General features: G+C 34.5%; 1 protein-coding gene across 1 annotated transcript; it reads right to left on the minus strand.

The window, feature by feature from the left end:
- Positions 1–246,200: 246,200 nt before the first annotated feature.
- LOC149551254 (uncharacterized) lies at positions 246,201–248,760 on the minus strand. Its single transcript, XM_089786819.1, has 2 exons — positions 248,147–248,760; positions 246,201–247,382 (listed from the first exon to the last, which is right to left on the minus strand). Exon 2 carries the CDS (start codon positions 247,368–247,370, stop codon positions 246,585–246,587), a length of 786 nt encoding a protein of 261 aa, XP_089642945.1. The 5' UTR covers positions 247,371–247,382; positions 248,147–248,760; the 3' UTR covers positions 246,201–246,584.
- Between the last annotated feature and the right edge of the window lie 327,956 nt (positions 248,761–576,716).

The following is a 576,716-nucleotide window of genomic DNA, read 5'->3' on the forward strand; positions in this document are numbered from 1 at the left end:
TGACCTTGTTTGACCTAGTCTAAACTAAGTTGACCTTGTTTGACCTAGTCTAAACTAAGTTGACCTGAGTCGACCTGGTCTAGGAGGATAGGTAAGTTGACCTGAGTCGACCTGGTCTAGGAGGACAGGTCCTAGGTGCCACAAAAAGCTCTAGGATGTAGTTCATATAAGATAGAGAGATAGTGAACTAAATAGAAGATATGGTTAAAAGGGTATCAAGATGGTACCTACACGATTGTGTCAGAAAGCAAGAGATGATGGAGCATGAAATGGAAGAGGAGAGGAGAAAAAGAGACCGAAACCACACTAAGGAGGGCTAAAAGGTCTCAAAATGAAGTGTGTCCATTTTAAGACAGTACAAATAGATCTTATTCCCTTGATATGACAAGTCACATTGTTACCAACTCTGACAATTTCTCCATCATGGTTGTTTAACTTAATAGATTTATTCATATCACCATTTATATGATGTGAGCAACCATTATCTATGATCCAATCAACTTTCTTCTCAACCTGTGACACTAGGGCTTTCTCTTCTCTGGCTTCTTTTTTAGGTGTTCCTTCCTTTATATAAATAAAACCTAACTCATCATCACTTTCACTTTTTTCTTTAGATTCATTATAATCATTTGCATACAAACATTCTCTAGGCCTTGTAGACGTGAAATTATTCTTATACTTCTTTACTCTCTTAGGAGATTTAGAAGCAAAATGACTAAACTCATTATGAGTCCAACATTTAAATATTTTCTTACCATTTGGTTCTCTCTTCACAAGTAAGGCAATGCCTTCCTTCAATCTTTCTATCTTCTTCAGATTTGGATCTACTACTACTAGCATAATCTCCACTTGTGCTTGCACTCCTTGATAATGAAGGGTGAACACTTAATGTGCTAAGGAAGTCTCTACTTTAGGCAAATCTCCAGACTATTTCAAACTTACTTTTGTTTCTTCCAATCTTCCAAGAAAAGTCTCTTTAGAAATTTTCTTAGTACAAGGCATCACTTGCTCAATCATTTGCACTGTTTACTTGAATGGTGGTGTCAAAGTCTTCAAGATCTTCAATGTGATATGATCTTCATCTTTAGTTCCATTACAGGACTTGATTCTTGGAATAATTTATGATATTCTGCCAATATAACTTCTCACATACTCATCTTCCATCATTTTAGCCTCTTGAAATAAGCATATCCAATTTTGCAATTTGATTCTCTTAGCATGCTTGTCACCTTCAAAATTAGATTCCAAAGCTTTCCAAATTTCATGAGATGATACCAAAGATTTTATCTGGCTATACTCCTTTTCAAGAAGAGCTAACAAAAGTGCTTCTCTAGTAAGCGTGTTACACATGAACAAATTTCCTTCATCTTTTGTACATTTTTCAAGTTTGCTTTCTTCCACAATGGTTTTCCCATTCTTTATATTAAGCCAATATCCTAGACCCATACATAGTAGATGTTTTTTCATATTTTCTTTATAGTTGTCATGATGAACTCCATCAAACTTAGGACTTTCTTTTATGAAATGACCTGCCATTGATCTCCTTAGGTTGTTAATATTTTCCTCCAAGGACCTAATGCTCTGATACCAATTGTTAGATAATAAATTCCCCCAAGATAACTAAGAGGGGAGGGGGTGCATCAATTATCTAATCAATACAAATTTTATCAACCTTATTAAACCTTAAACATGTGATCAATATAAACATCAATCATATGAAGATAAACATACACAATAACACCAGATGAGTTAACTAGGGAAACACTTGATTGTAGAGAAAACCTCTCTAGGGATGGTAGCCACAAAATGATGTACCAATATAAATGTTCCTTGTAGGAGGATGAACTCTGTTAGGAGCTAATGAAATACATTTAGTACGTATTAGTCCCTATTAGGAGACTTTGAACCCCTGTGTGGAGATTATAACCCTATTAGGAGTTGTGCCAACCTTATTAGGAGTCGTAGAAGACAGAAGGTGTTGATCTCTAAGCCTAGTTGCCTATTACTTCCCAACACTTAGTCATTCTCTAGACATTGTTGGTGGTCATCACTATGACCGAGCCATCTAGAGAAGGTCAAATTACAAAGGACTTGTTTATATATCACTACATGTCAAGCAAGTCAGAGGTTGCCAAACACCCTAGTAGAGAACGAGCCAACATACATGTCGAGTAAAAAAATGGAGACTAAGTGATGTAAAGTTAACTCATGCCAAGTAAGTTAGTATATGTCAAGCCTATAGAAGTCGAGAGACAACATGAATTTTAGTTATGGTTGAGCGTTAAAATATTCAGTTGTTGAGTAAACCAGTTTTGGCATATGTGTTTGTAATAGCACAAACACTTATGTAAATGATTTAAGCTTAATTATGTATGACATTTAAGGATTGTAGAGATAGTTAAGGAGAAAATTACACATTTTTTCAAAAGGAATAAATACTAAGAAAAGAAAATCAACCAATCATAAAATTAGAAGGGTAAAATGACAAAAAGATGAATTATGGATCATTGATTATAATCTAGAACTTTCTATGATTATCTATTTAATAAGGGATATAACCCTAAATCACATGGATTATGGAATGATGAGAAAGAAGAAAGAGCGAAGGTGTGAATAAACTAAAGGACAGAGCAAGGAAGGCTAAGTTTGATAAAGAGATCAGTTAGAGAAACCTAGCAGTGAAGGGCAAAACATAGTAGATCAGATAGATTTAGATATTGAATAGAGGATATCCATAAACAAATTTAAGATCAAATCAAAGGATCAAGAATTGAGACATTCTAACAAGTGAATCATGGCAAATCTCTTAACATAGTGGTTTTAACAAACCTTGTTTAAATCGCCTAACAGAGTGCTTACTTTATTATGAGTTTGAATCCTTTAATCAAGGTATAATTAATAGTCTTATACTACTTTTAACTAAGAAGACCCCTCACAGGGTATATCGTCAGTAGTGATCAAATCATAGCCCTAACAGGCAAACTTTGTTGTTGCAGTAGTAAAGATTTATGGGTTTCATCCCCACCCCAGTTTTACCTTCACCTTAGAGGGTTTCTAGGTCACCAAAATCTCTGTGTCATGTGTTTATATTTTCATAGTTGTTATGCTTAGATAGATTTCATTTCAACATTACAACTTATGATTAAATATGGCATGACATCAAAGATATGAGATAGATTAGGAGTGAATGTGGTTAATCCGTTATATTGTTCAAGTAGAGAAAGGTTTTATAGATCCTAATTCACCTCAACTCTTAGTATCTTATTTTCCAATAAGAATTCCAACAATTGCTATCAAAGCTTTGTTCTCTTGAAAGAAGTCTAATAACTTGAGAGTTTAGATATTGGAGATGGAGGCTTACAAAATGTGAAAGATCATTGAGAATCAAATGATTGAAATCCATATCATACTACAGTAAGTTAAAGCAACAAAAGAAGAGTTAAGGAAATCTTTAAAGAAAAGGAAAGATATGGCTATTCAGAAGAATGACACTCTATATTCATACCAAATAATTGCTTAATAGTGGAAATTCCAGTGATACTAATGCAACAATAGTAGATCTATTAGAGAAGAACAACATACTGAATGAAGAAGTTAGAGGACTAAAGAGAGAGCATGAAATTCAATCAATAAGACTATGTGAAGTGACTGAACAAAAGAAGAAAGTCAAAGAAGAAAAAATCATGGCCGAAGAAGACAAAAGACAAATGGCTACTAGACTTGAAGAAAGGTCATTTAATGTGCAGAAGCTTACAAACAATCAACTGGATATGATGTATCAGTTGTTACTTGCAAATCAGGAGTTGAACAGAAAGGACAAATAGATCACAAATCAGAGATCATAGAGTGACCAAGTAAAAAATGAGTTGAGATCTAAGAAAGAACTTCTAGAAAGGGCAAATAAGCCAAGTAAAGCTATAAGGTACTTTGAAGAACTAATAAGATCACCAAGGTCATCTAGTAATACTTCTACTCTAGGACATATCAAGCACTCTTCATCTACTAAGGAAGGAGAGTCATCAAAGAGTAGAGAACAAATAAATGCAAAACCTAAAGGCAAACCTACATGCTATCATTGTGGAAAAGTAGGACACACAACAAACATTTGCAAAAGCAAGAAAGGTATGTAAAATGCTAAACCTAAGTTTACTGGTAACTATTTTAATTACAAGAAACAAGGACACCCAACACATGAATGCAAGTTAAAGATAAGGGATGCACCTACTACACCTAGATTTTAAGGACATTGCTATATCTATTAGAAATATGGACAAGAATGCAATTCCAAAGAAAATTCCAACTAGGCATCTAAAAGGAAAATACATGCACCTAAGCAAGGTAAATCTTACAATTGGGATTACAACACATGGTATAATTGTCACTATTATGGAGAGTATGGACACATTCTAGAGAATTGCATTAAAACACATCTCAGAGGAAATTACAAGAAATGGTTGAATGGAAACCTAGTTTATTTCAGTTGTCTCAAGGTTGGAAATGTTAGTAAAAACTACAAGACCCAAGTACTAGCACCAAATAATTGAAAGCATCAATGGAAAATGAAAATTTGAGATGAAACGATCATGGAAAAAGATAGTGGAAGGTAGAGGTAATGGATCAGGTGAAGTTGAGATCACTTAATCCAATGGATCAGGTAATCACACCACATTCAACTAAGAAAAAAAGGTATGTAAGGGACTGTATACTTGAATGATATACCGTACACCAATCCCTAACAAGAAATGTGATTAAAAGTCCATAGCAACATGAATCAAGATGCACCAGGACAAATTTGAGGGAAGAAGTGAACAACAGAATCAATCATACTATCAAGTGTTAAGCATCAATAATATTGTTTGTATTAATTGAGAATTGCAATATAGATTGAGAGCTTACATTGATCGAGTTGATGTATTGGCCAAACAAAATGGTGTTGACTGAGGAAAGTGATAGTGACCGAGTATTTGAATGGAAAGAAGTGCAACACAACTTATGAAGACCAAGACAATTGTTATGCACCTACCATAGTACAACACATTTATTATAGACTAAATGAACATATTGAAGCTATACATCAAAATTTTCAAAGTTCATTTTCATTTACCAAGCAATTTTAGTGTACAGGTAATTCAAAGGTGATTAAGGCAATTTCAACGATATAACAAGTAAATCATAGTGTGTTGTTGGAAAAATTTGAAGAATTCAGTAAGTAAAGTTTTAAGTGTCAAGCTAAGTTGATTTCAAAGTTGTTGAAGTATATTTGTTTAAACTCTAGTTTGAAAATGACATCTACCATATCCATATTTGGGAAGGAAATGTTGAAGGAGAATAATGCACAAATTAGGAGGAATGATCAGTGTCCTCCACCTAAATTTACAACATACCTTGATACTGCAATGATTGATGATAAATCTGGCACCTTGTCATCAATTCCACCAAAAATATTACATGCGTGATCATGTTGCATGTGTAAGATTGCAAAAATTGGAGATTATGAACTGTGTGCAAATTATGATAAGTTGTATGACAATGGAGTTTTGAGAGATGAAAATAAGATTGTTACTAAGAAAGGATTTATGGTGCAGAGCACCTAATAAAATGGTTTTATTTTCTTCATGTAATAAGGTATAGGAATAGATCAAATGATCTCCCTAAGACCATCCACATTTGTAATGGACACAAGACCCCATGGTGCAATTATAAGCCCTAGGCATCAATTGGTCCAATAAAGTGGATTTTTGATAAATTTCATGTTTTCTAGGCTAGTCTAGGTGTTTAGAGCATTAGAAGAGTCCCTAGGATTTGGTAGAATTCATTTTGCAAGAAAATGTTGTCCTAGCGCAAAAATTGCAAAAAGTTGCTTAGCAACTTTTGCAATTTTGTTGACAACTTTTTCAAATAACAACTCCTAACGGTTAGAACTACCATAAGGTGGTTTAAACAATTGAAAAGGGCCTATAAAGGCTCTGAACATTTGAAGGAGGAGGTAGAATGAAGAAGTATATTGTATCTTGCTTTTTGATCAATAAAACTTGTTGTTCCAGTGCACTTTTTTTATATTTTTTTCCATACAGTATGGAATCCAATGATTGAAGGGTGGAATTTTTTCCTTGGGAAGTTGATACTATTCTTTTGAAAGATTTTGGTTTTGGTTTCAACTTCCTACCAATCATTGTGTTCAAGATATCAAATTTTTTAGGTTGTTGGTTTGAGAAACCCTTAAAATCAGGGTTTGGTCACAAAAATGACCCTAACTTGAATCTCCATTGGTGGAATTCTTTCCATTTTGGCATGGAGAAATTTAGGGGTGTGCTTTATCATATTTTGGAAGTTTTGGAATTGGAGGTTGCAGTAGTTTTTAAGAGCAAGCCCTAGGTCAAATATCTCTATGTATTTGACCTTGTTTTGATGAAATTTGAATGAATATGGAGAAGGAAAGAGTTTGAGAACTTGACATAAGAACAAGATACCCTTATTTGAGTTTTAAGAATAGCCTGGTGGTGGAGATCTGACTTCATGAACCCATTCTTGACCATTTACCTTGAAAACCAACCCTAAAGTGGCTAATTAAGCCTGCATACTAGGTGCTGGTTAAGACATTCTAGAGTGGAGCTGGACTTTGAAACTTTGTAGTTTCTTAGAACTTGGAAAAGGGTACTTAAATCTACTTTTGGTTCCCTAGGTCCTTTGGTAAGTTTTGAAGTTACTGGTCAAAAACTGTTTTAGGAGACTTAATAGGTTACTAGGTCTAATTGAGCATTTTGAGTTGTGGGTTGTTGGGAGTGCATCTAGTGGATGGTTGGCCTTGTTTATGTTAAGACTAAGTTGTATCATGCTCTTGTTGGTAGTAGAAAGGTCAAGAACAACAAAATCCCCATTTTGCCTATTTTGAGGAAGATTGCCATATTTGCACTAGGTTGGGTGCAATTGGTTTTGGGTCTTACTTGTGGAAGGTGGGTCCAGAAACCTATTTCAGAGTTTATTGGGAGGAGTATCCACTAAGGGAAGTGAACCAAATCCTTTGTTCAATCCTTTGTGAAGACTTTGGAGGTTGTGTAAGAGTTGGGTTGATACTTGCTTCCTTTGTGCTTGCTTTGCATCACCTTACCTATGCCCTAACATTTCCAAATGTATTCAAAATTGAATGGATCAAAATTGTACTAAGTCGAGTCCATGATATATAAATTTTGTTGGAAGGTGGACCAATAAAGATTAACAAGGAAATCATTTGTTGAGTGATTGGTTATCCTACTTTGAATCGACCAAAGTCAATGAGGTGTGCCGTGAAAGTCATCATTGAACAACTGCCAAAGGCTAAATGGAATGGTCATGGAATGCCAATCGATGGGATTAAAAATTTAGTTATTGAATTTTTAGTATGTGTGGTTGCACACAAATTCTACCAGTCGAGCCGACTGAATAATGTTCCTTGCATTTCAGTCAACCTAGGTTATAAAATAGTAAAGAAAGATCATAGCTATGATCTAGTCGAGCTGCAATTACAATAATTATTAGAAAACCTTGGAGCAATAAGGAAGGCAAAGAATACTTCTTATAATTTTGGATATTTTCTTGTTTGTATATTTTTCTATGTACATAATTCATTCCCTACTATTGGCACAGTTGCATGGGATAGGAGTAGACCAATTATTGAGCAGATAAATAACCTTATCAAACTATTGGGATAAATTTTTGAGGTTATCATGGATAATTATTTTGATGAATTCAAAAATAAGGTGAAGAATAAGATGAGGATACCAAAATTAGTAGTAGATCATTATTTTGATGATATATGCTTCATGGTCGACATTGATTTTACCTATGCCCATGTAGTACTACCAAGGATTGCATGGCTAAGGCCAATGTAATATGAAATCAATATAGATGAATTTATTGCAATAGTTACTAAATTGCTATTTGAAGAGATAGACAAGAATGTCAAGCCCTTCAACAATTATGAGACAAACAAGTCAAAAATGCTATTGGAAACCAAATGCCCAAGATAGATAGAAAATGAAAGAAGATGATTGAAGATCTTGAGGAAGAGCTTGGCAGATGTCAACTTCAGATAATATTGGGAAAAAGGAGAGGATGGAGAATCAGATAAAGAAGTAGAAGATAAGCAATCAAAAGGTAAGGAGTTAGTTGTTGCCAAGCCCAAGGAAAGTAAGTAAAGGAAAGTGTTGATTATTGATCCTAAGGTGAATGAGGATTTGAAAAATGTGAAGAAAACACTCACACCTCTTAAACCTAGGCCAAAGAGGAGAATGATTACTAGATCCAAGGCAACCTAATCCACAACTGCAAAGACAAAGAAAAGCCCACTGAAGAGGAAATAAACCAAATAAGCCTACCTAAGAGGCCAAGAAGAAAACTAGTCATTGCACCTGAGGAGGAGCAAGATGATGAAGAAATCGAGTTTGACAATCTGAAAAACTTCAGATTGTTCCTAGACTACCTCCAATGACTCTTGATCAGGTATGTGAAAAGATTAGAGAATCAACCACAATAGAAGCTTTTAAGAAGATTAATTATGATTATTTAAATAAATATGAGAAATAAAAGCTTGAAAAATCCATGATGGATATGATGGTAAAATTTAGATATACACCTATAGAATTACGTGAAGGCATTCCTAAAGATCTGTACAATAAATTAGATACAAAATGGAAGTTGACATTATTCATTGGAAGACATATAAGGGAGACTACTTCAACACAAACTATTGAAGTTGAAAAAGAGAGGGCATACTTGAATAATAAAGCTTATGAAGTAGAAAACGGGAGCATAATTATATGGAAGGAAGCATTTGGTTTCTTGTTCTATTGGTTGATAACGAAGAAGAATAAGGAAGAGATGTTGTAGAGTTAGAAGGATAGGATGATGAAGCATAAATTGTAAAGTTAGAAGAGGAAGTGGGACAGTTGATAGAGGGGAGTGAACAATAGGATGTTGTCACTATTGAGGATGTTCCTAATTCATCACCACCAAATCAAAATGTATTAAGTGAGGAAGATTTGAAAAATGCCTAATCAAATGCCTTAGACACCTCTCTACAATGCACCAATCTAGTATTGCTACAAATATAAGACTATCCATGGATTAAAAGTGCACAAATTGATGGTTTTCAAGTTACATCAATTATAATGGTTCCTAACATGAGTGTTGAATAGTAGGGCAAGGCAATTATTGTGTCTCCATAATTCACTAATGTCATTGATGGCACAATAGATGAGAGAGAGAGAGAGAGAAAGAAGAGGAGAAAGAACTGACAGAGCCATAGAAACCAAAAGAACAAGAGGCTATTCAGGCTATTCAGGCTCTTATACAGCTATCGAGTGCCATGCCAAAAAATACATTAACTATTACACCTATACAATAGGTTATATCAACTCCACATGAAGGAGTCAAGCTAGACATCTAGACCGAGTGCAAGGAGAAAGCAACTACAGATATCATTACCCAGTGTTAGCACCCCTCGATCATAGATAGTGGCACATAAATGTGATACACCAGAGGATACAATAAGTTTGGATGAGGTCATCACACTACCCTCATATGACCCAAATAATATGACTCTGGAATAGATGCAAGAATTACAAACTTTGCAAAATCACAAGACAAAGCAAGAATAATTGCAGAGAGAACTCAATCAAAAGCATGTATTACATGATAGTAAGGAAATTTTTGTTGATGCTTTTGAGATTCATGATGTTAATGAGCAACATCAAATTTTGGATCAACTCGTATATATGATTGATAATGTAGAAATAGAGGATATAGAACCGATGAAAAAATGTTGATATGGTCTAAGAAGAGATTTGAGCACAAAGTTTCAAAGAAAGTATCAACTAAACTTGCAATTAGGTAGGTTAAGCTTTCTAACCTTGAAGAAATTTTGAAAGCCATTCATTCTTTGTATATGAAATTTTGTGATGTTGACCTCTTCACATTATAGAATCAACATTATATTGATCTAATACAGGTAGACATGAAGGCTTGTACTATTTCTTTGAGAAAGAATGCAAGATCAAGCTCACCTTCATACAATAAATTGACATTTGATTAGGAGAGATTAGACAAGTTGATGGCTAGAGATATTAGCATCATAAATAAATTGATTTCTATTCAATTCATATTATTACCTCACTTAGAGATAATTCAGGAGGAATTATCTGTGGCTCAGAACCTAACAAAGAGAGATCCACATCTCGTAGAATTTGATGATGAATAAATTCACAAACCCTTGAATATCCTACATGCAAATAACCTATTACAAGGAAGAAAGAAAGGCAAATAGAGAAGGGTTTGCTCGATAAACAAGAAGATTGAATTTACTTGTGCAAAACAAAATGAATGAATTTACAACTGATCAATCCTTACGAAGGAGATCAAAACCCTAAAAGGGAAACCCTAAGAGGTAAATGACATTTAATAATTACTAATTAATTTATATATAGAAATTAAAGGTGCATAAAGTGAAATCTTAAGAAGGGAGTAAAGGTAATTTAATGAATTAAATTAAATTAAAATTTTACTCTAACACCCCCCTTAAGATGAGCAACAATACAACTACAAACAATGCAAGGAAACTAAAATGCTAAAAGAAAACTTGGGTCCTAACAACAAGGTTTGATGAGGTACCCAATCATAATCAAATCTCTACGAAACAAAGAAATAGAGAAAATCTAGTGGGAAAAACCTTACTTCAAAAAGAGATAGAAAAAGACGCACATATGAAACATCTCAAGAGAATCTCTCAAGACCGTAAGTATAATGAAATCCCCCATGATAGAAGATTGAGACTCCATAGCCCCCCACCCCCAAAATGGCAGAACGCCTATGTCGATGAACATATCAATGTGGCTCCAATCTGAAGGAAACAAAGGTAGTGGACAAGGATGATAAAACCCATGGATGTAAGGTGCACCTAGAAGTCCTAGTTGATGCTCAAAGTAGAAAGCATGAGAATCTTGAAATGGAATCTCCAATGGAAGTGGGATAATAGGTATACTGAATCTATCATCTGAGAAAAGATGTGTGTCCTCTGATATATCCTCAACAACTGTAGTAGGTGGCTTGATGACTAAAGCTACGATAGTAGGCAATACTAAAGAGTAATCCTGTGTGAGAGATGGAATTTGAACAAGAGGTGGAGGTGTAGAAGTCACAACACTGGTCTCAGGAACAACATATAAGTTTAAGCAACCTGACTTCACCTTAGTAGTCTCTTGTGAAGAAGGAGAGTGAGTCTTCGATAGTGGAGATGGTGGACCAAAATGTGAGAAGGAATATAGATAGGAAGAGTGATCAACAATCCTTGTAGAAACAAGATTTCCTGTCTTACTATCTCTGATGTGCACTAAATCTTGTGCAAAATCAATTATCTTTCATGTCTCACTGTGTGTAATCTGATAGATAGAGAGAAGGTTAGAGGAAAAAGATGGAACATAAAGTACATCATGAAATATATCATCATCAATAACAATAGAACCTTTACCATAAATAGTAATGTTGTTCCTCATCAAAATGTGTAGAGTAGGAGAAGCCTCAAAGAGAACAAATCTTGAGAAGATGTCATGTGGTGTCTAAATCTAGTAGCCATCTAGAAGAGGGTGGAGTAGTAGTTGCACATAGTGTGTGTCCCTTTCCTATACCTTTTCCATCTGATTGAAATCATGACGATGAAGACAATGTGTAAGAAGTAGAAGGAATATCAATGTTTCTCTTATGAAGGAGAGCAGTCAAATCTAAAACTTTTTTGGCATAGCCATCTAAATTCTTCTCATAGTAATGTGACTCATCATGATTAAGCTTATTACAATAAGCACACCTCGATCTTTTTGTCTCTAGTTTACCCCACTTAGGAGGAGGTGGCCTTGATGAAAATTGAGTGCTAGAATCAATCAGAGACTCTATAGAATGAGAGTTTGTGTCTTCTCCTTCATCCTTGAAGATGGTCGAGCTACCAATGCATATATCTGTGAGCCTGTGAGAGAATCCAACTAAGAGAGCTTAGCCTGCTCTTGAGTCCAACAATCACAAAAAACCTCAAAGGGTGGCATGGTAAATCTATTACCCAAAGCATCTTTGGTGGAATAGAAGGTAGAAGAAAAAATATGAAAGTTTCCATGAAGCTTGGAAAGAATCAAATAGATGCACTCAGTGTCAGTCTTGGTTTTCCCATAGCCCTATAATAAAGATCTTTGTTGATTGAACTTCATCAAGAAGTACTCAATGGAAGGAAAAAAATCCACCATAAGAGAGGTTAGCTCTTCCTCAATCTAAAGTGCCTTGAACTCATTTATTGTACTGAACAAACCTTCAAGAACAAGCCTTCAAGCTTGGCCCACATAGCTAGAGGGGTATTGCACCCATCAGGATGAAATTGTAGACTGTCGAATATCATTAAAGAAATCAACCCCAATGCCTCATACATCTTGTTCCTATGTTGCAACGTGTGATATTGACTCTGAAATACTGGTTGCACTGTATCTAAACAAGACCACAATCCTTTTGAGTGAAGAATTTGTGTCATCAAGGTCTTCCATGTGTGATAGTTATGAGGGGTTAGAAGTTCTAGACAAGAAGAGGTCTTGACCATTATTTTAGAAGGCTAAAACAATTCTAGTTCAATAATGTAAATAACATAAACAATAATACAAAATACCCCTCATAATACAAAAATTAAACCCCAACTGTTAGAAGGAATGCACAAACAAGAAGAGAGGAAAAAGAGAAAAAAGAATTATGTTTGATAATCACATGTACCTTTGATAAATACTAATGAAAATAGAAGATAATTTGAATAGTTCTTGTGAAGATCTTTCTGTCACTTTTTTCAGATCAAAAAATGAAGCTAAAATGAGCAAGTTATGCCCCCCAGAAGATAGAAAACACCATCTGACGTCAAGCAAAAATAATAGGTACCAAACTAGAAAAAAATTCTAAAAGATACCTTCATTTTCATCTCTGTCTCTAAATCATCTTTCTGGCACTTCATTTGGATTCAAAAAACACCTCCGTATGCTCAAGATATCGCCAAAAAACCAACAGGGCCTCCAAAAGACAAAGAAAACCAAATGCTTGATGGATGAATGACCATCAAATTTTATCTTGTAAAATGATGACATCAGCACTACACATTGCAGACTTACATTAGTACTTTCTATCAAGGATGTCAGTACCTTGTTGACATGATGATGTCAACGTGTGCATCATCCTTTACCATGCATTTAAATTAATTCGCTTTAAAAATAAATGTTTTAATAAAGAAAACTTTATAAGATTTTTTAATTTAAAAAAGGCAGTGCTTTAAACCTTTTCTTTTCTTTTTTTGCGATATTTTCTTTTCTTTTTTTGCACTTCATAATGTGTATAGAGACTGTATGACCTGGTATGCCAAAAAAAAGGCCCAGAATTTCTCTGTCTCTAAAATCAAAGTGCCTTATAAGGATTTTTGAGTTTTTGGATGTTTTGAGCACAATAGTGAGGTCCATTTTTGCTCAAAGTGATCCAAAAATTTGAGAGACCCTTATTTTCACACAAAAAACCAAAAACTTCCAAGTTTCTTCTATCAAACCCTCCTTATTTTTCTTCAAATAAGAGTAGGTAGATGCAGGCAAGGCTTTGATACCATCTAGAATTTGATGATGAACAAATTCATAGATCCCTGGATATCCTGTATGCAAATAACCTATTACAAGGAAGAAAGAAAGAGAAAGAGAGAAGGATTTTCTCAATAAACAAGAAGATTGAATTTACTTGTGCAAAACATAATGAATGAATTTACAACATATCAATCCTTGTGGAAGATATTGAAACCCTAAAAGGGAAACCCTAAGAGGTAAATGCCATTTAATAATTACTAATTAATTATTAAATAGAAATGCAAGGTGCATAAAGTGAAATCTTAACAAGGGAGTAAAGGTAATTTAATAAATGAAATGAAATTAACCTTTTACTCTAACACATCTTTCAACTGAAGAGAGCCTAATTAATTTAGCAACTTAGCCAGAAATTCACATTCAAGTCATGGAATCAATAAGAGACAAATGACATCAAGGACTTGAAGAGATTTTGGCAAGTTATAAAACATTTTTGGATAAATATCAACTAACCCCTGCAAATCCCAAGCCATAAGTGTCAAAAATAAGGGGGAAATCTACTCATGACTGAAACAAAGGAAAGGATATCATGACAAGGGGGAAATCCTCATGATCATTGAGAACAAGGAAAAATAGAGAAGTCAAAAGCTCATAATAAGAAGCAAAGTTATCAAATGATTTAGCATCATACATGTGTATATTGTATAACAAGGATAATTTTTTGAAGATCGGATCACAATCTCAAGGGGAGTTCTATTTTTATTTTGCATGGATTGCTAAGTCATGACAAAGTATTTTTGCCACTAATGTCAAAGGGGGAGATTGTTGATCTCTAAGCCTAGTTGATTGTTAGTTCCCAACACTTAGTCATTCTTGAGGCAGCAATGGTCATTCATCAGTGTGGTCGAGCCATCCAGAGAAGGTCAAATTATAAAGGACTTGTTTATATATCACTACATGTCGAGCAAGCCAGAGGTTTCTAAGCATCCTAGTAGAGACTGAACCAACATACATGCCCATAAAAATAATGGAGATTGAGTGATGTAAAGTTAGCTCATGTCAAACAAGTTAGCATATGTTGAGCCTATATAAGCGCAGAGACAACTTGAATGTTAGTTATAGCCAAGCGTTAGAACATTCAATTACCGAGTAAACTAATTTTGGCATATGTGTTTGTAATGGCACAAACACTTATGTAAATCATTTTAGGTGACTTCTATATGACTTTTAAGGATTGTGGAGATAATTAAGGAGCAAATTATGCATTTTATCAAAAGGAATTAATCCCAAGATAAGCATATTAACCAATCATAAAATCAAAAGGGTAAAATGACAAAAGGAAAAATTATGGATAATTGATTATAACAACAAACTTTCTGCAATTGGAAGCTGGTAAGAGAGAAGAGATGTTACTCAAACTTGACATGTCTAAAGCTTACGATTGAGTGGATTGCTCCTTTTTGGAGTTGGTGTTGAAGGCTTTTGGCTTTGATGTCAAATCTTGCAAGCTAATTTCCCAGCTGGTCACCACCCCCTCGCTAGCTGTTTTAGTGAATGGATCCCCCTCTGATTTCTTCAAACCTACTAGAGGCCTTCGTCAGGGGGATCCTCTATCACCGATTCTCTTCATCATCTTGGCAAAATGTATTGGCAGACTCATGGAGAAGAAAAAGAAAGAAGGGAGGATCAAAGGCTTTAAACCTTCCTCCAAATGCACCCCCTTCACGCATCAGCAATTTGTTGATGATACCATTATGGGAGGAGAGGCTTCGATCAGGGAGGCCAAGGCTTTGAAAGACACTTTGTACACTTATTCTAGAGGGTTGGGGCAGCTCATCAATTGGGACAAAAGCTCTGTTTTCTTTATCAACACTCCGGAGGGAAGACAACAAAGAATCTCCAAAATCTTGGGATGTCAGGTGGGGAAGCTTCCTTCTACCTACCTTGGTCTCCCCTTGGGCACGTCTCCCTCTAATTCCTTCTGGAACGACATCTTGGATAGGTTCAGTAAGAAGCTGGCTAGCTAGAAAGGAGCCTTTCTCAGCCAAGCTGGAAAATGTCAACTAGTTAAATCCATCCTTCAAAACCTGCCAATATATGCCCTGAGCCTTTTCACCATACCCAAAAAATACACCGAGAGGATGGAGAAAATCCAAAGGGATTTTTTATGGACGGGAATTGAAAGGAATAAAAGGTACCCCCTTGTTGCTTGGGACAAAGTTTGTCTCCCTAAAAAGAATGGTGGTCTGGGAATCAGGAAGCTCACTCATATCAACAAGGCCCTCCTGGCAAAGCAAATCTGGCGCATCTTTAGTAGCACGGGGGAATGGAGAGACACTATGGTGAACAAGTATATAAAAAGGCCCTCTTTTCAATTCACTCTTTTCAATGAGGATATCCCCAAAGGCTCAATTGTTTAGAATGGCTTCTTAAAAGCCAGGGATTTGGCTAACTCTAAGGTCTCTTGGAAGCTGGGAAATGGGGAGAACATTCAATTCTAGTCGGACAGTTGGCTTTCTCAGGGCCCCCTCATTAATAACCCTAGCTATGGTGTTTGGGCTAATGATTGCATCAACCTTTTTGGGCACAAAGTCAACAACTACAGGACTGAACAGGGATGGAAGGACCTTTCTATTATCTCAAAGGACCTTAAACCAATTATGATCATGCTTAATTCCTTATCCCTCAGCACCAACAAGGATGAACTAGTTTGGAGGGATAATGCCAATGGGCTCTATTCAGTTGCCTCTGGGTACTCTGCTTTATGGAGTACAAAAGTGTCCCCCCCTTGGTTGAGGGCCTGGCTCCCGGGCCTAACGCCAAAAGTCAACATATTTTTTTGGTTGGCACTTCAGGACAAAAATCTCACCCAGGAAAATCTCATTAAAAGAGGTCACATCATGCCCAACAGATGTGTTTTATGCAAAGATGAGTCAGAGACAGGCAATCATTTGTTCGTTCTTTGCTCTTACTCTAGGACAGTCTAGGACTTTCTCACCCAGGACCTTGACCACAGCTGGTGCATTCCTTCCAATCTCCTCAACTTTTTCTGCCAATGGCAAGGTATGTTCAACAGGTCTGCCTTGAAGGAAATCAGCTCCTAGCAGCTCCTAGCTCCTACCCCATTTTTGTTGGAGCATATGGAAGGAGAGAAACAATCGAATTTTCAGAGACAGGGAGGAGCAGGCTTTGGTTGTTAGAAGGAAGATCTTCAGTAACATAAAGGAAAAATTTTCCATGAGGAAGGGGGGAGCTTTTGAGACAGGAGGTAGGAAAAAGGAGAAGGTAAAAGACAAAATGAGAAAAAGACAGGAAGCCAAGTGGATCCTCCCCCCTGAAGGCTGGCACAAAGCCAACTTCGATAGAGCCTCCAAGGGAAAACCTGGATCCTCGGGTAATGGAGGTGTGGTTAGAAATGAAAATGGAGATAGTATTGCGGCTTTCGCTCTCCCATTGGGATTCCAAACAAATCATTTTGCGGAAGCCAATGCCACATGCAATGTTGTTAAACTGGCTTTTGAAAGTGGGGTCACTAATTTATGGCTGGAAGGGGACTCGAATAACATTATTAAGTGCATCAATGGCAATTCGTATCCATCTTGGATGATTGCAAATCTTATTAATGAGACTAGAGAGACCCTTGCCAAATTCAAAAAATTCCATGTCACCCATACTTTTCGGGAAGCAAACCCGGTTGCGGATAGGTTGGCAAATATAGGGGTCGACACAGACCAAAGAATGACTTGGCTTCCTGGAACTTCTTTGCCGGCATACGTCAAGTGTCAGATCAACTTGGATAAAATCCAAGGAAGTACGAAGGATATCAAGTTGTAATTATGAATATGAAAGGGTTAAGATATATGGGTACTTTTCATAATAGAAGATTGGGAATTCATAAATGCAGATATCCTTCATTGATTAATTGCCATGCTTTGTGGGTTGTTTATTGCAATTGTTTCAAGGGCAACAACAGAGTTATTTCTCTGCTCTTTGCTTAATCTCGGTGGTCTATTCTAGTCTCATAGTGAAGAGCTTATGAGTAAAGTGGGTGTGCAGTGTGCGGAGATGGTGGGTGAGAGATGCAGAAAGGAGCTGGTGGGGGACTTTGAGAAATGGAGAAGTAGGCCGAAAGTTTGGGAAAAGCTAGATGAGGGTGGGGTAACCAAGTATCTCATGAAGTTGCACGGTTTTGATTAGGAGGTGACCAACAATATGGTGGGGTCCTAGAAAGATGGCAGGGTTAAGGTGAATGGCATCAACTTCTGGATAACGGAGGAGGTGATCGTGGCTGTCACTGAGATCCCTATCGAGGGTTTCAAATTCTTCAGGGATAAGAAACTCTCAGCCAATGCGGTTAGGGATTTTGTGGAGAGTGAGAAGGAATTGAAGGCGTTGAAAAAAATTGACACCTACTATGTCCCCGACTCCATGAAGAAGCGGTGGAGGTATGTTCTGAAAGATGTTATTGAGTATATCACTTTGGACCCAAGGTTTGATAGAGCCTGAACCCACCACTTTTTTATTTTAAACCATTTATGAAAGAAAGCCAAAATTTATTTCCCTTTTTATCTGTTAACCTCTATGAGTAAGGCGATGGACAACTTCAAAAAGAAGCCCATTGCAAACCCGGCTCTGCATGAGGGTTGCTGCTACTTATCCATGAGCACTTCAAAGCTCAGACTATTAGCAATGCCCCCCCTTAGACAGAGATTGTGGAGTCTGGAAGCTCCACTTACTCCTCTGACTCGGATGATATTCAGAGCCTCAATTCTGAGAAAGGTGGGATCTCCTCTTCAGGGAAAGCAACAACTTACCATGTTAAAAAATCCCCCTCCCCCATAACCCCAAGCAGAAAAAGCCCTAGGGATCTCGAGCAAAAGTAGGCTGAGAAGGTTGAGGAGGGAAGTAGCGACGATGAGGAGGGTCCGGAGTCTGAGGAGGTGGTGAAGGAGATGCAGGAGGAAACAAAGGAGACAATGGAAGGAAGAAGTGCAAGAGGGAGAGTCTGGAGGATGTGTTCTCTCAATATGAGGAGGCATCTGTGTTGCCTCTTTCTCCTGTCCATCTCCACCCTGAGGAGCAGAAAGAGGAGAAAGCTGGGTATGCGGAAGGAGAAGTGTAAACCAATGATAGGAGGAAAGCGTGGATCAACTTCAATGTCAAGACCGCCAAAATGGGAATCTTTAGGGAGGCCATGAATCCCCAAATCCTCGTGGATAATCAAGAAGAGTAGCGGCTAGAAGAATTAATTGATCCGGTGATTGTGGCTATTTCAGACAAAGCCAGGGAGACAGGGATGAACCTTTTAAATAATGCTCACAATAGCATGATTGATAATTTTAGATCAATCAAATGGCTTTTCCACAAGCTTGAAGAGGTTAAAGACCAGGTGAAACACATTGAGGCAACAAGGAAAGGAATGGATGTCAACAGGAGGACAGATTCGACTGATAGGCTCACTCTCGCAGAACAAAGGATACACAATCTCGAAAACTACAATCGTAACCTTGCGAATCAGATGTTTTCCTTGTTAAGCTCCATCAACAACAACATCATCTCTCTCATGGGTTGGATCAAAGACAGAGAAATGCACGATGATGAGGATGGAAATGACAAGGACGAGGCCAGAATGGAGGACGACCCTGCAAAGGACAACTCCACTCCTGCTCAAGACCAAGGGAATCAAAGGGCGCAACAGATGGAAATGGAGGAGAATCAACAGGACTTTGAGGCTGCTCAGGTGATGCATGATCTAGAGCGAAAGAACGAGGAATAACTCTTGCCTGTTCTTTTGTTTATCGCTGTCTTTTGACTTTTGGTCATGGCTTTGATCGTTTCCTTTTCCTGGTCTTTTCTCAGTACTCTTTCCTTTGGCTAGGCTTAATGCTTATTTTCAGCCTTTGAACTTATACTTTTTTGGCTAGGCTATCACGCTTATTATTAGCCTTCTTATGTACTAACTTTCGAGTTTCAGGTTCCCTATAAAACTTGTTTATCTAATCAAAAACAAACTTTCTACAATTATTAATTTAAGGAGTATAACCCTAAATCATTATGGAATATGGAATGGTGAGCAAGAAGAAAGTGTGAGGTGCAAATATGCTAAAGGATAGGGCAAGGAAGACTAAGTTTGATAAAGAGATCAGATATAGCAACCTAATAGTGAAGGGAAGAACAAAGTAGATCAGGTAAGGAGATTAGATTAAGATATTAAAGAAAGGAGATCCATAAACAACTTTAAGATAAATTTGAATGATCATGTACTAAGACATTCTAACAAGTGAATCCGGGCAAATCTTTAAACAGAGTGGTTTTAACAGACCTTGTTTAAATCTCCTAATAGAGTACTTACTTTATTGTGAGTTTAAATCCTTTAATCGAGGTAGACTTAATAGTCTTATATTGATTTTAATTGAGCAGGCCCCTTATAGGGTAGATCATCAGAAGTGATCAGATTGTAGCCTTAATAGGTGAACTTTGTAGTTTTGATTAAGTAAAAACAAATTTTAAAGGACCCAAAACCTTTTACATAGGAACAAGATAACAAAACCTAAAAAATCTAGAAGAACTGTACATCAACACCTAAGAGCAGAATTAGCTAAAACAAGTAGCCAAAAAATAACCAGTAGGAAAAGACAACAAAAAGAAAGCAAAAACACAACACAAAACCAACTATAGGGTCTTTAGTAAATTCGTTGCCTAGTTTGCAAGGATATTTAGGTCTTTTATAGAGGCCTTCAGATCATTCATTTATTTGGCTTCAACAACCTCTATCTTTTTTGAGTTTTCCCTCGTGCATTTGCTAAGTCCATGGTCATCTTTCACTTCCTTGGAACCTTGACCTTTCCCTTGTTCAAATTTATTTAGGAGAGTATTAATGTTGTCTTCCATGTTCTTCATAATAGAACAATTCTGATCAGTTAGTTTCTTAACCGTCTTATCCATATTAACCACTTTGTTATTCAGACCATCTACATTTTTCTAGAAATCTTTAATCAACTGATCCAAAGCTTTGTTCTTGGCTTCCATGGGTGGAACACATTTCATAAGATTCTTAACCCCTTTAGCATTGCCAATCACCTCAGAAAGTCTATCAATATGTTATCCTAGAGTTCTCTCCCCTCTAGTTGTTTTGCTAAGCTGGTCAAATTCTCTCAAAATGTCCTGCATCTACTACTGTAAACTACTAATGTCCTTCTTCATGATCCCTAGATTACCAAAGTTCCCTTTCAAAAATCCTTGGTCATCCTTATCCTTGTTATGAATAAGGTCATCCTCATTCTTGCCTGAATTGTCCCTTTCATAATCAGTCTCCTCAAGCCCTTTAACATCTACGTTCCCTTGAGAAAGTGCATTCTTCTCTTTTTACTCCATCCTCTTAATCAGAGGTTCATCATTAAAATCTATGCTTGAAACCTTGTCTATATTCTTCCCTTTATTTCTAAAAACCCTACCAACAATGTCACTTTTCCCATTACCCTCTTCCAACTCATCTTTAGAATCTATATCCATCTCAGAATCAACCTCCTTAATCTTCCTTTTCTTCCCAAATGAGCTTCTAGGATCAAGCTTTTTCCTCTTCTTAACCTCTATTTCTGCAATCTCATCCTCCATATCCTCATCGAAGCCCTCATCCTATTCACTCTTAGTCTCACACTCCAAAGTTTTCTTACTGTAATAGGGTCTATCCATTTTTTTGGATTTGAGGAGGTTCATAACCAACGCCATTAAACCCTCATGACAAGCATGGTCACCCTCAAGATCATTTTGAATAGCTAATATTATATGACCCAATTATTGCCTGAGGTAGAAGGGAAGATTAAGTTTAACCCCATGCCTAAAATGGTTTACCAGCATAAAATGGTACCCAAATAACTTGGTAAAGTGGCCATCCAAAGGTAAGTATTCAATAACAATGAACATGTCAAAGGAGCTATGGCTAAAATAGGAATTACCAATTTAACCAACTTGTTACACTCTTTAGCCATATCCGCAAATTCTTCCACTACCTGATCAGAAAGTTTCCTATCCCTATAAAATTTGATTCCCTCTCCGTCAAGGCTCGTAGCTTCTGCTATGATGTCCTCAATAACCTCATTCTCTATTTACCAACCAAAATACTCCCATCCTTCCAAGTCTTAATAAATTGGTGGGTAATAGAAGGGTTGCTTCCTTTAAGCTTCTCCATAAAACCTGTGAAATTCCCTTGTTCCAAAATTTCCCAAATCTTTGTCTTCTTCTTCTAGTCCTTACAGCTTGCTGGTTTGACCCTCTTTCTCTTTCCTCCTATCTTCTTCAAGCTATTGTGGATTCTTACTATCTTAGAACAAACATTCAGAAAGAAAAGCCTAGTGTCAATATCATAGCAAAGGAAATTGATAAATAAACGAACCCACAATCCATGTGGCAATGAATGAAAAAAGTCCTTGCCAATCTAATCACAATCTGACACACCCCAAATCTGCCCAAGTCATAATTAATCCTTTTTGCCATATTCATCATTAATAAAACTTTTTTGCCTACTTCTCACCTTGTCATACCCCCCAATAGGAATATTATCATCTTGATTCCAAATCAACTTTTCATCACTTTTGCATGCCACGTTCACAGCCCAATCAACTACATGGTTAGTTTCTCTATAGTTATGAGTAATAACACAAGTCTCAAATGAATTAATTAAACAAATGACCTTAAAAATAATATTATAAATTGTCTAAGAAGGGATGTTAATTTTATTAAGACAATTAATAATATTGAGGGAGTCCCCCTCGAGCCAAATCTTATCCAAATTAATAATCTTAGCATAACTAAGACCATAGAGAGCCACACTAGCTTCTGCCACATGATTCTTTTGTTCCCCAATAGGGATGACCATCACACCCAAACTATTCCCATTCATATTTCTGATAATGAAACTATAACCCATTGTCCTTGGGTTGCCCTTTGAGGTCCCATCAAAATTAATCTTACACCAGCCCTAAGGAGGGCAATCCCACCTAGTCAAATTCCTAAGGTTATTACCATTTTGAAAAATGTTTAACCCTTCCAAGTTCTAGTTCTGAATCACTTTTTCTTTCCATTCATTTAGAGGTTGATGCCCTTTGCCAATAGTCCTAATATTCTCTATTACTAGATGCTTAATCTTATAGAACAATTGGATAGAATTAGTCTCCTTACCCCTGAACACCCTATCATTTCTTTCCTTCCACACACCCCAACAAAGAAAAGGGAGGATGAAATCCCATAAATTTGTTGTTGCAACAATAAAATTTTGTGGCTTTCATCCCCACCCTAGTTTTACCTTCACCTTAGAGGGTTTATGGGTTACCAAAATCTTTATGTTATGTGTTTATATTTTTATGGATGTTATGCTTAGATAGATTTCATTTCAGCACTGTAGTTTATGATTATATTGTATGAGATCTAAGATATAAAATGGATTAAGAGTGAATAATGGAGTGCGAAAGGAGCATGAAGTTGCATGTTGGGTTGCCCTTAAACATGTAGGTTGAGGTTTTCAATACTATTGTATATTTGGTGAATAGAGGTCCCTCTACTCATTTGGGTTGTGGTATTCCAAAGGAAGCATGGACTAGTAAGAAGGTGGGTTATTCTTTTCTCAAAACCTTTGGCTGTGAAGCATTGCAAATATAAATTCTAAAAATAGAACCAAGTTGGAAGAAAAATCAAATAAACATGTATTTTTTGGATATGACATTGATGAATTTGGTTATAGGCTTTAGGATTTTGATAATCTTAAAATTGTAAGAAGCAGGGATTGTTACAATGAGGTTGTCATTGCACCAAAAGACCAATTTGTCAATGTCAAATACAACCACTCAACTTATAGTACATAGGAGGCGATTAAACTCTTGTCACAAATCTCAAGGGGAGCACTAAACAAATTTCTAACAATCTCCCCCTCAACATTACCTGGGGGTTTGAGGATTCAAACTTGTGACCAAGCTCTAATACCACTTGTTAGAGTGGGGTTTTTGTTGCACCAAATATCAATTTGTCAATGCCTAATGTGACCACTCAACTTGTAGTACACATGAGGTGGTTAAGCCCTTGTCACAAATCTTGAGGGGAGTGCTGAACAAATTTCTAACAGGAATGTCATATTCATTTAGAAAGTGTTGTAAAAATATTTGTTGTAGCAACATGAGAAGAAAGAAAATGATTATATAGTGTTGGATGATACTCAAAAGGATGATGTTTTGGTAGTCTCTCATGCTCTGCAACAAACACAATAACAAATACAACACACCCCAATGAATGTTCGATTGTCAACAAGGCTAAGTAAACCTCTAGAAAAAATTTCTCCCTCTTTGTATTCAATTTTATTAACAAATGATGGTGAACTTAAATGTTATAATGAATATGTGAAGGTGGATACAAAGATCTAGTGGGAGTTTGTAATGATAGAATAAATGGAGTCCTTGCTGAAAAATGAGACTTGGGATTTATGTAAGTTACGTGTAGGTAAATGGGATTTATAAAATAGATGGGTTTATAGGTTGAAAGAAGATGATGGAGGTAAGAAAATATTTAAAGTTAGGTCAGTTATAAAAGGATGTGCATAGAAAAAGGGCATTGATTTTGATGAGATATTTTCTCTTGTTCTTAAAATGACTTCTATTTACACTCTTTTAAGTTTACTAAAGATTTGTATTTGGAGTTGCTTGATGTTAAAATAGTTTTTCTTCATGGTGATTTAGATGAAGAGATGTTAATGGTACAACCACAAGGATTTGAGGTCAAAGGTAAGGAGAATTTTAGGTGCAGATTGAAGAAAATTTTATATGACTTGAAACAAGCACCTCGACAATGGTATCTTAAATTCGATAGTTTAATGAATGAGCACAGTTATACTCAATGTCATTCTAACCATTGTATTTATTTTAATAGGATAGATGATGGAAGCTACATTATTTTATGTTTATATGTTGATGATATGCTTCTAGTTGGGTCTAACATGGATCACATTAAGGGGTTAAAATAATAGTTAGCACATTCATTTGCTATGAAGGATTTGGGGGCAGCAAAACAAATCCTTGGTATGAAAATTTGTAGAGATAGGCAAAACAAAAAATTAACATGATCTTAGGTTGATTATATTGAAAAGGTGTTGCAAAGTTTCTCTATGGCAAATGTTGAAGTTGTCAGCACACCTTTAGCTGGTCATTTAAAATTGACTAAGGAGATGTGTCCAAAGACACTAGAAGAGGAGGTTAAAATGTCCAAGGTAAATTACGCTTCAACTGTTGGGAGCTCAATATATGTCATGCTATGTACTAGGCTAGATATTGCATAGTTAGTGGGAGTTGTTAGTAGGTATATGAGTCATCCTAGAATTCAACATTGGAATGTGGTCAAATAGATTCTCATATATATGAGAGGAACATTCAATAAATGTTGACATTTTGAGGGCTCTACTTTTGATTTACAAGGCTATGTTGACTTAGATTTGAAAAGGGGATCTTGATACCAGGTAGAGTACTATAGATTATATATCTATTATTGGTGGGTAGCAATATGTTGGGTTTCTTAGTCAAAGAAGGTGAATGCTTTATCCACTATAAAGGCAGAGTATGTTGTTGCTACATAGGCAACTAAGGAGATGATATGGCTTCAATTCTTCTTGGAAGAAATGGGACACCCATAGAGCGATAATTATTTGTTTATAGATAGTTAGAGTGTTTTCATCTTGCCAAGAATCATGCTTTACATTTGAAGACAAAACACATTCAGTTGTTGTACTGGTATCTCATTCAACCATTTTTGGATGATGGATAATTAAAGATGGACAAGATGCATACAGATAATAATTGAGCAGATGTGTTGTGGAAACTCACCAAGTCCACCATGGGAAAGATTGCAATGGGTCCCAAAGAAGCAATCTTTTAAAACTCAAGTGAAGGAAAAGCTACATAAAAATAAACACAAGACCATAAAGCCCAAAAATTAGCCAATCTAGACACTCAAGTTTAACAACTCTAAATGAAAAATAGGAGTTGGCACATGTATTGAATTAATTAATCCTAGAGCTAGGTCTTTTTATGTAGCATATCGCTCATAGTTTAGATGTACTAACAATGTTGTAGAGTATGAATCCTTTATTCATAGACTCCTCTTTGCATTGGAGAAAGACGTCAAAGCTCTCATAATTGAAAGAGATTCTTAGTTGGTCATTAGATAGGTGAAATCAATCTACTCTTGTAATGATATGAGACTACTGGCATACTGGAAAAGAGTTTGGGACTTGTTGGAAGATTTTAAGGCCTTGAACATAAGATCCATCCCAAGGAAAATGAACATTATATCCAATGCCTTTTCCATCTTGGCAAGTGCGTTGCAACCCATTGAAAGGATAAAGCTAAAGAGATTTTTAGTTGAATTGGTTGTTGCCCTGTCTATTCCAAACAATATTATGAACTTCCAAGATGACCAACATATTCTCGAGTTTATTATTTGCAATGGCCTTTTCAAGGGACAAGATATTGATGATACTCCCGATGACAACCCTGAAGAAGATGGGCTAGAGGACGAATATGGGATTATAAATTTGAAGACCAATACTAATCCTAAGGGGATGGAAGAGTTAGAACACATCTTTGATCAAGATGAATCAACACGTAGTAAAAGGAATGTTGAAAAACAAGGGGTTTAAGAATGTGATTCATATAATCTAGGCACAGAAGAAGATCCAAAGATGATGAGGATTGGAAAGGCATGTAACCCTAAAGAATGATAAAGTATGCTTCAATTGCTTACAAAATACAAAGATGCCATAGTATGGAGTTATGAAGAACTCAAGACCTACGATCCTGAGATCATCACTCATGACATTTTGTTGAAGCCTGATGCCAAACCTTTTCATTAGAGACAAAGACCAGTGAATCCCATAATTGAGCATTTGATAATGAAAGAAGTACAAAAGTTACTGGATGCTAAAATTATCTTTCCAATTAGACATTCTACATGGGTTGCTAACTTGGTCCCAATAAGGAAAAAGACAAGAGAAATTCACCTTTGTGTGGATTTTTGGAATTTGAACTTGGCTTCTAGAAGGATAATTACCCATTGCCCTCGCTTGATGAAGTATTAAGAATTGTGAATGGGTCTAAAATGATGTCTTTTCTAGATGGATATTCTAGATACAACCAAGTGATGGTAGATTAAGAAAATAAGTTGAAGACTGCATTTATAACACAATAGGGAACCTTTGCATATCGAAGGATGCCTTTTGGATTGATCAATGTAGGAGCCACATTCCAAAGAGCTATGGATGAAGCATTTAAAGGGATGATAAAAAAGTGCATAGTTATCTACACAGATGAACTCACTGCCTTTTCTAAAATAGGAATGCTCATATTGTAGACTTGAAACAAGTGTTCAACTAATGTCGAAGGTATGGCATACCACTAAACCCCAAAAAGTGTTCGTTCAGGGTAACCAAAGGAAAGCTTCTTGATCATATTATTTATGAAGTTGGGATATCCATTGATCCTAAAAGGATAGAAGCCATTCATAATCTATCACCTCCTCATAGTCTTAAAGAACTAAAATATTTATTTGGAAAAATCAATTTTGTATGTAAATTCATTAGTGGATTTGCTGAGATAGTATGTCCTCTTAATGATCTACTCAAGAAAGGAGCAAAAATGGAATGGGTTCCTAAAATAAAGAAATCTTTTGAAGACATCAAAGTGGAAATCTCCACGACCCTGATTCTTGTAAGTCCAAATTATGATTTAACATTCAAAATCTATTCACTTGCTTCAGAATATTCATGTGTCAAGATTTTTACTTAGAAGAAAGACAGAGGATGAGAGACCTAACGTGTTCATGAGTTGCCTAGTAAAGAATGTTGAATTGAACTATTCTAATATTGACGAACAATATTTCACATTGATAAAAGCAATTAAGAAATTTCACCACTATATATTCAAGAGCAAGATATATGCAATTATGCCTGATCTTGCAATTAAGACATTGCCGATGCATAATGAATTGGGTAAAAGATGAGGAAAATGGATGGCTATATTGCAAGGGTTTGATTTAGATATTCAACCAATGAAGTTAGTAAGAGGACAAGGATTGACCAAGATGATAGCTGATAATGAGATCGGTAATGGAAAAAAAATGAAATTTAATGACGAAATTAACACTGATAATCAACAAAAGATCATAGTGTCTCAAGTGGATATTGATCAAGGGATAATCACTGATGTTTGGTATCAAGATATTGTTTACTAGCTTTTGCAAAATCAATACCTCAACTGGATGAATAGTTCCCAGTGTTGAGGACTTAAGATGAAATGTGAATCCTATATGTTGCAAGATAGAAAACTTTACAAAAGGAACTACGAAGGAATTTATTTGAAATTCTTGGGACGCAAAGAAGTGAAAGAGGTTTTGGAACAATTTCATGATAGGTATGGCATACGACATGGATTAGTAGAAGCTACGATCCATATGATTTTGAGATCATGTTATTTTTGGCCTACCATCTTTAAGGATACATTTGAACATGTACATTCTTGCCACATTTGTTAGACAAGTGCCAATAGAGAGAGGCATTCGGCTATGCTACTGCAACCAGTGTTCGAGGTATGCCCTTTTGCTAAGTGGGGGTTGGAATTTATTGGTCCAATAAACCCACCATCATCTGTATGACATATGTTCGTCCTCATGGCTACAAACTATTGCATGTGTTGGACAAAAGCTAAAACTTTTCAAAATTGCACAACAAAAGTGGTTACAGATTTCTTGGAAGAACACATTATCACAAGGTTTGGTATGTCATTCTTCCTTGTATGTGATAATGGTCATCTTTTGCATCAATCTTCCTTACTCAATGGGAATTAGAAAATCAAGTCATAGTCAAGTTCTCTTCTAATTACTATCCCCAAGGAATGGTGTGGCTGAGTCCACCAATAAGAACTTGATTATAGTGATAAAGAAATTACTATAGGAAAATCCAAAAGATTAGCACACTCAGCTGAAGTATGCATTATGGATGGATAGACTCAAGATAAAAAATGATTTGGGGATATCTCTCTATTTACTCATCTACAAACAAGAACCAACATTCCCACTTAATCTCATGATTCCAATATTGAAATTTATGAAGGGGTATGTTAAGGACATGGATAGAGTTCAGATCAGATTAATGAATCTCTTGGAATTGGATGAGAAAAGAACAACAACAACTTTGGAGCATATGGAAAAACATCAGGCTATCATCAAATGGTGGTTCGACAAGCAAGCCACAATAAAATCTTTCAGAATATCTGACCTTATTCTCCTGTAGGATAAAGCAAAAGAAAAGTAGAGCAGACATACTAAGTTTCAATGCTTGTGGATTGGCCCTTATCAAATTGCAGAGATTTTGGGAGAAAATACTTTTAGGCTAAGTTCCTTACAAGAGGAATTGGTCCCATTTCCAATCAATAACTAGTTTTTGAAACACTACTTCGAGGTCTAAAAGTGGACACTACAACATTTGGGGTCAAATTGCGATAGTAATATGTGACGGTGGTGTAATTTGTGTTGGTTTTCATGTTTTTTTTGCAATTATCCTCAATGCCATCACAATACCGACGTTGGCATCATAATTGTGATGCTTAGTGACTATAAACAAAAAGAATGAAAATAGAACATAAATTATTCCCCATTTGTTTTGATTGTGGAGAGCTGCGTAGGAAAGAGGGTTGAGAGCTCTAAATCAAGGTGAAGAGCTATGAACATTGTCATGCCCTTCGTTGCTATGATCTATGCATTTCGATACTATGATATTTGCATTTCATTGTCATTCCCTTGGTTTGCGATTTCATTATTGTGATCTCTTTAGTTCATTGTCCTGCCCTTGTTCCGTGATTTGGTTGTCGTGCCCTTATGATCTTTGCATTTCATTGTCATGCCCTTGCTCTGCAATTTGGTTGTCATACCCTTGTTATCTCTGCATTTCATTGTCATGCCATTGCTCTATGATTTCATTGTCTTGCCCTTACTTTGTGATTTTGTTGCCATGTCATGCCTTAGCTCTATGATTTTATTGCCATGTCATGCCCTTGCTCTGCAATTTCATTATCGTGCCCTAGCTCTACCATTTTCTTCAAGGGCTATGTAAATTTTTGTTTCTTTTCCTTCTAAACAAATATCTCTTTATATTTCCTTCTAAACATGTATATTTAGAGATCTTTTTAAGGTTCTTATTACATCTTAGCACAACATAAAAATTGATCCAACTACATACATATTCTAGAATCCAAATAATAAAATAATAAAACTCACTCAATCTGTGCTAAGTGACTTACTTCAGGATCCTCCACAAAAATAATGTAGACTAGGAAAAAAGTGCAGAGTTCACAAGAAATTTTACAAAAACACATCATAGCAGATATTTTTAGAAAGAAACTAGCCATAACCCAGTAAATTGGGTCTAGTTGTTGATTAGTTGGGTTGATTACAAATTCATGTAGAATTGTCATCAGATTAGGTACAATAAAATGAACAATTAGTTGTTCCCATCTAGCAGGACCAAATAGAGTTTTTCATGGTATTTCTACAAGCCACATTAAAATATGGTATTTCTGCAAGCCACATCTTGTATGAATAATACTCATAAAACCAATCAATTCCAAAATTTTCAGTCTCTTAAGGCCTCTTGTCCAATTGTTCATGTGCTTGTGTATGCTTTCATATTGTGCATATTCTGTGATCATTGTATTCTATGTAATTATCACTCCACTTTTATCCATCTCATGGGATGACCTCTCTATTGACACATTGCAACAAATGATTCATGCCACCCTTCACTATAGTTCCTCTACAAGCTTTCTCCATTCCATGTGAGCATAATGTCGTCTAGTTCAAATGTGGTGCCTGCCAATGTTTGACTTTTGAATGAAAGTTTAGACAATCTTTTTAACAAATCCCATGGTAGCACTCTATCAAATAGTTTACGTGCCTTGTCTATATTGCTCGATTGATGAGTTGTCACTAAGAAGTGTTGCTAGATAAGAAGCTTCACATTTATTTTCATTCCTCACATATAATTTTGTGGATATTGGCTTCTTATCCAATTTCTATAGTCACCCTTGCATATATATTATTTTGAAGATGATTTGTAATTTTTTAGTGCTCAATATTTCATGGCTTGGCGCTAACCTTTAGTTTAGAAACCCAATTTTTTAGGTGGTGATTTAGAGACTCCAAATCTCCTCCGCCAAATATTTTGGCAATATTCTATATGGGTTGTCATCAAAGAGGACAAGTCAAAAAAGTTTTGAAAGCTATCCAATAATTGTATAGGAATGTTCTTTGACCACGGGTTGGAAATTGAATTATTTTGTCAAATGGTTCATATGCATTGTGATTCTTGTTACATTCTTATCTAGAGAAACCTTTATAGATTTAAAACACCAAGTTTACAACATGCATGAAACACCAATCTCTAAAAATCGTGTAAGTCCTCTCGGGCTAGGAATATGATTTTTTGTTCTCTTGAACATCACCAAAATGGATATCAAAGACTCGTCATCTTCAAAACAACATGGAATAAGTTGACACCAAGTAGCATGTATTAAAACCAATTCTAACTTAGAGTTCCTTGAAGTAAATTATGATGAATCTCCACTGAACACATTTGATCAAATAGTTGGCATCCCTCTTTATTGAATTGCAACTTATCAAGCATTCGATATATCTGTGATTTCTCTCATATGGAAAATAAGGCATGCAGAATAAGGTCAGGTGGTGTGATTTAGAAATGGGGCATAGATCATGGCATAATTCTTAAGGCTTTTAATATCTAACACCAAATGGTCATACATGTACAGGTATGGAATAGAGAGACACCATATGCCTTCCCATGTGGCAGATCTGAGTCATTTAGAGGTGATATATCGTAGGCCAAATAATGAAGCTTGGATTTGATGAAGCAAGTTTTGCTTTTGTGTAAATGTCATAATTACAAGCCTCCCATAATATCCTCAATGTTGTCTAGATGTTTTTTTTCATGTAGTCTCTTTCTAATGCCCCTCCTCCTTTTCTTTCTAAAGCTGCTCCTCCTTCACTCTCATGCCTTAAATTTTGATTATCAAACTTTTGAATATCTGCCTCTACCTTATCTAAAATCAACTTCACATTATGTTGCAACTCTGGCATAGGTGTTTGATCATTGATAGCTTTCATTTCAACATTCAAATTTTCAAGATTGGTCAACACCCTCACTTGTAGACCTCTCATGTCAAGAAAATTTTGTATTGTTTCAACAACATTTTCTTGCTTTTGAGCTAACAATTCTTCAAGCACATTTTCTTGTGAAACATTACTTTTGTTGAACAATTGTAAACTCTTAGAAAGTGCATTGTTCTTTTCATGTATGCATGTATATATAATAATGAATAATAATAATATTTTAATGTATGTCAAAATAATAACTAAAATTATCATTAGATCATATAATAATGAAGTAATCAACCTAGTTAATTGGCAATTAGACCAATTTAGCTAGTGTTTCCAATGTCACAGTACCTACTACAACACTTTCTTGGATTCTATCTAGTGGCTCCCATAATATCCTCTATGTTATCTAGATGTTGTTTTTACCACGCAGTCTCCTTCTAAAGTTGCTCCTTCTCCTTCTCTTTCTAAAACCATTCCTTTTCTTTTGCTCTTGTTTCTTAAATTTTGATTTTCAAACTTCTAAATATCTATCTCTACCTTATCAAAATCAATTTCAGAAATCAAGTTTTCAAGATTGGTTAACACCCTCACTTGTGGACCTCTCATGTCAAGTAATTTTTGTACTGTTTCAAAAACATTTTCTTGTAAAACATTAATTTTGTTGAACAATTGTAAATTCTTAGAAAGTGCATTGTTGTTTTCATGTATGTATTTATATATATCTATGTATGTATGTATATGTATGTATTTATGTATATATGTATGTATGTATGTATACATAGATATCTTGTGGATTGTGAATTATGGATTGTAAACAAAAAAGAAAAGAAAATGTGACATTGATCATTCCCCATTTGTTTTGATTGATTGTGGAGAGCTACATGTGATTGAGGGTGGATGTAAGGAAACTTGCAACAAAGAAAATAATTACTTCCAAATAGCCCATGATAGATCTAAAATAAATATGTAATTGAAATCCACATGCAAGAGAATAGACAACATACCCACAAAAATTGTGACACAAGATATACCTTGGGAAACCCTCATTGAGGGAAAAAAAACCTAGCCTCCAAAAGCATCCATCTTCATGTATTATTCAACAAAAATACCATTGCAATGCAACCATGGAAGCCTTAAAAAACATAGCCACTACCAAGCAATCTATGTGAATAGGAATGAATCCACTCATCCCATATCATGCTTTCAACCTTCACAAATGCTCCCTTGGCTAACCTGTCAAGCATTGTCCCACTCGACTCTTGCCTTTTCGCCTTTTTGTCTTCACATACAACAACTACCCTTGTGACTGCTTATATAGTAGCAAGTCCCACAAAACCACCAAGTAGTTCATAAACCATGTGCTGAAACCATGTACTACCTAACCCATTGACCTCATGTTTAATATTGGAAATTTAATTCTTTTCCCCAATATTAAATAATAACATCAAATATTATCACAATATTATAGTACAACTCATCAAGTATATCCAATGGGAATCTTTACATGTTGCACATCCATCTAGGTGCAACATTATATAATAAAATAAAATAATACAATATAACAATATTATGCAATGTGTGCAACACCCATTATTTCAACAATCTCCCACTTGTATACATTACATAGGGTCAATCTGTAGCCACATAAATGAACAAGGAACAATCCCTCCTAGCATATCCACCATCATGGATCAAAGTACACAAAGTGATCTATCTTGGTACCTGCAACAAAATCAAAGTATCCAGCATCTCAAACATGAATAATCTCACCTCTTATTATGCCATTGCCGCTGAACATAAATAGAAGTCATCCAAATAAAAAGCCACCCAACGTGTCGCATTAGAAGATCATAAAATCTTGTACCAACTAAAATTTCAAGCACAAAAACCTGATCCAAATGTAATCATATGTATTTGTAGTTGTCAAAATGTCCATAGCTGAAATAGCACCCACAACAAGTGCCAAACCCATCCAACTATCCATACCTCCAAAGGTATACCAAGTGAATCTCACATCATCAACATATCCAATCTGTAACCTGCAATCACAAGCCTCAAGGGCAATACCTGCCACATATATACCAAGAAGCTCCTACTATAAAAGATAATGTCAAATATATAACCAATCCACTCACAACATCTTAAAGAAGTGAATCCATGTAGTCTTAAGGACATCCACAACACATAAACCAATAACCTACAAGAACAACTCTCATATAAATATCCAATAGTCTCCTAAGCTCTCCACAACCAATAGAGGAAAGAGATAAAGAAATAACCATGTCATCTCTCACATGACATACATGAGCACAAACTAGTGATCACAATATCTAACCAGTCTCAAATCCAATTTAAGCATAACCAAACATCTAGGAAGATAACCAAGACCAAAGAGAAACCACACAAATCATAATCTATATCATGTCCTTCTACACACACCTCCAGATGTAAACTATGCAAGTATGATCTCCTCCATAAAACCCCAACCAAGAAGCCTCAACAACACCCAAACTATACCATATAACTAATCATGGATGTAAGCCTCTGACAAGAAGATCAAACTCATAAACCATTCCTAATCCAAGAAATATTCCTAGTATAAAACTATCTCCCAAACTCAACCAACATAACAACATATGCACATGGAGATAACTAATGATAAATCGTCTCTCACATGAACCTTCCAGAACTAACTCATGTATCGTAGCTCAAGATCCATATCCATGAAAGACAAGCATAAACATAATGCACTTGAGAGAAACAATGGGCTATACCTCTCAAGTAGCAAACCCTAGAGTAGACCAAGAGTGGGGAATGAGAATGCTTATCAAGATATCCAAGTCTCCAACCAAGACTCATCTAAGAACAACCTCCTCTCAAGTCCATATTAGTTAAATACCCCTCAAAATTCCTACTAAAACCAAACAATTATCCCAACAAATAATTCTCCAATCCAAGAGAAATCAACATCACCACCGTCTCTAAGTATCCATGAGTACCTGTAACCAATCAATTCGTGCCAACTCCAAATGCAACATAGAAATGTCATGAAGTATCCAACTTATGATCAATGTACTCAATACCAAAAAACTAAACCAAGACCATTCTCAAAGTTCCAACCATGGCCTGAGGAACATAAACATGACAACAAAATCTAACCATTTCAACAAAAGAGATAACATGCTCCTATGAACATACTATAACATTTCAAAACTCTAAACACGTATCAAGAGTATACCGTGACATAAAAAAGAAACCATCCTAACATGTCAAATGAAAGCATAAACCACACCTTTACCAAGAACCCCATGAATCCTCAAGATGCAACCATATCCACATGCCATGAAGAAAACCATCTGCACATACCATGAAGAACCACCTCCACACATCATGAAGATAACAAGTGCACTATGCAAATATAAAAGATGCTTCTAGAGCAACAAGATCTAAGATAAATCTCCATCATCTGTAAACACTCAATAAATGTATCAATGCCAACAACTCCCACTCAACCATGATACTGAGTCGCCCATGGCATCATATAAATTCATCTCCTACATGAAGATCCTCTAGGTCTATACACACAACCAAATTGTCAATACCAAGTGAAACCAAGGTCTCCAAACCAAACTAGGAACTAATCCTACACTGTCACAAGCTCCCACTAAACCATGTATCCAAGCTATCCATGACATGATGATGAAAAAACCATCCTATAACCATGGGAATCAACCAAGGCATCAAACCATCAAAGAATTCAAAGTGCACATCATGAACTCCCAAAAAAGAAACCAAATAACCATAATCCTCAATCAAGAAGATATACCACCATAACTAAATCATATATCCAAGCCAATGAACATCAAAGATGTACCTATATATCCAATTATGTCATGCCAAAATCCATGGAACCACGATCACATCCCTAAACTGAGCATTTATCTCTCAAAGTGTCCAACCTGTCAACATAAAATAGTCAACCACAATTCTCCACAATGACTATACCTGGTAACAACATCTCATCCCTTCTCCATGAAGAAAAATCAGTAAATCATATGAGTTAGAGCATAGACAACCCAAATCCAAGCCACGAATTTGAATATGCATCAATAATGAAAGATCAATGGGCAAAGATAACCCATAACCAAGTTAGAAATGTAACTTGTAAAGTATAGACCAATTACAACACTGCACAACTTGTAGACCCAACAAGTTATCATACATATCCAAACCAAACACTGATAACCATATCATCATAAGACCAATCTGAAATATGAACTAAGTATGCAATAACATCAAATCTTAAATCTCCAAATATACAATGTCATAAACTCACAATGCTACCATAGTCAATATATACCACAAATTGTTCAGATTAATATATAACCAAATAAATTATGCCAAACCTACACCAAATCTGAACCAATGTGTAGAGTTCTCCAAGAGCTTACTGTTGACTACTCAAAGTCCAAAAATTGACTTCATATGCCCTAATTTGTGCTTAAAATAAACAATATCTAACTTTCAGGCTCTTAAAACTTGACAAAATGTCAAAATCATAGAACCAAACCTACAAGAAGTTGTATTGCTCTGAATTAGCTTTCCAACACCTGTAAGAAGTCTGAAATCCAATATCCTAAGAGAAAATTATGGTCATTTTACTAAGACAATCTTTTTACCATTTTCATTGCGAATATATTTTTTTGTGACAAAAATTTTGACGACCATCACCGGCTGAAACTAAAAAACTATTTCATTTCCTCTCAACATGGCTAAACTAGGGCATATTATATATCAAAATTTATGAAACATTGACTCAGATCCAATGGTGAGGTTTATTTTTACCCAAGAGGTCATTTATGCAAGCTCCCCCTAAAACTCTCATTTAAATAAAAGATCCAAAAAAAACCATTTGTCCAACAATTTCACATGCCCAAAATCTACCAACATCCCATCATAAGAACAAACCCAAAACCCTCAGATCTACAATAAACAACTCATATATCTTGTGCTTTCTTTTATCCTCTCATGCATTCCCATGGATTCAATCTAGGGTTACAATAATAAAACCACAACTCTGATACCACTTGTAAGGAAACTTGCAACAAAGAATATAACTATTTTCACATAACCCATACTAGATTTAAAATAAATATGTAATTGAAATCCACATGCAAGAGAGTAGACAATATACCCACAAAAATTATGACATAAGATATACCTTGAGAAACCCTCATTGAGGGGGCAGGGGGAACCAGCCGCCAAAAGCATCCAACTTCATGTATTATTCAAAAAAAATACCATTGCAATACAACCATGGAAGCCTTAAAAAACATAGCCACTAAAAAGCAATCCATGTGAACAAACATGAATCCACACATCCCTTGTCATGCTTTCGACCTTCACAAATGCTCTCTTTACTAACCTGTCAAGCATTGTCTTGCTCGACTCTTGCCGTTTCGCCTTTTTGTCTTCACACACAACAATTAACCTTGTGGCTATTTATATAGTAGCAAGTTCCACAAAATCACCAAGTCATATTACATACACTGTGTGCTACCTAACCCATTGACCCCACATTTAATATTTTAAATTTAATTATTTTTCTCAATATTAAATAATTACATAAAATATTATCACAATATTACAATAGAACTCATCAAGTATATCCAATGAGAATCTTTACATGATGCACGTCCATCTAGGTGCAATATTACATAATCAAATCAAATAATACGATATAACAATATTATGCAATGTGTGCAACACCCATTATCTCAATAGTGGAGAGCTCTGAATGAGGGTGGAGGGATCTAAACATTGGTGGAGATCAATGGAGATCTAGGATTTTGTTGTCATGCCCTTATGATCTTTGTATATGCATGTATACATATACACACACATGTATATGTATAGATGTGTATATACATGTATGTATGTATATAAACAAAGAGATCTTGATACAAAAAAATAATAATAAAACTCATTCAATAGGTAGCATGACCATTGATGCAATGGCAATGCCTATTGGTAAGTAGATTCCTTTTTTTTCTTTCTCATTTTTCATGTGTTTAATTCACTTGAACAATTATTTTTATTAGGCATTTTGTAATATTGAATTCATTTTATGCAGGAGGTAATAAGGATATTCCTAGATGTACCTATGTGATGAATTGCTCATGAGCAATGAAGATGGACTTCCTCTGAGAGTAGCAGTAGGCAATGAGGACATTCTAGGTGCTTTAAGTATTTATCTCATGACATTCTAGGTAACTTACCATGCTTATACACATATGGATGTTCAAGTAATTAACCTTACATTTAATAAAAAAGAATATGTGCTTTTAAACATGATTTTGTCACATTCATTATTGTCACAAGCTTTTAAACATGATTACATAAGGAGTGAGTTAGGACGTATATAGGTTAACCTTACATTAACTATAAACTACAACACAAAGGTTGCACCAAGGTATTACAGTATTCTAATTATAGAAAATTGCTTAATTTTCCTAAGTGGGTGTATGATGGTGAAGAGTTGTATGAAGTGAGTAACGTTCACTAGTGGTTATAGGAATAAAACTACATCAAAATAATTAGAACCCAGAACTACATATTCATTAGAGTGAGTAGTTCAAGGGTCTTGATCTCGTGGATACGACGTGTATGTAGGAAATCTGGTAGGTAGAGTATACTTCTAATGTGGAGACACCTTGAGCATAGTTAGGTAGTACTTAACTATTTTAAGACACTGTATTAACAAGTAACAAGTGGTTTGACATGAAACCTTGACAAATTCATTGTTTCATTTTAGATACATTCCAATACACTTTCCAAACAGAATTTCTCACTGCATGATGCATTTAAGGTAAAAATGAAGTTTCAAGTGAAGTACATTGTTGATATTAATCAAACGACCTTTTAATTATTTTTAAAATGGTGAGCCCAGAGATATTGTTTGGCCAATTTACAAATAGAAACCTATTTTGAAATATAGCAAAAAAATATCTTGCAATTACCAAATTCTAATATATAACCCACCATACCAGATTACGATCCAATGGAAAACTAAAATATAAAACCTTTTACTTCTTAGTAATGTGTCTATAGAAAGAGAAAATAAATCTCATACCATGTACATACTAAATTGTACAAAATAATATCTCAAGGAGCTTGCAGGCTCGTGCAAACTTTCTCTGACTATCATGCTTTTATAATTGTCTAAATCTATTTTCTTAGGGACTTCAATCATAGATTTTATGCCTTTGTCATTGTGATTCATTGGTCTAGTTATTGATTAGCTAGGTTGATTACAAATTCTTGTAGAACTATCATCAGATTAGGTATGATAAAATGAACAATCGACTATTCCTAGCTAGTAGAATTTGCTTATTACTGTCTTCCTCGTGCTTTTTACCTATCACCCTTAGCATCTCTACCCCAATTACTTCTTTCTCTCATTGTCTCAATCCTTCTAGGCTCTGTATCATCTTGATTTTTTACAAAGGTACGATGCTTACCAATTCTATGATCATAAAAAATATTTTCCATATCTTTGTTCTCGTATTTTCCCTCTACATCATATATGATATCATCATGTTCGGTACCTCCATAAATCTCATTCCTCTGATTAGAACCTTTTGTAGACGTTCTATTATAATTCTTTGAATTAATTCTAGTATGCCCATAGTTTTAATTTTCACTATTGTGGTCATGATCATATCTTCTCCTTTTCTCCCTTTTTTTTGGTACCCTCTCAAATGATTCATTGTCTAAATCTCCTTTCTTAAGGTTCTTAGTCACAAATTTTATGCCTTTTTCACTGTGATTCATTGTTCTAGTTGTTGATTAGTTGGGTTGATTAAATTTTTTTGTAGAATTATCATTAGATTAGGTACGATAAAATGAACAATCAGTTGCTCCCAACTGTTAGTGTAGTTTTTTATTTTTCCTATTTTGCTAGGTTTTTCCTACACTTTTAATAATCTCACTTAGGTTAATAAAGCATGTCTTATTAGGTGAATGGTTGTGAGGTGTCACCTTCCTACATGTAAGCATCCATTAGCTATCTTGGGAAGATACTTTGCTATCTTTAGTCCGATAGATAGTTGCTCCTCATTGGTTGGTGTTGCCACCTCCTCCCTCTTCCTAGCCTATATAAGCATGCTACCTGGCTTGTATTTGCATCTCTTGTTTTTGCATCCTCTTAATGCTATTTTGCTTCCAACATTTGCATTAATCTCTTGGAGACTAACTCTATGATGCTATTTTGATTTTGTATCATTTGCATTCATAGTTTAGATATTTACTCTTTGCACTAGTTTTCTGGGTTGTTAATCTTTTCAGATTCTAACATGGTATCGGAGCTTTTCTATTTGCAAGAGTAGATTTTAGTTTCCTTATTTGAGATGTTAGTGTAGTTTTTTATTTTTCCTATTTTTCTAGGTTTTTCCTACACTTTTAATAATCTCGCTTAGGTTAATAAAGCATGTCTTATTAGGTGAATGGTTGTGAGGTGTCACCTTCCTACATGTGAGCATCCATTAGCTATCTTGGGAAGATACTTTGCTATCTTTAGTCCGATAGATAGTTGCTCCTCATTGGTTGGTGTTGCCACCTCCTCCCTCTTCCTAGCCTATATAAGCATGCTACCTGGCTTGTATTTGCATCTCTTGTTTTTGCATCCTCTTAATGCTATTTTGCTTCTAGCATTTGCATTACTCTCTTGGAGACTAACTCTATGATGCTATTTTGATTTTGTATCATTTGCATTCATAGTTTAGATATTTACTCTTTGCACTAGTTTTCTGGGTTGTTAATCTTTTCAGATTCTAACACCAACTAGTAGGATCAATCCAGTAACTTTAAATTTTGCAATCATAATAGAAAAAGAATATGGAACGTGTGACGTTGGAGAGAGTGCTTTCCTAAAAAATCTATTTCTAAAATTCAACTTTGGTTATGAACATTATTAGGAGGCTGCAACCCTCTTATCCTTATAATTGGTTTTCCTGTTATTTTTATCTTTTGGGAGAGACTGGATGATTCTTGTTTGACAGTCACAAGAATCATCTGATCTCTCCCAAAAGATAAAAATAATAGGAAAATCAATTATAGGGGTAAGAGTATTGTAGTCTCCTGATAATCTTCATAACTAGAGATGAATTTTAGAAATAGAATTGTTAGGAAAGCACTCTCTCCAATGTCACACATTCCATATTTTTTTCTATTATTTTCTCATCACAATTTCAATGGATAGCCATTGGTTCCACAACATTGCTGCCACAAATCCATCCCTATTGTAATGGATAGGTTTGACAACTAGTCATCTGACCCACAACATAGTTGTCACATAAATATCTCATGTGTGATGATATCTTCGATGTATAGCCATCACAATTGTCACCGTGTATCAACCCATTTGGCTTCAATTCATCGCAACTTTATGTGTCATAATTGTGACAAAAGCCCTTTCCATCACAATTTGTGACAACAAAAATTCAACAAGAGCCAATACCTATTAGTATCGCTTGGGTGATGGGTGGCCATCACAATTATGATGACCTGCTATTGCAATTTGACCCCAAATGTAGTAGTGGGAAAACATTTCAAAAAAGTATATATTTATAAAGATTTCTTTGTTTATTTTTTACAAGTTTGTTTACTTTTTGCAAGCGTGTTTGCTTTTAGTTGTGTGTTTTCTTTCAAAGTCATGTCAGTCTAGGGGTTAGGTGTAATCAAGACTCATTCTTGACACATTTCACAGATTAATCCTTGTGGTTTAAACTTTTAGGAAGAGGTATTTCTTTGTCAAAGCATTCAAATCATTTTGTTTCTTGTACTAACTTAAGAATGGATGTTACAAGTAGTCGAAAAGGACTTTAGTCTTGAAATCATAATTGCAGATTGATAGTTCTCAACACCTTTCAAATTTAAAAGATTAACTATCTTAGTATTTTAAAATCAAGGTTGATGACAACAAGAGATAGTCCAAAAGTTGTTGGTTTAGGCAAAAGGTCTTTTCAAAGAATTGCTGAGGTCACTGTTTGGTGTGAGAGTTTTCAAAGATTCATAAAAGAGGAACGCATGAGTTATCAAACTAAAGAAAGAATCTAAGAAATGACACTAATGGCTTGGCCACACAGTCTAAGCATGGTCAACGTATAGAAAAAGAATAAAAAGAAATGATGGTATTAAGAATGAAAGATTCCAAAAGGTCTAAGAAAGGTAATATGACAATAGGGATATGCACTCCAAAATAGCTATCCAGTATCTATACAAATCACTTCATGGAAGGATCAAATGGAAATATGTGAGCTCCATGAAGCAGAATCCAAAAGGTTACTCAGGACCTAAAATGCCAAAAAATATAACTCATTAAGAGCCCTCATAATGGATTCTCTCATCTGGTTAAATAATGACTGATACACATGATTTATGAGGGTTCTTGCTCAATGGACCGATGGAGTAGAGGATTGTCTCCAAGTTGCTAGAAACTTATGATAGATTGCAGCTTGAAACATCAAAGGAAATGAATACATTGTGCACACATTGAACTTGAAGATTCAAGATTCTGAAGTTTTGACTGTTGAAGAACTTGAAAGGTGTTTGAAGTGTTCAGGATTCAGTTGTCACTGGACACATGTTAGAAGAATGCTTGCTGGTGAAGAAATGCCTTTTTTATTTCTTCATTTTTGTTGGGGCTATTTGTTATGGTTTCACAACGCATGCCCCATTTATCTTAGAAATGGAGTTCCCCTAGTAAATTTTTGTCTCCTAGATCCCTAGTTTGGGGCTTGGGTCATTTTGGAGCTCTTCATGAGTCTGGTTCAAGTCTCAGTCTTTAACTGAGAAAGTTTGGGGTGTCAGAGCTGGTAGAAAATTAGAGATTTCAAGTGTATTAGTGCATAAATGCACACATGCACACATTGTCTAGGTGCATAGGTGCACTTAGTGTGCACTTATCTCCCTTCGAAGATGCACACATGTACACTTGTTCATGTGTGCACCTCCAAAAGGTGCACAATGTAGTGCCCGCTCCTAGTTTACATTTCTGTTATCATTGCCAAACTCTTTTAAGTCAGTTTTATGCTTGATTATTAGTAGTATTGTTTTGAGATTATTAGATATTATTTTACATTCAATTTATTATATGATGAGATTAGTTGGTACTCTATACTTCATGTATGCATGATGACTATTCAGTGATTTCAATTATTGATGATGATTAGTTAGATGGATTATTATGTGTCTTATTATGGATACTTACCCCATACTGCATGTGTATGGTGTGTGTGTATGTTTTCTTTATGTATGGCATTTCTGATGTGGTTAAGGAAGGGAGTCATAGTCACCTGCTAGTCAGGATCTACACGATGCACCACTTCCTGCCATTGTCTTTTTAGCTTAGTATATATGTGTTTGTACATGTGTAGATTTTATGTAGATTGCAAGTATTGGGTATCGACTTTCCTGAATTGCCAGGATGAACGTATCCTATCGCATTATCTCAATGGTAAGAGAGGGGAGATAAATTCTTAAGTCCAAATCCTAAACCTTTAACTCATTTGCCCAAGAAAATTAGGACAAGTATCTGAGTTGTTTACCTTCCAAATGCATCGTATGACATTAGTTCATGATTATAACCCTTTAGTTTGATCTTGTATGTGGTTTTCTGTGATGGATTTTCGTATTTTGTTTTATAAGTCTTTGGTGATTTTTCTATTAATTAAGTCAAATGAAATTATCAAATTAATGGTTTAATTTAATGGAAAGTTATAATGGTATTTTAAATATTTAATTATATTTAATTAATTAGGAAATTAATTAAATAAAAAGAATTAAATTTAAAGATAAAAGTTATAAGTTTAATTTTATAACATGATAATATTAATTTAATTTAATAATAATATATTTAGAGTTCATTTTAAAATAAATTCTAAATACTATTATTACTTAAGTTAATAAATATTTTATCAATTAAAAAGTTCAAAAATAAATTAATAAGTGAAAAGATATCAATTTATTAAAAGTTTTAAGATTGCATGATGTGTGCATGAGATTAAAATTTAATAAATAAATTAAAAAAGAGAAGTCAAGTGAAAATTAAATAAAGTTATTTTATAATTCAATAAACGTCCATGGAAAAGATAAAGAAAAGATAAAGAAAAGTTAATAAAGAGTTAAAGTCTGGTGAGCAGAGAGTTCTCTCAGGTGATCACACAATTAGTCCCCCAATTTTAGGGGAGAACTCCATATCACAAGTCGAGGGTTCATTTTCAAAGGACCACAAATTTTGGAAGAGAGAAGGTTTTGAGAGGAGAAATTTCTCTCACAATCTTCTTTGGCGTAGCAATTAGTATCAGAGTCTAGGTAGATGCTTGTGATTATTTGCACAGTTTATTACGCTTGTTCTTTTCCTATCTTCATCATGATTGTCAAATGGTTATCTAAATAATTCTTGTGACAAATATTTTAGTATTGTGAATTTCTAGTTTGTATGTTAAACCTTCAGTACATAGGAAGATTAAAAGATTAAATTATATTCCTTCTTCAGTAGATTTAAAAATGGAAATTGAATGGGGAAGGGTTTTGTATTAAATTTGAAAATTCTCATTGAGATTTTGACCGATTGGTTGTATTTCCTCTATCTGATTAAAGTTGGAACTAATTTTAAAAATATATATATTTATAAATTGAAAATGTTTTTTTTTTTTTTTTTGGGGGGGGTGGGGTGTTTGTTTATTTTGTTTTATAACAGAGTATTTTTTTAAAATATATATATATAATTTTTTAAAAAAATATATATTGGGAGGGGCAGGTTTTACCCACCCCCTACCCCTCACTGCTTAAAAGTGGCAGTACCCCTGCTATCACAGGTATTATGACAGTAGGGTACGTACGTATTAAAAGGCCAACGAGCCTTGAAATAAACACTTTTTATATATTAAAAATTTCATTTTTTATTAATTTTAATAAATAAATTTTATTATTAAGTTAATTTTAATATTAATAAATTTTTTATTTATATAATAAAACTTAACTCATTTTAATTAATGAACTTTATTATTAAATTTGTTAATTATTAATAAAGGATGTTAATATAGTTAATTCATTTGTATGGTTATTAATTAATTAATTAAAATAGAATTTAATTAAGTTTAATTAACAAAAGAGGAGTACTTAATGGTTTTTAAATTTATTTTATTTTATAATGATAATGATTTTAATAAAATTGAAACCATTTTATTGAAAGATCATTAGTTATTATTTTAATAATGTAAATGAATAAATAATTGTCCTTAGAGTATATTAGAAAATTGACTTAATATATAATGGGGTAATTCTATATTTTATTGGAATAAATGAATGGGTTGACTTGTAGGGTAATTTGAGAATCTTTTTACTTGAAACATACATTGAAACAAAAACTGAAACCTTACATTTAACTCAACTATATGTTTTCAAAATCAAACCAAACTATGAAACCTACACTTTGTTTATCTGTATGTTGTCTATGTTTTGGGTTTGGGTTGACTAGAGTGTTGACCACTATTAGGATGTCTACCAGAGGCTTGGGAGTTTTGTGAATGTGGTATTATGCTGAACTGATCTTGATCTTTTTAACTCAACCATGGTAATGTGTTGGTATGCTCTATGATGAGTGTGATTCTATTGTTGGTTATTATTTTCATTGTCATTGTGGATAGCGAGATGAATGCTGTGATATATTTAACTATTTTGAGTCTTCAACCAGTATTTTTGGGATACTTTCTAGTTGCTCAAGAGAAATGATGGGTTTTGTGATTTATCTTTTGATGCTTTCCCATCACTTGTATAAGATTGAGGTGATTTTACTATGATTCTTTGATTTGTGATTTCATGAGCTTAGGGTAGGTTATCTATATGTAATACCGAGAAGTGGATTGCAATGAAGGCCGAGGCCCTAAGTGGCTATCAGGGTAACCCATTGTAAGTTGTTTAATAAGTGAAAACACTACACTAAATGAGAGTAAAATGAACCTAATAAGAGTCTTTGTATGTTCTCGCCCATGCCTTGAGTGCTAGTACAGACTAGGATGGGAGTAGAGAGAACGCTTAGTTGCGACCATGCATCATCAATATGCATTGTCAGTATGAGAGGATACTAGTACCGCATAGGGATCACTAGGGGATCAGAGTCCTGAGAGACTGCTAGGGTAACTCTAGCATGATTCATGCGATGACACTTTCTTGCTTACATAGTAAGTTCCCTACGTGTCTTTGTGTGCCTCTAGGTCTAGATGTCGATTTATCTTGGTACCTTTGAGTTAGATTGCTTTTAGGGTTTCCTAGACTTAGAGAGTACTTTTGATATTTGTATTGATATCTTGTTTGGGACTTGAGACTATCTCCTTAGTGCTATGGGAGTGGGTCATTTAGGTTCCACACAGTCGAGTGGTAATGCTTTTTACTCTTACCATTGAGATCCATCTGTTGATATCATGGTTGGAGTTTCTTTGTTTGCATTTCCTTTCATTCTATCTTTTTATCTTATGATGGATGTTTATATCTTTTACGATAGATGGTTTCATTTATTGTATTGTACTTTGTATCATGGATTTGAGGAGGATGATGTAATTCTATTTTTATAAATGTATATTCTTTTAGCTTTTCATACCCTGTGACATATACAGTGGATGATTGAGCATTTTGAATTTTATTGCCAAGTGACATTCAGAACAAATGTATATTATTTAAATGGACATTGGACTTTCAATTATTCTTTCATGTGGATGTGGTATTTATTGGACTAGTATTAATTATATTTAAATGTGATTCAACATCTTGGGATCCTTAAGGAATGTAACCTGTTATGTATGCTTATAGATAATTGTATGTTATTACTTTCGCTACTTTATTTTTGATGTGTATGCTATTCTTTCTTGTTTTAAAAAAAAAGTTTGGCAAACTTAGTAAAACTTTAGGTTAATTCTTTTGGATCCCTTGGTGGGGCATTACACACACCTCTGCAGGTGCGCACCCTGGGCCTAGGGTCTATATAAACCCTAGAACCCCTACTTTCTTCACTTGTCTCTACACTCCAGAATCTTTCGCACCTCCGTACCCTTTCTTATTGCACTCCCTCCTCCATAACCTACACAAAATGCAAACAAAGTAAGATACCAAAGGTGCACACATGTGCACCTCCTCAAGGTGCACATGTGTGCACCTTTGGTCACTAAAAAAACCTAAAATAACCAAATCTAAGCAAAGATAAAACCTAAGGAAAGGTACGTACATGGTTACCTTTCCAAAAATAACTTAAACACTTAAGGGTGCACACATGCACACCCCATAAATGTACCCATATGTGCACCCTTTGTGTACAACAAAACATAAAAAAACTTAAGTATTCCCCCCATTACATTTGCCACATGTTAGAAGAATACTTTCTGGTGAAGAAATGCCTCTGTTATTTCTTCAGTTGTCATTTGAAACATGTTAGAAGAATGCTTGCTAGTGAAGAAATGCCTTTGTTATTTCTTCCTTTTTGTTGGGGCTATTTGTTGTGGTTTCACAAGGCATACCTCATTTATCCTAGAAATGGGGACCCCCTAGTAAATTTTTGTCTCTTAGACCTCTAGTCTGGGGCCTGGGTCATTTCAGAGCTCTTCACGAGTTTGGTTCAAGTCTCAATCTATAATTGAGAAAGTCTGGAGTGTTAAAGATGGGAGAAAATTGGAGATTTCAATTGTATTAGTGCATAAATGTGCACTAGTGCATACACACACCTTGTTTAGGTGTGTAGGTGCGCTCAATATGTAAGTGCACACTTATCTTCCTTCAAAGATGTGCACATGCATACTTGTGCATGTGTGCACCTTCAAAGGGTGCACACCCTAGGCCCATGGTCTATATAAGCCCTGGACCCCCCCCCCCCCCACTTTCTTCACTTGTCTTTGCACTCTAGAATCTTCTACACCTCCACACCCTTGCTTACTATGCTCCCTCCTTTGTAACTTACACAAAACACAAGGTAAGCTACCAAAGGTTCGCACATGTGCACCTCCTCAAGGTGCGTGTTTGCACACCTTTGTTCACTAAAAAAACCTAAAAGAACCAAAACTAAGCAAAGATAAAACCTAAGGAAAGGTGCACATGTGCACACCTCATGCACACCTTTTCAAAAACAACTTAAACACTTAAGGGTGCTTACATGCACACCCATAAAGGTGCACATATGTGCACAACAAAACATCAAAAAAATTAAGCATTCCCCCATTGCATTTGCTACATGTTAGAAGAATGCTTGCTAGTGAAGCAATTCCTTTGTTATTTCTTTAGTTTTCATTTGACACATGTTAGAACAATGCTTGCTGGTGAAGAAATGCCTTTCTTATTTCTTCCTTTTTGTTGGGGTTATTTGTTGTGGTTTCACAATGTATGCTCCATTTATCCTAGAAATGGGGACCCCCTAGTAAATTTTTGTCTCCCAAACCCCTAATTTGAGGCTTAAGTCATTTTAGAGCTCTTCATGAGTTTGATTCAAGTCTTAGTCTCTAATTGAGAAAGTTTAGGGTATCAGAGTTGGAAGAAAATTGGAGATTTCAAGTGTATTAGTGAATAAATGTTCACTAGTGCACATGTGCACCTTGTCTAGGTGTGTAGGTGCGCTCAATGCACATGTGCACACTTATCTCCCTTTGAAGATGCACACATGCACACTTGCGTACCTCTGAAGGGTGCACACCTACAGAGGTGCACACCCTAGGCCCAAGGTCTATATAAGCCCTAGACCTCCCCACTTTCTTCACTTGTCTCTTCACTCTAGAATCTTCTGCACCTCCACACCCTTGCTTACTACACTGCCTCCTCTGTAACTTGCACAAAATGCAAACAAGGTAAGATACCAAAGGCACACACATGATGTGCACACCTTTGTTCACTGAAAAACCTAAAAGAACCAAAACTAAGCAAAGATAAAACCTAAGAAAAGGTGCACATGTGCACACCTCAAAAGGTGTGCACATGCACACCTTTTCAAAGCAACTTAAACACTTAAGGTTGTGCACATGCATACCCCAAAAAGGTGCGCATGTGTGCACCCTTTGTGCACAACAAAAAAATCAAAAAACTTAAGTATTTGCCCATTGCATTTTCCACAGCACATGTGTACACCTTCTCAAGGTGCACATATGCACAACTGCACTAAAATTGACATGAGGGACCATTTAGCACACCTAGCACACCTATAAGGGTGCGATAGGTGCACTTTTCTGCATATTACGACTATAAGGGGGGAATTAATTGGTTTTTTCACTATTTTGGGCATTTTTACTAGATTTTGATGGTTAGGGTTTGTTTTAGGTCTAAATTTTAGCACTCTAGACTAATGTCTTCTTTCTTGTGCAGATAAAATGATGTCTTCATCATCTTCCATGGAAGAAATTATAGCTCCCAAACCTATAGTTTTCAAATACCAAGGTACACCGAGGAAATTTCACTTTGAGGATGGACATTCTAGAATCTAAGGCACTGAGCTAGGACACATTTATTGGAACACCTTCCTCATCAAATGTAGCAAACCTAAGGAAATGTCAATGATGGTATCTGAACTCATGCATTCGGGTCTTGTCAATATAGCCTCACATCTAGTTTTAGTACAATCTTCAAGGTTGATCATGACCTTGGCAGAACATTATGTCTTGGAAGAAAAGGTTGTCAAGAGTGTCACTATAGAAATAGTTCTTGACCTCCAACCTTGAAATATTGAGAAGGTTTTCCACCTTCCTAGGGCTGATTAATACTTACACATATCTTATTAAGGAGCATAAAGATGGTACTGAGAAAATGAGAAGGAAGCTCGAGAGATAATTTTATCATCCTTCTTGATTGATAGAACCTTAGTCAGCCGTAGAGTTGGTAAAGTGGACATGCCATGAGAGTACATGAAAGATGATATTGGCTATGTGATTGTACTTATGAGTAGAGCAATGTGACTTCTAGCAGCTAGACATCTTTAAACTTGGATGATACACTTCATAGAAACCATTAGGGTGACCAAGATACCAATTAACTAGGTTGCAATTTTGAGTGACAACCTGGATGAGTAGTTGTTAGCTGTCAAGGTTGACCCCAAATTCTATATGACATAATTCTTGGTGTACTTGTTGGTAGCCAGGACAATAGATTATCTAGGGATTTACAAGTAGGGTAGCATGCAAGATGCTAATGCATGGCCTTATGTGGTGTATCCTCAATTGGTCAAGAAGAAGCTATCATAACAGAATGTGGAGTATATGATAGTGAATGATGGTTTCATTTTTGCAATCATATAGTTCATCAAGGATGATTATGCCAAAAGAATGTCAGTAGAAGTAATAGCTCGTATTCTAGAGATAGGCACCTGCTACATTCAGTTCAAAACATTCACATACCTCAAGGTCACAGGTACACAAGTGAACTCGAAGAAGTTCCTGAGATATCCATCGGATAGGGTCATCCTATTGGAGATTTCTAGACAACTCACATCTGCATATGACAGAGTGAGGAAACACCATAAAAAGACATGGGTGTGGCCAATCACCATCGATGTTTTTGAGGTCAAGTAGATGACCTTCAACAAGAGTACAAATTCCCCTTGTGAATACTTCGATAATATTGGGATGGTGCAACATCTAGCAGGGAAGGAGTTTGTACATGAAAATACATTGGAGGATCACTAGGTGAATGCAATAGATGACTATGATATTCGGATAAGGGATTATTGTACTATGACTCTATATCTAGTAGATAAGGCCCTAAAAATAAGGATCTCATTAAAGGTTGTCAAGAAAGACATGAAAGATGTCTTAGATCCACTGTGCAATAAGGACAAAATTTATGATAAGCAAATAATGAATGCAGAAATTAGAAGTGACAAGAATTCTAACATCAATCATAGAGCTCAACACATAGTCCAACTGACTAGGGAATGGATCAAGAAGCCTTTCAAACTTGATCCAGTTCAATAGGTTGTTCCTCTAAAAGCCACAACACGCTCAGTAAAGGGTAAAGGTGCCAAAGTCATAGTGCCAACCTTCCTAGCTCAATCCCTAGTGAGGCTAGAGATAGTCCATCAACAGGAGTAGGAGGTTGAGTACTTTGAAGAAGCAGATGACTCCTACACAAAAATCTTAGGAAGAATAAGTACAACCTAAAGAAGAAGCAAAGCCCTGAGTTGACCTAGTAGAGAAGGCTCAAGGAATTGAGCAAGTCCCCCTTCAACAAGATAAACATTAGGCATAAGAACATGTAGAAGAAGAGTAACAAGTGTCACCCGTAGCCATAGAGGAAGAAGCCTCACCTTCAGCACCCAAAAGAGGAAGAGTTGAAACTCAAGTGACCAACATAAAAAGGAGGAAGTTGAAGAAAAAAACTACTCCTATTCCTTAGGTTCCTGAGACCATCCCTGAAGCTGATTTAGAGGATGAAGAAGATGAACTGATAGATTATGTTCCCTTAAGTTAGAGGACTCACTTGGCCAGGGCTACAAAAGACGAAAGAAGAAAAAGCTCAACTACAACTCCTCTAGCCATTACAAAATATCCTATTTAGGTTACTACCTCAAAGGATGAGCAACAATAGTGGATCATTGACATGGAAGGTCAAGAGACAATTTTTTTTGACCTCTTTGATTTTGATTTCATGCTAGTAGGCACTAAGATGGTGGGAGAGAAGATACGTGATACTCTTATGAGTCAATCCCTGGGAGAGGACCAAAACCAATTACCACCTTTGCCTCAAGGACCTTTGGGCCTACCACCACTACCATCTTAGGATTTTTTGTTCCTAGATAAAGGCTCAACAATGCCACTTCCTCCTATTAAAGACTCAGAAGAACAAGTAGTGGAGGAAGAAGAGCCCCAACAATTACAAGTTGATGAAGTATTAGAGGAGGGGAAAATACATGAGGAACCTCAAAAAACTCCTTATGGTACCAAGGTTTGGACCTTAGCCCAAGTAGGTATAGCGACTCAAACTGGTGATCTCTCTCAATAAGAAAAGACTCTAGAGAGAACTGATAAAGGAAAGGGACCTGTAGTGAAAACCCCCTCTTCAGTCAAATATATGTCTCCCATGGGCACTACATCAACTTGGCTGAAGAGAGAGGTCATGGTTTGATAGAAGAGATAGCTGAATGTAACTACTAAGGAGGGAATGGATGAGCTAGTAAAATCCATCAAGAAGCCTAAGCCACCTACAAGTGATGCACAATCATTGGCTTACATTATGAAGAACCAAGATCCATCCCTCCTCTACATAGAGCCATCCCTCCTCTACATGCTGACATTGAGGATTTGACTACTAAGGATTGTCAGATCAAGGAGGTCCTATTAGGAAGGCCTGCAGTAGATACCACCAAAGTATTGATCACTACGAACATAAAAGAGGTGTTCAGACACATGGTTCAAGATGAGCCTGAGTTGATACTACTATGGAAACAAAATGAGCTTTTGAGAGGCTATTTGCATGGATTTGTGGGCCCAATAGACATGGATAATCTAGAGATCACTCTTTTTGCGACACTAGAGAGAAAAGAGAAGGGCACTATATAGATGGATTCATTTTTGGGAGCATATCAGCAATGGCATGACAATTTTGAGGAAAAGGGTATATAAATAATATAGGGCAATTTGAACTTGTTACACCAAATTTAGTTGAGCGTGGATAAACTGGTGTCCATAGTGAACCAAGATTTTGGGTTGATGGATGATGTACATACCTGGGCAAATACCTTCAGACTTTAACATCAATAAAAGGTCAAAGGTATCGTACACTCATGGAAGTATATACTACAGAGGAGCTGAACAAGCTCAACGACTAGATAGAGAAAATATTTGCCAAGAATAAAGTTATGCATAAACTCCACAAGGATATACAGAGATTGAGGGATCAAAACCAAGAGCAAATTTTGGAAGCAAAGAGGTATTACAATGCTACTTGCCTCGACATTTTAAAAGATGAGTTGAAAACCAAGCTCAATTCAGTGCAATCAGTAGTTCAACAATTCCAAAGAAATTTTGAGGATGCTTCGTCAAATAAAGATATCAAGCAAGCATTTAAGGCTGAAGAGGTATTGTTGGAACTAGACACTAAACTTGAGGATTTTGTAGAAACTCATATAGAGGTTAGCAATTACTCATAAATAGTGAAGAATAAGTATGGGGCTTTAGATTTTCCTTAGGTTTCCCAAGTAAAAAATATTATAGATCAATTCAAGAATAAACATCCATACATCGATTTGGGATAGAGAAGGAGAAAACCCAGATGCTAGAAATTCAATTTTGACACTTGGGATAATTTTGGATTTTTGGACCTTGTCATCAATGTGCACATGTGTGCTATTTTTAGAGGTGCATCAACAATTTTGAAGAAGTAGTAGTGCACCAATAGCTAACTGCTAGTTGCTATTTTAAGAGCATTCCATGCACTGGAGATGCATTTTGACGGCAATTCAACTCCCATAAACATTCAGAGAAAGTCAAACTTCCATTTTTAGAGCTTCTAGTGACTCTTAGATCCTCTTGCAACTTCCTTCTTGTTATCTACTTCTTCTTTTATTATTTTAAGTCATGTAAAGGATCATGCACCCATTAATTGATATAAACAAGGGTGCAAACCTACTTAGCACCATTTAGAGAGTTAGTTTGTATATAATGTTTTATAAGTTATTAGCATGTTTTTGGATTTTAAGAGCTCTCACTCTCAACACAAAAAGATGAGACAATTTCTTATAAATACATGGATGTAATATGTACTCTAGGCCATTATTTTGATGCAATAATATATGCTATTGGTGCTCTCATTATGAGTGTAGTTATTCTTGCTGGAGTGTGTATTTTTTGTGAATTCATGTTTATGAGTAATAATGGAGCCACTGGTTTTATTGTGTTGTTATGATTGTGTGACCTTTTAGTTCTAGTGTTTGCCTCATGTTAATGCATTTCACTAACATACCAAGTTGGAGAAAATATCACCTATTATTCATGCATAGCTTATTGTCTCGCATGAGCACACTTTCCATGGCCTTCTGATTTGAAGAGAAGTGAAACATCTTTTGGTTATTATTGAGTTCCCATTGACGATTGCATCAGTGGAATTGAGGAAGTATTGTTCCTATTTTCATTGGTTTCCTACCTAATCTTTTTGATCATTCAACTCGTAGACGTGTTGTTACCGTGGTTTATGTCCATTAGGAATTTTCCTTTTAAGTTATTTGCTTTAATCTCTTGTTACCTTATCTTTGTTATTTTCTTTGCTGACACTTGGTTAATATAAGAATTCATATAGTTGCATCGATAAATTGCATTCATCATAAAAAAAAAATACCAAAAATTTATCTTTTTTTTTGTGGTTACTTTTCAAAACAATAGATCAAACATCTTATTTGAAATCGGTCAAACCAAAAAAGGCCTTCTCATTAATATATACATTTATCTTTAGTTGAGCAGATTCTATTAGGTCACAACATCACCCAAAACCTTGGAGTTGATCCTAGATTAGCTTTTCAAGAGAGGAGTTTGAAAGGATTCCCGTTATTAAGCATCGTGCAAAACAACAAATCAACTCTTACCATCATCATGATTCAATCACATTCTAGCATCATGGATATCCTAGTTTTAAAATTCCTTCAAAACACAAGGGAAGATTCATATAGCAAGCTTCTTTTTATTATGGATCTACAATTGTGTGCATAAAAAGTGTCACACTTCTACAAACCTTTATTCTTCAGAATACTCATGAAAGAGGGCATCTCAAGAGGTGACTTATAGCTCTCTATCTATGACATGCAAAGGTGCAAGTAATGAAATGGTGGATCTCAAATGAACCAAAGCAATGCAATCTTTACAAGGTGCACCACAATGTGCACCATAAAATATGAGATTCAAAGAGTAGAGGCAATGAGTGCCAATATTCAAGAATCCTCAAATGATTATGCATGCAAATGCAAAGTAAACTAAATGAGATGCAAAATGCAAGATAACAAGTGAGGTGAGAGTATTAAAAAGCCTTCCTACTTAAGATATGTGAGCTAATATAGAGCATAAAGAAAGCTAAACTTATAATGCTATGAAGATATGATACAATAAAAATAAAAGCTAAGCTAGAATGTAAGAATGCTCCAAGTTCTCCAAAATCACCAAAAAAACCTACAACATAACAATAACATGAGAGACTAAGATTTGAGAATGAGGAGAGAGCCCCCCCTTTTAAATAAAAATGGATGGTAGAGATTAAGAGGAAAAAGAGGTAGAATCAATGAAGGAGAATTCATCTTAAGTGATCCATGTGTACAACAATCTTACCTAATCAAAATCAATGGTTGACTTTAAGAGGCAAACAATGAATGGAGGAGAATTGAAGTTATTTTGAAAATAGGAGATTCCTCTCACATAAAAAGTTGTACATTCATGTGTAGATAAAAATTCCTTTTATTTTATTTTTAAAATAGGAATAATGCTTTATGTGTACACTTAGGATAAAGTGGTCAAACCATAAATTATGATCCAATAAATAGACTTGATCAAGAAAGTTGATTTATGGCCTAGCATTGGAATAATTTAAAAGAGCCAAAAGGGGTCTTAACATTTACTGGACCATTTTTGAGTGATTACATTTTCCCCTCTTTGAATAATGTGTGATCGATTTGGGAACATGTTATGTTAGAGAATGATGATTTTAAAGCGACAGACAAAGGTCTTTCTCCAGAATGGAAAAAGTGGCTAAGCAAAGGGGATTGAGCAAATAAAAATCAAGGACTCGACAAGTATTGAGAAAATAATGAAGAACTAAGAAGACTAAGAAAGGTTTGAGAAAAGGTCAAAGATGACCAAATATTGAGAAAGACTCAACACAAGAAGTCAAAGATTGAGAAGAGATTAAGTGAGGCCAATCCGAGACTGAGCAAACTGAACAAAGATCTTATCCCATAACAAGAAAAAGGATCAAGTGATAGATATGTTTGTCCCCTCAAGATCAAAATAATAATAATAATAGAGGATATGCAAAAACCCAAATAGATAGATTTGATCAAATCGATAAAGAGTCAAGTATAAGATAATAGATTGACTAATGCAAATAAGTGACCACTAGAATGATAAAACATGCCCCAGTGTAATTAAGGTTGACCAAGAAAGATAAAGCATGAGCATTAGATCAAAGGAAGAATAAAGATAAAATTAAATGAAAGGGAATGAGCACAAGGAGCGAAAGAGAGTAGAAATAATAAATAAAATGAAGAAATGATGATTTCCCCAAAAAGATTGGAAGATTAGGTCTCAAAAGGTCAACTAAGTGCATAGAAGAAGGAAGAATGTTAAAATGCCATTTTTACTAGTAAGCTTAACTTAGATTTGGATTTTGACCCTGAAAATGGATTTAGGACATCAAAATTAGGTAGGTGTATAATTTTTAAGCAAATTTTAAGGAGTTCAAAAATAAGGTCAAAAGGAAGGTCAAAAGGGTATAAGGGGCCCAAAAGGGTAGATAGATGTGATGAAAAGATTAACCCTTTGTGATGATAGGATAACAAAGAGATGAGTGAAATCCAGGAGAATATGACAAGGTATGATTGAGAAGAAGTGAGAGAAGATGAACACAGTTAGGCCTCAAAAGGTCAACTAAGTGCATAGAAGAAGGAAGAATGTTAAAATGCCTATTTGACCAGTAAGATGAACTTAGATTTTGATTTTGACCCTGAAAATGGATTCATGACATCAATGTTTGAATTTACAGGTAGGAAGATTTATTTCTGAGAGGTTGGGGGGGGGGGGGGGGGGGGGTGAATCAAAAGTAACAAACTTTATCCTCTAAAACTTTTTACTAAGATTATTCACATGCATCTAACATATCTAATTAACATGAAAGTAAAGACATGCATAAAAATAAATAACACAAGATTATGGTCACCCAGAAACCCTCCAAAATGAGAGGGTAAAACTGGGGTGGGGATGACAACCATAAATTATCACTGCAACAATATGTAACTAGTTAAGGTTAAAAAGTTTGACCACCATCAATGGTCTACCCTGTGAAAGGCCTACCCTGTTAAAGGCTTTACACCCTATTAAAAGTGATCTGTCTAAAGGATTTACAAACACTCACTTAGAATGTTACCCTGTTAAAGGATTTACAATATAGCTGTTAAGCCAACCTATCATCATAGGATTTTCATTCTCCTAATATAATGGTTAGAAAGTATAGTAGTATGTCTTGACCTGATAACTTACAATCTTCAATTGCTGATTCCAGATCCTTGTTTTGCTCAATCTGATCTGATGTAACTTTGTTCGTAGTGCTGATACTCTATTTTCATCAACTTGATTCTGTAGTGCTACTCTTCCTCTAAGTTCGTACACCCCTTTTTGCTTCCTTCAACACTTCGCTAGCATTCCCACATGATCTCTTTTCCATACAACTTTTCAACTATAAATTATGGGGTATCGACCTCCTTTTAAAGGTTTCAAGACTTAAGGTTAGGTATGAATCCATGATTGATAGCCATCCATCTTTTCTTGCTCAAATCTTTACACTTCTCCTATTAGTTGCGTGATTTCTCCATTTTTTTTGATTGGCTGCATGCTGATTGCATGGGGAATGTAATAGATTCGATCTTATCTTTTAGATCCTTTGAGATTCATCTTGAGTTGGCTCAAAAATGGTTTACATCTGAGTTTGTGAAGGCACAAACTCATATGTTGATTCTGTGTTACTCAACACTTACTGATTACTGATGCTCGACACATATAGGATTTCTGCCTCACTCGACTCCTATAGTAACTCTGTCTCACTCAACATCTATACTTTGCTCAACACCTATAGTGACTCAACATCACTTGTCACTTGACACTTGAAACTTGCTTGGCACTTGAAGTTCACTTGATACCTGTTGAAATTTTGGCTCGACGCATATTGTAGCTCGGCATCTATATTATACTCGGCATAAACCTTAGGATTTTCTTAAGTGCGTTGACACTCAATTGTCAAAACTGGTCTGAGACTAACAATCTCCCCTTTGACATGAGTTTCAAAAAAACTTAACTTAAACATTATGAATCTGATCTTTATGATATAATACACATCTTATTCAGCATATGTATAAAACTTCAAAAACTTGTTCAAAATTTTGTAGAAGACTATATACCTTAAAAACTTGTAACTCCCCCTGAGCTGATGTGCCTTTTTTGTATCCAAAATCCCTTATGCTGAATTTGTCTCATTCTATTTAATCTGATACTCTTTATCTTTGCCTTGTCATTCCTTTCCTTGTCTGATCTATTTCTATCTACTCTGTTTCTACTCTGTGTCTGCTCCCCCTTTCACACATCTCCTTGCAATTTTTGTATCCTTTTGGCTATATCTCCTTATTTCTCCTCAAAACTTGATGGGGACTCAACCCAAGAACAGAATAATACAGCCCCAAGAACAGAATGGACACAACAGAAAAGGGGAAAATTATATTAACTGAGAAAATAAGCTAGTACAAACAGTACAGAGAAAATAAACTTCAAAACATGCCCTAAGGGCTTACAATAGCATAAATTTGGAGATAGTTTCTCCTTTCAGTACCTCCTCTCAAACTCCACTCCGAACTGCCTTTTACAATGCTAGAAATCTCCTTAAATAGACCCCGAAGGGTTAAGGACTAGGAGTACATTCTAGAAAGTGCTAGTAGGCATCCACCGACCAAATAGAAGGTTCCAGAAGCTATGTTAGAAGTCAGTGCAAATCTAGAAGAATCCAGAAACGGTAATCGAACTTTCGGGAGGCATAACTTTTGAACCGTAGCCTTTGATTGACGAACCGTTTACATTTTCGGAAAGCTCTCGAAGCACTCTAAAGCCCTATAGACAAGCTTGCTTGTCCCCCATTTTTTGGCCCTTTTCGAGGTCATTTAATGCCCCTAACCTGACTTTGAAGCATTCTTAGGAGGTCTCCAAAACCCGAAAAACTGCAATAACTTTCAAACCGTGGGGCCTTTTGACCTGATTCTTTTTCTGGAATGCTTGAAATCACAATTACATTCATTTGGCCAATTCACACCTTCTAGGTCACCAAAATGATGGCCAAATTGCATGCTCCTATTTTTTTGGGATTTTCTAGCACACTGATAGTTGAACTGTGAGAGTTGGAACCTTTATTTGACCCAAATGGGTGTCCAAAAATAAAAACACATGAAACAGAAACTAAGTCTAAGTACATTTTTTTTGGGTGACACAAGATTGCCCTTATACCTCTGGATGCTCCTGCATCAGACACCCAGGGTAGATTGAAAAGTGACCTTGTCACTTTATGAATGGTAGAGGAAATCCCAAATGGGAAACCTTAGCTGCTGAAATCCAAGTTGAGTCCTCGATCGGCCGTCCATTCCATTTGACCAAATACTCTTCATACTGCCTGTTTCTAGTACTCCTACCCACACGATGATCTAGAATGTCTTCTATCTCCTCCTTCTTAGAAGCAGGAATCAGACATGGCTCTAACACCAGCTCCTCATCTGCACCATCATCATGATACTCTGTTAAATCTGCAATGTTGAAAATGGGAGAAATGTGAATACCATCTGGCAGCTCCACCTCATATGCATTTCCTGAGTCATGTTTCTTCAAAACTTTGCAGGGGCCAAATTTCTTCATTTTCAGCTTGTCGTAAGTACCGGCTAGAAATCTTTCTTTTCGTAAGTGCACCATGACTAGATCCCCTACTTGGAATTCCTTATGTCTTCTCCTTTGATCAGCCCTAGCTTTAAACTCTTGATTCATCTTGGTAATGTGTGTCTAAACCTCCTCATGTAGACGCTTGATATGTTCAGGAAATTCTTCCGCTTCAGCACTTGTCCTCTCCCCTTGCTCTATCTTCCTCAATTTTGGTGCAGTCCTTGGGCTATTTCCATATATAATTTGGAATGGTGATTTTCCAGTACTCCTATTTATAGAGTTATTGTAAGCAAACTCTGCTTGTGGTAGAATCAAATCCCATCCCTTGGGCTTATCCCCAACTAAACATCTCAGCAAATTGCCCAGACTTCTCTTTACCACTTCTGTTTGGCCGTCAGTTTGTGGGTGATGCGTGGAACTGAATTTCAAGTCTGTTCTCAACTTTTTCCACAATGTCCTCTAGAAATACCCCACAAATTTAGTATCTTTGTCAGAAACTATACTCCTTGGAAGACCATGTAGTCTTACCACCTTTTTGAAAAACAAGTCTGCAATATGGACAGCATCATGAGTTTTGTGGCATGGAATGAAATGTGCCATTTTGGAGAACCTATCAACCACCACGAATACTGATTCATTACCCCTTTGTGTCCTTGGCAATCCAAGAACAAAATCCATACTTATGTCCTCCCATGGCCTTGATGGAACAGGCAATGGCTGATATAGGCTAGTATTGTGACTAAACCCCTTGGCAACTTGACAAACCTGGCAACTCTGTACAAAATTCTTCACATCCTGTGAAATTTGAGGCCAAAAATAATGTTCTCTAAGAATGGCAATGGTCTTATCTCGACCAAAATGTCCTGCCATCCCTCCACTATGTTTCTCCTTAATCAGATTTTCCCTCATGGAACTTCTTGGAATGCACAATTGACTACCCTTGAACAACATGCCATCCTGAATCAAATAGTCTAACCACTTGGTTCTATCTACAGCAACAGGTTCTTTACAAGCTTTCCATGCTTCAGCAAAATCAAGATCCTCGGGGTACAAATTCTTGAGTTCATCAAACCCAACTACTTCAACCTGCATTACTGTAAGCAACAACTATCTCCTACTTAGTGCATCTGCAACCCTGTTAGATTTTCCACTTCTATACTTCAACACAAATGTATAACTCTGCAAGAACTCTACCCACTTCATATGCCTTTGGTTCAATTTACCTTGGCTATTTAGGTACTGTAATGCTTGATGATTAGTATACAAAACAAATTCCTTTGGCAATAAAAAATGCCTCCATTTCTTTAAGGCCTGAACTATTGCATAGAACTCTTGATCATAGACAGAATACTTCTTCTTTGCATCATTCAATTTTTCACTAAAATATGCAATAGGCTTACCTTCTTGGCTTAATACAACCCCAATAGTGCTGCCACTGGCATCACAATCCACTTGGAAAACCTTTCTAAAATCTGGAAGTGCCAACACAGGTTGTTCTGTTACCTTCTTCTTTAGCAATTCAAAACTTTTCACAGCTGCTGCAGACCATTTAAACTCTTTTCTATCCCCTCTTATTGTATCAGTTAGGGGTGCACATATGCCACTGAAATTCTTAATAAACTTCCTATAAAAACTAACCAAACCATGAAATGATCTTACCTCAGTAGTAGACCTTGGAGTAGGCCATTCCAAGATGGTTGTTACCTTCTCTGGATCCATTTTGAGACCTTCGGGTGATATAACAAACCCCAAATAGACTAACTCCCTTTTTGCAAAGTTACACTTCTTCAGATTAATTAACAGTTTCTCTTCCCTTAGCCTTTCAAGAACACTGCGGATATGCAATAAATGTTCTTCCAAAGTCTTGCTGAAAATTAAAATATCATCCAAATAGACAATAACAAATTTTCCCAAGAACTTCTTAAGTACCTCATTCATGAGCCGCATGAAGGTGCTTGGGGTGTTCGTCAATCCAAAGGGCATGACTAACCACTCATAAAGACCCTCCTTGGTTTTGAAGGCTATTTTCCACTCATCTCCTTCTCGAATCTGTATCTGATGATAGCCACTCTTGAGATCTATCTTTGTGAAGTACTGAGCTCCACTCAAGCAATCCATAAGATCATCCATCCTTGGCAAAGGAAACTGATACTTGATGGTTATCCTATTTATAGCTCAAGAATCTGTACACATCCTCCACTCTCCATCCTTCTTTGGTGTGAGTACTGTAGGTACTGCACATGGACTTAGGCTCTCTCGAATCAAGCCCTTCCTCAACAGCTCCTAAACCTATCTATTTAGCTCCTCTGTTTACGTAGGAGTCATCCTGTGAGTAGCCTTGTTAGGCAAACTAGCTCTTGGAATCAGATCTATCTGATGACTGATTTGCCTTACTGGTGGCAATCCATCTGGAACATTATCAAAGATAATATCTCCAAACTCCCCTAGTAAATCTGAAACTTCAACTGGTATTTCACTACTACCTTCTTTATCTTTCCTAGGAATCAAAGCATAGCACATATGCTGCTGTTTCATGCCATCTAAAAACTTCCTTTCATCAACAAGAAAAATCCTAACACTGCTACATACCTTTTCCCCTTCCCTTTTCATGGGCTTCAATTTGTGGCGAACTCCATCCTTTGTCAGAGAGTATGTGTTTGCATGTCCATCATGCACTGCATGTCTATCAAACTGCCATGGTCTACCCAACAATAGATGGAAAACATCCATCGAAATAACATCACAGAGAACTTCATCATGGTAACTCCCAATTTTGAATTTCACTAAACATTGTTCACTTACCAGGACCTTATGATCATCTTTTACCCAAGCAATTCGATAGGGCTGGGGATGTTTCTCCCTCTTGAGCTTCAACTTAGAGACCATCTCTTCTGATACCAAGTTATCAGTGCTACCACCATCAATGATCACATCACAACATTTATCCTCACACTTGCATCTGGTACGGAACAAACTCCTCCGTTGTCCTGGTTCAATCTCACCACTTAGTAGGACTCTTTCATTTACCAAGGTCTCTCCTCTTTTTGCATCCTCTGAATGTGATGATTGTGCATCCTCATCCACATGAGCAACCCTAGCTTGGCCCTCAGCTCTCCTATCTGTCCTTCCTTGTCATTGAGGGCATTCAAAGGCACGATGACCTCTTTCATTGTAATGGAAACAGGTACCATGGAAGCCTCCTCTCCCTTTTCCACATCCTCTACCTCTTCCTCTTTGATTTCCAAAGTCTTGATCATGGGAGCGGTTGAAACTCTCATTCCTCTGGTTTCTGCTAGTACCCACATCGTCATTTTTCTTTTGGGTTTCATTGTGGCCTCCAGATGATCTACCGCTTCCCCTTCCTCCTTGACCGCACCCTCTTTTTCTTCCTTCAAACCTTTTATTTAGCTTCTCTTCAGCTCATAGGGAAAACTGGTATGCCTCTTCAACGCTGGTCATTCTTACCAGACTTAATTCCTCCTGGATGCTAGGTCGCAACCCACTGATATAACGAGCAACCTTCTTATTTTCTTCTGCATGCCCCACTCTAATCAAGAGTCGATAAAATTCCTCTGTATATTCTTGGACTGATCTTCCTGCATGCTTTAACCCATGCATCTTCTTAAACAAATCAAGCTCGTAGTCCACAAGAATGAACTGCTTCTTCAATTTATCCACCATGTGATCCCATCTTGTGATCTTCTCCTTTCCTCTTCTGTTTCTTTCCAATTGGACCTCTTGCCACCAGATTTTGGCATGGCCTTTCAGTTTGGCCTTTGCAAACTTAACCCTATTTGGGTCCCTAATATCCTCATACTCAAAGTACTCTTCTAGTTCATTGATCCAATTGATCAACTCATCTGGTTTCAGATTTCCTGAAAATACACCCACTTCAATTGTGGGTCTTTTCCCAAACTTAGTAATGGCCCTAAAAAGCCTTTCCTCTGCATGATTCAAAACTTCCCCATCAAATTCCCCTTCTGGTTCCATTACTTCTTCTTCATTGTTATCCTCACTATCGTCACCTGCGGCAACATTTGCTCCTCTACGGAGCTCCTCTTGCAATGCCTGTACCTGCCTTTGGAGGGCTCTAACCTCCTCAGGATTAATAGCTCTGGCCTTTCCACCATGCTCTCTTCATGGAGGCATCTTATTAACTCAAACCCACAACCACACAGTCCTGGTGCAAACTGCCTCACAATCGGCATTCTGTCTACACACTCAGGAAAACCAGCTTTGATACCACTTGATGGGGACTCAACCCAAGAACAGAATAATATAGCCCCAAGAATAGAATGGACACAATAGAAAAGGGGAAAATTATATTAACTAAGAAAAGAAGCTAGTACAAATAGTACAGAGAAAATAAACTTCAAAACATGCCCTAAGGGCTTACAATAGCATAAATCTGGATATAGTTTCTCCTTTCAGTACCTCCTCTCAAACTCCACTCCGAACTACCTTTTACAATGCCAGAAATCTCCTTAAATAGACCTCGGAGGGTTAAGGACTAGGAGTACATTCTAGAAAGTGCTAGTAAGTATCCACCGACCAAATAGAAGGTTCCAGAAGCTGCGTTAGAAGTCGGTGAAAATCTAGAAGAATCCAGAAACGGTAACCGAACTTTCGGGAGGCATAACTTTTGAACCGTAGCTCTGATTGACGAACCGTTTACATTTTCGAAAAGCTCTCAAAGTGCTCTAAATCCCTATGGACAAGATTTTCTCATCCCCCATTTTTTGGCCCTTTTCAAGGTCATTTAATGCCCCTAACTTGACTTTGAAGCATTCTTAGGAGGTCTCCAAAACCCAAAAAATTGCAATAACTTTCAAACCGTGGGGCCTTTTGACCTAATTCTTTTTCTAGAATGCTCTAAATCACAATTACATTCATCTAGCCAATTCACACCTTCTAGGTCACTAAAATGATGGCCAAATTGCATGCTCCTATTTTTTCGGGATTTTCTAGCACACTGATAGTTGAACTGTGAGAGTTGGAACCTTTATTTGACCCAAATGGGTGTCCAAAAATGAAAACACATGAAACAGAAACTAAGTCTAAGTACATATTTTTTGGGTGACACAGGATTGCCCTTATACCTCTGGATGCTCCTGCATCAAAACTTAAAAGTTTATTATCTTCCCCTTTGGGTATCTCCCCCTTTTGGGTATCTCCCCTTTTATTATCTGGCTCAAAATGTATTTCTCCGCCAATTTATTAATTCTCCCCCTTTTTGACACTTATGTCAAAGGGTCCTATGAATGAATTGAATACTTAGCCAAAAAAAATTTATTTACCTTGATAATAATCTTTAGAGCAACATCCCAATTGTCTAATGCAATTTCTAGTGCTTTATGCTGGATGGCTATCTCTACTGCAAGGTGTACCAGGCCTTCCAATTTAGAAAGATTGGGATCTTTCTTCAAAACATTTTCTGCATTGGCCATCTCTTTGTGTAAAACTTCCATGCGTGTGGTTATTATAGACTGTATTTGTATAAACTTGGCCTTGGTATTAGCCTCATTTGCTATGAGTACAACTAATTCCTTTTGAGTGTAAGCATTGTGGCAAAATGGTTCTCACTTTGAGCTAGATCCTTTGGTAGCTGCTTGCTGGATACTTTGAGGTTCCTCTCCAAGCTCAATATCCTTTGGCTTGTTTCTTGTGTGAAGTATGAAGAATCACACAATTTGGAGTACAATGAGAATGTATTCTCAAGTACTGCTTTCACCTTCTCAACCTTTTTAGCTAGTTCCACTTGAGAGAGTGCTATTTCACCAAATATTTTCTCGTTTACCTTCATCTAAAATTTCTTCTCAGACCATTCAAGTAATTTTACATTAGTATCTAGGTCTTCATTTTGTACTTGGTCCACTATGTTGGATAGTTGCTCCATGATGGACTTTGTTTCATCAGGTACTTGCAAGTTGAAAGCATCTAGAAAGATGTCTTTGATTTCTATCAATGCTTGCCTCTATCTATACTCATTCCTGAGTATCTCCTACTTTTTCTTCTTCTCCAATGCCTCTTTCACTTCATTTATTTGTTCTATATTCATAGTTTTATAGTCATAGCTTGGTATGACTATCTCCTCATCAAGTGCAGGGTATCCATAATGAAGTACCCTTGCTACCTTGGTAGAGCTCAAGCCTGGTGCTGATATTTGTAATGGTACTACATTAGTGCTTGACTACTTAGTAGGAGTCCTTGTAGTAGACAAATTGACCAACATTTTTACTGCCTCTTGTTCTTTCTATTTAAGGGTCTTCTTCTCTTCCTTTTCTTCTTCAGTTGTGCCTTGATCAATTATAGTGATCAGAGGAGGTGCACCTTGACTTTGTGTTGTAGGATCAGTGGTATCCTTCTATCCTATTTGCTCCTTTGCTTGCTCCTCGGTATTTGAAGTCATTGTAACCATGGAATCAATCTTAGCAAATGCATCTTGTGCTGGTTGCTCTTGTGGTTGTCCACTTATAGTTGTTGGAGTTTGTGAAGGTGGTTCTTGTGGATTCATCTTCTCCTTGGTAATCTCAGCTACTACCTTTTATAGTTCCTCTACACTCACCAAGACTAGATTGGTACACAATTATGCTTGTAGTGTGGTCTAGTGAAGGATCTTTTTGAGATCCTCTGCAGTCAATGGGTTGATGTTATGACTAGAGGTGTCAGGAACATCCTTCATAATTATTGTCTCTGCAGATGTAGGTGTTGCATGTGGAGGACTAGGTGGTGGCAGTTATGTGTCTTGCACACTCTGTTCCTGTTGCTGCTCTTCAACTATTGCCATATTACCTTTCTGTGTTTCCTTCTCCATTGTAACTTCTTCCTTTTCTTTTTCTCCATCTTCCTCCTTTTCATTTTCCTCTTCTTCCTCATCATTGTTTCTTCCCTCAAAGGGATCTTCTTGTCCTTCCTTGATTGTCTGAAGGCCATAAATCACTTTCCACGTGAGAGTGGACTTCTTCACAACATCTTCAATCTTATTTTGTAGAATGCTAAAGGCTCTGTATTTGGGTGCAAATTTGCTCCCATGTTTCTTGCTTTCCTTTCTTATTTGACCTTTAGTGAGGTCAGGCATTACACGAGCCAAAGTTGACTCCCTTATTTCTTTCTCCATTTTAAAGCAATAATGCCATTTATTTTCTACAATTTTATATAGCTCCTTAGGCATGGTATTATCGAGTTCAAGTGGAGTATTCTTGAACTTGGCCATCATAGTGTAGATTGATTCTTCCACTATGTTTTGCTCCTCTCTACTTAACTTATTGAAATCAATAGTTTTCAATCCAATCAAATCTGCATTATCCCTAATATTTTCACAAACATTTTCTAAGTCATATTTAGTGGTATGACTTACCACTCTAAGTTGTTCATTGTCATCTAACTCTATCCTCTCCTCATTTGACTTTGGAGGTACCACATATTTTCTCCTCTTTTTTTGTGCTGGCCCTTCCTGCTCTATGGCTTTCTTCTTTTCTTGTTCTTTTTCCACCTTAGTTGTTGCCCTTATATCTATCCTTGTGGTAGGTTTGGTTGGACTTGGCTTCACCTTATTTTTCTCTTTAGGATGTGCTGTTGGCTATTTCTGTGCTTTCCTCTTCTTGGGTTGTGCTTTGGGTGCTTCTTTGTCTTGCTCGACACTTCTTCTTCTTAAGCATCTTCACCCATGCCTTGGGTTAATGCTAGTGGCCCTTGCCCCTATTCCTCTTCATCATCATCTACCTCTTCATCACCTTCTTCCTCTGCAACCCCTTCTCCAAATTTAGCTTTAAGCTTCTTCATTAGTTTGTCCTTTTTCTTCAGTGTAGAAGCAGTCTTTAGCTCCATATCTACTTTGGATCTCACCACATCATATGTGCCAAAATGTGGTGCACTCTTATCTACTTCCTCTGCTAGTATAACTATTATGGCTACAGATGCCTCATCAATTTTATCTCATATCCAAAAGGTCTAAGCCATCTTACTCTTGGTATGGCTACTTGGATGTAGGTGTAATCAATGTCAACAAGAAAGAAAATGTCATTTGTATGCTACTCTACTAATGAAACATGTATCCTCAGTCTCTATTTTACAGAATTCTTAAAATCTTCAAAATAACTAGTCATTAATGTCTCAAAATTTTCCCCCATTTGTTCAATATATTCATTCACCTAGGCTACAATGGACCTGTTTGTCTTCCAACTAACCTTTCCAAAAGATGGAAATTCATTCTATACATAGAAAAATATACAAATCAAAATTGCACCAAATTTACATTGGGCTCCCTTTGTTCTTCTTATAGCTCCCAAATTTTCATTGATTTGCTGTAATTGCAGTTCTGCTAGATCATAGGTATGATCCTTTTTAACAAGTTTGTAACCAACATCTACTGCAATACATGGTGCACTGTTGAGTCTGCTTGATTGATAAAACTTGTGGGATATGACTCTAACATCAAAATCAACAAGAGGACCCTTAATGGTATCTATGATCATGCCTCTCTTATTCCATTTGGCTCTAGTATTCTTCTCAATAGCTTCCTTAGAGTCACTCCTTAGGGTTTTGGGCCGATCTAGGGTTGGATACCTTGTTACCCTATGAACAATCCTTTTTGATATTTTGACTGGTCCATCTTCTAACCATAAACTACCATCATGTATCCTACTCAACACAATTCTGATCCATTTGATCTTGAAAACAATAAGGAACAAGTTAAGCCCTTCCTCTCAATGATTTGGTATTCTTCTTTCAAGACTCTATTTTCACACAATCTATCATATGCTTCCCTAATCTACATGTCTCCAATAGCACCTATTTTGCAGTTATAACATCTCCTAACATCTTGCACCATTACTACCTTAGGAGGAATTATGGATAGGGCTCCAACTAGGTCATTTTTGTAGGCAACTTTAGGGATAGGTCAAAAATCAGGTTGCTTAACTTCATTTGGCACTAGCTAAACTTCAAAGGGCTCTTTCTTCTAAGGTTTCCTAGAACTGGAGGCCATTTCTTTGAACTAGGGTTTAAACACAAAGAAATTTTGAAACTGTGTAGCTCGATACTAGTATAAATACCTTGAATTCAAAGAAACTATGTTCAATCTCTATAGAAATTCGCTCAAATGCTCGAAATTCTACTTGGAAATCATTCTGCACTCTTCTTCATCTTTTTCTCTTTGATCGCGATGGTGAAAAATGATTCAAAATACGATCATATACTCTTGTTTTTATAGCATTTAATGCTTAGTGCGTTTACAACTATCCACTTAGCTTCTTAAGCATTTCTGCTTTACTCGGCTTCCATTGACTTTCCACCACTCAACATATTCTAGAGTTTCCCTTACTTGGCTTCTACTATCAACTTGACATCCACTACTAACTTGACTTATATTGACTTTGACAGACAACTCGGCATCTAAAGGCAACTCGACAACACTTGAAATTTTAACTTTGCATTTCTATTCATGCTGATCTCTCCTTTTCAATACTTATTTGTCTCGGAACTGATGTATGATAAAACATTAAATATTAGTCCCACATACCTTCTTTTTCTTAGTTAGATGAAGTGTGACAACTTGACCCTTTGGGTGAAGTGATCCCTTCATTGAATGTGCTACCTCCATCTTGCTTCTTCCATGCTTTATTCATTTCTCCTCTGATGTGTTCAACATCTGCCTTCTCTTTTCCTTTGTTGAACTCTAAGTTGGGTGCCTTTGACCTTGTTGGGAAATTTTTGCTGATATGACCAGTCTTCAAACAACTGAAGCATGTAGTTTGGCTCAACCATTTGCTATAGTTTCCACTAAAATGTATTCTTATGCAGTTTTCAAGGATGTGTCCATACTCTTGATAGTAGTGACAACTATGCCTTGTGTTGTAGTCCTAATTGTAGTGATATCCATGATTATTTCCCCTTGTTGGTTGATTAGGTGTCCACATAGGCTTTGATCTACACTTGAAAGCTCTATGTCCATACTTCTTGCAACTGTAGCAGTGACCTTCAAATCTTGGTGTCCTGATAGTTCTAGTCTTGCAATCATGTGCCTGATGTCCTTGCTTGTTGTACTTATGACAGTGACCCATGTTCTTAGGTTTGTCATGTTGATGGGCATTCTTACTCCTACACACATTAGAGGTATGCCCCTTTTTACCACAAAAATGACAAGTAGGTTTACTGTTCTTACCTTTGTCACTTCTTTCTTCTGCAGTCTTGGATGACTCTCCTTTTTTAGTGCTGGTGTATCCTAGTCCTAAAGTATCATTGCCAGCTCTTGGTGATTTTAGTAGCTATTCAAAGTACTTGATGGCTTCATTGGATTTGTTGATTCTCTTTGCAATCTCCTTCTCTCTTTTTAGGTCATTTTGTAGTTGTTCTTTTTAAATTTTCAATGTGGAGATCTCAATGTCCTTGACATTTAGTTCATGATGTGCATTCATCATCTAGCTTAGGGTGTCTAGCTGCATGTTGGAAATTCTTGCAAGCTCAATTGAATTTTCCTCTAATATATTGACAAGGTTTATCTTGTATTCTTCTATCATAGCCTTATCTTCAATGGCTCTTTTCTTCTATTTAGTTACTTCACAAAGCATCATGGCTTGTGATTCTTGTTCAAGCTTGAGAGTTTTGATCTCTTCTTCTTGGGCTCTATTCTTTTCCATTAGGTCTACTATTACTGCATCAAATTCTTTGGAATCTCCATTTGCAAACACTTTCAAGGTGTCAATATCCTTGTACTGTGTATCATTCTTAGCTATGGCAATCTCTCTTCTTCTCTTTAAGGATTTCCTTAGTCCTTGTCTGGCTTCTTCCAAAGAATGCAGAATGAGGTGTATCTAATTTCTTGGTTCTCTATGATCTTCCCAAGTTTGTAGACTTCCATTTGCAGATCTTTTTCTCCAAGCTATAAGGCTTCTCCTCGTGAGAACTTATCTCTAATACCAATTGTTGGAATTCACAGGTAGGAAGATTTACTTTTGAGAGAGAGGGGGGGTGGTGAATCAGAAGTAACAAACTTTATCCTCTAAAACTTTTTATTGAGATTATTCACATGCATCTAACATATCTAATTGACATGAAAGTAAAGACATACATAAAAATAGATAATACAAGATTCTAGTCACCCAGAAACCCTCCAAAATGAGAAGGTAAAAATGAGGTGGGGATGACATCCACAAATTATCACTATAACAATATGTAACTGGATAAGGTTACAAAATTTGACCACCATTAATAGTCTGCCCTATGAAAGGCCTGCCCTGTTAAAGGCTTTACACCATGTTAAAAGTGACCTATCTAAAGGATTTACAAACACTCACTTGGAATGTTACCCTATTAAAGGATTTACAATATAGCTATTAAGCCAACCTATCATCATAGGATTTTCATTCTCCTAATACAATGGTTAGAAAGTATAGTAGAATGTCTTGACTTGATAACTTACAATCTTCAATTGCTGATTCTAGATCCTTGTTTTGCTCAATTTGATCTAATCCTTCCTCATCTAATACAACTATTTTTGTAGTGCTGATACTCTATTCTGATCAACTTGATTATGTAGTGCTACTCTTCCTCTAAGTTCTTAGACCACTTTTTTCTTCCTTTAACACTTTGCTAACATTCTTTCATGCATTCGCACATGACCTCTTTTCCATACAACTTCTCAACTATAAACTATGGGGTATTAACCTCCTTTTAAAGGTTTCAAGACTTAGGGTTAGGTATGAATCCACGATCGATATTCATCCATCTTTTCCCTCTCAAATCTTTACACTTTTCCTATTGGTTGCATGCTTTCTCCATTTTTTCTGATTGGCTGCATGCTGATTGCATATGAAGAAAAAAAGATTCGATCTTATCTTTTAGATCCTTCAAGATTCATCTTGATTCCACTTAAAAATGGTTTACATCTAAGTTTGTGAAGGCACAAACTCATATGTTGATTCTGTGTTACTCGACACTTACTGATTACTGATGCTCAACACATATAGGATTTCTATCTCACTCGGCTCCTATAGTAACTCTATCTTGCTCAACATCTATACTTTGCTCAACACCTATAGTGACTCGACATCACTTGTCACTCGACACTTGAAACTTGCTCAGCACCTGAAGTTCACTCGACACTTGAAACTTGCTCAACACCTGAATTTCACTCGACACCTGTTGAATTTCTGGCTCAGCACATACTATAGCTTGACATCTATATTATACTTGACATCAACTTTAGGATTTTCTTAAGTGTGTTGACACTCAATTGTCAAAACCAATCTGAGACCAACAATCAAAATTAGGTAGGGGTATAATTTTAAAGAAAATTTTAAGGAGTTAAAAAATTAGGTCAAAAGGAAGGTCAAAAGGGTATAAGGGGCCCAAAAGGGTAGATAGATGTGATGAAAAGATTAACCCTTTGTGATGATAGGATAATAAAGAGATGAGCGAAAACTAAGAGAATATGACAAGGTATGATTGGGAAGAAGTGAGAGAAGATGAACAAAGTTAGTCGAAACCTCCATGAAAGATATATAAGACTCTCTCAACATTCAAAAATGCAAAGCTAAGCTAAAATAAACCTTAAAAGGCAAGCTTATATGCAAAAAGCTGTAATTGAAAGGGTTATATAGGTAAGTCCTAGTTTTTATCATCGAGCCTTATCAAGGACATCAAAAGATCATACAACCATCACTACAATGACCTATGAAGATATGAATATGATCTATATCATATTTAAATATGGGAACCCAACCTATGCATCAAACACATATAGGTCAAGATGACTACATAACTAGATCCCCTAGTTTTAATGTAGCAAGATTTTGCTTGCATCAAGACACAAGAAAGTTGAGATGACCACAAGTATGCTCTCACAAAATAGACAAGGATGAGGCATTTGAATTAATCCTAAGTGTTCATGGGACCAAGAAAAATGCACCCACAGATAGAAATCAAAATAAAACATGCCCCATGCCCTTAGTCCTCTAGTCTAATACATCATCAAGGGACTATTAGAGAAGGACACTCAACAAAAAAATCATCATTGACAACACAAAAAGAAAATAAATTCAAGCAAGTCTCAATCATTTTTGTTTATGTGCGTGTGTGAGTGTCACAAAGCCATTTTTCTAGGACATCTAATATGCTAGTGAGAAACACCATGACATTCTAGACTATAACAAAGGTATTCGATAAATGTTGAGAAACACTCAATGCCAATAGTAAGTGTTGAGGAACACTATTTGCAAGAGTTGCCAAAGAAACATGAATGCAACAAAGAGACCCTAGAGAAAGAAAAAAACTACCTATGCCCCCTAGACCTAGACTAGGATCAACTCCAAACAAGGAATACCAAAAGGACATATGACATGAAATGGATTTAGCTCAGAGCACAAAGTGATATGTTGATAGACATAAGTACAAGGGTCTGAAGTAGTGCATGTTTCCAATTTTTCACCACTTGGCAAGATATACATAAATAATTTTATTTTATTTAAATTTTTTTCAGGACTTTTTAATAAATTTTCTTTTTGTATTTTTGAGATATTTGATTTTTTTGGTGATACATCAAAGAGCCTCTTGCTAGGTTTTCACTAAGATGGTCATTTTTTCAGGACATTTTCAAATTTTAAGGATTTTTTCAGCATCATATATGATTTTTTGAGATTTTTTCTAGAATGACTTAGAGGTTACTAGTTCTCAAGAAAGATCACATCATTTTGTCCCAATGTCTAGCAAGGTGTAGAATATTAAGTAGAAACAAGTGGATAAGATGGATAAGAAAGGATGAATGAAGCAAGTGAAATTGATCCTCAAGGACTGACTCCTCAAGAGTACCCAAGCTAGGTAAAGATAGCCATATGAAGTAGATTTTCGATAAGCAAAGAAAGCCAAGAAAGGAGATATAATGTAGGATAATAAATTAAAGCCAATAGGCAAGATAACATATAGAATAAGAAATGGCAACCAATAAGAAAGATAACATATAGGATAAGAAGTGGAAGACAATAAGCGAGATAGCATGAAAGCATGTAATCTAAAAGAGTAGACATGTTAAGAGGCATATGAGAACCAAGTTTAATTCTTTATTATGATCAAGACCAAGGGTTCAATTGGATAGGATAGAAATAGGATAGCACAATAAGAATGAAGGTCAATATGTAGGATATGAGTGGATGAGAAAGCACAATAGGGAAGTTGATGGATAAGATAGTCAATACGCAAGGATAGCTCAACATTGTCAAGATCAAAGAGAGAATAGGGGGTAGATGTTGGATAGAAGATTTACACATGGCACTTTTTTGCTAGGTTTTCATCATGGTACTTATCCAAGGTGCCAAAAGAAGTGATTTTCACCATAGGATGAATTCATTTCTCTTTACTTTTGCTACCAAGGTGCATGTTACTAGGTTTTCACCAAGGCATTTTTTTTTTCAAGACCATTTATAATTTTTTTTGTATTTTTGAAAATTTTGATTTTTTTGGGTGATGCATCAAAGTGCCTATTACGAGGTTTTCACTAAGATGATCATTTTTTTCAGGACATTTTTTTATTTTTTAAAAGGATTTTTTTCCTTTTTAGAAAGAAATTAAGAATTTTCAATTTGGATAGTGCTCCTATTAGAAGGATAAGTCGTGATAAGCCAAGATCATAAAAGTTTATGCTCAAAGATGCTGACAGGGTAATGGAAAGGAGATGATAGTGTAGGAGTTGAGAATCCGACTCCGATAATGCGCCAAGATCACTTGCAGTGCAAATAACTTGCTGAAGAGAAACCTAGAGAGCAAAGAGCTTGAAGCAAAAACCACACAAGAATGATTCACAATAGGAAATTAGAATTGCTATGTGAAAATGGAATGAATTTACAATGAGTGAGAGACTGCTTATAAAGGCCTCATGGAAGCTTGTAGAACAAGCTGGAAGGATGTAGAAGATAAGGATGACAACTCAACACACATCCACAAAAGGTGGAAAAGATAAGTATGCCAAAGGGAACAAACTCCCGTGTTGTCAACAACTAACATCAACATGCATTAAATAAATGCATTAACCTAAGTAAGCTTAATTAAATAGAATAAATAATTAGTAAATTAATTATTTACTCTAACACCCCCCCTTAAGTGCAACTTAGGGAAATGCCTTAAGCTCACAAAACTAAGATAAATGCAGAATGGGTCCCGACAATGAGGCCATGTTAGGTACCCATGTACAATGCAACAAAATGCAACCTCTGAAAATGGGGAAAGAGAGAAAACCACATGGGAAAAACCCTCCCCCAAAAAGAGGTAAAAACATCATGCTGAAAAATAAAGGAAGGAAGGAAGGAAGGCCTCAACAAGACCCCCCAAGGACAATTTCCACTAGAAATGTTTCAAGAGACTCTCTCAAAACCATAAGTACAACCAGCCCCCCATGAGAATAGACACCAAGGCCCCCCCATAATGATGGAGCTCCTATAGAAATGATCGAACCAATGAAAATCCAATGCAGAAGTAACAAAGGCACATAACAAGGAAACCCCTGAGTGAGAGGGGCAACTGGAAAGCCTAGCTGATGCCCAGAAGAGAATGTATGAGGAACCGGAAAGGGAATCCCCAAGGTAGGTGTGACGACACTGTCATGAATGTCCACTATAGTATCCACAACAAGTGTACCTGGAGTCTCAATAAATGAAGCTGGAGGATTAGGTAGAGTGGAAGAAGAATCTTGCAGAGGAGAAAAGCCCTTAACTGGATGTGGTGTAGCAGCCAAAATAGGGATCTCAGGAACAATACAAAGGTTCAAGTATCCAGACTACACCACATGATGCTCTTGTGAAAGAGAAGAGCCATGCTCCAATAATGGAGATGGTGGACCAAAGTGTGAGAAGGTGTAGAGATGAGTGGAAGGATCAACTGCCCCTTTAGCAATAAGACTTCCTGTTACACGATCCTGAATGAAGACTAAATTAGTAGTGAACTCAACTGTCTTCCCTTATCCACTGTGTGTAATCTGAGAAATTGAGAGAAGGTTGGCAGACAAAGATGGAACATACAATACATCATTGAATATACCATCCTGGATGTGAATTGAACCTTTCCCACAGACTGGTATTACAGTGTTATTCTCCATGAGAATGTGAGGAATAGGAGAAGCCTCAAGAGTGGAGAAGACACCTTGAGAAGATGTCATATGGTGAGAAGCACCTGAATCCAGTATCCAAGGAATCTGTGAAGGAGATGCAATGGAAGCCTATAATGCATGACCCTTTCCAAGATCTAATGTAGATGTTGAAGAGGTGGAAGAAGCCTAAAAAGAAGACCCTTGTGAGGTAGAAGAGGATGGAGAGGAAATAGTGCTCTTCTGAAGGAGAGCTTGCAAATTAGCAATCTGTTTCTCATAGCCATCACATCTCTTCTAAAAACAACGTGCCTCATCATGAGATCCTTTCCCACAATAGGAACAGGTAGGAGTCTTAGTCTTCTTTTTCTCCTTCTTCTTAGAAGATGATGAACTAGTAGAAGAGGGATCTGATATCTGCTTCAACTTTTGTTCCTGTGTATCCTTAGAAAGCAATGCCTGTGACTGTGAACTTGAAAGTGAATCCATCTGAGTAATCTTGGACTATTCACGGGTTAACCGATCACAAAATATCTCAAATGAAGGCATCCTATGTCTATCACCCAAGGCATCCATAGTGGAGTAGAAAGTGGAAGAGAAGATATGATATTGTCCCCTCAACTTTGAGAGTATAAAAAAGATACACTCATCATCTGTTTTGGTTTTCCCACATCCCTGTAAAAGTGTACGTAGAGATTTGAACTTCATCAAGAAGTCCTCAATAGTGGGAAAGTTGTTGGGTCTCAAAGAAGTCAACTCTGCATCTAGCTAAAGTGCCCAAAACTCATTCACTGTGCCAAACAAAGTCTGAAATTTGAGCCAATAAGCCCGTGGAGTGGTCAAACCATCCAAGTGAAATAGTAGATTGTCTGCAATATTCAATGCAATCAATCCCATGGCTTCATCCATTTTGTTCCTATGCTGAAGAACCTCAAAAGCTCATGTAAGAACAGGTTGATTCTCATCCAAACATGACCATAGACCTCTTGACGTGAGAAGCCTAGTCATTTGTGCCTTCCAGGTGTGATAGTTGTGCAGAGTAAGATGGGTCACAAATGGATCCGCCATTGAGAGAAAGAAGAAGACGGAAGTAGACGGGTCTTAACTGAAGTAAATTATAGAAAAGACAAACAACCTCTCACAAACGTACAATAATATCCCTCAAATACAGCAAAAACAACTATGGAAAGCAAAAAACTAGAAAAGAACCTGGATTTGTTGATGTAGAATAGGAGGAAACAAGAGCCTCTACTTTGACACCAAAAATAGGAGCTCAAACAAACTTGGAATCTTACAAAACTAGCAACAATGTCTTCGTCTTTTAGTCATCTTTTTGATGCTTCTTTCAGATTGGAAAAAGACCTCCGTATGCTCAAGTTATAGCCAAAAAATTGACTGCTGCTCCAAAATTGCACCTTGCTGAAAAATTACAGGCACGAGCTTAAATTTGATGGCCGTATGGATGTCACGGGCTGTCAACACTGATGATGTTAGCAGTCAGATTGATGACATCAACAACCGATATGATGTCGTCAGCTTGCCGTAAAATGACGTCAGCAAAATTGCCACGTGTTAGGCTGTGATTGGGCGACGTGTCCAAGGCGATCAGACTGCCACGTGGGCACCGACTGTGCAAAAAAATTGACGGTGTGCAGATGTGTCGCTGACATCGGAGGTTGGGTGGAGACGCTAATGGTGGTGGTAGAACGGTCGGTTGGGTGGCGCAAGCTGGAAGCAGCGGCTGGCGGGTGGAGGGGTAGTTCAGGCGCCGCCGACTGAGCGGGGTGCTGGCAGTGCAGTATTAAAAATTGCTCTCGGGCGGTGCTGCCTGCTGCGGGTCACGTGCGAGTGGCGCTGTGGTGGTTCTATAGTGGTGCCCACCTTTATATAATTTTTTTTTTGCAGAGATCGTCCGCACAGTCCGTACGGTAGTGCCTGGAGGCTTCAAAAATTCTCCAAAAATGCCCTGTGTCCAAAATCAAAAAGTTTTATATGAATCCTGACTACAAACGGCCTTCCGGATCTAATGGTGATGTCCGTTTGGGCTGAAAATGCTCCAAAAATTTTCTCTACCCTCGATTTGAAAAATAATTGCATAAATAAACTAAGGTTTGTGACTTCAAATCACGGCTTCGAAAATCCTTCGCACAAGAAGCAGTAGGGAGGCTCTGATACCATGTAAGAGTTGAGAATCCGACTCCGATAATGTGCCAAGATCACTTGCAATGTAAATAACTTGCTGAAGAGAAACCTAGAGAGCAAAGAGCTTGAAGCAAAAACCACACAAGAATGATTCACAATAGGAAATTAGAATTGCTATGTGAAAATGGAATGAATTTACAATGAGTGAGAGACCGCTTATAAAGGCCTCATGGAAGCTTGTAGAACAAGTTGGAAGGAGGTAGAAGATAAGGATGACAACTCAACACACATCCATAAAAGGTGGAAAAGATAAGTATGCCAAAGGGAACAAACTCCCGTGTTGTCAACAACTAACCTCAACATGCACTAAATACTAAGTATTAAATAAATGCATTAACCTAAGTAAGCTTAAGTAAATAGAATAAATAATTAGTAAATTAATTATTTACTCTAATAGATAGTAAGAAGAGTATATGGAGGATAAGAGTTAATGCCTTGGAAAGCTAGGAGTATGGATAGAACATAAGTGTAGCCTTGAAAGGATTGCATAAGGGTAGGTGAAAAAGTGGGCAAGATCAACATTGACACACACCTTGAAGGGTTATGAAATGATGGAGTTATAATGGAGGAAATAGCTTGAGGTTTAGATGTATGAGGTGGTAGAAGAGATTTGGAAAAAGGTGAAGTGGAAGGCTTTGGAATATTTTTAGGAAGACTTTTGGAAGAAGATGGAGTGGAAGCCTTTGGAAGCTTGAATGTCAAATTTGATTTGTTTTTAATATTCAAGTCTTTTAAAAGAGACTTTGGAATCCATATAGCTCTAGAGTTTTCTTTTTCTTTGGATGATTTAGAGCTCATTTCTTCAATAATGGATTTAGGAACCCATATTTTCTTTGATTTATCTCTTTGGATAATGGACCTTTGTAGTCTCTTGAATGGTTTTTCTTTCTTAGCATTCACATGTCGGTTATATGAGACATAGTGATATTCATTTGTAAATGTATTCTTGTATTTCTTATGTTGATCATCCAAATTGCTTCCAAAATACTTGGGATTTGTGGATGAATAAGGTTGGTATGACCAGTTCATATGGATAGATGAATGAAGATTCATCAAGGATGAGTGTCTTTGTTGATCTTGAGGTATAATAGGAGGGAAAGGTGATGAGCTAAGAGTGAAAGTAGGAGAAGGAGGAAAATAATGTCCTAATATGGATGAAAGTTTTGAAGGCTTTAGCTTTGATGCATAAGGACCAAGGATAGACAAAGGAGATTCAAAGGGACAATGAATAGGGATATCAACATCTTTAGAGTGAGCAACATGGCCAAGGCCATCAATAGACTCATGAGTAGCTTTGATAGGAGAAACACCTTTGATAGGAGCATTTGAAGCTTGAACATATTTTTGAAGTGAGTATGGAGAAGTACAAAAAGAGGGGATGATTTGGTCTCAACAAGTTTCTTTAGATAGTATAGAAAGAGCACTTTTTTCATAATTTTTAGTAAGCTCAATGGAAATAGTGGAAGTGATGTCTTCATCTAACTTAGGAGGTGGGTAAGATATAGGATATGGAAGAGTGACATCTTGAAGGAAATGAAAGGGTTCTTAATCTTGATCTTTCTTGACATTAAGAGCTTTAGCTTCTTGAGAGTCCTCTTGACATGGAGCCACTCCTAAGGACAAGGGAGAATGAAGAGGGAATGGAATAGTTCTTGGAGTGGGAATAATAGTGCATGAGGGTTGGGAATCTTTAGTCTTAGTAGCATGGAAAAGATTTGTAGCCAAGTGACGATTAGCTTGAGTTTCTTTTAGATGTAGACCTTGAGGGTATGCATAGTCCATATGAAAAGCATTAGGTTCTTTATATTTGATGGAGGCATGTTGGAGAGCTTTGAAGTTTTGTGAGATGCATGAGTGTTAAAAGAAGTGGAGGTGTCAAGGAGACCATCAATATACATAGGTTCAACAATATGATCTTGCTTAAGAGAAATATCCTTACCATGTGAGACATTAGCGGTATCAAAAAACCCATTATCAATAAGATCTTGGATTTTATGTTTCAGCTCAATGCGATCTTCGATTTTATGACCTTTTTTCTATGATAATTACAAAAGTGATCATCTTTCCACCATGAAAGTTTGATTTCAGGTTCATAAGGTCTAGATTTTTCTGGTAATGTGATGAACTCATTATCAAGAAGTGTTTGCAAGATGAAATCTTAAGAATCTTCCAAGCAAGTAAAGGTTCTCTCAAGAGTATGTCTAGGACCTTCTTTTTGTTCATCAAGTTAAATAACATGCATACATGTCTTCATCATATTTGTCAAAGATAGGGTTGTCATTCAATTTTGGCATATGATCAAAGGAGGTTTTACTTGCTTTCTCTCTAAAGAGGTCTTTGGATCTAGAAGATGAAGGAAATTTATGTCTTGGAGTAGAGCATATAGACCTAGAAGAAGATAACCCATGTGTGTATTGAGAGATTAAGGGAAGCTCATGTGAAGACTATATTATTTCCTCTAACATTTTCTCAATTTTGTAATTTATTTCTATGATTCACCTCATGACATGAAGGTGAGAAAGATCATCTATTTCTTCTAGTTCTTTGTATCGAGTGTATAGGTCTTGAAACTCTATAACTCATAATCATCTAGACTTGGTTGAAGTTTGGTAGCTCACAAGGTTTGAAGCCCATAGCAGTAGATAAAAAATCAAGCATGAAGGAGACTAGAGAAACCTAATAAGGTGACACAAGATAACTTGATGTCCAAAATAGAGAGGTAGAGCATTCACTTGCCAAATTATTAAAGACAAAGTAAAGTGACTTGTCATGAAAGTGTTGAAGCAACTTACAACACCAGTGACTAAAGTCAAGTGCTAGGCAAGACAACTTGATAGCCAAGTAGATAGATAAACAAAAACAAGTGAACAAATCTCCCAATCAAAGTGCATAGACAAGATATCAAGGTAACCTTTCAGCAAAAGAAGGTCCTAGCAAGGAGACATATACTGAGAAAGTGGAAAAGAGCAAGAGTCAAGACCAAAGAGCCATTTTAAGCATGTTCAAGAAGTAGAGACATAGCAAATCAAAGTCAAATGATGAAAATCCCCTTAGTAAGAAACACAAGAAAATGTTTGCACTTGATGTTTTGACTTGGTTGACAAAGTTTGACAATAGTTGATAGCATATCAAGTTTGATGTTCAAAAGCAATTTCTTCAAGCATAATAGCGACAAATAGAGCAGTCTTCAAAAAATCAAGCAAGGGATAAAGCAACCTTGCATGATACAAGTATATGTGAGGTCTAAAAAGGAGAAACCTAAAACTATTGTCATGTTAAAGATCAAAATATTTTCACTGGTCTAGTACATTCAAGAACACAGCAAGCAATATCTACCTAAAGAACATGGTTCATTACTCAATACCTTGGCCCATAACTTGATACTCCCTTGCCTCACACAAAGTGGTTACCCACAATAGATATTGGCTTTGTCATAGATGGGTTACCCACATTTGAAGGAATACATATGGTGAGTCAAATCTTGGGGTGATTTGGGTAGTCCACTAGGATCAATCCTTGCACTAAGATATTGAGAAAAAAAATAGGGTGGCCTCTAATCCTAAGGTGTCTAGTAAGGATTTTGTTCATAGCACTCCTCTTGCTCTTGATTGTTGGTCTTAGAATGGTCTTGAAATTTGAGTGTCAACACACTTAACCACTCCACCATATATGCCGAGTACACTATGTATGCCGAGTGGAATATAGTAGTTGTTGAGCAGTATACAGGTGCCAAGTCACAGTTCATGCCGAGCAAGAAAAAGTATAGTATGTGCTAAGTGATTCAGGAATATTCATGTGCCGAGCAACACATAATGTAATAGGTTCCAAGCAATCCAAAAAAGTAACATGTGTCGAGCAATACAAGAACATTCATGTGCCGAGCACCAATAATATAGTGTGTGCCGAGTAACATAGAATCAACATAATAGTTTGTGCTTTCACAAACTTAGATGTAAACCACTTTTGGAGTTGACATAGAGAGATTTCGAAAAGGAAAAAGGATAAGGACGAATCATTTACATTCCCTATGCGATCTGCATGCAACCGATCAAAAAAAGGGAGAAGGCATGCAACCAATGAGAAAAATGCAAGGTATGAGTAGGAATTTGAGATTCAATATGGATCGTAGATCCATACCTAACCCTAAGTCTTCACAATCTTAAAAGGAGGATGCAAACTCCATTAGGTATGAGGATGAGAAAAATGTATGGGGAGATTACAGTGAAATTTTAGTGTGAAGAAGGAAAGACTTAGAGGAACAGTATAGCAGTTTTATATCTAGTTGATCATAACAGAACAAGGGACACATACAAAGATCAGATCAAGTAAGGATCAGAACAGGAAGAGCAGATCTAGTACCTAAACCCAACAATTAAAGATTGCACTCTATCATGTCAAATGTTCTAATACTTTCTCACCATTGTATTAGATGTTGAAATCCTATATTGATAGGTTAGCTTAACAACTAGGTAGGAGAACCTTTGGAGAAGGTGATTGAAAATCCTATGTATTAGGGGGTTTAACAACCTATTGTAAATCCTTTAACAGGGTGACACTTCATGTAAAGTGTTTGTAAATCCTCTACCCAGGTCACTATTGACACAATGTAAAGCCTTTAACAGGGTAGGCCTTTAATAGGGCAGACCATCATAAGTGGTTGAACATATTGCTGTAGTAATTTTTTGTGGGTGTCATCGCCACCCCAGTTTTACCTTCTTATTTCTAGAGGGTTTCTGGGTTACCAAATCTCTTGTGTCATGTGTTGATGCATGCTTTCATTTTATGTTTGCTTATATGTTTACATGCATATACTTTACTTTCAGTTATGTGTTAATGAGGGTTTAAAATGATACAAACTTGTTACTTCTAATTCACCCGCCCTCTTCGAAGTACTCTTCCCATTTGAACATTCCAACAATTGGTATTAGAGCTACTAGTTCTCACAAGGAGAAGCCTAACAACTCGGAGAAAAAGATCAGAAGATGGAAGTCTTCAAACTTGGGAAGATTATTGACAATCAAGTGATTGATGTGCATCTAGCTCTACACAAAGTGGAAGAAGCCAGAGAGGAACTAAGAAAATCCTTGAAAAGAAGAAAGGAGATAGCCATAGTTGAAAATTGCATACACTACAAGGAGCTTGACACCACACAAGTGTTTGCCAATGGAGATTCCAAGGAGTTTGATGCAACAATAGTAGAATTGATGGAGAAAAATAGAGCACAAGCTGAAGAAATTAGATTACTCAAGCTTGAACAAGAATCACAAGCCATAATGCTTTGTGAAGTGACTGAACAAAATAAAAGAGCTATTGAAGACAAGGCCATGATAGAAGATGACAAGAGAAATATCACCAATAGATTGGAAGAGAAGACAATTGAGTTTGAAAAGATCTCAAACATGTAGCTAGACATCTTAAGTTAGATGATGAATGCTCATCATGAGCTAAACATGAAGGACATTGAGATCTCTACCATGAAAATGCAGAATGAACAACTGCAGAATGAATTGAAGAGAGAAAAGGAGATAGCAGAAAGCTACAACAAACCTAATGAGGCTATCAAGTACTTTGAACAATTACTGAAATCACCAAGGGCTAGTAATGATACTTCAGGACTTGGCTATACTAGCACTAAACAAGGAGAATCATCCAAGACTGTCGTAGAAATGACTGTAATGACCCCTTTTTGGCTATACCTCAAGTGGCTCTCGATTCTAGTTTAAAGACTTCAAATATTTATTTTATACTTGGAATTATATGAATTTTATAGTTATCTTCTAGAAATTCCAATCCTTTTAAATAATTAATATAATTATTGATAATTGGGAGATAAATTAGAACTCTCTCATTGTATGTCAACTTAATTCCAATCCTTTTAAATAGTTAATATAATTATAAATTATATTTATAATTATATTGATTTAATACTCCTTCTGATTAGTAATTTAATTCGACTTCAATAATTCTCCCTTATTGACAAGATTGAAACAATAGTAATGTGTCTTGATTATGGTCTTGAGTGTGAGCACGGGCATCAAAGAATATTCGAGCTCCATGTGGTTATAAGGCTTGACGTTGCTTGTACCTGTATGTTGTGTCTGGCATCACTGATTTATGTGGTCTGATGCTTGTACTCGTATACTGTTCAGCTTGATTGGATGTACACATTGTTCACTCTTATTTGCATCTTTGCTATTATTTTGATGTCTCCTGCTTTCTCACTATGTGGTTCGGTTAATGAGATCTTCTGATGATCCACGTTGGTTGCTAAATTCCCCATAAATATGCTTTGGTTCATTCATGAGTAGACGTGTTAGTTCACGTGAACGGGATCAGTATAAATTATTTCATTGATCTATGTTTTATTAACATAAATTTTCGCATACGTATATATTAGTTGGCTTAGGTTTATTTATTAGGTTTGTAGATTAATTATGTTTGGGTAGTATTGACTTAGGTATAGTTTATTTGCTTTTCATATATTAATGTCTAAAGACATTAATTAATAATATTTATAATTAATATCTTTATCAATTTATGTTATTATTAAATAGTTGAGTAGTATAAATAGGCTATAAATATTTATCCTTTCAAAGATAATATATATTTAAATATGTTATTTATATATTAATGTTTAAAATATGTTATATAATATTATATGTTATTATAACATATTATGTTATGTAAATATAATACCATATTGTATTATGGTTTTATATTAATTCTTAATCAATTTATTATAATTATCATTAGTTATTAATATCATATATATTCAAATGTGAATATATTATCATCTTCTTTGGTTTCATAATGTAATTATAATATTTATTATTATCTATTAATTATTATTCTTAATTATTATCATTATATAATATGTTATTCAAATATGCATATATCCTTAAATTTGGGGTCATGACAAGTCCACCCCTCTCGAATTTTCTTGTCCTCAAGCAATAATCATTTTCATATTTGTTTCACCTTATATAAAAAAATTGACTACTAGATCCAATTCAAATTTTTACTTATAAGATTACTTCATTCTATTCTATAAAGAGTCACACATGTAGTATGCATTTGAATGCAAAGTATACATATGAATGTATGAAGACATGAAGAAAACATGGACCATACACATTGATGCATGAAGACACTAAGTAGACACGATGTAGACACATCATACGTAACCTTGATTAGATCCTAAAATTAATAATGCACAATGATTATACTTCTTCGTTAGGCTTATAACCCTGCAACCACAAAATAAGCATCAATACATGCATATATATAAACTTCAAAGAAATTTAAATGATATAAGTTAATCCAAGCCAAATCCATGCTTAAGCCCAAGAGCAGAACTTTGGCCCCCTTGGCCCCAGTGGTAGGTGTTAGGCATCCACACGAGGTGGTCTACTTAGTGGATTGCTTGTTTGACTAGAAAAGTTCTTGTGAAAAGGAGTCATTACTATCTTTCCCTTAACTAGCACTACAATAGGGTGTCCTAACCGTTCTCCCTTGATTGCAGACTCCATAGGAAAGTTGATAGGGTGCCCTTACTATCTTCCCCTTAACTAGTACTACAATAGGGTGTTCTCCCCTGATTGCACACTCCATAGGAAAGTGGTAGGATTCCCTTACTATCTTCCCCTTAACTAGTACTGCAATAGGGTATCATAGCAGCTCTTCACTGATTGTAGACTCCATAGGAAGGATAGATGCCCTTATAGTCTTTCCCTTAACTAGTACTACAATAAGGTGTCTTAACAGACCTTCCTTAATTGCAGACTCCATAGGAAAGTTAAATATGGCCTTTCCCTTAACTGATACTACAATAAGATGTCTTAATAGACCTCCCTTAATTGCAGACCCCATTGGAAAGTTAAATATGGCCTTTCCCTTAACTGATACTACAATAAGGTGTCTTAACAGACCTCCTTAATTGCAGACCCCATAGGAAAGTTAAATATGGCCTTTCCCTTAACTGGTACTACAATAAGGTGTCTTAACAAACCTCCTTAATTGCAGACCCCATAGAAAATTTAAATATGGCCTTTCCCTTAACTGGTACTACAATAAGGTCTCTTAACAGACCTCCCTTAATTGTAGACCCCATAGGAAAGTTAAATATGGCCTTTCCCTTAACTGATACTACAATAAGGTGTCTTAACAGATCTCCCTTAATTATAGATCCCATAGGAAAGTTATATAAAGTAGGGTTTCTATATAGTCTTTCCCTTAACTAGTACTACAATAAGGCATCTTATAGACCTTCCTTGATTGTAGACTCCATAGGAAAGCTAATTGAAATCCCTAAATCATTTCTCAAATAATCAATTTTACACCTTTATGATTACATTAATTAAGAAAACTTACAATTTCATATTTTTAACTATGGTTGAACTTCCTCAAAGCTCCATCTGTTCCCTTGATCATATATCATCTTCTTCAGTGTTTTTCCTTCTAATTCTGGGTCGAGTATTTCCTCTATTCTATGAACTTGACTTTTCTTTTTGCATTTATGTCCTGGTTCCCATGATTCCTCGCATTTGAAGCATAATTTCTTCCTTCTTAAGTCTTCTCGTTGTTTTTGAGCTTTCTCATCTTGGCATAGGTGACCCTTTTCAAAGTCCTTGTCATAGTGAAAACATTTTCTTTTTGGGAATTCTCGCTTGTGCTTTTTACTCGTATTGTGGAATGGTTTGCTATGGTTGTTTGAAGGTCTACAACTTGATGATGAAATTTCTAATCTCAAAGCTGTTTCAATGGCATCGTCCAAAGATGTTGGTTTAAGAGCACTAACCAACCCTCTTAGTGAATCTTTTAATCCTTCCACAAACAAGTAAGTGAGTCTATCATTATCTACTCCTGTAACTTTGACTGAGAGTTTTTGGAATTCCGTTATATAACCTTCGACTGATCCTTGTTGCTTGATTTGAGTCAGCTTTCTAAAGTCTTCTTGAGGGTGCTTTCTATCAAACCTTTTAATGAGTTTTTGAGAGAATTATTCATAAGAAGTAATATTTTGGTGTCCTTGAGTGACAATTCCATGATGCCACCAATCATGTGCTGTGCCTTCTAAGTGAAGGATCACAAATTGAAGTGCATCCTCTTCTGTCATCAGGCTAAGGGTAAGATAAGTGTTCAATTTTTGTAGCCACGCGCGTGCAGTGACCTTTTCTGATCCATCAAAATTTGGAAGTGTTACTTTATTTACTTTTCTTTTAAGATCTTGATTTTGTGGTCTTCTTCCTCTCCTGGGAGTTTCTTGCTTGTTGGCTTCACAAAATTCTCTAAATGTTACTAGCTCTCTAATTTTTGGTTCAAGGCTGACATAAGCTCTTGCATTCTCAATAGCATTATTGGTTGTTTGTCCCTCTCCTTCCATCGAGGGGTCCTCTTGAGGTAAGAAAGGGGGTTTGGGCACCCAAGATGATGAAGCTCCATTATTTTCCGAGTGGCTTGAACTTACGTCTCTTCCACTAGCATTATTGTTTTAAAGATTGTTTATGGAATTTCCCATGTTTTGCAATGCTTGAAGAAGTGCTTGATTTGATCTTTCTATTTTCTCTGCTAAGGTTTGGTTTGTCTGTTCCATAACATTCCTGATTTCATTAGATAATTGCTCACTCATTTTTGCTCCTCTTGTCATTTACTATATTTTCAGGATGGCAGGATTAGGCTCTGATACCAATTGTAATGACCCCTTTTTGGCTATACCTCAAGTGGCTCTCGATTCTAGTTTAAAGAATTCAAATATTTATTTTATACTTGGAATTATATGAATTTTATAGTTATCTTCTAGAAATTCCAATCCTTTTAAATAATTAATATAATTATTGATAATTGGGAGATAAATTAGAACTCTCTCATTGTATGTCAACTTAATTCCAATCCTTTTAAATAGTTAATATAATTATAAATTATATTTATAATTATATTGATTTAATACTCCTTCTGATTAGTAATTTAATTCGACTTCAATAATTCTCCCTTATTGAAAAGATTGAAACAATAGTAATGTGTCTTGATTATGTTCTTGAGTGTGAGCACGAACATCAAAGAATATTCGAGCTCCATGTGGTTGTAAGGTTTGACGTTGCTTGTACTTGTATGCTATGTCTGGCATGACTGATTTATGTGGTTTGACGCTTGTACCCGTATAATATTCGGCTTCACTGGCTGTACACACTGTTCACTCTTATTTGTATCTTTGTTGTTATTTTTATGTCTCTTGCTTTCTCGCTATGTGGTTCGGTTAATGAGATCTTCTGATGATCCACATTGGTTGCTGAATTCCCCATAAATATGCTTTGGTTCATTCACGAGTAGACGTGTTAGTTCATGTGAACGAGATAAGTATAAATTGTTTCATTGATCTATGTTTTATTAACATAAATTGTCGTATACGTATATATTAGTTGGCTTAGGTTTATTTATTAGGTTTGTAGATTAATTATGTTTGGGTAGTATTGACTTAGGTATAGTTTATTTGCTTTTCATATATTAATGTCTAAAGACATTAATTAATAATGTTTATAATTAATATCTTTATCAATTTATGTTATTATTAAATAGTTGAGTAGTATAAATAGGCTATAAATATTTATCCTTTCAAAGATAATATATATTTAAATATGTTATTTATATATTAATGTTTAAAATATGTTATATAATATTATATGTTATTATAACATATTATGTTATGTAAATATAATACCATAATGTATTATGGTTTTATATTAAATCTTAATCAATTTATTATAATTATCATTAGTTATTAATATCATATATATTCAACTGTGAATATATTATCATCTTCTTTGGTTTCATAATGTAATTATAATATTTATTATTATCTATTCATTATTATTCTTAATTATTATCATTATATAATATGTTATTCAAATATGCATATATCCTTAAATTTGGGGTCATGACAAGGACCAACAATAAAAGGACCAACAAAGGTAAGAACACTAAACCCACTTGTCATTTCTGTAATAAAAAGGGACATACTGTTAATTTTTGTAGGAGTACAAAGACCAATCAGTAGGACACATCCAAAAACAAAGATTACTGTCACAAGTGTAACATGCAAGGACACTCAACACAAGACTGCAGAACCAAGACCATGAGGACACCAAGATTTGAAGGTCATTTCTACAACTACAAAAAGTATGGACATAGAGCTTTTGAGTGTAGATCAAAGCCTATGTGGACACCTAATCAGCCTGCAAGGAGAAACAACTATGCACACCACACAATTGGGATTACAATACCAGGCAAAGTTGTCTCTACTATCAGGAATATGGTCATATTCCTCAGAACTGCATAAGAACACACTTCAAGGGAAATTACAACATGTGGTTAAGCCAAACTACATGTTTTAGTTGCTTGAAGATAGGACATGTCAGCAGGTATTGCCCAACAAAGGCCAAGGCACCCAAGTCAGAAGTCAACAAGGGTAAAGAAAAAGTTGATGTGGAACACATTAGGATAGAAATGAAAAAGACATGGAAAAGAAGAGATGGATCAAGTACATCCAATGGAGAGATCACTTCACCCAAGAGGTCAAGTGATCACACTTCATCCAATTAAGCACAAGATAGGTACATGGGGCTAATATATATAAAGATGTATCATACATCAGCCCAGAAGAACAAAGAAGTGCTACCAAGAAGAAATCTACATGAGAAAAGATGTCAAGTTAAAAAAAAATTCAAAAATTTTGTAGAAGATGCCGAGCTACCCTTGGATGTTGAGTGAAACTCCAGTATATGCCGAGCTCGAAAGTCTAGTTAATGCCGAATGAGATATGTTAGTGGCTGCCAAGTAAATAGAAAATAGTGGATGCCGAGTGTACAACTATAAGCACTATGCAATAAATGCTAGGGTTTTGAGCCTAATAAAGTTTAAAGTCACTCATTTTCAAGCCATTCAAACACAAAGCAAAAATGAGAAGAGTGAAGAGGTGATCAAACAACAATTTAGCAACGATTTGCACCAATCCCAACAACAATTCAACTTGAACTCTTTGATTCAAAGGTATTTCATCAAGAGCCGAGCTATGCAGTATTTGAAAGTTTATTTAAATATTAAACACTAGTTTGGTTAAGATGGCATCTGGGTCTAAAACCACAAAGGGAAAGGATGATCATGAGATTCAACTTGTTAGCAATGAAGTTAAACAACCCAAATTTAGGCCAATACCCAAAGTTTCCTATAAAAATGATCCAGCTGGTGCTTTGTTAGTCATTCTAGACAAAGTAGTAATAGTCCAAGATGTCAGGAAATGTTATAATTATAATATTGGAGCCATAGGTGACATAGAAATTTTTAATGCCTTTGATAAGATGTGTGAAAAAGGTATATTGAAGGATGAGTTTCAAATTGTTGAGAAGAAGGGTTTAACTAAAGCCCTAGTTTTCCCCATTGTATTTAAGACTGAATGGATTTGTATAGTGTTGAGCCAAATTCATGATGGATCATTTTGGTTAGAAATAGGGCCAGTAAAGATCACAAAGAAAATTGTTTATAGGGTTATTGGATTCCCAACCCTAGATCGACCTAAGACCCTGAGAAATGACAAAAAATAGGGCATAGAGAAAAACACTAGTACCAAATGGAAGAATAGGGAAATGACCATTGATACCATCACTGAACCCCTACTTGATTTTGATGTCAGAGTTATATCTCATAAATTCTATCAATGAAGCAGATTGAATAGTGTGCCATACCTAGTAGTAGATGTTGCATACAAACTTGTGAAGAAGGACCACACTTATGATCTAGCAAAGCTCATGCTACAAAAAATTAATGAAAATTTGGGAGCCATAAGGAAATCAAAAGGAGCTCAATGTAATTTTGGATCAGTGTTGGTCTGCATATTTTTCTATGTCATGAAGGAATTTCCATCAGTTGGAAAGGTAAAATGGGATCCAAACAAGACAATTGTTACAAAAGTCAATGAGTTTATTGAGCAAATGGGAGAAAATTTTGATGCTCAAATGACAAGCTACTTTGAGCACTTCAAGAAGTCCATGAAACAAAGGATGAGGATACTAGTATCACTGGTTGAGCAACATGTAAATAATATTTGTTTCTTGGTTGACATAGATTATACCTACATCCAAGCTATGATACCTAGAGTAAGATGGATTAGGCCACTTGGATATGAGCTTGATGTAAACCAAGCTTCAATTGCAATCATTGCTTTACTTGCAGAAGAGATTGATAAGGATGCTCCTCATTTTGGCACTTATGATATTGTCAAATCCAGGGTGGTAACAGATTTGAAGACAAACTCTGCAGTGAAGAAGAAGGACAAAATGGTAAGAAAGATAAAGAAGACATCTGGGGCAAGCATTGAAGGTGAAGTAAGTGAAGAAGAAGTAGAAGAAGTAGAAGGTGATAGTAAGGAAGAAGGTGAGCAAGAGCAAGAGCCAAAAGAATTGATATAGGGCCTAGGAGAGGACAAAGAAGAAGGTGCTAAGGAAGAAGAAGCCGAGGAAGCACCCACTAAAGCCAAAGCCACCAAAAGGAAAGCCAAAACTCAGCCTGCATCCCAGCCCAAGGCAAAGAAGGGGATAGAGCCCATTGCAGTCAAAACAAAGAAGCCTACTACAAGGGCTACCACTAGGGCTACAACTCAAAAGGCAAAAGATGAAGCTAAAGAGAAGAAGAAAGCCACAAAGCAAATTTGTGAAGAACCAAGGAAGAGAAGGAAATATGTTGCCCAACCAGATTGAGATGAAGAAAGAATAGAGTCAGATGACAACATCTAGTTTAGAGTGGTAAGTCATCCCTCCAAGTCTGCCATTAACAAGTTATGTGTAAATATTAGAAAAGCAAACTTGAATGGTTTAAAGACTATAGACTTTAATAGGCTCAATAAAGAAGAGCAAAATAAATTAGAGGAATCATTATATGCAATGATGGTAGAATAAAAAAACACACCTCTAGAGTTAGATAGTATAATGCCCAAGGAGCTATACAAGATAGTTGAAGATAAGTGGCATTTTTGTTTGAAAATGGAAAAGGAGATAAGAGAATCAAATCTAGCTAGAATACTGCCAGACCTAACTAAAGGTCAAATAGCTAAGGCAAATAAAAGGCATAATAGCAAATTTGCTCCTAAAAATAGAGCATTTTGCATCCTCCAAAATAAGATAGAGGATGTTGTAAATAAATCCACAAAATTGTGGAAGTCAATATACAAGTCAATTGATGGTGTATTTGATGAGGAATATAAGGCTAAGGCTAGCTCAAAGAGAAGAGAAGAAAAAGAAACAGGAAAGAAAGAGGAGAAGAAAAGTGAGGAAGAGAAGAAAAGTGAAGAGGAGAAGAAAGGTGAGGAAGGAAGAGTAGAAGAGGAAGCAAATAAGGAGGAGGAAGAAGAAGAAATAGCTAAAGGAAAGGAAAAGGTATTAGATGAACAGGAAGAACAAAGTGTGCAAGACACACAAATGCCACCTCCTAGCCCTCCTCATGCCACTATCACACCTGTAGAGATCAAAAAAATAAATGATGTTATTAACACTTCATGTCAAAACATCAAGTCTTTAACAGCAGAGGATCTCTCAAAGATCCTTCACCAATATACTCTACAGGTATAGTTGTGTACAAGCCCTGTATTAGTGAGTGTAGATGAACTACAAAGAGCAGTAGCAGCACCTCAAAGAGAGAAGGTGAAGCCAAAGGAACAACCTTTTACATACAATGCTACTAAACTCCTACTACTTCCACCACCATCTCCACCAAAAGTAGTAAGTGATGCACTTTAGATGTTGAGTATAGCAACAGGGGAAGATACAAGAAAACAAGAATAGTCAATAGGTTCACCCCCAACAATTGCTAGTGATAAAGGGAAATCAGAAGAAAAGAAGGATGAGACAAGAGAGGTGAGGAGAAAGCTACAATATTGACATTAGTTTAATTACCAAAAATTGGTACTCCCACTCAGACTCTTCAAAAGCTGAGCACTAATATGATATCAATGCAAGTTCAAACACCAAGCACGAGCTCTAGAAAGGTAGCTAGGATACTTCACTATGGAGATCCTGAAATTGATGAAGAGATCATCATTCCCTCCTATGAATCCAACACCCTCACCATAGAAAAGATAAATGAAATACAAGGTGCACTGGATAGGAGAAAGAGACAAGAAGTATTGAGAAGAGAATACAAGTATAGGAAAGCATTGAATGAGATAAAGGACATCTTCATGGATGCCTTCAACTTGTAGTCACCAGATGAAATAAGGCCTATAGTAAAACAACTATCAGATATAGTTGATCAGGTGACTAATGAAGACCATGGTACAAATTTAAAATTAATGGAAAGGTCAGAAAGAAAATTCCAAGGAAAAGTAAATGAGAAAATATCAAATGATATAGCATTAGCACAAGTTGAATTGGCTAAGAAACTAGAAAGAGTGAAAATTGTACTTGGGAACACTTTCTCATTGTACAACAAACAATGTGATTTTTCCAACTTCACACAAGAGATTAGCCAAAGAATAATGACCTTGGAAAGAAATCTCAAGATTTCTAGCATGCAACTTCCAACAAATCTAGCTCAGAGTGAGAAGCATTTTGCATAGACGCTTCACACACAAAGGGAATTAGCAGTGTTAATAGCAGAGGAGGCAAATGTAAAGGCAAAATTGATGCAAATCTAGTCCTCGATAACCCCACACTTAGAGGTCCTCCACAAGGAGCAAGCATACGCAAAAAAAGTCCTAAAGAAAGATCCAAATCTTTCTACCCTAGATGGACTTGTACACCTTGCTATAGAGACTACAATCCAACACAAGTCATTGGACATTGCATTAGAGAATTGGGATGCAGCTTTGAAGATACTCCTAGAGGTAAATAGTACATTTTTGGCTAAGTATGGTATTACTCCTTAGAACCCTTTGACATCAGTGTCAAAAAGGGGGGAGATATATACATTAGGGGGAGATATGTATATATGGAGATATATGAAGATATATGGAGAATACCAAATTTTGATAATTTTGATTACATTCTTTCATTCATTTTGAGAATAAAGTGGAAAGTCTATAGATACCCAAAAAAAGGGGGGGGGGGGGGAGACAAGAAATAAGACAAAGTGAGGGAGAGATGCAAAATTTTTGACAAGCATGTGGAAAACAGATCTGAAATAGGGAGCTCATACAGATCAGGTATAGTATACACGCATAGGGAACAGGAACAGGACAAAGGATAGAGAGAATTAGGCACATTAGCATAGAATTTTAGTTTCAAGAATGGACTAGGCATAATCAATTGAGGGGGAGTCATAAGGTATATTGTTGGTCACAAAATTTTGAACAATTTTTTTTGAAATTTTGCATGTATGCTGAGCAAGAATAAAGATTGTACTCAATCAGATCAGTTCATTAATGCATAGTTAAGTGTTTTTGACACTCATGTCAAAGGGGGAGATTTTTGGTCTTAGAATGGTCTTGACATTCGAGTGTCAACACACTTAATCAACTCGACCATATATGTCGAGTACACTATGTATGCCGAGTGGAATATAGTAGTTGCCGAGTAGTCTACAGGTGCCGAGTCATAGTTCATGCCGAGCAAGACAGAGTCTAGTATGTTCTGAGTGATTCAAGAATATTCATGTGCTGAGCAACACATAATGTAATAGGCACTGAGTAATCTAGAAATGTAACATGTGTCAAGCAATATAGGAACATTCATGTGCCAAGCACCAGTAATATAGTGTGTGTCGAGTAACACAGAATCAACATAATAGTTTGTGCCTTCACAAACTTAGATGTAAACCACTTTTGGAGCTGACATAGAGAGATTTCAAAAAGGAAAAAGGATAAGGATGAATCATTTACATTTCCTATGTGATCTGCATGCAGCCAATTAGAAAAAGGAAGAAGGCATGCAACCAATGAGAAAAATGCAAGATATGAGCGAGAATTTGAGATTCAATATGGATCGTAGATCCATACCTAACCCTAAGTCTTCACAATCTTTAAAAGGAGGATGCAAACTCTATTAGGTATGAGGATGAGAATAGTGTATGGGGAGATTATAGTAAAATTTTAGTGTGAAGAAGGAAAGACTTAGAGGAACAGTACATCAATTTTATATCTAGTTGATCAGAGTAGAACAAGGGACACATACAAAGATAAGATCAAGCAAGGATTAGAACAAGAAGAGCAGATCTAGTTCCTGAACCCAAAAATTAAAGATTGCACTCTATTAGGTCAAATGTTCTAATACTTTCTCACCATTGTATTAGATGCTGAAATCCTATATTGATAGGTTAGCTTAACAGCTAGGTAGGAGAACCTTTGGAGAAGGTGATTGAAAATCCTATGTATTAGGTGGGTTTAACAACCTATTGTAAATCCTTTAACAGGGTGAACCTTCATGTAAAGTGTTTGTAAATCCTCTAACTAGGTCACTATTGACACAATGTAAAGCCTTTAACAGGGCAGACCATCAGAAGTGGTTGAACATATTGCTGTAGTAATTTTTTGTGGGTGTAATCTCCACCCTAGTTTTACCTTCTTATTCCTGGAGGGTTTCTGGGTTACCAAATCTCTTCTATCATGTGTTGATGCATGCTTTCATTTCATGTTTGCTTATATGTTTACATGCATGTAATTTACTTTTAGTTATGTGTTAATGAGGGTTTAAAAGGATAAAAACTTGTTACTTCTGATTCACCCCCCTCTGAGAAGTACTCTTCCCATTTGAACATTCCAACACTAATATGGGACACCTTATCATATGATAATTAATAGACCTTGCGACCACAAGAGTGCCTTAAGAATTATCACCTAGTGATTTCCTTATGGTCACAATCCCACAAGTACTTCCACTAGATGAAGACAAGTACTATGTCTACCAAGGTTTTCTATCCTTGATAGCCTTGAGTTTATATTGGGTTGGAAGAGCTGGGTTCACTTGTCCTCACTTGGGTTGTTCCTCTTGATCTCTTAAGAGAAAGCCTACTAAAGGATTCTAGACTAAAGAAAATGGATCCACTGTTGGAGGTTAAGATTTCTGATTCACCACAAGGGTGAAGATCATACTATCCTATCCCAATTATTTCCCTTAGACACACCAAGAAGATCAATTATGAAACTTACTTTTGAAATCTAAGGATGGGTCAAGATTTGTGATTCATCCAAAGGGTAAAGAGCAGATTTTCCTACCACCAAAAGACCCTACCTACAAGTTTTATGTGAAGGATTTGAGTAAATATGCAAATCAAATCCATGAAGCCCTCAAACACCTGCATGTAGAAAACTTGTCCCAAAGAAGAAAAAGATAAGAGGAGGTAAGGGTTTTCTCTAAAAACATGTAAATTATATTCTCAGATAAAGAAAAGATAAAGAATTACAAAGAGATCAATCCTTATAAAAGGAGATCGAAACCCAAAAAGGGTAACCTAATAAGTTACAAAGGGTAACCTAAAAGGTAAAAACTATTTAATAATTACTAATTAATTACTAAATAGAGAATCCAAAAAGTACATAAAGTGAAACCTTAAGAAGGGAGAAAAGGTAATTTAATTAATGAAATTAAATTAACATTTTTCTCTAACACCCCCCTTAAGATGAGCAACAATGCAGTTATAAACAATGCAAAAAGTGCGAGGAAACTACAATGCAATGCTGAAAGCAAACTTGGGTCCCAACAACAAAGCTTGATGAGGTACCCAATCACACAAAAATATCTATGAAATGGAGAAATAGAGTTTACCCAGTGGGAAAAACTCTACTTCAAAAAGAGATAGCTGAAAACCTAGTGAAGGACTGTAGAAGCCTCTAACTAGAGGAAATTTCCAGGAAAAAAAACAAAGAGCGATTAGGAAGAAAACCACTAAAGCATGTAGAAGCTACAAACTTTGTCAAAAAGAAACTACTGATCCATAGAACCTCCTCTAAAATAGAACCTAACCAGGTAGAGAAGATTGTAATCTACATCAAATTAGCAGGCAAACAACTGAACTTGAAAATACAGATGACATAAAACACTAAAGCCTAAAGAGCTGATCAATCGAACCAAGCAAGCATTAGAAACAATAGAGGAACCTCCCTAATGCAAACAAGGTTGAGGTGATGGACAACTAAAAAATCAAGCCAATATCTCCTGTAAAACAAAAAGAACCAATAACATTGAGAGTGAGGAAGTGGTACAAACACCTATAAAGGCATGTGTCATTCACACATCATGGGGCTAATGTCATGGAAGGGGCACTCACTTGAAAAAGCAAGAGGGAACTAAAAGGAAAACAACTATCCCCCCCATGGCACTTTATAATGTAGTGTGAGTACAACAAAACACAAAGATGTGCACGATCTTGAAAATGCAAGAAATGACACTTTATCTCAGTGCGTTTGCATAGACATGCTTACAAATGATATCAACAATGATAAAAAAGGGTGAAGAGCTGTTACAACAGATAGTACAACCCAAAAGAAGAGATTCCATGCCACGAAAATGATCCTTGGACCTAAAACATCCAAGATATCCACCCTAGTGCAATAAAGCAAAAAACATGATAGAAAGAACATGGAGCAAAATCTAGAAGAAAAGCCAACATTTTTAAAAAGAGGACTGAACCATCTTTCCAAAAATATAACATCCATATTTGACTACCCAAAAAGGCAACCAAACTACATCAAAACTAGAAAAATCCTACATTACTATCTCCATCACGAAACTAGCTTTCCGACGCTTCTTTCAGATAAAAAAAAGACATCCATATGCTCAAGTTATGATGAAAAAACCAATAAGGCCCCTAGAAATGCATCAATTTTTTTTTTTTTTTTTTTAAATAAAAAAATAATAAAAAAACTTTAAAAAAATGCCATTGGTGGAGTGGTGGCTAGGCAACGCATTGGGAGGAAATGATGGTAGGAGGGAGCAACCGTGATGAAGCTGGTAGCAGAGTCGCTAAACGGGTCGTTAAGTGGTGACCGCCAGTGGTGCTGCTGCGATTAGCTGACCATGGTGGCTCAAAACTACCAATTTTTTTTTTTGTGATTTTTAAGAATTTTTTTGCATTGGAGTGTGTGTCAAGGTTGTATGGCCCTACTGGGCAAAATTTTTTGCCTCCTTGATCAACATTGTCCAAAATAGATGAACTTTATATGGAAACATGGGTTTTAACGCCGTCTAAATTCAACCGTGATGTTTGTTTGCCCTTAAAGTTCTTTGAATTTTAGAGACTCCCCTATTTTCACAAAAAATAACCTGAAAAACTCTAGATATGATATGTTAAACCCTTGTTCTCTCTTTTTCTCCAAATACCAAACAAGCTACAACATATTTGGCTCTAATACCATAAAGGATTTGAGCAAATATGCAAATCAAATCCACAAAACCCTCGAACACCTGCATTTAGAAAACCTATCATAGAGAAGAAAAAGATAAGAGGAGGCAAGGGTTTTCTCTAAAAATATGCAAATTGTATCCTCAGATAAAGAAAAGATAAAGAATTACAAAGAGATCAATCCTTATAAAAGGAGATTGAAACTCGAAAAGGGTAACCTAATAAGTTAGAAAGAGTAACCTAAAAGGTAAAAGCTATCCAATAATTACTAATTTATTATTAAATAGAGAATGCAAAAAGCGCATAAAGTGAAATCTTAAGAAGGGAAAAAAAGTAATTTAATTAATGAAATTAAATTAAGCTTTTTCTCTAACATTATGTGCCTATAGAAAAAATGAACAACTAGTATATTTCTACACACAAAATGAAAGAAATACAAGCACACTTGATTATTTGTTTTTGTTCTTTTTAGGCAACCCTACAAACAAGAGTTATTAGCATCTTAACATAAGGTCTTTGACATGCATTCTTTTATAGCAATTTTGCAAGCAATTCTAGAGCAATCCTACAAACAAAAAGTGTTAGTCCAACAAAGGGCAGTAAAAAATGAGACAACCTACAATAAGCCTCTATTAGATAGTGAATAAATCTAAGAAACCCCTAAAAAGAATGTAAAAAACTTGAAATTGATCAAATAATTGAAACAACAGTCAATTCCAGGCAGGACAATATTTTTTTGTTGGCAGAGTATTGTACGATAGTTTTCAGTTATAGAGACAATACTTCTGCTCAGTGTGATATTTCTCAACATACCTATGCAATAGAAATCACTATACTAGTGTGAAAAAAATTCTAAATATTCATGCAATACTTTAACTAGAAGAGTATTGAACTGCAATACTAAGAAATATCATATGATATTGATAAAGTATCCCATGATAATTATGACTACAAAAAAAGGAAGTACAGAACAACAAGTAAAAATGTATGACTAAACACAATAAGAGATGTAAAACATAAGTGTTCTTCCCTAAGGTGGGCACCAAAATGTGTGTATAAAATTCTCAAACTTCTATAAATCCTTATTCTTGAGAATACCCATGAAAGAGTGATGCAAGAACATCCTAGGCTTGCTTGCAATCTTGCATGTTTGGAGGGATTTTGGTTAAGTGTTGAGGAGCATTGAGATTGGATTTTGGTGAATTTATGATTTACTAGTTAGGGATGTGTTGGAGACACATTGGGAAACCTTTCCTCATGATTGCATAGAGATCGGATGGATCGAGATGGAGTTTGAACCATTTTTGCCTTGCTGTTGGAGCTATGTTTTCTAGTTTCTGGGTGCCTGTTGCAGGCTGTGTAACTAATTTTTCACAATGAATGAGAGAATTTTCATTTCAAGATTGAAGAGGGCCTAGATTAATTACTTTTTTCAAATTTTCAAGTTCTAATTCATTATAAGTTAAGAGATATGGCAATTCTCTTAGAGTATTGATTTTTGGCAGTTTGCGCGACAAGTTTTTGTACATGAATTTTAGGATGGATGCACAAACATCCTTAATGAATCAACCTTTGAAAATTTTAGGGGTTATAGAGGACCTAAATAAATACCTTTAGTTTGAAGCATGAGTTCTAATCACATCAAAGCTATGAGATATTGCGATTTTTCTTTGATATCAATTTTTTATCATTTAATTTCTGTTGGAGGCTGACTTGTGGCTCTTCAAGTATTTAATGTTGGGTTTATTTAGTTTTTAGCATTCTGGGCTCACTTGTGGCTTAGATTGGTATAAGTAGGGGTGTTTTGGAGTCTTTTAGTCATTGTTGGAGTGGAAGGAAGGATAGATGCCAATTTGAAGAGCTAGAGCTGCAACTTAGGAACTAGAGGAACTCTTGGTGGACTTGAGGGTACAAGTGTGGATTCTTCTTGGTGTTCTTATCCAGTTGTATATTTGGACTAGCTAAGATTAGTTTTGTAAGTTGGATCTTGTTGGATCTTGTAGAACTGATTTTGTAATTGCTATTTGTATTTGGCCCTAACCCAGAAGGCCTTATAGTTGGGCATATTGCATGTAATTAGTTATATTTTATGAACAAATTATTGTAATTTGGTATCAGATCTTGCATTGTTGCTTCTTCCTGTTATGTTTTTGTTGTGTGGTTATATTGCTGGGGGCTAGGACATCTCCTTTAGGGATACTCCTTCCTTGCATTGCATCAGATGGTATCAGAGCGAAGGTTTTTTCTGAGTGTGTAGACCGAGTGCCGAAGTTGAGGCAGTTTGCACAAGGGTTTTGTGAAGTGGATTTATTAGGGTTTGCAAAAATCTTGGAAGATGCCTCCAAGAAGATTGGAACTTAGGACTATTGATGATCCTAGTGATGCTATGGAAGAAAGGATCTTAGAGAGGGTTAAAGCAGATTTTAGATTTGAAGTAGAGGAGGTTAAAGCCAGTTTCAGACCTTAGATAACAATAATGAAGAGTGACATGATTGTTGAAATTGGAAGTGCTATAGGTGGTGTACCTTGGCATATGGGTACTGAAGATGGTTATGAGAAAGCTGTTGAAGACGTTGAATTTTCTAGATTGAGTAGTGAGGCCAGAACTGATCATGTGGAGAGACCTATTAGAAACAGGGTTGGTTAGTTTGCTAGACCCGGATCTCACTTGAAGTTGAAGCATAAGATGGAGGTTTCTAATTTCTCAGATAATTTTAATCCTAAAGACCTGATTGATTAGATTGGTGAATTTGACAACTAATTTGAGCTTGAGTATATTGATGATCCACTCATAGTAAGGTTGGTGCAAACTAAGTTGAAGGGACATGTTGCTCTTTGGTGGAAAAAACTACAAAGAGATAGAGAAGAGGAAGGTGAAATGAAGATCACTAGATGCAGATTGATGGTGTGATGGTGACTAAGTTGAAAGCTAAGTTCATTCCTATTGATTATGAACTTGAGTTGTTTAAGAAGTTATAGAATTTGAAACAGAAAGATATGAGTGTGAAGAATTATACAGAGGAGTTCTACAAGTTGACTATTCGGTCTGGGCGTAGAGAATTGTCAAAAGAGAAGGTAGCTCAGTATATTAATGGTTTGAGATTCAATATTCAAGATAAGGTTGGTATGTTTAATATTTCTTCAATTGACGATGCTTATCAGTATGCTTTGATAGCAAAGGAGAAGCTAAAGAGGAAGAATCAAGGTAGTTCCTGAGGGAAGGAGAAGCATGATAGTTTGGCACAAGTTAAACCAAAAGTAGAAGGTGAATCAAAACCTGTTGGATAGAAATGAAGGATAGGTGGAGGTGGTTAAAAGGTAATTATTTCAAGTGTGGTCATGAAGGGCATATATCTTTTGAATGTCCGATTGGGAGGACAATTACTATTGTGAATGAGGTTGCAGTCCAGGATAGTCAGCCTAATCAAGGAGAGAGTTTACTAGCTCAGTGAGTACTGATTGGTGAGAGGACATTGGATTCTTATTAGATGACTAGTTTGTTTAGGACTTGTTCTAAGTCTGGTGGCAAAATCTACAAGGTGATTGTGGATGGTGGTAGTATTGATAACCCTTTTGCTAAAGAGATGGTTTAGAAACTTTGTTTGAAGAGAGTGAGACATCCTTATCCTTATTAGATTGGCTAGTTGCAAGGTGAGCATGCTTTAGAAGTGAGCGATAAATGCCTTGTTGATTTATAGGTTTGGCAGTATAAGGATCAAGTGTTGTGTGATATTGTGGACATGGATAGTTATCATGTAATACTTGGCAGACCTTGGCAGTATGATTGTAGGGCTGTGCATGATTGTGTTAGGAATGTGTTTAATATTGAGAAAGGTGGTAGGAAGTTTTCCCTAATTATTTTGTAGAATGAAGAGCTCAATAGGAGGAACCTGAGTATTGGTAGCCGAGTTGAGTTGACAGATTTTGAGAAGGTTGGAGATCAACATGGAAATCAAACCTATGGAACAACTATGGTGGATGGGAAGAAGAAGAAGAAAAACAAGGGAAAGAGTGTGCAAGTTGAAGATTTGGAGGACGTGTATGTGAAGAAATAGTTTTGGATTTATGTGCTAAATCTTAGAAGATTTTCTTCCAGTTACTAGAACATCTTTTCGAATCTAGGGTGTCTAATGCAGGAGTATCTTAGGCTTGCTTGCAATCCTGCATATTTAGAGGGATTTTGGTTAAGTGTTGAGGAGCATCAAGCTTGGATTTTGGTGAAGTTATTATTTCATGGTTAGGGATGTTTTGGAGACAAATTTGGGAATCTTTCCTCATGATTTCATAGAGATTGGATGGATTGAGTTGAAGTTTGAACCATTTTTACCTTGCTGCTGGAGCTATGTTTCCTAGTTTTTGGGTGCCTGTGACAAGCCATGTAACTAATTTTTCACAATGAATGAGAGGATGAAAATTTTAGGGATTGAAGAGGGCCTATATTAATTCCTTTTATCAAAGGAACAAGTTATAATTCATTATAAGTTGGGAGATATGGCAATTCTCTTGAAGTATCAATTTCTGGCAGTTTGCGTGACAAGTTTCTTCGCATGACTTTTGGGATGGATGTGCAGATATACTTAATGAATCAGCGTTTACACATTTCAAGGGTTGTATAAGACCTAAAGTATTACCTTAGTTTTAAGCATGCATTCTAATTCAATTGGAGCTATGAGATATTGCAATTTTGCTCATATATCAATTTTTAGACGTTTAATTTCTGGTGGAGGCTGACTTGTGGCTCTTCAAGTATTTAATGTTAGGTTTATTTAGTTTTTATCATTTTCGGTAAAATTATGGCTTAGATTGGTATATTTAGGGGTCTTGTGGAGTCTTTTAGTCATTTAGTTGGAGTGGAAAAAAGGATAGATGCGAATTTGAAGAGCTAGAGCTGTGACTTAGGAACTAGAGGATCTCTTGCTGGACCTAAGGGTACAAGTGTAGATTCATCTTGGTGTTCTTATCCAATTGTGTATTTGGAATAGATGAGATTGTTTTTTTAAGTTGGATCTTGTTGGATCTTGTAGAACTGATTTTTAAATTTTTGTTTGTATTTGGCCCTAACCCGGAAGGCCTTACAGCCGGGCATATTGCATGTAATCGGTTATATTTTACGAACAAATTATTGTAATTTGGTGTCATATCTTGCATTTTTGCTTCTTGCTATTGTGTTTCCTTTGTGTGGTTATATTGCTGGGGGCTAGGACATCTTCTTTGGGGATACTCCTGCCTTGCACTGCATCAAAGAGGGCATCTAAAGAGGTGGCTTATAGCTCTCTATCTATGACGTGCAAAGGTGCAAGTAATGAAATGGTGATTCTCAAATGAACCAAAGTTATGCAACCCTTGCAAGGTGCACCATAGTATGAGAGATTCAAAGAGTAAAGGCAATGAGTGCCAATATCCAAGAATCCTCAAATGGGATGGGCATGCAATGCAAATGCAAAGTACACTAAATGGGATACAAAATGTAAGATAATAAGCATGATGAAAGTATTACAAATCCTTCCTACTTAAGCTATGTGAGATAATCTAAAGAATAAGGAAAGGTAAACTAAAAATTCCACAAATGTATGATACAAGAAAAATAAAAGCTAAGCTAGAATGTAAGAATGCTCCAAGTGCTCCATGTTGGTGTTTTTATACTACTAAGCAACAAAATACTTAATAACAAGATGATGAAGATCACAATAACCTAAGGGTTAGGTACTTCCTATAAATAGCTACATGTTCTTCAAATCTAGACCCAACTTCAACAAAACCATGAAAGATTTTATGCTCTTTTGGCTCTGCAAAACCAAGGCAGGTGCACCTGAGGGATAAAAGATTCACAACTTGATACTACATTCATATTTAACTCATTCCATAAAATTTTACAACAATATTTCATCCCTTATAGAAATTTGGTCACAATTCTTCTTAGATCTATAGATAATTCTGGGCAATAGCAACTAACTAAGACTCAAAGATTTAATGTAAACAAGTGCTAACTAGCTTTGACATTCTTCAAACATTTAAAGTAAAATTGATTTGATTTTAAGATGTTTAATTGACATCTATCTAAGATCTTTTCATGTTCTAACTGAAATAATTGATCAGTGCCTCATCCATTGGGATTCAGAGTCTATCCAATTTCTTGACCTGATTGACTACATTACAATCAATGCAATCAACAAATCTCCCTACAACTTATTCTTACATAAATCCTTCCTAATTCCTAGAGTTCCCATCACATTCACTAAAGCATTTACTTAATTCATTGAATCAAAAGAAACAATGAATTGACATACAACTTATCTCAGTTGCATTAAACTGAACAAGCTTTGCTCATGCAATCTCAAAATAACCAACCACTAAAAATGGAGACAAGATTTAGAGAGAAAATATAAAGGGGAAATTGGGACATTTTATCTTTTCATTAATCTTCTTTGAAAATTATATAACATTGGAAATAGACTAATAGAACTAAAAGTTATACAATAAATTAGGCTCTTCTCTAGCCTTCGGATCTCAATTATATAGTGTGAGATGCAACAAGCTTTAGGCATAGATAATACAAACAACTGTCCTACAAAAAATTATTTACATTGTTACTTTCATAAAAGAAAAAAATTTGTGCAATTGAAAAACTTTACATCATAAACATTCTTTTGTAGGGACCATTTTTCGCTACACTTCACTACTGAGGATTTTATGATTGGCTTTGATGCTATTGCAACTCCTCAGAAGATGTAGCCAATGGAACTGCACGTGATGGACTTGGCTCAAATGTCTGCAGAGTTACTTCAACTTGAGAGTCTCCATCCACATCATCACATACTGCCAAAACTACAGTTACATTTGATTCTTTTGTTGCCATATTATTAGTTTGGACGTCAATTTTTCTAGCTAAAGTTGGTTGTTTATTCTTGGCCTCTTCTACTTGTATTGATGTATCAATTATTTGAATTTTATCTTGATCATCATCAGTTTCATCAAGTTCTAACTGTTTAGCATGGACAAATTCTGCCATTAACATCTTCCTCAATTTCAGAGTCCAACTTATCAAGTTTCTTTGCTTTTATTAATTTTCACTTCTTTTTAAAATTACCAATATTTCTTCTCCATAAGAACTGGGCAAAAGCTCTAGTTTTTACAAAATTTTCATCATCAATGAATTTTTGGAAGCCTATGCAATCACAGGGTCTATTTCCTTACCTCTATAGTCTACAACAGTAAGATCAAAAGATGGCACATGAGGCTCTTTAGGTACTCCTCCTTCAATATCATCAATTATAATCACAATGTCTAGGCTTCCCCTTCAATTTGCCTCAACTGTTCTCTTAGAGATGCTTCATCATCTATTCTGAGTGGAGTCTAGGATGGTGAATATTCTTTTGCATGAGAAGATGAACCATGCTTTATTCTTTGCTTCTTAGGGGCATCTGTGTAAAGAGGGCTTTCAAACCTTGGCTTCTTGTATGGAGGAACATTCTATATATTTTGGGCCACTACATACCCAACCTTTTTCTGCAGTGTATATTGCCCTAGGGTCATAATCATTTTGCTAGCCAGCCTTCTCTCCATCTCAACAACCTTGTCTGGGTATGCTTTTGTTATGATTTCTTTCTTCTCATTCAATTTTTGCATGACCCCAACAAAGTTATTCATTAACATATCTATCTTCATGACTCAATATTTTTTATCTGCTAAGGGATCATATTTTGGCTCAAAAGCATTTATGAAATCCAAGACTTTACTATAAACTATCCATTTTTCTTTTCTAACTTCTTGTTCTTGTAATGAGAACTTATTTTTGATTATGTCCTTAGGAAAGTATACAGTTTGTATTTAAACCTTAGCCTTACTCCTTTCTTTGAGAAGGTCATAAAATCCCTTTGAATCAACAAAATAGGCACGAGATTGGGCCATCTAATATTTGTCTAATAATTTTCCCAAATTCCTCCATCCCTTTTTTACAAAAACAAAATTGTGAATAACAGTAATCATTGGAAAGAAAGTACCTTTAGATTTACCAAGTAAATCTATCCCAACTGATTTGATCTACCATTATAACTCAACAATCCCTACCTTTAAAGGCACTTGGTATGGTAGTACATGTGGCTTTCCCAAAAAGCCATAAACTCTAAAAACCATGGAAACAACATATGGAATAATATCCCCCCAATTATGGCTCACCAACAACCCTTTAGCATGAACTTTAGATCTTATCAATTCTAATAGGGACTGTGGTATTCTAGGGCTATCCCCTATCAACAACAATTTGAGCCTTGAGGCAAAATATCTATCAAATCTGTCAAAGCTGGCATCAGTTACCTCCCATGTCATGTCTGTACTCCATAACTAAATAGGGAGTCTCTCCCCATCTCTTTCTAATTCCAATTTCATCTCCTTGGAGAAAAAAGTAACTCCTTTATATAAGCACATATATATAAATATAAAAACATAGAATACCAGAAAAAGGGCTTGTCAACTTTAGCCTTTGCTATCCCAATCAAGCCATTATGAATTTCTTCAGCCAAGAAAGAAGCAAAATCAAGGATTGAACTCATTCCATACCGAAGAGTTTGAGCAATAATGAGAACAATAGAACCTTAGATGTGATCTTGTTCATCCATACCAAAAATCTTACACAGAGAAAAGTAAAAGGCTTGTGCCCTAGGGTTAAAATATTTTTTCAACAAGGGCTCAGGGGTATTTTGTGTGGCCAAGGGAAATGATCCAATTTTAACAAAATGTTGCTATAGTGGCCCTCCCCTTAGATACACCCTTTGTGCATCATATCTGGTTTGGAGGTCTTCCATGTCAATTTTCTCATGAACAACATGATTAAGGTTTAACTTGAAAACCTCTTTGATCAATTCAAGTGAAACCCTAAAAAGGTTATCTCCTACATGGTTCTTTACAACCCTAGTGATTGGATCATATTTCTTTGCCATGTCTGCTAGTAGATCATCATCGAAGAATACTCCATGGACAATCAATTTTCCTAAGTCAAATTCCTAGACATTGCTTACTGGAGTATCCAATTTCCTCTTTGCAAACCACTTTAAAAAAATCTCTAACCCTTTGACAGACACTTCTGTATCTCTTAACTAATTAGCTTTTTCATAGAAACCTTCTCCAACCAGTAACCTAGGGCTTTTTGGAATCAACTCTCTGCCCCTAGCTAATTCATTCATTGATAATGACATTTGTTCCATAAAATCATTGTACACTGCCCTTTTCAAGTAATCTACTTTTCTCGAGAAATCCTTGCATGGAGGCATTTTTACAATTTACCCTAGTGCAATCACAATTTCTTGATTTTCAGAAGTTTAGATAACTTACCCACTTTTTCTTGCCTTTTCGCCTCTGTGAATCACTCTGCTGTGTGTTAAAAACCTTGAAAACTCTTGCCCTTTAGCTTTGAAAATATTTGTGCTCTAATAATTTTGCAATCTTATGGCTCAATAATGGAGAATTATGAATTTTACTATAGCATTAAGCTTGCACAAAGTGGCATTGATCAGAATTAATGCTCTAGCAATCAAACTTTGCACCATGCCATGAAGTTTGAATTTTAACTGTTGATCATTGAGAATCAGATGGTTCATTTTAAAACCAAAAAAGTAGAATTAACCTTTTTTGGAAATTGCCACATGTCAATAGGGTGCATTCCCATATTTCATAACATTTGAGCATTTTCATGAAGCAGTGAAGTGCCGATCGTCGATCTTCCAAAGATTGATGATCATGAAAAATCCTTATATCTTCATGACTCCAGCTTTAAAACTACAAGCCTACTTATACCATCATTTTCTAGCTCAATAGCACATGGACTGTCCTACCAATCATCACACTCCATATCACCATGCTTTTCCACCTTGGCATGACTAGGCAACCTTCCAAGCAACCGGCCCCCAGTTGTCTACATGGCAAGCAAGCATTTTACTGCATTAGTTAAAAATTTATCATTTTCATATTGTAGTGAAGTGCCTCCCATTGATCTTTTAAAGATTGATGGTGTGATATATTTTACCTTTTTTACAACCCAGTTACCAAAGTCAACCAATGAAATGCATCACCTTTTCCAATATGTTTCGACAATTGCCAACTACTGGTTGTACTATTAGCTTTGTTCAACTGGGGGCATATGACCTCATCCTATTACATGTGGCATGTAGGCGCTTCCCCACATCAACTAAAATTCGAGCATATTCATATTGCGGGCAAGCACTACCTATTGATCTTCTCAAGATATATCTTGTGCCTTTTGAATACTTCAACGTCTTGCATGACATCATTGAAGACATGTGTCACTAGGGCACTTTACTACTTTAGGTAAATATTGCACATCTTCATGAAGTAGTAATATGCCAACCGTTGATCTTCCCCATATCAACGGTTCAAAAATATAATATCAAAACGTGACCCCACTGGTCAACTCAACCAATGGGATAGCTTGTAGTTCAAACTTACTCTGACAACCCCTGACAACTCTAAAACCATTCTGACATCTCCAAGGTTTTGCAACACATTAAATAGCTGGTGTCACCAAATACAACATGGCAAACAAGCACATTCCCACATTTGCTAAAATTTGGTCATTTTCTCAATGCGGGCATGCGCTCACCGTTGATCTTCCAAAGATCAATGACTAGCAGATTTAAAACATAGTGGTTAAAATGTTTCGCAAGATATTAAGGCGAAAACAAATGGTTAGGAAAAGGCTTACGAAAAAAAACTCCCTTTTTAAATTTTCATGAACAATAATTTAAACCTAAATTATAGGAAAATGTAAGAATGAAAACTTAGGATAAAGGCTACCCATGCAATTTATTAAATATTACTTTTCACTATTTTGAGGGCTAGGGCACAAAAAAAAGGGTTTTATGAACCTTTAAAAATCTCACCTAGGGTCTTGAACATTTCACAATCTTAATCATGGGACTAGAGGATTTTCACTATAGGATGTAACAAAATTATAAAGGGTGAAAAATCGGGCCAACACTCCAAACTCACCAAAAAAACCTACAACATAACAATAACATGAGAGACTAAGATTTGAGAATGAGGAGAGAGCCATCCCTTTAAAAAAAAAAAGATAGTAAAGATTAAGAGGGGAAAAAAGCATAATCAAGGGAGGAGAATGCATCTTGAGTGATCCATGTGCACAAGAATCTTACCTAATCAAGATCAATGGTTGACTTTAAGAGGCAAAAGATGTGTGGAGGAGAATTAAAGTTATTTTGAAAATAGGAGATTCCTCTCACATAGAGAGATGTGCATTCATGTGTAGAAAAAAATGTCTTTTATTTTATTTTTAAAATAGGATAAATTGTCAAACCATAAATTATAATGAAATAAATAAACTTAATCAAGAAAAGTGATTTATGGTAGCATTGGAATAATTTAAAAGAGCCAAAAGGGGTTTTATAATTTATTGGACCATTTTTGGGTGATTACAACAATGGCCTTGGATCTAACGAGAGTTTATAAAAGAAGTGCTTCTTTTCCTCTGGACTTATTCCAACATAGCCTTCCAACCTGGATACTTCCTTGAAAATATTATCTTGCACAATGACAAATGGTAGCTCAGACACTTTGTACATAAATAAGAATATTCAATAAGTTCTTATTTCAATCTTCACCAACACATGCTTTCAAAGTTTTTATTCTAAATTCACTTCTAATTCTTATCTGTTGGAATTTACAAGTGGGAATAATACTTCAAGGAGGGGGGTGAATCAGAAGTACCAAACTTTTAGCTATAAAACCTTTAACTGAAATTAATATATGCATGAAATATTTCTAAATAACATGAAGGTAAAGGCATGCATGAAAAATAGACAACACAATATTTGATCACCTAGAAACCCTCCAAAATGAGAAGGTAAAACTGGGGTGGGGATGATACCCACAACTTATCATTGCAGCAATATGTAACTTGTCAAGGTTACAAAGTTTGACCATCATCAATGGTCTACCCTATGAAAGGCCTACCCTGTTAAAGGCTCTAACACTCTGTTAAAAGTGACCTATCGAAAGGATTTATAAACATTCACTTGGAATGTCACGCTGTTAAAGGATTTACAATATGGCTGTTAAACTAACCTATCTTCATAGGATTTTCATTCTCCTAATACAAAGGCTAGAAAGTATAGTAGACTGTGTTGACCTAATAAATTACAATCCTCAATTGCTAATTTCAAATCCTTGTTCTGTCCAATCTAATTTGATCCTTCTTGATCTGATATGACTCTATTCAAAGTTCTGATGCTCTGTTCTGATAACTGATGTTGCAATGTTATCCTTCTTCTAAGTCTTTTAACCCTTTTCACCATTATGCACACAATTGAGGATGTATCTTATCCACTTAATTTGAAAATCTCATGGCATATGTGGAATATGTGCTAAACCTTTAGCTTCTAGATGTTGGTGTTCAGGTTTCAATATGCCATTAACACATAATTTCTCTAGGGTTTCATCCATTTCCAAATTACCAATATCCTGAATTATACATTTGAAATGAGAATAGATGTTATTGATTAAGAGTACCTTTAGTGGAATTTGAGATTGCACTCTGCTCAAATCTAGGGTTTCTGCAATGGGTAAACTTGAAATCTGACACTTCCCATTTCACACCTCAAACCAACATGTAAGAACCTCTTTTTTCTTTTCTATTGGTAGCTACCATTTTCATTTAGTAGGGTTTGAAAATATTTCAATAATTCACTTAAATCGCTTGAATGCTCTTGAAGATCGCTCTGCGCATATAGCTCTTGAAAATTCACGATGAGAAATGACTTCGATTTCACTTCTTTTATCAAAATTTTCCATAAATGCCTAGAATGAATGTTAGATCAAATTAACAGACTGTCATCCACTTGCATTGAATGCTTGGTGGAGTCTTTCTTGACTTGGTAACCACATAAGACTTAGTTACTTTTGACCTTGCTTGGTAGAGTTTGTAACCCAACCTTGCTCGATCAGGAAGGTAACTCAGTAGTAATTGGTACCTCTTACTCAGTGATCCCTTTGCATCTTTAAATGTTGGCATGGATCTTTTATCTTGTCAACTAGAACTGATGTAGATGTCTTCTCTAGTAGATTAGTTCCAGTTCCCCTTTGAGAAATCAAGTGGAAATGGTGGAATCACCCAATTCTTGAGTGACTTGATCATCATTGCTTGGGCTTGCATTCTCGGTAGACTTTGGAACCCATTGTTGTCTCATTTTCTTTCTGATGTTATTAGCTTTTGCCTTCTTTTCATCTTCTATTCTTCTAGTATTCATACAGTTCTTAGCAAGATGGCCAAGTTTTGTGCAAATGAAACATCTTTTGGTAGTATCTCTTTTCCTAATGTGATGCTTTACACAATTCATTCCAATGTGTCCAAATTCTCCATAATAATGACATATGCACTAAGTGTTGTAGTCCCAACTAAATCTAGCTTTTACAATCTATTCTGCTAGATTCAATATCTTAGTTTTGCATTCTGATGACTTGTGCCCATGCTTCTTATATTTGTAACATTTGCCTTCAAATCTTGGTTTTTCTTTGCATTCATTTTCTCTATGATCATGCTGATTACAATTGTAGCATTTTCCATTGAATTTTGCTTTCCCATTGCTCCAACATTTGTTTGATGTATGACCTATCTTACCACAGTGATTTCAAGTAGGTTTTTGATTCCTTTGAGCTCCTTGCTTGGATGATTCACCTTCTTCTGTATATCCAATTCTTGCTTTTCCCTTTTGTCTGAAATGACTTTGCTCATTCAACTGATTTATGTCTACTTGGGGATTTCATCATCCTTTGATTGGTTTGTCTTTTAATGTTTAGATCATTCTGCAATTTCTCATTCTTTGATCTCAGGTTCATGATTTCTTCATTTGCATTGGTGAACTAATCAATGGAGTCTGCTTGCTGAAGGGATAGGTGCTAAATTTCATTGTTCTTTCCTTCTATCTCTTCTCTTATCTTGGTTTTCTCTTCCATGACTTCACACATCTTATTGACTGAATTTCTTGCTCTTTTCTTAGTTTTCGTGCTTCTTCTTGAAGAGTACTATTCTTTTTCAATGGTTCTTTGATTGCTTCATTAGCTTCATTTGAACTGCTAGAATGGATGTCTGCAATTCTTTCTTCAATATAGAGTGGATCATTCATCTGGATTGCAAGATCTTTTCTTCTTTTTAGGGATTGAGAGAGTTTCTCTTCTTCTTTCTTGAGTTGTCCAATAGCCAATTCCAAATCTAGCTCCTCATTGTCAATAGCCTTGTCAAGTCTGAATACCTCCACTACCTTTGATCTTTGCTCAAGTTGTTTAAACTTGTCTCTGAGAACCACAAAGCTCTGATACCAATTGTTGAAAATATTATGATAGGCTAAGTTACTGAGAGGGAAGCATGAATTAGTAACTTATAAAACTTTATCCTTATTTTGTAATTAATCCTTCATGTATATTCTTATCTAATTGCATGCATGAGAAACTAAAAACATTAAAGCATACACAACACTTTGACACACAAGACTTGGTGATCCAAAAACCTTCCAAATAGAAAGTAAAACTGGGGTGCGGATGATACCCACAAGCTTTAGTACTATAGTATAAAGTTGGCTTGTTAAGGCTTACAATGATCACTTCTAGTGATCTACCTTGTTAGGAGCAATAAGGATTGCTAGGTCCACCTTACAAAGGGATTTACAAACATATAATGAAGTATGCACTTGGTAAAGAGATTTATATAACACTATCAGGTCTACCTTGTTAAAGGATTTGATTGATCCACCTATTAGGATGAAGTAGTAGCTGATCTCTGATCTGCAACTTGGTTTGCTGAATGAGATTCCTCCAAGTGTACAAATCACCTTGCTGTGATAGATAAATCTTTTCTACTCCTTATACTACTGTAGCCTTTGTAATTCACTCTTCTACTCTCTTTTATGATTACATTACTTTTTTTTGATATTTTGGATGTGATACAATACATTACATATGTACCAATCCAATTACACAATTACAAAGTCGGCCATAATACAAGTTTACACTAATATTACAAAGTCACCCAAAGTGTAGAAATTTGGGTTCTGAAGACTGACTCAGTGAGGTTCTGATACTTGACATCCATTGTCAATGCTCAACATCGTCATGCACTTGGTAGACGTAGAAGCTTAGTCCATACTAATCACTTTCAAGTAGTCTTGAACTTGGTCTGCATTGGTGACTCGATGAATATTGTGAAACTCAACATATAAACTAAATCACTTGGTTCACATTGCATAGCTCAGTCAATGCTATCACCTCAAGCTCAGTATAAATTGAGTCACTCAGTTAACTCTGAGTAGCTCAGTTAACACTAGACTCACATCACATCAACTACGAACTTGGCAAGCATTGCACAACTCGATTTGCACTGGTAAACTTGACAAACACTAAGATGCTCAGTTTACGCTGTTGATTATCACCATAGTAGTAATTTCTTAGCGTAAATTGAAATCTGTCCAAAGTACTTGGTAGCAATTGTAGAACTCAGTAACAACTAAAATGCTTGGTTAACATCATTAACTGTACAATATGCTCGGTGTGAACTTACAATCTGAATAAGTGTATGTCACTAATAACAAACATGACTGGAATGTCAACATTATACCACTAAATTTGACCATGAAGTTTTCATTTTTTTTGTTGGAAAATCGATCCAAACCTGTTCTCATAGCCCATGAAAGAAGGCCAAAACTATTCAAAACCAAATTCTGATAAAAGTAGGTCAAGATGGGGATTTCCTAATTCCCAAGACCATTTGAATTAAGGTGGTTGATTGCTATAAGAATAAGATTATGGTGAAGTATTGTTAAGATGTTTTAAATTTAATATATTGGTTAAGTTTGCTTCTTATTTTGAAGGACTAAATAGAAGAAATGTCAAAGGATAACAATTAAGGGCAAATAGATTCATATCTAACGAATTGCAGCTGAATCTAATTATAAGCTAACAACACTCCCTTCAAACACCCACTCACCCTATTAATATCAAAAACTGTAATGATGGCCAATAGTAATGAAATGGTGATTTTTTGTGTGACTCTGTTCTAGCTCTCCTCAAGGTTTCCCACCTACAAGTAATGATGATCGAACTTTAATAGAGCTCTTCATCTCCATTTGATTATGCCTAATTTTGTTCATCAAAGTTCTATTTGAAAAGCCTAAGCTCAATGGAAAATGCAAGCATAAACTTTGAAAGGCATTGGAACGAAACAACAATTGTTGGAAATTGTCACCTTTTGACAAAGGGTTCTCAAATTTGGTTTTATCAATGATTACTTGATAATTATGGACTTAGTAGCTACAATTGCTGCAATATTTTAACTTTAAACTCTCAATCCCTTTATAGTAGATAAAAATAAAAATGACATCAAATAAAAGAAAGTACAACAAAAGAGAATATTAAGTAACAATAATATATAAATATTTAGACATAATTGCTATAATTTTGTACATCTATTTTGTGCAAAAAATTAATTTGAATTTGTAGTTGTAGACACTCTTTGACTAAAAATTTGCATGAACAAATTAAAATATTAAAATTGCAAAAGCTAAAGCAAATGTGTTGATGTTGTAGAAGTTACTATTTTTCTTAATAATGAGAAATTTATGAATCGTGACTTGAACTTTGCTGATAAAATTCCTAATAAATCTAGGAGAATTCACACTATTTATACCTCTAAATTTGACCACGCAGTTATCATTTTTTTTGTTGGAAAATCAATCCAAACTCGTTCTCATAGCCCGTGAAAGAATGCCAAAATTGTTTTTAAACCAAAGTCTGATAAAAGTAGGCCAAGATGGGGATTTCCCAATTCCCAAGACCATTTGTATTAAGGTGGGTGATTATTATAAGAATAAGATTATGGTGAAATATTGCTAAGATGTTTCAAATTTAATATATTGGCTAAGTTTGCTTCTTATTTTGAAGGACTAAATAGAAGAAATGTCAAAGGATGACAATTAAGGGCGAATAGATTCATATCCAAAGAATTGTAGTTAAATCTAATTGCAAGCTAATAACACTCCCTTCAAACACCCACTCACCCTATTAATATCAAAAACTATAATGATGGCCAATAGTAATGAAATGGTGATTTTTTGTGTGACTCTGTTCTAGCTCTCCTCAAGGATTCCCACCTACAAATAATGATGGTCGAACTTTAATAGAGCTCTCCATCTCCATTTGATTATGCCTAATTTTTTTCATCAAAGTTCTATTCGAAAAGCCTAAGCTCAATGGAAAATGCAAGCATAAACTTTGAAAGGCATTGACATGAAACAACAATTGTTAAAAATTGTAACCTTTTGACAAAGAGTTCTCAAATTTGGTTTATCAATGATTGCTCGATAGTTATGGACTTAGTAGCTACAATTGCAGCAATATTTGAACTTTAAACTCTCAATCCCTTTGTAGTAGATAAAAATCAAAATGACATCAAATAAAAGAAAGTACAACAAAAGAGAATATTAAACAACAATAATATATAAATAATTTGACATAATTGCTATAATTTTGTGCATGTATTTTGTGCAAAAATTAATCTGAATTTGTAGTTGTAGACACTCTTTGACTAAAAATTTGCATGGACAAATTAAAATATTAAAATTGCAAAAGCTAAAGCAAATGTGTTGATGTTGTAGAAGTTACTACTTTTCTTGATAATGAAAAACTTATGAATCATAACATAAACTTTGCTGATAAAATTCCCAATAAATCCAAGAGACTCCACACTATTTATACCACTAAATTTGACCATGAAGTTGCCATTTATTGTTGTTGGAAAATTGATCCAAACTCGTTCTCATAGCTCGTGAAAGATGGCCAAAATTGTTTAAAACTAAAGTTTGATAAAATTGTAGTGGTCATGATATTAAGATTCTCCAATTCATCTGTATTTGACAAGAGTACTTCACCGAATGTTTTCAAAGGTTTCTTTCATTGAATTGATAAAATATCTATAGAACAGTTTTTTAAATTTCTAAATGCAAAAATAATAAAACTCCAACAAAATTATAAAGATCAAATAAAAAATGAATATTATTCAAAGAATAAATAAAAGCCTGAAAAAATTTATAAAATATGAAAAATGTTTTAGAGGCAAACTAATGCCAAAGATATTCCAACAAAAACATTAGTCTCCTAATAATAATAAAAAGCAAGTGAACTAAAAGTTGTCTAAAGTCAAAATAGTTATCGACTTCCAAATTTGCATTGAAGTTAATAAAAATGAGATCTTAACCAATCGACCCAAACCATTCCGACGTCTCGAGGGCCAATGTAATATTCAACATATGTACTTGCTATTAAATCATAATATACCATAGTTTAATGGTCAAATTATGGGGACAAGTAATCAAAGCTTATGAAATTAAAGGTCACCAAAGTCCTTATGATTAAAGGACAAGGAGCACATTCTACAAGGCATTGCCTACGCATTTTTTATTTATCACTTGTACATTATATAATAGGATAAAACAAAAAGTTAAAAGTAGTACATGTGCTTTGCTTTGTAAATAATCCTAATGAAATAGCATGTACCTTAGAGTGGATTCTCAAGTTTATTCCACGCTCTAATTATTGTGTGTACGTTTCAAAATATAAAACTCGAATATATTAAAGTAAATTATTCATTACATATATATAGATTTTAGACATATTTGATGGGTATAGGAATATGAGACATATTTGGTTGAAAAATGTTAGCATTTTGAGAATTTAATTTATTTTGTAGTGGAGGTATGAAGTGTTAAAGTGTAGGTAGTGGAGGTATTAGTATTGTTATTAGCAAATAAATTGATTATCAAGTGTATAATGTTTTTGTAAAGTATAATAGTAATATTGAATTAATAAAAAAGTGTGAAGCATTGAAGTTATAAGTAAGCATAGTCCATCTTTAACACAACCATTAAAATAAGAGAATGAATTTATATCTAGAGTTGTAATTTTGAACCATACAATTTTGTAACTATTTTGGCCAAGAAAATGTGGCTTAGAGGACAACTCCCTTTGCATTAAAATATGTTAAAAAGCTTATGTAGTACTCATTCATACAAAGAGAGCATGACATACTTGTTAGAATGATTTTAGAATAACGGGAGGGGGGTGAATCAACTATCCTCAGGTCCAAATGTACTAATCAAACTTTTAACCACTTTAAACAACTTAATCACTTGCTCTATATAGGAGCTTAACAGTAACATTAAAATGTAGTTCACTATCCCAATAGTAACCAACTTGCAGAATATAAAGTAACAATTAGTAAGACATATCAAACATTCACACAAGTATGACACCAGAATTTAACATGGAAACCCAATTTGGAAAAAATCACTAGTAACATGCTACCAATTTTTCACTCTTCTGAAGTGAGCTCGATTAAGAGCCAACTCTATTAAAGGTTGCAATACACATTATTAGGTGTGACCTTGTTAAAGAATTTAATCTCCTTGTTAGGAGTGGCCTTATTAGAGGTCTTAAGAACATCTCATTAGAATATCACCTTGATTAAAGGGTTTATAAATGATTGTTAGGTCAGCCTTGATTAAAGGATTTCAACTGATACAACAGTTAGAAAGTAACAACAAGTTGATATGATAAAATAAAACTCACTTTGCAAATATAGATCACAATGTAGCTCATATGTTGTTTCATTGATTGGCCTACATTGATAACTCCATCACTGATCTGCTTGGAAAACCCTTCAAACAATCAAATGTCTACTCTTCTTAGTCTTTTGCTCAAGTTCGCCAATCAATAGATTCAACTGTTGCTAACCTCTCTAGGTTAATCCTTATACCTCCTTAAATAGGTAGCTTTGATCTTTTATTGCTTAAACATCACCATTGATCTTAGGTTTAGGTCAGATTTATTGATCCTTCCATCATTTTGTTCTCACTCTCCTTTTTGGAAACTTCTCAAAACTCCTCCTTGAATCCATTCCTAGGAACACACAAAAATGTTTTATCACACATTAAATGCTCCAGGTCATCAATCCCAATTCTTCATGTGCTTTGACCAATCCAAAAATTCAACAATGTCAGCTGAGAAGTTCAATTCCTTCACAAATTGTCAAATGCTGATAATCAGTCAATACTACTCTCCCATGCTCGGTCACCGCTATATAACTCGCTCATAGCTAAACTGTCATTCGACTTATATTGTCTTTTCTTTGTCTTTACTGATGCTCGGTCAATACTATAATTTACTCAGCTTCAATTGTCACTCAGTCGACACTAGCATAACTTGACTTTTTCTATAAGTCCCTTTACCTTTTGCTATGTTACTCAGTTTAGCCTAAGCATTGTGGCTTCCATTGATCATCTCTTTTGGACTTCAACTCAATTGACTTTTCCACTTAGTGTTATGACTAAACACAATTATCTTGTAAATGTTCCAAATGATCAAGTGTCCATTGTAATTCTATATAACTCAACCTTTCCACTAGGTCTTATTGTTATCTCTTCTTTTCAAATCATCTTCATCAATCAAATGATATGGAATTATAATAAGGTAGGAACTATCTCACTAGTAATGTTTAACATTAATGACAATAGAATAATTGTTCCAATTGTAGTTTCCAATAATCTCCCTCTTTGGTATTGATGGCAACACCTCAAGTTACCATAGAACCCAAAAGGTCATTCAAGTATCTAGTCAATTTGCTTATGTCAAATCCCTTTGTGTTCAGTATCTGATCTTTACTAATATCCTTAGTTTCATTCTTGTTGTGATGTGGAGCCTAATTAGACTTGGAGGTTTATTCGGTGTGGGTTTCTCCCCACATTATTTCTACAGGGGTTTGGGGGTAGCGCCCCCAAGATAGGGTCAATAGGTAGTTCCCCTGTGGGGCTGCTCTGTGTGCTCCCTATCACAGCACAAGGTGCATTCAAGGGGCAATGCCCCCACAGGGGTTTCCCCTAAAGCCAAAAATGCGCTTATATTTTAAAAGGCATCAACTACTATTTTTCCTATTGGATGACTTATTCTAGCCCTAATTTTGTAAGCAACAAAAGCTTGTATAAAAAAGGATTAGGGTTAAGGATTTAATAATGTAATGGTGATATTGTAGCTTCTTGTGGCGGTATTGAGCTATAAGGGATTACGGATTGTAATTAGGTCGTAATCACTAGATAATAGTAATATTGGACTTGTTGTTGGTTGACGTAGCCTAGGATTGGGTGAACCATGTTAAATCTTAGTGTCTTCTGTTCTCTTTTGTCCAATCTATTATTCACTGATATTGGCTGTTATTTCTTTGAGAGGTTAATCCTAACAAGTGGTATCAGAGTGAGGTTTTCTTTTTCTTTTTCTTTTTTCTAGTTATCCTCTACAAGAAGGTCTCATGATTGAGTGGGTGTGATGGAAGGCGAGGGAAAGCTAAAGGTGGAGAAGTTTAATGGGCATAAATTTTAGTTATGGAAGACACAAATGGAAGACTATCTTTATCAGAAGGATTTATGGAAGCTATTGGAAGGAAAAACTAAGAACCAGGGAACAATGACAAATGAGGACTGTGAAATTTTAGACAGAGAGGTACTTGGAAGCACTCGATTATGCTTGGCACCATCAGTGACATTTGATATTAAAAAAGAAAAGACAATGGAAGAGTTGATGGAAACCCTAGCAAAATTGTATGAAAAGCCCTTGACTTCAAATAAGGTATTTCTTGTGAAGCATTTATTTAATATAAAAATGGAAAAAGGTGGATCTATTGTGGATCATTTGAATAAGTTTAATACTATTACTAGTCAGTTATCTTCTGTGGGTATTAATTTTGATGAAAAAATTAGGGCTCTCTTGATTTTGTGTTCTTTGCTTAAAAGTTGGAATGGCTTGGTAATGGATGTGAGTAATTCTATTTTAGGATCTAATACCCTAAAATTTGATGATGTGATTGGTGTTGTTTGGAGTGAGGAAACTCGTAGGAAAACCTCAGGTGGATCTACATCAGGAAGTTCTTTGAATGCACAAAGAAGAGGTAGAACGACTGAGAGAGGAAATAATTTCGGTAATCGTTAGAAATCAAGAGGAAAGTCAAATGTGAAGAGGTCTCAATCTAGAGGACCAAGAGATTGCTGATACTATGGGAGACCAAGGCATAAGAAAAAATATTGTTGGACTCGAAAGAATAATGAAGGTGATAAAATAGAAGGGAACAAGAAGGAAAATGTGGTAAGTAACAAATCCGAAGAGGATGCTTTACTTCTTTCTTTGAAATGTATTGATGATTCATGGGTTTTAGACTCTAGTGCTTCATTTCATGCTACACCTCATAGAGGTTATTTTATTGATTATGTCCAAGGGGATTTTGGGCTTGTTTATTTGGGGGATAATGAAACCTATTAGATTTTTGGAAAGGGAAAAGTTAAGATTAAGTTGCACAATGGGAATCATTGGCTATGACATGAGGTAATACATGTTCCAAGGTTGAGTAGGAATTTAATTTAAGTAGGGCAACTAAGTGATAAGGGTTGTGTAGTTTTAATGATAAAAATCGAAAGGTTTCAAAAGGTTCCCTTATAGTAGCAAAATGTGTGAAAGTAGGCACCTTATATCTTTGTACAAGTCATATTGTTCCTTCTACTTTGATTGTTTTAGAGACAAATGAATGTTCAGGAACAATTGCTCCAATTATGTAGGGAGAACAAATGATTGTTGTAGATTCTGATACAACGCTATGACACAACAAACTTGGGCACATAAGTGAGAAAGTAATGAAAGTAATTCATTCAAAGAAAGTTTTACCAAGTCTAAAATGTGCTAATATGGATTTCTGTGAAAGTTGTGTGTATGGAAAATAGAGAAGAGTGAGTTTTGTGAAGACTGGAAAGGAAAATAAAAGTGAGAAATTAAAGCTTGTGCATACAAATGTATAGGGACTAGCTCAGGTCTCTTCCCTTGGTGGCTCTCATTATTATGTTACATTTATTGATGATGTAACTAGAAAAGTATGGGTTTATTTTCTTAGAAAAAAATGTAATGTATTTCAAACTTTTAAGAAATGGAAATGCTTGGTAAAAAATAAGACTGGTAAGAAATTAAAAATATCTTAGATCTGATAATGGTGGTGAGTATTGAAGTCATGAATTTGAAGATTATTGCTCCACTAATGATGTTTGTAGACATAAAACTATTCCAAGAACTCCATAGAAAAATGGAGTGGCTGAACACATGAACAAGACTATAATGAAGCATGCAAGGAACATGAGGTTGCATGTAGGTTTTTCCTTACACATGTGGGTGGAAGCTATCAATACTGCTATATTTTGATTAATAGAGGTCCCCCTACTCCTTTGGGTTGTGGTAATCCAGAGGAAGCATGGATTGGTAAGAAGGTGAGTTATTTTTTCTCAAAACCTTTGACTGTGAAGCATTTTCTCATATAGATTATTAAAATAGAACTAAGCTAGAAGTTATAGGCTTTGGGACTTTGCAAATCATAAAATTGTAAGAAGTAGGGATGTCATATTCAATGAGAAAGTGTTGTTGCAACAACATGACAAGAAAGAAAATGATTATCTAGTGTTGGATTATACTCCAAAAGATGATGTTCTAGTAGTTCCTCATGATCTACAACAATCGCAAAAATAAATACCACACACTCCAGTGAATGTTAGAGGGTCAACAAGGCTAAGTAGACCTCCAAAAAGATTTTCTCCTTGTTTGTATTCTATTTTACTTACTGATGCTAGTGAACTTGTATTTTGTGAGGAAGCTGTGCAGGTGGATACTAAGATTTAGTGGGAGTCTACAATGAAAGATGAAATGGACTCTTTGCTAAAAAATAAGACTTGGGATTTATGCAAGTTGCCTGTAGGTAAAAGGGCTTTATAGAATAAGTGGGTTTACAAGTTGAAAGAAGAGGATGGAGGTAAGAAAAGATTTAAATTTAGGTTAGTTGTAAAGGGATTTGAACAGAAAAAGGTCATTGATTTTGATGAGATATTCTCTCCTATTGTTAAAATGACTTCCATTCACACTGTTTTAAGTATTGTGGCTACTAAAGATTTACATTTGGAGTAGCTTGATGTTAAAAAAACCTTCCTTCATGGTGATTTGGATGAAGAGATATATATGACACAACCACAAAGATTTAAGGTCAAGGGTGAGGAGAATTTAGTGTGAAGATTGAAGGCAAGTTTATATGGCTTGAAGCAAGCACCTTGGCAATGGTATTTAGAATTTGATAGTTTTATGCATGGGCATGGATATAGTAGGTGTCATTTAGATCATTTTTTTAATTTTAATAGCTACATTATTTTATGTTTATATGTTGATGATATGCTTGTAGCTAGATCTAACATAGATCACATTAAGGGGCTAAAATGCTAGTTAGTACATGCATTTGTTATGAAAGATTTGGGGGCAGCAAAAAAAATTCATGGTATGAAGATCTGTAGAGATAGGAAGAACATAAAATTAACATTATCTCAAGCTAATTATATTGTGAAGGTGTTGCAATATTTTTATATGGAGAATACTAAAGCTGTCAGCACACCTTTACCTAGTCATTTGAAGTTGACTAAGGAGATGTGTCCCAAGACACAAGAAGAGGAGGATAAGATGTCTAAGGTACCTTATGCTTCAACTATAGGAATATTGATGTATGCTATGTTATGTACAAGGCCATATATTGCACATACAGTGGAGCCATTAGTAGGTATATGAGTCATCTAGGGCTTGAGCATTGGAATGTGGTTAAATGGTTTTTTAGATATTCGAGGGGAACATCCATTAAGTGTCTACATTTTGGGGTCTCTACTACTGATTTATAGGGCTATGTTGACTCAAATTTGGTAGGGGATATTGATACCAGGAAGAGTACTACAGGTTATGTATTTACTATTGGTAGGGCAGTAGTGAGCTAGGTTTCTTGGTTGCAGAAGGTTAATGTGTTATCCACTATAGAGGCAGAGTATTTTGCTACTATAGAGGTAGCCAAGAAGATGATATGGCTTTAGTTATTCATGGAAGAATTGGGACACCGACAAAGGGATAATTATTTGTTTACAAATATCCAAAGTGCTATTCATCTTTCAAGAATTTAGCTCTGCATTCAAAGAAAAAACACATACAATTGCAATACCATTTTATTTGATCAGTTTTAGATGATGGATAGTTAATACTAGACAAGATACATACAGATGACAATCCAACATATATGTTTAAAAAGGTAGTGACAAGGGAGAAGTTGAACTCCTCCTCAGCTTTGGTTGGTCTTCTCAACTAAACAGATAAAAGAAGAATAGAGTCTAGGGTGGTTTGATATATTCCAATGGGAGATACAGGTTTAGTAGTGCTATGATCAGTCTCCAAGTGGGAGATTATTTTTGTGGAGTCTGATCAATCTCCAAGTGGGAGATTGTTTTTATGTGGAGCCTAATAAGACTTGGAGGATTATTTGATGCAGTTTCCTCCCCAAATGAAAATGGGGTCAAGGGGTAGTGCCCTTGCGGGGTCCTAGAGCAATGCCCTAGGTGAACTCTCTATCATAGTACAGGGTGAGGTAAAAGGGAAATGACCCTGTGGGGGTTTTGGGAGCAGTGCCCCTGAAGCCACAAATGCCCTTCTATTGTAAAAGAAATTGACTGCTATTTTTTCTATTTGACGACTTATTCTAGCCCTAATTTTGTAAGTGGCAAAAGCTTGTATAAAAAGGATTAGGGTTAGGGATTTAATAATGTAATGGTGATATTATAGCTTCTTGCAGTGGTATTGAGTTGTAAGGGATTACAAATTGTAATTAGGTTGTAATCATAGGATAATAATAATATTGGAATTGTTGTTGGTGGATGTAGCCCAGTAATTAGGTAAACCATGTTAAATCTTGGTGTCTTCTGTTCTCTTCTGTCCAATCTATTATTCTCTGATATTGGTTATATTTGCATGTAATTGTTATTTTTGTCTAAGGTTAATCCTAAAAGTTTTGACAATTTCCAATAGTTTCCTTGATCTTATCTATTTTTAGTTTCATTCTAATTCTCATCTATGTAGGTTTGATATGCAATCTCATTGAGTTTCATCACCTCAAATTTTACCTACATCTTTGATTTCTTCCTTATACACTATATATCTTCTTCCTCTTTCATAGGCTTAACTTCTCTCTTTCTCATGGTTTAACTTCTTCCTTTCTCATGTCATGATGACTGTAAAACTTCTCCCTCTTTGACAATAATGCCAAAGACACTTTAATATGTCTCATACATCTTCATCATGCATATATATTCTTTCTCATCTTGTTGTAGTAAATTCTCCCCCCATAATCTTGCTTATGATTGATTCAATCATCTTATGCTTATCACTTCACATCTTTAAGAAACAACTAAAATGTGATTGTATACATCAATTTGTAAGATATTTTGATTGAAAAATTAGATACAATACTCCATATTTAGATTAGGTAGCCTCAGCTAGAGGAATCAACCCTAATTTACCTCTTAGATACTCATGAAAATCCTTAGGTAAAACCTTTGTGGACATATCAGTTATCTATTCCTTTGTATTCACATACTTCAATCTTACTTCTTTGTCTTGTACCAACTCTCTCAAGTAATGATACTTGATTGCAATGTGCTTGGTCTTAGTGTGCATCACAAGATTCTTGGATATGCTTATAGAACTTATTTTATCACAAAATATAACAACAAGTTCAATGATCTCTTCTTTCATTCCTTTCAACAATTTCTTGATCCATATTATGTTTGAACAATTAACTACTACAATAATATACTCTTTCTCTGTTGTAGATTAAGAAATGTAGTTCTACTTCAAACTTGTCCTGAAATTAGTCTCTTTCTTAGAAAGAAAGGTCCACCATTTGTACTCTTTTTGTCATCAATATTTTTAGCCCAATCTACATTAGTATTTGTTTTCAGTTCAAACTTATCACTCTATTTGTAATACAATCCATAGTTATTTATTCCTTTTAGGTATCTCAATATCATTTTCACAACCATCATGTGTTTCCCCTTAGGATTTTCAAAAAAACTAGCAATGATCCCAAAAACTAATGCAATATCAGGCCAACTCTGAACAACATATTACGACTTTCCTATCATTGATCTATACAAAGTTTGATTCACATTAACAATATCATCATTCTTTGAAATTTTATGTCTAGTAGTCATAGGTGTGCTAATTGGTCTTGAGTCTTCCATTCCAAAGGTCTTCAATAGCTCTTTGATATACTTTGATTGCGTGATATGTACACCTTACTTCATTTGATATAGTTGCAAACCAACAAAAAATTTGATCTCTCCAAACACAAACATCTCAAATTCTTTCTTCATTTCATTAGAAAATAATTTTTACAAGGAGTCCTTCCTCCAAATATGCTATCATCCACAAATACTTCAGCTAACAATATACCATTGTTAGATTTAGTCTTCAAGTATAGATTACTGTTGTCATTAGTCCTTGTAAATTCAATCTTCACAAAATATGTAACCTTTCATAGTATTATCTAGGGGCTTGTTTTAATCCATACAGTGCTTTATATAGTGTACATACCATATTTCTCTTGCTTGGGTCAACAAAATTTCTAGGTTGTTCAATGTAGACTTCCTCTTCTAGAATTACATTCAAAAATGCATATTTGACATCCATTTGGTACACTTTGACTCCTTTGAAATAAGCATATGCAAGTAGATTTCTTACTCCTTCTAATCTTGCAATTAGGGATAATGTCTTCCCATAGTCAATGCCTTCTTCTTGTGCATATCCCTTACAAACTAGTCTTGCTTTGTTTCTTGTGACTTCACCTTTCTCATTTAGCCTGACTTTGAATACCCACTTTCTTCCAATAATATTCTTGTCATTTGGTCTTGGTACCAGTGTCCAAGTTTTGTTCTTCTCTATCTTCTCAATCTCCTTATTCATTTCCTAGATCCAATTTTCATTATCCAAAGAATCCTTTATTGATTTAGGCTCAAATTCACACAATAGGCATGTTTGGTTTCTCAACTTGTTCCTTGTTGTGACTCTTGAATCTTTGTCTCTAATGATTTCATCTAGTGTGTGATTTCTTCTTACATATTTTGCTAGTATATGCTCTGGTCTTCTTACTTCTTATTCTTTCTCTTCAAGTTTCTCATCTTGTAGATTTACTTTAGGTAATACTTCTTGTATCTCAACTTCCTCCTTTGGTTGTTTGGCAATCTCTTCCTGATGCTTGGATCTTATAGCTTGATTCTCCACAACTTGCTACTGTGATTCTACATTCACCGGTTGTTGCTACTCGATAACTTTCTTCTCAAGTTCTAGTAAGATGCAAGGTTCTCCTTCATAGACATATATGTAATTTTTATAATCTTCAAGTTCCTTCTTGCATTCAACTTCATTCCTCTTTGCATATTCATTAATTCTCACATTTTCACTTTCCACAACTTTTTTAGTGTTAGAATTCAAACACTTATATGCTTTGCTTTAGTGGAATATTCTAGAAATACACCATCATCACGTTTTGCATCAAGTTTTCCTTGTCTATTTTTCTTTAGTATATAACATTTTCTTCCAGAAACTTTGAAATATTTCACATTAGGTACATATCCATACCATAACTCAAAAGGTGTAATGTTTGTACCTTTCTTGAATTGTACTTGGTTCAAAGTATAAAGTGCAATACTTGCAACTTCTCTCTAGTACTTTGGTGTAATATTCTTTTCCATCATCAATGTCCTAACATAATCCATGATTGATCGATTCCTCCTTTTAGCTATATTGTTTTGTGGAGGGGTTCTTGCTCTAGACATTTGTCTCTTGATTCCTTTATCATTGCAAAATATGTTAAATTCCTCATATATGAATTCACTTCCTTTGGTAGATCTCAAACACTTCAATATTTTATCTATTTCCTTTTCAATTGTTGCCAAATACCACTTAAACATTTGAAATGCATCATAATTTTCTTTAAGAAACATCATAGTTGTTGGAGTAATAAAGTTTTTTATTATTAATTAAATCATATTGATTTAATTATTAACTCATTATCTCTATTTTACTTAAGATAAACTTTGGGCATATAATAAGTAATTATTTTAATAATAATTATCATGCAACCTAGGTTAGTTACCTATTAGGTTTTTAATTTCCTTTATAAGGATGAAATCTCTTTGTAATTATTCTTTCATTCAGTTTTGATTATAGAAATTTCTCTTTTTGCTCATCAAGAATATCGCATCTATGGATTTGGGAATTTCAGCCTCCATAAATTTTGTTTCTGTCTTTTTGTGACATGTTTGCATGCAGGTGATTCTTGGGACCTATGGGGTTGATCTTACATCAACTTCAACATGGTATAGGAGCTCTGGATCTTTGTGCCCCTATTATGTTTGTGAGAGGTTTGGCATTAATTTTTAGATCTGTGACCTTTAGAGGATTTTGTATTGGATTTGTGGGGGACCTATTTTCATAGCACTTTGAGCCCAAATGGACATCACTGTTGAGCTTTAAGTGCTAAAAAAACCCCATTTCCATATAAAATATGTCCAATTTGGATGCTATTGAAATATGAGGCAATAATTTTTTGTACCCAGGACATTTTTGTTAATCTCAAATTGGTTTTGACAAGTGAGTGTCTATACACTTAAGTCATTTACTTAGTTCATGCCAAACAAGTAACATATGCCAAGCACAACATGTAAGTTAGAGCATGCTGAGTAAATAGTGAGTGCGAGTCACTCAAGTGCCAAGCAAATAGTAAGTGCCAAGTGATTCAGGAGCTAAGCAAGTAATGCATGCCAAGTCATTTAGATGCCGAGTGACAACATTGAAGTCATAGTTAGTGCCGAGCACCAGGGACTTCAAATGCTGAGTAATATAGTTTTGACATAGTTGTTTGAATTAGCACAAACTACTATGTAAACCATTTTTGAGCCAACTTAAAGGGTTGAATTATGATATTTTGTTGATAAGGATGAATCTTAAGTGGGAATCCCTATATATTACATGCACCCAATTAGGAAAAATGGAAGGTTTAAGTGGCAATATGGATGAATCATAGCCATTGATTCAAACCTAACCCTAAGTCACCTAGGTCTTCTTAAGGAGGACAAACTCAAAACTTTTTATGAATGATTAGAGAGAGAGAAGGAGAGTTTGCATGTGCAAATAGGACATTCATGGTGACCAAGGTATTATGATCTGAATTACATTGTAGAATCAATTAAAGGAGAATAGAGGAAGGAAATAGTAAACAACAGAGAGACATTTGATCAAGAAGGATCAAGTATGCAATAGGATAGAGGTGATATGACATCAAGCAATAGAGTGCTAATTGCAAGATCATTGCTAAGACATTTTAACAAGTGAATCAGTTAAATCTCTTAACAGAGTAGTACTAACAAGATGCATTAAAATCCTCTAACAAGGTGCTTACTTAATTATAAGTTGAAGTTCTTTAACTAGGCACACTTCTAATAGGGTGTTGAAATCCTTTACTAGGGTAAGACCTAATAGTCTTTGTAAGATTTTAATAGAGTAGACCTTTCATAGGGTAAATCATGTTTCATGATCAAACATTGTAACCTTTATTGGATACACTTTATTACTATAGTAGTGAAGATTTGTGGGTGTCATTCCCACCCTAGTTTTACCTTCTCATTGGAGGGTTTCTAGGTAATCATATCTTGCATCATATGTGTGTGAATGCTTACTTGTTTACATAATTTAGATGTATATTATTTACATGGTATTTCAATTTAATTATTGAATTGTGAGATGGATGTATGGTGAATGTTTTTATGAGTTAAAGTTTAAAGCACTGATTCGCCCCCACTCTTAGAGTTTACCTTTCCTATTGTAATTCCAAAAACTGGTATCAAAGCTTTGTACTCTAAAAGTGAAGATTTGTAGCTTTGAGGAAAGATCTTGGAAATAGAAGTCTATAAGTTGGGAAAAGTTATTGAGAACTAGGAGATTGAAACACAACTCATTCTACATCAGTTGAATGAAGCAAGAGAAGATCTAAAGAAATCATTGTGATGAGGGCACACTCCAAGACTAAAATGAACACAATAGTAAAAGAGGAATATTATTATTAGAAGTGATATGCTATTAAATTTAGTACAATAAAAATAGACCTAATGATGTTCCCTAGGGGCTTACAATGGTTTTTGATTCTAGAGGAAAACCCTCCTTACAGTACCTTCTCCCAAACTCCACCAAAAACTACATTTACAATGCCATAAATGACCTTAAGTAACCCCAATTAGATTTAGGGTTAGGAATACATTTTATAATGTCATTTGGCATCCACCACAAAAAAAAAAGGGTTCTAGAAAACACGTCATAAGTCAGTGTAAAGTTAGAAGAATCCAAAAATGGTACCCCAACTTTCGGGAGGCATAACCTTTTGAATCGGGACTTCGGTTGAAAAATCATTTATATTTCTAGAAAGCTCTCCAAGTGCTCTATAGCCCTATAGAAAAACTTTTCTCATCCCCCATTCTTTTGTCTCGTATGAGGCCATTTAGTGCCTCAAATATGAATTTGAAGCGCTCTTAGAGGGTCTCTAGGCAACTTAAAACTGCAATAACTTTCAAACCGTAAAGCCTTTTGACTTGATTCTTTTTCTGGAGTGTTTTAAATTATAAGTATAGTCATCCCTCCAACTTAAACCCTCTAACTCATCATAATAATGGTTCAATTACAAAATAACCTATTTTTTTGCATTGGCACGTATCCTAAGGGGCTCAAAAACCCTAACCCCAAAAAACCAATAGTGGAACTATGAGAGTTGGAATTCTTTATTTGACCCAAATGGGTATCCAAAATTGAAAACACATTAATTAGAAACTAACACTAAGTATATTTTTGGGTGATACAGGATTGCCCTTACATCATTAGATGATCCTGCATTAGACACCTAGGGTAGATTGAAAAGTAACCTTGTCACTTTATAGCTAGTAGTGGAAAACCCAAATGGGAAATCTCCACTATGGATATCCAAGTTGAATCTTCTACTAGTCATCCTTTTGACTTCACCAATAGTTGAACAACAACAAGATGAATAGAGTGTGCAAGACACACAAGTGTCGAGTGCTAGCCCCCCACATGACATAGTCAAGTCTACTAAAACTATTATTGTTGTACTACTTGTTTTTTGTACTCCGACCCACATAGCTATCTAGAATTTCTTCAATCTTTTCCTTCTCAGAAGTGGGAATTGGACATGGCTCTAGCATCAACTCTTCATTTGCACTATCATCATGATATTCAATTAACTCTAAAATATTGAAAATAAGAGAAATGTGAATCCCATCTGGCAACTCCACCTCATATACATTTTCTGAGTCATGTTTCTTCAAAATTTTGTAGGGAAAAATTTCTTTATCTTTAGCTTGTTGTAGGTACCCACTGGAAATCATTCCATCCTCAAGTATACCATAACCAGATCCCCAACTTGGAACTCCTTATGTCTCCTCTTTTGATCTTCTCTAGCCTTGTATTGTAGTTTCATCTTCGTAATATGTGCATGTACCTCCTCATGTAGGTTATTGACATGTTCAACAAAGTATTCTAGCTCAACACTTGTCCTCTCCCCTTACTCCATCTTCCTCAGCTTTGGTGCAGTCCTTGAACTACTCTCATACACAATTTGGAATGGTGATCTACCAGTACTCCTATTCATAGAATTATTGTAAGCAAATTTATGCTTGTGTCAAAATAAAATCCCATCCCTTGGGCTTACCTCCTACTAAACACCTTAGCAAATTTCCCAAACTTCTATTTGCTACTTCTACTTGTCCATTAGTCCAAGGATGATGTGCAGAATTAAAATTCAATTCTATCTTCAACTTCTTCCATAAAGTCCTCCAGAAATACCCAACAAATTTAGTATCTCTCTCAGAAGTAATACTTTTTGGGAGACTATGTAGCCTCACCACCTCTCTGAAAAACAAATTTGCAAAATGCACTACATCATGAGTCATGTGGCATGGAATGAAATGTGCCATCTTGGAGAGCCTATCAATCACCATAAATATTGAGTCATTACCCCTTTGTGTCCTTGGCAATCCAAGAACAAAATCCATACTTATGTCCTCCTAGGGCTTCGATGGAACATGCAATGGTTGATAGAGTCCAGTATTGTGACTAAATCCTTTGGCTGTTTGACATACTTGACAACTCTGCATAAACTTCTTCACATCTTGTGACAATTGAGGCAAAAAATAATGTTCTCTAATAATGGCAATGGTCTTATCTCGACCAAAGTGTCCTGTCATCCCTCCACTGTGCTTCTCCTTGATCAGGTTCTCCCTCACGAAACTCCTTGGAATGCACAATTGACTTCCCTTGAACAACATACTATCCTAAATCATGTAATCTAGCCACCTGGTCTTGTCTAGAGTAACAGGTTCTTTGCAAGCCTCCAAGCCTTTGAAAAGTCAAGATCCTCAAGGTATATATTCTTGAGTTCATCAAACCCAACTACTTTGACTTGCATTACTGTTAGCAATAACTATCTCCTACTTAATGCATCTGCAACTCTATTAGACCTTTTGCTTCTATCTTTCAATACAAATGTATAGCTTTTCATGAACTCTATCCATTTCAAATGTCTCTAATTTAATTTACCTTGGCTATTTAGGTATTGCAATGCGTGGTGATCAATATACAAAACAAATTCTTTTGGCCATAAATAATGCCTCCATTTCTTTAAGACCTAAACTATTGCATAGAACTCCTGATCATAAATATAAGACTTCTTCTTTGTATCATTCAAATTTTCACTAAAATATGCAATAGGCATACCTTCTTGGCTCAACATATCCCTAATAACACTACCACTAGCATCACAATCTACGTGGAACACACTATTGAAATAATGAAGTGCTAACATAGGTTCCTCTGCCACCTTCTTCTTCAACAATTCAAAACTCCTTGTAGCTCTTGTAGTCCATTTGAACTCTTTTCTACCCCCCCTCATTGTTTCAGTTAGGGGTGCACATATACTACTAAAATTACTAATGGACTTCCTGTAAAAACTAGCTAGACCATGGAATGACCTCAAATTAGTGGCTGACATTGGAGTAGGCCATTCCAAGATGACCTTCAGCTTCTTTGGGTCCATTTTGAGACCTTCAACTAATATAAAAAACCCCAAATAGACTAGCTCCCTTTTGACAAAGCTACACTTCTTCAAATTAATCAACAATTTTTCTTTCCTCAACCTTTCAAGGACACTACAAATGTGTAATAAATGTTCATCCAAAGACTTAGTAAAAATCAAAATATCATCTAGATAGACGATAGCAAATTTTCCCAAAAATTTCTTTAATATCTCATTCATAAGTTGCATGAAGGTTCTTGGTGCATTGGTTAGTCCAAAGGGCATGACTAACTGCTTATATAAACCCTCCTTGATCTTGAATGCAATCTTCCACTCATCTCCCTCTTATATCCATATCTGGTGATAGCCACTCTTGAGATCTATCTTTGTGAAGAACTGAAATCCACTCAAGCAGTCCATAAGATCATCCATCCTTGGCAAAGGAAATCAATACTTGATGGTTATTTTATTTATAACTAGGGAGTCTGTACACATTCTCCACTCTCCATCCTTTTCTGCTAGTAGTGTAGGTACTGCACATGGACTCAGGCTCTCTTGAATTAAACCTTTCCTCAATAGCTCCTAAACTTGTCTATTTAGCTCCTCCATCTCAATAGAAGTCATCCTATGGGAAGCCTTGTTAGGAAAACTAGCTCTAGGGACTAAATCTATTTGATGACTTATTTGCCTTATTGGTGACAACCCTTCTAGAACATTATCAAAGATAACATCTCCATACTCACTTAATAGACTTGAAACTTCAAGTGGAACTTCACTACTACCTTCCTTATGCTTCCTAGGAATTAAAGCATAACGCATATGCTGATGCTTCATGGCATCCAAAAATTTTCTTCCATCAACAAGACATACCCTAGCACTAATGGATACCTTTTCACCCTCCTTTATCAAGGGCTTCAATTTTTGGCAAACTCCATCCTTTGTCAAAGAGTATGTATTTTCATGACCATCATGTATAGTATGCCTATCAAACTGCCATGACCTTCCCAACAATAAATGGTAGACATCAATTGGGATGATGTCATAGAACGCATCATCATGGTAACTTCCAATCTTAAACTTTAGCAAACATTTCTCACTAACTAGGACCTTATGATCATCCTACACCCAAGTAATTTGGTAGGGATGGGGGTGTTTCTCCCTCTTGAGCTTTAGTTTTAAGACCATCTCCTCTAAAACCAAGTTATTAGTGTTTCCACCATCAACAATCACATTACAAAATTTACCCTCGCACTTGCACCTAGTACGAAAAAAATCCTCCTTTGTCTAGGTTTAGTCTCACCGCTCAGTAAGACCCTTTCATTAACTAGAATCTCCCCTCTTTTTGCATTCTTTGAATGCAATGATTGTGCATCATCATCCACATAAGAAACCCTTGCTTGACCATCAGTTCTCCTATTTGTCCTTCCTTGGCATTGAGGGCATTAGTAGGCATGATTACCACCTTCATTGCAATGAAATTAGGTACCATAGAAGCCTCCTCTTCCTAAAGCTTGTCCACTTCCTCTACCTCTTCCTCTCTGATCTCCAAATTTTTGATCATGAGAGCGGTTGAAACCCTTGTTCCTCTAGTTTTTGCTAGTACCCACATCTCCATTTTTCTTCTAGTTCTTATTTTGGCCTCCAAATGACTTGCTACCTTCCCTTCCTCCTCGATTTCACCCTCTTTTCTTTCATCAAACTTTTTGTTTAGCTTCTCCTCAACTCGCAAGGCATACTAGTATGCCTCTTCAATGCTAGTCATTCTAACTAGGCTTAACTCGTGCTGAAAGCTATGTCTTAACCCATTAAGGTAATGGGCAACCTTCTCCTTGTTTTCTTCCACATGCCCTACCATAATAAGGACTTGGTAAATTTCCTCTGTGTATTCCTAGACAGATTTTCTAGCTTGTTTTAACCCTTACATCTTCTTGAACAAATCAAGCTCATAATCAACAGGAATGGATTGCTTCTTTAGTTTGTCCACCATGCGATCCATTTTGTGATTTTCTCCTTTCCTCTTCTATTTCTTTCCAACTGAATCTCTTGCCACTAGATTTTGGCATGTCCTTTGTAAACATAACCCTATTAGGGTCCCTAATATCCTCATACTCAAAATATTCCTCTAGCTCATTGATCCAGTCAATCAACTCATTCGGGTTTAGATTTCTTGAAAACATGCCAACGTCAACTTTAGGTCCTTTTCCAAGCTTGGAAATGACTCTACAAAGCTTCTCCTTCCCCTTCCTACCCAATATTTCCTTCTTCTTCATTTTCCTCCTCACTTTTTTCACCTATGACAATATTCATCCCTCTACGGATCTCCTCTTGCAATGGCTAAACTTGTCTCTGGAGGGCTCTAACCTTAGGAGGAACAAATCCAACCCTTCCACCACACTCTCTTCATGGAGGAATCTTCTCACTATATCAAAACCCACAACTACATAGTCCTGGTGCAAATTGCCTCACAGTCGGCGCTCTTTCTACACACTTATGAAAACTTGCTCTGATACCACTTGATGAGGGCACAATCCAAGACCAAAATCAACACAATAAGAAAAGGGAAATATTATTATCAAAAGTGATATGCTATTAAATTCAATACAATGAAAATAGACCAAATGACATGCCCTAGGGGCTTACAACATTGTTTGATTCTGGAGAAAAACCCTCCTCATAGTACCTTCTTCCAAACTCCACCAAAAACTACATTTACAATGCCATAAATGACCTTAAGTAACCCCAATTAGGTTTAGGGTTAGGAATAAATTTAATAATATTCCAGTTGGCATCCAATTCCAAAAAATAAGGTTCTAGAAAACATGTTAGAAGTCAATGTAAAATTAGAAGAATCTAGAAATGGTAGTCCAACTTTAGGGGGGCATAACTTTTGATCCAGGATTTTGATTGACAAACCATTTATATTTCTAGAAACCTCTCCAAGTTCTCTATAGCCTTATGAACTAACATAGCTTGTCCCCCATTTTTTGGGCCTGTATAAAGCCATTTAGTGCATCAAATCTAACTTTGAAGCCCTCTTAGGGGGTCTCCAAGCAACTTAAAACTGCAATAACTTTCAAACCGTAAAGCATTTTGACATGATTCCTTTTCTAGAGTGTTTTAAATTACAATTATAATCATTCCTCCAACTTACACCCTCTAACTCATCATAGTTATGGATCATTTACAAAATAACCTTGTTTTTGCATTGACACATATTCCAAGGTGCTTAAAAACTCTAACCCAACAAACCAATAGTGGAACTATGAGAGTTGGAATCTCTATTTGACCCAAATGGGTATCCAAAAAAAAAAACACATTAATTAGAGACTAAAATAAAGCATATTTTGGGGTGATATAGGATTGCCCTTACACCATTGGATGCTCTCACATCACATTTAGAAGAAGGAAGGAGATTGCTATTGAGGAGAATGACACACAATACTAAGAGATGGACACTACCAAGCTATTTGCAAATGGAAACTCAAATGAATTTGATGTAGCAGTTGTAGATCTAATGGAAAAGAAAAAAACCATAGCTGAAGAGATAAAAAATATTTAGAGAGAGCAAAAATTGCAAGCCATATTACTATGTGAGGTGATTGAATAGAAAAAGAAAGCTATGGAAGACAAGGTCATGATTGAAGATGACAAAAGAGTTTTGACCAGAAAGCTAGAAGAGAGATCATCGAAGGTAACTAGGATTGCTACATGCAATTAGAAACGTTGGGTCAAATGATGATTGCAAATCATGAACTGAATGCCAAGGATATTGAAATCACAACACTAAAGTTATAGAATGAACAATTGAGAAATGATCTAAAAAGGAAAAAAGAGTTTTTTAAAAGTTTCAATAAACCCAATGAATCCATCAAGTACTTTGAATAATTGATGAGAGCCCCTAGATCTAACAATGATACATCTAGACTGGGATACACTAGTACTGAAGAAGTAGAATCATCCAAAAGTGCTAAAGAAAGAAGTAACAAATGTAAGAACACCAAACCTACTTGTCATAATTGTGGAAAGCTATGATATACTGCTAATGTGTGTAGGAGCAAGACTGTAAATTATAATGTTAAGTAGAAGAACATGGGTCAATGCCATAAGTGCAACAAAAAAGGTCATCAGGCACATGAAAATGGAACCAAGACCATGCACACTTAAAGATTTGAAGGATACTGTCGTAATTGTTAGAAGTATAGACATAGAGCTTTTGAATGCAGATCCAAACCCAAGTGGTCATCAAACAAGCAAACAAAGGTAAAGAACAATGACAACTCTCATAATTGGGATTATAATACAAGGTATAGTTGTCACTATTTTTAAGAGTATGGATTTATATTCTTGAGAATTGTATTAGAACACACTTTAGAAGTGATTACAAAAAGTGGTTAAGTCAAACCACATGTTTTAGTTGTTTGAAGACTGGTCACATAAGAAAATATTGTCCAATAAGGTCAAAGGCACCAAGTTGTGAGTTCAATAAAGGAAAAGGCAAGGCATATATTGAAAATGTAAGAGATGATATGAACAAAACATGGAAGAGATAGGAAGATTGCAGCACATCAAGTGTAGATGAGATCAATTCACCTAATGGGTCAGGTGATCACACCTCATCAAATTAAGCAATCAAGAGGTATGTGGGACTGATATTTAAAAGATATACCATACATAATTTTAAAGGATTTTGTTTTGAAAATATTACACATGTATGAATAAAGATGCAAAATTTTGTTAGAAATCAAGGATGAATCTTTAAGTTTTGTCAATTTTTCATGTTACTATAGAAGCTGAAAAGTTTCTTGTGGTTGCCGAGTAAAATGTTAGTTGATGTTGAGCTAAAAAATTTTTTTAGTTGAGGTTGAGCTCATAGTGGTTGCCGAGTGTATGAAAAGACATGTGGATGCTGAGTGAGCCAAAAATTCAATTGATGCCGAGCTTACAACTGTGTAAGCACTTAGCATTAAATGCAGTATTTTCAGGGCTATTTGATACATTTCTTGTTCATTTAACATCATTCAAATTTGAAGAAGAATATGAAGAGCTAAAGAAAATTTTAAGAATTTGACCTAAGGGTTTGAAGGAGATTTAAATGACTATTTGATACCATTTCAATAGGATTTATAAGGTATTTACCATGTGCCGAGCTACATAGTTTCAAATTTCACAAATCCTGGATACATGTAATGGCATCTATTTCTTCTAAAGAAAAAGTGTATATGGAAAAGAGGTTTTAAATTTTCAATTGATTAGCAATGAAATCAAATAACCTATTTTCAAGGCTATCCCAAATATAGCTTATAAGCAGGATCCCTCTGGTGTGTTGTCTATGATACCACCACAAGTCTTGATGATTCAAGATGTTAGGAATTGTTACACATGCAAGACTGGAAGCATAAGAGACATGGAAATTAGAGAAGTATATGGGAAATTATGTGAAAATGGAGCGTTGAAAGAAGAATTCAAAATTGTCAAGAAGAAAGGGTTAACTTATGACCTAGATTTCCCCAATGTCTTCAAAATAAAGTGGATTAAGATTGTTTTAAGTAGAATTCATGATAGCTCTATATGGTTAGAAAATGGGCTAGTAAAAATATCAAAGAAGATTTTTCATAGAGTAACAGGGTATCCAACCCTAGATCATCCAAAGACCATGAGAAGTGAATCAAAGGAAGTTATTGAAAAGGACACAGGGGTTGTATGGAATAAAAAGGGAATGACCATTGATACTATCATAGATCCCTTGATAGCTTTAGTAGTGAGGGTAATAACGCATGAGTTTTATTATTATAGTAGATTAAAGAGTGTATCTTGCATTGTAGTGGATGTGGGATACAAAATTATAAAGAAGGGATCATACTTATAATCTTGCCAAGTTGCAGTTGCAACAATTGATTGAGAATTTGAGAAGTTGCAGTTGCAACAAGTCATTTAGTTGCTGAGTGACAACATTAAACTCATAGTTAGTGCAGAGCACTAGGGACTTCAGATGCTGAGTAACACAATTTTGACATAATTGTCTATATTGGCACAAACTACTATGTAAATTATTTTTGAGCCAACCTAAGGATTGAATTATGATCTTTTGTTGATAAGGACTGTTAAAGTAAATAATTAATTAATTGTTAATTATTTATTCTATTACTTAAGCTTACTTAGGTTAATGCATGTAGTTGAGATTAGTTGTTGACAACACGGGAGTTTGTTCCCTTTAGTATACTTATCTTTTCCACCTCTTGTGGATGTGTGCTTAGTTGTCAACATTATCTCCTACCTCATTCTAGCTTGTTCTACAAGCTTCCATGAGGCCTTTTTATTTGGTCTCCCACTCATTGTAAATTCATTCCATTTTCACATAGCAATTCTAATTTCCTATTGTGAAATATTCTCTTGTGCGGTATTTGCTTCAAGCTCTTTGCTCCCTTGGTTTCTCTTCAGCAAGCTATTTCTATTGCAGGTGATCTTGGCACATTATCAGAGTTAGATTCTCAACTCCTACATGGTATCAGAGCCTCCCTGTTGCTTCTTGTTCAAAGAATTTTTGAAGCCGTATTTTAGAGTCACAAACCCTAATTTGTTTGTGCATTTTTCTTCAAATCAGGGGTAGAGCAATTTTTTGAAGCACTTTGGGGTCAAACAGATGCTGCCATTGGATCTAGAAGACTGTTTATAGCTAAGATTCATATAAAACTTTTCATTTTTGGCTACAGGGCATTCCAAATTTTTTTTAAGGCTCCCTACAGGCTTCTGTACAGATGAAGAAAGCAAAAAAAAAAAAAAAGCGCCGCCACAGCAGCAGCGCTTGCGCGCCATCATAGGGCAGCCTATACGACACTTGTCAGCCACCCAGCAGCTTCTTGCCCCCCTCCAGACTATGGCTCCCCCGCCCGGTGCCATGAAAGTAGTGCTCCACTGAAGCTCAGCCAATGAGCTGCCACTACTTCACTCGCTCCAGCGGCGTCGCCAGGTTCTCCTCCTGAGCACCACCATCACTGGCAATTTTTTTTGTTCTGTTGCTCTACGGCTGCTCCATGGTTGTGATGTCACTTTTCCAACATGTGACATCATATTTTGGCAATGTGACATCATCTTTCAGTGGTGATGTCACTTTTTCTTCAGCTGACATCATCCCTCCCGGCCACTGCGCTGACATCATTTTTTGACATGCTGACATCATCATTCTAGCATCTGACATCATCATTTTGATGGATGATGTCATCATTCTGGTGTTGATGTCATCTTTCTGGCGATGACCATCTGACGGCTGTACGGGTGTCAAATTTAACACAGTGTCTGTAATTTTCTAGCAAGGTGCATTTTTGGAGCAGCAGTCAATTTTTTTGCCATAACTTGAGCCTACAAAGGTCTTTTTCTGATCCAAAAGAAGCATTAGAAAGCTGACTCAAAGATGGAGACATTGGTGCAAGTTTTGTAAGATTCTAGGTTCACTTGAGCTCCCATTTTTGGAATCAAAGTTGAGGCTTGTGTTTCCTCCTATTTTGCATTAACAAATTCAGGTTCTTTTCTAGTTTTTTGCTTTCCATTGTTGTTTTTCTGGTATTTGAGGGATATTCTTGTATGTTTATGGGGGTGGGGGGGGGGGTGTCTTTCTTTTTTTTTAATTTACTTCAGTTAAGACCCTTCTACTTCCATCTTCTTCTTTCTCTCAATGGTGGATCCATTTGTGACCCCTCTTACTCCACACAACTATCACACCTAGAAGACACAAATGACTAGGCTTCTAATGTTAACAGGTCTATGGTCTTGTCTGGATGAGAATTATCCTATTCTTACGTGAATTTTTGAGGTTCTATAGCCTAGGAACAAAATGGATGAAGCTATGGGATTGATTGCACTCAACATTTCAGACAGTCTGCTATTTCACTTGGATGGTTTGACTACTCTATGGGCTTATTGGCAAAAATTTTAGACTTTGTTTGGACAGGTGAATGAGTTCCAAGCACTTTAGTTGAATGCAAAATTGAATTCTTTGTCACCAAGCAACTTTCCCACCATTGAGGACTTTCTAATGAAGTTCAAATCCCTACATGCAGTTTTACAAGGATGTGGGAAGAACAAAACTGATGATGAGTGCATATTTTTGATACTCTCAAAGATGAAGGGGTAGTATCAAGTTTTTTCTTCTACTTTCTACTCCATAATGGCTGCCCTTGGAGACAGACATAGGATGCCTACATTTGAGAGATTTTGTGATAGGTTGACTAGGGAACAAGCAAAGATCCAATAGGTGGATAGCTTTGGCTCTTCCAGCCAAGCATTGGTTGCTCAAAATTCAAAGGGGAAATCAAAGAAGAAAGGAAAATTGAAGAAAGACACATCAAAATCTGATCCTAAGCCTCTAGCTAATCCTCCAGCAAACCCTCCCAAGGGATTCTTCAAAGTCAGGTGAGTCTACCTCCAAGACCAAGAAGAAATTGAGTGAGAACTATAGTTTTGGTGGGTAAGATGGACATTCAGTTTCTAGGTGTTGGAAATGATTAGAAGCTTTAGAGGAAGCCATGAAGGAGCATCACATTTTAGCTCCTCAGTCTTCATCTCCACCTGCAGGGAAAGGTCATGCTCTTTTTGCACGAGCTATGACTTTAGCACCTTTATGGATTCTTGATTCTGAGGCTTCTCACCACTTAACAAACACTCCTAAGTTTCTTACTTCACTTGCTCCTTATGCCACCACATAGATTGCAATTGGGAACTCTTCACAACTTTTAGTTTTGGGTTCTAGCACTATTGCTTTGGCTGAGGGTTCTCTACCAAATGTACTTTGCGTTCCTAATATTTTGATGAACCTTCTGTCTATCTATCAGATTTGCCACTCTAGCTCTAGGAAGAAAGTTGAGTTCTCACCACATGATGTGGTTATTCGAGACTTGCATGATCCATAGATGATTGTGGCCACTGGGAGTGTTGACTCTGCATCACGCCTCTATAGATTTGATGGATTTGAGTCTTTTGATGACACAAGTTCATGTTTAGTTGCACATGTAGATTTCGTAAGTAGACTTTGGCATGAACATCTTGGGCATGTCAATTACAAATATCTTCAGCAAATGAGCACACAAGCACTTGTTCTTGGGCTTCCCCAGATTTCCTATCCAGATGGTGTTTTTCAGGGATGTGCACTTGGCAAGCAACATAGGGATTCTTTTCCACATGGATGAGCCACTCGTGCTTTAGCACCTTTGGAGTTGATTCATAGTGACCTCATGTCATTTCCTACTCCTTCTTTTTCAAGTGCTAGATATGTGCTTACATTCATTGATGACTTCTCCAGATGCACATGGGTGTACTTTCTTAAGTACAAGTCTGATGTCTTTGTCTCATTTCAAGTTTTCAAGGCATTTGTAGAGAAGTAGTCTGGACTTTCTATTCAGTGCATACACATAGATAATGGGGGGGAGTATGTGAACCAAGCTTTCAGAGATTTCTGTTCTGAGCATGGTCTTCAACATCAGCTTCCAATGCCCTAAATTCCTCAGCAGAATGGTGTGGCCGAGAGGAAGAAAAAAACCCTTCGGGAGATGGAAAATTGCATGATTCAGTCTAGGTCCATGGATTCATGTTTTTGGGCAGAGGCAGTCAATTGTGCCAACTACATTTAGAATCAGATGCCTCATAAGGCACTTCAACATATGACTCCTAAGGAGGCTTGGTCCCATGTCAAGCCTAATGTATAGTCATTCAGAGTTTTTGGGAGTATAGCATATGCATTTGTACCTAATGCTCAGAGGAAAGCAATGGAACCAAAGAGCGGACCATTGATTTTTGTTGGCTATTGCAAGGATGTAAAGGCTTATAGGTTATTTGATTCTGATTCCATAGAGGTCCTATTTTGACGAGATGTCCAGTTTGATGAAAGCCCTCCTGCAGTACATTCCTCACCACTAGCAACTCCTCCAACTCCCACTACTCCCTCTTCATCGCTAGTTTGTTACATGGATGATGAGGATGATGATCATGGTGATCCCAATATACCTCCACCACAGGATCCTCCCTAGATGCCTAAATGGGCTTGAGCTACTATTGAGGCTACATGATCTCTAGCTGGTGACCCATCTACATCCCATCGCACCTATTCTCACAGTGTGGGTTCCAGTTTACTCAGTCACACTGTTAGTACTGATCCTCAGACATTTGCGAAAGTGATAGGACATTTAGAATGAGACAGTGCAATAGAGGAGGAATATTATTCTTTGATGAAGAACCACACATGGGATCTTTGTTCTCTTCCCAAGGGAGAAAACTAGTGTGTTGTAAGTGGATTTACCGCACTAAGTATGCTACTGATGGTTCTATTGATAAGCATAAGGCTCGTCTTGTTGTGAAGAGTTTTTCGCAAGTTGAGGGTGTTGATTACTTTGAGACATTTTCCCTTGTCACCAAGATGAATTCTATTCACCTTGTCTTATCCCTCGCAGCTTCACAGGGATGGTCAGTTTATCAGATGGATGTGAAAAGTGCCTTCCTACACGGTGATATCATAGAGGAGATTTATATGGAGCAGCCTCCAGGTTTTGTGTAGGATCCCACTTTGGTTTGTAGGCTTCGACATTCATTATATGGTCCCAAACAAGCCCCTAGGGCTTGGTATGAGAAGATGGACTCATTTCTGTTGTCTACAGAATTCACTCACTACCATTTCAATCCCACAGTGTATATTCAGCATCTTGGTGATGAGATTCTGATTCTTGTTTTGTATGTTGATGATCTTATACTTATAGGTAGTTTGTCATCCATGCTCTAGGATGTTAATCGTGCATTGATGGACCAATTTGAGATGACTGATCTTGGTTTGTTGCACTACTTTCTTGGTCTTCAGATTCATCAGTCTCCTACTGGCATTTTTGTGTATCAATAGAAGTATACTCTTGACATGCTTTGTCACTTTCACATGCTTGATTTTAAGGCTGCTCCTACACCATTTTAGTCGGGTGTCACTTTGTCTACCTCCTGCTCCCCATCTACAGTAGATGCTACTTTGTATCGGTAGTTGGTTGGCAACCTATTGTACCCAACACACACTCGCCTTGATCTTTCTTTTGCGGTTGGCCTAGTCTCTCAATTTTCTCAAGACTCTCATGAGAGTCATTGGCAAGCTGCCAGGTGTATTTTGTGCTACATTCAGGGCACACTCATGTATGACATTCACTACACTTCAGGGACTCCACACATTGTTGGCTACACTGATTCAGATTGGGCCGGTGATGTTGACGATTGGAAGTCTACTTATAGCTTTTTGTTTTGCCTTGGCTCCGATCCCATCACATGGTCGTGCAAGAAGCAACATGCTCGAGCAATTTCATCTACAGAGGCTGAGTACAGGGCCTCCGTTCTTGTTAGTTAGGAGGCTTTATGGCTTTGTTAGTTGATGACTGAGTTTGGATTTCCTCTTGATCGTCCCTCTATTTTGTGGTGTGATAATTAGAGTGCCATCCATATTTCTCGCAACCTGGTGGAACATCAATGTACCAAGCACATTGAGTTGCACATGCATTTCATCCATGAGTTGATCCAAGATGGTGTTATTGCATTGGAGTACATTCCTACCGATGGTCAGGTTGCAGACATCTTCACTAAGCCTTTTGCATCACCTCACTTTCTTCAGCTACGGTCAATGCTTGGGGTTACAAAAGTTGTCCTTGGGGGGATTGGTTGAGGCCTTCCTTCCATCACTTCATGTTTTTTTTCAGCATGTTGTTTTTTACCTCTTTTTTGGGGAGAGTCTTTCCTATGTGGTTTTCTCTCTTTCCCTATTTTACAAAGGTTGCATTTAGTTGCATTGTACTTGGGTATCTAAAATGGCCTCATTGCCGGGACCCATTTTGCATTTTTTCCTTTCTTTTGTGAGCTTAAGGCATTCCCTAAGTTGCACTTAAGAGGGGGTGTTAGAATAAATAATTAATTATTTATTCTATTACTTAAGCATACTTAGGTTAATGCATGTAGTTGAGGTTAGTTGTTGACAACACGGGAGTTTGTTCCCTTTAGCACACTTATCTTTTCCACCCCCCGTGGATGTGTGCTTGGTTGTCAACCTTATCTCCTACCTCATTCTAGCTTGTTCTACAAGCTTCCATAAGGCCTTTTTATTTGGTCTCTCACTCATTGTAAATTCATTCAATTTTCACATAGCAATTCTAATTTCCTATTGTGAAATATTCTCTTGTGCGGTATTTGCTTCAAGCTCTTTTCTCCCTAGGTTTCTCTTCAGCAAGCTATTGGCATTGCAAGTGATCTTGGCACATTATCGGAGTCAGATTCTCAACTCCTACAAGGAAAAATCTTAAGTGGGAATCCCTATGTATTAGATGCACCCAATCAGGAAAAGGGAAGGTTTAAGTGGCAATATGGATGAATCATAGTCATTGATTCATACCTAACCCTAAGTCACCTAGGTCTTCTTAAGAAAGAAAAACCCTAATTTTTTTATGAATGATCAGAGAGAGAGAGAGAAGGAGATATTGCATGCACAAATAGGACATTCATGGTGACTAAGATATTATGATCTAAATTACATTGTAGAATCAATTAAAGGAGAACAAAAGAAGGAAACAATGAACAACAGAGAGACATCTAATCAAGAAGGGTCAAGTATAAAATAGGATAGAGGTGATTTGACATCAAGCATTAGAGTGCTAATCGTAGGATCATTGCTAAGACATTCTAATAGATGAATCAGTTAAATCTCTTAACAGAGTAGTCCTAATAGGCTATATTGAAATCCTCTAACAATGTGCTTAATTGTAAGTTGAAGTCCTTTAACTAGGCACACTTCTAACAAGGTGTTGAAATCCTTTAATAGGGTAAGACCTAACAATCTTTGAAAGCTTTTAACAGGGTAGACCTTTCACAGGGTAGATCATGTTTCATGATCAAACATTGTAACCTTCATTGGATACACTTTATTACTATAGTAGTGAAGATTTGTGGGTATCATCCCCACCCCAGTTTTACCTTCTCATTGGAGGGTTTTTGGGTAATCATATCTTGTATCATATATGTGTGAATGCTTACTTGTTTACATACTTTAGATGTATATGCTTTACATGGTATTTCAATTTACTTACTGAATTTTGAGATGGATGTATAGTGAATGTTTTTATGAGTTAAAGTTTAAAGCACTGATTCACCCCCCCTCTCAGAGTTTACCTTTCCTATTGTAATTCCAACAGTTTTGGCTTGGGCTAAAAAATTGAGTTCGTGATATTTAATTTTTTTTGGCAAAAATCTTTTTGTTTAAAAAATTATTTCTTTGAAAGGGGTAATATCACTAGATTTTTTTTACAAAGTGCATGCTTTGTATTTGATAAAATGCATGCAATTTTTTTGCAAGCATATTTTTTTTTTTAAAGAAGAAGAAGAAGGGATTTTTAAGGTTTAGTGGGCCCTATACCATATTTTTGTAGGTGCCAAATTTTTAAGGTGTGAGCGTACTTTGGAGTAGGTCAGACCATGCATTAGAGACCATGCCCCACTTTGGAAACAGTATAAATTTTGACACCCAAGCTCAGACTACAATTTGATGGTGGCTCTCTCCTCAAACCCCACACCTAATATCCTCAGGCTATGGACATGTTTTTAACTTGCAAAGTAGTTCATTTTTGGTGAGTATGATTATTTTTGGAGGGAAGTGCAGATATTATATTTTTTTGACACATTTATTTTTGGCTCTGACCCATTCTTGTATTTTGGCTGCTCAACTTAGCTTCTCTCACTTATGACCTCCCCTCTACTATGTGTTTGTGGTGGAGTGTTGAGCGCTTGTTTAAATCCTTGGTTATGCATCTCTTTTTGGAGACTTGTACATGGTTATTTCAAAGTGGACTCTTGGTCTCCTTCCACCATCAATGATTCCCCATTGCTTGTTTGGTATACGCATCATGGGTGGCATAATTTTTTGCATTTCTCAAAGGACTTCAAGCCTTGTCATTGCCACATGCCTTTTTTCACAACACCAAGTGCATTTTTAAACCTTGGTTAGTGTATGGGTTTTTGGTAATCACCATGTTCTTTGGTGCTAATGCCAAATTTGGCTCTGCTTGCTCCTTATCTGGTCCTTGCATTTGTTTGGCCACGACATGCTTGAGGAGGCCTTTTTTGGGCCCTACATGGTATTTACTACCTAGTCATGGCTTCTATGGTGGCCCTCCACTTCAAAGTCTCTCCCTCTAAGATGACTTGGCAAATCCTTCCTTGAGCACATCCTGTAACGCCCCGCCAAGGGATCCAAAAGAATTAACCTAAAGTTTCACTAATTTTGCTAATTTTTATTTTATTTTTTAAAGTAAGAAAGTATAACATACACATCAAACACATAGTAGCGGAAGCAATAACATGTAATCATCGACAAACATACATTGCAAGTTACATTTCTTAAAGATCCCAAGACGTTGAGTCACGTTTAAATTTAATTAATTCTATGTCTAACAAATATCACATAAATATGAAAGAATAATCAGAAGTCCCATGTCCATATTATACATTTGTTCCGAATGCCTCTTGGCAAATTAATTCGAAATGCTCAATCATCCACTGTACAAGTCACAGGGTATGAAAGGCTTAAAAGAATATACATATGTAAAGATCAAGATACAACATCCTCAAATCCATGATACAAAGTAAAGTAAAATATATGAAACTATTCACCATACATGATACATCCATAATGATAAAACATCTATCATAAAATCTAACCATCCATCATAATAATCCAAGAACATAGTGAAGGTAAATGCCAATCACGAAATCTCCAGCCATGGTGACCACGGAACGGATCTCAATGGTAAGAGTAAAAGCACTACCACCCGACCGCGTGGAACCTAAATGGTCCACTCCCACCGCACTGAGGAGATAGTCTCAAGTCCCAAATAGGATAACAAATCCTATAATCATACATACTCTCTAAGTCTAGGAAATCCTATAAGTATGCTAACTCAAGGGTTCCTAAAAAGATCGACATCTAAATCCCAGAGGTACCACAAGACACGTAGGAAACCTAATATGCAAGCAGGAAAGTGTCATCGCAAAAGTCATGTAGAAGTTACCCGAGCAATCCCTTAGGAATCCTGGGTCCCTACTGATCCTGCGGCCACTAGTATCCTCTCGTACTGACGAGGCCTACTGTGGAATGCAAGGTCGTAACCAAGTGTTCTCTCTACCCCATCCTAGTCTGTACTAGCACTCAAGGCATGGGAGAGAACATGCAATTATCTTGTTAGGTTCATTTTCTCTCATTTAGTGTAAATGTTTTCACTTATTAAAAATGAATTACAATGGGTTTCTCAAGGCAGCCTCTTAGGGCTCCGACCCCCATTGCAAGCCACTTCCTCACTCTACACATAGATAACCTACCCTAGGCTCATGAAATCATAAATCAAAGAATCATAATAAAACCACCTCAGTGCTATACAAGCAACTGTAAAACATCATAAAAGATAATCCACAAAATTACATCAGTTCTTCATGAGCAACAGATAATATCAAATAGTAATCATGTAATCACGACAGTTCTCTATCAGCAACTGAAGGCATCAATGATAAGTCACAAAATCCAGTGGTTCTCCAATGAGCAACCAGAAAGTAATACAAGTATAACTGATCGAGACTCAGAAATGGTTATCAAATATAACTGATTGAGACTCAAAAATGGTTAAGTTAGGTATCTCAAATACATACACCTCAACTTCACACAAGGAAACTAGAAAGCAATAACAAACAGTAAACACAATCATGTCGTAGAGCACTTCATCACATTACCATGGTCGGGTTAAGAAAGATCGAGACCAAATCATCATGACATCACATTCCCAACCCCGAGCCTCTGGTAACAACCTAAACTGGTCAACGCTAAACCAACCTCGAAACATTCAAAGTACAAAGACAACATCAAAGTCTCAGAGATTGGATCTGAAAGTATATTATTTGAGTTAAGGTAAGGTTTATGTTTCAGTTTAATGTCGAATTTCAAGTAACAAAGTTTTCATATCTACCCCTTTACGATTAACCCATTTCTATAATAACTTCCATTAAGTCAATCTTGCAAATCTACTATTTAATCAGATAATATTCATTATTAATTAACTTTAATTAAACTAATTTTAATTAAATTAATCAATAATCATTTGATCTAATTACTTATTTTAATCTATCCATTAATTGTTAATTTATTAATATTTAACCAAAATTATCAATAAATTAATATTTACCAATTATGTGAAATACATTTAATATTTATTTATTAAGTATTAATAAAAATAAAACTTTTATTAAATAAAATATATTATAATTTTATTAATTAAAAATTTTAATTAATAATAAAATCGTTTTGTAAATAATATATTAAAAGAAAAATGAATTAACAAAATACGGTTTTTTTAAAAATAAAATAAAATAAAACTTATTTAATATAACCATCGACTTATATAAGTCGACGGCCTGCCGCAGTCCTGCGGACGTAGGGCCTGCGGCAGCAGGTACATCATACTTGCGATCGTAGTACCTGCGACGCAGGTTCTGTCGGCTATGCCGACCGTGGGGGGTGGGCACGGGGTAATTCCCTCCCCCCCCACAAACTTTATATAATTTTTTTTTTTTTTTATAAATGGAGTACAATTTGTGTTTATCAATATATATATATATATATATATATATATATATATATATATTTTAACTATATATATTAAAATAATTTCTTTTAATATATATATAAATAATGCATTGAAAGATTGTTTCCTTCTCTATCTTGATATAGAAAATATAGTCAATCATCCAAACATTTAATCTAGAATCTCGGTATTAGATTCAACCCTTCCCATTTAAATCTCATGTATATAGAAGTTTATAAACAAGCATCTGATAAATACCAATATCGTAATGTTTAAGTATTCCTCAGAAAGCATTTCAGATTTACAAACCCCAGACACGAAGAAGATAGGAAAGGATAATTGCGTAATAAATCGATAATCGAAAACACAAGACCCTACCTGATCCTGGTGCTATTATGCAATCTCCAAGAACTGTAAAAGAATTCGCTCCTCTCAATAACCTTCCTCTGGAAAACTTTCTTGGTATCAGCTTTCTGAAATTCGCTTCCAAAAATTGTCTCCCCAAAAATTCCCATCCAACTTCGTATTTTTCAAAAATCAACCCCCAACATTGTGATAAGCAATTTCTCCTCAAATCGGGGCACTAATTGTGCGTTTACCCGAGAAGACTCTTTGCACAACTCAGTTAACTCCAAATTAACCTTTATTAGCTTTTCTTATCTTTTTGTATTCAACTTTCATGCACAATAAGTTGAATTATTAAATAACTTTATTTAATATTCCACTTGACTTCTATTCTTAATTAATTTATTACTTTAAATCTTATGTGCACTTTTAAGAAATTAAAATAACATTATTAATTTCTATAATTTAATCTTTTAATTTAATTCTCATATTTAACTCATGCTTAGATCATGCGATCTAGAATTCTTAATAATTTAATATCTTTCAACTTTTAATTTATTTTAGAACTTAATTGATAACATATTTAATTAATTTAAATAACAATAATATTTAGTAATTATTTAAAAATGAACTCCAAATATATTATTATTAAATTAAATAAATATTATCCTGTTCTAAATTTATCTTTGAATTTTAATCTCTAAATTTAATTCTTTTATTAATTAATTCATTAATTAAATATAAAGATATCATAATAATTCTCTATTAAATTAAATCATTAATTAATCTTTTTAATTAGACTTAATTAATAGAAAATACACGAAGGACTCATAAAGCAACATACGAAAATCCATCATAGAAAAATACATACCAAATCAAACACAAAGGGTTATAATCACGAAATTACATCATTTGATGCATTCGGAGGGTACTTAACTCAGATACTTGTCCTAATTATCAATTAGAACAATTGGCTAAAGGGTTTAGGATTTGGACTTAAGAGTTTATCTCCCCTCTCTTACCATTGAGATAGTGCGATAGGGTACGCTCATCCTGACAATTCAGGGAAGTCGATACCCGGTACTTGCAACCTGCATAAAATCCACGCATGTACAAACACAATATTCTAAGCTAAACAAACAATGGCAGGAAGTGGTGCATCGTGTAGATCCCGACTAGCAGGTGACTACGACTCCCTTCCTTAACCATATCAGAAACACCATACATAAATAAAACAACACACACACCATACCCATGCAGTATGGGGTAAGTATCCATAAAAAGCACATGGAATAATAAACCATCTAACTAATCGTCATCGATATCTGAAACCATTGAATAATCATCATACATGCATGAAATATAGAGTACCAAGTAATCTCATCATATAATAAACTAAGTGTAAACATCATCTGATAATCTCTAAAATAATAATACTAATCATCAAACATAAATTGGCCTAAAAGAGTTTGGCAATGATATCAGAAATGTAGCTCGAAAATGCAAACTAGGGGCAGACACTACATCCACCCCCCCTAGACTTAGGCTTACTCCTGGAAGCCTATAAACAAATAGGGATATAAATCCCGTAATCTAGATGCATCCTCCCATGTAGCTGAAGAGTCATCAGTAGGGTCCCATTGGACCCTTACCTGCTCTATGGTTCGACCCCTAAGGGTCATCTCCTGCTACTCCAGAATACGTATTGGCTCTAAAGCCAGCTGCCCGTCCTCTACCTACAATGCATTCCAATCAAGAATATGTACAACATCAGGGATATACTGTCTAAGTACTGAAACATGGAAAACATTGTGAATGCAAGCAAGGCTGGGCGGTAAAGCAAGACGATAGGCAACTAGACCAATCCTCTCAAGAATATCAAATGGTCCCACAAAGCGAGGTGCTAGCTTTGAGCCCCTTCCATAACAGATCGGACTCTTCCGCGGACGCACTCTCAAGAAAACCTTCTCTCCCACAACAAACTACTTATCTGACCTATGTGCATCAACATACTTCTTCTGCCTATCCTGAGCCATTGTCAAGTGCTCTCAGATACGCACCACCTGTTGCTCCATGTCACGAAGCATCTCTGGACCCAACAGGATGAGATCCTCAAGACTATCCCAACTCAAATGTGTATGACAAGGGCGTCCTCAACATATCTTCGAGAACCTGATTCACTCTCTCCGTCTGCCCATCTGTCTCTGGGTGATATGCTAAACTGAAATTCAGCTGTGCTCCAAGATCATGCTGTAGTGATGTCTAAAATGCGGAAGTGAAAACATGATCCCTATCCGAAATGATCTTTCGGGGAATACCATGTAGTCTCATAATGTCACGCATGAAGACATTAGCTACTGAAGCTGCAGTGTAGGAAGACCTGATTGGTGCAAAATGTGCCACCTTGGTCAACCGGTCAACGGTGACCATGATAGCATCATGACGACGAAGAGTCATAGGTAATCCTACTATGAAATCCATAGAGATGATGTCCCACTTCCATGAAGGAACGAGATTCGATTGCAAAAGTCCTGCCGGATGTTGGTGTTCTGCCTTGACTCTCTGACACTCAAGACATCTAGCCACAAAATCAGCAATGTCGCACTTCATCTCGGACCAATAGAATAAACGTCGCAAATCTGCATGCATCTTCTTGACACCTGGATGTGCCGAGTAAGGTGCACGATGGGCCTCTGATAGGATCAACATGCGAAGCTCATCCAGTAGCGGCACATAGATCCTTCCTGAATGTCTCAAAAGGCCATCTAACTCTAGGACATAGCCTAAAAACTTACCCTCCAAGGGTCTCCCTAAATTGATCTCACTGCACACCTCCAGATACCATGAATCAGTGGAGAGTGCCTGAAGTATCTGACACCTGAAATCGACACTAAGAGTCATAGATGATATCACATGTTTCCTGCGACTCAAAGCGTCAGCTACAACATTCTCCTTCCCCTGGATATACTTTACCTCAAAGTCATACTCGCACAAAAACTCCATCCAACGCCTTTGCCTAGCATTCAGATTAGGCTGCGTGAATATGTACTGAAGACTACGGTGATCGCTATGTAGTTCAAATTTGTGTCCCAACAAGAAATGTCTCCATCTTACTAAGGCATGAACTACTGCGGCTAACTCAAGATCATGTGTAGGAAAATTCAACTCATGATCCTTGAGTTTGTGTGATTCATATGCAATCACTCGACCATTCTGCATTAGAACTGCTCCAATACCCTCAAGGGAAGCATCCGTACACACCATGAAATCACCTTCTGGATCAGGTACTGCTAAGATCGGTGCACTGGTCAGAAGCTCTTTGAGTTTTTGAAATGCTTCCACACACTTTTCTGTCCAAAGAAACTTCTTTCCTTTCCTTTGAAGGGAGGTAATCGGGTGTGCTATTATGGAGAAGTTTTGAACAAATCTGCGATAATACCCAGCTAGACCCATGAAACTACGAATCTCTGACACAGTAGTGGGTGCAGGCCAATCTACTATTGCCTGGATCTTTGCAGGGTCTACAGACATACCTTCGCCTGAAATAACGTGTCCCAAATACTGTATCTCTGATTGAAAGAAATCACACTTTGCCGCATTGGCATAAAGTTGATTATCTCTCAAGCACTGCAAAACTAAACTCAAATGTTCCTCATGTTCCTTTTGGGACCTAGAATATATCAAAATATCATCGAGGAACACAAGAACAAATCTATCAAGATAGGAACGGAACACCCCATTCATTAAGCACATGAAAACTGATGGAGCGTTCGTCAGCCCAAAGGGTACCACTGTGAACTCATAATGCCCGTAGCAAGTTTGGAAGGCGGTCTTATGAATATCAGCCTCCTTGATGTGAAGTTGATGGTATCCTGACTTAAGATCAATCTTAGAGAACACTGTAGCCCCCTTGATCTGATCAAATAAATCATCAATCCTTGGTAAAGGATACCTGTTCTTTATTGTCACCTTATTCAGCTGTTTGTAATCCATGCAAAGGCACAAAGAACCATCCTTCTTCTTCACAAAGAGCACTGGAGCTCCCCATGGTGATACACTAGGTCGAATACTACCCTTGGCCAAAAGTTCCTCGAACTGCAAACGCAACTCACTTAGCTCTTGAGTGGTCATACGGTAAGGAGCTCTAGAGATAGGTTCCGCTCCTGGAGTGAGCTCAATGCTAAAATCAATATCTCTCTTCGGAGCATGCCTGGAATCTCACTCAGAAAGACATCAGCATACTCCTGTAAAATAGGGTGATCTAGGGTCTTCCTCGTAGAGTCTTCCTCATCTAGCTCATTTATCGTAACAGCAAATACCTGACATCCCTTACGAAAGCTTCACTTTAGTTGCATAGCAGAGATCATCCGTAGGGATATAGGCCTCGGTATCCCCACAATCTCAACATCCTTCCCTTGGTCATCCTGACACATAATGGTCTTCTTTCTGCAGTCTATACTAGCCCTATGAGAGCCAAGCCAATCCATACCTAAGACCACATCGTAGGAGCCAAGAGGAATAACTCAAAAATTGACTGAAGTCTCAAACCCTCCTATGCTAAGTCCACACTTATGAACTATAGAATCTATGGAAACTTTAGCGCCTGAGGCTAGTTCCACTTGCCACCCATGATCTTGCTTAACCGACTCCAGCTTACACTTATCAACTAGAGATGGAGAAATGAAAGAATCTATAGCACCTGAATCAAATAATACAGAGAGAGGTGTACCTCTGATAGCTCCTATAGTCTCAAATACTGTCCCCTGATGGTCTGCTTGATGGTGATCCACCGCTGCAAAAACTCTATGAGATCCACCTGCATTTCCGACTGTAGGCTCAGATGCTGCTGGCCTAGGTCCTGAATACTGAGATGCTCGCTATGGGTAGTATGCTGCAATATGACCAATCTCTCCACACAAAAAAAATCCCATGCCTCTACCAGATCCTCTCCCTATAGGTGGTGCATTCGATCGCTGGTGGCTACCCCTGCTAGCAAAAGACTGGCTGCTCTGTGCAGGCCGAGATTGTTGATTCTGTCTATTACGTTGAGCATTGCGATTGATCCTAGAGTTGGATCCACCGCCACCACTCTGTGCTTGAGGGTAAAATCCCTTATGCTGCCGAGAATGCTGCTAAGAATACTGATTCCTCCTAGGGAAGGGAGGCTTCCTGATTCCACCGAAATTGTGGTTGCCCTTAGATCCTGCTATAGTAGGTGCTCCCACAAAACCCCCTTGCCCAAAGTTGACACTCTGCTCTACCAGGATAGCTCGATGTACCGCATCCTTGAGGGTCTTAAGCTCAAATACCTTAACACCCCCAATAAAATGGTTGTTCAAGCCTCGAATGAAATGTTGTGCCAACTGTGCTGGGTTGTCACTGAATCCCGAAAAAGGCATGAGCTCATAGAATTTGCGCTCATACTCTACAATGGTCATAGTGAACTGTCTCAGGTTATGGAACTCATCTGCTCTATGCTGCTTCCATTCCTCTGGTAGGAATCACTCATGAAAACTCTCCAAGAAAATCTCCCAAGTGACACTACCCATGCTAATGCCCAACTTCTTCTCCTCAATAGTCCACCAGGTGGCCCCAAATAACTCTAGATTGGTAATGGAAAACCTCGCTTTGACATTACTGTCAAAGTCCTGCATAGCAAAAATCCTGTCAAGGGAAATAAGCCACTGCTCAGCTACATACCCAGAGCCTTGCCCATTAAAGGGCTTGATCTTGGACCTCTGAAGATCCTTCATCTGAGAAGATACTATGGATCTATGTCGATCCCTCTGAGGACTCCTAGATCTGCGTCTATGCTCATGTCCAACCTGGTGTGCTCTATCCTGCTCAAGAACAGGAGGTAAGCGATCAAAAAGGGTTTGCATCATTTGCCTCAAATCAACCTCCTCAGAGTTGGCATGTCCCTCTCCGTGGTTCTATTCTTGATGTTCACTGACATGCTCTTCCCTATTCTCTTCCTGAATGGGGCTCTCGTGGATAGACTCATGAACACTAACATCTCTGCCTCGTCCACAGCCTCTGCCACGACCAAGGCTACGGCCCCTAATGGAAGATCTCATCCTAGATACCATCCTACAATAATATCCAAGACACAAGATGCTAAAATAACCATGAAACATACTACTGAAACACATAGATAAAAGACACATGTTTTGCAAACAAGATATTTTCAATTTTCAGTTTACCTATAATTTCAGTTTTGAAGACTTAAGTGTTGAAGTATGAAAAATAGGTAACTAATAGTTTTCATATTGTTTTAGTTCAACTAGTTTCAAGTTTCAGTTTAAGGTTTGCATTTTTATTCAACTAGTTAACACTAGTGGTGTTCCAATATACCCAGAGCTCCCAATGTAGAAACTCGGGCTCTGATACCAGATGTAATGCCCCGCCAAGGGATCCAAAAGAATTAACCTAAAGTTTTACTAAGTTTGCTAAACATTTTTTTTTCTTAAAGTAAGAAAGTATAACATACACATCAAACACATAGTAGCGGAAGCAATAACATGTAATCATCGACAAACATACATTGCAAGTTACATTTCTTAAAGATCCCAAGACATTGAGTCACATTTAAATTTAATTAATTCTAAGTCTAACAAATATCACATAAATATGAAAGAATAATCAGAAGTCCCATGTCCATATTATACATTTGTTCCGAATGCCTCTTGACAAATTAATTCGGAATGCTCAATCATCCACTATACAAGTCACAGGGTATGAAAGGCTTAAAAGAATATACATATGTAAAGATCAAGATACAACATCCTCAAATCCATGATACAAAGTAAAGTAAAATATATGAAACTATTCACCATACATGATACATCCATAATGATAAAACATCTATCATAAAATCTAACCATCCATCATAATAATCCAAGAACATAGTGAAGGTAAATGCCAATCACGAAGTCTCCAGCCACGGTGACCACGGAATGGATCTCAATGGTAAGAGTAAAAGCACTACCACCCGACCGTGTGGAACCTAAATGGTCCACTCCCACCGCGCTGAGGAGATAGTCTCAAGTCCCAAATAGGATAACAAAACCTATAATCAAAAATACTCTCTAAGTCTAGGAAATCCTATAAGTATGCTAACTCAAGGGTTCCTAAAAAGATCGACATCTAAATCCCAGAGGTACCACAAGACACGGAGGAAACCTAATATGTAAGCGGGAAAGTGTCATCGCAAAAGTCATGTAGAAGTTACCCAAGCAATCCCTTAGGAATCCCGGGTCCCTACTGATCCTGCGGCCACTAGTATCCTCTCGTACTGACGAGGCCTACTATGGAATGCAAGGTCGTAACCAAGCATTCTCTCTACCCCATCCTAGTCTGTACTAGCACTCAAGGCATGGGAGAGAACATACAATTATCTTGTTAGGTTCAATTTCTCTCATTTAGTGTAAATGTTTTCACTTATTAAAAATGACTTACAATGGGTTTCTCAAGGCAGCCTCTTAGGGCTCCGACCCCCATTGCAAGCCATTTCCCGACTCTACACATAGATAACCTACCCTAGGCCCATGAAATCATAAATCAAAGAATCATAATAAAACCACCTCAGTCCTATACAAGCAACTGAAAAACATCATAAAAGATAATCCACAAAATTACATCAGTTCTTCATGAGCAACAGATAATATCAAATAGTAATCATGTAATCACGACAGTTCTCTATCAGCAACTGAAGGCATCAATGATAAGTCACAAAATCCAGTGGTTCTCCAATGAGCAACCAGAAAGTAATACAAGTATAACTGATCGAGACTCAGAAATGGTTATCAAATATAACTGATTGAGACTCAAAAATGGTTAAGTTAGGTATCTCAAATACATACACCTCAGCTTCACACAAGGAAACTAGAAAGCAATAATAAACAGTAAACACAATCATGTCGTAGAGCACTTCATCACATTACCATGGTCGGGTTAAGAAAGATCGAGACCAAATCATCATGACATCACATTCCCAACCCCGAGCCTCTGGTAACAACCTAAATTGGTCAACGCTAAACCAACCCCAAAACATTCAAAGTACAAAGACAACATCAAAGTCTCAGAGATTGGATCTGAAAGTATATTATTTGAGTTAAGGTAAGGTTTATGTTTCAGTTTAATGTCGAATTTCAAGTAACAAAGTTTTCATCTCTACCCCTTTACGATTAACCCATTTCTATAATAACTTCCATTAAGTCAATCTTCCAAATCTACTATTTAATCAAATAATATTCATTATTAATTAACTTTAATTAAACTAATTTTAATTAAATTAATCAATAATCATTTGATCTAATTACTTATTTTAATCTATCCATTAATTGTTAATTTATTAATATTTAACCAAAATTATCAATAAATTAATATTTACCAATTATGTGAAATACATTTAATATTTATTTATTAAGTATTAATAAAAATAAAAATTTTATTAAATAAAATATATTATAATTTTATTAATTAAAATTTTTAATTAATAATAAAATCATTTTGTAAATAATATATTAAAAGAAAAACGAATTAACAAAATACATTTTTTTTAAAAATAAAATAAAATAAAACTTATTTAATATAACCGTCGGCCTACCGCAGTCCTGTGGACGCAGGGCCTGCGGTAGTAGGTACATCGTACCTGCGGTCACAGTACCTGCGACACAAGTTCTGTCGGCTATGCCGACCGTGGGGGGTGGGCACGGGGTAATTCCCTCCCCCCCACAAACTTTATATAATTTTTTTTTTTTTTAATAAATGGAGTACAATTTGTGTTTATCAATATATATATATATATATATTTAAACTATATATATATTAAAATAATTTCTTTTAATATATATATATATAAATAATGCATTGAAAGATTGTTTCCTTCTCTATCTTGATATATAAAATATAGTCAATCATCCAAACGTTTAATCTAGAATCTCGGTATTAGATTCAACCCTTCCCATTTAAATCTCATGTATACAGAAGTTTATAAACAAGCATCTGATAAATACCAATATCGTAATGTTTAAGTATTCCTCATAGAGAATTTCAGATTTACAAACCCCAGGCACGAAGAAGAAAGGAAAGGATAATTGCGTAATAAATCGATAATCAAAAACACAAGACCCTACCTGATCCTGATGCTATTATGCAATCTCCAGGAACTGTAAAAGAATTCGCTCCTCTCAATAACCTTCCTCTGGAAAACTTTCTTGGTATCAGCTTTCTGAAATTCGCTTCCAAAAATTGTCTCCCCAAAAATTTCCGTCCAACTTTGTATTTTTCAAAAATCAACCCCCAAAGTTGTGATAAGCAATTTCTCCTCAAATCGGGGCACTAATTGTGCGTTTACCCGAGAAGACTCTTTGCACAACTCAGTTAACTCCAAATTAACCTTTATTATCTTTTCTTATCTTTTTGCATTCAACTTTCATGCACATTAAGTTGAATTATTAAATAACTTTATTTAATATTCCACTTGACTTCTATTCTTAATTAATTTATTACTTTAAATCTTATGTGCACTTTTAAGAAATTAAAATAACATTATTAATTTCTATAATTTAATCTTTTAATTTAATTCTCATATTTAACTCATGCTTAGATCATGCGATCTAGAATTCTTAATAATTTAATATCTTTCAACTTTTAATTTATTTTAGAACTTAATTGATAACATATTTAATTAATTTAAATAAAAATAATATTTAGTAATTATTTAAAAATGAACTCCAAATATATTATTATTAAATTAAATAAATATTATCCTGTTCTAAATTTATCTTTGAATTTTAATCTCTAAATTTAATTCTTTAATTAATTAATTAATTAATTGAATATAAAGATATCATAATAATTCTCTATTAAATTAAATCATTAATTAATCTTTTTAATTAGACTTAATTAATAGAAAATACACCAAGGACTCATAAAGCAACATACGAAAACCCATCATAGAAAAATACATACCAAATCAAACAAAAGGGTTATAATCACGAAATTACATCATTTGATGCATTCGGAGGGTACTTAACTTAGATACTTGTCCTAATTATCAATTAGGACAATTGGCTAAAGGGTTTAGGATTTGGACTTAAGAGTTTATCTCCCCTCTCTTACCATTGAGATAGTGCGATAGGGTACGCTCATCCTGACAATTCAGGGAAGTCGATACCCGGTACCTGCAACCTGCATAAAATCCATGCATGTACAAACACAATATTCTAAGCTAAACAGACAATGGCAGGAAGTGGTGCATCGTGTAGATCCCGACTAGCAGGTGACTACGACTCCCTTCCTTAACCATATCAGAAACACCATACATAAATAAAATAACACGCACACCATACCCATGCAGTATGGGGTAAGTATCCATAAAAAGCACATGGAATAATAAACCATCTAACTAATCGTCATCGATATCTGAAACCATTGAATAATCATCATACATGCATGAAATATAGAGTACCAAGTAATCTCATCATATAATAAACTAAGTGTAAACATCATCTGATAATCTCTAAAATAATAATACTAATCATCAAACATAAATTGGCCTAAAAGAGTTTGGCAATGATATCAGAAATGTAGCTCGAAAATGTAAACTAGGGGCAGGCACTACACATCCAGTCACAGGGACAAGTGCATATTAGTTGATTTTTTTCCACAATTTTTTGGCAAATTTTTTTTCATTAATAATGGTTTTTGAATTGTCTTGTGGATTTATTTTAGTACATGGGTGTTTATATCAAGACTTTAGCATGCTTTCTTTAGCACATGTTTATGTTGGCCACCAGATTTATTTCTCTGACACTGGCTCTGGACAACATTGATTTTTTGACATCTTTGTCTTGTTTCTAGCGACTGGATTTTTTTTTCTAGTAGGGGTCATTTTTATGGCATTTTTTTTCTTTGACAATCATTTGACCATCATATTTAAGCTCATCACTTGCTGATGTTAGCATTGCATCAACATTTCTATTTGCCCTTCGAACCTTATTTGGACCTACTTTTAGATTTTTGCTCATATCTCAAGCATACAGACTCTATTTTCTGCAAACATGATATTAATAGAAAGCTAGTTCTGAGCTTGTCATAGTGGTGTGGGTATTGTTAAGTTTTGGTGCTTTTTTGATGGATTTATTTACTATTAAAGTCAGGGGTATAATTTTTCACTCTGGGAGACATATCTTGAGCATCCAATCTCCGATTTGGGAATTATTTTTGATATTGTTGGAAAGATCTTTCTAATATCTCTAAAATGATGCTAGTTATTTTTCTAGATTCTGATCTAGACACATTCTATTCAATCTTTTGCATTTATGCATTCTAGTGGATATCTTATTTGTTTTAGGTCTCAGGATTGATTTTGTTGCTTTAGATGATTCATCAAGGTTTGTACTATCTATCATATCAGCCATATGTTTCTTCTGATATCTTTAGACATCATTTATATGCATTCTTGCAAATTGACTATGATAAAATGTCACATTCCATCTATATTTTCATTTAAGTTATTTTTGCCTTATTTTTTCTTCTGATTTGAGCAGTGCCATCTAAGGATACTTGTACAGACTATTGTATTCTTGCATTGATTATATCTTGTGCCTTCGGGCCCGTTTGGTTGCTAGAATATAAATTAAGCATTAGCATTCAAAATGTTGGCTTTGGGATTCTGGAATTTGGAATCCAGATTATGATTAGGGGATCCAATTTGGGACTATTTGGTTGACCAAGAATTCATTGTGAGAATACAAATTTCCTCCATTTGGTTGCACATTGTGGAATTGGAATACTAGCCAAAATAATGTGCAAAATATTATCATCTAGCTATAGCATTATCATCATGCAAAAAAATTCATTACTTATTTGGTTTGTTGAAGTCCAAACATTTTTAACAAGTATAAAAAGATTAAGTCATGTTGAAAGTAAACATTATCATAACAGAAGAGGATGAGATTGTACTAATGGATACTAAAACGTTTATGACTCTTGTTCTATAAAAAAAATACCATTGATTATAATTCACATAATTACTGATATGAAATATGTATATTGTTCAAGTCTCATTGAATGAATCTAAATCACAAGAATTGATGAAATAAGAGTCAGAAACATCCCATTAAAAAATATATATTTGTAGAGATCTAATAAAAAATTTGATCATCACAACATTCAAACTCATAGGTGCAAAGTCTAAATGTTTATATTAAAATTTTACAAAATCTTACCTGGAAACACTTTTACGCTAGAAAAAAATCAATAGAGTAGATTGTTTTTGTCCTACATACGATTCATTTAATTGAGAAACAATGTATGCGAAAAATTTATTTCACCAAAATTTTTTGCAATAACTACCGAGGCAGATTAGGCAGAAAAAGCTTGATAAATTACTCAATAGTGGAAAATATATGAACAAGTAATAGTGGAAAATTTTCCCCCCATATAAAAAAATTAAATTTCAAAAATTAGTGCAAAAAAAGGTACCCCCAAATGGGCATCCAGATGTCAAACCCAATTAAATTTTACTTTAGATGAAATCATCATTTTCAAAAAATGGGATTTAAAATGGGTATTAAAATGAGAATTCCAAATAACAAGTATTTTGAAGGAATTTGGAATCCTTGTTTTGGGGGTCAAATGGGGATACCGAATTCCACTTTTTTCCAATTCCAATTTCGATTGTGTGGACCCAAACAATGGATTAGAATTTTTTTAGAATTTCGAATGCCAATTCCATTCTAATTCCAACTACCAAACGGGCCCTTAATGTACATGCACTACTCTGATTGAAGTTCCATGAGGAGTTGATGTTTTTCCTTTGTTTGCCATTTTCCATTTTCTAGTGAGTTGCCTTCTTGTAACATTAGTCGCATGAAGTGTTTGAGATTGATCACCTCAGTACACATATATGTACTCTTTTGTGCATCTTGATCGTGGCCCCTTGATATGTAGTTCTATTGGCCCACTTTTCTAGTTTCCTATCACCTCACCCTTGTCTACACTAGGGGGGTTCTTTTGTTGTTTCTCATTTTTCCTTAGTTTGATGGAGTGAGCTATGCATTTAATTTTTGTTCCTATGTACTAAGCCGATGCAGTGACTGGGTATATATGTATTTTAGTGAGATGAATCATTTACCATATAGACACTCTTTTTTTCAATCCTATTTTGGATACAACCTTCCATGTTTGATTGATCAACTCTTTCGAATTTGGTGTTTCATGCCATCTGTATCTTCGAGTTTAGTTGTTTTCCTTTATGTGCCTCCCAGTTTGATATAGATTATAGTCTTCTTACTTGGTCAATTTCTATTTTAGTGGAGGTTCTTTAGATCAGTAGTTACTTTTGACAAAGTTTTACAAATTCTAGATGCTTCAGTTGTGTTCTTCATGATCATCTTTTATTCCTATCTCCTGGGACATTCCCTAGTTTGGAGGCTTCTTCATCCCTTCACTAGTTCTTATCAACATTATTTCCATCTCTTTTTGGAGTAGGGTTTTTCCCATGTGGTTTTCTTTATTTCTCTTCTTTTTAGAGATTTTGTTATTCTTGGGTACCTCATTAGGGCTTGTTTGTCAAGACCCATATTTACTTTCAGTAGCAATTTCTAGGTTTTTTAGCTACTCCCTAAGTTTATCTTAAGGGGGGGTGGGGTGTTAGAGTAATAAAGTTTTTTCTTATTAATTAAATCATATTGATTTAATTATTAAGTCACTTATTATCTCTAGTTTAGTCAAGCTAAAATTTGGTCATATAATAATTAATTCTTTTATTAATTATTATCATGCAACCTAGGTTAGTTACCTATTATAGTTTTGATATTCTTTATAAGGATGAACTCTCTTTGTAATTATTCATTCATTCACTTTTGATTATAGTAGTTTCTCCATTTTCTCATCAAGAATTTCTCATCTGTGGATCTAGAAATTCTAGCCTCCATAGCTTTTGCTTCTCTCTTTCTGTGATAGTTGTTTGCATATAGGTGATTCTTGGGAGCTGTGGAGTTGATCTTACATCAACTTTAAAAATAATCATCATTCTAGAGTAATCATCAACAAATAGAATAAAGTATCTATCACCAGAGTAGCTTTGTACTCCAATAGGTCCACATAGGTCAATATGAACTAATTCCAAAATATTATTTAAAAGTATAAGTCTTTCTCTTAAAACTAGACTTTGTCATATTTCCTATTTGACATTGTTTACATATCACATTATCAGGTTTCTTCAATCTTGGTAACCCTCTTAGTTTTCTTTATCTTATTAATGCTTATTAAATTATCAAAGTTCACATGACATAACCTCTTATACCATAACCCTCTATCATCATATTGTACAAACAAGCATGTATCATCATATAGGTCTAGATAGAATAGGTTACCTCTTTTTTGTTCACCACTATCAATTAGTTCACTAATAACATCCTAGATCTTAGTCTTATTGTGTTGAAAATCAACTTGATAGCTTGAATAGTTCAACTGTGCAACACTCAACAAATTGTAGTTAAGTCCTTCAACCCAATAAGCATTATCACATTTAATTTTATCAGTCAATTATATTGATCCTTTACCTTTCACAAGATATGGTGCATCATTACCAAACTTAACACAACTTCCTTTATATTGTTCTAAGGTTTTGAACTTACTTCTGTCACCAATCATGTGATGTGAGAAACTACTATTAATTATACATATATCACCTTCACTCACATATAAAATAAGTGCAATTTTTTCATTTCACGAGAGTAATATTTCATAGAAACATAAACAATTTATTCATCATGATCGTCATACTCAATATCAATTTCTTCTTCATAAATGTAATATGATTTCTTACCTTTATCCTTGTAATCCTTATATATTCTATTGTCTCTATCATCTCTTTTTCCTCTATACTTCTTGTCTTTCCTTTCATCCTTATCTTCCCTATTAAGACATCTTACAATAATATGACCAACTTTGTTATATGCAAAAAAATTTATAGGAAGTTTAGCATTGAATTTTCCTTTTCCCTTTGGTAGCCTTCTAGGCATTAATGCATCAAGATCATCATCAAATGTCTCATTGTCATTGTTTACATATTTTCCTTTCTCTTTCTTAGGCTTATCAATAACCAATTATGATTTGAAAGAAGATTCAATAGTAGGAGGAGAGTAGTTATCAAAACTTAACATTTTAAAAGCAATAAGCCTACCAACTAGACTATCCATGGTTAAATCATTACCAGGAGTACACATTGGTTCTTGTATTGCAAAAAATCTAATAGCATAAATAGGAAGTAAGGTTCTCAATACCATGCTAATAATAGTCTCATCACTAATTTTTCCTTCAGCTCCTATAATGGCATTCACCACTTCTTTGATTTAGCCAACGTATTGGGCTACATTCTCGCCTTCGTTCATCTTTATATCATCAAACTTTCCTCTCAGGATTTTTGATTTGGCTCTTAGTACATTGTTGTCCCCACCATGGATCTTTGCCAACTTATCCCATATTTTCTTCATAGTAATCCATTATACCATCGTAGCTTAGGGTAGATGCATGTGCTTTTCCATAGCTTTAGAAATCTTTCTTTTGTCTAATTATGGCATAACTTGGGCTAATGTTGATTCCTTGATCTTTCTTTCAGTCTGCAAGTTATATTGCCATATCTGCTCAACTCAGTCATATAGACTATTGGGTAGTGAGTTGAAAATTTCTAGAGGAGTTGATTTAGATGTACCCATCATGACAGATATGTCTTCCTCAACTATATTTTGATCAACTTTCCCTAACTTATCAAATTCAATATGTGTGAAACCAGATTAATCTACATTTAACTTGATATTATCACACAAATTATCTAAGTTAGAGGAGGGATTATGACTTACCACCTTAAATTGGCTCATGTCATTTGACTCTATATTCTCCTCATTTGAATCTGGTTGAGATACTAACTTCTTATTCAATCTTTTGTCTGTCTTCTTAATAGGCTCATTCAACTCTACAATTTTAGGTGTCCTCTTACCTTTAGGCTTTACAACTTCACTTGCCTGAACCATGGCTACCCTTGACCTTGACCTAGTAGTAGGTACATCAAGCTTCTAATGTGGCTTCTTCATAGGCTTCTCCACTATTTTTTCTTTTGCCTTTCTCTTCTTAGCCTTTGTGTTCTTTGGTGCTTCCTTAAATTCTTCTCCCTTGGCACCATGTACATCTTCTTCTTGATCCTCTCCTTGTCCTTGAGTTAATTCCAATTGGGCTTGGTCTTGTTCTTCCTCTTCCTCTTCCTCTTCTTCATCGTCATCATCTCCTTCACCAAACCTTTCCTTCAACTTTTTCAACAGTTTGTTATTCTTCCTAAGAATAGTAGTTATTTTCAAGTCTATTGTTATCCTTGATTTGGCTTCCTCATTGTTACCAAATGAGGTGGCACTCTTGTCAATATCTTCTACTAGTAAAGTTGTAATAGCTCCATAGCCCTCATCTACATTTATCTCATATGGAAAGGGCTTTAGCCACCTAACCCTCAGTATAGCTTCTTGTACATATGTGTAGTCTGCATCCACTAGGAAACAAACATCATCATAATTTTTTTCCACTAAGGGTAGGATCCTTAACCTCTATTTCATAGATTTCTTAAAATCCTTAAAGCAACTAGTCATTACTAACTCAAAGCTATCTCCAAGTTGTTCTATGACTTCTGAAATTTTTTGTGCAATTGGCTTGTTGGTCTTCCAAGAAATTGTGCCAAAGGTGGGGAAGGTGTTTTTCACATAAAAGAATATGAAAACAAGTAAAGAACTAAATTTGGATGATGCACTTTTTGCTTTCTTGATGGCCTCCAAGTTTTTTGATAGTTGTTGTAGTTGCAACTCAACAAGGTCATAGGAATGTTCCCTCTTTACTATCTTGTAACCCAAATTAACAACCATACATGATACACTGTTCAGTTGACTAGACTGAAAGAACTTGTGAGTAATCACTCACATTACAAAGATAATTAAGGGATATGAGATTGTGTCAATAGACATCCCTCTTTTGTTCCATACTGCACTTGTATTCTTTTCAATACTTACCTTCACATCACTTTGCATGCTCTTAGGTCAATCAAGGGTACGATACCCTAATACTTTGTTGATGATCCAGTTAGTGAGATTAACTAGTCTACCTGCCAACAAGATATAGTTATCATGTATGTGGCTCAAAACAATTCATATGTATTTGGTGTTAAACACTTGAGAAAAATCTATGACATGGCTTAACCCTTCATATTTGACAATAAATGCTTAGTGCTTACACAACTGTAAGCTCAGCTATCATGGGACTTTAAACATGCTTGGTGAACATTGCGAGCTTGACACTTACTATCATGTCTCCATAACTCAAAAATGACTGCTATTCCTTTCCTTTCTTGGCAAAAACATAGAAAATAACAAAAAAAAAGATTTCATCTAGGTTCTAAGCAATACATTGCATCTTAATTCAGGCATATATAATCTTTTCAGATCTTAGATTCTTAGAACTGATGCATAATATAACTTTTGAAATATCAGTCCCATACATACCTCTTGATTTCCTAGTTGGGGGTGATGTGATAACCTAATCCATTGAATGAAGTGACCTCATTTGAGCTTGATGTATTGTTGAGATAATGGGTGTTGCACACATTGCATAATATTGTTATATTTTATTATTTTATTTTATTATGTAATGTTACATCTAGATGGACATGTAACATATAAAGATTCTCATGGAATATTCTTGATGAGTTGTATTGTAACATTGTGAAAATATTTTATGTAATTATTTAATATTGGGGAAAAAAATCAAATGCCCAATATTAAATGTGGGGTTAGTGGGTTAGGTAGCACATGGTTTTAGCACATGGTTTATGTAATACCACTTAGTGGTTTTTGTGAGACTTGCTACTATATAAGCAGCCACAATGGTAGTTGTTGTAGAGTATGAGTGTGAGAAAGGAAAGAGTCGAGGGGGACAAGGCTTAAGAGGTTAGTCAAGGGAGCATTTGTGAAAGTTGGAAGCATGGCATGGGATGTGTGGATTCATGCTTGTTCACATAGTTTGCTCGGTTGTGGCTATGGCCATGAAGGCTTCCATGGTTGTATGGCAATGGTATTTTTGCTGAATAATACATGGTGATGGATGCTTTTGGAGGCTAGGTTTTTTCCCTCAATGAGAGTTTCCTAGGGTATATCTTGTGTCACAATTTTTGTGAGTATGTTGTCTATTCTCTTGCATGTGAATTTTAATTCTGTGTTTATTTCAGATCTATTATGGGTTATGTGGAAACGGTTATATTCTTTCTTGCCAAGTTTCCTTACAAGTGGTATCAGAGCTATGGTTGTGTTATTGTAACCCTAGATTGAATCCATGAGAATGCATGAGAGGATAAAAGAAAATGGCAAGATATATGAATGATTTATTGTAGATCTAAGGGCTTTGGGTTTGCTATTATGATGGGATGTTAAAAGATTTGGGCATGTGAAATTATTGAACAAAAGGATTTTTTCAGAATGTTTCATTTAAATGAGGGTTTTAGGGGGGAGCTTGCAGAAATGACCTCTTGGGTAAAAACAGATCTCACCATTGGATCCGGGTTGACATTTTCATAAATTTTGATATATAATATGCCCTAGTTTGGCCATGTTTAGAGGAAATGAAAGAGTTTTTTGTTTTCAACCCATGATGGCTGTCAAATTTAATCCTGTCGGAATTTTCGTCACAAAAAATAAAATAAAATGAAAAATCACAATGAAAATGGTTAAAAGACTATCTTAGTAAAATGACCATAACTTTCTCTCAAAATATCAGATTTCAGAGTTCTTATAGGTGTTGGAAAGCTAATTCAGAGCACTACAACTTGGTATAGGTTTGGTTCTATGATTTTGAGATATTGTCAAGTTTTAAGAGCCCTAAAGTCAGATGTTGTTTATTTTGAGCACGAATTAGGGCATAACTTGGGCATATAGAGTCAGATTTTGGACTTCAAGTAGTCAACGAAAAGCTTTTGGAGAGCTCTACACATATTTTGACTATGGTAACATTGTGAGTTTATGGCATTGGAGATTTAAGATTTGATGTCATTGTATACTCAATTCATATTTCAGATTGGTTTCATGATGATATGGTTATCAGTGTTTGGTTTGGATATGTATGATGACTTGTTGGATCTACAAGTTGTGCAGTGTTGTAAACGGTCTATACTTACAGGTTGCATTTATAGCTTGGTTATGGGTTGTCTTTGCCTATTGATCTTTCATTATTGATGCATATTCAGATTGGTGGCTTGGATTTGGGTTTTCTATGCTCTAAGTCACATGATTTACTATTTTCTTCATGTAGAAGGGATGAGATGTTGTTACCAGGTACAGTCATGGTGGAGGATTGTGGTTGACTATTTTATGCTGATAGGTTGGACATATTGAGAGCCAAATGCTCAGTTCATGGATGTGATCGTAGTGCCATGGATTTTGGCATGACATGATTGACTATACAGGTACATCCTTGATGTTCATTAGCTTGGATTTTCTGATTCAGTTATGGTGGTATATCTTCTTGGTTGAGGATCATGGTTATGTAGTTTCTTTTAAGGAGCTCATGATGTGTAGTTTGAGTTCTTTGATGGTTTGATGCCTTGGTTGATTCTTATGGTTAGAAGATGGATTTTTTCATCATGATGTCATGGATAGCTTGGATACATGGTTTAGTGGGAGCTTGTGACAGTGATGAGGTGACAGTGTAGGATTAGTTCCTAGTTTGGTTTGGATCTTCATGTAGGAGATGGATTTTGTGATGCCATAAGTGACTTGGTACCATGGTTGAGTGGAATTTTTTTTGCATTGATATATTTATTGAGTGTTTGCAGATGTTGGAGGTTTGTCTTAGATCCTGTTGCTGTAGAAGCGTCTTTGAAATTTGCATGGTGCACTTGTTATCTTTATGGTGTGTGAAGATGGTTAGATCTTGAGGACTCATGGAGTTCTTTGTTATCTTCATGGTGTGTGGAGATGGTTCTTCCTAGTATGTGGAGATGGTTTTTTTCATGGTGTATGGAGATGGTTGCATCTTGAGGACTCACAGGGTTCTTGGTAAAGGTGTGGTTTATGCTTTTATTTGGCATGTTATCCTTGGTATGAGGATGGTTTCATTATTACGTCATGGTATACTTTTGATACGCGTTTAGAGTTGTGACATGTTATAGTATGTTCATATGGATCATGTTATCTCTTTAGTTGAGATGGTAAGATCATGTTGTTATGTTTATGTTCCTGAGGCCATGGTTGGATCTTTGACATTGATCTTGGTTTAGTTTCTTGGTATTGTGTACACTGATCATAAGTTGGATACTTCATGATATTGCTATGTTTCATTTGGAGTTGGCATGGATTTATTGGTTATAGGTGCTCATGGATACTTAGAGACAGTGGTGATGCTAATTTCTCTTGGATTAGAGAAGTATTTGTTGGGATGGTTGATGGTTTCAGCAGAAAGTCGGAGGGGCAGTCGCCTAATATGGACTTGAGAGGAGATTTTTCTTAGATGAGTCTTGGTTGGAGACTTGGGTATCTTGATGAGCATTTTCATTCCCCACTCTTGGTCTACTCTGTAGTTTGCTACTTGAGAGGTATAGCCCATTGTTTTTCTCAGTTGCATTATATTTATGCTTGTCTTTCATGGATATGGATCTTGAGCTATGGTACATGAGTTAGTTCTAGAGGGTTCATTTGAGAGATGGTTTAGCATTGGTTATCTCCATGTGCATATGTTGTTATGCTGGTTGAGTTTGGGAGATGGTTTTATATTGGGCATATTCCTTTGTTTAGGAATGGTTTTATGAGTTTGATCTTCTTGTGAGAGGCTTACAACCATGATTAGTTATGTGGTATGGTTTGGGTGTTGTTGAGGCTTCTTGTTGGGGTTTTATGGAGGACATCATACATGCACAGTTTACATCTAGAGGTGTGTGTAGAAGGACATGATATAGGTCATAATTTGCATGGTTTCTCCGATCTTGGTTATCTTCTTGGATGTTCAGTTTATGCTTACATTGGATTTGAGATTGGTTAGAGATTGTGATCATTGGTTTGTGCTCATGTATGTCATGTGAGAGATGATATGGTTATTCCTTTATCTCTTTCCTCTATTGGTTGTGGAGAACTTGGGAGAGTATTGGAGACTTGTTGCAAGAGTTGTTCTTGCAGGATATCAGTTTATGTATTGTGAATGTCCTTGATACTACATGGATTCACTTCTTTCAGATGTTGTGAGTGGATTGTTTATATATTTGACATTATCTTTTGCAGTGGGAGCTTCTTGGTATATATGTGGCAAGTATTGATCTTGAGGCTTGTGATTGCAAGTTATGGATTGGATATGTCGGTGACATGAGATACACTTGTCATACCTTTGGAGGTATGGATAGTTGGATGGGTTTGGCACTTGCTGTGGGTGCTATTTCAGCTAGGGATATTTTGACAACTACAAATACATGTGATTACCTTTGGATCAGGTTTTTTGTGCTTGGAATTTTAGTTGGTACAAGATTTTATGATCTTTCTAATGTGACAGGTTGGGTGGCTTCTAACTAGAAGGGTGTTCATGTAAGAAGAGTAGAGCCAACGGCTCCAACATCTATGTTCTTGAAGCCATCTGATATACTCCTCAGTTTTGATGGAATTGATATTGCTAATGATGGAACTGTCTCTCTTTTGATGGCTTCTATGTATGTCTAGTGGCAGTGGCATAATAGGAGGTGAGATCATTCATGTTTGAGATGCTGGATGCTTTTATGTTGTTGCGGGTACCAAGATGGAGCACTTGGTGTACTTTGATCCATGATGGTGGACATGTTGGGAGGGATTGTTCCCTTGTTCATTTATGTGGCTATGGATTGACCCTAAGCAATATATACAACAAGTGGGACATTGTTGAGATAATGGGTGTTGCACACATTGCATAATATTGTTATATTTTATTATTTTATTTTATTATGTAATGTTGCATCTAGATGGACGTACAACATGTAAAGATTCTCATGGAATATTCTTGATGAGTTTTATTGTAACATTGTGTAAATATTTTATTTAATTATTTAATATTGGGGAAAAAAATTAAATGCCCAATATTAAATGTGGGGTTAGTGGGTTGGGTAGCACATGGTTTTAGCACATGGTTTATGTAATACCACTTAGTGGTTTTTATGGGACTTGCTACTATATAAGCAACCACAAGGGTAATTGTTGTAGAGTATGAGTGTGAGAAAGGCAAGAGTCAAGCAGGACAAGGCTTGGCAGGTTAGCCAAGGGAGCATTTGTGAAAGTTGGAAGCATGGCATGGGATGTGTGGATTCATTCTTGTTCACATAGTTTGCTCAGTTGTGGCTATGGCCATGAAGGTTTCCATGGTTGTATGACAATGGTATTTTTGATGAATAATACATGGTGATGGATGCTTTTGGAGGCTGGGTTTTTTCCCTCAATGAGGGTTTCCCAAGGTATATCTTGTGTCACAATTTTTGTGGGTATGTTGTCTATTCTCTTGCATGTGGATTTTAATTCTGTGTTTATTTTAGATCTATTATGGGTTATGTGGAAATGGTTATATTCTTTCTTGCCAAGTTTCCTTACATGTACTACAATCTTCCTTCTTCTTCTATGTCTTGTTCATTTGTACCTTTATCTTCCCTACATTGACCTTTTCTTTCCCTTTATTTATTCCATTACTTGGTGCTGGTGACCTAGTTGGATAATTTTTGTTGACATGACCAGTCTTGAGACAACTAAAGCATGTAGTCTCACTCAACCATATATTGTAGTATCCTCTGAAATGTGTTCTAATACTATTCCCAAGAACATGTCCATATTCTTTACAATAATGACAACTATACCTTGTGTTGTAATCCCAATCATAGGATTTTACATTTTTTTGTACCTTTGTCTTCTTATTTGATGTCCATTTGGCATTAGATTTGCATTCATATGCTTTATGTCCATACTTCTAACAATTGTGACAATATCCTTAAAATATTTGAGTGCTCATGATCTTGGTCCTGCATTCATGCGCCTAATGTCCTTAATTGTTGCACTTATGACAATAACTCTTGAATTTCTGCTTAGGGTTCTAATTTTCATTGTTGCTCCTAAAAACATTTTCTGTATGACCTAGCTTTCCATAATTATGACAAGTGGGTTTGTAGTTCTTACCTTTGTTATTCCTTTTCTCACCACTTTTAGATGATTCTCCTTCCTTAGTACTGGTGTATCCCAATCCAATAGTGTCATTGTTAGATCTTGGAGATTTGATCAATTTCATAAAGTATTTGATGGCCTTATTAGGTCTGTTGAAACTTTCAGTGAGTTCCTTTTCTACACTTAGTTCATTCCTCAGTTGATCATTTTATAACTTTAGGGTTTTTATCTTAATGTCCTTTCTATTTAATTCATGGTTTGCAATCATGAATAGATTCATTGTATCTAGTTGCATGTTAGCAAGATTTTGCACATCTGGTGTCTTCTCTTTCAGTCTATTAGTCAATGTTCTTTTGTCATCTTCAATCATGAGTTTGTCTTCCTCAACTTTGTTTTTCTGTTTGGTCACCTCACATAGTAATACTGATTAGACTTCTTGTTCTATCTTAAGATTTCTGACCTCTTCAGTTAGGCCTTTTTTCTTTTCTATTAGATCTAAAACTGCTAGTTCCTTTCTTCTTTGTAATGAATGCTATAATTCATCTCTTGCTTCATTGAGTTGGTGTAGGGAAAGTTGTACTTCATTCTTATAGTTCTCAATAGTCTTTCCCAACTTGTAGACTTCCATCTTGAAGATCTTTCCTCCAAAGTTGTAAAACTTTTCTTTCTAGAGAACTAAGCTCTAGTACCAATTGTTGGAAATAAAAAAGGGGAAGTAAACTTTGAGAGGGGTAGGGGTGAATCAAAACTTCATATATTTAACCATAAAACATTCACCACACATCCATCTCATAATTTAGTATGTAAATTGAAATGGATAACTAGACATGTTCATCCATAACATGAAACAAATAACACATGCCACAATAAATTTGTTACCTAGAAACCCTCCAATGAGAAGGTAAAACTGGGGTGGTGATGACACCCACAAATCTTCACTACTAAAGTTGTAAGTGTAGCCAATTATGGTTATAATGAGTTTGACCATAAACTATGATATACCCTATGAGGGGTCTACCCTATTAAAGGCTTACAAAGACTATTAGGTCTCACATTATTAAAGGATTTCAACACCCTACTAAAACTATGCCTTGTTAGAGGACTTGAACTTACAATAAACAAAGCACCCAATTAAGAGATTTACAAAAGTCTATTAAGACTACTCTATTCAGAGATTTTCTCTGTATCACTTGTTAAAATGATTCAACACCATGATCCTTTGGTTAGCTCTCTGTTACTAGATGTTAGATCTTCTCTAGATATGTTTCCTCTGTCCTCTCTCTAATTTATTCTATTCTCTCTAAGTAATTCTATAATTAAGATCATTGTCACAACTTCCATAGACACCATGAATTATCTCTCTACACTTAGCATTCATCTCCTTCCACACATATAAAATCTTTAGGGTTTGCCTTGTTAAATAAACATAGGTGTATTAGGGTTAGGTAAGAGTCAATAGTTGAGGTTCATCTATATGGCCACTTAAAGCATCCCTTAATTTGGTTGGTTGCATGTATTGCATAGGGATTTATAATATAACTCCATACTTATCTTTTAGAATCATAAACAATCATTATGTCGGCCCAAAAATGGCTTACATAGAAGTTTGTGCCATTACAAACAACTATGTCTGAAACTATTCACTTGACATATGAAGGCTCTAATGCTCGGGTATCACTATATTCTCAATGTAGTAACTCAACTTCTGAATGGCTCAACATACACTGTTTAGTCAACTCATGAGTGACTCGGCACATACTATCTACTTGATATGTATTGTCTAAAAACTAATGCTTGGCATGCTTTGATCACTTGGCTCACACTCATTGCTCGACTCACTCTAATCACTCAGATTGAATTGAATTACTAATAGATAATGACTAAGTGTTTTTTCACTACCTTGTCAAAACCAATATGTGATTAATAGTTAGAAAGTAACATGTTGATCTAATAAAATACAACTCACTTTTCAAATACAAATCACAATGTAGCTCATCTAGTGATTCATTGATTGGACTGCATTCATAACTCCATCACTGACTTTCTTGGAAAACCCTTCAAACCAATCATATTTCTACTCTTCTATGTTCTTCTAAGGCTTCTTCTCAAGTTTTCTAATCTATAGAATCAACAACTTCCAACCTCTCTAGGTTAATCCTTATACCTCATTAATAGGTAGCTTTGTTGCTGCTTAAACATCACTGTTGATCTTAGGGTTAGGTCAGATCCATCAAATCCTTCCATCATTTTGTTCTCCTTCTCCTTTCTAGAAACATCTAAAAAATTCTCTATGAATCCATTCCTAGAACACATAAAAATCGTTTATCATGCATTAAATTTTCTAGGTCATCAATACTTATCCTTCACGTGCTTTGACTAATCCAAAAATTTAACTATGTTGGCTGGGAATCTCAATTCCTTCACAAACTATCAAATGCTAAAATTTGATCAATATTGTGCTCCTCTTCTTAGTCATCACTATATTTTGTCTGTCTCTACTTATACTATCTTTACTCTATCTCTACAGATGCCCGGTCGACATTATATTTTACTTGGCTTCAACTTTCACACAGTCGATACTAGCATAACTCAACTTTTTCTACAAGTTCCTTATATTTTTCTCTATTATCTTCCATTGATCATATCTTTTGGAATTCAACTCAATTTACTTTTGCAATTATTTATGAGTAAACAACATTACCTTGTCAATGTGCCAACTGATCAAGTGCCCATTGTAATTTCATATAACTCAACCTTTCCACTAGGTCTTCTTGTTATCTCTTCTTTTCAAATCCTTCCATAAATCAAATGATATGGAACTCTACTAAGGTAGAAACTATCTCACCAGTAAGGTTTGACATCAATAGAAACACAACAATTGTTCCAATTGTAGTTTCCAGTAATACCAAAGCCTTTGGGAAGGGTGTGGAGAAAACTATAAAGTGACCTAACCAAATAGTACATGCTACCCTAGATTACTATTGAAACAATATGAACATAGTATCAAGTTTCTATTAATGTAAATGTTGAGTAAAATCTTGTGGTCAAAGTGCTAAATGTATGTTGGGGGTAATCATGTTAGAAGAAGTAATATTAGCTGAGTATAATCCAAGTATTCCTAGTTCTACTTGCTACAACTAGGTAGCTGGTACTTGCAAAAAATATGTTGTCAAGCATGAATGATAATGATATTCATATGGGGGAGTATCCTAGCATTGCTGGAGACATGCTACAAAGGTTGTGCATTGCATTCATAGATTAGTTTGTTATTGATGTCTACATACTAGTTATTCTATGAAGTTTAGCAATATAGAAAACATAATTTGGTTTTGCAAGGATCAAGGAATAAAGTTGAGATTATATAGACTTGAGGATATATTCTTTAGAGTGTTGTGATACTAAAGTTAAGATCGTGTACAAAATATGAAGGAAATATAGAGTTATTGAAGATTTATTAAAGACAACATTTAGACAAAGTTCTTGTGTAGCATTTATTTTTGTTTGGATTGTATCTCATAAAAAAGATAGGATCTAGTCATGTAAACTTGGACAAAGGTAGAAGACATGATGAAGATGTGGTGGTCAAACATGCAAATTTACATGAGCATCAAGTAAAGAGTTATGAAGACTATGAGTCGACAATTGTTTATAATTGTGAAAAGTGTAAAGATGTAATGCAACATATAAATGTAATATCTTAAGTTGGTCCTATATTATTGTAAATTAAGGAAACCTCAAGGCCAACTCAATAATTTTTTTTAGGAATTGGTATAAATGAAAGATGTTTTCATTGTGGTAGAGTATGCTTTTTTTGTAATATGAGTATGGAAACTTGTATGTGAGATCTAGTGAACCGATATCGAATATCTTTTGATCAAAGAAGTGTTTGCTACAATAAGGCTTGGTTAGATTTTAAAGAGACTCTATTTGGAAAGAAGTTTTTTTGGTTAGTTGTATACTGCTATTATTTTGAGAAGGATAGCACTAAGACTAGTTGGACAGTGAGTTTGGTGGTCTTGCTTTGAAGCTATTTGGATAGTGGGTCCTTTTTCCTTCCACAACTCCTAATAGGGTTGGCACAACTCCTAACAAGGACTAATATACAAAGAAGATAAAGATGGCACACTGAGTGGTACTGGTACAAGAATAAGTGGTAATTTGTTTCAGTTGAATCCTACTAAGATGACATGCTTAGTTGCTAAAGTGGATGATAGTTGGTTGTGACATAAGAGATTTTGTCATATCAACTTTGGTAATATTGTGAAGGTTAGTACTACATTTACAGTTATGGATTTTCCTTAAATTGTAAAACCTACTAACATTGTGTGTAAGGAATGCATGATGACAAAAAAAATAAAAGTTCATTTTCAAGATAAAAGTTTACTATATCTATGAAGTTGGAGATTGTGGAAATAGATTTGAGTGGTCCTACAAAGACAATAGCATGTTGTAATCTTACAATTAGGATAATTAATTAATTAATTTTTTCTTTTCCATTTATGTCAAATCTACCAATAAGACATACTACTACCTAATCTAAATGTCATATCTATTTGATTGATGAAGAGGATTTGAAAAATTGCTCATAAAAATAGCACCCAGAGGAAAGGTTAAGTTATGGAAAGGAAGTAAAAATGGACATTTGATTAATTAGACTTTGATAAGACAAAATGATTGTTTATATCAAGAAAGTAAATCTAATTCAAGAAATAGAGTAAAAAGTTAAGGAATGTCAAGTGATACTAGTGTCAACCGAGTCAGAGTATGTGTTTAGAAAATCTAGTGTTGATCGAGCATCAATATCGACTGAGCAAGATAGTTGATGCCAAGTTAGAAGTTTTACAGTGGTGAAGTTATTAAGTGACGATCGAGTGTATGAACTTAGTGATTATTAAGTAACAATTTTGTTAATGCATTTGAGGAAATTGTGAATTCTAGTTGATTCAGTTGATTTCTTGGGAGACGTTATCCATGTTGAAGATAAGATTGATGAGTTGGATCATTAAATTCAAGGTGAGGATTAGGTTTGATACCTATGATCTAATTAAATGGACAAGAAGATTCTAGAAAAGAAGGAACATGAACATATACAATGAACCTGATGATCCAGACGTAAACCCTAAGATCAGTGATCATGGAAAATGAAAAAGCAAAAATTACCTATTTAAAGAGGTATAGAGCCAAACTTAAGAGAGAGGGGCACAAAGAAAGGTGGATCAAAGATAGAAAAGTGTGTAAGAGTGAATGCAAAGCACAAGGAGATCTCTTGCATAGATGTTATTGATATTGATAAGTGAATATGAGAAGATGGCTTAAGTTTTGTTGAAAGGAGCTTGAAGGCTTGCCAAGTGAATCAAGAACAAAGATGACAACAGGGAGCTTATCAGTGAATCAACACATGAACCAAAAAATGATTTGAACTTGCAAAAGTGAGTTGTATTCATATAGATCAAAACCCTACTATTTTCTTTCTAAGTATTGTAATCCTTTTAATAGAGGTTGACCTAATAGTCATTTGAAGGACTTAACAATATATGTAAATCCTTTAACAAGGTGACATTCTAAATGGAATGATCAAAGTCCTCTGACAAGGCCACTCCTAATGGGGTGATTAAATCCTCTAATCAGGTCACATTTAACAGAGTGTAATGTAAACCTTTGATAGGGTTGGATCCAAAAAGTGCTCACTTTGAAAGACTAAAAAAGTGGTGACATGTTGTTGGTGGTTTTTCCCAATTGGGTTTCCATGTAAAAATCCTAGTGTCAAATTTTTGTTGAATGCTTTATATTTTTAAGATTTGATAGAGTTTAAATTTAGCAAAGTATGTTATGTGTGGGATAATAATTATATTAGTACAATAGAGACCGAGCAACAACATGATAAGTTGAACAATGAATGTTTTATGTTTAATTGTTCAAATGGTACTTATAGACCCTCAGTTATTCTAAACATTTCTAACATAGCCTTCAATAGTGAAAGATATTTTATCATTCTTGTTGATGATTTCACTAGCATGATGTGGGTAGCATTTCTTAGAGAGAAAATGAAGCTTTTTAGAAGTTTAAGATATTTAAAAAAAGAGTTGAAAATGAATCTATTTTGAAGATTAAATATTTGAGATCTGATAGAGGTGGAGAGTTTACTTCAAATGAGTTTAATAGTTTTCATGAAGAAAATAGTATTAAAAGACAACTTTCAGCTTCTAAGACACCTGACCAAAATGGGATAGCAAGAAGGAGGAACATAATAGTAGCAAAGGAAACAAGAGTGATGATGATGAAAATCAAAGTATCTAAGATATTTTGGGGATAAGAGGTGATACAATAGTGTATATTATTAACAAAGTACAAATCAGCCAAGGCACTAGTAAGACACCTTATGATCTTTAGTTTCGACATGCCCTCTCAGTTAAGTATTTCAAAATCTTTGGAAGAAAGTGTTGCATTAAGAGAGATGATGATATTGGAAAATTTGATTCTAGGAGTGATGATGGTATGTTTCTTAGATATTCATTGAAAATTGAAGTATATAAATATTTTAATAAGAGAACTAAGAATATTGTTGAAAGAGAAAATGTAAGAGTTGATAAGAAGTTTAGAGTTCATGAAAGAATAATTTATTACAATTATGATGAAGAGACTAATGCAAGGCATAACAAAGAGAATGATGATCAAAAACTATTTTATGACACTTGACACTAATTTGTAGAAAGAGATTCAAAGAGAAGAACAAAGAGAGCCAAGGTTTGAACCTATAGTTCAAGTCCAAGTTGAAGCGACGTTACCTAACATAAATTTGATAATGAATCACCCTAGTGATGAAATTATTGGAAGCAAAGAAAAAAGAGTTATAAAAAGAAACAAGATACAAGACTTGAACTATGTTTAGTTTCTTATATTGGACCTAAAAATGCTAATGAAGCTATGAAAGATGATTGTTTTGGATTAAAGCTATGAAAGAAAAACTAGAACATATTGAAGAGAACAAGACATGGGAATTGGTTCCTAGACCTAAAGATAAGAAAGTTATAGGAGCTAAGTGGGCATTCAAAAACAAGATGAATTAACAAGGTGAGATTGTGAAAAATAAAGAAAGAATGATATGTAAAGGTTATTAAAAGCAAGAAGGTATTGATTTTGAGGAAATGTCTATACATATTTCTAGAATAGAGGTAGTAAGAAGGTTTTTGGCATATGTAGTTAACAAATTCTCAAAGTTTATCAGATGGATGTTAAACCAACTTTTCTAAATAGAGAACTAGAACAGAGGTATACATTTTCTAGCCTAAAGGTTTTCCTTTAATAGATCAAGGAGATATGGTTTGTAAGTTGAAGAAAAAATTGTATGGATTGAGACAAGCAAGTAGAGCCTGGTATGTGTGTTTTGAAAAATATTTAACAAGTTTGGGATTTGCAAAAGGTACTACTGATAGTAATTTATATTTGAAGGAAATTGGAAATGACTTGCTATTTTTTGAGGTATTTATGGACAAAGTAATCTTTGGAGGCAATGATGAAACAAGTGAAGCATTTCCAATAGAAATGAAGAAAGAGTTTGAGATGAGTATAATTGATAAGATGAAGTATTTATTGGGATTGCAAATCATTCAAAACAAAGATGGTATCTTCATATCAAAAGATAAGTATTTGAAAGAATTTTTGAAACTATTTGGTTTAGAAAGTTGTAAACTTGTTGGATCACCTATGATAACTAGATGTAAGTTGTCTAGCAAAGATAAATCACCTACTATTGGATAGAGAAAGTACAAATCTATGATTGGAAAACTTTAATATCTAACACACACTAAACCTAATATAGATAATATAATTGGTATTGTGGCAATATTTTGAGATGATCTTAAAAAGTCACATTATGCAAGAGTGAAAAGAATTTTTAGATATTTAAAGGGTACACTTGATTTTAAATTATGATATGAAAGATCAAATAACTTTACCTTATGTGCTACAATGTTGCAGATTGTGTAGGAAGTGTAGATGATAGAAAGAGCACAAGTGGTGGACCATTCTTCTTGGGAGGAAGAGTGGTTTATTGGCTAAGAAAGAAACAAGACTATATATCACAGAGTACAACTTGGAAGCAAAGTATGTAGAAGAAGAAAAAAATGTAATAATATTATATGGATGAAAACAATATTGAAGGACATTGGAATTGAGTTCACAGAGCCTATTACCATACATTGTAATAACACAAGTACAATGAGTATGTAAAATAATTTTTTTTTACATCTGAAGAAAAAGCACATATATCTATTAAGTATCATTTTTTGAGAGAGAAAGTTGCAGAGAAGGAGATCATATTGGAGTATGTGAATACATAGGAGAAGATAGCACACATATTTACAAAACCTTTATCAAAGGATACATTTGAGTACTTGGGAGGTATGCTTGGGGTTATGCCCCAACCTACTTTTGAGTAGTTGATGAAAATAATACATTAGTTTAGTGGTAATAGAGTACTATTTCTTATGTTTGGACTTGATGCTTGATGCTTCCTCTATTGGGGGAGTATCTATGTTTGAGCTAAGTCGTTGAGGAATTTTGGTAACTGTTGTCACTTAGGTTTGCACCCTTGTCCAAAGCCTATGCATGAGGACAACCTAGTGAAATATGGAAACAACCTCCAAGCTATGGGACTTGAACTGTGAGGTTGAGTCTTCGGAGAAGGCCATCTTCCTCTTACTATCAGGATGCACCTAACTACTCTTAGAGGGGAAAAAGGTGAAGGAGAGCATGAAAGCAGATCTATCTAATCTAATCTAAAGAGGTGATGCACCAAAATAGAGTGTTCAGACCAAACTCTGCCCATATATGCACTATAGAACCAGAATGAAACTAAGGATATACACATTCAAACTTGATTTAATCCAATAATCACATGCAAATAAGAAGACCAAGATGAATGACACAAGGAAAGAGAAGATTCACTTTTATTATCATTCACAGGCCAAGAGAGATACAATCATGCAGATTGTAGATATCCACAAAACACCATTGAGAGGGAAATAGTTCTTGTACTTTCACACCAGTGGCTAAAGGAGATAAGATAGAATACCATTTAGTTCAGAGGCAAAGGGAATTTTACACTAAAATTGTAGAACAATAGCAGAGAACAACAGAGAATGGTCTGACCTTTTCAAAATTTACAAAAATTGCCTTTATAGCTCAGACATAACTAGGATGTCTTCTTCTTGCAATTACTTCACAACAACCTGCCGTCAAGTCCTACAGAGAACAATCATGAAGAAAATCTGATTTGAATGCAATCATATTTGATATTCTATGTCAAATAATGCTTTGAGAAGACAGAAATGGTGCCATAGCTATGCTCTGACGAGGTAGATGGATCATCTGGGGGCGGTGGAGTGTTCCTCTTTATTTCACATTTACTTCTGGTGGTTGGGAATGATCATGAAGATCAGATTCATACAAAAAACCTCGATTTCCCTTGTTTTTATCTCAGTGAAGTAGCATGATCAGCAGGTCAACAAAACTCTACAAGCAAGATGAGCCATGTGGACCAATGATTTCCTTATCTTGCCACCTCGCAGGAGTCTTACATGGTTGACCACCTTGTTTATTACTAACTGCGCCATCTCTCAACCCTAACTATGATGGTCTCGCTAACTGCCAACCCTCACTATTAACACTTAGCTCTACCTTCCTGGGCCTGCGAGGACATGTGTCCTCAAGTCGCTATCTCACTATGCATATCTTTTGAGCACCTCTCCATAGCGAGATAGCGAGGACCATCGATCTACCACCATCTGACGGTCCTGAAAGTATAATAAAATCTATCAAGTAGCGCTACGCTTTGCAGCTCACAAGGAAATAGGACCCACAATCCATGTGTCACTGGGTCACTAACTCGTTATACCTAAACACCATGCATCTTCCCATAGTGAGTTAGCGAGGACCATAGATCCATGTTGATCTGACGATAGTGAAAGACTCACCATACACTGCACTTTCCCCCTTAAAACTTTTGGGCCCATGGGCCCATGAACCAACTCAACACAACCTAGCAAACACCTCAGCATAGTTACCATGTCCACCCTGGCATCCCTTTCCCAACCCTGTCCTATTTTTCATTTTTAGGTCGATCGCTAACTCGCTACTAGAGAAAACCACAAACTTCCTGGTAGAAACTTAGCGAGCTCCAGTGGGTCATCAAAAAATCTGATGATGTCACATCAAAAATGGACCCATCTACCATGAATTTCATGACACCTCACTATCTCGCTAATGGTGAGATGTATAGTTTTTTTGATAGCGAGGTAGTGAGCGTCAGTGGCTTTATCCAAACTTGGCACCGGAGAAACAAATCAAACCACCTTTGCCAAACTAGGCCCACTGATCCACATGGAAAACACTCACTATCTCATTATACATAATCAACATGCAAATTTCCATAGTGACATGGCGAGGGCCGTAGATCCTGAGAAGATCTAACGACAAGATAAGATGCAGGCCGGTGGAAAACAAATAAGAAATATCATAAGGTTTTTTTATCATTTATTTTTCAATATTTCTAGGGCATTAAAATAATATAAAGCTGGGAAGTGGCTGTTAAGATGAGCTAGATATTCAAATTTAAGTTTTTTTGTCGAGAGGGCAAAAATATGTAACATTTCTGGTGACTCACAGGGGATGCTAGCCTGCTATGCATAAGACTAGTGGCTTGAAGCATCCATTGGGTTATAGAGTCTAAAAGATATGTAGATTCTGAGCATTGTGAAACCCTAACCCTACCTTTGAGATAGAAAAACATTGAAAAAACCTTGTCTCTGGGACTGGAACCAGAGAACAAAAACCTTCTCTCGCAACCTTCAAAATTTTGGAAACATGCTATCTCACAACGAGATAGCTGTGCCCGTGCACTTCTTGAAAAAACAAGGAACAAACTGGAAATGAAACTAAGATAACTATGTACACAAAAAATCAAACCCTCATAAACATGGCTTGAGATAGATTCCATTGACTGGGATGGGCAAAATTTCACCACTAGGCCTGCTTAACTGGAAAGCATTGGCCTGCTTGCAACTGACAATCAGATAGGGACCACTACACAATGCAACAAGCTTTGAGTGTCTTCTTGGTTTTTCCCTATTTGCATCCCATTTTAGAACCAAATCTCCCTCTCTGAAGATTTTGACCCTAGCCTTTTTGTCAAAGCTCTTCTTCACCTGTTGCTGATGTATCTCTAGAGTTTGTATGGCCTGATTCCTTTTCTCTTCCAGCTCCATCAGTTCTGCCATTCTCACTATCATGGCATCATCTTCAATTAGTTCCAACTGATGAGCTAACTCTAGGGCTGGGAACTCCAACAAAATCGAAAGCCTTGCCTCTCTACCATATACCAACATGAATGGGGAATTCCCTATTGATCTTTTAGGCATTATTCTATTAGCCCACAGTGCAGTCTTTAGCTTTTTATGCCAACACCTTTGGTTATCTTCTATTATCCTTTTCATGATCTTGATCAGGTTCTTGTTGGAGGACTCAGCCAAACCATTACCATGAGGATAGTCATTTGAGGATGTGCTTAAATAGATATTATGATCCACTGCCCATGCACAAATCTGAGTTCCAACAAAAGACTTTGCATTATCTAATATAATGGTTAAAGGGGCACCAAACCTGGTCACAATTCCACCAAGGAATTCCATAACCAAAGATTCAGTGGCATCCTTCAATGCAACTACCTCTGTCCATCTGGTGAAGTAACCTGTAGTAGCCAGAATCCACTTGTGACCTGGACTAGAAGGAGGATTGATAGGGCCTATGAAATCCAATCCCCACTGAGAAAAAGGTTGATCCACCTGGATAGGATAAAGGGGAAGAGCTGCAAGTCTTTTTTTGCCAGAGAAGAAGGCACATTTTTCACACTTCCTTGCATACCTATGACAGTCAAGGAACAAGGATGGCCAAAAGTAACCAGCCCTCATGATCTTCATTGTAGTTGTCCTTGCTAAGAAGTGACCACCATCAGGACCATCATGAAGTTCTTTGATCATTCTTTTAGCTTGGTCTGTGTCAAGGCATCTTAATAGGGCTCCATTAAAATATTTTCTAAAGAGGACACCGTCAACTATGACATAAGGAATGGACTACAATCTATACTGTCTCCTTTTAGCTCTATCTAATCCTTGAGGGTATCCATTGCCTAATAAGAAATTCATCATATCATCTATCCAACTCCTTGGGTCATCATTTCTTGCTTCTTGTTGCTCTATCAGTATCATAGTAGCTTCCTCATCAGGTTCCTGAGATGATAACATCTGTCTACACAACGCCCTCCCTCTTACCAGCTTGGTAATCTGAATGTCAATATTATATTCCATCACTTTGGTGATCCAACCAACTCTTTTCTCACTAATATCTTTGCACTGGCATGGGGTACTAACAAATCAATCTTATTATGGGACAGGAGGTGTCTAAATTTCTTCAGAGCTCTGATGACTGCAAGGGCTTGCTTCTCTACATAGCTGTATTTATCTTCATATTCTTTAAGCCCTTCACTAAAGAAAGCTATGGGCTGCTCATCACCTTTATCATTCCTTTGAGTCAGAATGGCAGAAATGCTTGACTCACCACCTAGGGTATAAAGGATGAAATCCTTCTCAAAATTTGGGTTCATGAGAGTAGGGGTTGAGGCTATGGCTATCTTGATCTCTTCAAAACTTTCCTTCTCTTCCTTGGTCCATGCAAAGATCATACCTTTCTTAAGCATAACTGTAAGAGGTTTCACCATGGTAGCAAGATTAGGGATAAATCTTCTCACAAAATTTATCCTTCCTAAGAAACTTTGTAGCCCTTTCTTGTGTTTAGGAAGATGGAGGGCAAGTATTGCTTTTGTTCTCTCTGGATCAATGGTTAAGCCATCCTTAGATACAATATGTCCCAATAATTTTCCTTGGTTAGTAGCAAAGACACACTTGCTTGGATTAAGGGAAACCCCAAACTCTTTGAATCTTAGGAATACATGTCTTAGATGATCAAAATGATCTTCTACATCATTTGAATACACAGTGATATCATCAAGGTAAACTAAGACAAACTTATCAATCAATATTTTGAAAGAGATCTCCATTTCCTTTTGAAATGTAGCACCTACATTGGTTAGCCCAAATGGAATTTTTCAATAAGCTAAATGCAGTCTTGTACCTATTAGACTCTTTAACCATCACTTGATTGTAGCCAAAAAATCCATCAATAAATGAAAATCTCTTTGAACCACTAACCTTGGACAAAATTTTCTCCATAGAAGGGAGAGGATGGTGATCTTTAAGGGAAGCTTGGTTAAGGTCCCTAAAGTCCACACACAATCTAATTTCTCCGTTCTTCTTCCTAACAGGGACAAGGTTTGCTACCCATGATGAGTGCTTGATGTGGAAAATCATGTGGGCCTCAATCAATTTGGATAGCTCCTTTCTCATTAAGGATTCAATCTTGAGATTCACTGGCCTCTATTTTTGTCTTACTAGTTTGCCATTATCAACTAAATCTATGGTATGCTGAAACAACCTTGGGTCAAAACCCTTTATGTTATCATATGTCCAAGCAAATACATCATTAAATTCTTGACATAGATGAATAAAATTTTCTTGTTCAATTTCAAAACATACCTTCCCCATGTTTAAGGACTTTCCATTAGCAACCATGACTGGAGTGTAGTCATCCTCATCAGCAGCTAAGTTCATGTCTCTACCTCTTGCTTGGTCATTAGGATTAAAAACACTTTCTAAGCTAATGAGACCTTTAGGCAATTTGTTAGAGCTGAGGTTAATGATTTGGTCACCATACTGATCCTGCAGTCTTCACTGATTTCTCTCTGAAAATTCTGCCTCATTCTGCAAGAAGCTCACAATTTGCTCATTAGATTCAAACACTTGCCAATGGATGTTGTTATCAGGGATGGTAGGCCTTACTACCACTCTGATTTTTTGCTTCTTCTCCTCCTCAAGATTCCCTGGCACATCATAAGATGCACCTATTGCAGCAAGTCTACCAGCATGTCTGTTTGTAATTGTGAAAAGTGTAAAGGTGTAATCTAACATGTAAATGTAATATGTTAAGTTTTGTGATGTGGAGCCTAATTAGAATCAGAAGTTTATTTGGTGTGGTTTTCTCCCCATATTATTTCTACAAGGGTTTGGGGGTAGCACCCCCAAGATGGGGTCAAGGCATCAACTATTATTTTTCTAATATTCTAGCCTTAATTTTGTAAGTGGCAAAAAGCTTGTATAAAAAGGCTTAGGGTTAGGGATTTTCATAATGTGTGATGCAAAAATTAGTTCTTGTGGTGGTATTGAGCTATGAGGGGTCACAAATTGTAATTAGGTTGCAATCACTAGATAATAATAATATTGGACTTGCTATTGGTGGAAGTAGCCCAAGGATTGGGTTAACTAAGTTAAATCTTGGTGTCTTGTGTTCTCTTCTATGTGATCTATTATTTTATAATATTGATTATGTTTGCATGTAACTATTATTTCTGTCTGAGGTTAATCTTACAAGTGGTATCAGAGCTAGATGGTTGTCATTTTTTATAGCCAGACCATCATCATTTTTTAAACGATCCTATGTAGGAAGGTCTCATGGTTGAGAGGGAGTGATGGTAGAAGAGGGTAAGATGAGGGTTAATACATTTAATGGGAAAAACTTTTAGTTATGGAAGATGCAAATGGAGGACTCTCTTTATCAGAATGATTTATGGAAGTCGTTGTAAGGAAAAACTAAGAATCATGGATCTATGACAAATGACGAGTGAGATCTTTTAGATAGAAAGGATCTTGGAAGCGTTTGATTATGATTGGCACCATCAATGTCATTTAATATGAGAAAAGAAAAGATGACAAAAGAGCTGATGCAAACCCTAGCAAAACTATATGAAAAGCCCTCTACTTCAAACAAGGTATCTCTCATGAAGCGTTTATTAATATGAAAATGATCGAAGGTGGATATGTTGCAAATCATTTAAATGAGTTTAATATTATTACTAGTTAGTTATCTTATATGGGTATCAATTTTGATGAAGAAATTAGGGCTCTCTTGATTTTGTGTTCTTTGCCTAAAAGTTGGAATGACTTGGTAATGGTTGCAAGTAATTCCATTTCTGGGTCTAATACTCTAAAATATATTGATGTGATCAATGATATTTTGAGTGAGGAAACTCGTAGGAAAACCTTAGGTGGATCTACATCAGGAAGTGCTTTGAACATACAAAGCAGAGGTAGAATGACTGAGAGAGGAAACGATTCTTGAAATCATCGAAAATCAAAAGGAAAGTCTAGGGGGAAGAGGCCTGAATCCAAAGGATCAAGAGATTATTGGTACTATGGTAAAATAGGACATAAGAAGAAAGATTGCTGGGATCAAAAGAACAATGAAGGAGATAAACTAGAAGGGAACAAAGAGACAAATGTGCTAAGTAACAAATCCAAAAAGGATGCTTTGCTTCTATCTTTAGAAAGTGATGATGATTCATGGGTTTTAGATTTTGGTGCTTTATTTCATGCTACACCTCATAGAGGTTGTTTTATTGATTATGTCTAAGGGGATTTTGGGCTTGTTTATTTGGGGGATAATGAACCCTATCAGATTTTTGGAAAATAAAAGTTAAGATTAAGTTGTAGAATGGGAATCATTGCCTACTACATGAGGTAAGACATGTTCCAAGGTTTAGTAGGAATTTAATTTCAGTAGGGAAACTTCGTGATGAGGATTGTATAGTTACCTTTAATGATAAAAATTGGAAGGTTTCGAAAGGTTCCCTTGTAGTAGAAAAAGGTGTGAAAGTAGGCACCTTATATCTTTGTACAAGTCATATTTTTCCTTCTACTTTGATTGTTTCAGAGAAAAATGAATGTTCAAGAACAATTGCTGCAATTAAGCAGGGAGAACAAATAGCTACTGTTGTTTACGATAAAACACTATGGCACAATAGACTTGGACACATGAGTGAGAAAGGTATGAAAGTACTTCATTCAAAGAAAGTTTTACTGGGTCTAAAATGTGTCAATATAGATTTATGTGAAAGTTATATGTATGGAAAACAAAAGAGGGTGAGTTTTGTGAAGACTCAGAAGGAAAATAAAAGTGAGAAATTAGAGCTTGTACATACAGATGTATGGGGACTGTAGACACCTAAATTTGATTACACTACTTTGGTAATCTAATTTAGCCATCTCTAAAGGCATCATTAATTAAATTCTTATTTAATTAATCCTTTGTCATCCCCTAGTTGATTAATTTAATTAATCATCTATAGTCCTAATTGATAAATCAAATAATCTATTATTTATCAATTAAATCCTTTTCTCCTATCTAATTCCAAAAATCCCCATTTATTAAATAAATCCATTTGATAAATGAAATCCTCAAATTCAAAAAAACCCTAACCTATCTCTAATCCTCCATTTAGCCTAATCCACGCCATCCACCCATACTAACCAAGCTTAGCCACTAACTCACCCACCCTCATTAATGCCATCCACTTGCACATTTCTAACATCCCTAATCTAATCCTAAACCCAAGCCTAATCCACCCCCTAATGTTGTCACATTCCTTAAACAAGTTTAAGACTTTCCTAATCCAAACCAAAGTCTCCCCTCAAAAAAAACCCAACCACTAAGTCATGAGTGCTCTTACAAAACATAAAGACTCTTACAAGCCCACTCATGACTCTTACACCCATCTTCCACACTCTTCCCTCTTCCACACTCTTCCCTCTTCCACACTCATTCCTCTTACATCCCTCTTACATACTCAACCCCACTCATCATGCACTTAACCAACCCTTAACCCTACCCTCTCACACTCATCCTCCTTGTGACAAGTGTCACCTTCCCATTGGTGCTAAACAAGCACAATCCATGTGCTCCCCTTTGAGTGCATCTTAGCCCTCCTTAAGCCTTCATCCATCCTTGCATCTAAGCCCTCCATCCCTCTACCCCTTAGCCTATAAATTGAATCCCATCCCAAGCCATTTCATCAACAATCTTTGAGCTAAAGTTACCATGCTATTTTGAGAACCAAAGCCATCAACCATACCCTTATAATGCCAAATTGAGAGCTCACAAAGCTACCAATTTGCCATTACCCATCTCCATTGAAGCAGCTTTTGAGCATCTTGAGCATACATCCATAGCAAAAGGACACATCTACAGAATCAAGAAAGCATGGAGTGTTTTCTCTCGTGAGGTTTGCACTTCTTATTTTCTTTCTTAGTCTAAGCATATATGTGAATTTAGTTTTTGGTTTGTGAATGTTTACTTTATTTGTTAATGTTCTTTGCATACTGATTCTGGTTCTACATTTTGGCACGCCCGGTGGGACCCCACTATGGGTCATTTAATCATCTATTTTCATCTATATGTCATTTTTCTAACCATCTAATGTTTGCTGTTGTTTGAGTGTGTTGTGAGGGTGTTTTGCTTGTTTTTACAGGTTAAAGAACGCACTTAGGAAGAAGAAATACCATCTTAAAAAAAAAAAAAAAAATTCGCATTTTTCAGCTTTTTTTGGCGCAATTTTGGCGTCTGCAACCTGTTCTGTCTGCGAAAATTGACTTCTGCGAAAATCCACGTCTGTGCAAATCAACATCTGCGAAAATCTGCGTCTGCGAAAATTGACGTCTGCGAAAATCTGCGTCTGCGAAAATCGACATCTCTGCTTGTCACCTGGGTTCTGTGCTGCAAATCTATTTTGTCCTCTTCATATTTTGGTGCCTCTGCAAAGTTAAATTTTTTTTTCCTATAGTTAAGCCCTCATTTTTGAAGATTTTAGCTAACTAACTAAATTGCTTTTTTTTGTCTCATTGCAGGTTGGAGCACATATGGAACCACTAACCATGCTTCTTGCAGGTTTTCATGTGGCTAAAAAAATGAACTTGAATGTTTAACCATTTGTCTTTGAATGCATGTTGCTAAAAAAAAAATGAACTTGAATGGTTAAACACATTTTTCATTGAATGAATGTTGCTCAAAAACACATTTTTGAATGTCATGGATTAAAATCAACTTTCTTTAGAATGCATGCTTAAAACAAAAAAAATCAATCTTGAATGCCAAGGATCATTTAACCATTACAAATCTCTTTTTCACATGCAATCTAGGTAAAGTTGGATTTTTGGATATTTAAGAAACTTTGTTAAGTTAAAATACAAATTTACAAAAATCAATTTGAGTAGTTCCTTGGACTCACCTCTTTTCTAATCACCCATCAAATATTAACCATTGGTTGCAATCTCAGCGCCATTTATGGGGATGGGTCTACTTGAAAAAGGTGTTAAATGTTCCACAATCTAACTCACTCACTTGGTCTTTGAACGTTTGCTTTAACTTTATCAAAATTCTTAAATGGTCAAAACTCTAGATTAAATCGATCACACTTCAAGTTTGGGCACTAAAATTGAACAACAACTGACGTGGAGAGCCTCCGGGTGCGCGCTTGAAATCGAATCTCACACACTTTTGTTTTGGGCTTAAAACAAACTCACACTCAATCTTGAATGCCTTAAAGAAAATTAATCAATACTTGACGTGGAGGGCCTCCGGGCGTGCGAGTTTGCTTTTGTTGACCCTAACTCTTCTTATTGTGTGCATTCTTCGATCGATTTACTTTTGTTGGCGCTTCAAGTTGGAATTGAACACTATCTCTTAAACATGAGTGCTTGCAAAGTCTAGATTAGCACACATAAGAGTCAGTTGGTAAAAGAACAAGCGTGTTTTTTAGCCCAAGGTCATTTGAGTCTTCTCTCCCCTTGTCGTCTTTCGAGGCCATCTTGGGTGCATAATATTAGGATCCAAAACCTTGTTTCTTTTTTAGGAGGCCTGCTTGGGGATTTCATCACCCCTTGGACGACCTCAACTCCAGCGTTTCGGCGGAGTATAAGAATCGGGAGGTGAATCAAAAGACACCTCTCTTGGGATCAAGATTTTTTCATTCGGGCTAAGCCTCAAGGAACTTTATACCCTTGAGAAGTGAAAGAGGAGAAGTGGGTTACCGCTCCTCTCGGCTGTGTGACATCCTTTTGGTCTCATCTACGGATTTGGGCCTCACGTACCTTGCGTATATTGAGGACTCCCTAGCTAAACCAATTGTCTGCCTTGCAGAAAACCATCTAGGATGTTAATGTGTTTGGAGTGACTGATCGAAACATTTGTAGAACATACACACTCTTTGGCACAAGTACCACATTCTGAGAACCACAAACTTCTATCTGGGTGTTCCTATCTATTGCTTGTTTTTATTTTACTTGTTGAATGAATGTTTGCCAAACTTGGTCAATCCTAGCTTAGGGCACACTTAGCATAGTCACTGCCTATTTTGGAAATTAAACAAGTTGAAGCAAAACAACTGAGATTTTTCCCAAAGCCAAGCAGATTCAGGAATTTATGTCGAAACAACCCAAACCAAAACAGAAGTTTCACAAGGTCAAACTCAAGCCATCTCTAGCATACCAAGAACTTTCAGCCAAGAGAAAAGCAATAACACCAAGCCCACAAATTTCCAAACTCCACAAAGCAGAGGACAAAGCTACCGACGAAGCACTTCAAGAGGCCTAGTTAGAGCGCACCATCAAATTTAGCCAACATCCAGGAGTTAATCCTGCTTATGCCTTACCAACTAGGCATGATTTCTATGATTAGACACCCTTGTTTCTCCACATCTTCTTGGATAAGCTTCACTCTAGAGTCATCTTTGTAGAAAAGCCAGCCATCTTAGTTTATCCCCTTAAGCATTATTAGCTCATCCATCTCATTTAGAATCATATCATCTAGCCAGTAATCGAAATTCTGCATATCTAAGCTTTCAAAATTGTTGTCACCTTGCTAAAAGTTTGCCATTCCTAAAATCTTCCAAATCCACCAATCTCACCAAGGTTATCCCTTTGACATAGCTTTGTCTAGGGTAATCTAGCTTTGTCACTTGTTATCCCTCATCACCTTGAGCTAAAGGTTGGGATTCACAAGTGGTCAATCTCGTGTTCTTCCTAAAGGATCATCAGTCTATCCTTAAGTTGACACAATCACCACCAAGCTTCCACATAGGAAAGCAGACCTTTTGTACTTTGACAACATATCTTTGAAGTTAGAATCCCCAAACCAATCCTCCTTAGGTTTTGTCATATAGCTTTGCCTCAACCTAGGAAATCATTTGCATAGAAAAGCCTTCCCCCTTTTGCATCCATCAGCATTATTGCATCTCATCCCTAGGAGCATTTTTTTATGCCACCCATCACTCGCTTAGCCAAGAAGAAAGAAACAATGGAGCCCTATCATTTAGATCGAACAGCCTCACCCCCCTTGAGCACTCAGCCATCCTTCAGCCCAGAGCCAGCTATGCCATCACCTACTGACATTGAAGCTTTCATGAACCAACCAGGAAATGCAGTATTGGTAAACGCCATTATAGACAAAAACAAAGAGACAATCATGGCTAATTTTCGAAGGGACAATGTAGGAACCTTTGACTTTGGAAGACCCCCTCCATTATCAGATCCATCTCACCCATTGTTTGGGCAGCTACCACCACCCATAGGCTCTTATGATCCAAATTATCCTCAATATATTCCAAAAGAAGAGCCTCCAGCCAATCCATATGACCCAATAGACCCAAACATACCATCATCCACCCAAGTTGAAATCTCCATGCCGCAAGCCAACCCAACCACCACCACTCCATCCTTGGTTCATACCTCTCCACTCCGAACCCCCTTTACCCAAAACATCTCACCGTTCACCCCCTTCACTATTGCTACTGCTCCCACACCTAGCCTTCCAAATCCACCCATCTCCCAAATCAGTGCTAGCATCTTTGGCCAACCTCAACAATATACAACAGGGATGCCACCCATGGGGCCAAGTAATCAACCTTTTATCGCCCCCAGCTTGTTCACCATAGCCCAAAGCACAATCCCATCATTTCCATTAGGTCTCGGGAGCTCAATACCACCAGCCACAAATCCACAAGCTACTACCTTCACTCCACAAAGCTATCAAATCCCACAAGCTACTGCCAATCTTCTACCAAGCTCCCAAGTGACCCTAGCTCCCACCACCACTCTACCAAGCTTCCAAATCCAGCCACAAAGCTATCAAACCCCATCAGTTCCATTCCCAAGCTTTCAATTCCCACCACCTCCACCACCAACTAATCCATTACCTCCACTTACCAACTACTTTTCAATGCCACTTCTAGGAGGTAATCCACCACCCCAGCCAACCACCAATTATTTGCAGATGCCATCCCAAATGGGGGCACAACCCACATATATTGGTCAAACCCCACAAGCCCTCCGATCCTTTCCCCAAGCCTCACAACCATCTTATACCTTACCTCCACAAAGCAATCCATTTAACCCACAGCCAGCTTATGTTCCTCAATCCCAACCTCAAATCCCATATCAACAGCAAGCCTCGCAACACATGCAGCAATATGCGCCACCTCCCCCTCAACAACCCGTCATCCACCATGCAGCTGCCCAAACAATGTACAATCCCTATCAGCAAATCCCTCATAACCATCCATATTCAATGGCCCCATCTAGCACATACCTACCTCAAGGCACTCCTACATTGGGGGCACCCCAACCATCACCTATCAATTCAGAGTGGGAGCAAATGAAGACAGCCCTGAAAGCCATCCAAGAAGGGAATGATCCAAAGACATTCAAGTTTGAGAATGTGTGTCCTTACCCATTTGACAGAGCCATTACCACAACACCATTTCCCAAACACTTTGAGGTACCTAAATTTGACAAATTCAGAGGAAAAGGAGACCCTGTCACACATATCAAAGAATTTTACATGCATTGCCAGGACGTGGCATACAATGATGTCTTCCTCTTGCGACTTTTTCCCAAAAGCTTGGCTGGACCAGCTCTTGAATGGTTTTATAGAATCCCCTATGGCACAATTAAGAACTTTGCTGAATTATCTGAGGCATTTGTAGCCCAATATGCCCATCTTGTTGAAACAGAGCTATCAATAGTTGATCTTGTCCACACCAAGCAAAAAGGTGGAGAAAGCCTTGCCGAATACCTGCAAAGATGGCAAACCCTTACCACCCGCATATCCTGCACCTTGCCAGAACGCCATGTGGTGAAAATGTTTATTGATAATGCACATCCCAGCTTGGCTCACCACATGACCATGAACTGTTTGCAGACCTATAAGGATATCAAAGAGAAAGGAATGATCCTTGAGCAAGGACTCATCAAAGATGGTGTGGTAAAGATTTACAAAGAGGCCAACCAAAATCAATCACATTCCAATGACAAGTCTAGGTATTGGAACAAAAACAAGCATGTTGCAACAGATGGGGTTATTGACACCAGACATGTGAATATCATTGGTCCTTCTCGAAACCAGTCTAACCCACCATATCAAACAAACAACCAACAAGCTACCAATTACCAACAACAAAATAACCAAAGCTATCAAAACCACAATACAAGACCCAACTTTCAAGGGTCTAACAATCAAGCTAATGCCATCAATGTAGCTGCAGGGCAAAAGCCCAGATTCCAACCTGCACCTAGAAACTATACACCCCTTGGTGAGCCATTGGATGTTATTTTTGAGAAATTGGCTAAGGAAAACCTTATCAAATTTCCTCCTACCCAGCAAATTGATCCAAGCCAATCCAAAGCTGCATGGTACAAGGACAATGAGTATTGCAAGTTCCATAGGGTAAATGGTCACACCACCCTCAGATGCATGAAACTGAAAGACTATGTGCAAGACCTCATTGATCAGAAGGAAATCACTGTTGGTGCCCAAAACTCTCCCAATGCAGGCTTACAAATTTATCAAAATGCTTTTCCTCCACACAACAACCAAAATATTGGAAAAGCACCTATCCAAAACAACACCAACAACCGCCAGCCAAACCAACAGCATGGGAAGAACAATGACCACACTTCATCCTATATAGACTATGGTAGCCTTATAGGTTGTATATCTGAGAAAGAGCCTTCAGTCAATGTTATCAATATCCGAGGACCAAACAATGAGTGTGCGGTCACCACTCGAAGAGCGCGATTTAACATCGCAGGCCCACCAGTTTCATCAACACCATCAGCTCCATCAAAAAGCCGGTACAATATCTTGGAACACCTTGGGAACATGCCAGCCCAAATATCCATTTTAGACCTTCTCCGCACTAGTCCTGTGTACAAAGACATCCTTGACAGTGCTCTCATAGAATCCCGTGTCCCTTCTGATATCAATGCTACTGATTTTCGTAATCTTGTTGGACACCTTTCATCCTCATGTGCCCTATCTTTCAAACCCACCGACATACCCGCGGTTGAGCCAGATCACACCCTTCCACTTCGCATAGCCATCATGGTATCCAATTTTGCCGTGAAAAGAGTAATGATAGATAATGGATCAGCCTTGAACATTTGCACCCTAAAATTCATAAAACAAGCTGGGTATACTGAGGCAGATATGATCAGTGAGGTTATCACTATCAAAGCTTATGACAACTTGGAAAGGACCACAGAAGGGACTATTTTGCTACCAATCAAGGTTGGGCCAGTCATTCAAGAGACAGTTTGCCATGTTGTTGATCTAAACCTACCATTTAACATCCTCCTCGATCGCCCATGGATTCATGCTATGAAGGCCGTTCCATCCACCTACCATCAGTGCATCAAATTTCCGCATCAAGGCACTGAGGTAACCATCCATGCCGATCCAGAACCCTTTGCTTACTGCAATGCAGTTGAAGCTTCGTATACAAACCATTGCCCTGGAATAGACATCGGCACAGCCATCGCCAGCTCATCCCACACTTGTAATGACGCAGAAACTATCCTTGCCTCTACCCTATCTACTGTAAAGATCAACAACAAAGGATGTGGAGAATATAGTCTATCAGATGCATTTGCTGTCAGAGCAATCCCACTTGATCCACATACCCATGGACGACCAACATATCACAAAGCTAAGGAGATTCCACCTCCTCGATACAAATAGTTTGGCCCAACCACCTTTGTGTCCTCAAAAACCCCTCTTCATGAGGAGCTCACTCCAGATATCAACAATTGGCTACATAAGGATGCACCTCCAAGAAATCAAGCATGCCTTGATCACTTCAGCCAAAAGTATCCCCAACAACATAAGCTCGTCACTGAAAAATGGAACTATCAAGGAGGTGGACTAGGACCAGAAGAAAGGGGCATGCAATGTCCCATCGAAGCACATAATTGGGAAATAAAGTCAGGTCTTGGCTTTGGCATACCCACAACTGGGGGCACCAACGAGAATGGTCACGCTTTTTTGAACATCCACCACGACCTTGTGGAAATCGAAGACATTCCTGAGGAAGTTGAAAAGAGAGCCTACGACGATATCCCAGACCAAATCTTCCTAGGAGACTCTATTCTCCGAGAACTATCCATCCATCTCATTGACCTACCACTTGCTCATCCACAACTCATAGATTGGGACCAACCAAGTGTCATACATATTGATGAGTTTGCATCAGAGGAAGCACTTCTAAGATTCATGGGAGCTGAAACTCCTCATAAGAAGACAAAGCCAGATTCTGCCTACATCTACAAGCTAGATCCCAAGGGGTATTTTGGAGAAAATCCCCAACCTAGTTTTGATACACCCAAAACTGGAACTAAGGTAAATCTGGGACTAGCTAAGGTAGCGAAGAGAACCCCTCAGCAAGAAAATCCAGAGCCACAAGCAGAACATGAGGATTTAGTATTGCCTCCTCAAGATAATCGACCAGAGGTGTCTTCTATTCTAATAGAGGATACTAGAGAAGTCAACATTGGTTCTTCAGAGATCCCTAGAATTGTTCACATTGCTGCATCCCTATCACAAGACCAAGCTGACCTCCTCTTTGAGGTTTTACGAGAGAACATTGGCCGATTTGCATGGTCATATCAGGACATGCCAGGACTCGATCCAAAGCTTGTAGTTCATCATCTTGCAGTCGGTCCAAAGATCAAGCCCGTCAGACAAAAGCTTAGGAAAATGCACCCCAAGGTGGCATTACTAGTCAAAGCTGAACTAGAAAGAATGTTAGCTGCTAAGGTTATCCGACCTATCGACTACTCAGAATGGATCTCCAACATGGTCCCTATCACTAAGCCTTCCGGTGACATCAGAATCTGTACTGATTTTAGAGATCTTAACAAAGCTTGTCCAAAGGATGATTTTCCCTTGCCCAACATAGATATGATTGTAGATCTTACAGCTGGACATGAAATCCTGTCCCTTATGGATGGATTTTCTGGGTATAATCAGATCAAGATTGCAGAAGAGGACCAGCATAAGACAGCATTCACTACCCCTTGGGGAACCTTTTGCTACACCATGATGCCTTTTGGCCTAAAGAATGCTGGGGCTACCTATCAAAGAGCTATGACAGCTATTTTCCATGATCTTATCCATAGCATTTTGGAGGATTATGTGGACAATATCATAGTCAAATCTCACGCCTTCATGGATCATCTTGCTGACCTGGAGAAAGTCTTTGATAGGTTGGCCCAATATCATCTCATGCTAAATCCCAAGAAGTGTGTCTTTGGGGTCACATCTGGCAAGCTTCTAGGCTTCATAGTTTCTAAACGAGGTATAGAGATCGACCCCAAAAAGGTCAAGGCTATCTTAAACATGCCTCCTCCCCAGACACTGCGACAGCTTTGCTCTCTTCAGGGAAAACTTCAATCTGTCCAGCGCTTCATCTCCCAACTTGCAGATAAGTGTACACCGTTTTCACACTTGCTAAAGAAGAATGAGAACTTCAAGTGGGATCTTTTATGTCAGCGCAGCTTCGATCAGCTCAAGCAGTATCTCACCAATCCCCCTATCTTGGTTCCACCAGTTCCTGGTCATCCCTTGATCTTGTATATATCAGCAACACCTACTGCTCTAGGGGCACTTCTAGCACAACATGATGATTATAGCAGAGAGAGAGCCATCTACTATATCAGTAGAACCCTAGTTGGTTATGAAATCAATTACACTCCTATGGAAAAAGCTTGTTTGGCAGTTGTTTTCTCAACTCAAAAGCTTCGCCACTACATGCTAAGTCATACCATCCAACTAGTCTCCAAGATTGACCCTCTCAAGTATATGCTCTCCAGAACAGCACTTACAGGCCGTTTGGCCAAATGGGTTATGCTACTAAGTGAGTTTGACATCCAGTATGTGGATAGAAAGGCAATCAAAGGGAAAGCTATAGCAGATCACCTAGCTGATGCACCTCTAGTAGATGCATATCCTTTGCTCACAGAATTTCCAGATGAGCATATTTGCCTAATTGAAGAACAGCCCCCATGGAAGCTTTATTTTGATGGCTCGTACACCTCTCATGGATCAGGGGCAGGAATATTATTAGTTACACCTCAAGGAGATTACATTCCAAAAGCCTTCAAGCTACAATTCCCTAGCACCAACAATATAGCAGAATATGAAGCTCTTGTAGCAGGATTAAAGATAGCTGCAGAATGGAATATCACCGAGTTACAAGTCTTTGGTGATTCCCAACTCATCATCAAACAAGTCTTAAATGAATATCAAACCAAAGATGAAAAGCTATTACCCTACAAAGAGCTAGTTGATCAGCTGACCCAGCATTTTACAAAGCTTCAGTTTACACAAGTGCCTCGAATGCAGAACAAGGCAGCAGATGCCATGGCCACTATCGGATCGCTCTTGGAAATTCCCCAAGAAGCTACACAATATGAGTTTTTAGTTGAGCAGCTCCTCACACCTGCCTATGCGAATGAGGATTCAAACCGTGTTTGTATCTTGGTTGGTCCCCAATCCCCTTGGTACCATGAAATTCAAGCTTACCTTAACGATGGTATCATATCCCCTCACCTCACACGTACCCAACGCCAGAACCTCATCCAAAAATCATCCCGCTATGTTATCATAGCCAATACCCTATATCGTCGGGGTTATCACGATACTCTCTCTCGATGTTTAGATGAAAATGAGGCCGCGATGGCATTAAAAGAAGTACATTATGGACTTTGCGGTGCCCACACGAGTGGTATTGTCCTAGCACGACAAATCCTTAGAGCAAGCTACTATTGGCCTACCATTGAAGAAGACTCTTGTGACTTTGTCAAAAAGTGTCTCCCATGTCAGCAGCATGCAAATCTTGTGCACGCTCCAGCACAGGATCTACAGCCTATTGCACCACCTTGGCCTTTCGCTTGTTGGGGCCTTGATCTAGTTGGAACTATCACCCCTCTCTCATCTGATGGACATAAATGGATAATAAAAGCTACAAACTATTTCACTAAGTGGGTGGAAGCAGTCCCCCTAGTCTCAGCTACAGGAGTTCAAGTCTCCAAGTTCATCTTGTACCACATTGTTTTCCGCTTCAGCATCCCATCCACCATCTTCACTGACCATGGAGGTAATTTTGAAAATCTCAACATGGAAGAATTATGCACTTCCCTCCGCATCCATCACCGCTTTTCTAGCCCATATTTCCCACAAGGTAACGGCCAGGCAGAGGCAACTAATAAAACCCTCCTCAAAATCCTAAAGAAAGTTGTCAATGATTCCGGCCGTGATTGGCACCTTCAAATAAATCTGGCTCTATGGGCCTGTCGAACTTCCTTCCGTACATCCACAGGCACAACTCCATACTCCCTAGTCTATGGTGCCGAAGCGGTATTACCTATAGAAGTTGAACTTCCCTCACTACGCATATCTTTGTGAGGGAAAATCTCAGATGAAGAATACAGAGTAGCTCGACTCACCCAGCTAGATCTCTTAGACGAGAAGAGACAACAAGCCTATGACCATCTCATAGTCTATGCAACTCGTCTCAAAAGGAATTTCAACAAGAAGGTGCTCCCACGACACTTTCAGCCAGGTGACATGGTCCTCAAAGAAAATATGAAAGTCCAAGCAGATCGAGAAAAGAAAGGCAAGTTTGAACCTACATGGCTTGGTCCCTATGTGGTTACTGCCTCCTTTGGCTCCGGAGCCTATCAATTATCTACACCAGAAGGAGAACTCTTGAATGATCCCACTAGAATCATTCACCTCAAGAAGTTCTATGCTTGAAGATCCTTGGTATACCCAGCTTTTGAAAAAATACAAAAAAAAAATAGTAAAGAGAAATAAGCGTCCAATGGTGAAAACTTGGCAATTCAAGTGCCTTGGATAGGTACCTTGGTAAAAACCTGGTAATTCAGGCGCCTTGTGTGCTAAAGACTAATCCATTATCTATCACTATCCTATCCCTCATCCATCCACCCACTATCCCATAAAACACCTACTTGTTCCCTTGGTGTTCCAATCAAATATCCAAAATCTGATGGAGCTTGTCAATACCTCCTATACAGCTTGTAAATCTTGTACCAAAGCTTGTATTATACCTTGTAAATCTTGTACCATACCTTGTATATATCCAAATCTTGTCCAAAGCTTGTACCATATTCCAGCTTGTAAATAATCTTGTACCCTAGCCCGTATCCTATCACATGCACACACAGAATCCCATTTTCCTTAAGCTTTTCACAAACCATCTACCTGTCCATCTATCAACTATTATAGACATCCCATCCTTCATAAAAATTTCCATCTCACAAAAAACCAAAACATGAACAAACTTGTACATTTGTAACATATCTTGGTCTGTCAGCTTATACATCCTCTTTAGCTTAGTATCATTGTATCTATCCGGCTTTCATGTTAGTTCATCCTTGGTCAACATCTTGCACACATTGTACACCTTGGTTAGATATTCCAATGCATCCTTTAGCTAGATCTCCTATCACCAAAGTGTTATCCTTCTTAGTTCAGCTTGCCAGACACATCACTCATCCAGATCCATCAGCTTAGGTGCTCTTTGATAGATTTTTGCAGGATATAGCTTTCCTCATGTCTGATCTTGGTCTGCTAGTACCTCGTCTTACCCATCTCGTTGGCAAATAGTTCTTTTTGGATTTTCACTTTCTTTTGATTTGGGATCTTCCCTTTTGGGTCTTGAAATATCTTTTCCAAGCAATCTCCTTGTTCCCTCCTCAAGGTTGCCATGATCTTCCATATCATGGTATGCTGCGAATGGGGCAATTAGAGCGTAAGGTCTTGATTAGGTCTTTTGCTTGTTTTCTTTTTCTGCTTGTGGGTTACCTAGTGTCATTTCCACGCTGCCTCCTCTGGGATTCATGTGTGATACTGGGGCAATCCTTGTGTGTTTGTTTTGAGTCAGTTCGTCAGTCCTCTGGATGGTTGGTGAAAAGGCCTTGATGTTCTTGGTAACCTTGGCAATTAACCAACAGTCCTATAGCAAATCTAGTGCTCAACTACATGGTGGTACTTCTCTTTGAAGTATCCCCCCTCTCAAAAAGCTTCAATGGATTCCTTTTATAGCGCTCCGCTCCTCCATCTCCCCCCCCCCCATCTTGGAAAGTCTTAAGCTTGCTTTACTATTGTGCCTCTGATTTGCCTTTATCATTCTCCCGTAGTGAGAGTTTGAGCTAATTCAGCCCCTTCTCTTCGCCAACCAGCGTCTCAGCTCATCTCAATTTCTTGTACTTTTCAAGAAGTCGTCAAACCTCATTTCTCTCCCCGCCGCCTTCTTGAGGGGGCATCATCTGAGTCTAGTCTCTCCTCTTCTTATCCGAGACTGGGGCAACATTGTTGCTAAAACATCTTCCTCATGTTGTCTTCATTCAAACTTCTTTGAAATAGTGTTGTCTCGACACTATGTCAAAGAGGGGCAAAATGTAGACACCTAAATTTGATTACACTACTTTGGTAATCTAATTTAGCCATCTCTAAAGGCATCATTAATTAAATTCTTATTTAATTAATCCTTTGTCATCCCCTAGTTGATTAATTTAATTAATCATCTATAGTCCTAATTGATAAATCAAATAATCTATTATTTATCAATTAAATCCTTTTCTCCTATCTAATTCCAAAAATCCCCATTTATTAAATAAATCCATTTGATAAATGAAATCCTCAAATTCAAAAAAACCCTAACCTATCTCTAATCCTCCATTTAGCCTAATCCACGCCATCCACCCATACTAACCAAGCTTAGCCACTAACTCACCCACCCTCATTAATGCCATCCACTTGCACATCTCTAACATCCCTAATCTAATCCTAAACCCAAGCCTAATCCACCCCCTAATGTTGTCACATTCCTTAAACAAGTTTAAGACTTTCCTAATCCAAACCAAAGTCTCCCCTCAAAAAAACCCAACCACTAAGTCATGAGTGCTCTTACAAAACATAAAGACTCTTACAAGCCCACTCATGACTCTTACACCCATCTTCCACACTCTTCCCTCTTCCACACTCTTCCCTCTTCCACACTCATTCCTCTTACATCCCTCTTACATACTCAACCCCACTCATCATGCCCTTAACCAACCCTTAACCCTACCCTCTCACACTCATCCTCCTTGTGAAAAGTGTCACCTTTCCATTGGTGCTAAACAAGCACAATCCATGTGCTCCCCTTTGAGTGCATCTTAGCCCTCCTTAAGCCTTCATCCATCCTTGCATCTAAGCCCTCCATCCCTCTACCCCTTAGCCTATAAATTGAATCCCATCCCAAGCCATTTCATCAACAATCTTTGAGCTAAAGTTACCATGCTATTTTGAGAACCAAAGCCATCAACCATACCCTTATAATGCCAAATTGAGAGCTCACAAAGCTACCAATTTGCCATTACCCATCTCCATTGAAGCAGCTTTTGAGCATCTTGAGCATACATCCACAGCAAAAGGACACATCTACAGAATCAAGAAAGCATGGAGTGTTTTCTCTCGTGAGGTTTGCACTTCTTATTTTCTTTCTTAGTCTAAGCATATATGTGAATTTAGTTTTTGGTTTGTGAATGTTTACTTTATTTGTTAATGTTCTTTGCATACTGATTCTGGTTCTACAGGGACTAGCTCAGGTATCTTCACTTGGTGGCTCTAGTTATTATGTTATATTTATTAATGATGCAACTAGAAAATAATGGGTTTATTTCCTTAGAAAAAAATCTGATGTATTTCAAACTTTTAAGAAATAGAAATGCTTGGTTACAAATGAGACTGGAAAGAAATAAAATGTCTTAGATCTAATAATGGTCATGATATTACAGTCATGAATTTGAATATTATTTCTCCACTAATGGTATTTCTAGATAGGAAACTATTCCAAGGACTCCATAAGAAAATGGAGTAGCTGAACACATGAACAAGACTATAATGGAGTGTGCAAGAAGCATGAGGTTGCATGCAGGGTTGCCCTTAAACATGTGGGTGAAGGCTGTCAATACTATTGTATATTTGATTAATAGAGGTCCCTCTACACCTTTGGGCTATGGTATTCCAGAGGAAGCATTGGACTAGTAAGAAGGTGAGTTATTCTTTTCTCAAAACCTTCAGTTGTGAAGCATTCGCTCATATAGATTCTGAAAATAGAGCCAAGCTAGAAGCTAAGTTAAAGAAATGTGTATGTTTTGGATATGGCATTAATGAATTTGGTTATAGCCTTTGGGATTTTGAAAATAATAAAATTGTGAGAAGTGGGGATGCCATATTCAATGAGAAAGCGTTGTAGAAAGATCTGTTGTAGCAACATGAGAAGAAAGAAAATGATTACATAGTGCTAGATGATACTCCAAAAGCTAATGTTCCAACAATTCCTCACGATTTGCAACAATCAAAATAAAAAATACCACACACCCTAGTGAATATTAGATGGTCAACAAGGATAAATAGACCTCTAAACAGATTTTCTCCTTCTTTGTATTCTATTTTACTTACTGATGCTACTGAACCTGAATGTTATGATGAAGCTATGTAGGTGGATATAAAGATTTAGTGAGAGTCTGCAATGAAAGAAGAAATGAACTCTTTGCTTAAAATAAGACATGAGATTTTCGCAAGTTGCCTGCAGGTAAAAAGATTTTACAAAATAAATGGGTTTACAAGTTAAAAGAAGAGGATGGAGGTAAGAAAATATTTAAAGCTAGGCTATAGGTAAAAGGATTTGCATAGAAAAAGGGCATTGATTTTGATGAGATATTTTTTCCTATTGTTAAAATGACTTCTATTCACACTGTTTTAAGTATTGTGCTACTAAAAATTTGCATTTGGAGTAGTTTGATGTTAAAACAACCTTCCTTCATGGTCATTTGGATGAAGAGATATATAGGGCACAACTATAGGGATTTGAAGTCAATGGTAAAGAGAACTTATTGTGTAGATTAAAGAAAATTTTATATGGCTTGAAGCAAGTACCTCAGCAATAGTATCTAAAATTTGATAGTTTTATGCATGAACATAGATATAGTAGGTGTCATTCAGATCATTGCATTTATTTTAAGAGGTTGGATGATGATAGCTACATTATTTTATGTTTATATGTTGATGATATGCTTGTAGCTGGGTGTAACATGAATCACATTAAGGGGTTAGAGGAACAATTATCACATTCATTTGCTATGAAGGATTTGGGGGTAGTAAAACAAATCCTTGGTAGAATATTTGCAAAGATAGGAAAAATAAGAAATTGACATTATCTCAGGCTGATTATATTGTGAAGGTGTTGTAACATTTCTCTATGGAGAATGCTAAAGCTGTTAGCACACCTTTACCTAGTCATTTGAAGTTGACTAAGGAGATGTGTCCCAAGACATAAGAAGAGGAGGACAAGATATCTAAGGTAACTTATGCTTCAACTATAGGAAGATTGATGTATGCTATGGTATGTACTAGGCTAGATATTACACATGGAGTGGAAGTTGTTATAGGTATATGAGTAATTCAGGAATTAAGCATTGGAATGCAATTAAATGGATTCTCAGATATTTGAGAGGAACATCAAGTAAGTGTTTACACTTTGGGGGATCTACTACTAATTTACAGGGATATGTTGACTCAAATTTGGCAGGGGATATTGATACTGGGTGGAGTACTACAAGTTATGTATTTACGATTGGTGGGGTAGCCATGAGTTGGGTTTCTAGGTTATAGAAGGTTAATACTTTATCCACTTCAGAGGTAGGGTATGTTTTTTCTATAGAGGCAACTAAGGAGATGATATGGCTTCAGTTCTTCTTGGAAGAATTGGGACACCCAAACAAGGATAATTATTTTTTTACAAATAGTTAGAGTGTCATTCATCTTGAAAAGAATTCAGCTCTGCATTCAAAGAAAAAACACATACAATTGTGCTACCATTTCATTCAATTAGTTTTTGATCATGGACAGTTAAATTTGGACAAGATACATATAGATGACAATCTAGAAAATATGTTTACAAAGGTAGTGATAAGGGAGAAGCTGAATTCCTCTTCAGCTTCGATTGGAATTCTCAACTAAATGTAAGAAAAGAATAGCAAAGTCTAGGATGGTTTGATATATTCTAGTGGGAGTTACAGGTTTAGTAGTGCTATGATTAGTGTCCAAGTGGGAGGTTATTATTGTGGAGTCTAATAAGTCTCTAAGTTGGAGATTGTTTTGATGTGGAGCCTAATTAGTCTCGAAGGTTTATTTGGTGTGGTTTTCTCCCCATATTATTTCTATGGGGGTTTGTGGGTAGAACCCCTAAGATGGCATCACTGTGGGGTTGAGGGGCAATGCCCCTAAAGCCAAAAATAATCTTATATTGTAAAAGGCGTCAACTTTTTTTTTCTATTATTCTAGCCCTAATTTTGTAAGTAGCAAAAAACTTGTATAAAAAGGTTTAGGGTTAGGGATTTTCATAATGTGTAATGTGAAAATCGGTTCTTGCGGTGGTATTGAGCTATAAGGGGTTATGGTTTGTAATTAGGTTGTAATCACTGGATAATAATAATATTGGACTTGCTGTTGGTGGACGTATCCCAAGGATTGGGTGAACCACGTTAAATTTTGGTGTCCCTTGGTCTCTTCTATGGGATCTATTATTTTCTAATATTGGTTATATTTGCATGTAACTGCTATTTCTATCTGAGGTTAATCCTAACATTAAGTTGGTCCTATATTATTATCGTAAATTTGGAAAGCCTCAAGGCCGAATTAATAATTTATTTAGGACTTGGTATAAAGAAAAGATGTTTTCCTTGTGGTGTGTATTTTTTTTTGTAATGTGAGTATGAAAATGTGTATGTGAGATTTAGTGAACTTGACAACAAATATTTTTTTATCAGAGAAATGTTTGGTGTAGCAAGACACAATGAGCTTACAAAGAGACTGTATTTGGAAAATGAAGTTTCTATGGACATTTATATACTAGTATTATTATGAGAAGAATAGTACTAATGTCAGTTGTATAGTGAGTTCAATGTTATTTCCTTGAAGCTATTTGGACAAAGGGTCTTTTTGCCTTCCACAACTTTTAACAAGGTTGGCACAATTTCTAACATGGTTGGAATCTCTTAACTATAATTCAAAGTCTCCTAATAAGGATTGATATGTAATGAATGAATTTTATTGACTCTTAATAGGGTCCATCCTCTTATAAGAAACATATATATTAGTACATAATTTTGTGGGTACCATCTCCACCAAGATTTTCCTTCTGATCAAGGGTTTCCCTAGTTATTATGTCTAATGTTATTGTGTATGGCTATCTTTCTATGGCTGTTGTATCTATTATTTACATGCTTTGGAATTAATAAGGATATTGAGAGTTGTTTTAATTGAATAATTGATTCCCCCCTTGGTTACCTTGGTGGAATTTACTTTCTAACATATGTATGATGGTATTTTGTAACACTTGTAGTAGCATCCCAAATGGTAAAATGCTTAGAAAATTTTAAGCATTCACACCTACCATATGTCATCTTAATAGTATGCCTCCAAAAATATTTACCACCCATGAACACTTAGCTTAGTCCTATAATAACTAACTTTGATTTTGACATTTTGGAAAAATCAACACATTCAACCTCTATTTTAAAAATATTAAAAGCCCTTGCTAGAAGCCATAAAAACTCTTAAAGGTACTCTTCTTGATAGTAATAATTAATAAAACTAAGTTCCAAAACTCCACATCCCAATAAGGCAACACATTAAAATGAGAACAAAGCAAAAATATTTCTAGTCTTTCAACCCCCCATAAGTAAGTCTGTGATATATTAGATGTGGTTAAATGAGTTTGTAGAATATTGAGTGCACATAAATAAATGCATGAGAAAATATAATTTAAATATCTAAGATGAAATTTGCATAACCAAATTTACACAATAAGTATGTAACATGAAATATGAGCAAGTAAGGTTGTGATGTTTTTAAATTCATAGAGTGGAAAGTACCACCCATGTGCATATAGCTTATGTTGGCAATAAGTTATGTTTTTCATTAGTGACAACACTTATTCATAATTCTGTATGGTTACCGAGTTCATCATTTAGTCTCGAGTGTTTGTCGAGCAATTCAAAGGTTACCGAGTTTCATAGTTCACACCGAGCATTCCAAAGGTTATCGAGTGAAAACAAGTAGTGTGAAGTCCATCAATTATCACCGAGCAGTTCAGTTGTTACCAAGCTTCATAGTATCTACTGAGTGATCAATTTCTGTGATGTGAAGCCAGTGTAAATTGAGTAATGGATGAGCATTTTTTACTAAGAGCAAGCAAGGTAAACATGGTATTCAGTTTCTACTAAGTTACACTATATCCACCGAGTCTTCATTGTTCACCAAGTTTGAAGCTATATTGAGTGATTAGTATGGAACAAGCCTCTACTTCTATCAAATGCATGATGATGCCGAGTAATGTAGTGGATGCTGAATATTAGAAGGTCACCAAGTCAGCTTTTAGAACTCAAGTTTCTACATTTGGGCTGACTTAGTAATATTGGTGTTAACTTATGTTTTGGCCGACCTTGTAATTATAAGAATTAGGATGGTATATATGTAATGTATTGTATCATTCCCAAGTATAATGATGAGTTATGTTTTGAGAAGAGTGGATGTGAATCAACAGAGTAGTGTATTCAACAAGGTAAAATAAGGAGCAGTCAAGTTACATCTATCACAAAGAGGTGATCAAAATTTCAAGGATCTAATCAACAATTAAGTTGTAAGTCAGATTTACTATTTCATCCTAATAGGTGAATTAGATTTAAATCCTTTAACAGGGTAGAATTAACAGTCTTTTCACTAAATCTCTTAACAGAGTGCATACTTCATTGTATGTTTGTAAAACCTCTAACAAGGTGGACCTAGTAGTCCTAATTTCTCCTAATAGGGCAGATCATCAGAAGTGATCATTGTAAGCCTTAACATGTCAACTTTATATTGCAGTATTGAAGTTTTGTGGGTATCATCCCCACGCCAGTTTTACTTTCTATTTGGAAGGTTTCTGGGTCACCAAATATTCTGTTCATGTGCCATGAATGTTTATCTTTCAATTTCTCATGCATGTAGTCGATTAGATCAATTAATGGTGAATGGATTATGTTGATTAAGTGCTGAATTTTTTAAAAGTTTTTGAGGTTATTGATTCACCCCTCCCCTCTTAATAACCTAGCTAGTCTTGATTATTTCTAACAATTGGTATCAGAGCTTTGTGGTTCTTAGGATAAAGTTTGACAACTTGAGCAAAGATCAAGGACAATGGAGATATTCAAACTTGAAAAAGCTATTGACAATGAGAAGCTAAATCTGGAGATGGCCATAGCTCAACTTAAGGAAGCAAAAGAGCATCTTTCCCAATCCGTGAAAAGAAGGAACTTGCAAAATAGATGAATGAATGCTAATATATTGAAGATTTTTTCCCTTCAAGCAATTTAAATGAAGAAAATGAGGCAATCAAAGAACTCCTAGAAAAGAATGGTTCCCTACAAGAAGAGGTAAGAAAATATAAAAGAGAACAAGAAGTTCAGTCAATAAGATTGTGTGAAATTTTGGAATAGAGAAAAAAGGAAAATGAAGACTTGGAGACAAGGAATAATGAAACTCAAAATCAATCCCTTCAGCAAGAAAACCTTATCAATCAACTCTCCAATGCAAATGAGAAAATCATGAGTCTAAGATCTGAAAATGAAAGGTGAAGGAATGATTTAAACACTGAAAGGAAAATCAATGAAATATTGAAAGATGATTTAATTTTTGAGAAGCAACTCAATGAAAGAATAATGAAATCCCAAGCAGACATGGATCAATTTAATCAACAAAGTGAGGAGAATCTTTATAGACAAAAGGGTAAAGTAGGACTTGGATACAAAGAAGAAGGTGAGTCCTCCAAACAAGGTGCTCAAAGGAATCAAAGACCTACTTGCAATCACTGTGGTAAGATAGGTCATACATCAAACAAATGTTGGAGCAATGAAAAGGAAAAATTCAATGGAAAATGCTACAATTGTGGTCAAAATAGTCATAAAGCTAATGAATGCAAGAAAAAACAAAAGTTTGAAGGAAAATGTCACAAATGCAAGAAATGAGGTCACAAGGCATCCGAACATAGATCTAAACCATTCAATCCAACTAAACAATTTGCAAAGGAAATATTTGGTTGGGACTACAATACTTGGTGTAGATGTCATTACTATGGAGAATATGGACACATTGGCACAAACTGTGCAAGGCATCTCTTGAGAAAGAAGGATACTACAATAAGATGTTATACAAAGAAAGCTCAAAATATAGGTAAAGTTGAAGATGCAAAGAAAGCTGAAGCTGATAACATCAGGAAGTAGATGAGATAGTAGTAGATTCCCAAATCTACTGAGCAAGCTAGTTCAAATGATGGTCATGTCACTCAAGAAGTGGGTGACTCCACCATTTCCAATTAAGCTCTTAAGGAAAAATTGGAACTGTATTCTCAGGGTCATATCTCAAGCAGTTCCAATGAATGGAAGCAAAAGATCCAAAAGTACTTCTTACAAATGATATTCGTACTCATTTCAAATGTGTTGTGCAAAAAATTGGAACCCTAGAAATGGATAGTGCCCTAGGAGAATTGTATGTGGATGGAACCCTTAAGCCCAAGCATAAACATTTAGAGGAGAAAGGTTTGACCCACATTCTACACCTACGAAGAAACTTCCAAATCAAATGGATTAGGTATATTTTGAGCCATGTGCATAATGGTCAGTTGTGGTTAGAACAACCAATCTTGATAACTAAGAAGACAATTCACAAAATCATGGGTCTCCCTATGCTTAATAATGTTAAAGTCAGCAAAACCCTGGGTTGGGATGAGTTATAGAAGAAAACCCTAGATGAGTGGGATGAAAGATGATTAAAAATCAACAATGTATTTGATGTGGAACTTAGGTTTGGTATTCATATCATTGCACATAAGATATACAACTCTAGTCAAGTTTCCACAACAAGCCCTACTGTTTCTACCATCATTTCTGTTTCAAAGTCTGAAGTAGTAATGTTAGAAGTAGAACCAAGGACGCCACTTCAAATTTTTGGTTATTGGAAAATAAATTGATGTAGATATTGACTTGCACAAGGAAATTGAGATTCCTAAGTTGGATTTTGATAATGATACTGTGAAACAATTGAGATTGGTCAACCAACTTCTGGAACAGAAAGCCAGACAGAAGTAGTTAAGAGAGGAAAGGGATAGAGAGTTCAGAATCATTGAAAGTGTAAAGAATATACTAATAGAGGCTATATGCATAGATGTTGATTCATCTCAACACATTTTTTTATAGTTAGAGGAAGAAAGGACCAGGTCTACATTAATAGACATCCAAAACATGATCCTTCCAATCATGGACACAATGCAAAAGCACATAGCCTATTAAAAAAAATTGATCCATGATAATTTTTTTTTCTATTGTAGATCATATGATTGAACTCTTAGTAGAAGTTCAAGTGGCCCTTCATACATGCAAAATTTTACAAGAGAACTGGGATAAGACATTAGCTCTTATTCTCAAGGTACATTCTGAGTTTCTCTCACATTTTAGTGCCTTTGTATAAGTATGGCGTGTATAATTGTTTGGCATTATTGTCAAAAAGGGGGACAAAGAGCTAATTGTTGAGAGACATATGTATAGAATTAGAGGAGAAACTTGTAAAGAAGAAGAAATACTTTATATACATTGAGTATGATATGATACGTACATTGTATGGGGGAGATATGTGCAAATGTATCTATAACAGAATTACAAAACAAATTTTGAAAAATGAAAAAACCAGCATGGCACTGTACATAAATTTTGGCTAATAAGTGTTTTTGTCACTAATGCCAAAGGGGGAGATTGTTGGCATTAAGTTATGTTTTTCATTAGTGACAACACTTATTCATAATTTTGTATGTTTACTGAGTTCATCATTCAGTCTATAGTGTTTTTCGAGAAATTTAGAGGTTACCGGGTTTCATAGTTCACACTGAGCATTCTAGAGGTTACTAAGTGAAAATAGGTAGTGTGAAGTCTATCAACTATCACTAAGTAGTTTATTTGTTACTGAGCTTCACAGTATCTATCGAGTCATCAATTTCTATGATGTGAAGCTAGTGTCAACCGAGTAATGGATGAATAGTGTTTACCAAGTACAAGCAAGGTAAACATGGTATTTATTTTCTATTGAGTTACACTATATCCATTGAGTCTCCAATGTTCACCGAGTTTGAAGCTATGTTGAGTGATTAGTATGGACCGAGCCTCTAGTTCTACCGAATGCATGACGATGTTGAGTAATGCAGTGGATGTCGAGTATCAAAAAGTCACCAAGTCAACTTTCAAAACCTAAGTTTCTACATTTGGGATGACTTAGTAATATTGGTGTTAACTTATTTTTTGGCTGACCTTGTAATTATAAGAATTGGGATGGTATATATGTAATGTATTGTATCATTCCCACGTATGATGATGAGTAATGTTTTGAGAAGAGTGGATGCAAATCAGCAGAGCAGTGTATTCAGCAAGGTCAAATAAGAAGTAGTCAAGTTACATCTATCACAAAGAGGTGATCAACATTTCAAGGATCTAATTAGCAATTAAGTTGTAAGTTAGACCTACTATTTCATCCTAACAGGTGAATCAGATTTAAACCCTTTAATAGGGTAGACTTAATAGTCTTTTCTCTAAATCTCTTAACAGAGTGCATACTTCATTATATGTTTTTAAAACCTCTAACAAGGTGGACCTAGCAATCCTAATTGCTCCTAATAGGGTAGATCATCAGAAGTGATCATTGTAAGCCTTAACAGGTCAACTTTATACTGCAGTATTGAAGTTTTGTGGGTATCATCCCCACCCCAATTTTACTTTCTATTTGGAAGGTTTCTGGGTCACCAAAGATTATGTTCATGTGCCATGAATGTTTATCTTTCAGTTTCTCATGCATGTGGTAAATTAGATCAATTAATGGTGAATGGATTATGTTGATTAAGTGCTAAATTTGTTAAAAGTTCTTAAGGTTACTGTTTCACCCCTCCCCTCTTAGTAACCTAGCTAGTCTTAATTATTTCCAATAGCTTAATCATGGAACATCATCTAAGATGTAGGCATTCAAATGTTCATATAGCTAAATATACTTTGATATATCATATATTTTTAAAAAAATACTTTAGTCGATGGAATCTTCTAAAATTATAGAGCATATGTAGACCCAAAAAAAATGTTCTTTTTTTTTTATTGATAAGAGGCCAAAGCCAAGATTAATTAATCACGAGTAGATTTGAACCCAAGACCTCTTTGATAAGAGGCTCACAATTTAGCATTGTGTTGTAGGCTCTTGACACAAAAATAATGTTATTTGGGGCTAAAAACTATTTAAAACTATTCCATTATACATGTGTAAGTATATGTGTAACTACAATTTTTAAATTTTTTTGGTAGACTTCACTTTCTAATAATTGGTATCAGAGCATGAGGTCCTTGAAGGAGAATCTTAACAACTTAAGGAGATCTATAGTACACTTCAAGAAAGAAATTCTAAAGTTCAATGGAGTTAACTATGACAATTGGAAGGAAAAGATGAAGACACATTTTATATGCATGGGTTTGGGTTATTGTTTGATTACTAAGAGTAAAAAGGTTGTAAGTGAAGATAATGATCTTGGAAACTTGAGAGATGTATTCGTTCTAAATATGTTTTCTAGAGAAGCATTGTTATTAGCTCTTCTAGAAATTGAATTCAGTTAGGTAAAATCATTAAGATTATCTCATGAAATTTGGACTCCTTTGTAGAGTACATTTGAAGGAGATGATCATACTCAAAAGGTTAGATTCAAAAATTGCACATGGCTATATCAAGATGCTAAAATAATGGAAGATGAATCTATTAGAAGTTATTTTGGTAGAATAGAAGAAATTGTTGAAGGAGTTAAGACTTGGGGAGGATCTTAGTTTGAAGATGAGATTGTATGGAAGATATTGGAGAATTTGACACCTGTGCATAGACAAATAGCACAAATGATTAAGTAATTCCCTTATTACCAAAATTCACAAGAGATACTAAAATTAGGAGATTGCAGTTAGCAGAAATATGGATGTGATAGAGTGGAGAATTACCTAATGTTGAGACTTCTTTCAATGCATTAAGTGTTCGATTTATATTATCAACGAATGCAAGCATTAGTGGAGATTATGATAGTAGTAGTATGATATGAGATTTTTTTGAAGAGGACTTGTAATGGAACAATCATTATTTTTTCAATAATATCAAACCTACTACCTGCTCATGAGACAATTGCTTATTGGTCTAAAAGCTATCATTTAGTTGATTGATAAAGAGGATTTGAAAAGAGGAGATAACAATAGAACCTAGATAAAGGTTAAGTTATTTGGTATGTAAAAGAAGCACTAAGACAAAGTAAGACATTGATACTATAGTGTATTGGTTATCTACTTTAAGTCTAAAATGAAAGATCACTCAAGTTAAGACTGGAAGAAGAACAAGTAAGAAATGTGTCTACCAGGCCTTGCTAGTAGTTAGTGCAAGCCGAGTAGAAATTAGTAGAAGCCAAGTGAAAAATAAGAGGTGCCAAGAAAAGATGAAAAATAGTGCAAGCCGAGCGAATGATACACGTATATGCTGAGTAAAGTTGAGTTGGTGTTGAGCATTAGTAAACTTTAGTGTTTGCTGAGTGAACTAGTGTTGGCCAAGTGACATAATAGTATAGATGTTGAGTGACAAAAAATAGTGTTAAATCAAAGATTTGATGAATCTAGGCTGACTAATTTTTTTTTTTGAATTATGTAAAGTATGTGGAAGATAACTATGATGAGCTGGTGTCATAGAATTCAAGGTAAATCATTTTGAGGCAAATCCAAGGAATATTATAAAAGAAGTTTCTAGAGGAACCTAATGCAAAAGTGGGTATATTTGTTGTATCCTACTTAATCCTACCTAAACATAAAATGGATGATAATGGTTAAGTGGCAAAAGATTTAAATTCTCAATTTATAGAGATAGCTGGTAAAAAGAAAAGGTGTCATTGCAAGAAGGTTATTGCTTCATTCAGTGGCCAAAAAAAGGTAACTGTAGTTGGCATGCAAAGCAAGAAGGCTTAAAAGTATGAATGCTTGAAGGGTGAACAAGCTATCAAAGCTGAAGTGTGTGAAAGCCAAACCAAATGGAGGACTAAAATAAAAATTTGTAATCTGCAAGTAAGTTGTAATTTGTTATCAAATCAAGCCTTACTGTTACTTTCTAATCATTGTATCAATCTAGAGTAAGTCCTTTGGATTAAGGTTGACCTAATAGTCATTTATTATTCCTTTAACTAGGTGATATTCTAATGGAATGGTCTAAAGTCCTCTAATAAGGCTCACTCCTAATAGGGTGATTGAAATCCTTTAATTGGGTCACATTTAACAATGTGTATTGTAACCTTTAATAGGTCATCGCTTCATAAAAGTGAGAATTAGTAGCATGTTACTAGTGATTTTTCCCAAATTGGGTTTCCATGTAAAATATTTATGTCAAATTGTGTGAATGTTCTTATGGTGTTTCATGTTTACATTTCTGCAAAGTTTTTTTGACCTAGGACAATAACCTACAAAGTTTAAGTATTGTATGATCTAATGGATACATGCATGACAAGGTTTTATGGATATGGCTCTACTAAGAATTGAAAAGTTTTATTTGTACATCTAGACCTTGGATAACTAATTCACCCTCTCAATTATTCTAAAGAATTCCAATAGTAGTCAAACACAAGTGGAAGGAAAAAATAATATTGAGGAAGGAGTTTTCTTGCTTATGAAGAGAGAACCTAAAGTAACAAAATCTTTAAATGTTGGAATTGTAATCAATATGGTTATTATTCTTCTAAGTGCCCTAAAAGAGTAAGAAAGACTAGAAAACATTTCAAATCAAGAAAGCCTAAAGAATGTCTTTTTGCAAATGACAAGAATGAATTAAATGAATAAATCTTGAGTGATAGTGATGATGAAATATGATTTGTTGCTATTAAGGAAGAAAACCCTAAAAAAGAAGAACTTAGAGAAGATAGTATCTAAAGTTCCAAAGAAGAAATTTGATTGGATTATTGACAATAGTTGTTCCCATTAGATGACCGGAGATATGAACAATTTTTTTTTGAATTTAATAGCTGTAATGGAGGAATTGTTAGAGTTGGAAACAATGTAGCTTGTCAAATTAAAGGAAAATAATCTTTTACACTTAATGCAAAGATTAATATTGATGATGTTTACTTTGTTGATGGTTTGAAACATAATCTTTGAAGTGTTGGACAACTAGTGGACAAGGGATATCAATTCCAATTTACAAAGAAGACATGCATTATCAAAGATAAACATGGCACACTGATTGGTACTAGTATAAGAATAAAATGTAATGTATTTCACTTGAATCCTATTGGGATGACATGCTTAGTTGCTAAAGTGGATGATAGTTAGTTGTGACATAAGAGATTTTATTATATCAACTTTGGTAATATTGTGAAGGTTAGTATATTTGCAGTTAGGGATTTGCCAAAAATTGTAAAACTTGCTAACATTGTGTGTAAGGAATGTGTGATGGCAAAAAAAAATTCATTTCCAAGATAGAAGTTTACTACATCTATGAAGTTGGAGATTGTGCACACAGATTTGAGGTCCTACAAAGATAATAACATTCTATGGTGAAAGGTATTTTATGATTCTTGTTGATGATTTCACTAGAATGATGTGAGTAGCATTTCTTAGATAGAGATGAAGCTTTTGAGAAATTTAATATATTTAAGAATAGAGTTGAAAATGAATCTTGTCTAAAGATTAAATGTTTGAGATTTGGTAGAGCTAGAGAGTTTACTTCAAATGAGTTTATTAGTTTTTGTGAAGAAAATAACATTAAAATGCAACTTTTAACCCCTACGACACTTGAAAAAAATGGGATAGTTGAAAGGAGGAACATAACAATAGCATAATAAATAAGAGAGATGATGATGGAAAATAATGTATCTAAGATCTTTTGGAGAGAAGAGGTGAATATAAAAGTGTATACTATGACCATAGTACAAATTAGACAAGGCATTGTAAGACACCTTATGAACTTTAGTTTGGACATGCACCCTTAGTTAAGTATTTCAGAGTCTTTGGAATTAAGTGTTACATTAAGAGAGATGGTGATATTGGAAAGTTTCATTCAAGAAGCAATGAAGGTATGTTTTTGGATACTCATTGAAAAGTAAAGCATAGAGATTTTAATAATAGAACTAAGACTATTGTTGAAAGAGAAAATGTAAGAGTTGATGAGAAGTTTAGAATTCAAGAAAGAATACTTGATTGCAATTTTGATGAAGAGAATACCATGAGGCCTAACAAATAAAATGTTGATAAAAAACTATTTTATGAGAATGATACAAATTTGTAGAATAAAATTCAAAGAGAGAAACAAAGCGAACCAAGATTTGAACCTATAGTTGAAGTTAGAGTTGAAGTGGCATTACCTAACATAATTTTGATAAAGAATCACCCTAGTGATCAAATTATTGGAAGAAAAGACAAAGGAGTTATGAAAAGAAACAAGATACAAGAAGAAGTATGTTTAATTTCTTAGATCAAACCTAAAAAATGCTAATGAAGCTATGAAAGATGATTGTTTTGGATTAAAGCTATGAAAGTAGAACTTGAATAGATTGAAAAGAAAAAGACATAGGAATTGGTTTGTAGACCTAAAGCTAAGAATATTATTCAAACTAAGTGAGTATTCATAAACGAGATGAATTAGTTATATTCAAACTAAGTGAGTATTCAAACTAAATGAGTATTCATAAATGAAGAAAGAGTTTGAGATGAGTATGATTGGTGAGATGAAGTATTTATTAAAATTATAGATTGTTCAAAAAAAAGATGGTGTCTTCATATCACAAGATAAGTATTTCAAAGATTTTTTGAAAAATATTTGGTTTAGAAAATTGTAAACCTATTGGAACACCTATGGTAATTGAATGTAAGTTATCTAGCAAAGATAAAACATCTATTGTTAAATAGAGAAAGTATAAATCTATGATTGGAAAATTGCAATATCTAAGACACACTAAACCTAATATAACTAATGCAGAGTATGTTATATTACAATATCACAGAGTATGATATAAGAAAAGTATGTATAAGAAGAAAACAATTGTAATCAGATTATATGGATGAAAAAAATGTTGAAGGACATTGGAATAGAGTTCATAGAGCCTACTATCATACATTGTGATAACAGAAGTATAATTAGTATGTTAAAGGATACTTTTAAACATTCAAAGACAAAGCATATATCTATTAAGTATCATTTTTTGAGAGAAATAGTTGTAGAGAAGGAGATCAGATTGGAGTATGTGAATGAAAATGAGAAGATAACAAACATATTGACAAAACCTTTTCTGAAGGATACATTTGAGTACTTCAGAGGTATGCTTGGGATTATACCCCAACCTACTTTTGAGTAGTTGATGAAAAGATTACATTAGTCTAGTGGTAACAAAGCACTATTTATTTTATATGGACAAGCTGCTTGATGCTAGCTCTATAGGGGAGTATATGTGTTTGAGCTAAGTTATTGAGGACTCTTGGTAAATGGTATTTAACAGTATCTTTGGACACTTGATCTTATTTCATATATCATGTAGTAAATTGACATAGTGATACCTTTTTCATTCATGTCAATGGGGGAGACTAGTACATGAAAAACATCCTTTGATATGTATGTTGCATAATTGGGGGAGAGATATACATGAAACCATCCTTATATATTGATGTCAATGGGGAGAGTGAGAATAACACATGAAATATCTTTGTATATTGATTTATGTTCCTAAAGTAGAGGTCTTATTGATGAAGATGATTTTAAGATTTGATCGACAAAGAAAATTTGAAAATATGTTTATGTATGGGGGAGATTAAAACCTTCCTCATGAATTCTGGTTATAGTAACATTGACACTCATGGACATCATGGATGGGGAGCAGTTGTAGTAGAGATGTTTGGTTTTTATGGAACATAGATATGTTTCATCTATGTTGCAATCAATGCTAAAGGGGGAGATTATTAAGCATGAATGCTAATGGTATTCCTATGGGGAGTATCCTAGCATTGTTTGAGACATATTACAAAGGTTGTGTGTTGCATTCATGACAAATTTGTCATTGATGTCAACATACTGTTTATTCTATGAAGATTGATAGTAGAACATATATAATTTGGTTTTGTGAGGATTATGGAATAAAGTTGAGATTATGTAGACTTGAAGATATGTTCTATAGAGTATTGTGACGCTACAGTTAAGATCATGTACACAAATACAGAGACATAAAAAGTTATTTAAGGTTTAGTAAAGGTATTGTTCAAATAGAGTTCTTATGTAGCAGTTATTTTGTTTAGATTGTATCTCCTAACATAAATATAATCTAGGCATGCAAACATGGACATAGGTAGAAGGCATGATGAAGATGCAGTGGTCAAACATGCACATCCAAATGAGAATTGAGTAAAGATTCATGAAGGTTGTGAGCTGATAGTTGTTTGTAATTGTGAAAAGTATAAAGATGTAATGTAACATGTAAATGTAATATCTTAAGTTGGTCCTATATTATTATTGTAAATTTTGAAAGCCTCAAGGCCGAATCAATAATTTTTTTAGGACTTGGTATAAAGGAAATATGTTTTCCTTGTGGTGTGTGTGCGCATGCATTTTTTTGTAATGTGAGTACAAAAACTTATATATGAGATCCAACAAACTTGATAGAGAATATCTTTTGATCAAAGAAGTGTTTGGTGTAGTGAGACATAATCAGCTTGAAAAGAGATTGTATTTGGCAAAGAAGTTTATATGGATAGTTGTATACTATTATTATTCTGAGATGGATAGTTTTAAGGCCAATTGGATAGTGAGTTTAATGGTATTTCCCTGAAGCTATTTGGACTATGGGTCCTTTCTACCTTCCACAAATTTCAACAAGGTTGGCACAAATCCGAACATGGTTGGAATCTCCTAACATGGATTCAAATTCTCTTAATAGGGGTGCACTAAATGTATTTCATTGACTCCTAATAGGGTCCATCCTTTTATAAGGAGCTTATATATATGTTAGTACATAATTTTGTGTGTACCATCTCCACCAGGAGTTTTCTTTTGATCAAGGGTTGGCCTAGTTAACAAGTCTAGTGTTATTGTGCATGGTGATCTCTTTATGATTATTGTTGTTAGAATATATAGTCCACTAATATAACTAAGTGGGGTGGGGGGTGAATTAGTTACCCAACTAATATCACAATTAAAACTCTTAAACAATCTTAACCATAGGAGTAATGTAAACTAAAACCACAACAATATACTTATACACAACAACACTAGATATGTTAACCAAGAAACCCTTGATCAAAAGGAAAATCCCAATGGGGATGGTACCCACAAGATGATGTGCTAATATAAATATTCCTTGTTAGAGGATAGACCTTTTTAGGAGTCTGTTATAAAATTTAGTACATATGAGTCCTTGTTAGGAGACTTTGAATCCCTATTAGGTGATTCCAACCCTATTAGGAGTTGTGGAAGATAGTTGGACCAATTTCCCAAATAGCTTCAAGGGCAAGACCAATGAACCCACTATCTAAATGATCTTTGTATTATTCCTTGCAAAATAATAGGACTGAAATGTACTTCCTTCCTTTGTCTATATCCTATCAATTCAAGACCTTTTCTCCTTTAGATCTTGTAACTAGATCTCAAATCTCACATCCAATAATCCCTTGGATCGCTTGCACACATTCAGTAAGCACTCTACTCCTTTTCACACTTCACACTTGAACAACAATCACAATACACATACTTCCTTCATAAATAAGGAAAACATCTTTCCTTTATACCATATCTTCATAATAATTCCTTGAGTTGACCTAGAGGCTTTCCTAATTAATTAAAATAATATAATTAATTTAATTACAATTATAATAGCACTGTCGTCTCACAGTCTACACAAAACTTCACACATGCAATATTAAGGCTTGCGCACTCATTGAAATCATCATCTAACTGTCCTCTATCACTGCCCGACTATGCATCACTTCATTACATCTGGGATGTAAGATATTTAACAATCATCTCAGGAACTACTTTCCTAATACTTTTTCTCTGAATTGTTGTCTATAAATTAGTTACAACATCTGTACGCCATTGACTTAGGCTTTGCACACTTAACCACATCATCATGATACTGTGTTGTAAATTTCCATAACTATTCATAACTAGATCATCAAATCATTGTCTATACCATCAAGATCTCTATCTGCTACTTTGCCAATCTTTATATAAATAATGCTATGTTGACATCAATGACAAACACAATCATGAATGCAACACGTCAATACTCTCCAATTCTCAAGATACTCCCCCAATGCAGTATCATCAACATTCATGCTGACAATCTCTCCCTTTGGCATCAATGGAAACATAGATGAAAACTTCTACGTTCCAAGAATACCAAGTAGAACTCTGCTACTACTTCTATTCTCATCTTGTGTATATTCTCTCCCCCATTGACATCAATGTCAAAGACCTCAATCTCAATGTACCAATTATTAAATACCAATTGTTAATCAACTTCTCTAAGCCATCAACCATTTTGAGGTCCAAAGACACTGTTCAATACCAAATACCAAATACCAAATACCAAGAGTCCTCAATGACTCAGTATATACCAGATACTCCCCTATACAAAAAGCATCATCATTCAATACAATCAAATAATAGTGCTTCATATGGCTGGATTAATGCACTCTCTGAATCAACTATTCAAAAGTAGGTAGGAGCATAACCCCAAGCATACCTCTCAAGTACTCAAATGTATCTTTAGGAAAAGGCTTCATAAAGATATCTATGATTTGATCCTTAGTACTTACATACTCCAATCTGATCTCCTTCTCTACTACTTTCTCTCTTAGCACATAATACTTAATAGATGTTGCTTTGTCTTAGAATGTAATACAAGATTCTTAGAAATACTTACTGTACTTGTGTTATCACAATAAATGATAACAGGTTCTTCAATCTCAATTTTGATATCCTTCAACATTTGCTTCATCCACATAACTTGATTACAATTATTTGTTGTTGCAACATACTCTGCCTCAGTAGTGCTTTGTGAAATACAATCTTGCTTCTTACTTAACCAAGAAACTAATCTTCTTCCAAGAAAGAATGCTCCACCACTATTGCTCTTTCTATCATCCATATTGCCTATCTAATCAACATTATTATATGCACACAAAGTGAAATCACTTGATCTATCATACCAAATTCCATAATCAGATGTCCACTTTAGATATCTAAATATTCTCTTTACTACTATAAAATGATATTCTTTAGGATCAAAATGAATTCTAGCTACTATCCCAATTGCATTTTGTATATCTAGTATGGTGTGAATGAGATATTGCAAACCTCCAATAATGGATCTATACTTCTTCTGCTCCATTACAGGTGTCTCATCTTTGCTCAATAACTTGTGACTAGTTATCATAGGTGTACCGACAACTTTACAACTTTCTAAACTAAACCTTTTCAATAAATATTTTAAATACTTAGCCTATGAAATGAATATACCATCATTATTTTGCACAATGTACAAACCTAGGAAAAAAAACATTTCTCCTATCACGCTCATTTCAAATTCATTCTTCATCTCCTCAAAAAAAAATCACTAGCTTCATCATAACCTCCAAAAATGATGTCATCAACAAATATTACAATTATCAACAAACCATCTTCAATTTCTTTTAGATACAAGTTACTGTCTATTTTACCTTTAGAAAATCCAAGATTTACCAAGTAACTATCCAACCTTGCATACCAGGTTCTTGGGGCTTGCTTCAAGCCATAAAGAGATTTCCTCAATCTGCATACCATGTCTTTGTCTTCTAATAAAGGAAAACCTTTATGTTGCTCAAAATAAACCTCTTCTTGTAGTTCTCCATTTAGAAAGGTAGATTTAACATCCATTTCATAAACTTTGAATTTCTTGTTCACTGCATAAGCAAGTAAAATCCTTACTAATTTCATTCTTGCTATAGGTTCATATGTTTCCTCATAATCAATGCCTTCTTGCTGTGAATAACCTTTACGAAAAAATCTGGCTTTATTTCTCACAACTTCTCCTTGCTCATTCATCTTATTCTTGAAAACCCATTTTGTTCCTTTTACATTCTTGTCTTTTTGAATAGGAACTAACTCCTATGTATCATTCTTTACTATTTGATCCAATTCTTCCTTCAATGCTTGGATCCAATGATTATCTTCAACTTGAGATATCAAACATATCTCCTCATTTACTCTATTCCTGATCATAATGCCTTTGTCTTTACTTCCAATTATCTACTCAGGAGGGTGATTCCTTGTTAGATTTCTATTAGGGGTAGGAGTTGACATTTCAACTCTGATCTCTTCTCTAGGTTCAGAACTCTATTCTCCTCTATGCTCAAAAGTTAGCACATCATTCTACAAGTCATTGTTAGTCTTAAATAAAGATTCAACACTCTATCTAACAATTCTAGAGTTATTCTCTTCTTCATCTAAATTATAATCTACCACCTTTTCTTTAGTTCCAAACTTCTCATCAATCCTTACATTTGTGCATTCAACTATTGTCTTGGTTCTATAGTTGAAACATCTATAAGCTTTACGTTTCAATGAATAGACAAGAAACATACTTTCATCACTTCTTGGATCAAACTTGCCAATGTCATTGTCTCTCTTAATATAACATTTTGTCCCAAATATTCTAAAATATTTGACTGATGGTGAATGTCCAAACCATAGTTCATAAGGTGTCTTGTCCATACATTTTCTAATCTGTACTATGTTAAGAGTATATACTATTGTATTCATTGCTTCTCTCTAGAATGTCTTAGAAACATCATTCTCAAATAGCATTGCTCTAGCTTCTTCTGCTATAGTCTTATTTCTTCTTTCAACAATCCCATTTTGCTTAGGTGTTCTAGGTGCAGAGTGCTATCTTTTGATTCCATTTTCTTCACAAAATATGTTAAATTATCTAGAGGTAAATTCTCCTCCTCTATTAGATTTCAAACCCTTAATCTTAACACCAGATTCATTTTCAACTCTATTCTTAAATATCTTAAACTTCTCACAAGATTCATATTTTAATTTAAGAAATGCTACCCACATCATTCTAGTGAAGTCATCAACAAAAATCATAAAATACCTTTCACCATAGAATCCTCTTGTTCTAGAAGGACCACTTAGATTTGAGTGAACAATCTCTAGATTCTCTGTGGTAGTAAACTTGTTGCTAGGGACTAATACTTTCTTCTAAAATAAATTCCTTACACACAACATTAGTAGGCTTAATAATCTTAGGCAAGTCTCTGACTACAAAAGTGCTACTAACCTTCACAATATTATCAAATTTTATGGGACAAAATCTTCTATGCCACAACCAACTATTATCCACTTTAGCTACCAAACATGTCATCTTTGTAGGATTCAACTGAAATATATTACCTTTGGATCTACTGCTAGTTCCAATCATCTTGCCATCTCTATCTTTGATAGTGCAAGTCTTCTTAATGAACTGCAAAAAATAACCCTTTTCCACCAACTATCGAACACTCAAAAAGTTATGCTTCAATCCATCAATAAAATAGACATTATCAATGTTAGTTTTACCATCAAGAGTAATGGATCCAATTCTTATTATATGGTAGGTGGACAGGTTTCTTTATTACCAACTCTAACAATACCTTCATCATGATTCTTGAATTTAAAAAACTTATTCATATCACCAGTCATGTGATGTGAACAACCATTGTCAATTATCCAATCAAACTTCTTTTCCACTTGGGTAACTATAGCTCTTTCTTCTCTAATTTCTCTATCAAGATCATCTTCCTTGATAGCCACAAATCCTAATTCATTATCAATTTCACTTTAACCTTTTTCATCAAATTCTTCATCTTCATTTGCATACAAACAATTTCTATTTCTATCTCTTCTAGGATTAAACTTCCCCTTATACTTTTTATCTATTTTAGGACATTTAGATGTATTATGACCAAATTTATTACAAGTCCAACATTTGAAGATTTAATTACCATCTTTTTCTCTTCTCACTAGAAGGGCTATTGCTTCCTTAATCTTCTTGTCTTCATTAGCTCTACTACTGCCAACAAAATATCTATGGGTGCTTGCACTTCTTGTCAAATTAGGTCAAATGTTTAGGGTACTAAAGGCTATTTTGACTCTTGCAAGTTCACTAGACTATCTCAAATCTTCTTCAGTTGATTCTAATCTTCCAAGTAATGTTTCCTTAGTGAAATCCTTAGTGCAAGGCATCACCAGTTGAATCATCTGTGCTATTGGCTTCAATGGTGGTGTCCAAATTTTCAAGATCTTCCATATGACTTCATCATCTTCCTTGGTTCCATCATGAAACTAAATACTTGCAACCATTTCTAATATTCTGCCAATATAACTTCATACATATTCATCTTCCATCATTCTAGCATCTTGAAATGCACATATCCAATTCTGTAACCTCATTCTTTTTGCATGATCATCACCTTGAAAAGTAGATTCTAAAGATTTCCAAATTTCATGAGATGTTACAAGTGACTTTTCCTGACTGTACTCATTCTCTAGAAGTTCTTTTAGTAGCGCTTATCTTGCTCTCATGTTACACATGAATAGATCTCTCTCCTCTTTATTGCATCCTTGACACTTTTCTTCTTCAACGATTGACTTTTGAATTTTTGTTAAGATCTAATATCCTGGAACCATGCACAAAAAATGAGTCTTCATCTTCTCCTTCCAATTATTATAGTTGGCCCCATCAAATCTTGGACTATCCTTCTTGAACATATTCACCATTGATATCCCAAAGCTTTTAAGCTTATTCTTCAAGGACCTGATACTCTGATACCAATTGTTCAAATATAAAGTCCATTGATATAACTGGGGGAGGGGGGTGAATCACTTATCCAAAAAATATTACAATTAACAATCTTAAACAATCTTAACCATATGAGTAATGTAAAGTGAAACCACAACAAGATACTCATACACAATAACACCATATATGTTAACTAGGGAAACCCTTGATGGCAACCCTGTTAGGAGTTGTGAAAGACAACTAGAACCACTGCTTAAACAACTTCAATGGAAAGACCAATGAACTCACTGTCCAAATGATCTCTCTATATTATTCCTTGTAGAATAATAGAACTGAACTATACTTCCTTCCTCTATCTCTGTCTTGTCAACTGAACTTCTACTCCTTCAGATCTTGTAACCAAATCTCGAACCTTGCATCCAATAATCCCTTGGATTTCTTACACACATTAAATAAGCACTCTACTCCTTTTTGCACTTTGCACTTAAACATTGATAACAATACACATACTTCCTTTACAAACAAGGAAAACATCTTTCCTTTATACCATATCATCATAATAATTCCTTGAGTTGGCCTTGAGGCTTTCCCAATTAATTAAAATAAGATAATTAATTTAATTATAATTATAATAGCACTATTAGCTCACAGTCTATACAAAAATTTACACATGCGATACTAAGGCTTGTGCAGTCACTAGCATCACTATTTGATTATCCTCTATCATTGCTTGATTGCGCATCACTTCATTACATCAGGGATCATTAGTAACTGCTTTCCAATTACTTTGTCTCTGAACTGCTATCTATAAATCAGTTACAACTTCTGTATGCCATCAACTTAGGCTCTATGCACTTAACCATGTCATGAGGAAACTATGCTGTACATGTCAATAACTATGCATGACCAAACAATAAAACCATTATCTGTACCATGAAGATCTCTATCTACTACACTATCAGTCTTTACAGAATTAATGCTATGTTGACATCAATGATAAACATAGACATAAATGCAACATATTAATACTCTCCAATACTCAAGATACTCCCCCAATGTAGTATCATCAACATTCATGATAACAATTGTATCTACTATTTACATGCTTTGGAATTAATAAGGATATTGAGATTTGTTTTAATTACATAATTGATTCACCCCCTCTACCCCCCAACTTTGACCCTCTCATTTATCTTGATGGACTTTACTTTCTAACATATGTATGGTGGTATTTTGTAACACTTGTAGTAGCATCCCAATTGGTAAAATTCTTAGAAAATTTTAAGCATTTACACCTACCATATGTCATCTTAAGTAATAGTATGCCTCCAAAAATATTTACCACCCATGCACACTTAGCTCAGTCATGTAATAGCCAACATTGGTTTGACATTTTGGCAAAATCAACATATTCAAACTCTAGTTTAAAAATGTCAAAAACCCTTGCTAGTAGCCATAAAATACTCTTGAAGGTACTCTTCTTGATAGGAACAATTAATAAAACTGAGTTCCAAAACTCCACATCACAATAAGGAAATACATTTAAATGAGAACAAAGAAAAAATATTTATGGTCTTTCAACCCCCATAAGTAAGTTATTGATATATTGAGACATGGTTAAATGAGTTTGTAGGATATAGAGTGCACATAAATATATGCATGAGGAAATATAATTTTAATATCGAAGATGAAATTTTCATAACCAACTTTATACAACAAGTGTGTAACATGAAATATGGACAAGTGAAGTTGTGATGTTTTTAAATTTGCTAGGTGGAAAGTACCACCCATGTGCATAGAGCTTAGTCATGTAACATCACATATGATGCATACACTTATTATTCATGCAAGTAAATATATTTTGATATAGCATAGACATTTTTAAAAATATGTCAGTAGATGAAATCTTCTAAAATTATAGATTATAGGTAGACCAAACACTAACCTTATTTGGGGCAAAAAACTATTTAAAACTATTTTATTATATAGATGTAAGTATATGTATAAGTAAAAAAATAACACACACACACACACACACACACACATAGTTAAATCAAAATGAATTATACATATTATTTCTTTTTGTCTTTTAAATTTAGTGCATGCTTGTTTACATTGAAGAGTAATATTTTGATATTCTAAAACTATAGCTAAGGTATAACATCCTCATATTATTTGTGAATGTGTATCTAACACACACACACACACACACACACACACACACACACACACACACACACATACATACATACATATATATATATATATATACACATACATATATATATATACACACATTTAAATATACATATACATATATATATACATATATATGTATATATATATGTATATGTATATATATACATATACATACATATACATATATACATACATATATACATATATATGTATATGTATATATGTATGTATATATCTATATGTATATATATACATATACATATATACATATATATACATGTATATGTATATGTATATCTACATGTATATGTATATGTATATATATGTATATATATATATATACATATATGTATATATATGTATATATATATACATATATGTATATATACATATACATATATGTATATGTATATATATATATGTATATCTATATGTATATATATATATATCTATATGTATATATATAGGTATAGATATATGTATATATATATATATATACATATACATATACCTATATATATACATATAGATATACATATATATATATATATACATATACATATATGTATATGTAAGGGTTTTCCATCTTTGTAGATATTCAGGAAGGCTTTCTCCACCTTTTTGCTTAGTGTGGACAAGATCAACTACTGATAGCTCTGTTTCAACAAGATGGGCATATTGGGCTACAAATGCCTCAGACAATTCAGCAAAGTTTTTAATCGTACCATATGGTATTCTATAAAACCATTCAAGAGCTGGTCCGGCCAAGCTTTTGGAAAAGAGATGCAAGAGGAAGACGTCATCGTATGCCACTTCTTGGCAGTGCATGTAAAATTCTTTGATATGTGTGACAGGGTCTCCTTTTCCTTTGAATTTGTCAAACTTGGGTGTCTCAAAATGCTTGGGGAATGTAGTCATAGTAATGGCTCTGTCAAATGGGTAAGGAATACATATATACATATATGTATATGTATATGTATACATATATAAATATATGTATATGTATATATATATGTATATCTATATGTATATATATAGGTATATGTATATGTATATATATATACATATACATATACCTATATATATACATATAGATATACATATACATATATATATATATACATATACATACATACATATACATACATATATATATATATATATATATATATATATATATATATATATATATATATATATATATATATATATATATATATATATATATATGTCTATGTATACACACACACATGTATGTATGTATATATTCTAAGCTTTACATCTCAAGATTAAAATAAATACAATATTCAAATAATGCCTTGAAAATCTCAAGTATAGGCAAGCTTAGTGTAACATAAAAGTGTGCACACCTACATTTTCCAAACTGAAATTTACATGATCAAAGTGAACGATATGATCAGATCTGCATAGTCTTTGGTTACAAATCATATCTAACATAACCCAAGAACCATCATCAATTAACAAACCAAACTCCATTTAGAACACACCCTTAAACTCTTGCAAAAGAACTTGCAAATATAAGGTAAGCTGCACTTAAAAGGTTACACATTTTTGTAGTTTGGATCATGAATCAATTGTATGGTCCAAAGGCATTTATTTTATTTTATTATATTTCAAATTTTATGTTTCAATCTTATGACAACTATTCTAAGTTGGAAAAAGGAAGAAAAAAAGTGGAATTGGTGAGGGTTAAGTAGATTAGTAAGCCACCTCAAAAATTCCTTTTTGTTTCATATTTTTGGTGACTTTTCCTTCCCACCCATGAATTTGTGGTATTTTATACATTTTGATTTAGATTATTGTAGTAACCCTTTTCACACTTCTTGATTCTGAATTTCATTTTTGTGAGCACTAAATAATTATAATTCACTTACTGCATTTTCTAATTTTAAGAAAAATTTTGAGAACTAAGGAATAAGATTGGAGGTTGATCTTTTTTTTCTTTACAAGGTGGAAAAAAAGAGTAATGATTTAAGGTTTAAAAATGTTCTTAGCATCTATTGGCTCCCAAATCAATATATTGACAATCCTATGATCTTGCGTAACTCAATGGTTGGACTTGCCAACTAATTTGGCCAATGAACATGAATGATTGAGTACAATCCTCTTCCCCTATTCTTTAAGATATGTAGGACAAAGGCAGCTATACCTATACCTTAACACAATCAGTTTTCAGTAGATTATATGGTAACTATTCTTGAACTTAAGATATCTCTCAAGATGGCAATGAGTTCTTGAGGGAGATCAAATTGTATGCTTTATAATCTATAATTTACTAAATTTGTATGAAGAATTTTTGAATACTCATGGGTTAATCTTTCTTGGTTTATAATAGATAATGTTATCTTCTTTCTTATTATAATCATTTGAATAGAGACTTCAATTATAGATTATAGATCAATGCCTTTCTTTTATTGGGTAGTAGAGACTGTTGGTGTAAATAAGTATTTACTATTTACACTTAAGTTTACTTAGGTTAATGCATATTTTTATTATTATTTTATTAGTCACCTAGGAGTATGCATACTCTTGTGAGTTGTCATGTTGACAACATAGGATTTCGCACCTCTTTTATGCACATGGTGTCTACAACACAGGAGTTAGCACACTAATTAAGCACATGGTGTCTACAATCTTGTCATTCTTATCCACTCATCCAGAATGATGGATAAGACATGTGCTTAGTTTTCATGATGCTTATCTTATCTCCTGGTTCCTTCTAGAGACATTCTAGGTTCTTCTTGAGAGGCCTTTATATATAGGCGCTCCTAGTGCGTTTGTACAGACAATACAAAGCAATGTATAAGGACATACTCTGATTAATTGATCATATCCATTTTTGGTCTATAGTTGTGCTTGTGTTCAAGTTCTATGACCTTGGGTGAATCTTTCCCTAAAGAAAATTCTTACATGGTATCAGAGCTCTTGGAAAATCTCTCTTCACATAGCCGTATGAGACCATCTTCTTGCTTCAACACCTCGGCCTGAATTTAGAGTATCATAGTCATCATGAGTGTCTAGAGCCAGATCTGACCTTGCCATTTCGTCTAGAACAATGATTCGGTGAAAATTGGCTATAAATTTGCCTACCCTAGGCTAAAGTCGACCGTGAGGAAATTTTTTTTTGCAAATTGGCACCTAGAGGCCCCGATTTGCAAGTCGGGTATGGTTATTTGCAAATCTATTCGATTAATTTTTTGGATCTATAATTCTATTATTCTCTACATTTTTTCTAAGAATTTTTTCAATTTTTTTTATGCTAGTTAGCCTTGCAAAGAATTTTTTTTAGTAGAATCAGGAAGTCACACCTCGACCTTGCAAAGAATATTCGACAAAATATTCTATTTATCATAGGCATTAATCAAGATTCAACGACAAATCATATTTTTTGGTTAGTCTGGCAACAATCCAACTACCAAAAAGAAAATCTGATGGGAAAAATTAGCTTACATGTCCGAACAAGCATTTTATCAAAAATCAACGACCACTTTTACCGGCTGTCTCAATTACATCTGGCGCTCATTGTTTGAATTCACCTTATGGCAACAACTTTTTATATAGTGTTAAAATAGGTTCCACATTGCATGTGGGATAATTTTCTTATCCCCCACCCGTCATCATTTATTCTCTGGTACAACCTACAGTTACTCTGGCCTGGCGTTGATCTTTTCTAGCACAGTCCCCTCCTTTGTTCCCGGTGATTGTCGTGTATAGGTTCTGGCGACCCTACATCATTGCTAGCAAAGCACTTCATCAACTCTTTCACTCCAATAAGATTCTAACATGTGGCAGCCATGTAATCAAGGACCCTTTCAACTTGGCACCAATCAACATCGCATGCTGATCCATGCTGTCCTTCCACGCAGTGTCCATGTCATACCCCTTCCCACACAGTGTGACACGTGTATAGGACATGCAGGTAGATCCATCTTGCTACCTCACTTTTCCACCTAAGTGACCATATAGCCCATGTGGCCTTCTCCTATAGTGATACATTCGTGTACAAACTTGCCTAGTCAGTGTACAACCTTGCCATGCCACGAGGGAGGCTATTTTTTGTTGATGTTAGCATTTTGAGAGGTTAAATTTGACAGTCATTTGACTGCCAAAAATAGGGATTTTATAACTACTGTGATGGCCATTTGAATGTCAAATTTAAGCATGGAATTTTCCTCCTAGACCCCTCTTCAGATGCATTTTTGATTTGGCAGCCTAACTTTGAGAGCCCATAACTTGGACATCCAGACTCGACTTCAGGTGCAATTTTTTTTGATTTTGGGTAGAATTTCCTAAACTTTCCAGTGGTGGTGTTCTTTTCTAGTTTTACTGCAAGGATTTTTTAAAAATTGCATCTTTTGGTGACTATACCTATCTAATCCTGCATTTTGAAACTTGAAATGCTTCGTACGAGCTCATTTATACTCCAAAATAGGTTCTATTTTTTTTGAAAGTGCTTAATTTTTTGTCTACTTTCTGGATCTATAGTCAGATTCTAGGGGTTGTGTGGATAGAAATCTCACTTTTAGAACCAGGGCCTTTTTTGTATTGTATTCCTTTCATTTCTTTTTAGAATTGTTTTATATCTCAGTTACAGTGCTTAGTTCCAGATTTACACCTCAAAAGGTAGTTGTAACAAGAAAAATTAGAAGTCCACTTTGGTCATTTTGACAAGTGGCCTATTGTACACGCACTACATAGAAAGTGCCAAAACATCTTTTTCGGGGGGGTTCTTTTGATTGAGTGAAAAGGGGGGGTGTGTATTGTATTTTTTTGTCTCTTTTGGGTGCTCTTTTATTTTCTGCATCATGGGTTCACCTAAATGTCCACCCCTAACTTCACGTAATTATTCTACATGGAAAGATATTGCTTGGAGTAGATTAATGGAAAAAGGTTATAATCTGTATGTTGATGGTACAATTCCCAAACCCATTGATGCTAAAGAACTCCTTAATTGGAAAGCTCAAGAACAATAGGCTTTAGGAGTTATCAAGAATTGTGTACATAGAGATCTCTTCTTTCACATTACCAGTTGTACGAAATCGAAACCATCTTGGGACAAACTTGCATCATTGTATGGTAAGGTGGATGAAGAAAAGGGATTCCAGATTGAGGATGGTCTACTTCTACTAGATCCAAAGGACTTTGACACAATTTAGGATTACATCACCAAAGAAAATGAGTATAGGGCATTACTTAAAGACTGTGGAAATCCCATGAAGGATGAAAAGTTGATTCATCACATCTTGAAGAAGCTACCTTTAGAGTATGCTTCATTTGTTTCGAGTTTTAATACTCACAGGTTGACCATGGGAAATGCTTACCAGAAGCCTACTTTTGATGGTTTTGTAGAGATGTTGATTGTTGAACAAACTCACTTGATGGATTTAGGAATTCTCACGACATCAAAGACCAAAGCCTTGGTGGTTAGTGATGAGCACCAATCAAGTCAAGGAGCGAAAGGTTCTAGCACCAACAAGAAGAAGTAGTGGACGCAGAAATCACAGTCTAAGACACAACAATCCTCCTCACAACAAGGCATTTCTTCTTCCAATAAGAAGGTAAAGAGTGAAAAGAAGGACAAACTCTTTTGTGCATATTGCAAAAAGCCAAATCATGAAAAGTATCATTGTAGGATTAAAAAAAATCGATGAGTTAGAAAATCTACTCAGGAAGAACAAGATTCAAGTGCTAGGTACTTCCAAGGATTCAACTCCACCCACTTTAAAGGGAAAAGGGCAAGCACTTATGGAAAACTCAAGTTCTTCTATGGAATGGATACTTGACTCAATTGCCTCTTACCATATGGGTTCTTCAAGGGGAGATTTTTCCTCATTGAAGTAGTCACAGGTACCGCACATCTTTGTGGGAGATGATACTAAAATGGAAGTTGAAGGAAAAGGATATGTGGAAATGGAAAATGGGGAATTCAAAGATGTTCTCTACATTCCAAACCTTAGCTCCAATCTCCTCTCAGTCTACCAAATCACTCACCTTGGAGATGGTCATAAAGTTGAGTTCCTTCCAGATTCAGTGATGGTGTGCAGTCTTAGAGATGATTCATTGGTTGTAGTGGGGAAAGTCAATGATGAAAAGAGGATTTTTTCCTTCTCCCACTTTGTGTCAAAGTCTCCTTCTCAAGCCTTGTTGAATCACTCTACTTCACACTCTACATTATGGCATGAGTGGTTTGGTCATCTTGCCTTCTGCTACCTTCAACAACTTTGCTTCAAACACATGGTCAAAGGTCTACCTGACATCAACTTTTCTAAGGGTGACTATTCATCATGTTCAGTGGATATGCATCTTGATTAGAAGTATGATAAAGGCATGTCTTCATGAGTACCAGTTGTTCTCCAGTTGGTTCACATGGTTTTAGCAGGACCCTTTGCAGTGACTTCATTCAGCAAAGGCATCTACATCCTTACTTTTGCTGATGACTTTTCACAATTCACTTGGGTCTACTTCCTTCATCACAAGAGTGAAGTGGTTCATAAGCTTCAAGCCTTTAAGACTCATGTTGAACACAAATAAAGGAAAGCCATCAAGGTTCTACAGATGGACATGAGAATAGATATATGGACTGAAGACTTAAAGACTTTTGCAAACATGAGGGAATTAATCTTTAGAATCCACCAACATTCAGTCCGCACAAGACAAATGTTACAACATAGAGGATTAGGACTCTCAAATTCATGGCAAGTTGCATGATAGAGGCCAAGTATCTTGATCCTACATTAGAAGTCAAAGCTATTTGTAGTGCCACTCACATACTTAAAAAGTCTCCTTATGTTTCCTTGGATGGGAAGACTCCTTTTGAGGCATGGTGTGGTAGAAAAATAGTTGTGATTCACTTCAGAGTCTTCGGTTGTCCAGCATGGGAAAACATATCTTCTAGGGGATGCAAGACACCAACACCTAGGCCTTGTACTTTCATCAGATATGAAGACAATGTTAAAGCTTATAGACTTATGGATCTGGAGACTCATGAGATTTTTGTGGAGAAGGATGTCACTTTGAGGAAATTTCACCCAGCTTATCCTCTACTCCTCTCCGCACTTCATATACTATGGAAATTGATAGTGACACTAGCGATAGTGCTTCAACAGATTCATACACGTGGGGTTCCATTGATAGGTGTAGCGAGAGGTCACGACATCAGTATAGTCACATGCATACATTGCCATAGTGAAAGGTCCAACACAACAAGGTACATGTTGTCTTCCAGCTCCAGCTTTAGATGATGACTTCTTAGCAACTATTGTAGGTTTGTTCGTGGAGTCACATACCATAGATTTGGGAGACAGTCTTGATTATTTGCATCTTCTCTTTGATGAAGATGATCCTTCTACAGTTGTTGTGAGGGCTTACTCTAATCCTCATGTCCATTCTCTACATGATCAGTCTTCATAGGTTGGCGTGATTGTGGATACTTATGTACAATAATTGGAGGAGGTCTCTTTTTCAGTGGAGGAGACACTTCTGGAAAAGGTTCTATAGACACTTGAGTAGGTTTTAGGGCCACCATACATCTTCAAGATTGTACTTTTGCCTTTTTTTCTTCCAAAGGGGAGGAACATCATTCTGCATTCTTGGAGTGGCTTTCACTGACATGCATTCTTCCTTTGGGGGGGGGGAACTACCTTGTCTTTCTTCCTCTTCTTTCTTTAGGGGGGGAATTTTTCCTCTTATGAGGTTTTGTTCTTCTCATTTCTCACTTTTATATATACTCGATGTATGTCGTAATGGGGGGGTCTTGATTACTCCATCCATCCATACATCATGCCTTTTTCATCTCTCTTTTTGGGGGAGGGTGTTTCCCACGAGGTTTTTCCTCTTTCCCTACTTTATGAGAGATTGCATATCATTATGTACACGGGTACCTAACATGGTGTAGTAGCCAGGACCCATCATGCATTTCATCCTAGTTCTTGTGAACTTAAGTGCATTCCCCTATGTTGCACTTAAGGGAGGGGGGGGTGTTGGTGTAAATAAGTATTTACTATTTACACTTACTTAAGTTTAATTAGGTTAATGCATATTTTTATTAGTCACCTAGGAGTATGCATACTCTTGTGAGTTATCATGTTGACAACACATGAGTTCACACCTCTTTTATGCACATGGTGTTTACAACATAGGAGTTAGCGCACTAATTAAGCACATGGTGTCTACAATCTTGTCATTCTTATCCACTCATCTAGAATGATGGATAAGACATGTGCTTATTTTTCATGATTCTTATCTCATCTCTTGGTTCCTTCTAGAGACATTCTAGGTGCTTCATGAGAGGCCTTTATATACAGGCACTCCTAGTGTGTTTGTATAGACAATACAGAGCAATGTATGGGGACATACTCTAATTAATTGATCATATCCATTTTCGGTCTACAATTGTGCTTGTGTTTGAATTCTACGATCTTGGGTGAATCTTTCCCTAAAGAAAATTCTTACATGGTATTAGAGCTATAGAAAATTCTTAAAGGGACAATTCCTTCTTAAACCCTACATACAACTTTAGTGAGATAGAGAGCACCACTTTGATGTTCTTATCAAGTTTTACTCTTTGAAGTCTTTGATTATTTTATCATACCACAATCAATCTTATTGAATTTAACCCAAGATTAATGAGACTAATAAGATAGAATTAATAGTGCCTAATAATTTCCTAATGATTAAATAGTAGAAGAACAAAAATAATTTCCAAACACAGTGTTTTAAAGTAACTTATAAAATCACAAAGGACTTATTAATATGAAATGATCAAAATCACAACTGCAAACTATAAATACTGAATTTTATTAATGCTTCAAAAAGACTTTTGTACAATAAATCACTTGTAAAAATCTCAACAATGTTCCCATACTCTAAAATACTAATGATAGGGCAGTAGGTCAGCTTGAAAACTCTGTATGAAGGAGATGGATTTCAAACCTGCAAATTTACAGAGAAGATCAGCCCTGACATTGAAAATGGAGTATGCATTGATGGATATCAACTCATAAGACAATTTTAGATGATGCATCATTATACAACTGGATAAACCTTTGTTTCTCAATATATATTTTCAAACTAGGCAAAAGAGACAACTTATCAAGGCTAAACAACCAATTTTAGACATTTGTGGAGACAATTTTGACTATGGATAGACTATTGTGGGAGATAACTATAATACACACCCAAAAAGAAATGTACCCAATACAAAGGCATTTTTGGGAGAACATTCAAAACTAGCAACCTCTAGAGATGATTCATCATGCCTACCTCATCCCCAAGTAAATCTAGGGCACAATAGTAAGAAAATGGTCTGACATCCCTTCAATCCAAACCAAGATAGTTTAAATATTGTTGAAGGAAACAATACATAGCTGACCAAGATAATTGAGATTCATATGACTATGACTATAACAAAATCATAGAAATAATTCAGTTCAAAGAAAAAGGTCATGATCTGGAAGAAAAAGAAACCAATGCAACTGGATAAAGCCCAACCTAATGAAAATCCTAACATGATTATCAATACAAAGGATATACAAAAAGAGAATGAAGGAAAATATGTAGTAAACTTACTAGGACACATCCTCTCCCATCTCATTTCTTTCCTTCATGATGCCACCCTAATCAGTAAGCTCTTGGATCGTTCTTTACTAATTCAAGACATCAAGGGTTGGGCACAAGAAAGTTGGAAGGGATTTGTGGATATTTTCATGATTAATGTGCCTTCCTCTTTTCTTATTGCTCTCTTCTACACAAGCACATAGAGATACTATGCATAAGGGATGGTTCTATTAGGGTTATGGTTTATACATAATGGCATGAGTACCTAATTTCAACCCTGACCCCAACATCTGCAACATTCTAGCATTTGGATCTCCTTCCCCACATTTCCACTAGAATACATGGAATTAGAATTGATAGAGTTTCTTGCTAATAATCTAGGATTTTTCATCAAACACGATGTCATCCCTTTCAAACTATATATTTAGTTACTAGTTAGGGTATTAGATATAGGGAATATTGAGGGGGGGGGGGGAGTGTGGAGGGGGTTTGGGGTGAATTAGTCTTTCATAAACTTTCACCCAACTATGGATATTATTTACAATCTTACAACTAACATATATGATGAAACTGAAAACTAAACATAACAGTAACACGATGCAACTCATAACACCATTAACCCTAGCCAAGGAAAAACCTTGGTGGGGATGGTACCCGCAAAATGATCCACTAATCACAAGTATAGTGTGAAAGATATTAACCTCGTTAGGAGTCTATTACATCTGTATAGTGTATCTATCCTTGTTGGAAGCCTCAACCTTGTTAGGAGTTGGTATTATAATTACAAAAGTAGCAAAATAATCCCATTGCTCAAACATACATATAGAATAGATACAATCTTTACACAAAAAGGTATAAATACAAAAAACTTTTTGACTGTGTTGATATCTTCAGCATCTGATTTGTCCTTTGTATCTCTCTTCACAAATCTGATCATGCAAATGTACAATGCCACACTATCATTAGGTTCAAATTAACATTGATCATAAAAAATGCGCATTATAACATTATAAAATTACATTACAATGCCACACCTTTTACAAACAAAAAGTGTCTTCCTTTATACCCAATTGCTTAACCAACTGGCCTTTAATACGTTGCACACTGTCGAAAACATGAAATTTCTTTTTGCTAAGTGAAAGTTAACATCTAGGATGTCATCCCAACCCTGTTAAGTCATTTTTTTGGTAAACCAAAATGATCCCTTAACCAAACTATCATTTCTCTATTATCTTCTTTTTTCTGCCTATATAATCTATACTTATAAAACTTGCCATAACTTTGTCTATACAAAAAATATTCTTAAGTACTCTTAGAAATGTGCTTATTAAATCATATACTTTCTTCCCTCAACCACACATAACCTCAACTGATTCTAGTAAACCACACTAAAGCAAAATGTATGACTATTCACTATTTTCTTGAATTATACTTATACAACTCTATATCACCCTTACATATTCTCCTAGCCAAATTTCCAAAAATCTCCCCCTTTGGCATTGATGAAAACATATGGACGAATTGGCTAAGTCTCCAAAAATTCAAAATTTGTGAAGGTCCTCCTGTGGCCAAATTTTTTTTTGCAAAATTTGGATCATTTTATATATTTATCATGTTTACATACTTTACTCCCTCTTTCACTATACTTTATCCTACTTATAGTAAAGTATATAATTTTCCTTAATACTCTCCCCCTTTGACATTAGTGGAAAGGGTGAGACAAAATTTGCATACATGTAAAAATTTTGTTAACTTTTCTTCTACATCAAGTTTGTTGACTATCAATGGGTACCATGCAGTCTCCAAAGTTCCTCCTCAAATTGGTGAATTTCTTTTGTCCCGTGTATCCCTGACTACTTTTGATATGGTGATTAGTGCACATACGCCACAAGATGTCAATTCTACTTCATTTAGATTAGAATAAACAAATCTAGTGAAATAATTCTTTGTGTTTGTACATTCCTTAAGTTGCCTCTGCACATGGTTAGTTTTCAGGGTAAAGCATTCCTTTAACAGTGATAATTTCTTTATGGTTCTTTCCTTCCTCAACTAGAGTAATCTCAACTCATCATGAATATTGTTGATTCTTTCTTCTAGATATGTTATTTGTGCATTTAGATTTTGGAATTCATCCACAATGCTCTTCATTTCAACTTTCTTTTCCTTGATTTTTTTTTTAATGTCTTTTATGTACTCAAATGATACAGTGCATTTTCCATATAGATCTTTTAGTTTTCCACAAACTTTTTCCCAACTGTGGATATTGTTTACAATCTTACAACCTACATATATGATTAAACTAAAAATTAAACATAAGAGTAACATGATGCAACTCATAACACCATTATTTGTTAACTAGGGAAACCTTGGCCAAGGGAAAACCTCGGTGGAGATGGTACCCACAAAATGATCCACTAATCAAAAGTATACTGTGAAAAATATTAACTTCATTAGGAGTCTATTACATCTATATAGCATGTATGTGTCCTTTTTAGAAGCATCAACCCTATTAGGAGTTGGTATTACAATTAAAAAAGTAGCAAAATTAGCCCATTGCTCAAACATACATATACAATAGGTACAATGTTTACACAAAAGGTATAGATACAAAAACCTTTCTGACTATGTTGATATCTTCAATAGATGATTTGTACTTTGTATCTCTCTTCACAAAACTGATCATGTAATTGTACAATACCATACTATCATTAGGTTTAGATTTATATTGATCATACAAAGTGCACATTATAACAATATAAAATTATATTACAATGCCACACCTTTTACAAACAAAAAGTGTCTTCCTTTATACCCAATTGCTTAACCAATCGGCCTTCAATACCTTGCACATTATGAAAAACATGAAATTTCTTTTTTCTAAGTGAAATTTAACATCTAGGATGTTGTCCCAACCTTGTTAAGTCATTTTTTTTGGTAAGCCAAAACAATCCCTTAACCAAAATGTTGTTTCTCTGTTACCTTCTTTGTTTTGCCTATATAATATGTACTTGTATAACTTGCCATAACTTTGTCCGTACAATGAATATTCTTAAGCACTCTTAGAAACATGTTTATTACATCATATACTTGCTTCCCTCAACCAAACATAACCTCAATTGATTCTAGTAAACCACACCAAAGCAAAATGTATGACTATTCACTATTTTCTTGAATTATACTTATACAACTTTCCAAGTCCAAGTATCCAAAACTTAATATATTATTTTTCCTTCTTCATAGTAGTTATATGTTTCCATAAATGACAACTCTATATCATCCTTACATATTCTCCTATACAAATTTCCAACAATCTTCCCCTTTGACATTGATGACAACATGTGGAAAAATTGGCTAAGTCCCCAAAATTTCAAAATTTGTGAAGTTCTTCATATGGCCAAAACAAAATTTGCAAAATTAGGATCATTTTATATATTTACCATGTTTATATACTTTACTCCCTCTTTCACTATATGTTATCCTACTTATAACAAAGTATACAATTTTCCTTAATACTCTCCTTGTTTGACATCAATGGAAAGGGTGAGACAAAATCTACATACATATCAAAATTTTATTACCTTTTCTTCTTCATCAAGTTTGTTGACCATTAATGAGTACCATTCAATCTCCAAAGTTCCTCCTCAAACTAGTGAATTTCTTTTGTCTTGTGTGTCTTTGATTACTTTTGATATGTTGATTAGTGCCCATAAGCCATAGGATGCCAATTCTACTGCATTTAGATCAGAATAGACAAATCTAGTGAAAGAATCCTTTGTGTTTATACACTCCTTAAGTTGCTCTGCACATGGTCAATTTTTAGGGTAAAGTGTTCCCTTAATAGTGAGAATTTCTTTATGGTTCTTTCCTTCCTCAACTCAGGTAATCTCAGCTTATCATGTATAGTGTTGATTCTTTCTTCCATATTTGTTATCCATGCATTTGAATTTTAGAATTCATCCACAATGCTCTTCAATTCAATTTTATTCTCCTTGATTTCCTTTTTAATGTCTTTTAAGTTTTATGTACTCAAATGATAAAGTGCATTTTTTATATAGGTCTTTACCTTCTTCTAGACATTTCCTCAATACCTTGATACAAGTATCAATAAGTGATAAGTCACCAATGATATTTTTGCAACAATGCCAAATAAGTTAACATCATGTGTAGCCTAAGCTTTTGGTGCTATAACTTCTACCAATGTTGAGAATTTCTTATCAAATTCCTCTATGGTCTTTTCTCCTCTGTTCTCTATATTTGGCTTGTCCACTTGTATTTAAACAATATCTTGCATCTTCTTTGTCATCTTATCTAGTGTGCCCAAGACATTCTTGCCCATCTTTCTTGATTCTTCTGCAAGCTTGCCAAGTGAAAATGGTGTTACTTGTAGATACTTTTGTATGTCCATGTTACCCTCAAACATTTTGGTAAAATCATGTGATTAGTGCTTCAAGAGGGGATCTCGAAGTACTAGCTTGTGTAGATTCAACTGCCTTAATAGGTGCTTTTACTACTGCTATTTTCCTTCCAAACATTGGTCCTTATTGTTCTAGTGGCTATGATGACTAAATATCCATCTGATTACTCTGTGCTTTCTCTTTTTCTTTATGTTCTTCCTCTTTATTTTTCTCTTATTTCTCTGTCTATACTATTATCTTCCTTTCTTATTCTCTTCCTATCTTCTTCAGAGAGATGGTTCTTTTTGTAGTTTCTTTAATAATGTTTGACTAATTAGTAGTATATTAAAACTTTTTGCTCATCAATGTAGGTACCAAAGATAATTCTATAGGTGCTATCTGACTGTGCATAATAGTAGAATCTTGTTTTCTCTTCTTATCTTCTTCATCCTCTAAACTGGTGTAATCCACAATATGGATTGTCTCCAAATTGCTAACTTATTGATCTTTTTGTTCTATAGAGGGGTCAAATTTAACACTAGCAAAGAGATCTTCACTAGTATGGATAGTGATAATAGATCCCCCTATGATCATGGTGTCATCTTCCACTTTTAGTGTACCATATGTTTCTATTGCAGTGTCATCATATGGTTCATCTTCTATTACTATTGTTGCTACTAAAGTAGACTCTATCATAAGCTTTATTACTACCTCCTTTGTCTCTTTAATACTTCATCACATACATCTCCCATTAACAATATTGATCTTCTTTTGTTTCTCAGTAATGGTGCAATTTTTTTCAAGATTTCTTCTTTTTCTTCATCATTCCTAATATCAAAATTTCCTGACTGCGTATTTTCTTATTTTCTTGTCCTCTTCCTTGGTTATAGGCTTTTCTCAATCAATTTGTTATATAAGTCTTGTGGAATGTTCCCATATATATGCACAAATAATTGTTTAAAGTCTATACATATATGTGATGATTGCATTCTCCAATTGCCTCTTCTGCAAAGGATCATATAAATCATAGCATTTATTTGAATGGGTTAGATCTTGATCTATGATTATCTTCTAGTTCATCCTGCCAATTTCAGGTTTCCAATTTTTTCTCTTCTTTTCTCTACTCTCTATTTCCTGTGACTGTGGCTGTGACTAAGGTAGGGTAATCTGCCTTCTTGTCTTTCTTGGTGTATTTTATTTCTTTGTTGCAGTCTTCTTTCCCTCATAGGTCATTAAAGCTTTTGGTTTCTTTTTGGGCCCTGGACTAACATGACCATTTCCTTAATCCTTTTTGATATTTTAGGTGAAATTTCTTTCTTTTTCTCTTCCTCCTTTTCCTACTTAACAAGTGCAAGTGTCTCTGAAGCTGTGGTTCTTGTAGATCTTCTTGACATTGTGGGTGAACTTATAGCTATTACATCCACTTCTTTTTCTAACTCTACTTCAATTGTTGTAGGAATAGCACTAATTGGTGCTACTGCGGTGGGTGTTACCGATGGTGGACTACTTGGTGCAACAGATAGAGGTTGCACTAGCAAAATGTCGCTTCAAAATCTCACATAGGTTAACTTCAATTTTGTTAATACACATTTTAAATGCAACATAATGAACCCTGCAATGACTTCATCCTCTTTAGAGCTTGAACTCATCTTGTAGGCTAATATTTTGTATACAAATCTCACATCATCTTGCTCAATCAAGTTCAACATCATGCCTCTGCCATTCCATTTAGTTTTAATGTTTGCTAGCACTATTTTTCTTCACATTTTTCCATTGATTGGAATTTTACCCTTGTTGCTAAGGCACGTCACTTCATGTATTATGTCACCTGTGATGTCAACAACTTGATCTCCCAACCAAAATTTGTTGCGTGTTCTGCTTAAGACGATTCTAGCCCATTCCTCATTATCGAATTCATGACAGAATATATATTGTCCAATCTTGAGTTGATCTAGGTGGTTGTATTCATCCTTTAAACTTTTTCTTGTTTGTAAATCTTTTTAAATTCCTCATAAATATCACTATCTCCCAGGGTTTCAAACTTGCAGTATATGTAAGATTGTACATCCTCCACAATTACTAATATGTCCAAAATTTGTGAGAATGCCCCATCAGGGTCATCTCCTAATTGTGTTATTGGTCCTCTTAAACTTATATTTGATAACCCATAAAGTTGATAAGAGCTTATTGTTGTGAAAGCTTAGAGACACTATTAACATATGTACATGTAAATACAACATATTTTACATTTTGGTCAACTTGCATTTACTGATAATTATAAATATAAAGTTCAAAAAATAAATAAACTAAAAGTGAATATTTTGATGCAACTTGTCTTGCATCAAAAATGCAAATTTATGTATAAGAGTTCAAATTCATTGGTCAAATATACCTTTCCTAGTGAACTAACCTATTCATATGGGTGCATGTGCAATTTTCAATAGTCTATTTAAAACTTTAAACAGCTAAAATATAAAAGACAATAATTGAAACAGCAATAAATGAATCTCTTCCTTTAAAGTTAAATAAATATATAAGAAAAAGAATGAGCGAGACATCTATTTGAGTGTCTTTATCTATAGTAATTTATAATTATAATTATATGAAGTAAAAGGAAGGAAAAGGTTCCTTAAAGGTTAAGAATGTTCTTTTCTAGTTGGAAAGCCCGCGCGAGTTTTTATTATTTATTATTTGTTTAAAACAGCGCGAGAAATAAAGGTTGGCACGTAATTTGAAAACCCAAGAAAATTTTGTTTTTATTGCATATAATAAGCAGTTTCCCAGTGCTTTCAAATTGAATTTCGTGTTTGCAAGGTGGTATCTGATGACAAATCAAGCTATTAATGATTTAAAAAGAATATGTATATACTATGAAATCTTTTAATTGAATCTCCAGAGTCCAAAGAGCAATCCCTCCAAGAAAAAGAAGAAAGCTCCAAAATCATCTAATTATTTACAACGAAATGTTTGTCATGGCATCTACAGCAACAAAAATATTCTTGGGATTTCTAAAGTTGTTTCTCGTTGAACTTTCAAAAGAATTCGAGTTAGAGAGCCTCCTGAATTAAAGTGCCCATTAAATATCAGTATTTCTCTAAAGTTCCTTTGTTATTGTAAAGTAAAATGTTTCAAAGTGGGTACTTACATTTTTAATAGATAATTCTTTTAATAATTCTTTTGTTCGTCAATTTGCTGATGGATCACTGTGTGTGATCAGAAATGTTGATGCTAAAAATTTAGACACAATCAAATTCTAGGAAAACTAATGGATTGTGGAAATCAAATGACGCTAAGATAATTCTTTTGATAATATCATATTTCTACAATTTATTTTTAAGATAATTTTATTTTTTAATTATTTGATTGTGTATGTTTTTTAGTATCAAAGTGTTCTATCATTCTTCTTTCTTTACTATCTTTCTCTCTTATAGTGATGGCTTATTGGGAAAAATTGATGTTAGAAAACATACGCAGTCGAATCCAACAAAGCAAATTATATTACATAGTTCTTTACTTATAACAGAATAGAAGATTTTTAACATTTATGAATATATAAATAATCTATGAAACAGTAGATTCTCTTTTCTTACTTGTAATTCTGATAATAAATTCTAACAATATAATTCTGAATGTTGATAATCTTCAATGAAAGGGATTTTACAGATGATATGAAGAATATAAAAGATTTTATTAATTGAATTGTAATGGATAAATGAATAGAATAGAAGATTTTTAACATAAGAGATTTTCTTTTCTTAAAGAGCATGTAGTGTGATTCCAAACGTTGAAAGTAAAAATTTCAACACAATCTAATTGAAAAGCTAAGCACCATAACTTTCTTTTCGTGTTCTAGATATGTCCTATAAAATATGATCTAAAATCTTAATACCAAATCTAATCTAAAAATCAATGAATTTATATAAGTACACAACAAATGGAATGGATTGTCCAATTCTATTATAGATCATAAGAATGTAGTCCCAAATAAATAGAAAATTATGCTTCTCTTATGCTATTTATAATTCTAATACTAGAATGTAAGAATGTGATCCTCAATGCTGATAAAACAATTGGGTATTCATACGGATAGATTCTGCTATTAATAACATGAATAGAATAAAAGATTTTTTAGTTTAAAAATTAATGAAAATCTAGAAAAGAACAGAATCTCATCTTAAAATAAATCATAAAATACTTGTACAATTTTTTTCACAAAATCTAATCTAAAAATTTTCAAACACACAAATAGATCCCATACAGATATGCATCAAATGGATGGATGATCCAATCCTATTAAAAACGAGTTTATTCTTAATTTCCCCCATTAAAATGCTCCAGGAACAAAACTCAGCCATAAAGACCAGGATCTCTTAATTGAATGATCCAATCCCATTGTTTTTCTCGTCGCCAATTAAACACAGATGGAAGGGAAAGAATGAAATCCAAGTACAGAAATTTTCTTTTATTGGCAAAATTTCCAAATTTTGGATGGCCCTGCCCTCCACAGTGCATTGACAATTACAGGCACTAAAAAAATGAGCAAAAAGCTGCAATTCTACTTTTTGGCACACTCCTTCCAATGGGCATCAATTTTTTTCACTGGTTGCTTATCCATCCCTCTCGATTCTTAAATTAATAGTAATAATAAATAAGTTGTACATTGCATACGTCATGAACCAGGAGCCTGGCGTCCATGGAAAACCATGAAGAAAAGCTTAGAAAACTGATAAACCACCCAAATTCAAACTGAAATTCATGGGGCTCGTGCATACACACATTGGAATAAATAAAGAAAGTAGACACAATCGATAAATAGAAAAACAGACAACATCTACCGATGAAGAAGACTCTGTGAGAGCTCAATGTCCCATGCCCTAGAGTGGATGAACGCCAATGGCGGCTGCTGATGCTGCTTGGGAATTGGGCGGGCAGCTTGGGCAGCAGCATTCATCAGTTGTTTTCGAGGCACGGCAATGTGGGCATCAACGGTGGCACAAGCCCTCATGCAAGAATACCCCTGCCCCTGATGCTGCCCCTGCCCCTGTTCATGGCTGCCATGGCGCCTGCCCCTGCCCACTCGGGCATCATTCATGCCCTGACGAGTGCAAGCCACAAGGGCCGTCACAAATGGATCATCTGATTTCTTGTTTGCCCGCCTGATTCCCCGGCGGGCAAGCAAAGATCGGCGGGCTTCTTCCTCTGCCCCTTTGGGTTGCTCTGATGAAGGGGGCAGAGGAAGATCAAGCTCACGGGCAGCACTGGGATCCCCTGGCTTCTGCTTGGGCACTCCTGGTCTGTCCTCCCATGAGAATGGAATGGCCGCTTGTGAGGCAGTGGCTGAGTTGCAGGGCGACCACAATGGCGAGCTCAGTGAGGAGGAAGAGGAATTGGAAGATAGGCTCGAGCTTCTCTTATGGCGGCCTGATCCAGAGGTGTAAATCAGGGCATAATTGCAGTTAAAGGTCTCTGTCTCCATGCCCAGAAGGTTCATGTTGCCCTCCTCTGCATTTGCATCGTCTGGGAGTGACAGCGTAGTGAGACTGAGCCTCCGCCTGTGACTGATCCTTAATGACTCTGCTCCCACTCCAGTCCTCTGCTTGAAATCTGTAGCATTCATTGCAGAGAATGACTGCGAACAGATTAAGAAATATTATTTATTTATATTCAATTTATCATATATGAATGATACTGCAAGAACTTGCAGAGAATATCCAGTACAGCAGGCTTATGATTGATACTGGAATAGCTTGCAGAGACTGATCCAAGACAACTATGAGGCAGGCTTATGCTTGATACTGGAAGAGCTTGCAGAGACTGATGTAAGACAACTGTTAGCACGAGATCCTTAGTGGGAAAGCTTTTCTCTGAGTTTGCAACAGTTCTGCCCACCACTTTAGAACAAATCCATGATTGCAAGGGAGACCCAAAACAAATGATCCAAAAAGTAGTTGGTAGGTTCAGCTGACAGGGCAAGGTAACAGAGTTAAAGGAAGGAATTACAGCTTGGGCTAGGTGAGCAATACCTCCAATTAGGAAACTAATGGGGGATGCATTGAAATTACAAGCAATGAAGGTGATAAACGCGGTTTGACTATGTAGTTAGGTTAATGATTCTATTGTTGATCTATATGCTTGTAAATGTAAACCCACCGACAAATAGTAAAAAAATGCTCAAGCATGGATCGTGATATATTCATTCATCTGACCTTGGAAAGAGCAATAACTATGCTTTCCAGCTAGGCTAGGGTTTGCAAAATTGACATTACTATAGAAGAAAAAGTGTTCCCGCGTAAGGCGAAGATTCTAGGAGAAAAAAAATGGCTTGAGGCAAACAGCTGTGTAAGGCGAGACAAGTAAATGCAAGCAAGCTGAGATGCTGACTGAAATACTTACAATTTCTGGCTCAGATTTGGTGTAAACTCTATCTAGAGCACCTTATGACCACCTTGAGCAACCAATGAAACCCTCAGCTGAAAACCCCCCCATGAACAACAACAGACTCCATAATGTTTCCTCTTTCTGATGATGGATCACATATCAATGGCCGTGATCCCCAATGTCTAAAGAAAAACACTCACAATTTCATCCAAAAGCTTGCTCAATGGAAGAACCCACCATGGAAAACAGAGCCCACAATTGCAAACCAGAGGAAGCATGAACTAGTGATGGCAGATTGCGCTACCCAATTCAAATGGAAAAGATGATCTAATCCTACAGAACTCATCGGAAGCACCTATCCTCCATACAAAATGTACTGCCAATCGAATTTCAAAAACTCCAAAACACAATGGATTTCTCAGAAATTTTCAGACATTTGTTCTTCATGATCTACACATTTGATGATCCAAAACAGCGAAAAATTGAAAAGAAGAGGGGGAAGAGACATGAACTATGACTGGAAGATTCCAGAGAACCCAATTCTACCGATCTCTGGCACACTTTTTCATTCACAACCCCATGAATTACACGATCTGATTACCAATAAGAACATTCATGGCAGAAAATGTGGGGCTTGTTGCGGGAATCATTGTAATTATAGCGGACAATGGAGGTGCTGTTCTTGAGCTCCAACTTCCTCCGGACATGGAGTATGCGTGAGGGGGACGGGAGGAGTGAGTGTATTATCTAACATGGCTTACGATTTTCATGTCTGTACGATCACTAATAATCAATGAAAGTATTGGCGTGGGTACGAAGAAAAGGGGGCGGGCATTTTATGTCTTCCATGGGCTTCGAAACAATCATGTCCATGGCATGCATTGCAATTTGCCTACCAGCTACTGTTGGATGAGTCATTTAAAAATTGAAGATTAGGTGGTCTATGGGCAATTTTTTTTAAATGGAAGAGTTGACCATGATTAGGAAATTTCCAAAGAAAAGGAATTTTAATGATATAATACAGAGGGCGATGCTGTTATCTTGACCTGTTACAATTTGATATTGCATGCATTCTTTATGGGGGAAGAAGATGTTGTACGGCGTCGGTTGTGAAATCTATTTATTTTTTACCAAAGAAATGTTTTAAATTTCCTATTTTGGGGGGACTGTGATGGTTTTAGATTGTTGATGTTAGTAGAGTAGTCAAACTCATGATAGATTTGGGCATATCAGGGGTTGAAATGTTATGTATGTTATCATTTTTAATGAAATAAGGGGTTGAAATGTTATGTATGTTGTGATTTTTAATGAAATAAGGTATACATTATTAAGAAATCTGGATATTAGATCATTAAGTTTAAAAAAAGAAATAGAAATAGACTAAGATTTGTTTTCAAATATTGTATTGTTAAAGTGATTGTGGAACTATGTGTAGTTTAAGTGATCAATCATTCAAAACATTACATCTTTCAAGTAGTTAGATAGTAAAGGTTGAAATGTCAACAATACATGATAGATACTTACAATTTGACTTGAAGCTAATCCAACATCTACTAAATCCCCTCCTTCTAGAGTGAGTTCCCAACTTAGATCTATTACTGGTTCATTATGTTCTTCCTAGGCTATATGTTGTTGATCATCAAGTTCATCCTAAAAAGATGATATAGTCAAAGTAAGGCATGGGAATTTGCCTTGCCTAGCTTATAAAGTGAAATTGTTGAGAAGATGCGAGTGGAGGAAAAATGATCCGATTCGGCACGAGTACCTTGTAAAGTGGCGAGCACAATGGGGAGAGCTACTTTGTAGAAAGATAATTCCCAAGTGAATCAGGGCATGGCCATAGAGATTATCATGCAATTTAATAGGGTCATAGAATGCATCAAGGAAAATAAATATGTAAACCAAAATGCGCAAGTTTATCGGGATGGTGTATGATAGATATGCCACTTCCATTTCTAGTGAATGAGATAATTACATGGAGAGGTAAGAGGACAATTTAGTAGGCCTCTTGTCCTTCATAGAATGTACAAATCAAGTATTTATACAAATGATCAACCAAACTCATGGGTATGCTAGGAAATGTTAGATTGTTTGGGGCATTGACTATAAAAGAAAAAGTCCCTATTGTGTTAGTTCTATTACATAGGCATGTGGTTTGAACACCATCATGTGCCATTTTGGTATGGTGACAATTCAATAGTCATAATTTATGTTATAGAAATTGTCAAGTGACATTTGTGCATTGGAGCATAACAAGAAGATATGGATGCTCCAAATGTCAAATATGTATGATCCAACTATAAACAAACAAAGGTTGGATGTCTATTCATATAGTTTATGAGTCTATCTTATAGTATGAATGTTTGGTATGCAATTTTGCCAGTAATAGGGAATGTCTAGATAAGTGGTGCAAGAACGTTACTAAAGATGACGAGTCACACACCTCATGAGATAATGTAGAGGTTGTAGAGGTTAATGTCTACATTCTTTATGCCAAGTTATAGGTGTTGGCATGATGATTTGATCAAGTTATGATATCATAGATAAAGACTACTTAGTTTATTGTGTGACATTGTCACAATGTCACGGAGTTCGAGATTGTGCAAGTACATATGATGAAACCTTTAGTTGCACAGTTGGGAATGTGCCACAGACATAACAATGTGTCTTGAATTCAGAGGGTTTGTGATTTTGATAATTTGTGAGATAGTTACAAATATTTTACTGGGGTATAATAGTGTTCTTGTGGGGTAGCAATTAATACTGGTAAATCCAAAAATTATGACGCATTTGATTATTTGTTTGAGCTTCATGACCTCTTAGGATGATCTAGAATTATGTGTCTATTGAGTTGGCAATTTACATTAATCGAGGCAACCAAGAAAAATGAATTTGACCAAGATTTTTTATGTTCTAGATCAACATGTTAAAGGAAGATGATAAAATAGTTTATAAGAGATCAATAAAATTTTTAGGGTTATATTTATGATCTCAAGATGTTTGAGATGGATCTAAGAGATGTTTAGATAACACACACGATTCCTCATGGTTGATTTTGGCATTAAGAGATGAATGTTTTATGGATTAGGTTTTGCCAACCACTTCTTGATAAATATGGTAGTTTAGGTTTTGAATTTGTGGTTGCGCAAGTGAAGGTTTATTGTAGATGCTAATGATTTCTTTTAGAGCATGTTTGCAAATTGACTAAAGGTTGAATTTCTTGTCTAATTGTGTCCTAAATAATTACAATAAAGGTGTTGGCAATATAGTTAAGTAGGACAGGTTAGAGTTGTCATTTATGGAAACATATATCTCACAATGAGAAGGCATAGTGTCAGGAAAGTATTTCATAGTTAGACATAAAAAATTGTCTAAGTATTAGATAGTTTCACTAATAGCACATGAACAATTTTGTTGTGTATGGATAACACAATGACAATTGCCATGTGCATGATTAAGGACAGATAGAACAGAGTGTCATGATGACGTTTGCAAGTGTGCAAGTTTGTACGGACTGTACAAAAGGAGTCATGCAATCACCAGGAAAGGTAGTAAACAAAGAACATCCGAGCATATCAGTAAATCAGGGATAACTTTAAGAAACCCCCCTTTGGAAAAATGTATAAAATTTTGGTGAATCAAACATTAGTTTAGGGGAAAATAATTAATTTCTATTAGCGAACTAATGTTTTTGAGTAGGAAAATATTTAATTTTATTGGCAATTTTATTTCAACTATATGAAAATTCTATAAAATTTGTTGGTCTCAGAATGGTTTTAACATTTGAGTGTCAACACACTTAACCAATTCTCAAAGTTAATGTTGACTATAATATAGAAGTTGAGCTATAGTGTATGTCGAGCCAAAGAATTCAATAGGTGCTAAGTGAACTTTAGGTGCCGAGCAATCTTTAGGTTCCAAGTGAAGTTCAAGTGTCGAGCAAAGTATAGGTGTCGAGTCACTATGGATGCCGAGTGGAATAGCATTACTATATGTGTCGAGCATCAACAACTAGTATGTGCCGAGTAACACAGAATTAACGTATGAGTTTGTGCCTTCACAAACTCAGATGTAAACCATTTTTGGAGCCACATGGGATGAATCTTGAAGGATCTTGTAGATAAGAACAAATCTTTTGCATTACCTATGCAATCAACATGCAACCAATAAGAAAAATGGAGAAGATATGCAACCAATAGGAAAAGTGCAAGAAATGAGTGGGAAATGAAGAATGAATATGGATCGTAGATTCATAACTAACCCTAAGTCTTCAAAATCTTTAAAAGAAGGACAATACCCCATTGTATGTGTAGATGAGAGAAGTGTATGGGTGAACTATAGCGAAATTCAGAGGGGGGTTTAAAAGACTTAGTGAAGAACAGAGTAGCAGTGCAGAATCCAGTTGATGAAGAATAGAGTATTAGAACTTTGAAGAGTGACATATCAGATCAAGCAAGGACTAGAGTGACTGAGTAGAACAAGGATCTGGAATCAACAATTGAAGATTGCAAAGCTATCAGGTCAAAGTTTTCTAATACTCTCTAGCAATTGTATTAGATATGAAAATCCTATGGACTTAGGTTGGCCTAGCAACCATTTATAAATCTTTTAACAGGGTGGCATTCCAAATAAATGTACAAAAGTCCTTTAACCAAGCCTACTTTTAGTAGGGTAGTGAAATCCTTTAACTAGGTCACTTTTAACAGTGTAAAGTCTTTAACATGACAGGCCTTTCACAGGGTAGACCATTGGAAGTGGTCAAACATTGTAACCTTGAACAGTTACACATTGTTGTAGTGATATTTTGTTGGTGTCATCCCCACCCCAATTTTACCTTCTTATTTTGGAGGGTTTCTGGTTTACCAAATTTGTGTGTTGTCTATTTTCATGCATGTCTTTATTTTCATGTTTATTAGATAAATTAGATGCATGCAAATGGTTTTAGTTAAAGGAATTTGAAAAGGTTAAAGTTAATTACTTCTGATTCACACACCCCCCCCTCTCAGAAGTAAATCTTCCCACTTGATAATTCCAACAATTGGTATCAGGGCCAAGTTCTCACAAGTAGAAGCCTTACAACTTGGAGAAACGATATGGAAATGGAAGTCTACAAACTTGGGAAGATCATAGAGAATTAGGATATTGACATACAACTTGCTTTACATGCTTTGGAAGAAGCTAGAGGAGAACCGAAGAAATCCTTAAAAGGAAGAAGAGGGATTGCCATAGCTGAGAATGACACATAGTACAAGGAGATTGAAACCTCAAATCTGTTTTCAAATGGAGATTCCAAAGAATTTGATGCAACAATAGCAGACCTGATAGAGAAGGATAGAGCTCAAGTAGAAGAAATTAGAATACTCAAGATTGAACAAGAATCGCAAGCCACGATGCTTTGTGAGGTAATTAAACAGAAGAAAAGAGCCATTGAAGACAAGGCTATGCTAGAAGAAGACAAGAGAAACCTTGCCAACAGATTGGAAGAAAAGTCAATTGAGCTTGCAAGAATCTTAAACATGCAGCTGGACACCCTAAGTCAAATGATGAATGCACATCATGAACTAAATGTCAAGGACAGTGAGATCTCTACAATGAAGTTGCAAAATGAACAACTACAAAATGACTTGAAAAGAGAAAAGGGGATTGTAGAAAGCTTCAACAAACCCAATGAGGCTATCAAGTACTTTGAGAAACTACTAAAATCACCAAGGGCTAGTAATGTTACTTTAGGACTAGGTTACATTAGCATTGAACAAGGAGAGTCCTCCAAAACTGTAGAAGAAATGAGTAACAAAGGTAAGAACACTAAACCTACTTGTCATTTCTATGGGAAAAAGGGACATACTTCTAATGTATGCAGAAGCAAGAATGCCCATCATCATGACAAGCCTAAGAATGCAAGTTATTGTCATAAGTACAAAAAGCAAGGACATCAAGCACATAACTGCAGGACTAGGACTATCAGAACACCAAAATTTGAAGGTCACTGCTATAACTGCAAGAAGTATGGACATAGAGCTTTTGAGTGCAGATCAAAGCCTATGTGGACAACAAATTAGGCAAGAAGGGAAGGTAACCATGGTCATCACTAGAATTGGGATAACAACACCATGTATAACTGCTATTACTATCAAGAATATGGACACATTCTTGAAAACTGCATAAGGACACATTTTAGAGGGAACTATAGCAGATGGTTGAACCAAACCACATGCTTTAGTTGCTTGAAGACTAGTCATATCAATAGGAATTTCTCAACAAAGTCAAAGGCACCCAACTCAAAGAATGACAGAGGTAAAGAGAAGGTAGATGTTGAACACATCAGAGGAGAAATGAACAAGACATGGAAGAAGAAGGATGGGAGTAGCACATCAAATGAAGGGATCACTTCACCTAACAGGTCAAGTGGTCACACTTCATCAAACTAAGCAAGAGAAGGCATAAGAGACTGATTTACAAAGTTTCATCATGCATCAGTTCCTAGAAAAGAAAGTATTGAAAAAGAATAGATCAACATGAACAAAGATGCAAAGTTAAAAATTAAAGAAATCACAAGTATTACCGAGTTGTCCTTAGAAGTCGAGTAAAAATCCAGTAAAAGCCAAGTTGATTGTTAAGACTATAAGAGTCGAATGATTGGTAGAAGCCGAGTTGGTAGAGGAAGCTGAGTAAAGAGGAAAATCTAGTTGAAGCCAAGCAACAAATACTCCAGTGGAAGCCGGGTGGTGAAAAAATGATGGAAGCTGAGTAATGTAGAATCCTTTAGGAGTTGAGTGGACAGTTGTAAATGTACCGAGCATTACATGCGATGAAAATAGGGTATAATATAGTATTTTCATTCATTTTTCCTCATCGAGAATAAAGAGCAAAGACGAGAAAGAGCATAGTGCGAATTGAAAGCAAAGAATACAACGTATAAGAAGATTTCAACAACATTCCAAGCACGATTCCACCAATTTCAAGGTATTTATGACTGTGTTGAGCTATGCAGTTTCATGTTTTCTTTGTGTTGAAACCCTAGATTGTGTAAAATGGCATCTAGTTCTAGAAAAGCTTAAGAGAAGGAATCATTTGAGGTCCAATAAGTATCAAAAGAGGTCAGACAACCCGATTTTCGTCCAATCCTAGAGGTTGCATACAAAAACAACCTAGTAGGAGCCTTTTTCCATCATACCTCCAAAGGTTGTAATGGTTCAAGATGTAAGAAAAATGTTATAACTGCAAGATAGGAGCCATAGGTGACATGGAAATGATGGAGGCATATGAGAAATTGTGTGAAAACAGAGTGTTGAAAGAAGAGTACAAAAGTGTTGAGAGGAAGGGTTTAACACATGCCCTAGAATTCCCCACTATTTTCAAGACAAAATGGATTAGACTAGTGTTGAGCTGAATGCATGATGGTAATTTATGGTTGGAGGATGGTCCTATCAAGATCACAAAGAGAATTACACATAGAGCGACAAGGTACCCAACCCTAGATCGGCCAAAGACTCTTAGGAATGATGCCAAGGAGGCGATTGAGAAAAACACAGGTGTAAAGTGGAATAAGAGAGGGATGACAATTGACACTATCCAAGACCCTCTAGTTGATTTTGTTCTTAGGGTTATATCACACAAATTTTATCAATCTAGCAGACTCAACAACGTGCCTTATATTGTAGTAGATGTTGGATACAAACTAGTGAAGAAGGATCATACATATGATCTTGTAGAGCTACAACTACAATAGATCAATGAAAATCTAGCAGTCATCAGAAGAACAAAGGGAGTATAATGTAAATTTGGTGCTATTTTGATATGTATTTTCTTTTATGTTCAGAATGAATTCCCTTCTTTTGGTAAAGTGGCATGGAAGAATGATAGGTCAATCATAGCTCAAGTCAATGAATACATAGAGTAGATGGGAGCCAATTTTGAGAACTTGATGACTAGTTATTTTGAGGATTTTAAGAAATCAATGAAGCAGAGGCTCAAAATTCTAGTTTCTTTAGTAGAGAAACATGTAAATGAAGTTTGTTTTCCTGTAGATATTGATTACACATACATACAAGCGGCCATACCAAGAGTGAGATGGTTGAGACCTCTTGGGTATGAGATAAATATAGATGAGGAATCAACAACAATAATTTCTTTATTAGCAGAGGAAATTGACAAGGATGCACCACATTTTGGAACATATGACATGGTGAGATCCAAAGTGGATATGGAGTTGAAAACTGCCTCCACTTTGAAGGAAAAGGACAAGCTTGTTAAGAAGTTGAAAGCCAAATTTGGGGAAGGAACTATAGAAGAAGTAGAGGAAGAAGGTGAAGATACTGAGGGTGATGAAGAAGAGCAAGATAAAGGGCCACTTTCCCTAACATAAGGTATGGGAGAAGATATAGATGAAGAGGAAGGTGCCAAGCAAGAAGCACCAAAGGCTGAGCCAAAGAAGAGGAAATCTCAGAAGCAGCCAATTGCACAGCCCAAAGGGAAGAAGAAGAAACCTACAAAGCTAAGCCAAGCTAAGCCAACTACAAGAGCAGACACTAGGGCTACAACCCAAGGAGCAAGAAAAAAAGAGGCAACAAAACAAGGAGGACCTGCAGAGCAGAAAAAGAGAAGAAAGTATGTTGTACATCTAGAATCAGACAAGGAGAGAATAGAGTCTGATGAAGATCAATTTAGATTGGTAAGACACCTTGCCACATCTAAATTAGGAAACATTTGCAATAATATTAGAGATAATGCAGATTTATCTGGTCTAAAGACCATATATTTTAATAAGTTGTCAAAAGAACAACAAAGCATAGTAGAAGAGTCTATCTACACTATGATGGCTAAGTTCAAGACCGCTCCACTTGAACTAGACAATTCAATGCCTAAGGAGCTAAGCTCACTAGTTGAAAATAAGTGGCATTACTGTCTCAAAATGGAGAAAGAAATAAGAAAGTATGCATTGACTCATGTAATGCTAGACCTTACTAAAGGTCAAATAAGAAAGGCTAATAAGAAGCATGGGAGCAAATTTGCACCCAAATACAGAGCCTTCAATATTTAGCAAAATCAAATTGAAGATGTCCAAAAATCTACACAAATGTGGAAACTAATATATGGTTTGACAACTGTAAATGAAGGGCAGGAAGACTCATTTGAGGGTAGAAATGAAGAAGAAGAAGAAGAAGATAATGAGAAAGAAGATGAAAGAGAGGAAGGAAAAGATGAAGGAGAGAAAGAAACAGAAAAAGAGATAGTGGAGGAGACACATGGTGAAAGGGTAATAGTTGAAGAGCAATAGGAAGAACAGAGTGTCCAAGAAACCCAACTGCTACCACCAAGTCCTCCACACACAACACCTGCATATACAGTAATTGTACAAGATGTTCTTGACACTTCAACTCAGAACATCAATCCTTTAACTGCAGAGGATCTTAAGATGATCCTTCACCAATCCACTTTACAAACATAGCTTTGCATAAATCCAGTTCTGGTGAGTGTTGATGAGTTGCAGAAAGCTATAGCAAAAATAACTAGGGAGAAGGATAGCATACAAGAATAATCTTCACAACCTCCCACAGCTACAAAAAATCAACCCAAAGAGCAAGAAGAACAAGACAAAATTGCTAAGGTTGATTCTACAATAAAGGTAACAACAACTGTTGAGGAGCCACCAAAGGAACAAATAGGATAAGATGTTCCTGTAGCACAAACCCAAGGTGCACCTCCTCAAATTGTCATCATTGATAATGGCAGTAGACAAGAGGACAAAGAAGTAGAGAAAACCCCTAAGGAGCAGGAGGCAATACAAACACTGGTAAACTTGCCTACCTCAGGGACTCCTAATAAGAAGCTGAGCACTGATGCAATACCATTGCAAATTTTAGCACCAAGCTTGAGCTCTACAAAGGTTGCAAGGGTACTTCACTATGGAGACCCTGGACTTGATGAAGAAATACTCATACCCAGCTATGACTCAAGAACCATGAACTTACAACTAGAAAAATGAAGTACAAGAGGCATTAGAAAGGAGGAAGAGACAAGAGATACTCAAAATTGAGTATAGGCAAAAGCAAGCACTAGTGGAGATTAAGGACATATTTCTTGATGCATTTAGCTTGCAAGTACTTGATGAAAACTAGCCCATCATGGAGCAATTATCCAACATTGTGGACTAGGTACAAAATGAGGAGTTAGAAACTAATGTCAAATTATTAGAATGGTCAAAAAAGAAATTTTAGATGAAAGTAAACGAGAAGATATCAAGTGAAATAACACTCTCACAAGTTGAATTGGCAAAGAAAATTGAAAAAGTGAAGAAAGTACTTGAGAATGTATTCTCATTGTACACCAAGTTGTGTGACTTATCATACTTCACACAAGAAACAAGCCAAAGGATATTGAGCTTGGAGTGAAATCTAAATATTTCCAACACTCAGCTACCAAAAGATCCAGCTCAGAGTGAGAAGCATTTTGCAACTACGCTTCACACACAGAAGGAATTAGCTATATTGACAGCTGAAGAGGCCAATATTAAGGCCAAAGTGATGCAGATTCAATCCTCCATAACTCCACATTTGGAAATACTCCATAAGGAGTAGGCCTATGTAGAAAATTTTCTAAAGAAAGATCCAAATCTTTCTACTTTAGAAGGCCTTGTTCATCTTGTAGCAAAGACAACCATCCAACACAAGTCATTGAAGATAGCTTTAGATAATTGGGATGCTTCTCTCAAGATGATTATGGAGGTAAATCAAACTTTTTTGGCAAAGTATTCTATTTATCCTTAGGACCCTTTGACATAAGTGTCAAAAAGGGGGAGAATAAGAATATTCATTCATTATTTATTGCATCTAATAAAAGGGGGAGAATATACTTATGGGGGAGTATAATTCATTGAATGGGGAGATGTGAATAAGAATGGTTACATAATACATTCTTTGATGGAAGTAACAAAGAATATCCAAAGGGGAAGATATTCATATTCATATTTTTGAGGAAGTAATAAAGCCAAAAAGATGCAAAACTACAAGGAGAGTGAAAAGGGAATAGATACAGAGTACAAGATTCAAAAATAGGGTACACAAATACATACAAAGGTAGATAAGGCAAAGAATATCAGATACATCAACATGAGACATATTCAGCACAAGAATTTTGGTTAGAGGAATGGAAATGGTACATTAGCTCAAAGGGAGTTACAAAATTTTGAATAAATTTTTTGAAGTCTTGTATATATGCCAAATAGAATATGTAGTATATTCATAGAGATCAGATTTATAATGTTTAGTTAAGTGTTTTTGCCACTCATGTCAAAAGGGGAGATTGTTGGTCTCAAAATGGTTTTGACATTTGAGTGTCAACACACTTAACCAATTCTCAAAGTTAATGTCGAGTATAATACAAAAGCCAAGCTACAATGTATGCTGAACCAGAGAATTCAATAGGTGCTGAGAGAACTTTAGGTGCCGAGCAATCTTTAGGTGCCAAGTGAAGTTCAAGTGCCGAGCAAAGTATAGGTGCTGAGTCACTATGGATGCCGAATGGAACATAATTACTATAGGAGCCGAGTGAGCTAGTTTTGCTATATGTGTCAAGCATCAGCAACTAGTATGTGCCGAGTAACACAGAATCAACATATGAGATTATGCCTTCACAAACTCAGATGTAAACCATTTTTGGAGTTGACATGGGATGAATCTCGAAGGATCTTGTAGATAAGAACAAATCTTTTGCATTACCTATGCAATCAACATACAACCAATAAGAAAAATGGAGAAGGCATGCAACTAATAGGAAAAGTGCAAGAAATGAGTGGGAAATGAAGAATGAATATGGATCATAGATTCATACCTAACCCTAAGTCTTTGAAATCTTTAAAAGGAGGAAAATACCCCATTGTATGTGTGGATGAGAGAAGTGTATGGGTGAACTATAGAGAAATTCAGAGGGGAGTTTAAAAGACTTAGTGAAGAACAGAGCAACAGTGTAGAATCTAGTTGATGAAGAACAGAGTATTAGAACTTTTAAGAGTGACATATCAAATCAAGCAAGGATCAGAGTGATTGAGTAGAACAAGGAAATGGAATCAGCAATTGAAGATTACAAAGCTATCAGGTCAAAGTTTTCTAATACTCTCTAGCAATTGTATTAGATATGAAAATCCTATGGAATTAGGTTGGCCTAGCAACTATTTGTAAATCCTTTAACAGGGTGGCATTCCAAGTGAATGTACAAAAGTCCTTTAACTAGGCCTACTTTTAGTAGGGTAGTGAAATCCTTTAACTAGGTCACTTTTAACAGAGTATAAAGTCTTTAACAAGACTGGCCTTTCATAGTGCAGACCATTGGAAGTGGTCAATAATTGTAACCTTGAACAATTACACATTGCTACAGTGATATTTTGTGGGTGTCATCCCCACCCTAGTTTTATCTTCTCATTTTGGAGGGTTTCTGGGTTACCAAATTTGCGTGTTATCTATTTTCGTTTATGTCTTTATTTTTATGTTTATTAGATAAATTAGATGCATGTGAATGGTTTTAGTTAAAGGAATTTAAAAGGTTAAAGTTAGTTACTTCTGATTCAACCCCCCCTCTCAGAAGTAAATCTTGCCACTTGATAATTCCAACAAAATCCTCACGAATCTTTGTTACTGATGAAAATCATGGGCACAAGTACACATACCTAGAAACTGTTATTTTATTATTATTATTATATGGATCCTAAATCATTATCAAACTTGAAGGTTAACTTTTTCCCACATTATTATTATAGTTACCCTCCAAATTACTGAATGGTGGTATGAAGGCACCATCCCTAATATTTATAATTGATGGAGGATCTTAAATTAATGTCCTAAATCCTATTTTGGGTCAAAATTTTAAAAGGATACCAAGTTTTAAAGAAAGTCCCAAAAGCAAAGGCACATGTTCCCAATCAAATCTATTTTGGGCCAAAGTGAGAAAGGATAAGAAGTTTCATGGAAAGTCTCTAGAATAGAGACACATGCCAAATCTATATACTTAACCTATAACCTAACTTAAATTTTTACAAACTATTGGTTAATATGACATTGATTATGATAAGAATTAGAAATTATAGGAGAATATATGTAATAAATTTATCGTATGGAAAAAGTAGATTGCACTAGCGAAATCATTACTAAAATAAAAATACTTCTGTATTATTATTGGTGATTGGCCAAAGCATGGCACCTAATTTTTGTAAAGTGTAGGTGACATGGCCACTCCAAAAGTGCAAAAAAAAAGCCAAATTTGGGGTCCCTAATGAGTGAGATTAGCCAATTGGTGAATATTAGCCATTAAAGTTATTGTTGTAGTAAATTGGTAATTAAGGGTTAAGGAATTATTTTGACTACACAAAGCTTTATATAGTTTGAAGCAAGCACCAAGAGCATGGTATGAAAGGCTTCATAATTATCTTGTGAAGATTAGATTTGAGAGGACTGATGATAACAACAATCTGTACTTGAAGATAGAGAAAGGCAAAGATGTTTTACTATCTAAATTTTTTGTTGATATAATCATATTTGGAGGTCAAGATACTTTATGTAAAGCTTTTGCAAATGAAATAAAGAAAGAATTTTAAATGTCTATGTTTGGAGAGATCGAGTTCTTTGTGGATTTGCAAGTAAATTAAATGAAATATGGTATATACATCACTCAGTCAAAATATGTAAACGAGATATTGAAAACTTTTGGATTGGAAGATTCCAAGCTAGTCAACATACCTATGTTGATGGGACATAAATTGTCAAAGAATGATGATTTAGCTGAGGTAAATCAAATATTGTACAAGTCTATGATTGACAAATTACAATATGTAGTACACAAAAGACCTAATATTTCATTATCTATTGGGATAGTTGCAAGATTCTCTGCTAATCCTAGGGAGAATCATTTGATGGTTGTTAAGAGAATAATGAAATATCTAAAAGGAACAAAAGACTATGGTCTATACTATAAGAAAAATGAGAAAGTTGAATTGAGAGTCTATACTAATGCTGATTGGGCTAGAATATTGATGATAGAAAGAGCACCAGTGGAGAAGAATTTTTCTTAGGAAAAAAAAACTACATGTCTTAATCTACTGTTGAAGCTGAATATGTTGCTGATGTAGTAAATTGTACAAACATTGTATGGATCAAACAACTACTCAAAGGTATGAAGGAGGAAATCACTGAACCTGTGATACTTTATTGTGATAATACAAGTTCTATAAATATATCAAAGAATCTTGTGATGCATACAAAGACTAAGCACATTCCAATCAATTATCATTACTTGAGAGAGTTAGTTCAAGGTAAAGAGGTGATCTGGAATATGTTAACACAAAAGAGAAAATAGTTGATATCTTCACAAAAACATTACCTAAGGATGCTCATGAGTATCTAAGAGGTAAAATAGGGGTGATACCCCTATCCAAGGCTATTTCAGAAGTATGAGAAGTGCCTTGCATCAAACAAGATGATTGACATATGTTATATATTGATGCAGTGGATCTTACTTTAGAAGCTGCCTAAAGTAATCAGAGAGTTGGAGCTACAAATTAGTCACAAGTTAGGTGATATAGGGAGGAAAATAGAAATAAAGGGAGAAATCCAACAATCCAGAGAGGGAGATTATAGAAGATATAGATAGAAGAGACATGAGATATCTACATAGAGGGAGATAGTGCTAAGGGAGATATAAGAAGTGATCAAGAGGGAGTCATAAGGATGAATTGATTGTCTATTGTTTAGAACAAAATTTTGTAACCTATTTAGAAGATGAAAGTTACTGATAGAGGGAGATATTTCAATACAAGGAATATTTTCTTTTTGGTATTATTTTTGGTTGTACTGATTAAGTTTGGTTTTCCCAATGCCAAAGAGGGAGATTGTTGAAAATAGGTTGATACAAGTATGAGAATGTGTTTCAATCATTGATGTCAAACCTACTACTTGCTGGTAAGACAATTGCTTAGATGATTTGAGTACTATCATTTGTTTGATTGATGAAGAGGATTTGAACAAATGAGGTAACAATAACATCCAGAGGAAATGTTGAGTTGTGATATGGAAAAGGAGTACAAAGATCAGTTAAGATAGTGATATTATAGTACATTGATTATTTGCTTAAGGTTTAAAAGGATGGATACACTGATTAAGTTTAGAAGAACAAGTAAAATGAATTGTGTCTGCCAAGCTTAAAAATTCGCATAGTAGGTGCCAAGCAAAGTTAGTGTAAGTCGAATAGAAATTTAGTTGGAGTTGAGAAAAGTCAAATTTCAATGTATGTCGAGTGATACAGTGTTAGCTGAGTAAAATTTAGTTGATGTTGAGCACTAGTAAACTTTAGTTCATGCCGAGTGATTTGATAGTGGATGCCAACCACCACAGTATGTGTCGAGCATCAGAAGTAAGTTAATGCCAAGTGACAATATTATGAGAAAGATCATGAATTCGATGAATCTTAGCTGACAAGTTTGATTTCTTGGATTGTGTGAACCATGTGGAAGATAAGCTTGATGAGTTTGTGGTATAGAATTCAAGATGAACCATTTTGAGGCAAATTCAAAGAGGATTGAAGGAGAAGTTTCTAGAAGGGAATAAATGAAAAGATGGGTAAATTCATTAAAACCTACCTAATTCAACCTAACCCTAAAATGAATGATAGAGGATGAACGATAAAGATATCTTAATTTTCTATTTATAGAGTTGGTTGGTCAGAAGCAAGGGTTGTCATGTGTGAGAACCTAGGGAAGACAAGGAGTCTAAGGTATTGCTTCATTCAGTGACCAAAGAGAAGAGATTGCTATTGGCAAGAAAAACAAGAAGGATTAAGGGTATAGATGCTTGAAGGGTGAACAAGCTATCAGAGCTAAAGTGTATTAAAGCCAAGAAAAATAGAGGACTAAAGCAAAGATTTGTAATTTGCAAGTGTTTTGTAAGTTATTATCAGATCAAGCCTTACTATTACTTTCTAATCATTGTACCAGTCTAGGGTAAATCCTTTGGATTAAGGTTGACCTAACAATCATTTGTAAATCCTTTAACCAGGTGACATTTCAAGTGAATGATCTAAAGTTCTCTAACAAGGCTCACTCCTAATAGGGTGATTGAAATCCTCTAACTAGGTCACATTTAAAAGTGTACATTGTAACCTTTAACAGGGTTGGCCTTTCATAGGGCATCACTTCAGAAGAGTGAGAATGAGCAGCATGTTATTGGTGGTTTTTTCCAAATTGGGTTTCCATGTAAAATCATTGTGTCAAAGAGTAAAAGCACAAATTTGTGTCATCATTTAGGATACCAAAACCTATTTTGGTCAAATTTCATTTCTCTATCAAAACTCAAATTTTTTCAAAAACTAAAAATACCCTTTTATAGATCTCATATTCAATATCATCATTATATAAATTTTTGAGTGTTTTGATTACTTATAATATGTTATAATTTCAAAAATATTATAAGTCAATATTTTAACATTTCAGAAGATGCTCCCTTAAAAAAGGGAAAAATAGTAAATTATATCAAAAAAATTAATTAATTATTTTTTAATCTCTAGAGGAGAGAGTTCTCTTCATGAATATGTATTTTTTTTTCAAGAAGGTGTAAATTTGATAGGGAAGTTTTGATGGGAGGAAAAAACTATTGGATTTTGATATGGTTGAGCTTGAGTACTTATAACAAACAAAATATACATCAAAAATACTTATTTCTTTTTTTTGCTCCCTAGCTATAAATGTTACGTATAAGATATTTCAAATCAGAACAAAAGAAGATGATTTGCATATACTTGTTTGACAAGAAATACATCGTATATTTTTTATAGTTAAAAAAGTGACTTCAAAATAAAAGAAAATGAATAAATTCTTACTCAATAGAATTATAAAAATTATAGGCATAGAATTCATCCAATTTTACATATTTCATTAGTTTACATCATCTTAAAATTCTAAACACAAATACCATTTTTTTTGTCATTAATGTTGAACTGTCACATTATGATATCCTATTTCTTTATAAAGGGTGACATAGGTTTGTGCTTTTACCCCAAATGTGTTATTGAATCTGTTATGTTTCATGCTTACATTTTTCAAAGTTGATTTGAAAGTAACCTACAAGTTTAAGTGATTGTATGATCTAATGGATGCATGCATGATGAATATGTTTTATGGATATGGATTCACTAAGTTGTGAAAAGGTATATTTGTACATCTAGACCTTGGATAATTGATTCACTCCCCTCTTAGTTATTTTAAATAATTCCAACAAAGTGGGCTTAGAGACATGGTACTATATTGTTCATTTGTGTATCAACATAGTTTGAATTGTCATTGTAAGTTAGTGTGACTTCCTTAAGGGGGGTGTCCACGGCTAATTTGAGTAGTAAACTCTAAGAAGTGTTCCTAAATGCATCTACATTCCTCATATTGTAATAAGTTATACTTCTAACAAGGTATTGATCTTATTATGGGTATCAACCCCACCATGGGTTACACCCTCTTTGAGTTTCCACAATAAAAATCTTTGTGTTATGTGTTGTAATGCTTATTAATTTATGTTTACATGCTTCATATTTTGCAAATCATTAATAAGCTTTATGTGTGTAAGGATTTACTATTCTAAGGATTTCAAGGGTTTGAGAGCTTAAGTATATTTTTTAGCAACAAGTGTTATGCATTATGGAATAACTAAATGATTATACATCTCAGATGCATTGATGAAAATTGTTGAAGGATTACAAAGAATTCTTATAGCCCTCCTCAAATTCCTACAACCCTTGAAGAGATTAGTGATTTCAATAAAAATATTAGGGAAAAAAGAATATTTGTGAAGTACATTAATTGATGGGAAAAGGATAATATAATGGAGTTGGAGACAATCAATCAAATTTGGAAAAAGTTGGAGATTCTTTATGAAGGAGACACAACTACTAACGATGACCAAGTTATAGAGTTTGAAGGGAAAGTATGAAGTTATAAAGATGAAAATATTTCAACGTACATGTTAAAGATAAATAAGATAGTATGTATTATAATGCATGTTGGGGGTATACTTGATGAAGATGCAAATTTTGTAAAAGTTATGAGATAATTGCCCCCTACCCTTGACAACACGATTGTAACTATTTAAGTAATAAGAATAGTGACCAATGTGAAAAGGGGGAAGCTTTTTGGAAAGATTACAAACTTTGAGTTAAGTGCATAGGGTAGCTTACTACCCAAGAATGAGATAACATTTAAAGCCACAATGATTGAAAATGACATACAAATATCATTAGACTAATAAACCTATAAGGATAATGATAAAATGGGAAAGGGAGATAAAGGAAATGGAAGACGAAAATAGAGAGCATGAGGAATTGGAAGCCAAGTTTGCAAAAGGAATACAATATAGAACTTTGACTACTAGTAAGTGTATAAGAAAGATTACTTTTAAATGTTTTAAATGTGGTAAGCTAGAACACTTTGTATCTATGTCCCAATAAAATTCCTATGTATGAGCCCAAGCCTATGGAAAGGTGTTACTATCATTTGATGATGAATCTAATGAAAAGGATAATGAAAATGTTGGAAATGTATGGTGGGCTAGGTGACTAAGAGGTGGGGGGGGGGGAGGGGGGGCAGGGTGAATCATGAACCAATAAAACTTTAACTTCAACTCACCAATTAACTATACTGATCTAGTTGCATGCATGAAATATTGAAAGCAATAAAAAATTTATAAGAATTGACACAATATTTTGTAACCTAGAAACCTTCCAAATAGAAAGTAAAATTTGGGTGAGGATGATACCCACAAGCTTTAGTACTGCAATATAAAGTTGGTTGGTTAAGGCTTACAAAATGATCACTTTCGGTGATCTTCCTTGTTAGGAGCAATAAGGAATGTTAGGTCCACCTTGCAAAAGAATTTACACAACACAATGAAGTATGCACTCAGTTAGGAGATTATGCACAAGACTGTTAAGTCCACCTTGTTAAAGGATTTGACTAGTGCACTTGCTAGGATGAACCAGTGGCTGATCTATGCTTTGCAACTTAGTTTGTTGATTGAGATTCCTTTGATGTAGAAATGATCACCTTGCTATGATAGATGTGACTCTGCTTTTCCTTCTACTACTTATAGCCTTTACTCTTCAATCCACATTCATATTTTTTACACATTTTCTTATTTAGATATGACAAGATGTATTACATATATACAAATTCAAATAGTTACCTTATGATTTTGGCTACAATACCAAATTCAACAATCTTCACCAAGTCAGTTCAATACTGATATTCAAGTTCCAAACATCACTTGCGTGATATTTTGATACTCGACAACATAGTGAACTTGAAAAAATTTGGCACTTGGTTGGAATTGGTGATTGATCCACATTGATCACTCAGGAGTAGAAATGAAATCAGTTAACACCGATGACTCAACAAACATTGTAGAACTCAATTGATACTATAGAGCTCAGTTGACACTGAAGTTTGACCAACACTACATTTTCTCTACTTGGTTCACATGGCTAGCTCGGTTTACACTATCTTTTTGTTCTTCTTAGTTAACACATACTTTATGTTTGGTTGATACTACAATAGCTTGGTTTACACTTTGAGGCTCAGTTAACACTGCAATAGCTCGATTAACACTCTGAAGCTCGATAGTAATGTGACCAACCAAAAGATCAAGTTTTTTGGTACTAACTAACAAATGATTTGACCATAAGGTCAACAATCTCTCCCTTTGGCATTAGTGAAAAAAATACTTATCATACCAAAAAAAATTAATGAATGCTAAAAAAAAGATAAGTCAAAACTCTACGTACCAATGTACTTGGGTTTGTAACTCGATTTTAATTGTTGTGCTGATACTCAACTGATATTGACTCTGTTTTTAATTTTTTAAAATTATTTTTGTAGCTCTATTGTACATAACAATATTTTTGTCCTTTTGTATTCTTCCTTACATACATATGCTATATTCAATATTCCCTATTATAGATTGATTCAGGAGCATCCAGAGGTATAAGGGCAATCCTGTATCACCCAAAAAAAAATTTATACTTAGGCTTAGTTTTTGTTTCATGTGTTTTCATTTCTGGATACCCATTTGGGTCAAATAAAGGTTCCAACTCTCACAGTTCCACTATCAGTGTTCTAGGATAGAGTATTTGAACACCTTAGGATACGTGTAAATGCCAAAAAAATAGGAGTATGTAATTGAGCCATCATTTTGGTGAACTAGGAGGTGTAAATTGGCCAGATGGATGTAATTGCAATTTAAAGCATTCTAAAAAAAGAATCAGTTCAAAAGGCCCCACGGTTTGAAAGTTATCGCAGTTTTTTGATTTTTGGAGACCTCCTAAGAATGCTTCAAAGTCAGGTTAGGGGCATTAAATGACCTTGAAAAGGGCCAAAAGATGGGGGACGAGTGAAGCTCATCCATAGGGCTATAGAGCGCTTCGAGAACTTTTCAAAAATGTAAACGGTTTGTCAATCGGAGCTACGGTTCAAAAGTTATGCCTCCCAAAAGTTCGGTTACCATTTTTGGATTCTTCTAGATTTGCACCAACTTCTAACGCGGCTTCTGGAGCCTTCTACTTGGTCAGTGGATGCCTACTAGCACTTTCTAGAATGTACTCCTAGTCCTTAACCCTCCGGGGTCTATTTAAGGACATTTTTGGCATTGTAAAAAGGCAGTTCGGAGTGGAAATTGAGAGGAGGTACCAAAAGGAGAAATTATCTCCAGTTTTGTGCTATTGTAAGCCTGTAGGGCATGTTTTGAAGTCTATTTTCTTTGTACTGAATGTATTAGCTTATTTTCACAGTTAATACAATTTCCCTTTTCTTGTTGTGTCCATTTTGTGCTTGGGTTGTGTCCCCATCATAGATATAGTTCCCCTTTTTGGACACAAATACCAAAAAAAATGCACAATTACAAGGTAACACCAAAATGTGAGAGGAAATCACTATGTACCTTCTGAACTAGAGACATTGTTTTGTACCAATTTTCTTGCAAAACTTTTGAAGTATGCAAAGCTATTTGTACTTCAGCTGATAACTCCATCATATGAGCAGTAATAGAAAAGTTGTTGTCATGGATTATTGTCTTTGCATGAACAATATGCTTCTACATTATATTCATGTTTTGAAATATCATAGCATAGCCTTGATTCTTGCTTCTTCCCTTAGTAACTATACTCGCAAGTTTGTTAGATACGTGATCTTTGCAAAATGTACTGAGCTAGTGCTAGTGTCAAACGAAAACTAGTGGTCATTCCACATTGATCACTCAGGAGTAGACATGAGCTTGGTTAATAGTGATGACTCAACAAATACTATAGAACTTAGTTGATACTATAGAGCTCAGTTGACATTGAAGCTTGGTCAACATTGCATTTTCTCAACTTGGTTAACGTGGTTAGCTTGGTTTACACTATCTTTTTGTTTTGCTTGATTAACACTTACTTTCTTCTTGGTTGATACTACAACTCAGTTTACACTTTGAGGCTTAGTTAGCACTGCAATAGCTCGGTTAACACTATGAAGCTCGATAGCAATGTGACCAACCAAATGATCAAGTGTTTTTGCACTAATTGAAAAATGATTTGATCATAAGGTCAACAGATAAATCCATATTAATTTCCATTAAGGAAGATAATGAACAAATGAATGGTATTGTAATTACTTCTAGATATATTAATAATTTTTTTGAAGAGAAATCTCTAGCTACTCAAGTTCTAGAGGAAGAAAAATGGTTAATTGGTAATGGATGCTCTCATCACATGACTGGTGACATGAGTAGATTTGTAAATCATGAGAAGTATGAAGGTGAGAAAGTAAAACGGATAGACAACTCTAGTGGTAAGATTAAAGGAAGAGGTCCTTATTTTGGATGGAAAAAATTAACCCTATTGATATTTTATATGTAGAAGGTTTGAAAATAATCTTCTATGTGTTTATGGTTAGTTGATGGGTAAATGATATGGATTGAATTTCAAGGATTACATGTGTAAGATCTTGAATGATTATGGAAAGGGTATTTCTACTGGATCCAAGAAAAGAGGTAACACATTTATTCTATATAGTGGATTTTTTTTTATTTGATTGGTCATATAGATGAAAGATGGTTATGACACAAAAGGTCATGTCACGTGAAACTTTGATAATATAGTTTCTATAAGTTGTACTTTTGCTATTAGATATTTATTTTTGATTAAGGAGCCTTCTAATATTTTTTTCAAGGAATGTCGACTACATAAACAAGAAAGGTCTACTTTTCACTCTAAGAAGGAAAAATCAAATAGATTTTTTGATCTTGTTAATACTTATTTGTGTGGTCCTACTAAGACAAGAAGTCTGGAAGGTGATATATACTTAATGCTATTGATACATGATTTTTCAAAGATGGTATGGACATGTTCCTACTTTTAAGAACTTCAAAAGTTTTGGTAACATATATTACATAAAGAGAGGTGAGAATATATAAAATTTTTGATGCAAGGATTGTTGAAGGTATGTTCCTTGGATACTCTAACAAAATTAGATCATATAGGTGTTCCTAGAAAAGGTTGAAAATTTTGATGAAATTTTTTTTTGAGATCTATGAAAGCCTTAAGAACTTGAAAAAATGTAATGAAATTTATTATCAAAAGAATTATGATGATCAAAGAAAACAACAAAAAGTGAAGAAGAAAAGTAAAAGCATGACATAAATTATAGAAGATGAAGCCTACACAAGTGGAGATAATGAGGAAATTAAGAAACCCAATAAAAGCTAGAAGAATCCAAAATATGTAAGATTGAATAATAATGAAGGATTGGTAATTGGTGATAGAAATAAGAAAGAAAAAGATGAATTGAGAAGGAACAAATTTTTCTAATATTAGAAGTTGACTCAACTAATTATGATTGGACCAAAATTATTAAGGAAGAGATTCGAACCAAAAATAACCATTTTGAAAAGCTCATTATTAGTAAAAGGAAACTTGAGGAATTTCTTGAGAATGAGAAAAATGGCATAAGATCAGTGAAAAGGTGGAATTTCCAAGCTAGGAAAAATCAACTTAGAAGTTTGAAGGAAAAAGAACAAAAAGGAAAGGGAGAAGGACCTAGCCAAAAAGAAAAAGGAGAAGGAGAACAAGGAAAAGAAGAAGAGAAAGGAAACAACAAAAAAGTGTAGAAGAAAAGTAAAAGCATGACAGAAAGTAAAAAATATGAAGCCTATGAAAGTGAAGAAGATGAGGAAGTTAAGAAACCTAAGAAAAACTAGAAGACTCCAAGATATGTAAGATTGAATCACAATGAAGGATAGATCATTGGTGATAGAAAAAAGAGAGTTCAGATAGAAAGAAGTATTGAGAAGGAACACATTTTTCTAATATTAGAAGTTGACTCAACCAATGATGAGTGGACCAAAATTATTAAGGAAGATATTGAAACCACAAAAAACCATTTTGAAAAGCTCATGCTTAGAAAAAGTAAACATGAGGAATTTCATGAGAATGAGAAAAATGACATGAGATTGGTGAAAATGTGGATTTTCCAAGCTAGGACAAATCAAATTAGAAGCTAGAAGAAAAAAGAACAAGGAAAAGGAGGACATAGAAAAAAAAAACAAGGAGAAGGAGAACTAAGAAAATAAGAAGAGAAATGATAGGGAAAATTTTGCAATTGTGATCTAAATATTAGAGATTCATAGGTGAGTATTTTGATTGTGATAATTATTGACATCAAATTGTATACTACAAGTCATAAAATCATTTTTTAGAAAGAGAATTCATCCCCATGGAAATAAATCATTCTTCTAAGAGGAAAAGCTATGACCACAACTCAAGCCAATGTAACCGTGTGAAAAATCTAGATGATACTATCGAAAGAAAGATAAGTAGATGCTCATGTACTTTAGTTTGACAGATGATGAAAGTACATACAACATTTTTTGTATTTAAGGTGTAATGTATTTGAATATATTACCAAGTTTCATAAAAACAAAAGGATGACATAGGAATTTTGGCAAGTAGGATCAAGAAAGCCAAAATGAACAATTAGATAAAAATTCACAAAGCAAAGAGGAAAGGTTTGAATATAAGAGGAATGAAGAATTATCACAAGGGAAAAGGAAATAAGTGCACAAAACATAGAAGAGAAAGAAGAATGAGAAGAAGACAAACAAGAATAAGATAACTATGGCTAAAGGAAAAAATCTTGGAATCTCTCCTAGAATGAAATAATATGTAAGAGATTTCATTAGTCTAATATGTTCCATAGAAATGTCTTACAATTGGATTTGTGTATGGTGGCTACTAAACAGGGGGAGTAAGCATGGTAAAAGGAATGTGTTTTAAGAAAGACCTACAAGAAGTTGTAGAAATCAATTTATAGCTATTGATCAAGGGTTTAAAGAATTGAAAGTGTGGATTTTTTTGTGTATCAAGGACGTGAAATAAAGATAGAAGATCTTAAAAAGTTAGCATAAGTAGAGAAGGAAAATGAAAAAAATATTAATAGGAAATGGAAATCTTAGCACAAGAATAGACGAACACCTTTTTTATTGATATAAAAGGGGGAGAGAGATAGATGTGAAAATCAAGTCATTTAGTGAGAAGAGAATATGTAATGAGAGAGGTAGATGTATTTGAGTTGATGAGAATGTGGAGAAGGAAGAGTTTAGATGATGAGAATACAAAGAAGGAAGAGCAAGTTTATATACTTGAATATAAGAAAGAGTTTCAATAGAGAAAAGAAGTGCACATACAAGTGGGAGAAGTTGATGGAGAGAAGAGTATGTAAAAATATTGTAGGGTATGTTCCCAAGAGGAGTAGTCTAAAGGAGGAGAAATATCAAAACTAAGTTAGAGAGACTCTAAAAGATAATGATGTATTTTAGATATTGTTGGTTGATTTATATTGTTGATTTTTGATTGCATAACATGTTTTTTTCCATAATTTGTTTCCATCAATGCGAAAGGGGCAAAGTTAGATAAATTTTATTGATGTCAACATGTTTATCTTTTTATGTCAATATATTTATCATGTATTTTGGGTGTATATTCATACAATATACATGTTTATTATACCATATGAATGTTTGGTATGCAGGTTTTCCAGTAACAAGGAACATTTAAATAAGTGGTGTAAGAAGCTTACTGAAGATGATGAGTTAAAAACCTCATGAGATGATGTATATCATTTCTACATTCCTCATGTCAAGTTATAGACCTTGGCATGGTGATTTGATCAAGTTATGATATCACAGATAAAGACTTGTTATTATTGTTTGACAATGTGACAATGTTACAAAGTATGAGTTTGTACAAGTACATGTGATGAAATTTTTATTCATGTATATGGGAATGTGTCATAGACATATAAATGTACCTACCACTCAAAGGATGTGTGATTTTGATAATCTGTGTTAGTTATTATTATTTTAGTGGGGTATGACAATGTTTATAAGGAGTAGCGAAGAAATTCTGGCAAGTCTAAAAAGTATGATGGATTTGATTTTTTATTTGAACTTCATGATGCCTTATGATGATCTATAATCATATGCTTTGTGATTTGGTAGTTTACATTGATGAATGTGACCAAATATAATGAATTTTAAGGAGCTTGTATATTCTAGGCCAACATTTGAAGGAAGATGATAAAATGGTTTATGAGAGATTAGTAAAATGTATTAGGGTTCTGTATATGATCTCAAGATGTTTGAGAAAGATCTAAGAGATGTCTAGCAAGTGCACAAATATCATGATGGTTTATTTTGGTGCTAAGAGATGGATTTTTTAAAATCATATTTTTATGACCTAGTTCCTTTAAATATGGTGATTTAGGTTTGGAGTTGTGGTTGTGCAAGTGAAGGTTTTGTTGAAGATGTCGAGGATTGATTTTAGAGCGTGTTTGCAAATGTGTTGAAGGTTGATTTTATTTTTTTGATTGAGGAAGAAATTATTATAGCAAGGGATCTAACTATACTTCTATAATACCCCAAAAATGGCACTTTGGCATTCTGAACCAATTTCAGTGCATCAATCCTACAATATCATTTTCTTGATCGTTTAAGTCCTATCATACTAGACATTTCTGAATTTGATTGTATTTACTTGGCCTAAGTGTCAAATTTTGAAAACCCTTAATCTGCATTAATCACAAACTGTATTTAATTCCTAAATATCAACTTAATATGGCTAAATAATCCTATCAAATTAATTTAATTATAAGTCCTAACACTTCAATTAAATAAAATTCACTCCCTTTAGCAAAAATACACATGAAAAAGGAATTAAACATGTTTGATTAAATTAAATATCCTCATCTTATATTAATGAATTTAATTATTCAAATAATTGATAAAATCCACTTATGAGGTCATATTTATTTTAATTAAATCAAATATCTTCTCCAATATTCTCTCTTCAATTCAAAATTGGAAAACATTGAGTTAACTCAAATCAGGAAAATGAATAAAACTAGCTAACTCCTTATTCAACTCAAAAGCAATTCATTAACTCCTCCAATCAGGGAAACTTGCTCTTGTGACTTAATATTCTTCAAATCACTACTATTCATCTGGTTTGATCTTGACCATTGATTGATGTTGAGCTTATATAAAAGGGACCTAATGCCTCTCATTTTAGGGGGATGCATCTGTTGAGTAAAAAAACTATGTGATTTTGAATAGTCAAAATATTCATGCATTCAAAGATATTCATTGTAGCTAATTTAGTTTCTCATACTAGATTACATTGCACACATTTAGATTAACTTTGTTTATCTTGTTCTTATATTAATCTGCATTTCATCTAGATTAGTTCATATCTATTTTCATAAAGAGAATTTAAAAAACATATATTAGTTTGCATATATTCTAGCTTAAATCTGCATACATATAACTTTTCAATCCTTCATTTTAGTTGGTCTAGTTACTGAACTCTCAATTCTGAGAGAACATTGTAAAACCCCATCTAGTTAGAAGGTAACAGGTCACATTGTGCATCATTCAAGATGAATAATCTCATTTTCATTCCTGGATGAACTTGACAAGTAATGATTACGTTGAAGTGTGTTGTTGAATCAAAGGCTCACATTTAGCACTCACATCTTCAATGAAAATAAACCAAGCACAGAGTAATGTTACTATACACTCATTTATGTATTAGATTATAGTCTTGTGATTATAAGTTTGTTGGACTTTCTTAGGGTGGATTCCCAAGATTACTTTGAGTAGTGAACTTCGGGTAGTGTGCTTAAATGCATGCGCATTCATTATATTATAATAAGATATACTTCTACCAAAGTGTTAGTATTATTATGGGTATCATCCCCACCATATTTTTACCCTATTTTCATTTCCATGATAAAAATATTTGTGTTAGGTATTGTGATGCTTAAGTTAATATATATTTATATGCTTTTTCTTCTTCGATTTAGTTATAAGGTTTATGTGTGTATGGGTTAACTATTTTAATTTTATTAAGGGTTTAATAGATTGAGTATTTTTGGGAGCAATTGATTCACCTCCCCTCCTTGTTTGTCACTACCTATTGCAACAAGAACAAGAGTCCTCATTGCATCAATATAAAGTTAAGTAAATTGTGTTGATTATTGTTCAAGAGTGTAGCACTTAGATTAGTTCACATGCTATTTGGTATTCACTACTCAAAATAATTGATTTGTTTCATAGAGAGTGTGAGTGGTAATTATATTAGTTGTTTCCATCCATCCTTAGATGTGAATGCATCATGAAATTTTGTAGGATGGTGAATGATAAAAAAAAATTCTAAAGGGGTGAAATATAGCTTATATATTTCTATGCTAAATATTGGCACAGTCCAAAGTATAGTCAAATATTGAGATCAAAGATATTTAACAATGATGTAGGGACCATAACACAAAATATTTATCTTGTTATACATCCTTGTAATTTTTTTTTCTATAGATACAACTAAAAATTGACACCTTCTTAGCAATTGCGAGGAATAATATTTGGTGATAGAAGACCTTAAGAAAAGTAGTATGCAAACATGACCATAAATAATAATATTTCTATTCCATAATTTTTAGTTTCAATGGTAAAAACTATGATTTTTGGTCTATAAAGATAAAAGCATCATTTTATTCTCAAGACATATGGCATTTGGTAGAGAATAGTTTTGTAGAACCATATGATTGATCCAAGTGGAAAAAATCAACTCAAGGGAAACAAAATAAGGATGCCAAGGCCTTATTGATTATTCAATAATCAATGGATGATTCAATATTTTAAAGGTATTTTGTAGCACCCAAGTCCAAGAAAGCTTCACATCCATTCAGAAATTATTTCCATGTTATGACCAAAGTGAAGGTAGCTAAGTTACAAACATTAAGAATATTTTTTCAGAATTTTCATATGTGTATAGACTTGATTCTATAGACCATTTCTTTACTAAAGTAATAAATATTGTTAATCAAATGAGGACACACAATGAAAACATATGTAGTGCCTACCCTCGTTCACATCTTTTCTAGACTCATTGTTGCTATTATTATCAGACTTTGATGGACTAGTATTATGTTGATGGATTAGTGGTATTGTTTTGAGACTATCCGACATTATGTTATGGATTCAGTGGTTATATGATGTGATCATTTAGAATTTACATTTCATGCATACATGATGATCATTATATTGTTTTCAGTTATTAATGATGATCAATTAGATGGTTTATTATCTCATGTGTTTTATTATGGATAGTTACCCCATACTTGCATGTGTATGGTGTGCGTGTTTTCTTATTGTATGGCTTTCTGATGTGGTTAAGGAAGGGAGTCGTAGTCACTTGCTTAGTTGGGATCTACACGATGCACCACTTCCTACCATTGTCTGTTTAGCTTAGCATTATATATTGTATGTACATGCATGGTTTTTCTGCAGGTTGCAGGTACCGAGTATCGACTTCCCTGAATTGCCAAGATGAGCGTACCCTATTATACTATCTCAATGATAAGAGAAGGGAGATAAATTCTCAAGTCCAAATCCCAAACCCTAAAACCATTTGTCCTAGTGAGTTAGGACAAGTATCAGAGTTGAGTACCCACCGAATGTGTCGGATGACATAATTCGTGATTTTTAACCCTTTAGGCTGATTTTGTATGATTTGTTCTATGATGGGTTTTCATATTTTATCTTGGAGGTCTATGGTGAATTTTCTATTAATTAAGTCTTAATAAATAGATTTAATTAATAAATTAATTATTTGAGAAAATTAATAAAATATCATGATTTTTGATATTGTGATTATAATTAATTAAATGAGAATTAATTGAGGAAAAAGAATTAAATAAAAGAAAATTAGTAAATTAAAATTAATAATAGTTATAAAATAATAATAAAGTAATAAATAAAATAATAATAATAAAAGTTATAAAAATTAAAATGAAAGTTACAAAATTTAAATATAAATTATTTAAAAAAGTAAATTGGAGTTATAAGCTTGCATGGGAATTAAAGCACTTTTCTATTTCTCATGTGTCAACAACACGAGGGTTAGTGCATTAATTAAGCACGTGGTGTCTAGAACCCTATGACTCATCAAAAAGGTTGGAAAAGACCCATGCTTAGTTGGTGACACCTTTCAGCTGTTTCTAGAAGCATTCTAGAGGTTTCCTGAGAGCTCTTTATATTCAGGCATTCCTAGAAGCTTAGAGATAGCATTTGGAGTGCAATTGGAGCATTGGAGGATTCGAGAGTTCTGAAGAAGGGAGCTTGCTCTGCGGGCTTTCTGAGGAAGAGCGATTTAGCATCAGAATCCGAGTAGATTCTTATGATTTTATTTATGCTATTTCCGCATCTTTCATTTCCCTGTCTTCTTCGTGTCTTCCATATGTCTTCTGAGGAAATTCCTATTGTTATTGCATGCATTCTCTATGGGTAGTTAATTTAATTGAGAATATTATAGATCTGAAAAAATACGGGGCTAGGGTTAAATTGTAGCCAAATTCATTGAAAAAAAAAATTATAGAGAAAATTTAGAGAGTAAATAATTGTAGGAAACTTATATATATATATATTCTTTGTGAAAATATATATATATATATATATATAGTTCAGATCTGTATTTTCGTATGTAAATTTATACTGTATAAAACCCTGCGTATATTTGTATATATATATATATACACACACACACATATATATATACATATATATATATACATATATATATATACATACATATGCATATATATATATACATATACATATATATATATATATACATATATATATATATATATACATACATATGCATATATATATATATATAATTAATTGGAAAGCCGAGCGAGTTATCATAGTAATACTCATTAAAACGCATTTGCAATTTCAATTTCATTTCGGAAAAACGTTATAAAAAATATTACATTGAAAACGTTTTAAAAAGAAAATATATGTAATTGTTGGGAGGGTATCATATACCCCACCTACTACAGTTCTGCGAGATCGCAGGGTACCTATGACCGCAGTATACCTACGATCCGCAGTGTACCTGCAGTGCGGTACTTTAAATAGCCGCGCAATTTTAAATCGCGTTGAGTCATATGTGGGTTTCAGATTATATAAGGTTTAATTCACAACGTTATTTCATATGCGATTTGAGTTTCGATTTTGTTTTAAATGCTGAAATGTTATTAATTATTAAATACTATTAAATATATATATATATATATTTATTTATGTATGTATATATATATATATATATGTATATAAGTATATATGTATATATAATTAATGATAAAATTCTCAATTAATGGGTCACTCTTTTTAATGATTTAAAATATTGCTATTAAGCTTGTCAATTATGAAGAGATATTAATAATTAATTTAATTAAACTTAGTTTTAATTAAGATTAATTATTAGAATAAATAATCGATGTTTTGTTCATAGGAAATGTCTATCTTCAAACAGAGTTTATATAAATAAAATATTATTAGATCAATTAGAAAATTGAGTCTAATGGAGAAACTCTTTATCTATCAAACAAATACATGGGTTAGGTAAAAAGTGAAATTTCTCCACTTGATATAGTTTGGGAATCGTAAACTGAGACTTTTGCATTTGAATTCAAAATTGAAAACTTAGCAAAACCAAAACATGTGTTTACATTGTGTATTCTTTATGCTATTGTTTTGGGTTTTGGGTTGACTAGTGTTGACTAGTTATAGGACGTCTACCAAAGGCTTCGGGGTTTTGTGATTGTGATGTCATGATGATGTTTTAATCTTGATCTTTATAAACCCAACCATGGTTATGTGATGGAATGCTCTATGTATTGGATGTGATTACTGATTGTTATAGTTGAGATTCTTGTGTATGAGACACTTGACCTAACCATTAATTTTGGTCATCGATCAGTTATCCTTGGTTATTTTCTAGTCGCCATGATGGGACTGAAATGTGGATTTATTCTTGATGATGTCATGTTGTGACATGTTTGACTCAACCATTTTTGGAGTCTTCGATCAGTATGATTGAGATATATTTTGGTTATTAAGAACCATTGGATACTTTTGATTATCAGTGATACTTCAGTTGCAAATAGAGAGCTGTTGTCTTCATGATTTTCTATGGATGTTTGCTCATGGAGATTTGATGCTTTTATGCTTATTTGATGATTTTATGGATTATATTTTGGAATTTTGAGATTTATGAGTCCATGAGCATTAGGGTAGGATATCTGCATGTAGTGACGAAAAGTGGCTTGTAATGGGGGCCGGGGTCCTAAGAGGCTGCCAGGGTAACTCATTGTAAGTTGGATTAATAAGTGATAACATTCACACCTAATACTAATTGAATGAACCTAAAAAGATAAGTGTTTTGTTCTCGCCCATGCCTTGAGTGCTTGTGTAGGCTAGGATGGGAGTAGTGAGAACACATGGTTACGACCTTGCATTCCATAGTATGCCTTGTCAGTATGAGAGGATACTAGTGGCCACATGAGATCAGTATGGACCCGTGGAGTTTAGCTAACTGCCAGGGTAACTGGTACGTGATAGATGCGATGACACTTTCCCACTTGCATAGTAGGTTCCTACATGTCATTGTGTGTCTCTGGGAAATAGATGTCATTTTTGTGATTGGAACCTTTGAGTTGGTATACTTTTAGGATTCCTGGACTTATAGAGATTTGTGCTATGTGATTTTGGATAGCCTGTTTGGGACTTGAGATTATCTCCTCAGCACGGTGGGAGTGGACCACTTAGGTACCACGTGGTCGGGTGGTAGTGTATTTTCCACTCTTATCATGTAGTGCTTGCCCCTAGTTCGCATTTCTGTTATCATTGTCAAATTCTTTTAGGTTGATTTTATGCATTGATTAGTTTAGAGATATTGGATTTACAATATTATGATATTATTTCATGTCTTGAATTACAAATGCATCGGTTATTATTGCTTAGTTGATTTCATTCATGTGTTGTTAATGGTATTTTGATGATTCCTAGTTAGTAAATGTGGTTTCTTTCATAAAAATGTTAACATGATGTCTTTAATGATGATTATGTTGTATTGATAGAGATGCATTATTATATGTACGCATTTGATGTTAGACTTGTGATTTTTACGATACTTACCCCATACTTGCATGTGTATGGTGTACGTGTTTATTTTATCTTTCTGTCTGACGTGTTTGATGTGGTTAAGGGAGGGAGTCGTAGTCACCTGCTAGTCGGGATCTACACGATGAACCACTCCCCGCCATTGTCTGTTTAGTTTAGATATATTATATACATGTACATGCTCGTCTTTTATACAGGATGCAGGTACCGGGCATCGACTTTCCTGAATTGCCAGGATGAGCGTGCCCTATTACAAATACTCAAATGGTGAGAATGGGAAGATAATGATCAGGTCCAATCCTAGCCATAGCCTAAAATACTTGTCTTGCAAGGAGGACTCGTAACAGACTGTCTACCCTTTTTAAACCCGTGAGTATTTTGTGCGTATGTTGTTTTGTGAGTCTTTGATGAATTTCTATTAATTAAGTCGAATTAATAGATTAAATTAATAATTTAATTTAATGGAGAATTATTATGACTTTTTGAATATTTAATTATATTTAATTAATTGAGAAATTAATTAAATATAAAGAATTGAATTGGAAGATAAAAGCTATAAGATTAAATTTAGAACATGATAATATTTATTTAATTTAATAATAATATATTTAGAGTTCATTTTTAAATAAATGCTAAATATTATTGTTATTAATAAATATTTATCAATTTAAACGTTCAAAAATATATTAAAAAGGAAAAAGATATTAATTTATGGAAAAGATTTAAGTTCGCATGAATGAGTTTTAAATATAAGAGATTAATTTAAAAGATAAAAAAACATGTGAATTTAATAAAGATATTCTAAGAAAGTGTGCATGAGATTTTAAAAGGTTATTAAATTAATTTAAAGTAAAGTAAAGTGGAAAGTTAAATAAAGTAATTTAATAATTCACTTAAAGTGCATGAAGGAATAATAAAAGAATATTTTAATTTAAAAAGGAAATTAATTGTGCATGAATGAATTAATTAAATAAGAGAGAATTAAATATTGGAGATAAAAGTTAAAGTTTAAATTTAGAACGTGATTATATTTATTTAATTTAATAATAATATATTTAGAGTGCATTTTTAAATAAATGCTAAATATTATTGTTATTTAAGTTAATAAATATTTTATCAATTAAGTTTCTAAAAATGAAATTAAAAGTGAAAAGATATTTAATTATCATAAAGATTATAGTTCGCATGATTTATGCATGAGTTGAAAATAAAAGAAATTAATTGAAAAGATTAAACATGTGAAATTAATAAAGATATTTAATCGCATTAAGTGCGCATGAGATTTATAAGTTATAAATTGATTAAAATAGAAGTTGAGTGGAAATTAAATAAAGAGATTTAATAATCCATTTAACGTGCATGAAAATATGAACGATAAAATAAATAAAGGTTGATTTTAGAGTTGACGAAGGGGATGAAGAGACCTCTCGGGTAAACGCACAATTAGTGCCCCGATTGTAGGAAGAGAACTCCTTATCAAAATTGGAGGGTTCATTTTTCAAGGGAGATTTTTTTGGAGACAAGTTTTCACACACAGGTCTCAGAGAGTTTTTCAGACACACAGGTTTTAGGGAACACACTTTTGGAAAGGGGAACAAAGAAATCTTTGGAAGCTTGGAAGGGTTCGGATTAGCAAGGGTTTCACCAAATTGTTAGCATCAGATCAAGGTAGGGTTTGTGAACCATTCTAGAAACACTTTCGGATCTTTGTCTTCTTCGTGCTTGTTGGAAATTGCTTTCTCAAATTTTATTGAATGAATCTTGCTACCTTTCTTCTGAATCTTTTACGATTTGATTTCTTCTGGGAATTGGGATTGAAAAACTATTTAGATAACCTCGTTCTACAATTGAAAGGAATTAGTGTTAAATCGAGATCTGTTCTTTGGATCAAAAGAAGAAATTAAGAAATTAAAATTTGGAAGGGTTTGTTTTTGGAAATGAAAATCTTAGGATTGAAAATTCAAAGGGTTCGATTTATTTTTCCTATTAGACTGAAGTTTCAATCATGGATTAAAAATAGATATATATATATATATGTGTGTGTGTGTGTGTGTGTGTGTGTGTGTGTGTGTGTGTGTGTGTGTGTGTGTGTGATAAAAGAAAGTTATAAAATAAATATATACACAAAGCTTTTAATTATAATAATAAAAGCATTTTTAAAATTTTTTTAAAATTTTTATATTTAAAAGAAATAATACATAAAATTGATTGGGTGGGGATATACCCCCTCCCTTACCTGTTGCCGGCAGAGACTGCCGCGGCAGCCGGTACCGCTGTTGCGCGCAGCAGGGTACCTGCTGTCGCAGGTACCATGGCCGGCGGACCTTAATCGCATAGTATATAGTTTTATAAAAAAAATCATTTTTTGTTTTTATTTATTAAAGTTTTTTTAAAATAATAGTTATAATTTAGTAATATATATTTATTAATTAGTATTTATATATATATATATATATATATATATATATATATATATATATATATATATATATATATATATATATATATATATATATATATATATATATATATATATATATATAATGCTATTTAATATGTAATATATATATTAATCAGTTTTAATTTATAAAATGATTAATGAGTTGTTATTAATAATAATATATATTAGGTTTAAATAAACTATTAATATTAATTTAATTAATTGATTTAAATTTTGAGAATATTTGATTTAAGTCTTAATTAAATTATTATTAAAGTAATTTATAAACCATGTTCAATTAGAATTTGATATAAATCTTTTATATATTAATTAATTTAATTGAATATGATTAATAATGGAAGTTGTTTAAGTTATAAGTTTTACTTAATTATTGTAATATTAATTTTTAATAAGATCGTAGTATTATTAACAATTTAATTATTACCCTTGGGTTGTTTTGGGGACTTAGCTTGAAATCAATTACGGGTAATTGTGTGTTTCATTTGGATATAGGAACAAGATATTTTTGCAAGGGTAAACTATTTGATTTATCTGATTAAAACATATGTTCAACCAGAAATGGAAACCTCAGATTAACTCAAAAGCATATTATCAATCAATTGAACCATGAGACTAGTTACATAAACACAAACATTGAAAAAAACTAAAACTTTACTTGTAACCCAATTATGTATTTTAAAATCAAATCCAAACTATTAGACTATTATGTTTTCTATGCATTGTCTATGCTTTGGGATTTTGGTGTTGATTAGATGTCGACCAGTCTAGGACGTACACCAGAGGTTCTGTGAAAATTCTTTGATACTATTTTGTGGTTGGATGTCATGTTATGTCTGGTACTTGAAAATTATATTTATGAGGGTTACTTTATGGAGCATTTATGTGTACTTGGATGGGAGAACCATCTTGTTATCAGGTTGCATGTTAAGGAACTGAGTTTGATCTTTATGGGTGTTGTGGTATGGGACACAACTGTGTTTTTATGTGCTTAGGAGAGGTTGTCTAGGTATGTGACTTGGGAGTGGCTTGCATAGGGGTCCGGGACCCAAAGTGGTCAGTACCAGGGTAACCTAATGCAAGTTATGTAATAAGTGATAATCTAGTAAGTAAAATTTATGGGGGGAAAACACACTAAAAAGATAAGTTAGAGATATTTGATCTACCCATGCCTTTAGTGCTTGTATAGACTAAGGATGGGAATGAGATGAGTGCCTCGTCTTCTTGAGAGGGCTTTCTAGTTTTCCATATGTGTGATGTTGAGGGTCCGGGGTTCAAAGTAACCAGTCCAGGGTAACTCAACGCTTGAGGGTTCGGAGTCTCTTAAGAGATCAGTCCAGGGTAACTCAAGCAGCCATGTGATGACACTCCCTAGTATGTAGCCCGAGTCTCCTCTGTAGATTTTGTGTGTACCTCTGGTGGTGTACTTATTCTTGGTGGTGTATCCATTGTCGGATGTGTTTATTATAGTTACTTACTTTCATTGAGGATGATTGGTGATTCATGGATGTTGTACTTTTGACATGTGGCTTTTGACTTGAGATGATTATCTTTCGTTGACTTTATCTTATGATCTTGGTATTTGGTTTATACTTGGTTTGTGTATGATGTTTGGTTATGTGGTGTCGGTATTGGATTGAGTGTTCTTACTTTTGGATTATTTTATCTTCTTGAGTAGCATGTGTTACCTTTGAGGTAGTTTTGGCTATTAGGGGTACCTTGCCTAGGAATGTTTTATGTTTGATTTGTCATATGTGGATCGTTCATTATCTTCCCTGCACGGTGGGAGTGGAAGCCTGACTAGGTAACCATGCGGTCGGGAGGTAGTGCCTTCTTACCATTTGGGTCCCCCTTCACATTGCTAGCTGTTGGATGTTCATTGCAGAAGATGTACCTTTATCATTCTTATTTCTTATCTCAGAGACTTCTTTTTAGATGATGTATATATGTTATCATGTATTCTGTTGTACAGTATCTATTTTCACATACCCTGCGACATGTGCAGTGGATGTTATTGATCGGATGTACTGTCATTGTATTGTTTATACTTATGCATTTGCTTATGCAATTTATGTATCTATTATTTCTTTATGATCATGTGACATTGTAATTGAAACTTAAACTAATTAATTTAAAATTATTAAATGTGACTCAACGTAAAGGAACCTTTGAGGAATTGAAACTATATCTGTAATTGCAAATGTGTATTTGTTGTGTATGTTCATATTGCTTCCGCATTAATGTTATCTTGATGTTGTTTAAACTTCAAAAAAAAAAATAGTTCAGTAAACATTGTAACATGTTAGGTTTATTTCTCTTGGGTTCCCGAGCGGGGCGTTACATATCATTTGAGACTCATTGAGACATCGTGGCTGATGCGTCCTTTGTGATGTTGGATATGTATCCTTTTTCATTGATGATTAGCATATGTTAGATGATGTTATCTTATGCTTATATTTGCATGTTAGATTACTTTCTACATATGATGTTGTATATGTTAGGAGTGACATTCCTACTATGTTAATATCGATGATCTCTTCGGTGATTTGGGATGTTACGCACGGAGGGATGGCTAGGGCCCACGATGGTCTAATGATGCTATTGACGGTTGGGAGGAACAGTGCACTTAGTTTATTATGTTTGATCTTTATGATGGATGTATATGTCTTGTATGATGATGTATCATGTGGTTATCTCTACTTTGATGTATCATGGATTGGAATAGGATGATGTACCTTATTTCACATATGTATATTCTTTGAGCCTTCATACCCTGTGACATGTACAGTGGATGATTGTGCATTCTGGAATGTAATTCAGAAAATACATTTGTATGTTGGATGTATCATTATTATTTCATGTGGATGTTGTACTAGATGAATTCATGTATGTAATTCACGTTAAGGGATCTTTAAAGAATGTAATCTGTTATGTATGTTATGTTTACTTTCAGATGGACATTACTATTGCTTCCGTTATTGTGAATAAGTTATGTATGGTATTTACTTTCATGTAAAATAAAAATAAAAAATGTTACCAAACTTAGTGAAAATCTAGGTTAATTCTTTGGATCCCTTGGCGGGGCGTTACATTTGGTATCAGAGCCCGAGTTTCTACATTGGGAGCTCTGGGTATTTTGGAACAACTAGAACTTTGCACTATAAAGTGTATCTCTTCAATCTTGAAACTAGGATGGTATCTGGGACTAGGTCTTCTGTTAGAGGCTGTGGTAGAGGCCATGGAAGAGGCTGTGGTCGTGGCAGAGCTATCAGTGCCCATGAGTCTGCCCATGAGGGATCGGCTCATGTAGAGAGCAGGGAAGAGCACTCTAATAGGCAGCAGGAAGAGAGCCGTAGAGAGGACCAAGCTGAGTCTGAAGAGGTTGGTTTGAGACAGATGATGCAGACTATTCTAGAGTGTCTACCTCCTGTTCAAGAACACCCTAAAGTGCATCAGATAGAACAAGAGCATAGACCCAGATCTAGAAGTCCTCGGAAGGATCGTCAAAGGTCCATTGTGTCCACTCAGATGAAGGATCTTTCAAGATCCAAGGTCAAGCCTTTCAATGAGCAAGGTTCTGGTTATGTGGCCGAGCAGTGGCTTATTTCCCTTGACAGGATTTTTGCTATGCAGGAGTTCGAAAGCAATGTTAAGGCAAGATTTGTGATCACTAATTTTGATAATAATGGGGCCACTTGGTGGACGATTGAGGAGAAGAAGCTGGGAATCGATATGAGCAGTGTCATGTGGGAACTATTCTTAGAGAGTTGCCGTGAACGATTCCTACCAAAGGAATGGAAGCAGCAAAGGGCAGATGAATTTCATAATCTTAGATAGTACACCTTGTCAGTGACCGAGTATGAGCGTAAGTTTTATGAGCTCATGTCTTTTTCAAGGTTCAACAAAAATTTAGCTCAGTTGACACAACACTTTATTAGGGGTTTGAATAACCGTATAATTGGGGGTGTTAAGGTATTTGAGCCAAAAAATCTCAAGGATGCGGTACATCGAGAAATCCTTGTTGAGCAAAGTGTTAACCTTGGTCAAGGTGGTTTTGTAGGAGCACCAACAGCATTAGGATCTAAAGGCAACTTCAATTCAGGTGGTAACAAGAAGCCTTTCTTTTCTAAGGGAAAACAGTATCAGCAGCAGTCTCAATAGACGCAGTAGTAGAAAGGATCGAATTCCTAGGCTCAAGGTGGTGGCAAAGGTTCTAACTTTAAGAATAGCCGCAACGCTCAACGCAATAAATAGAATCAACCCAATCAGCCAACTTAGAGTAGCCAGTCTTTTGTTAGTAGGAACAGTCACCAGCAATCTAATGTACCACCTATGGGTAGAGGATCTAGCAGGAATACATAATGTTTTTCATGTGGACAGATTGGACATTATGTAGCTTAGTGTCCACAGTGGGCACCTCAGTTTTTAGGACCTAGGCCTATAGCTTCAGAGCCTACAGTTGGTGATGCAGGTAGAGCTCATAGAGTTTTTGCAGCAGTTGATCAACGTCAGGCAGATCATCAGGGAACAGTGGTTGAGACCACATGTGCTATTCGAGGTATATCTCTTTCAGTATTGTTTGATTTAGGAGCTACAGATTCATTTATTTCACCATCTATAGTTTCTAAGTGTAAGCTGGATGCGGTGAAGCAAGATCATGGTTGGCAAGTGGAACTAGCCTCAAGGATTAAGGTCTCCACGGATTCTGTAGTTCATAAGTGTGGGCTTAGATTAGGAAGCTTTGATACTGCAGTGGATCTTTGAGTCATACCCCTTGGTTCCTATGATTTGGTTTTAGGCATGGACTAGCTTGGATCTCATAGAGCCAGTATAGATTGCAGGAAGAAGATTATTTTGTGCCAAGATGACCAAGGGAATGATGTGAAGATAGTTGGGATACCAAGGCCTATATCTCTGTGGATGATTTCTGCTATGCAAATGAAGCAGAGTTTTCGCAAGGGATTTCAGATATTTGCTGTTATGGTAAATGATCTTGATGAGGAAGATCCTGTGAGGAAGACTTTAGATCACCCGATTTTGCAGGAGTACACAGATGTTTTTCCAAGTGAGATTCCAGGCATGCCTCCAAAGAGAGACATTGATTTTAGTATTGATCTAATTCTTGGAGCGGAGCCTATCTCTAAAGCTCCTTATCGTATGACTACTCAGGAATTGGGTGAGCTACATCTTCAGCTAGAGGAACTTCTGGCCAAAGGGAGCATTCGACCTAGCGTATCACCACGGGGAGCTCCAGTGCTCTTTGTGAAGAAGAAAGATGGTTCTTTGCACCTTTGTATCGACTATAGACAGTTGAACAAGGTGACTATTAAGAATAGGTATCCGTTGCCTAGGATTGATGACTTATTTGATCAAATCAAGGGAGCTACAGTATTCTCCAAGATTGACCTTAAGTCAAGATACCACTAGCTTCGCATCAAGGAAGCTGATATTCACAAGACCGCTTTTCGAACTCGCTATGGGCATTACAAGTTTACAGTTGTACCTTTTGGGTTGACTAATGCTCCATCAGTGTTCATGAGTTTGATGAATGGTGTTTTTCGATCATATCTTGACAGGTTTTTTCTCGTGTTTCTTGATGACATATTGATATATTCTAAGACTCAAAAGGAGCATGAGGAACACCTGCGGTTGGTTTTGCAGTGTTTAAGAGACAATTAGCTTTATGCCAATGCAGCTAAGTGTGAATTCTTCAAATCGAAGATTTAGTATTTAGGGCATGTCATCTCAGGTGATGGTATTTTAGTGGATCCTGCAAAGATTTAGGCGATAATAGAGTGGCCTATACCGACTAATGTGTCAGAGATTCGTAGTTTCATGGGCCTAGCTAGTTATTATTGCAGATTTGTCTAGAACTTCTCTAGGATAGCACATCCTATCACTTCTCTTCAGAGGAAAGGTAAGAAGTTTGTGTGGACAGAGAAATGTGAGGAAGCTTTTTAGAGGCTCAAGGAGCTTTTGACTAGTGCACCAATTTTAGCTGTACCTAATCTAGAAGGTGATTTCATGGTGTGTACAGATGCTTCTCTTGAAGGTATTGGAGTAGTGTTGTTGCAGAATGGACAGGTGATTGTGTATGAATCACGCAAGCTCAAAGATCATGAGTTAAATTATCCTACACATGATCTTGAGTTAGCAGCAGTAGTTCATACTTTGACAAGATGGAGACATTTCTTGTTGGGGCACATGTTTGAGCTACATAGCGATCATCGTAGTCTTCAGTATATTTTTACTCAGCCTAATTTGAATGCTCGCCAGAGACGATGGATGGAATTTTTATGCGAGTATGATTTTGAGGTTAAGTACATTCAGGGTAAGGAGAATATGGTGGTAGATGCTTTGAGTTGTAGGAGACATGTGGTATCATCGATGACTCTTAGTGTGGATTTGAGGAGTCAGATTCTTCAAGCACTTCCTACAGATTCCTGGTATCGGGAAGTGTGGAGATTGATTGATTCAGGAAGACCCTTGGAAGGTAAGTTTGCAGGTTACGTTCGAGAATCAGATGGTCTTTTGAGACATTTGGGGAGGATTTATGTGCCATTACTGGATGAGCTTCGCACTTTGATACTAGCAGAAGCCCATCATACACCTTACTCAACACATCCAGGTGTCAAGAAGATGCATGCTGATTTGAGACGTTTGTTCTTTTGGTCTGGGATGAAGCGAGATATTGCTGATTTTGTGGCTAGGTGCCTTGAGTGTCAAAGAGTCAAGGCAGAACACCAGCACCCAGCTGGACTATTGCAGCCAAATCTCATTCCTTCTTGGAAGTGGGATATCATCTCCATGGATTTTATAGTAGGATTACCTATGACAGTTCGACGTCATGATGCTATCATGGTTACCATTGATCGGTTGACTAAGGTGGCGCATTTTTCACCTATCAGGTCTTCCTACACAACAGCTTCTGTAGTGAATGTCTTCATGCGTGACATTGTGAGATTACATGGTATTCCTAGAAAGATCATTTCTGATAGGGATCCTGTATTCACATCCACATTCTGGACATCGTTGTAGCATGAGCTTGGAGCACAACTAAACTTTAGTTCGACATATCATCTAGAGACTGATGGTCAGATAGAGAGGGTGAACCAAGTTTTGGATGATATGTTACGGATGTATGTGATGGATAGGCAGACACATTGGGAGGACTATCTCTACCTAGTGGAGTTTGCTTACAAAAATGGGTATCATAGTTCTATTGGCATGGCACCTTTTCAGGCATTATATGGACATCCTTGTCGTACACCATTGAGTTGGGACAACCTCAAGGATCGCATTCTGTTGGGTCTTGAGATGCTTCATGATATGGAGCAACAGGTAGTGCATATTCGCGAGCATTTGACTATGGCACAGGATAGGCAGAAGAAGTATGCCGATGTTCATAGGATTGATAAGCAGTTTGCTGTGGGAGATAAGGTTTTCTTGAGAGTGCGATTGCGAAAGAGTTCGATCTGATACGGAAAGGGTTCTAAGCTAGCACCTCGTTTTGTGGGACCATTCGAGATTCTAGAGAGGTTGGCTTGGTTGCTTACTGTCTTGCTCTACCGCCCAGCCTAGCTCACATTCATGATGTTTTCCATGTTTTAGTGCTTAGGCAGTATATTCCTGATATTGTGCATGTTCTTGATTGGAATGCGTTGCAGGTAGAGGACGGGCAGCTGGCTTTGGAGCCGGTTCGTATTTTGGAGCAGCGGGGGTTGACCCTTAGGGGTCAAACCATTGAGTAGGTAAGGGTCCAATGGGACCCTACTGATGATTCTTCAGCTACTTGGGAGGATGTAGCTAGATTACGAGAGTTATATCCCTACTTGTTTGTAGGCTTCCAGGAGTAAGCCTAATCCAAGGGGGGGTGGATGTAGTGCCTACCTTTGTTCACATCTTTTCTAGACTCATGGTTGCTATTATTATCAGACTTTGATGGACTAGTATTATGTTGATGGATTAGTGGTATTGTTTTGAGACTATCAGACATTATGTTATGGATTCAGTGGTTATATGATGTGATCATTTAGACTTTACATTTCATGCATACATGATGATCATTATATTGTTTTCAATTATTAATGATGATCAGTTAGATGGTTTATTATCTCATGTGTTTTATTATGGATACTTACCCCATACTTGCATGTGTATGGTGTGCGTATTTTCTTATTGTATGGTGTTTTTGATGTGGTTAAGGAAGGGAGTCGTAGTCACCTGCTTAGTTGGGATCTACACGATGCACCACTTCCTGCCATTGTCTGTTTAGCTTACCATTATATATTGTATGTACATGCATAGTTTTTTTGCAAGTTGCAGGTACCGGGTATCGAATTCCCTGAATTGCCAGGATGAGCATACCCTATTATACTATCTCAATGATAAGAGAAGGGAGATAAATTCTCAAGTTCAAATCCCAAACCCTAAAACCATTTGTCCTAGTGAGTTAGGACAAGTATTAGAGTTGAGTACCCACCAAATGTGTCGGATGACATAATTCATGATTTTAAACCCTTTAGACTGATTTTGTATGATTTTTTCAATGATGGGTTTTCATATTTTATCTTGGAGGTCTATGGTGAATTTTCTATTAATTAATTCTTAATAAATAGATTTAATTAATAAATTAATTATTTGAGAAAATTAATAAAATATCATGATTTTTGATATTGTGATTATAATTAATTAAATGAGAATTAATTGAGGAAAAAGAATTAAATAAAAGAAAATTAGTAAATTAAAATTAATAATAATTATAAAATAATAATAAAGTAATAAATAAAATAATAATAATAAAAGTTATAAAAATTAAAATGAAAGTTATAAAATTTAAATAGAAATTATTTAAAAAAGTAAATTGGAGTTATAAGCTTGCATGGGAATTAAAGCACTTTTCTATTTCTCATGTGTCAACAACACGGGGGTTAGTGCATTAATTAAGCACGTGGTGTCTACAACCCTATGACTCATCGAAAAGGTTGGAAAAGACCCATGCTTAGTTGGTGACACCTTTCAGCTGTTTCTAGAAGCATTCTAGAGGTTTCCTAAGAGCTCTTTATATTCAGGCATTCCTAGAAGCTTAGAGATAGCGTTTGGAGTGCAATTGGAGCATTGGAGGATTCGAGAGTTCTGAAGAAGGGAGCTTGCTTTGCGGGTTTTCTGAGGAAGAGCAATTTAGCATCAGAATTCGGGTAGATTCTTGTGATTTTATTTATGCTATTTCCGCATCTTTCATTTCCCTGTCTTCTTCGTGTCTTCCATATGTCTTCTGAGGAAATTCCTATTGTTATTGCATGCATTCTCTATGGGTAGTTAATTTAATTGAGAATATTATAGATCTGAAAAAATATGGGGCTAGGGTTGAATTGTAGCCAAATTCATTGAAAAAAAAAAATTATAGAGAAAATTTAGAGAGTAAATAATTGTAGGAAACTTATATATATATATTCTTTGTGAAAAAATATATATATAGTTCAGATCTGTATTTTCGTATATAAATTTATACTGTATATAAAACCCTGCGTATATTTGTATATATATATATATATATACACACACACACATATATATATATACATACATACATACATATATATATATATATATATACATACATACATATGCATATATATATATATACATATATACATATATATATACACACACACACACATATATATATATACATATATATATATATATACATATACATATATATATATATATACATACATATGCATATATATATACATATATACATATATATATATACATATATATATATATATGTATATATATATATATATACATACATATGCATATATATATACATATACATATATATATATATATACATATATACATATATATATATATGTATATATATATACATACATATGCATATATATATACATATATACATATATATATATATACATATATACATATATATATATATGTATATATGTATATATACATATATATATATATGTATATATGTATATATATATATATATATATAATTAATTGGAAAGCCGAGTGAGTTATCGCAGTAATACCCATTAAAACGCATTTGCGATTTTAATTTCGTTTCGGAAAAACATTATAAAAAATGTTACATTGAAAACGTTTTAAAAAGAAAATATATGTAACTGTTAGGCGGGTATCATATACCCCACCCACCATAGGCCTGCGAGATCGCAGGGTACCTGCGACCGTAGTGTACCTGCGATCCGCAGTGTACCTGTGGTGCGGTACTTTAAATTGCCGCGCGATTTTAAATCGCGTTGAGTCATATGTGAGTTTCAGATTATATAAGGTTTAATCCGCAACGTTATTTCATATGCGATTTGAGTTTGAATTTTGTTTTAAATGCTGAAATGTTATTAATTATTAAATGCTATTATATATATATATATATTTATGTATGTATATATATATAAATATTTATATATATATATATATATTTATGTATGTATATATATATATATATATAAATATTTATATATATATATATATGTATGTATATAAGTATATATGTATATATAATTAATGATAAAGTTCTCAATTAATGGGTCACTCTTTTTAATGATTTAAAATATTGCTATTAAGCTTGTCAATTATGAAGAGATATTAATAATTAATTTAATTAAACTTAGTTTTAATTAAGATTAATTATTAGAATAAATAATCGAAGTTTTGTTCATAGGAAATTTCTATCTTCAAACAGAGTTTATATAAATAAAATATTATTAGATCAATTAGAAAATTGAGTCTAATGGAGAAGCTTTTTATCTATCAAACAAATACATGGGTTAGGTAAAACGTGAAATTTCTCCACTTGATATAGTTTGGGAAACGTAAATCGAGACTTTTGCATTTGAATTCAAAATTGAAAACTTAGCAAAACCAAAACATGTGTTTACATTGTGTATTCTTTATGCTATTGTTTTGGGTTTTGGGTTGACTAGTGTTGACCAGTTATAGGACGTCTACCAGAGGCTTCGAGGTTTTGTGATTGTGATGTCATGATGATGTTTTAATCTCGATCTTTATAAACCCAACCATGGTTATGTGATGGAATGCTCTATGTATTGGATGTGATTATTGATTGTTATAGTTGAGATTCTTGTGTATGAGACACTTGACCTAACCATTAATTTTGGTCATCGATCAGTTATCCTTGGTTATTTTCTAGTCGCCATGATGGGACTGAAATGTGGATTTATTCTTGATGATGTCATGTTGTGACATGTTTGAATCAACCATTTTTGGAGTCTTCGATCAGTATGATTGAGATATATTTTGGTTATTGAGAACCATTGGATACTTTTGATTATGAGTGATACTTCAGTTGCCAATAGAGAGCTGTTGTGTTCATGATTTTCTATGGATGTTTTCTCATGGAGATTTGATGCTTTTATGCTTATTTGATGATTTTATGGATTATCTTTTGGAATTTTGAGATTTATGAGTCCATGAGCATTAGGGTAGGATATCTGCATGTAGTGATGGGAAGTGGCTTGCAATGGGGGTCGGGGTCCTAAGAGGCTGCCAGGGTAACTCATTGTAAGTTGGATTAATAAGTGATAACATTCACACCTAATACTAATTGAATGAACCTAAAAAGATAAGTGTTTTGTTCTCGCCCATGCCTTGAGTGCTTGTATAGGCTAGGATGGGAGTAGTGAGAACGCATGGTTACGACCTTGCATTCCATAGTATGCCTTGTCAGTATGAGAGGATACTAGTGGCCACATGAGATCAGTATGGACCCGTGGAGTTTAGCTAACTGCCAGGGTAACTTGTATGTGATAAATGCGATGACACTTTCCCACTTGCATAGTAGGTTCCTACATGTCATTGTGTGCCTCTGGGAAGTAGATGTCAGTTTTGTGATTGGAACCTTTGAGTTGGTATACTTTTAGGATTCCTGGACTTATAGAGATTTGTGCTATGTGATTTTGGATAGCCTGTTTGGGACTTGAGATTATCTCCTCAGCACGGTGGGAGTGGACCACTTAGGTACCACGTGGTCGGGTGGTAGTGTATTTTCCACTCTTATCATTTGAGACTCATTGAGACATCGTGGCTGATGCGTCCTTCGTGATGGTGGATATGTATCCTTTTTCATTGATGATTAGCATATGTTAGATGATGTTATCTTATGCTTATATTTGCATGTTAGATTACTTTCTACATATGATGTTGTATATGTTAGGATTGACATTCCTACTATGTTAATACCGATGATCTCTTCGATGATTTGGGATGTTACGCACGGAGGGATGGCTAGGGCCCACGATGGTCTAATGATGCTATTGGTGGTTGGGAGGAACCGTGCACTTAGTTTATTATGTTTGATCTTTATGATGGATGTATATGTCTTGTATGATGATGTATCATGTGGTTATCTCTACTTTGATGTATCATGGATTGGAATAGGATGATGTACCTTATTTCACATATGTATATTCTTTGAACCTTCATACCCTGTGACATGTACAGTGGATGATTGTGCATTTTGGAATGTAATTCAGAAAAGACATTTGTATGTTGGATGTATCATTATTATTTCATGTGGATGTTGTACTAGATGAATTCATGTATGTAATTCACGTTAAGGGATCTTTAAAGAATGTAATCTGTTATGTATGTTATGTTTACTTTCAGATGGACATTACTATTGCTTCCATTATTGTGAATAATTTATGTATGGTATTTACTTTCATGTAAAAAAAAAAAAATGTTACCAAACTTAGTGAAACTGTAGGTTAATTCTTTGGATCCCTTGGCAGGGCATTACAACATAAAAAATAAAATGAAGGTTGAATTTTTTATTAAAGCATACATACTATATTTATGCAATTGTACTTTATATTGAATAATCAAGGTAATTTATTCAACTACACATGGATGAACTGTTGGGGTCCTTTATTTCATGAGTCTAGAATACATAGGAATACAATTTCCTTTTCAAAGAATTAAATAAAATATCACATTCCATCTATCAAAGAAGATCAAAGTTTATAAAATTAGAAAGAAACAAATACATATACATAAGTACATATGAAGGAGAAATGACCAATTGGTCTGATTATAGAAACCAAAAATACCTAGATTTGATGACAATTGTATTAAATATTATTATTGTAAGAAATATCAATATTTTACAAAAAAAAAAAGTACAAAGAAACAACAAGATATAGACATGCTAAAAATTTATCAAGTGTGTATGATAATAATTGAAGAATTTTATTCACAACTTACATTTTTTCTCAAGAAATATTTAAGGATGTGTGATTCTTAGATAGTGGATGTAGCATTCACATAATAGATATTAGAGATTCATTTTATAATCTTTATGATTCTATAAAATCTAATTTAAAACTAATAAATAACAATATAAATCTATAACAAAGAAAGGTGTTATTGTGATGTGGAGAAATAAGGCTCACTAGCTTGTATGGGAAATCTAGGAAGGTTAGGCACATTTCCACTTTCATTACTTTTGAAGGAAAGTAATCCAATTTGATCAAGGCTGTTGGTCACAAAATGGACCTAACATAGCAATTAAAGTGGAATAGGCTTAAGCTTCCTATTTTTTTTCATACAAGCTAGTGAGCCCTATTTACCCATATTACATTCTTATGAACCCAAAGTATTTGATAATTTCTTAATTCTAATTGGGATGTCTAGATTTTATTTGTGTATTCCATTTACCTATTTTCATCATATGATTCATGCATTTCATGCATTTATACATCAAGTTTACATATTTCTATTTGGGTGAGCTCTAAGCTTCTTACATACTTTTCATTTTCATGTTTGGTTTGGCTACATTTCATTTTCATGATGGAACTCACTAAATCTAGTTGGTTTTATATTTTATAGATGATTAAATTTCTTCTTAGTTACATTTATCGAAACCATGTTTTAGATAATGGATTCTTCAACTTCATGTTGCTTGAATTCACTTGTGACAGTCTTATATATGGTATCTTAAGAATTTCAAAGATATTTCCTACTTGAAAATCATTTGTTAAAGCTTTTATCCATGTTGAACTTTATTATATGATATAGTTCTCAAGGAAATTATGTTGACCTTATGACCAGACTAGTTGTCAATTAGTGCTAAAACATTTAATCATTTGGTTGGTTACATTGTTTCCAAGCACCACAGTGTAAACCTTGTAGATAGTGTCAACCGAGCAAGTCATAGAGTGTTAATCAAGTAAAGTAGAAAGTCAATGTTAACCAAGCTAGCCATGTTAACTAAGTAGAGCGAAAGCAGTGTTGACCAAGTTGTAATAGTAATCGAGTTATTATAGTGTCAACTAATCTCTTCAATGTTTGCTGAATTATCAATGTTAACCAACTTCATCCCTACTCCTGAGTGATCAATGTGGACTGAGTACTAGTGTCAACCGAGTGCCAAATATTTTTGTGTTCACTGTGTTGCTAAGTATTAGTATATCACCTGAGTGGACTTCTAAACTGGAGTGTCAACACTAAGTTGATTAGGTGAAGATTGTTGAATATGGTATTTTAGGTGACTTCAGAAGGTGATTATTTGGATTGGTATAAATGAGAGATATCTTGTCATACCCAAATGATTATGGAAGTAGCCATGAGTATGAAGCACATGTGAGTTTGAAGATTGATTAAAGGCTACAAGTAGTATAAGGAAAAGTAGAGTCTCATACATCACATTAAGGTGATCACTCTACATCAAAGGAATCTCATTCAAAAAACTAAGTTGCATAGCAAAGATCAACTACTAGTTCATCCTAATAGGTGCATCAGTCAAATCCTCTAACAAGGTGGACTTAATAGTCTTATACATAATGTCCTACCAAACTAGATACTTCATTGTATTATATAAATCCTTTTACAAGGTAGACCTAATAGTCCTTATTACTCCTAATAGGGCAGATCATCAGAATTGATCAATTGTAAGCCTTAACATGCCAACTTTATACAGTAGTACTAAAGCTTGTGGGTATCATCCCCACCCCAGTTTTACTTTCTATTTGGAAGGTTTAAAGGTTACCAAATATTTTGTCAAGTTTTATGAATACTTTATTGCTTTCAGTCTTTCATGCATGCAACTAGATCATATTAGTTTATGAAGGATTAATTGGTGAATTGAAGTAAATGTTTTATTGGTTCCTGATTCACCTCCCCTCTTAGTCAAATAGCTTTCTCTACATTTCCAACAAATTAATGGAATGTGTATATTGTTTTTCTCAGAGAATTTTTTGTAGAAAATAATAATACTAGCGATTGCATTGAAATGGACAATACTTGTACCTACCCTAGGATATATTTTATTAATCAAGATAGAATCAATAATCTTATTTATTATATTTCCAATAGAGATGAAAAATTCAAGAGTAGCAATAGGTCATCTCCTCATTAAGATACCTTGGTGAAAGAAGCTAAAATAGAAGAACTTTAACTTCTCTAGATCCCCTCTATTCTCCTCAATCTTATATTTGTTATAAAAATAGCTTAAATTAGGAAAATTTTAAGCACTATATTCATGATTTTTCTTGTGTCTATCTCCTAACATACATTAATAAAATGTAAATATTTAGATGATCCTTCTTCTACCTAACCCACTCAAGTGAATTCAAGTAGTGATGATAGGATTAAGAATACTCTATAGAGATCAATCTTTATACTATCCTTCCCTACACAACATATTTCTATAATCCACAAGATGCAAGCCTTTCAACCTCTATACAATCTACATGTTATGGGAAAGGTAGGTTATTATATTATCTCTAAACAAGGCTATAGTAGACAATGTCTTTTAAATTTGGAAAAAAGAATAAAACTCCATTTCCCACATAAGGATTAGGATTTTTACCTCAAGAAAATATTGTTCATAACATTTTCCAAGATGGTTCAATGATCTTTTTCTTACCTAGATAATAAGGAAAGAATAAATATAATGCATGTAATTCTCCTTCTTATCTCCCATTTAATTCCCAATAATTTCCCACAAAAATAAAAATTATTAAAGATCATTTGACTTTATCTAAAAAATCTTTTGGAAACTTAAATATGATAAATAATAAATTATATTCCCCTTTTTCTACTTTTAAAGGAACAAAAATTCAAAAAATAATGACGTGTATTATCTTTTTCATCATAGTTATTCCCACTCTCTTGTTGATTTATGTTAAACTTAGATAATTTTTTTGATATTTTATTGATAAATGTCTTATTCATGTTATAAAAGAACTAGTCATTTCTCTACATATTCAAAACGTTGTTCATTGGCACTTTGTTCACCTATTATTTTATCCACACTATTTATCCATAGTATTTTACCCCATTAGGGGAACTCTATTTCACATGGTGTACTCTATTTGAAACATAATATATTCTTTCCTTTTCTTCAAACTTTAGGGGAAAGGGATCTCTATCAAATATCCTATCCTTTTTAAGGATCCACTTTCCTTGTATGAGTGGTATTTTGTTTTATCATATGACATGTCCTTTCTTACACAAAGTCAATTTTTTTACTCATGGGTTCTCTCTTTTAACAAGAAGTATATATTATTTATTAAAAACTAATCCTCTCTTGAAAGTACATGTGTATCATTTTAAAAATCCATAACTTGGTACTCACAAGTGTGTTATCCTTTATTAAGAATCCCTTTACCAATTAATAAGGAGAATGTAAATTCTTGTTCTCCTTTCCCTCTTTTGGTCAATGATGTTATTTGTGTTCAAGAATTCATGTTGTAGGTAGAAGGAGGTAGATGTTTATAAGAAAATATGTGTTTCTCCTCTCCTTGTGCATCCCTCTAAAGGATCCCTTGTCATTAGATATATTTTTAGAACTACCTCTTCCTTTCCTCAAAAGAGTTATTCCTCTTTGGCTAGGGTTTGCATGTATTTTATTTCTTAAATGATATCTCCTTAGTGGTGAAGGTGTCATTATTTTTCATAAGATGCCACTATATCTCTATGATTTCATCTTAAGTATGGGAGACATATGTGTGGCCCCCTTGTTTTAATTGTATAAGGTTTCCTAGGATATAAGTCTTTCCTTGGATATCCATTTTTACCATTTTTAGTAAATTTCCTTAGATATAATAGTTTCCTTAGACATCCTTTGCTCCATTTTTTTAGATGATTCCTTGGTTACAATAAAATCCTTTGTTATCCTTTGCATTATTTTTAGTTGACTTCCTTGGATATAATGTTTTTCCTGGTTATTATTTATATTATTTTAGTGGATTTTCTTGAACACAATGCTTTATTTGGTTATTATTTGCACTACTTTTAGTAAATATCCTTGGATGCAATTATTTCCTTGGTTATCATTTACATTATTTTTAGTGAATTTTCATGAAATATACAACGATTTCTTAGTTATCTCTAGATTGGGTTGACTAGGATACAAATTTCTAGAGTATTCAATTATTTCTTTGCAGTGGATTCTCTTGGGATAAAACCATTACAATATAAATTTATATACTATCTTTTTACTTTTTACTCCTTTTTGTCTCATAGACCACACAATATATCATAGCTTTCTTTTTGGTGGAATATGTGCTCTTTCATGGATCACCTGGAGTAACACAACTTGATATCATATGGGTTCATGATTTCTTTATCTCTCTCCCCTTGATGATATCATATCATAATACACCTTTCTAATGGGTTGGATCATGGATTCTTATCTAATATTTGAAGTACTCTGTTTCTCTTTCCATGGGACCACTTGCTCTCTTGAAATATAATTTCTAGTAGTGATAATAATATTTGAGACATTTTATATGTTGAGATCTCTTCAATTAGTAGACTTGGAGCCTTTCTGATGTAGGAACATTGTAGGTTTAAGGGAAATCTTCCATAACCTAAGAGTATTATTTAGTTTTTCAAAAATGGCTATCTTAATGTAGAGTTTCTATTTATGGAAACTTACTATTTTTGTCAAGTTGGTAGTTGGAGCTTAGAATGCTCAAATTTTTTCCTTGGAGGTTCACTTTTTGATGTATCACCTTTCTAGTAAAGTTTCATTGCAAGATGAAATCTAATTTTGAAGATATTCAAAATTTTCATATTGGAAGTAGGGCACAAAAATTTTGAACTTAATTTTGAAGCCTTTTGAGGCTTCAAAAGTGGGTCAAACCTCATCTAATTGACGCTTATAAAAGTTGTATTATTTAGAGATTTTTTTTTCATTTCTAAATTGGGGTTGTAACAACCCATGGGGTCAATTGATGATGAGTTATGTTCTTTAGAAGTTGCACTACCTAAAATATAAAAAATTAAAATTCATTCAAAATTATATTTGAGTTCCAATTTTTCTTTTTGGATCATAAGATAATGTAATAAAATATAAATATTTATGTCTTAGGGATGGTTGGCCTCAAATTCTAGGGCTAAAATTTATAGATCCTTCTCAAGAAGCTAAAAATTGCCTATATAATAAAGGATTGTAATTTAATCTAGGTCAATTCTAGAGACATGTATATGGCGACCCTAGCTTGAAAAATGTGCAAGGAAAATGACCATTATATCTTTGCATGCCATTATTTGAATATCATAATTATATTGGATATAATAGAATACAAGTTTCTTATTATTTAAATTTGTTATTAATTCACTATTTTTTTTTATGTGTGTGTGTGCGTGTTTTAATAAGGGAAGTACTTTTCATTAAGTGGTATCAAAGAAGATAATTTATCACCATACATGAGGTAAATTATACCAAGGCTATGGTTGTGGGTTTGAGTGATAAGTACAAAAATGCCTCTACAAAGGAGCCATGGCAGAAGAGCTAGGGGAGTGATAAAAGAGTATTTTGGAGCCCTCCAAAGACAAGTGAATAAATTGAAGAGGAGATGCATAGAGGAATGGATATTTTAGTAGAGAAAAAAATTGAGGAATTTAAACAAGTAAAAACATCACATGAATAACTCGAAGCAACTAGGTATGTTGAGAAGGATAGGTTTTTTAGGGTTACTTCCAAGATTAGAAAGAGACCCAAGATTGAAATCCCCATATTACTAAGAAATATTAACCCAAAAGAACTGATTGAATAGATCAATGATTTGGAAGAATACCTAGAGTATGAAGATGTTGAAGATCTTGTGAGGGTCAAATTTACAAAGGCCAAATTGACAGGGTATTCAAAAATTTAGTGGCAAGAGATTTAGTTGGAGAGGAACAAAATAAGAAAGGAGAAAATCACAAGATGAGACTATATGGTGGAAAATTTGAAGAGATAATTCATTCCCATTAACTATGAGCTTGATCTCATCAATAAAATGTAAGGGATTGAAAAACCTAAAAGGGAAACCCTAATAGGTAAATGATATTTAATAATTACTAATTAATTATTAAATGGAACTGAAAAGTGCATAAAGTGAAAAATTAAGAAGGGAGTGAAGGTAATTTAATAAATAAAATAAAATAAATGCTTTACTCTAATGCCCCCACTTAAGATGAGAAACAATGCAGCTAAAAACAATGCAGAAAGAGCAAGGAAACTTTAATGCAATGCTGAAAAAAAACTTGGGTCTTGACAACAAGGCCCAATGAGGTACCCAATCACAACCAAACCTCTATGAAACATAGAGACATGTAAAACCATGCAGAAAAGACCCTACTCCAAAAAGAGATAGAAAGAAAAGAAGGAAGGAAGAACTCATCACTGAGACCCCCCAAGGAAAACTTCCTTCACCCCAAGCATAGAGCACAACTGAAGATACTACAAGGATGCAAAAAGGTTTAATGAAGATGTCTACAACTTTCTTAGTAGTGGGAATGTACTCCAAGCTTAGGGAGCCATCTTGAATCATATGCTTAATGAAGTGCATGTGAAGCTCAATGTGCTTGGTCTCCTGATGCTCAACTAGGTTGTGGGAAATGTGTATATCACTCTAATTGTCACACCATAGAAAGGTGGGACTATCATGAGGAAATCCAAACACTGTCACCAAATTTCAAAGCCACAAAACCTCCTAACTAGCTAGTACAACTACTCTATACTCTGCGTTTATAGATGATAATGCGTGAATGCTCTTCTTGCAAGACCATGTGATAGGACAAAAACTAAGATAGAAAAAAATATAGAAGAAGACTTGGGATCCTAAATATCACCAGCCCAATCTGAGTCTATGTGACCAATAATGTGAGGATCTCCTGATGTGTAGTGAATGCCATAACATGTAGTATCTCGAATGTATCTCAAGATACATTTGGAATATTTCCAATGAATCTCATGTGGATCATGGGAGAATTGAGAGACAAGTGCAATTGCAAAGGAAATATTAGGATGTGTGTATGTCAGGTACAAAAAACTACCCACAAGCTATTTGTATAAAGTGGAATCCATTGTAGGAGCAGTCAAAGTGGTAGACAAAACAACACTCGACTGAAAAGGTGTGGGAGAAGGCTTGCAATCAAGAATATTGAATATTTGAAGCATATCAAAAGAATACTTTTGTTGGAGTATGGCTATCCCATTCAAAGGCTAAACAACTTGTAGGCCCAAAAAATAGTGTAGAAGTCCAAGGTCTTTCATCTCAAAATTCTCTCTCAAGGCTCCCTGAACACTCTATATCATGGAGGATGAGCTACCTGTAATGATGAGATTATCTACATAAAGCACAAGTATCAATAAGTCATCGCCATGATGTTGAATGTAAATTATAGGATCAAAATGACACTGAGTGAACTATGAAGCAAGCAAGAAGGAATCCATCTTCTCATACCAAGCCCAAGGGGCTAGTTTGAGACCATATAAAGACCTCCAAAGTATACATATTAATGAAGAGTCCTACACAAAACCATGAGGCTTCTCCATATATATCTCCTCATGAAGGTCTCCATGCAAAAAGGAACTCTTCACGTCCATCTGAAAAACTATCCATCCTTGTGAAGCTACAAGAGATAGTACAAGGTGAATAGAATTCATCTTGGAAATTGAAGAAAAGGTCTTAGAGTATTCAATAACCTCAACTTGTGAAAGGAAATTTGCAACAAGATGTGCCTTGTATCTATAAATAGAACCATCTACAACATACTTGGTACAGTACACCCACTGACACTGAACCAACTCTCTTTCTTTTAGAAGAGGAAAAAGATCCCATGTGTAGTTCTTCATCAAATATGAGTACTCCTCATCCATATCTGTATCCCACTCTAAGTTTCCATTCTCCTGTTAAAAACTTTGTGGATCTTCTAAAATGGCATGAATAAAGAGTCTAGTACTAGAAGTCCAAGCACAAGTGCGACAAGAATATGTAGGATCACTTGCCATAGGTCTTGCTGCATCAATAACATCTTGAGACCACTTGAGAATTCACTAAAAAATTGGTGGAGGTGGTGAAGGGGGATCAATGTCAAGACCTTCCTTAGAGGATGTATAATCCTATGGATGAGTAGAGAAAGTATTGGGTAGTGAGGGAAAAGAAAGTGATGGAGGCTTCATCTGAGGATAACACTCATCAAAATGAACATCTCTCCAAAACAAGACATATTTGGAATCAAGATCAAATAACTTGTATGCTTTCACATCCTCATAATAGCCAACAAAGATGAGTGGTTGGCTCTTCTTTTCCATGGATTTACATTAAGAATATGGAATAAATGCCCAAGCCTCACTACCAAAAATGTGGAAAGTAGAAACATTTGGCTTGACATGAGTCCAAGCCTCCTCAAGAGTCAAGTGTCACAATGCCTTTTGAGGCATCTGATTATGAATATAATTGGCACAATTGGTAGCTTCAACACAAAATGAAGAACTCATAGCTCGAGACTATATCATATAATTGGCCATCTCCTGTAATGTCCCATTCTTTCTCTCTACAACCCCATTCTGTCGAGGGGTATGGGGAACTATGAACTAATGCTATAAATCATGATTAGTGTAAAAATATCTAGAAAAAATTGATTCACACATTCACCCCCATTGTTAGTGCATATACACTTGATAGAAAGACCAGACTACTTCTACATAAATATCTTAAAGATTCAAAATGAATCAAAGACATCAATGATTCCTTAGCACATGTGGATCTACCTACTAGAAATGGATCTTTGTGATGTTTTCCAAGTGTACATCCTTGACAAATACTATCAGTACAAGAGATCTGAGGTAGCTCAATCACTAGCTCCTATGTGCTTGTCTATTATAGATATCTATAGTTGAAATGGCCAAAATGCTCATGCCAGAGCTTGCTCATTATGCCTACATGAAAAATAAGAGAAAGACCTATAGAATTAAAGCTCTCAAAGCCATCAAACTAATATAAGTGAGATTGAAGATCAATACTCCTAGTAGTTACAACCAAGTCAGGATCATGGATGTCTCCAATAACCACATCATGTGCTGAGAACTCATCTGCCTTTCCAAAGATAGAATAAAAAAATTTAAAGACATATAGGAGGTTCATACAAATGGTTAGAACCAAAAGAAAATCCTATAGTGAACAACCCTCTAAAGAGATAGTTCCTGAACCTGTGACTGAAAGCTGCATAGAGTCACCAACTACAATCTATATGGTAACACTTTGAGCAAGTGAGGTAACCAAATCAAGTGAATGTGTTGTATGGTGGGAATCACCTAAATCAAGAATCCAAGAAGCTATAGAATACAATGTTTGTGCAGAAAGAGCATGCCCTTTCCTTGAAGGAGGAGGTGGCTTTAGAGAAACAATACTGTGCTTCTATATGGTCTCCTCTAAAGCCTCAACACATTTCCAACACTTGGAAATTGGATGTCTTTCCTTCCCACAAAAATTGCAAGGATCACATGTGTACTCTTAATTCTTGGAGGAAGACTCACTAGACTTAGAAGATTTATCCTTCAAATTTGGTTTCTAAGTATTTGATTTAGGAGTAAGATTGGAGGAACTCTCACTGTCTGTCGAATCTATCTTGGGCTTCAATTTTTGCTTCAACTTCCCTGTAGATGTCTAAGAAACCAATGCCTATGTCTTTGAACCTGTGATAGTATCCAATTGTGTAATATTGGACTACTCTCTAGTCAATCAATCACAAAAGATCTCAAAAGTGGGCATGGTAAATCTGGGACCCAAGGCATCAATAGTGGAATGAAAGGTAGAAGAGAAAATTTGGAAGTTTCCTTGAAGCTTTGATAGAATCAGATAGATGCACTCCTTATTTGTCTTCTCTTTCTTGCATCCTTGTAACAAAGTTCTTTGTTGTTTGAACCTCATGAGAAAGTACTCAATAGAGGGGAAAGCATCTGGTACACGAGAAGTAAGCTCTACATCAATCTGAAGTGGTCTAAACTCATTGATGGTATGAAGCAAGTCCTCAAACTTGCCCCAATTTAATTGAGTGGAACACTCATCAAGATGAAATTGTAAGCTAGCTAAAACACTCAAAGATATCAAACCCATGAATTCATCCATCTTATTCCTATACTACAAAGTTTAATATTGACTCTGAAATACTCGCTGCACTATATCTAAACAAATCCTTTGAATAGAGAAATTGTTCCATATGCAATTCCATTTATGATAGTTGTGTGGGTTTAGAAGTACTACAAAAGAAGAGGTCTCGACTATTGTTTTAAGAAAGTGTTTTGAAGTTTTTTGATATACTGATCTTGTAATAGAAAATAATGAAAAAATACCCCCCACAATCCAAAAAACTGAACCATAGCTTGCAGAAGGAATGCATATACAAGAATAGACAAATTTTTTTTAGTTGAGTATCACAAATACCTGGTATAAAATAATGGTGAAATGAAAGAGAATCTGGAAATTTCATGAGAGGAGCTTCCACATGCTTTTTATGGATCAAAAAATGGATCTATAACAAGCAAGTTATGCCCTATGAAAGATAGAAGACATAATCTAACTTCAAGAAAAAAAAGGCACTAAACTGGGAAAACATCCAAAAAATACTTTCACCATTGTTTTCACCTTTGAATTGGCTTTCCCTTTCTTCTTTCAGAATGAACAAAAACCTCTGTATGCTCAAGTTAGAGTGAAAATACTGCTATGACCTCTAGAAGGCTAGAAAAAATATTTCTTTAAAAAAATAATAAATTAAAGAAACATCGAGTGGAGCTTGGGTGGTGTGGTCAGTGGCAGTAAAGGTAATTATGGAGTTCATAAAGTGAAATCTTAAGATGGGATAAAAGGTAATTTAATAAATGAAACTAAATTAACGCTTTACTCTAACAATTTTAATTGTATTTTCTAAATTAGATAAATATTTCCCATTTGCTTTCCTAATAAAACCTACTAGAAATTATTGGAATAAGCACTAACATTCCCCTTAAATATTCACAAAGTATCTTAATTGCCTCATGTGTTCTATTCTTGATCTTTTAGTGCAATACCAACCACCTCTTTAACAAGTGCTGTTAGTACTTGGTCACAGGTTCAAATCCTCTTGGGTAACATTGAGGGAGGATTATTGGAATAACTTCCAATGTTCCCCTTGGATATTTGTGATGTGGCTTAAACAACTCATATATTCTATAAGTCATGTAATTGTATCAAGGATTAACATGCCAATCTTTTAATCTAATGCCAACCAACACTTTTACATGAAATTGAAAATTTGAGATCTTGAAGGGATGACATCCGAAAAATCCTTTAAGGTAAGAGACATGGTCATATCTTACCCTAGGCCCTAATTTGGCTCCCCTTAGGCCCATTTCAAGTTTTGGGCCTTTCTTGCTCAAATTTTTTAGCCCTTATGGGGCTTTGTTTGAAAATCACTATAAAAAACCTCTTTGGATTCATTTGGAAATATAAGAATGAGTGATGTTTCACATAAGCTAAAGAATACTTTGGACATACCCATTTGACTTAAGAGAAATTACAAGGTGGAGGTCAAAGGATTTGTGATTCATCCATTAAAGAAAAGAGTAACTCAACACCTTCAATCTGACAATCTTCAAGCAAGATTACAAGACATCCTGGAGTTGTTAACAAATTATGGAAATGGATAGAGTACTTTATCTTTTGAGGGCTTGGTATGATTTATATATTATTCTTAGATTCATTCCTTATTTCTCTTCATGTTACCTTATCGATCACTTCTGAGCTAGGGTACACAAGAGAAACCACTCTACTACCTACCCTACAAAACCATTATCATGACATGATGAGTGCATGTAGGCAATGCAAGTTCCTAATAAAAATCTGAAATAAATAATCCCTCAATTGGACTATACTCAGGAGTTTAGGTCTCACAAGATCCTATCATACACAGGCGTAGGTGCTTGTGTGTGGGCATAATCAATTTCATGAATGAATCACATAATAGCAATGTAAGGGTTGGATATGAGAATGCAACAAAAGATAAAAGTATGAAAATCTCACTCAACTGATCTATATCTAAGAGTACAAATTTGATATAATTCTCAATGAGGTAATAAAACACCAAACATCATGAACTCACTCAATTGACCTAAATGTAGGACTATGGATTCTACATGAAACTCAATGATGCTACAATAAAAACTATCATCAAATTGGAAACCTAACATACATTCTAGATCCATGACCAAATCAAATGCCAAGAAATACCCAAGAAAACTAGGTGGCATACAAAGTGAGGCGATGTGAAAATTGCTCAAAAATCAATGTCAAAAATTGACAAATTTGACATGAATCCCAATGAGGTAATAAAACACCAAACATCATGAACTCACTCAACTGACCTAAATTTGGGAGTATGGATTCTATACAAAACTCAATGATAGTAAAATAAAAACTATGGTCAAATTGGAAACCTAACATACATTCTACATCCATGACCAAATCAAATGCCAATAAATACCCAAGAAAATTGGGTGGCATACAAAATAAGGCAATGTGCAAATTGCTCAAAAATCAACGTGAATTCTACATCCATGACCAATCAAATGCCAATAAATACCCAAGAAAATTGGGTGGCATACAAAATAAGGCACTGCGCAAATTGCTCAAAAATCAACGTCAAAATTTGACAAAACATAAACCCATTATCCAAAAGGATCCTAAACTGCCAAAATTCAAATAAAAATTGAGTTCCAATCTCGTATGCAAAAGTGACTAGTACAATGGCATAAAAATTTAAACTAGAACCCCCCAAAAACACTTAATTGTTTTTACTTACCTAGATGGGTAGAACTAGCATACCGAAATGGAGGAGAGCACTAGTTCTTAACTTCCAATCAATTTATTATAAAAAAATAGGAGCTAAAATGAAGCCAAATCACACTACTACATTTGGACACCATTTGGAATGGTAGGTTGCCACAATTGTGATGTCTACCTATCACCCTAGCAACAAAACCACAAATTGGCTCTCGTCAGACAACCATCAGACTTTTGCTATTGAAAATTGCATGAAGAGGGAAACCATTGTAATGGAGACAACTGTCACCATAGTAACTTGGAAGAAGGGAGGGTCAAGAGTTCATGTTCACAATGTCATAATCATGATAGTATGTTTTCATAATTACAATGGCTTCAACTTCCATTCATTCATTGCAATTGAGATATGTATGCAACAACAACAGTATAAGTAATGGTTACCTGCCAGATCTTTTTGTTGTAGTTAAAACACTACTGCAATAGCTATGCTATGTAAGGAATGACTAGCCATCATAATGGACCATCACAATTGTGATGGTATGGAAAATTATTAAATTTTTTTTTTCTCTTAGATCATAGTTGTTGCATGGGAAAGCATGTGTTTGCTTTAATGTTATTTATGGTTTATTTCCATTTTTGGGATAGTGTATGGATCTTGTATACCAAACCATTCATTATAAGTTGGGGAATGCACTTCATGCCTATCATGCAAGTGATGCATATGCATATGCAATTTTATCACCTTAGAAAATTGTATTTGATCCTATTAGCTGGGAATAACTGATTGTTCATTTTATCATAGCTAATCTAATGATAGTTCTACAAGAATTTGTAATCAAACTAACTAATTAATAACTAGACCAATTTAATTGGGTTATGACTTGGGCATGTGCTATTCCCATTTATCATATGGTTGTAATGTTGGAGGCAAATTTTTTTTTCCAAAGTGGCAACACGTTTTGTATCATTGGCTTTGTTCAAATCCTAATTTTAATGAAGTAATACAATGGTTTTTAGGGTGGAAAAGAATACTTTTCCCTAAGCTTCTTGCTAATGAGAGGATAAGAAGCCAATTTAATGTAGGCCTTGAAATGATGAATCAAGCTATAGAGCGTATGACTATGGAAAAACATAGGGATAGAGAGAATGCAAGCTATCTTAGGGTGATAGAGAAACACCAATATGAGGCACTTTAGCAACAATATGACTCAACAAAAAGCCTCAACTTTAATGGGCAGTGGGATTCACTTGAATAATTCCATGGGTGCACCTCAATTGAGTTTGAAGGAAGTTATTGAAACTTATGCACAAGAACATGACATCTAATTTTTCCTTAAAGTAGGACATACACATGATGGTCTTCAGTTTTATGGCTTTGGAATTGTCAATATCTATCTAGATTTTGTAAAACAATAAATGATTGTGCAATATGGAGATAGATGGGTGATTGCATCATTGGAGAAGCTAGTTGAGATGTATCATAATTAAACTAGAGGAAATCATTGATAAATCAAACATATAATGAAGAGGAAACTTGAAAACTTTTGAATGCTAAAATGTTTAAATGAAAGCTATTGAGGATCAAACACCTATGCCAGAGTTACAACATAATGTGAAAATTATTTTAGATATGGTAGAGGCGGATATTCAAAAGTTTGATCAAAATTTAAGGCACAAGAGAGATTCTGTGGAAATATATCATAAGGAGAAGAAGCAGTTTTGAAAAGAGACTACATGACAAAAACAACAACTAGACAACATAGAGGATATTATGGGAGCACTAGATAGGCTACAAGTTGTGCAATTTTTCATGTATTAAATCTACATTTAGAGGAATAACAAATTATTTCCCATCTTTGTCTCATTGTTGGAAAAAAATTGTTCTTGAAATAATGAAGTTTAATCATCTACCATTAGTGGACAGATATAATAAAAATGCAAAAAATGATTTCTCACTTGTTACAAATGTTTGAAGGGAAACACCATTTTATAGAGAAGATTGGATTCTAACATTAACAATGATCAATTGACCAAGGTATTACAAATGATAGAAAATATGTTAAATGGGTTGAACAAGAATATGTTTCTTGTGGCAAGTATAACCTTGATATAAAGCTGAGAAGGCCTGAGATAAAAATCTCAAACCATAGTTTATATTATTCTTGAGATCAAATATATAATTACTCTCAAGGCCTAAAAATATGTGAATACACACTTATTAGATTGCTTCAAAGTAAAATCATATGATGAAGCTTGGGCCTTCTGATTTCAACCCATTATTTTAAGATACCCAAAAAGAAGATCATTTGCATGGATGTGGGTTTGTTTGTTTGCTAGCCTACTACTATATTGGTTTTTAGTATAGATGGAAGCAAACTAACAAATTTTTTTGTTACTGAAAATCTATATCCTTCTTAAATTAATCAAATCCCTTTTCTCTTTCCTTAAAACAATATTTAAAAAAAGAAAATATATACATGTACATAGATGCAACAGTACATAAGTTCATACACCACTATGCTAATATTAAAGCAACATAGCAAAATACACCACCATGACAATGTTTTAGTTAAAAGAAAATATTGTAAACATTGATAATGTTGGAAATATGGTTAGTTAGATGTCTACTGAGTTTTCATTTATGGAAACATGTATTCATCATTTCATTTATGCATTTAGTACAGATAGAAAATTGTCTAAGTGTTAGATAGTTTACAACTGTATAGAGACATATGTGATCTGTACAAATGACACACTTTGAGTTAGCTCATGTGTAGTTGAGGATAGCTTTATGAAAATTTCATGATGACATAGGTAAGTGTGTGGATGTGTATAGACAATATGACATAATTTATGAATAATATACCAGTTATGGTATTTGATAGAACAAACCAGAGTATATGAGAAATATGAGTTGTATGACTTAAGGAATTATTTTGGGAAGAAAATAATTACAAAGTCATGATGAGCCAATTTTGTGGATATTAATCCATAAGTGATCTTATACTATGTTAAGCGTGTGAAGACATGAAGGCCGACTGAGTAGAGAATTATTAATGTGCAAGGTATAAGTAAAGATTTTATCTTAAATAGATAATGTGGAAGTGATATGACATGAAAACTATTGTACAAACAAGTGGAAATTTATATGAGCCTTATGTGATGTAAGATTTGATGTATGATCAGCGAAAGTGCAAATTACAATAGTGAGAAAGTATTGTATGTATACCTATACTTGTGAAGAACCTTATTGATTATTGCATGGTAGGACAATGGGCTCTTTTGGCATATGTTGCATATGATCTACCAACTCCTAATAGAGTCAAAGCAACTCCTAATAGGGTTGAAGAAACTCCTAATAGGGTTGAGGCTTCGAACAAGGCCTAGTTTTCTAACAAGGTCTTGAAACACTATACGAACTTTATAAACTCCTAACAAGGTCAATATATGTAGTTAAAAAGTAATGGTGTTATGAGTTCTCTTTGTGTATGGTTATATTTACTATTCAATCTTGTTGGTTCACTTTCATATACAAGTTATAAAGTAATTAGCAATATTCAATTTTGGGAAAAAGTTTTTAGAATATTGCCTCATTATTATCTATTTCTAACAATTGGTATCAAAGCACAGTTAATCTGAAGAGGCTTAATAACTTGAGTAAGATCCCTATGGATATGGAACAGTTAAAGAAGAATCTTGAAGAAGCTCTTGAACAGATTGATCTTCTTACAAAAGAAAAAGACAACTTGAAAGATAGGTATGAAGATGCAAAAGTTTACATTGGCAATGTGAAGATTGCTGATCTAAAATATGGTAAGGAATCAAATGTGTAGACCAGTGACAATGATGTAGGAAATCTCAAGAAAGAAAATCAGATCTTGAAACATGAGTTGAAAATTGTGGAACTTAAGTTGAGTCTTAAGAAAGATGGTAGTAAGAGTGAACCTGATCTAAAATCTAAGAACATTGAATTTAGATCCTAGTTGAATCAAGTAACATATGAATTAGATTCTATTAAGATTGAGAATGAAAAATTAGAAAAGTACAATACCATTGTGAAAGGAAAATTAACACAAGCTAAGCAACATTTAGAGAAACTTTATTCCAGTAGTGAGAAAATTGATGTACAAATATTTCACCAAAGACCTTCTTATTGTTAGGAATAAGGTGTCTCAACCTTGTATAATTCCTATTCTTATTATTTATTTTGTAAAATGTATTTCTTGCAAATAATGTTGATGTGTCGACATCTTGAATTGTGTGTAAGGAGATCATGACTAAAATGGTTATGACGGATTCCTATGACATGTAAGAGCTATGTTAGGAAGATTCAATGATAGGTGAAGACATGTGGCAACTAAGATATTTGAGTACTATACACTCTACCCCAATAGTGGGGTTCGGGGCATTGCCAGAAATTTTTTTTTGGGGTTCCTATTTTCTCGGAGAATGGTAAAACCCTAATACGGTTTACCTTTGGGAGTAGCCCTAAAGTGAAGCACATGTTATAAGCATTTTTAGGGTTGCGAAGAGATGCAATACAAAAAAGGTGTATTGTTGGTACTGCGAGTAGCTACTAGAGTCTTCTGTTGTTGATGTTGAACTTGCATTGCAAGTGTATTGTAACCTCGTGTTGAAGATAATACATTGTTTAGTTTCTGAAGGGGTGGGGTTGTTTTACCGAAAGGTTTTTCCCCACCGACAAATCCTTGTGTTATGTGTTGCTTTCTTTGTCTATTTTCTGTATGCATGGTTGGCTGAAATATTGTTGTTTACATGATATTGAATCTGTAAGTGTAGAAGATTTTAATAGGATTTGCATCATACTTTCCTTATGAGATTAGTGTAGGAAGTTGTTTCCGCACTTGAGTTTCCTTACAAGTGGTATCAGAGCTTGATCAACTTTTGATCCTAGTTGTTGGGTAGGGTTTTTTGAGCTAATCTCAAGTTGAGTGGGAGTCTTGTGTAGAGCATCCTAATTCTTATTTGCATATTGAGATGGCGAGTTCATCATATGGAAGAATGGAGGTGGAGAAATTTAATGGCACTAATTTTGAGTTGTGGAAACTCAAGATGGAAGACATGTTGGAAGATCGTGACCTATGGGAAGTGACTACAAGTGCTACAAGATGAGCAACTATAGCTCAAGCAGATTGGGATAGCAAAGATCGTAAAGCTAAGGGTCTCATAAGACTCTATTTAACCGATGTAGTCCTTCTGAATGTTCTAGATGAGAAAACCGCATATAGTTTGTGGGAGAGACTTGGGGCCGTGTATCAGGCCAAATCTTTGGTGAACAAGTTGTTCCTAAGGAAGAAGTTGTATTCTCTACGAATGGAGGAAGGTGGATCCTTAACAGATAATTTAAATGCATTTAATCTTCTAGCTGCACAGTTTACATTAGCTGGTGTCAAGTTAGAGGAGGAGGATCGTTGCTACACACTTTTGTGTTCTTTACCGAATTCATGGGACCATCTTGTGATGGCTCTCAGAAGCACATTAGTCACTTTCAAAATGGATGATGTGGTGTCTTTGCTGCTATCAAAGGAGATGCAAAGAAAGGCTTCCATTTTGGAAAAAGAAGCCCTTGCTATTCGTGGGAGATCCACGGAAAGAGGAAAGAAAAATGACAATAAGTCTGACAATAAGGGTAGATCCAAAACCCGTGGGAAGTCAAATACTTCCAATAAGTCCTAGGCAAAATGTTGGAACTGTAATAAGACTAGGCACTTCCGTAAAGACTGTAAAGAGCCTAAGAAGAAGAAGAAAGCCTCATATTCTGGTTCTGAAAAATCTCAAGAAGATGGTGATGCATTCATCATAGCTTTGGTAGCCCATGCATCTAATGATGTGTGGTTGGTTGACTCGAGTGCATCTTTTCACATGACCTCTCATCGAAACTGGTTCTCAAGATATGAAGAGTTTGATGTTGGAAAGGTGTACTTGGGTGATGATTCTCACCTAAAGATAGTTGGACGTGGAAGGGTCACTATCAAATTTCCTGATGGACGAGTAAAGGGAATCAATGGAGTTATGCACATTCTAGGTTTTGCACGAAACCTATTATCTGTAAGTATGCTGAATGATGTAGGTGTGTAAGTTATTTTTTCTAAAGATGGATGTAAGATGATGAGAGGAGCTATGGTGCTTGCTAAGGGTACTAGGAGAGGTACTTTGTTTCAGCTTGATGCACACATTTCTCAGTGTAATAGTTCTTCTGTTTCAAAGAAGAGAGTAGCTATCACTTCATCCCCACCATCTAAACGAGCAATAAAGAAGACTATGGTTAGCGATTCTGATGGTAGTGCAACAAGTGTACCTAAGGGTACAAACACTTTGGAAGGTAAGCTTCCTGCAGAAAAGACAATGTTGTGGCATATGAGATTTGGCCACATTGGTGAGAAGGGTCTCAAAACCTTGAAAAATAAAAATCTCGTTGAGGGGTTAAATGATTGCAATCTCGAGTTCAACTTCTATGAACACTGTGTATATGGTAAACAAAATTGTGTTCAGTTTTACTCTAGTTCTCACAAATCTTCTGATATTTTGGATCTTATTCATTCTGATGTATTTGGTCCTGTAAAAGTTCCTTCAATCTCCAAGTCTGTATTTTTTGTATGTTTCATAGATGATTACAGTAGAAGGACATGGATTTATTTCCTTAAAAGTAAGACACAAGTCTTTAGTCGATTCAAGGAATTTAAAGCCCTTGTAGAGAATCAGACTAGTAAGAAGATTAAGTGTGTGAGAACTGACAATGGTGGTGAGTTTTGCTCAGTAGAGTTTGAACAGTTCTGTAAAGAACAAGGTATCGAGAGGCATAAGACAACTCTGTATACCCCACAACAAAATGAAGTTGCAGAGAGAATGAACAGGACACTGATGGAGAAGGCTAGGAGTATGCTTAGTGGAGCTGGTTTAGAACAAAGGTTTTGGGCTGAAGCTATGGCCACTACTTGTTATCTGGTTAACAGATCTCCTACATCAGCCCTTGTTGGTAAGACACCCATGGAGGTGTGGTCTAGTAAGAAGCCTTCAATTAGACATCTTCATGTTTTTGGTTGTGAAGCTTATGCACATGTTCCAATGGAGAAAAGATCTAAGTTGGAAAATAAAGCTATTAAATGTATTTTCATTGGGTACAGTGCTGGTGTGAAAGGATACAAGCTTTGGGATCCTGTGACTAGTAAGGTGTTGTATAGCAGAAATGTTATTTTTAGAGAGCTAACATCTTCTCCTATTGTGCTACAACCAGATGAAAAAGAAAAGGAAAAATATATTGTTCAGTTGCCTCCTACCCCTGAGAAGACTGAACAAAGAGACCATGTTGGGTCTAATGATGAGGAGAGCTCTTGCAGCTCTGATAGTTCAGAAGAAGAGGAAGAACAACCTCAACCTCAGCCCTTGAGGAGATCCATGAGAGAAAGAAAGAAACCAGAAAGGTTTGGTTATTCTATGTTAGATTCTAGTTGTGCTTTTTCTTTGATTACTAACACTGATGAGCCTAGATCTGCGAAAGAGGCTTTGGGCATGGAATATGCAGGTTCCTAGATTAAGGCTATGGATGATGAGATGGCTTCATTAGAGAAAAAAAAAACATGGGACCTTGTACCTTTGCCTAAAGGGAGAAAATCTGTTGGCTGTAAATGAGTGTTCAAGAAGAAATTCTATGTAGATGGTAATGTTGAAAGGTACAAAGCTAGATTGGTTGCAAAGGGGTATTCATAGGTAGAGGGAATAGATTATGGTGAAATATTCTCTCCTATTGCAAAGTTGACATCCATTAGATTTTTGTTATCCCTTGCTACATCATATGATTTAGAGATAGAACAGATGGATGTGAAGATAGCTTTCCTTCATGGTGATTTGGAGGAAGAGATTTATATGTCATAGCCTGAGCACTACATTGTTAAAGGTAAAGAATCCTTAGTTTGCAGATTAAAGAAATCTTTATATGGTTTGAAGCAATCTCCTAGGATGAGGTAACTTAAGTTTGATGCCTTTGTGTTGTCAATTGGATTTGTAAGATCAAAATTAGATCATTGTGTTTATTTCAGAATTGAAAATGATCGCCTTCTTATTGTTGCATTATATGTTGATGATATGTTGCTGTTTGGGAAGGGTAAGGGTATGATTTTTGATTTTAAATCCCATTTGTTAGTACAATTTGAGATGAAAGATCTTGGGTCAGCTAGGTACATCTTGGGTATGGAAATTAGTAGAGACAAGTCTAACATAAAACTTTGGTTGAGTCAGAGTAAGTATGTGAAGTCTGTGTTGGACAGGTTCAGCATGGCAGATTGTAGACCACTATGTGTTCCTATTCCTGTGGGAACAAAGTTATCTGTAGATGATTGTCCAAAATCTCCTAGTGAGGTGGAGGACATGAGTAGAGTACCTTATGCTAGTGCAGTTGGTAGTCTTATGTATCCTATGGTCTGTACTAGACCAGACATTGCCCAAGCAGTGGGAGTCCTGAGTCAATTTATGGCTAATCTTGGACGGATACATTGGGATGCAGTTAAGTGAGTATTCAGATATTTGAGGGGTACATCAGATTACTCCATATGTTATCATGGTAACTCTTTTAGATCTCAGCATTTAGTTTGTATTCATGGGTTTGTGGATTCAGATTGGGCAGGTGATATTGACTGTAGGAGATCCACCAGTGCTTATGTGTTCACTATGTTTGGTGGTGCCATCAGTTGGATGAGCAAGTGACAACCTATAGTTTCTTTGTCCACTATAGAAGCTGAGTACATGGCTGCTACTCATGCTTGTAAGGAAACCATTTGGATTAAGAGATTGTGTTCTGATGTTGGCGTTGATGCAGAATAGATTATTATTTGGTGTGATAGTCAGAGTGCTATTTGCCTTGCAAAGAATCCAACTTTCCATGCCAGAATGAAGCACATTGATGTGCAGTATCACTTTGTGAGAGATATGGTGGAAGATGGAAACGTAAATTTGGAAAAGGTAGATACATTGAATAATGTTGTAGATGCATTAACGAAACTAGTGGGCACTAAGAAGTTTAGATGGTGTTCAGAGTCTATGGGCCTTTTGGCCTATAGTGGTTAGTTCCTGTTATGTTCCTGTTGCTCTTACAAGGTGTTCGACAAGTGGGCGAATGTTAGGAATAAGGTGTCTCAACCTTGTATAATTCCTATTCTTATTATTTGTTTTGTAAAATGTATTTCTTGCAAATAATGTTGATGTGTCGACATCTTGAATTGTGTGTAAGGAGATCATGACTAAAATGGTTATGACAGATTCCTATGACACGTAAGAGCTATGTTAGGAAGATTCAATGATAGGTGAAGACATGTGGCAACTAAGATATTTGAGTACTGTACACTCTACCCCAATAGTGGGGTTCAAGGCATCGCCTAGAAATTTTTTTTGGGGTTCCTATTTTCTCGGAGAATGGTAAAACCCTAATACAGTTTACCTTTGGGAGTACCCTTAAAGTGAAGCGCATGTTATAAGCATTTTTAGGGTTGCAAAGAGATGCGATTCAAAAAAGGTGTATTTTTGGTACTGCGAGTAGCTACTGGAGTCTTCTATTGTTGATGTTGAACTTGCATTGCAAGTGTATTGTAACCTCATGTTGAAGATAATACATTGTGCATTTGTGAAAGCTAAGGATCCAAAAAGTTCTTATATAGTTTTGAAGGAACAACATTTTGATGTACTTGATGAGAGATTGAAGTTAGAATTTTTCTGTGAATCATCCTATCTAAATTAAGTAGTTATAGAAGAGGAAGAGCATCAATAAATTAGAACTGATGTGAGAAAAGGAGTTAGAAGTTGTGTAGTTAATAAAAGGTAAAGGACATAGAGAAAAGGCTATGGATGAGTGCACAAGATTAGATATAATTGAAGTAAGGTGGAAGACATAAAACAAGTTTACTGGTGATAAATGATAGTATATTAATTTGTGGTAGATATACATTTAATGAAAAGTCTGATTTGAAGTGATTTAAAGACCTCGGGCAAGATTGTTTATACCATTTGATCATGTGAAGTGTCTAGAGTGACTTGAAAAGTGATTTGACAATGAAATGAAGTGTGAAGAGAAATTCTTGAAGCATGAAGTTATAGAAGCCTTAAAACATGAGTTTTAAGGTATTTTACGAAGCTCAAAAAAAGTTTTCAATACATGCAGTCAAAGATTCAATGGCTAGTCAGATAGTATATGATGTTAATGAAATGCCAAGATACAAGTTCAAGAGAAATCTATTCATTTCTCTTGTAGATGACACATTAGGTTCATTTTTGGAAATTCCATAGAATGTGCTACACGTAGAAGATGTAAGGAGTTATATGCATTGGAAAATTGAAAGTAGAGGAGATGAGGGTATACTGAAGGACCTAGGAGTCATGTGTAATAATGATCTATCTTTGAAATCTGAGTATGCACACCTAAATGAGTTAAACCTAGTGAAGTATATGTTCTATATTGAGTTTGATAATCATGACTAGAACATAATCATTCTAAGTAGGGTTCATGGGTTAGGTGATGCGCATGTCACAATTGACAACAACCTAATTCATAAGGTCATAGGTCTAAGTAATGAGGGATGTAACCCTGTAAATGACATAAATGTAAGGAAGTTGGTTGAGACAAACCTATTTACTAGATTTGATGGAAGAAACATGAAGGTGGATACAATCCACGATAAAGGAGTCAAGCTATTGAGCAAGATTTTAGGGTACAAGTTCAACCATGGTTCAAGGGTTAACTCAGTACTAGTTGGATTTTTACAAATAGCCTATGTAATGGCACTTGAGAGGAGAAAAGTGAACTTATGTGAGATAATCAGAGTACAATTATTGGATAACATTGCAAAAGTGAAGAAGCCCAAGAATGTAGTCTTCAAATTTGAGTCCTTATTAACACATTTGTTTTTGTATGCAAGAAATAAGTTCCTAGGGATGACAAATTGGGAAAGTAATGAGTGGGAAATGAAGTTGGTGACTCAGTGCTATAGGGAAAAGCTAGAAAATGTCAAAGATAGTGACATAGATAGAATGATGAAGAGTTTTTAAAATGAGATGAAATAGAGGTATAAAATACCTCCTTCCATGGTAGAGAAGTACACAGATGATTTATGCTTCATGGTGGAAATTGATAACACATGCATGGAAGCAGTAGAACCCAAGGTGAAATTTATTAAGCCCATGGGATATGAGATGAGTGCACAACTGATAGAAGGGTATGTGTAGATCATACTCTAGACAGAAAAGGATACGAAGTACCCCAGATGGGCTACTTATGAAGACAAAGTGAGATAAGTTCATTTTGAACTTCATAACAAGGAAAGCAAGAAGAAAGTGATAGATTCTATTCTTAAGGAATCTGACATGATTCAAGAGGAGTTCAATGAGGTTAAGGAATTGCACTAGAAATGAAGGCGATTGGGAAATTAGAGGTGATAGAAGCAACACCTATTGCTGTTGAAGCACCTTCTGAAGGTGTAACTAATGCTAAGCCAAGTGCATTGGCACCATATACAACAGTTGTGCAAGTGCAACTAGTAACAATTCATCCACCTAAAAGGAAATTAGTAGTTATCACACCTATTGCATAGAGGAATTTTGAAAGATTGGTAAAATTGGAACAAAAATTCACATCACTTACCAAGAAAAGGGTCAATAAATCTACCAATGGACTCAGAAAAAGAAGAAAAATTCTACAAATTAGTGATTATGAGGTATTAGAGAATGAAACTAAGGATAGACTAGTGGAGCAAGTAGTCCAGGAATGAAGAACACCAACAAGAAAGAGAACATAGAAGCCAAAGGTAGAAAAACTTAACATGCAAATTAGAAATGGTGATAATTTTGTACAACTAAATAAGTATTATAGCTTGTATAATAATATGGATAGAAGGAAACTAGAGAATGCTATAGTGAGGAATATGATTTTAAGGAACAACATATTTGATAACATTTATAATAAGATTCAAGAGGATTTATATAATAGGTTATGAACTAGGAAGAAAAGAGTTATAGAAAAGGACACTAAGTTGAGAGAAACACTGATTATCAAATTGTCTGAAGTTAACTCTAAGGATGTCATGGACATAATTTTGAAGGGTATTGAGCCTTTACTAAGAAACTTAAAAAGAGAAATTATTTTGATGGGAGGCAATTATGAGGATGTAAGAAAGGAAATAGAGGAAGCCATAACGAAACATATGACGTCAATACCTTCAGTATCAAAGGAGAGTGCAAAACCACAACCAAATAGTCCAATTTATGTGGAAGACAACACTCCCATTGATGATGAAGAAGAGGTTGAGGAGACAAAACAAGCACCCTAACCACCTCACATAGTTATTGTTACTAAATATATACAAGTGGATAACACACATATAACAATGGATACCAAGGAAAATCCATTTGTAGTTTTTGGCACATCTATTGTTGGTAATATCATGGTCTACACCAACTTTAATGAAGAAGTTGAGGAAGAGGAAAAGAAGAAAAAGACAGAAGAGAAGAGGAAAGAAGATGTAAAAAGGCAAGAAGAAAAAAACGAAGAAAGAAACAAAGAGCTTAGAAGAGGAAAAGAAAAATAAGCAAGAGGAAGAAAAAAGGAAGAAGAAATAAGAAGAAGAAGAAAGAAAGAAAAAGAAAGAGGAAGAGGAAAGAAAGAAGAAACAAAGGTAGAGGAAAGAAAGAAAGAATAAGAAAATTCAAAGAATGAAGCTGGGAGACTAGAATAAGAGAGGAATAAAGTTGAGGAAGAGAAGAAGATTGTAGAACTAGAAGTAGTTACACTAATTCTAGTAGTAACTCTAGTAGCAACAACAACAATAGTAGTAGTACCATCTGATGACGATGATGATCAAAAGGGATTGATGAGTTCTTTGAGTAAATTGTTCCAAAAGAACAAGTCAGTTAAGTCTTTGGAGAAGATGTTATTAGAAGTCTTGAACAAGATGCAAAAGATAGTTACTACAACTATAGCTAATCAAGACTTGCAATCAAAGGCTAAAGAGTTGGTGAAGTTCTTTGATGGAGAATTCATAACCTTTTCTAAAGTAGCTTCAACACAAGCACAAACAAAGCATGATGCAACACTTTTTGACATAGTGTGCATGAATGCAAGAAATTATTTAAAGGCACTTGATGTATGTGTCAAGGAGTTGAGGAAACATATTGATGAGGGAAATAATTTGTATGGACAGTGCACACCATCATACAAGTACCTAACAACTTTTGAGAATCAAATAAAGGATCAGATGAGTGAACTTCATACAATCATTGTAAAAGTACAACTCCTTGAGGCTAGTATTGAAGATGTTGGAAATTTGATTGAAAGGCTCATTGTTGAAGATCAAAGAGGGATATTGTTGCAAAGAAGGAAGATTGATGTTTTCAATCATTGTTTTGTCATTGATGACAAACCTGCTATTTGTAGGGATGACATTTTATTATAAGATCCAAGTACTATCACTTAGTTAATTGATGAAGAGGATTTGATCAACAAGATGTAAAAAGAACACCTAAAGGAAAGGTTGAGTTATGCATTTCTAATGCAGTGCAAGGATTAGTTAAGACAATGGTTAAATGATGTACTAATAACTTACTCAAAGGTACAGAGGTTGGTCACACTTAGAAACATTGGAGGAAGAAGTTGTAATAAGGTTGACTACAAAGCTTAAACTATGATCATTAATGGGTGCCGAGCAAGTTAGTTGAAGCTGAGAAAATTCTTAGTTGGAGCTGAGTAATACAAAATTCTAGTGTGTGCCAAGTGATCTTCAGGTGTCAAGTGAAGTTGAAGTGTCGAGCATCAAAAAATTCTAGTGTGTACCGAGTGATCTTCAGGTGCTAAGTGAAGTTCAAGTGCCAAGCATTAGAAAATTCTAGTGTGTGCTGAGTGATCTTCAGGTGCTGAGTGAAGTTCAAGTGCTGAGCATCAAAAAATTCTAGTGTGTGCCAAGTGATCTTCAAGTGCCAGGCATCAAGAAAAACACAGTTGATGCCGAGTAACACAGTATGTGCCGAGCACCAGTATTTCAATAGCGTTGAGCTGATGCATTATTTTAGATAACAAAGATTTGAAAAATTTGAGCCAACAGAGTGGTTACCTTGAATTTTGTGAATGAGTTGGAAGATAAGGATGATGAGTTGGTGGCATAGAATTATATGAAAACCATTTTTAGGAAAATTCAAGAGGATTATTCAAGAATTTTCTAGAGGAAACAAGATATGGGTAAGATGCAGTGAATCCTACCTCATCCATACAAATTGAAATTAATGAATGGGAGAATTGAGTGAGAAAAAGAACTCCAAGACTTCTATTTAAGGAGTCATAGACCAAGAAGCAAATGCTACTGATATTGTTTCTACTGAAGAGCCAAATCTGTGAAGTGGTTGGAAAGGTCTCAAGGAGCAGACATCTAGGAGAAGGAAGAGCACAGAGGCTCTGCTTCAACAAGTGGTCATGAAGAGATGATTGCATTAGTACATTGAGCATGGAGACTCAAGGAGACTAAGCTTGAAAGGAGGGCAAGCTATTATAATTATAGTAATTGAAGGCCCAGTAATGGTATGAGCTGAGAGGTGATCTGAGATCTACAAGTTAAGTTGTATGTTGTAGTCAGGTCAAGATTTTCTAATACTCCCTAGCAATTGTATTAGATATGAAAATCCTATGGACTTAGGTTGGTTTAATAGCCATTTGTAAATCCTTTAATAGGGTGGCATTCCAAGTGAATGTTCTAAAGTCCTCTAACTAGGCCCACTTCTAATAGGGTGGATAAATCCTCTAACAAGGTCACATTTGATAGGGTGTTGTAAGCCTTTAACAGGGCATGCCTTTCACAAGGCATCACTTAAAAAGATTGAGAATTGAGTAGCATGTTATTGGTGGTTTTTCTCAAATTGGGTTTCCACAGAAATCACTATGTTATGTATTGATTTCTTATGTGTTATGCTTGCATGTTGATTTATAGTAACTTGCTGGTTAGAAAAGTTAAAGCTTGGATGAATGAATGATTTAATGGGCTCACTATACTTAGTGAATAGTTTAAATAGGACATTTAGACCTTGAATAACTGATTCACCCCCCTTCTTAGTTATTCTAAATCATTTCTAACAATTGGTATTAGAGCTATCTACTGATTTAGTTTCAAGGTACTAGATGCAGGAAGATCAAGATGTCCGAAAGAGAAGTTCCCAAGCTCAACAAAGACAACTTTGCTACATGGAAAAGTCTGATGAAATTGCACCTTGGATCAATAGGTGACTATGCACAAACCTCAATTAGAATAGAACATGTAAATCCAACAAGACCTCTTACTGTAGATGATTTGAATAAAAAGGAGCACAATCAAGCAATGCTGGAGATTGCCTCTGCACTTTATTATGTAGAATATGATGACATCAAAGATTGTGACACTGCATTCAAGATCTAGAAAGCTTATCAAATATATATGGAGGAGATTAGAATGTCCAGAGAGAAAAGAGAGAGCCTAAGAGGAAAGTTTGATGACATGAAAATGGAGGAAGGTGAAAATGCTGCTCAATATGCTATAAGAGTGAAAGAAGTGGTAAGTGCAATAAGAAGTCTAGGTGGTTAGTTGAAATAAGAAACTATAATCAAAAAATACTTAAGAACTTTTCTCCCTATCTATGCTATTAGAGTTTCAACCATTCAAGAGCTAAGGTGTGTACAAGGAAACACGCTAACCTTTGAAGGAATAGTGGGAAGACTGACCGCATTTGAATTATCCAATTTTGGTAACTTATGACCTAAGAACCTTGAATCTTCTTTCAAAGCCAAGATGACAATAAAAGACACTAAGGAAGAGACATCAAGCAAAAAGAGAAGAAAAGGAAAACATGCATCCAGTGATAGCAGCGCAGATGAGGAAGATGTGGAACAATTAGAAGCACCGTTGGCTAGAATATTCCATAGAGGCAAAGGTAAATTTAAAGGTAAGATCCCTATCATATGTTTCAATTATAATGAATCAGGTCATATTGTTGCAAGATGTACAAAAAAGAAGAACTACAAAGAAGGAAACAAGTACAGGAACAAGAGAGAAGATGATAGCAAAGACTACAAGGAGAAAGGCAAGAGATGCTACATTATTGAAGAAGATTAAGATAAAAATGATGATGAAGTAGTCTATGTGGCCATGAAGAATGGATCAGATAAAGATGAAGATGAAGCAATAGCATTGGTTACTTGTGTGAACAAGAATGACAAGTGGATCATAGATAGTGGATGGTCACATCACATGATAGGAGATAAAAGTAAGTTCATTACCTTTACTCAATATGATGGAAATAACATTAGATTTGGTAATGATGCCCCATGTCAAATAAAAAAGAAAGGCTTTATTAAACCCATAGAGAAAATTTCATGTGATAATTCATATTATGTTGAAGGATTTAACTACAACTTGTTGAGTGTATCACAGTTATGCAATGTAGGTTGCAAAGTTGAATTTGGAAACAAAACTGCTAAGATCTATGACACTAATGGAAATCTGATAGGAAAAGATGAACAAACTAGAAGTAATCTATTTTACCTAGATATGGAAGATGCAAAATGTCTTGTTTTTAGATTTGATGATGTGTGGTTGTGGCATAAAAGGCTATGTCTAGTTAACTTTGATAATCTAATTAGCATCAGCAAGAAGAAGAAGGTCAGAGGGTTGCCTAAGTTGAAAAAACTTGAGAACACAATGTGCAAACAATGTGAACTAGGGAAGATGACTAAGTCTAGCTTGAAAAGAAAAATATAGACTTTCAAAGAAGTACTAGAGTTAGTCCATATAGACTTATGTGGTCCAATAGAAGTGCAAAGCTACCTAGGAGATAGATACATAATGCTATTTGTAGATGATTATTCTAGGATGATGACTGCTATGTTTTTAAAGAAAAAATCTAATGCATTTCAAATGTTCAAGTCTTATTTGGCTAGAGTTGAGAAGGAAATAGGAAAGAACCTGAAATTCCTAAGGTCAGATAGAGGAGGTGAGTTTACATCAAAAGAATTTGAAATATTTTGCAATGAAAAAGGTATCAAAAGACAAAAATCAACACCAAGAACTCCACCACTTAATGGTATTGCTGAAAGAAGGAATAGGTCAGTGATTGACTGTGCTAGAACCTTGATGATGGAGAAAAATGTTGCACTAAAGTATTGGAGAGAAGCTATAAGTACTGTAGTCTACACATTGAATATAGTCCAAGTCAAGAAAGGTACACATGCAACACCTTTTGAATTATGGTATGGTCACTCACCTAATGTAAGACATTTTAAAATATTTGGTCATAAATGCTATATTCTTAAAGATACTAGGAATAGCAAGTTTGATGCAAAACGTGATGAAGGCATATTCCTTGGATACTCCACTAGAAGTAAGGCATATAAGTGTTTGAACACTAACACTAACAAGATTGTGGAGAGTGCAAATGTAAATTTTGATGAGCATACAGAAGTTCAAATTGATTAGTCCATAGAACCAGAGGATTATAGATCCTTTGTGTACTTCTATGAAGGAATGACTGTTGAAGACAATGCTACAAATCAAGTTGGGAATCAACAACAAATTCAAGTATCTGCCAAGTCTCAGCTAGTGAATGCCGAGCTGCATTCAGAAGCCAAGTTGCAAAATGTAGAAAATGCACATTCTAGTTCTAAAAATAGTATACATGAGGGGAATGATGAAATGCCAGATGAAGAAGAACAATATAACTCTGAAGCTGAAGGATCAAACATGGAAAGAATGAAAAAACCAAGATTAGCCAAGTATTTGAGAAGACATCATTGGTGACAAGGATGCCAAACCAATGACAAGGAATATACTAAGGAATGAATCATGTCTGCTGAGCAAGGTTGAACCTAAAATAGTGAAAGATGCACTACAACATGATGACTAGTATAAAGCCATCGAAGAGGAGATAGATTAGATTGAGAAGAACAAAAAATGGACCCTAGTTCCTAGACCAGCTGATAAGAATGTGATTGGTACCAAATGGATGTTTAGAAACAAGCATGATGAGAATGGTGAAATAACAAGAAACAAAGCCAAATTAGTTTGCAAAGGCTATGCACAAGAAGAAGGACTAGATTATGGAAAATGTTTGCTCTTGTTGCAAGAATTGAAGGAGTAAGAACATTACTTGCATATGCTACATACAAAGGTTTCAAATTTTACCAAATGGATGTTAAATTTTCTTTTCTGAATGGTATACTAGAGGAGGAAGTCTACATAGAACAACCTGAGGGATTTGTTGATGAGAAGAACAAGGACATGGTCTGCAAACTGCACAAGGCACTTTATGGATTGAAGCAAGCACCTAGAGCATGGTATGAGAGATTGCAGAAATATTTTGTGAAGATAGCATTTGAGAGAATAGATGACAACAACAACTTGTACATAAAAGCTAAAAAAGGTAAAGACATTTTGATATTAGAAATCTTTGTTGATGATATAATATTTGGAGGAAAAGATGTTATTTGCAAAGACTTTGCTGATCAAATGAAACATGAATTTGAGATGTCAATGTTTGGAGAAATTAAATTCTTTGTCGGATTACAAGTACATCAATTGAAGCATGGCATATTTGTGATGCAATCCAGATACATCAAGGAGATACTCAAAATATTTTGGTTAGAAGAGTCAAAACTAGTTAGCACATCAATGGAAACAAGACATAAGCTATCCAAGAATGATGAATCAACTGAAGTGAATCAGACACTATATAGGTCAATGATTAGAAAGATGCAATATGTTGTACATAGTAGACTAGATATTGCATTAGCTATTGGAATAGTAGTAAGATTTTCTACAAATCCAAGAAAAAATCACTTAATGGTAGTAAAGAGAATATTGAGGTACCTAAAAGGAGCTAATGACTTTGGCTTGTACTACAAGAGGAGTGAAAAGTTTGAACTGAAAGCCTACACTGATGTAGATTGGGAAGGTAACATTGATGATAGAAAAAGCACCAGTGGAGGAGCACTTTTCTTAGGAAACAGGTCAAATTATTTTCTAGATTACAAGTACATCAATTGAAGCAAGGCATATTTGTGACCCAATCCAAATACATCAAGGAGATACTCAAAACATTTGGGTTAGTAGAGTCAAAACCAGTTAGCACACCAATGGAAATAGGACATAAGCTATCCAAGAATGATGAATTAGCTAAAGTGAATCAGACACTATATTGGTCAATGATTGAAAAACTGCAATATGTTGTACATAGTAGACCAGATATTGCATTAGTTGTTGGAATAGTAGCAAGATTTTCTACAAATCCAAGAGAAAATCACTTAATGGAAGTAAAGAGAATACTGTACCTAAAAGGAACTGATGACCTTGGCTTGTACTAGAAGAGGAGTGAAAAGTTTGGATTGAAAGTCTACACTGATGCAGATTGGGGAGGTAACATTCGTGATAGAAAAAGCACCAGTAGAGGAGCACTTTTCTTAGGAAAAAGGTCAAATTATTTGTTGGATTTCAATTACATCAATTGAAGCATGGCATATTTGTGACCCAATCCAAATACATCAAGGAGATGCTCAAAACATTTGGGTTAGAAGAGTCAAAACCAATTAGCACACCAATGGGAACAAGACATAAGCTATCCAAGAATGATGAATTAGATGAAGTGAATCAAACATTGTATAGGTTAATGATTAGAAAGCTGCAATAAGTTGTATATAGTAGACCAGATATTGCATCAGCTATTAGAATAGTAGCAAGATCTTTTGCAAATACAAGAGAAAATCACTTAATGGTAGTAAAGAGAATATTGAGGTACCTAAAAGAAATTGATGACTTTGGCTTGTACTACAAGAGGAGTGAAAAGTTTGAACTTAAAGCCTACACTGATATAGATTGGGGAGGTAACATTGATGATAGAAAAAACACTAGTGAAGGAGCACTTTTGTTAGGAAAAAAGGTTGATTACATAGATCAGCAAAAAGCAAAGCTACACTCATAGTCTACTGCTAAAGCTGAATATGTTGCAACTGTTATAAGTTGCACCAATATTGTATGGATCAAACATTTGTTGCAAGGTATGAAGGAATATGTAATTGAGCTTGTGATACTTTATTGTGATAATACAAGTGCTATCAACATATCAAAGAATCCTATAAGGCATGCTAAAACTAAGTACATTACAATCAAGTATCTCTATGTAAGAGAGTTGGTGGAAGAAAAACAAGTGAAGATGGAATATGTTAGCTCAAAGGAATAGATTGCTGACATCTTCACAAAAGCACTACCTAAAGATTCTTTTGAGTATCTTAGAGGTAAGTTAGGGGTGATACTCCTAGCCAAGGCTACTTGAAACAAAAGAAAGAATGCCCTACATCAAATGAGTTGATTGCTGAAGATCTTACACACCAATGTAGAGGATGTTTACTTTAGGATTCGTGCCTGAAATAGTAGAAGTGTTGAAGTTCCAAATTAGTCACAGGTAAGGTGATAGAGGGAGAAATTGAATGGACTTGCAAAAGATACACTTGCATACTAAGATGCTAATACATCTTTGGCATTGCTGTCAAAGAGGGAGAAGATGTGAGAAACTAATCAACAGGAGAAGTTGTGAGAAACTAATCACATATTGATGATCTAGAGATCAGAAGTATGAGGGAGATACTAATCAAATGAAGTGAGGGAGAAGTTGACAGAAATAATCAGAAGTTGATCAGAATAGTATAAGATGATCAATACATAGGGAGAAAAAAAAAGAATACAGATACAACAACCAATAGGGAGAAGAAAAAATGAAGCAATCAAAATAAGTAGAAGGAAATGTGAAGTCACAATTTACTTTTTGACATTTCACCTACTATTCTAACTTAGTTAACTTGTGGTTGAATAGTTTAGTTTGATGGTTGATCAGTTTGGTTTGCCATCAATGCCAAAGAGGGAGATTGTTGAAAATCTAATTGAAAAGCTCATTGTTGAAGATCAAAGAGGGAGATTGTTGCAAAGAAGGAAGATTGATGTTTTCAATCATTTTTTTTTCATTGATGTCAAACCCACTATTTGTAGGGATGACATTTGTTTATAAGATCCAAGTACTATCACTTAGTTGATTGATGAAGAGGATTTGATCAACAAGATGTAACAAGAGCACCTAAAAAAAGGTTGAGTTATGATGTTGTAATGAAGTGCAAGGATCAGTTAAGACAATATTTAAATGATGTATTGATAACTTACTCAAAGATATAGAGGTTGGTCACACTTAGAAACATTGGAGGAAGTTGTAACAAGGTTGACTGCAAAGCTTATACTAAGATCATTAATGGGTGCTGAGCAAGTTAGTTGAAGCTGAGAAAATTCTTAGTTGGAGCCAAGTAATAGGAAATTCTAGTGTGTATTGAGTGATCTTCAAGTGCCAAGTGAAGTTCAAGTGTCGAGCATCAGAAAATTCTAGTGTGTGCCGAGTGATCTTTAGGTGCTGAGTGAAGTTCAAGTGCTGAGCATCAAAAAATTCTAGTGTGTGCCGAGTGATCTTTAGGTTCCGAGTGAAGTTCAAGTGCTGAGCATCAAAAATTTTTAGTGTGTACCGAGTGATCTTTAGGTGCTGGGCATCAAGAAAGACACAGTTGATGCCGAGCAACATAGTATGTGCTGAGCACCAGTATTTCAATAGTGCCGAGCTGATGTATTATTTCAAATAATGAAGATTTGCCAAATTTGAGCCGATAGAGTGGTTACCTTGAATTTTGTGAATGAGTTGGAAGATAAGAATGATGATATGGTGGCACATAATTCTATGCAAACTATTTTTATGCGAATTCAAGAGGATTATTCAAGAAGTTTCTAGAGGAAACAAGATATGGGTTAGATGCAATGAATCCTACCTAATCCATATGAATTGAAATTAAAGAATGGAAGAATTGAGTGGGAAAAGGAACTACAAGACTTCTATTTAAGGAGTCATAGACCAAGAAGAAAATGCTACTGATATTGTTGCTACTGAAGAGCCAAATCTGCGAAGTGGTTGGAAGGATCTCAAGGAGGAGACATCTAGGACAAGGAAGAGCACAGAGGCTCTACTTCAACAAGTGGTCATGTAGAGATGATTGCACTGGTACATTGAGCATGGAGACTCAAGGAGACTAAGCTTGAAAGGAGGGAAAGCTATGAGAATTACAGTGATTAAAGGCTAGGCAATGGTATGAGCTGAGAAGTGATCTGAGATCTACAAGTTAATTTGTATGTTGTAGTCAGGTCAAGATTTTCTAATAATCTCTAGCAATTGTATTAGATATGAAAATCCTATGGACTTAGGTTGGTTTAATAGCCATTTGTAAATCCTTTAACATGTTAGCATTCCAAGTGAATGTTCAAAAGTCCTCTAACCAGGCCCACTTCTAACAGGGTGGATAAATCCTCTAACAAGGTCACATTTGATAGTGTGTTGTAAGCCTTTAATAGGGCATGCCTTTCATAGGGCATCACTTTAGAAGAGTGAGAATTGAATAGCATGTTACTGGTGGTTTTTCCCAAATTGGGTTTCCACATAAATCACTGTGTTATGTGTTGATTTCTTATGTGTTATGCTTGCATGTTGATTTACAGTAACTTGCTACTTAGAAAAGTTAAAGCTTGGATGAATGAATGATTTAATGGGCTCACTATATTTAGTGAAAAGTTTAAATAGGACATGTGGACCTTGAATAACTAATTCAACCCCCCTCTCAGTTATTCTAAGGGATTTCTAATAGAAGATTGTAAAATAGAAGTGGAGAAGATTTATAATATAATTAGAGGTTTGGAGTCTAATAAGGAAAAAATAGTAAAGAGGTTCTCTACTCTTAGATAAATCCTAACACGTAAGATCAATATTTTGTAGATGCAATTGGAGGAATGTCTTGTAGCAAAGACTTCCTATGATAAGTTTTCCTATACTGATTTGGGTGTAGTCAAAGTGGCATCCTATGCACTATAGGCACTAATCAATATTTTTGTTGCAGTTAAAGAGAACTAGTAGAAGGAATTTCTAGGATATCAAGTTGATCAATAGTAGGCTACCTTGTTTTTGTATATAGTTTTTGACACCTTTTCCATTGATGTCAAAGGGGGAGTAATATATGTAAAGAAAATTGTATATACTAAGGAGGAGAAATATTATATGTGAAAGAAATTGTATATGTATATGTAAGGGGGAGTACACTTATGTATCAATGTAAGAAGTGATAAGGAATGTAATATATCCATCAAAACATGAATAAAATGGTTATGTTTTGAAGGCAATTTTGTGTAGTTACTTTTGTAAGTTTTTGTTTTGTATGACATCATTTGGGGACTTAGCCAATTTTCCAAAATGTTTCCATCAATGCCAAAGGGATATATTTTTGGAAATATGGTTATTTTGATGTCTATTGAGTTGTCATTTATGGTAACATTTATTTAGCATTTCATTTATGCATTTATAGATAGAAACTTGTCTAAGTGTTAGACAGTTTGCAACAGTATAGAGACATATGTGGTGTGTATGAATGACACACTTTGAGATAGCTCATCGCAGTTGAGGACATCTTTATGAAAATTTCATGATGATATAGGTAAGTGTGTGGATGTGTATGGAGAGTATGACATAATTTACAGATAAATACTAGTTCAAGTATTTGATAAAACATAGCAGAGTATATCAAAAATATGAGTTGTACAACTTAAGGAATTATTTTTGTAACAAAAAAAATTACTAAGTCATGATGAGCCGACTTTGTGGATATTAATCCATAAGTGATTTATATTATGCCAAGTGTGTGAAGACATGAAGTTTGACTAAGCAAAGGAATTTTTAATGTGCGAGGCATAAGTAAAGATCTTATCTTGCGCAAATAATATAGATGTGGTGTGACGTGCAAACTATTGTATGTATAGCTTGAAAGTTATATGAGCTTTATGTGATGTAAGATCTGATGTATGATCAAAGAAAGTGCAAATTACAGTAATGAGAAAGTATTTTATGTATACCTATACTTGTGAAGAACTTATCACATGTTAGGGCAATGGGCTCTTCTTGCATACATTGTATTTAATATACCAACTCCTAATAGGGTTGAAGCAACTCCTAATAGGGTCAAGGCTTCTAACAAGGCCTAGTCTTCTAACAAGGACTTGAGACATTATATGTACTTCATAGACTCCTAAGAGGGTCAATATCCTTAACGTGATTCTTTTTTTGAGTGGATCATCTAGTGGGTATCATCTTCACTGGGGTTTTCCCTTGGTCATGGTTTTCCTAGTTAACAAATAATGGTGCTATGAGTTCTCTTTGTGTATAGTTATATTTACTGTTCAAAATTTTTGGTTTACTTTCATATGCAAGTTATAAAGTAATTAACAATATTTAGGTTTGGGAAAAAAATTGTAGAATATCGATTCACTCCCCCTCTCAATATTACCTATTTATAATAGATAATATATGGGCATAGATGGAAAAAGGATATCATTATTTGGAAGGGTTTCATACACAATTTTTTTGCTAAGAAATCCTCCATAGCTATCCTCTAGAGCTTGTGGAAGGTCCCAATGAAACAGAGTCACAAAAGGCTTTATATTTGCAAACATGATTTGGTTATGGCTTCCATAAAATTATAGATATTTCTATGTCCATAGTAGAAAACATGATTAATTTTTACCATGTTTTAAGAGTTCATTGATAAGGTTGTTGTAGTAGGCCACTCCAACTTTGTTAATTCCACATTTGTTGTGCCATTTTTTTCTCACCAAAAACAAGAAATATTTTTAAGAAAAGCACTATTGATTGCTAGTCACTTTTGTTTAAGGGATAAAAAATTGGCTTGCATGGTAATATCTATGACCAAGATATGAAAAAACTATATGCATGCAAGCCCATGTCCTTCATTAGTTTCACATCTTCTTGAAAATGACACAATCCAAGATAGAAACAATAAATTCATAAGGAGATTGAAAACATAAAAAAGAGTAAATTAATGATCTTCCATGGATAGTCCATGGATGGTCCCTCAAAACTCCCACATTTTCTTTCATATAAATATTCATTTGGGTAATCAATACATGTCTCGCAAAGCTCCCACTTTTTCATACCTATAAATATTCATTCGAGGGCCATTTGAAACCTTCTCTCTAATAGAACCCATTTAATTTTTAATGCCTACAATTATTTTGAAATTTATGAAAATAAATGATGTGTATCTAGAAATTGTTTATCATTTTTCTGTCACATCCAAGATAAGATTCTGCCACTTTGAATTGAGAATGCACGTACAAATATGTTATATATGTATGGACAATAGCTAGAAATGAAAACACACACCATGTTTACATTTATTTAATAGGTCTATTAAGTTTTTAAAATTATATACCATCATGAACATTAGAACTCTAGCTGTGATGGCCGAGAGAATGTCCTCAACAACCCAACACATAGAAAGTCTTAATTTGCTTTCATACTGAGGACATTAACCTTTCCTATAAGAGTCAAAGTTACAATGTTCATGATAACCTATAACTTAAAATACCTAATTAAAGACCTCTAACAAAAAGCAAACCTATTGCACTTTTCAGCTCCACCTGATGTCATATGCATATGAATTGAGATTACATATTGAACTATGGCCTCCTTCTACATTGCCTAAAACTAAAAGATTCACATAGTTAGTTACCATACAGTCATAAAAGTACCTAGAAGTTGGGCTTCTCTTAGGGGAAGTCCATCTTCATTGCTCACGAGCAATTGAGCACAATTCTTTAGTGTTCCCATACATCTAACACGAGTACATCAAGGAATGTTCTTATCACCTCTTGCATAAAATGAATTCAATATTACAAAATTTGCCTTAAAAAATAATAGTTCAAGTGAGATAAACAGATGAAAAATGAGAGAGAAAAAGAGGAATCTACTTACCAATAGGCATTTCCATCACATTTGTAGCCATGCTACATTTTACCAACATTGCATTTGACATTACCTCTTCAGTTCCATTCCTTGTAGTAGGTGGTATAGTGAACATAGGATCAATGCTAGGAGCTAAAAAATAAGATTGTTAGAACTATTAAAAAAATATTGTTCGAGAAAAAAAAAGTGTAGGATAGAACATGTAATGTACTTGAACTACCTAAAGTATCATCATCTAGGGGATGGCCCTTTAACCTCTTCAACATCCTCTATAAAAATAACACATATGTATTTTATTTCATGACATAAATAAAATAGTATACTATACTATAAAAACTGTTATTGAACTTTTCTTATAATTATAAATTACATTAATACTTACTATATAAGTCTCAACTAGGTGCATCAACTCATCCTCTCTCTATTTTATTTGAGGAGTCTGAGGTTAAATTGATGCCAATTGAGTTAATGCTCTTCATTATTCCTTTTCAACATTCCACCTTTGCATTTCCCTATTCATTACATTTCTCACCCAATGATCGACCCATCTAACCCCTATAAATATGCTCCATTTATATCTCCATCTACCACATCAAGACAACTCCTATTTCATATTGATTACTTATTTGGACTATCTTTCTCCCATTGATAAGTTTTGATAGTGGTAGAGAACTAATTATCTTAGTTGTTATGAGAACCAATAGATATTATTGTCTAGCTTAGGGACATAAAGAGAATATATGGGTGTAATGAAGGAAATGCCATAATTTGTGTTTCATTTAAGCCTCTTCACTTTGATTTTGTTCAAGGGAAGTCCATTAATTCTAATAGAAAATAACAAGGCACTTTCTAAGAGTTTATAGTTGTTCATCAAAATTAATGTTTTACAAAAAAGTTCACTTGAAGAATTGTTAGCTCAGAAGCAAGAACATGGTGTTGAAACAATATAGAAAGTGCTTGACATGAGAAGTTTGCAAGTGAGGGTGTTAAGCAATCTTGAAAAATTGAATGCTAAAATGAAAGCTATCGAGGATCAAACACCTATGCTAGAATTACAACAAAATATGAAGTTGATTTTAGATATGGTAGAGGTAGATATTTAGAAGTTTGATGATAATTTAAGGCATGAGAAAGAGTCTGTGGTAATACACTAGAAGGAGAAATAGCGCCTTCAGAAAGGGACTGCACAACACAACCAAAAGGTAGACAACATAGAGGATATTATGGGAGCACTAGAAAAAATAAGAAAGTGTTGTGATAGGTACTATGACATTCAAATCACTTGTAAGTGTCTTTGAGAATTTATAGTCCAAATATCATTAGGACTACAAGTTTTGTAATTTTTCATGTATTGCATCTATGTTTTCCTTGTCATTTCTTATAAGATTTTTTCAAGGTTGGGAACCACTTCAACATCCTTTCCATGGTTTAGAGGTAATGTCATTGTGGTAGACAATTTTGCAAAATAAGCCTTGTGATTATGACATTTACACAAAAGAGGAACTTGCTTCTTCAAATACACTCAACTCTTCACTAAAGTTATTCTTCCAGTAATGAGAATTGATGCTACAAATTCTTGCAAGCCAAGGGACCTTGAATGTATGCTACATTTTCTAGAGACATGGGAGAAGTTACTATTGACTTCAATACTTCATAACATCCTGGATCATATAGTGATGCCCAGATTAACAACAACAATAGATACTTGGGTTCCTCATAGGGAGATTATTCCAATACATGCATGGTTACATCCTTGGCTTCCAATGTTGAGCCTGTCGACATTAAGGTAAATTTTCTATCAACGACTCAACACTTAGTTAAAATGTTTACATTGCTACCAAGCTGTATAGTTTCTATTGAGCTTATCATTCAGTTTATAGTATTAACCAATTGATTTAGTTGTTCCTGATCCACGCAGTTAGAATTTAGTGTCTACCAAGCATCTGTATCAGTTTGTAGTATTTTCCAAGCTACATAGTGCTTACCAAGCTTTAGAGAAAAGATACCGTGTTAACTGAGCATAGTGAGGTTATTGAGCTATTTAGTAGAAGTGAAGAAGATTGTAGTGTTAGTCAAGCTCTATAGTGTAAACAATTTGAATCTAGTGTTGACCAAATCATGTAGTGTCAACCGGGTTATTCAACAGCTACCGAGTTTCTTAGTGTTCATTGAGTCACATAGTGCTAACTGAGTATGAGCTATTTGGAAGTGATTAGTATGGACCAAGTTTCAAGTTCAATCGAGTGCAAAAGTTTTTTGAGTGTTGATAGTATTTTTCATGTATCAAAACATCATCAACTTTGTCTTCAAAACTCGAGTTACAACAGTTGGGCCAACTTTGTGAATTATGATAAAATTGGTATTGTAGCCAACTCTAACAAGTTGTGATTTGGATTGGTATATATGTAATGTATTGTATGATATCCAAATAAGAATGTGAAAAGTATATTATGAGCATGAGTGTGAATTGAAGAAGGCTACGAATAGTATAAGGAACAACATAGATTTATCTATCACAATCAGACGATCATTGCAATTCAAGGAATCTCATTTAGAAAATTAGAGTTGCAGATTAGAGATCAGCCACTAGTTCATCCTAATAGGTGCATTAGTCAAATATTTTAACAAGGTAGACTTAATAGTCTTTTGCAAAATCTCTTATCTGAGTGCATACTTCATTATATGTTTGTAAATCCTTTAACAAGGTGGGCCTTACAGTCCTTATTATTTCTAACAAAGTAGATCATCAGAAGTAATCAATTGTAACGTGTTAACTTTATACTGTAGTAATAAAGCTTGTGGGTGTCATCTCCATCCTAGTTTCTAATTGGAAGCTTTTTGGGTCACCATATCTTGTGTCAAAGTGTTATGAATGTTTTATTGCTTTCATTCTTTCATGCATACAATTAGATTAGAATATTATATGAAGGATTAATTGGTGAAGTAAGATAAAATTTTATTGGTTCTTGATTCGATCATCCCCTCTTAGTAACCTTGCCTACCTTACATTTCCAAAAATTGGTATTACAACATTTGGTTCTCACATCAAATGTTTAAACAAATTTAGAAAAGATTAGAGGTAATGGAGGTATACAAGCTAGATAAGGCTATTGAAAATAAAAAGGTTTATCTATAATTGGCCATTGGACAACTCAAGAAAGAAAAAGAGCAACTCTCTCAATCATTGAAAAGAAGGAAAGATCTTGTAGTAAAAATGAATGACAATCTCTACACTGAAGAAATAATTGAAGACATATGTCTAGAAAGAAATTTAGATGAAGCTAATGAAGCAATCAAAGACTATTATAAAAGAATTCCAATCTTCAAGAAGAAGCTAGAAAACTAAAAAGAGTCCAAGAAATCCAATCAGTCAGATTATGTGAAGTCATGGAAGAAAAAGAAAAAGAAAAAGAAAAAGAAGAGTTACAAGAAAAGAACAATGAAATTCAACAACTATGCCTTCAACAAACAAACTTTATTGATCAATTTACTAATGCAAATGGAGAGCTTATGAATCTAAGATTAGAGAATGAAAGACTACAACATAATCTAATTAATGAAAAGGAAACCTATGAAAGAATGAGGAAATCTTAGTAAAGCATGAATAAATTAAATGAACAAAGTTAGTATAGAAACAAAGGCAAAGATGGAATAGGATATACAAAAGAAGGTGAATCATCTCAGCAAGGAGCTCAAAATAATAAAAGGCCTACTTGCAATCATAGTGGTAAGATAGGTCATACATCAAACAAATGCTAGAGTAATAGAAAAGAAAAATTCAATGGAAAGTATTATAGTTGCAATAAGCATGGTCATAGGGCAAGTGAATGTAAAGAGAAACCAAAGTTTGAAGGTAAATGTCACAATTTCAAGAAACAAGGACACAAATATTTAGAGTAGAAAACCAAGAAGTGGAACCCAACAAAACAAATTGTGAAAGCAATATTTGGATGGGATTACAATACATGGTGTAGATGTCACTACTATGGTGAATTTTGGCACATTGGAGAAAATTGTGTGAAACATAACATGAGGAAAAGAGATACTAAAAAAAGGTGTTTTTTTGTACAAAACTTGGACATCTTGCCAAGAACTGTATGAACACAGGTAGAATTGAAGATAAAAAAAAATGCCAAAGTTGACAATATTAGAAAACAAAAGAGGAAGTAATGGATACCAAAATCTCTAGAGAACGCAAATCAAAGTCACAAAGTGGATGTCACCCAAGTCAATGAGTTGGGTGGCTCAATCATTTCAACTTAGTTCCTTATGGAGATCACTAGAGCTGTGATTCTAAAAAAGTCATCTAACATTAGTTCCAGCTAACAAGAAGAAAGATCCATATCAACATTCAAGATGCACAGGGGTCATTGAGCATGATAAGAAGAATGATACCTTAACAAGAAAGGTTAGGTCATAAGACCTTACTGAGAAAGTTTGGGTTGCATATTGTTTCTGGTTGCAGACACAAAGTTGGTAGTTCCTAGCAAGTTTTGGTGACTCTACTGTGCTGTAGATGTCTCCTGAGCATTAAATTATGAACCAAGTAGAGTACATCCTATCATTGAGTGAGTATGAAGTATGAAGTATTAATTATGATTGAAAAGAGGAAATTAATTAAAAAGAAGAAATCAATTGCATTGTTCCACCACAAATTCCAGAGCTATTTGTGAAAAGAAAATTGATAGCCCCCGAGCAATTTGAGTATTTTTTTGTTGAACATTTCTTACATTATTGGAAACCCTACCAAGAAATGGTATCATCAAGCAACAAAGTCAAGAAAGGTTCTAAAATGTTGGCTTGTGGAGTCCATTGCAAGGCACCTAATTTCAAGTTGAGCCAACAATTGCAAAAGTGTTCGACCCATCTGGTGCATAGTCTCAAATTCTGCCCAATGTATTACTTGTGCATGAAATCCATTCATTTTACCACTATTCTATTCAGAAACTTGGAATCCTCAAAATAAATGAGTCATTCAAGTAATTGTGTGTGGATGGTGCATTGAAACCTGAGCATCAACATTTGGAAACTAAGGTTTTGACGCACATTTCACATTTGCCAAGGGATTTTCAAGTCAAATAGATTAGACTTATCCAAATACATTTTCACAATGGGAAATTATGGTTGGATCAACCCATTTAGATTACTAAGAAAATGATTCACAGAATCACTGGGCTCCCAATGCTAGACAAAGCAAAGACAATGAAAAACCTAGGTTAGACTGAACTAACCAAGAGGACTCTTGTCATATCAAATGGAAGAGGCATGAAGCTAAATGGCATGAAAAAAATGGAGCTGAAATTTGACAAATATATGTGATTGCACACAAAATATATAGTTCTAGTCAATTGAACATCGTATCATAAAAAGCTATTGTTCTTGTATACAAGGTCATGAAGAATAATCCATCCTTTAACCTTGCTAAGTTGCTGTTGAACCAATTCAACAAGAACATGGAGAGCATTAGAGTATCAAAGAATAACCCATGTAAGTTTGATTCTCTTCTAACATGTCTATTCTTTTAGATTCATAAGTTTTTCCCTTCCAAAGGTACCATAATATGGAGGAAGGATGTCCTAGTTTTATATTAGATCAATGAGTATATAGTAGAAATGAGAAAAAATTTGATAGCATCATGGATAATTATTTTGAATCATTCAAAGAGGAGATGGAAAATAGGTTTAAAGGAGTGTTGTTGAAGACTATGAGAAAGATATCTATTTTATGGTTGACTGTGACAAAGTATACATTTAGGTAGTTAGATCTAGAGTGGCATGGGTTAAGCCTCTAGACTATGAGGTTAACATTGATGACACCAAGGATATTATAGAAGCTCTATTGAATGATCTTGTGGATCCTAAAGCCACCTATTTTAGAATAGATGATGAGGAAAAGACAAGAATCGAGCTTGACATCAAGCTACCTCAAGTAACAAAGAAAGGAAAGAAGAGAATAGAAAAGTTAAAGAAAAGTACAAAACAAGCAAGTTCTACTTTCATGCTAATTGAAGGAAAAGGAGATGATGTAGAAGATGATGATGAAGAGGATGAAGTAGAGGAATTTGAATTTGAGAAGGAAGAGCCTCCCAAGAATAAGGGGATGGTCATCATAACCAAACCTACCAAATCCTCCCTTGTTGTATTTACAAGAAGGGCAACCAAATCTAAGAAGTTGAAGTTAGGTGAAGATGGAGTTAAGAATATTATCTTCAAAATATCTGCACCTACACTTCAAGAAAGATTGAAGAAAATACAAGAAGGAACTAGCATGACATGTTTCAAGTTTCTCAAATATGAGACAAGGAATGAATAAGAGAAAAGGTATATTAAGGATACTCTTGTGAGAAAATTGGGTAAAAGGAAGTACTCACTAGATGGGCTTACAGAATAAATTTCTAATGAACTTATGAGGCAATAAAGCTTGGATGAGAAAATGCAAAGAAGACTACCAAGCACATCTTTGAACAAACTTTGAAGAAAATCATGCCAAGTCTTAGTAAGAAGGAGGTAAAGGAATCCTTGAAGAAAAATTAGAAGAAATTCACTCTCATGTTCAAGACATGCATGGTATTGCTCAAGGACATTGAATATGTGGTAAAGGCATCTATAACTACATGGAAGAACATCTATCATTTTCATCAACCAAGTGACTTTGTTGTACATGTTGATGACAAGGATGATGAAGATGAGGAAGAAGTAGAAATAAAAGATAATGAGATAGATGATGTTAATCTAGATGATGATGAGGAGGAACGAAAAGCTACTGCAGGAAGCCTTCCAATAATACAAAGCATTGAGGAAACTAATGTAGAGAAAATTGTAGCAATAGTCATGGCCTCATTTCTTCACTCTTTGAGAAAAGCCTTAGTGTAATTAGGTTCAGAGAAAGCTTCTACCAAGTTGGTTGTGGATACCACTACTATACCAAGCACCCAACCAAGGTTTGGATTTGTTCTCCGAAGTGTTACATTGACTAAAGTCCCCAACACTTCATCTAATGAGTAGTAAGTTCCTCCATCATCAGGCTTCATTGAGCACCATCAAGGTATTCCTATTGGTAGTGTTGTTTCTACATTTATTGCTACTCTATCCATTTCTACAATTATTTCTATTCCAAGTGTATCCATAGCTAGTACAATGACACTTGAGAACTAGTCTCAACCAAGTGCTAAAGTCTTAGATAAGGGAAAACAAATTATTTCTACCATTCCAAAGAAAAAAGGTAAAGAAGAAATAAAAGCAATTGATTTGGATGAGGACATAGTTATTCCAAATTGGGATATCTCTACCCTCACCCCTAATCAAATGAATACCATGGGTGAACTACTAAAGAAGAGAGCTAAGAAACATAAGCTTAGAGAAGAAAATAAGAAAGAAAATCATGTTCTTAAAGACATAAAGAGCATATTTATTGATGCTCTAAGTATTGAGGTTGATGGAAAACAACCCATTTTGTACTAGTTAGTAGAAATCATCCACAAATATAATGAAGTCTTCAATAGATAGGATAAAATGCTACAAAGAGATGAAAGAAAATTTGAGAACAGAGTGTTGGAACAAGTTTCCTAGAGAATTGTCATAGATTGAGTAGAGTTAAAATCATGTTCTTGAAGACATTAAGAGCATATTTATTGATGCTCTGAGTATTGAGATTGATGGAAGACAACCCATTCTAGACTAGTTAGCAAAAATCATCCAAAAATATAATGAAGACTTGAATGGATAGGATAAAATTCTACAAAGAGATGAAAGAAAATTTAAGAACAAAGTGTTGGAACAAGTTGCTGTAGAGAATTGTCATAGATCAAGTAGAGTTATCTACTATTCTTATTTCACTGGAAACATCTATTAGTAATATTATTTCATTATTTGTCAAACTGAGTGACACATCTATCTTCACAAAGGAGATCAAGGATAAACTATCCAAGATAGATGAAGATATCAAGGAAAGTGCACACGAGTTGTTAATTGACCAAGTCATAGTTCTACACATTACTCAAAGATCAGATATCTGACAAATCTACAAGTAGAATTATTGAAGGAAGAATCTAGAATCAGGGCCACACTTGTAGAAATTTAGGGAATTATTCTTCCAAACATGGATGCATTGCAAAAACACATTGCACATGTAAAACCACTAATCCATGATAACAAATTCTCCATAGCTGATCACAAGATGGAATTATCAATAGAAGTTTATATTGCATTACATGGAAGTAAAGTATTACAAGAAAATTGGGACAAGAATATAGTAATCATTTTGAAGGTACACTCTCATTTCTTGTCACATTTTAGTATTAACATATAGATATTATACACCTTTTGCATTTATGTCAAAAAAGGGGGCGAAATGAATAAGTTTTATATATAAACGGAGAGAAGATAATTGTATTATTGCATACAGAGGGAAAATATATTGAAAAAGAGAGAAAAGTATACTATACTCCAGATGTATGTATATAGGAGAGATATATGTATGAGGGAGTAGTATAGTAGTATGTAGATACTTGTACAGATAAAGGAGTTGCTAGCCATAATAGTTGGAAGTCAAAACCAAGTTAAAGACACAAAATGATGATAAAGGAAGTTTTGATTTATAGTTTCGAATGATCAAATTTTTGTCTTGATAAGTGTTTTTGTAGCTAACGCTAAAGGGGGAGATTGTTGACATTAAGGCCAATTTATCTACAGTGACTCAATACTTAGTCAAAATGGTTACATTGCTATCATGCTCTACAATTGCTACCAAGCTTATAATTCAGTTTGTAGTGTTAACCAAGTGATTCAATTTTTCTTTAGCCAAGTAGTTAGAATTCAATTTTTACCAAGCACTTGAATTAGTTTGTAGTGTTTTCTTATCTACATAGTGCTTATCGAGATTTAGAGACAAGGTCTAGTGTAAACTAAGCATAGCAAAGGCTATGGAGCTATTTAGTAGAAGTGAAGAATATCATAGTGTTAACCAAGGTCTATAGTGTTAACAATGTGAATCTAGTATTGACCAAGTCATACACTATCAACCGAGTGATTTAGCAGCTACTGACTTTCTTAGTGTTCACCGAGTCACATAGTGTTGACTGAGTTTGAGCTACTTGAAAATGATTAGTATGGACCAACCTTCAAGTTCAACTGAGTGCAAAATTTTTTCAAGCATTGACCATGTATCAAAATATCATTGAGTTTGTCTTCAAAACCCAAGTTACAATAGTTGGGCTGACTTTGTGAATTATAATGAAATTGGTATCATAGTCAACTCTAGTAAGTTGTAATTTGCATTGGTATATATGCAATGCATTGCATCATATCCAAATAAGAATGTAAAAAGTATATGATGAGTAGGAGTACAAATTGAAGAAAGCTACAAACAGTATAAGGGACAAAAAATATTTATCTATCACAATCATGTGATCATTGTAATTCAATGAATCTCATTTAGAAAATTAGAGTTGTAGATCATAGATCAACCACTAGTTCATCCTAATAGGTGCATCAGTAAAATACTTTAACAAGGTAGAATTAACATTCTATTTCTAAATCTCTTAATTGAGTGCTTGTATGTTTGTACATCCTTTAACAAGGTGGGATTCATAGTCCTTATTTCTACTAAAAAGGCAGATCACCAGAAGTGGTCAATTTTAAGCCTTAACATCTTAACTTTATACTATAATACTAAAGCTGATGGGTATCATCCCCACACTAGTTTTAATTTCTAATTGGAAGGTTTTTGGGTCATCATATCTTGTTTCAAAGTGTTATGAATGTTTTATTGCTTTGATCATTTCATGCATGTAGTTAGATCAGAACCTTATATGAAGCATTAATTGGCAAAGTAAGATAAAGTTTTATTAGTTTCTAATTCACCCCTTCCCTCTTAGTAACCTTTCCTAAATTACATTTCTAATAAGGCCAATATATGGAGCTTTATATCCAACCATTTGTTATAAGTTTGGGAATGTGCTTGATGCAGGAGCATCCAATGGTGTAAGGGGGATCCTGTATCACCCAAAATATGGTTAGAGATAGTTTCTGTTTAATGTGTTTTTATTTTTGGATACCTATTTGGGTCAAATAAAGGTTCTAACTCTCACAATTCCACTATTAGTTTTTGGGTTAGAGTTTTTAAGCACCTTGGGATACGTGTAAATATAGAAAATGGGTTATTTTGTAATAGAAAAAAATTATTATGAGTTGGAGGGTGTAATTTGGAGGGATTATTATAATTTTAATTTAAAGTGCTCTAAAAAAAGAATTATTTCAAAAGGCTTTACAGTTAGAAAGTTATTGTAGTTTTAATTTTTCTAGATACCTCCTAAGGGAGCTTCAAAGTCTAATATGGGGCACTAAATGGCCTTGTACGGTGCCAAAAAATGGGGAACAAGCTAAGATAGTTCATAAGGCTATAGAGTGCTTCAAGAGATTTCTAGAAATGTAAACGGTTCGTCAATTGGAGTCCCAGTTCAAAAGTTATGCCTCCTGCAAGTTGGACTATTGTTTCTGGATTCTTCTAATTTTACACCGACTTCTAACATGACTTCTGGAACCTTTTGTTTTGGTAGTGGATGCCAACTAGAATATTCTAGAATGTATTCTTAACCCTAAATGAATTGGTGTCTATTTAAGAACTTTTCTAGCATTGTAAAGGCAGTTTTGAGTGGAGTTAGAGAGAAGGTACTGTGTGGAGGAATTCTTTCTCCAGAATCATACTATTGTGAGCCCATAGGGCATTTTTCATTGATAATAATATTTTCCTTTTCTTGTGTATTCATTCTAGTCCTTGGTTGTGTCTCCATTAGTGCTTTATGCTTGGCATGCAAGTAATGCATCTACATATGCAATTTTATCACCTTGGAAAATTGTATTTGATCCTGCTAGCTAGAAACAACTGATTGTTCTTTTTATTATACCTAATTTGATCATAGTTCTATAAGAATTTGTAATCAACCTACCTAATCAATAAATAGACCAATTTAACTAGGTTATGGCTTGTTTCTTTTAAAAAATGTCTTCTATGATATGTGTAATCACCTAAAAATGGTCATCTAAACTGTTAGTCCCCTTCTCACTATCTTGGCTAAATTAATTAATCATTGACTTAGACCAAATTGCTAAAAATCAATTAATTGGATTATAACCTATAGTTTGACTATATTTTTCTAATGATTAAAAGAACATGTCCCATTTTAGTTAAATTAAAAAACCCCATTCTTCTAACTATTTCAATGTGCACACATAAAGTCCTTTTCTATTTACAAATTAAAAGAAAAGGCTATTCTCACATAAAAAGCCAACTCCTTTTCATTGGTTGAATTTCTCTTATACATGAATCATGCCAAAAGTAAATCCCCACCCTTGATTATTCATCCCTTGATCTTGATCTTGATCATCCATACACCTTTAAAAGAAAGAGCTCTCCCCTTCATAAAGGATCCACATTTTTTTAGTATTTTTATGTTGCAAGATTATTGATCGATCTTCTTAGATCTTGTGGAAAGCTTCTACTTCTTGTCTAAATTATCCCATCACCATTGCATATTAGCTTAGATTCATCTTGCATAGTAGCTTAGTTCATTTTATAGTAACTTAAATCACATAGTTTAACTAGAATGGTTGTTGTAACACTCTCATTTCGTTAATCTAATTGCATTGTGCATACCATTCTAGCTTAGTTTCATTCTTGCATTGCATGATTGAGAGTTCTTGTGGATACTTTCATTCTTGATCTTGTCTAAGGAACCTCCCATTGCATGGTTTACTAGTGATGAATATGTCTCTAAGGCTTAGCTGAGAGCTATTCATATTACTTAAAGCACTTCCTTGCACTCCATGGATAGGGAGCTCTAGGCCACTATTCAAGCATTCCAACTCATGGGATCACTTGGATAGAAGGGTTTAGAGTGGTGCACATTTCTAGTGTACATTTTTGGTGCCCACCATGGGGTAGAATGCTCTGGTTTTGCTCCTAATATGCATTTTTCTATATATTTTCTAGTTGTTGTCTACTCTTTTATTTATTTACAGTAAAAAATATTGGGTGATATTTTCTCAATATTATACAATATTTATCAACACTGTTGGGCAATACTTTTCCAGTCAAAGTATTGCATGCCCATATTGAACTCTATCAAACTAGTATAGAAAGTTGTATTGCACAGCTATAGGAAAAACTATCGTATGAGGAAAAAGTATTATACTGCTATACTGAAAAGTATTGTATGATACTCTTCCAGCATAAAATATTTCCTAGCCTAAAATTACTTGTTGTTTAGGTTCTTTGATCAATTTTTTATTTTGTTGATGTTTGTTTGTTGGATTTTGAAGTCCATTATAGTCTAATAGAGTTCTAGTTCTAGATTTTTATATTATTTTTGGGACTAACTTGTGTTGGACTAATGGTTGTGCTTGTAGGTTTTTTCCCTAAATGCTTAAATAATTACCCTAAATTTTTTTATGTCAAAGCTTCAAATTCAAAAAGGCTACTAACAATTTTTGCAGGGCTTCCTATAGGATTAAAATCCAAACAAGTGCTTATATTTCAATTATTTTGTGTGAGACAATGGTAATAATTTATTCATTTTTGTAGGTACATAAGACTTGTGATTGTGATCTCTTGGTGGTAGGAAAGTATGCTCTTCACCCTTGTAATAAATTAGAAATGTTGACCTACCTTTAGATTTAAAAAGCAAGAGGATTAATGACTTATTTAACATTTTTGGGGGAAGCAATTGAGATAGGAGAGTATGCTCTTCACCCTCATGGTGAATCAAAAATTTTGACTTTCAAGAGTGGATCCAATCTATTTTAGTTTAGAATCCTTTAGAGGGCTTATTGTTTGCAAACCATGTTGTTCTTTAAAAAAAACTGAGGTCCTATAGTATCTGCATAACATTTTGGTTAAAAATTATTCGACCGTCAACTTGAAACACAATTTTTTGGGGTCAAAATTTCTCTTTTTCATAGTTCACTAGCACACTATTGTATGACTTTTGGAGAAATACCTACAATATTATTTTCCTAAAATTGTATCGCATGACTATTGTAAGTTCTATCATATAACTGTAGTGAACTATATCACCCTCCTTAAGGAAAAGTATTGCCTAAGAAAAAAGTGTCATTTGGTTACTGTAAACTCCATTAGAGGATACATTCTACTATCCTAATATCACTTGGCTCTTTGAGAAATATCACCTAGTTTCATTTGCTTTTGAAATAGAGTCTAAATTGCATCTTAGTTGATCTAGGAGTGTCATCACTTCATCCTTCCTAAACTTGGTAAAAAATCTATGTGTTAGGTGTTGTTCTAAGTCAGAAAGATGGGTTTATTCTATTAGATGTAGGCTAAAAATGGTCACTTATGTTCACTTTTTAAAATCCAATTACCTTTCTATGCTAACTTCAGTCAAGCTTCTTGCTCACTCTCAACTCAAGTCACTAGTCCTGTGAATGCTTCAACACTCTTGACAAGCCACTCTCTTATTCTATATTTGACAAGTGATCATTTTTGACCCCACAACCTTCAAATATGAAACACTTCTCTCATCCTATTAAACAAAGGCATTTCCTTACATGTTGATGGTGACTAGGTTCTAAGTTAGTAAAGGTAGTCATCCTTATTTCACATTTGAACAATTGGAAACTCCAAAAATTGGATAATTCGAATCAAATACATTATATACGTGAATTACAACCTGATCTAGCTATCATGGGAATGGCTCATGCTAACTTGCTAGAAGTAAGAGGAATTAGTACTAAATGGTTAGTGGAATTTAATTTTGCCTAGATTCATGGGTTTGCCAATGTAAGAGATGTACTTGAATTGGTTACCTAACCTTTGTGTCATCAATGCCAACTGATACACTAGTTTAGAAACTTTGCAATATTTAACAATGCAGAGATAAACACTAATTGATGCACACCTTGTGCATCAACCTTGCTTCATTTACCTTGCTTCTCCTACTTTGTTATCATAATAAACTAATCTATCTAAATACAACAAGAAAACTATAAACCTAAATACACGCCCTCATGGACAACCTTGTGTGAAGGATGTCATCTATGATAAGAAATAAGAGGCTAATATTTGACATAACCTGCTCTATAGCTTTGAGAGTATATTTGGTACACCTTTTGATACACCTAGGGATTAAAATAATGTCCTTCTCACCATGCACCTTGAGGAAATAAAGTGTCTCTTAGAAGAACAAGCATGGGAAAATGAAAGACTCAAAGAGGCCATACACATGGCGACTAGAGAAAGAGTCTATCATCAAGATGAGTCTGGTTCTCATGTACACAATGACAAAAATAAGCAAGCCTACTATAGTAACCCATTTGATAACATTCCTCTCAGTGATAGTGATGGAAATGGTACATCTCCTGGGACTCCTAGAGTAAATGTAGGAGCATGCCCATCACCACCAAGAAATTCACAATCATTGAAAACACTAGTGAAGACTTGATGAGATTTCAACAAGATAAGGTCACCCAAAGGCTAATTCTCAAAGCCTTGAAACAAAATAAGGACCAATACTTTCGATACATGACAAAAAAGGCATGGAAACTCTCTCAAGACTTTGATGTGCAAAGGATAAAAAAAAATGAGAACCCACTAAGGCTAAAATTTTGAGAGAAGAAATGTAAGAACTTAGAAATCAACTTGCACAACTACAAGTCTCCAAAAAAACCTAAAAAATCCTTTATTGAGTTAATATGTTCTCTTCCTTTTGATAGGAGTCTTTACATGCTTCTATTTTGTAGGGATATAGTGTTAGTTTGTGGTGACTAATCAGGAAAGTACTGTACATACTTCATAAATTCTTTGAGGCTCACAAATTTTTTTTGGGCCCTATTTTATCGAGATTTTGGGCTGACATGTAATTATTAATTATAACCCTAAAGCAGTAAAAATACTTGTATAAAAGTGCTTAGGGTTAGGTATTGTTTCATAAGGTGATCTGAAATTGGTTCTTGTGGCAATATTGAGTTGTAAGGGATTACAAATTGTAATCAAGTTGTAATCAATGGATCGTAAAAATATTGGACTTGCTATTTGGTGGATGTAGCCTAGGGTTTGGGTGAACCACGTTAAATCTTGGTGTCTTCTGTTCTTTTTTGTGTGATCTATTATTTTTTGATATTGGTTATATTTGCATGTAATTTTTATTTATGTCCGTGGTTTAATCCTAACAAGTAGTATCAGAGCGAGGTTATTTTTCAGTTATCCTCCATAGGAAAGTTTCACGATTGAGTGGGAGTGATGGCAGCCAAGGGTAAGTTGAGGGTTGACAAGTTTCATGGTTAGAACTTTGAATTATGGAAGATGCAAAAGGAAGACTATCTATATTAGAAGGATTTATGGAAGCCGTTGGAGGAAAAACCAAGAATTAGGGATCTATGTCAAATGACGAATGGGGTCTTTTGTATAGAAAGACACTTGGAAGCATTCAATTATTCTTGGCACCATTAGTGGAATTTAATATTATAAAAGTGAAGACGATAGAAGAATTGATGCAAACCCTAGGAAAATTGTATGAAAAGCCTTCCACTTCAAACAAGATATTTCTCATAAAGCGTTAATTTAATATAAAAATGGTAGAAGGTGGATCTACTGCAGATCATTTAAATGAGTTTAATACTATTACTAGTTAGTTATCTTCTATGGGTATCAATTTTGATGAAGAAATTAGGGCTCTCTTGATTTTGCATTCTTTGCCTGAAAGTTGGAATGGCTGTGAGTAATTCTATTTTTGGATCTAGTACCCTAAAATATGATGATGTGATCGATGTTGTTTTGAGTGAGGAAACTCATAGGAAAACCTCAAGTGGATCTACATTAGGAAGTTCTTTAAACACACAAAGCAGAGGTAGAATGATTGAGAGAGGAAATAATTCTAGAAATTGTGGGAAATCAAGAGGAAAGTCAAAGGGGAGGAGGTCTCAATCAAGAAGACCAAATGATTGTTGGTACTATGGGAAACCAGAGCATAAAAAGAAAGATTGTTGGAATTGAAAGAAAAATGAATGAGATAAACTAGATGGAGACAAGGAGGAAAATGTGGTAAGTAACAAATTTGAAGAGGATGCTTTGATTTTGTCTTTAGAAAGTGTTGATGATTCATGGGTTTTAGAGTTTGGTCCTTCACTTCATGCTACACATCATAGAGGTTATTTAATTGATTATGTCCAAGGGGATTTTGGACTTGTTTATTTGGGAGATAATGAACCCTATTAAATTGTTGGAAAGGGAAAAATTAAGATTAAGTTGCAGAATGGGAATCATTGGCTACTACATGAGGTAAGACATGTTCCAAGGCTGAGTAGGAATTTAATTTCAGTAGGGCAACTCGGTGATGAGGGTTGTGTAGTTACTTTTAATGATAAAAATTGGAAGGTTTCAAAAGGTTCCCTTGTTATAGCAAAATGTGTGAAAGTAGGTACCTTATATCTTTGTACATGTCATACTATTCCTTCTACTTTGATTATTTTAGAGAAAAATGAATGTTCAGGAACAATTATTGCAGTTGAGCAAGGAGAACAAATAGCTGCTGTAGATTTTGATACAATGTTGTGGCACAACAAACTTGGGCACATGAGTGAGAAAGGTATGAAAGTACTTCATTCAAAGAAAGTTTTACCAGGTCTAAATTGTGTTAATATGGATTTCTATGAAATTTGTGTGTATGAAAAACAAAAGGGAGTGGGTCTTGTGAAGATTGGGAAGGAAAATAAAAAGGAGAAATTAGAGCTTGTGCATATAGATGTATGGGGACTGGCTCAGGTATCTTCCCTTGGTGGCTCTCATTATTATGTTACATTAATTGATGATTCAGCTAGAAAAGTATGGGTTTATTTCCTTAGGTAGAAATTTGATGTATTTCAAGCTTTTAAGAAATGGAAATGCTTGGTTGAAAATGAGACTGGTAAAACAAAATGTCTCAGATTTGATAATGGCAGTGAGTATTACAATCATGAATTTGAAGATTATTTCTCCTCTAATGGTATTTTTAGATGGAAAACTATTCCAATGACTCCATAGGAAAATGGAGTGGTTGAATGCATGAACAAGACTATAATGGAGTTTGTAAGGAGCATGAGGTTGCATGCTAGGTTGCACTTACACATGTGGGTGGAGGCTATCAATATTTTTGTATATTTGATTAATAAAGATCCCTCTACTCTTTTGGGTTGTGGTATTCCATAGGAATCATGGACTAGTAAGAAGGTTAGTTATTCTTTTCTTAAGACCTTCGGTTGTGAAGATTTTAGTCATATAGATTCTGAAAATAGAACCAAGCTAGAAGCTAAGTCAAAGAAATGTGTATTTGTTGGACATGGCATTAATGAATTTGTTTATAGGCTTTGAGATTTTGAAAATCATAAAATTGTAAGAAGCAAGGATGTCATATTCAATTAGAAAGTGTTGTACAAAGATGAGTCTACAAAGTGTTGGATGATACTCCAAAAGATGATGTTCCAACCATTTCTCATGATGTGCAACAACCGCAACAACTAATACCACATGCACCAGTGAATGTTAGATGATCAACAAGGCAAATTAGACATCTAGAAAGATTTTTTCCCTCTTTGTATTCTATTTTACTTATTGATGCTAGTGAACCTGAATGTTATGATGAAGCTGTGTAGGTGGATACTAAGATTTAGTGGGAGTCTGCAATGAAAGATGAAATGGACTCTTTGCTAAAGAATAAGACATGGGATTTGTGCAAGTTACTTGCAGGTAAAAGAGCTTTATAGAATAAGTGGGTTTATAGGTTAAAATAAGAGAATGGAGGTAAGAAAATATTTAAAGCTAGGTTAGTTGTGAAAGGATTTGCATAGAAAAAGGGCATTGATTTTTATGAGATATTTTCTCCTATGCTTAAGATGACTTCTATCCGTACTATTTTAAGTCTTGTGGCTATTGAAGATTTGCATTTAGAGTAGTTTGATGTTAAAATAGCCTTCCTTCATGGTGATGTGGATGAAGAGATATATATTTCTTAGCCATAGGGTTTTGAGGTCAAAGGTAAGGAGAACTTAGTGTGCAAATTGAAGAAAAGTTTATATGGCTTAAAGCAAGCACCTTAACAATGGTATCTAAAATTTGACAGTTTTATGCATAAGCATGGATATAATATGTGTCATTCAGATCATTTTGTTTATTTTAAGAGGTTGGATGATGACAATTACATTATTTTATGTTTATATGTTGATGATATGCTTGTAGCTGGGTCTAACATGGATCATATTAAGGGGATGAAACAGTAGTTAGCACATGCATTTGCTATAAAGGATTTGGGGGTAGAAAAAAAAATCCTTGGTATTAATATTTGTAGAGATAGGAAGAACAAAAAATTGATGCTATCTTAGGTTGATTATGTTGAGAAGGTGTTGCAATGTTTCTCTATGGAGAATGCTAAAGCTGTTAGCACACTTTTACCTGATCATTTGAAGTTGACTAAGGAGATGTGTCCCAAGACACAAGAAAAGGGGGATAAGATGTTCAAGGTACCCTATGCTTCAGCTATAGGAAGCTTGATGTATGTTATGGTATGTACTAGGCCAGATATTGCACATGTAGTGGGAGTTGTTAGTAGGTATATGAGTCATCCAATAATTGAGCATTGGAATGCAATTAAATGGATTCTTAGATATTTGAGAGGAACATCCAATAAGTGTTTACACTTTAGGGGATCTACTATTGATTTATAGGGCTAAGGGATATTGATACTAGGTAGAGTACTATAGGTTATGTATTTATTGTTGGTGGGGCAGTCATGAGCTAGGTTTCTAGGTTACAAAAGGTTAATGCTTAATCCACTATAGAGGTAGAGTATGTAGCTACTATAGAGGCAACCAAGGAGATTATATGGCTTCAGTTATTCTTGGAAAAATTGGGACACCCTCAGAAGGATAATTATTTGTTTACAGATAGTCAAAGTGCCATTTATCTTGCAAACAATTCAGCTTTGCATTCAAAGACAAAACACATATAGTTGTGGTACCATTTCATTTGGTCAATTTTGGAGGATGGATAATTAAAGCTAGACAAGATACATATAGAGGACAATCCAACATATATGTTTACAAAGGTAGTAACAAGGGAGAAGCTAAAATCCTCTTTAGCTTTAGTTGGTCTTCTAGACTAAACATGAATAAGATAACAATAAATTCTAGGGTGGTTTGATCCAGTGGGAGCTTCATGGAGTAGTGACATAGCTATAGGATCAGTCTCCAAGTGGGAGATTGTTGTTTAGTGTGGAGCCTAATCAGTCCCCAAGTGGGAGATTGTTAGTTTGTGTTGATTGATTAGGAAAGTACTGTACATACTTCATAAATTCTTTGGGGCTCAGGATTTTTGGCTGACATGTAATTATTAATTATAACCCTAAAGAGGTAATGATACTTGTATAAAAGGGCTTAGGGTTAGGGATTGTTTCATAAGTTGATGCAAAATTAGTTCTTTCAGCAATATTGAGCTATAAGGGATTATAGATTGTAATTAGGTTGCAATCACTGGATCATAAAAATATTGGACTTGCTATTTGGTGGACATAGCCCAGGGTTTGGGTGAACCACATTAAATCTTGATGTCTTGTGTTTTTTTCTGTGTGATCTATTATTTTATGATATTGGTTATATTTTTATGTAATTGTTATTTTTGTCTATGGTTTAATCCTAACATATAGAGGTTCCCAAATATAAAAAATATGATGGAAATGGTGACCCTCATGATCATGTGTAACACTTCTATGCTATTAGCATGGACTTTATACATGAAGACACTTACATCATGAGGTTGTTTACTAGGAGTTTGAGAGGACAAGCCATGGAATAGTTTACAAAACTGATGCCTCCTCTCAAAATGTTTAATGAACTTGCACAACATTTCATCCAACAATATGCCTATAACATTCAACATCTTGTTACTATCTTGGATTTGTGTAAAATGAAACAAAAATAAGGAGAACCCTTTGCAATGTATCTCCAGTGATGCAGATCTCTACATTCTAGATACCCTCACAAAGTTCCTAAGATTGAGAAGATTGAAATCTTTGTCAATATACTTGTACAATAAATCTACTTTGACCTTAGAATTTTTTTTTTCACATCCTTCAATGTCATGGTTGAAAGTGGATGCCGCATTAAGGATGTTTCTATCAGAAAGGGTGATGTTTTCTTGAATAAAGACAAAACTGGCAATGAGAATGGCAAAGACAAGAACAAGCCTTGGAATAAAAACAAACATGTTGTCAATAATGGAGTAGTGGACATTCCTAATACCAAGGAATCTACCTTTAACCTTTCCAATGCTATTTACACTGTGAAATAATAAGAGGATTTGAAGCCCCAAACATCTGACAAAAACAACAAATTTTCTAAGAAAAAATGTCTATACACATTTATGGTCAAACCTTATGAAGTGGTCTAGAAGACCTTACTTGCAAAAAAAATGGTCACACTTCAAGACAATTCCTGACCCTATGATACACCTATCAAAACTTGAGTGGTGCAGAGATGATCATTTCTACAACTATCATAGGAGCAAATGCCACAACATTGAAAAATTGTTTTAAGCTTGAAGATGTCATTCAAGATCCTATCAATGTTGGTAAAGTTGTCATGGATGACTTAGTCAAAAAATTTGATCACAAAGCCTTTAAGAAACCATTACTAGAGTATGAAAAAGGTGAATCATACAAGGATAACAAGAGAAACCATGACACAAAGATCAACTATACATACACTGACACTGACAATGTCATAAACATGCCGGAACACATTGAATATCTTTGTATAATAAGTCCTAACTTTGGCAAGGAACCTGATTATGATATAGATGATGAAAGGTGCACCCAAGATTGTCCTAAAAATGTGAAATTCTCAACAACAACATAGAGAAAATCAAACTAAGGTAGTTGTTAGAGTGGTAGTATCTTCCTCCGCGCATGGTGAGATACTTAGTGTCATCACTAGGAGCAAATCAAAAGTTGTCCTTAAAGTTGCAAATGATCCTAAAAATGGTTCATCATCTGAACAAGTAGTTGCCTCAATAATCTCTAACTATGATCTTGTTAGTCAGCTATAACAAACCTCAACACAAATATATATCTTTGAATTATTATAGCTATATTCTTTGCATGAGGATATTCTTGAAAAAGCCTTACACTTAGCCAACACCCCCACAAATATTGAGGTAGAGCGATTCAAAGATATGGCTAATCATATTTCTTTACCTCACTACCTCACATTCTACGTAGAGATGGTAGATCTCTTAGTCATCCCCATAATTTTCCCTCCACATAGAAGTCCAAATATTTCATACTTGCATCTGTCGAGTCTTGATAGAAAATGAGACAAGGTTAAACATTATCTCTTTCAATGTTATTCAATAGCTTGACATGTAAAAATTTGCTATCAACCCTAGGTGAAAGATCACCATAAAAGCCTATGATGAGATTGGAAGGCCTTCTTATGGTCTTATGTTCCTTCCAATATATCTTGGTCTCGTTGAAAAAGATGTGGTCTTCCAAGTTCTAGACATCTCACTAACATATAATTTGTTTCTCAAAAGATGTTGGATTGATGACATGTAGGAAACATTGTCTACATACCACCAATGTATAAATTTTCCCTTCAATAGTACTGAAATAGTTGTTCCTGGAGACAATTCGATGTCTATTAATACATTATCCTCTACTAACACACTTGTCCCTCAAAATCACTCTTCTCACAAGATTAAACCATCCCTAAAAGAGTGTGAACAAAAAATGAAAATGTTGAGCCTATGTATGGGTGAGTACACTCCAAATTCTATTTTTTCTCTACCAATTTCTCCTCTATATCATGGGAAACCTTCTACAAAATTGAATCCCTTGGCCTCTGCTATGACCACTTTTTGAAATTTTATTTAGTATACAATTCCCCTAGAAGTAGAAAAAGAAGACCAAGCTATTAGAGATTGGATATATAGGGAAGATGAAGATATTGAGGAAGTCATGATCACTATTCCTATCTCTCCTAAGCATTATGGAAAAGTATACAAATTTCTAAAAAATATGGTTTATCAAGACCATGAGTCCTTAACTGGTAATAAGAAAAGATCTTATAGAACCCTTAAGTCATACCGAGGGTCACAAAACTAGAGATACTGTTGGCCAAGGCTTTGGCTAGAAGTTGAATTACCAAGATTTGACAAAAGAGATCCCATGTTTAGTGAATTAGAGGATGATGACCCACCCTTTGTTGCTACTACTATACAACATGAGGATTTCATACTTCCCATTTCTCTCCTTTGGAGAGAAGAATCAATGATTACCTACAATGATGCTAAGGCTTCTAGTTCTAGACAACATGAACATGATGAATCTATTACAAGCTAGAGTTGCAATTGCACCAAAAGATCAACCTATTAATGCCTAATACAACCACTAGACTTATAGAACATAGGAGGAAATTAAGCCATGTCACAAATCTTGAAGGGGAAGGCTGGTAGTTAGTCCAAAAATTCCCCCCTCAGTGTTACCCAAGGAGATTTGAACCTGTAACCAAGCTCTAGTACCACTTGTTACAAGCTAGAGTTGTTGTTGCACCCAAAGGTCAACCTGTTAATGCCCAATACAACCACTAGACTTATAGAACATAGGAGGCAGTTAAGCCATGTCATGAATCTCAAAGGGGAAGGTTGGTAGTTACTCCAATAGAATTTGACCACGAAGACTCAAATAGAGGAAGGATAGGAGAGAATATTGCTTGCTTGATCACAAGGAACTAGTGTATAGATTTAGGTGAATATGAATGGGAAAGTCTTTCTGATGCATCTTATGAATTAGGAGTGGATTTCATTCATACCTATGATACCCAATCAAACATAGTTAAAGAGTCTAGTCTAGGGTCTAATGAGTTTGGTTTTCAGACTACTTTAGTGGATCATGCTAATCCCTTTAGGTCCATTCCTGATCTAGACAACTTTGGAATTTTCACCATGGGCTCAATCTCTCATGTCACTAGAGATGACTCCTTTCTCAAAAATAATCTTGAAGCCTCTACATCTCTCTCATTAATCCATCCTAATCTCATAGATTGGTCTTCTCAACATTAATGACATGAACTACCATCTTTCTAGAATGACTATGAGATTTCTTGTTACCTCAATGCTATCAAACCCATGATATCTTCCACCAGAAAACCCATGATCAACATGATAGAAATAGATATCAAGTACCTCATTCACAAAATCAAAAGAAAAAATAAGTAGTCATATGGGAAAAACCACTTTGTAGCGATATTTGAACCCAAAAAAAGTAAATATAAAGATGTATCTAAAGGTGAAAACCTCCTTGAGACATCTGTGGATGAGGTACTTGGTAGTCTTCCAAGATATTTCTAGGATAGATCTTTGGTTGTCATAGAACCCACACAGCCTATCAACTTGGGTATAGAAAAGTCTACTAAAATAATTCATGTGGCTTAGTCTTTATTAGCTGAAGAGAAGGAGAACTTTACTAAGTTCTTTCAAGAAAAGAAAATATTTTTTTCTTGGACCTACTCAGATATGCCTTATCTTGACACTAATATAATTATGCACCATCTATCTATTTCTCCTAGTGTCAAGCCTATTAAATAGAAGTTGAGGAAGATGCCCCTAGATGTGGCTCTTTTGGTCAAGGTACAACTAGAAAAAATTCTAAGTGAAAACTTTATCAGAGCCATTGATTATGTAAAATGGATCTCTAATATTGTACCTATGTCTAAACATGATAAGTTCATTCAAGTGTGCACCAATTTTAGAGACTTAAAATAATTTTTTTTGTAAGGATAATTTTCCACTACCTAACATAGACATGATAATGGATATGACCATGAGTTATGGGATGTACTCTTTAATGGACAGTTTCTATGGGTACAACCAAATCAAAATTGCCCTTGGAGATTGAAAAAAATAGCTTTTACATGTACATGGGGTACCTTTTGTTGGAATTTCATGCCCATTGGGATAAAGAATGTAGGAGCTACCTATCAATGAGCCATGACCACCATCTTGATAAAACTTTGGTCAAATATAAACAAAGAAATACACATCTTGATGACTGTAGTTTGATATTGGATTGTATGGAACAATTTTAGCTTAGGCTAAATCCCAAAAATGTGTACCTTTGGTGTTACGCCAGGAAAATTGTTCGGCTACATCATATCATAAAAATGCATTAAAGTTGATCCCAAAAAGGTGCAGGATACCATGGAAATGCCTCCTCCTAGAAATATTAGTCAATTAAGAAGTCTTCAGGGACATCTGCAATCCATTACGAGGTTCATTTCTCATCCAATTGATAAAACTTAATCTTTCAATAAAAACTTGCATAAAGGCTCCACATCTATCTGGAATGGAGTGTGAATAAAGCTCAGATTAGATCAAATGGTATTTTTCTAAACCTCTAGTATAAATGCCACCTATCCAAGGAAAACCATTGATTCTATACATCTCAGCTACAAATTCTTTCCTAGGAGTACTCTTAGCACAAAGTGATGAAACTAGAAAAGGGCATGCTTACTGCATTAGTCACACTTTTTTGGCCTATCAGATGAACTACAAAAACAATTAGAAGGCTTGCCTTGTAGTGGTATTTGCCTCCCAAAATCTTAGATGCTACATGTTGGCTCACACAATCCAACTCATTGCAAAAATTGATCCCTAAAGTACTTATTGAGTAAACCTACGCTTACTAGTTGCCTGGCTAAATGGATGACAATTCTCTCTGAATTTGACATTCAGTATGTTGAATGAAAAGATATCAAGGGGCAAGCCATAGCTAACCAACTAACTAATTTTCCATTAGAAGATACAACTCTTATGCATATCAAGTTTCCATATGTATCAATCATGTATATCATTGAAAGAGCTTGGAAGATGTTCTTTGATGGTTCTCATACCCAAAATGGGGTTGGTGCAAGTGTTCTATTTGTCACACCTCATGGTTACGCAATTCCAAAGTCTTAAAAACTCTTATTTCCTTGCACTAACAATATTTTAGAATATGAGGCTTTAACATACATGATTAAAATGGCTTTAGAATGAAGGAGCGTAGAGCTGCATATTTATGTAGATTTCCATTTTGTTATTAACTAGTTTGATAACAATTATCAAACAAAGGATGACAGGTTGATACTTTAAAAGAAGTTGATTGATGCTCTATTGAACTACTTAACATTCATGATGTTTCATCAAATTCCTAGAGTAGAAAACAAGGCTGTAGATGCTATGGCCACCCTAGTATCTATTCTCTAGTTATAAGAACATGAATTGCATTTTTAGTTCCTAGTTGAAAAACTATGTCACCCCGCTTATGACTCCTCTAATAACCATGTGATCTACTCCATTGTTGGTCATGATTCATCTTGTTATTTCACCATTTTCTCCTATTTGCGTGAATAGATTATTCCTAAAAATCTCATGTGAAACCAAAAATGCCAAATCCTTCACAATGCCGCACACTACACCTTGGTCTTTGGTGACTTGTATAGGAAAGGTCTAGACAAAATGCTCCTTAGGTGTCTAGAGCTAGAAGAGTTTGAAAAGGGATTAGTCAAAGTCCATGATGCCATTTTTGGGGCACACTCCAATGGCCTTGTACTTTCTCAAAAATTGCTTAGGGTAGGCTATTATTGGCCAACCATGTAGGTTGATGTTATTCAATATGCTAAATCTTGTAAGAAATGTCAAATTCATGGTAATTTGATTCATGCTCTACAACATGAGCTCATACCTTCTATTACATATTGGTCATTTCAGCAATGGGCCTTTGACTTGGTACGAAAGATTCATCCAAGTTTGTCTAGTGGTTACAAGTTTATTATCATAGTGATTGAATACTTTACAAAATGGGTTGAAGTTGTACCTTTATCTACTTCTACATGTGAACATGTTGCCTTATTTATTCTAAACCACATTATTTGTTGCTATGACATCCTATCATTCATCATGATTGATAATGGAGGACAATTCAAAAATAAGGACCTAAAACAACTATGTAAGAAATTCAAGATCAAACAATATTGGTCCTCAATGTACTATTCCCAAGGGAATGACCAAGCTAAGGCCTCTAATAAAACATTGCTCAAAATCCTACATAGAATGGTTCACAAATTAGGAAATTACTGGCACTTATAGATCAATATGACATGATGGGCCTATAGGACCACCATTTGTACTCCTATAAGGGCTAAACCTTTTTCTTTAGTCTATGGTTCTAGCGCTGTCTTACCCTCAGAAGTCAAGATTCTCTCACTACGAGTCTCCCTACATGGGTTGATAATTGATGAAGACCATAGGGCTATGAGGATATAAGAGCTAGAAACCATCAAAGAGCATTCTAAGGCTACTTTTGATCACATGAGGGCATATAAAAAATGGATGTCTACTACTTACAACAAAAAGATCAATCCTTGTGAATACCAAGTGAGTGAGCTAGTGCTTAGAGAAAATCCCAAAAATTAGCAAAATAGAGAGTAGAAAGGGAAATTCAAGCCTAACTAGTTGGGTCCTTACATTGTCACAACAACGATTTGGTGCATATCAACTTTCTACTCCTGAAGTGGAACATATTGTTCAGCCTATCAATGCACTACATCTAAAAAAGTTCTATGCTTAAAGGCTCACAACTCAACTATATGTATATATCTATTGATCCTAAAAAAAATCCTAAAAATTAGAAAATGTCTTGAAAAAATGATCATCTTAGTGAAAAGCTAGCAATAGGTGCTTTAATTTATCACCAAAAAAATAAATAAATTCAAAAAATTCAAAAAAAAATGGAAAAATTCCTTAAAAAAATATGTCAAGTGATGAAAACCTAGAAACAAATGTTACCCAAGACCCTTGCACCTACATCTATCAATCTCATCCATTCACTCTACAACGCATTTCCTAGCTTGGAATTATCTCTTGTCCTCATCTTAGGGGCAAGACTTCTTAGCCTATTAGGGTCTCCTTTTACATTAGGACTTCTTTTAAAGCTCACAAAACAATGTTTCTCAACACTTTCGCCTCTACAATGAGTATTTCTCACCACTTCTTAGAAAATCTACCCATAGTCTAGGATGTTGTGATATTTCTCATTACCAAATTTGAGTCTTGAAGAAATTAACATGCAAATTATACACACACTTAAGCATTAAACTTGCTGAGCTATGATGAACTTTATCTTCTTTGCGTGTTGTTTATGAGGATTTCTTTGCTGAGTGTTACCTCCCTAAAAGTCTTTCAAGGATGTCATGGACTAAAAGAATGGGGGCATAGGGCATATTTTACTTTCTTAGTATTTTTGGGTATATTTATTTAGTCTAAGGTGTTTAGAGGATTCATGCTTGTCCAACTTGACACTTTGGACCTACAATGTATCATCCTTATCTTTTTTTGCAAGACCACACTTGAGGGTTATCCTCGCTCTTATGCCTTGATATAGGTGCAATCTTGCTATATCAAACCTAGCGATTCTAACTACATTAGCCATCTTGAATTACATGTCTTTGATGCTTATTTTAGATTCCCACATTCCTATCCGATATAGATCATATTCATATCGTCATAGTTATACTAGTGATGATTGTATGATCTTACAATTTTTCCTAATAAATTCTCAATGATGAAACTAGAGTCTAAATGTTTTTCATTCCTTGCAAATAAACCATTTTTTCAAATTATTTTACATCGTAGGCTCATTCTGGTGCAATCTTGCATTTCTACATTTGGGGAGAGCTTTCTCTCGAATATATCAGTTAACTACTTTCATATCTTCTTCACTTTCTTCCCAGTCATGTCTTTTCATCTTCTATATCTTTTTCTTTGCCTCTTTGCTATCCTATCATTTCAAGGGGTTAATATTAAGAAGAATCACATCTAATCTATCCAACTATTATATTTTGAAAAGATGAGTCTACATCATACACATGAGAGATAAACTAAACATGAGAGAGATCCATGAGCATGTAAACATGAGCAAAAAACTGAAACATCACATGGAAACATAAACTAAAAAATGCTGAAATATCTATATACAACATTAATAAAATGAGGCAAGTAAACAAATATTTTGATTGAATCTAGTATCTCATATATATCAAAGATGTTAGAATACATGTATAATATGGGATCCAAAATTTGGATGAATGACTCAAAATACATACAGTACAACAAAAGTGTCATAAAGACATCAACCTAGACCTAAGACTGGCTTCCCCCTCATGAGTATGTTGTGCTTGGGGGGGAGCCATTGGTGCCCTCAATGGTGGAAAATCAAATTTTCTAGCCTTCTTCTAGTACATAGGTACATATCTATCAACCAAAACTACAACAATGTACACATTGTGGTAGTAGGCAACCAAGCCTTTGCTAAATCATCGCTTAGAGATCTCTCTCACCTACCAACGTTTATGTGCACATCCACTAGCTGCTGGTCTTTGACCACTATGGTCATCCTCAACCATTGTAGCTCTACCTCCAAGGCCCAAATCTTGGTAGCCGAATCATCCTCCTCTCCATCTCCTTTGGTGAGCTACTCCTACTCCACTCTCTAGCCTATCTTAGAGGAAATTCCTCCTCCTTATCCTCCTCCTCCTCCTCTCTCATGGCCTAGGCCCATGGCCTTCTCCTCCCACTAGATTGGGAACCACTTCCAACTTCCATGCAAATGCCACCCCTGCCTTTGCCTCTGCCATTGTCTCCTCCATGATGTGACAACTAGTTTTGATCCTACTCTAGCTTCCTCTAGGGTCACCTTAGGTCTTTCTTTTAACCTAGTAGGGTTTTTAGTTACCCTATTCTTCTCAAGATCCTAACAATGTGGTTTTAAGGCATTCAACTAGAGCACACCAATTAGTAAGAACAACTCTCCATCACCATTCCCTAAGCTTGGATAAGCCTTTCCACTTCTTTACACCAAAATAAAATCAACCCCAACAACTCAAATGAGACACCTAATGGAGGAATGTCCATCTAGGAAGGTAATCAGATTCCTTTTAAGGTCCAAAACCATAGCCAAACTTGAAACCCTAATTGAGTTCCAAAAATCATGCAAGATTACACAAGAATGTTTATAATAGGGTTACAAGCAATTAGTATTCCAAATGAAGAAAATCCCAAATACTTTACAAAGTCCTTAACAAGGGGGAAAATAAACCATTGATCTAGATGCCCTTTTTAGTGAGCTCAAAGATTTTGGTGGTCTTCGGTTTCCAAGCAATCCATAGAATACAGTTACAAATTAAGTCTAAAAAAAAGGGTTTTAAGGGTCTAGTAGGCTGTTTGACAAAATGTATTTTTTACTCTCCTTAAAATTTACTTCAATGCCTCCCATTGAGGTTAAGGATTCTTCATAGATGGTATCATCTTTCCTCAAGCTTGGATTGAAGCAATTTGAGCATTCAAGCCCCCTTATTAACTCTGCACTTAACTGTGATCCCTAGCCATGCATCTTTGGCTCACCTAGGGTATCACCAAAAAAAATACTTGTCCTATTTTCCAGGGCCCCTCCTTAATTGTAAAATATGTATAAGGAGTCATCTCCCAAATCCCAAGAGGTCGTACATATCCTACGTTGGGAGAGGGAGTTATGACTCCATCTTGCTGAAACACTTGATTCAAAACAATAGGTAAATAGAATGCAATTTTTTTTTATTCAAGAAACTAAAACCTTACAAAACACAAACTAAAGTTGTATAGAATCACCAATCAAACTCCTCTAACACTTCTAAACACAACAGATCCAAATTTAATCCATTAAAATGCCAAGATCTTAAAAAATGTAAAAATTGTAACTAATTAACTTGCTGATAGTTTGTACACCAAAATGTCTCCAACTTCCAACCCTCTCTAAAGGTCAAGGATGGCCTTATAAACATATTTAAACTCCTATCCCAACTACTTTAGATAGTTACCAAGCCAACTAAAAAGTTTCTCAAATGCAACAAAAAGTTGTTAATGATAACATTCACAAATTTTTAGTAGTTTTTACATCTTTAAGTGTTTGACCATAAAACTCATTCCAAAGGTTTCCAAACCTTACCAAAATGCTTAAATGGATACATGAATGTAAAAAGGTTCTAAAAAAGCTTATTAGATATCCTACCCTTCAAAATACAAAGATTCTATATTAGACTTAATTATGCAACTATGAGTAATTTAGGCCTTATGAGTCTTGCTCATCTTAACTCACCTCAACCTAGGACTAGGCTAGTCCTATTATTCACCTAGTAGTGTGGCTAGCACCACTACAAGATAAAATATCCTAGGAGACCTAGGTATTTCACAAGCCTACTTAGGTCCCCCTACACCATACTACCCCACAAAATAAAACTATGTCACTCCTATGGACAATAGGTCTTAAGGGATGCCTGCCTTGTTGAAGTTTGCCTCAACAACCCAAGTTTATTTTGAGTTTTGCTTGCCCTTCCATTTGATGAGGTTCTCCATATGCACCTTGTGGCTGGTGGCCTTCGTAATTCTAGAATCCAACACTTGTTCAGCTTCTACCTTGCTTGATGAAGGTACTGCTATAGGTCCTAGATCAGAATTGACCCCTTGGCTACTCTAAGGTAGTGTACCTTTGAACACAACAAAATACCACACATTGAAAATAAGAGAGATTCCTAAATCTAATGGAAAATCAATCTTATAGGCATTGGCTCCATATTTGGCTATAATTTCTCAAGGCCCCAGTCATTTCAGTTGTAGCTTAGTTGGCATACCTTTTTGTAATATGGACTTATTCAATGTACCATAACATAGTCACCAACAACAAACTGAATGCCTTTCCTTCTTTCATATAGCTTGGCTTTCAATTTTTGGGTATTATCCTAGATAGTTCTCTTGACTTGTTATTGGATTTATTTCATGGTTTGGGAAAAGTCTTCAGCATGTCCACTTCTATACTCTATTCCTCTAAGATCCCTTAATTTAAATACACCCCTTGGATGCATTCCATACAAATTTTCAAATGGGTTTCTTCCTATGGTCCTATTCCTATTGTAATTGTAACCATAATCTACTTATGGAATGATGAAATCCCATGTTTACCCATACTCATTAGTTAGGCACCTCAAGAGATTACCTAGCACCTTATTAACCACCTCAGTCTAACCATCAACTTGAGGATGGTATGCTGAACCAAATGATGGGTTTGTACCAAGTCTACTCCATAAAATTTTATGAACATGGCTCATGAACTTCACATCTCTATCTAAAACAATTCTTAATGGAACTCCATGAATCCTTACAGCCTCCTTAAAGAATTGGTGTACAATGTGGCTATCATCATTGTTATTCTTACATAGAATGAAGTGCCCCATCTTACTAAATCTATTAACAACTAGATAGATATTTCCTTAGCCCTATTTTTTCTTATGCATACCTACTATGAAGTCCATACTCACACACTCCCATCACCTATTTGGGACTAGTAAGGGCTAATAAAGTCTTGCATTACTCATTCCACCTTTAGCTTTCATACATAGCATGCATTTCTCTACATAACTAGTCACATCTCTTACTAGTTCAGGCCAATAATAGAACCTTCATACTAGTTCTATAGTTTTTCTCACACTAAAGTGTCCACTTAGCCTTCCATTGTGCTTCTCTTTTATAAGGTTTTCCATTATTGATCTCCTTGGTATACACAACTAATCACTCTTAAATAGCAATCCATTTTGGAAGATAAATTCAGAGAAATTTCTATGGAAATGGTTCTCAAAATCATAACATTCCTTATATGCCTCTAGAAAATCTTCACCCTCCTTATAGAGAATCTTGAATCTCTCTATCCCAATGCTATGGAACTAAATTTCTTGGATTGTTAACAATCTCCTACTTAATGCATCTACCACTTTGTTCATTTGCTTCTTTTTTTGCTTGATTGTGATGGTGATAGCTTGCAAGTACTCCATCATCTTCATGTTCCTATTACTCAAATTTTCTTGATTGTTGATATAGTTGAGAGCTTGATTGTTAGTGAACACAAAAATTTCCTTGGGAAATAGGTAATGTCTCCACTTCCTAAGATATTGAACTAGGGAATATATTTCTAAATCATAGGAAGAATACTTCTTTTTGGCCTCATTAATTTTTTCACTAAAGAAGGCTACTAGCCTATCTTCTTGACTCAACACTCCCCCTACTACTAGGCCACTTGCATGGCACTCTATGGTGAAATTTTTCTCAAAACTAGGAAATTACAAAATAGGTTGGGTAGCTACTTACTTCTTAAGCATTTCAAAGGATTTATCTACTTCTAAGGTCCACTTAAACTTAGACTTGACCTCACCCATTATGGTATCTAGCAAAGGTGCACATATGCCACTAAAATTCTTAATGAATTTCCTATAAAATTGGGATAGACTATGAAAAATTATTACCTCAGTAGATTTAGTAGGTGGTGGCCAATTTAGGATATCAATAACCTTCTCTTGATCCATCTTGAAGGATCCCTTAGACACCACAAAGCCCAAATACAAAAGTTCTTTCTTGAAGAAATCACACTTCTCAAGTTTATAGAAAGCTTCTCCTCATGAAGTCTTTACAATATTGCTTCCACATGCTTGATGTGCTCCTCCTTTGTCTTGCTAAAGATGAGCATAATATCTAGATCTACAACTATAAACCTCCTAGTGAAGTCTTTAAGCACCTTATTCATGAGCCTAATGAATGTGCTAGGGGCATTAGAGAGACCAAATGGAATCACACACCACTCATATTGTCCATCTGTTATCTTAAACATTGTTTTCCATTCATCTCGCTCCTTAACCTTGATTTGGTGATATCCACTCTTCAAGTCTGACTTTGTGAAGTACATTACTTCTCCAAGACAATCCATGATATCCTCAATCCTAGGTATTAGAAACCTATATCTGATTATGATCCTATTTATGGCCCTTCAGTCTATGAGAAGTCTCCATTTTCTTCCCTTCTTGGATGCTAGTACAATAGGATTGAATGGGCTTATGTTCTTGTTGATCATACCTTGGTCCAATAGTTCTTGCACTTGTCTTGCCACTTCTAAGTTTTGGTCTATAGTGACCTTGTATGCTACTTTGTTTGGAAAAGATGCACTATGTAAAAAGTCTATTTAATGGCTTAGCACCCTTCTAGGAGGTAAGTAGTAGGGGTTCTATCACTTACAATCTATTTATATTTCTCAATTAATTCTTGTACCTCTATCAGTGATAGCTCTTGGACTATCTTCTCCTCTCCTTTGGAGATCAAAACAACTACAAAAACTTTTTCTCTCATCATCCTTGAGGTCTTTGACAAATTACTTCCCATTACATAGAAATACACTAGGCACTTGGACTGTGGTTCTTCTCCTTCCAACAAAGATTGGATTTAAAGGTCCTCCCTCCTTTCTTGAATGATATGAAGTTTTCTTTCCCATCATACACTACCTCTTTGTCATATTTCTAGGGTCTACCTAATAGTAGATGACAATCATCCATGGGAAAAATGCCACACGACAACTTGTCCTTGTACCCTGCTATGGAGAAATCAATCCAAGTCTATTTATTGACCAATATGCTTTGACCCTTGTTGAGCCAAGTCATCTTGTATGCATTCACTGGGGTATCGTAGTTAGTTTAAGATTTTCAACTAACTCCTTTGATATGATGTTATCAAGAGAGCCCAAATCCAGCACTACCTTACAAACCTTTCTAAAGATCTTGCATCTAATCCTAAATAGAGTCCCCCTATGTTAGGATTAAACCATAGATAGAAATAATAATTACATGAAAATATAAACAATATTAGGAAATAATAAATTACATAGAAAAAAATGCAAGACACTAAGATTTAACGTGGTTCACCCAAACCCTAAGCTACATCCACCAAACAAAAAATCCAATATTATTACGATCTAGTGATTACAACTTGATTACAATATGTAATTCCTTACAACTCAATATTGCCACAAGAAGCAATTTTTGCATCACACATATGAAAAATCGCTAACCCTAAGCCCTTTTATACAAATATTTTTTGCCACTTTAGGGTTACAACATGTCAGCCATATGTCGGTCATACATCGGCCAAAACGTTAGCCACAACCCAAACCCCAAAGAATAATAAATCACATAGAAAAAAACACGACACCAAGATTTAACATGGTTCACCCAAACCCTGAGCTATGTCCACCAAACAACAAGTCCAATATTATTACGATCCAATGATTACAACCTAATTACAATCTTTAATTCCTTACAACTCAATACTGCCACAAGAAGCAATTTTTGCATCACACATATGAAAGATACCTAACCCTAAGCCCTTTTATACAAATATTTTTTGCCACTTTAGGGTTACAACTTGTCAGCCATATGTCAGCCATACCTCGACCACAATGTCAGCCACAACCAAAACCCCGAAGAATTATGAAGTATGTATAGTACTTCCTTATTCAGTCACCACAAACTAACCAATAACTTAGGCTCCACACTAAAGAACAATCTCCCACTTGGAGACTAATCCTATAGCAATATTGAAACCACATGGGGCTCCCACTAGATAAAACCACCCTAGAATCAACTATTCTTTTATTCTTTTTAGTCTTGAAGACCAACCAAAGCTGAAGAGGAGTTCAACTTCTCCTTTGTCACTACCTTTGTAAACATATCTGCTAGATTTTCATCTATATGCATCTTGGTGAGCTTTAACTATCCATCATCTAGAATCGATCGAATGAAATGTTATCGCAATTGTCTATGTTTTGTCTTTGAATGCAGAACTGAATTCTTCGTAAGATAATTGACAATCTGACTATTTGTAAACAAATAATTATCTTTCTAAGGGTGTCTGAATTATTCAAAGAAAGAACTAAAGCCATATCATCTCCTTAGCTACCTCTGTAGTAGCAACTTACTCTGCCTCTATAGTGGATAAAGCATTCACCTTCTGTGACCTAGAAACCTAGCTCACTATGCCCCACCCATTATAAATAAATAACTTGTAGTACTTTTCCTGGTATCAATATTCCATACTAAACCTAGGTCAACATATCCTTGTAAATTAGTGGTAGAGCCCCCAAGATGTAGATACTTATTGGATGTTCCTCTCAAATATTTGAGAATCCATTTTATAACATTCTAATGCTCAAGTCCTGGATGACTCATATACCTGCTAACGAATCCTACTTCATGTGCAATGTTTTCCCTCATACATACCATATCATTAATCAAGTTTCCTATAGCTAAAGCATAAGGTACCTTGGACATCTTATCCTCCTCTTCTCATGTCTTTAGATGCATCTCCTTGGTCAACTTCAAATGACTAGGTAAAGGTGTCCTGACAACTTTAGCATTCTCCATAGAGAAATGTTGCAATACTTTTGCAATATAATCAGCCTGAGATAATGTCAATTTCCTATTATTCCTATCTCTACAAATCTTCATACCAAGGATTTTTTTTTTGCACCAAAATCCTTCATCGTAAATGCATGTGCTAATTGGCATTTCAACCCCTTAATGTGATCCATGTTAGAGCCAACTACAAGTATATCATCAACATATAAACATAAAATGATATAGTTGTCATCATCCGACCTCTTAAGATAAACACAATGATTTGAATGAGACCTACTATATCCATGCTCATTCATAAAACTATGAAATTTTAGATACCATTGTTGAGGTTCTTACTTCAAGCTATATAAACTTTTTTTCAATTTGCACAATAAGTTCTTACCCTTGACCTCAAATCCCTATGGTTGTGCCACATATATCTCTTCATCCAAATAACCATGAAGGAAGGTTGTTTTAACATAAAGCTACTCCAAATACAAATCTTTAGTAGCCATAATACTTAAAATAGTGCAAATAGAAGTCATTTTTACAAGAAGAGAGAATATCTCATCAAAATCAGTGCCCTTTTTCTATGCAAATCTTCTTTAAACTAACTTGGCTTTAAATCTTTCCTTACCTCCATCCTCTTCTTTGAACATATAAACCCATTTATTATGTAAAGCTCATTTATCTATAGGAAACTTTCATAAATCCAATGTCTTATTTTCTATCAAGAAGTTTATTTCATTTGCCATTGCATACTCCCACTAAATCTTAGTATCCACCTACACAACTTCATCATAACGTTCATGCTCACCAACATCTATTAGTAAAATAAAGTACAAAGAAGGAGAAAATATTTTTGGTGGTCTACTTAGCCTTGTTGATCATCTAACATTCACTGGGATGTGTGGTATTTATTTTTGTGGTTGTTGTAGATCATGAGGAATTGCTAGAACATCACATTTTGGAGTATCATCCAACACTACATGATCATTTTCTTTCTTCTCATGTTGCTGCAACAGATCTTTGTACAACACTTTCTTATTGAATATGACATCCTTGCTTCTTATATTTTATGATTTTCAAAATCCCAAATCCCATAACCAAATTCATCAATTCCATATCCAAAAAATACACATTTCTTTGACTTAGCTTCCATCTTGGTTATATTTTTAGAATCTATCTGAGAAAATGCTTCACAACCAAAGGTTTTGAGAGAAGAATAACTCACCTTCTTACTAGTCCATACTTCCTCTAGAATACCACAACATAAAGGAGTAGAGGGACCTCTATTAATCAAATATACAATAGTATTGATAGCCTTTGCCCACATGTTTAAGCACAACCCTGCATGCAACCTATGCTCCTTGCATGCTCCATTATAGTCTAGTTCATGTGTTCAACCACTCCATTTTCCTATGGAGTCCTTGGAACAATTTTTTGTCTACTAATACCATTAGTGGAACAATAATCTTCAAATTCATGACTCCAATACACACCACCATTATCAAATCTAAGAAATTTCAGCTTTTACCAATCTCATTCTCAACCAAGCATTTCCATTTCTTTAAAGTTTGAGATACGTTGGATTTATGTCTAAGGAAATAAACCCATAGTTTCCTAGTTGCATCATTAATAAATGTAACATAATAACGGGAGCCACCAAGGGAAGATACTTATGCTAGTACCCATACATATGTATGCAAAAGCTCTAATCTCTTACTTTTATTTTCCTTCCCACTCTTCACAAAACTCACTCTCTTTTATTTTCTATACACAAATTTAACAGAAATCCATATTGACACATTTCTCACTTGGTAAAACTTTTTTTGAATGAAGTAATTTCATACCTTTCTCACTCATGAACCCAAGTCTATTTTGCCAGAGTGATGTATCAGAATCTACAACATTTTGTTCTCCTTGCTCAAGTGTAACAATTGTTCCCAAACATTCATTTTTCTTTGAAACAATCAAAGTAGAAGGAATAATATGACCTATACAAAGATATAAAGTAACTACTTTCATGCCATTTTCTACTACAAGGGAACCTTTTGAAACCTTCCAATTTTTATCATTTAAAGTAACTACACAACCCTCATCATTGAGTTGTCTTGCTAAAATGAAATTCCTACTCAGCCTTGGAACATGTCTTACCCCTAACATTGCTCTCTTCTTCCTTCTTCTTGGCTACATCAGCAAATACATTCAACTTTACCTTTACCTCTACTAAGGCCTCTTCAAGGAGTCTATTCTTCTCCTTTTTCTCATCAACTTGCTTATCTAGCTCTTCATTTTTCACCATACTTGACTCACCCATTGATTCTCTAGTAGCTGCAGACATACACTTCCTTCCCAAGTCCTCAACTTTCTTTGATACCACTTTGATGTGACAATCAATCTTTCTCCTACCCTAGCTTCCTTTAGGGTCATCTTAGGTCTTTCTATTGACCTAGTAGGGTTCCTAGTTACCATATTATCCTTAGGATCCTAACAATGAGGCCTTAGGCCATTCAACTAGTGCACATAAATTAGTAAGAACAACTCTCCATCACCATTCCCTTAGTTTGGTTCAACCTTGTCACTTCTTCACAGCAAATTAAAATCAACCCCAAAAACTCAAATGACACACCAAATGGAGGAATGGTCATCTAGGAAGGAAATTGGATTCCCTTCAAGGTCCACAACCATAACCAAACTTGAAACCTTAATTGAGTTCCAAAAATCATGATAGATTTCACAAGAATGCTTGTAATAGGGCTATAAGCAATTAGCTCTCCAAATGAGGAAAATCCAAAATAACTTAAAAAATTCCTTAACAAGGGGGAAAATAAACCATTGATCTAGACACCCTTTTTCATGGAACACAAGGATTTTGGTGGTCTTTGGTTCCCAGGCATTCCATATAGTACAGTCACAAATTAAGCCTAAAAATAAGGGTTTTAAGGGTCTAGTAGGTTTTCTGACAAAAAGTATGTTTTAATCTCCTTGAAACTTTCTCCAATGCCTACCATTGAGGTTGGGGCTTCTTCACACATGTTACCATCTTTCCTTAAGATTGAATTGAAGCAATCGAAGCATTCAATCCCACTTATTAGCTTTGCACTTAACTGTGATCCTTAGCCATGCATCTTTCGCTCACCTAGGGAATCACCACAAAAATTATTGTCTTGCTTCCTAGGGAACCTCCTTAACTATATATTATGTACAAGGAGTCATGTCCAAAATCCCAAGAAGTTGTATAGATCCTATGATGGAAGAGGGAGTTATGACTCCATCTTGCTCAAACACTTGATTCAAAGCAACAGGTAAATAGAATGCAAAACAATTTATTCAAGAAAATAAAACCTTACAAAAGCAAAAACTAAAGTTGTAGAGAATCACCAATAAAACTCCTATAACACTTCCAAATACAATAGATCTGAATTCAATCCATTAAAATGCCAAGATCCAAAAAAATATAAAAATTGTAACTGATTAACTTGCTAATAGTTCATACACCAAAATGTCTCAAACTTCCAACCCTCTCTAAAGGTCAAGGATGGTCTTATAAAAATATTAAAAATCATATCCCAACTACTTTAGATAGTTATCAAGCTCCAATTGAAAATTTTCTCGAATTCAACAAAAAGTTGTCAATGTTATCATTGACAATATTGACAAAATTTTAGCAGTTTTTACATCTTTAAGTGTTTGACCCTCAAACTTGCTCCAAAGGTTACCATACCTAACCAAAAGCCTTAAATGGATACAAGAAATGTAAAATTTTTCTAAAAACACTTATTTGGCCATCCTACCCTTCAAAACACAAGATTCTTTATTAGACCTCATTAAGAAACTATAAGTAATTTAGGCCTTATAAGGCTTGCTCACCTTAACTCAACTAAACCTAGGATTAGGTTAGTCCTATTATTCACCTAGTAATATTGCTAGCACTAATACAAGCCAAGATATCCTAGGAGCCCTAGATCTTTCACAAGCCTACCTAGGCCCCCTTGTACCACTCCATTTCCCCATAGTCCTGCTACCATGGGAGTGACATCTAGTCATGTGAATATAGGGAAAGGATGCCTTTACATCTCATACATATACATTAGGTCTACTACCATATCTACCACATCTAGGTGGTACTCCCAAGGCTCCTACAACAAAGTTGTTGTATCTCTTAAGGAGGCCTAATAATCCAATATGGGTAGCCAATGTTGTGCCTCCTCATCATGGAAAAATGCATAAGTGGTAGTTTCTATTGAGATCCCTGTTGTTGGCCAAACTAACACCATAGTTGACTAATAACAAAATGCTCCACTATCTCTGAATGTCTCCCAACTAGAAGTCAACTATAGTGCATATACTCAAGCTCCCATGTATTATACCATCTTTGGCACTCATGATATAGCTACCAAAAAAAATAAGTGAGCTCATCAAAGAGATGTTAGTAGTAAGTCACATCTACATTATGCCTACATGGAATGAACCTTGTATAGCTAAAAATGAAAGGCTGATTGCACTCTCACAGTTGTACCCACAATCAAATCATGACAATATGCTCCCATGCCCATATCTAGGCCATCACTCTACCACATGCCCATGTTGGCCCTTCTCGGTAGGCTCTCTCATGGAGATTTCAATACGTATATGTAAGAATTTCGTGTCCCCATGCTATCCTCTAGGGCCACCTAAGAAAATATGCTACTAGTCTACCCCATCCTAGTAAGAAGCCCTTTTGGCCTTTATCGGTGACTAGATCCTAAGAAACCAGTGAGAAAAAAAGACAAGGTAATGGATAATTATCCCCATACTCATCTATGAGCCTCTCCTAGCACAAGTGGAAATCCAAGATGGTCACATCTCAAAATAGTTATTGTACTACTAATCTCCCCTCTATTAGGGTTTGATCGTAAAAAACCCATTACATGCAAAACTCATGTCAGTACATCTCATATGCATATAGGAAACTTAACAACAAATGAGAAACCAAACATAAAAAATCACCAGATCTTCATAGCATGTAACACAAGGGATGAGGTATACATCCTCCAAAGTGATGGTAGCCTCACTAGTAGGCAGATAGATAGTATTGTGCTTGTTGTGTTACCACTCAACTAAAGCACTCAACAATATATGGCTAGCCCCATATATGGGGCTTGCGTGTCACTCACTTCAACCTCATGCTCAATATAGAGGCCTTTTCATCATCATCTAGATGCTGAAGGATGTGCAATCCTGCCACTTTAGGGGCTCTGATATGAAGACTAGGAAAAAAATCTGCAAAACTAAGCCAAACAAACTTCAAAACCATCAGGATATGCTATGAACATCATTGAGCAAGCAAAATGATAGAAAATAGTACTAAAACATGCAAAAAAAAAAGCTCAAAAAAAGACCGTGTGGCACTTTTCTTTATATGAAGGAAATACTTTATGTTGATTAAGTATCATGCAATACTTCTTATAATACTTGGGTGATACTTTTAATCAAAGAGATATTTCGCACCATGTGATACAAGATTTGGGCACTACTTACTTGATATAACTTTTAAATGTGTACAACAATTTCTATTTCATAGAAGTATTTTGCAATGATTCTCAAAGTAACGTGTTATATTTTTTCAAAATCCCTAAAAATCCAATAAAAACATGCTAAATAAGCCCAAAAGTGACAAAATTTTGAAGACTTACTAGGGCCTCGTACTGAAGTGGCTAGTTGTGCTCAAAATGGTGTCTATGGATTGGAACACCTGCTAAAGCCATATTCTCTCTCCAAATATCTCAAAATATCTCAAAATCACAAAAGACAAATGAATTAGAAAATGACCCTTGGATCCCTTATATAGCCCTCCAACCACATTTTGACTCATTTTTCAAACTCCTCAAAATTCTATGAAAAGTGCACCCCCTGGCTAATTTCAATGTTTTGGAACCATTTTTGAGATTGAAATCAAAATTTGAGTTCATCTTGATAGTCAAAATCACATTTCAAAATTCTACCTTATTCTATGCAATTAGTTTCCCTTTCAAGGTCTAATATTTGAATCTTTGCTGGGGCATCTTCGTTTCTCGATGTCTTCACCATTTCTACACATCATATCAACTTCATTTCACATATTTCACTTCTAGACCATCTTTCTACTTGATTTTATGACCTAGTTTGTATACTTTATCCTTCATGGTCAACTCTGGTCAAGCTGGGGCATTCTATCATTGCTTTATGGTCACTCTTTGGTTCTAATCTCATATCTGTCATCATGGACTTTTCTATATCTCAATTTTCTCATATCTAGCTTATTTCTACATTCCCTTTACCTCATTTTGATTTTGATCTTGAGGGAGCATAAATACTCTATTGTCGCTTGCTAGAACTATATTTTTCTTAGGAGCATATGTTTGATCTTTTCATTTCCTCTTGATCTATCTACTTTTATTGGTGTTAGTACTCTTCTTGGGTTCTAACATCATCTCTTTCCTAGTGTTTAGTACTATCACTATTAGGTTTTACATTTAGGAGTTGCTATCTCTTTCTGCATTTCATTCTTCAGAATCATATCTCTATCTATTGTTGCCTACTTGGCTTCTATATTCTTTAACATCACGTGTTCCTAGATCAATCACACATTAGTAAAAAAGGGGCAAATGTAATCACCTAAAAATGGTTATCTAGACTATCAGGCCCCTTTTCAACATCTTGGCTAAATTAATTAATCATTTACCTAGACCAAATTGCTAAAATCAATTAATTTGATTATAACCTATAGTTTGACTATATTGTTTTAAGTCCTTATTTGATTAAAATAACATGTCCCCTTTTAATTAAATAAAAGACCCCATTATTCTAACCTACTCAATGTGCCTACATAAAGTCCTTTTTCTATTTACAAATTAAAAGAAAAGGCTTTTATCTCGCATGGAAAGTCAACTCCTTTTCATTGGTTGACTTTCTCTTACACATGGATCATGCCAAAATTTAACCCCCACCCTTGATCATTCATCCCTTGATCTTGATCTTGACCATTCATACACCTTTAAAAGAAAGAGCTCTCCCTTTCTCAAAGAATCCACATTCTTGAGTATTGTTATGTTGCAGGTTTTTTAATCGATCTTCTTATAGCTTATGGAGAACTTATACTTCTTGTCTAAACTCTCTCATCATCATTGCATATTAGCTTGGATTCATCTTGCATAGTAGCTTAGTTGATTTTGTAGTAACTTAAATCACATAGTTTAACTAGAATGGCTTTTGTAACACTCTCATTTTCATTAATCTAGTTACATTGTGCATATCATTATAGCTTAATTTCATTCTTGCATTGAATGATTAAGAGTTCTTGTGCACACTTGCATTCTTGGTCTTGTCTAAGGAACCTCCCATTGCATGGTAGACTAGCAAGGAATGTGTTTCTAAGGCTCAGTTAAGAGCTATTCATATTGCTCAAAAAACTTCCTTGCACTCCATGGATAGGGAGCTCTAGGATGGCATTCAAGCATTCCAACTCATGGGATCACTTGGATAGAAGGGTTTAGAGTGGTGCACATTTCTTGTGTACTATATGTTTTTGTAAAATTTATTGTGAACTCTGCCCATTTTTCCTAGTCTACATTATTTTTGTGTAGGATCTTGAGGTAAGTCACTTAGCACAAGTTGAGTGAGTTTTATTGTTTTATTATTCAAATTATGGAATATGTATGTAGTTGGATCAATTTTTTTGTTGTGCTAAGATGTAATAAGCACCTTAAAAAAGATCTCACTGTATATATACATACATACATACATAGACACACACAATACATGTGTATGTATGCATACATACAGACATACATATACATACATATATACATACATACATATATACATACATACATACATACATACATACACACACACACACAATATACATGTGTATATGTATCTATGTATGCAATTATAATAAATTCAATTAAATTAAGTTTTAAATAATATTTCTAAAATTCCCTAACTATTGAAGATGAGATATTTGTGTTTGCTTACAAGTTTTTGAATCATGTAGTTGTACCTTTGATGAACGGTGCTCCCCTTAATACCATATACACTTAATAGAAACAAAGAAACACAAACAAATGTGAGGACAAAATATGGATTTCTTATTATCACTGCAAATGCAGAATTATAGAATTCACAAGTACAATATGCTAACCCACATAGGTGCCTTCATTATAGAAATATACAAGACTAAGTTGCGAACTACCACCCAGAGTTGTTCTAGACAATGTTTAGACCTTTCTTAAATAGGTAATTTTATGCCGCCCAGGAAGGTTCTAGACATTGAAACTTAATACCTAGGGTCGATAGACCCTAACAATACATATAGAGTTAGCCAAATACATCTTTGACAATTATTTTTGTAAGAATTTACCTTAGGGAAAAATCACCCAAGACCAAGGAACTCAAGCACAAGCACAACAGTATACCAAAGAGAGTATGATGAGAATGATGATATAATATTCATTCAATATATAAAAGTACACTACGAGTGCCTATATATAAAGGCCTTTGAAATGCTTCTATAATATATAGGAATCAACAATATGATAAGTCATACAACCAAACACATGTCCACCAGATATGGTTATCCTCCATTAAGCATAGGAGTAAGTGCGATGATGAGAGGATAAGCCTACAAAGGTGTTGCACACAAAATTATGTTGTAGACACCATGTGCTAAATTAGGAGTGCAAATAACTGTGTTGTCTACATGACAACTTAGGGGAATGCACTTAAGCTTATGAAAGCTAAGATGAAATGCATGATGGGTCCTAGCTACTAAGCCATGGTAGGTACCCATGTACATAATGAAATGCAATCTCTCGTAAAGTGGAGAAAGAGGGAAACCTCATGGGAAAAACCATCCCCCAAAAAGAGAGATGAAAAGGCAAGATGCATGGATTGATGGAGTAATCAAAACCCCCTGATTACAACATACATCAAGTATATATAATAGAGAAATATGAGAAGAACACAATCCCAAAAGAGGAAAAAGTCCTTCCCCCCACAAGAGAGATGAAGAAGAGAGACAAGGTAGTCCCCCCCCACCCCACAAATATAGAGTGTCGATTAGTGATAGCTGCTCTAATGTAGAAGTTGATCTAGGATTGTTGAATAATGTTCCTCCCCTTTGGAAGAAACAATATCATAGGTAAATATGAGATGCTACCCCTGTGTGTAGAAAGAATCTTGATGATAGATAATGCCTCTAAAACTTGCTCAACTATCCCTATCAAGGATGAATGTAGAACCTATCCCAAAGAACATACTAGCTCCTCAAATGACAAAGAGACCTCCTGCAACTGCTATACATAAGTATCCACATTCACATAATCTTGTGAAGATCAATCATGCAGAGAATGGACATGAGGGTTAGAGTGAGCCCTCACAAAAATTTAAGAAGGATCTTCTCCATCAAAGAGATGATGTATATCATCAATGATGTCTCCCAAATCTACTATGTAGTCATCCACTGATGCTAGAGCTAGAAGACTAGGTATACCCTACTGTGCTAAACGTATCACTATGGAAATATATGCATGTGGAATGTGCTAATGTCATGACCTCTTGCTGCAACTGTCGATACAACCTCATGTATCTAAATTTGTTGAAGCACTTTCACTAGTGTCACTATCAGTTTCCACAATGTATGAAGTGCAAAGAGGATTAGAGGATAAGTTGGGTGAATTTTCCTCAAAGTTTACATTCCTCTCTATGAAAATCTCATGTGTCTCAGGATCCATAAGTCTGTATGACTTAACACTGTCTTCATATCTGATGAAAATAAAGGGCCTAGGTGGTGATTTCTTGCATCCCTTGGAAGATATGTTTGGCCATACTGGACAAACAAAGACTCTAAAGTGTGTCAGAACTAGTTTTCTACCACACCATACCTCAAAAGTTGTCTTTCCATCTAAGGCATTATGAGGACAATTGTTAAGTATGTGATTGGCACTGCTGATTGCTTTGACTTCAAGTGATGGATCTAGAGACTTGACTTGTATCATGCAACTTGCCATTGACTTAAGAGTTTGTATCCTTAGTATTGTAACATTTTTCTTGTGTGGATTAAATGCTGGTGGATTCTAAAGATCAATACCCTCAAGTTTGCAAAAGTCTTTAAGTATTTTGTTCCCATATGTGCTTTCATTGTCCATCCAAAGAACTTTGATGGCCTTCCTTGATTTATATTCAACATGAGCCTTGAAGGCTAGAAACTTGTCCAACACTTCATTCTTGTGATAAAGAAAGTAGACCCAAGTGTAACATGAAAAGTCATCAATGAAAGTATGTAGCAACCCTGGCTGACTGATGTCACTGCAAAAGAACTTTCTCGTACCATGTGAACCAACTAAAGAACAATAGGTTCTCTTGAAGACTTCCCTTTATGTAACTTCTCCTCTAGATGCATATCCACTAAACATGTTGAACATTCACCTTTGGAAAAGTTGATTGTAGGTAGACCTTTGACCATATTGTTTGAGAAAAGTTGGTGAAGGTAGCGAAAGGAAAGATGCCATATCACTCATGCCATAATTTGGTTTGTGAATTGGATTGAGTAAAAAAGGCATGTAAAGAAGACTTATGCACAAAGTGGGAGAAATAATACAACCTTGTATCATGATTAACTTCCCCACTATGACCAATGAATCATCTTTGAGACTATGTACCTTTACTGAGTTAGGACTGAACTCAACTTTATTGCCATCTCCAAGGTGAGTGATTTGGTAAATTGAGAGGAGATTAGAGCTTAGGTTTGGAACATAGAGAATGTCTTTGAATTTCCCATTTTCCATCTCCACTTGTCCTTTCCATTCAACTTCTATTTTTGTATTATCTCCTACAAAGATGTGTGGTACCTTGGACTACTTCAATGAAGAAAAATCTCCTTTTGAAGAACCCATATGATATGAGGCACCTGAGTCAAGAATCCATTCTGTTGAAGAACTTGAATTTTCCATTAGTGCTTGCTTTCCCTTTGCCCTTTGAATATGAAGAAGAGGATCCTTTCTCCTTATAAGCATTAGGAAATGGAGCATTGTGTTTCTTTATGATGTTTGTTAACTCATCAATCATTTTATGATAGCAATCATGTTCTTCATGATCCAACTTCTTGCAATAAGCACACTTTTTCTTCTCCTTATTAGTGTCCCCCTTCTTGTTTGAATTTGAGGAAAACTTTCCTTGTTGATTTGATTGTTGTGTTGTCTTTTTTGCATCCTCTTGTGAGTTATTTTTCCACTTCTTCTTCTTGCCCTTTCCTTTGTTTGAAGATTGAGAACCCTCATTATTTGCCACCAATCCCTTTGACTTGGGTGAATTGAGAATCCCCATTGATTTCAACTTATTTTCTTCTTCATCCAATAGTATAGAATTTCACTCAAAAGAGACATTCTAATAGGTAGACCCTAATGTAGTCTTTGAGGTGTTATAAGAAGACAAATGTGGAGTACTTATATGGCAACTTATTATGAATGAGATAGATTAACCTGTCATCTTTAATAGGACTCCCACAATCATCAAGCTTCATTCTTAATTCAATCAACTTTATGATAAAATCCTGTATGGAATCAAATGCCTTAGGATCTAAGGAGACAAGTTCATCTTCAAATTTTTAAACATCTTCCTCATACACTTTACCATATAGGTTTCGGAGGGTAAAGCTTTCTTGGATGTACAAGACTTCTGGATCTGATATATGATCTTGTCTTCAACCCCCAAACAAATATCACCTAGGGCTTTCCTATCCATTGTTTCCCAATCTGAGATTTTAGTTGTAGATACTTGATCACCTATTGGTTTAGGAAGGGTACCATCTACATATTGAGAAACTCCTTTATGCATTAAATGATAGCACATTTTAATGGACGATGTAGCATAGTTATGTGGAGTTAATTTTGGAAACTTAAAATATCCCATGATATAGAAAATGAAAGAAAATAGTAGAAAAAGAGGAACAAAACACCAAGAACACCCCCCCCTTTTCACTCAATAAGGAAACCCCCCCAAAAAGGATGCTTTTGGCACTTTATATGTAGTGCATTTACAATGGCCACTTGCCAATTTTAGCCTTAGTGAACTTCTAATTTTCCTTTTTACAACCTCCTTATGGAGTTCAAAATTGGAACATTATATTGTATCTCAGATATACAACAATTCTAAAGTTATATCAAAGTATTATAATGCTGGAAAAGGACCTAATTTTGAAAGTGACACTTTTGTCCACACAACCCTATAATCTGATTGTATATCTAGAAAGTAGATGAAAAATAAAACACTTTCAAAAAAAATAGAACCTATTTTCGAGAACAGATGAGCCCGTCCGAAGCATTTGAAAATGCAAAATGAAAGATTGGATAGGTATAGTATCCAAAAGATGTAATTTTTGACAAATCCATGTACCAAAACTAGAAAAGAACTGCACCACTAAGTTTAGAAAATTTTAGCCAAAATAAAAAAATTTGCACTTGATTTGGAGTCTAGATGACTGAGATATGGCCTCCCAAACTTGTACTACAAAATAAAAAAATCAATCTAAAGAGAGTTGTATCAACAAAGTAAAGGGTTAAATTTGATGGTCAAATGACCATCACATTAGTTCTATTTTTTCCCTAGACGATGGTCAGACAACCATCAAATTTAGGCTCATGAAATTGATGACATTAACAAAAACTCAGCCTCTGATGATGTCACGCTGATGTCAGTATGGTATAGATTGTACAAATTGTACAAATGAGGATGATGTTTTTGGGTATGGATCTGAGGTGTGTGTTGACAGGGCGTTGACTCTTCTAGCTGATTTGGCATTGTGAGGTGGCAGGTTTGCCACGTGTTAGGTGCAATTTTTTTTTGATGTGGTGGGTTTAACTTCAGACATGTGGTGCCTTCTAGTGATGCCAGGTGGTGTGGAGTTGGTAGGGTTGTAGGCTACATGGGTGATTGTGATAATGAGAGGATAAGCCTACAAAGGTGTAGCACACAAAATTATGTTGTAGACACCATGTGTCGAATTAGAGTTGATTACTCCAATGTTGTAAAAATGACAACTCATAAGAGTACATAAAATCCTAAATGTTTCACCTAAGAAATAATAAAATAATGCATTAACCTAAGTAAACTTAAGTAAAGTGAAATAAGTAAATACTTATTTACACCAATAATTTTAGATATTTTGGGTAGCCCAACTTTGAAAGACCATAACTCACCAACTGTTACTTTGATTGGCTATTATATCCACTTTCAAAAAATGCCAGGTCCTGATCTATAGACTTGAAATCATGCAAGTGCCCTTCCATCAAGTTTTTGGACCTCATCTAGGCACTCTAAGGCCTCCAACGGTGAGCCTGAAGATTTTTCTCCTAAACTTTCCACCAAAAATCTGCAATAACTTCTCTAATACTTAAGCTGGAGCAATGAGATTTTTATGGTAGGCTTATAATTCTAAAATGAACCTTCTTGTAGAAAATAAGAACATTCTGAGCTTGTATGAAAAACTTACTATAATAGAAAGTTCCCATAAATAGTAACCACCCTGTCCACTAGTCCTTATTAAAATAGAAAAGAATGAAAATTAAATATTTTCTGGTGATGCAAGATTGCTCTTACACTTAGGATGCTCCTACATCAACCTTTATTGTGATGATATTGAGATGCTATTTCTTTTGGATTAATGAAGATAGTTTTATTCATAAAATGATTTGGAATCCACCATAAGATGTGTTAGAATAAGTAACAAATAGAAGTACCATTTGTGTTTCAATTATGTAGTTAATTGTATTTTTTTCTAGAGGGTTGGATCTAATTAAACAAATTACTAGAGTTTTTGGAGGTTATATTTACAATAAATTTGAAATTATTTAACATGAAGTATAGATTTGGGGAAAATGACTGAGTTCTAGTAGCAAGAACAACCCACCTAAATGTTGACCCCATCTTTTGGTATTAAAATGGGTATTCTCTTTGGATCAAAATTGTTAGTTGGGTGATTTGTTTTACAACTTTTAGCAATTTAGAATGTTAAATATGGAAGTTAAAATGTTACTATTCTTGTTATGTCAAGATCTTTAGGAAATTAGGTTGAATGCCAATGTATGTAAATCTGTTAAAGACAAGGATATTATGCCAAATGAGTTTGGTAGAGCACCAGTACTCTAGAACTATGCATGGAGGGAGGTGAAGGAGGAAGCATTACTTATGTTCATAGTATTCTATTAAACAACACAAACTTCCATTATGTGATTAAAAATCTTGGTAGTTGAAAATGATTTAGCCATGCATGATTTCTAATTGGCATGATGAACAAGCCGAGGCCAAACATTTTAATGACTATGCAAGATGTGAATTTTATTTCCCAAAAGGAAATGATATGCATTATCTCAAGTGCTATTAAGAATTTTTTTTTGACTTAGAACCCCAAGTGAAAGAAAAGCTTCTCTAATCACCTGTGGGGGAAATATAAAGAGATACATATTTAAAAAGAAAAGAAAAGAACATTTACATAGGTACCTCTTCCCCCCTTAAAGAAAATCATAGAGAAATGACATAGAGATCATAAGGGCATGACACAACAATGAAATCACAAAGCTAGGGCATGTCAACAAAATCCAGAGATCACAAGGGCATGAAAATGAAATGCAAAGATCACAAGGGCATACCAAAAAAAATACAAAGATCACAAGGGCACGAAAATGAAATGTAGAGACCACAAGGAAATGAAAACAAAATCCTAGATCTCCACTAATCTCCACCAACATTTAGAGCTCTCCACCCTTGTTTGAAGATCTCTACACTCTTTCATGCGCAATTCTTCACAGTTGATCAAATCAAATGGGGCATGAATAATATCATTTTTTTTTGGATTATAATCATAAAAATGCCACAATTATGATGCCAACGTTGTATAACAATGGCATTAGAAACACTTGGAAAAAAACAATAAAAAATTACAAGCAAACAACATCATCGTTGCAAATTGTTGTCACAATTTTACCCCAAATGTTGTAGTGACAATAAAATGAGAGAACCCTACCTTGTGGCCAAAGTGGCCAAAACAAGAATGGATGCCACAAAATAATGGAGATGCTGATATTGATGAAACACTCTACAAAGGAGGAGTTTTCTACTCTAAACTCAACGAGCCTACTCTAACACTGATCCTACAAGTGTAGCTCCCCCAATGAACAAAACTCTTAATTTATTGCAAAGGGTTTTGGAGGACTTGCTCCAAAATCTTGAATTGAAAATGCGAAAAGCGAGAATAAACTCACTTTTAGCCAATATATGCACTTTTACAAAGTGACTTACTAATTAGATTATTTAAATTGACTAATCGAATTAGCTCCCTTAACCCAAATAAATTTTGCAATTCCAATTGCTTGGAATTTAATTATGGAAAATTAAAATAAATTAAATCAAACATAAAATTCCCATTAATCTATTAAATTACAATATTTTAATAGTTTGTGTGACCACTATGGATTCCTAAATTCATAGACACACTTCGAAGTCTAGTCACGAATGCATAATGAATTAGGATTTACCAATTAACTAGAGGGTTTTTTTTTTATCAATACATATATGTCACCCATACAGGGACAATATTGGCTCAATATTAATAACCAAATCACTAACTCTACATAGAGTGAGAAGTATGATAGTGTGAGAAGTGTGAAGTCACTAACCTATTAAGTTGAAGAGAAGTTAGTGAGCTTGAACAACATAAGCAAGAATGTGTGTAAGAGCCAATAGGGCAAAGCACAAAAGTGATCATGTTTGAGTTGTAGAGCCAAATTTGAGAAGAAGCATAGTTGTAGAAAGGTTCAAGGAGAACTAAAAGGATTTATACTTAAGATAACTATAGTATCTATTTGGAATATATCATCCCGTCTTTTTTTACTAATCTATACAATAAAAAATACCATTGAGGGTAGAATTTTAGAGGCTCTTTGTATTATATTCCCTAAAATAATGAGACATTAGTTTGTATTTGCATACATCACTAAATTATTTGATATATTTATTGTAATGGTGTTATCACAATAAATAGTAACATGCTCAGTTATCTTTTCTTGCATTCCTTCTAATAATTTCTTAATCCAAACAATATTAGAACAATTCTTTGCAACATCAACATACTTAACTTCATTAGTAGATTGTGAAATGCAACTCAATTTCTTTCCCAACCATGTCATCAATATTTCTCCTAAAAAGAAATCTTGATGAAGGGTTCTCCCCTTAATACCTTAAACACATAATAGTAACAAAGAAATAAGAACGAATTGTGACAACTAAATATGAGCTTCTTATTATTGTCATAAATGTGGAATTATAGAATTCTGAGTTACAATATGCTAACCCATATGGGCACCTTTATTATAGTAATTTTAAAGAAAAAGTTGTGAACTATCCCTAGAGCTATCCTTGACAATGTTTGGGCATTTCTTAAATACACAATTTTATGTCACTCGGGAAGATTCTAGACACTTAAACTTAATACCTAGGGCTGAAAGACCCTAAAAATACATATATAGTTGGCCAAATACATTTATTTTGGAAGTTTTGATCAACCCAACTTTGGAAGGCCATAACTCGCAAAATGTTGCTCTAATCGGCTCCTATAACCACTTTTTAGAATCCCCAACTTTTGATCTATAGGCTCGAATCTATGCAAGCACCCATCCATTGTGTTTTTGGGCCTTATTTGGGAATTTTTAGGCCTTCAATGATGAGTCTAAATTTTTTGTACCAAAATTGCACACCAAAAATCAGAAATAAATCCATGAAAACTCATGGTATGGCATTGAGCCTTAACTAGTAGGCTAATATATCCAAGGTGAGCATCCACCTATGAAATTAGGACATTTAGAGCTTGTATGACTAACTTACTAAGTAGAAAATCTCCATAAGAAAAAAATCTGCATTAAGAAAACCCTTATTCAAACAATTGAATGAAATAGTTTTGGGTGATGCAAGATTGCTTTTATAGTACCTAGGATGTTGCATCAGACACCTGGGGTAATTTTAGAAGTGACCCCATCACATCTTAGGTGTTCAGAGGAAAACCAAAATAGTTAACCTCCTCCCTTTCTAACCATGATGAATATTCTTCATTAGTTTTGTTCCTTATGCTTCTTCCAACATGACTATCTCGTATCTCCTCAATCTCCTTCGTAGCTGAACTAGTTGTTGGAATACTCCAATGTGCTTTTACAAATTTATCTCCATCACCTCCTTTATAATAATCTATCAAATTTAAAATATTAAATACTAGTTAAATATTAGATTTAATAGGTAACTCCACTTCATAGGCATTTCAAGAATCATGCCTTTTCACTATCTTGCATGGCCCAAACTTTTTCATTTTTAGCTTATCATATGCACCCATTGGAAAAAAATCCTTTCTCAAATCAACCATGACTTCATCTCCAATTTAAAATTCCTTATACCTCCTTTTCACATCTTCCTTAGCCTTGTACTATTTATTCATCTTTGTAATGTTCTTCCTTACCTTCTCATGGATATTCTTCAAATGTTCAACAAATTCTTCTGCTTCTGCACTGCTTATCTCTCTTTTATCCAATTGCCTCTATTCAAAATCATTTTTTTGATTGCTCTCATCTACAATCTAGAATTATAATTTAATACTACTCCTATTTACAAAATTATTATATAAAATTCTTCCTATGGTAAAATTAGATCCCATCCTTTTGGTTTTTCTCCAACCAAACATATCAAGAAGTTTCCCAAACTATGATTCACAACTTCTATTTTTCCATCAATCTACGGATTATGTGATAGACTAAAATTCAAATCTACCTTCAATTTCTTCTACAGAGTATGCCAAAAATACCCAACAAATCTAGTATCTCAATTTGAAGCTATACTCTTTGGCAAACCATGTAGTCTCACCACTTCTCTAAAAAAACTTAGCCACATGAACATCATCACTAGTCTTCTTGTAGGGAATGAAATGTGCCATCTTTGAAAACCTATAAATCACCACAAAAATAGAATCATACCCTCACTAAGTCCTTGGTAATCCAAGAACAAAATCAATACTTACATCCTCCCATGACTTCTCTATTACATGCAATGAAATATACAACCCCATATTCTTCTTTACTCCTTTCACTATTTGACATGCTCTAAAACTTTGTACAAACTTCTTGACATCTTGCTACAACTATGGTCAAAAATAGTTCTAATCAACCAAAGAAATTGTTTTATCTCTACCAAAGTGTCCAGCCAATGCTCCACTATGCTTCTCTATGATGAGATTCTCTCTCCTTGAACTTCTTGGAATGCAAAACTGTCTTCCTTTGAATAACATACCATCTTGGATTATGAAATCCAACCACTTTGTCTTATCAAGAGTAATAGGTTATGTACAAGCCTTCCACGCTTCACCAAAATTAGAATACCCTAGATACAAATTAATGATTTACTTGAACCGAACCACCTCAATTTGCATCTTTGTCAGCAAAAGTTATCTTCTACTAAGTACATAAACATAAACATAATATTTTCCTTTTGCATCATTCAAACTCTCGCTAAAATAAGAAATAGGTCTACCTTCTTGGCTCAAAACAACTCCTATTATAGTATCAATAGCATCACAATCTACTTGAAATACCTTGTTAAAATCTAGAAGTGCTAAAATAGGTTGTTCTCTAGCTTTTTATTTCAATATATTAAAACTCTTATCTTCTCATATAGTCCACTTAAATTCTTTCCTATCCCCCCTTACTATTTCAGTCAAGGGTCTGCAAATGCTACTAAGAACTCTTATAATTTTTTTGTAAAAACTATCTAGTCCATGAAAAAATCTTACCTCTGTAGCACTCTTTGGAGTAGGCCATTCATGAATAGCCTTCACTTTATCTGGGCCCATTTTTAGACCTTTTGATGAAACTACAAATCCTAGGTACACCAAATCCTCCTTCACAAAACTACACTCTTCAGGTTATTAGTAACTTTTCTTCCCTCAACTTATCAAACACCTTCCAAATATGCATCAAATGCTTCTCTAATGTCTTATTAAAGATCAATATATTATCTAGGTAAATAATTACAAAATTATGCAAAAACTCCTTTAGTACCTCATTTGTGAGCTTCATGAAAGTTTTTGGTGCATTGGTTAGCCCAAAAGGCATGAATAACCAATTGTATGGTCCTTCCCTTGTCTTGAAAGTAGTCTTCTACTCTTCATATCTATCTTGTTGAAATTCATAGGTCTACTCAAAAAGTCCATAATATCATCTATCCTTGGCAGTGAAAATCTATACTTGAATGTGATCTTGTTGATAGGATGAGAATTAGTGCACACCCCCCATTCTCCATTCTTCTTTGGTGCTAATAATGATAGTACAAAACATGGATTCAAGCTCTCTCAAATCAACCCCTTTTGCAAAAACTCTTCAGTTTCTACTAGTGTCATTCTGTGCACTACCTTGTTTGGCCAACTAGCTCCTGGAATTAAATATATTTCATGACTAATCTTCCTCTCACTGGGGGTAATCTGACAGATACATTATCTGACACAATACTAGGAAACTCTCCCAATAAATCTATAACTTCTATAGGTACTTCCTCTACTTCCTCTTTACCATCTTTTGGGATTATGATAAAACAAATATTCTCATGCTTCATACCTTGGAGAAACTTCTTTCCATCAACAAAACATAATCTGGAAGCACTACATACCTTTTCTTATTTCTCCTTCAATGGCTTCAACTTATGTTTCACTCCATCCTTTGTCAAAGTGTGGTATTTCTCACCCATCATGTACAACATGCCTGTCAAAATCTTATATCCTACCCAAAAACATATGACATATGTCAATCAATATGATATCACAAAGTACCTCATCCTGGTAGCTTCTAGTCTTGAAATTCATTGAGCATTGCTTACTAACCATGAACTTGTGGTCTTATTGTACCCATGCAATATGATATTGATGCAAGTTTTTTTGGCTCTTGAGCTTCAACTTTGTGACCATCTTTTCTGACACTATATTTTTAGTTCTTCCACCATCAATGATCACATCACCACACTTATCTTTGCATTTGTTCTTGGTGTGAAACAAAATCCCCCTTTAATCAAGTTTATTCTCACCACTCAATACGACTCCTATATTAACTAAGACCTCTCATCTTTCAGCATCTTCAAAATGTAATGATCTGGCATCTTCATTAACATGTGTAACTTGTGCTTTGCCTTCTATTCTTTGATTTTTCCTTCCTTGTCACTAGGAACATTCAAATTCTCTATACCTTTCTTCTCCATAGTGAAATTTTTTTCCATAGAAACCCCCTCTTCCATATCTTTTCCCTCTTCCTCTTCCCCTATGATATTTGTTGTTTTGATCATGGAAATTATTGGAATTCTTTCCCCTCTAGTTTTGACTATTACTTCTAGTCTCATCCTTTTTTTTAATCATCATTTCATCCACCATAAGACCATATGCAAAATCTACCACCATGATCTCTTCCACTATTCTTGTTATCAAACTTTTTGCTTGGCTTTTCCTCAACTCTCAGGGAAAAATGGTACTCCTCCTTAATATTGGTCATTTGAGCTAGGTTTAGCTCCTCTTGAATGCTTGGCCATAACCTATTAAGATAATGGGAAACTTTACCTGATTAGCTTCTACATGGTCGATTCTAATGAGAACTCAGTAGAACTCTTAAGTATACTGTTGAATAGATCTTCCTGCTTGCTTCAAACCTTGTATTTTCTTTACCAAATCCAACTCATAATCCACAAGAATTAATTATCTCTTTAATTTAGCTATCATCTAGTCTCATCTGGTGATTTTATCCTTTCCTCTTCTATTTCACTCCAATTGAATCTTCTTCCACCAGATCTTTGCATGTTCCTTTAGTTTAGCCTTTGCAAACTTGACCCTATCAGGATACTCAATATATTCATAGTCAAAGTATTCCTCTAATTCATTGATCCAATCAATGAGGTCCTCTCAGTTAATATTTTCTAAAAATGTAGGAACCTTAAACTTAGGTCTTTTTCCAATCTTGGAGATGGCCTTAAAAACCTTCTCATCCTCTAGGTTTAGAATTGCCTCTACTTGAACATTTTCTTCTTCTTTGTCCTCATCATTGCTTTCATTTCTTACAATAAGATTTATTCCTCTATGCATTTGTTCTTCCAATGCTTGTATCTATCCTTGGAGGGATCTAAAACCCTTAGGTGTAACACCTAAAACTCTTCCACTATGCTCTCTTCATGGAGGCATTTTTGTGCTACCATTGAAACCCTAGTGCAAAGTACCTCACAATTGGCAATCTGTCTATGTGCTTAGCCCAAACCAAAATTCTGGTGTAACTACCTCATAGTTAGTAATCTATTTAAACATTTAGAAACTTCATCTCTATTACCACTTGATGAAGGATGCTTCCCTTAATACCTTAAACACATAACAAAAACAAAGAAAACAAAAATTTGTGAGAACAAAATATGGGCTTCTTATTATCATTGCATATATAGTATTACAAAATTCTAAATTATAATATGCTAGCCCACTTGGATGCCTTCATTACAATAATCTACAAGATAAAGCTACAAACTATCACCTAGAGTTGTCTTAGATAGAATTTAGACATTTCTTAAATAGGAAATTTTATGCCACTCAGGAAGGTTCTAGATAGTCAAACTTAATACCTAGGGACAACAGACCTTAACAATACATATTCAGTCGATCCAATATATTTTTGATATTTATTTTAGAAATTTTGGTTGGCTCAACTTCGAAAGGTCATAAATCTCAAATCATTGCTTTGACTGGCTATTGTGACCACTTTTTTGAATCCTTAGCTTTTGATCTATAGGCTTAGATCTGCACAAGCACCCATCCACCAAGATTTTAGGCATCATCCAGGAATTTTTAGGCCTCCAATGGTGAGCCTAAAGTTTTAATACCAAAATTGTACACCAAACATCTATAAATAAATCCATGAATAGTCATGATATGATATTAAGCCTCAACAAGTAGGCTAATATATCCTAGATGAGTACCCACCTTTGAAATTAGGACATTTTGAGATTGTATGAATGACTTACTAAGTAGAAAGCCTCCATAGAAAACAACTCTACATTAAGAAAAATCTTATTCAAATAATTGAAATGAAATATTTTTGGATGATGCAAGATTTCTCTTACACCCAAGATGCTCTTGCATCAAACCCCTACCACTTTTTCTTTTTCTATCATCAACATTACTAGCCCAATCAACATTATTATAGACTTTAAGAGTAAGGTCGCCATCTTTTTTATACCATAATCCAAGTCTCCAATCCCTTGAAGATATTTGAATATCCACTTGACATCAGTCATGTGTGTTTCCTTTGGATTAGATGAAAATATTGCAACAATTTCAACATGTGTAATATCTGTTCTACTATGCACAACATATTGAATTTTGCCAACCATTGATCTATATTCAGTTTCATTTATCTCAACAATAGTATCTTCTTTTGATAATTTCACTCTAGTCAGCATACATGTAGTGACCGGTCTTGACTCATCCATTCCAAATGTTTTAAAGATTTCCTTAGCATATTTAGACCGAGTAACATATATACCCTTTGTTTGATGAACTTGCAGGCTAGTAAAAAATTTGATCTCACCAAACATTGACATCTCAAATTGTTTACTCATTTGATTAGAGGATGACTTATATAGTAAATCATTTCCACCAAATGTAATGTCATCCATAAAAAATTTAGAAATAAACATCATTTTTTCATATTCATTCTTCAAATATAGATTATTATTCTTACTTTTTCTAGAGAATATAATTTTAATCAAATAAGAATGTAACCTTTGATACCATGCTCTTGGTGCTTACTTCAGTTGGCCATATAGTTCCTTGTTCAACTTCAAACGAGGTCCTTTTGGTCAGGTTCAACAAATATTTCTAATTTTTCTATGTAGACTTCTTCAAGTATTCCATTCAAGAATGAATATTTAACATGAATTCATTGTAATTATTATAGGACAACAATGTTCTTACACCTTCCGATCTTGCCATAACTGGAAAATTCTTAGGGAAGTGCACCAAGATTGTGTGCAAAAAAGTGGATACCATAGGAAAGAAAAGTGAAAGGTTCACATAACGTGATTTCTTTACATGTCCTTTTTATTTCATTACTAAGACAAGCAAATAATATTAAAAAAATCAAAACAAGAATAACACAATCACATTTTTACTAGTGAAAATAAATTTTACTTTGCCTGTGGGTTGGTCAATTGTCACACCCAAATTCATAGATAACAGAGGTCAAAGTGGGAAAACAAGCACAAACATGATTGAGTTTTCCTCCCTTAACCTCAAATTCATCTTGTTTGTCAACAATATTAGATGGTTCCTCCACAAAAAGGTTATTTATCTTTTTTTTTTTTTGTGTTGTATGTTATATTATCTTAAGGTTTTTGTATTGATTTGTATTTTTTATTATCATTTGACAATTAGATACATGTAGACTCAGTAAGCACAAATGAAATCAAGTATCACCTCCTTCCAAAAAAGAAAACATTAACCATGAACAAACACCTTAAAATGAACCATAAAGCCCTCAAGGGGCAGCCCCAAACACAAAAAACTCTCAAATAGATACCCCTCAATAGTCACCACCCCATTTAAGGCCTCCACTAATCCCATTAGATCATGTGAACTCTAGTCAAGAAGACATTATTAAATGTCTCACAGAAAATAGTACTGGGATAACTAATTTGGTTGGTAGGTTGAGATCTTCTAATCTTGGCCACCACTCTACCCTAGCTGATACATTAAAAAATGGCTACTAGTGCAAATGAGGTGACTAAATGGGGTTCATGGAGGGATATGTGTTGTGCATATTATGTGGATGAGTTATCCTATGATAAAGTGAAAGATAAAAACATAAAAAAAGTGATATAGACATTCTTTTCATCAATTTTTATTCTATCCTCGACCTAGAGGAAACCATCCCTTGATTTCCTATTCATTGGTGTACTCATAGGGGTTTCAAATCAACTTTTTGGGATAGGTGTGTTGTGATGTGGAGCCTAATCAGACTTAGAGGTTTATTTAGTGTAGTTTCTCCCAAAATTATTTCTATGGGGGTTTACGGGCAACATCCCCAAGATGGGGTCAAGGGTAGCACCCTAGGTGTGCTCCCTATCAGAGTACAAGGTGGGGTCAAGGGGCAAAAATCACATAGGGCTTTTCTAGGGCAACAATCCTGAAGCCAAAAATGACCTAATATTGTAAAAGGCATAGGCTGCTATTTATCTATTGGATGACTTGTTGTAGCTCTATTTTTGTAAGTGGAATTTGTTTTGCATAAAATGGCTTAGGGTTAGGGATTTTATAATGTATGGTGATATTGTAGCTTCTTGTGGTGGTGTTGAGCTATAAGGGATTGTGGATTTTAATTACTGGATAATAATAATATTGGACTTGTTGTTGGTGGACATAGCCTAGGGATTGGGTAAACCATGTTAAATCTTTGTGTCTTGTGTTCTCTTATGTGTGATCTATTATTTTGTGATATTGGTTATATTTGCATGTAATTGTTGTTTATGTTTGTGGTTAATCCCAAAAAGGTGGTGTATTGTGTTTGACCAACCACCCTATCATATTAATGAGGTTCCCTTATTTTTTAAGAAAATTATATTGTGACTTTATCCTTGGGGAGAACCCAAATAAATTTGATTTCTACCAGTTCCATGGTAGAGGGAGGGGATCTAAATGAGATAGACCCAATGCCCAAAGAGTCACCGACCCAAAGAAGAGGAAGCATCTAGTAAAAAAAACCTTTGATTCATGTTGTGCTCCTTGGAGTCATGAATTACAAACTCTTCTTGTAGCTACATCATTGAGTGATCTCATCATTGAGCATGGCATAAAAATAGCCCAAAGAGGGGGAACATTATTTTCATCATCATCAAATGCTCCACTAGATTCATTTAATCCCATGCCACTTCCTCCATCATTAGATATTCCATTTGGCTCAGCCCTCCAACACATTTAGAATACATGTGTGAGTTGTCATGGTTTCTATGATGGATTAGATACTAGTGCAGGATCACCTAGCCATCATATAATTAAAAGAGATCATAATTGATTCTTTAATGATTTATTTTCATTCATATATGTTTCAATATCATTCTATCTAATGGTATCCAATTGAAAAGAAAAGTTGTAACAAAAATGTAATGTTGTCCACATTGTCATAGTTAAGGTCTGAATTGGTTTAATATGTAAAAAGTTATAAAATGACACTTGAAAGGATAATAAACATGTAAAATGTTATTAAATGGTCATTTAAATATGTCTTTAATGTTTATGCAAAGTCATGGCATCACATTTGTCAAAAGTCTCAAAAGCTTTCAAGAAGGTGAACAGTTGCAAAAAATGTAACAATGTAAAATTGCATTAAAGTTGTAAAAGGAAGTCCAAAGGTCATGGGTGGTGTTCTTAAGGCCTAAAATGACCAAAAAATTATAAAATTAATTGTAAGCTCAAACAAAATCATAATGGAAGGAATTAGTAAAATTTGAAGCAAATTTAGAGTGATTCTAACTTGTTATATTGATTGGCTTTTTTAGTTCTCTTATTCTTTTTGGGATTTGTACATCCATGTAGAGCCTAAAAATGATGTATTATTAATATGGTAGAGTAGGAAAATGAATAATCTTTCCATTTCTTTTGGTTTGAGTTTATTTCGTGCCAATTTGAGAAAGTTATGAACATTCTATAGATAATACTTTGTTTCAGATTTTTAAATTACAATCACATTGAAGCAATGTAAATGAATATTTAATAGTTGTTTCAATGGATGAAACTTATATTTATGGAAATAGGAATGAATAATATTTATAATTAAATTTATTTGGTACCTTTTGGTCACATATTGTATAAGTTATGATTGTTTTAGTGAAAACTATTTTTTAACCAACTTTTATGGAGTCACATAAAATGGGTCTCAGTGTAGAGACCATAACTTTGGATTCTATTGTTTGATTTTTTTATTTTTGAATATGTTATTGGAATCTTAATTTCACCTAATTTGTATGGTTGGATTGAAGAAATATGATTTGGTTAAAAAGTTATGAATTGCTATATGCAGACCTATCTTGAATGGCAGAATTGAAATCTACATTTTTAAGATTGATTTGTTAGTTGATAATGGTGATTTGACGGATGATTGTATTGAGATAAATGTATTGATTCCTCTATAATGTTGAATAAATTGTATTTAAGATGGAAATTCATGAGTGGTTTTAGGGTTCCTGAAGTTTTATAATGATCCTTGCATCAAATTGGTATTAGAGCTAGAAGCTCTTGAGAGTGTGAAGGATTCACACCAAGACCTTGTTGGAAAGAAGATGGATATTTGATTCTTTTTGTTGATTTTTGGTGGTAGGGGCATGTTCAATTTTTGAAAAGAGGTGGACATGGAGGTCTACCTAAGGGGCCATAGGAGATGGTCCAAGGGCCTTAGAAGAAGGTCCTTTTGGTTACCAAAATACCTAGGGAGAGAGGCAAGAGAGGACTCCTAGGCGAGGCAAGTTGTTTGTGTGGGTGAAGCAAGGAGGAGTAAAATTTTGATAGTTATAGTACCTTGAAGGAAGCCACTTAAATTCCATTGATGATAATCATAGTTATTGGATAGAAAGAATAGAAAAGGCATCAAAGCTAGATGGAGGCAAAGAGGTAAAATTTCTTTTGCAGGTTATCACCACCACATTTCCATGGGATATGGAAATTTTTCAAGCTCAAGAGTATGGTGCAGGAGAACCTAAAAATCATATAATTAAAAGAGATCATAATTTATTCTTTAATGGTTTATGTTCATTCATATATGTTTCAATTCCATTCTATGTAATGGTATCCAATTGAAAAGAAAAGTTGTAAGAAAAATGTAATGTCCACATTGTCATAGTTAAGGTCCTAATTGGTTTAATATGTAAAAAGTTGTAAAATGACCCTTGAAAGGATAATAACCATGAAAATGGTTATTAAATGGTAATTTAAATATGTATTTAATTTTTATATAAAGTCATGGCATCACATTTTTCAAAAGCCTCAAAAGCTTTCAAGAAGGTGAAGAGTTACAAAAAATGTAACAATGTAAAATTGCTTTAAAGTTGTAAAAGGAAGTCCAAAGGTAATGGGTGGTATTTTAAAGGTATAAAATGACCAAAACCATATAAAGTTAATTTTAAGGTTGAACCAAATCATAATGGAAGGAATTATTAAAATTTGATGCAAATTTAGAGTGATTCTAACTTGTTATTTTGATTGGCTTTATTAGTTCTCTCATTATTTATGCACTTTGTACATCCATGTACAACCTAAAAATGATGTATTATTGATATGATAGAGTATTAAAATTAATAATACTTCCATTTATTTTGGTTTGAGTTTATTTCATGCTGATTTGAGAAAGTTATGAGCATTCTATGGATGGCAATTTTTTTTTTTTTTTTTCCAGATTTTCAAATTACAGTCACATTGAAGCAATAAGTATGAGTATTTAATTGTTGTTTCAATGGATGAATATTATATTTATAGAGATGGGAATGAATCATATTTCTAATTAAATTTATTTGGTACATTTTGGTTATGTTCTATATAAGTTATGACCATTTTAGGGAAAATTGGTTTTTAACTGGCTTCAACGGAGTCACAAAAAATGGGTCTTGGTGTAGAGACCATAACCTTGGATTATAACTTTGGATGTTTTTAAGTTTTTAATATTTTGTTGGAAACCTAATTTATCCTAATGTAGATAGTTTTATTGAAGAAATAAAATTTGGTTAAGAAGTTATGAATCTCTGTATGTAGGCCTATCTCGAATGGCAGAATTGATGCCTATGTTTTCAAGATTGATTTATTATTTGATAATGGTGATTTGATGCATGATTGTATTGAGAAAAATATATTTATTCCTCTAGAATGTTGAATAAATTGTGTTTAATATGGAAATTCATGAGTGATTTTGAGGGTTCTTAAAGTTTTATAATGATCCTTGCATTAGATATCGATGTGAATGAGGATGGATCAACATATCATTCATGTATAAATTGTGGGAGAAGATTCATGTCATCTACTATTGAGAATGTGGCCCTTACTGGTGATTTTATGATGATGGTGTTTTCTAGAGGGGCAAAAGAAGTTTGTTTATTTTTGTTTTAACATGTTATTAATTAATTTCACCTAAATTTCATAAAATTAAAAAGATTTCTATTAAAATAAGAATAGGTATTGATACATTAGATTGAGATATTTGACATTTTTTGATTTATACATATTGTAGGTCTTAGAAATGTTTAGAATAACTAGGGGGTGGAGGTGGGGTAAATCAGTTACTCAAGGTCCCTATGTACCAATTGAACATAAAAACATAAACATTCATTGTTCTATTGTTTCTCGGTCTCTACTATAATTACCAAATTATTATCTTAAACTTAACATGCTTTTCTTGATGAAAACATTATCAAATGTGAAACACATCAAGCATTCATCATAGGTTTGACACTAGGATTTTATATGGAAATCCAATTTGGGAAAAACCAATAGCAAGATGTCACCACTTTTCACTCTTTCAAAGTGAGCCCTATTAGGAGCCAACCCTATTAAAGGTTTACAATATACATTTTTAAAAGATTTAATCACTCTATTAGGAGTGTCCTTTTAGAGGACTTTGATCAATCCATTTAGAATGTCACATAGTTAAAGGATTTAGACAAACTATTAAGTCTTTCAAATGACTATTAGGTCAACCTCTATTAAATGATTTCAATACAAATTATTTATAATGATTAGAAAGAAAATATTAGGTTTTGATGTGTATGAATACAAATCACTTTACAAGTTTAGATCTCTATTTGGTCCTTGTGCTAACTTATTGATAAGCTCCACATTGCCATCTTTTTTTTTGATTCACTTAGCAACCCTTCAAGAAATCAACCTTTTCTTTCTCATCAACACTTAAGCCATCTCAATATCAATAGAATCTATGAAAGATATCTCTTTTAGCTTTTTATTCACTAACACACTTCTTGTGTTCACCCCTGTACATCTCTGATCCACATTTGTTGGTATTCCTTTCTCATATGCATCAGCTTGCACTTTTCAGCTTCGTACACTCTCTCTTAGAAAATTTTGTTCAATCTCTTACCTCTTTAAATGATTAATTCTTTCTTTACCATTTTCTATGATCACTGTAGACCTTAGGTTTTATGACCGAGTTCAACATGATTTGTTATATCTATCTATCTTCTTGATCATCCTCTAGAAACTTCTCTAGAATCCATCTGTTAGGTCTTTACCTAATCCTCACCTTGAATTTAGTATGGTTTACATATCCTAAGAAATCAACTAAGTCAGGTGGATCTTTCTTCAAATTTATTCTCTTCACTATCACTTGGCAATCTCTAAATTTTGGCACTTGATCATCACTCAGTTACTCAATCACTATAAATCTTCTAGCTCAACATTAATAATCTTTCTTAGTCAATACTAGTGCTTGGTCAACACTAGATTTTCTTGGCACTAACTACGGCTTAGTTGACTCTAGCATCACTCAACTTTCCTTATTCTTTTACTCTATTGCTCAACTTGGCTTGACTTTCTTGATGTAAAAAATCACTTTGCTTTATCAAAGTCTATCTAATCAAATGTCCATTGTAATATCCTTTTCCTAACTTCAACCTTTCCTCTAGGTGCTATTATTATGCAAAATCTCTCAATCAAATAGACATGACATTTAGATTAGGTAGCAATATGTCTCATTAATAGATTTGACATAATGAAAAAACAATAATTGTTCTAAATGTAAGTTTCAGATAATCTCCCTCTTTGGTATTGATGGAAACATCTCAAACATCTCAATACTATCAATAGCTTAGTTACCATACAATCCAAAATATTTTTACTATCATTCTACTTTTCTCTTTTTTTATATGATAGAACTCCCTCTTGCATGAATCTTTATCTTTGTATATTCTCTCTTCATCTCAATTCTCAGTAGTATTCTAATTTCTCCTTCTTTCTTCAGTATCTCTCCCTCTTTCTACATATATCTCCCTCTTTGACAACAATGCTAATGACAATTAGAGCTTCAAAATCTTCATAAATCTAAATTATGTAGATATTTTCATGTATGGTTGATTCCTATAATCTTTCTATGACTAATCTATTATGTTGTACTTGACTATCTAGCTTAGGCACTTCCCAAACTAGAGTTGTATTGCATCAATGTGTAAGATATTCTGATCAACACATTTGATGCAATGCACCTTGCCTCCTTAAGTATCATTTTTTAGGGGGATCACCTATAATTTACCTCTAATATATTCATGATCATCTTTAGGTAAGGCTTTAGTGAATATGTCAACAATTTCTTCTTTGGTGTGCACATATTCTAGCTTTACTTCTTTGTCTTGAACGAGTTGCCTTAAGTAGTGATACTTGATAGTAATGTGCTTATTCTTGATGTAAATCACTAGATTCTTTAAAATTTTGATAGCACTTGTGTTATCACAATAGATAATCAATGGATCTATAATTTCTTCTTTCATACCTTTCAATAATTGCTTTATCCACATGATATTTGAAGAGTTCACTATTGCTGCCACATACTTGGCTTTAGGTATTGATTGGGAAATAAAATTTTGATTCTTGCTTGTCCATGACACTAATCTCTTTCCTACAAAGAATACATCTCTAATCTAATTGTATGCATGAAAAACTAAAAGCATTCAAACATTCATAGCTCTTTGACACACAATATGGTAAACCAAAAATGTTTCAAGTAGAAAGTAAAACTGGGGTGGGGATGATACCCACAAGCTTTAGTACTACAGTATAAAGTTGGCCTATTAAGGCCTACAATGATCACTTCTGACAATCTACACTATTAGGAGCAATAAGGACTACTATGTCCACCTTGCAAAAGGATTTACAAACATACAATGAAGTATGCACTTGGTAAAGAGATTTACAAAAGACTGTTAAGTCTACCTTATGAAAAAAATTTAACTGTTCCACCTGTTAGGATGAACCAATGGCTGATCTTTCATGTAAAACTTATATTTGTTGAATTAAATTCCTTTAGAGAATAATGATCACCTTGTTGTGATAGATAAATCTTTGCTACTCCTTAGACAACTTGTAGCCTTTTTACTTCGCACTTCTAATTCTTAATACTTATTACATTCTTCTTTGGATGTGATACAATATGTTACATATATACTTATCCAATTTACAATTTACCAAAATTAGCTACAATGTAAGTTTCACCAAAATACATAAAGTCAGCCCAACTACTAGTACTTAGGTTTTGAAGAAAAACTCGGTGAGGTTTTGACACTCAACAACCATTGTCAATGCTCAACATCATCATATACTTGGTAGATGTAGAAGCTTGGCTCATACTAATCACTTCCAAGTAGTCTAAACTTGGTCTTCATTAGTGACTCAATGAACACTATGAAACTCAACATATAGACTAAATCACTTGGTTGACACTACATAGCTCAGTCAACACTATCATTGCTAGCTCAGTATAAACTAAATCACTTGGTTGACACTACATAGCTCGGTCAACACTAGATTCACATGACTAAAGCTATGAACTCAATAAACATTAGAAAACTCAATTTGCATTGAGAAATTCGGTAAACACTATGAAGCTCAATTTACATTGATAATCACCAACTTGGTAGATACTGCTCAGTGTGAACTGAATATTGTTCCTAGAACTTAGTAGCAATTGTATAACTCGGTAGAGCCTAAATTACTTGGTTAACACTATAAACTGCAAGATAAGCTTGATAGCTACTAACTATCTAATTAAGTGTGTGTGTGTGTGTGTGTGTGTGTGACTAATAAAAAAAACTTGATTGTAATGGCAACAATCTCCCCCTTTGGCATTAGTAACACAAACACTTGACAACCAAAACTAAATTCTCAAAAAGTTCAAAACAATCTTTAGTCTCCATCTTGTGTCTTCATCTCGGTAGCATACTCTATTTTTGAAAATTTTCAAAATTTCTTTTGTAAGAGGTGTTTGTCTAAATATTTTTACATGTATATTTATAATATTATGTTTCTCTCCCATAGATATATACAATATAATCTACATGTTATATACATATGTCTCATGTCTTTATATTTCATCTTATTATCCTCCCCTTTCATCACATATTTTCTCCCTTTTCACATATTTTCCCCATTTTTGACATAGATGCCGGAGGTGGATGCTACATGGTAATTCCAAAATGTGACAAGAAGTGAGAATATACCTTTAAAATCAGTCACATGGTCTTGTCCCAATTTTCTTGAACAACTTGCTTGTATGGAATGCAATCTGAACTTCTACTAATAACTCCATCATGTGATTAGTAATGGAGAAGTTACTGTCATGGATGAGAGTTTTGGGATGTGAAATGTGTTTCTACAATGTATCCATGTTTGGAAGAATCATGCCTTGTATGTTTACAAGTGTGGCCCTTATCCTAGCTTCTTCACTTAGTAATTCTTCTTGCATATCTGTTAGAAATCTGATATTTGTGTAATGAGTAGAACTATAGCTTAGGTAAAGTGACAACTGGTGTGCACTTGCATTTAGGTATTCATCTAATTTGGAGAGTTTATCTTTGATTTCCTAAGTGAAGATATATGTATCACATAATTTACTAAATAGAGAAGTGACATTGTTGATAGAGGTTTCCAATGAGCTAAGAATAGTAGACAAGTCTACTTGATATATTGAAATCTTCTCTGCAACTAGCTCCAATACTTTTTTTTCAAATTTCTTCTCTACTCATTGCAACAAATTTTCTTGACCATTCAGATCTTCATTAAATTTTTTAACAACTTCTACTAATTGAACCAAAATAGGTTGAGAAGTATCAACCTCGATGTTGAGTGCATCTGCAAGAATCTTCTTTGCATCTTATAACACTTGATGTTCTTTGTCTCTCTCCTCTCTAAGCCTCTATTGCTTAGCTTTTTTCTATAGAAATTCACCTACTATATACATTTGATCAGGATTTAGAGTAGAGATATCTTAATTTGGGTTAACTATATCTTCATCAAGATCAATGTCTTCTTCTTTATCTTTACCTTTGATAGAAACCTTAGTACTCAACTGAGGGTTTCTCTCAATTGTCTTTGTACTAACTACTGGTACACTAGGAATAGTAACAATAGTGGAAATAGAAGGACTAGCAAAAAAATTAGATAATTACACTAATTGTAGAAATATCTAGTTGCTGAGTGGCCAAATCTAATGAAGGAGGAAGTATTGACTGCTTGATAGATGAAGTGTTGATCACTTTTGTGAATGAATACTTAGCTAAATAGGTGCAAATATTGGTTGAGTGCTTGGATTCGTAGTGTTTGTCACAACCAACTTTGCAAAATATTTCTCTGAGCTTGATGGCTTTAAATATTTTCTTAGAGAGTGAGGAAATGAAGCCATAACTACTATTGCAATATTCTTAGGGTCGATTTCCTTAGCACTCTAAATTTCAAGGAGATTATCCTCTTTGATTTCCTATTCTTGCTCCTCATCATTTTTATTATCATCATTTGTTTCTTCTTCATCATCATCTTTCTTGTCATCTTTATCATCATCTTTATCACTAAAATGAACAAAAAAATCACTCTTCTAATCAATATTATAGATATTTTTCCATGTATTAGTGGCATTTTTCACCACATGTTCAATGTCATTAATTAGTATCAAGCAAGTGTTAAATTTCAAAGTGAGCTTTTCTTCATTCTTCTTGATGGGCTCTTTTACTTCTTTGTCATTAAGACTCAACATGAGTTGCCTCAGAGTCTACTCATATATATCCTTTGCAATTTTCTTGGCATGTTCCCATCTTGACTAGATTCTTTCCATTGGTTCATTGGGAATTTGTTGTGCAAGTTGGTCAGGTGAATATTTCCATTTACCTAGCTTAGACATGATCATGTCTTCAACTTGATTCTGCTCCTCTACATTTTTGGTCTCATATCTCAATGATTTAAAATTTTCCATGTTAGCTCTAGAATCAATATCTTTCAATTTCTCTTGAAATGTGGGTGGAGGCCATTTGAAAATAATATCCTCTGCTTCTTCACCCAATTCAATTTCTTTCTAGATGTCCTTCTAGTGAATACTATAGTAGATGATTTGGTAGGTCTGGTTATGATAACCTTACCTTTCATCTTGATTGGCTCTTCTTCCTCTGATTTAGATTCATTTGCCTCATCTTCTACACCATCTTCTTCCATATCATCTCCTTTACCTTCTGTAAATAGGAGAATAGAACTAGTTTGTCTCAGTTTTTCTATCCTCTTCTTTCCTTTTCTGAAAGCCTGAGGAAGCTTTATTTTTGGTTCAATTCTGGCTTTGGCTTCATCATATATACCAAAATATCTAGCCTTGGGGTCCACAAGTTCATTCAACAATGCCTCAATAATGACCTTGGTGTCATCAATGTTAACCTCATAGCCTAGAGGCTTAACCCACACCACTCTTGGTTTGACTACTTGTATGTATACCTTGTCATAGTCTACCATAAAAAAACCATCATCCATGTAATCTCCAACAATTTTCTTGGGAATTCTAAATTTTTTATTCATCTTTTCTTTGAATGAATTAAAATAATTATCCATGATACTAACATAGTTTTCACCCATCTCTGCTATATACTCATTGATTTGATATATTAAATGTACATCCTTTCTCCACACAACTATACCTTTCGAAGGGAAAAACTTTTTTACCAGGAAGAATAAATAGGTTAAAAGTGAACCAAAATTATATGGTTTATTCTTCAAAGTTTTGATGCTCTCCATGTTTTTGTTGAATTGGTTCAACAATAGCTTGGCAAGGTCAAAGGACATGTTGTTCTTTACCAGCTTGAGAGTGAGATCAACTGCCTTACATGATATGCTATTGAGATGACTAGAGCTATGTATTTTTTGTGCTATTACATGAATTCCAAACTTTAGCTCCATGTCAGCTACACAACTAGTCTTCATACCTCTTCCATCCCATTCGGTAAGAGTTTTCTTTTCTAGTTCTACCTCACTTAGGGTTTTGGTAGTCTTTGCCTTGGCCAAAATTCAAAGCCCTGTGATTTGATGAATCATTTTCTTCATTATGGGAATAGGCTACTCCAACCATAGCTACCTATTGTGTAGATAGCTAAGGATAAACCTTATCCATTTTATCTAAAAATCTAGGGCATATGTGCAATGCAGGTTAAACCCTTGGTTTCCAAGTGTCGATGCTCAGGTTTCAATGCACCATTCACACAAAATTTTTCCAAAGTCTCATCCATTTCTAGGGTTCCAATGTCTTGAATTGAACAATGAAAATGTGTGGAAATATCATTAACTAGACGTACCTTTGAAGGAATTTGTGTCTAAACTCTAGTCAGACCAAGCATTTCTATAATTGCTAGACTTAATTTGAAGTCTGGTGCTTTCCACTCAACTCCTTGAACCAACATCTCAGACCCCTTCTTGGCTTTGCTGCTAGAGGATGTGATTTCTTTGTAGGGTTTATAAAAACATAGAAAACTTCAACAATAAATTACAAAGATTGCTTGGATGCACAAAAATTGCTCTTTGCAAATAGCTCTTTGAAAATTCACAATAACAAATGAATTTGATTTCATCCTTTTAAAAAATTTCACTTTCCAATCACTATAAGGGATTGGTGTATTCACTTTCTTGATGACAGACTGTCTTCCACTTAGTTTGATCTAATTGCTCAATAGAGTCATTCATGACTTGGTGTCCACACAATGACTTAGTTACATTTGACCTTTCTCGATAGGTTCTTGCAACCAAACCTAGCTTGGTAACATCTAGAGTTTCCTTAGACACTCCGTGAGCCCTTTGCATCTTGAATGTTGATATGGATCTTTCCTTCTAGCTGACTAGAATTGATGTAAAATGTTTGCTTCAAAATCTTAGTTCTAGTTATCCCTATGGGAGATCAAGAAGTAGTGCTTGAGTCACCCAATTCTTGAGTGACATGTGCTTCATTGCTTGGACTTGCATTTTTAGAAGATTTTAGAATTCATTGCTATCTCATCTTCTTTTCGATGTTGTCAGATTTGACCTTCTTTTCATCTTTAATTCTTCTAGTGTTCATATAGTTCTTGGCAAGATGTCCAAGTTCTATACAAATAAAACATCTTCTAGTGGTGTCTCTTGTCTTCATGTGATGTTTTACTGTAGTTTATTTCAATATGTCCAAATTCTCCACAGTAATGACATCTACACAATGTGTTGTAGTCCCAACCAAATATAGTTTTTACAATCTATTCTACTAGGTTCAATATCTTCATTTTGTATTCAAAAGATTTATGCCCATGCTTCTTGCATTTGTGACATTTTCCTTCAAATTTAGGTTTCTATTTTTATTCATTGGCTCCATGACCATGCATATTGCTATTGTAGCATTTTCCATTGAATTTAGCTTTACCATTACTTCAACATTTGTTTAATGTATGACCTAGCTTACCATAGTGATTGCAAGTAGGTCTTTGATTCTTTTGAGCTCCTTACTTGGATTATTCACCTTCTTATGTATATCCAATTCCTTCTTTGCCTTTTTGTCTGTATTGATTTTGCACATTCAATTGATTAATCTCTGCTTGAGTTTTTATCATCCTCTTATTGGTTTTCTTTTTAGTGTTTAGATTATTCAACAATCTTTCATTTTCTGATCTTAGATTCATGATTTCTTCATTTGCATTAGTAAGTTGATCTATGAAGACTTCCTGTTGAAGGGATAGATACTAAATTTCATTTTTCTTGCCTTCTATCTCTTCCTTTATCTTTTTTTTTCTCTACCAAAACTTCACACAATCTTACTAACTGAATTTCTTGTTCTCTTTTTAAATCTTTCTTACTTCTTCTTGAAGTGTACCATTCTTTTCTAATAGTTTTCATATTACTTCATTAGCTTCATTTGAATTAATTTTTGAATGGATATCTTCAATTTTTTTTTAGTGTAGAGTTTGTCATTCATCTATACTACAAGATCTTTTCTTCTTTTTAAGGATTGAGAAAATTGCTCCTTATTTTTTCTAATAGCCAATTCCAAATCTAGCTTTTCATTGTCAATAGCCTTATCAAGTTTGAATACCTCCATTGCCTCTAATTTCAGCTCAAGCTATTAAACTTCTTCTTTGAGAACTACAAAGCTCTAATACCAATTGTTGAAAATATGAGATAGGCTATGTTATTGAGAAGGGAGGAATCAACAACCAATAAAATTAAAACATTCATAACACTTTGACACACAATATGGTAACCTAGAAACCTTCCAAGTAGAAAGTAAAACTAAGGTGGGCGTGATACCCACAAGCTTTAATACTACAGTATATAGTTGGCTTGTTAAGGATTACAATGATAACTTCTAATGATATACCCTATTAGGAGCAATAAGGACTACCATGTTCACCTTGCAAAATGATTTAAAAACATACAATGAAGTATGCATTTGTAAAAGAGATTTACAAAAGACTATTAAGTCTACCTTGTGAAAGGATTTAACCGTTCCACCTATTAGGATGAAATAGTGGCCGATCTTTGATCTGCAACTTAGATTTGCTGAATGAGATTCTTTTGGAGTGTAATGATCATCTCATTGTGATAGATAAATATTTACTACTCCTTATACTACATATATCCTTTTTACTTCATACTTCTACTCCTTAATACTTATTACATTGTTCTTTGGATGTGATACAATCTATTACATATGTACAAATCCAATTTAAAATTAATAAAAGTCAGCTACAATATAAGTTTCACCAAAATACACAAAGATGACCTAATTGCTGGTACTTAGGTTTTGAAGACAAACTCGGTGAGGTTTTGACACTCAAAAACCATTGTCAATGCTCAGCATCATCATGCACTTAGTAGATGTGGAAGCTCATCTCATACAAATCACTTCCAAGTAGTGTAAACTCAGTTTGCACTGGTGACTTGGTGAACATTGTGATACTTAGCATATAGATTGAATCACTTGGTTGACACTACATAGCTCAATCAACACTATCACTGCTAGCTTTTTATAGATTGAATCACTTGGTTGACACTACATAGCTTGGACAGAACTACATTCACATGACTAAAGCTATGAGCTCAGTAAACATTAGAGAGCTCGATTTGCACTGAGAAATTTGGTAAACACTATGAAGCTCAGTTTATACTGATAATCACCAACTTGTTAGATATTGCTCAATGTGAATTGAATATTTTTCTTGGAACTTAGTAGAGCCTAAATTACTTGGTTAACATTGTAAATTGCAATATAAGCTTGGTAGATGCTAACTATTTGATTAAGTGTGTGTGTCACTAATAAAAAAACTTGACTATAATGTCAACAACTTATGTCATGTAGACATAGGTGTACTTACTAATCTTAAATCTTCCATGCCAAAAGTCTTTAGTATCTCCTTGATGTATTTTGATTGAGCAATAAAAATTTCTAACTTCATTTGACATACTTGTAATCCAACAAAGAATTTAATTTTACCAAACATAGAAATTTCAAATTCCTTATTCATTTCATCAACAAATGATTTTCATGATGCTTCTCTTCCTCCAAATATAATGTCATCAACAAATAGTTTATATAATAGTATTTCATTGCTCTTGACATTCTTCAAATATAGATTGATGTTTGGCCTTTCAAAACCAATCTTTATGAAATAGTTATGCAATCTTTCATACCATGCTCTTGGCGCTTGTTTCAATCCATAAAGGGCTTTGTTTAGTTTACATACCATGTTCTTCTTGTCTGGAACACAAATCCTTCAAGTTATTCAATATACACTTCTTCCTCAAGTATACCATTTAAAAATGCAAATTGACATCCATTTGATATACCTTGAAATTCTTGTAGGTTGAGTATGCAAGCAGATTTCTGACTCCTTCCAATCTTACCGTAGGAGAAAAAGTTTCTCCATAATCAACTCCTTCTTGTACATATCCTTTATATAGTAGTCTTACCTTATTTTTTGTTACTTCACCATTTTCATTGAGTTTGTTCCTAAAAACCCATTTTGTTCCAATAACATTTTTTTTCTTTAGATCTTGACAGTAAAGCCCAAGTATTGTTCTTCTCAATCTGGTCAATTTTCTCATTCATTGCCTGAATCCAATCTTCATTTTCTAGAGCATATTTTATTGATTTTGGCTCGAATTTACAAAGTGAGCACATGTCATCTTTGAGTCTATTCCTTGTCATAACACTTGATTTGACATTATCAATGATTTGTTCAGGTGTATGATGTTTTCTCAGATATTTTGTTAGCACAAGTAATTTTCTTCTTTTTTCTTTTGTTGGTTCATTTTGAAAAATAATCTCAAGCTCATTTTCTCTTCCTTCTTTAGGTTCTAGTTCTATATTTGTATGATCAGCATTTTCCATCTAATGGTTGGCATTTCTTGTCTGTTACTCAACATCTTTAGTCTCTTTCTTGGCACCCACTCTCTATTGCTCAAAAATTTGTATTTGCACTTTATCATTTACTTTCTGATGGGAAATCACAACTTGATTTTATTGTTCATTTTTGAGTGTTGGGAGCATCTTCATTCACATAGATGAATGCACCATAGTATTTAGGTTCTTCATTACATGAAGTGTCACTTTTTTCTACAAACTCATCAACTTTCACATTTGCACTTTCCACAACTTTGTTTTTGTTAGAGTTCAAATACTTATAAGCTTTACTCTTGGTGGAATATCCTAGAAATATACATTCATCACTTTTTACATCATTTTTTCCATTCCTATTATCTTTAAGTATATAGCATATTCTTCCATTTATTTTGAAATATTTGAAATTAGGAGTATAACCATACCATACTTCAAGAGGTGTAGCATCTGTACCTTTCTTCACTTGCACTCTAGTGTATAAACAATAGTACTAACAACTTCTCTCCAATATTTTTTTGATACACTCTTCTCCATCATTAATGTTCTTGCATAGTCCATTATTGATTTGTTTCTCCTTTTAGCTATCTCATTCTGAGGAGGGGTTCCTAATGTTTAAATTTTTCTTTCAATTCCTTTGTCATTATACAATGTATTAAACTCATTTGAAATTAATTCACCACCTCTGTCAGATCTCAAGCACTTCAGACTTTTCATTGTTTCTTTTTCAACTTTGGCTAAATACCACTTAAATAATTGAAAAGCATCAAATTTAGCTTTAAGAAACATCGCAATCATCATCCTAGAGTATTCATCAACAAATAGAATGAAATATGTATCTAAACAATAGATTTGAACATCAATGGGTCCATATAGGTTAGTATGAACGAGTTCCAAAATATCACTAGGAATGTATGTTTTTCTCTTAAAACTAGACTTTGCCATTTTTTCCAATTGACATTGTTTACACAGCATTTTTAGGATTTTTAGCTTAGGAAACCCTCTTACTTTCTTCATCTTATTGATATTCATCAAATTATCAAAATTCACATGACATAATCTTTTGTGTCATAACCAAACATCTTCTTGTTGTGCAAACAAACATGTCTCATTTAATAAATCTATATAACAGGTTACCTCTTGTTTTCTCACCAGTTCTAATGAATTTACCATGAGCATCATGTATCTTAGCCTTCCTATTATGAAATTCAACTCTTTAACTTGATTTTTTCAGCTATGAAACACTCAACAAGTTATAGTTAAGTCCTTCAACCCAGTAAACATCGTCACATGTTATCTTGTCAGTCAGTTGAATGGTTCTTTTACCTTTTACAACATATCAGATATCATTACCAAATTTAACACATCCACCTTTTTATGGACCGATATCTTGAAATTTATCTTTATCGCCATTCATACGATTGGAACATCCACTACAAATTTTCCATCTATCACTTTTGTTGACATAAGAGATTAATGCATTTTTCTCATCTTCATCAAAATCTTCTTTCATAGAAACACATACAACTTCATCATCATTAATCTCAAATTTATTTTCAATTTTTTCTTTAGCTAAAAATATTTCTTACCTATGCTGTTCTTGTTTTTCTTGTACTTTATGTCATCTCTTCTTCCTTTGTACTTTCTTTCCTTTCTTTCATCCTCATCCTTTTTGTTAAGACACCTAGTGTTGATATAAGATTGTTTTGAAGAGAACTTGTAATGGAACAATCATTATTTTGTCAATGATGTCAAACCTACTACCTGCTCATGAGAAATTTTTTTTTTGGTTTGAAAGCTATCATTTAGTTAATTAATGAAGAGGATTTGAAAAGAGGAGATAACAAAAAAACTTAGAGAAAGGTTGAGTTATTGGGTATGTAAAAGAAGCAATAAGACCAAGTAAGAAATTGATAATATAATTTATTGTTTATCTACTTAAATTCTAAAATGAAAGATTACTCAAGTAAAGAATAGAAGAATACCAAGTAAGAAAAGTTTCTACCAAGCCTTGTTGAGTAGTCAATGCAAGCCAAGCATGAATCAATAGAAGTCGAGTGAAAATCAAGAGGTGTCAAGTAAAGATGAAAAATAGTGCAAGTTGAGTGACTGTTAGTATATTTCAAGTAAATTTTAGTTGGTGTTGAGCATTAGTAAACTTTAGTTTTTTCCAGGTGAACTAGTGTTGGCTAGTGACAAAATAGTATAGATGCCAAGTGACAACAAACAATGTTAAACCAAAGATTTGATGAATCTAGGCCAACTATTTTGATTTCTTGAATTATGTAAAGCATGTGGAAGATAACTATGATGAGCTGGTGGCATAGAATTCAAGGTAAACCATTTTGAGGTGAATTCAAGGAATATTGTGGAAGAAGTTTCTAAATGAACCAAATGGAAAAATGGGTAGATTCATTGTATCCTACCTAACCCTAAGATGGACTATTGTGGTTAAGCTAAAAAAATCTAAATTCTCTATTTATAGAGATAGCTAGTCAGAAGAAAATGTTGTCATGAGTGAGAACCTTAGGAAGATAAGGAGTCCAGGGTATTGTTCATTCAGTGGCTGAATAGAAGTGACTGTAGTTGGTATGCAAAGAAAGAAGGCTTAAGAGTATGAATGCTTGAAGGGTGAACAAGCTATCAAAGCTAAAGAATATGAATGCTTGAAGGTTGAACAAGCTATTAGAACTAAAGAGTATGAATGCCAAGAAAAATGGAGAAGTGAAACAAAGATATGTAATCTACAAGTGAGTTGTAATTTGTTATTAGATCAAGCCTTATTGTTACTTTCTAATCATTGTATCAGTCTAGGATAAATCTTTTGGATTAAGGTTGACCTAAATGTCATTTGTAAATCCTTTAACTGGGTGATATTCTAATGAAATGGTCTACACAAGGCTCACTCCTAATGTGGTGATTGAAATATTTTAACTATGTCACATTTAAAAGTGTATATTATAACCATTAACCAAGTTGGCCTTTCACAAGGCATCACTTCAGAAGAGTGAGAATTTGTAGCATGTTACTAGTGGTTTTTCCAAAATTAGGTGTCCACATAAAATCCTTGTGTTAAATTGTGTGAATTTTCTTATGGTGTTTCATGTTTACATTTATGCAAAGTTATTTTGACCTAGGATAGTAACCTACAAATTTTAAGTATTGCATGATCTAATGGATGCAGGCATGATAAGGTTTTATGGATTTGGGTCTACTAAGTATTGAAAAGTTTTATTTGTACATATAGACCTTGGATAACTGATTCATCCTCCCTCTTAGTTACTCTAACGAATTCCAACATTTGGTATTAGAGTCATAGTGCTTAAGAGGACTAGTTTGAAGGTTCTAGAAGAAAAAGATCAAGATGTCCAAGAGAGAGGCACCCAAGCTTAACAAAGAGAACTTTCCTACATGGAAAAGTTTGATGGAGCTACACCTAGAAGGTCTTGGAGACCATGCACAATCTACCATCATCACTAAGCATGTTTACCTTGTTCAAGCCCTAACTACTTTTTGAGTTATTGTTTTGCACGATGCCTAATGACAAGAATTCTTTTGAACTCCTCTCTTGAAATGCTAATCCGAGTATCAACTCCAAGGTTTTGGATGATCTTGTGACCTACTAGAATACACTTAGGTGAAGATAAAGGTGAATTTTCATGATGAGACCTTTGATAGTTTTGAAATAATTCAGATAAGATGTATGATCTTCTTGTTGTCTCAAAAGGAATAACTAGACAAAAAATAATATATTTTTTGTATTTTCTTTTTTTAAGATGAATGTAATCTAACAATGAAACTATATGAATTCCTAATTTAACCAAAGGGTTAGTAAAGAAAATAACAAAGATAGGGGAACAAGAAATTTTTGCAATTAATATGAAAGTAAATCCTAATGGACATAAGCCATGGAAACAACACGTCTATGAGTTAAGCTTTCAAAAAGATCGATAGGTAACCAATGAAAATAGTAGCAATGCTTCCTTAATTCCACTGATGCAATCATCGATGAGAATTTAGTAATCATAAGATGTTTCACTTTTTATCAAATCACAAGGCCACAAAAAGTGTGCTCATGCAAGATGAAAAGCTATGCAAGAACAATATGATGATCTCTACTCAAACTAAGTATGTCAGTGGAATTTTTTAACCCATAGCAAACACCCAAATTAAAAGATTGCACAACCAAAAATAATTTAATAAAATTTTGGCTCAATTACATTCCATGAACATACATTCACAAAATATAACACACTTAGGAAAGAATCACTACACTCCAAATGCGAGAACCAAAAGCATATATTATGGTGAAATAATGGTGGCCTTGAATACACATTACATTCATATATTTATAAGAAATATTCTCCTCAAATTGTGTTGAGAGTGAGAGATATCTTTATGCAATCATATGCTTCTGAACTAATAAAACAAATCTATTTATGTACAAACTAACTATCTAACTAGTGCCAAGTAGGAATCCATCCATTTTATATCATTAATTGGATACATGAGCCTTTACATGTCATAAAACAAAGAAAGTGTGAGAAACTAAGAAAGAGAAAGCCTTTAGTTGATGTAGAAGTGTCTAGAAGTGCCAAAATAGAAGCTTTATCTTTACTAGGCATCCATAGTAGTTAAACTATTGTTAGAATGCATTTTTGATGCATGGAAAGCTCTAAATTTAGAACTGGTAGTTAACTATCAGTGTACCTCTAAATCCCTAAAAATCTTCCATGACATTACTGAAAAAGCATACTTATGCACCAGTGCACTCCAAAAATGCAAAATTTCACTAAGTGTCAAAATTGAAATTTTGGCTTCTAGGTTTTGTTCCTCTTTATACCAGAGCTATGTCTAGGTATTTACCCTTGAATTTCTCAATGATTTTAGTGACTTGATCTACATCTGGAAAATCTAAGGCTTCATATTTTTCTTTCACTTTCTGCCTGTAGTTGCCCACCTTGATACGAGCCTCAACAAAATCTCCTAATTTCATGTCAAGTTCCAATAAAGCCTCTTCTATTTTAAATGCTTACTTAATGTCATCATCATTAGTAGCTTCCTCAAAAGTTCTCTACAATTTCTCCACTACTACCTCTACCGGTATTAATTTTTCCTGCATATCATCCTCAAAAATATCTAAAAAAGCATCACTATAATGCTTCTCAGCTTCCAAAATTTGCTCTTGGACTTGATCCTTGAGCCTATGAATCTCCACATGTAATGTCTCCATTACTTTATTCCCATCCACAATCTTTTCAATCCAATCATCAATCTTGTCTAGCTCTTTTTTTGTATATACACCCTCAGCATCCGATACCTTTAGCCTTTAATTACTTGTAATGCTTGCAAATCCTTGCCCCAAGTATGTATCTCATCCATTAGACCAAAGTATTGATTTAAAATGGCTACTAGCCCGTCCACATTCTCCTGCATGACATGTAATAGTTTTAGATTTCCCTAAATGATTTGTACACCCTTTTCCTCAAAACTTTCTTGCCATTGCTGACAAGCTGTCAAAAATGGGTCCAACTATACCTCCCCCTTATCTCTTTTTTCAATTTTTGCATTGAAAGCTTCCTTAGGGTTTGTGGGATCCAAGGGACCAAAAAATTCACTTAAATATCCCTTTATGATTTCATTTTGTCATTGCAGTGTTATTAATTCTACCCCTTCTTGTTCTAAGCTATGGAATACCTCCTTCATTCTTGTTGTAACCATTATCTTAGTGTATCCAAGGTAGCCTTTCCAAACATGATCTCCCTGATCTAATAATATCATGTAATCAATTCAAAATTTGAATATAGAGGAGGGATAGCCACATGAGCAAACAAGTCCTAGCTCTAATCACTCATAATGAAGGCTAATACCTATGCATCCTTTGGTGGTAAGTCAAACTTCCTTAGGACCTCAATTAATTCCATTCTATCCTCCTCCTTAGTGGTGAATTGTTGCCTTTTATTTCTTATGACTTCTTTCCTTAGCCACCTTGGGATATGTTGTACTGAGGATTTACCTTTTGAGGATGAAGGAGTTTTCTTAGCTACACTCTTCCCCTTATCACTCCTTTCTAGATTCTTCTCCTTTTGTGGAAGATCTGCACTGGGACTCTCTATATCTGGAGAGTCCACAGTCCTCACCTTGGTGTCTTTGGAAGTTTGCTATGGCTGTTCACTTGTCTACCCTTCTTTTGACACTTCCTTGATAAATAATTTTTTTGGCTCTTCCTTTTGTCCTACTTGTACCCACACAAAATGTAACATGATGTGGTGGAAATGGAATAATTTTAGGTCCTTGTATCTGAGGTGGTAATTGACTCCAATCCTCTTACTGAGGTTGATTAGTTGGACTGTCTACTATGTTTTCTCCCACCAATTTAGTACCGACTAGCATAAAATCAAAATATGACATTGAAAGATATGAATGCCTTCCAAATCCTACTCATGTATTCATTATTGCATCTCATATTCTAATGTTGTAGCTTGAATGGATTGTTTAGGAATAGATGGAGGTGTGATGGTGGAGCTTCTTCTCCTTTCTGACTTCATAGCTCTTGTGAGATGAGTCCTATAGTTCTAAGGTAAATTATCCTCTTCATCCTCTTCTTCTACTTCTTTTGGAATAGGTTCAGGGATTGATGGGAAAGGAATCACTTTCCTATTGACCTTTTATCTCCTTTTGATTGGAGTCTTAATATTTCTTCTCTTCTTAGGCATAGGGGGGGAGGCTTGTATCTACTCCTGAGGTATTTCTTGGATTTCCACTTCATATCCTCCTTGTCCTTGCTTAGTTGATGGCACTTGAAGATTGTCTTGGGTCTCTATACCTTCAACATTTTGCTACCCTTATACATTTTCTTCTCTAGTCTATGTAGATGGTTGAATTTCTCCCTCTTCTAGCTCAATTTGTTGAGGAGAACTCCTCTTCCTTTTGCCTTTACCTTTACCTTTCTAAGCCTTGTAATATCCAACTAGCCTATCAATTTGGTGCACCATTTTTGGTCTAACTGGTGACTAGGCTGTAAATCTAGGCACTGTGACCTTTTCTCGTCTGCCTTTAGCTAGGTGGGCTTGAGCATGGAAGATCACTATCTCAAAATTGGATCAAGTTTGAAAGGTCTCTTGATCCAATCATTTGTCAATTTAATGACATGCCTTTCCCTGTGATTAATGTCCAAGTTCTCTTCTTTGTTAATCTTGACATTCATTATAGGCCTATCACCGATCTTATCCCTATTGAATAATGGATCAAGAAGATCTTCTGTATCTTGTTGCACAATATTCAATGGAATATTGATCTTCAAAGCACTCTCTGCTAGATATAGAATCATCCTACAATAGTTTTTCATGTAGACATCATAGTCATCTATTGCATTCATCTCGTGATCTTCAAGGGCATCTTTATGTTTAAATTTTTTTCCCACTAAGTATTGCACTCTCTAGATGTTATCAAAATAGGGCCAAGGGGAATTATACTCATCCAAGGGATAATGATTCCATTCACACTCAAAAGATAGAATATCTTGCCACATCCAACATGTTTTGTGCTCCTTTCTAACTCTGTCATATGCAGAAAAGAGTTGTCAAGAGATCTCCAAGAGAATAAGTTTGTCACTAGGGTACCCAAGGAGCTTCTTAGGGTTGAGAGTTGTACCCACTACTCTTAAATATGTAAATGTTTGATACTAAATATAATAAGTTCTGACTTTTGATACCTTTGCAACTACATCTACTGACATCCTCTTCACATAATCTCCCTCTATAAACTGAATTATGGCAAATATGAAAGCATCATTTACAATCCTATATTTCTTTCTTTGCTTTGAAAGCTTCTTCTTTACCAGTTGAGGATATGTAATGTAAGGCCATGCATTTGCATCCTAAATTCTACCCTTCTTATAGAGCCCTAGATAATCTGTCACCCTTGCAACTAGCAAGTACACCAAGTATGATGTCATGTAGAATTTTCTATTATTCTTTACTACCATCAACTACTCACCAAGTTCTCTCTGAGAATGAAGGCCCAATCAAGTGGCATCTTTTTCATCTTGGTGGTCTTGATAAAATGCACCATCCATATGCTCAAATGTCCAAAAGCGGGCAATCCCATGACTCTGCTCAAGAGTATGATCGAGTATCAAATATCTTCCTTCATGTACCCTCGTGTCATATCCACTTTCTCTTCTTTCCATCCTAGAGGAGTCTTCTCAATAAGGTATGATGACTGTATGATTTTAGAGGCTTCCTCCACATGTTCCTTGTACCATCTCTTAGCTTGATGATAAGTCAATCAAATAAATTGATCCACCCTTGGAAGGTAGAACACCTTTTCTATATTGTTGGGTCAAATATCAAGGACGATCTCTCTAGTTATGCTCTTGACAACCCTTTCTTTAAGAACATATCTCTCTACTAATATCATGGTCAATTTTGAAGACTATACTGAAGTTGGATGTGGCACTGTGTTAACCAGTCTTGAATGGATCAAAGTAGATATAATGGGAGACCTTTTTGTTGGTTTATTGCACAATGCTAGGAATGCACCCAAATCTATATGACCTAACTTGGTGTCCTAGATCTCAAAGTACTCATCTTGAAATTGTGATTTTTTTGGCACACCCTAAAACTTAAATACCACCAGCTTTGGAACCATCTTCTTAGCAAGGGAGGATGATGAAGACACCATAGAATCTACACAAAAAGTCTATCCATTAGCTCAAAATTGAAGAAAAAATGATAGAGTCAAACCCTAAAATAGACTCAAACAAAAGCCATAAACTTGACTACCTAAAAACACCTCAGAAATCTAGTTTAAACCCTAAAATAAAAAATAAAATAAAATTGGCACACTAAGTGCACCTGAAAGGTGCACCTGATGTGTCTTTTTTGCATTTTAATTTCATTATATGTGTTGTGCATCTGTGCACCTCATAGGATGCGTTGATGCACACCTCATATTTAGATTTAGGTGCCAAGGGTGTAAAGTATCTAAGGTGCACATTAGTGCACCTAATTAGGTGCACTGATCTACACCTTAAGTTAGCATTTTTTTCTTTATCTTTTCTAAGTCTCAAGGTTTCTTCTTTGAAGATGTGTGCATTAGTGTGCCTTATTAGGTATGCTACTAAACACCTTATTTAGTATTTGTTTTGTGTATTTAGCAAAGTGTTGGGTAGGGAGGATGTACATCTCAACTGGTGTGGGGATGTAGTGTGATGGAGCTCAAAGAAGACAATAGGATAAGTGAGGAGAGGGGGAACCCCTCCAGCTATATTACCCCATGCATCTTTGGTGCTACGCAACTATGCAGATGCTGATAACCAAGGGTGTGATGCCTTGTTTTAAGCACCTTAGCATGCTAGTGCACCTAGGGAGGTGTGTTGGTGCACCCTTTCCTTTGCAAAATAACTTAGCCACTTTCTCTGAAACTCTAATTTTTTGACAACTGGGTTTTTGATTTTGGACCCAATCTTGACTAGAAACCATAGATAAAACCCTAAAAAAGACTTGGACCCTAAACTAGGGATCCATAAAACCAAAAATAAGGTAGGGGGTCTCCATTTCTGATCAAAATGGGGTGTGCACTGTGAAACCACAACATTGCTAAGGATTTGAAAAAGAAGAAAGAAAATAATTAGGCTATGTTAGAGGTTGCATCTACCCTAAGATACACTAGGTTTGATGACATCAAGGAATGTGATACTACTAAGGGATTCTATAGAAAAGATCTATGGAGGAGACAAAAATGTGCTAAGAGCCAAATCTAAAAGTATAAGAGGTAAGTTTGATGATATGAGAATGCAAGAATGTGAGAATATAGTTCAATATTGTGTCAGAGTAAAAGAAGTAGTTAATGCTATTAGAGGAGCAATGGATAAGATTGAAGATGAGACTGTGATTAAACAAAGTACTTGAATACTTATACCCATCTATGCTATTAGAGTCTCTATCATACAAGAAGTAAGGTGCATGCCTGGTAATGATTTGACCCTTGAAGGATTGATAGGTAGACTCACTACCTTTGAACTCTCTAATTTTGATAATTTCAAATCAAAGAATGTTGAATATACTTTCAAAGCTTAACTATCATTAAAAGAACCTAAAGGAAAGAAGATCAAGGTCAAATATGTTTCTAGTGACAGTGATATAGATGAGGAGGATGTAGAAAAACTTGAAGCTTTGCTAGCAAGGAGATTTAATAGAGGCATATGCAAATTAAAAGGTAAGATACCTATCATGTGCTTTAATTGCAATGAGGTTGGTCATATTACTGCTAGATGTCTAGAGAAGAAGAAAAATAAAAGTGAAGAAAAATATAGAAGTAAAAGAGATGAGGACAACAAAGATTACAAAGATAAAGGAAAGAAGTCTTACTACATTGCTGAGGAGAAAATCAAAGATGGATTTGATGACCATGATGATGAAGTGGTGTATGTTGCAATGAAGGATGATTCTGACGAGGATGAGGCAACTGCACTAGTATCTTATATGAACAAGAGTGATAAGTGGATCATTAATAGTGGGTGTTCACATCACATGATTGGAGATAAAAGTAAGTTTATTACGCTTGAATATTATGAGAAAATAGTGTAAGGTTTGGTAATAATGCACCCTATTTGATTAAAGGTAAAGGATCAATCAAACTCACAAAAAAGATCATGTGTGTCAGAGCTTATTATGTAGAAGGACTTAACTATAACTTGTTGAGTGTGTCACAACTAAATAGTTTAGGTTTTAAAGTTGAGTTTGAGAACAAGATAGAAAAGATCTATGACACTAATGGGAAACTAATTGGTAAAGGTGATTAGACTAGAGGTAATATATTTTATCTTGATATGAATGATGCTACTTGTATTGTTGTAGAATTTGATGATGTGTGGTTATGGTACAAGAGGTTATGTGTGGTTATGGCATTGGTAAGTATCAATAACATGAAAAGAGTTAGAGGTTTTCCTAAACTAAAGAAACCTAACAATATGATTTTCAAACAATGCTAGTTAGGCAAGATGACAAAATCTAGCTCTAAAGAAATTTTGCAAATTGTTCATAATGATTTGTGTGGACCAATTGACGTGAAAAGCTAAAAAGGTGACAAGTATATTATGCTATTTTTTGATAATTATTCTAGGCTAATGACAGTTATGTTTTTGAAACAAAAATCTAATCCTTTCCAAATGTTTAATTAGTACTTAACTAGAGTTGAAAAGGAGATAAGAAAAAGCTTGAAATGTGTAAGATTTGATAGAGGTGTAGAATTTACATCAAATGAGTTTGAGATGTTTTGTAATGATAGAGGAATCAAAAGAACAAACTTCTACACCTAGGACCCCTCCACAAAATGGAACTACTGAAAAGAGAAACAGATCTATAATAGACTATGCTAGGACACTCATGATGGAGAAGAATTTTACTTTAAAATACTAAAAAAAAGTTGTAAGTAGATTTGTCTATACCTTGAACCATGTACAAGTCAAAAATGGTACTCATTCAACACCTTTTGAATTATGGTATGGATACTCACCCAATGTAAAATATTTTAAGGTATTTGGAACCAAGGTCTACATTCTTAAGGATTTTAGGAATGGTAAATTAGATGCTAAAAGTGAAGAAGGTATATTCCTTGGTTATTCCATAAGAATTAAAGCTTATGAGTGTGTAAATACTAAACCTAACAAAGTTGTGGAAGGTGCAAATGTTAAGTTTAATGAATATATAGAGGTACATGAAGCTGAACCAATGAAGGAACCTGAAGAGTAAAAATTATTTGTATAGTTTTATCAAGGTATGTCTATTGATGAAGATTTTGTAAACCAAGTTTTAAATCAACAACAAGTTTTTGTGACTGCCAAGTCACATACAGTGAATGTCAAGTTGTATTCAGGAACTAAGTTATAGTCAGGAACCAAGTTGTAAATATAAGCTGAGGCACATTGTCATTTAGCAATAAGTGTACAAGAAAGGAATGTTGATCTACTTGATAGAGAAGTACATAGTGATTCTGAATTTGACAGACATATTGAGTAAAGAAGAGCAAGACCAAGATTGTCTAAGTATGTTAAAAGACATCACCTTGCTGAAAAAATTATTGGAGATAAAGATGCTAGACCAATGAAAAGGAATAGGCTAAGAAGTGATACATTTTTTTGAGCATGCATGGTCTTGAGATAGTGAAAGATGTCTTAGAAAATGAGGATTGGAGTACAGCCATGAAACATGAGATTGATCAAATTGAGAAGAACAAGACATGGACTCTAGTTCCCATACCAGAGGACAAGAATGTGATAGGAACCAAGTGGGTGTATATAAAAAAGTTAGATGAAAATGGTGAAGTCACAAGGAATAAGGAAAGATTAGTTTGCAAAGGGTGTGCACAAGAAGAAGGAAAAGACTATGGAGAAATTTTTTCCCTTGTTGCAAGATTGGAAGGAATAAGAACTATGATTTTTTACTTTGCATGTAAAGGTTTCAAAGTTTATCAAATGGATGTGAACTTGGTATTTCTAAATGGTATATTAGAAGAAGGGGTTTATATATAACATCTAGAAGGATTTGTTGATGGTAACAACAAGAACATGGCATGTAGACTAAACAAAGTTTTATGTGGTTTAAAGAAAGCCCTAAGAGCATGGTACAAAAGGCTTCACAATTATCTTGTGAAGATTAGTTTTGAGAAGAATGATGATAACAACAATCTATACTTGAAGATAGAAGGAGGTAAAGTTATTTTACTAGCTGAAATTTTTGTTGATGATATCAAATTTGGAGGTCAAGATACATTATGTAAGGCATTTGCAAATGAAACGAAGAAAGAATTTGAGATGTCTATATTTAGAGAGATCAAGTTATTTATTGGTTTACAAGTATATTAGATGAAATATGGTATATACATAGATGACAAGTCTTTGGCATTATTGTCAAAGAGGGAGATAGATACCTAAAAATAAGTACAGGGAGATACAAGTACAAAGAGAGATAGATACTTGGATACTCTAAAGAGGGATATATAAGAAAGAGGGAGCACTAAAGGATCTTGAAAAAGTTCACGTTACTCTATACAAAGGAAGGACATATACAACATTGATAAAGGGAGAATTTCAAATATTTATTTTCTTTTTGGTATTGTTGTTGATATTAGTTTACCATCAATGTCAAAGAGAGAAATTGTTGATATAATACTATTTTGAAGAGACAAACCTATAATGGAACAATCATTATTATGTCAATGATGTTAAACCTACTACTTGTTGGTGAGATAATTGCTTTTTGGTTTGAAAACTATCATTTAGAATATTGATGAAGAGGATTTGAAAAGAGAAGATAACAATAGTACCTAGAGAAAGGTTGAATTATTTGGTATGTAAAAGAAGAACTAGGACCAAGTAAGACATTGATAGTATAGTGTATTGTTTATCTACTTAAAGTCTAAAATGAAATATTACTCAAGTAAAGTTTGGAAGAAGACCAAGTAAGAAAAGTGTTTGCCAAACCTTATTGAGCAGTCAGTGCAAGCCAAGCATAAATAAATAGAGGCCAAGTGAAAATAAAGAGGTGCCAAGAAGAGATGTAAAATAGTGCAAGCCAAGTGATTGTTAGTATATGTTGAGTAAATTTTAGTTGGTTTTGAGCATCAGTAAACTCTAGTGTTTGCTGAGTGAACTAGTGTTGGCCGAGTGATAGAATAGTATAGATGTCAAGTGACAACAAAGAATGTTAAATCAAATATTTGACAAATCTAAGATGACTATTTTGATTTCTTGAATTATGTGAAGTGTGTGGAAGAGAACTATGATGAGCTGGTGGTACAAAATTCAAGGTAAGCCATTTAGAGGTGAATTCAAGGAAGATTGTAGAAGAAGTTTCTAGAATAACCAAATGGAAAAGTGGGTAGATTCATTGTATCCTACCTAATCTTACCTAGCCCTAAAATGGAAAATTGTGGTTAAGTGGAAAAATATCTAAATTCTCTATTTATAGAGATAATTGGTCATAAAAGGTTGTCATGTGTATGTACCTAAGAAAGACAAGGAGTGTAGGGTATTGCTTCATTTAGTGGCCAAATAGAAGTGACTACAGTTGGCATGCAAAGAAAGAAGGCTTAAGAGCATGAATTATTGAAGGGTGAACAAGGTATTAGAGCTTAAGAGTATGAATGTCAAGCAAAATGGAGGACTGAAACATAGATATGTAATGTGCAAGTGAGTTGTATTTTTTTATTAGATCAAGCCTTACTATTAATTTACAATCATTGTATTAGTCTAGGATAAAACCTTTGGATTAAGGTTGACCTAATAGTCATCTGTAAATCCTTTAACTGGGTGAAATTCTAATGGAATGGTTTAAAGTCCTCTAACAAGGCTCACTCCTAATAGGATTATTGAAATCCTTTAACCAAGTCACATTTAACAGTGTCTATTGTAACCTTTATCAAGGTTGGCCTTTCACAAGGAATCACTTTAGAAGAGTGAGAATTGGTAGCATGTTACTAGTGGTTTTTCCCAAATTGTTTTTTCACATAAAATCCTTGTGTCAAATTGTGTGAATGTTCTTATGGTATTTCATGTTTACATTTCTACAAAGTTGTTTTGATCTAGGACACTAACCTACAAATTTTAAGTATTGTATGATCTAATGGATGCATGCATGATAAGGTTTAATGGATATGGGTTTACTAAGCATTACATCTAGAGCTTAGATAACTAATTCAACCCCACACCCCCCCTAGTTATTCTAAAGAGTTCCAACACCTAGTAGTAATACAACTAACCTTGTTGCATGAAAATAATAATAATAAGAAATTTAGCTTTGTATTTACCTCTCCCTCTTCCAAATATTTTTGCAATGAGGGCTTCAAGTTCATCAATCTCATCATCAGGACTTTCACTATCACTCTTCACATGTTTTCCTTTCTTTTTGCTAAGAACTAATTGTGACTTGAAATCATATTCAATAGTAGTAGGTGTGTAGTTATTTTTGTCACCTAAATTATACCCTTATGTTGAAGCCTAACTTTCAGCAATCTAGTGAAATGTGGGATGATCCTTGGCCTATGGGTATGTCATACTAAGGATCAACCTTTGGGACATAGGGTTAGCTTCCTTTGAATCACCTCTTGAAACTAACTTTAACTTTGTAGGAAAAGGGGGGAGAGAGTAAACGTAAAACAAACTTTAATTGTAAATGAAGGTGATTCACCAAAACTTTGGAGTGATGCAACCTTGAATGAAACTCACAACTTGAAATTACTATAACAATTTGATCCCAAAAAAATCCTATTAATATTAAGTGCATGAAATGTAACAAGGTGTGAGGTTTGAAAGAAGGAAAACTTGTTCACAACTTTCAAACTTAGATTGCACACAAATCACATTTATTCATATCATAAATAACTTCTCAAATACCTCTTAAATATTTAATTTAAGCTAAGGTTTTCATGGAAAAACACAATAGCTTAGAGCTAGAAATTCTTAAAAGACAATGACAAATTGACAATAGGGCCAAAGAATATCACTATTATATTATTTCAGAAGGAGAAAAAGCTTAAAGACTACATCACAATATAGGACTGAGCTACAAAAGGCTAACTCTCCAAGGAGGTAGAAATAAAGAACTCACAAGGAGGTAGAATGTAAGAGGTAACTGGAATAATGCCCAAGAATGGGGTATAAATAGGTTTAGAACCCACAACCTACATTATACCCAAAATTGGAAACCAATCAATGATGTCTATCAAATCAGCTAAAGACTACAAATTGTCATCCCCATGAATCATGTTGCAAACTAAAACTAGAAAACTATCATCCTCATGAATCATGTTGCAAACTAAAACTAGAAAACTCTCATCTCCCAAGAAATCTACTAGTAGGTGTATGCAACTTTCCCTTTTATGAAATTCCTCCTACCCATAATTTTGGCAAAAAAATCCCACCAATTACATAATGTTGCATTTTAAAATTATATTTAAATGGAATGATTTATAAAAAAAAATCACCCATTCAAATATTTTCATTTGTAATAAAATGAAAACATTAAATTAAAATCTCCCTATACACACCTTAGACTTTGATTTATTAAAAATACCCCCCTTGCACACATAAATATTCCCCCTTTCAAACACTTAGAAAAATTAAACATTTTTCACTATGCATATTAAAATGCCACATATATTAATGCATTTTCATACATTAATATAAAAATAAAGGAATATGAAGAGGAAAAAGATGTCCTAGCTTGAACTAAGACTTGGACTGAAACAAGGAGGGAAAGTTTCAATTGCAACAAGAAGACAAACTAGTCTCTATAGCATCATTTTTGGAAATAGTAGGAAATTGAAGGCATAGATTAGGAATTCAACTTTTCTTTTTCCATTTAGTCAAATTGCTAAAAAAATACTAGGATTTCATGGTTGGGCTTGATCTACAATTTTTTTACTGTTCATCTCCTTCATTTTCATCCATGTTCTTCATTATTTTCTTATTGATCTTTCTATTTTAAAATCATGTAGCTAAAGAGGTTGTGGGATTCAACTCTCATATTGATTTTTATCTTATTTTCATATTCTCAACCTCTACACTTTTAGATGGGTCATATCCTACAAGTTGGGATTTTTTACATGAGTTTGTTAATTTGTATCTGTTGCATGCTAGAGGAAGAATATGTCTGATTATTTCTTGTTGCCCATCTACATATGTGATAAGGGTTTGAATGCTAGAGATCATGGATGCATAAAATGGGTAGGGCATCATCTTCAATATGGTGTTTCTATCTTCATGTAAATACAAGCCATGGTTGCACATGTAGCTTGTTTTTATCTTTGAATATGCATATGAAATTACTTTTGTATACAAGGGGCTGTTGCCACGAATCTAGATTTTTATGTTGGGGTTGCATGTATTTTGTTTTGTATATACATTACCTTTTAGACATGCAATTTAGCTCTTATTTCCATAAAATCTCATGTACCTCTATTTTGGCTACACTTTGCATTCTTCTTTCTTTGCTATAAGAACTATTTCTTAGGTAGTTTTCATAAAATGAGTGAAAGGACCCCTTAAATATCCATTAAATTTATTTTGGAAAGAACAAAGTTTGTTCCCAATATTAATATCTAGCTCCTCAAAAATTTATAGAGTCATAGACAACCATAAGTGGCTGTACCAAAATTTTCTTTCTTTGTTGTAGGCTCAAAAATAATTTTTGGGCAAGTAGTATTTAGAAAATGAACTAAACTTGCTAGAAACAATAGTCCACCAAGATAAATAAGAGAGGGGAGGGGGGGTGTTGAATTAGTTATTCAATAATTATAATATTTATCAACCTTTAAAAAATTTATCCATTCAACCAAAGTAAACAATAACCATAACAAGATGCACATAGATAATTACACTAGATATGTTAACTAGGGAAACCATTGATCAAAGGGAAAACTGTAGTGAGATTGATGCCCACAAGATGATGTACTAATATAAATATTCTTTGTTAGAGGATGGACCCTATTAGGATTCTATTACAATATTTAGTACATATTAGTCTCTATTAAGAGGCTTTAAATCCTTGTTAGAAGATTCCAACCCTATTAGGAATTGTGCCAACCCTATTAGGAGTTGTAGAAGATAGAAGGAACCACTATCCAAAAAACTTCTAGGGAAAGACTACTGAGCTCATTATCCAAATGATCTCTGAACTATTCCTTGTAGAATAATTGTGTGTACTATACTTTAAACCTCTTTCCTCTGTCCTGTCAACCATACCAATCATTGTTAGACCTTGTAGACTAAGTCATGAACCTCAAATCCAAGTATCCAACTTTGGATCAAATAGTAAAACTTTAGTAATTAAGTTTCCTTCACTTCTACTCTGGACTTCTTATCTTTGTATTCCACTCTTCAATTATTTGTATTCATCCATACACACTCTTTACATGATAAAGGAAAAGATCCTTCCTTTATACTGAATCCACAAAATGATTCCCTGAGTTAGATGTCCTTTGTGTTTGGTTGGGCTTTCATGCTTATTATCTATCATGTGACTTGTGTATGTTTGGATGGGCTTTACATGCTTATTATTAGCCTTGGTTTTTGTTTTAACAATTAGGTTTTAGGATCCCTATAAAACCTATTTTCCTTATCAAAAACATTAAGAACATGTTACACTTAGCAATAACATTAATCTTTTGCCCTGTAACTTGAATAACTTTTTGTACACATAATGTAATGATGAGAAAGCTTAGCTATGTCATCTCCAACATTTCTTCTTCACATCTTTAACTTTGGCTTCTCAAAATAAAAACTCTTCTAAGAGATATAACAAGTTTACTAGAACATGTCTTTGTAAACTCTATCTTTGAAGAATCTTCACCATAACTTGTATAACTTCTTCTAGACTTAATATCTTATGCTTCCAAGGTTAGATATGTATACTAGATACATCGTATAATCTCCCCTTAATCTCTCTACTAAAAGTACTCAATGATCTATTAGTACCAACTTGATCTTTCCACTGTTCTTCTGTCAGATACCACAAAAAATTGCTATGTTGACATCAATGACAAACACAATCATGAATGTAATATATCATCATGATAATGATCTAATCATGTTTCTACAATACTCCCCCATAGGAATATCATCAGCATTCATGCTTTCAACAATCTCCCCCTTTGGCATTGATGGCAACATAGATGAAAAACATGTAATTTCAAGACTACCAATTGCAAAAGACAATTAACCTTTCTTTTTAAATCCTCTTCATCAATCATTCTCCCATGTTGTACTTGTCCCAAACTATTTTCTTCTTTCTTCAATTTACTCAATTTGTTTTTCATGCTAAACTTTTCCCCCATTGACATCAATATCTAAGTTTTCAACAACCATCAAACTCTGCAATAACTATTTCTGACTAGCTCAAGTGTCCAAAGACACTATTCAAAAAAAGATCCAACAAGAGTCCTAAATGACTCTATCCATCATAGATACTCCCCCATATAGGAAGCATCAACATTTAGTCCAAACAAACAATAGTGCTCTATTAAACTAGACTAATGCATTCTCGCATTTTCTACTTTGATGTAGGAAGGGGCATAACCCCTAGCATACCTCACAATTACTCAAAAGTCTCTTTGGGAAGAGGGTGGGGGGTAAATAAGAAGTAATAGTATTTAACCTCTAAAAATTTTAATTGAGATTATTCACATGCATCTACCATATCTAATTAACATAAAAATAAAGACGTATGAAAATAGATAACACAAGATTTTGGTGACCCAGAAACCCTCCAAAATGAGAAGGTAAAACTGGGGCGGGGATGATACCCACAAATTATCACTGCAATAATATGTAACTATTTAAGGTTAAAAAGTTTGACCACTTCCAATGGTTTGCCCTATTAAAGGCTTTACACTCTGCTAAAAGTGACCTAGTTAAAGGATTTACAAACACTCACTTGGAATGTTACCTTGTTAAAGGATTTAGTACCTTGTTGAAAGGCTTAGAACATGGCTATTAAACCAACCTATCATCATAGGATTTTCATTCCTAATACAATTGCTAGAAAGTATTAGAATGTGTTGATCTAATGACTTACAATCTTAAATTTTTTATTCCAAATCCCTATTCTACTCAATCTGATCTAATCCTTTTTTGATCTGATATGTCTCTACTTGAATTGTTGATACTCTATTCTAACCAACTAAATTCTACAATGAAGCTCTTCCTTCTCTAAATCTTTACACCCCTCTGAACTTTGGTAGCATTCTCCCATATAACTCTCACTCATACATTCCACATACCTCTCTTACACTCGTACGAATTATGGGGTATCAAACTCCTTTTAAAGGCTTTGAAGTCTTAGGGTTAGGTATGAATCTATGATCAATATTTATCCTTCTTTTCCCACTCAAAACTTTACACTTTTCCTATTGGTTGCATGCTTTCTCTATTTTTCTTATTGGTTTCATGTTGATTACATAGGGAATGCAAAAGATTTGATCTTATCTTCTAGATCCTTCAAAATTCATCTTAAGTTAGCTCAAAAATGGTTTAAATATGAGTTTTTGAAGGTACAAATTCATATGCTAATTATGTGTTACTCAAAACTTACTGATTGTTGATGCTCGACACATATAGGAATTCTATCTTGATCAGCTCCTATAGCAACTCTATTTCCCTCAACATCTATACTTTGCTTGGCACCTATAGTGACTTGGCATCACTTATCACTCAACACTTGAATCTTGAAAGCTCACTTGGCACCTATTGAATCTCTGACTCAACACATACTGTAGCTCAACATCTATATCATACTTAGCATCAACTTGGAAGTTGGTTAATTGTGTTGACACTCAATTGTCAAAACCAATCTGAGACCAACAATCTCCCCCTTTGAGATGAGTGGCAAAAACACTTAAAAACTTGTAACTCCCCCTGAGTTGATGTGCCATTTCTATATCCAAAATTGCTTATGTTGGATTTGTCTCATGTTGTTTCCATTTTCTAACTTATCATTCCTTTGCTTTTGTTTCTATTTGGTCTGTTTGTACTCCTCCTTTGTTTCTGCTTCCTTTTTCACACATCTCATTGTAGTTTTGTGTCCTTATAGTTTTATCTCCTCAAAACTAAAAATTTGAATATCCCCCCCCTTGGGTATTCTTTCTCCTTTGGGTATCTCATTTATTATCTCCCCCAAATTATTATATTTCCATCTCAAAAATGTATTTCTTCCCCATTCTTATTATCTCCTATTCTTATTATATCTCCCTCTTTTTGACACTTATGTCAAAGGGTCCTAAGAATGAATGGAATATTTGGCCAAAAATGTTTTATTTACTTCCATTATTATCTTCAAAGAAGCATCCCAATTGTCCAATGCTATTTTTATTGCTTTCAGTTGGATGGTTTCCTTTGTTACAAGATGTACTAGGCTTTTTAATGTAGAAATATTTGGATCTTTCTTTAAAAAAATTTCTACATAGGCCATTTCTTTATGCAATACTTCCATATGTGGGGTGATTTTAGATTGTATCTGTATCAATTTGGCCTTAATATTAGCCTTTTCTACTATTAGTATGGCTAACTCCTTTTGAGTGTGAAGCATTGTGGCAAAATGCTTCTCACTTTGAGCTAAATCCTTGGGTAGTTGTGTACTTGATACCTTAAGCTTCCTCTCTAAGCTCAATATTCTTTGGCTAGTCTCTTGTGTGAAATATGAAGAGTCACACAACTTGGAGTACAATGAGAATATATTCTCAAGTACCATTTTCACCTTCTCAACTTTCTTAGCTAGTTCTACTTCTGATAGTGCTATTTCACCAGATATCTTGTCATTCACCTTCATTTGAAATCTCTTTTCAGACCATTCCAATAGTTTGACATTGGTATCAAGGTCTTCATTTTGTACTTGGTCTACTATGTTGGATAGTTGCTCCATAATTGGCTTTGTTTAATCAAATACTAGCAAGCTGAATGCATCAAGAAAGATATCTTTGATTTCTATTAATGCTTGCCTTTGTCTATACTCATTTCTGAGTATCTCCTGCTTCTTGTTCTTCTCTAGTGCCTCTTGCACTTTATTTATCTATGCTATGTCCATTGTCTTGTAGTCATAACTTGGTATGACCATCTCTTCATCAACTATAGGGTCTCCATAATGAAGTACCCTTTCTACCTTGGTAGAGCTTGAGCCTGGTGGTGAAATTTTTACTAGTACTACATCAGTGCTTAGCAGCTTAGGAGTCCCCGTAGTAGGAAAATTTACTAGAGTTTGTATTGCCTCTTGTTCTCTATCCTTAGAGGTTTTCTCTTCTTCCTTATCTTCTTCTATTCTGCATTGATCAATTATGGTTATTAGAGGAGGTGCACCTTGGATTTGTGCTATAGGATCAGTGGCATCTTTTTGTCCTATCTTTTCCTTAGCTTTCTCCTCAGTAGTTACTGTGATTGTCACTATGGAATCAACCTTAGTAGTTGTATCTTATGTTTCTTGCTATTGTGGTTGACCACTTGTAGTTGTAGGAGGTTGTGAAGGTGGTTCTTGTGTATTCATCTCCTCCTTAGTTATTTTAGCTACAACTTTTTGCAATTCCTCTACAGTCACCAAAACTAGATTTTTACACAATTGTGATTGCAAAGTTGTTTTGTGAAGGATCTTTCTGAGATCCTCTATAGTCAATGGATTGATGTTTTGAGTTGAAGTATCAAGAAAATCTTTCACAATTAAAGCTTCTACAAATGTAGGCATTGTATGTAGAGGAATAGATGGTGGCATTTGTGTGTCTTGGATACTCTGCTCCTATTGTTGTTCCTCAGTTGTTGCCTCATTACCTTTTTGTGTCTTCTCCTCCACTATAACCTTTTCTTTCTCTTTCTCTCCTTCTTCCTCTTTTTCATTTTCCTCTTCCTCTTCATAATTATTCCTTCCCTCAAAGGGATCTTCTTAACCTTCCTTAACTATAGTCAATGCATAAATAAATTTCCAAATTTGTGTGTACTTCTTTACAACATCCTTATTCTTATTTTGTAGACTGCTAAATGCTCTATATTTGGGTGCAAATTTTCTCCCATGCTTTTTGCTTGCCTTTCTTATTTAACCTTTCATAAGGTTAGGAATTACAAGAGCCAATGTTGACTCTCTTATTTCCCTGTCGATGTTTAGGCAATAATACCATTTATTTTCAACAATTGAACTTAGCTCCTTAGGCATAGAATTATCAAGTTCAAGTGGAGTAGTCTTGAACTTGGCCATAATAGTGTAGATAGATTCTTCTACTATGTTTTTCTCTTCTCTTTATAGTTTATTAAAATAAATGGTCTTTAATCTAGTTAAATTTTCACTATCCCTAATGTTATCACAAATATTTTCAAGATCAGATTTGGTGGTGTGACTTACCACTCTGAATTGCTCATTTTCAAATTTTGTTCTCTCTTCATCTGACTCTAGGGGTGCAACATATTTTCTCCTCTTCTTTTTTGTTGGTCCTCCTTGTTGTGTAGATTTCTACTTCTCTTATTCCTTGGCCACTTTTTTTGTTGCCCTTATGTTTTCCCTTGTAGTAGGCTTGGCTGGGCTTGGCTTAGCTGCTTTCTTCTTGGCTTTTTGTTGTGCTGCAGGCTATTTTTGTGCCTTTCTCTTCTTAGGTTTATCCTTAGGTGCTTCTTGCTCAGCACCTTCTTCTTCCTCTACATCCTCACCCATTCCTTGGGTTAGTACTAATGGCTCATGCCCTTGTTCATCATCATCATTATCATCATCTGCCTCTTCATCTTCTTTTTCCTCTGCCTTAGCTACCCCTTCTCCAAATTTAGCCTTTAACTTTTTCACCAATTTATCCTTTTTCTTCAATGTGGAAGCAATTTTCAACTCCATGTCCAACATTGATCTTACCACATCATATGTCCAAAAATGTGTTGCACTCTTGTCCACTTCTTCTACTAATAATAATGTATATGCCTCATCAATTTTTATTTCATATCCAAGAGGTCTTAGCCATCTAACCATTGGTATGGCTACTTGAATATAAGTACAATCAATATCCACAAGAAAAAATACATCATTTACATGCTATTCAACTAATGAAACAAGTATCCTTAGTCTCTATTTCATGGATTTCTTGAAGTATTCAAAATAGCTAGTCATAAGTGTTTCAAAATTAGCTCCCATTTGTTCAATGTATTCATTTACTTGAGCTACTACGGACCTATTGGTTTTCTAGCTAACTTTACCAAAAGATGGAAATTCATTCTTTACATAAAAAAATATACAAATTAAAATTGCACCAAATTTGCATTGTGCTCCCTTGGCTCTCCTTATTGCTCCTAGATTTTCATTGATTTTTTGCAATTACAATTCTACAAGATCATAAGTATGATGCTTTTTGACAAGTTTTTAGCCAATGTCTACTACAATGCATGGCACACTGTTGAGTTTGTTGGACTGATAGAACTTGTGTGAAATAATCCTAATAGAAAATTCAACAAGAGGATCTTGAATGGTATCTATAGTCATTCCTCTCTTGTTCCATTTTGCTCTTGTGTTCTTCTCAATGGTTTCCTTAAAGTCACTTTTGAGGGTTTTTGGCTGATCTAGGGTTGGATACCTTGTTACCTTGTGAATGATCCTTTTTAATATTTTTATTGGGTGATTTTTCATCCATAAACTTCCATCATGAATCTTGCTGAGCACAATTTTGATCCTTTCAGTTTTGAAGACAGTGGGGAATTCTAGGGCATAAGCCAAACCCTTCCTCTCAATGATTTGATACTCTTCTTGCAAAACTTTATTTTCATACAATCTATTATAAGCTTCTTTCATCTCCATGTCTCCTATAGCTCCAATATTACAATTATAACACCTCCTAACATCTTGCACCATAATTACCTTAGGAGGAATAATAGATAGGGCTCTGGCTAGGTCATTTTGTATGCAACTTCAGGGATTGGCCAAAAATCTAGTTGCTTAACTTTGTTTGACACTAATTAGACCTTAATCAACTCTTTCTCCTAAGATTTCCTAGAACTGGAGGCCATTTTTGCTATCTAGGGTTTTAAACATGAAGAAATTTGAAACTACATAACTTGGCATTAGTGTAAATACCTTGAAATTGATGAAACTATGCTAAATCTACATAAAAATCTACTCAAATGTTGGATTCTCTACTTTGAAATTGTTTTGCACTCTTATTCATCTTTTCTCTTTGTTCATGATGAGGAAAAATGATTCGAAATGTGAACAGATACCCTTATTTTGTAGCATTTAATGCTTAGTGCATTTACAACTATCTACTTAGCTTCTACTATCTTTCAACACTTGGCATCCACTAGAGTTTCCCTTACTCAACTTCAACTAAAATTTCCCTTTGCTCAGCTTCTACTACCAACTTAGTATGTAATAAAATTTTATTCAGCATCTGAGGGCAACTTTTCTTACTTGACAATATTGGTGAAAACTTGAAGTTTTAACTTTGCATCTTTGTTAATGTTGATCTATCTTTTTCAATAATTTCTTGTCTTGGAACTGATGTATGATAAAGCTTTGTATATTAGTCCCACATACCTTCTTTTTCTTAGTTGGATGAAGTGTGACCACTTGACCTTTTGGGTGAAGTGATCCCTTCATTGGATGTGTTGCTTCCATCTTTCTTCTTCCAAGTCTTATTCATTTCTCCTCTGATGTGTTCTACATCTACCTTTCCTTTTCCTTTGTTGAACTCTAAGTTAGGTGTCTTTTACCTTGTTGGGCAATTTCTACTAATATGACCAATCTTCAAAAAACTAAAGCATGTAGTTTGGCTAAGCCATCTACTATAGTTTCCATTAAAATGTGTTCTTATGCAATTTTCAAGGATGTGTCCATATTTCTGATAGTAGTGACAACTATACCTGATGTTTTAGTCCCAATTATAGTGATGTCCATGATTATTTCCCCTTGCTAGTTGATTAGGTCTCCACATGGGCTTTGATCTACACTCAAAAGCTCTATGTCCATACTTCTTGTAATTGTAGTAGTGACCTTCAAATCTTGGTATTCTAATAGTCCTAGTCTTGTAGTCATGTACTTGATGTCCTTGCTTGTTGCAATTGTGATAGTGACCCATATTTTTAGGTTTTTCATGTTGATGGGCATTCTTGCTCATGCACACATTAGAGATATGTCCTTTTTTACCACAAAAATACAAGTAGGTTTAGTGTTCTTCCCTTTGTTACTTCTTTCTTCTGTAGTCTTGGATGATTCTCCTTTTTTAGTGCTGGTGTAACCTAGTCCTAAAGTATCATTGTTGGCTCTTGGCGATTTCAATAGCTATTCAAAGTACTTGATGGCCTCATTGGGTTTGTTGAAGCTCTCTACAATTCTTTCTCTCTTTTTATGTTATTTTGTAGTTGTTCATTTTGCATCTTCAGTGTGGAGATCTCTATGTTCTTAACATTCAGTTTATGATGTGCATTCATTATCTGACTTAGGGTATCTAGCTGCATGTTGGAAATTATTGCAAGCTCAATTGAATTTTTCTTCCAGTCTATTGGTAAGGTTTCTCTTGTCTTCTTGTAGCATAGCCTTATCTTCAATGGCTCTTTTCTTCTATTCAATCACTTCGCTAAGCATCATGGTTTGAGATTCTTGTTCAATCTTGAGAGTTCTAATCTCTTTTGCTTGAGCTCTATTCTTCTCCATTAGATTTGTTATTGCTACATCAAACTCTTTGGAATCTCCATTTCCAAAATTTTTTTAGGTGTCAATCTCCTTTTATTGTGTATCATTCTTAGCTATGGAAATCTCTTTTCTTCTCTTTAACAATTTTCTTAGTTCTTCCCTAGCTTCTTCCAAATTATGTAGAGCGAGTTGTATATCAATCACCTAGTTTTCTATGACCTTCCCAAGTTTGTAGACTTCCATTTCTAGATCTTTTCTCCAAGCTATAAGGGTCCTCGTTGTGAGAACTTGGCTCTGATACTAATTGTTGGAATTTACAAATGGGAAGATTTACTTCTGAGAGGGGGGAAAATTAGAAGTAATAGTATTTAACCTCTAAAATTTTTAAGATAGATCATTCACATGCATCTACCATATTTAATTAACATAAAAATTAAGACATGTATGAAAATAGATAACACAAGATTTTGGTCATCCAAAAACCCTCCAAAATGAGAAGGTAAAACTAGAGTGGAGATGACAACCACAAATTATTACTGCAACAATATGTAACTATTTAAGGTTACAAAGTTTGACCACTTCCAATGGTCTGCCCTATGAAAGGGATGCCCTGCTAAAGGCTTTACACTCTGTTAAAAGTGACCTAGTTAAAGGATTTACAAACACTCACTTGGAATGTTACCCTATTAAAGGATTTGTTACCTTGTTGAAAGGCTTACAACATGGCTATTAAACCAACCTATCATCATAGTATTTTCATTCCTAATACAATTTATAGAAAGTATTAGAATGTGTTGACCTGATGACTAACAATCTTAAGTTGTTGATTCCAGATTTGTGTTCTGCTCAATCTGATCTGATTCTTTTTTAATCTAATATGTCTTTTCTCAAAGTGTTGATATTTTGTTCTAACCAACTGTGTTTTGGCAACTCTTCCTTCTCTAAATCTTTACACCCTTATGAACTTTGCTAGCATTCTCCCATATAACTCTCACTCATGCATTCCATATACCTCTCTTACACTCATATGAATTATGGGGTATCAACCTCCTTTTAAAGGTTTCAAAGTTTTAGGGTTAGATATGAATCTATGATCAATATTCATTCTTTTCCTGTTCAAAAATTTACACTTTTCCTATTGGTTGCATGTGTTCTCCATTTTTATTATTGGTTGCATCCTAATTATATAGGGAATACAAAAGATTCAATCTTATCTTTTAGATCCTTCGACATTCATATTAAGGTACAAACTCATATGTTGATTATGTGTTACTCGGCACTTACTGATTGCTAATGCTTGGCACATATAGGAATTCTATCTCACTCAACTCCTATAGCAACTTTGTTTCACTTAGCATCTATAATTTTCTTGGCACATATAGTGACTCAGCATTACTTATCACTTGACACTTGAATCTTTCTTGGCACCTGTTGAATTTTTGACTCGGCACATATTGTATCTTGACATCTATATCATAGTCAACATCAAATTAGAAATTGGTTAAGTGTGTTGACACTCAATTGTCAAATCCAATCTAAAACTAATAGTGAGGTACAATCCTACTTCTTGCTTAGCCAAGAAAGTAATTTTTCTCCAAGAAAAAAGGTTCCACCACTAATGCTCTTTTTGTCATCCATACTGCCTGCCCAGTCAACATTAGTATAAGCACATAAAGTGAAATCATTCAACTTATCATACCAAAATCCAAACTCTAGTGTTCCTTTTAGGTATCTAAATATCCATTTGAATATTACATAATGGGCTTGTCTGTGATCATCTTGGAAACTTGCAATAATTCTGACTACATTTTCTATATCTAGCCTTGTGTGAGTTAGATATTGCAAGTCTCCGATCATAGATCTGTACTTCTTCTGCTCAATAGTAGTGTCTCATTCTGTAATGATAACTTGTGTCTAGTTACCATAGGTGTTCTAATGGGTTTACATGTTTCTAAACCAAACCTCTTTAGTAAATATTTTAAATACTTAGTCTGAAAAATAAAGATTCCTTCTTTATCTTGCATAGTTTGTAATCCTAGAATATATTTCATTTCTCCTATCATACTCATTTCAAATTCCTTCTTCATTTCTTTTGAAAACTTATCACTTTCATCATCATTTCCTCCAAATATGATATCATCAACAGATATTACCAAAATCATTAATTTATTATCAATTTCTTTCCAATAGAGATTGTTATCTAGCATACCTTTACTATATCCAAGCTTTTTCAAATGCTTTTCTAAGCTTGCATACCAAATTTTGGGTGCTTTCTTCAAGCCATAAAATTCTTTCTTCAATCTACATAATATGCCCTTGCCATTTGTTAAAGGAAAACCTCCATTTTGTTCAATGTATACCTCTTCTTCAAGTTCTCCATTTAGAAATGCTGACTTGACATCCATCTAATACACTTTGAATTTATTATACAGTGCATATGCTAAGAATAACCTTACTACTATTCTTTCCATAAGAGCATAGGTCTCATCATACTCTATTCCTTCTTGCTATGAGTAACCTTTACATACCAATCTTGCTTTGTTCCTTACAACATCACCTTGTACATTCATCTTGTTCCTAAATGCCCATTTAGTTCCTATCGCATTCTTGTCTGTTGGTCTGGGGACCAATTCCCATGTCTCATTCTTTACTATCTAATCTAATTCCTCTTTCATAGCTTGCTTCCAATAGTCATCTTTACATGCTTCATTTGCATTCTTCAATTCAACTTGAGATATCAAACATAGTTCTTCATTGATTATGATTCTTGTCATCATACCTTTATCTTTGCTTCCAATGATCTGCTCGGGTGGATGATTCTTTATCATATTCTTACCTAAAGTAGGAGTTGTTATCTCAACTCTTGGCTCTGATGAAGGTTTCAAGCTTTGTTCCTACTTTAGCTCTCCTTCATTCTACAAATCATTGTTAGTCTCAAGGAATACTTCATCATTCCTTGGTTTAGCAACAACATCATCATCTGAATTGTAATCAACTATTCTTTCTTGTATTCTAAATTTCTCATCAACTCTCACATTTTCACTTTCTATAATATTCTTAGTTCTTAGATTATAACATCTATAAGCCTTGCTTTTAAATGAATAACCAAGAAAAATAACTTCATCATATCTAGCATCAACCTTACCAATATCATGATCTCTTTTGATTTAACACTTACTGCCAAAAATTCTATAAATACTTAACTATAGGTGAGTGACCAAACCACAATTCATAAGGGGTCTTGTTTGTGTCTTTCCTAACCTATAACTCTATTCATAGTATTGTATTCATAGCTTCTCTCCAAAACATCTTAGATACATCATTCTTAGCAAACACATCTCTTATTTCTTTTGTTACTAACCTATTTATTGTTTCTACTATAACATTCTGTTTGGGGGTCTTCAACTCAACTCTTTCTTCTATTCTAGAATCGAATCTCTATTCTTCAATCTGATTCCCATTCTACAAATCATTGATGATAACTTCCACATTTCCATGGTTAGCCTCTAGATCAATAATAGTTACCAAGGCTATCTCTTCTAATATTTCCTCTTTCTTAACCAATCTAAGCTCACAATCATTCAAGAATCTTTCTATACTTGCTTTAAATTCTTCTTCATCTTCATTAGAAAGAAAACTCTTTCTAGTTTTTCTTATTGTCTTAGCACATGTAGATGCATAATGACCAAAATAATTACATATCCAACAAGAAAATATTTCCATACAAACTTTTTCTCTTGTCATAACTAGATCAATACTTTCCTTGATCTTCATGTCTTCTTCAGATATGAATTTATCATTTTTTGTGCCTCTATCCAAAAAATCAATGCTCAAATTTGTACACAATTATGATATCTTACCAAGAAGCTCCATCTTCTAGGTGTTCAAATTTCCTCCATTAGATTCAAAAATATCTTTTCTAAAATAACTTGCAATTGATCTCCCAAAGTTGTTAAGCTTTATCTTCAAGGACCTAATGATCTAATACCAATTGTTAGAAATAATAGTCCACCAAGATAACTAATAGTAGGGGGGCGGGGGGGGGGGGGGGGGGGGGGTGAATTGATTATCCCAATAATTAAAAAATTTATCAACCTTAAACAAGCTTATCCATTCAACCAAATTAAATAGTAACCATAACAAGATGTACATAGACAATTAAACTAGATATGTTAACTAGGGAAACCCTTGATCAAAGGGAAAACCTTGGTGGGAATGATGCCCACAAGATTATGTACTACTATAAATATTTTTTGTTAGAGGATGGACCCTGTTAGGAGTCTATTACAATATTTAGTAAATATGATTCCCTGTTAGAAGAATTTGAATTCTTGTTAGAAGATTACAACCTTGTTAGGAGTTGTAGAAGACAGAAGGACTCACTGTCCAAATGGCTTCTAGGGCAAGACCACTTAACTCACTATCCAACTAATCTCTCAACTATTCCTTGTAGAATAATTTTGTGTACTATACTTTAAAATTCTTTCCTCTATCTTGTCAAATGGACCAATCACTGTTAGACCTTGTAGACGAGGTCACGAACCTTGGATCCAAGCATCCAACTTCAAATTACACATTAAAACCTTGACAATTAAGTTTTCTTGACTTTTTCTCTGCATTGCCTATCTTTGCATTCCTCTCTTCAATCATTCACATTCATCCATACATAATCCTTACATGATAAAGGAAAATATCCTTCATTTATATTGAATTCATAAAACAATTCACTGCGTTAATTGTTACACTTTCTCAATTAAATATTATAGGACCACATTAAGAACATGTTACACCTAGAGATAACATTAATATTTTTCCTTGCATCTTGAATAACTTTATGTACATGTAACATTATGATGAGTGAGATTAGCCACATGATCTCCAACATATCTTCTTCACATATTTAACTTTAGCTTCTTAGAATAATAAATTTGATAAGAGATATAACAAGTTTACCAGAACATGCCTCTATAAACTCTATCTTAGAATAGTCTTCACTAAAACTTGCATAACTTCTTCTAGACTCAATATCTTATGCTTTCAAGGTTAACTACATATACTAGACACATAGTACTATCTCCCTTTAACCTTGCTACTGAAATTACTCAACGATCCATCCATACCAACTTGATCTTTCTACTATTCTTTGGTTAGATACCACATAAAACTACTATGTTGATATCAATGACAAACACAGTCATTAATGTAGCATATCATCATGATAATAATCTAATCATGCTTCTACAATACTTCCCCATAGGAATATCATCAACATTAATGCTTCCAACAAAATGACCCTCTAAACCTCTGTATAATTTTTTTTGGAAAGAAAATAGTTTGTTTCCAACATCAATATCTAACTTCTCACAAATTTATAGGATCATATGAGTCCATATGTAGCCATACCAAATTTTTCAAGTAGTTATAACAGTGAAACTGAACACTTCCTATCATTGATAATAGGCCTGCATTCTGCATTCTACTTTTCACTACATGAACGATGCCTAGTTCCTGTCACCTCTATAAGTTCTCCCTACATACTAGATATGCAATTTCTAATTCATTTAACTTAATTTTCCTACACATGGAACAAACATATTAGATAAAATGTATCCTTCTCTCCTTCTACATCATCTTTTTGAGCCTTCTTTGCATGTCTTAAGGATAATCATCTGAGTACTCTTTGATTTTGTATGCATGATATTTGCAAGATATCATTTTTTTATTAGATCTTTCTAGATCTAATCCCCCTCACTCTCTTGTTGTAACCCTTGTAGGTTATGGAAGGAAACTAGAGCTAGTGATCAACCATTTGCACATATGACTCAAGAAATGCATGGTAGCTTGCATTTTTATTTCATTTTTTATGCATGCAACTCCTTTCAATATGCTCAATGTGTTGGCTATGCTCATAGCCTCTATGAGCCTATATATTTCAGTTATCATTATCTCATACACTTTTCCTTATACTTTCAATTTAGCTCCCTTATTTCAACTCATTATTTGTGCAGATGTACTTGATTTTTCTCTTAATTTGCAAATGAACAAAAATATAGTCAAGATCACATAATAATGAAAAACTAGGGTATTGTAGAGGCAGATTCACCTAATTTCTAGCAACTTCTACTAATTTTTTGCTTGCTAAGAATCATTTGACTAGTTTCCTTAACTTGTCCATTGGGTATAGAGTCTAATATGGAACCATGAATGGAGTTGTAAACTTGAATATTGATACAGGATAAGCCTTCCTTATAACTCTTTGATCCCCTTGAGCTTGAAACTCTTATTGAAAACTGGGAAACTAAAAAGTCAAGGTAAACTAAATGTGTTTGAAAACACTTATGGAAATCTACAAAACTAACCTACTCTAGCCTAACTAGGAACAAGATGAATACTAAATAAATCCATTTACTGGTTGGCTAAAGTAGCTCCCCTTCTTCTTCAAAGTACCATGATTAGCATGATTAAGAGAAAATACAAGAATATGGAGAAATGAACAATAGTGAATTATTTCATAAAACATCTCTTGTGGAATGAAAATGGTGTGACTTACTTCACATTATTGATTGAAACAATCAACATTTGCAATTAAATTGATTTGTTGCATTTTAACCTCTCCATCTACTTCTCCATGTTTAATTTTTGGCATTAATAATGATTCCTCACATAACTTGAGCTAGGCCAAATACCTAATTGGAAAACCTTTAGAAAGTACAAACTCAAAGTTTGCTTTGCTAGTTTCTTTAGTGCTTCTATATATTTTATGCTTATCAATGTTATCCAGCATTATTGACAACCATGTCAATTATTCCTCCATTATTAGGGGTTCTTCTTCTTTTGTTAAGGCAACTAGAAGTTCATCGTAACTATCAACCCCCTGAATACCCTTGATGAGTGTCTCTGGATTGCATTCAAGACCAATCTTAGAACCAATAAGAGAATTTTTTTCCAAAGAGGAGTATCTTATGGTAAGCATATGCTCTGCATCTTCTATGGAAAGAATTTCACAAAAAACCTCTATAATATTTTCAAAATAGTCTTCCAAGCCCTTGTCAGGTACCATCTCATTAATATTTTGATGTTGTGATAATACATTTGGAAGTACCTCTACCTCATAATTCTCAACAAAATAAGGTAATTCATTAAATAAAACCATGACCCTTTCTTCTTGCTAATTATTCTAACCTAAAACCAGTGAGGTATGTTCATCATTATGTTCCAAATACATAGGAAGCTCAAAGGACATACTTGATTCCTCTTGTCTTAAATGATTTTTCTTGTGGACCTCTTCTACTTTTTGTTCTGAATTCATTGTGAGAACATCTTGGTTTTTATTTTTCTCATTATGAACCTCATCTTCTTCCTCACTCACAAAACCAAGATGCTCATAAAACAAGTCAGATGCACTTTGAAAAATATAAGATTTTCCAATATGCATGTCTTCTTGTAGAGAGTCATATTTTTCAGCCTCAACTTGTTGTTTAGGAAGGAAATTTTTGAAACTTGGAAAATAAAACTTACAAACCTTCTTCTCATTTTGCATTGAAACATCAGGAGATGACAGAGCTTTTGGAATGATCCTTTCATATGGTACTATTCGCTGAAGTACAGGTTCCTCTTCTTGATGGATGAACATAGGTTGCTAGATTGGCTTGTCACTTGGAGTTGTACAATTCTCTTCTTCTTTTGGCTGATTATAACTTAAGAAACTAGGAATCTTAGAGTTAGCAACCTCTTTTTTGTAGGCATAGTTGGGATATAAGTAGTGTCACAAGCCTCAATCTCTTGTACTTGTGTAATGAAGACCCTCATATGATCCTCTCTTTTATCAATAAGCTCTTCATATTGTCCCTTTTGGGAACCAACATGCATAAAATGATTTTGGAAATCATCATGATAGTTGGGAGCAAAGTAGCTCTCATGAGGTTCTTGAAAATAATGCTTTTGAAGACTAATCAGCTCATTACCAAGGTGTTCTAAATGATTTTGAATTTTTTGATTATTTTCTTTAATCTTCTTAATCTCTTGGGACTGATTTGATGCTTTCAACTAGTACATTCAAGGTCATTTTTCGACCATTATTGTTCAAAATTTTGACCCAAATTTTGACCAAATCTTGACCAAGTTTGACCAACCCATTGGTCAATAATTTTGACCAATACATTGGTTGAAACTTGTGAAACATGTTCGGACAAGTTTTGCCAAGAATTGGTTGAAATTTTGACCAATTCTTGGTCAAAAACTGCCAAGTATTGGTCAAAAATAGCCCAGCATTGGTCAAAATTTTGACCAATGATTGGACAAAAATAGCCAAGCATTGGTCAAAATTTCAACCAATGCCTGGTCAAATTTTTTTTAGGCCTACGCTTGTTGAGGTCGACTTCAAAAATGGCCCTTCTTGTGAATTTTTTGTCAAAAACCTTTCTAATGAGATAATGTGTTATGAGCTCTTCATCAGTGGGATGGAACTTGAACCCAGGAGGCAGTTGCGCATCACCCATATCATGACTGTAACTAAAGTAAAGAGCCTCTATTATTGAATTCTCTTCCCTATTACCCATATTCATATGGGTAATAGGGAAGAGAATTCAATAATAGAGGCTCTTTACTTTAGTTACAGTCATGATATGGGTGATGCGCAACTGCCTCCTGGGTTCAAGTTCCATCCCACTGATGAAGAGATCATAACACATTATCTCATTAGAAAGGTTTTCGATAAAAGTTTCACAAGAAGGGCCCTTGGTAAAGTGGACCTCAACAAGTGTGAGCCTCAGGGAGGGTTCAATTGCCTGCTTTATTATTCACTATGCGTATAATCCCACACACCCATTTGATCTCGAATGATGATATGTATTGAATGCTGAGTGTCTGTGTTGAATGCTCCAAAACCATCCATTTCATGCCTTCAACTATACACAATGTCTTTCTACTTTCTTTCTACTTGCACACCCATTTCATTTCATATGATCATCTAAAAATTGTGTCACTCTAAGATCTCAATTGTTTCCTCTTGATTGATCATCTCATAATTGCTGAATGAGAGCTTTGGGATAAGCTATAGGCATCCATCAAAGCATAAAGGATTTTTTCAGACGATGTAGATGAAGTAGTAGCATTTGCCTTGGGAGACATGCTTGCAAAATGGAAGCATAGATAAGTCATGTGAACTGTTTGACATGATGCCTAAACATAATGTGGTCATCAAAAGCCATGGTTGCTGGATATGCACAAAATAGATATATTGAGAGAATATATTTGTTTAAGTTGCAACTGCCTTGGTAGACATGAATGCAAAATGTGGAATCATACGTAAGACGTTTGAACTATTTTATTGATTACCTCCATGAAATGTTGTCTAATGGAAAGCCAATATTGCAGGATATGCATATTGATTTATTGAATATATCCAGATGATGTAGTGACATTCTTGTTACTGCAACCAATGCCACATATGTACAAATCTTGGATTCCAACTCTTGTTGAGGTTGTAAATTATGTTGAACATAGTCTCAAGCCATAATAGTTTTCTATCTGCCAAAATTAGAAAGAGAATCATACAAACTTGTGTGTGCTCTTTGTATTTTCTTTGATATGATATTTCGGAAAAGGATGAGAAAAAAAACTCTAAATAAGTAGGCAAGCTCTCCATGTGCTCTACACCCCACAGGTAAATCTACTCTAATAAAAGAGGCAATCAAAAACTAGTTCACTTTGCATTTGTAACCTTGGGTAGGCTCTTAGAAACATGATCACATTGAACCTTTGATGTAAAGGAGAAATAGAAAAGCTCATAACCCTCAGGAAAGCTTTCTTAGATAAGAAGTTTCTGAGCAGACACAAATCCTCAATAATAATAATGCTGCGATTTTCTTGTTTAAATCCAAACAAAGTTGTATTATCTTGGGTAGAGGAGACTACTATTTTTTGTGGTTAAAGATCCTTTAGGTCAGTAGAATCACATGCAAACTAGATGTGACATTACAGTAAGCAAACTGTAATAAGAGCTAGGAGCTTGCCTAGTGATTAGGGCTCAAGACTAGACACTGCATGAAGCATTTGTAGGCATTTGAGTCTGAAGTGTCACCAGCACAAAATCAAACTAAAAAGGAAACTTGGCTAATAAAACTAAATAAAAATAGTCCTCTTGAGTAAATATCAACATTGTATGAACAATACCATTACAGTGCACTATACTTGGTACAAATATATTGTTGGCTGAGTCCCATGACATAATGCCAGTTCCTAGGTATGTCAATATGCCTACTTATCTAGGTATATCATTTTCTTATGGATAAAGGACAATCTACTAAAAAAAGAAAAGACCACTTTTTACAAATTCACACAAGTATAAACCCATTCATCTCTGAAGGTAATGCTCTTACTACCATTTCACCCCTAGTAAATTTTTTGTAAGTTCCCAAGAGACAATAGCTATAGCATTACTAGGAAAAGCTCTCACCAATGTAGGCCCCAAGCCATCATATAATCCTCTAAAATTGAGTTCTCTATAAAGCTTCCAAACATAGAATTGGGAAATGGTTTCATGTTCATTAATATGAGCACTTATTGCTTTTAAATTCATCTATTGGTTATCTAAGACTACTTAGTAGAATAGATCCTAGACAAAAAGATAGAAGCTAAGTCCCGTGGTATTTGAATATTTAAATTTTAATCTTTTACATTGTATATACCCACTATAAAATAAGCATGCAAACAATTGGTGTTAGTATCGTGAATGATATTTTTTAAATCCAGAATAGAAGAAAACATGCAAATAAATGAATTAACCCAATTCAATAATCCAACCATTATTCCTAAAAAATATCCTAATTTTTGTCATAAGAGTCCAATAGCTTTGTAAAAGCCTAGTCAAAATCTTTATTAAAAATTAATTTAAAAACATTTTTTCTAGAGTAGAGTCAATGTAAAAATGAAATTTTATGTCCTACCATCCTGATTGTGTGTATAAGATTTCTATTGGAATTAATATTTGGAGTTGTTCGAATATGGTTTTTGCAACATCGAGAGGAAAAATAGCTGACCAAAACTGCAAAGAAAATTATAAGTTTTGTTGCACACATTTGATCTGCAAAAACTAAGTTTAAATAATTAAATTGAAATTCCAACATTAAGGTTACATACCTCAATTCCTGCAAGCCCACCAGAGACAACTCCAACTCCTGCTTCTATAAAAACTTTAGAAGAATAGTTGACAAATTGAGAAGATTGGGAATTCATTTGGGGATTCACCTTATCATGTGTACTAATAAGTGAAAGCATATGATAATGATTCAATTCATAAGTACTGAAGAAAATTATGTTTCCAATAGACCCCCTAAAAAATGTAGTTAGGCCACCACGAAAAAAACCTTGTACCTAGAAAATTATGCACCAATGAAACAATCAAACAGTGTCTTGTATAATCAAGGATACTATTTGAAGCATTTATATTGCATGTCTACAACTACATAACAAATAGTAACAACAATTTAACACCTTACCCTTTCATTTCTAAGAATTTGCAGTGCACAGTCCAGAGGCCTAGCATATATCTGCTGATGCTTTTTTAGTTGCCTATTGTCATTCTCTTGAACTTGAAATCTACATTGAAAAACAACAAATAGTCAATGGTATGGAGTCTAGAGTTCAATTTATATACATACAATAAATACAAAGTCTAGTTCTTGTTACCTTTATCAACTCTGCTAGGCACAATACAAAACTTATTAATGCTCCACCAAAATTTGTAGAAGGAACAACAATCTAAAGTTTGGGCTTGCCACTGCTAGGATCTCCTCCCTTTCCAAAGAACCACCATTCCAAATATGATTGCATCAGGACCGCAGACATAAACTACACATTATAAAGAGGAAAAAGTACATCAAATAGTTGCCAATATGCCTATGAAGATAAATCAATATGCCTACTTATCTAGGTATATCATTATCTTACGGATAAAGGAAAACCTATTGAAAAAGGAAAAGACCACTTTTTACAAATTCACACAGGTATAAACCCATTCATTATGGGAAAGTAGAAAACAAATTTGAAGTCCTAGTGATGCAAACAAAAGTATCTAGCATCCAATCAGGCAATTCACCTTGAACATCCGTCCAAGTTGCTCAACGCACTCCATAACAAGTTGTTGGTGTGCTAAAACTTTTCTACTCTTCATAATTCTTACAATTGATGCATCAATTTCATAACGTCTATCTTTATCCACATCCTCAATCACCTTTTTTTCCTCATCCACTGGTTAAGCATTGGCCCTACATCAGAGATTTTGGTGCTTGATCATGAGATTGAGAAGTGTGAAGACAAGAACAATCAGACCACAAGGTTCTCAAGGTTAAGCACTTGCCACTTTCTGAATAAAGGAAGCACCTTGCGGTCTAGCAACCCACGTGAAGTACCCAATTAAGAGGAGCCTACTAGAGAGTTGGTCAACACATTCTTTTTCATTGTTGAGATATTTTAGAAACCTAGAACCCCAAATAGCAAAAGAAAACAAACAAATTCAAGACCGTTTAAGCTTTACCCAATAATAATATCCCAGGAGTCCAAGAACAACATTTTACTACAAGGGTGGTGACGAGAAGTGTGGGGCAGCATCCCTTTAGATCATATAAATTCTTCTACAGTTCATGTTTTGAATGCCATAAAAACCTAGAATTAACATTAGAATCCATGGTTGGAATAATATAAAGTCTCAGAATCAATACAAAATCCATGGTTTGATTGCTATGAAAACTTAGGACCAATACTAAATTTCATGCTTTGAATGCAATAAAGACTTAGAGTAGTCATATACTCAACCACAAGCCAAACAAGGCAATCCTATTTCAAAAGCCTCACCAACTATCACCAGCAATGGAGACAATCATGGACATACTATTCCAACCCAAAATCATCAATTTTTTTGGTCCCACTAAACTCACCATACACCTTGGCACCTCTAGGCCTATAAACCTTGTAGCCTTGCAATTAGCTTCTTTGCACTTTTCTCCCAATATCCCTTAACAGCATAGGGACTTCTCCACAAGTTCAAACACCCTTATTGGAACCTACTAAGAACCCAAAAGATTTTGGGCAAGTCTTGCTCTAGCACCCTCCAAACTGCTGCTTGGTACCTAGGCCTAGTTGATCAAGTTAGGCTAGGGCTTCAAGGAAGAATGGGAAAGGTGGGTTCCCAAGACCCCAAATACTTGAGGAAATATCCAACACACTCAATACACCCAATTTTAGCACTAAAAATAATCAGAGGTGCTTGCAACCATGACTGTCACCATTTAACTTACAAAAACTAGTCAAGCACATGGGCTTGTTTGACCTAGGGCCAGCTTGAAAAAATACTTACCCTTCTCACCATGCCTCCAACTTCTATAATCATTGAGATAGGGCCCTTAACTTACATATCCCTCAGTTTGAGAGGTTTCCACTAGTGGGAATGCAAGTTAGGGCTACATTTGTGGAAGGGCCTAGAAAACAAGGCTTTTCAGATCCCTTGCTACTAAAATGCAAATAACTTTTAAACCACAACTCATTTTTGAGTCAAACAAAAACCAAAATTTTCTTAACACACCCTTGAAACTATTTTGTACACTTATCAATCATAACAGTTTCGTACGGATCTATACAGTTGTAACAACTAAGCAATTACCAGTAAATTTCCAAAAAAATAAAGTTTTTATTGCTTTTTCTCCAAGCCTCCATACAATCTGATCTCCTCCTCCCAACTGAGATCACATATGACATATATAAAGGTCTATATGACCATTGGAACAGCCATATAGTTGTGCCCAACCATAAATCAAACAAACAACCACTTTTTGTTAATACCAATCAGCACTTTAAAAAAAAAAGTTGTCAAAAACTTTATGCAATTTTTGCATTTTTTGCAAATCGGTAAATTTTTTTAAGCAAAAAAGTTCCTCTACATCCCACAAGGCCTATGTAGACTCTTAATTCCCTATTCTAAGGCCTTTTGGTCCCATGGAGTCACTTGGTTTATAACCACACCAAAGTGCTCATGGGCCTTACATGTGCCTTATTACAAAACATTATCAAACACCATGGTTTGGTATATCATATATCCCTCTATCATAGAACCCTTAGGACGTGCTCTTTGTTGAACCAAGCCCTTCATAAATTTCAAGTGCCTCTCAACCATCCATATTGATCTAGCTTGTACAGGTCCACACAATTCAATCGCCTCAACTTGATGTATGAGGTAGTGTTCTTGAGCATTGAAAAACATTGGAGGTAAACACTTTTGCAATTCACACATAAGCTATGAAATTTTTCTCTTCCAATATTTTATATCTTTTTTATCAATTTCTTTAGATAATAACCACCTAAAAGAGATTCAACATGCAAAAACACATAAATGAGATTTCAAATAAAATTATACAATAGATTTTAGATAAAAAGCTACAAATCTAAGAAAAAACACTCTTCTAACCTCATGTATTTTCCAAGATCATATATAACTTTTTTAATACTATTGTCAAACTATTGTAGAAGGGATAGAGGTAGGATGAACTACAATCATTAAAAAATGATCATTTCAATATATTATTAAATAATGCAATTGGTACCACATTCAATCTTACAAATATATTGTAAATAGAAAACATGACTTACTTGAGGAAGGTATGCCAATCATGTGTTTTCAACCCTGGCCCAAAATCACCTTTCTTTGATAGAAGAGTTCTTATATTTGCAGTAAATCCTGTTGGAAATTTTGTTTTTTTTATGACTTCTTTTAATGCATCACTTTGTTGCTCTGTTAATAACTAAGGAAGGGCACTTTTATTTATGCGGTCTCCATTCCTATTGATTCAAACTTTTAGTGCATGATTGGATTCATGAATGTTAGTACAGATTTTAGCAATTTGTTCTCTGTCACGCCTTTCATCCAACATTTTCCATAGTTTCTTTGTTACATTCTTTCCAATATGCATAGCATCAAACAAATGCACGATTGGGAGATCCTTGCAGTATAGAAACCTACTAAATTGAGTAGGATAACTTTTCATTCCTCTAGGAAGTTGGTCATTGATGCCTTGATGAACTTCACGAGCATCAATTACAACATTAGTAAATATAAGATAATATCAAAATACAAATTGGACATTACCTCGACGATTTAGTAGATCATATTCCAACTTCCATAAATGAGGTGTCATTCTTCATGGCCTTGATGATGTCTCTTCTTTCCCATTGAAAAGATGTTTTTTGAAAATTCAATACCTATGATTATTGTGGAGAAAGTGTCTAAACTCATCAAACACCTGCTTTCCTAAACTTCTCAAATGATGACATTTCATCTTCGGACCACAAACTGGACATGCAAATTTTCCCTTTGTTTGGAGACCTAAAAGATCATGTATAATTGGATCATGTACAATTATCATGTGCAAATTAAGCATTCGATAGTAATGTGTAAGCACTATAATAGACCAAAAATATGTGACCTTAACAATATAACATACCACAAAAATGAGTTAGCCCAGGGGCATCATGTATTGTCCATACAAGCATTGCATGGAATTGAAATTGTCGATGTCCTATTGGTCTAGAGATGTCATACATAGTGATGTCATTCCATAACTTCAACAACTCGTCAATTAGGGGCTCAATATATACATTCATATCTTTAACTTGGTATTTACCTAGCAATTGAATGAACATAAACATTACGTATTTATTATAACCATTTTCATGCACTATTTATAAATTAATTTAGATAACTACAAAATTAAAAAAGTACCTGGCACAATCATTGACAACATTATGTGCTCCCTCTTTATGGACATCCAAGGAGGAATGTTATTGTTAATAACAAAAATAGGCCATACTGAGTAAATAGATCTTAGATCTCCATATGGATTGACACCGTTCGCCGCCAATAAAAGTTTTAGATTATGAGGTTCTTCTTTAAAGTGTGACCATGTTTCTTCTATCTCTTTAAATGCAAAACCATCGGCAAACATTCGCATAAAGTCATCCTAACTTCTATTGTGTGCATGGTAATCCATAAATTGTGCCAAGCTAGCACACCTGAATAACCGTTCAAGACGTGGAATAATGGGAATGTACCAAAGAGCCTTGTGAGGCACTTTTTTTGTTATTTGATCTGACCGATATCTACTAACATGAAAATTAGGGCATTCTGTTGCAAATTCATGTTGTTTATGATATAGTATGTGATCATTGGGACATGCATGTATTGTCTGATACTTCATTCCAATCTGATCCATAATGTTAGATAATTCTCGATACAAATGAGGCAAAATGTTTGATGGTGGTAAAAAAAACTGACTAATCAACCTACAACAACAAATATGCATTGTTAATATAATTGTTGTTCATTTTTCACATATGTTCAAATGAAGTAAAATACATGCTCATTACTTTCAAAGTAATTTTCAGAAAATACATCAAAGAAAAGTATTTTATTCATTTTGGAATAATGTTCAGTATTTGCATGATGAAGCAAACCATAATAGAAATTAAATGCTGAAAGTAAATTTCTCCCACACATCTGACTGTGAGAGTAGTCTAAAATACATTAAAAGAAAGTAATGAGAAAGGAAGGAAATATAAATGCATGAGAGTCAAGAGTAACTAGCCATTGCCTGATCACATGACTGGGTGTTCTCTTCTGGTCCAGTTCTTCCTGTCATTCTAGCAAGTTTCTTTGTGTCCCTGTTGACTACATCCTACAAAATCAGAAGTAATGGTTAGATCCAAAGATCTAAGCAATGGTGGTGACCTCATCTAGTGTGAAAATATTACCTTACTATCACAATATGCATCTAATAGACAGAATATATGAGCAAAAAAGAAAAGAAAGTTGTTGCTAACATGTTTGTGTAGTTGTGTAGGAAGATCATCATTCTAATGCGTGCATGTACCTAACCGAGGCTCCCTTAGGGTATGAGCCTGACATATGCATTAGAATGGTGATCTTACAGGTTATGGCTCCAAAAGAGAAGCATACAACATAAAGTATCAAAGGGACGTGTGCTACTGTACATGAAACCTTTTACCATATATATCACAGATTGTGTAGAAAAAATAGCAAAATGCTTAAATGTTTAAGGGACAATTCATATTGGATTGAAACCTTACAGCTAACTTCAGTTAAAATGTGATAATGTCATGAAATGGAAAACATTCAATTGCTTCAGTTTCAACGCTTTCATGGATACGCAAAATAAGGAGTTTTTTTTTTTTTTTTTTCTATTTCTCAAATTAAAATATAGAGAAATATGTGAAAAAACTTTGGAAGTTATAGGAAAGTCAATCACAGAGAAGAGAAAACATGAAAAGCTTCATAGTATCATGAGTAGAGTATTTATCCAGAACAAAGAAAATGCAAGTTGCAGGTATGGAGCAACAAGCTAGTATGGTGTCAGATTTCAAGAACACAAGTTACCTACACTGTCAAAAAGCTACAAAATGGAGATACAACAGGTTCAAGTAGTTGTGAATGCTTTCATGGTACTAATCAACAAAGGAAATTCACCAAAAGCCATAACAACAAAGTATGTATAATGAGGTTAAAAATGGCGAAGAAAGGTGAAAAGAAACTGAGTTATTTGATCAAAATTTATTCATCATGACAGACACCCACAAAGAATAGGAAAACCCCAACGACATAAAATTTATAGCAGGAGTCACGACATCATATGTCAAAGCAACAATAATAATAGTTAAGTCAGCGTTAAGTTTCGGAGCTTCTAGCAAAGTTCATTTTATGCATTCATAGAGGGCGAAAGACACAGTGAATGCTCTTTGCCAGCAAACGATGCAAAGACAAACCCTAGATCACGGCCTTCAAATAAAACACTATCAGCAAGAAATGAACACTCGGGGGTTATGTTAGTAGCAAAAAATCTATTAACAAGCAACAGCGAGCAAAAAAGTCCAGTTTGAAGAACATTCAAAGCTAACATTTAAAGATAACATTTGCTAGAAAAGAGATTTTCTCAAAGCTAAAGAAAAGAGGCTTATCTTTTGCTGGCTGCAAATAGACGTTTCCAGCCATAACATAAGTAACCTGTGACATTATACAACTGAAGAGCAGAAAGGAAGGATTTGAAAAACAACTCTCAGCTTCAAACCATAGCGTTATCAGCAGAGAATCCATAAATGACCTCAAATAAGCATCTCCATCTACAATGTGACCAGAGGCATTTTACTGAGCAAAGGATTTGAAGATATTATTCATGGCAGCTACGTTTCTTGGCGTCAAATGTGGAGTTCACTTCCAGCATAATACAGGCAGCTAGGGTTAAAGGAAACCCTCATTTTCTCTTACAGAAAATGCGAAAATAAGATGAGATAAAAACCAAACATCTTGCCTTTCCTTTACAAAATTGCCCTTTATAAAATTTGATAAAATTTTCGGGTCCGGCCACATGAGGGGAGTTGAAGATATTTTTCTTGCATGGGTTTGATAATGCGACTTGCATTATTCTTTATATTTTTGCATATATTTGTTAAAGGTTATTATGCTTTAAAGTTGTTTCATTCTATGATCAACTTAAAGCTAATAAATTTTAAATTGCAAGTTTTAAAATTAATGCAAGAAAATAGTGATAAATTCTTAAATCAAAAACTTCTCTTTAATTTATTTATTATTATTGTTATTGCATTGATACTTAAAAGATGTAATTATTATAATTGATATTCTTATAAATCAATTATTAAAAATAATAAATATTCATGCAATTAAATAATAATAGAGCTAAGATAAGTAAAAGAGAAGTTGGTCAAGAAAATGCCAAAATTCAAGGGGGGCAACTGCAGTTGATTTTTAGAGGCACAGTTCAGACTGAAGATTTCAGAATGTATTATGGGGTGATTTTTGGCAGTTCGGGGAGTTTTTTCTAGTTTTTCTCATGCATGGATAATGGAACCTCAGTTTGGGGTATTTTTGAGCATGATTTTGGAGTTTTAGTGGTTTTTAATAATGAGTTAACTCATTATTTTGACCCAGCTTTTCTGCTTTAAGGCAGTTGTATTGTTTATATATACTCCTCTTATTTTTGAGGAAGGGGTTCAGATTTTGAGGGAGGACGCTTATGTGATTTGATCCTTAAGTGTAATTTTTTATATGATTCTGATCCATTATGCAGATGTACTATTTTGTGGACCTTTGATGAAAATAAAGTTTTCATTGGGACTAGTTTTGGGAGTTGACAGATTTAGTTGTGTGCATTAAGGTGATTGATGTTATTCAAATTGTGTTTTAATTATAGGCCTTTCTGAATGATGTCTTATCTTGTACCTTCTTTATAAATAGTTGTTCATAGGTTTTGAGTTGTGTTTAAATTATTGAGGTATTCGATTGTGATCAAATTCCTTTCATATATTTTCAAGTTTATAGACCTTCTCTTAAATTATTGATGTGAATTAGCAGATTTTCAAAGAAGGTTTCTTGTGAATGTCTTGTCAAATCTTTCATTGTGTCTCAAGTATAGTTGTAATCTGTGTTATCAATTTTGGTGTATCACCTTACTTCTTTAAGTTTTCCGTGTTTTAGGTCATCTCTTTACCCTTTTCCACCTGAAAGTTTTTCACATTTCCATTAGTATAAGTAAGGTATAAGATATATCATACAGGAACCGACCTAGAATCCAAAGGTTCAGCGAAGTTATAAGTTACCCATAACTTTTGGCTGATCCCATGTTCCTCCAATATCACTGCGAGTTTTAGGACTTAAGAAAATTTTTGGAGATAATAGTTTTTGGCACGCCCGGTGGGACCCTTGCCTTATTTTTTTTTTTTTTAAGGAAGTTGCTGCTGTTTTTGATGTGCAAACAACAGAGTTATAATTTTTTTTGCATATTTTGCGACTCTATGGGGAAGAAAGGTACAGATCAGTGTTGTTAATGAGAAAGGTACAAACTAGAAGTTCAAATACTTTTGAATATTTACAACTTGAAACACCTAAAAGGCATGGGAGAACCCTTGCTAGGACAAAGCCAGCAAAGAGAAATCAGAAATCAACACAGGGTACTCGAGTTTATCAAAGAAAGACTCGTGGCACGTTTTCAGTAAGTCCCAATTGGAGAACCGAGCCTTTGGAATCAAAATTTTCTACATTTTTTGCAGATACAACAGCAAGCTTGAGTTTAGCTACAAATTTATTTCTTGGACCAGCGGTATCATTAATACATCAACAACAGATAAGTTATCAGCTACCAGTAATGGCTCAGCCAAGAAATTTTTCTTTTGTTCCCTTTGATCAAGGAAGTCCTTTGAATCTCCAGCAGCATAATGACATCCCTTTAGCAACTTTGAAAGGAGTGCCATATTTTACCAGAGAAAGCCAAACTACATCTTTTGAGCATGTTAGGGATATAGCAACTTTATGCAACATTCATCATGTGACGTAAGAAAATGTAGCAATCAGGTTATTGGCAGCTTCATTCAAGGGGAAAGCGTTGGAATGGTTCAAAAGTTTACCAGTGGCTTCGATAGGCACATGGGATGAATTGGGTGATGCCTTCACCAAATTTTTTGAAGACAAATCTGATCATTTGTCATTGGTAGAACAACTAACAACCATAAAAAGGGCTCCATAAGAACAGATGACTGACTTCAATACACGTTTTCAAAGGACATGGAATAGGATACCCGTTGCTGTTAGACCAAGTGCTGATCATGCATTTTTATACTATCTTAAGAGTTTTAACAGTGACATTTCTATCATGATTCAATCTATGGGAGGTAATACGCTGCCACAAGCATTTTCTATATCGGTAAGGGCAGAAAATAGTCTCATACAGGCAGGCAAAATTGCTCCTAGACCTCCTTTGCCTATTTTTCCAAATATACAGCCAAATATACCTTTGCAAATACCACCTTTCAGCCCATTATCAGTGGTTTCTAGCCAAGAGATAGCTATTGCAAGACCTTCTCAGGAGCTGTAAGATATTAAGATAGGTTAGCAAAAGATTGAAAGCTTAATGCAAACTTTTGGAAATGAAACCTCAAAAAGTAGCAGTTTCAGCCAAGGCAACCTTTTCAATCTCAAAATTTTGCTGCAAATCAAGGTTACCAACAGCAGAATAATCAAGGATACCAACCACAAAACCAAGGGAAACTTCAAAATAGGCAAAATTTTCAAGGGTACAATGTTGGAAATAAATAGAGCATAAATTAGAGACCATATAAGCCTTATAATCCAGCACCCTTAAATGCTACAAATTCGGTAAGTGATATAGTACCTATGAAAAATAATATGGCTGCTGAATATGATTGGTGTTTTCCATGTAATCAACCTCATAGCCAAACTACCTGTTTAAATGGCATCATTCAGCAAGCTTTGATGGTACAAAAAGCTGCATATATGTAGCAGTCACCGGAGGCTGAAATGGAACAACAGCAAGATGTACCCCCTATAGATGCTTCATTCCTAAATTGGCAGGTAGATGAATTTTGTGGTATAAATAATGTTGATCCTAATATTGCTGTTTATTCCAGGAATAAAAAAAGGGCTTTAGAGGACCAGAAAAATAGTAATACCAACAATATTAGTGATATAGCCACTGTAGGATCAGATAAGCCAACTAATCCACATGCCAACATAAGACAGCAAGCACAACCTGTTGTTACAAAATCGCAGCCTAAGGTACATGCATCAATTCCTTTTAATGTTGTTGAAAATATGAAAAAATTGAATGTATCTATCAGTATGTGGGATTCTTTGACAATACCTGGTCAAGTTGATATGTGGCAATCTGAATTATCAAAAAGAGGTAATGCCGGTGAAAATATGCCAAGTGCTGTGTTTGCGAATAATGAAGAAGGTAACAACAAAACAACAGTTCTAGCTGTCAAACCTCCCCCTTTCTATGTCTCTTTGATCATAGGCAATAATCTGGTTCACAATTGCATGATTGATAGTGGAGCCACAAGTTCAGTTATGCCAAAAAAGGTAGCAGATTAGCTAGGAATGAAATATCAACCTCTCGAGAAAGGCGTGGTGCAATTGGATGGGTCAGCTATTAACACAATAGGTGTCATTAAGGATGCTAGTCTTACCTTGCATGCTTGTCCAAATTTTTCAATACCTCAAGATGTTTATGTCATAGATCTTCCACCATTTTTTGCATTATGCTTATCTAGAGATTTCACTACAAAGATTGGTGGCTATTTTTCATCAGATTGGTCTCATATGCTCTTTAGGTCAAGATATGGTACAAAGATCACTATTAAATCTGAAAAGTTAGCAAAAGACCATATAGAGCCTTACGTCCCTGCTGCTATAAATGCAAATCTGATGTCACTTGATACTGATGAACCTGAGGTAGTAGATTCTAACACACCCCTTACTGGTATCCTAGATATTTTGCTTGATGAATGGGTTGCTTAAAATGTTTCTAATAGTCAAAAAAAAGTTGTTCATGATGCTGGTTTTGGAAATTATATGATTTTAGATCAAAGTTCAGAAATTCCAAATCTGATCAAAGATACAAATCAGATCAGTGAACAAGAAAATCAGGTATGGAAGATGTATTTTGATGGCTCACGAAGCAAGAATGGTGCTGGAGGGGGAGTAATGCCGGTATCACCTCGAGAGGATAAGTATTTTGCTGCTTTTCGCTTTTCATTTGCATGTTCCAACAACGTGGCTGAATATGAAGGACTGGTACAAGGTTTGGAATGGGCAAGGAAGAGAAAAATAACATTCTTGCAAGTTTTTGGGGACAACAAACTCGTTGTAAACCAGGTTAGAGGTTTGATTTCTGTCAAGAATGATACTTTAAAGCTGTACAAGAATAGGGTATGGGATATTATAGAAAAATTTGAAGCTTTTAATATAATATCTATACCTAGAGCAATGAATCAGTTTACTGATAGGCTGGCAGTAGTAGGTGCGCAATTTGATATTGTCAAAAATGTCTCAAGAAAGAACAAACAACATCATGTTAAGGTGGTGGTCAGACCTTCAATACCAGACAACAATATAAATTGGCAGGTTTTTTATTCAGATGAACAGATTTTAAACTTTTTGTTACAAGAAGATGTGTTTTTAGTTGCTAATTAGGATAGATTCAGTCAACAATATGGAGATCAGGTTATTTAGCTGAAAACAAACAAGTTGCCTAAAGGTTTGGTCACTTTAGAAACTATCTTTGATCTAGATGATCAGGTGAAAAAAGATAAAACTAGTTTGCTGGTGAAAGAAGAGCATTACGAGGAGCTGGAAATTTATGAAGGAAAAAGGCTGAAAGTTGGTAAGATAAATTCACCGCAAGAAAAATAGTTGTTTATTGAATTATTTCAGGAGTTTAATGATGTTTTTGCATGGGATTATTCTGATTTAAAAGGCTTTGACCCTAAATTAACCCAGCATACTATTGAGCTTGAACCTAACACCAAACCTATAAGGCAAAAACAGAGACCTGTCAATCCTAAGCTAAAACCTCTAATGCTGAAAGAATTAAACAAACTTTTAGAAGGAGGGATTGTCTTTCCTATCAAACATACTTCTTGGGTCTCTAACTTAGTACCTGTAAGAAAGAAAAATGGAGAAATACGCTTGTGCATAGATTTTAGATACCTAAACAGAGCTTCATTAAAAGATAGGCATCCTTTACCATCCATGGAACAGATGAAAAAAATGACATACCTTAGCATACATAACATTCCTACATTGGATATACTATTCATAACCTTTAAGTTCACCAACAACACTATAGACGACAGTAGAGTTGTTTGGGAGCCTTCGTATAAGGGCTCATGTGACTTCTCAAGTAAAGGTATATCAAGACCATCTTCATCATTATTATTAAATTCACTAGTACCATCATTATGAGCCTCTTCATCACCTGCCCCAATACCATATTATTCAATCATGTCCTTTGGAAAATTATCATCTTCTTCCATTGGAGTATTATCCTTAGCTTGGATATTCACACCTCCATGTTCCTCCAGTAGGAAATCCACATTCAGCAATGGACAAAAATCATGGCCCCCTTCAACATGACCATATTGCCTACAATGACTCTGGGCTGTCGTGATTAGAATTCTTTGATTCTTTAAGCCCTTACACTTTTTGCAAGGACAATAACATTTATCAGGTTTTCTTCAGAACTAAGCCCACAATGCAGCCATTGTCTCATTATTTTGTTCTGGGTTCATATTGTCAGGCATGGTCTTTCTCATTCAATGTAAGTCCAGGCCTCTTATGTTTAATGGGTTTTGGAGTTTGGATTTTCTTGTGGTGGAGACAAAGACACAATCAGCAGGTTTTCTTACTTGGGAAAGATCTTATAGGAGACAAATGCCCATGCCTTAGCTTTGGTCCTAATGAATTTTCCTTCAACACTTTGAGGTTATCCTTTCCATAACAATCCACCACACTAGACTAATCCTTCCCACAACTGGAAGATTTTTATTTAGGTTTCCCTTTATCTCTCTTGATAGTCTCAAAGCTTGAATGTGGCACTTGAGAATTGCTTGGGGCAGACTTTAGTTGCAAAATCCTCTAAATTAGTACTAATGAATCTATACAGAGGAAATTCCCATATTTTCTCTGATTAATAAATATAGTGTAAACAAAATTTTACAAAATCAAATACTTTCTCTCCTAATGCAATAATGTTTGGATTTTCTCTTGTTAAACATGCTAAACAAAAAGTTGTGATAGAATCAAAATATTGATCACTAATTTTAGAGTTTCTTCATCATGAACCCTTAAATATGATTTGATTTAAAAAAATATAGACACTCAATCAGGTAATTTCACGGGATCTTAGGAGTTCAAGAGAGGAACAAGAATAGAAGCTTCATGAGGCTATGGTGAAAAAGACTAGAGAATGGGACAAATCAAAATGTGAGCTTGATTCTAGAATAGTAGAACTGGAGCAGCTGCTAAATGAGGCAGAAGAAAGAAGTAATGCAGCATCCACATCTCTTTAGGAAAATTCAAAAAAATTATCTGATTTGCAAGAAGCCAGAAACTAAGTTGAGTCTGAGGCTAAAGTTCTTCAAACTAAACTTGAGATGTTAGAAAGTGAGAATGTTGGCCTCAAATATAAACTTCATGCACTTAACAAAGAACTAGGTATAATAATTGATGAAAAGGATATTAGTAAGAAATCTACCTAGGCTGCTAGCAAGCAAAAAATAGAAACAATTAAGAAAGTTACCAAGTTAGAGGCCGAGTGTCAGAGGCTAAGAGGTCTGCTTAAAAAATGATTACCATGGCCTACTACACTGGCTTAAATGAAACTTGAAGTAGATATTGCTGGAAGGGAGTCTAGGGATATCAAATTGAGGAAGTCACTTAGTAAGGGTGCTGGTTCACTATGTTCTTCAGTAGATACATTAAATGATAGACACAAAGAACATTCTCAGAAAGCAACTGAATACCATACAAGAAAAGTGTCGGCAATAGAAGAAGAGAACAAGATGCTAAAATATGCTCTCTCAAAGCAAAACGGTGAGCTTAAGGCTTCTAGAGTCATGTGTGCAAGAACAACTGCCAAACTCTCCACTGTTAAACAATAGTTGGAATCTTTGAGGCGAAGGCAAGGAAAACCTGCACTTGAGTTGCATTTGGAAGGATAAAGAAATGAAAGCACAAGCAATCCACCAAGCTTGTCTTCCATTTGTGAGGACAAGAATGATGGTGACCCTAGTGCAGTGTCACAAGCTTTAGCACTGATGGCAGAGCTAGATCATATCAAAATAGAAAAGGTCATTGGCAAAGCTAAGAAGCTTAGTGATGTGTCCAAGGTAGATTTTATGGATGATTTCCTTGAGATGGAGAGATTGGCTTCCATGGATTGAACTAGATTGGATCAGGAAGAAGTAGGAAATTTAGATGAAATAACTAACAAGAATGTTTCAAGAAGTTTTGATATTTCATCTAATCAAGAAGATAGAGCTTTCTTAGAAGAAGCTCTTGCACAAAAAGAATCAAAGCTTCAAACTGTCAATCAGGAATGCTCTGAGTTGTTAAAAAAAATTAACCATTTACAAGAAAATCTAATTGTTCTACAAGCTAGAAACACTTGGAATGAATCTGCCCTTATTAGTCTCAAAGAAAAGCATGTTGAGGGTGCAGACCTGCACAAAATACTAAATGAGGTCAAATATGCCATGGCAATAGATGCTTAAAGTACTAGAGATTCTCAGACACATATCTAGTCTTCTGTGAAAGCTAACTACACTTCTCATTCTGATACTGGGATTAGAATTAGTTCTATTGATGTAGAGTTTACAACTGCTATTGTTAGTTTCATTAATTTCTTACAATCTATAGCCCAAGACCCTGAAAAGACTCAAAAATTTAAATCATCAGTAACTGATAAACTAGTTTTTAGAATTCAAGAGTTTTCTTAGTTAGTGGATTACTTTTTGTAGAGCAAAGAAAACATTACAGAGTTAATTTTTGAACTGATATCTTTGTTATCTTAATTTAGGAAAATGTTTACTCTTGGTTTCAATGAAATCTTCCAAAGTGAAGCCACAGATTTTGGCAACCAATTGCCCAACCTGATGTAGTCTAGTTTTCTTCGTAATTTGATTAGTACAGATAATTTCACAAGACAAGAAAGTGCTCAGGATCTTTTAGGAGAAGAAAAGGCTAGTAGCCTACGCTTTCAACTAGTTGTTGGCAATTTATACATAATTAGGAAGCTTAATAGCATTCAAGTAGAAAAAAACATCTTTGGAATTTGAGTTGAAGGCCCAGGTAAGTAGAATTGGAGAGTTAGAAGAGGAGCTTATGTGCTTCAAGAGTGAGAATGCAAATCTAGAAATAGTCTTGGGTGCAACCAAAGAGGATCTTGGACACACACAGTATCAGATTATTGAGTTAAAAGAGGACCTCATACGTTTCAAGAGTGAGGATGCTAATTTGGAAGGAGTCTTCACTATAACAAAAGAGAAGCTTGATCATGCGCAGCATCAAGTTACAGAGTTGGAGGAACAACTTATGCATTTGAAGAGTGACAATGCTAATATAAGAGGTAGTCCTAGCTACAACTACAGAGAAACTTGAACACATAGAAAGTCAACTTACTAAATCAGAAAAAATGCTAGCAAACTTGCAAATGCAGATTGAATCTACTAAGGAATCAAAGTAGTTATTAGAGAATGAACTAGCAGCCATGATTTCACATAAATCAGATATTAAATCTCAATTCAAGGCAACAGAAACTGAGATGAAAGGGTTGTCTAAAAAAGTGGATGCTTTGGAGCTAGAGCTTCAGGAGGAGCGCATGCAATGCAAAGATGCCATTACCAAGTGCGAGGTTTTAGGGGAGCAGTTACAAAGGTTTGTGAAATGCTTCAATCCTATTAAAGCCATCAGCGTCATTCAATCCTAGTTAAAGCCATCAGTGTCATTCAGATGGCAATCTTCTAAAATTAAAGAAAACACAGACTTGCAAACAAAAAAAGATGGGAAAGGAAAACCCAACTGCAATTTAAGCCATAGTTGACTAAGAGTGAAGACTAGTTAAGGTAATAGAGATTTTTAAAAAATTTAGCCACCACCATGGATTGTATCTATGGTTTAGTTTAATGGAAAATTTTAATTTGACAAATTAATCATCAAAATCACTAAGGTTTAGACCTGGATGCATGACATTATGAAAATTTAATAACAATATGTAGTCTAGGATTTAGTCAAAAAACATAATCTGGATGACTCAATTTCAAACCTTAGATGATCATAAGCAATTCAGTGTCCTCTTCAAATGATTCATAAGAGTAATTTGTCAATTTAAAGTGGGAAATAATTCTTCAAATGATCCAACTCCCTAACCTTGTATTGCATCTTTTAGATAAGTGCATCTATGTACAAAAAGAAAAGAATAAAATGAGGATACATATCGATCGATCTAAGATCACATTGGGATAATAGATTATAATGCATTGCAATGGAGCTTAATGTTAGAGTTTGAGGAATAACTATTCTAAATATCTAAATTATGAGGATCAATCAACCCTCGTAAGAATATTTGGGAAAAATAAATTAGAAAGAATAAAATAAGCATACCTTTAAATAGCTTGTTTTGCAAATTAGAGGTTCCTCTCTAGAGATTCTCTTGCAGATTTCAATGGAACTCTTATTCCATAGTTTTCAATGCGTGACTACAAGGGAGTGATGAGTTAAAAATTGAGTTCAATAGTCGAGGGTGTGGGGGGCAGATTCAACTATGCTGGCCCAGTTCTTTTCTACCACTACTATTCTTCGCCCTAGGCTTGCATGTAGGGAGTCCAAGCATAAGGATGAAGAAGTAGGAAGTGGTGATATCCTAAATCTATTTTGATGGAAAATGTTAGGATGAGTGATGATAGTTTGCAGGGTTAGAAGAATGGAATGCTACAAATTCAAAATAATAATTCTATAAATTGTTTGGAAATGCCTGGAAGAAAAGATAAAATTAAAAGCAAAGGATGTATGATATGGATGATCACAAAAGTCATCTTGAATCTCTCGGATTGAATGTTAATGATTATCAGTGAAATGAAAGAAATAAAAGGAAAAATGTTGAATTGGTTGCAACAGGAGCTCCACAAGATAGGGTTGTGGAAGTTGTGGTGTGTAGATTAGAAATGACTCTAGGCCTAATGCTTATACTAATTCTATAGGAATAATGAAACTAAAAAATGAATGATGAAATTGTTGTTGTAAGTAAAGACCCTGTGATCATTATTAATAATTCCTATGCATGATGTGTGTAAGAACACTTAGTTACTAGTAGTTTTGCAATGAGTTTGGCTCGTTGAAGTAATGATGAGAGTTATGCTATAGGGATTTATTTCAAAACAAGGAGATGCATTATCAAAGCTACCAAAGTTTTGTAGATTACAAAATGTTGAACCATTTCTAAAGAATTTAGAAGTGTGTCTTCTAAAAAAAAATGAATTTGAGAGAGTGAGATTATTATATGACAATTTTTCCATAACCCAAATTCTTGAGAAGTTGTAATGCTCCTACAGTTGTTAGGTCGAGTACCACAAATGTCCTGCCTACAGGGGAAATGTAATTTGGGGCAGAGGAAAGTGGTTGTGGAAAAGGACTAAACTAGGAAAATAATCACATTATTCCTTATTTATAATCTGTATATGATAATTTAAATTTGGAGAAAAGGGTTTTCATATTTATCACTTCTCCAAATATAAATGAAAGTAAAAGGTTGCTATGGTTGACATTTTAGATTGTATGGACAACTACATTTGGAAATTTCAATAATACTACATTTTTAGTGGACAACATATTTGTAAATAAAATTGAAATATGTTTTTTACATTCTTGATTATGTGAATTTGAGGATTTTACAGTGTAAGTACAACCAAATTGTTATATGAAATCCAATGAAATAAAGGCTTAAACTAGTAGTTAATTATAGAAGTTGCAATGTGCAATGAAGTTGCTTGCCAGTATGGCCAATGGCTCTTTAAAAAGTGAACTACTAATGGCCTAATCCTGATTAACTAGATTGTGGTCCACTTCATACTTGTTAAGAGTTCCATAGCACAATTTATGCATGTGAGTTCCTAAAATAGTTTGGGCTACCATGTTTTTTGTTGTAAGGTAGAGCTATTAGCCTTTAGGTGATACTATTGTTGTAATTATAAATGTCATTCCCTAACACAAAATATATGAATGATAGCTTCCAAAAAAATTTGGAGTGTCATGTTTCTAGTTGCAAGATGGAACTTACATAATCTAGCTATAAGTGGAAATGCCATTCCATGACATAAAATCTATGCCTGAGATCTACCAAAATAGTTTGAGTACCATGTTTCTAGCTGCAAAATTAAACCATTAAGTAATTCTCTTGCTATTATTGTAAATGTCATTCCATAACACAATTTATGCTCTATAGCTCCCAAATCAATTTGGATTATCATTTTTTTGGTTACAAGACAAAACCGTTAGGTGATATGCTAACTGCATTAAAAAATATCATTCCATAGCACAATATCTATTGGAGGTTGGATTCATACATGAATTTTGAATAAAACCCAAAATGAGGGTTTACTTCAAAAACAAAAATATTGTAAAGTCTACATTTTCCTTAATTTGAAGAGCTTTGCACACAGTAGATAAATAAAATGAAAGATGTGGATTGAAAGCAAATGTAAGGGCATATTCAAAATGTCATTTGACATACTATACATGATCTAGCTATTGTATGAATATGAAGGAATTTAATATATATGAAAAATGATATTAATAAGCACTATAAAGAATCATAAAGAAAATTTAACAAGAATAATAATGAACCAATCTTGAGGGCAGCAATCCATATGCTTGGGCTCCCAAAATACAACTGCCTCCAAGATTCAGGTGGAGATGCAGAAGTAGCATCAAGCCAGGGACAAGAAATCTCGTTACCTACCAATCATATCATTGTCTCCCTCCTTCCCTGATCGATCTTCTCATCAACAATGAGCACCAGCTGGGGATTGAAATGATTTGTCGAGTAGGAAAGGAGGAATGAGAGGTAGGGGAAACTCTTTCTTAAATTGTTGGATGGGATTCGGGATTTGAAAAGATGGACTGCCACTTAATAGCTTTTCCTGCCACAATGCAGAAGAAAACCCTTACAAAGCTCCAGCTCCTTTGCGCACTCTCAAACATCAATGAAATGAAAAAAAAATTTTCATGTTGAACTTAAGCCCGTGTTGGTCAAAATTTTGACCAACACAGGCTTAGATTTTTAAAAAGAGGATTTTTCCCTTCTCCAATCCGACCAACATAAACCTTTTTAATTGATGGTAAAAATTTTTGGTCGAAAAATAATATCAAATGTAGTAGTGAATTGAGGGGCTAAGTTGGTAGCTAGGGCTAGGACTGCTGGGATAGGTGGGATAGCTTCCAAAGCTAGAATTTCTTTAGGAACTAGCTACAATTCTAGAAAATTGGGCATAGGGGGCACTAGGGCTATCTACCTAGCTTGAATGAGGTTATTTTAAACTCTTATATCAATATCAAAGGCTCTAGGTAATGTGTTCCCTCCCATAGACTAAATCATGACTAAAATGTCACTATTGAGAACCCTTAGGTAGTATAGGAATGTATGCTAATTCCAAGTCCTTTGGAATCTAAAATTGAAATCCATCATATGCTCATGAGGTACCCTCTTAATAGTAGTTAAATGCTTTGCTAGGGAAAGATGGTCATATTTACCTTCAAATTGACTAGTCAAAGAAACTCCTAAGTCATCCCAAGTAGATATGGATCTAATTGGTAACCACTTAAACCATTGAAGGGCTCTACCTTTCAATGATGCTACCAATAATCTCACGGTTATATTATCTATGGTAATGTGATGTAGGCCACAAAGGATTGCAACATTTCTTATATGCTTAATTTATGTAGTTTGGTCTTCCCTAGTGAAGATAGGTAGACTTTTAAGGGAAACTATAGGGATATCATCATGTCACTAAAAATTCAAGGGGCTACCTTGAGTAAAGGCCACAAAAGGATGATTTCTAGCCATGGGAGGATTTGAGGGTCCTTGAACTACTTAAGGAGGTAGTGGTGGTGGACATATAAAACTAAATCTTCATGAAAAGGGAAATGATAGGCCATGCTCTCATGAATACAAATAAAGACAATCAATGCTCACATAAAAAATAGGCTCATGGAAACACTTGTAAATGAGAAAAACTAGAGCTTTCTTTTATAATAGCAAAATAATCTGCCTGAAACTAGTGAATGCTCATTCTAAAGTCACCATGTGTGTGACTTTGTTTCCTCCAAAGGAAAAATCTATTGCTATATACACCAAATAAAAATAGCATAATCTTGTAAAAGACTAAAAACTCTCAATCTTGGTCCCATTGGACATGCCAAAAACTAGAAATCTCAAAAGTAGTAATTCTACCAATTACACCTTCTAAGGTCAAAGTGTTAACTAGTGTGCATCTCAACTCTTGGATTGTAGAAACTCTAATGGCATATATAGGAAGTAGAGTCCTCAATACCTTATTATTGTTTTTTCCTTGATTTCTCCATTTACACCTTGAATAGAATGAAAAACATCTTTGACTCTTGTGCATTATTGTACTATGTTTTCACCTTCCATTGTCATCTCTATGTTTTATTCACTTGGAAAACCTTCAGTCATCTCTATGTTTTATTCACTTGGAAACCCTTAAAGAAATCAAGTATTTCTTTCTCATCAACACTTAAGCCATCTTCTTAGATTCACTTATTAATATTAGCAACATTTATGCAAGCTATCTCCTTTAGCTTTTCATTCACTAATACACTTCTTTTGTTCACCCTTGTGCATCTCTAATCCACATTTTCATGTATGCCTTTCTCATACGCATCACCTTGAACCTTGAAGCTTCATGCATACGCTCTCTCAAACAATTTATTTTGGCTCTGTATCTCTTTAAATAGGCAACTCTTTCTTTATCTCTTTCTATGATCACCATAGATCTTAGGGTTTACGATTAGGTTTAACATGATTCATTGTATCTATCTATCTTCTTGATCATCCTCTAAATTTTTTTCCAAAATCTATCTATTAAGTCTTTACCTAATCCTTGTCTTGAATTTAATAATCCAACTCATAAATCTTATCTTCAACATGGTTTACATCTCCCAAGAAATCAACTGAGTTGGTTGGATCTCACGATTTTCTCAAATTTGTTATCAATATTGTTACTCAACAATCTCTAACTTTTAACATTTGGTCATCATTAAATTACTCAATCATTGTAACTCTTCTTGTGCAACATCAACAATCTTTCTTGGTTGATATTGGCACTTGGTCAATAATAGATTTTCTCGACACTAACTATGGCTTGGTTGACACTAGCATCACTCGACATTCCTTAGTCTTTTACTCTATAGCTTGGCTTGACATGACTTTCTTGATCTAATCAATCACTTTGCTTTATCAAAGTCTATCTAATCAAGTGTCCATTGTGGTATCCTTTTCATAAATTCAACCTTATCTCTATGTGCTATTGTTATGAGCAATCTCTTAAATCCTCTTCATCAATCAAATAGATATGACATTTAGATTAAATAGCAATATGTATCATAAATAGATTTGACTTCAATGACAAAACAAAAATTGTTCTAATTGTAAGCTTCCAACAATAGGGTTTATTAGGTGATAGGAGCACACCCCACAATATTTGTTTGAGTAGATTCACATGGGTAGCTTGAACACTTGAGGTGAGAAAAAAATATTAATTACAATAGAGTAATACTTGTTGGTTTTGAAAATATTTTTCATAGTAAATATGTATATTTAGTTAGTGTTTTATAGGGATTATCTGTTAGGCATCCCAAATTGATGATGTGATGCTTTCAACCATTAACTTTGGCTTATAGAGTTTTGCAGTATCATATCTTGCACTCCTCTTTCTTACAATCTTAATATAACTCATATAGTATCATCTTTATTTATCTTATGTTACAAATGATTTTGTTAGGATAGGTGACCTACCCCAAGGTCATTGGAAAAGAGGAAGACATCATTAAGAAAGGTAAATAAGTTCAATTCTACTATATTTGTTAAAATAGATAATGATATTTTTAGTCTACATTGATGAATGCACCTAACTTGTTTGTTGTTACTTTCATGTAGAAACAAATGGGTTTCATAGAATTGATGAATGCACTAGATGTCATTGATGTTTAGAGAGGGAAGATGTAATATCCTCATAATTTATTTCAGTTGCATTCTTGTTCGTCCAAGAATATTAGAAACTAGGTTCCTTTATTCAAGTGGATGTCATATGTTATGAATTTACACATAGGAAATGGCCATAGTTGTATCATCATTAGTGGTTCCTCGTAATACTACTAGACCAAAATCAATATTATACATTAGTTCTATAAACACACTTGATTACATGCATTTATAGTTTTAGACTAATTGTTGTTTACTTGAAAGTGATTTATTGTATTTTACCATTTTGTTCAAGTATTTAGCATATTGTATTTTATCATACAGGTAAACATCACAACAATTTCATCAACTAACATGCCTCCTACTAGCATAGGAGTCCCAACTCCATATTTGGTATGGCTTTGTTCTTTATTCCATGTCTCTTGTGTTTTTTAGAATGTCTAAATTATAATTGGGTGTGCATTAATTTATTAATCTATGAGTCCTCCTCCCACCATGATAGACCCCATTATGACTAGTGAATTCTCTACCTATCCACTTTTCTAGGATCCTCGCTCACTCAGTTTGGAACCTATTACGCTCATCATTCATCCCTATCATAGAATAATGAGATCAGGCAATCAACAATTTAACAATCATGTAGATTACAATAGTCCTTTTAGTTAATTTGATATTATTTTCAGATAAGATATCTGACTCAACATTTGAATTGTACATGTATAGATGTAGAGTGAGCCATGTAGTGTTACAAAGAAGCATCATTTTGATGTTCATGCTTCATGATAGATTTGAATAGCTGCATATTATGTAGATACATCATTTTTTTCTTTAATGACCAATTTCTGTACATATTCAATGTTTGTAGTGTGCATATTGACCTTTATTAGGCAATGCCATATTTTGTAACTCTACTTTTTATCTAGATGTGTTATATTTTGGCATGTACTCATGATATTTGATTGGACATGAAACTTGAGATTTGATCATATTTATTCATTATTAAAATATGTGTTTTGACAATGAGTTTTCACAACAATGTGTTTTGATATTTGATGCCATGTTTTTTTTTTAAATTTTAGATTTGTAGTATGGTTGTCATAATGATATATACTAAATGTTTAGATGCATAAAAGAGAATGGAAACTTATAAAATGAACAAGATGGGCTTGATAATGTTGAATTGATGAACTAGTGTTAGGATATACTAGATGCATTTAGTCTTGCAACTAACCTTGATGACACAAATCAACATCAAAGAAAAAATATTGTGAAAGCTTTTCCTTTTTCATTGATTTCATGGTTATTTATTGTTATGCTCAGTGTTGAAGACATATGGTTATAAGTTTTGTTGTTGAAGACATAGACCTCGATATGCAGGAAGGCTTTACTCTCACAAATGAGCTTTATAATGTTGAATTGATGAACCAATGTTAGGATATATCAAATGAATTTAGTCTTACAACTAATCTTGACAACACAAATCAAAAGAAAAGACAAAATTATGTGAGATTTTTTCCCTTTTCATTGATTTCATGGTTATTTATTGTTATGCTCAATGTTGAGTACAAATGATTATAAATTTGGTTGTTGAATACATAGATTTTGATATATAGGAAGGCTTTCTATCACAAATAAGCTTGATAATGTCAAATTGATGAACCAATGTCAGGATATACTAGATGCATTTAGTCTTACAACTAATCTTGATAACACAAATCAAAATTAAAGATAAGATATTGAGAGAGTCTTCCAAGCATTCATCATGGTGTTAATTTGACTATTTATTTTAGCTCTAAATGGACTAATAAAAATCCTAGTGACACCCTTGTTTCAGCCATAGGACCTCTAGAAAAATTATGACCACCATGCACCAAAGTGTCCTCAAGGTGCACTAAGCATGTTTCAACTTTCATCTTTTAAAGGTCATAATGTAGAGCCTGTGAGGTTTATCAAAAAATTGTTAGATGGTAGCTAATCATGTTTACAAACCCTATAATAATCTATGTTAGATATAAGAAATTCCAAATGGATGTGATTTGGCACAATATTCTCACTTGATGCCAAAATTTGTACTATTACTTAGTGAACTGGAGCAATATTTCATATCTTTCCAACCATTTATCATGGCATCAATTTGACTATTCTATTAGCTCTGAATGGGTGAGTGAACCTTAGTGATACCCTAGGTTTGACCATGGAGTCTCTAGAAAAATGATGACCACCATGGACCAAAGTGTCCCAAAGGTGCACTATGCACATTTTAGCTACCATATTGTAAGGGTGAGGGCTATCAAAAAAATGTCAAATGGTTGAGGACCATATTTATGAACCCTATAGTAACCTATCTTAGTTTTGAGAGATTCCAAATGGATGTGATTTGGCATAACATTCTCACTTGATGCCGAAACTTGTAGTGTTACTTAGTGAATTGAGGAAACATTGCATATGTTTCTACCTATTTTTTGTGGCATCAATACAATTCATTAGGTGAACCCCACTGACAACCTTTTTTCAGCTATAGAGCTTCTAGACCAATCACAACCACCATGTACCAAAGTGTTCCCAAGGTGCACTAAGGATGTTTCAGCTATCATCTTCTAAGGGTCATAATTCAGATCATGTGAGGGATATTGACAAACTATCATATGGTAAAGGATTATGTTTAAAAACCCAAGACTAACCTATCTTAGCTATGAGAGATTCCAAATGAATGTGATTTGGCACAAATTTCTTGCTTGATGCCAAAACTTACACTGTTACTTAGTAAATTGGGGCAACATTGCATATCTTTCCAACCATTCATTGTGGTGTCAATTCAACTATTATGTTAGCTCTAGATGGGAATATTAACCCTAATGACACCCTTGTTTTCACCACATAGTCTCTAGATCAGTTGTGACCACCATGCGCCAAGGTGTCCTCAAGGTGCACTAAGCATATTTTAGCTGCCATCTTCTAAGGGACATAACTTAGAGATCGTGAGGGTTATCAAAAAACTATCATATAGTAGAGGGTCATTTTTACAAACCTTATAGTGACCTATGTCAATTTTGAGAGATTCTAAATGGATGTGATTCAGCACAAAATTCTTCCTTGAGGCCAAAACTTGTAGTGTTACTAAGTGGATTAGTGCAACATTGCGTATATTTCCAACCATTCATCATGGCATTGATTTGACCATTTTGTTAGCTATGGATGGGTAGGTGAACCCTAGTGACACCCTTGTTTCAGCCACAAAGCCTCTAGAACAATCATGATCACTATGCACTAAAGTATCCCCAAGGTGCAATAAGAATGTTTTAGTTGCCGTCTTCTAAGGATCATAACTCAGAACTTACTAGTGCTATCAATAAACTATCAAATGGTATAGAACCATTTTTACGAACCCTATAGTAACCTATCTTAGTTATGAGAGATTCCAAATGTTTGTGATTTGGCACAACATTCTCGCTTGATGCCAAAAATTATAGTGTTAGTGAGTTGGAGCAATATTGCACTTATTTCCAACTGTTCATCATGGTATCAATTCAACTATTCTTTTAGCTCTAGATGGGTGGGTGAACCCTAGTGACACTCTTGTTTTCATCATGGAGCCTCTAGAAAAATCATGACCACCATGCACAAAAGTGTCTCCAAGGTGCACAAGGCACATTTTAACTGCCATTTTCTCAACTCAATGCTTGCAAGGGCTATAAAAAAAAAATTAGGTGTTAGAGGATCATGTTTATGAACCCTATAGTAACCTATCTCAGTTTTGAGAGATTTCAAATGGATGTGATTTGAAAAAAAATTCTTGCTTGATGCCAAAAGTTGTAGTGTTACTTAGTGAATGGTAGACCATACAATGATATTTATAGAAAACTGGCACTAATGAAAAAAATACACACCCATCAACATGTAGGGTCATAACTACATACTTAAACCCAAATATTTATACAAACATTTGTTAAAATATAAATAAGCTCATAATCAAGTGACAAAATTTATCTACAAATTTTAGAATATGAATATGCACATGAGTTAAATTTTTTAAACTTTTATATACAAAACTTTCTATATGAATATGCACATGTTACATTTTTACAACTTTTATATATAAAATTTGGCATCTGAATATGCACATGTTACATTTTTACAACTTTTCTATACAAAATTTGGCTTCTGAATATGCACATATTATGTTTCTTCTTAGTTTCTATATACAAAAATTGGCATCTAAATATGCACATGATAGCAAAGTTACAATTTTTTTCATAAGTTATATACAAAAATTTCAAAAATTATTCTACTAGTTAGTGTACAATCATTCTTCTAGATGATTGAAAATCAATCAAGATAGCCATTTGGATCAGCTCTAGCCCTTTTTATGTCAAGTATTGCCTTGCAATCAAATTCAAAAACTTTCCAAAAATTCTTGTTAAGAGATCTATCATGGTATTTCATCAAATGAATATTTGTCATAACAACAAGGTTAAAGAAATGAATAATATGTCCACATGTCTCAAAATCCTCAAACAACTAGGCATTAGAATTCTTGATAGGGTACCTGCATTTTATTAAACCTTATAGTTTAATGTCATAATATTCCAATTCAATAATAATCAAAAAATCACTTTTAGGTTAGTGTTAATGAAACTAGACACAATAATAATACCTTCTAACCAAAGTGCATGTGACAACAACATATCCTATTGGGTACTCGATACCCTCACTATCGGTGACTATAGTTGTCAATTATTTTTTGACCTCAATACAATGACACAAAAAATAATTTTTCCCTTCTTCATTATTCTCATTTGCAATAACTTCATAATAATGACTTGAATTTAATGTACATGGATGTGTTAATACCAAAAACAATGGAGAGTGCAATCTTGAAGAAGTATTAAATTGACAAATTACCTAGCTTAACTAAGTTATATACATGGTTAAAATATGTTGATGCTTCAATTTGGTTCAATTATAGTGCTTTAGCGATTTCATATGAATCAAGAGGTTGCAAAGGTCTACAAGACCAATTGTCAACCCGCTATCTTGATTCATATTCATCTCATACAAAATGCATCCATGCAAAGAAAAAGAATGTGAGTTGTCTAGTATAAATTTTTAATGATATTACATTTTAACTTCTAAGAGAATGCATTTCACTTGATCCTTTAAGGGTAAAACAATCTTGCAAGTTTTCAATGTCATCTTCACATATCAACTAGAAAAGTCTAGAAACCAAAGACTTAGCTATGTTACTTGGTCCCATAGTAGTGTTATACGATTGCACTATTGATTTTGCATATTCTATCACTATGCCACCTTCATACTTCAATTTTCTCTCTGGTAAGTTATCTTTTGACACATGCTCCTACACCATCGTGCTCTCCCTTTCCATTCCTTGCCTCGATGAAATTCCAAAAATATTGGATACCACTTACTGCATGCAACCTTGTCAACTAGTAGAACATCATTGCAGTCTTTAATTGTGTCATGCAATTTTATGATCATATTATGTGTTGATTTTAGCTAACATCTCTTTTTGTTAAATATTCATTGAATTTTCTAAAATAATCTTGCACAAACTCTGATGAATGAGGTCAATCATCACTAATGTAGAAGTGATACTTTCTTAGATCTTGTCTACCCTCCTTTTTTTTCTATCATGTGCATGCATGAATTCTATGTACACAAAAATTGAGACTTCTATAGAGTGGTAGTACATTTATTGTATTTCATTTTAAGGCTATATTGTAAAAAAAAATCAATAACTGAGATAGTTGTGCTCAAGGCAAGAGTATCCTTACATATCTTAAATTTCTCATCTAATCATCTAGCTCTATGTGTATGACCTATGTAGTCATATAGTTTTCTTGAAATAATTTCATACAATCAGCTACACATATATCCTTTTTCACTAAGGCACACCGCTTTAATTCTTTTCCATCTTTAAAAACTTACTTAACTAACTTGTATTTTCCAAAAGAAACTATTTTTTGACTAATTTCATGTGTGCTATCTACATGTGGACATGTTTGCAACTTTTTTAAACCACCACATTTATCACAAGAGCCTCTCAAACACATTACCTTTTAATAAATGTTGGCATCTTCTCGTGTGCATAAAATACTTATAATGAACTCTCTTGGTGACTTTGGAGGTAATTTTAGACCATCTTCTTGTAAAACTAACAAGTACAACATATAGAACGATAGATGTCATCATGCATAGAAAATTCAACATGGACCCTACAACAACATGTAGTGTGTGTATGATTAATCTTAGTGGAAAATGGTTTTTTCATCTCAAAAATCCTTTGGTTGATTCAAAATTGAGCATAACTTTGGAGAAAATTTTAATAAAATTTTGTTTGAGTCATATATAAAAAGCGTTTCGGATGTGGATTGTAGTTTGTACTCCCAATTCACCTTTTAACAATATCTTTTTAGTTTAGTGAAACCCTTGTGTTGTCAAACCAAAAAATTTCAATTAATGTTCTTAGTGCATCAACAAAAACCCTATCCTTGCATGGGAGTCTACCTAAGAATGACCAAATATGATCATTATTGTTAGGATCCTCAATTTTATCTCGCCTCTCCAATCTTTGCATAATGTTGTTCTACTTATCTTTAATGTCTTGCTTATTCTTCTTATTATGCAAGGTTTTTAAATTTTTTTCCCATTATGGTTAATGCGAAGACATGTCAACTAACATTAACATATTTATTATATGATTTTGAACCAATGGCTTGATATGCATCGAAAAGGTTTTGTACAATGGTTCTTTCACTGTTATTTTTAGATGTTGTTAACCCCAAAACTCTCATTGTCTCTCTAAATTTCAGATTTTAATCATTTCAATAGCTACTTGACATATTTGACTTACATTTTATTTTTCAAAATAGTTTTTATTATGTAAAAATAGGTTTTAAAGGACCCAAAACCTTGTATACAGTATCATAGAAACAAGAGCAGAGAAGCTCAAACAAAAAAGGCCTCATTGCCCAAAAAGAACAGACAAAAAAAGCCAAAAAAGAGAGGCAAGAATATGACTATGCATGAAAAGATAGAAAAAGGAATGAAAAAAGGCAGCCCCAAGATAGCTACAAAGTCTTCAAAAGGTTTGCTACTTGGTCTGCCAGGATGTTCATATTTTCTGCAGATGCTTTCATGTCATCCAACTTTTTTTCTTCCACACTCTCATTCTTCTTGGAGTTAGCCCTTGTGTGATTTCTCAAGCTCTAGTCCTCTTTCATAGCCTTAGAGTCTTGGCCTTTACCCTATTCAAGCTTGTTCAGTAGGGTGTTAAAGTTGTCAGCCATGGTCTTTAATATTGTGTAGTTTTGATCTACCAATTTCTTAACCATTTTTTCTAGGTTACCCACTCTAGTATCTAGACCATCCATCCTCTTTTGAAGATTTTTTCCTAGCTGATCTAAATTTTTTTTCTTGGCTTCAAGTGGTGGCACACATTTCATCAAACTCTTTACCTCTTCCACATTGCCTATAACCTCAAATAGTGTGTCAATGTGTTGACCCAGTGTTCTCTCTCCCCTTGCCATCTTACTAAGCTAATCAAAATCCCTTGTGATTTCCTACATTCACTACTTTAGGGTTCCAATATCCTTCATCATTATCCTTGGATTATCAAATATTTCCTTTAGAAGACCCTGGTCATTCTCATCCTTGTTATTCTCAAAGAAGTCCTCATGCTCCCCCTATTTGTTCCTATGTAACTTTGTCTCCTTGAGTTCTTTCTCAACATCTACATCCTAAGCAAGTATTTTTTTCTTTTTTCTTTCCATCCTCTTAATTAAGAGTTCATCATTAAAAGGGACAAAATCTCTTTCAACATTCTTCCTCTTATTTCTTGAAACCTTACCCAATGTTCCTCTCTTCTAAATACCCTTTTCTTGCTCCTCTTCAAAATCACTATCTTGTTTTGATTCAATCTCCTTTTCCTTCCTTTTCTTCCTAGATGAGATCTCAGGATCACCTTTCTTCTACTTCTTCTCTTCAACCTCAACAATTTCATCCTCCATATCCTCATCAAATTCCTCCTCTAGTTTACTTCCCTCCATCTCACAATCTAAGAATATCTTCCTCTATTGGGGCCTATCCACTTCTTTGGATTTCAAAAAGTTAATTACTAAAACAATTAACCCCTCATGATAGGCATGATTACCCTCAAGATCATTTTGAATAGCTAAAATAGAATTACCTTAAGATTGGCTAAGGTAAAAGGGTAAATTTATCCTAATCCTATGCCTAAAGTGGTTAACCAACATGAAATGGTGACCATATATCTTAGTAAAGTGACCATCTAAGGTAAGATACTAAATCACCACAAAAAAAAAAAATTCCAATGATGAGAAATGGAGCTAGGGATAAAGTATGAATTACTAATTTTTACCAACCTATTGTGTTTCTTAGCCAATTCTACAAACTCTTCAATCACTCGATCTAAAAGCTTCCTGTCCTGGTAGATGGTAGGGTTATTGCCATTCAATTTCTCCATATATCCTATTAAATTCCCTTGCTTTGGTATGTTCTAAATCTCACTCTTCTTCTTCCACTCTTTGCAGCTTGCTGGTTCAATTCACTTTCTCCTTCCTCCCATCTTCTTCACACTAAAATAATGGCTCTCATTTGTTTGAAAAACCCACTGTAAAAAAAGACCAGATTCAAAATCATAGCCAAGGATTTTAGTGGGAAAAAATACCCACAATTAGTGTGGTATTGAATGACATTACATTATCCTTCTCATAATAACACACTACTTCTCAATCCTACCCATATCATTATTAATCCTTGATGACATATTCATCATTAATGAAACATTTTTGTTTACTTCTAGCTTTGTCATGCTCAATCAATAAAAGCCCCTCGATAGGAATTATATCACTCTGATTCCAAATTAGCTTTTCATCACTCTTGTATGCCATATTAGCTTCCTAATTAGCAACTTGATTAGTTTCTCTATAGTTGCGAGTGACAACAAATTTTTTAGAGGAATTGATAAGATCAATGGCCTTGCCTATAATATTATTAATAGTCCAAGAAGGATTAGTAACTATATTAAGAAAAATTAATTATATTAAGGGAGTTCCCCTCAAGCTAGATCTTATTCAAATTTAAACTTCTAGCATGGCTAAGACCATAGAGGGCCACACTTGCTTCTGCAACATGGTTAGTTTGAACCCCAATAGGAATGACCATTCCACCCACTCAATCCCCATTCATATTCCTAATAATGATACCATAGCCTGTTCATCCTGGGTTGCCATTCGAAGCCCTATCAAAGTTAATCTTATATTAATCCTTTGGAGGACAATCCCATCTTTCTAAATCCCTGAGGTTAGGACCATTTTGCACCAGACTAAGACCATTCAAATTCTAGTTTTGAAACACTAATTCTTCCCAAGAATTCTAAGGTTGGTTCCCTTTTCCACAAGATCTGATATTCTTAGACACCATATTCTTAATCTTGCAGAATAACTGACCTAGATTAGTTTTCTTCCCCCTAAACACCCTATTATTTCATTCCTTCCAAACACCCCAACAAAAGAATAGGAGGATAAAATCCCACAACCTCATAACCAAAGTATCTATAGAGGGAGACTTCCAACCATTGAAAAAATCTTGAATAGTAAGGGGGAAACCCAGGTAATATTCAACAAGCCACAAACCTTTTTCCATAATCTTCTAGTATAAGAACAATGAATAGTCATATGATTAACCAATTCATCAGCCTCCTTACAAAGATAACATCTATTGACACTGTTAAACCCTCTCTTCAACAAATATTTCATTGTTAGAATTTTATCTTGCAAAAGAATCCAAAAAAATATGTTAATTTTGGGAGTCATACTTTAAACCAAACTTTGGCCCAGCATGGTTCTTGATGCTCTTCAAAAGCATTAGCATACACCGAAGACACTAAAAATAAACCATTAGGAATATATTTCCATATCAGAGCATCCTCCTCTTGGCTTAAAAAGATAGCATTCATAATCTTGTTGAGATCATTAAGATTTTTATCCACTCTATTGAGGTTAACCCATTTATTCTCCTTCCAAGAGTCTTCAACAAAAATCCCGAAGAGATTTTTGCACTACTCCATAAAGCTATTCCATCTTTGATTAGAACTGAGGGAGTGATCAAGAATCCAAATATGATCCCAAAAAAGAATAGTCCTCCCATTTCCCACCTTCCATTTGACCCCTTTATTAATAATCTGCTTATTTTTGTGTGCATGTTTTCAAATCATTGAACCCCCTTGTAAAGTTTCATTGTTAAGGAAGAGTTTAAGATCTTGATTCTCCCTATTATATTTATCATTTCAAATATCTCACCATTCTCCTTCCTCTTTATGCCATCTCCATATCAATTTGGCAAGCAAAGAAACATTCATAGAAGAAACTCTTCTAAGACCAAGGCCACCTTTATTGAAAGGTATGAAAACTTTCTCCCATGCAATCAAAGCCAATCTTTTCTTTTTTTCCATACCCATGCATAAGAAAAGCTTATGAATTTTCTCAATTTCTAACACAAACTTTCTAGGGATCCTAAAAACACTCAAAGAATATAGCAAAAAAATTTGTAAAGTGGATTTGAGAACAATAACCTTACTAGCCTAGCTGAGGAGGGACCCTTTCCACCCAGCTAACTTTGAATGGATTTTATCAATCAGTGAACTCCAAAAAATCTCAGATGGGTCTAGACAAAGGGGTAAACAAAGATAGGGGCCAGGTAATGTACCAATCTCACAACCAATAATTCTCTTAACTTTATTCTACGTATTGTCATTAACATTGATGAAATATATCACACTTTTGTTCCAATTGATAATTTGTCCAAAAGCATGCCCATTATCCTCAAGAGCTTTCTTGATATTTCTTGCATTCCTAATATAAGCTTCTCCCATCACAATAGAGTCATCCTTAAATTGCTGATGAGAACAAGTTAGTTCTTGATACAAGGGTTTGGGCCCAAAAAAATCCCCCACAGACACCATTTTCTCCACAAATCTACCAAAGCATTCAGCCCTGATAATGAAGAGGATAGGAAAAAGCAGATCCCCTTGCCTCAAACTATGAGAAGCCCCAAAAAAAGGAGTTGGAGATCCATTAACAAGAATAGAGAAGGTGGCAGAGGAAATCAACATAAGGACTAGCTCCTTGAATCTTTCATTAAAACCAAAAGCTTCCAACCCCCTCTTTGTAAAAAAACCCAATTTACCCCTATCTTAAGCTTTAGATAAATCAAGTTTAAGAAGGAACCCCTCTTTCTTGGACATGGTAAGGGAATGAATATTCTCATGCACCAAGATGATAGAATCAAAAATCTTCCTACCAGGAACAAACCCATTATGTTGTTTGGAAATAAGATTAGGAAGAATTTAGATAAAATTTTGAGAGTTAGCACTTTAGATATAAATTTATAAAAAGAGTTACAAAGACTGATTGGTCTAAACTGATCCATGCAATCAACACCAAGCTTTTTAGGAATCAAAGAAGGGAAAGTACCACTTAGCTCCTTGAGAATTTTCCTTGAACCAAAGAACTCCTTAACCCCATTACAAACATCTTCTTGGATGATACATCAATACTTGTGGAAAAAAAGGAAAGGGTACCCATGTAGCCTTGGTGCCTTGTCTCCATCAAAGGAGAAGATAGCCTTAGTAATTTCATCATTAGTTGAAATAGCAATGAGGAATTTATTCTGATCCTCTGAGATGTACATTTTGGGATATAATCAAGAAACACTTTTTGCTTATCTTTATCCAAATTGGAATCACCTTCCAGTAAATTACTATTAAAATCCATGGCTTCCCTTTTTATAATCTCCTCATCCTCAGTAGGAACCCCATTAGAAATAAGTTTGGAAATTCTATTAGCCATACTATGCTTCAAGGTAGTCATGTGAAAGTACTTAGTATTTCAATCTCCTTCCTTCAAAAAAACTTTTCTAGAATGTTGTCTCCAATACATCTACTCTTGAGTGATAATATCATGCAACTTAGTCAATTTCAAGCTCTTCTCTTCCTTTGAGACTATTCCATATCCTTCTACCTAAATACTATCCTAAATCTCTTTAATTCCTCAATAACCTTTCTTTTATTGTCAAAGATGTTCCCAGAGGTATCCTTATTCCATCTTTTGATACTCCTTTAACATTTTTCAACTTATTAGCAACTTTGAACATGGTAAATAAACATGGTAGTACCCTCCACTTGAATGCTCCACCATTTCTTAACAAGGTTTTCCAATCCTAGATGAAGGGTCCACATTCTTTCAAGCCTAAAGTGATAATTCTTCTTAAAATTTAAAGGATCAACTACAAGGAAAATGGGGTAGTGATATGATCCAACTTGAACCTAAGTAGAAGCAAAACATCTATATTCCAAAAACTAGTCACTACTAATAAGGGCTCTATCCAATCTAACTTGGATGAGATCCTTCCTAGATCTTCTATTAGTCCAAGTATAATCAACCCCATGCAAATCCATATCATGCAAGAGATGATTATAAATAAAATCCATAAACTCCAATATGTTATCCAAATTAGTCTAAATTCCTCCTGTATTCTCATTTTCTTCCAATGGAGTATTAAAATCCCCCATGATGACCCAATTCTCATCCAATTTTTTTTTTCTTTGATTGGTAAGGCCTTCCCAAAGTTCCTTTCTACCCTATTTGGAATTGGGAGCATAAACATTAGTGAGCACCCAAGAAGAGCCATTCTTAAAATTGGTAAATCTAATGTTCATCATATTTCTATTCTGAGAGATAAGTTCCCCATTAGTAAATTTGTCATTCTAGTAAGCCTCTATACCACCTAAGGCCCCATTAGGATCACTCCCAATAATCTTACATCCCTGAAAAACCAAAATACCTCCAACTTTATCCTTTAACATTTTTGTTTCTTGAATAAGAACAATATCTGATTTGTTATCCCTAATCATATTTTACACTATATCTTGCTTGTGAGGATTATTTAATCCTCTAATATTTCATGATACAAACTTCATTTCTTATGAGTAGATTTTTAATCTAAGATAGTCCTTTGACTACCATCTGTTATACTTATCTGCTATACTCCTATTAGTCTCCACTATTCTTCTCTGCACATTGGAGGGTCTTTTGGTAGAAGTAGGAGATAGACCAACATCTCCAACTTTGATACCTTTACCAGATGATGTTGAAGGTAAACAATAGTCCCTAGCCTTTTTGCGCTTAAGATCACCTTTCTTAATTCCTTTTTTAGATGGTATGTTGGGGATAGCTTCTATCTTATTACTCCTAGTTTTTAATAGAGCATTCTCTTTATTCTTTTTAGAAGATAAAACCTCATTTTTCCTTTTTGATTTAATGGTTTTTTTAGTCCCCACTTTCACCTAGTCTACACTAGAGTCATCATCCTCCCCTAGCAAGGCTTTAGATATTTTCTCATCATCCCCCCACTTTTGATTACTCTCTATGGTTGTAACATTTGAAAGAGGTCTAACTAGACCTTGAGTTTCCTATCTAGTAATGGTACAATCTCATTTCTCATGGGATTCAAAATTATCTTTGTTAATATCTTCAATGTGAATCTCCCCATATACTTCTTCATCCACTTTTCTAAGACTTTTCACACCTCTTTCTTGTGCCAATATAGTATTTTTTATCTTCCCTATTGTGATCCAAAGGTACCCGTTCTTGGTTCTCCACTTTAGCATTCTCCTTAACTAGGTTGATTCATCCTATTTAGAATCTTTAGCCACCAAGGTTTCCTTCTCAATACCACTTACTTCTTGATTATTACCTTCCTTACAACTACTTATCATAGCTTTAACTAGATCATTCAATCCTTTGCAAACCCAATTTTTTTTAAAAAAATTGGGAGAACCATTCAAAGATGGACATTTTTTTACCCAATGACTAGATTTTTGCAATGAAAATAGGCAAAGAGGATTCATTCATACTATATTTTATACTTACAAGTTCCTAGTTTAGATTTGAGAGAAATAACCTTTGGTATATCCATACCTTCAAGAACTCCCATAGAAATTTTGGCATAAGTCAATCTTCTTCTAGAAATTGTAACTGAGTCCATAGAAAGTTCACCAAAAGTATTAGAAACACCTTGAAACACATCCTCTGCCTAAAAATCTAGAGGTAACCCTATCAATCTAAGTCATACTATTTCTTGAATCCTAGATTCATCATGAGAGTTCATATTTGGTGCCCATTTTTGCATAATCAAGTTATGTTTACCCACAACCCAGCGACAGTTGTATAGAATATCTCATTTATCTTCTTTATAGGAAAAACTAAAGGATAGGCATCCTTTTACCATTGTAGTGATGTCTACTTGGCCTTTTAAAACCCATTTCCTTTGAAAAAAGGTACAAACAACCTCAATGTTGGGCTTGGCTCCTAAAAATCTCCCCACTAGACTTGAATCCATCCTAGAAATATTTCTATCTATGATTTGATCTAGGATTTCCAATGTTACCATACCTTGCTCATTTGAATAAATATTCTTTACCGATGGAAATGAGGACTTACCTACTAGCTTGATGCCAAATAGATTGGATCACTTTTTTGTCAGAAAAACAACAAGCTTGGGACCCCCCCACGGATCCTCTATTGTCCCAGCTTCATCAAGATCCTTCCCCTTTTCAGATTCCATAGTCATCCTTTCCTGATCTCTAGATCCAGATGATTTTGCCCCATTCCCTCCTAAATTTTTGAATCTATTTTTCCTACTCACCATACCCGCTCTACTCCCCATTCTTCTACCAAAATTTGATTTGGTTAAAAAAAACTCTTTTTCCATATAAAAACTCTTCTACCGAAATTTGAATAACTATTTTTCAAACTATTTATTCCATATATTATTAACAATTACTCTACAATTTATCTCTAAAATTTTATCATGTACTGACCTCAAAATACTTTCATCAATGTCAATTAGAAACTTTGAATTTCAACGAATTATTTTAGGAGGTGTAGACAATGGTGCATTCCATACTTTAGGTGCATTGTAAGTATTAAGTAAATTAGGTACATGAGGTGAATTAGCTACATTACATGAACTAGGTGCAAAAGGTGAATATGGTTCATTACATGAATTAGGTACAAGAGGTGAAATAGGTGTGCACTCTTGAATCTCATTTGCTACATTAAGTGAATTAATTTCAATTCGTGTGTGCTCTTGAAATTCATTTTCTACATTAGGTGAATTCATCATTTTAATATTAATTGGTCCATTCTCACCACTCACATCATGTGTGTTTGATGCTTTAGCTTTTCGTAATCTTCTCATATGCTCCCTTTGTTTTTACTTCATTTTCTCTTGTCCCTTAGTTGATCTTCTCTTGTTCTTTCATGTTGTTGATAACATACAAAATAACAATAAAATTATAACATTTTTTTATAATCCTAGCTTAAATTGGTATAATAACATGGACATGAACATTAACTCAAAAAATAATTCAATTCAATCATTTTCTATAAAGGTGGGGCTACAAAGATTATAACAACATGAACAAGACACCCAAAACATCAAATTTTGATCATTTCAAAGCAAGAAGACATGAAAAATGTATACCTATAGTAGAGCACCCTATGATACAATGGTGGGACCTTGTGGCAACTTGCAACTTGCAATGGATATTTAAGGTTGTTAAGAAGCTAATATTTCCATTTTGTGTGAGGTTATTAAAACCTAAACATAATATTCTAATTTTCTATAATTTACAAAACGTGACCATGTTAGTAAAATAATCATATTATTAAGTTCTAAATCATTACAACTATAAAGAAAGAGATAGGGGATAAGGGGTGAGGGGGGAAGGTTATAGGTGGGGGGAGAGAGTGGATAGGATGGGGTGAGAGGTTGGATAAGATGTAGAGAGGGATAGAGGAAGAGAGAGGAGATAAGATAGAGAGACAAAAGGAGGGAGTGAGTAGAAGTAATGGAGAGAGAGAGGGAGAGAGTAATGGAGAGAAGGAGATATGATAGAGGTATATAGAGTGGATAGCATGGAGAGATAGAGAGAGGAAGAGAGATGGGATATGATGTACAATTATCTTAGGGGATAAGAAGAGAGGGGATGGGGGGGGAGAGAGAGAGAGAGAGAGAGAGAGAGAGAGAGAGAGAGAGAGAGAGAGAGAGAGAGAGAGAGAGAGAGAGAGATGGTGATATGATGGAGAGAAGGGGATATAGGAAGATAGAGGGGTGATGAGATGTAGAGACAGGGTGGGAGAGAGAGTGAGAGAGGGGATATAGGAAGATAGAGAGGTGATGGGATGGAGAGAGAGAGAGAGAGAGAGAGAGAGAGAGAGAGAGAGAGAGAGAGAGAGAGAGGGGTGATGGAGATAGAGAGAGAAGGGGATATGATGGGTAGAGAGGGATAATGAGAGGGATTGGTGGAGAGAATGGTATAGGAAGAGAGGGGATATCATGGAGAGACAAAGGGAGGGAGTGAGATAGAGTGATGGAAAGCAAGGGATAGAAAGAGAAAGAGTAAATGTGTGTGTGTGAAAGAGAGAGAGGGAGAGGGGGGATAGAATGAGAGAGAGGGGATAGGATAGAGAGAAAAAGGGAGAGATGGAGAGGTTTTAATGGAGAGAAGGGGATATGAAGAGAGAGGGGACAGGATGGGGAGAGATAGAGTGGATATGATGGAGAGATAGAGAGAGGGGATAAGACGTACAAATATATTAGGGGATAAGAAGAGAGAGAAGGAATAGAATGGAGAGAGAGAGGGTGATATGATGGAGAGAAGGGGATATAGAAAGACAAAGAGGTGATAAGATGGAGAGAGAGAGAGAGAGAGAGAGAGAGAGAGAGAGATGATTTAAACATAATTTTATATGTATATATATAGAGACATATTACACATATATTTATATATATTTAAATATGAACAAGATATAAATATGCTAGTATATATAATGTTAATGGTAACTGGCAATTGACTTTAATTTTATACACATATAACACAATCACATTATGGATAGTTTGAGGATTCAGTTTATTAATCATAACGTGCTCATTTTATTTAAACATTAAAGCATGATCATGTTTAGGCTTGGTAGTAGGCCCATTAACCTACCCAAAGGCTTGGGTTGATGTGTTGCCTTCATTTTCATTGATTTAGATGTATTTTCATCTTGTAAGATCAATTCTCATCTTTGAATTCATCAAGTTTACAAATGGTGAAGTGGGTATCTCTAAAATTACAACCATAATATCACACATATTATTACCTTTCTAACCAAATAATTTTTTTAATTTTTGGACAGCATTAGCATTGTGAAATTTTTTTGAAATGTCTATAATGTTTTTAGAAATTTTTGATCTACTTAACCAAATGGGAAATTAACTATATATTATTTATCTACACTTAATTCTATACACTTTTATAAAAAGTGTTGATTTTAGATTATTTTGATGAAATTTATGCCCAACGCATAAACAAGTACCATAATTTGAGGATGGGGTCACTTCAAAAAATCATAGAAAAAACTAATTGTCATATGATTATGAAAAAATACACAACTTCTAGATCGCCCTCTTACCTATCATCCTTCCAAAGGGTTTTTCAAAATACTAAATATAAATATATGTTTTTTGGAGTGCACATAATAGCTATGTTATATTTTTTAGAAAAAAATATGAACCATTTTCTGTGCATACAAAGTTTGACCCTCTGAATCTTATCTATTATAAAAAAACATTAGTAGTTTAAAAAGTAGATTTAGAAAACTAAAATTTTTGTGTTTTACACATTTTCATATTTTAAGTGCATGACCCTCATATGACTCTTCCAAGATCAAGATTACCTAATTTTAGAAAAAATTTGTCCACTTATACCCCCTTTTTTGAACACCATGTTGGTGCACTTAATTACCCTCTCACTACATTCAATCCCTTCTTCTTGGGGATAACCCTTTCAAACTAATCTTACTTTATTTCTCACCACTTCATTTTTATTCATCTTATTCCTAAAAATCCACTTTGTTCCTATCAAATTCTTGTATGCAAGTCTCCATACTAATGTCCTTGTTTTGTTCTTATCTATCTGATCAATTTATCCAATCATCATTATTAAGTGCAACCTTAATTTTTCTACGCTCAAAATCAGCAATTAAACCTATATTATCTTTCAAATTACTTCTTTTCATTACCACAACACTTTTGGCTCCAATGATTTTCTTAGGTGAATGATTTTTTCGAGTACAAATTTAGGTATTTGATTCTAAGCATTATTCTCACTTGGTCAGGGTTCAACTTCTTGCTCAATTTGTACTATTTGTTGCTTGAGTAAAGAAGATTATATCTTGGTAGCTCTCTATTGCAACTCAAGTAGTGTATTAGGTGCATCTTTATACACATACATAAATATGTTGTAATCTTCATGTTCCTTCTTGCTTTCCACATCATTCTTATCTAGCAAACTCATCAATCCTTACATTTGCACTTTCAATCATTGTGTTGGTAGCTTTTTTCAAACATTTTTTTGAAATTCTTTAGAATAATCGAGTGGGGGAGGTGAATTAGTTATTCAAGGTCCAGATTTCCAAATAAAACTTTTATAATTTAGTGAACCCATAAAACCTTCTTAACTATGCATGGAATCATTGTGAGTTAACCAAAATTGATATGTTACTATTAAACTATCATGCATAAATGTAAAGCATAAGACATAACACATTCATTAGTACACATGACACAATGATTTAATGTGAAAACCCAACTTGGGAAAAACCACCAATAACATGCTACTCCTTTCTCACTCTTTTGAAGTGATGCCCTATTAAAGCCGAACCCTATTAAAGGTTATAATACACACTATTAAATGTGACCCGATCAAGGGATATCAATCACCCTATTAAAAGTGAGCCTTATTAGAGGACTTTAGGCCATTCACTTGGAATGCCACCCTATTAAAGGATTTTTCAATGACTATTAAGTCAACCTTTCACCAAAGGATTTACCCTAATCTGATACAATTGTTAAAGAGTAGCAGTAGAATTTGATCTAAAACAACTTTCAACCTTACTTGCAGATTATAGATCACTATTTAGTCCTCAATTCTACTTGGCTTCCAATCTTTTTAGTTCTAATAGCTTGTTCACCCTTCAAGCATTCATCTTCATTAAGCCTTCTTGCTTAGTTCACCATTGTATACTTCTTTACTTAGATCACTTGATGAAACAAACCCTTCTTCCTTCTCCTTGTCATATTTTCACATCCAAATAACTTTCAAACCTCTTTTTCAACCTTTGCTTTATGACTAGGTATCCCTAAATATAGGGAATTAGAACTCTTTTTCCTACTCATTATCCATCTCTATAATTAGGGTTTTTGATGGATTAGGTAGGATACAATGTATCTACCCCATATCTTCTCTTTTCTAGAAACTTCTCCTAGAATCCATTTGAATTCACCTCCAAAATAGTTTACATAAGATTCTATGCCTCCAACTCATTAATCTTATCTTCCTCTTGATTCACAAGTTCCAAGAAAATAAACTTGTCAGCTTTTATTTGGAAAATCTTCGATCCTTTTCATAATGCAATAGCTCAACATTATCAATTTACTGATGCTTGACACATACTGTGTTACTTGGCATCTATTGTAAAATCACTCGACATAAACTAGATTTTACTAGTGCTTGGCACATACTTAAAATTACTCGGCATCTACTAACTTGCTTGACACCTATTAGTTTTCTCAGCATCCACTAGAAAATGCTTTGACTTGGCTCCAACTGACCTTTTAGCTTGACTTGCACTATATTTACTTAGCACCTTCTATCAACTTGGTCAAGCTTAGCAAATGAACTTTGTTCAACCTTTTTCATCTGAACTTTCTAAGTGTAGCCAAATATTTTGTAATCCCAAGTAGATCATCAATACATTATGTTATTAGTGTCTTAACTGATTCTTTCACTTCAATACATAATCATAACTCAACATTTCCTCTAGGTACTTTTGTTACATCTTCTTGATCAAATCCTCTTCATCAATCAACTAAGTGATAGTGCTTGAAACATATAAGCAATTGTCCTACCAACATATAACAGGTTTGATGTTAGTGACAAAAAAATGTTTGAAAATGCTTTTTACAACAATGTTCTAACTAAAATCATCTTTTCAATCATATATCAACAATCTCCCTCTTTGGCATTGATGGCAAACCAAACTGATCAACCAATCAAACATCAAACTAACTAGGTTAAAAAGTGAGGCAATACCAAAAGAAATTTTGTGAATAACACTTCTCCCTTTATCAACAACTCCTTCTTAGGTTACAAAATCTCACTTATCTAATTCTCTTTTGTCATGGATCAAAATATCTCCCTTTTTCTTTGTTTCATTCTTCTAATCTTCTGATGATATATTCTTGCTTCATTGTTCTTCTTTTACTATCCCTCTACCTTGATTTTCTACTTTGATCATCTTCATCATGATCAATGTGTACTTTATTAGTTTACTGAACATTCTCCCTCTTTGACAAGGATGCCAAAGAAATGTATTCAACACTTGGCATCTTAATGTATATGCTGATATAAACTTGTGTAGGCTCTTCAATTTTCTCCCTCTATCACCTTGCTTGTGACTAATTTTAATTTCTAGCTCTATGATTACTTTAGGCAACTTCCTAAAGTAAGATCCACTACATCAATTTTTATGTAGTGCATGTAGAAGTTGAGAGAACCAACTTCACAGATCACCAAGAACACCTGCATTCAAATATCTTGCAATGAAGAGAAACCAGAAAATGAAAAAGCAGAGCTTAAAAAATCTCAATGGTGTGAGAGCTAAATTATATTCCAAGTTATATAAAACAAAAGTACAAAGGTTTAACCTTAAAGGTGAACAAAACCCAAAAGGGAAATAAAACTAGATTTGTGCATTATAATTAATATAAAATATTAATTATATGCACCTAAGAGTGAGCTTAAGTAACTAGAGTAATAAACCACTTAATTATCTAAATCAAGATGATCTAATTAATAAGTGTAACAAAATAATTACTCTAACATCACCCCTTAAGAAAAGCTCAGGAGGAAGCTAACCTAGCAAAGTTATGAAAGCAAGAAAATGGGTCCCGACAATAAGGTTTGATCAGGTACCCAAAACAAGGAAATCTTTGTAAATAGGAGACAAAGGAAAAAACCCAGTGGGACAAACCCCTCTCCAAAAAGAGATAGAACAAAAAATTTGAAAAAACATGAAGGAAGGAAGGCCTCAAGAAGACCCCCCCCTAAGGACAACTTCTGAAACCCCAATCATAGATCGCAACTAAAGATAGCATGGTGATGCAAATGACTTGGTGAAGATGTCAAAAACTTGTACATCAGTGGAAATGTACTCCAAAGAGAGAACATCATCTTAGATCAAATGAAAAATGAAATGCATATGAAGCTCAATGTGTTTAGTGCATTGATGCTCCATGGGGTTGTGAGAAATATGAATAACACTCTGATTATTGCACCACATAACAGTGGGATGATTAGGAGGAAAACCAAACTTAGTCATCAGTTGTCATAGCCATAAAATCTCTTGACTACCAAGCACTGCTGCTTGATACTCACCCTCTGTGGATGAAAGTGTGTGGGCATGTTTCTTCTTGCACGACCATGTGATAAGACCAAAGCTAGGACAAAAAGAAAATCTAGAAGCAAACTTCTAATCATCAACATCACCAACCCAATCTAAGTTAGTGTAACCAACAATCTGAGGAGTCCCTACTGTGTAATGAATGCCATACATCAATGTGTCCTAAATGTATCTCAAAATATGCTTGGTAGCTTGCCAATGACTCCATGAGGATCATGTGAGAACCAAGAGACAAGATCCACTGCAAAGAAGAGATCAGGATGAGTGTGTGTCAGGTATAGCAGGCTGCCAACCAACTACCAATATAATGTAGGATCCACTGAAGGTGAAGGGAAGGAGGTAGACAAGGTGACATCCAACTGAAAAGGTGTTGGAGTAGGCTTGCAATTAAGCATGTCAAAGTGTCTAAGAATTTCAAGAGCATACTTTTGATGATAAACAAAAATTCCAATAGAGGACTAAACAATCTAGAGACCAAGAAAATAGTGTAGTAGACCCAGATCAGTCATCTCAAACTGGTCCATCAATGCTCTCTAGATAGCCATAATCATAGAGGATGAGCTACCTATGAGAAGAAGATCATCAACATATAGCACAAGGATCAAAACCTCAACCTCAAGATGCTAAATATAGATTATAGGATAAGAATGGCAACAGGTGAAGCCTGTAGAAAGTAGAAAAGGGTCCATCTTCTCATACCAAGCCTGAGGGGCCTGTTTGAGACCATACAATGATCATCAAAGTCTACAAACCAAGGAGGAATCCTACACAAATCCCTGAGGCTACTCCATGTAAATATCCTCAGTAAGATCATCATGCAAGAATGCACTCTTCACATCCATCAGAAAAATGAGCCATCCCTGAGACGCTGTGAGGGATAAAAAAAGGCGAATAGAATTCATCTTGGTGATATGAGAAAATGTCTCAATGTAATAAATACCCTCAACTTATGAAAAACCCTTTGCAATAACCCGGGCCTTGCACTTATCAATGGAACCATTGGTAGAAAACTTAGTATGATACAACCATTTGCATTGCACTAACTTTCTTCCCTTAGGAAGAGAAAATAGATCCCAAGTATGATTCTCCAACATTGCACTATCCCACTCAAGATGTCCTATCACCATTGCAAATGTTTGAGGATGATCACAAATAGCATGACTGAGAAGACTAGAACCCATAGTATGTGAATGGGTGTGATGGGAAGTGGTAGGGTCACTAGCTAGAGATCTTACAGCCTCAACTATAGCTCAAGCCCATTTAGGCATCTGGGGAGGATCTTGTAGTGGAGGTAAATGGGGATCAATATGATCATCATCCTCATCATCTAGAAAAGAGAGTGGAAAGGATGAGGGAGTAGTGGTAAGTGAAGTAGACTCTGGAGATAGGTTATCTACTACAGGAAGATGCTCATCAAACTGGACATGTTGTTGAAATAGGACCTCTCTAAAATCAAGATCAAACAACTTGTAGGCCTTAACATCCTTGCAGCACTTCATGGCTCTCCTCTAAGAATTTGGTATAAACACCCATGCTTCACTACCAAAAACTCAGAATGAAGATACATCAGGCTTGACATAAATCCAAGCCTCGTTAGGAGCCATATTTTGAACTGTAGTGATGCATCCGATTCTAAATATAGTTGGCACAATTGACTGCCTCTGACCAAAAACTTGAATCCATGGACCTGGACTTAATCATATAATTAGCCATCTCTTGGAGTGTTCTATTCTTTCCTTCAGCCACACCATTCTACTGAGGGGTGTAGGGCACTAAAAACTAATTTTGAAGACCATGTTCATAGTAAAAATATCTAAAAGCTTGTTTCACATACTCCCCCCCATTATTTGTGTGTATCCTCCAAATAGAAAGACCAAACTGCTTCTCAAAAAATGTCTTAATGACTCAAAATGAATTGAAGACATCAGACTTGTACTTCAAAAAGTACACCTATGTATGTCTAGGGAAGTCATCAATGAAAGTAAGCATGTATCTTGCACCTGAAAAAGGAGGAGTGGAAAATGACATGAGGTCACTATGAATCAACTCCAATGGTGTCAAAGCATGAGTGGCTTGTCCATGTGGAAAAGGATCCCTATGTTGTTTGTCAAGTGCACAACCTTGACAAACACCATTTGTACAAGAAATCTAGGGAAGCCCAAGAACTAGTGCCTACGTGCTCAACTGCTGAAGATATTTGTAATTGACATGGCCAAAATGCTCATGCCAAAGTCTGCTTACTGAATCTACATGTGCTACAATAAAAGAACATGTCATGAGAGGACTCAAATCCATCAAAGTTGTAGAGGTGAGATGTAGAGTCAACACTCACAGTAGCCACAATAATCTAAGAATCAAGTAAATCCCAAATAACCACATCATGTGGTGAGAACTCAACTATCTTACCAGAGCTAGAGTGGTAAATCTATTAAATAGACAATAGGTTCATCAATATGTCAGGGCAAAAAAGTACATCCTAAAAGGAACCCCTAGCCAATGCAGTAGAACTAGAACCCATGACTAAAAGATGTGATGAGTTTCCAACAACAATCTATAAAGTAACACAAGGAGCAAGTGAGGTGACCAACTACTAAGTGTTTTTCATATGGTGAGAGGCACCAGAATTAAGAATCCAAGTAGGCCCAAAAGTAAGATCATGACCTTTCCCTATAGGGGGGATGAAAACTTAGGAGTTGAAATGTGATGCTCCTGCATGGCTTCCTCTGAAGCCTCCAAACATTTCCAACACCTAGAAATAGGATGTGCATCCTTTCCACAAAAAACTACAGGTCTTAGTTGATTTCTTCTTAGTCTTGGAGGTAGAATTGATAGACTTTGAAGTAGATTTACCCTTGGAAGGGTTAGCTAGAGGTTTGGCATCAGTTTTTGGTGTATCTTTCTTTGGTTTGTTTTTCTATTTTGGTTTCCCCTGAGAAGTTTGAGCAACCAATACTTGGCTAGAAGAGCCAGAGACATCCACCTATTGGATCTTAGCCTATTCTCATGTCAACCAATCACAAAATGTCTCAAAAGAAGGCATCTAATGTTTGTTACCCAAGACATCCATAATGGAGTAGAAAGTGGAAGAAGACATCTAATACAATCCTTGCAACCTTGAGAGTATCAAAATAATATACTCATCATCTATTTTGTTTTTACCACATCCCTGCAAGACTATATTCAGAGATTTGAACTTCATCAAGAAGTCTTCAATGGTGGGGAAGCTAGCTGGTGATAAAGAAGTTAACTTTGCATCAAGCTATAATGCTCGAAACTCATTCATTGTGCCAAAAAAGTTGTAGAACTTGGTCCAAATAGCCCAAGGAGTGGCCAAACCATCCACGTGAAATAGTAGATTATCTAAGATGTTTAGTGCAATCAATCCTATGGCCTCATCCATTTTTTTGTGTGCTGAAGAACCTCAAAAGGGCACTATAGAATAGGTTGGTTCTCATCCAAATATGACCATAGACCTCATGACATGAGAAGCCTGGTCATTTGTGTTTTCCAGGTGTGATAGTTGTGTGGTGTGAGCCGGGTCATAGAAGGATCTAACATTGAGAGAAAGAAGAAGGTAGAACTAGAAGGGTCTTATTCTAAATTAAATTATAAAAAAAAAAATACAACTCCCCCCCCCCCACAATAGATAATGATATCCCTCAAATACCAAAGAAAACAGCTATAGAAAGCATAAAAACTAAGAAAAGAACCTAGATTTTGGATGCAGAGAAGAGGGAAACAAAAGCCTCCACTTCAACAGCAAAATTAGAAGCTCAAAAAAACTTAGAATCAAATGAAACTAGCACCATTATCTCTATCTATGAGTCAGCTTTCTGGCACTTCTTTTGGATTAGAAATATACCTCTGTATGCTCAAGTTATGCCCAAAAAATTGACTGCTACTCCAAAAGATCACCTTGCTAGAAAATTACAAACGCTATCTTAAAATTGAAGCCCATACGACCATCACATGCTATCACTAGAAAAAAAATTGATTGTTAGAATGTTGACATCACTAGCTAGGAAGATGATGTGACCTAACCAAAAAATGATGTCATCACATGCCAAAAAAATCTAATGTGTCACCAGGAAGTGATGTTAGTAGATTGGATTGTTGACAGAATGTTGACATTAGTCGACAGAGTGAATAGACAGTGGTGCCGCTAGCGAAGGTGGCACCTGGGAGGAGAACCTAGTAGTGCCCATTAGTGGAGGCAGAGCTTTGGCATAGTAGAGGTTCTACTTGGGTGGCGGCTGGGGCTGGGTGGAGCTTTGGCAGAGTTACAGGCCATGGTGGCCACTAGGTTGTGCAGCAGTGGCCATTGGGTGAAGCACCAGTAGCACAATTTTTAAAAACATTTTTTGATTTTTTTACTTTTTTTGCATGCAGTCTGTATGACCGCTTATAAGGGGCCCAAAAAAAATTTCCCAAATGCTTGAAAGCCAAAAATGAAAAGTTTTATATGAATCCTTACTGTAATGAGCCTTTTGGACTCAATGGCAGTATCTATTTGGGCCCAAAGTGCCCCAAAAAATTTCCCTTCTCCCTTTTGAAGAAAAAAACCCTGAAAAAGCTATGGTTTCTATCTTAGAATCGTGGCTTCAAGAATCTTTAGATGAGGAAGCAACAGGTTTGCTCTGGTACCATGTAGAAGTTGAGAAAACTAACTTCATAGATCACCAAAAACACTTGCATGCAAATATCTTGCAATGAAGAGAAACCAAAAAATGAAAAAGTAGAGCTTGGAAAATCTCAACCGTGTGAGAGCTAAATTGTATTCCAAGTTATATAGAACAAAAGTACAAAGGTTCAACCTTAAAGGTGAAGAAAACCCTAAAGGGAAATAAAACTAGGTTTGCATATTATAATTAATATAAAATATTAATTATATGCACCGAAGAGTAAGCTTAAGTAACTAGAGTAATAAACCACTTAATTAACTGAATCAAGATGATCTAATTAATAAGCATAACAAAATAGTTACTCTAATAGTGCATGTTAGCTTGTTTGATGTAGGGTACTCCCTCTATCTTTTACATAGCCTTTGATAGGGGTATCACACCTAATTTACCTCTTGGATACTCATAAGCATCCTTAGGTAATGCTTTGGTGAAAATATTAGTAATTTACTGTTTTGTGTTGATATATTCCATCTTGACCTCTTTTTCTTGAACTAACTCCCTTACATAATGATACTTTATTGCAATGTGATTTTTCTTTGTATGCATAACAAGATTCTTTGATATATTATTAGCACTTGTATTATCACAATAAAATGTCACTAGTTCAGTGATTTCTTCCTTCATTCCTTTTAGTAGTTGTTTGATCCATACAATGTTTGTGCAATTGATAGCAATAGCAACATATTCTACTTCAGTAGTGGATTGTGAAGTATAAGTTTGCTTCTTTCTTGTCCATGTAACAAGTCTTCTACCTAAGAAAAATGCTCCATCATAGGTTCTCTTCTTGTCATCAATAGTTCCAACCCAATCAGCATTAGTGTAGGCTTTTAGTTCAAAATTTTCATTCTTCTTATAGTATAAGCCATTTGCTTTTTTGCCCTTCAGGTATCTCATTATCCTTTTCACTGCCATCAGGTGATTTTTTCTTGGGTTAGTAGATAATCTAGCAACTATTCCCATAGCTAATGTAATTTTAGGTCTACTGTGTACTACATATTGCAATTTTCTAATCATGGATCTATATAATATTTGATTGACCTTAGCTGATTCATCATTCTTTGATAGCTTGAGTGTTGTTACCATAGGTGTACTTATTGGTCTTGAGTGCTCAAGTCCAAATGTTTTCAAAATTTCCTTGACATATTTTGACTAAGTAATGTATACACCATACTTTATTTGATATATGTGTAGTCCCACAAATAATTTGATCTCTCCAAACATTGACATGTCAAAATCTTGCTTCATTTGATTTGCAAAATCTTTACACAAAGCATCTTGTCCTCCAAATTTAATGTCATTAACAAAAATTTCAGATAATAGTATACCTTTTTCTTTATCTTTCTTCATGTACAAATTGTTATTATAATCTATTCTTTCAATCCAATCTTAACAAGATAAGTATGAAGTCTCTCATACCATGCTCTTAGTGCTTGTTTCAATCCATACAAGGCTTTGTACAATTTGCATACCATGTTTTTATTGTTTTTGTCCACAAATTCTTTTGGCTGCTCTATGTAGACCTCTTCTTCTAATATTCCATTTACAAATGCAAACTTGACATCCATCTGGTAAACTTTGAATCCTTTGTAAGTAGCATAAGCAAGCAGAATTCTTACTCCTTCCATTCTTGCAATAGGGGCAAATATTTTACCATTGTCAATTCCTTCTTCTTGTGCATACCCTTTGCAAACTAGTCTTTCTTTATTTCTTGTTACTTCATGATTCTCATCTAGCTTATTCCCGAATACCCATTTTGTGCCAATCACATTCTTGTCCTCTAGTCTAGGAACTAGGCTCCAAGTCTTATTATTTTCTATCTATTGAATTTCTTCTTCCATAGCCTTGTACAATTCATCATCTTCCAATGCATCTTTTACTATATTAGGTTCCTTCATGCTTAGCAAATATTATTTACCTCTCAATCTATTTCTTTTCATTGGACTTGCATCTTTGTCTCCAATGATTTGATCTATAGGATGGTGTCTTTTGACATATTTGGATAGTCTAGGCTTAGTTCTTGCGCCTGCATTATGTCTCTCAACTTCAGTATCACTATGTGCATCTCTGTCAGGTATTTCAACATCTCTTCCATATGTGCTAATCTCAAAGTTAGATTGTGCATTCTCCTCATTCTACAACTCGACATCTATATGCAACTCAAAATTCATAGGATGTGACTTAGTAGTTGTTGAAACTTGTTGTTGATTTGCTGCATGATTTGTGACATCTTCTTTAGTAGGCATTCCTTCATAGTAGTATGCAAATATCTTGTAATCTTCTGGTTCTTTGGTAGATTTAGCTTTTATGTGCTTCTATAAACTCATCAAAATTCACATTTGCACTTTTCACAATTTTGTTAGTGTTAGTAATTAAACACTTGTAAGCTTTACTTCTTGTGGAATAATCAAGGAATATACCTTCTTTTCTTTTTGCATCAAACTTTCCACTCCTAACATTTTTGAGAATATAGCATTTTCTTCCAAATACCTTAAAATATATCACATTAGGTGGATGACCATACCATAGTTCAAAAGGTGTCAAGTGAGTACCTTTCTTTACTTACACATGGTTCAGAGTGTATATTGCAATACTTACAGCTTCTCTCTAGTATTTCAGGGCAACATTTTTCTCCATCATTAGTGTTTTGGTACAATCCATTATAGATCTATTTCTTCTTTCAACAATTCTATTTTGTAGGGTAGTCCTTGGTGCTAATGTTTGTCTTTTAATTCCTTTGTCATTGCAGAACACTTCAAATTCATGTGAAGTGAATTCACCTCCTCTGTTTGATCTCAAGCATTTCAATCTCTTACCTATTTCTTTCTCAACTCCTTGCCTACTACCATTTAAACATTTGAAAAGCATCTAATTTTTCTCTTAGAAACATGACAGTCATCATTCTAGAGTAAACATCAATAAGCAACATTATATACCTATCTCCTTTGTAGCTTTTCACTTCAATATGTTCACACCAGTTAGTATGAACAATTTCAAATGTTTCCTTAGAGGTATAAGCTTTACTTTTAAAGCTTGACTTTGTCATCTTGCCTAGTTGACATTGTTTTTACATTATGTTTTTTGGTTTCTTCAACTTAGGAAAACCTCTAACTCTTTTCATATTACTTATACTAATAAAATTATCAAAGTTAACATGACATAATCTCTTGTGCCAAAGCCATACATCATCAAATTTTGCAATAAGACAAGTAGTATCTTCTATATCCAAATAGAACAGATTACTCCTAGTTTGATCACCTTTTCCAATCATATTTCCATTTGTATCATATATCTTGGTTGATTTATTTTCAAATTCAACTTTTCACCCCAAATTGTTCAGTTGTGATACACTTAATAAATTATAATTCAATCCTTCAACATAATAAGCATTGTCACATGAAATATTATCTGTAAGCTTAATAGACCCTTTTCCTTTTATTAAACATGGTGCATCATACCAAATCTTACAGTATTTCCATCATAAATAGTTAAGGTAATGAACTTACTTTTGTCTCTAGTGATTTGATGTGAGCATCTACTATCAATGATCCATTTGTCATTCTTTTTCACACAAGTCATAAGTGTAGTAGCCTTATCCTCATCTAATTCATCCTTCATTGTAACATATACCACTTAATCATCATTTTCATTAGAGTTGTTTTCATCAGCAATATAGCATGACTTCTTGCCTTTATGTCTATAGTCTCTTCCATCATCTTCTCTTCTATTTTTGTGCTTGTTTCCTTCTCTATAGTTCTTCTTCTGTGTACATCTTGCTGCAATATGACCAACTTCATTGCAATTAAAACAAATGATAGGTATCTTACCTTTGAATTTACCTTTTCCTTTATGGAATCTTCTTGCTAGCAATGCTTCCAATTTTTCAATGTCTTCCTCATCTATACTACTGTCACTAGATGCATACTTTATCTTTCTTTACTTCTTCTTGGGTTTTACTTCTTTAGAATCCTTCAGTAACAATTTTTCTTTGAAAGTGCATTCAATACTCTCTGGTCTATAGTTGTCAAATTTAGATAGCTCAAATGTAGTGAGTCTACCTATTATACCTTCAAGGGTTAGGTCTTTTCCTAGCATACATCTTAACTCTTGAATTGTAGACACTCTAATGGCATATATAGGCAACAATGTTCTCAAGACTTTACTCATCATAGTTTCATCATCTATTTTGCCAGTTGTACATTTTATAGCACTAATAACTTCTTTTATTCTAGCAACATATTAAGCAATGTTTTCACCTTCTTCCATTCTCATGTCATCGAACTTACCTTTGAAGCTCTCTGACTTGCCTCTTTGAACATTTTTGTCTCCTCCATAGATGGTGTTTAAGGAATCCCACATCTACTTCACACTTTTGAGTTATTTGATATCATCAAACTCAGCATAGCTTAGGGTAGAGGCAATCTCCAACATCGCCTGATTGTGCTCTTTCTTTTTCTTCGAATCTTCAGCAGTTAGGGTCCTACTAGATCAACATGTTCTATTGTAATGCAAGTTTATGCAGTCTCCAAGTCCTCCAAGGTGAAGCTTCATCAAACTTTTCCATGTAGGAAAGTTATCTCTATTTAGCTTGGGTACTTCTCTCTTTGGCATCTTGATCTTTATGCTTCTAGTACCTTGAAACTAATCCTCTTAAGCAATTGCGCTCTGATACCAATTGTTGGAATTCTTTAGAATAACTGAGAGGGGGGGTGAATTATTTATTCAAGGTCTAGATAACCAAATAAATTTTTTATATTTTTTTGAACCCATAAAACCTTCTTAAACATGCATGCAATCATTGTGAGTTAACCAAAACTGATATGTTACTGTTAAACTATCATGCAGAAATATAAAGCATAAAACATAACACATTCATTAGTACACATGACATAATGATTTAATGTGAAAACCCAATTTGGGAAAAACCACTAGTAACATGCTACTCCTTTCTCACTCTTCTAAAGTGATGCCCTATTAAAGGCCAACCCTATAGAAGGTTACAACAGACACTATTAAATGTGACCCAGTTAAGGGATTTCAATCACCTTATTAAAAGTGAGCCTTGTTAGAGGAATTTGGGCCATTCATTTGGAATGCCACCCTATTAAAGGATTTTTCAATGACTATTAAGTCAACCTTTCACCAAAGGATTTACCCTAATCTGATACAATTGTTAGAGAGTAATAGTAGAGTTTGATTTGATACAACTTATAACCTTACTTGTAGATTACAGATCACTATTCAGTCCTCAATTTTTCTTGGCTTCCAATCTTTTTAGTTCTGACAACTTGTTCACCCTTCAAACATTCATCTTCATTAAGCCTTCTTGCTTAGTTTTCCATTGTAGACTTCTTTACTTCGATCACTTGATGAAACAAACCCTCCATCCTTCTACTTGTCATATTTTCACATCCAAATAACTTTCTAACCTCTTTTTCAACCTATTCTTCATGACCAAGTATCCCTAGATATAGGGAATTAGAACTCTTTTTCCCACTCATTATCCATCTCAACAGTTAGGGTTTTTGATGGATTAGGTAGGATACAATGTATCTACCCCATATCTTATCTTCTCTAGAAACTTCTCCTAGAATCCATTTGAATTCACCTCCAAAATAGTTTACATAAGATTTTGTGCCTCCAACTCATCAATCTTATCTTCCTCCTAATTTCAAAAGTTCCTAGAAAATAAACTTGTTGGATTTTATTTGGTGAATCTTTGATCCTTTTCATAATGTTGTAGCTTAGCATTATCAATTTACTGATGCTTGACACATACTATGTTACTCGACATCTATTGTAAAATCACTCGGCATGAACTAGATTTTATTGGTGCTTGACACATACTTAAAATTACTCATCATTTACTAACTTGATCAGCACCTATTAGTTTTCTCGGCATCCACTAGAAAATTCTTTGACTCAACTCCAACTAACTTTTTTATTGGACTTGCACTATCTTTACTCGACACCTTCTATCAACTTGGTCAAGCTTAGCAATGAACTTTGTTCAACCTTTTTCATCTGAACTTTCTAAGTAGCCAAACATTTTTTTAACCCCAAGTAGATCATCAGTACATTATGTTATCACTATATTAACCAATTCTTGCACTTCAATACATAATCATAACTCAACCTTTCCTCTAGGTACTTTTGTTACATCTTGTTGATCAAATCCTCTTCATCAATCAACTAAGTGATAGTGCTTGAAACATATAAGAAATTATCTTACCAACATATAGAAGGTTTGACATCAGTGAAAAACAATGATTGAAAACACTTCTTACAACAATGTTATAACTAAAATGATCTTTTTAATCATATACCAACACATTTATATGTTTTTCTCTTAGATCAATAGCCAAGAAAAACACCTTCATCTCCTTTTGAATCAAATTTACCATTCCTTCCATCCTTATGAATGTAATACCTACTTCCAAATATCTTTAAATAACTTGTACATTAGGTGTATGACCATACCAGAGTTCATTGGGTATCTTATTTTTTCCCTTCTTCAACTAAACTTGGTTGAGAGTATAGATAGCAGTACTTATATCTTCTCTCTAGAACATTTTCAAAACATATTTTTCAATCAGAAATGTCCTTGCACAATCCACAATTGATCTATTTCTTCTCTTAGCAATTCAAATTTTTTGTGGCATTCTTGGTGTAGACAACTATCTTTTAATACCATTCTTAGTACAAAAGTTAGTGAATTCAATTGACATAAATTCATCACCTCTATCAGATCATAGACATCTCAATTATTTACTAGTTTATCAAGAGAATGTGATCTTATTTTCATGAATATGATAGTCATCATCCTAGTTTATTCATCAAAAGATAATATGAAGTATTTGCCACCATAATAACTTTCAACTCTCATTGGACCACATAGATCAGTATGCATAAGTTCTAAATTTTAGTAGAAGTGTGTGACTTGCTTGAAATCCTTGACTTTTTCATCTTACCAAGTTGACATTCTTTGCACATAGCATTCTTAGGTTTATGCAGTTTCAGTAAACCTCTAACTCTTTTCTTTCTACTAACTATCACCATGTTTTCAAAATTTACATAACAAAACCTTTAATGCCACAATCATGCATCCTTAACATTAGAAAAAAAGCATGTACCAACTTTAGGATCAAGATAAGATAGATTACTTTTTTGTTTGAACTCCAATTCTAATAAGATTTCCTTCATCATCAAAAATATTGACTTTTCTATTCTAAAACTCCAACTCGTGGCATGTATTATTAAACTAAGAAACACTCAAAAGATTATACTTTAGTCCTTGTACCTAGTATGCATAATCAAGTCTAATTTTATTATTCAAATCCTCTACCTTTCACTAGACACATAACATCATTACCTAACTTAACAGTTCCACCATCATCAATTTCTTCAAGTTTATCAAATTTACTTATGTCGCTAGTAATGTGATCCAAGCATCCACTATCTATGATCCATGTATCATTCTGTCTAACATGTGAAATAAGGGGATTTTCACTTTCATACCTTTCTCCATTGGTATCTTCCTTGATAGAAGCATAGACCATCTCAATTGCTTTCTTCTCATTGTCAAAACTAGACTTGAAGTGCTCTTCTTCAACAATTTAGCATGATTTATCTCCTTTGTTTTTGTAGTCCATTTTATTGTTTTACTTGTGATCTTTCTTATCATTTTTGTCAAACTTACTTCTATTAGGGAACTTAGTAGCAAAATGACCAACTTCATGCACTTAAAATAGATTAGGGGTAGTTTACCTTTTAATGTACATCTTTCACTTGATAATCTCCTTATAAGAAATGGTTCACTATCATCCATATCATCTTTGGATCAGATTCAATTTCATCTTTACTAATCTTCTCTTTCTTTGAATTACTAATGATTATTGAACACTTAAAAGAATTTCCAAGTGTAACCAAATCATTATCATAATTTCTCAATTTAAATGTTGTCAATCGATCAACTGAACTATCAAGTGTTAGATCATTACCAGGCATACCTCTAACTTATTGAATTGTAGAAAATTTTATAGCATAAATGGATAAAAGATTTCTAATAACTTTACTTATAATATTAGAATCACTAATAATTCCTCCAACAAATCTGATTACACTAATGACTTATTTGATTTGGTTTACATACTCTACAACTTTCTCACCTTTTTTCATTCTCATGCCATCCTACTTACCTCTTATTCTTTCTTCTTTAGCTCTCAACACATTTGGATCTCCACCATATACAAGTTCTATTTTGTCTCATTTTTTTTAGCATTAAATTGTTCTTGACATCATCAAACTCAAGATCATTTAGGGTAGTTGCAATCCCAATCATTAGACTATTATGGTCTTTCTTCTCATCCATTTGCTCCAAGGTCATAGGATGGGGTGGTGTAGTATATCCATTATCCATCTAGTAAGTAGAACTATCACAAATTCTAGATAGGTATAGCCTCATTCTATTTTTCCATGAGGATAAATCTTCAAATCTTTAGCTCAAGTTCCTTCAAACTTCTTCCTCCAAGCACTATGCTCTGATACCAATCGTTAGATAACTAAGAGGAGGTGGGGTGGGGGGTGAATCAATTATGCCCAAGTCTTGTATAGGCCTTTCGAACACTTTAGTACCATTTTAGCTTCATAAAATTCAATAGAAATAACTCGGTGATTGCATTCAACTTCATAATTCAATCTTGTACTTAATGTACTTCAAACTATTATCTCACTATTCCTATTATTATTGAGTATCAATAATATATCATAGATTGCATTTTAGTGTTATCTAGCATTTACTTAAGTATTATCAAGTGGCAATATTGAGTTATTACCGTGAAAATAAACTTGCAACATAAATAATCACACATTTCACACCATGATTTAACGTGGGAACCTCATAAAGAGAAAAACCACCTAGGACTAGAAACCCAAATAATTTTACTCTTCTAAAGTGAGATCTACTAGGAGTCAACCTTTTTAAAGGTTTCATGTACAATTTTAGTTTGACCTAAATAGAGGATTTTATCATGAAAATCATCTAGACATTAACACTCCTTCATATTGTCTAAAGAGTGGCCTTCTCTAAAGGACTGATAAACATCACTAATTGATGTTAGCATATAGGATTTCATATAATTTCTATGTCCACTTCGTCAAGATATTTTTTCTACCATGGTAAGATAGAAATAGTTAAATGGCCTATGAGATTTAGCACTACCTTTTTTTTTCAAATCTTTGTTCTACTCTATCTTCTTCTTATTTGTTCTCTACTTGATCTATGTTTGGCTAGTTCACTTCTTTACACTTTGAATTTGTTCCCTATTCTCTTCTTGGTTCTCCTTTCTCCTTTCCTTTCTCTTTACCTTGCACAAATTTCCAAATTAACAATATTGATCAGCAACAATTAGCAACCATAAATTTCTTCCAACTTCTCCTTAAATAGTGAACTCTTTACTTCTACATTTCTCCAAGTTTATCCACTTAATTATGTTCATAGATATCAGATTCATTGTACTTATTCACTTAGAAAATATAACTATCATTGAACTTTGTGCTCATCCTTATCTTGTTTAAACATCCATCATTATATCTTGTTGTAATTTTCCTATTTTACATCTTGTAACAAACTTTGATTTGCACCTTTGAACTTCTTGGACATTCTTTATTTTAACAAAAATTTGGCATCATATTCCATATTGCTTAAGTTGTTATCCTGGCTCACATTAATTGAACATTACATTTTACTCAGTCAATATATCACTTGGTTAACATATGATTTACTTGGTTAACAAAATACTAGCTTGGGAAATATTGTACTCCTTTCACCTTGTCACTCGGTGTAGCATGTATAGCTTAGTGAATACATAATCTTTATCATTACATTATAGAATTACATAATTTTATAAAAATTAAACAAATATACATTATCACTATCCAACTCATTCAAGTGCCCATTGAATACCATACTTATCAACTTTTCCATCATCATACTTTGTTCAAATCATCTTCATCAATCAGATGATATACAGCTCTAGTGAATTTGCATAATGTCTAACCCACTAATACTTTGAAATCAATGAAAACATAGAAACTAATATTACTCTTTCACATATATTCATAACATTCTCAGTTACATCATCAATTGGGACTAACAACAAGTTAATGATAATTCATGTCATGGTGATGTAATCTTATGATGTATTTGTTTAGGGGGAAAAGGGAGACACTAATAGGGTTGTAGGTCTCCACTTATCTAGGACACTAAGCCATACAAATATGTATGAAAGGGAAAAAGGGGAATTTCCAAATATGATTCTACTTATGATCCAAATTAGATTAGCTAGAACCCAAGGGAAGAAGGGTGCCAATACTAAATTTGAATTATAAAGGGGAATGCAATACAAGAAAATGTGTTCTTTAGCTCTTGTAGGATGATGTGTATACAATTAGTTGAATAAAAATATAGCTCTAGGGTACAGATATGAAAGAGAGTAAAATATGAAAGAAACATCTTAAAATGTGTAGAGGAAGATGTATTTTTAACTCAAAATTTTTTTCTCTAAATTTTTTTCAAAATATCCAATTGCAAGTCTCGAGATGAAATGACAAAAGGAACAAAACCCAAAAAAATTCCATCAAGATGGAACTGAAAGACTAGGTCAACTTAGAAGGTTGTCTTTTGACATCGTTTGGTGATTCTATAACAAAATTCACGAGAAAGATCCTAAGGATTAGGTTTCAGATCTATAAGCTCTAACTGATACCCTATAAATAAACATAGAAAAGAGTATTTTTTGTGGTTTTATTGGGGGAGGGTTTTCCTTGATCAATCCCTAGGTTAAGGAATTGACCCTAAATAATATATGTAAATGGAAAGGAAACAAGATAAATGTAAATATTCATCTTTCCTATAAAAACCCTTGTCAATAAGGATTTTGTATGTAATGTATTGTAGCTCTTGAACTAGGAATGTAAGGTATCTCTACACTTTGCAATGAATCTACCATAATCCCATCATGGTTCCATGGATGTAAGTGTGTGTTAATGAATAAAATGATGAATTATTCAATTTAGATCTCATCCCTTGATGGCCAACAATAAGCTAGATCTTGAAGAGGAAATGCTAGATAGAAATCTCCTTGCTTGAATGCTTAAAAATGCTTGATAATCTTGAATAGTTGAAATTTTTGAATGTAAAGGTAGAAACCCTAACTTGAGAGAAAGAGGTTAGATTACTTGAATGTTTGATGTGAAAATGAAGCCTCCAAGTCTCCTTATATATGAGTTTTTGGGCAGGAAAACAATACAAGCCAATAGGAGAATGAAATAAAACTAATTAAACCCTCGAGTCCTTTTAGGCCCCGAGCTCTGAAGCCATCAAGGACTAGGTCAACCTAGGTCAACATTTTCTAGAACAGGTCAACCTAAGTTGACCTAGTCCCAAAAATAAGGTTCAGAGTGCCACATAAAGATGAGGCAGATACCAGAAGGAATATGGTGGAAAAAGGAAGAAGATAGGAGAAAAGAGGATCAAGCATGGGTACATCCATGATTTGAAGAAGGCATTATGGAGAGGGTGCTAAAAAGTCTTAAAAGGAAAGTGCATCTATTTTAAGATGGTACATTTAGCCCCCATTTTAGTAGGAGTATGATTTTCTTCAAACTTGTGACAAAGTAGATCAAGGATGTAATGCCTTGCCAAGGAACCCAAAATAAATCAATCTATTATGTCATTAAGTTTGCCAAACATTTTTTCTTAAAGATAAAAATAACAAGAGATAACATAGTGGAAGTAATAACTCACATACATACCAAGTAATACAATAATGATTACATCTCTTAAGGGTTCCATGACTTTGAATCACATACCTAAGCTTTAATAAGATTAAGTTTGATACATAAAAAAAGTCTACATCATAGGATAACCATAAGTACAAAATGAAATGAAATAACATAAAAGTACATAAGATGTCACATGGCATAACCAAAATGCATAATTATCCTCTATACAAGTTATAGGTATGAAATGCTAAAAGAATATACATCATGATATTAAGGTACAACATCTCATAAGATATCAAATAATCAAAGTATAGTAAATTTACATATGACCATAGAAAAAAATCACATGATCAAAAGAATGGAATAACTGGACAAGTACATCCAGCAATGACATCTAGCTACCAAACCTCAATGGTGTAAGAAACACTACCACTCGACCTTGTGAAACCTAAATGGACCCTCCCACCATGTTGAGGAGATAATCTCAAGTTCCAAATAGATAAAAATTGAAAATTGTAACCAACTCTAGGTCAAGGAAATCTTGATAGAAATCTATCTCAAGGGTACCAAGTACATAGGTAACATCTAATCCCAGAGGCAACAAAGACACATAGGAAACCTAATATCCAAGTGGGCAAGTGTCATCACATGAGCCAACTCTAAGTTTACCCTAGAAACCTCTCTAAGCTTTGACCCCCTAGTGACTCTATATGGCATCAATATCCTCTCTTACAGGCAAGGTATACTAATGAGGCAAGGTTGCAACCAAGCATTCTCTCTTCTCCCATTCTAGCCTATAGTAGCACTCAAGGAACGGGTGAGGTAAAACACTAACTCTTGTTAATTTATTTTAACCCATTTAATGAAATGTTATCACTTATTATTACAACTTAAAATGGGTTACCCATGTAGCCTCTTTAGGGCTTCAGACTCCATTTCAAGCCACTTCCCAACATACACATAGATAACCTACCCTAAGCTCATAAAAAGTATATCTCATAAAATTGCACTATTCACCTCATTCCTATACAAGCAACTAGAAAGAACTAAAAGGTAATTGATTGAAACCTCAAAGGTTAATTCACATCAATCATGACATTACAATACAACTTCACAAACAAATCACTTACCAAGCCTCTGGTAAACATAACTATCTAGTCAAACTAGGTTTATCCCAAACCCCAACATGAAATAAACATAGTGCCTCTTTAAGTAATTAAAACAAGTGTAGATATTTAATCATTCTAGTTTTCTATAGTAATACTCTAAGTTTCAATCTTGAGTAACACTGGAGTTTCTTGTTTGCTAATTTTCTTAGTTGATAAAATTCTCCAATTAGTTTGACCAAAATGAAAGTTTCATCTTCATTGTTAAAACCATAATTTCCTAATAACCATGCACTATCCTAGTTCAATGATCAAATGTCTATTAGAAAAGTATCCTTTAAAAAAAAGGACACAAGGTAAAGAGGCTCTTTTAATAATATTTAATAACCACATCTAATTATATCGAACATCAATCATATTTAATTGCTAAATTTAATTAGCATTTATAAAATAATAAAAAAATTCAAATATAATTAAATTTAAATTAAATAATATTTAAAATATTAAATCTATTATTTATTTTTATTTATATAAACTATAAACTAAATAATATATATAAAAAGTGTTTAAATTAATATAAACATATAATATTTTATTTAATTATATATATAATTTAAAGATATTTTTTAAAATTAAAAAAAAAAAAAAATATCGAACCCCTAATTAGTATCTATGTTTTTTTTATGAATAGTCCTTTTTAATTAAAAAATAATATACTAAGTTACAACTCACAAAAAAGGGTTGGGGGATACAAGATCACCCCATGAAAGTTCACATGGTCGAAGCTGAAATCAACATCTATTCATCAAAAAAAAACATATAAGAAGCAACCCTTAGGTAGCTAAAGTAGAGCTAGCTAAGGGGGTTAGTTCATCTTGGTCAAGAAATTCCCAATCATCACTAGGATTGACAAGTGGGCTAGGAATTGTTCAGCTATCAATAACATCATCAGGGGCCTGGTCAACATCTTTGGTATAGAGTTGTGGAGGTGATATGTCCAATTCTAGGTGAAAGGGCCATTTTCCATAAACAACTCACTAAGCATCAAGAGGGGAAGCCACTAGGCTAGGGGACCACCCCATACCACCACAAGGTGGGGAAACTGAGTGGCGATGGAAACCACCATTGCCACCACTAGGAGAGAGATGGAGAGAAGCCTACAAGTAAGGCATATGCAAGTGTTGGCCAAAAGAGCTATGCCCTTGGGTGGCATAGTATCAACCAAAGCATCAGGAGGCACTCTGGCAACCATACAAAGGGCATTACCCCAATGATTAAGAATCTCCTAAAGGTGGACCACCTCCAAAGCCACCTTGTTGGCTTGCACTTGAATCTACATTATTAGATTATTACAAATGTGTAGTTTAGTGTACATGGGAACATTTATGTCAAGAAAATTGTGAGTGAACAGAACAACATTTCTATCTTTCCACAAAGTGAACAAAATCTCCATCCTGAAAGTATGTAAGATCTGGGTAAAATTTTTAGGGAATATGGGGGAATCACCCAAAATAACCATATGGCAAGAAAAAGGTTTAGGCCAAAATGGCTTAAATAAATCATGAACCCAATGCCAATAGTTTTGAGCACATCTATAGAACCAAAAAATATGTAGGAAAGACTCTGGTTGCCTACAAAATGGACATCGAGGATTTGGAACCCCAATATTATTTAGCTAATGCCCAAGGGGAAGACCTTGAAAAGTCAGTCGCCAAGAAAAATGTGCAATCTTGGGTTATGTAATGGCACTCCAAATAGTGTCAAAGCACTTTCTCCACTAAGAAAGGAAAGATTATAAATGCCACCACTGGTTGAGGGTATCCACCATCGACAGATGGAGAGAAAGCCATCAATATCCCAAACTTGGCTTATAAATAGTAAAGGGAATGGTACGATACCACTTCCAATCAATCCACCAATACCCACCTTATGGATTAAATGACCTAGAATTATAGAAAGAAACAAATCAAAAGTCTACCAATCTGAATGGGCAAGATGGAATTGGACTTGCATATCTTCCCAGGATCTGAGACTCATGGAAACCCTTGAGAAAATATCTTTAGGAGTCTTGATGCCACGTTTTAAAAAAAGTAGAGCACTAGCACCTTGAGTCTTGGCTAGATGAATACGCTGGATGGAAAAAAAAGGAGACCACCAAATGTTTTGTTGGTTCAAAGAGAGCCCATCATATAACCGATCACTAGAATAACGAAGCCAAGGCTTGACAACTCCCCAAGCTTTCCATATGCTCTTGATAACAAAATAGCCCTATATGTGCACGGGTTCTCGCATGATGAGAAGGGTTTGGAAGAAAATCCCCTTCCATGTAGGCCTATTAATAGGGAACCTAGAAGAAATGCAATGCCGAACCATAATCTTCCAAGCTTCATCTATAGTGATGGAATGAATAATCCATTTTACACAAAGATCAAAGCCTTACTTCTATGTGGAGAGAAGGCCAAGGCGTCCAGAATATTTGGGGAGACAACAAAAATACAAAGAAACTCTATAGAAGCCATGATGGTGGTCAGAAACAAAAGTCAAAAGAAAATCACAGAGTAATCACTCTAATTTCATATAGAAGGATTTGGAAGGAGCCCAACAGGAAGAATAATAGACATGCATGTATGCTAGAACTTTAGAAAAAATCTAAGATTTTCTCGCAAGAGAAAGGGGTTTAGTAAGCCAATACTCCACCTTCTTTGCAATCTTGACAAGCACAATGTTCCACAAATCAACTGGAGAAGCTTGAAATGCAAAAGGAATTCCTAGAAAGTGGAAAATATCCTTGTACATAACCCATTTCCATTCAAACTGGTTAAGCCAAGGTGGAGCTAGAAAAAAATACTGACAATAACAAAGCATTTTATGCCACTAGATAGAAGAACTAGGCAAAAACTGTCTATGAAATTCAAGGTGTTAGTGATGTTTTCCTCATCTTCCAAAAGAGTGAGAAAGGAATCATCAGCAAAATGACCATTAACCAATTAGGAAGAGGAATCTAGTAAGGAAATACCATGAACCAAATCTAAAGAAATTGAGTGGGCTAGCAAGTAAACAAACCCTTTAGCAACAAGATCATATAACATTGAAGCCAAAGGGAAACCCAACCTAATGGAATGAAAGAGCCCAAAGGATTCAAATTGGGAGCTCTTGATAGTAATACAAGCATTAGCATCTCCAAAAATCATCTCCACAAACTGGAGAAAATTGGGACCGAAACCAAGAGCTTGGAGCATAGCCAAAATGAAAGTCCATTCAATCTTCTCATAGGCTTTGGCAAAATCAATTCTCAAAAAAATAGACAATTGATTGGACTTGCGAGCCCACTCCATGCCTTCCTAGATAGCAATGATGTTGTTCAAGAATATACCATGATTTGATAAGGCCATTTTTCTCTAGCCATATAGTTAAAGGAGGGAGATGGAAAATTTTAAGAGAAATTGCCTTAGCAATGATCTTATAGGACACATTAAATAGGGTAATGAGCCGCCAATTGCAAATATCCTTAGGATCACCAGCTTTAGGTATGAATTTGATGTTTCCTTTGTTGATAATAGCTCCTAAGCTTTTAGAATGGTAGGCTTCAAGATAAACTTTGTGCAGGTCAAGACCAATTTACTCCTAGAGGTGTTTGTAAAATTCACCAGGAAACTCATCACACCTAGGGGACTTATCATCAGCCATGGAAAAAATTGCCTCCTTAAGGTTTTGGATTGTCAAAAGTTGCTCACAGAAAGCATGTTGCTCAACTGCTAGGCTATTTGGAGTAACAGAAATACACTTTCTGAGGGCTTCCTCCTAAACAACCAAATTTTTGTATGAAGCAAACACATTTTTGTAATGGTGAACAAAGCTTACAATATGTCAGAGAGATTGGAAGGAACAGAAGTGCCTTGTTTGATTTTTTTAATCCCAAAATTGGTATGATAGGCTCCAAGAGCTTGAAAGAAATACTTTGAAGCCTTATCACCAACCTCCAACCAATGGAGGTGAGCTTTGATTTGGATCCCTCGAGTAGCATAATTATCCACAACCTATTTGTCATGGTGTAGTTTGGCAAGCTAAATTTTCAAATCAACCTCAAAAGGGTTAAGGGTGAGAGCCTCAGAAGCTTTCTTGAGAGTTGTGGTAATGGACTCATTAGACCACCTTCTGAAAACTGCTAATTGTCATCCATAGATGCATAGAAATTGAGTGGTTCTAGTAATGGCATCATTCCATCATTGAATCCACCCTGTCTAAGACTGTGGGCATTGGTCCAAATTCCAAACACATAGGATATGAGCAATAGTGAAAGCATGCATCAACATTGATGTATTAAGGAAAAGTTGAGTCCTAACAACTCGTTGGAAAACTATGTGCCATGAAATAGAAAAATAAATGGGATAGTGGTTTGATAATGTCATATCTAACAAAGGAATGATAAGTAAATCTCAATGTTCAGAAAAGGAGAAAAAAGATTGTGCAGTAATCATGGCATGATCAAGATTTTTTAAAATGCAATCAAAGCCAACTTGAAAGTTGGACCAAGTGTGTCAAAGCCCACTATGCTGGTGGTGGTTAATATTGGGATAAAAATGGCCCAATTTATTACACATGTAGTACCAGGCTTCCCTTTCCCCAATTCTCTAGCAAAAAGGAAAAAATTCATCTCTATCAGAGGCTAGCTCAACCATATTGAAGTCACCACACATAACCCAAGTAGCTAGAGGCAAGTTGTCAACCATCCAACCCCACAATTGAGATCTTTTCATAGCATCATTGGAAGCATAAACATTAACTACTCCAAAAGAATGATTGTTGATAGAAAGCAAAAGCCAAATTATTCTATGCATGGGGTCAGAACCATGTGAAATAATAGTAGAATGAAGACGAGGTGATAGAATAGTAACTACACCACCTTTGCTAGAATCATGCTGAGAGGAAAAAATAATGTCATCTGGCTGAATGATGTGACATGCAAAGGAAAGTATGAAACCAGAGATCTTAACTTCTTGAAAAAAGAGAAAATCTAAATTATTGAGTCTATGACGAGTATCCTTGACAAAGTACTTTTTGGAGAGATTGATAAGACCTCGCACGTTTCATAATAAAAAATTCATGAAAATTATTCCATGTCTTCCTCATCCTCAAGAGACAAGTAACTATTCCACAAGAAAGTTGAAATTTGGTTAAATCTAGAAGGAAAATCCTCTGGACTGATAGCCCGATGTTTCTCCTCTAGTTTCTCAGCACATCTAGGAGGACTGCGAGAACATTGTACATTCTAAGTCACAATGGAGAAATTGGCAAGATGAGTGTGAATCACAACTGAGGTGTTAGCCCTAGCAACCACCTTGATCCCCTAGGAACTAGGGTTTGAAACCTATGGAACACCAAGGTTTAGTTCTAAAAAAACTACTTTTGTTCTTACAATGGCTAGGGTTTGTGCTCCTATTAAAATAGGAGGAACTAAAACAACAACTGCATATGACTATTTAGGAGTCAAGGGAGCCTTGCCCTTTCTCTCAACAGTGGTCTATTCTTCTTTTTACTTCCCTTCTACTAGTTAGATAGGGGTCTCTTTAGGTGGGGGTTTAACCCTAAGCATAGCCAAAGAGCAATCCCTAATCTTGTGATCCACTGACTGGCACCTATAACAGGTGTTGGGTAGCTTCAAATAAAGAACCTTCTAAGAGAAGGTTTGAGAACCAATCTATATCTCCACAGAATCATTAAGATCCTTGGAGAGATCAATCTCAATGCATACATTTTTCTGGGGACAAGCATTAAAAAAGAATCATATTCCTTTGTAATAACTTTGGCAAGGGTATTAGAAATGGACTCAATAAAAGGCCACCATGGAAAGGGTAAACTTGGGAACTCAACCCACACAAGAACTCTAATCTTTTTTTCATTAGAGATAGTGAAATATCTCGACCATCTTTGAAAAACTAGTAGGGAGGAACACACTAGCCAAGGACCATTTCTAAAAGCTATGTCTATGTGTGATGGGTTGGAAAAGAAAAATAAAAAAAACCTTTTGTAAGGATTTGTACAGTGTCAAGGTGGACTCCATGAGGATTCCAACTTTTGTTAACCCATTATTGGAGCATAGCTTCAAGAGGAGTCTAGCCCACAAAATACCCTATTATGGTATGTTGTCCTAACCAATCACAAGCAACATCAAATTCTTGTAAAGGAAGGATAATAATAGGATTACCTTGTGAAAGACCTTCAGGATGAATTTAGAGGACATTTATTCAATGGAGGTGCAATGGCTTTTTGAAGCAGCAACATAAACACTAGTATGCCAGGGCCATTATAAACTAGCCTAAAATTCCTATAGTAAATACAGTTTGATAGGTGGAAAACACAGAAGGAAACCTTTGACAGAGAGTCATACACAAGAAAACTAAAAGATTGTATGAAACCCTAATAGAGAGAAAAAAACACACCAGTATCTATGTTTTAAAAGATCATTTCCTTTATTATCTTAATACTTATTTGATTTGTTGAATATGATTACCAAATAATAAAGGAAACTAATTAATTAATTAATTAAACCATAAAGTTATTTCAAATAAATTATAATCATTAATGATTTAAAGGGACATAAATGTGTGTGTGTGTGTGTGTGTGTAATGATAACTATAAACCAAATAGAACCTTAATTAAGTAAATGAATAAAAAACTATGAAAAAGAAAAAGAAAATAAATGCATACCCTAAGCAATTGTATAACTTAGGAAATAAAATTTAAGCTAATGAATAGAAGTCCATAAATTTGGAATGGAGTATTTTCTTCCATTTTCTTCACACATACATAGATCTAGACTACATACATGTCTATGTTTCAGAGGAGAAGTGATGCAGAAAGAAACATGGCCACTAAAGAGTAGCCCATTGATGTCTACAGCCACATGTGATCTCCAAAATAGACCTAATTTGATATATGTTGAAGTATATGTGCAAATATGGTCATATTTTGAAAGAGAGAAGAGAATTCTGGAGTAGACACCCTAAGTTATTGCCAACTAAAGAAAAGATATAAAGGAGAGTGTCATCATTTTCAAGGGCATCTTGTACGACTGGAAAGGGTGAATGAGGAGAGGTTGGAAGTAGTATGCTTGGTTTTTCTTGCACCCAGCTCTGCCAATATTTCTCCTATAAGATAAGACTCCTCTTTTTCCTTTTCTAAAAAGAACTTCAATTTCTCAAACCAAGTATGTGGAACTCTAATTTTATCTCCATATATTTTTTGTTCTTCCTAAATTGTAGCAATAGTTTTCTTAACAAAAAAAAAAGGAAGAAGAATTATCTAATTTTTATTTTATATTTGGTAGCTAATGTAAAATGGTAGAATTCTAGAAAGTTAAGTTATTTAATTTCTTTTACCTAGCAAATACTATAGAATTAACATAGAATGAGTGCTATTTGTTTGAGGAAATGTCTCGCTATTGTAAGTAGTTGGTTGGGAGCTATTAAAACTAAAGGATTGACATAGAATGAGTGCTATCTACTCGAGAAAATGTCTCACTATTGTAAGTAGCCAATTGGGAGCTATTAAAACAAAATTTGGACACGTCTACCACATTCATTGCCATAAATCTACTAACTAGGAGTTGTTTATACAAACTACACTCCTTATACCTTTATTTTGTCATGAACCTATTTACTAAAATTATCCTACATTTGATTTTCTTTGGGAAAGGAATGATATAGATCGAGTGATAACTTTTTGACAATATACCTCACACCATAATAAATGAATAAATATTGTTTTAGACAAACTTATTGTAAGGAATGGTAATGAATGTATACCTATTGTTTGACAGAAGGTCTTACTTTTATAAATGGTTGGCTAGAGGATAAAAATGTATATACCATGCACTATCACATCATATTATGGGGTGAAAATTGTTTTAAAATGATCTGTGCACTATAAACCATGATTATATGAACCTAATTGCTAGAAAAAGGTCATATGATAGCCTCTTTTAATTCTAGAAAAGTTCTAAAAAGAAGAGATAAGTCTTATCATTTTTATGTTAATATTGTGTTCATAAATTAGTAATCAACCTATAAGAAACATAAGCTAATGTGAAGCTCGAGTTATATTATTTATAAATTTTACTCTAGGTATGATGTTTTTCTTTTACCTTGTTTATAGATCATATAAAATATAGGTTTGATTTCTACTAAACACCTTGATAGTTAAAAAATCTAGAGATCTTAACAGCATACATAAAGTAAACAGGTTCTCGGTATAAGGAAGTTAATTTTAAACCTCAATACCTTGTTGTTTAGAAACTATTAAGAAAGAATAAAACATTAATTTATTTCAGACATTAATATCATTTGGACCTATGTCCAGTGTGATGCTAAATGGATGAACTATAGCTTACTCAAAGTTGAACCTTTCCACTCAGCTCAAAAGAAAATATATTGGTTTGCCTTTAGCTTAACAGAAGCTTTCAATCATTAAACTTTGAATAACCACTTACTAAAACTATTGAACTGTTAAGTAAAATTAGGAAAGAATGAGCCTTGGGAAATGATAATGAAGAAGAGTAGGGTATTTACACATAGGTAAACTCTTCACACAATTAATTATTTTTGAAAAACAAAAGTTTAGTTAATAGGAAACAGAGTATGGGTTACTGCCTGATTTGCCCGAGTGGGTGTATGATAGTGAAGAGCTACTTAGAAATGAAATAAGCCCCAAAAGGGTCATCTCCATAATATTTACATCAAACCTAGTACAAATAAAACTACATATCATTAGCCTGTGTTATTCCATAAGTGTCTTGATCACATGGATATGGGTATGTAGGTAGCCTGGAAGGCGAAGGATACCTCCAGAGCACAAATACCTTGAACATAGATTTTTTAGTTATTTAGCCTCTATTAAACTATAAATAAAATAAAATAAACTAAAACAAATTAGAAACAGAAAGATTCTCAAGTAGGTACCTATACCTAGGTGGATGCTTGAAAACCCAAGATGCACTATAGGACTTAAGAAACTCTTGGTAGTCTAGCACCTGGCCTTATGCCCAAAACCCAAGGAAGGGTGAAAATTTTTGTTAACTTTGATTAGAACCTTGGCACACCCATAGGGATGGATGTAAAATTCTAGCAAGTGACCCTGGACCCAGACGGTCTCGAAGGGTGAATAAACTCTTATCAGAGTACATTGATATTCTTGTCCATGCAAGACTCCATCCTAAATGGATGGAAGAAAGCCATTGAAAATAATTATTTATTTATAGTTCTACCAGAATTAAAGATGGTTCTATTGACCAATATATTTCCTTAGATAGAAGAGCCCAGGTGGCTAAATGAATTTTTTTGCTATATGGACTCACCTCCTAAGTAATCAATAATTGAACACAAAAGAAAAATGGTGTGAATTCTTGTTGAATTGTAATCATCATTCTTCCAGTAATCAATTATTCTTTCTAAGGATAGGATGGTCCTTACATATGGAGTGGATGTTGGCCTAATTTCCTTGGCAGCCTCGGTTGTTGTGACATTCCATAATTGCACAATAGCCTTGGCTTCCATTGCAACCATGATTCACACGAAGGACAGGAAGAGGAAGGCGAGTGGCCTCTGCCCACCCAAACATATATATCTTTTATATAATATTTTAATATATAAATTATTTTACAAAATAATTTTCTCTATAGAAAAACCAGTATTACCATAGTAATAATTTTATTATTGTAGTAATAGTATATATTTTAAAACTATTCCAATACAAATCTGTTAGAAAACATAATTAAAATCATTAAAATTTTATTCAATTAATATCCTTTTCTTGATTCAAACCCTACCCATGAAGTGTTTCCTAAATTTTCAATCTTTTCAACAAGGGTTTCAATTCATTTTCTTTCCACATATGTTTCAATATGAAAAATAATAATCTTCAAAAACAAGGATTTCAATTTAAAATATAATTTCCAATACAAGAGTTGTATATAGGCACGAAGAACACAGAGAAACAACATGAGATTTACTGTAATAGATTCAACAAAATCCCTACCTCAATTTTATGCTAAAATCTAATGGATGCTCAAAGAATGCAAGATTACCATCTCCTAAAATCATTTCCAAAAATTGCTTCTCCAAACTTGTGTATGTAGAAATGAGCTTAAATTTCCTAAAAAAGAATCTCTCAACCTAGGGTTTCAGTTTTACAAACATGCAAAAGCCCTTTTCTTTTATTATTTTAATTTATTTAATTCTTTGTGCATACATTTTTTATTTTAAATTTTATTTAAATCATTCTCACTTTGATTTTATTAAATAATAAGGCGTATTTAGAAAGTATATTTTATTAATTTAACTAATACTAATATTTAGAGTTCATTATTAAAATAAAACTTCTAAATTAATTATTATTAAATTAAATAAATATAATTACACCAAATTTGAACTTTTAATTAAATCTTTAAATTTATTTGCACTATTTAATTAATTTCTCAATTAATTAAATATAATTGAAAATAGATTTTTCCTTATAATTTTTTTGTTAAATTATCATTTAATATAATCTTTATTTTATTTAATTATAAATGAAAATCACAATAGACCCACAAATTTAATAAGAAAACCCATCTAAAAGACAAACTAAGAATTCAAGCTCAAGGGTCAAAAATCTTGAATTCACATCACTTGACAAATTTAGAAGGGTGAATTAGAAGGGTGAATAACTTAGATACTTTTCCTATATTCTATGACAATTGGCTTAGGGTAATGATTTGGACTCAAGAATTATCTCCCCTCTTTACCATTGAGATGTTGTGATAGGGCATGCTCATCACACTCATCTTGGAAATTCAGGGAAGTTGATGCCTGGTACCTACAATCTGCATAAAAGTTGAACATGTACATATGCATATATATCAAAACTAAATAGGAAATGGCAAAGAGTGGTACATTGTGTAGACCCCAACTAGCAGGTGACTATGACTCCCTACCTCAACCACATCAAAAACATAAAACATAAATTAAAACATACATGTACACCATACACATTCAAATATGGGGTAAGTAACAATGAAAAACATATATAAATCATTCATCTAGTTGTCATCATGAAATAACTAAAATCTTTATATGAAACATGTAAAATATCATCATCAAAATAATAACCATGAACATATGAAATAATCAAGCATCAAGTAGCTCATCAAATATATAATCTAAGTATGAAATAAAATCAATCAAATCAGGCAACCAAGTACCACTAAATCATAACACATAACCATAAAAGATGGCCTAAAATAATTCAACAATATAAAATAAAAATTAAACTAGAGGTAGGAACTACAAAGAACAAAATATGATCTTATCACAACTTAGGAGATAAAGAAATTATCATGCTAGGAACAATGCATAGATTTGAAGATAACCTAGAAATAATACCAATCTAGAAAGGCTAAGGTACTATAAGCCATACTTAGAATCCATATTTTCCCCTAACAAACTTGAGTCTTCATTATATCCCAAAATCATAATAAGAGAGATGTCACTAGAAAGAAAGAAAGGGAGAGAAGAAGGGGTGATCAACTTGCCCAATAAGGTTTGTGTTCCTTATTGTGAATCACATAAAAGGGGATAGAATTGAATAGTCTAGTAGGTTTGTGTGCCCAATAGTCAATCGCAGTAAAAGAAAAAAAGAGGTAGGATCAAATGGTCTAACATGTTTGTGTACTCAATAGTCAATCCTACAAAGAAAATACAAGATGACTAAATGGTCTACAGGATTTGTGCTCCTGATAGTCAAGCCCACAAATTTGCACCTTGTGGTGACTTTACACTCTCATGGTATAGTGCTCCTATATTATGAGAATGATTTAAGTATGCACTTGGATAGGTCAAATGGTCTAACACAAGTGTGTGTGGCATGCTAGTCAATCAATGTGTGTGTGTGTGTGTGTGTGTGTGTGTGTGTGTGTGTGTGTGTGTGAGAGAGAGAGAGAGAGAGAGAGAGAGAGTAGTTGGCCCTAGCAAGTTGTCATACTAGTTTACTCTATATGGCAAGCTTGAAAAATAAAAACATATGAAAAGGATAAGGGGACCATGTATGCCTCCATCCCCCATTAAGATAGAAAAGTAATTTCTTATTTTGGCATCTTAAGGAAGTGATGGAGGATAAAATAATTTCAGCACCAAGATAGTATCCACAAACCTTCCGATGCAAAAGAATGTTGCTTTCTTCTTTCTCAAGATCCTCCGACAGGAAACTCCATACTAGTTCATTGGGGGTGAGTAATGAGCTTCAACTCCATGATATTGTTCTTGCCCATAGAATAGTAGGGCATCCGGCCAATCAACATTGAACAATTCAATGCTACCGAGGGAGTCCTTCATGAATTTTAGCACCAAGATAGTATCCACAAGCAACAACCAGTCCAAACCAATGCATGAGCATCATGGGTGTAAGGGAAATCTTAATGTAAGGGAAATCTTACATCACCCAAAATTATATATTTCCCATTTTTGTGTTTTTAATAAGGGCTATTCTTGTACAAAGTTTCTATTTGTGGGACCTTGTTAATTTTAGTAAGTTGGTATTATGTGCTTAAATTGTTCTAATGTCATATATAAAGGTTTATTTTTGACATATCAACTTTCTCAATGAATTTTATTGTCATATCATGTGTAGTGGTGTAGTTATTGTAGGTTTTCAGTATGAATTTTGGTTACCCAAATTTTAGGTCTAGTAATGAAAGTCCAAATGACCCTGAAATGAGGCAAACCCCTAGAAAAATAACACTAGAGCTATTAGTTGTTGTAAATATCTAGCCAAGAATTTTGGAATGAGATTATAATAGCCAATAGGGTCAATGGTTTTCTAGTTATGGTCTCCAAAAGTGGACCCATCCAAAAATGTAATTTGTAAATTGTCTTAAGTTGATCCTATGTGATAAGGTGTAATGTAATGATATAATATGAGGTTGGCCAACCTCAAAGGTTAGGGCTTAGTGTTTAGAACCTTCTCAAGTAGTTAAAACTTCCTATAAATGAAAGGCTCATAGATTTTCTAGAGTAGTTTTGGGTGATAGTCGTAGCTTTGTCTTGTAGACTATTTTAAGGAAGGCACCCATGTGAGTTTGTGCATTGTAATTTCATAATTTTGCATTTGCAGAAATAATAATAAGCCCATATTTTATTCTCTCAATTTGTGTTGTTCTCTATTTTTGTTGTTCATTGTGGTATTAAGGGGAGCACCCTTTGTCACAAACCAAAGAGGTAATAGGTCCTATTAGATTGTGGAAGAGTACAATGTAGAGACACCATGCAAGAAGTGAAAAATGAAATCCTTGAAAAAAAGGATACACTATTATGAGGCTCCTAGGTTAGTGATCTAGATACCAAGAAAATCCAATTGTGAATAATGCAAGATTGGATGTGACATGGAAAATAAATAACACATAACCAAAGGAAATAGTGGATTGGTGAGAAATTGAAAAAAGAAGGACACAGTTGCCTTGTCCCCCCCCCCACCCCACCAAAGTATAGGAACACAATAAGAGGAAAAAATTTGATTATGCTACTCACAAAGAAAAAAATGTATGAAAATGAGCCTCAGAAAGAAAGCCAACAATGTTACATGGAGTAGAGAAACACAATAGGTACTTAAATATTATTTACATAAATTAAAAGTAAAAGAGAGTTCATTATAAGGAGATATGTGAATAAAATCATTAATCCATAAATCCATAACACTTTGACACAAGATATGGTAACCCATAAATCCTCCAAGTAGAAGGTAAAACTAGGGCAGGGATGACACCCACAAGCTTCACTACTATAGTAATAAAGTTGGCCTGTTAAGGCTTACAATTGATCACTTCTGGTGATCTACTCTATTAGGAGTATGAAGGACTTTTAGGTCCAACTTGAAAAAGGATCTTAGAATACAATGAAGTATTTTATCTGTTAAGAGAGTTAGCATGAGACTATTGAGTCCACCTCGTTAAAGGATTTCACTAATGCACCTATAAGGATGAATCAACAAGATGATCTCTACAATTCAACTTGATTTTCTGAATAAGATCCTTTTAATAATGTGATCACCTAACTATGGTGGATGAGTCTCTAATTTCCACTTTATATTTCCTTGTAGCTTGATTACATATTTTTCTCCATATAACTTCTTCTCATACACAATTATTCTTCTTACTCACTTAGACAAATGAACTGTCTTTCTTAAATAACCTCCAAGAAATAACTTTATATTGAGTTGGCTTCCATAATATATATCTTCATAAAAACAAAATATACCTTTAGTTCATCTTTAGTATGGATACTCAAGCAATACAATACATTTGATCTTCTATTGTCACTTGAACAATATAGAGAGCTGAAGTGACATTGAACCTTGGTTAGCAATGGATGCTCAGGTAACCCTATGGAGCTTGGGTGATATAGTTGGCTTGGTTAACTCAGTGAACTTGGTTCACACATGAAGTTTATTTCCACTAAAAATACTAAACAACTCAGTTTATACTGTGAGCTCAATTATCTCAGTAAACCTTCATTTGCTCAGGCTACACTATAATTTGTTCCTAATGGAAAGCTTGGTTGTAGTATTAACCAACCTTAGATAGCTTAAGTGATTTGTTACTAATTGAAAATATGTCTTGCCATAGGGTCAACATGATCATGATAATGGTGATACATATAAAATGAAAGATTCATGAGTTTTTGATTGTTTCTTTCTACTTTTAGGTATAGTAATCACCTTAGAACAAAGAAGTTGAGGTAAAATAATTTATTGGTCAATAGGAGAAGTCATGCAAGAGAATGTGGACAAAGAATGAGATTCAACACTTTGTTTTGCACATTTTAAATTATGATCAACCATGGTATGAAAATAGTATTCATGCCCCCCATTGCCTAAGGGCATATGATTTTAATCACTATATTTAATATATTCATCATGAGTAGAAGTAGGAAACAATTTGGTGAAGAAAGGATCTACATGATTTCTCATGAATGGAAGGTCCTTAACTATATATTCCCTAATAAAGGTTGGTGTGAAATCTAAGGATCCCCAATCATCACTTAGAATGGAACTTGTAGAAGGAGGATCATCATTAGATTCTTGATTTTGTTGTTCATCAACATTTAGAAAACTATTTGGCTCAGTATTCACATGAAGAGTGTACATCATATTATTGTGGATAAACTTGACTTTTTGATGAAGAGTTGAAGAAACATGTATAGCATGTAACCAAGGTCTACCCAAAAGAAAGTTGCAACTAAGAGGTCTAGGCATAACATGAAAATGAGTATCTAAAATAACCAGACCTACTTTGATAAGTAAAGTTATGGTACCTAAATTTTGCTTAGAAACATTCTCAAAGCCACAAATAGAATTATTATTAGGTTTGATATGTGAAAGATCAACATTACTTTGTTTGAGCATATCCATACTTCAAATATTAAGCCCAAATCCATTATCAAGTAGAGTTCAATGAATAAGATTACCATTGACTAGGACAACTACCATAAGAGCATCCAATGATCTTGAATATCCTTAGGAGGTAAATCATCATGAGTAAACACAATTTTAGGTGTGACTAATGTAGTATTCATGCATTGTAAGAAGGCATTGATGTTTTCTTGATTAGGATATGTAGTTGGAAGAGTGGATAAGGATTTTTTCAAGGAATCATGATATGTAGGAGATGTCTAAAGAAGTTCCCAAAGAGAAATCTTGGCAGGGGTACTATGGAACTACATTACCAGATCATAGTCCAATCTAATATTTTGAGAAAGATTGGGTTGAGGAAGAATGGTTGAAAAGGTGGAAGAGATGTAGTAGGTTGAGTATTATTCCTTGTATTATAGGTGTGAGACACCACATGATAATCCTTAGATTCGTTAGGTTCCCCTTTAAGATTTATTGAAGCACAACCTTTAAGGGTGGTGAGAGGTTTATTTGATGAAGGGTGACCCTTGAGAGTGAGAATAGGTTGAACTAGATTAACTTGATTTAAATATTGTTTCTCTGTAGACTCATTACTAGAAGAGAGAGCATTAAGGAGATTGACATTCTCCTCTTTTCCTAACGAAACCTTACAATAGGGATTGTATTTTTCCATTAATGATTTCTCTCTACTAGGAGAACCAAATAAAGCTAAGGTCTCATTGATAAAAGTATTTATATTGTCTTTCTCTTTCTCTAAAATATCACCAAGAGAAGGATATATATTAGGAGAAGAAGACAGATGAAGCTTATTATGTTTAAAGGGGAAGGTATCAATCATGTTAAATCTTTTGTGAGGAAGAGAATTGTCAATATTAAAATCAAGAGGTTCATCCCTAATAGTGGCATTATCAATGAAAGGAACATAACTATCAATAAATCACACCATAGAGGAATAATCAAGTATTTATATTATCTTCCTCTTTCTCTAAAATATCACTAAGAGAAGGATATATAATAGGAGAAGAAGAAAGATGAAGCTTATCATGTTTAAAGGAGAAGGTATCAATCAAGTTAAATCTTTTGTGAGGTAAATAACTGTCAATATTAACATCAAGAGGTTCATCCCTAATAGTGGCATTATCAATGAAAGGAACATAAATATCAATAAAGCACACCATAGAGGAATAATCATGAATTGAAGTTGGGTTCATTAAGTGGGGAGGATTAAAAGAAGATATTTGTCCATCCTCAATCAATGCATCCCTATAGTCAAGACTTATATTAGGAGAAGGGACAATATCAATCCACCACTCATCTCTATATGGTAACTATAAGTTGATAGGAGGGTGATGTTTAATACTAAAGATGAGGAAACAGTGTTTGGAAAATTGTTTAAAATTCTAGTGTAATATAAGAAAAAGATAAGTGCATATAGAGTATATCCCAATAATCATTGATTTATTAAAACATATGCAAGATCCCATAAACATTTGAATAATAAAGCATGAAAAGTACATACTCATTATTTAATCCACAAGAAGTTGGTACAAAAGAAAAGAAAGTTTATGAAAGGTCTAACTCCAAAAGAAAGGGGCAAGTGAACAAGTTCACCAAAAGAAGGTAAACACCCAATAAAATGAAAATGAGAGATCTTACACCACAAAATAAAGAGTTGATGGAGTTGGGTTCACCAAATTGTTTAGGTGAAACTGATGCAAAATAAGAGATATATTCTTGACAGAGAGATATATATCTAACTCAAAGTGATGCAGGAGCATCTAGTGGTGTAAGGGCAATCCTGTATCACCCAAAAATATGCTTAGAGATAGTTTCTATTTAATGTGTTTTTATTATAGAATACCCATTTGAGTCAAATAAAGGTTCCAACTCTCACAGTTCCACTATTAGTTTTTTGGGTTAGAGTTTTTAAGCACCTTGGGATATGTGTAAATGTAGAAAATGGGTTATTTTGTAATAGATTAAAAATTATGATGAGTTAGAGGGTGTAATTTGGAGGGATGATTATACTTGTAATTTAAAGTGCTCCAAAAAAAAATCAGGTCAAAAGACTTTACGGTTAGAAAGTTATTACAATTTTAAATTTCCTGGAGACCTCCTAAGAGCAATTCAAAGTTAGATATGGGGAACTAAATGGCCTCATATGGGGCCAAAAATTGGGGGATGAGAAAAGCTATCCATAGGAATATAGAGCACTTTGAGAGCTTTCCAAAAATGTGAACGATTTGTCAATCGAAGTCTCGGTTCAAAAGTTATGCCTCCCAAAAGTTGGACTAGCATTTCTAGATTCTTCTAATTTTACACCAACTTCTAACATGAATTCTGGAACCTTTTGTTTTGGTAGTGGATGCCAACTGGCATATTCTAGAATGTATTTCTAACCCTAAATAAATTGGGATCTATTTAAGAACATTTCTAGCATTGTAAAGGCAGTTCCTAGTGGAGTTGGCGAGAAGGTACTGTGTCGAGGATTTCTTTCTCTAGAATCATACTATTGTAAGCCCATAGGGAATTTTTCATTGATAATATTATTTCCCTTTTCCTATGTGTTCATTATGGTATTTGGTTGTGTCTCCATCAAGTGGTATCAAAGCAATTTTTCTTGAGTGTGTAGATAGAGTGCCAACTGTGAGGTTGTTTGCACCAAGACTGTCTGGTTGTGGGTTTGAGACAAGAAGATGCCTCCATGAAGGGAATGTGGTGGAAGGGTTGGAGTTGTTACTCCTAAGGTTAGAGCCCTCCAAATACAAGTTCAAGCATTGTAGGAGGAGATCTGTAGAGGACTGAATGTTGACGTAGGCAATGAAAGTGAGGAAGAAAACATAGAAGAAGAAAATATTGGATAGGAAGGGGAAGGTGAAGAGGAAGTCCTAAATTAGGTAGAGGAGAGGCCTTTTATGGCCATTTCTAAGCTTGGAAAAAGACCTAAAATTGATGTGGGTATGTTTTTGGGAACTCTAAACACAGATGAGTTGATCAATTGGATCAATGAACTAGAGGAGTATTTTGAGTATGAGGATATCAGAGACCTAGAGAGGGTTAAGTTTGCAAAGGCCAAAATGAAAGGCCATGCCAAAATCTAGTGGTAAGTGATTCAACTAGAAAGGAATAGAAGAGGAAAGGAGAAAATTACAAGGTGGGATCCCATGGTGGAAAAACTAAAGAAGCAGTTCATTCCTATTGATTACGAGCTTGATTTGTTCAAGAAAATGCAAGGGTTAAAGCAAGCAGGAAAATCTATCCAGGAATATACAGAGGAATTTTATCGACTTCTTATTAGGGATGGGCATGTAGAAGCTAATAAGGAGAAGGTTTCCTGATACCTTAGTGGGTTATGACATAGCATTTAGGAGTAGTTAAGTCTAGTTAGAATGACTAGCATTGAAGAGGCATATCAGTTTGCCCTATGGGTTAAAGTGAAGCTAAAAAAAAAGTTTGATGGAAGGAAAAGAGGGAACAATCAAGGAGGAAGGGGTAATGGTAGGTCATTTGGAGGCCAAAATAAGACCCAAAAGAAAAATGAAGATGTGGGTGCTAGAAGGATCCAAAGGAATGATGGTTTCAACCACTCTCATGATCAAAACTTTGGAGATCAAAGAGGAAGAGGTAGAAGACATAGAAAAGGTTTAGGAAGAGGAGGCTTCTATGGCACCTATTTTCATTGCAATGAGGAATGTCATCGTGCATTTGAATTCCCTCAATGACAAGGAAGGATAGAGAGGAGAGCTGATGGTCAAGCAAGAGTTGCTCATGTAGATGAGGATGCACAATCATCGGATTTTGAGGATGCAAAAAGAGGAGAGGCTCTCATAAATGAAAGGGTCTTACTAAGTGCTAAGACTAAACCTAGAAAAAGGAGGAGTTTGTTTAATACTAGGTGTAAGTGTGAGGATAAGTGTTGTGATGTGATTGTTGATGGTGGCAGCACTGACAACTTGATGTTTAAGGAGATGGTCTCTAAGCTAAAGATCAAGAGGGAGAAACACCCCCAACCCTATCGGATTGCTTGGGTAAAGGATGATCATAAGGTCCTAGTCAATGAATAGTGTTTGGTGAAGTTCAAGATTGGGAGTTACCATGATGAAGTCCTCTGTGACATTATTCCAATGGATGTCTGCCATTTATTTTTGGGAAGACTGTGGCAATTTGATAGACATGTTGTACATGATGGTCATGCAAATACATACTCTCTAATAAAGGATGGAGTTCACCACAAACTAAAGGCCTTGATAAAGGAAGGTGAAAAGGTATGCAGTAGTACTAGGATATGTCTTGTTGATGGAAGAAAATTTTTAGATGGTATGAAACATCAGCATATGTGTTATGCTTTGATTCCTAGAAGAGATAAGGAAGGTAGTATTGAAATTCCACCTAAAGTTTCTAGCTTATTAAGTGAGTATGGAGATGTCATCTCTAATAATGTTCTAGAACGGTTGCCGCTAATAAGGTGGATCAGTCATAAGATAGATTTAATCCCTAGAGCTAGTTTTCCTAACAAGGCTGCTCATAGGATGACTCCTACTTAAACTAAGGAGCTAAACAGAAAAGTTCAAGAGCTATTGAGGAAAGGTTTGATTCAAGAGAGCCTGAGTCCATGTGCAGTACCTACAATACTAGCACCAAAGAAGGATGGAGAGTGGAGAATGTGCATAGACTCTCAAGCTATAAATAGAATAACCATCAAGTATCAGTTTCCTTTTCCAAGAATGGATGATCTTATGGACTACTTGAGTGGAGCTCAGTACTTCACAAAGATAGATCTAAAGAGTGGCTATCACCAGATATAGATATGAGAGGAAGATGAGTGGAAGACTGCATTCAAGACCAAGGAGGGTCTATATGAGTGGTTAATCATGCCCTTTGGACTGACCAACGTGCAATGCACCTTCATGCGGCTTATGAATGAGGTACTAAAGAAATTCTTGAGAAAATTTGTTATTGTCTATTTGGATGATATTTTAATTTTTAGTAAGACTTTGGATGAACATTTATTGCACATTTGTAGTTTCCTTGAAAGGTTGAGGGAAGAGAAAATGTTGATTAATTTGAAGAAATGTAGCTTTGTAAGAAAAGAGTTAGTCTACTTGGGGTTTGTTGTATCATCTAAAGGTCTAAAAATGGATCCAGAGAAGGTAAAGGCCATCTTGGAATGGCCTACTCCAATGTCTACTATTGAGGTGAGATCATTTCATGGTCTGGTTAGCTTTTATAGGAAGTTCATTAAGAATTTTAGTGGCATATGTGCACCCTTGACTGAAACAATAAGGGGGGATAGGAAAGAGTTCAAGTGGACTATAGCAGCTGTAAGGAGTTTTGAACTGTTGAAGAAGAAGGTGATAGAACAACCTATGTTGGCACTTCCAAATTTTAGTAAAGTGTTCCAGGTAGATTATGATAGTAGTGGCAATGTTGTTGGGGCTGTATTGAGCCAAGAAGGTAAGCCTATTGCATATTTTAGTGAAAAATTGAATGATGCAAAGAAGAAGTATTATGTTTATGATCAGGAGTTCTATGCAATCATTTAGGCCTTAAAGAAATGGAGGCATTATTTATTGCCAAAAGAATTTTTCTTGTATATTGATCACTAGGCATTGCAGTACCTAAATAGCCAAGGTAAATTAAACTAGAGGCATATGAAGTGGGTACAATTCATGTAGAGCTATACATTTGTGTTGAAACATGGAAGTGGAAGATCTAATAGGGTTGCAAATGCATTGAGTAGGAGACAGTTGTTGCTTACAGTAATGCAGGTTGAAGTGTTTGGGTTTGATGAACTCAAGAATCTGTACCTGGAGGATCCTAATTTTGTTGATGCATGGAAGGCTTGTAAAGAACCTGTTGCTACAAACAATACTAGGTGGCTAGATTATTTTAGTCAGGATGGTATGATATTCAAGGGTAGTCAATTTGGATTCCAAGGAATTCCATGAGAGAAAACTTGATCATAGAGAAACACAGTGGGGGAATGGCAGGACACTTTGGTTGAGATAAGACCATTTCCATTCTTAGAGAACATTATTTTTTCCCTCAAATGTCACAAGATGTGAAGAAATTCATGCAAAGTTGTCAAGCATGTCAAGAAGCCAAAGGATTTAGTCACAATACTAGACTTTATTAGCCATTTCTTGTTCCATCAAAGCCTTGGGAGGACATAAGTATGGATTTTGTTCTTGGATTGCCAAGGACACAAAGGGATAATGACTCAATATTTGTGGTGGTTGATAGGTCCTCCAAGATGGCACATTTCATCCCATGCCACAAGACTCATGATGTTGTACATATTGTAGATTTGTTTTTCAGAGAGGTGGTGAGACTACATGGTCTCCCAAAGAATATTGTTTCCGATGGAGATACTAAATTTGTGGAGTAATTCTGGAGGACTTTATGGAAGAAGTTGAGGACAAAATTTAGGTTCAGTTCTACACATCATCTATAGTTTGATGGACAAACCAAAGTGGTAAATAGAAGTCTGGGCAATTTTTTGAGGTGTTTAGTGGGAGATAAGCCCAACTGATGGGATTTGATTTTGCCACAAGAAAAATTTTCTTACAATAATTTTGTAAATAGGAGTATTGGTAGATCACCATTCCAAATTGTGTATGGAAGTAGTCTAAGGACTACACCAAAATTGAGGAAAATTGAGCAAGGGGAGAGGACAAGTGCCAAGGCAAAAGAATTTGTTGAACATATCAAGAGCCTACATGAGGAGGTCCATGCACACATCACCGAGATGAATCAATAGTATAAAGCTAGGGAAGATCAAAGGAGGATACATAAGGAGTTCCAAGTAGGAGATATAGTTATGGTACACTTATGAAAGCAAAGGTTTCCAGTGGGTACTTACAACAAGCTAAAGATAAGAAATTTGGCCCCTATAAAATTTTGAAGCAAGACTTAGGAAATGCATATAAAGTGGAGTTGGAAGATGGAATTCACATTTCTCCTATCTTCAACATTGCAAACTTAATATAATATCATGATGATGGTGTAGATGTTGGAGCCATGTCCAATTCCTACTTCTCAGAAGGAGGAGATAGAAGAGGTTTGGGATAGTCATGTGGGCAGGAGTAACAGAAATAGGCAATATGAAGAGTGCCTGGTGAAGTGGAAAGGATGACCAATAGAGGACTCAACTTGGCTATTACTAGAAAAGGTTTCCCATTTGGGTTTTCCTCTACCATAAAGTAACAAGGTCACTTTTTAATCTACCCTAGGTGTCTAATGCAGGAGCATCCAGTGGTGTAAGGGCAATCTTGTATCACCCAAAAATATGTATAGAGATAGTTTTTGTTTAATGTTTTTTTATTTCTAGATACCCATTTGATTCGAATAAAGGTTCTAAATCTCACAGTTCCACTATTAGTTTTTTGGGTTAGAGTTTTTAAGCACCTTGGGATACGTGTAAATGTAGAAAATGGGTTATTTTGTAACAGAGTCAAAATTATGATGAGTTAGAGGGTGTAATTTGGAGGGATGATTATACTTTTAAATTAAAGCACTCCAGAAAAGAATCAAGTCAAAAGACTTTACGATTAGAAAGTTATTGCAATTTTAATTTTCTTGGAGACCTCTTAAGAGTGCTTCAAAGTTAGATATGGGGCACTAAATGGCCTCATATGGGGAAAAAAATTGGGGGCAAGTGAAGCTATCTATAAGGCTATAGAGTGCTTCAAGAGATTTTCATAAATGTAAATGGTTCATCAATCGGAGTCCTGGTTCAAAAGTTATGCCTCCCGAAAGTTGGACTATCGTTTCTAGATTCTTGTAATTTTACACCAACTTCTAACATGACTTCTAGAATCTTTTTTTTTGGTGGTGGATGCCAACTAGCATATTCTAGAATTTATTCCTAACCCTAAATGAATTGGGATCTATTTAAGAACATTATTGGCATTGTAAAGGCAGTTCCTAGTGGAGTTAGAGAGAAGGTACTATGTGGAGGATTTCTTTCTTCAGAATCATACTATTGTAAGCCCATAGAGAATTTTTCATTGATAATATTATTTCCCTTTTCCTATATGTTCATTCTGGTATTTGGTTTCCAACTAACATATTCTAGAATGTATTCCTAACCCTAAATGAATTTGGGTCTATTTAAGAACATTTCTAGCATTGTAAAGGCAGTTCCTAGTGGAGTTGGAGAGAAGGTACTATGTGGAAGATTTCTTGCTCTAGAATCATACTATTATAAGCCCATAGGGCATTTTCATTGATAATATTATTTCCCTTTTCCTGTGTGTTCATTCTGGTATTTGGTTGTGTCTCCATCATAAAGAAAGAGGGTAAGATGTTGAGCTCACCAAAATGATTAGGGGGAAAAGGGAGAGACTTTAGCAGGTTTGTTCTCCATTTATCTGAGGGAATAGGTGATTCAAATATGTATGAAAGGGAAAGAGGGGAATTTCCAAATATGATTCCACTTATGATCCAAATTATATTAGCTAGAACCCAAAGGAAGAAGGGTGCCAATAATAAATGTTGATCTCAGATTGGTTTTGACTAATGAGTTCTATACACTTAAGTCATCTACTTAGTTCATGTAGTTCCTGCCCCTAGTTTGCATTTTTGCTATCATTGTTGAACTCTTTTAGGCAGGTTTTATGCTTGATGATTAGTAGTAGTATTTTGAGATTATCAAATGTTGTTTCATAGTTAGTTGATTTTATGATGAGATTACTTGGTACTCTATACTTCATATATGCATGATGATTATTATAGTGTTTTCAATTATTAATGATGATTAGTTAGATGGATTATAGTATGTGTTTTTTTATGGATACTTATCCCATACTACATGTGTATGGTGTGCGTGTATATTTTCTTTATGTACGGCATTTTGATGTGGTTAAGGAAGGGAGTTGTAGTTACCTACTAGTCAGGATCTACACAATGCATTGCTTCTTGCCATTGCCTGTTTAGTTTACAACATTGTGTTTATACATGCATGAATTTTATGCAAATTGCAGGTACTAGGTATTGACTTCCCTGAACTACCAGGATGAGTGTACCCTATCACATTATCTCAATGGTAAGAGAGGCGAGATAAATTCTTAAGTCCAAATCCTAAACCTTTAACCCATTTGTCCTAGAAAACTAGGACAAGTATCTGTGTTGACTACCTTTCAAATGTGTCATATAATGTAAGTTCATGATTATAACCCTTTAGTTTGATCTTGTATGTGTTTTTCTATGATGGGTTTTTGTATTTTGTCTTATAGGTCTTTGGTGATTTTTCTATTAATGAAGTCTAATTAAATGATTTAATTTAATGGAAAATTATTATTGATATTTTAATATTTAATCATATTTAATTAATTGGGAAATTAATAAAATAAAAATAAATAAATTTAAAGATTAAAGTTATAAGTTTAATTTTAGAATGTAGCAATATATATTTAATTTAATCATAACATAGTTAGAGTTTATTTTTAAATAAATGTTAAATACTATTATTATTTAAGTTAATAAATATTTTATCAATTAATGTTTCAAAAATAAATTAAAAATTGAAAAAGATATTAATTAATTAAGAATTTTATTATTGCATAAATTGTTCATGAGATTAAAATTCAATTTATTAATTAAAAAGATAAAACAAGGGAATCTAATAAAGATATTTTAATTGAATAAATCATACATGAAAATATAAAAGAAAAGCTAATAAAGAGTTAAGAGTGGTGAGCAAGGAATCCTCTTGGGTGATCACACAATTAGTGCCCCAATTTTAGGAGAGAACTCCTTATCACAATTTGAGGGTTCATTTTTGAGGGACTGCAAATTTTGGAAAGAAGAAAGAATTTCGAAAGAGAGAAGGTTTTTGAGAGAAGAAATTTCTTTCACAATCTTCTTGGGCATAGTGATTAGCATCAGAGTCCAAGTAGATTCTTGTGATTATTTGCACAATTTATTACACTTTTTCTTTTCTTGTCTTCATCGTGACTATTGAATGGTTATCTAAATAATTCTTGTGACGAATGTTTCAGTATTGTGAATTTCTAGTATGTATGTTAAATATTCTATACATGAAAAGATTAAAAGATCAATATAATCCTTCTTCAATAGATTTAAAGGTGGAAATTGAACGGGGAAGGGTTTTGTATTAAATTCAAAAATTTCAATTGAGAATTCGACTGATTGGTCATATTTCCTCTATCAGATTAAGGTTGGAACTTGTTATAAAAAAATAATGTAAATGTATAGGGGGAGGGAGTTTTGTCTGAATTGTTTTATGACAAAATATTTATCAAAAAATATTTGAAAAATAATATATTTGGAGGGAGGAGTTTTTACCCCACCTCCCCTTTCTTTTATTGATGTGGCTTCTACTACTAATGCAATGTCTATGGCAGCTGCAAAGAGACTGCAGCCAATGCCGACAAGCCTTTATAATAATATGCCTTTGTTTTTATTATTATGTTTTTAATATAAATTTTATAATTTAATTTAATTTAATTTTTTTTTAAATATTATAATTTAATAATTTTTATTTATTAATTATTATTTTAAATAATGAATTTTATTTATTAATAATTATTAATTTTAATAAATTATTTATGAATGGTAATTTAATTAGTTTTGTATAATTATTAATTAATTTAATTAAGTTTATTTAATAGTGGAAGTTATGTAATAAAGTTATAAAATCTATTTAATTATTATTAATAACTTTAATTTTTAATTAAATTATAAAATGTTTTATTTAAAACCAATAAGTATATTTTTAAAATTTAAATAAATAATTACCCTTGGAGTATTTTAGAAAATTGTTTTAAAATCAAATAGGGGTAATTTTGTTTTCTTTTCAAATTTTAAAATGGTTAAACCATAGGGGTAAATGGTGAACTGTATCTACTTGGAACATATATTAAGCTGGAAACTAAAACCTTACATTTAACTCAAATATATGTTTTCAAAATCAAACCAAACTATGAAACCTACACTTTGTTTTATGAATGTTGTATATGTTTTTGGGTTTGGGTTGACTAGAGCATTGACTAGTGTTAGGACATCTACCGGAGGCTTGGGAGTATTTGTGATTGTGGTATTATGCTAAATTGATCTTGATTTTTTTAACTCAACCATGGCAATGTGTTGGTATGCTCTATGATGAGTTGTATTTATTGATCATTATTACTTTCCAGTGTTCTTATGTGAAACTGAGGTGAATTTTATGCCATATTTGACTTAACCATTTTGGGCCTTCGATCAATATTTTTAGAATGCTTTCCAGTTACTCGTAGAGAACTGATGTGTAATTGTGAATTATCTTTTGATATTTTTCGGTCACTCACATAGGGTTGAGATGAAATTTGTGATTCTTTGATTTATACTTTTATGAGCTTAGGGTAGGTAATCTGTATATTAAGTTGGGAAGTGGCTTGCAATGGAGGTTGGGTCCCAAAGTGGCTACTAGAGTAACTCATTGTAAGTAGTTTAATAAGTGATTAAATTTCATTAAGTGGGTTTTAAAATGAATTAATAAGATATTAGTACCATAGAAAGTCACTAAGGGGCCAGAGGATTAAAAGACTAGTTGGGTAACCTTAGAGTTGACTCATTAGTATGCCTTATTAGTATGAAAGGATACTAGTGCTACATAGAGTCACTAGGGGGCCAGAGGATTAAAAGACTAGCTGAGTAACCCTAGCGTTGATTTGTGTGATGACATTAGCCCACTAGCAGTATAGATTTCATATGTTTCTTTGTGTGCCTCTAGGTCTAGATGTCAATTTATCTTGGAACCTTTAAGTTAGATTGCTTTTAGGGTTTCCTGGACTTAGAGATTACTTTTGATATTTAAATTGATATTCTATTTAGGACTTGAGACTATCTCCTTAGTGTGGTGGGAGTGGGCCATTTAGGTTCCATGCAGTTGGGTGGTAGTGCTTTTTACTCTTACCATTGAGATCTGCTCGTTGATACCATGGCTGGAGTTTCCTTGTGTTCATTTCCTATCATTCTATTCTTATGTATCATGATGGATAGACTATATCTTTATGATGGATGGTTGTATCCTTATGATGGATAGATATATCTTTATGATGGATAGTTTTATTTATTGTATTGTATTTTGTATCATGGATTTGAAAGGGATGATGTAGTTCTATTTTTATAAATATATATTCTTTTAGCCTTTCATACCTTGTGACATGTATAGTGGATGATTGAGCATTCCAAATTTTATTGCCAAGTGGCATTTAGAACAAATGTATATTATTTAAATGGACTTTGGACTTTTAATTATTCTTCAATGTGGATGTGGTACTTATTAGACTTAGTATTAATCAAGTTTAAATGTGACTCAATGTATTGGGATCCTTAAGGAATGTAATTTGTGATGTTTGTTTAATTATGATTGTATGTTATTGCTTCCACTACTTTATGTTTGATGTGTATATTATTCTTTCTTAAATTAGGTTTATTTTTTTGAATCCCTTGGCGGGGCATTACAATTCATACCGAATAAGTAACATGTTGAGCATAACACATAAGATAGTGCATGCCAAGTAAATAGTGAGTGATGAGCCACTCAAGTGTTGAGTAAATACTGAGTGTCGAGTCACGTAGATGTCAAGTAGATAATATGTGATGAGTGATTCAAGTGTTGAGCAAGTAGTGCATGTCAAGTTACTCAGATGTCAAGTAACAACATTGAAGTTACAGTTAGTGCCAAGCACCAGGACTTTAGATGTCGAGTAATACAGTTTTGAAATAGTTATTTGTATTGGCACAAACTACTATGTAAACCATTTTTTAGCAGACTTAAGTATTTTTTTATGATTTTTTGATAAGGATGAATCTTAATTTTGAATCCCTATGCATGACATGCATCCAATCAGAAAAAGGTAAGGTTTAAGTGGTAATATATGTGAATCACTACTGTTGATTCATACCTAACCCTAAATCACCTAGGTCTTCTTGAGGAAGATGAACCCTAAACTTTATAAGACATGAAAAAAGAATGCTAAGTAGAATTGAAGAGAGTTTGCATGCACAAACAAATCATTCATAGTGATTAAGGTGTTATGAATTGAGTTACATTGCAACATTGGTTAGAAGGATGACAGAGGAAAGGAAATAGAGGACAATAGAGGTACATATAATCAGAAAGGATAAAGTACACATCAGTATAGAGGTGATCTAACATCAAGCAACAGAGTGCTAACTGAAAGATCATTGTTGAGACATTTTAACAAGTGAATCAATTAAATCTCTTAACAAAATAGTCCCAACAGGCTCTTGCAAATCTTTTAACAAGTTGATTACTTCATTGTAAGTTAAAGTCTTCTTATCAAGCACACTTTTAACAAAGTTTTCTAAATCCTTTAACAGGGTAAGATCTAACAATCTTGTAAGCCTTTAATAGGGTAGACCTTTCATAGGGTAGATCATGTTTTATGATCAAATATTGTAACTTTCATTGGATAAACTTTGTTAGTATAGTAGTGAAGATTTGTGGGTTTCATCCCCACCTAGTTTTACCTTCTCCTTGGAGGTTTTTTTGGGTAACCAAATATCTTGTTTCATACATGTGTTGAATATTTACTTTCATGCTATGAATGTATATGCTTAATTTGGTATCTCAATTTATATGCATAGACTATGAGATGGATGTGTGGTGAAGAGTTTTAGAGTTTGAAAGTTTTAAGTGTTGATGCCCCCCCCCCCTCAAAATTTACTTTCCTATTGTATTTCCAAAAATTAGTATTAGATCCAAGTTCTCTAAAAGAAAATATTTGCATCTTTGAGGAAAGATATTGGAGATTGAAGTCTACAAATTGGGAAAGACTATTGAGAACCAAACAATTAAAATACAAGTTGCCCTACATTAGCTAAATGAAGCAAGGGATGAGTTAAAGAGATCATTGAAGAGAAGGAAGGAAATTTTTATTCAAGAGAATGACACCCAATATCAAGAGATCGACACTACTAAATTATTTTCAAATGGAAATTCCAATGAATTTGATGCAGCCATTACAGATTTGATGAAAAAGAATGGAACCCTATCTGAAGAGGTCAGAAATCTAAAGAGAGAACAAGAGATCCAATCAGTATTGCTATGTAAGGTAATATAGTAGAAAATAAAAGCTAAGGCACTTGTAGTATAATAAACTAAATAAGGTTGCAAAACCTACTAAGCCTATAGTACCTACAATTAGTGCTAGCATAAGGGCCACTACACAAAAGGCTAAGGAAGTAGCCAAGCCAAACAAGAAAAGAGCCAGTCAAGCTAGCAAGGGTGAAGAATGTCAAAAGAGACAAAGGAGAAAATATGTTTCTCTAGCTGAAATTGATGAAGAGAAGACTGAATCTAATGACAACAACTAGTTTCAAGTGGTAACTCATAGTTCCTCTTCAGATTTAGATAATCTATATGAGAATATTAGAAATCATGTTGATTTATTTGGATTCTCTCACATTGAGTTTGACAATCTTGGGAAGATTGAAAAGAATCAAGTTGAAGAGGCAATATATGCCATGATGAAAATATTTTAAAAGGATCCTCTTGAACTTGCCAACTCCATACCCAAGAGTTTGTATGAGAGAGTTGAGTAGAAGTGGCACTACTATCTAAATACTAGAAAACAAATAAGAGAAATAACACTTGCCCAAGTAATGCTAGAACTAAGTAAGGGTGTAATGGAAAAAGCCATTAAGAAACATACTATAAAATTTGCACCAAAATACAAGGCATTCAATATATTACAAAATAACATTGAGGATGGTGTACAAAAGACTACTTTGATGTGGAAATCACTATATGGTTTGACAACATCATAGGCAATATTGGAGGCACCTATTGAGGTAGGTTAAGAAAAATAATATGGAACTGAACAAGATATAGTTGAGGGAGGCATGGATATGAACATAGACATACAGGCACCAATTGATGATGACCAGCCAACAGAATAGAGTGTACCAAATACACTAGTGCTGAGTGCTAGTCTGCCACATGAGGTGAACAAAGAAGATGACACTATAAAGATAAAGGATATTTATGATACTATCACTAAGTACATCAATCCCCTCATAGAGGATGACTTGAAAAAGATACTGGTGGAATCTACCACCCAGGCTAAACTTTGTGAAAATCCTATACTACTGAGTGTTGATTAGATTGAGAAGGAAAACAAGGTATCTGTAGGGGAGGTATTACAGAAACAAATCACACCTTTAGCCCCTCCTCAATTTTCAATGATAAAACCAATACTACCCCTTATGGTATATCAAAGGAAGGAGACAACTAATCCTACCATTCGTACAATGGCACAAAGTACTACAGTCTCAGTCACTATAGAAGAAAGTGCACATGACAAAGGTGAGGAAGATGGAGAGCAGAAAGATGAGATAGAAAAGAATGAAGAAACTCAAATTCAAATAGGTCAGGTAGATACTCTTGCACCTACAACACATAATCAAGGTGTTACTAATGATATAGAGGAAGAGAAGGACACACCTGCAGAGTCAAGTTTGATAATATAGCTAGAGGAGAAAATAGCAATTCAAACATTGGTAACATTACCAAAATCTACCACTCCTCCTATTCAAGATCTTCAAAAGCTGAGCACAGAAGCTACACCATTACAATCCTCAAGGCCAAGTCCAAGTACATCCAAAGGAGTTGAAGTTACATCATTTGTTGATGTAAACCTGGATGAAGTAATTGAGTTACCCAAATTTGATTATGAAACTATTACTATTGAGCAGATGGGTATACTGCAGGAAACTCTAGCAAAGAAGAAGCATCAATAATTGCTTAGACAGGAGCATAGGTAGAAAAAAGCTTTGATTGATATCAAAGACATTTTTATTGATGCATTCATTCTTCCAACTCCAAAGGAAGACAAGCCAATAATTGAATAGTTAACTAGCTTAGTGGAGAAGCTAAATGACATAGACCTAGATTCTAATGTCAAATCACTTGAATTGTTTGAGAGAAAGTCCCATCATAAGGTTGATGAGAAGATATCAAGTGATATTGCACTGAAATAGGTTGAATTAGCAACCAAAATTGGAAGTGTGAAGAAGATACTAGAGAATATTTTCTCTTTGTATACCAAACTAAATAATGCTACACTTTTCAAAAGGGAAGTTAGGAGTCATATAATAAACTTGGAGAGCATTATGCACACGTCTTGCATAACTCTACCAAAGTCTCCAGCCCAAAATGAGAAACACTTCAGCACCCTCCTGCATTCCCAATGTTAGTTAGCAACATTACACACTAACAAAGACAATATCAAGGCTAAACTATTATGCATCCATCTATATTGACTCCACACATGGAGATACTGCACAAGGAACTAGCCTAAGCTGAAACTCTCATGAAGAAAGACTCTCATCTTTCTACACATGAAGGCTTAGTACACTTTTCTGTCAAGCTAGCCATCCAAATTAAGTCATTGGAGGTAGCTTGTGATAATTAGGATGTAGCTCTAAAGGTTATCCTTTAGATCTAAAAACCATTTATGGACAAACACACTATTAGTGTATAACCCATTGACATAAGTATAAAAAATGGGGAGTAAGGACAAAGGAGGAGTAATAATGAGAAAGAGTATGGTGGAGACAGAGATAGAGCTAAACAGACATACAATCTCCTCAGTAGGAAAAAGATTTTGTATAGAGTATAGCACAAAACAATCAACTCAGAGGGAGTTATGACATTGAAACTTTGAGGTATGACTAATAAGTCATTTTGCGAAATTTTGATAGTTTGAAATTTTTTGTATCTATAGAAGCTAAAAAGATACTAGTTATCTATGTTATACCTGTAAGGATAAGATCATTAATGTATGACCAAGTTTTTTTGACACTCATGTCAAGGAGAGAGATTGCCAATGTTAGATTGGTTTTGACTACTAGGTGTCTATACACTTAAGTCATCTACTTAGTTCATACCGAATAAGTAACATATGTCGAGAATAACACATAAGATAGTGCATGTGGAGTAAACAATGAGTGCCAAGTCACTAAGATGTCGAGAAAATAATATGTGTGAAGTGATTCAAGTGTCAACAAAGAGGTGCATGTTGATTCACTTAGATGTTGAGTGACAACATTGAAGTTATAGTTAGTGTCAAGCACCAGGGGCTTTAGATGTCAAGTAATACATTTTTGACATAGTTTTTTGTATTGGCACAAACTACTATGTAAACCATTTTTGAGCTGACTTAAATATTGTTTAACAATTTTTTGATAAGGACGAATCTTAATTGTAAATCCCTATACATGACATGCATCCATTTAGAAAAAGGGAAGGTTTAAGTAGCAATATGGGTGAATCGCTATCATTAATTCATACCTAATCCAAAATCACTTAGGTCTTCTTAAGGAAGATGAACCCTAAACTTTATAAGATGGGGAAAATGAATGCTAAGTAGAATTGAAGAGAGTTTGCATACACAAATAGAGCATTCATGGTGATTAAGGTGTTATAAATTTAATTACATTACAGAATCAATTAGAAGAAGAAAAAAGGAAAGAAAATGAAGGATAGTAGAGGTACATCTGATTAGAAAGGATCAAGTACACATCAATATAGAGGTGATCTAACATCAAGCATAGACTGTGAGATGGATGTTTAGTGAAAATTTTTAGAGATTTAAAGTTTTAAGTGTTGATTCACACCCCCCCCCCCAAGAGTTTAATTTCCTATTGTGTTTCCAACAATTAATTCAAATTATAAATGGGAATGTAATATAAGGAAATGTACTCTTTAGCCCTTATAGGATAATATGTACCTGAATTTGAACCAATTGCTTGAACTGTATGCACAATTAGTCCAATTAAGATATAGATCTAGGGTAAAGATATGAAAGGAAATAAAATATGAAAGACTTGCCTTGAAATATGTAGAGGAAGATGTATTTTAACACCAAGAGTTGTGAATATAAGCTACTTTTAGAATATCCAACCATGGGTCTTGGAATGAAATGATAAAAGGAACAAAGCCCATAAATCTCTCATCAAGAAGGCATTGAATGACTAGGTTGACTTGGAAAGATGTCTTACGACATTGTTGATTTAGTCCAACAATTTTGTAACAAACTTCACTAGAAAGATCTTGAGGAGTAGGCTTCAGATATGTGAACTCCAACTAATAGCCTACAAATAGACGCATAAAATAAGGGCTTTTGTGGCTTTATTGGGGGAGGGCTTGCCTTGGTCAAGTACTAAGTTAAGGAATTAACCATAAATGATAAATACACATGTAAAGGAAACAAGATAAATATAAATATTCACCTTTCTTGTAAAAACCCATGTGAATAAAGATTTTGTATATAATGTATTCTAGATCTTGAACTAGGAATGTAGGGTATCTCCATACTCTGTGATAGATCTACCATAGTCCATGTTTACTATAGATTCACATATTCAAGAGACCTTAAAGTAGAGTGAAAATAGAATGACAACAAACTAATCTAGACCCAAGAAATCATTGTCAACTAGAGACTCTACAAACATCTCATATTTCCCTAACTACAACCACTAAGATTGCTCTCAGACCAACATTTCGGTGATAGTTCTATAATGGGAATATGCTACTAATGAAAATCTACAAAGATGTATGCAAGATCTATGTGACAATGTAGATTATATGAGTATAATAACCCTAGAACATTATGATATGAGCATGCAATATGCTAAACATGTGCTAAATGATAGTAAATAACATGAAAAGAATGTTAAAATGCCATTAAAATGACAAGAATTTTTTATGATAAAAATTCTAACAAGCTAACATGATAAACTCTAAATGTGCCTATAGTGCAGATGCCTAAAACTTGTGTCCTTTTGCTCTTGAATTTCCCTACTATTTATAGGATTTCATAAGGGGTTGGGCTAAAGATCAAGATTTCACTTTTCACTAGAGGGTAATGGTGAAACTATAAATATCTCATAAGGTACGAAGAGGAAGAGTCCAACATGTTGGATACAATTGTCTAATTGTGTGTTGTCTTTGATGTTACACAAATGTCATATCAATTGGCAAACAATGCTTACGAAGCTCGGTTGGTCAGCAAAACAATTTTTTGTGTCTACTGAGCATTCCTAGAAATTACTTGGTGTAAGCAATGTCTACTGAGATCACTCAAGTGTCAAAGGAAAGTTAGTGTTTTCTGATTTCACTTGGTCTCTAAAGGATTTTGTAGGATTTCTATGCTAACTGAGCTTTTGTTGGTCAACACATGAAATATTTTCAGGATCAATGTTTACCGAGCAGGGTCGACCAATGAAGGATTATTTAAAGTATTGATTCTAGCTGACTGAGGTAATAATTATTGATAATTGTAAGTTGTAAATGAGCCAACTTGATAATCTGAATGGTATATATGAAAGGTCAAGTTGAGATTTCAAAGAGCATGATCGAGCATGCAAGTGTATTGATTGTTTAGAGAGGAAAGTGTGTGCAAACTTGAAGGATGGTCAAATATCCTTGAGGAGAAACAAATTTTTATTTGATCAAGAAGGATCTAGTGTGAAGCAGAATAGAGATCTGTAATCAAAAATTTAGTTGCATCTCATTTAGGTCATTTCATTGTTACTATTTTACCATTGTAGTAGTGATTCTATAATCTCTTAGCAAAGTTGGTCTAACAACCATTTGTAAATCCTCTAACAAGGTGACAGTTCCATTAAATTGTTCTAAAGACCTCTTAAAAGGCCACTCCTAATAGGGTGATTAAATCCTCTAACAAGGTCACACCTAATAGTGTGTTGTGTAACTTTTAACTAGGTTGGCTCCTAATAGGGCTCACTTCAGAAGAGTGAAAATTAGTAGCTAGTTACTTGGTGGTTTTTTCCATATTGGGTTTCCACTTTAAATCTGGTGTCTCATGTGTTCATGTTATTTCTTTATGCTTGCATGTTAATCACTATGAATGCTTAAGATCTATTAAAGATAACATGCATTGCATCTACCGAGTTACAACAATTTCTATATGTTTACTGAGTGACAATAGTAAGTAATTTTATCAGACATCTAAGGGATTTGTGGATTTATTTTTGTGGTAACTGATTCACCCCCCTCTTAGTTAATCCATCTATATTTGCAACAATTGGTATAAGAGCTTTTGGTTCTTGCAGGAAAGGTTTCAAGGAACTAAGATAAAGATTAGGATGTCTTACAAGAGAGAAATTCCAAGGCTTAACAGAGATAACTTTTCAGCATGGTAGGGTCTCATTACGCTTCATCTAGCTTCCATTGGAGATACATGATTGAAATACCTTGATGAAGAATATACAATTCCTTTTGGTACATTATCTATTAATGACATTGCTAAGAAAAAGACTCATAACACCATGATGATAGACATTGCATTTGCTCTGAGCTATGAAGAATTTGATGATATCAAAGACTGTGAAACTTCCTTTGCTATGTGGAACAAGCTAAAAGATATCTATGGAAGTAATGACAATGTGAGGAGAGCCAAATCAGAAAGTCTCAAAGGACATTTTGATTAGATGAGAATGAGAGAAGATGAAAACATTGCCAAATATGTTGAAAGGATCAAAGAAAGTGTTAGTGCAATCAAAGCTTCTGGAGGAGAGATCAAGGAAGAAATAGTTGTAAGTAAAGTTCTTAGAACATTGGTTCCCATTTATGCAATTAGAGTATCTAAAATTCAAGAAAGAAGATGTGAAACAAATAATAAGATAACTTTGGATACCTTGGTAGGAATATTGACAGCCTTTGAGCTAGATAACTATGACAATTATGTTCCAACTTCCAAGAATATTGAATCCACATTTTAGGCAAAGCTTTCACTTAAGGAAAAAGGCAAGAAAATAAGGACTCTTAGTTAGAAAGTGAAGAAGAATCAGAAGAAAGCTCTATCAGTGATCTTGAAGTTGTTGAAGCTCTACTTGCAAGGAAATATTCTAGAGACGGAGAAAAATAAAAAGGTAAAGTTTCCCTAATCTATTTTTCATGTGAAGAAATTGGTCATATTGCTGCTAGATGCCCAAACAAAAAAAGCAAGGATGAGAAGAAAGGTCACAAGTGCAATGGCAAGAAGGATTTCAAATCATTTAAGGACAAAGGTAAGAAAACATGCTTTATGGCTAAGGATTCTGATAATAGTGAAGATGAAATAGTTTACATTGTTGTGAAAGATGAATCTAATGATGAAGAAGAGGATAAGATGGAACTTATCTCTCATGTGAGAAAAAATGATACGTGGATCATAAACAGTAGATGTTCACATCATATGACTGGTGACAAAACTAAGTTTGAACATTTTGAAGACTATGATGGTGGTAGTGTAAGGTTTAGAAATAATGAACCTTGTTGCATAAAAGGAAGAGGATGAATCTCATTAACCAAAGAATTTGTATGTGATAATACCTATTGTGTTGAAGGAATAAAATAGAATCTGTTGAGTGTGGCATAGCTAATCAATACTGGATTCAAGGTGGATTTCATGCACGGTAAGGCAAGACTGCTAGATGACAAAGGAAAGCTGATTGGATTAGGCAAACAAACTCAAGGTAACTTGTTTTATCTTGATCATGGTGAGTGTTCATGTTTTATTGCTCAAGTTGAAGAAAGTTGGTTATGGCACAAAAGGTTATGCCATGTAAATTTTGATAACATGCTGAAAATAAGAAAATTCAAGAAAGTAAGAGGCATTCCCAATTTAAAGAAACCTAATGTTGGTTTATGCAAGAATCGTCAAATTGGAAAAATGGAAAGAATAGCTTCAAAAGTAAAAACTATTAGTCTGAAGATATTTTGGAAATTATGCATACTGATTTGTGTGGACCTATTGGAATTGAGAGCTCTGGTGGAGAAAAGTTCTTCATTCTTTTTATTGATGACTACTCTAGAATGATGACTGTTATGTATCTAGGATAGAAGTTAGAATAATTTGAAAAATTCAAATGGTATTTGGAAAGAGTGGAGAAGGAAACAGGGAAAATATTAAAATGTTCAAGGTCAGACAGAGGTGGTGAATTCATCTCCAATGAATTGAACAACTTTTGCATTAAAACAGGAATCAAAAGACATGTATCAGTCCCTGGAACTCTCAAGCATAATGGAATAGCTAAAAGGAGGAATAGATCTATCATGGATTGTGCAAGGACTCTAATGATTGAAAAGAACATTGCTATCAAATACTGGAAGGAAGCTATGAACACTATAGTTTATACCTTAAACTGAGTATAGTTGAAGAAGGACTCATTCAAAACTCCCTATGAGTTATGGTATGGCTATAAACCTAATGTAAGTTACCTGAAAGTATTTGGAAGTAAATGTTACATCTTGAAAAAATATAGAAAAGGAAAATTTGATGTGAAATTTGATGAAGGCATATTCTTAGGTTATTCTTGCAAAAGTAAGGCATATAGATGTTTGAATTTGTCTACTCACAAAATCATAGAAAGTGCACATATGAAAGTTGATGAGTTTGCAGAAAGGATTGAAGAAGAAAGCAGAAAGGAACCAGAAGATTATAGGAGATTTTTTTACATTGAACATGATACATTTCCAGGCACATATGTCAATTAGAAGACTTCTACTCTCGAGTCTTCATCAGTTACCGAGTTGCAAGAAGTTCAAACCGAGTCACAAGGACCCGAGTCACATTCTAAAGCTACCGAGCCAATGCCTACTGATTCTGAGTAGCCAAAACTTGAAGTTGAAGTTCAAGAGGATGAAAATGCAATTCATTCAAGAGGCAAGGAACCTGTATTGGCCAAGTATCTCAGAAGGCATCATGCACTAGATCAAATTACTAGAGATAAATTAGATGGTACTCTGACAAGAAGTAAGCTAAAAGGTACTTGTTTACTTGCTGATTTTGAACCTAGAAATGTCAAAGATGCATTGGAAAATGAAAGTTGGATTGAGGCTATGAATGAAGAGATAGACCAAATAGAGAAGAACAAAACCTAGACTCTTGTACCTACGCCTAAAGATAAAAATGTGATTGGAACAAAATGGTTATTTAGGAATAAATTGAATGAATATGGTAAAGTATCAAGAAACAAAGCTAGATTGGTGTGTAAAGGATATTCTCAAGAAGAAGGAATTGATAATGATGAGACTTTTGCTCCTATTGCAAGATTGGAAGGTGTCAGGACCTTACTTTCATATCCAGCACATAAAGGATTTAAGGTATATCAGATGGATGTTAAATCGGCATTTCTCAATGGTATTCTTGATGAAGAAGTTTACATTGAAGAACCTAAAGGCTTTGTTGATCTAGAAAAAAGGGACATGGTCTATAAATTATACAAAGCATTGTATGGTCTAAAACAAGCTCCTAGAGCATGGTATGAGAGATTGCATAACCACCTTATTTAGATTGGTTTCTAGAGAACTAATGACAATAGTAGTTTGTACATCAAGGAAGGACCAGATAACAAGATTGTTTTGGTAAAAATATTTGTGGATGATACTTTGTTTATAGGGAATGATGATCCATGCAAATAATTTTTAGAGAAAATGAACAAGAAATTTGAAATGTCTATGTTTGGTGAGATTAAGTTCTTTGTTGGTCTTCAGATTTAGTAGGGCAAGAATGGTATATACATTATTTAGTCTAAGTATATCAAGAAGATACTCAAGAAGTTTGGTATGGAAGATTCAAAACTAGTTGGAACTCCCATGTGTACTGGACTAAAGCTTACTAAAGATGATGACTCAAAAGAGGTAGATCAGACCTTATACAAATCAATGATTGGAAAATTATAGTATGTAGTTCATACAAGGCCTAATATTGCTCTTGCAGTTGGTATAGTGGCAAGATTCTTGGTAAAACCAAGAGAAAATCACATGATGGCAATCAAAAGAATCTTGAGATACTTGAAAGGCACTGAAGATTATAGATTGTGGTATAAATTTGGAGAAAATCTAGACTTAAAAGTCTTTATTGATGCTAATTGGGCAGGAAACGTTGATGAAAGAAAGAGTACAAGTGGTGGAGCATTCTTTCTTGGAAAAATTTTGTTATCTTGGACAAGCAAAAAGCAAAATTGCACATCCCAATCTACAATAGAAGCAGAGTATGTTGCATTAGTAATGAACTATTCTAATATTATTTGGTTTAAACAGTTATTAGAAGGCATGAAGGTTGAGATCAAAGAACCAGTTGTTATGTTTTGTGATAATACAAGTGCAATTAACATATCAAAGAATCTAGTGATGCATTCCAAAACCAAGCACATTGCTATAAAATATCACTTTGTTAGAGAATTGGTGCAGGACAAAGAAATCAGATTGGAATATGTCCATACAAAAGAACAGATTGTAGACATATTCAACAAGCCATTACCTAAGGATGCATTCTTGTGTCTAAGAGGTAAGTTAGAGATCATTCCCCTATCTGAAGCTCACTAAAATAAAGTTTTAGTGATGCATCAACAGGAACCAAGTTGAAGATCTATTAGTTGATGCAGCATAGTCAAGGGAACATTGCATATGAATTAGTGCTTAAGGTACATTGATACTCATTTGGTACGTGTTGTCTTTGGCATGTGTTGTCAAAGAGGGAGAGTTTACTATCATATCTTTCTGAAATTTGTTTGAAGAAGAGTTTGTTGTTTGAAAGCTATGTAATTCCTTCACAAAGGGAGATTATTGCATTAGAGAAGTTTGTGGCATAAAATCTTAGAGGGAGAAATTCTTTGTCAGTCTTGTTTTCAAATTTCATTGTGCCATGAAATGTTGTGTTGCCATCAATGCCAAAGAGGGAGATTTTTGGATACAATTTTCTAGATGTGTGTTGTCTTTGATGTTACACAAATGTCATATCAGTTAGCAGGCAGTGCTTATCGAGCTCAGTTGGTTAGCAAAGCAATTTCTTGTGTCTATTGAGCATTCCTAGAAATTACTCTATGTAAATAATGTCTATCGAGGTCACTCAGGCATTGAAGGAAAGTTAGTGTTTACCAAGTTCACTTGATCTCCATTGGATTTTGCAGGATTACTATGTTAACCAAGCTTCTGTTGGTCAACACGAAAAATCTTTTTAGGATTAGTGTTTATCGAGTAGTGTTGGCCAATGAAGGATTGTTTCAAGTATTGGTTCTAGCCAATTGAGGTAATAATTATTGATAATTGTAAGTTGTAAATGAGCCAACTTGATAATCTAAAAGGTATATATGAAAGTTCAAGTTGAGATTCTAAAGAGCATGAGTGAGTATGCAAGTGTATTGATTGTTTGGAGAGGAAAGTGTGTGCAAACTTGAAGGATGGTTAGATATCATTAAGGAGCAACAAAGTTCTATTTGATCAGGAAGGATCTAGTGTGAAGTAGAACAGAGATCTATAATCAGCAATTTAGTTGCATCTCATTAAGGTCATTTCATTGTTACTTTCTTACCTTTTTACTAGTGATTCTAAAATCTCTTAGCAGAGTTGGTCTAACAGCCATTTGTAAATCCTCTAACAAAGTGATAGTTCCATTGAATTATTCTAAAGACCTCTTAAAAAGCCACTCCTAATAGAGTGATTAAATCCTCTAACAAGGTCACACCTAATAGTGTGTTTTGTAACCTTTAACCAGGTTGGCTTCTAATAGGGCTCACTTTAGAAGAGTGAAAATTAGTAGCTAGTTACTTAGTGGTTTTTCCCATATTGGGTTTCCACATTAAATCAGGTGTCTCATGTGTTCATGTTATTTCTTTATGCTTGCATGTTAATTACTGTGAATGTTTAAGATCTATTAAAGATAACATACATTACATCTACCGAGTTACAACAATTTCTATATGTTTATCGAGTGACAGCAGTAAGTAGTTTTATTAGACATCCAAGGGATCTGTGGATTTATTTTTGTGGTAACTAATCCACCCCCCCTCTTAGTTACTCCATTTATATTTCCAACACAACAGACTTAGTTTGTGAGGATAAAAGAGGATTTTTCAATTCTTTTATATGTAAAAAGAAGGATTTTCACTTTTCTGAGGATAAATGGTTTTTATTGATTTAATAAATGTTGCATTTGTTTTCAACTTATGTTTTTTCTTTTTCCTTTTTTAATTTCATTTTATGATTTTGTGAATTATTTTTCCCCTTTTTAAAGTTGATTTAGGTCCTTTTTTATTTGATAGGTGATTTGATTGATTAACAACTTGATGTAATGATTGATTTGAAAGTTCATTGTTTTCCTCTAATTTTATCCTTAATTTGCATCATTTGATCAAAATTTACATTGTTTTAGGTCGTTGCCAAATTTTGGGTGTCTACAAATGCCCCTCTTTGAGCTAATATTTGAAGCATATTAGTTCAAAGACTATCTAATTTTCTAATTTTAGGTCAAATTCTGATAACTGAATGTTTGTTTGATTTGAGGTTGATATGATGCTTGATTGTTGATAATTTGATGTCTGATGTCTGATTGTTGATAATTTATTGTTTGATTGCTGATAATTTGATGTTTGATAATCCTTTGAAAAAGCTTGCTTGGATACCCCAGTTTGATTTGATGTTGAAATTTTGGTTGGAGTAGAATATTTTTTATTTTTTGATGTCCCGGTATACTGCCCCCTCATAAATGAAATTGGAAAAAGTGATGTGAAAAAATAGGGATATTCCAATTTTATTTCTAATAATGTGGATATCTGATAGATGGGGATGATCAAGTTGGTTTAGAATAATACCCAATTCAATAAAATGAGTGAAAGAGCTTTAATTTGAGTGAATAGGGCAAAAAATTGCATATGAATGCCCCTAAGGAGAGTTAAATAGGTCAAAAGACATTTTACCCTTGTCATTGTCACACTCCCATTTAACTTTTGGTGATTTGGAGCTCTGAGCTAGTGAGGATGGTGCTTCCTTCATGAGAGCATATATTCGAGTGGAGTCATAGGTACGAGTGTCTAGCTGAGTATGGTGCCCCAGTGAGTTATCAAGATCCTCCATTTTTAAGATTTTTGAATTTTTACATGAGTTTTTCAATTTTTGGGTGGATTTCTATCATGAATGTGATATTTTAGATATTTTAGTGCATTTACCATTTCTTTTTGTGCATTTAAAGTCTTTTAGCATATCTGCCCAATAGAATGGTGCATCCATGTTGTGAAATAGTGCATATGAAACCCTAGGTTTATACTGAAATAGCACATATCTTATACAAATAGTGTATGTGTAGATTCCTATAGCGTGTTTGAATGTTTTAGTGTATATGATGTACCTTATAGTGCATAAGAAGTGTGAAATAGTGCATTTGATTTGTTAGGGTTTATTAGGTCAAATAAATCAATAAGGTCATGTTGAAAGGTCATGTCAGAGTGCATATGACAAATGTCTTAGCACTTTTACTTCTTCTAGCACTTTTGCATATGTAATTAGTGTATATCAATACTTTGGTAGTGATTTCACATTGAATAGCACATCCACTGAATCAAATAGCGCTTACGATGAGTTTAGTAGTGCATATGCCTTTAATAGTGTAATTGATGAATGTATTAGTGCATATGAATCAAGAAATAGCACCAATTATTTTTGCAATGCATTCATGTGTGAAAATAGCGCTAGTGATGAGTGGAATAGTAGAAATAGATTGTGTAGCATTTATTGAGTGTAAGATAACAAAAACAACTAGATTACGGGTCTATCTGATAGTGGATTTTTTGTAACAAGCAAACAAAAGGGATTAGGTAGTCACAACATGATGTCTTAGGATCAATGTGACAATTGCAGATAGATAGAAAATGATTCCCTAGCTCAAGATATAGAGTAGGGAAAACAAAAATGTTTGTCTTAGGATATAGAGTAGGACAAGTAACCAATCTAAGATAGAACCATTAGCTGAGTAGCAAAATGTTGACATTTGTTTGATGTATGATGATCACATGTGATGAAAACTAATGTCATTGTTTGATTATTTGATGAAATAGGTGTGTGGGTGTAAGCTCATGGTACGGGGATTATATCACTAGCCCTTAGTGTCAATAGGTTGATTGTTTGCAGCAAAGCAACAAGTGATTGATAGATGTGGTTTTACGTATTTTCTAGAAATGCCTCAATTCCAAGTGAATAGAGGACTATTGATAGCTATGGCCAAGTGATGGCACTTAGACAATAACACCTTCCACATGCCCTTGGGGGAGATTATGGTGACTTTGGAGGATGTATATCAAATATTAAAGATTCCTACAGTGGGAGATCTTGTGTACTATGATTAGACTACAAATGGTACATCATTCAGAGATGTATTTGGTGATGACAACATTGGAGATGACAGTGTATCGTGGTTTTAGATATTGCAGTATGAGCAATTTTCATTTATGTTGGGTAGATTGATAGGAGGGTTTTTGTTACCAGATAGATGAGGACAAGGATGTCTAGTTGGATGGGGCCGCTTGATATAGGATATGATTGATTAGCCATGAAGATTTGCATGGGGTAGCTGCATATTGGCCCATATATCATGATTTACACTAGGCTATATATTTTGATGCCTCATCACTATTAGTAGGGGTGATCTTGTTACAAATTTGGACATGGGAGCATCTACCCATTACTCAATTGATATGTTTGCGAAAGAGGCCATAGGAGATGCCCTACATATATACTTATTCAAGTGTGATCATGCATCCCCATGTGGGTAAGACTGAGTATTGGAAATGAATGTTGGATGATATTAGTGAGGTTGTATGGAGGCCATATAGGTTTATTGAACCATGGGCTAAAGATGATGATGACATGGTATACTTCTTTTATCCAAGATATTTTCTTGGCCAAAATCCCTCAATGATCAAGAGATTTTTCTTCAAGAGGGTAGTGAGATAGTTTGGTCAGCAACAGGGCATGCCATAGGGATCAACACATTATATGTGAGTTTAGGCAGAGAGGCTAGTATGGGCACCAACCTTGGAATATGAGGCTTGCCTTGAGGCATTTCTCTAGATGATAGATACTCTATAGGCATGGGCATTATGAGATGGAGAGGAAAATGTTAGGATGGAGGGAGATTATACACGATGGTTCTATACTGAGCATCCATTCCCTAGATATATAGATTCAACAGAGCTAATACCTGGGATTGAGGAGCACTCAAGCGGAGGAGATGATGATGATGATGGTGGTAGTTGAGGGAGAGGGAGAGGGAGAGGGAGGTGGTGAGATAGAGGGAGAGTCAGAGGTGCAACTAGGGCATGAGGGAGGTATGGAGGTTGAGGTCGGGTAGTAGTGGTACCACCACAAAGGATTATTGCACAGGGCCTAGTGTAGAGACCAACAGATATAGGCCCAAGGAAACTTAGATGGATCCATGGCCAAGGTGGGGCGAGGGTGAGGGGAGGGATGGGCAATGGCACAAGATCCAACTAGTGGGTAGTTGAAGTTGGGCATAGTAGGATAGAGCAAGTCAAGGCCAGGTTTCTTGATGATGTATAGTTTATTTGGTGATAGAGACCTCAGATACACATGCCTATCATAGGTCCACAGGGCTTGTAGCCACAAGGGAAACAATAAGTACATCTAGAGGTGCATCTATCACTAGAGAGGTTGAGTGGAGTATTGGGAGTGGAGACATGGATTGGTGCCATGGAGGCACAGATTGGAGTGATGGGGACACAAATTACCCAGCTCACTAGAACTTTGCATGCATCCATAGTGTCAATGGCACCAAGGCCACCACCACCACTAAGTATAGATGGGGCTACGACTAGTCAAATGACTACAGCCACACCTAGCACACCAACTACAGTTGCAGTAGAGAAAGCTCCTCGAGATGATAGGAGTGCCCCTAGTGATTAGGGACCTTCAGATCAGCCATAGATAGATGATGCAGGTGGTGAGATGCAGGGATGATTATAGATGAGTTTGCATTGCACTACTTATCATATGTGTTTTGTTATTGATGAGGGCTATTGGATATTCATGTGGATTTACTTTGTGACACGTTGATGTACTTTCATGACTTATTGATTTTGATGATGATGTACTTTCATGACTTATATTGTGTATCACCTAATTTAGTAGTGCAAAATGAATACTAATTATTAACGAAAGCATTCACAATACTAAAATAGTTAACACTTATGATAGGACCAAGGTTATCACCAAGAAGGAAGGAAAACCAAGAATGATAAGCTCCTTGGGTGTAACCTATGATGAAGTAGATATGTCCCTGATGGATAGGGGATGTATGCTTGCGATGTGCTCAAGCTTCCAACAGATGGATGTTTTTATCAAGCATGGGGGTGGATGGAGGATTCAACAATGGAGATGAAGATGGGTTTTAGCATGGCTATGGTGCAAAATGGTTATGATATAGTGGTCAACGGGGCATTATAAATTTGCATAAAAGTGGATGATAGATTGTGAGAAGGAAGGGATTTATTTATAGGCCAAGGGGTAGAGAGATGGATGGTTAGGGTGCAAGGATGGAAGAATGGTGAGGGAGGGCTATGATGCTTTGAAAGGGTAGCACATGGATTGTGCTTGTTTGGAGCCAATAAGGGAGTGACACTTGTCACAATGAGGATGAGTGTGAGGGGATGGGCAAAATGGTTGGTCAAATGGAGTAATGAGAGAGGAAGAGTGTGGAAGAGGGATGTAAAAGGCATTTAATGGAATGTAAGAGTCATTAATACTCTTGGATAGGGATGGAAAAGGACAAGGGAGACTTGTTGACTTTGGCTTGGGTTAGCAAGTCTTAACGCTTGCTTAAAGTTGTGCACATGTTTAGGAGGGGGATTAGACTTGGCTTAGGAAGAAGGTTAAGGTGCAAGTGACTTAGCTTTCATGGGATGGGTAGTTAGGTGGCTAAGGTTAGTATGGGTGAATGGGTTGGATTAGGGATAAAGGTAGGGTTTAGGGATGTTTTAAGAGTAAGGATGATTTATTAAATAATTTATTTAATAAAGAGGATGATGTGGGATTAAATTAAATAAATTTGAGGATTTATTTAATTGAATAGAGGAATAGGGTTTTAATTAATAATTTGATTTTCGGTTATCATTTGATTTTATCAATTAGACTATAGTTAATTTAATTAATTAATTAACTAGGAAATGATAATTAATTAATTAAATAATAAATATTTAATCAATAATGTCCTAGGAGATGACTAAATATGATTACCTAGTAGTGTAATCAGATTTAGGTGTCTACATATTGATTCTGATGATTTGATCCATGTGATATCTAGCATTTGTGCTTTTAGATGTTTTGATATTGTATTTGTTGTATCATGGACTCATTTGATCATATGGATGGATGGATTGGATGGTGTGATTTAATGTATGTGATCATGTAATGCATATTATTAGAGTAGTGATAGAATATGTGGATGAAAAATAGAATAGATGATTATAATGATATGAAACATATGGAAATAAAATGCAATGTGATGTAATGTGATTAAATGAAATAAAATGAATGATAAATAAATTGTGAGTAGATGAAATGTGAAGAATTGCAATGGATGAAATGAAATGGAATGATAAATGAAATGTGATCAATGAAATGTATAAATGGAATGCAATAAAATGGAAGGATATGTATAAATGTAATGAAATGATGGATGAATGAAAAAGGAAAAATCAAATGATAAGTGAAATGTGATGGTAGGATATGTATAAATGGAATGTAATGTGATGAAATAATAGGTAATGAAATTAGATGAAATGATAACTAAAATGTGAGTAAATGAAACATGATAAAATGTGATAAAATACAATGAAATGATATGATAAATGAAGTGTAATGAAATGCTATGATAAATGAAGTGGAAGAAAAAGTGAAATGTGAGGAAATGCAATTAAATGAAATGATAGATGGAAAGAAATGTATGGAAGAAAATGATTGTGCTAGAGATGAAAAGATGTGAAGGGATGGGACTCAACATTTGAGATTTGAAAGTCACAAATGAACTTGAGATCCACGTAAGAACAGGTGAAATAGTGAATGCAAAAAATATGATGAATAGTGATCAAAATTGTTTGAGATTCAAAGGTCATAGAATGTAATAGATGACACGGTGTAAAGAAGCATGAGGTGAAATAGGAGAAATTAGTGACCATAATTGTTTGAGATTCGAAGGTCACATAATGCAATAGGCAGAATAAATGATATATGAGAATGAAGTGTGATGCAAGGTGGTAGTGTTGTGATGAGACAAATTCCACAATAGTTGAATGTTAACCATGCACGAGTATGTTATTTTGTGTTTGATAGCCTTCCCTAAATTGTGTAGTCATTTTGTTGAATGGTGCTTGTTAAGCTTGTCTAAAATTTGTGCAACCATTTGTTTTCAAGGAACCCAAGATAAAAATGCAACTAAATGTAACTTTTTGTTAAGAGATGTAAATTAACTATCATCATAGAGCGTTTAGTAAAAAGTGACTTAGTACAACCACCACTAGCTCAGCTATGGTGATATAAATATTGTATCACATTGGGAAGTACAACCAAACACAAGCAATGTACATGAAAGATAAGACAACTAGTAAGAACAAAAGTTATAGCTATAGTAAATGAAATTAGGCATGCAAACAATCACACATAAAATAAAGAACCTCATCTAAGATATCATACAAAATTGGTTGAGGTACACATGGCCTTCCAGATGAGAGAAGACACTTACAAGTGGACACTAATAATGCATAAAATCATAGGATCACTGGAGCTAAACAATGAAAAACCAAAAGAAAACAAAACATCATGGCTCTATCCTAGTACCTCTAGTCAAGTACATAATACGTGCCTTGAAGAAGGTACACCACAGTGGGCACCATTTTGTACATGGTGGATATGTGTATTCATGAGACCTTAGAGTAGAGTGCAAATATAATGACAATTAACTAATCTAGACCCAAGATATCATTGTCGAATAGAGACTCTATGAACATCTCATGTTTCCCTAACTACAACCACTAAGATTTCTCTCAGACTAGCATCTCAATGACAGTTCTAGAACAGGAGTATGCTATGAATGCAGATCTACAAAGATGTATGCAAGATCTATGTGAGAATGTAGATTATATGACCCTAGAATGTTATGATATGAGAATGCAATAGGCTAAACATGTGCTAAATGATAGTAAATACCATGAAAATAATGCTAAAATGCTATTAAAATGACATGAATTTTCTATGATAACAATTCTAACAAGCTAACATGATAAACTCTAAATGTGCCTATAGTGCAAATGCCTAAAACTTGGGTCTTTTTTCTCTTGAATTTCCCTCCTATTTATAGGATTTTAGAAGGGGTTGGGTAAATATTAATATTTCACTTTTGACTGGAGGGTAATGGTGAAACTGTAAATATCTCATAAGGCACCAAGAGGAAGAGTCCAACAATCTTAGTTTGTGAGGATAAAAGAGCATTATTCAATTCTTTTAAATGTAAAAAGGAGGAATTTCACGTTTGTGAAGATAAATGACTTTTATTGATTTAATAAATGTTTATTTTCAACTTTTGTCTTTTCCTTTTTCCTTCTTTAATTTCATTTTATGGTTTTGTGAATTGTTTTTACCCTTTTGAAAGTTGATTTAGGTCCTTTTTAGTGGATAAGTTATTTGATTGATTAATGACTTGACGTAATGATTGATTTGAAAGTTTGTTGTTTTCCTTTGATTTTATCCTTAATTTGTGTCATTTGATCAAATTTGTGTTGTTTTAGGTCTTTGCCAATTTGTGGGTGTCTACAATCCCATCATTGTGACATGGATGTAAGTGTGCATCAATGAAGAAGATGATGAATGCTTCAATGTAGATCTCCTCCCTTGATGGCCAACAATAAGCTAGATCTTGAAGATGAAATGCTCACAAAGGATCCTTCAATGCTAGATAGAAATCTCTTTGCTTGAATACTTGAAAATACTTGATAATGCTTGATAATCTTAAATATTTAAGTTGCTTGAATGCAAAAGGCATAAATTTTGATTTGAGAGCAAGAGCTTAGATTACTTGAACATGTGATGTGAAAATGAAGCCTCCAAGTCTCCATATATATGAGTTTTTGGGCAGAAAAATAATATAAGCCGACAGGAGAGCAAAAAAAGAACTAATTAAACCCCATGAGCCTTTTAGGGCTCAAGCTCCAAAACCACCAAAGACTAGGTTGAGTTGGGTTGACCTAGTCTAGAATAGGTTAGCCTAGTCCTAGAGATCAGGTCCAGAGTGCCACAAAAAGAAGAGGTTGATACCAGAAGAAATAGGGTAGAAAGAGGAAGAAGATAAGAGAAAATGGGATTGAGCACCACTACATCCATGGTCCAAAGAAGACATTATGGAGAGGGTGCTAAAAGATCTTAAAAGGCAAGTGCATCCATTTCAAGATAGTACAAGTATGAAGTAAAAAATATTCTAATGTAAACTCTACTCACTAATGCTCTTGAAATCAAACAATATTATAATTGAAGTGCTATTGTTTGACCATGATATTTGATGCTAAAAATACCTTAGCAAAGATTATAAACACAAAACTATAGTTTCTCATCAAAAAATTCTTAACATTAAACCTTAACATAAGAATAATCCAATTATAACAATTTTGGACTACTATTCATTCTTATAATTTAACATTATTCTTTTTAATAAAATATTTTAATAATAGAAAATTTTAATTTTGAAAGACTAACTATATCACATCTAACACTAAATCATACTACAAACTTAATCCTAAATAATAAAAGGTAATAAAAGTGAGACACGTGAAAAGATCACAAGTTGTGAATGAAATTTAATAATGTGACTTTCTTCTAGGGGGGCTTGCTTCCACAGCGAAAACCAGCAAAACCTAGTGACACGGACCACGCAAAACACTCTTTGCAATTTCTTTTTGAGCCGTGCAGCGCATGAGTAGCCCGCATCCTTTCCTTTCTTCTGCTAGTCGTTCCACTAGTTATTTGGAACCAAAAAAAGGTAGTGGCTTGAGTAGTGAAACCCTAATGAGGTTAAAAACGGTTGCTAGACAAATGGGTTGTTCAACAGAAGGTGAATCCTTGGACCTTGTTGTAGATATGGATTCGTTTGAGGATAACGAGGGAAATGGGAAGTCGTGTGGCAAAAAACCCTCAGCGGTGGCTGAGAAAAAGATGGATCAAGCTAGTGATCATCAAACCCCTGCAACTAACAAAATGATGCATGAATCTTCAGTTATAGATCATGGTAAAAATCTTGAGTTCCAACTCCCGGATGATGTTGCTGAATATCAAACCAGAACTGTCATTTTATTTTTTTTAAGGGGGATACCGTCCGAAATTGATTTCTACAAATGGGAAAAACAAAATTGGGAAAACATGGGATGGGATATTGAAAATATCAGAGGACTAGGTAAAGGTTATGTTTCTTGCATGTTTAAAACTGCCAGCAAGCCCAAGCAGTGCTTCAGTATGGGACATGGGTTATCTGCAACCAAGTCTGCTATCTTCAAGCCCAGACATTTGATTTTCATCCAGAGGGCCGCTCCCGTGTACGCTATCCTATGTGGCTTGAATTTCTATATCTTAAGTTGGCCTTCTGACCTTTTCTTAAAAACATTGCTTCTCAACTTGGTAGAGTCATGTGGTGTAAGCAGCCATCTGATAAATTTTCCAGCTTGCGTGTCCACCCACAAGTGTGTGTAGAAATGGATCTGAACACTCCTTTGCCTAAAAATATTAGATCGTTTGGTCCAGGATTTGAACTGGAGCAGCCAATAGTATATTTGAACAAGCCCAATGCATTCTTTTATTGTCGTCAAGAAGGTCATCTTATTAGAGATTTCCCTATTAGGAAGCCTAGAGTTACCAGAACCCAGTCTATTGCAACTCCTGGCCAAAACGGTGTGAAGCATACTTCATCTGCCTTGTCTAATGCTAAACCTGTTGCAGACTCATCACTCCCTACATCACCCTGTACTAAGTCATTGTCCCCTACTTCCATGCCTCAGCCATCTCCTATTGTATCTACCAAGAGTCATGGGACTTACAAAGATGCCATTATGTTTGGGAAATGGATGACTATGAGGAAGAGAAAGGAACTATCATCTTCTGCTACAAATAGTCATCTCACCTCTACAGATTCTTCTCCACCTAATTCTCCAAGCATTAAAAAGTCCTCTAAAAGAAATTCTCCTTCTCCTCCTCCTAGTTCTCGCCAAAGATCAAGGTCTCCTTCTCATGTTATGGAAGGCTGCCAAAATCAGGAGCTCTTAGTTTCTCTATCAAATCGATTTGAGGTTTTGCCACAAGATGATGATAACATTTACCCAAGTTCATCATGAACTGCAAAATGTTGTCTTGGAATGTGAGAGGGCTCTCCCTCCCTCAACGAAAATATGGTGTAAAAAAGACTTTATTGAAATGGAAACCAGATGTCCTTTTCCTTCAAGCAGTCAAATTAAGCAATGAGCACCTCAAATTTACCTTATTCAATACTTGGAAGGAAGCTACTATCTTTTATTCCGCACATAGAGATGGTAGTGGTGGGGCGGTTATTGGTTTGGCTCCTTGGATTGCTAAATTTGTCATTGACAATGGTGAAGACCCTTCTCACTATTGTGTTTGGGTGCGTACTGTAATCAATGGACAGCCCATAGGGTTTTGTTCAATCTATGCTCCTAATGATCCCAAAAATAGAACATCTCTTTGGGATTGGATTGTGAACAATCTTCCTAATGCTGATTGGGTGTTGGGAGGGGATTTTAATATGGTTGAGCATCATGCTGATGTAGTTGGTATAATTATTACAAACTTGGCAAAGAAGAATTTGATAAATGGATATATTGTCATAATTTGTTGGGAGTGGTGGATCCTATCCACAATCAATTTTCCACCAATGTTGAGAACTAGTTTACTTGGTCAAATTGTAGATTTGGTACTGATAGGAAGATGAGTAGGTTGAACAGATTTTATGTTTCACACAATATCCAATTAGAGAAACTCTCTACAAGGTTCGTGGTGCTTGTGGATTACTCTACTACCCTTTCTGATCATTTTCCTATCATCTGCTCTCTTTCTACTAATCAAAAGCCAAGATCATCATCTCAACTGCCTTACAAACTGAATACTTCTCATCTAAAGAACCCTGATTGTGTTACTGCATTAATAGGAATATGGAATTCCCTACCAAAACCAAAAAAGGGGGATTCTTGGATTAATTGGTGGTGCTCTGCTTTGAATCAATGTGTGAGCTTTCTACAATCCTTTGGTCGAAGAATGGCTTGGAGACAAAAATGCAGAGAGAAATCTCTCCATGGGAAGCTAGAAAATGCTAGAAAAATGCTAAATTCCAATCCTTATAATGAAAATATCCAAAACTCTATTGCTATCATTGAGTCTCAGCTACGAAAATTAGATATTTATAAGGGCCAAGGGGCTAAGATTAGGGCACATCTTCACTGGATTAAGGAAGGAAATAAAGGTTCTAAATTCTTCTTTTAGTATCTTAATTATAAGCATAAAAAGGAGAAAATTGGTGCAATATCTGACGAGTTTGGAACACATACTGACCTTGCTGAAATTGCTGCAACATTCCAAAGGTTTTATGAGAATCTATTCAAGGAAGATAGAAATTGGATGGATGTGCAACAAGCCTTAGAAGAGATGGTCAAGGATTACATCCCTCAAAAAATTGATCCTGGCTATAGTCTTTATTTGGATCGCATACTTTCCTTAGAAGATATTGAACGTGCTATTTTTTGTATGAAACCTTACAAGAGCCTAGGCATGGATGGTCTTCCTGCTGAATTTTATCAAATTATGTGGAATTATATTAAGGATGATTTTTACATGCTTTATTTGGAAGCCTTTCACAAAGGTTCCCTTGAGAATGATATTAATAGGGGACTTATCAAACTGATTCCTAAAGGGAAGAATGAAAACACTGTTGATGGTTGGAGACCGATCACTCTATTAAACAATTCATATAAAATTACTGCAAAAGCCTTGGCTATGAGAATTAAACCAGTGGTTCAAAGTATCGCTAGACCTGAACAAATAGGATTTATTAAAGGTAGATTCATTTTGGATAACCTTATGCTTGCTTGGGAGACTATTGAATGGGCACAACAATCAGGGCAAAATGCATTGCTGGTCAAGCTAGACTTTGATAAAGCTTATGACAAAATTCCTTGGGATTTCATTCTTAAAATGCTTCATTGGTTGGGCTTTGTACCTAAATTACTAAAACATGTTAAAATGTTGTTCCAGGATGCCAATGCTCAAATTGTGATTAATAATTCTTTGACAACACCATTTGAATTATAGCGATCCATTAGGTAGGGCTGCCCTTTATCACCCTTCTTATACATTCTTACAGCTGATGCCTTGGGATACCTCCTTCATGGTGTGAACCATTTGAATCTCATCAATGGGATTTCCATTCCTCAAAATTAGTTGGTTATCAACTCTCATTTTGCTGATGACAGCATGTTGTTCTTGCAAAATTCTGAAGAAGAGCTAAATAATGTGCTGGATATATTGGAATTATATTGTGTTGTTTCTGGCTCCCAGTTGGCCCATTGTAAAACTAAATTTATGATGACCCATTCTGAGCAGATTCTAGAGTGGATTCCTAAGGAATGGAGGCATATTAGGCATGGTGAGATCACTAGATATTTGGGCATTCCATTTGGTATTGGAGTTTCTCTTTCAGACATGTGGAAGTGGTTTCTCAATTGACTTAAAGAGAAATTATTCAATTGGAATAATAGATTCCTATCTTTAGCAGGGAAAATACAAGTTGCAAATAAAATATTCATTGCTTCTCATGTTTACTATTCCTCGTGCTGGATATCATCAAAGAGGAAATATGAAGAATTGAACAAACTTATTCAGAAATTCCTTTGGTCTAAATGGGATGGAAATGATGGATTTATTGGTGCTTCTTGGTCTCATTGCATTCAACCAAGGCATAGGGGTGGGTTGGGAATTATTGACCCTAAGACTCAAGGGGTGTGTCTTGCTTCAAAATGGATACTAAGAGCTGCTAAAGGAGATGAACCATTGATAATTCTTGTTCGTAATCATGTGTTGCAGGCTGTTGCAAATAAAAAATGGTAGATAGCCAATTGGCTTGACAAGATCATAATGGCTCCTTTTTTTAAAATCAAGGCTTTTGTTCCCTTGCAATCCATTTGGAAGGCTTGGCAACATGTCTGTCATTTTCTTCAGTGGAATGATTCCTCTTTGCAGTATGGTTTTAGCTTTGCTTCTTCATCCATTTGGTGGAACAAGCTGGTTCAATACCACAACTTACCCCTTGCTATTTGCTTTCTAAAGCATGCCTCTTATTTGTTCAAGAAAGGTGTGAGAAAATTTAAGGACATTTGGGACTTTAGTACTTTTGAGTGGGCTTCATGGCTGAAGATTAAAAACCAATTTTCTCTAGATAACAAATACAAGTCGTTTATCATATTTGTATAGTCACTAGTTCCTCTTGAGTTGTCCATTAAAATCTGCACTCCAAGAGAATGCAACTTTTTGAAAGACTGGAAATGGTTCTCTACATCTCATTTTAACCATCTTCCACTTAAGAAAGAATATTTGAGCTCCTTACCTCATTGGTCTATCCTCCCTCGTCTCAATCAGAAATGGAAATGCAGATTTAGTATGAAGAGATGGATCAATATGAGTGCACAAGTTTGGAAATCCAAAGCTGATACAGATTCACAATTGCTAGCCTAGAAGGTTTTACACCACAAATTACCTGTTGGTGACAAATTAAAATTCATTGCAGTGCAACCAATTCGATGCCCTTTTTGTTTGTATATGGAAAATATGAAACATATATTTTGGGACTGCCCCTATGTGAAAAAGCAATGGAGTGTTATCTTTAAAAACTTTTCAGCTATTTTTCACCATAAATGGAATTGGAAGGAAGCTCTCCTTGGTTTTGGCCTTCATAAGGATGTTATTGCCGATTCTATTAGGCAAGTTATCCTAAGACATTTGGAAAACTAGATGCAGTGCTATTTTTTCAGGCAATTATTTGCAGGATAGAGGCATCTTAATGTTATACTCTGATGTAGTTTTTCAAGTTGCTTTTTTGTTGTCTCGGATATTAGATTTATCTAAAAGGAATCCGTCGGCCATGGCTCAACTACAACAACTTAAAGACCAAGTGAATCAGCTTCAAAGTGACTACCATATGGACCTTTGCAAAGTGTTTCGTCATGTCCTTTCAATGTAATGCCAATTGTTTTGTAGTGATTTGTTTTATATGTTGTATCTCTCTTCTAGCTACCTTGTGTAGTTGTTATTCTTTGTAAATTTGCTTTGTTTCAATTTTTAAAAAAAGGTAATAAAAGTACTGGCTTATATGATATTTATATGGTATAATTAATAAATAAGATGATAATAGTGGTTACTAGATTTATTACTTAACTCACAATAAAGTACCAAATATATCAAATTTAAAACTATAAAAATAGATTTACAACAAGTTTTTAAGTGATATAAACAAAAGTACACAGTGTACGTTTTTATCCCTTAGGAAGATCTAAATTGTACCCTCAAATATTTCTAGGAAACTTTGACATATTTTCTTAATGAAGAGTCATTTGTCACAAATAAATATAAAGGTGATGTCATAGCCAAATGTAATCGAGTTGTTTGCATATAAAAATATTCCAACCCTAAAACTTTAACTCATCGTTTCTATTCATTAAGTCAACGATCAAAGGAATTTTACTTCACTTTATTCACATGAATTTGTACGGTTAATATTTTAAAAGCTATTTTTAAGGTTTATGGTGGTGGTCTTTAATATTTTTTTCAATAATTTATTTTAGAGAGCTATGTCTGTGTTATTGCTTTTCTAAAAAAATTGTTTGATTTTCTTTGGATTGTGTGAATACATGAGGTGTGATTTGTTCTATTAATTTTTTTAAAAATCTACTTGTATAATATTATATTTTCTTTCTTTATACTTGTTTAAAATGAAACAATTATTTTTTAAAGTAAAATGAATAAATATTATAAAAAATTTAATAAGAAAAAGATTGAAACAAGAAATGAAAATGTTTTGAAAAAGACAAGTAATGTTATTTATGCTATTATAGGGAATCTAATCATACATAAGATTATTTTTTCTCCACTTCTATTTGTTTGGTTTCTTCTTATATTTTTCCACAAGGTTTCAGAGTAGCACCCCCATGATGGGGTAAAGGGGCAACCTCCCTTGTGAGGTCCTAGGACATGGCCCTAGAGTTAAGGAGCAACACCTGGTGAAGCAAAAAATGACTTTATTATTGCAAAAGATGTCAATAGTCATTTTTCAATTAGATGACATATTTTGACCCTAATTTTATAACCAACATAAGCCTTGTATAAAATGGCTAAGGGTTAGGTACTTTCCCGATGATTTAGTAGCTTCTTGTAGTGGTATTCAATTGTAAGGGATTACAAATTGTAATAAAGTTGAATTACTCTATAATAATATTGAACTCTCTATTTCGTAGACATAGTCCAAGATTGGGTGAACCATGTTAAATCATAGTGTCTTTTATTATATTTCTGTATAATAATCCTAATAATTTATATAGGAAGACCTTAAACAATAGAAATTAAAAGTCTCAACAAGTAAGTTAAAAATTAAAAATATTAAAGATTAAATTGATGAATTGTCAAATTATATATCCTATAACTATTTTAATTTATGTTTTCTACTATATTTTTATGAGTTACTATCATAACAAGCTTAAGGTTAAATATGATGTTTGTAATGAATTATCAAATTATACATCATATTGTCGTTTTAATTTATGATTTTTTACTATATTAATGATTAATTTGTCATGAATAACTTAAAAATGGTGTTTGCTAATATTTACACCGCTTAATTAAGCGATAGGCTTTTATGTGGGAGCTTTGCTTCCCAAAAAAAAATCAACAAGAAGTTGTCAGCCCAATAGTTTTTCTATTTTACAACAGCTTTTCCATTAAACATCATTTTTTAGAATTTTTTTAAAAACAATAGTTTCTATTATTTTCTTTCAAATAAGTATCCTTTTTATACAAGCTTTTTATTTTTCTATTAAGTTTTCTAATTTTATTTCAACTTGCTAATTTTCTAATGTTTTTGATGTCTTTAATTAAATTCTATAAATGATCATCCATAGCTTTCAACTTTGTTCTTGAGAGCAACATCATTTTCCCATCCAACATCTTATTGAGATGGTTTTTTAATCATTTCTCAATTGTTTTTTTAATCTTTTGGGCTTGAATGTTGTCCCCTATTAATTTTTGCATGGTAAGTGGAAAACCATTCCACCCATGAGTCTTGTAGTGGGTGCAGATTTTTCACGGTTTCAAACTCTATGTTTAGCACTTTCTTTAGCTTGCCTATAACCATATCATTTTACATTTTATGGGCAGATTAGTTTTACAGGGACTCAAGAATTGTTTGATGCACACTACCAATTGTTTATTTTAATTCCACTTTATTAAATAGAAATGTCAAACTTGTACAAAAGGTTAGATAACATCTTAATTTTATTTCCTTGTTCTCATTGTTTTAAAATATGTCTCATTGCTTTTAGTTTGTACGATATTGGTGGGTGATTTTTGACTTTCTTCAAATTATGATTTTATCTTTCTTAAAATAAAAAATATTTAGAAATCATTCTTATTTTTAAACTCAACTTTAATTTTCTTAAATTGAAATTTAAAATTACAATACAAAATATTTCAAGATGTTTATCTAATTTTTATTTCTATTTAGATTACCTTTTATATATTTGTTATTAATCTTGTTTCTTATCATTATGATTTTATCTTTTCTTAAAATAAAAAATCTTTTATAAATCATTCCCTTTTTTCAACTCAATTCTATTTTTCTTAAATTGAAATTTAAAATTAGAATACAAAATATTTCAAGATGTTTATCTAATTTTTGTTTTCATTTAGATTATATATGTGTGTGTGTGTGTGTGTGTGTGTGTGTGTTATTAATCTTGTTGGTTGGCACAAAAATGTTTTAAAAAATGAAACTAGAATAAAATCTTTATTAACATATATATATATATATATATATATATATATATATATATATGCTAAAGGAAAAAAACTTAAAATAAATTCTTTTTTAACACGCATAAAATCTTAAAATAAAATTTTATTTAGAAATCATTCTTATTTTTAAACTCAATTCTACTTTTTATTAACTTGAAATTTAAATTACAATACAAAATATTTTAACATGTTTATCCTATTTTTATTTCTATTTAGATTACTTTTTATATATTTATTGTTAATCATGTTTCTATCACTATGATTTTAACTTTTTTTAAACAAAAAATCTTTTAGAAATCATTCCTTTTTTTTAACTCAATTCTATTTTTCTTAAATTGAAATTTAAAGTCAGAATACAAAATATTCCTTGTCTGGTAAATATCATGTCTCTGCTGGGTATTAGGAGATAACTAGACAATTATTTGGGGATGCTGAGGTCCCTTGGTGGAAGCAAGTTTGGAATAAAGTTTCTTGGTCCAAGTGCAATTTTTTCATGTGGCTAGTGGCTCACAACCGTTGTCTTACCTGGGATAATCTTTGTAAACGTGGATTTCAAGGCCCCTCTTATTGTGTTTTGTGTGGTAATGGAGAGGAGTCTGTCTCCCATCTGTTCTTCCATTGCTCCTATTCTACTCAAATATGGCACCTTTGGTGGAGCGCTTGGGGTTGCTCTTGTCGGCATGCTTCCTCTTTGCCTGAGTTTTGGGCCCACTTGGGTAGTGCTCCCTCCAAGTCTTCTTCTCTCCATGCTGCTTGGATTGCTAGCCCATCTTTCATGCTTTGGCATATCTGGTTGGAGAGGAATCGTCGCATATTCCAAGATGTTCGGCTTGGTGTTTTGCATCTTTGGTGGAAAATATCACATTCTCTTCAGGAAACTATTCTTGTGAAGTGTGAGCTTGATGGGGGTATGGATCCGGTTGATCTTGCTATCTGTAATCGCCTCAATTTTCATCTGCAGGATGGGGTTGCAGCTCATAGGTTTCCTTCTATGTCCAGGCAGCTTCACCATCAGAGGAAGGGTCGGGTTAACCGGGATGGGCACTGGACTCCTCCTCCCTGTGGAGTTCTGAAAATTAACACTGATGGTTCTTCCCGTGGGAATCCTGGTCCGGCTGGTATTGGCGGAGTGGTTCGTTGTAGTTCTGGGGATGTTAAATTTTTCTTCTCAGTTCATAAGGGTGATTATACTAACAATCTCATGGAAGCTCAGGCTATTTTATATGCTGTGGAACAGTGTTGCTTGTGGGGATGGAGTAAGATTATTTGTGAGTCTGATTCCCAAGTGGTGGTGAACATGCTTTCTTCGCAAGAGCTTGAGGATGTTAGTTGGCAGCTGGCCACTGTTGTTAAGTAGATTCTTTTCTTCTCTTCCTCTTTTCAGTTCATTAGGTTCATGTATATTCCTCGTGAATGGAATAGAACTGCTAATTGTTTAGCCAAATGGGCTTCTAGTCATGATCCGGGTTGGAATATTAGGGATAGGGGGCAATTGTCCTTTGAGATGGTGCAAGAATTTGATGATCTTGTTGCTCAGGATCGAGCTCCTTGTTGAGCTCTCCTTGTTGTATTCCTTTCTGTCTTAATAAATTTTTACCCCTCTTTTTGCAGAATACAAAATATTTCAAGATGTTTCTCTAATTTTTGTTTCTATTTAGATTACTTTTTATATATTTGTTATTAATCTTATCTTTTTTGTTGGCACTAAAATGTTTTTAAAAATGGAATTACAATAAAATTAAATCAATTCTTTTCTAATATACATAAAAACTTTAAAATAAAAAATATTTTAGAAATCATTCTTATTTTTGAAATGAATTCTATTTTTCTTAAATTGAAATTTAAAATTAGAATACAAAATATTTCAAGATGTTTATTTAATTTTTATTTCTATTTAGATTACTTTTTATATATTTATTATTAATCTTGTTCGTTGGCACATTTAAAATTAGAATAAAATCTTTATTAACATTAACATGTATTCTTTAATATACACAATCTAAAGAAAAAAACTAATTTTTTTTTTTAATATGCATAAAATCTAAAGAAAAACATTTTGTTTCTTACATTTTTTAAATTCATTTGTTAATATAATTATTTAAAATTAGAATAAAAAATATTTTAAGATGTTTATCTAATTTTTGTTTCTATTTAGATTACATTTTATATATTTGTTATTAATCTTGTTTGTTGGCACAAAAGTGTTTTAAAAAATGAAATTAGAATTAAAAAATTATTAACATTAATATGTATTCTTTAATATATAAATTCTAAAGAAAAAAACTTTAATAAATCCTTTTTTAATATACATAAAGTCTTAAAATAAATTTTTATTTAGAAATCATTCTTATTTTTGAACTCAATTCTACTTTTTCTTAACTTGAAATTTAAAATTACAATACAAAGTATTTCAAGATGTTTATCTAATTTTTATTTCTATTTAGATCACTTTTTTATATATTTGAAAGTTTATCTTACCTTGGCTTTCGGTCTTTATTTTTTAAAAACATTGTGATAGGTAATAACTTCTTATTTCAGTTTCTAAAACCAAATTTTCAACATTGTGTTCATAGCTATGATAGCATATTAATTGCTCCTAATTTAAAGAACATAATTAAAATTTCTATCAATACTAAATATCATAGTTATATTATTCTATAATTGTAAATTAATGCCAACTTTGTTGCATTACACAATATCATATTTTTTTTCCAAAATACCTCCTATCGACTAATCGTTGCACACACATAAATGTGCAACTGCTAATTTTATTTTATAAGAATATTTTTCATTCACTAAAATATCAATAGGTTATAACCTAGCTTGGAATACTTTTATTTTTATTGTTCGCCTATTTTTTCTTGATCTTTATGTCAAATAGTGTAATTTTTTCTCATATAAAAGAGTTCACATAACAATTTAATTTTGTATACAACACACTTCTAAAATTATTCTCTTTGATATTCTAACAAAATAAAATAAAATCTTTCATTGTCAAGTTTAAAGATTGCCTTGATATTTTCTTTCAACAAATTTTATGAATCTTATTATATATGCTTTCAAAATATGAAAGAAAAAACATAAGGTGTTTATTGATTTATTTACACTTTATTGAATTAAAAAACATCTAATAGCTTTTGTAAAGATTTTAATAATGTTTTTATTCATACTCAAGTTATAGGAATGATCTTTTTATTAATATGCTACTCACTATAGGCTTAAGTCTCAGTAAGAATAAGACTCTAATATCATAAGGGTTGAGGTCAAGATCATTCCCAAGTAAATTTGGTGAAATGAGTGTCCCTCTCTCTTTGGTTCTTACCTAAAGATATTCAATCTAAAGTTCCTGCTCTCATATTACATAGCTAATGAGTCCTCTATTAAAAATATATTTTAATACTTATAATATTTAAAATACTCCATTTTTTTGTACATATTAGTTATAATAAATATATAGCTAAAAATTAATCTAACTTTTTATCACTTGACAAAATATAAATGTATCAAATTGTATATTGAAACTTTAAAAACACAAATTTTAATTTCACTTCTATGTATCAAATTGTATATTGAAACTTTAAAAACACAAATTTTAATTACATTTCTATCATTTTATTAGTACTAATAGTACTATTGTGACAAATTTTGGATTATGTTTGTTAACTATTGATTTAAAACAATCATTTCAACCAATTATAATTAAGTTATTTTTTAGTTTTCAAATTTCTTTTATTATTCTAAAATTTATATGTACTTTCAAACTTAAAGAAATATTTCTCTACATTATGATTGGTTTGTACATTTGAGGTGTTATAGATAGTTTTTAGGAATTGCAAAATGTAATATTGTTTTAAAAAAATGAACATAGTATTAAACAATAGAAGAAAAGGTATGCCATATTGTTTTATAGTTTTTTTTTAATATAAACTAATTATAATGTTTATAATATAAAGATTATAATTATATTAATTTTCTTATCTCAATCTTTATTACTATAAATAATAGTTAATGTCAAACATTACATTATTAGTTCTTATTATTTATATGTTTATGTCTAACATATGAAATTATATCAAATACATATAAACTATATACTCAACTTAGTCTAACCTAAAACTAAGTTTAAACATAATTCTAATTTACATATAATCACATCTTAATTGAATTTTATAATTAATTATAAAAATGTATTAAATAATTTTTGAATATTTTTTTAAATTTTGAAAAATTATATACTATTTCAATTAAAACAAACCTAACTGCCTAACTAAAGGCAAGTACTTGGCCACCTTGTGGCACTTGCTAACTTGATATTATCCGTCATATTATTCAGACAAAATAAAACAAATCTAAATATCAAAATTGTATTCATAAATTAAACTAGATCATATTATTAATATTTCTTTATTTGTGATATTGCTATCAAGATTTAACTGTGTAGTGTTTGAGTCAAACTCATTGATCCATGATTTCCCAGTAGTGGTTCAGTGAACCCATCCTTGATAACAAACAATGGAACATTTAGCACTCATTGCATCTAGGTGATGTTCATAGAGGTGAAGAATTGGGACTTCCTAGGAGGTCAGTCGTCCTAGTACTACGCTAGCTTGAACTTGCTTAACACCAAAATTTCCTCCATAGTTAAATTTACTACTTACAACCGCTCCAAAATTTTCTCCATCGTTAAACTCACCACTTACAACCCCATTTGAAAAGCCTTCAACAAATGTTGTTCCTTATGAACCATTCATTAGAAAGCCCACTACACCCATCAATTGATAAATAGAAATTTAAAAAGAAAAAAAGATAGAAGTAAAATAAATATAAAGTTATATAAAATAATAATGAAAAAGACATAAACCGTTCATTTGATAAAGAACTATGATCATTGAAAACACTCTACTTACAATTCTATACGCATTATTCTACTATCATACTCATTTACTATTTTTTTTCTATGCTTTGATTCCCTCTCAAGAGTGTGACAATTACGAGGGTTAATTTTTATTATAATTTGCACCGCATTATCGCAAGATCTGATTTCCTTCAACAATACGCTAACTATAAATGACTAATAAAAAAAAAAAATTTGCGACCATACACACTCCTTATGGCATGTCATTTACTTGAGATATAAATGCTTACTACTTAGGAAAAACCAATGACATCTCCTACTTATCAATAAATAAACAATACAACAACCTAAAAGGCAAGTTATCTTCTTTAAAACCCTAAAGTTTTGTCAAAATACAATTGGCCACCATGTGGGCAAAATCAATGCATTTAATCACTAGGGAGACCATGTTCAAGTGTCATTGAGAAGAAGAATCATGACCAACCATGGGGCAAACTCACATTAAAAAATAGTTTAATATATATTATTAATAAAAAGCACTTTAGTTGATAACTTAAAATACTGAATTTGTATTGGAGAGACACATTGTGTGAAATTCAAGATTCCATAGGAAAAATTAGGCATTTCATCATCATTGATTATCAAAGCATAAATAAAGACCACAAAAGGAAGAAGAGTGGGGTTTATTGATTAAAGCTTTAATGAAAGTCAATGTCACTAATGTGGGTCTTCCCTCAATGAATGAGAGGGACTTCTCCAATGTTTTTCTTAATTGAAGTATCACGAGGAAGAAAGTTGATGCATTTTGTTTCTTGCCAATTATGTCACTTCAAAAGAATTTAGCATTTTTTATTTATAAATCCATCTTCAAGTACCATTTTCTCCCTCCTTTTGGTAAGCTAAACCATAACTTTATTAAAGTTAATAATTCTATTGTAACATTATCTATTATGCAAATTTGTTTGTTTATTTTGGGAATGGATAAATCTTAAAAACTAAAAGTTCAATATTTAGTACATGTGATATAAGAAGGTGAATTATGTTAGTTTGCGCTGTAACTCATATTGAAAAGTTTACTTGGTACATTATAGAGATGGTTGTATGATTTCTACAATGCTAAAAATATCTTGGAAATGTCAAAGTTATTTTATATTAATTTAAAATAATAGACTTAATATTTTCAATTTTTTATTTTTCAAATATGTAAGCAACAATTAAATTTGTTGTTGTTATTTAACTACAAGCTTACATATTTGATAGATATGTCTAACCCACAAATAATATCATAGTTCTCACTCCCTCATTATCAAAGTGGTGGATATATGTATCCTATATATTTTAAAGAAATTGTAAACATTTATTTTAAACAGACAAATATGTTGTTGTCATTTTATATAAACTTATATATGATAGTTATGCCTAAACTATACATAATAACATAGCTCTCATTCCACACCTATCTATTAATTATATAATGTTTATTAAGTGTCTTAATCTTTTTCCACCACTAATCAAATAGATAATTGCTTCTATAACTAAAAGGCCCATGTGTGTTTTCTTTGTCCTTTCAAATTAAATAATTGACCATTCTCACAGTTTAATTTTCTTTAAACATACACACACAACTAAAAGGCCCGTGTATGTTCTCTTTGTCCTTTCAAATTAAATAATTGACCCTTCTCAAAGTTTTATTTTCTTTAAGCCTCTTCTTTTTCTTGTTCACACACATACACACACAAAAACACACGCATGCACACACGCACGCATGCGCGCGCGCGCACGCACACGCACACACACACACACACACACACACGCGCGCGCGCGCGCGCGCTCACGCGTGCCCACGCTCTCTCTCTCTCTCTCTCTCTCTCTCTCTCTCTCTCTCTCTCTCTCTCTCTCTCTCTCTCTCTCTCTCTCTCTCACATTCCTTATTCCCCAATCCTATGCCCCACACACACAACTAAAAGGCCCATGTCTGTTCTCTTTGTCCTTTCAAATTAAATAATTGACCCTTCTCACAGTTTTATTTTCTTTAAGCCTCTTCTTTTTCTTCTTCACACACGCTCACACACGTACACACCCACATGCACACCCCAAAGTTATTTTATATTAATTTAAAATAATAGACTTAATATTTTCTATTTTCTATTTTTCAAATATATAAGCAACTGTAACACTACTACTAACAATAACAAAAATAAAGAATCCAAAAACAAGTACAAAGTATGCAATATTTTTTTTATTTAACTCCACTTAATACAAGTACAAGTACATAGATTGAACCATTCTCAATCTGAAAACCTCAAAATACAGGTAAACATCATCCAAATATGATTCCATAAAGATTCTAAAATATATTGATTTCAGTACAATCATGAAGTACAATCTCATCCTTAAATGCCTATGTCCAAAAATATGGACCCTACAAGCAAATGAATAATGATTCAAGAAGAACTTCAATAAGCATCTTTAGCTACTTGAAAACTCGAAGCACCTGGAAAACATACAATAACGAAACATAACACAGCAAGGGGGCTCAGTACACACTGATATAAGAAGCATAATCCATCTGCATGCATGTTAGTATAAACATATACATAAATATAATGCAAATATCTGATTACTTCAACATAGCACAATTTCATAAATAATAAGCAAGAAGTAAACATTTACTCATCATTGCAAAATTAAACTCGCACTAAGAATAACCCGTAAATGAATCATATATATACTGAGGTGTCATCGTTATGGCACTAAGATTTTGCATCCATGTATGGTATGCCCATAGTCAACACATAACAGAATTTTCTATTATACTTGTCAATGACAAAATAGAGATAAGCCTTGATCTCCATACTTAACCATATAGGTTTAAGTTATAGGTAAGGCCAATTATCTTTTATATGAAATTAACCCACCCAATTTATTTTAAAGTTATCACTGAATTAATTAACTGAATAGGATAAACCAAATTCAGCCACCTCGATATACATTCATCATAGCTATTCTTAAAATATACCTCAATCAGATATACAAAGAATGTACATGTAACAGATATAATATCAATATACAACATGATACTACATTCTTTAACCTGTTTGAAACACATCTTATTCTACCAAGTTCAAAGATAAATATAGATAGTTTATTCATCAGAAATAAAACCTATAATATCAAGATCATGCAAATACAATTGAACTAGCCTCTACTCAACAATACTCACAAAATCCTCATACTATACATCAATTTCCAGCTAACCAAACCATCTACATTTATCCTTGAATTGACCAAGATACAGATTAAAATGCCTATGATATTCTTGTTTTAAAGGACAAACCATCAACACAAATCATAATCTGTCTCATGCTTGAAACAACTTCATTACAATAATGAACTGAAACTCCTCTTTATAATAAAAGATTACTAATTCATAAAATTTAATTTTCTAACATCATATAAATGTTCATCAAAATGCTTCAAAACATATTCAATTAATTTATTTATATTTGGCAGATTTCTACATATCCAGACTTAGTAATGTTTTTTCTATATAAAAGATCATAATTTAAAATGCACACTTGCTATCCAACATCATTTTCATTCTAGATATTAATCAATCAATAGCTATGAAATTCTACTATTACAAATATCTTAAAAAATTGTAAATGAAATCGATTCACATGCAAAACTCATTAAACGACAGTTGTTATAACTGGATGCCTTTCTACCTTTAAAAACTTAATGAGAAATATGTTGTCGCAGTGTTATAAATCAACTAGAAATCCAATTCCCTTCTAACTATTCGATGAGATATCATTACTGGTGTTGAGAACAATAGTTTTACCAAGTTTTCCAAATATTCTAAACATCTATTGCCGATGACAAGTTATTCTATCACGACAATTCTCCTTGGTATCGACTGCCTATAGCACACGTTCATATTGCTGACAAATGCTATTGTTTCATCTAATAAAATTTTGAACTATCCATAAGACTAAATACCCAACCACGGTTTATGTAGATGTTCATCTAAGTTTAGATTCATACAACTCGCATAACATTAAGATTTTAAAATTTTGATGTTTAAAAGCATACACTGTGGGTTGGATTGAATCTAATACCCGTATTTATATATCTAAATAATTCATAAAACAGGCTCGGGATTTATACCCTCATTTCTTATTGTGAAACAAAGGCACATCTTCTAAGTTTCATAAGGTTGTTTAAGTAAGGTGAATGCATAACATTCCATGAAATGCTCATACCTTAACTACCTACAACTATATGACGAAATGCCTCTGTTATTACCATAATGTCACCGTCCAGTTTCCAAATCTCATAAAAGCAAGATAACTAAAATCAGATAGCATAAGAATTTCCAGATTGAAATTGAAACATAATTCCCATTAACACAAAGTATCGGTTGCTCGATAGCCTTTATGATATTTTAACATTAAACCCAAAATTTGCTAATACAGCATGCAAAGTTTCCTTAGCGGTCACGCTATACCCACATCCATTTTTGGATGTACACAAAGTTCAATAACTTCAAACCCTACATACACCCAACCATGGGTGTCAATAT

Source organism: Cupressus sempervirens, chromosome 6 (genome assembly GCF_028749045.1).
Source record: "Cupressus sempervirens isolate cs-2001-9-10 chromosome 6, ASM2874904v1, whole genome shotgun sequence".
Taxonomy (NCBI): Eukaryota; Viridiplantae; Streptophyta; class Pinopsida; order Cupressales; family Cupressaceae; genus Cupressus; species Cupressus sempervirens.

Bases quoted from the DNA above. Each gene is read 5' to 3' on its own strand.
- LOC149551254 (XM_089786819.1), bottom strand. From the start codon at position 247,370: ATGAATGCTACAGATTTCAAGCAGAGGACTGGAGTGGGAGCAGAGTCA.